The 496,182-nt window shown below is 43.4% G+C and overlaps 4 protein-coding genes across 11 annotated transcripts; 3 read left to right on the top strand and 1 right to left on the bottom strand.

The window, feature by feature from the left end:
* The first annotated feature begins 14,299 nt into the window (after positions 1-14,299).
* Positions 14,300-38,239, top strand: ZFYVE1 (zinc finger FYVE-type containing 1). 2 transcript variants are annotated; one of them, XM_040333058.1, is made up of 11 exons: positions 14,300-16,073; positions 21,932-22,436; positions 24,874-25,088; positions 28,837-28,943; positions 31,178-31,286; positions 31,847-31,944; positions 32,043-32,160; positions 33,506-33,676; positions 34,128-34,308; positions 36,145-36,255; positions 37,261-38,239. In XM_040333058.1, exons 1-11 carry the CDS (start codon positions 15,582-15,584, stop codon positions 37,491-37,493), a joined length of 2,340 nt encoding a protein of 779 aa, XP_040188992.1. In that variant the 5' UTR covers positions 14,300-15,581; the 3' UTR covers positions 37,494-38,239. The 2 variants fall into 2 exon arrangements, with proteins under 2 accessions (XP_040188992.1, XP_040188991.1); XM_040333057.1 differs by having other exon boundaries at positions 14,301-16,073; positions 36,142-36,255.
* A 9,827-nt stretch (positions 38,240-48,066) lies between these two features.
* Positions 48,067-82,385, bottom strand: DCAF4 (DDB1 and CUL4 associated factor 4). 2 transcript variants are annotated; one of them, XM_040333846.1, is made up of 14 exons: positions 82,279-82,385; positions 80,433-80,534; positions 73,295-73,380; positions 70,623-70,777; positions 70,258-70,340; positions 67,424-67,526; positions 67,154-67,297; positions 62,207-62,256; positions 61,562-61,647; positions 61,201-61,299; positions 56,970-57,067; positions 50,569-50,748; positions 50,317-50,431; positions 48,067-48,756 (listed from the first exon to the last, which is right to left on the bottom strand). In XM_040333846.1, the coding sequence occupies exons 2-14, from the start codon at positions 80,498-80,500 to the stop codon at positions 48,506-48,508; spliced, it is 1,518 nt and encodes a 505-aa protein (XP_040189780.1). In that variant the 5' UTR covers positions 80,501-80,534; positions 82,279-82,385; the 3' UTR covers positions 48,067-48,505. The 2 variants fall into 2 exon arrangements, with proteins under 2 accessions (XP_040189780.1, XP_040189781.1); XM_040333847.1 differs by lacking the exon at positions 82,279-82,385 and adding an exon at positions 82,252-82,273.
* A 59,008-nt stretch (positions 82,386-141,393) lies between these two features.
* On the top strand, positions 141,394-495,857 carry DPF3 (double PHD fingers 3). Of its 6 annotated transcripts, XM_040333669.1 has the most exons (12): positions 141,394-141,699; positions 251,222-251,382; positions 266,496-266,603; positions 330,353-330,477; positions 353,105-353,197; positions 356,061-356,127; positions 385,723-385,764; positions 416,125-416,271; positions 435,779-435,904; positions 483,284-483,396; positions 487,769-487,850; positions 492,933-495,857. In XM_040333669.1, the coding sequence occupies exons 1-12, from the start codon at positions 141,668-141,670 to the stop codon at positions 493,025-493,027; spliced, it is 1,191 nt and encodes a 396-aa protein (XP_040189603.1). In that variant the 5' UTR covers positions 141,394-141,667; the 3' UTR covers positions 493,028-495,857. The 6 variants fall into 6 exon arrangements, with proteins under 6 accessions (XP_040189603.1, XP_040189604.1, XP_040189609.1 ...); XM_040333670.1 differs by lacking the exon at positions 385,723-385,764 and having other exon boundaries at positions 141,396-141,699; XM_040333675.1 differs by lacking the exons at positions 483,284-483,396; positions 487,769-487,850; positions 492,933-495,857 and adding exons at positions 440,671-440,782; positions 454,518-455,183 and having other exon boundaries at positions 141,398-141,699.
* On the top strand, positions 398,323-404,221 carry LOC120921054. The gene is made up of 2 exons (XM_040333668.1): positions 398,323-402,367; positions 402,894-404,221. Exons 1-2 carry the CDS (start codon positions 399,226-399,228, stop codon positions 403,478-403,480), a joined length of 3,729 nt encoding a protein of 1,242 aa, XP_040189602.1. The 5' UTR covers positions 398,323-399,225; the 3' UTR covers positions 403,481-404,221.
* Positions 495,858-496,182: the final 325 nt, after the last annotated feature.

The raw sequence follows: 496,182 nt of genomic DNA, 5'->3' as shown, positions 1-496,182 counted from the left end.
ATATGGTGAAATGTTCTGTTTTATCATTTATTTATATAATAGGACATTTGTGTTTTTCTGTAAAATTTACAAGATCTTTCATAAAGTTTTGTGGTTGTAACAAATGTGTCCAAATGAAATACAATGTATATGGAAAATGAAACACAGATAAGAGACCAGAAGTGTACAGTTGTCCTTGTTCAACATGATACATGAAACAATGGGGGTTATTTACTAAAGGTAAATCCACTTTACACTACAAGTGCAAACCACATGTGCAAAGTGCACTTAGAAGTGCAGTCACTGTAGATTTGAGGGGAAGATGCAAGGAAAATAAAAAACAGCATTTTAGCTTGCACATGATTGGATGTTGAATTTAGCAGAGCTTCCCCTCATTTCAGATATTGCCCTCAGATTTACAGTGACTGCACTTCCAAGTGTACTTTGCACCTGTAGTTTGCACTTGTAGTGCAAAGTGGATTTGTCTTTCGTAAATAACCCCCCATGTCTTCTGGTAAAAACAAAATCCTGTCGTTAGAGGTTACAGATGTTTATCCACTTAGAGCCTTCACTATGGTCATATTAGATAGCATACAGGAGACAAGAAGCAGCCTATACGTTTCCATTCTGCAACTAAACCCCTCAGATGTACAGTACTACGCTACTGGATCCTAAAGTTAGCAGTGAAGAGGATTTGGCCTCCCCTTTGCAGTAAAAAGCTATACAAACAACTTAAAAAAAATTTGATTATGAATTCCCAAACCAGAGGCTCAGAGAGTTTTTGGGAGAGGGAAAAAGAGAGGTTTGGGAGCTCACAGAGGACATTACAAGGAGGCAGAAATAGATTACAGGCAGGGCCGGATTTGCTCTCCCTGCCGCCCCAAGGCCAGGTTCCGCAATGTACCCCTTCCCCACCAACCAAACCACCCCCCCCCAGCCACCCCCAAAATAAACAGAGAATGACAACTGGATGGCAGGGGCGGCACGGTTAGTTCAAATATTGTTTGTTTCTTATTTTTTTTACTTTTTTATCACTTTTTTTTTTTATTTATTTGTAGCTTGTCGTTTACTTTTTTCTTTTTGTATAATTTTCTTATTCTTTACTTTTTAATCACTTTTTTTTTTCTGCGTCGCAATTACATACAGACGACCGCGATTCCCGATAGGAATTTTTCCTGTCACGAAAATGTATATCCTGCTCTCAATCTTTTCTTGGCAGGAATTCTCATAGAAAAACATGTTGAACAGGGAAAGAAAAACAAGTACAATTACAAAAACTTTAGTAGCGGTCAGTGCCTGCAAGGGCCATAATGGCCTCTACCGAGCCAAAGGGCAGGCAAGGGGACTGGGGAGTAATAACCTGGGAAGCTGTGGGGGAATACATGTCCAGTAGAGAATTTAGCTGCCGCCGGACAACCTGAGCCCGGGTGATGAACCGGGGGGGCGTCCATAGGAGTGTCCTGAGGGAAAAACAAAACAAAAGAGTCCTGTCCAAGGTCCCGCGGCCCACGGTCGGGGCAGGGGGGGGCGCGATAGCCTCCATCAAACCACCCCCTGTTGCTCGACAGGGGGGTAGCTCCTTGCCCACTAAGAACTCAGCAATCTATACGTTTTAAGGGATGGTTCTGCCAATTCCAGTAGAGCAGTATCTAAGCTAGAGGGTACAAAGTTAGGGTCTGAAACATAGTCGGTCCACAGTGCCCAGATGTCAAGAAACCGGTCCCGGGAGCCCCGGCAGGTCGCCACCCAGTCTTCCGCCTCCCCAATTGCACTCACCCCCAGACCCAGTCCTTTCGGGTAGTGACTCTGGACTGTTTGCAGTAAGTCGGGAGTAGGTGACTGGCTGCGTTAAGCAGATGGTGTAGCACGCTTTTCTTGTAGTGGGCGAGTGGAATTGACGGGACAAGCAGGAGAAAGTGCACCGGAGAGAGGGGAGCGTCTGTTCTCGTAATTGCCTTTATTTGGTCTTTTACGTCCGTCCAGAAGGGTTTGATTAGAGGGAACTCCCACCATATATGAATGAGCGTACCCCTGTGTCCACACCCACGCCAGCACAGCCCTGACTTAGAGGGGTAAATACAAGCCATGTCCGCTGGCACACTATACCAGCGGGACAGGATTTTAAAGTTTGTTTCTTGGGTTTTGGAGTCCATGGAGAACGTATGGGTGAGACGATACAGGTGAGCCAATTGTGTGTCTGTGAAGACCTGCTCCGGGTCTCTTTCCCATCTCCGAATATAGGCAGGTGTGGTCAGAGGGGCAGCGGAACCCAGTAGAGGGTATAATTCCTCAGCTCTCAGCTGTATCTATCCACAGCCTCACAGAACAAAGACAAGCTGGACATTCTATGGCATCCTCATTCTCTTCAGTACTTCAGGACGGTGCTCTTCAGGTATTCATTCCCTCTTTACCTACCCCTGAGACCCCCAACAGCAGTTTTATACCAGACATTTCTCCTGCCTACCTAACTAAGCCTTTCCTATTACCTCAGGAACCCCTCATAGAGATGAGCCTTATCAAATGGCAGAATTATTTAAAAAATTCTCTGAGCTCTTAGACAAAGGTCTAGCACAAACTGCAGGCAAAAAGCTGAGAATTAAAAGCTGACTTTCAAAATGTAGTGTCCAGAATTGACTCTATAGAATATAAAATGGAGTAAACTATTGCTGCTTCCAATCAAAATATGGACCACATCCACACAGTGCAAGAACAACTGGATGTAGCTATAGCTAGAATTGATGAACTTGAGAATTGGTCCCGCAGATATAATATCAGGATCAGAGGACTCCCTGAAACGGTACTAGATGTCCCCACTGCAGCCCAGGATCTACTCAGAACCATTCTTCCTACCACCCCCTAGGATGGATGGAAAACCCAGGGATATTATCATTAAGCCCCATTTGTATTCAGTGAAGGAGGAGGCTATGAAGCAGGCTAGAGCATCCCCACAAATGACATACCAAGGCCATCCAATAAAATTATTTGCGGACCTGTCTCCATCTACAATTCAGCGCAGGAGGGCTCTGAAACCTTTGTTATTAGTCATAAGAAAGAAGGACATAAAGTACAGATGGTCCTTTCCATTGCAGTCAAGTTCTCAGAAAATGGAAGATCTAACTAATTTTCCAATTTCCAAGATGGCGAAAGGCTATTTCTTCAATTAAAGCTGATATCCCAGGTATTGAACACTTTTATAGAATAGGGAGATCCCTCTTAATGGGGTTTCAGCTCCTTGGAGGAATGTAAGTATCGTGGCTGGTATTTCTAAGTACAAGGGTAGGGGGTGTTTATAAAGGAAGGTTCAAACTCGTAGGTAAGTAAAGTGTGCTGAAGGAGGAAGACTAAAGTGAGAGGAGAGGTGTTCAAAAGTGTGTAGGGTTGTTCCCTGGTATAGGTATTTCATTAGGGTAAGACCTTTAGATTCCAATAGGTTCAGGTCAATGCAGGGTATAAAGTGGTAGAGTACCGATAGTGGGACAGGGAGTTTGCATAGTGACCCTTTAGAATGAAATGAAAGGGGAGTTTCTAACCACATCTTGATAGAGGTTTGCACAGTTGAGATAAGGGAACGAGGAGGTGGGGCTCCTATCTTAAGAGCAATTAGGGTTGATTTAAGATCTTTACGCAGAGCAGTTTTGGATTCCATGAGTGCCTATGTTTTATGTTTGGGGGGGTGTCCACCAATATTTAATTTGGTCTATAACGCAGGCTTTGTAATAAGCCATAACATTGCGGATGCCCATTCCACCATTCTTTCTAAGCTTCATCATAATGTTGAGAGAGCATGTAGGGCACAGGTGTCAAACACAAGGCCCGTGGGCCGAATCCGGCCCTCGCACCTCTCCTGCAGGAGAGCTCCAGCTCACTTTGGTCCTCCTCCAGACCCTTACTTTCTGCTTTCAAGAAATGCATCCAGCTTCTTCCCAGCAGCAGTATAAGGTAAGGGGGGTGCACTGTGTAGTAAGGGAGAGTGGGGGACTCAACTTCTGATAGTGGGGGGGGGGCTCTTGACATCTAATATAAAAGGGGAGGGGATGCACGGGACATCTAATCTTACAGATACAACCAACCCCTTTGAGGGCAACCATAATGCTGATGCGGCCCACAATGAAATTGAGTTTGACACCCCTGATCTAGGGGGTTTGTGGTTCCATATGTACTGTGTGAAGAGTTTTTGGACAGAGGTGAGAAAAATATGTGGCAGGGGGATTGTTGAAGTGCGGAATAGGTAAAGGAGTTAAGGTAGAAGTAACATTTTCAGGGTCGCTATTTTCCCTGCGGTTGAAAGGTCTTGGGTTCATAGATGAATGAATGAATGAATGAATGAAAAACTTATAAAGCGCGGCGCATGCGAACTGAATCGCTTCTGGGCGCTAGTTGTTCGTGTCTCATGACATCAAAAGAGCAGAGTTTTGATCCGTCTTCTGAAAGTCAGATGGTTTTCCTCCAACCGAATGCTGGTTGGTAAAGCTTTCCATAGTCTAGGACCCTGAAAAGCAAACCTTCTTTCTCCTTTGGACTTGTATTTGGTTTTTGGTACCCTGACCAGATTTTGGTCGGTGGATCGCAGAACGCGATTTGAATTGTGAGGTTCTATCTTGTCGCAAAGATATTGCGGAGCCTTCCCATGGATGCACTTATGTGTCAGGCAGAGTGCTTTAAATGCAATTCTGTCTTTTACTGGCAGCCAGTGAAGGGTTCTCAACGAAGGTGAGATTGATTCCCATTTTTTTTTCCCAGTCACCAGTCTGGCGGCCGTATTCTGAACGACTTGCAGACGGGAGATTTGGTACTTTGGGAGTCCGAGGTACAGGGCGTTAGCATAGTCCAGTCTGGAATTCACGATTGTTCCCACCACGACTGCTACGTCTTCTTTGGGGATAAATGGAATAAGTCTGCGTAGTAGGCGCAACAGATGGTGCGCTCCGCTGACTACTGACCCTATTTGTGCGTCCATTGTCATGAAGGTGTCGAAGATGACCCCGAGACTTTTGACTTTGGAGCTAGGGGTGATGATTTGGCCCAGAATGGGCGGGGGTGTCCAGGTTGTTGCCAGTTGACTCTTTCGGCTGGCGTGAAACATAAGGAGTTCTGTTTTTGAACTGTTGAGTTTAAGATAACTCTTAGTCATCCAGTTTTCTATCAAAGAGAGACATTTCTCTAAACTGAGATGATGATCCTTTTTGTTGCAGATGCGAAAATACAGTTGCGTATCGTCTGCATAAGAGTGATAGAGTAGTTCTTGGCTACTGATAATATTAAAGAGAGGGCGAAGATAGATGTTGAAAAGCACCGGTGACAGGGGGGATCCTTGGGGGACTCCACATGACACCGTGCGCTTTTCCGACGTGAAAGAACCCAATTTAACTGTTTGTGATCGGTTTTCAAGAAAGGAAGAAAACCATGGTAAATCACCTTCTGCGACTTCTGCTACCTTGGCTAGTCGCATCAGTAACAGTTTGTGGTCTACCGTGTCAAAGGCTGCGCTTAGGTCCAGCAGAACCAGGAGACAAGATTCTCCTTCGTCTGCGGCCTCGAGGGCATCGTCCCATATTTTGAGTAAGGCCGTTTCTGTCCCGTGTCCGGGACGGAAGCCTGATTGTAATGGATCCAGTAGATTGTGGGTATCTAGATGCTGTTGCAGCTGTTGTACCACTACTTTCTCCATTATCTTGGAGAGAACATTTAGATGAGAGAGTTGTTGGGGTAGTGAATCCAGGAAAGGTTTAAAATTGTGTTTGTAAAGCTGTGAAGTATGTGGGGTCAGTTGGATGCCTAATGATAGCGAGCGAGAGGACCAAACAAAAGAAAATGTTCTTGATAAGGTCGACAGCAAAGAGGACAGGATATTAATACCTAGAATTTGGGACTTTGTGGCATTTAATTTGTAGTAGGAAACGGCACAGAACTAGTCTAGTATTTTCTATGTGTCATGTAGTGATTGCTCGGGGTTGGAAAGTATGAGGATGATATCATCCGCAAAGAGACTTATTTTGTGTTCAGTTCCTGCTATAAAGAGGCCTGTGATGTCAGGGTGGGATCTAATGTTCTCCGCTAGCGGTTCCATGAGAAGTGTAAAAATGATAGGCGATAGGGGCATCCTTGCCTAGTTCCATTCGTTATTCATATTGGTTTGGAAGTGATCCGCAAAGTTAGTATGCTGGCTGAGGGGGTGGATTATAGGGATAGGATAGTGGTCTGTAGCCATCCTCCAATACCAAATGTGTCAAGAACTGTCTTAAGATATCCCCCCTTATGTACACCTTCTCCACGTCCAAAGAGAGAAACAGGAAAAGGCGCTAGAGAGGGTCCAGCCTGGGAGATTAGATTAATGAGGTGTTTAGTTCCATCTGGGGCTTGACGGCCTGGAACAAAGCCCACCTGGTCAGGGTGGATAAGGTGTGGTAAAATTTGTTGCAATCTAAGCGTTAAAAGTTTGGCAAAGATCTTCACATCCGTATTGAGAAGGGATATGGACCTTTAGTTAGCAGGACTGGTGGGGTCCTTGTTAGTGTAGCGCCCCCTTGCTTTCAGCATGGGCACTACACTAAAGTTAGTGGGAATGGGAGAGTTACTTTGCTCCCATTCGTGGTTTGTCTAAAATTTGGGACTTCTGTCATCCCAGAAATGTCCACTGGGTCAGTCTGTGGTCAAGGGGTGCAATGCCACCCCTTGCCGGCAGTTGGAGCCAGAGGGGTTCTGGCAGAGCAAGTTTTCCCCAGCAGCCAATTGGAGGAGTTTTCCCTCGCGGGGCATGCTAGGGGAGAGTATATCTGTGACGGGGGTCATGTGTTGAAAAATCTTTGCGCGGTCCCCGCCAGCGCGGCACACCTGGTCAAAGCTGAAAGCTGCATCGAACCTCATCCTGAGGAGAAAAGGGACCCCAGTGTTTCACTGGGTTCCATGACTTGTTGAGAGAATCCCAGTCTGGGATTGGGCGTCCAGACCACTGACAAGTATGCTTGCTGTAATCCGGGGGCCGATATAGGAAAAGTCCACTGGGAGGATTCGCTCTCTTTATTCACCTAAGTCCTTTATTGAAATTGGCCTGTGGCAGAGGCCCTAGAGTCGGGTCTGTGAGAGAGACCTGTTTCTCCCAGCTAGTGCAGAGTGATGCTTCAGCTTTTGGGCCTATTATAGGGGTCTGTCCGGGGGCACTTTACCCACTTCAAGTAGAGTGGCAACGAGTTACAAAAATTGGTACTATACAGAGCAGTATTGACTGCTCCATTTAACATCCAGGCCTGATACCGCAATGTTCTCTTCTTTTTCCTTCATCAACCTTGACCTTCCCAATACATGTTGATGTTGGCCGTGTTTGGCCTGGACAATAAAGCATTGAAAACCTTTTATTGGCTGTCTGGACCTTCGCTCACTACAAGGTGTTGGCTATATCTTTGGGATTAAAAAGGGTTTTGCGGGATAGGGGATGAGTAAGAGCAGCTATTTTGTGCTTAAGCTGTTTCGGTAGAGCTGTTCAGGTTGATTACTTCTGACGAGATAGGTAGAGGTTCCACAGATCCAAAAGGTAGCACATTTGACATAGTCACCGGGTAGGCTCTGTATGTGGTGTTCGCAGCATCTTGATTGATGACTAGAAGGGCACAGAGAGTCAAAACAAGGGGTAGGTGGGAGAAAAACAGAAACAACAAAAGTTCTCCCGGGCTCCTGGTTCTCTCTCCCTCCTCTTCAGCTAGGCATGCTGGGGGCTGCAGTTTCTTCCCTTATTGTTGCGATGTCCAGCCCTTAGGACTACATTTCCCACAATCCTCCTCTCTGCTTCATTTTAGTGTTTTTTCCCCCTGACCAATTATAAAGAGGGGGAAGAAACACAAGTACAGTGGTGAGAGGAGGAGGGGGGGGGGGGGGGGAGAAGAGACCGCAGCATCTGCTCTCTCCACACAGACACGGCCGCTCTGATCTCCTGCTGCTCTGCTCTCCTCTGACAGGAGGAAGGAGGGGGAATGGGCAAGAATCACAGAAAGAGAGCCCTCCAGTCTTTCAGCAGCGGCTCAAGCAGGGGGGGGGGGGGAGGTCTCCTTCTCGGACCACACCTGTCACCGGCCGATGGGGAGAGCAAGCAGGATGGGGATCCGCGGCACCCTCTACACATATCCGGCAAATTTGGCGATCGCGAGGCCCCTGTGATCGCAAGGCCTAAGGCGATCGCCTAATTTGCCTAATTACAGAGCCGCCTCTGGCGGGAATGAAGCTGTGTGAATTTATCTAAACTCGCATGATTTCACTCCCGCATGTCAGTCCCGATTTTGGCTGCCATTTCACAGACATGTGTGGGTTTCTGCACTGATGTCAATGGAAATCGCAAAAAGTAGAACAGAAACTACTTTTTGAAATCGGTTAGGACGGCACAATTGCCACCGATTTGACATGTCAAATCGTATGTCAAAACGCACCAATGTGAACCAGGGTTAACCCAGATATTATTGTAAGAAAGGGAAAAAAAAGTTGAAGTTCTCCTTGAGCCTCATTTACACCTGAGCATTTTTGCATGTGGATCTGCTTAGATTGAAATAGATAGATTTTTTTTATCCACACAAAATTAGAAGGCACCAACTATATATATCAATATATAATGTATACACAGGGAAAACAGAGAAAAAAATGTATACTGTATATTTGTATTCGATAAAATAAGAAAGACTACTCTACAATACTATCAAATAAGTATAACACTCATATACTGTAGGTCTATATTTTAACCTAAGAAACCAGCTTAAAGCGGTAGCAAACCCGCTGCCGTTTTTTTTTTAACACCTGAAAAGCAAAAGCCATAATAAGCTAGTATGCACCGCATACTAGCTCATTATGAAATACTTACCTTGAAACTTACCTGGTCCACGCCGAGGGAGATATCATCTTGCCTCGGCGTGTATTCCGGGTATCGCCGCTCCAGTGCTGTGATTGGCTAGAGCGGCGATGTGCGCGGGAGACTTCTTTCATTAAAGAGGTCCATTACTTCTGGTAAGCGCATTACCATTACCAAACACGCTTGGGTGTCGATCGCTGTAAATGGTGAAAGAGCACTTTGAGGCACAAATTGAATGAGAAGATTTTTGATTGAATATATCGATTACACAGTGGTTCCATATTGTTTGTGTTGACACACTTACTTTCCTGATTGGGGATCCACGGCTATTGAGTCATCACTTTTCTTTTGGACTTTATTTATTCAGTTATTTCTTGGGACTCTGTGTGTTATATCACATTGCTGCTGCAAGTTAACTATATTTAATATTGTACCTTTTTTCTCAATTCACTCTAATATTTTGTTCACTGTTAAATAATATATGTATTTAATTGTTTATTCACCTGTTGAGGAAAACTAATTTATGCTATATCCTATCACTGGCACTGACTAGTGTAATTTATCTTCCCCTTTCCCACCAGCGCCCCCTACCACCTTATCAGGACAAAAAGAAGCACTGAGCTTATAAAATGACATAATGAATATAAAAACAACGTACTGGGGACACAAAAAGAAAAAGAAAAAACATAAGACTGACATACAAACAAGCCAAACTGATGCAAAGACATGATGCAAAAACAGCAAGAGTGATGCGCAGCGCAATTAGCTAATATCACTGCATGCAGATGGAGCATAGCAGCTTGATGACACGTCACTTGCTGTGTATGTATACATCAACAATAAACACTAAAATGGTGAACAATATACATCAATGGATCTATGGTATATTATATTATTGAGTATATATGATGATGAAGGGAATCATTAAAAGATATTGTGAACGTTGAACCATATAAAAAGGCAAAATAAAATGATGCATATGTATATATGTGTATATATATATATAGATCTATATATATATATATATATATATATATATATATATATATATATATATATGATATTTGATTGGTTTGTTACTCAGAGTGCCCTTATACACACTTTCCCATCGCCCTGCCTGCACCATAGAGTGATAACGCTTAGGGCAGGGGTGCCCAACCTTTTGAAGAGCGAGGGCCACTTTAGCTGGTCGTGGGCCACAATGAGCAGAGTGGGCAGATGACAGGTTTGTGTCCACCCTGAATATGCAGAGCAGATGGGTACACAGCCCACTCTACTTTATGGGCCCTCCGATCTGCCCAGACAGAAGGGGATGGATTTCCTTCTGTTTTTTTAAGCAGATCGGATTGTAGATAGGCGGGTGTTAAAGGACGCAGGTCCGTTTAAATCTGCCGCTCTATAGAGGTGATCACGTGAAAGGAACCTAAAGGCTGCTTTCACACTGATGCACTGCGGTTTACCTGCACCTTAACTGACCTCAATCATCACTTCTTCCTCTGGATTCATGCAGGTATCGCTGGCTGCTGCTGTCTCCTAGGTGGGTATGGCTGGTGGCTGCTGCTGGCTGTCCTTCAGGGCAGGTCCTGCTGGCTGGTACTGTTGGCTGGTATTGGTGGGTACCGCTTTCTGGTATTGGCGGGTACCGCTGGCTGGTACTGGCGGGTACTGCTGCCTGGTACTGTTGGGGACTGCTGCTGGTACTGGTGGACACTGCTGCCTGGTACTGGCGGGCACTGCTGGCAGGTACTGGTGGGCACTGCTGCCTGGTACTGGTGGGCACTGCTGGGTAATGTTTGGTGTTGCTGGCTGGTACTTCTGGGTACTGCTGGCTGGTACTTCTGGGTGGTGTTTGTGGGTACTGCTGGCTGGTACTTCTGGGTAATTTTTGGTACTGCTGGGTGGTGCTTGTGGGTACTGCTGGCTGGTACTTCTGGGTACTGGTGTGTACTGCTGGGTGGTACTTCTGGGTTCCGCTGGCTGGTATTTCTCATAGCTCCCAACTGTCCCTGATTTCGAAGGACTGTCCCTGATTTGGAGAAATGTCCCTCTGTCCCTCATTCCTCTTCATTTGTCCCTCATTTTGGTCTGATCTATATACTTATATATAAAATGCACGTTTTTTTTTTTTTAAACAGTGTTTCCCAGTGCTAAACCTCTCATCTGATTTCTAAATTGCTGAATTGCTGCATTTGTAAATTCCGAAAGCCAATATAAACAAATATTCCTTGGAAGCACTCGTGGGTTGAACCATTCTTGTTTTTTTTACAATTCTCCTTTAATGGGGCGTGGCAAGGTCTGTGTCCTATACCTGCATACTTTTGCTGATCGGTGTCCCTCATTCCCATCTCAAAAAGTTGGGCGGTATGTATTTCTGGGTACTGGTGGCTGGTTCTTGAATCTCCAGACTTGCCATCAGTGTTACAGGAGCGGCGCTTGAGGAAGCATAACGCTGCAGTAGAGAGCAGAGCCGATGCTTCCTGTATCGCGCTGGGAACTGAGCACATTTGGTGTCACTCTGCTTGAGACAGAAGCCGGTGCTATACAGGAAGCATCAGCTCTGCTTCCTCTAGCGCCGGCTCAGATCTTCCCGCTGATGTTCAGGGATTGCGTGTCAGGAACCTGTCATCTAGGCTCGACGACCCGCCATACCAGAGCAGGAGGTGGCGGGCCACATTAGAGCATGCCAGCGGTTGGGTAACCATGGCTTAGGGGTTATCCTAAGGTGAATAGGGTGTACCCTGTGTGCTTGCCTGTGAAAGTAAGGGAGGGTTATAACCTAGTAGGTCAGTTTGTTTGCCATCTGTGTCCTATTGGGGCGATTACTCTAAATTTACTGTCCCGCAGCCAAAACAGGAAGTAAGGGAAAATCCTTTAAAGTGAGGGAATTTCCCCTCTATTCCTGTTCTGGGGATGGCCCAAAATATGGGATTTTCTTTTTTTTGCTAAAAATTCGTAAACAGGACTTATAGAGAAATAGGTAGATTCACAAAGAGTTAGGCCGGCTTATCAGTAGATAAGCCAACCTAACTCAGAATCTACGCCGACCTAAGTTTAAGCGTATGCTCAAACAGAGATACGCTTAAACATATCTAAGATAGGACGGCTTGCGCCGTCCTATCTTAGATTGCAATATTTTGGATGGCCGCTAGGTGGCGCTTCCATTGCGGTCGGCGTAGAATATGTAAATGAGGGGATACGCCGATTCACGAACGTACGCCAGGCCGACGCAGTACTTTTACGCCGTTTACGTAAGAGATAGGCCGCGTAAAGTTAGAGCTATGCTGTAGTGGAATAGTAATGTCAAATATGGCCGCTGTTCCCGCCGTGAAATTCGAAATTTTTACGTTGTTTGCGTAAGTCGTCCGCGAATCGGGATTTACGTAGTTTACGTCCACGTCAAAATCAATAAGCCGTACGGCGTACTTAGCCACAATGCGCACTGGGAAATGTAGGTGCCCGGCGCATGCGCTGTAGCCAAAAACGTCAAAAACATGAGGTCAAGCCTCATTACCATTAAACACGCCCCCCTCCAACCCATTTGAATTAGGCGCCCTTACGCCCGCCGCGTTTACACTACGCCGCCCTAAGTAAGGAGGTAAGTGCCTTGAGAATCATGTACTTGCCTCTCTTACTTAAGGCAGCGTAGTGTAAACACGCTAGGCTACGCCGCCGCAAATTAGCGCGCCCCTACCTGAATCTACCCAAGGGTGACTAGAGGGGCACAAACGGCAATAAAACCCGACAGGGGTTCTAATCTCTATCCAAATTGAAAAGAAAGGTGTTGCCTTTAGTTATACTTTAGTTAATTGAAGCCAAAAAGGATTTTCCTTTAAACTTGATATGTTAATCCCATTGCTGGGTGCAGTTCTGTATCAATAGATCGCACAGGACAGTATAGAGAAAAGGGGCGGATGATGACATTTCTGCACCTGACAACCATTGGTCAGGAGAAACTAACATTCCCATAGGCCTCTGCTAGCCGTACGGCATGATGGGTAAGGAAGTCCACCATGCTTATAGATTACACCAAGGAAGTGGAAAAGAAAACTACAATTCCCGGCCATCCCCGGCTCCGCCCTCCAATGACGTAACGTGTTCATTTCTGTCACGGTAAATAAGCTGGAAGTTCAGAACGATCAGCTGATTGGAGGTGTTAGGGGGGCCCTGACCTGGAAGCAGCTGTCACCCCCTCTTCAGGACGGTGTGCGCTCATCGCCCGGTAACGTTGTACCCATTGTAGGCGGGAAGCTGTGGCCCGTGTCCAGGAAGACCTTGTCTGGGATTCCTGAGTCACTGCCGGCTTCTCTTGTAAACAATAGCTGTGTGCGGCGACTCGTTCCTCTATAGGGGATGCCGGGGCTCCGGGCTCAGTCTGGTAGGGAGCTTCCAACATAAACCTATTGTGGCCTATGCTACACAGCCTGCCCTCTCCTTATTGTTTACCTCACACTGCTGTCATTGATATCCCCCCAGCCCTACATCACCATAGGTCACCTGTCTGTCCTGGATTGTATCTAGGTGGGGCTGGATTCTCCCCCTGACCCTGTCCAGGTGACTGCGTGACCCCACACTCCCGCCTGCTCTGGGACAGAGCCCTCCCGAGGCTCCCGCCTGCTGTGGAACAGAGCCCTCCCGAGGCTCCCGCCTGCTCTGGGACAGAGGCTCCCGCCTGCTCTGGGACAGAACCCTCCCGAGGCTCCCGCCTGCTCTGGGACAGAACCCTCCCGAGGCTCCCGCCTGCTCTGGGACAGAACCCTCCCGAGGCTCCCGCCTGCTCTGGGACAGAGCCCTCCCGAGGCTCCCGCCTGCTCTGGGACAGAACCCTCCCGAGGCTCCCGCCTGCTCTGGGACAGAGCCCTCCCGAGGCTCCCGCCTGCTCTGGGACAGAGGCTCCCGCCTGCTCTGGGACAGAACCCTCCCGAGGCTCCCGCCTGCTCTGGAACAGAACCCTCCCAAGGCTCCCGCCTGCTCTGGGACAGAACCCTCCCGAGGCTCCCGCCTGCTCTGGGACAGAACCCTCCCGAGGCTCCCGCCTGCTCTGGGACAGAACCCTCCCGAGGCTCCCGCCTGCTCTGGGACAGAACCCTCCCGAGGCTCCCGCCTGCTCTGGGACAGAGCCCTCCCGAGGCTCCCGCCTGCTCTGGGACAGAACCCTCCCGAGGCTCCCGCCTGCTCTGGGACAGAGCCCTCCCGAGGCTCCCGCCTGCTCTGGGACAGAGGCTCCCGCCTGCTCTGGGACAGAACCCTCCCGAGGCTCCCGCCTGCTCTGGAACAGAACCCTCCCAAGGCTCCCGCCTGCTCTGGGACAGAACCCTCCCGAGGCTCCCGCCTGCTCTGGGACAGAACCCTCCCGAGGCTCCCGCCTGCTCTGGGACAGAGGCTCCCGCCTGCTCTGGGACAGAGGCTCCCGCCTGCTCTGGGACAGAGGCTCCCGCCTGCTCTGGGACAGAGCCCTCCCGAGGCTCCCGCCTGCTCTGGGACAGAGAACTCCCGAGGCTCCCGCCTGCTCTGGGACAGAGCCCTCCCGAGGCTCCCGCCTGCTCTGGGACAGAGCCCTCCCGAGGCTCCCGCCTGCTCTGGGACAGAGCCCTCCCGAGGCTCCCGCCTGCTCTGGGACAGAGCCCTCCCGAGGCTCCCGCCTGCTCTGGGACAGAGAACTCCCGAGGCTCCCGCCTGCTCTGGGACAGAGCCCTCCCGACTGTCTGGTACACAGACTTCACAAGACCCCCGTTTGTCTGGGACTGAGGCCTTACAAGACTCCCACCTGTTCTAGTACTGAGACTTCACAAAACTCCTGCCTGTCTGGGACAGAAGCCTCACAAGACTCTCACTTGTTTGTTGATGCAGGAAATCACAATTTGACTTTTTTTCTTTTTTTAATTATTTTTGTATTTATTTGCAGTGACTACAGACAATTCTGGTAAATCCAATGCTCCTCTCCACCAGTCCATCATATTTTTAACAGATTTTCTTGTATTGCCTCTGTGCTATAGCTGGAGTCGGATACACATCGGCGGTATAGTAGATGTCACAGGTGACCTTTGATGCTAGCTGGACTACCATCCCCCACCTTTCCTTTTATTATTGCAGTTTGATTATCCAATATTATAATTTTTTTTTGTTTTTTAACTGCTTTATGCTTTGAAAGGAAAACAGTTTTTGGCCCAGAGGAACACTTCTTTACCAGCAACATAATAAACACCAATTAGATGACTCCTCTTCCTGGTAACACTGGACTTGCTGCCCAATGACACATTTGTTGTCCTAGCAGAAAGTCACATCTCAGGTGTCACTACTCCAATTAGAGCCTTGTTTTTGTCACATGTCCTTTTAATACTCTGCGTTGTTTTTTTTTGTTTTTTTATGAAACCCTTCGCATTTTTTTCACTCTAAAACGGCATCTGCCCTGTTGTATTCCTTTATCGGCAGTTTTTGAATTTTGTGATTGTAGTTTAAAGGATTATTAATTTTAAATTTTTTTGTTTTTGTTTTTGTGGGGCATTTGACAATGTCAATGCCAGTTTATATAGCCAGTCTCTATTTTAGTGTAGCTCTCTAAAGTTTTTCAGAAGCAAACTGAATAGGAAATTATCATAATTCCAATCTATGATTCTCACTGTAGTTATAAATCTATAACTGTCATTGTGGTTAGGAATTTATGATTATCAGCACAATTAGGATCAATTTTCTTTGTTAAATTTGCTTAGCCTTTAAATCTGGACATAGTTCCTCTTAACAGCCTGAATTCATCTACGTGTTTAGCCGTAGATAGAAGATGAGCACCCAGGGGGCGACGACTGAAAAATCTGTTGTAGCCGGGTTGACGTGCCAAGAAAACTTTGCCTGTTCTGGCAATAATGAAGCCGTATTTGAATGTGATGAGTGTAATACTTTACAGTGTCAGCGATGTGAGGAAGCTTTGCACAAACAAGAGAGACTTCAAAATCATGAGCGAAACCGCATACCACCTGGTTATGTCCCCTTCTGCTCTGCTTGTAAAGGAGTGAATACTATGCACAATAGCACAAACGGCACAAGACAACGGGCAGTGGTGAGGTGCGCCTCTTGTAAGGTTGACCTCTGCGCCGACTGTCAAAAACGTACTCATTCTGGAGGGAACAAGAGAAAGCATCCATTGACCCATTACCAAACCATAAATGCCCCAGAACCTCAAGAAGGAGGAAAGATGGACGAGGAAATTAGAAGAAAAAAGATGACGGAGAAAGTTGTCAGTTTCCTTCTAGTGGATGAGACCGAACAAATTCAGGTAAGTGCTTATGGGTCAGTTCAAGCTTTTTCTGTGTCAATCTTCTTTTAAAGGGTCACTAAAGGAAAACATTTTTTTTGCTGAAATGACTGTTTACAGGGTATAGAGACATACAAGTTATATGATTCCTTTTAAAAATGATTACAAATAGATAAAAAATCAATCATATAATGTACCTGCAGGTTAGTTTCACTTTTAAACTGGTTTCATGTTCCTGTGAACTAGAGAGACACACAGAACAAAAACAAAAACATCCAGGGCAGTGTTTAGTTTTTAAAATGAATCTGATTGGTTCTGTTAAGTTTTAGACACACAGTAATGACAGCTTAGATCTACAGTGAAAAGCTCCCAGTACTGTGGTTATAAGGAGCCAGACAAGCAGGAAGTGTGGAGATCAGAGCAGAATTACAGCAACTTCAAAGCAAAAACGAACAATCAGGACATGAAACCAGTACTGCAGTAAGGTAAAGGAAGCTATTTAGCTAAAAAAAAAAAATTCCTTTAGTGATCCTTTAAGGTTTTGAACAACAAGATGAGGCATTGTTGGGTAGCACAAATTGGTAACAAATAGAACTGTCAATATAGGCCGTGTACAATAAAGAAAAGGTTCAAGCTTTTTCACACATTATGACATTTAACCAGTTCCAGACTACCCACTGTCATTAATTTAACGTTCTATACCGTTGTTATGGCAGCAGCTAGCTGCCATAACCCCGGTATTTTTTATTTATTTTTTTGCTATACAGTTGGGGATCTTCTTTCACATAAGTGGTCCCGGCGGAAGGTTTGCCATGAGATCGCTTTTATAGGCAGCGGGAGAAGTTCCCGTTGTTTCCACTGGGGTGCTCAGTAAAGGTGGAAACGATTTGATCCTGTGAAGCGATGGGCAGGAAGTCGAGTGAGGGCAAGATGACCTCCTGCTCGACTCTATGCCCTTGGAGGACCAGGCCTTAAAGTGTGTGTGTGTGTGTGTTGCTGACTTTTAAATGAATGGAACTCCACTTTACAAGCAAAAAATAATAATTTTTACATTTTCCCAAAGAAAAAAATATTAGAATTTAATTATTTTTTCGTATTTTTCGGCGTATAACGCGCACTTTTTTCCCCTGAAAATATGGGGAAAATCACGGGATACTGTACCTGTGTGTACCTCGGCTCGGAGGGGAACGAGTGCCGCCGAGCGCCGTGGGAAAATTATCGCGCCGTCTCTCCTGTTTACTCGGCACACGCCACACACACATTCTGGCTTCCGCCACCGGCATTGGACCAGTGTTCTATCAATCACAGAAGGTGGTCCAATGCCGATGGCGGAGGCGGGACTGTGTGTGTGTGACTGCCGCCGAATGAACAGGAAATGACGGCTCGGCGATTCCCACGAGAGAAGGTGAGGCTGCATAGGCTGTATTTGAGCACAGGCTGCATTTGGGCACAGGCTGCATTTGGGCACAGGCTGCATTTGGGCACAGGCTAGGCTGCATTGAGGCTGCAGATGAACCACAAAATTAAAAAAAAATTTTTTTCCTGAAACTTCCCTCTGAAATTCGGGTGCGCGTTATACGCCGATAAATACGATATATATATATATATATATATATTTATATTATAATTTATTTATTTTTGCTTCTAAAGTGGAGTTCCATCCATTTAAAGGTCAGCAGCTCTTGAGGCCTAGACCGCCATGGTGCTTCTCCGCATAATTCGTATAATCTGTGGGTGCTAGTGTGTTATGTAATTGGCCAGGCTTCGCAACCAAAATGTATGAGATTCGGTCTATGAATGTGATTTTGTCTATCCTGTAAGCTGTAGCTGCAATGATTTTTTTTTTTTTTTTTTCTTTGTTAGTTTGTTTTTGTAATTGTCATTTGATGTATGTCTTTATACTTCTCCTTTTGGAGACAAATAAAAACTGTTCTGTTTAAAAGACAGCAGCTACAAAAAGTGTAGCTGCTGACTTTTATTAGTCAGACACTCGCCTGTTCCATGGTCCAGCGATGGGGGCGCATGAAGCCTCGCTCCTCTCAGCAGCGCCGGCATTCTAACTGTGGCCTGTGGATGGTCAGGCAATCTTCTGGGACCTGCGACGTGTTCCAGAAGACTGCAGGGTAGGAGGAGAGGTGATCTTCTTTTTGGTGCCAGGGGAGGAAGTGGGAACTGGGTGCCTGTAAAAAGGGTTACCCGCTCCCCCCCCCCCCCAAAAAAAATAAAAATAAAAACATGTGGCATGTCGGGGGGTCACCAGCACTTAAAGCGGATGTTCCATTTTTGGGTGGAACTCTTTAGTCCCCATTCACATCTAGGCGTTTTGTCGCCTGTAGTGCGACGCCGCTGCCGCCAGAGGGATGAAAAGACATTGCCCTCTATGGAGATGGTTCACATCTCCACGCCGAACGCCTGCTGCCTGAAAAAAGGTCCCGGACCTTTTTTTCAGGCGGCTTCCGGCGTTCGGGAACCATCTCCATAGAGGGGCACATCTAGGCGGTCAATCTTACTTTTTGCTATAATAAATATCCCCAAAAAATCTATAAAAAAAAAAAATCGATACGTATTCTTCTACATTTTTTTGGTTAAAAAAATCGCAATAAGAGGTTATTGATTGGTTTATGCAAAAGTTATAGCATCTACAAAATAGGGGATAGTTTTATGGCATTTTTATAAAAAATATATTTTTTTTTATTGTGACTACGACAAATATTTTAGTCGCCAAAATAAACACAGTGTTTAAACCACACGTGAGGTGTCAACGCGATCGTTTGAGTGAGAGCAATAATTCTAGCACTGGACCTCCTCTGTAACGCTAAACTGGTAACCTTTTAACATTTTTAAAGCGTCTCCTATAGAGGTTTTTGAGTACTGTAGTTTGGGCATCTATTTACTCGGTGTAACATCATCTTTCTCGTTGTACAAAAAAATTGGACTAACTTTACTGTTTTTTTTTTAAAGTCATGAAAGTGTATGTTTTCCAAAAACTTTGCGTTTTGAAGACCACTGCGCAAATACAGTGTGACATAAACAACTACCATTTTATTTTCTGATTTGAGAGAAAATTATATAGTGTTTGGGAGTTCTAAGTAATTTTTCTAGCAAAGAATACTAATTTTAAACTTTGTAAGAAAAAGGCCTGGTCCTTAAAAGAGAAGTATGGGTTTGTCTTTTTTGCCCATTTATACTTGTGTGGATGCAGCATTGCACCAATGCTAAATCTGTCCCCCGGTGTCTCTGCGCTGAGAACCAAGCCATCGAACACCACCGATGGCTCGGTTCTCACAACTCCAAAAGCGGAGAGATGCTGCCTGTCAATAAGCATCTCTCTCCTTCTGCTCTGCTCCTCCACGCTCACTGGAGGAGAGGTTTGCTGAGAGGCTAGGACGGCCATCAGTCCAGGCACCTGGTGGCTCCAGGCTCCCATTGTCGGGATGATGCGGTTCCTGGTTTTCAGTCCGCTCTCTGCTGAAAACAGGTCACAGGAGTGCAAAACCAATTGCACTACTGTGACCTATAGGAGAAGCCCAGCAAAACAAGCTCAGGCTGGACTTCTCCTTTTTAAGTGGTCTTGCATCATGCATAAAGAACGTTTTCTTTTATCGAAGAGTGGCAATAAAGAGAAAATGTGCACCAGCCGCATAATTTAATTATCTTTTAGTGTAATTGAACTCTTTGTCATAATGTGGACTCCTACTATCTTTCATTCCTTCTGTAGACAGCAGTAACAGGAATATTCTGCTTTTGTTTACACCAATATAACAGATAAATGCAAGGCCAGGAACTTAGGTGTCAACAGGGCCTAGAGACTCATTAGATCAAGCACTGGGATGCAAAGTGCATGCTTCAGTACTCTCCTGAGTTTAGCAGGCATTCCTAATAGTGAGTATTTGATCATCAGTATGAACGAATGATACAGCCTGCCAACACTATATTTAGGCATGATTTTTTAATTATTTTTTGCACACAAATTTCACCAAAAACTCACACATTTTTTTTAACTGGATTCAATTGGAAAAAGTGTGCATCCTGGGTGGAAGTTGGGTGAATCTTGTGTGAAAATACTGATTTTGTTTGCCTCTATACAGAAACTCTGCCCTTTTGGCTTCAAGGGAGTCCATGAATGCCTGCCAATTTGGCACCCATGTGTACCAGGCCTACACCTGTCCTTGCTGTTGTAGTCAACCTAACATAAAAGACTTTATATCATCATGGATTTCTCTATAAGGCTGGGTATACACGGGCCGAAAATCGTCCAGAAACTGTCAGTTTGGCAGGAAGAGGATGACTGTCAGCCCATGTGTACTGCTCCCAGACCGGCCTCCATCCAATGAGCATGCTGAAAACAGTAGGCAAGTGGTTAAATGCATATTTAAGGGCCGGTTCATACTGGTGCAACAAGCGCTCTGACTTCGAGAGCAGAAGACACATGACATGTTAAAATCAATGGTTCCTTATGAGAGCCGTCTTAACTTGTTCAACTTGTGTTGGTCCGACTTGGGTGCAATTTCAGCCCATAGAATTAAATGGAAGTTGCATCCAAATCCATACCAGAACCTTATCAGAGCATGCAGCCTGGCAGACCAGGAAAGACAGAAGGGAGGGGGGTGGGGGTGGACGAGTGAGCGCACCCTCAAACCATACCAGGCCACATCCCCCAGGCATGATTGGTCTGTGAAATCACAAGGGGGCAGGGTCTCCAGATAACATCACGAATGGCCACGCCTCATGGCTATATAAGGACTGTCAGATAATGAAGCTGCCAGAACTGCAGCAGCATTCATCAGGGGAGGCGTGTTTTTTTTTTTGTTGTTTGTTTGTTTGTTTTTTTAATCGGGTTAATGGAGGAAGAAGACATCGTGACTGACGTTGAATCTACATTCTATATAAACAAAAAAAGAGCGTACATTTTGAAAAAAAAACACTATTTTTTGCTATAATAAATATCCCATTTTTTAAAAAAATATATATTTTTTTCTCAGTTTAGGCCGATACGTATTATTCTACATGTTTTTGGTAAAAAAAAAAAAAATCGCAATAACCTGGTTTGCGCAAAAGTTATATTGCCTACAAAATAGGGGACATAATGATTTTTTTTATTAATTTTTTTACTAGTAATGGCAGCGATTTGCGTTTTTTCGGGACTGGGACATTATAGCGGACACATCGGACACTTTTGACACATTTTTGGGACCATTCACATTTATACTGCGATCAGTGCTATAAATATGCACTGATTACTGTATAAATGTGACTGGCAGGAAAGGGGTTAACCACTAGGGGGCGGGGAAGGGGTTAAATGTGTATCCTGGGTGTGTTCTAACTGTAGGGGGAGGGGGGGGGGTGACTGGGGGAGGTGACCGATCGGTGTCCCTATGTACAAGAGACACAGATCGGTCTCCTCTCTCCCTGACAGGACGTGGAGCTCCGTGTTTACACACAGAGCTCCACGTCCCTGCTCAGTTACTGGGCAATCGCGGGTGCCCGGCGGCCGCACGCGCACTGTGTTCCCAGTGACGCAACGGGTGCGCTCGCGCCCTAGAGGCTTTAAATGACAGGACGTCATATGACGTCCTGTCAGAACAATAGAGCATTCCGCCCGCCGTCAAGTGGTTAGAATACATTTGCAAATATGTACTGTATGGAGGCAGTGCTTTGATTACTGACGCCTGCATGCAATGCTAACAAATTCTTACTGTCTTTATCACTGTATATACAAAATTTTGGATTTCATACATTTTTATTATTTTTTTTTTTGTTTGTTTCTGTATTTAAATTTTATATTTCGCTATATAACAAATAAGAAAATTATGGTAGGTAATTGAAGGTTTTCATTTTTACAGTGTTGTATTTAACTTGGCTTTTGCTTGAATTCTAAGGTGGAGGATGAAGATGAATTTGTGAAAAAACTGGATTGCAACGCAGAGGATTTACTGAAAGTTGTGTCGATATTCGGAAACACTGGTGATGGGAAATCTCACACTCTCAACCATACATTTTTCTATGGGCGTGAAGTTTTTAAGACATCCCCAGCTCAGGAGTCATGCACGATTGGTGTTTGGGCAGCATGTGATCCTGTCCATAAGGTTGTAGTCATTGACACAGAAGGACTGCTCGGAGCTACTGTAAACCTGAGTCAGAGGACACGATTACTGCTCAAAGTCTTAGCCGTTTCTGATCTAGTTATCTATAGAACTCATGCTGATCGTTTACACAATGACCTATTCAAGTTTCTTGGTGATGCCTCTGAAGCCTACTTGAAGCATTTTACTAAAGAGCTGAAAGCCACTACAGCACGTTGTGGTTTAGATGTGCCTCTTTCCACGCTGGGTCCTGGTGTCATTATCTTTCATGAGACTGTACATACCAAGCTGCTTGGTTCAGGTAAGCGCTTAAGATTATACTTCACTTGACTATTTTTCTGCCTCAAAATGGTTGTAAACCTCAGACATGAAATATGAATGATGCATATACTTCTATAGTGTGTTCCTGTCTTAATTAAACGCACCATGTGTCATTTCTGTCTGCTGCATTGTTCCTCTGCTATCAGCATAAATCACCTCCTGTCAATTTCTCCGGACACCAAGAGAAAAATGGTGACAGGAGGGAGCTCCAGCAGATTGACTGCCTCGGCTCTGTTTCTGTGAGCTGTGTGGACGGGGGTCCCTTCAATCAGCTCTCAGTCCTTTCTTCACTGAGCTCTGCAGGGTAACTTCAGCTCTCCCTCCCCTTTTTTCTGAACTGACAAGTTTTATATATTCTGGACTTGGAACAAATGTAGAGAAGAGAAGACTGCAGATAAACATGTTCAAGTTATGTAGGAAGATTTGTTTAATCTCTGTATATCACCTGAGGATATTACCTTCACTGGGTACATGTAAGGATTTACAACCTTTTTAAGTTTCCTCTGCTCACTTAAAGCCCAACTGAACTTTCTGTTTACAGTCACTAAATACATTCTAGGTCACTTTATAAAGAGGGCACCCATAGCCTGGGTGGCAAAGCTTATCTTCAGCCAATATGCTTAAAGTGAAGGTTCACCCAAAACATTTATTTTTCTGGTACAATATTTTTTATTAAAGTATTTTAGACAAATCGACAAATTCCCACGCAGGGGATGCGAAAACAAAGGTATACATAAAGCACATAGTAGAAAACATACTATTAAAGGAACTAATCACAAGTTACCACCGTCACCCCAGCCGGGGCCGGGGGGCAGTGCGATATGCCTGAGCCAAGAGGCCCAGGGGCCAAAGCAGATAAAAGGGAGAGGGAGCGGAGTTATCCGCAAAACGGGGGAGAAAGAAAAAAAACAAAAACAAAAAAAAACAAAAAAAAAATAAAGATAAAAAAATAAAACAGCAACAAAAAAAACAAAACAAAAAAAAAAAAAAAGAACACCCCTTGCACAATAGAGGAAAAAGGAAAGGAAGAAAAAGGTAGAACAGCGAGCAAAAGCTCGGAAACACAGAGAGAAAGAAAGAAGCCTCAGGCTGGAAAAAAGGACAAGTTAAATTTAGAGCCCCAGACTAGACAGGTGTAAACTAGGGAATGTATAGGACCACCACGGGGCCCATACCTTGAGAAATTTAGCATGAGAGTCATGGAGGACGCTAGACATCTTTTCATGGATCATAAGAGTCGTCAGGGTATTCTTGACCTCTGGGAATGGAACAGAAGGTTTTTTCCAGGCCCTCGCTATTGTCCGCTTGGCAGCGATAAATAAGTATGTAGCTAACTTCTGTTGGTGAGAGAAGAGGCCTGGAATTGGGCAATGGAGTAATGCATATCTAGCGTCCTTACGGAAGGGGACATAGGGAGAATAATAGGCCAAAGACCCTTGACCAGAATCTAACTAAGCGGGCAAAACATTTATTTTTAACATTACATTCAGCCGAGTTGTCCTAATGACAATCGACAGTTTTTTTTTTTTACCGTATTTTCACCGCCGATTCCGGGTATGTCTTCTGCGGGACTGGGCGTTCCTATCTGATTGACAGGCTTTCCGACCGTCGCATACTGCGTGTCACGATTTGCTGAAAGAAGCCGAAAGTCGGTGCGCAGGCGCCTCATAGCGCCGACTCGACGTTCGGCTTCTTTCGGCAACTCGTGACGCTCCTTATGCGACGGGTGGAGGTCGTTTTTGTCATCACGTCAATAACCTGCTGGATAGGAACGCCCACTCCCGCGGGAGGCCCTACCCGGAAGTCGGGGAAGAAAATGGCTGTACGAGGTATGTACAGCAAAAAAAATAAAAAATAACGGCATACTGTCAATGTAGAGAGTGAGCTGGATGTAATGTTAGAAAATCGTTTTTAGGGTAAAACCCCCGCTTTAATGACTTGGAGAGGATCTGCAAAGAGGAGTGGGACAAAATCCCTCCTGAGATGTGTGCAAACCTGGTGGCCAATCACAAGAAAAGTCTGACCTCTGTGCTTGCCAACAAGGGTTTTGCCACCAAGTGCCAAGACATGTTTTGCAAAGGGGTCAAATACTTATTTCACACATTTTAAAATGCAAATCAATTTATAAATTTTTTGAAATGTGTTCTTCTGTATATTTTTGTTTGTTGTTCTGTCTCTCACCATTTGTCAGTGGGCATCGGCAGGGGATCAAATACCCTTTTCCCTCACTGTATCCTTTTTTTTTTTTTTTTTTTTTTTTTTATGTCTTTTAAAAATTATTTCTAGCATCAGATTTGTGGTTCTTTTCATCTTTTATTCTGTGTAGCATACTGTGTGCTGTTTTTTTATAATAGTTAGCATTTTGCCGCCTACTAATATTCTACCTTTTTTGTACTTCGATATTCATTTTGCTGTAGAGAAGGCTTCAGAAATACCAGAGAAAGTGATTCAAGATCGGTTCCGTAAACTTGGTCGCTTCCCAGAAGCCTTCAGCTCTATACATTATAAAGGGACACGTACATACAACCCTCCTACAGATTTCTCAGGCTTAAGACGTGCTGTTGAGCAACAGCTGGAGAACAACACCACACGCTCCTCACGCAACCCTGGTGTCATTTATAAGGCACTGAAGGTAACATAATAATGGGAATGTAATGTCCACACATGCAAGGGGAATTTTCTTATTTTATTTTTTAAAGTCGGTTACAGATATTTATTTTAAACTTTCCTCTCCTTTTCAAAAAAAACTTTAATTGGGACAACATGAATATGATATGTTTCTGTTCAGGGTTTTTACGGTCTTCAGGCACATTTTAAAATCTTTGTGAAAATGTGTACTATTTCATGTAAAGATCTCTTATCATTCCCATCCTTCTGTATCCAGTCAATTTAGATTCGATATTTCCAAAAATAAGGTGAAATGGACAAATTTGACTGACTGATCTATACTTGGTATGAAAGTTGTTGCAGAGTCCTAAAGCTGTGCATAGAAATAAGATGATTATCACAGAATATGATACTGATATCCGTGTCAATGGGCACCAGCAGATACCACCAGTTTCCAAATTTGGGAGAGTTGGGTTGTGAACTTGTCCAGTTGCTGTTATTCTAACCGTGGTAAGCAGGCACTGAAAGTGTCTGCTTTTGCTGGTTCCTCCCTACTCTGAAGGCATGAATACTAGGGTTGTCCCGATACCGATACCAGTATCAGTATCGGGACCGATACTGAGCATTTGCGGGAGTACTTGTATTGCCGCAAATGCCCCCGATGCCAGATCCGATACTACTGGCCCAGACCCCCCGCCGCCTCCGCATACCGCAACGCCCCCGCCGCCGATTTAATCAGCGTGCGGGGAACATTACAGCTTTCATTTGAATAGCTGTCTGTTCCCCGCCGCGTATAGACACTCCCCCTTGCTCGGGATTGGACGGGTGATCTGTCTATCAAAGTGCAGATCACCTGTCCAATCCTGAGCAAGGGGGAATGTCTATACGCGGCGCGGCGGGAACAGACAGCTATTCAAATGAAAGCTGAAATGTTCCCCGCACGCTGATTAACTAGGCGGCGGCATCTAGGTATGGGGGGACATGGCTGCATATGTGGGGGACATGGCTGCATTCATGGGGGACATGGCTGCATTTTGGGACACATTTAAAAAAAAGTATCGGTATTCGGTATCGACGAGTAGTTGAAAAAAAGTATCGGTACTTGTACTTGTACTCGGTCCTAAAAAAAGTGGTATGGGGACAACCCTAATGAATATGCATGCTTCTATGCCCTAAGCTGCCAAAAAATACCTTTTCCAGTGGTCAAAACATTCCTGCTCATCCAAGTGGCTCATAAAAGTTTATGACCATGTTTTATCTTTGTTGCAGCCTTTTACAGGATTGTTTCAATCAAACAATAGAGTACATCAGGGCTTGACAAATTTGCTTGGAAACTAGGAGCCAGCTAAAAAAGTTAGAAGCCAGAAACGCACCCCGCCCCGCCAAGCTCACGAGTAGAAGCGAGCGCATACGTGGGTAGCGCCCGCATATGAAATCGGTGTTCAAACCACACATGTGAGGTATCGTCATCTGTAACTCAAAGCATGCAATCTGTAACCTTTTTTTTTTTTTAACGTCGCTTATGGAGATTTTAAAGGATAAAAGATTGTCGCCATTCCACGAGCGGACGCAATTTTGAAGCGTGACATGTTGGGTATCAATTTACTCAGCGTATCATTATCTTTCACAATATAAAAAAAATTGGGCTAACTTTACTGGTGTCTTATTTTTTAATAAAAAAAAAAAGTTTTTTTTTACCAAAAAATTGCACTTGTAAGACCGCTTGCAAATACAGTGTGACAGAAAATATTGCAACGACCGCCATCTTATTCTCTAGGGTGTTAAATATATATATATATATATATATTTTTTTTTTTATTCTAATGTTTTGGGGTTCTAATTAGATGGAAGGAGATGGCAGTGAAAACAGACAAGGGAAGCTCCATTAGCATTGCTGGTTGTCTTGTCATACCAACGGCCACCACAAGATGGCACCAGATCACAGAAGGAAGCATAGGCCTGCAGAAGGCCGCAAAGCCACGGCCCCAATTACCGGCCAACGCGGCCCGACACAATCACGCGGCGGGGGAGGTGGGGGTGCATGGAGACACAAGATACCCCAGCTGTGCCTCCCTAGGCGTCAGGTTGCTAATTCTAGTTGCAATGGTGACCTGGTGCCCGGGGTTTGTCAAACCCTGGAGTACATACTAAAAAGTCTAATGTATATAAAACTCTAGTTATAGGTACACATCCATCCAAAGTTAAACCTTGAGGTGCATGGAGGCAGTATATAACCCACCTGCTGACTAGTTGGGTTTTCAACCACTACACTAATGCACCAGTCCACCCTCCTTTGTCTATATTTTCGTGATCCTGGAACACACCTGTTTATGCTGCTATTGAAATTGGTACCATGAAGCCCTCCAAAATCTGCCCTGGAAACAAAAAAAAGAAGTTGCACAGCACAAGCTTTAGTAAGAACTCACCTGAAGCTTTTTTACTTGTCCTTTTAGGCCCTGTTCACACCTTAGCGATTTTTCTGCTTGTAGCTCTCAAACGCTCAACAAGCCAAATCCCATTCATTTCAACGGCCCCTGTTCACATCTGGGCATTCTGTCACCTGAAGCAAAATGCCTGTTGCTCAAAGTACATGAGCTACTTTTTGTCAGATTACAGGCCCTTATAGTCGCATAGTTACATAATCATTTCCCATATCCCTGTATATTGTGTCCGCTAAGGTGCACGTCCAAGAGTCTTTTAAAACTATCCATACTTCCTGCCGACACCACAGTTTGTGAAAGAGCGTGGCACATCCTTACCGCCATGACAGTGAAAAACACCCTGCTCAGCATAAGGTTAAACCGCTTCTCTTCCAGTCCCATTGTATGGTCCCGTGTCCTCTTACCTGGGACTAAAAGGTTTCATACTTGTGCTGGAATCCCTGTTGAGATATTTGTATATCGACTTTAATAGAAACACCTGACTTGAGCTTTTTATGAGCACTTTCGGCTCAAATAGCTGCTCTCCACCCCTAATTTCCTCTCCCTCTCCTTCCCCTAGTGCTTTCTATTGAATAAACAAACACCTGAAGCTGTAAAACGCTTGTAATATGCTTCTAAAACACTTAAAATTTTTTTGTAAAAACTAGAAAAACACTTTGAATGGAGCCTTATGCCGCATACACACGATCTGAATTTCCGTCAAGAAAAGTTCGATGTGAGCTTTTGGTCGGAAATTCCGACTGTGTGTAGGCCCCATCTGACTTTTTCTGTCGGAATTTCCGACAACAAAAATTTGAGAGCTGGTTCTCAAATTTTCCGGCGCAAAAAACACGCATGCTCGGAATCAAGTCGACGCATGATCGAAAGCATTGAACTTTGTTTTCTCGTCTCGTCGTAGTGTTGTACATCACCGTGTTCTTGACTGTCGGAATTTTGTGTGACCGTGTGTATGCAACACAAGTTTGAGCCAACATTCCGTCGAAAAATAATCCACGGTTTTCTTGTCGGAATTTCTGATTGTGTGTATGCGTTATTATAGGTGTGTGTGTGTGTGTGCTGCAGGGGATTACACAGAACTCCAGATTAAGGTCAATTGTCTGAAGTTACTTGCTTTAGCGAAATGGCGCAATGACTTGGTCTCACGTTGCCTGGTACAGTATTGTTTGACATTAAACTGGGTGCGCTTTCTGGCTACAGATCTGTTAGTGTTCTCTGGGTTGCATTAGGAGATCACTGATTTTATTTTACTTGTTGCTTCCTAGTATATATTTAAATCTTCAGTTACTTGCTGCATGTTATAATATGAGGTTGCTTTTATGAATTTTTTTTCAGGCATTGAGTGACCGATTCAGTGGTGAGATACCAGATGATCAAATGACACATAGCTGCTTCTTCCCTGATGAGTATTTCACATGTTCTGCCTTGTGTCTAAGCTGTGGGTAAGTGTTCACGTGTATTCATAGATTTCTACCTTGAAAAAAAAATTAATTAGGTTTTCTTCCAATGAATATTGATCCTCCATCTTTTCTGTGAGATTTTTTTCTGTTATGACTGTACTCCCTGGCTTCAAATTGTGTTCAGTTTTTACCGTTTAGACCTACAATAGGCATTTTAGTGTGATGATATATTAAAGCCCAATTCCAGGCTCTGAAAACTAGCCCACCCGACCTTTGTCTTCCTGTCCCTGTACCCTTCCCAGACCTAACTTTAAAAATGTGTGTGTGTGTGTGTGTGTTTGTGTGTGTGTGGATACAGTATATGTACAGTTCTATGTGTCTGGGATGACAGGAAGGGGTTGGATTACATTGGGTGGCACGCACTCTTAGACACGCTGAGCAGAGCTGGAGTTCAGAGAAGGCAATTAGTGTAATGCATTTTAAAAACAATAACACAATACAAACAGTGAAAAAATGGAATTGGATAAACAAAATGGCGATACATACTGTATATAGTATGTATGTGGATAGATAGATACAGGGATATATATTTTGTACAGGACACCAGGAATGTATCCTGGATGGCAGATACATTCCCCCCCAATATTTAAGTCGTGGTCCCTTTAAGAGGGACAGTTGCAGAGTCTTCAAACACTGATTACTGGCACTTTGGTACTGAAAGGGTAAGTTCCAGGGTAAGGAGGTTTGAATGGCAGCAGAGGGAAATCGGCACCTGTGTAGAGAGAGATTCACAAGCTGTGCAGCAAGTGTGAGCTCTTAGACCTACGAAGACACGGGCTGCTGACTCCCTCTGTCTGACCTGCCTGGCACCCTTGCTCTGGAGAAGCCTAACCCCTGTATGGGACCAAAAAAAAATGTCTCGCAGTCTCCACACTAATTCATCCGAAAGGTGTTCTATGGGGTTCGGGTCAGGACTTTGTGCAGGCCAGTCAAGTTCCTCCACCCCAAACTCGCTCATCCATGTCTTTATGGACCTTGCTTTGTGCATTGGTATGCAGTCATGTTGGAATAGGAAGGTGCCATCCCCAAACTGTTCCACAAAGTTGGAAGCATGACATTCTCCAAAATGTCTTTGGTATGCTGACACTCTAATGCCGCGTACACACGGTCGTTTTTTGGCTTGGGAAAAAACGTATTTTTTTATCATGAAAAAAAAACAACGTTTTTCAAACTCTAGCTCTAGCAAAGCGCGGTTACGTACAACATGTACGACGACACTCTGTTCCATTCAAGCTCCCATCTCATAACTCATCATTTTGAATAACGACATAAACAATTGAAGCATGTTCGAATTTTTTTTTTTTTTTTGGTCGTTTTTTAGAAGCCAAAAAACGATCTGAAGCCCACACACACGATCATTTTAAATGAATTTTTTAAAAACGTTGTTTTATTTCATCACAAAAAACGACCGTGTTTACGCGGCATCAGAGTTCCTTTCACTGGAACTAAGGGGCCAAGCCCAACCCCTGAAAAACAACCCCACACCATAATCCCCCCTCCATCATCAAATGATTTGGACCAGTGCACAAAACAAGGTCCATAAAGACACGGATGAGAAAGTTTGGGGTGGAGGAACTTGACTGGCCTGTGGAGAATCCTGACCTCAACCCGATAGAACACCTTTGGGATGAATTGGAGCGAAGACTGAGCCAGGCCTTGTCCAACATCAGTGCCTGACCTCACAAATGCGCTTCTGGAAGAATGGTCAAACATTCCCATCCACACTCCTAAACCTTGTGGACAGCTTTCCCAGCTGAGTTGAAGCTTTTATATCTGCAAAGATTGGGTCAACTTAATATTAAACCCTATGGAAAAAGACCGGGATGCCATTAAAGTTCACCAAAATATTCCTCACCCCACCCCCTTATCCCTTGAAGCCTCAAAAGTTTAAATTTACATAACTTCAGTTGCCTAATCTGTGGATCTCCTAATTTTGACAAGCTGTTTTTCAATAAAGCAAATTTGCGTATACATTTTTTTTTTTTCATCAAATTTTTAGAGTTCCCAGGTTTGTGACAAATCTACTATAAAATATGCTCCTTTTTGTTTAAAAAATCTATGGGGAATAACGTGTTATTTCTTTCAGAAAATATAACATATAAAATTACTTTTTGATTTTATCATTTAACCGGATTTTCTGAAGTTTATTTTGGTATTAGTTGACCATGAATGTGTCTCTGGTTCTCCCAATTTAACTGTGATGTCCTATTATGTAGAGCAGGGTGTAAGAATAGCATGAACCACTCAAAGGAAGGACTTCTGCATGAAACTCCAAGACGCTGCAGATACTCGCACCAATTCGACAACAGAGTGTACACTTGTAAGGTAAGCAAAATAACATTGTTATTGGTGTTATGCAGTCCTAAAATTAAGAGGACAGGTGATGGTGTTAGACCACTTTCACACTGGTGCGGTTTTCAGGCACTTTAGCTCTAGAAATGGCCTCTGCTAAGTGCTTGAAAACCCCTCCTCCTCCCTTCTCCCTCTTCCTCCCTCTGCCTTCCTCCTCCTCCTTAGTAAGGATGAGCTCTGGCGTGTTCGCATAGTACACGTGCAGAGCCCACCAGGAAGTGTGCATGGCGCTGCGCTAATCACAGCCAGGGAGACATTTCACGATCCCTGCAGCCGAGCATCGGGACAATGTCTCCCTGACTGTGATTAGCGCAGCGCCATGCACACTTCCTGGCAGGCTCTGCACGTATACTATGCGAACACGCCAGAGCTCATCCTTACTCCTTAGTAATAGAAGGTAACCCAAACAAGTGATTTAATTGGTAAGCAATAGGGATAGTCCACTAGCAGCCAAACTAGCCAGATTTTGTACAGTAAATGATCATAAGTATAGTAAGAGATAGGTAATTTAACTTTTTTTTTTTTTTTTTTAGGCTTGTTATGAAAGTGGAAGGGAAGTGAATGTGATACCTAAAACCTCTGCATCTACTGACTCCCCATGGCTAGGGCTTGCCAAGTATGCTTGGTCTGGGTAAGTGTTTGTATCCCGTGTGTAATTTTAACACACATCTTTTGGCTATTGGTTTAGTAAGTCTTCTTAACTACAGAGCTGTCTCTTTCTGCTTGTAGGTATGTCATAGAGTGCCCGAATTGTGGAGTGATCTATCGCAGCCGCCAGTACTGGTTTGGAAATCAGGACCCTGTGGACACTATTGTGCGCACTGAAATACAGCATGTGTGGCCTGGAGTAAGACCTGAATTTATTAACTTTTTTATAGTCTCCAAGAAAACCCAGTATTTCTGTTAATGGTTCTATAAGATGGTTTAGAGCAATCTGACTCCTGCATGTATAAGCTCCAAGCCAGTGCTATTGCTTAAAGTATATGTGAACAAATACCCTGTAAAACAACTCATTCAGTTTGAAATGGAAATGAACAACAGAACGTGTGTGTGTGTCTGTGTGTGTCTATGTGTATAAATACAGAGAGAGAGAGAGAGAGAGACTTTATTTTATTTTTTCGGTGATCACATGTCTGTTCTCAGCCACATGAAGGGCTTTGAGAAATGGGGTGGAGAGACAGCAGTACACTGATCTTCCTAGTGAATGACTGTGCAGGGGGTCGGGGATGGATTTGGAACGTGTCGGCACAATTATGATCATTGAAAGACAGGAGGTAGGTTGTGAAAACTGGTCATGCCTAGCACGGTCAGTTTGAAGCAGGGGCCCTGGCAGGATCACAGTATAATCAGGTATTTCACACAAAGGAAGCAATAAAAAGAGAATGGGATACTTTTTAACACAAGTACATGGTACAACAGGCTTATATCAGGAATATGAAATGCTAGGGTAACTAATTCTTTAAAATGTACAACTTCACAGCCAAAGAACTAATATGTGGCCTGCCAATCGGACAATGCTGCTATCATCAGATTATTGCACCAGTATTTCCCCTTTAAGGAATCATAAACTTACCTGTAACTAGTTTCCATGTGGTCCCATTATCCCTGGATCTACTGTGAGGATGGGCTCAGGTGTGTTTGGATCGTAGTGCCAACCCACCTGAGCCCACCCACTAGGAAGCCGTCACTCCACATCGCCAATCATAGGCAGCGTGTGTATATGCAGCTGTGGGCCGGGAAATGCCTCACTGCCTATGATTGAGGGTGTGCAATGAGGGCTTCCTGATGGGATTGCTTATGTGGGAGTATGATCTGAACATGCCTAAACCCATCCCTAATCTACCAGAATCCAATCCAATAATCCTTTGCCCCCACACGGCAGAACTGGGTCTTGGCACTTGTCTGCTTTTAATCGAGCGATGAATTGTTGTGACGCAAAGGGGAGAGTAACATGTGCCCCATAACTTGAAATACTGATTTTATTTATTTTTCCCAGGGTTTTGTTTGGGTGAGAGTACAGGGAAAGCAAGTACAGAAAGTTTTATGGTGCATGCTATATATCAAATCTGTTAGTTTGCCTATTGGACGCAAAGCACAGGTTACCTTTAAGATATTGATGGTCTCTAAATCTAATATCATTATAGTTTAATAGTAGCAGATACATCTTTTCCAGTATTTATTTCTCTTTATAGGCTGATGGATTTCTAAAGGATAACAACAATGCTGCTCAGCGTCTTCTGGATGGTGTGAATTTTATGGCCCAGTCTGTAACTGAAATGAGTATTGGTCCTACAAAAGCAGTCACATCTTGGTTAACTGATCAGATCGCCCCAGCCTACTGGAAGCCTAATTCCCAAATTTTGGTATAGTATTGTTTAATTTTATATACCTAGATCCGCCATTCTCAATCAGGGCTCCTCCAGAGGTTGCTATTGGTTCCTAGAGCTTTGGCTAATTGACTTTGTATCTGTTGGGGCCTTCCTAGATACAGGTCTGTCACCACTTGGCAGAGCCAGAAGCATGTCACCAATGATCTTTAAAGGTGTCTGTAAGGGTGACATTCTATCCACCAATGTAAAGGTGGCATTCTTCCCACTGTCACCAGTGTAAGGTGCATTTTCCCAAGGAACTAATCTTAGCAGGTGTTCCCTGAGACATATTTATTTCAAGAGTTTCTCTGAGGTAAAGGTTGAGAAAGGCTGGCTTAGATTATCAAGAGGATGTCGATCTGATACATTACATTGTGCTGCTGTATTCTTTGATTGTAAAAAATCTGTCTTTCATAAAAGCCTTTATTACTGAATATTTGTATAGGAATGCACCAAGTGTAGAACATCTTTTAAGGAAAATGACACCAAACATCACTGTCGGGCCTGCGGAGAGGGTTTCTGTGACGGCTGCTCAACTAAAAGCCGCCCAGTGCCTGAGCGAGGCTGGGGTCTCTCTCCAGTGCGCGTTTGTGATTGCTGCTATGACCAGAGAGGACCACAGAATGGTAATTTATTTTTATTTTTTTCCATTTTGTTTCTACTATGAAAATTGAAATTGAGGATACGATCATAGGTACTGAGAGTGCTCAGTCTGCTCATGAATTGATTTAAAGTGGTTTTAAAGACTTAAAAATTGAACTTCCGCTTTTCAGAACCCCCCCCCCCCTTTGGTGTCACATTTGTCACCTTTCAGGGGGTAGGGGGGGAGCAGATGCCTGGGTAATACAGGTATTTGCTCCCACTTCCCGGCATAGATACCCGAGTCACCCACGGGTATCTAAGACACTTCCTGCCCCTTCTCCCCAACCCACGCCCCCCCGCTGTCTTCTAAGAGACACACGGTCCTAGAAGACAGCAGGGACCATTGGGATAGCGCAACGCAAGTCGGGAATGCACAGTAGGGAACCAAGAGGTGAAGCCACAAGGCTTTACTACCTGATTCCCTTACTGAAGATGGCGGCGATAGCTCGGCTTTGGGTGCTGACATCGCGGGAGCCCTGGACAGGTAAGTGTCCTTATTTTGAAAGTCAGCAGCTGCAGTATTTGTAGCCGCTGACTTAAAAGCGGAGTTCCGCCATTTTTTTTTTGTTTACTTTAATGCATTCTATGCCGAAGCTCCCCCCAGCCCCCCTAAATACTTACCTGGTTTCTCTATCAATCCAGCGCTGTGCAGCATCGCGCACCTCTCATTATCGCCTGTTGCCATTGGCTCCAGCGGCTGTCAGTCAAGTTATATGAGGAAGGAGTCTGGCCGAGCCATGCTGTGTGTCTCTATGGGCACACAGAGCCTGGATTGGGATTGAGTCCAAACTTGTGCAGCATGGCTTCTCTCTCTCCTCTTAGACACAGAGGCAGCAGAGGGAGCTATTGGCTTCTGCTGCTGTCAAATCATATCGGACACTTTTGACATTATTTTGGGACCATTCACAATTATACAGCGATCAGTGCTATAAAAATGCATTGATTACTGTATAAATGTGACTGTCAGGGAAGGGGTTAACACTAGGGGCCGATCAAGGGGTTGTGTGTCCTAGGGAGTGATTCTAACTGTAGGGGGAGGGGACTGATGAGAGGAGGAAACCGATCGTTGTTCCTATATACAAGGAACATACGATCAGTTCTTCTCTCCCCTGACAGGACGTGGATCTGTGTGTTTACACACACAGATCTACGTCCCTGCTCTGTGATGAGCAATCGCAGATGCCCGGAGGGCATCGTGGCCGCTGGGAACGCGCATCGAGTACACAGTGATGCAGAATTCTGGGAAAACAAGGACGTCGTATGACGTCCACCTGGAGGGAGGGTGCCTGCCGCCGTCGTTTTACTGTATGGCGGTAGGCAAGTGGTTAGAGATTTCAGTTGTTTGTTTTTCAATTAAGTTGTGCAGTTTATAGGTCACATTAAAAGTGGAAAAAGTTCTGAAATGATTTATCTTTGTCTCATTTTTTTTACATAACAGAAATCTGCTATTTTTAACGGGTGTGTAGACTTTTTATATCCATTGTACATGTAATGTATGGCAGCTGGATATAGCAAGGAGGGAAAATGTAGAAACTAGGGCAAGTTCAGGCAGGCAGCAATCCCTAGATGACTGCAACCCCAGAACTAAATGTATGTTCTTAATTTCACACTGCACAGTAAAATAACACTCTCATCAGTCACCCTGCTTTATAAAAAAGGATCCTTTACCAATTTCAAAAACGTTCTGCTTACTGTAGCTTGTAGTATTATCATTGTAGCAGTCTGATGCTGTATACCTTGTAGTCCATTGTTCATTTAATACATAATAATATTTATGTTGTACAAGGCTTGAGTAGTATCCTGATTGTTCTCTCCAGCAGTCGCCGATGGTGGTGAGGATGACGAAGGTAGCACTCTCATTGCAAGGAAAGTTGGGGAAGCTGTACAGAATACATTGGGAGCTGTTGCTACAGCCATTGACATTCCTCTGGGTATGTTATGATGTTTGTAAAGCACTACTAATTTCCTTTTTGCCCTTTGCATAGGTGATTCACATCAGTCCCTGCCACAGTAGAGATTACATTTTTTTTTTTTTTTTCGTAATTATTTTATTTGTACATAGTCGTGGAAAATACAGATATTGGCAAGATACATCCTGAGTACATTATCAAAAAAATCTCTAACATAAGAACAGCTAACAGAAATCACTAGGAAAACAAACTCAGAAGTGATGTGTAACAAAACAATCCAAACAAACTCACTTTAAAGTGGTTGTTAAGCCACCCTGACACCGTGTCAGTTTATGTGCCTCCGTCATCCGCAGCTCTGTCCTCTGCTGCAAATTATTTGAAATGTCCACACAATCCTCTGTTTAATGACAGGTGCCCAATGTATGTGCTTTATAAATAAAATGCCATTCTATACCTTATTTCAGAGTGCCACTCTGCGCTCACGTGATCGATCGCCTCTCCCCTCTCTCGATCTGACAGCTACAGTGGGAGGGGCTGAGAATCCCCAGCTGATGATAGTCAGGAGGAGAGAGGCAGCCAGTAACGCGAGTGCCAAGGGGAGTGCTGAAATAAGGTACAGAACGTCATTTTATTTATGAAGTACATACAATGGGCACCTGTCATTATTAAACAGAGGATTGTGTGAAAATGTAAAATAATTTTCAGCAGTCAGAGGGGAGTGGTGTCACTAGCTGACAAGCAGAGGGGGAGGGTCGAGGACAGAGGAGAGCTGCGGATGACAGACACACTTAAACTGACCACGGTGTCAGGGCTCAGCAGTCATGACAATAATTTACAGGGGTGGAGGGCAGAACCAGGCAGGATCAGCCAAGTATTTCAGGTGATAGAAAGGGCCAAGTGACCCAGCACAAACACTGTTCTGTATAACATACTGTAAAGGAGCAGGATAGTTTTCCTTTAAGGCCAGAGATTTTGTTTTTAATTTTAGAGTTCTCTTGTGGATTATTTGTAACATTTTCTTAATAGGGCTCATGAAAGATGCTGCAAGACCTACATACTGGATTCCGGACCATGAGATCACAGATTGCTACAACTGCAAAAAGGAATTCAATGTCAAACTCTCTAAACACCATTGCAGAGCCTGCGGTCAAGGTTTTTGTGGTGAATGTTCAAATGATAGAAGACCAGTGCCCTCTCGAGGTTGGGACCACCCTGTCCGTGTCTGCATTAATTGCAGTAAGAAACCTGGTGATCTATAACCCTTTCTTCCCATTACCAGCAGTACCTACTCAGGGCTAGATAATAATGGATTCAATCTTCCTCCTTTTAGGCTTTTGTGCCAGTGCATGCTTGACCTGTAAGCTGTAATCTCCCCCATGACTGTATCGTCTTATTAAACAAAATGGCACCAAATTTGCTCTGTCCAGGAGACAATACAGCATATAATCTGCACTTTTTTTTTATTATTGAAAGAAAAATAAAGTATAATGTAAACTTGTTAATCAGTAAGAAATTGTCATATGCACCTTGGATACTGGATCCCATCTTCAATACCCTTATGAGATATCCTTCAGTAAGAAGGCTGGAATCACCTTACCCTTACTGCCAGGTTCAGTAGATTAGAATTTGACGAGGATCCTCAACATTGGCAGCATCACATTATGTTTAAATTTGATTACATGGATAGAAATTCTAGTGTGTGTGAGTGTGTGCGTGCGCAGGGGCTATATTTTAAAGGCTTTATGCATTCATGTTCATATCCTTAGGGAGAAAAAAAAAAAAAAGATGAGTTTGCCTTGCCCCAGTGGTCATTTAGCTATTGTAACAAAGATTATTCAGGTGAATGTTTGTGTTGCTATGTATGAACATCAAGCCAAATTTTCATATTTAGAAATGTATATTTATTGCCCATGTTCCCAGAATATATAAACCAATATAAAAAAAAATACTTGAATCATGGTTTTTAGTATAAAAATATACTCCAAGGTGGACTTCATCCTAAAAAGTCGTCTTGTTTTATTTAAGGTATGTTTAAAAATGTGACAGTATCACACACCGTACCGTGGTAGCTAAATTAAACAAAGAAAGAAAGAAACTACCCCTTTAAAAATAAAACCCCAAATACAAAACTTTACTATAATACACCTTACTGATCTTTTTATTTATTTATTTATTTTTTTAACCTGGCAACCCGATTAATAGCACAATCCTCTCTGTGTAGCTACACTCACTTCTCTATGAAGGAGCAGCATTGTCAACCTGTGGGGAGGGAAGTGTTAGATGGTCTTTTTAAAATGCACGGCAACTGGATTGCATGGTACTTTTGTACCGGGAGAGTGAATGTAGTGCGTTTTGTGACCTGTGTTTTGGGGTATCGTTAACTTTTAACTGACACACCCCCTCCCCAGCAGATCACAAAGGCATTGCAATCAGAATGCGGTGCGGGAACGTGGCTCTCCTGCACTGCATCAATGTGTGAATGAGCCCTAAATAGTTTGTTTGGGCAAAGCTAATCCACTTTGCACTACAAGTGCACTTTGAAATGTGGTCGCTAGGCAGGCGGCCAAGAGCTCGATTTGCACCCTTTATAGGGAAAACACGTATAAAGTACTGTTCTTTTGGTACCTGACCCCGGACGTCCTCCACAGGATTTATCCTTCCTCCTCTGACCGATGCTGGCGCTGCAATCAGGCCAAGGGCACACTGTTCCATATTTACTCGACCTGCCCCTTGATCGTCCCGTTCTGGACTAGGATACAGGAGCTCCTGACCCGCCTCCTGGAGGCGCCCATACCCCTCTCCCCGAAGCTATTTCTACTGGGCCTATCCCAGCCCCGCATAGCTAAACCCTACAAGAAACTGCTGAGACACATAACCACAGCTGCGAGATGCCTGATAGCACTTCATTGGAAGAAACAAATGCCCCCATCCCAAGAAGCCCTTTATGCTAGGGTCAAGGACGTAGAGCTTATGGAAAAGATGACAGCTAGGATCAGGGATAGGTTGGAGGACCATGACCTGGTCTGGGAGAGGTGGCATGTGGAGGAGGACCCGCCGTGAGCCGACGACTGGTCGCCAAGGTACATGACATCCCCCGATATTCCTGCCTGCCCCCTCCCCTCCTCTCTGCCCCCTCCCCTCTTATCCTTTTTCTTTTTCTTTTTTTTCCACTTTCCCCCACCTTTCCTTCTTTCTAATTTCCTCCTCCTTACCCTATCCCCTCCTTCCTCTTCCCCTCTTCTTTGATCTCTAGTTGTTTTACATGTTACTGAACGTATAACCAAGTATGAAGCCGGTGTGTAAGTACATTCAGCTGGAATTCTGAACTACCTCTTTTCTATTACACCTGAAATGCTGCTATATTTTGTATTTGATCTTTTACAAAAATAAAAAAACTGTTATTTGAAAAAAAAAAATATGTGGTCGCTGTAGATCTGAGGAGAATATCTGAAATGAGGGGAAGCTCTGCTGATTTTAACATCCAATCATTTACAAGCAACATTTTTATTTTTCTTGCATGTCCCCCTCAGATTTACAGTGACTGCACGTCCAATGTATTATTTCAGTTACATGCATTATGCAGCACTGTGTTCTGGGAGCAGTACAGGGAATTACTGTCTGCTGCTGGAACAAAATCAAATCGGGCTGAGTGTCTCTCAGCTGTTTGCAGAAAGCCTATTTTATGAATGAATGCAAGGTTTCCTCTGATTGGCCGAGGTGGAGACCGCATTACAATTTTCATTTCAGCCAATCTGAGGAAGCCTTGTCAAGCTGGCCCAAACTATTTAAAGTGACAGTAAACCTGGAGTTCGGCTTTAACACTGACAGGGGTGCCTACAATGATATCACACTATCTGTGGTTAATGCAGAACACCACACTGCCTGACAAAAAAGAGACAAATCTGCACACTAAAATAGCTGGGCTGTGGAGGGGCAGGAGTGGCTGGCTCATGCACTGAGCAGCTCCCTGAGAGGCTGAGCCATCTGCCGATCCAGGCAACCGGCTGGATTCCAACCATATGGCCAGGATCTTTTTAGAGCCTGGACTGGCTCTATGTCATCAGCTGACAGCTGGCTCCAGCACACTGCTGAAATTGGGTCACAGGTGTGAAGAACGAACTGCTCTCCTGCGATCCATAGAAGTACAGCCAAAAAAGCATTGGCTATACTCCTTTTAACTCTAAGTAAACTGCTAAATACACAGTTGAAACACATATATGTGAACTGTGCCATCTGCCAAAGGATTTGTAATTGTGTATAGTCCTATTTGTGAGTCCTACTGCTAGGAGAGTGACACCACTTACTCTTTGCCTTAGGCATATAGTGGTGTATTGTGCCACTGACTGGACAACAAAGCATCAACACAATCATAAATCCGCACTCTGATATTAATACCTATTTAGATGCTTATTGCCAACTGTATATAACAAATGCATTTTTATTAATTCCTCCCGGCCCAACCCAGCATCCATTTTAAATAATTCTGAATGCCCGGAGGGATCTCACATGATCGGAAGGCAGTCCTGCTGTCCTAAATTTCAGCTGGTAACATTTATATTCTATTTTCAACCACTAGAGCCTGACTCCTCAAATTTAACTGTTGACTTCTGATTTGCAAATGATTTTCTCCACTCCATGTATTGGATGCCAGACTTTCTTTAGCTGCGGGCAGTTTTATACATCTTTTATTTAAAACTATTATTTCATCTCTGCAATTGAAGCTTTAGAATGTGTGGACTGGGCCTATGGGGAGCCCAAAAATGTAACATTCCTTTCTGTTTTTGATAAGGTGAGGTGTTTTTTATTTATTGCTACATAATGCTTTGATGGAATCCATGTTTTCATATATAGTGGAGAAGTACATTTTGTTTTATCTGCAAGTGCCTTTTCTGCAATTTTTAAAGAAAAGTCATGTTTTTCTAAAGGCCCGTACACACAATCCAATTTTACGACAATAATTGTCTGATGCAAGTGTTGTGTCGGATAATCCGACCGTGTGTATGCTCCATCAGACAATTGTTGGCGGAATTAACAACAAATGTTGGCTGTTCATGCTCACCAACCGTCTGACAATAAATCTGTTAAACATTAAGACATTAGCAGAAGTTGCCCAAAGGGTGGCGCTAAAGAGCAGAAAAAACACACATATTTAGGTTTAGTTGGCTGAAAATGTTGTGCCGTCTGTATGCATACCAAGTCCACGGATTTGTCTGATGGAAGTCCGATTCTGTGTACAAGGCTTTAGTTTATTCTCCACCTTCATTTTGCAGATGTACTTCCATAAAGGTTCAGAACACTTAACAATGTTGCTTTGTTCTAGTATTACTACTGATTTACTTTGACCTTTTACATGCATTATATTATTGAATTAGGGCATTTTTGGTTTTAAAGGGTTTGTCCACTGAGCTGCAAATATGCTTTTCTGTCTCTTGAAACACATGTAAATCATACTTTGAGAACCATTCCAATGATGCAGCTGTCAGAATCCCTGTCCTCTTTACTGTTTTATAACAAATGGTTCATGTTACAGTCACAACAGATAACGCTCAGAAGCCAACAAAGGACTCGGTACATCCATAGTAAACTTTTCATAGTTTTCACCTGTTGCCACTATGCAGAATGTACATAGAGTTCTGTTGGCAAATATGACTCATTTAACCACATGCAAGCTAATATTCTATTTTATGAATACCATATGTAAAGATCATGGGTCTGAATATTTGGATTTACATCATAATGCTGTTTCCTTATAAAATTTGCTGTCTTTTAGCCTACTTTAAAGCGGGAGTTCACCCGAAAAAAATCAATGCAGTACTTACCGTTTTAGAGATGGATGTTCTCCGCCGCTTCCGGGTATGGTCTTCGGGACTGGGCGTTCCTATTTGATTGACAGCATTCTGACGGTCGCATACAGCGCGTCACGAGTTGCCGAACGTCGGTGCGGTGCTATACGGCGCCTGCGCACCGACGTTCGGCTACTTTCGGAAACTGGTGACGCACTGTATGCGACGGTCAAAAGGCTGTCAATCAAATAGGAATGCCCAGTCCCGCAGCCCATACCCGGAAGCGGCGGGAGAACATCTATCTCAAAAAAGGTAAGTACTGCATTGATTTTAAACAAAACGCCCGATTCTGCTTCCCGTAATTAGGCCCAATCTACTTTTAAAAATTAATTTTTTGGGTGAACCTCCACTTTAATGCCCAAATTTTAAATTAATTAAATGGTATTTGTAAAATAACAATTGTCCAAAAGTAAAAACAAATCTAAACATAATTTCAAAACCTTGAAAGTAAAGTAACTGACCTGGAACACTTAGTTTCTATCATGGTCTTGGTAAAAGTAAAAGATTTATTGCAACGCTAAAGCTGGATACACACTTTACAATTTTCTGTAAATTTTTTTTTCTTCAGATTTACCCAAACCATATAATATGAGGTCAAACCTTGAAAGTTTCATTTTTTTGTGCAATCAGGCAGACCCTGGCAACTTCATGATTTTGGTAAATCTGATCACAATAGTTGGATAGTGTGTATGGGGTATTACAATTTTAACATTTTCAAAGTTAAAAAGAGCCTTGTAAACCTTAAACTCAAGTTCCTAGGTTTATCTTTTTTTAGGAAAACTATCACAACCATTTGGACTAATTCCAAAATGGGAGGGTCGGTGTTCATTATAACCAATTGATGTGCTTGCCCCCCCCCCCCCCCAAATCTGCTAGTTGTTCTTGAGGTTCCTATTGGGTTATTCTTACAATTAACAAACAGGAGTGACTGTATCCCTTTTTAGGAGATTTTTTTTTTAAATATATATACAGGGCTCAAAATTTCAAGTCCTGGGCTACTTAGCCAGGCCTTAAGAGTTACTCGCCACCAGTTGCCCCACCCAACCCCGCCCATAATTCCACCCCTAAACACGCCCTCATAAATAATCTCATGAAATGACACTGTTAAATGTTTTATGCAGAAACAAGTTACAAAAATAAAAATGAACAACTTTATCAGTGCAGCCTCAGTACCAATCAGTGCAGCCTCACCGGTGCCCATTAATGAAGCCTCACCGGTGCCCATCAGTGCAGCCTGACCAGTGCCCATAAATGCAGCTTCACCAGTGCCCACCAATTGGAGGGATAGGTTGGGGGGAGGGGGGTGGAATTGGAGGCATAAGTATGATAAGTCCACCCCCCTCTCAATTTAGCACATCTATGCTCTCAATCCCCCACCCCCCCCTTTTCTCCCAGCACACATCTTATTCAATGCTCCCAGCTCCAACCCCCTCAATCACAGCACACTGTCGTAGTTACCTTTCTCCTGCAGCAGGGGGGTCAGGCATCGGTGGACCAAGAGGGTTTGAGCCCACCCACTTAGAACTGGCTTGAAGCATGCACCGTCCCACTCCTTAGACGTGCAGGGAGGTGGAGAGGAGCGGTCTCAGGTGGCTCACTGTTCCTGTTGAAATGCCCGCGCTGGGTGGGTGGATGTGCGGCAAGGGAGGAGAGAGAGGGACGGTCCCAGGTGGATGACTATTAGTATTGTAATGCCCGCGCTGCGAGTGCGGGATGTGCAAAGAGGGAGGAATTTGGGCTCTTATTTACATATATATATTTTTGAATATTGATTTTCATTTTGACTCACGTTTGTTTCATGCTTTTGTTTCACATACCTATGTTTGCTGTAGATTTGATGTATTTGGATCACTTAATGTTTATAGTGTGATTTATACTGCTCTTGTATTCTTACACACTCAGTGTGCCCATCAGTCACACTGTCCCCTTTGCTACACAGCGCAGCTATCACCACTTTTTTCATTTGACACTGTTTTTTGATTAGGATAGATCACCAGGCGTCTGCAGCAGTGCCCCCTAGTTTAGTTTACTGACAGCGCGGGAGTTTTTCTTGTTTATATTGTTATCGTAATGCCCGCGCTGCGAGTGCGGGGGGCGGGATGTGCGACAAGTTGGGACTTGACTATTACTATGCCCTCGCTGCGAGCCGGTGCACGCCAGGGGGCATTGACTTTACATTCCTGGAACAGTGCAGCCCTGTACATACTTGCACTCCTCTTAATTCCACTCGCAAAATGTGAGCAGAATTTTGAGGGCGGATATATATATACAGTTGTGCTCATAAGTTTACCTGGCAGAATTGATAAATTCTTGGCCATTTTTCAGAGAATATGAATGTCAACACAAAACTTTTTTTTTCACTCGTGGTTAGTGTTTGGCTGAAGCCATTCATTATCAATCAACTGTGTTTACTCTTTTTAAATCATAATGGCAACAGAAACTACCCAAATGACTCTGATAAAAAGTTTACATACCCTGGTGATTTTGTCCTGATAACACCCACACAAGTTGACACAAAGGGGTTTGAATTGTTGTTAAAGGTAACCATCCTAACCTGTGATGTTTGCTTGTAATTAGTGTATATAAAAAGTCACTGAGTTTCTGGACTCCTGACAGACCCTTACATCTTTCATCCAGTGCTGCACTGACATTTCTGGATTCTGAATCATGGGGAAAGCAAAAGAATTGTCAAAGGATCTGCCGGAAAACGTAGTTGAAATGTATAAAACAGGAAAGGATATAAAAAAGATATCCAAGGAACTGAGAATGCCAATCAGCAGTGTTTAAACTCTAATAAAGAAGTGGAAAATGAGAGGTTCTGTTGAAACCAAACCACAGTCAGGTAGACCAACTAAAATTTCAGCCGCAACTGCCAGGAAAATTGTTTGGGATGCAAAAAAAATAAACACAAATAACTTCAGGTGAAATACAGGACTCTCTGAAAACGTATGGTGTGGCTGTTTCAAGATGCACAATAAGGAGACACATGAAGAAAGATGGGCTGCATGGTTGAGTCGACCGGAAGAAAGCCATTACTATACAAATGCCACAAAGTATCCCGCTTACAATACACCCAACAGCACAGAGACAAGCCTCAAAGTCATTTGGAGTAATGATACCAAAATTTAGCTTTTTAGAAACAACCATAAAACGCTGAACACTAACCATGAGTGAAAGAAAAGTTTTTATGTGATCATTTATATATTTTTTTACTTCTTACTTTAATGCATTCTCTGCATTAAGATGAAAAAAAAACTGTGTGCAGCTCCCCCTTATACTTACCTGAGGTTGATCTTAATCCAGCACTGTGCCCAAGATTAGTGGCACTCTCTCTTCTCACTGGATAACAAGACAGCAGCAGGGGACAGAACGGGGGAGGGGCTAAGCCGTGCTCTGTGTCAATGGACACATGGTGCGCAAGCTCGGGAGTGAGCCCACACGAGTGCCCCCATTGCAAGTGGCTAAGGGGGGCACTCGGGCGGGAGTCAATCGTGTTGGTGGGAGACCCCAGAATGGGAGGATTGGGGCTGCTCTCTGCAAAAACAATGTATGCATGACATGTTTATTTTTGTTTTATTGCCTTTAGAATTAATTTAGGTTCACTATATGGACCACCTATGTATTTATACATGTTGATCATATCTCTCCACCTTCTTAATCTCCTCTTCGCAAGTGAGAATAAATTCAGTCCAGCTAACCTTTCCTCATAGCTGAGCTCCTCCATGCCTCTTATCAGTTTGGTTGCCCTTCTCTGCACTTACTCCAGTTCCCCAGTATCCTTTTTGTGAACTGGGGCCCAAAACTGAACTTCATATTTCAGATGAAGTCTTACTAATGATTTGTACAAGGGTAAAATGATACCGCTCTCTCTGGAGTCTACCTCTTTTAATACAAGAAAGTATTTTGCTAGCTTTAGAAACGACATGCTATTATTAAGTATATGCTCTACCAGACTACCCCAATTCGTCTCCACTATTAACTCCCTTAGTTGTTCTCCTAAAACACAAGTCAAACACAAGGCCCATGGCCTAAACCATTCCCCAGGCAATTTCATGTGGACCTTGCCTCTGGGCTTTTTTTCAGCCGGAATATGGTGGAACAGCTTTCAGCCTCTGCTCACCACTGTCACTTGTAAACAAAAAAGCCTTCCGTGTTTACGATCGGTCCATCCGATGAGAATGGTCCGACGGGCCATTTCCATCGGTTCACCGCTGAAGTGGTCTGATGTGTGTACACACCATCGTTCCAAAAACCGATCGGGTCAGAACGTGGTGACGTAAAACACACAACGTGCTGAAAAAAATGAAGCTCAATGCTTCCAAGCATGCGTCGACTTGATTCTGAGCATGCGCGGGTTTGGAACCGATGCTTTCTGTACTAACCATCGCTTTGGACTGATCGGGCAGCGGTCCATTGGTTCGATTTTAAAGCATGTTTTACAATTTTGGACCGAAGGACAACGGACCGATGGGCCTTACACACGGTCGGTTTTGACCGATGAAACTGGACTTAAGGCCGTTTTCATCGGTTTGGACCGACCGTGTGTACGCGGCCTAACAGATCCCTGCAATCACTCACGGTGGGGCCAGATGCTGACTAATGATCTCCCTGCAAGTGAAAAATAGAAGCAGAGCCACCTACACTGCAAGAAGGTACTAGACCTGGGCCGGGAGGTATACTGCCAGCAGGCACTAGATCTTAACCAGGTAGGTGAGGTGCGACAAAGCTTTTTGCACTTTGGGCATAGCGCATTCCTCAACCCTGCATTCTGTATGTAGTTTTGAAATTAGTACATAGCTCAACAGTAGACACAAAGACTGCAGAAACAAATTATAAATGTTTGACAAGGTGGTATATAACCCCAGATAAAACATGTAAATATCAACCAGGGAATGTTGGCGAGGGAGCAAGGTAGTAGGAACAATGGCCCATATTCGGTAGGATTGTCCTAAAATAAAAAAATACTGGAAGGTCTTACAACTCATAAAAGGAGATTACCAACAGAGTAATACCTGTAGATCTGTGGACGTGTTTGTTTGCAATATAGGGAATCAATAATCCCCCATATGATAAATGCTTATGATTAATAGAGTAGAAGAGACATATAATATGGAGTATTTGAGGTATAGTGGGGAGGAAGAAATAGAGGGTATGGCAAATAAATGGGAAAACTGGACGTTTTAAAAAGATGTGGAGATACTTAGAGGCAATAAGCTGATGGGGGGGGAATTGGTCGAAACAAAGTAGTAATAAGACAAACAATCTAAGCGAGAGGTAGGAAGCGGCTAAGGTGTGTGTGGGGGGGTGGGGGGGGGGTGGCGAAGGGATGGGGGTAGGGAGGTTTGGAATTGGAATGGTAACTGTATCAATGTAATATTTAAAGTTGCACTTTGTAGGAAAATTGTGTATGTTTGTATTTGGATAAAAATAAATAAAGAATAAAAAATAAGGTTCCCAACACTGAACCTTGCTTGCACCATGAATACCTTAGACAAGGACTGTCCAACACAAAATCATAAACTTTCTCTTATAAAAATGCATTTGCACTTCACAAACCAAAAATACCCCACTCTGTACAATCACGTTTTCAGAAGCATCTATACTAGTGAGCAATTAGTATAGAGAAATTAGGGAAATTAGAACTAAAATATCTGATAAGCACTTTGAGAATTGCTACTACATTTATATTATTGTGTTCATTTATCAAGAACAGTGTAAAATATTGCACTAGTTTTATGTTGCCCTCTTTTACTTTTATAATAAAAAATGAAGTTTTATTACTCAGATAGGTACATTATCTATATCCGTGATCGCTAACTTGTGACCTGCCTGACTTTTTCTGCTCCTCAGCTATCCTTATTTATTAGTGTGGCCCAAGGCAATTCTTCTTCCAATATGGCCCAGGAAGGTCAAACGGTTGGACACCCCTACCTTAGACCAAATAATGAATTATTAATCAGTACTGTGAATGCAATATTTTAGCCAGATGTTTGCAAGATGGCTTTCTTTTAATAGACAAAAAAAAAAAGATAATTTAGCTGCAGAGTTTTTAGTCTACATTCTTCTATAAAAGCAGAGTTCCAGCCTGTAACAAATAAAATAAAACTCAGCAGCTGCAAATACTGTAGCTGCTGACTTGAAATTTAAGGGAAACGTATGTGTCCAGGTATCCTGCGATGTCGGTACCCCATCCCGGCATCTTCATTAAGGGAAACGGGAAGGAAAGCCAATGCGGCTTCACAGCCTGTTTCCTGTTGCACTGCGATTGGTCTTGCTGTCTTCTGGGACACTTATTACAGTAAAGTGTATAAAGTCCCAAAGATGTGAGGTTTCCTTGGAATATATGGGCTTAAGGCTGATTGTTTTTTTTTTTTTTTAGTTCTTTTCAACGACTCTATTGAAAGAGTGGTGATGGATTCAAAAAGGCACTAGCAATTGCTTGGATGCCAAGGCTTTCTATCATATTCCTTTTCCACAGTATTTGTGTTATATGTAAAGTGATACAAGTCTTTCTTAACAGCCATAAGGATGCCAGGAACAGTCTGTCTTTTCCCTCCTAAGTGGGAAGAAAACACAACACTTGGTATAGTGTCCTTAGACGCTGGATGTGGAGAAGGGATAGTCCGGAGCAGTCTGGTATCTTGTAGGTTCCAAATTCTTGTGTAGCAGTCCTGGCCAACTGAACAAAAAGTTAAACACGGACATTAGTAGTCTTCAAAGCCATACATATGTACTTTAATAAAAAAAATGTTTTACCCACCAAGAATTTTCCCTTCATTTTCAGGACTTAAATCTTCATGAACTGTTGCAGGTTAACTCCTCTAAAAAGTATTTACTCCCTTGGATGTTTTCAAGTTTTATTATAATAGATCATTAATTCTCTGTAGATTTGATTTTGTTTAAAGTGGATGTAAACCCGATTCATGAAATTTGAGCTGGGCACATATATCTGCAGTATTTTGTTATCTATTTTCAATGAGCCAAGTCTTATAGCTCTCTTCTGAACGGTTCCTCTGTTATCAGCCTGAGAACATATTTTTTGAAATTTTTAGACAAAAGCAGCCTGAATCTTTTGTCAAAGGAGTTTGCTAAAATAGAGCAGCAGAGAGCAGCTCCCATTACAAAACAGCTCTGAGAGTCTCTGCCTATGATGAGAGGGGGTGTGTGCTTTTCCTCCAATCAGCAATGTTAGCCATCTTGGCTGTATTCCCAGACATCACACTCTGTGTTAACCAGGAAGAGAAAATCTCCTAACACAGATCTCAACTTTCTAAACCAGGGGTCCTCAAACTATGGCCCTCCAGGAGTTCAGGAACTACAACTCCCATCATGCATAGTCATGTCTGTGAATGTCAGAGTTTTACAATGCCTCATGGGATGTGTAGTTTTACAACAGCTGGAGGGCCGTAGTTTGAAGATCCTTGTTCTAAACAGTATATAAATGTGAACACAGCAGATATACATATAAAACCTATGTAGGGAGACTTGGTTAATCTCTGTGTATCATCTGAGGCTGTTCACTTCACTGGGTCTATGGGGGGGTTTACATCCACTTTAATTAAAGGGGTTGTAAAGGTTTGTTTTTTATTTTCTAAATAGGTTCCTTTAAGCTAGTGCATTGTTGGTTCACTAAACTTTTCCTTCGATTTCCCTTCTAATTTTTATTTTTTTTGTCTGAATTTCTCACTTCCTGTTTCTCCTCAGTAAGCTTGCCCCCATCATCCATGGCGGTTAGTCAGCCAGAACAGCTTATGGAGGAGGAATAGAAAGTGAGAAATTCAGACAATGAAAACAAAGAAAAAAAACATTTAGAAGTGAAATTGAAGGAAAAGGTAAGTGAACTAACAATGCACTAGCTTAAAGGAACCTATTTAAAAAATAAAAAACAAACATTTACAACCCCTTTGATTGAAAATATACAGTTTCCTGTGAAGGTGAAAATTTATCTCCGTAAAATTATTTAAATTTATTACAATTACAAAAAAGTATTGCAATGTTTTTAAAAAGCTTTTTAGTTGGTATTTAGTAGATGCACCATTCTTTTTTTAAATGTGCCAATTCTGTTGATATCATTTAGAATACATCCTCCAGCTTTACTAATGTGAACCACTGTTCCAAAACAGTGTAGCTGATGGCAGAACTCCAAAGCTGCCTTCTTATTCCAGGTCAGCAACCAAGTAGGAAATCTGGAACATCAGCATTCTTATACAATAGCAGCAAGGGTGACATACATACATACCGGCAATGAGCAATCCTTCCTCTTCTATAACGTGCAGTGGTAAATAGGCATAACTATTGTTATGTCCCTCATATTGCTGTAAATATTTTACCATTCTCATATCCCACAATTTGATCTGTAGAAAATAAATAGAAGAGGCTGGATATTTTGAGGTGCCTGACACATAAAAATAATGTAAATATTTTCAGCAGTAACTTCTGGTTGCATATTAGACAGTTTAATCAAGTTCTAGAACATAATCTGTTAATGTACCTGTCCAGACATATCAGAGACCATCAAGTAATTTTCATCCTGAAGAAGACGTAGACAAGTGATGGCAGAGTTCTGGAAGAAAGACGTCCCCTTTTTCCAGTTAGATGGAGAAAGTGCAGGGACACGCATATCAATAGAGAATACTTCTCCAGAGCGACACCCATTATACAGCAGTAAGTTCTGAAATGAGAATACATCTGTTAACTTAAAAAAATAATGCAAAATATAATTTTTTTTATAAATGAACAAACTTACCAAAGACTAATATTATACAAAGATATGCAAATTGAAATAATTAGTGTAGTTTCTTACTGCGCTTACAATGTCTCAGCTCTCCTTCACATGAGCCTTTTGCATTGAACACAGTTGAAACTGATCTGGGATATACACTATATTGCCAGATGTTTTGGGACGTCTGCCTTTACACGCACATGAACTTTAATGGCATCCCAGTCTTAGTCCGTAGGGTTTAATATTGAGTTGGCCCACCCTTTGCAGCTATAACAGCTTCAACCCTTTTGGGAAGGCTGTCCACAAGGTTTAGGAGGGTGTCTATGGGAATGTTTAACCATTCTTCCAGAAGCGCATTTGTGAGGTCAGGCACCGATGTTGGACGAGAAGGCCTGGCTTGCAGTCTCCGCTTTAATTCATCCCAAATGTGCTCTGGTCGTGTTAAGATCAGGACTCTGCGCAGGCCAGTCAAGTTCTTCCATCCCAAACTCGCTCATCCAAAAGTATTGAGCCACCCCTCCAAATCATTTGGTGGAGGGGGGATTATAGTGTGGGGTCGTTTTTCAGGGGGTGGGCTTGGCTCCTTATTTCCAGTGAAGGGAACTCATAAGGCGTCAAGCATACCAAGACATTTTGGACAATTTCATGCTTCCGACAGCTTGGGGATGCCCCTTTCTGTTCCAACATGACTGCGCATCAGTTCACAAAGCAAGGTACATAAAGACAAGGATAAGTAAGTTTGGGGTGCAGGAACTTGACTGGCCTGCACAGAGTACTGACCTCAACCCGACAGAACAACTTTGGGTTGAATTAGATTGGAGATTGCGAGCCAGGTCCTCTCGTCCACAATCAGTGCCGGACCTCACAAATGCACTTCTGGAAGAATGGTTAAACATTCCCATAGACACACTCCTAAACCTTGTGGACAGTCTTCAGAAGAGTTGAAGCTGTAAACTCAATATTGTACCCTACAGACTAAGACTGGGATGTCATTAAAGTTGTGTTAGCAACAGAGCACTTTGTGGGGCCAAGGCACAGCCTCAGGTGTTACCTGGGAATAACCCCAATGTTTATACTATTAGGTATCCTTTCAAATTTTCCACCATCTCCAGTTTACCTTAGTAGGGTTTGAGGCTGAGAGATAGAGCGCCGTTTATCCACTGGTGGAGCCATGCACTCTCCCACGATTCAGCCTAGAGGAAGCACCTTCCCTCTGCTGCTCCTGAAGAACCATGTGAATCTCCGGTTCTCATTCTGTTTTCACTGTCCGGCTACATTGTTCATTTAGGACTTTATAGTTGGCTACAAGGGCATTCTACCAGCAAATGCTCTAAGAGTGATCTAAGGCCATCTTCTGCAGCGTCTGATTGTGACCATCTGGAGTCCCTTGATAAAGCCAGGCCTGTGGCTTGTTAAAATCTCATGCTCAGAGTTCCAGCAGTCTAGGCATCAGTCTCCTGCCATTGCTTCATATTTGCAAAAGGTTGGGTCAGACCTTACTGAGGCAGTGCATTCTACCCTGCATCTGGAGGATCAGTCTGCTGTTTCAGGCCTTTTTTCGGGCTGTTAAGGCTGCAAAGACCTTTTAACTTTCACTGCACCCTTTGTTTGATACATTCCTCTATACAGAACAAAAGCACCTTAATGTGTTCTGGGTCCAACCTGAGAGTGGGCCTGAACGGGTCTGTTCCCACCATATATACACCAGTGATTCACCCCAACAGGAAGACCACTAAATTGGTCAGGGTATCACTGACTGGCAGCTGGATTCCTAGTTTAAGTTGGCTGGTCTTGCCCTCCATCTCATTTTGGTGGCGTCTTAAAAATGTGCAGTGGTTTTTGCATTGATGTATTAGTCTGTTTGTTTAGCATGCTATGTATGTGATCCTCATGGTTCAATAAATACTACACTATTATAGTCTTTGCTTTATTTGCTGCAGCTTGGACCAGTGCTGGGAACTGGAGAGGACAGCACTGTGGATGGATGTATAGGCTACCCTGGATGTCACCTACTTAAAGGGGTGTTCCAGCCTGTTTTTAAGTTTATTAAAAGTCAGCAGCTACAAAAAGTGTAGCTGATGGCTTTTAATAAAAAGACAACATACCTGCTCCACAGTTCCAGCGACGCGCCGGCCGGGGCTCCGCTCCTCGCCCCCCCAAGCCGGCCGGCGTCTTTATTTCTAGTGTGGGCACCCGGCAGTGACAGCTTTCGGCTTCACGGCCGGGCACCCACTGCGCATGCACGAGCGGGGCCGTCCAATTGAACAGGCGCTCGCCTACAGGGAGGGGCTGCAATAAGGCGATTAAGCTATTCGCCTTACCAGCCCCTCGGCGGAAGGAGGAAGTGGGACAGGAAGTCCCACTCCTGAAGCCCCCACTCCCCCCCAAAAAAATTACATGCCAAATGTGGCATGTAAGGGGGAAAGGAGTGGATTAAGCGGAAGTTCCATTTTTAGGTGGAACTCCGCTTTAAGATGACATGCTAAACTTGCTATACATTTTGTAGCGCATTTTCTGATAAATATTAATTTCCTTATGGTGGTGTCTGGTGCTTCTTTAAACTGGGAAGAGTCTGGCAACAACTTGAGTCATTGGTGGAGGAATTATAAAACAAATGATATGTTGCAGAGTATGATGGATAAGTGCAGCAGAGTCTAATACATAGATAAATAGGACTTTGTTGCACTTTATACACTTATACATATATATATATTTTCCTTATATTGTGATAATATACTGATGACGCCTTTTCCAGTGAAACACACTGAGGTCTTAGTAGTTTTGGAATTTCCGGGTCTTGCTGATGCCACGTCCAACTCACAGAGAAGAGTGGCCAGGATTGTAACTTCTCAGGCCTTGAACAGTTGGTGCTGCTTTATGGCACATGGAAAGTAAGTGCATTGGCATATGTTTTAAACTAGGATTTTTTTGCATAAACGTATTGCACGAATATCGTTTTTTCATTCTGGGACATCCCCGCTGATATTGGGTGGGAGGGTTAAGGAGGTGGATGCCAAGTGCACACGAACCTTAGGATTAACCACATATGCTGTGAGGGGCCTGGTGGACCAAAGATATCTGGTAAGGGCCCCCTTATATTAGGTGATGGAGCACATTCATAAAGAGAGAAGAGCATGCATCACTAATGCACACGTGGTGACAGAAAGAAGTTGAATAGAAGATTATTTCCTGTTTTTAGAAATGTAATGTTACAGGACTTTCATTTGTTATTAATTTGGTTGCACAGATTTTATTTACATTTTTTAACGTTTTGCATAGCGTCCATGGTTACTGAACTATTCACATATACCGTATTTATCAGCGTATAACATGCACTTTTTCCCCCTGAAAATTGGGTGCAAATAGTGTGTGCGTGTTATACGCTGATACTTGCATTGGGCTGCCTCGGAGGGGGGCGAGCACCGTCGGATTAAATAAAGCGAGGATCTCCTGTTTACTGGGCGGCCTCTGTAATACGAAGTTCAGTCTCCTGGGCCGGCATTGGACCACTGTTCTGTCTATCATAGAAGCCGATCCAGGAGACAAGACTTTGTATTAAAGAGGCCGCCGAGTAAACTGTTGTGAGTCTCACATTCTTTGAATATTGTGTTAGCAAAATTCATTGTCTGACTAGGCAACCTTCTCCCTAATATAGAGATTTTCCTTCCTTGAATCCTATGGGTGGGGTGTGGCATTTTTTCCCTCCAGACTCTCCTTTGGGAAACAGTTCTTTAGGGGTTTGTTAAATTGTTTTCTTCTGGGAGCTGCGGTGGCTCAACGCGATTGGCACTGTGCTGACAAGCCATTCACCTCTGCAGCTAGAGGTTCGGATCCCGGTCTCGGCTTCATGTGAATTGAGTTTGGTGGTCTCAGCCCGGCTCCTGGTGGGTGTGCTATGCAAGGTAAGCCTGTGCTTAGTACGCCAACCCCACTCCCACAAAAACCACCACACCTACACACGCACTCTAAATTGGGTTAACACATGCACTTTGACCACGCGGTCTCTAAAGAGAGGCGAAGGACTAATGGGGCTGGTTGAGCGGGCTAATCCTCTCACTCCCTTATAGGGAGTCCCTCTGCTCCGTTGGGCTTCAAAGCGGAGCAGGTAGGGTGGGCTGTGTGGGAGGACCCCCTCACACACCCGCCATTGCCACCCGGGGCATGGAGAAAGGTGGCAGATTGCCTCTGGGGGAGGCCTGCCTACTCCCAACTCCTGCAGTCCGGCTCCTCTCTCGAGTACACGCACAAAATACACTTTAAAGAAAAAAAAAAAAAGAAAAAAAAAAAAAAAAAATTGTTTTCTTCTGTTGTTCCTTAACCACTTGCTTACTGGGCACTTAAACCCCTCTCCTGCTTAGACCAATTTTCAGCTTTCAGCGCTGACGCACTTTGAATGACAATTGTGCAGTCATACAACAGTGTACCCAAATAAATCTTTAACATTTTTTTCCCCACAAATAGAGCTTACCTTTGGTGGTATTTGATTACCTCTGCGGTTTTTATTTGTTGTTCAAAAAAATAGATTTTTTTTTAAATTATATATATTTTTTAATTTTGCAAACGGGTAATTTTTCTCCTTCATTGATGTATGCTGATGAGGCTGCACTGTTGGGCATTGATGGGCTGCACTGATGGGCACAGATAAGGTGGCACTGAAGGGCATTGATAGGTGGCACTGAGAAGTGGCACTAAAGCGTGGCATTTATGGGTGGCAGTGATGGGCACTGATAGGCAGCACTGCTAGGTGGCACTAGCATGGGGTACTGGCAGGGGTTACTGGCGGCACAGAGGAGGCTGATGTGCCTCCTTCCTCTTCGGGACCGATGTCCATTTCACATAAGCCGGTGATCGGCTTTTTTTACTCCTCACGCTCTCAGCGTGAGGAGGAAAAAACATTGGCTGACAGCTGATCACGTGGTAAGGGGCCGGGACTCGGATCCGTGATCACCCGAGTCCCAGTGACTCCGGTGATCACAGCGCGTGCCCTGCAGGAGCGTGCGCAAAGGGAAGGACATCTATTGACGTCCTCCTGGCATTTGGGGTCCACGCTGTAGCCGTCATTCGGCTATAGCGCGGGCGCCAAGTGGTTAACAAAGTTATTAGATTGCTCCACCAATTTTGTGGGTCTCCCTCACTGCATTAACAGCCCAAAAGATAGCCAAAAGACCCACAAGGCAGGTAGAAAAACAACAAGGGTAACCCCCCCTCTACAGCCGCTACCAAGGTCAGACTGCCTGAAAGACACAAGATGAGGGCATACTGCAACCTAGACTGGTATACAAGACACCATAAAAACATAAAAATGAGCAGGGTCCCAACCACGACATTTATTTGATAAGGGACTGGAACAAGGAAGGAATCTTGAGAAACTTCTTTAATAGGCTACATATCAGCCGCAGGCCTCTGGCCATACTTTATCTCAACCAGGGGATACCAGCAGCAGGATCCCAGCATATTCTGAATACTGACAATATAGGGGAGCACAGGGCCAATCCAGCAATGATTCCTTCCTGCTATGCAGGTGATAAGAAGTGCTCAGGCGCAGAGTTTTGGTCTGTTTGGAGACTCTAGTGGAGGAGAGCCAGATGACAATGCCATGTCTCTAAGAAGTCCAGAACAACATACTTAAACCCAGGTGCTGGGAGCTTTTAGAGTTGAATGTGTAGTTAGATGAGGGCAAGCTTCAAATAAGCTCAATAGCTGTGGCAAGGCAGCTCCTACACAACAAGGTTTACATTGATGTTTTTTTCACTTTCTATTAAACATGGCTGCATTACTCAGTTAGGACTCTTCTGTATGGGTTGGAAACGATGGAGATGCTTACCACTGCACCCTCTCAGTTCTGCTTATAATTGAACAAATTGAAATTCTGTGTATATTGTATGTTTCTACTGGTAGAGCTGGTTTTGTAGTTCTGATGATGTATATGATGTCAACCTGCTTATGCAAACGTATCATGCAATATCTTTGACTCGGTTTGTACAATGCAACTTTTGGACTAAATAAAGGAATTGTACAATTGGAATTGTAAAAAATTAAAATAAAAAACGCGCAGCATTCCAGGGTTAAAAACTCCTTAAAAAATTAGTATTCCACAGCACCCGCTTGTCCAAAATACTTTTGTAATCCGATATGCTGCAAAACAACATGGTGTAATAAAGGAAATATACCTCTGTAGCAAACTGCTGGGCCAAAACATCACTATTTGTTTTGAATGTACGCCGAACATCTGTTGCAGTGTTCATTACAAGGACTTGATTCTTTAGCCCTTCAAAGTGAAGAAAAAAGAAAGTTAGGGGAAGATGACACACAACCCTAACACCACCACAGGGCCACACATAATAATCAGTAAAGTAATGTTACAAAAAGCTATCAGAGACTGTAAATATGCAACAGGACATCAGAGACTATGGGCATGCTACAAGAGATGGTCAGAGACTGTGGACATGCCACAAGAGATGGTCAGAGACTAAAGACACTTTGTAAGAGACTGCTAGCGATCGTAGCCACTTTACATTTAGAGCTGTAATAACCAATTGACCCCCAGGCCAATTCTGACATACATGCCCAAATCAGCATTTTTTTGCTAGAAAATTATTTAGAACCCTAAAGATTATATAGCTTTTTTGAAGCAGAGACCCTGGGAAATAGAATTGTGGGTGTTGCAATTTTTTTGTCACGCTATTTGCGCAGCGGTTTTTCAAATGCAATTGTCTTTGAAAAATACACTTTAATAAATCTTAGTGAACAAAAACATACGCCCAGACGACGTCCGCTTTGTGACGAAAAGCGTAGGTGTGGCCTGCTTCCTGACGTCATCACGTTCAACAGAACGCCAGACTGATACAGCGGAGGCAATAGGAGGAGACGCCGAGATCCATTGCACACTGCTCGAGATCATTTGTATACCGCGCGCATATACTTCAACTCCTGTAAGTGCATTACCACTTTTTATTAAAGTCCTTTATCGCAGTCTACACTATGGGGCTCTTTTGCTTTTGTTTTTATCCCTGAGATTCGTATCAACGCTGACTCAGTACATAAGAAGCGGCCCCAGCTATAAGTCTTTTTGGGAGACTCTAAACACCCTGTGCCTGGTTTGACCTCCGTGCTTGTGGTCATATTATCTGGTAAGGAGACTACATCTCTTTCACTCGGGTGTCTTATTGATGGAGGAAGTGTTTTTTCTTTGGATGTCACATCACTTATGATAAGAAGATTCTGGATCCACTCAATTTCACTTGGGACTTTTGTTTGGAATTTTTCCATTCACTCTACCTATTTAACCACTTCAATACCGGGCTTTAAAACCCACCTCCTTCCCGGGCCTATTCTGGCACTTCTTTCCTACATGTACAAATCCTCATTCTTTTGCTAGAAAATTACTCAGAACCCCCAAACATTATATATGTTTTTTTAGCAGACACCCTAGGGAATAATGCATTGCAACTTTTTATCTTGCACCGTATTTGCGCAATAATTTTTTAAACGGCTTTTTTTTGTAAAAAAAATGGTTTCATAAATTAAAAAATAACAAAATAAATAAATAAAATAACAAAACAGTAACGTTAACCCAATTTTTTGGTAAAATATGAAAGATGATGTTACGCCGAGTAACTAGATACCTAACATGTCACGCTTTAAAATTGCGTACACTCATGGAATGGCGCCAAACTTTGTTACTTTAAAATCTCCATAGGCGACACTTTAAAATTTTTACAGGTTGCCAGTTTAGAGTTACAGAGGAGGTCTAGTGCTAGAATTGTTGCACACGCTCTAACGCACGCGGCGACACCTCACATGTGTGGTTTGAACGACGTTTACATACGTGGGCGGGACTTACGTGTGCGTACGCTTCTGAGCGCGAGCTACCGGGGACAGGGGCATTTTAATTTTTTTATTATTATTTTTTCTTTTTTATTTTACTTATTTCTTTATTTTTTACACTTTTTTTTACACTTTTTTTTTTTTCAATCGCTTTTATTCCTATTACAAGGAATGTAAACATCCCTTGTAATAGGAATGTGTGTGACAGGTCCTCTTTAAGGAGAGATGCGGGGTCAATAAGACCCCACATCTCTCCTGCAGGCTGGAAAGAATGAGATCGTGAAAAAAAATTCACAGATCTCATTCAAACTAGCCGCAATTGCGGTTTGTTTACTTACGGGGACCCGGGCGTGACGTCATCACATCGCGCCCGGGCCTCCGACGGTCATAGAGATGACTGGTGACCAGATCGTCACCAGTCTTCTCTATGGCAAACATCCGGCGGACGGCAATCATCTCTCCGGGCCCCCGGTGGGACGGGAGAGCCCGGAGAAGCACCGGATGGCGGCGGGAGGGGGGGGGTGTCCCCTCCCGCCGCCTGTAAGAACGATCTAGCGGCGGAACCGCCGCTATGATCGTTCTTACGGTGCGCAGGATCGCCGCCGCTAAAAAATGATATCTCAATGATGCCTCCGGGTGCAGGCATCATTGAGATATCCCCCCCGCAAAGCCCATCACGTCATATGACGTCCACCCAGGATAACAGGTCCCCGTTTTGGACGTCATATGACGGCGTGCGGGTGTCAAGTGGTTAACAATAGGGCATGTCAATAATTGTTAATATTTTGGATTGACCATATATCCATCTTTTTTTGTTTATGGTAACGTTTTCAGTATTCACTTACTTTGTTCTTAGCATATGCATTATTTATTTATATATTTATTAATTATTTTTTTCTTGTCATTTATTATCAATTTTCCATTTATATATTGGTGGCATTACCAATCTTTTCACCTATATTAATTTTTTTAGTTTTTGGTGTCATCATCAAATTTCTCACATATATTGTTTTTGGGCCGTACCTTATATTTTAACACATCGTCGACCCATAACAGGCCTAAACACCCTCTCCAAGGTAATGTAGAAAGTAGTAGTGCAACAGCCACAACAGCATTTAGACACCCACAAACTACTGGATCCACTTCAAATCGAGTTTCCGTCCGGGTCACGGGACAGAAACAGCACTTCTCAAAATATGGGATGACGTTCTCGAAGCAGCAGACGAAGGAGAATCTTGCCTTCTGGTACTGTTAGACCTAAGCGCAGCTTTTGATACAGTAGATCACAAATTGTTGCTGACTCGCCTAGCTGACGTAGCTAGAGTGGCAGACTCTGATCTACTATGGTTCTCCTCCTTTCTGGAAAACCGATCACAAATAGTGAAACTAGGACCTTTCACTTCTGAAAAACGCACAGTGTCATGTGGAGTCCCTCAGGGGTCTCTCTTGTCGCCCGTACTATTCAACATTTATCTCCGCCCTTTCCTCGAAATCATCAGCAACCAGAATTTACTCTACCATTCCTACACAGATGACACCCAACTCTACTTTCGCATCAGCAACAAAAAGGATCATTATCTCGGACTAGAGAAATGCCTTACTTTGATAGAAAATTGGATGACGGAGAGTTATCTTAAACTCAATGGCTCAAAAACAGAATTTCTTCTGCTCCACGCCAATCGAAAGAGATTTGCCATGACAACATGGACATCCCCGCCCATTTTGGGACAAACCATCACCCCTAGCACCAAAGTCAAAAGTCATTTTTGACACCGACATGTCATTGGATGCACAAAAAAGCTCAGTAGTCAGCGGATCACACCATCTGCTGTGCCTGCTACATAGACTCATCCCCTTCATCCCAAAATAAGACATAGCAGTCGTAGTAGGAACAATAATCAACTCCAGACTCGACTATGCCAATGCCCTTTACCTCGGACTCCCAAAAAAACAAATTGCTCGTCTACAAGTCGTCCACAATACGGCGGGACGACTAGTAACAGGGAAAAAACCCTGGGAATCAATCTCCCCCTCCCTGAGATCCCTTCACTGGTTGCCCATAAAAGACCGAATTATGTTTAAGGCACAATGCTGACTCACAAATGTGTTCAAAGAGATGCCCCCCAATATCTATGTGAAAAAATAAAAAGTCACAACCCCAATCGCGTTCTCCGTTCTACTAACCAAAATCTACTCCAGATACCCAAGGCCAGATATAAGTCCAAAGGAGAACGAAGATTTGCAGTTCAAGGACCTAGACTGTGGATTGCTCTACCGACCAGCATCCGAACGGAAGTGAATCACCAGGCCTTCAGGCGATGCAGTTCACATGTGTCGCGCTTTACAAGTTTCTCACTCACTCAGTACCGCTTTAAGTCCTCATGCCAGGACAAATATGCAGGTGTGAATTTATATCACCAGTTTAGGTACAGGAATACTATAAGACAGCTAAATGGAGTGTTAACAGATACACAGATAGTGACATTAACTGCTCTTTTTAGTTTCTAGGTATAAGTATGGTTAAACCCTGAGTATTGCCTAAGTAGTAGGTGAGCCATTATTTTTAATACAAACCTGCTGAAAAGCTACAATCCAGTCGAGGGTTTAAGCACCATACACAGCTCCATACATTGGAAACTTTGATATTGTATAGCATTACAGGTTGGCCATCATCTAAAGATTAAGATAAAAAACAATTTTAAAACCAAGCACAAACTTATAATGCTTTCTCTGGTTACTAAATATAAATCTCTACCGAAGATCGCATAACAATGCCGTGTAAGTGATGTGAACATATGCTATGTAAATCTTATGTTAAAATAATAACTGACTCTGTTGGACATTTGTTTTCAAATGACTAGGTAACTATTGGACATGACATCAATTGAAATGCATCATACAATTTCAGCAAAATTCATTGCTCTAAATAAATTACCTGCGTCAGGGGCCAAGTTCTTGAACAGACATGCTGGTATAAGGCTAACACAGCCTGGACTATCTTGTCTTCCCAGGAGAGAAATACTGAATTGCCATTAAGGAATAAACTTGGTCATCAAGAACTATGCTGTATTTAAAATGTATCTATGATCAAATTGTAAAATCATATGTTCAATTCCACATTGAATATAATGTATTTCAAGCCAATTACAGTGAACCATTTTGAAGTTTGAAAGCTTACTTTGTAAAGAATCCCACACATTTACTTCCTTAAATTCTGTGACACATTTACTATACCCTGGGAGTAGAAACTGCTGTCACACACTCCACAGAACCTGCTATCTGGCACTGTCAGTAAAGAAAGCACTGTTTACAGGCAGAAAGGTACAATGGTATATGTAGTCCTTAGAAATCTAAAGTAAACCAAAGGAATGAGCAATGGAGACACTGCCAAGCATGAAGGGAATCCAGGAAGTTGTGGAAAGAGATGGTCCGCAGACAGGGAGTGAATACAAAATGAAAAGGAGCATTAAGTCAGCTTATATTGGATTGTCTAACATGTGTTTGTATTCTTATTACATAGATGATAGTGTATGCTGTGACTATGTATCTCCTTTAAACGTTGTCTTAAAAAAAAGGATACAGGACATGCGAGTCTGGTCCAGTGAGTGTGGCCCAACATGCAACATTTACCTTCATAGGGAAACAAAAGGTGTAAGTGACCAAGAAACAGTAAACTCTCAGTCTCTATATTGAATAGGCAAAATGATGTAAAACAACTTCAGCGCTTACACAAATAATTTTATAAAGTTTGTCTAAAAAAAACGCACACTGGCAGCTCCCACTATATTAACACTCAATGAAATATAGCACATGGCTGGATGGACAAAACAAAGTAACCACTTGCCCTCCGGAAGATTTACCCCCCTCCCCTTCATGACGGGGCCATTTTTTGCTATGCGGTGCTAAGCTACTTTAACTGACAACTGGCTGGTCATGCAACACTCTACCCAAACAAAATGTTATCCTTTTTGTCACACAAATAGAGCTTTCTTTTGGTGGTATTTGATCACCTGTTTTTTTTATTTTTTATTATATATATATATATATATATATATATATATCTCTCTCTCTCTCTCTCTCTCTCTCTCTATTATATATATATAAAAAAATAGACTATTTTGAAAAAACAAAACAAAAAAACTTTGATTTCTGCTATTAAACATAACCCATAAAAAAAAAGAATCACATTTTTTGCCCAAAATGTATTCTGCTTAATGTCTTTAGTAAAAATAAATAAACAATAAGTATATATGAATTGGTTTGTGTGAAAGTTAAAGCGTCTACAAACTATGGCGGGGATATGCAATTAGCGGACCTCCAGCTGTTGCAGAACTACAATTCCCATGAGGCATAGCAAGACTCTGACAGCCACAAGCATGACACCAGAGTCAGAAGCATGATGGGACTTGTAGTTTTGCAACAGCTGGAGGTCCGCTAATTGCATATCCCTGAACTATGGCATGCACTGGAACAAAAATAAAATGAAAATTATACTAGTGATGGCAGCGATCAGCGACTTGTAACGGGACTGCAATAGTACGGCAGCCAATCTGACACCGACTGACACTTTATGGGAACCAACTGCCACTGACATCACCAGTGCCATTATTACAGTGCTAATAATATTCACTGTACTAATGACACTGGGCAGAAAGAGGTTAACATCAAGGGGTTAAATATGTGCCTAACAAGTGTTTGTGTAATGTGTGCTGCTTTAACTGGGTATCTAGTGGTTTTAATTTCCTGCTCAGCAGGCAATGAATAACCAACTAGACCCCCTTAACTGAACACAGCTCTGTGCTGTTTGCACTCACAGAGCTGTGTTCCGTGAGACTCAGAGCTTACCACTGGGTGCCAGCGGTCAATCACTGACTGGGACCTGGTGTTCGGCATGTGCTGTGACGAATCACAGCAGAGCTGGGCGGGCACGTGTGCCCCCTACCCAGAGTTTCAGGATCACATACAGTATATATATACACACACACGATTCTGCAGAGCAGCCACACTGTAGCAGTAAAGCTATATGGGCCACACGGCAAGTGGATGACAGGTGTGCTTCTGATACAACAGAGTCTGCACTGAAATTCTTCTAAAAAATATGTTACGGAGGGAAAACGAAAACTGCTTTAATAATGCTCCTGGCAGACTGCATTTTTCATTTTGCTCAAAGTTACACTTCAAATTTATTTTCCTTAAAAGACTATGCGACTCTACTCCCAGGAGCTGCCAAGTCATGTGTCCTCGTCCTATGTGCACCTCTCCTAATGATGATGTGGCATCAGCTTCACCTCAGTTTTTGTCTATAACTACTGGCTGAACATGCAAGTGTCAGGAGGTCATCCTGTAGGCCAAAGCATAAGTGAACATTCTGGGAGGGGGACGGACGACACTACTACTCTATAGATGCACAGTGAGTAGGCATAGTCAACCCTGGGCAGGACGCGCACTGCTAGCAAGAATACAAGGTCAAAATAAAGAAAATGATTCAGTCATTTATGTCTAACAATGTAGTATATATTAGACATCTGGGGGGTTATCCTCAAAAGAGATACTCCGACTTAAGTGCTGTTCAGTCTGTGTGTAACTTTGGAAACGATCCTCAAAAGGCTTTTTCCAAAGTTAGGCAGAAGATCCGGCATGTGTAATTGAATTACACTGCCGAATCTTAGGATGCAGTACCGCATCCGCCGCTGGGGGCATTTCGAGTCGAAATGCCGTTGCTAGTATGCAAATTAGCACTTAAGGCGATCCACAAAGCTTTCTAGCTTCCTTTTTGCGCCGTAAGTGTTATTTTGCAAGTGTAAAATTAGGGCTCGTTCTACAAAGTGTAAACTAGTCACACCTTGTAAAAGCCCATTCCAGCGACGGCATTTGGTATGCTTTCCCGAGGGAGAACTCCACGGCAATTTGTAAAAAACAAAACCGGCATGGGTTCCCCCCCAGGAGCATACCAGGCCCTTAGGTCTGGTATGGGTTGTAAGGGGACCCCCCTACGCCGAAAAATCGACGTAGGGGTCCCCCTACAATCCATACCAGACCCGTATCCAAAGCACGCTACCCGGCCGGCCAGGAAGGGAGTGGGGACGAGCGAGCGCCCCCCCCCCTCCTGAGCCGTGCCAGGCCGCGTGCCCTCAACATGGGGGGGTTGGGTGCTCTGGGGCAGGGGGGCGCACTACGGGCCCCCCCACCCCAGAGCACCCTGTCCCCATGTTGATGAGGACAGGACCTCTTCCCGACAACCCTTGCCATTGGTTGTCGGGGTCTGCGGGCGGAGGCTTATCGGAATCTGTGAGTCCCCTTTAATAAGGGGGCCCCCAGATACCGGCCCCCCACCCTAAGTGAATGGATATGGGGTACATCGTACCCCTATCCATTCACCTGGAGGCAAAAAGTAAAAGTTAATAAACACACAACACAAGGCTTTTTAAAATATTTTATTATTCTGCTCCGGACGCCCCCCCTGTCTTCGTTATTAGCTCTTTTACCAGGGGGGGCTTCTTCTTCCACTCTCCGGGGGTCTTCTCCGCTCTCCGGGGGGGGTTTCTTCTTCCGCTCTCCGGGGGGGGGCTTCTCCGGACTCCGGGGGGCTTCTTCCATCTTCTCCCCTCTTCCGCTCTTGACTCGGCGAACCCCGGTTCTTCTGCAGCTCTCCGGTGCCTTCTTCTTCAGCGCTGGCTGCCTGCTATGTTTGTGTGTTAGCTCGATTTCAAACAGGCAGCCAGCGCGGTCTTCTGTGGCGTCAGGGTCTTCTCTTCCTTTCTTCCGATGTTGCCTCGTCGCCTGTTGTCGCTGTAATGATGGAAGCGCGCCTTGCATCCCATTTATATAGGCATCACCGTCCCATCATGCTCCGGCAGGTACCCACGTGGTGGGTGCCTACCCACGTGCACCCACCACGTGGGTACCTACCGGAGCATGATGGGACGGTGATGCCTATATAAATGGGATGCAAGGCGCGCTTCCATCATTACAGCGACAACAGGCGACGAGGCAACATCGGAAGAACAGAAGACCAGAAGACCCTGACGCCACAGAAGACCGCGCTGGCTGCCTGTTTGAAATCGAGCTAACACACAAACATAGCAGGCAGCCAGCGCTGAAGAAGAAGGCACCGGAGAGCTGCAGAAGAACCGGGGTTCGCCGAGTCAAGAGCGGAAGAGGGGAGAAGATGGAAGAAGCCCCCCGGAGTCCGGAGAAGCCCCCCCCCGGAGAGCGGAAGAAGAAGCCCCCCCCGGAGAGCGGAGAAGACCCCCGGAGAGTGGAAGAAGAAGCCCCCCCTGGTAAAAGAGCTAATAACGAAGACAGGGGGGGCGTCCGGAGCAGAATAATAAAATATTTTAAAAAGCCTTGTGTTGTGTGTTTATTAACTTTTACTTTTTGCCTCCAGGTGAATGGATAGGGGTACGATGTACCCCATATCCATTCACTTAGGGTGGGGGGCCGGTATCTGGGGGCCCCCTTATTAAAGGGGACTCCCAGATTCCGATAAGCCTCCGCCCGCAGACCCCGACAACCAATGGCAAGGGTTGTCGGGAAGAGGTCCTGTCCTCATCAACATGGGGACAGGGTGCTCTGGGGTGGGGGGGCCCGTAGTGCGCCCCCCTGCCCCAGAGCACCCAACCCCCCCATGTTGAGGGCACGCGGCCTGGCACGGCTCAGGAGGGGGGGGGCGCTCGCTCGTCCCCACTCCCTTCCTGGCCGGCCGGGTAGCGTGCTTTGGATACGGGTCTGGTATGGATTGTAGGGGGACCCCCTACGTCAATTTTTCGGCGTGGGGGGGTCTCCTTACAACCCATGCCAGACCTAAGGGCCTGGTTTGCTCCTGGGGGGGGAACCCATGCCGGTTTTTTCTTTGAAAATTGGCATGGAGTTCTCCCTCAGGAATGCATGCCGCTGTCATTTTTTTTTTCCCCGACGCAACTTTAAGCCGTCGCGATCCTCAAAACTCGGCGTAACGTAACTTCGCGCATGCGCAGTACGGCCGGCGCGGGAGCGCGCCTCATTTAAATGGGACTCGCCCCATTTGAATAGGAACGCCTTGCGCCGGCGGAATTTTAGTTACACAGCCTGAAATTTCTAGATAAGTGCTTTGTGGATCAGGCACTTAGGTAGAAACTTTAAGGCAGTGTAACTTAAATTGGATTTTTTAAGTTACGTCAGGTTTTTGTGGATCTGGCCCCTGGTACTCAACCTACAGTGCCTGCCTGCACTTACAGTATTAAAATTTTCTCAAGAGAGTGCCCTCACATCAGGATTTCACAAGTGCAACCATCTCTTGCATCACATTGGCAAACCTCACCTCTAATTCAGAACTATTAAGTGAATAATAAGTAAAAATACACATCCTAATTAGATAATAGCATGTTTGTTCAAAATATACATTTGTCTGCACATCACTATGATTGTGCAAATATACAGTATACTGTACTGCTACACTACATATAACATAATTACATTTGTAAACAATAAACCATGTGATGCTATGCAGACTGACAATGCAGGTTCCTCCCCACCAATCTTGTAATACCTTATGATTTGTAAAGTAGGGATTGTCATGACTTTCCACAGTGGGCACATCTTTCCACAGTCCGTTAAGGTTCAGAAGACCGTATTTACAGAACCCATTCTCCATGTCACTTACTGCAAATAATCTTTGGCATGATGAATCTGCCTGAAAAATGTACAATGTGATCACCAGTGCATATTAGTTAATTAAAACACAGAAATAAATATACCAACATTAGAAACTCTTTACGTGTACAACCTCAGAATAATTTTTTTCATATTGTAAACCTACCAGAATAAACTCAAATTTGTGTGTTCCTGGACCAACAGGCTCTGGGTTGACAATCTGGACTTCCTTTCTCTGCATACAGTTCACTTTGAGTTCATGAACACGTCTGCCACAAAAGAAACACTATAATGATGCACAGACAGTTATGGAAAAAAATGATGTTTTATGCAGGTAGGTGGACATAATGGTGCTTGATGGGTGAAAGAGGAAAATGATTACGACTTGTGAATTTTCGGGTCAAGAATTTTTTTTTCTGTACACAACTAAGCTTATGTCAGAGCCAAAAAGGTGGGGTCCTTCAAATTTAATTCTATAACTAACAAGTAAGAGGGATGCCAGAAGACAATTCTTTAGGGAAGACTTGTTCAATGATAATATGAAAAAGGGGACAACACATTTTAGGGGGTTAAAAATGCACCCACTTCTTCAGGGCGTTATGTAACACAAAGAAAAAAAATAGCATATTAAATAGTCTGGACAAAAAGGACTAATTAGTTCTGCATAGAGCTAGATTCATTCTTGGGGGTTTTATAGCGAATTGTGACCCTATTGGGTAGATGTGCTTCACTTGCTATCCTAATGACAGGACAATAAATTAGTGGGCTTGGCGACGCCAAGACAGAAAGGCAATAAAACCCACAGAGCCTCTAACTCTTCCCAACTATACTAAAGAAAGTTAATGAGAGAATTACCCTGTCAAAATATATCAGTATCCTTTAGTAATTTCTCAGCAATTACATTTTCCAAAGCGCTATACACTAGGTAAAACTCTTTAACCGTTTTAAATACTGGGCACTTTTACCCCCTTCCTGCCCAGGTAAATTTTCAGCGCTCACACTTTGAATGACAATTGCACGGTCATACTACACTATGCCCAAATTATATTTGTATCCCCCACACAAATAGTGCTTTCTTTTGGTGATATTTAATCACTGCTGGGTTTTTTCTGTCAGTACATTTTTTAAAGTGGATGAAAACTCATCCTTTCTAAACTGCCATTATGGTTATCTATAAGGATATAGATGCCTCCTGCATGTATCTTTACATGTCACATGTCTCCCCTCTGTCTGTTATGAGACCCGAAAAACTGCAGATTCTGTGGGTGGGTCTGTTGTCAGTAGACACCCCACCCACCTCTACACTCCCCTTGTCAGCATGCATTTTCTCCTGTGTTTTTCTTACACTGAACTTCTGCTGGTCTTGTGGATTATACCCCATGATCACTAACATGCAGAAGAAAGGAGGGGGATGGGAAGTACACAGAATGCCTCTGTTACACTTGTGCATGAGACAATGTAAATCACCGGTCACTCACAGCAAGGGGGAGAAACTGACATCCATTTCTCCATCTGACCATTTTTATCTCACTGAAAAGAGATAAGAGGACTGCTCAGAGCTGGATTAACTCTTTGTGGCAAGACTGGGCACAGATGACACGAAATCCTATACTGTATAGGGTACAAGCCTTACTTAAAAAAAAAATACAATTTGGGTTTACATCGACTTGAAATAAGTATTTATTTTCCGTCACTGATGTGCGCTGATGAGGTGGCACTACTATGCTGTACTGATGACAACCAGATGACAGTATGTCCATATGCAGCCTCACTGGACTGAGCGTTTTTTCATGGGGCCACATATATGCATATCTGTCTTTGTGCTGGGTAGGGTTGCACCAATAACAATATTGGTAATGATACTAAGCATTTGCACAACTACTTGTACTCGTGCAAATACTCCGAAATGAGTAAAAGATTAAGGTTTGACCTAGGTCAGGGTTAGGGTTGAAGGTCCATGCCGGGGTCAAAAGTCATGGCCAGTATATATTGGGCAGGATTTTTTATTAGTGTCAGTGTGTTTTAGGTAGGATAAACAAAAAAAATGTGCACTATTGTTTCTAGTCTCTACTACGGAAACTTTCAACAACTAACATACACGTATGTGTCGCTGCGATCGTCGGGGACAGAAGAATTTATTTTGGGTTGATCTTTGGTGGTAGTTTATGGTAGTAGCAAGAGATATACAGCTAAATAAAATAAAACATTATATCCATTAGCATTTACCACCAAATGGAAGCACAATTTGACCTGAAAAAAACAAAAAAAAACAACAAGGTACCGTATATACCACAAAAAACTGGGAAAGCATATTGACTCGAGTATAAGCCTAGGGTGAGAATGCAGCAGCTACTGTAAGCGGAAAAGAGGGTCAACAATGCCCATTTGCACGCCTCACTGTGACCATTGCAACCTCACTGTGTCAATTGCAACCTCACTGTGCCAACCTCACTGTGCCCAAGTCAATGTACCTGAAATTATTGACAAGCTGCGGGTGTCCATTCATTGTTTAAAAGTTGCGGTCTCCTCCTGGTCCCTTCTGATAGACGTTTCTCAGCAGACACAGTTCCGCCTATCACGGACGACTTTTCATCCTCAGACAAGAGGACGTCCGTGATTGGCGGAACAGTGAACACATTGTCTGCTGGGAAACGCCTATGACGGGAGGGACCAGGAGGAGACTGCGATTTTTAAACAATGGACGCCCACAGCCTGTCAATTTCAGGTACACTGGCTCAAGTATAAGCCGAGGGGGGTATTTTCAGCCTTAAAAAAAGGTCTGAAAAACTTGGCTTATACTCGAGTATATACGGTATAATCCACCTTGAAGCAAAAAGTTGTTATGATATGTACACGTTGCAAAATTGTGCTTAGACATTAACATTTGTTTTACCCTTAGGAGCATACTGTATAATTAACCCTTAAAATTTTACCGTTAATAATAATAAAAAAAAAGTGACGGGTCAAATTAGTGGCCATATGTTGTAATGGTATTCTTACCTGCAATAGGTTGTAAATGGCATCAGTCCAAGCTGTCGTTTCCACACAAGCATAGATGCATTTACTCCAGGCCTGGTGGATTTCTGAATAAACCAAGAATTTTTATTGAACAATTTTTATTGCACAACTGGCAATAGATAATTACACACTAAAACAGGACAATCTTGCCTGGTCCACATTTCATGATTACATTCAAATTTCTTATCACTACTAAATTGTTTGAGTTTTATTAAAGGACAGCATGGTAGCTATTTAGATTAAAGGACAACACAGGACACTACATATATTATAACATGTAATGCACTACCAAACAGGGTAAAAACACTTGTCAATTCTTTATCCCATATACCAAGTGCAGCACCCACCTTCCTATTTTTATCTTCTTCAAGAAGTTGAAGTCTTTTTTGTTCCATTTCCTTCTGTATTATAGCCTCCCTGGTTAATGGGTTACAGTTATTGTGTCCTGGAAGAAGGCGGAAATACCTGTTCTTTTCGGGGTCATAGTAAAACCCTGGAAGTTCTAAAAAGGAATGAAAAAAAAAAAAAATGTAGAAAATGGGAAGAATGGCACAGTTTTCCACAGATATCAGTAACAAGTATTACATCTAATAAAAAAAAAAACGTGACTAGTAGAGATACCACATTTAAGAAGTATGATATAGAACTTGGTGGATTTCTGTCTACAGTACATACAGGGGTTGATTTACTAAATGGAAAAATACTGTGCACCAAAGTTGCTCCAGAGCTTAGTAAATAAGCAAAAGATCTGCTGTCTTCCATCATCCAATCACGTCCAAGCAAAAATGCATTTTTTTTTCCTTGCACGTGATTGGGTACTCTTTGCAAAGCGAAGCCTTACCTCATTTACTAAGCTCTGAAGCAACTGTACTTGTAGGGGGCACCTGCACTTTGCAAAGTACATAGTCTATTTGGCTTTAGTAAATCAACCGCCAGTATCTATAAATCCTTGACAATTAAAAATACACTAATAAAGTGTATGTCTAGGAATGAAGTGCAAAGACATATTGCAGTTGAAAGTACAAGTGAAGAACACCTGTGGCAGTCTCCAGAAATATTTCCTGTGTTGGGGAATTAGAAAAGTACCTTTTAAATAAGAAGATGTGTGAAAATTCATGCATAAAATAAAGTGAACCCAGTGGCCAGGCTACGGACAATTAAATATTTGCATATTAAAAAAGTTCTTACTGACCTACATAAATGCTGACACTGTGGAGCAATTTGTCCCCAAAGTTCACAGAAGAAGCACTGAAGCTGTTCAAGCCCTTCTCCCACATAAGGCCCCTTTCACACTTTTTTAATGTTACTACAGTGCCTTGCAAAAGTATTCACCCCCCTTGGCATTTTCCGTGTTCTGTTGTCTCACAACCGGAAATAACATGGATTGTTTGAGGATTTACATCATTTAATTTACAGAACATGTCCACAACTTTGAAGATGTTTTTTTTTTTTTTTTTTATAAATAACAGTAAGTCAACATGCAAAACTATTCACCCCCACCTAAAGTCAATACTTCGTAGAGCCACCTTTTGCGGCTATCACAGCTCCAAGTCGCTTTGGATAAGTCTCTATGAGCTTACCACATCATACCACTGTGATTTTTGGCCATTCCTCCTTGCAAAACTGCTCCAGGTCCTTCAAGTTGGATGGTTTGCACTTGTGAAGAGCAATCTTTAAGTCTGACCACAGATTTTCTATTGGATTGAGGTCTGGGCTTTGACTAGGCCATTCCAACACATTTATATGTTTCCCCTTAAACCACTCAAGTGTTGCTTTAGCAGTGTGTTTGGGGGTCATTGTCCTGCTGGAAGGTGAACCTCCTTCCTAGCCTCAAATCACACACACTGGTTACAGGTTTTGCTCAAGAATATCCCTGTATTTAGCACCATCCATCTTTCTCTCAACTCTGACCAGTTTCCGAGTCCCGACTGCTGAAAGACATCCCCACAGTATGATGCTGCCACCACCATGTTTCACTGTGGGGATGGTGTTCTTTGGATGATGTGATGTGTTGGGTTTGCGGCAGACATAGCGTTTTCTTTAATGGCCAAAAAGTTCAATTTTAGTCTCATCAGACCAGAGAGCACCTTCCTTTTGGGAGTCTCCCACGTGCCTTTTTGCAAACTCAAAACGTGCCATTTTGTTTTTGCTGAAAGTAATGGCTTTCTTCTGGCCACTCTGCCATAAAGCCCAACTCTATGGAGCATATGGCATAGTGTTGCCCTATGTACAGATACTCTAGTTTCTGCTATGAAACTCTGCAACTCCTCCAGGGCTACCTTAGGTCTCTGTGCTGCCTCTATGATTAATGCCCTCCTTGCCCGGTCTTCTAGTTTTGGTGTGCAGCTGTCTCTTGGCAGGTTTGCTGCTGTGCCATGTTCTTTTCATCTGGTTATAATAGATTTGAGTGTGCTCTTAGGGATCATAAAACATTGGATATTTTTGTATAACCTAACCCTGACTTGTACTTCTTAACAACATTGTCCTATACTTGTTTGGAGAGTTCCTTGGTCTTAATGGCAGTGTTTTTGGTTAGTGGTGTTTCTTGCTTAGTTGTTGCAGCCTCTGGGGCCTTTTAAAGAGGTTTGTATATGTAATGACACATCATGTGACACTTAGTTTGCACACAGGTGGACATCATTTCACTAATTATGTGACTTCTGAAGGCAATTGGTTGCACCAGCTTTTTATGGGCTTCATAACAAAAGGGGATGAATACATACGCACATGCCAATTATCAGTTTTCAATTTCTGAAAAATAGTTTTATGTATATATTTTTCTAATTTTACTTCACCAACTTAGACTATTGTGTTATGATCCATCACACATAATTCAAATTAAAAAAACATTGATCTAAAGGCTGTAATGTAACAAAATAGGAATATTTTTGCAAGTCACTGTATATTTAGACCTGCTCTTTTGTTTGTTTGTGGTCTCTCTGATTTCCATTTACAAAACATTGTTGTGGCTCATGAGAATATGATTTTCTTAAAAACTGTGCATGAACAAGACTGTTACCTGGCACTGTAGAGCTCCGATTACCACTAGATAAGGAACTTGCTGGTGTGCTTGCCTCTGATGATTCCAATATACCTGACCTATACCTAGTTAGAAAGAATAAATGTCATTAGTCACAAAGTGTGAAAACATAACATATATAAATATAACCCATATATTAGAGCTGCACGATTCTGACCAAAATGAGAATCACAATTTTTTTTATTTAGAATAAAGATCACAATTCTTGTGGCGTAAAATCTTTCACATTATACAAAAAAAAAAATGGGCTAACTATACTTGTTAATTCATTCAAAGTATATTTATATACTGGTTACTTTTTTCCCCCCAAAAAATGCATTTGAAAACCCGCTGCGCAAATACAGTGCGATATAAAATACTGTAACAACCACCACTTTTTCTCTAGAGTCTCTACTAAAATTTTATATATATATATATATATATATATATATATATATATATATATATATATATATATATACACACACACACAATGTTTGGAGGTTCCAAGTCATTTTCTAGCAAAAAAAAATATTTTAAACTTGAAAACAACAAATGTCAGAAAAAGGTTTGGTGTTCAAATTTTCCTAGTTTTTTTCTGAAGACCAGGTGATCAATTTCCGTTCGGATGTTAGTTGGTAATGCGTTCCACAGTCGAGGTCCTTGGACTGCAAATCGACGTTCTCCATCGACGTTCTCCTTTGGTCTTGTAGCGGGCTTTGGGGAGTATGTTGATGGGCAGGCTCCCTTTGGTCTTGGCCCAGATTCCCTGTGCTGAAGCTTCTTCTAATACTGCTCTCCAGCCTAACAGGCTGGCATCTGTAGACACCACCTTCCAGGTGACTGGGAGGAAGGATCTTCCATTCCGCAAGTTTGTTTCAATTCGGAAATGATGAATGTTCAGAAACCGATTTAGAGATCTTAGATCCAAGATCCATTTGGTTTTGGAATCACAAAAAGGTTTGAGTAAAAACATGAACCTTGCTCTTTTAGGGGTGCTTCTGTAACTACCCCTTGAGACAGCAAGTGATCCAAACCTTTGAAGAAGGATCCTCTTTTTTATGGATCTTTGGAGAGTCTTGAACTTTGAAACTGAGAAGATGGGATCTCTCGAAATTCCAGTTTTTACCTTGAGGATACTGTGGATACTACCCACTTGTCTTGGATTTCTGTCTGCCATGCCACTGAAAACTGACAAAGCCGTCCCCCCACTCGGCCGAGCGGGGGCGCCCCTTTCACAGAGAGGCTTTGGGGTAGAGCTGCACGATTCTGGGCAAAATGAGAATCACGATTTTTTTGCTTAGAATAAAGATCACGATTCTCTCACGATTCTCACGGCGTAAAATCTGTTACATTTATACAAAAAAAAATTTGCGCTAACTTTACTTAACTTTACTGGCTAGGTTTTTTTAAATTCATTAAACTAATTTTTTCCAAAAAATATGCATTTAAAAAGACTGCTGCGCAAATACAGTGCAACATAAAATATTGCAATAACTGCCATTTTATTCTCTAGGGTCTCTACTAAAAAATATATATATAAAAAAAAATGATTTTAACTTGAAAAGAGCTGTCAGACAAAGGTTTGGTGTTTAAGTGGTTAAATGTTTTTAATTTACATACAGAAGTCAATTCCTTTGATGTACAAGTCAATGTGATACAATGTTTAGACTTAACATTCCTCTGATAAAGAATGTTTTCAAAACTTGGCAGGCTGCCCAGACTTTGACTTTTGGCTGAGAGCAGAGAGGAAATTCTTTGCATACCAAAGTGCAGAGAGAAAATTATTTTCATGTCAAAGATCATGAAACCCTGTGTCAAGATCGCAATGGGAAAAAGATTGCGATAACGATTCTTGACGATTAATCGTGCAGCTCTACTTTGGGGTCTTGCTTGTTAGCTCTTGAACCCCACGGCTTCTTGTTCTTCTGAGCCTGATTTCCTTTGGCTTTTGTGGCTGGAGGCAGGTTTTCCCAGAACTGGGGAAAGAAAACGTTTAAAACATGGTCGCTTGTTTTTCTTTTTCTGAGGTAAGAGAGTGGTTTTACTGCTTGATATCTTTTGGGAATATTTTTCCAGATCCTCCACAAAGAGGTATTCGCAATGGAAGGGGAAACTGGCCAAAAGTTTTTTGCATGGAGCTTCTGCTGACCAATGCTTTAACCAAAGAACTGGAGTGTAAGGCACAAAAATGCTTGCAGAACAGAATCTCTCATAGCATCTATTGTAAAACATAAGGCTTTAGGTAAATTCTCACAAAATTTGGCTTGTTCTGGAGGCAAATCCTTCAGCCCCTGTTTTACCTGTTGCTTGATGACCTGACACATGCCGACTGCTGCTACAGCAGGTTGGGTAACTGAACTGACCAAAAGAAATTAGGGTTTTAGTAAAGATTTCAATTTCTTTTCAGAAGGATCTTTAAAGCGGGGGTTCACCCTTAGAGGGCACTTTTCCCCCTTAGATTCCTGCTCGTTTTTACTAGGGGAATCGGCTATTTATTTTAAAATATGTGCAGTACTTACCCGTTTACGAGATGCATCCTCTCCGTCGCTTCCGGGTATGGGTCTTCGGGAGCGGGCGTTCCTTCTTGATTGACAGGCTTCCGAGAGGCTTCCGACGGTCGCATCCATCGCGTCACGATTTTCCGAAAGAAGCCGAACGTCGGTGCGCAGGCGCAGTATAGAGCCGCACCGACGTTCGGCTTCTTTCGGCTACGAGTGACGCGATGGATGCGACCGTCGGAAGCCTCTCGGAAGGCTGTCAATCAAGAAGGAACGCCCGCTCCCGAAGACCCATACCCGGAAGCGACGGAAGAAGATGCAGCTCGAAAACGGGTAAGTACTGCTCATATTTTAATACAAATAGCCGATTCCCCTAGACCGAACGAGCAGGAAGCGAAGGGGAGAAAAAAATTTTTTTTACAAATGGGTGAACTCCCGCTTTAAACACTTGTGCATTATCCACTGGACAAGTCAGGTTCTTATTCATACAAGAAATAGCTGCGTCGACAGAAGGCAGGCTCCATTTCTTGGAAAACTTCTCCTCCATAGGATAAAGAATGTCAAACTTTGTGAAAAACGTTTATCTGGGTGTTGCCAGTCTGCGTACATTAGCCCTTCTAGTAACGGGTGAACCGGGAAAGAGCATGCACCCTGCTGGGATTTTAATGAACCCAGGGAGGAGACAGGTGAGTGAGTAACTTGTATAGCGCAACAAATGCGAACTTAATCGCCTCAAGGCGCTTTCCGTCCAGAGTCGTGCCGGTGATTCAGTTAACTCCAAAGAGGGTAACTGTTTCAGCATAACATTGCACCTGCGATTTCAGAATCTGGGACGCAGAGAAAGGCTCCTCTGATATCCCTGATCCATCCGACTCCTCATCCTTATCCTCTGCAGGTGAAGCATCATCCTCATCCTCAGATTTCTCTGAAAGGAGGTCTACCACAGAAGGAGATGTGTCTCGCTTTTTGTCCTTTTTTGAGGATTTATCGATTAATGAAGCGATTCTCCCTTCTAAATTGTCTAGGGCTGCTGCCAAAGTGTCTTCAGTGACATATGCAGGCCCAGGCCTCATCAGAGAAGCCGCTATTCCTGATAGCGGCAATGGCTCATCCTGTACAAGTGCGTCAGCTAAAACCGGTGAGGAAAGTACAGAGCCAGCATTGCTAGAACCTTCTGTCTCAAGCGGCGATGCTTTTTTATTTTTTGTCCTGGTCATACTGCTTAAGCAATGCCGAGGTACCTCAAAGCATATACTACTGTGCTTAGTTTAGCAATTTACATAAAGTATGCAACTTCAAACACACAGTTTTAATGCAGTGTCTCTCTTGGTAGTACCCAGCCCAACCACATGGAGTCTTACGTGTCCCCTGTAATGCTGCTGTGTCCCATTCAAAGGAGTGAGCTTGCTGGTATCTGCACGCTCGTGGCCGCCGATAAAGCATGCCACGCGTGACCTGGGGCTATGGCGGCAGTCTCAGGTGTGAGAGAAGCTCCCTCCTTATGGCCGAACATTTCTGTGTGTTACCCCCATTCAGCATTTGCCTTTTTTCTGTCCTGTTTTGAGGAGGAGGGAAGCGACTGAAGCAGAGCTCTGCAGCAGAGGAGAAAAAGTGTGTCCTGTCCAAGGTAACTTGACACTACACAAAGCATGGTGAGTGAAAAAAAAACAAAAAAAACTATTTACTCCCCCCAGTGGTGGCTTTAGAGAAGACACTCACCCAACACAGGAAAGGGTCCTTAAACATTGTTTAGGACTCTTAACCACTCACCTTATTCACGCCGCAGGTTTTCCTGCTGAAATCAGACAGGCCAATCTTCACCCCTCATGGCAGGCTTTGTATGCCAACCTTCAGGGATATGGGTTCCTATTTAAAGGATACCTCTCCCCTGGGCCTTGTAAAAGACTCTTACCAGGACTTTTAGCGAAATAGCGAACGTGCTGGATCCCAGTCCTCCAAAGAGAGACATTACAGGCGACACCTCATGCCTGAGGCCGGATCCCATACAGTTTTGGCTTAATCTTAGGCATCTTGGATGGATCCGGAAGCATAGCTCTTTTTATCCCCAGAGGATTTCTTTGGCAGAGCTTTCCTTTAGCATCCTATCGCGTCCAACACCTTTCGACACTGGCGAAAAAACTGGAGGTACTTCCCTGATGGGAGCGGTTATATGGAGGGGAACGGTCTTCAATTGGTTGTGCCAGTGTCCAATCATCACCGGTGACCCTTAACCCATTATGTAATGACTGGCTCTTTGTCCCGTGGTGTACGATAAAGAAAAAATTGGATCCCATTCCCTTAAAGCATGAATGGAACCATGAATGAACTATGCAGATTTCTACCTCATCTCAGAGCGTCTCCCGACGCTCACGTGACTGCTGATCTCTCTGCTCCTCAATCAGCCTGGGAGAGTAGAGAGCCGTGGAATCACGTGATCGCAGGGAGACACTCTAAGATGAGGTATAAATCGGCATAGATTTTATACAGCACAGGCACTGGGACACATAGGCGGTTATTTACGAAAGGCAAATCCACTTTGCACTACAAGAGCAAACTACAAGTGCACTTGGAAGTGTAGTCGCTGTAGATCTGAGGGGGACATGCAAGGAAAATAAAAAACAGCATTTTAGCTTGCATGTGATTGGATAATAAAATCAGCAGAGCTTCCCCTCATTTCAGATCTACCCCTCAGATTTACAGAGACTGCACTTCCAAGAGCACTTTCAGTGCAATTTCAAGTGCACTTTGCACTTCTACTTCGCCATTGTAGTGCAAAGTGGATTTGCCTTTCGTAAATAATCCCCATAGTGTTATATAACAGATGGGATGGTATACATATGTTATAGTGGTTTCACTGTGTGTGTTGTGTCACCGGCGCACAATAATATTAAACAATTTATATCTGCTGCAGTTACAATGGGCACCTCCAGGAGGTGAAATGGTAAAGAAAATATGTGTTTGTACAGAGCTTTTTTTCTCAGAAAATAGGTGCAGGAACTCAACCACGACCCCGTTCAGATTTCACAAACAGTAGAAGGGTCTTAAAGGGGCATTAAATACCAGGATTGCATTACATACAGAGTGCAGAGTTCATGGGGGTTACACACAGAGTGCAGAGTTCAGGGGGGTTACACACAGAGTGCAGAGCTGTCACTTGTAAACACAGAAACTGGACTTCTGTGTTTACAAGTGATTGTGGTGAGCAGGCACCAAGGGGTCTGAGCCAAAGGTGGTGGAACTGAGTTCCCCCAAGTTCCCCCTGAAAAAAAGCCCTGTGTTTGTATATGTTTAACATATACTACTGCGCTGATCCTGTGCAAAAATACTTTTGTAAACAATGTGAATATAACACCTTCAGTCTAATAATTAGTGTAAAAAAATACATATGTATATAATATCACCAATGTGCTCAAACAAAGTGTGATCCAATTCGCTATATGCAATCCCAAAAAAATATATATAATAAATGCGTGAACAATTAAAAAGTCCAATTATTCCAAATTCCAACGTTTAAGCCAAAAAGGGTCGACCAGAATTTCGTGACTTTTCACCCTTATTTGTGTCACCACCACCTCTTATGTACTATAAGCTCACCAGATCAAGGTATATTGCCTATACTGATATCCAGGTCTGACTCCTCGATCTACAGCAATGCTGTTTTTTCCTCCAAGATATGTGTTAGACCAACATGTAGAAAAATTACTCTGCATCAACACCAGCCTCCAGCTGCTCTCCTCTCATATGGTGTAGTATGTATAAAAAAGCAGATTTATTCGAAAACATATAAAATTTGCACTCACATGTCCAGCGTTACTGCTCAGTGTCTCTCCGGCATGGAACGGTTTGCTGTTCAGCGTGCGGAAGTGCCGTGGAGGTGACGCATGACGTAGTTCCGTCCGTGAAATATTACCCATGATCGCCCCGTTAACCCCTTCCCTGCCAGTCACATTTATACAGTAATCAGTGCATATTTATAGCACTAATCGCTGTATAAATGCGAATGGTCCCAAAAATGTGTCAAAAGTGTCCGATGTGTCCGCTGTAATATCGCAGTCCTGACAAAAATCGCAGATAACTGCCATTACTAGTAAAAAAATAAATAACAAAAAATTCGTAATTCTATCACCTATTTTTGTAGGCGCTATAACTTGTGCTGAACCCAATCACTATACGCTTATTGCTTTTTTTTTTTTACCAAAAATATGTAGAATACATATTGGCCTAAACTGAAAAAAAAAAAAGTAAAAAACATTGTGTTTTTTTCAAAATTGTCGCTCTTTTTTTCTTTATAGCGCAAAAAAAAAAAACGCAGAGATGATCATATACCACCAAAAGAAAGCTCTATTTGTGGGAAAAATGGATGTCAATTTTGTTTGGAAGCCACGTCGCATGACCGCGTAATTGTCAGTTAAAGCGATGCAGTGCAGAAAGCTGAAATTTTTGCCTTTAGAACCACTAATACTTTGGATTATTAATAATCAACGCTGAGTAATTGTAGGGAATCACAAAATGTGAAACTCCACAACAATAACCAGCAATGTAGAAAACTCAAGTGGCTTTTGTTTCACAGTCTGACACTAAGTAACATAATCAGAGGTCAGTAGTTGAATAATTTAAAGGAAAATTTGCTTATATACCTTTTATTAAAGTGCCTCTGTGAATTATTTCTCCACCATTTTCGATTATTTTCTCTCTTAGGACCCATTTCTTTTGCCCGGTAACATTAGCATTGCTTGATGCTGTAAAATATATTCAGTTAGTATGTAAATCACTGAACTAATCACAATAACTAGCAGATATTTTTGTGCAGCAAAGAAGGAAAATTATATATATACACACACTACTATATTGTCAAAAGTATTGGGACACCTGCCTTTACACGCATGTGAACATTAATGGCATCCCAGTCTTGGTCCGTAGGGTTCAATATTGAGTTGGCCCACCCTTTGCAGCTATAACAGCTTCAACTCTACTGTGAAGACTGTTCTCAAGGTTTAGGAGTGTGTCTATAATACAGGTATCAAGCACAAGGCCCGCGGGCCAAATCCGGCCCTCCAGGCCATTTCATGTGGCCCTCGCACCTCTCCTGCAGCTGCAGGAGCGCTCCAGCCCTCCCCTGATCCTCCTCCAGACCCTGTACTTTCTGCTTTCAAGCTATACATCTATCTTCTTCCCAGCATAAGCATAAGGTAAGGGGGTGCACTGTGATGTAAGAAAGGGTGGGGGGCTCAACTTCTGATGGTGAGGAGGCTCTTGACATCTAATGTAAAGGTGAGGGGATGTGCTGGACATCTAATCTTACAGATACAACCGGCCCTTTTGAGGGCAATCATAATACTGATGCGGCCCACAATGAAATTAAGTTTGACACTCCTGGTCTGTGGGAATGTTTGACCATTCTTCCAGAAGTGCATTTGTGAGGTCAAGCACCGATGTGGACGAGAAGGCCTGGCTTGCAGTCTTTGCTTTAATTCATCCCAAAGGTGTTTTATCAGGTTTAGGTCAGGACTTTGTGCAGGCCAGTCAAGTTCCTCCACTCCGAACTCGCTCATCCATGTCTTTATGGACCTTGTTTGTGCATTGGTCCAAGTCATTTGGGGGGGGGGGGGGGGGGATTATAGTGTGGGGTTGTTTTTCAGGGGTTAGGCTTGGCCCTTTAGTTCCAGTGAGGTGTCAGCATACCAAGACAATTTGGACAATTTCATGCTCCCGACTTTGTGGGAAAAGTTTGAGGATGGCCCCTTCCTATTCCAAAATGACTGCGCACCAGTGCACAAAACAAGCCATCTTGGGCACCTCACCTGCCACCACTAAAAGTGATCCCGTGGCAAATCAGTCACCGTAATCACTTTTAGCAGATGCTGAATCGCCCACAAAAAAAAAAAAAAAAGATACAAAGGATATGGCAGCTTGCTGCTGTCACAACCACAGTATTAAACATCAGTATAATAATATATATATACTGTGGGTGGTTAGCAAGTGGGGCATGGTGTGTTTTTCACTGCGTGCAACAAAATGCATGTCTGTCACTCATGTTGGGGGTAGCGCGGCAAAACACGTATTTCTTGTGCGCTCTCTCACATGTTCCAGAAACGTCAGGTGTGAATGGAGTCTTACAGGCATTTATTCTGCCCAACACAAACAAACTGCAATTGTGTAGGGGGAGGGAAGAGGGATAATGAGAGGAACTTAACTTCATAAATGAAGCTCTGCACGTTCTGGTTTAGTGACACAGCCAAGCAGTTAGCATTTACAGGGTTGTTAGATACTACAGCCTGCCCTACATATTGTACGGAGAACAGGTGGTCTGCTTTAAATACCACACTCAGTGTCTGCAGTGCAGCCACAAGTTTATAATGCAAGGCAATGTGATTAGAAGCGCTCCTACAGAGCCAGCAACCAGACAGGGGTAGTAAAGGGACCCTGCCCGCCAGGGGGCACTAAGAGGGGCATTACCAGAACACAGTTCTTCCACATACTCACACTGTACGAACAACACGCTCCAAATGACACAGGAAATACAAATACACGTGGAACCATCGAGAGCTCCACTTCCTGGAATCAGCCATCACTCGTGGCTGCTGCCATCTTGTGGTCAGTGCCCAAACTGCTATTACATGGAACTTTTGAAGAGCGAGGACCACTTAAAGCGGGATTCCACCGGCAGCTACAAACACTGTAGCTGCTGACTTTTAATAAGGACACTTACCTGTCCTAGGCGCCCACAATGATGCCCCCCCCCTCCCCGATCCCTCGATCATTGCAGGTCCCACGCCGCCATCCTCACTAAGGGGAACATGCAGTGAAGTCTTGCGGCTTCACTATCCGTTTCGTATTGCGCATGCGCGAGTCTCGCGCTGATTTGTGAATGGGCGGCTGCTCTCTGGGATTACACTCAGTTCCCAGAAGGCAGCGTGCCCCATTCACCAGAAGACAACGTGAGGAGGATGCGGAAGAAGACCCACCACGGATAAGGAAGAGGAAGATTAGGAACATCCGCATAGCAACCGGTATTTCGGGTGAGTAAAAATATATATATTTTTTTGCTGCATTTTTATGTCATTTTTTTTTCAGGGTGGAACTCCACTTTAAGCGACTTGGTAACTGGTCACGGGCCACAATGAGTGGAGCGAGCAGATGACAGGTCCATGTTCACTCTGCATGTGCAGAGCAGATACAACCCACTCTACTCTATGGGCCTCCTGTCAGCCTAGATGGAAGGAAAAGATCCCCTTCTGTGTTTTTTTTTTTTTTAGCGGCTCAATTGGAGATAGGTGGGTGTAAATCAGTGTTTCTCAATTCCAGTCCTCAGGCCCCCCCAACAGGTCAGGTTTTCAGGATTTCCATTATTTTGCACAGGTGATTTGATCAGTTTCCCTGCCTTAGTAATCACCACAGCCTTTTCATCTGAGGGAAATCCTGAAAACCTGACCTGTTGGGGGGGCCCCGAGGACTGGAATTGAGAAACACTGGTGTAAATGGACACAAGTCTGTCGCTTCATAGAGGTGACTGGAGGGTCTGATTGGGTCGGACTTATTGTGTGAAAGGAGCTTAGGGCTGCTTTCATATAGATCGGCTGCAGTTTACCCACACCACGGGTGCAGTGCAAGTGCACCCGTGGCTTTCTTGTGGGTTAGCTGCACTTTGCCATAGACTTCTATTGTATCCTGCAGATGTAGTGCACTTTCTGAGCACACCAAACCCTCAGGTAATAACAGAACTCTGGCTCAGTGCAGGTAACCCGCAGGTGCACCTGGGGATCAGTTTGAAAGCAGCCCGGTAACCACTGCAGAACAGATATGTCCAAATATACACTTAGTAATAAACGTACCTTTTAATAACAGTCTTCCATTCAGGTATTGCCAGCTCTTGCTGTCCCAGGCAGAGTGCATTTGGTATCACTCCACCTGTGACAGGAGCTGGCGCTATACAGTAAGCATCGGCTTATGTGACTCTTCTCCGCAGCCGCTTGTTTATTCAACTGTTGGCATTATTCTCAACACTGATGCTCTGGGACGGCAACCTGCGATCTGTGCTTGCCAACCCATCATCCCAGAACAGGAGGCTGTGGGCCACATCAGAGGGCACCGCGGGCCACTGGCTGGGCACCCCTGAACTAAACTATGCTTTTCAGGTAACCCTTTTCTACAACATAGAAGCCATAGTTTCCATACACTGCACTAATTATGGATACAAAGTCTGAAACCGCTGTATGCAGTTTGGTATAAATGGCTCTATAATATTAGACTGTGCTTACCCCCCCAGGGACAACACACATCAAGCTTAGCTCAGACAGCCCATGACAGCCCATGCATTTTCCTTGTGAGTGAATGTTTTTCTCTGTTAATACAATATATTGTCACTCTGGTGGATAAATGCTGATTTCAGTTTAGAATTATCCATCTAAAAAGTTGTTTTGATGGAAATATAGAACATGAATGAATGGGCGAGGATAGGGGAGCAGAACTGGGGTCAAGATTTACCTCACAACTACATGGAGGCCAGACTGTCCTGAGGTAAACTGGCAGGTCAGCCCATCTCCAGTCATACTGGGTTAGCTTGTTCACGGTTACTTTCATTCGGGTCAGTTCACACCGAAACATTCATGTTTAAGCGAGGATAGGTTTTTTGTCAGTGGTTGTACCCAGCAACCACGGTGTAAACTGAGAATATAGAACCAAATGGTCACATTTAGATATTTCATTGCCAAGGACCTGAATATATTTGGGGCCAGTTCCCATGTGTTCTGTTTTTAATAGCCCATTCATTTCAATTGGCTGCATTTGCCCAGGAAGGCACAAAAAGTAGGGCAAGTGTAACTTTAAAAAATCGCAGCAAACCACATGATACGGTGTGCTGCAGACACGCCACGTTTTCTAGATGCTTTGGGGTGCCATTAACAAGGGTAGCGCATTTCAGTGTGGGAAACGTGCATTGAGGGGGAAAATGAAATCACCAGAGATAAAAACTCTCACTTATGTTTCACATTTAGGTCCCGTTCACACCTAGTGTCCCCTGAATGCATGTTTTTACGCAATGCGCATAGGGCAGTCTATTCATTTGTATGGGCTATTCTATGCACACAAAAGAAGCTCCTGCACCTTTTCAGGAATAGGGCTTCATTACTTTTTTTTTTTTTTTTTACCCCATGTATTGTGTCACTTTTTAACACATGCAAAAAGGCACGTCTACTATTTTGTGTGCCATTAAGAATTAATTTTGGTGCTCGCCAAAACGGGTTCATTCTTAACCCGCATGCAAAATGTAATGCTCTTTAGTTTAGCTGACACTCAGGGATGCCATTCATTTTTAATGGCACCCCCACACATGGCAAAATGCCTGCGTGTTTGCACATGCAAAGCCGAATGGTGCCATAGTACCATGCAATTCCATGCAGAGCAATTTTTTTTTAAAAAAAGGGTCCAGGACTTCTTTACCCGCATTTCTGCAGGTTGGGATGTCCATTGAATGGAATGGGCTGCCTTACCTGCAGAACACGGGTTGCACAAGTGTGAACCTAGGCTTAACGACACCGCAAGCATGACTCGCCTTTTCCATGTGTTAAGGAAACGCGCTTTCCCAGAAGGCGCAGATGTGAATGCAGCTTTAGGGTCTCCTTTCACAAAACGTAACGTAAACGTAACCTGCCGCCTCCCACCACATACCTCTTAACATTTTGAGATGGGAATGAGGGACACATACTAGCAAATGTACGTATGCCTGAATAGGACACGCCCCCCTGCCACACCCTCTTAAAGGAAGATAAACCCAAAAAAGGTTAATTAAATCCACAAGGGCTTTTTTTTTACCTCTACCATTCCTTTATATTGGCTTTTAAAATTTACAAATCCAGCAATTTAGAGATTGGGTGAAAGGTTTAGCACTGGGAAACACTTTTTGAAAGATAAAAAGTGAATTTTATATATAACTATTGTAAGGGGTTAGCTCGGTAGCGGGGTGTGTGACCCCCTGGATGGGTTCACTACACACTGAATTTATACAGACAGGCAGTCGAAGACGGTTGAAAACAAAGATTTTGGTTTATTCTTCCATCTTGCTGGAAACAAGTGCAAGCATCCAAACAGCATAAACAAAATCAAACATAAAATAAACCCTGGCCACTTGGGGCGTCTACCTTCACCACACAGGAACCTATCTATGGAGTCTGGCACAGCCTAGTGCTGGGCAGACACTGCTGGTCATACAGCAGAAAAACAATAGTCTCTTTTTGATTTTTATCACACAGAAAAATCAATCACCTCCTCAGAAGACTTTCAGCTACTGCTCTCCTTACTCACAAAGCCTCAGGATGCAGCAAATCAGTGGTAATCCTCTGGATTACTTATAGAGGCCTTAATTGCCTCATTCTGAACAGCTGAAGTTTTCCAATGCCCTTAGACCTTTTCTGGCTACTTTTGCAGCCGACGCCTAATAACAATTGGTGTATTGTCTAAACAAGGCAGAAATGTATGTCCCGTCTGTGACAACACCCACAGATTTACCTGACTTCCTTTCACACTATATAGATTAGACCAAAATAAAGAGGGACAGAGGGACATTGCTCCAAATCAGGGACAATCCCTCGAAATCAGGGACAGTTGGGAGTTATGCCACCGTGACCACTGAATTTGGCTAGCTCTGTGTAATACCTATTGTGCCAGATTGGTGTGCTAGGAAGAAAACCAAGTATTCCTAATCTTTCCATATGGAATAGAGCAGGATACGTTGTAGTAGGATTGATCAGTAAAGATTTAGATGGGTCTGATGCATCAGGCCGATTCCATCCTGTGAAGTGTTGTATTTGCGTAGCGAAAAAGTAGGTCTGAGCATGGGGGACAACCATTCCTCCTTGGTCTTTAGGATACTGTAGGGTAGTTATTTTTTTTAGTCTGACTACCTTATTTTTCCAAATTAAAGATCTAAACTTGGAGTCTATATGTTGGTACCAGTATTTTGGTATCAAAACGGGTGCATTGTGCAGTATATACAACAATTGCAGGGCCCAGATCATCTTAGTTAAGTTAACTCTCCCTGTGACTGACAGCAGCAATTTACACCATGTTATGATATAAATAACAATGGTGTAACAATAACAACCAAATAATAATCGCTGCATATAAAAGAGGTGAACTAACCAAACAATGATATGATATAAATAACAATGCGCAGAAAATGAACTCTAATGATGTGAAAAACCTTTTGCAATAGTGCAACAATAGTGCAATACACAGTGTATTAATAAATTAGTCCCAATTAGTGACTCAGTAGGTGCAGAGACCTATACACTCCACGTGTGGAAAATGCAGTAACCCATGACTAAGTCACGTGTTTAGTGATGTAACGCGTGGGGGAGGAGCTACGAACAGGAATGACAGACTACACGTCTGAATAAGGAGAACATCCATCCTGAGCGGCTTGTTTGTTGCCTGTTTTTGTCCAGGGATTCGTGAGTGTGCCCATATTAGAACCTTGTGCATCATTTGCTAATGGTGGTTATAGTATTGCGCAATCAGGTTATTTCTGCTTATTTTTCATGAGCTGTGTCAGCGGGGAAGATCTTGTTACCTGCCAGTGATAAGTGCCTGGGAATGAGGGAGGCGCATCCCACACAAGTCTCTGTTTGCCTTTTCCACACATGGAGGGTATAGGTCTCTGTACCTACTGAGTCACTAATTGGGACTAATTGTATTGCACTATTGTTGCACTATTGCAAAAGTCACATCATTAGAGTTAATTTTCTGCGCATTGTTATTTATATCATATCATTGTTTGGTTAGTTCACCTCTTTTATATGCAGCGATTATTATTTGGTTGTTTTTTTGGTGTTTATATTTGATTATTTAGTAGCGCTGCAGTACATTTATATTTCAATTTACACCATGTAGCACACTTATTTTTAAATTTCTGTAGTAAAGGTTTTAGGTTAAGGGTTATATATTCCTTGGGGTCTTTTGTCACTACTATTCCTAAATACCTAAAAGACGTGACCACCTGTATCTTGGACACACTAACAGGCAGCGCTGAAGGCAGATCATCCAGCGGGATTAGCATCGACTTGTGCTAATTGATGGCAAAACCAGAAACCTCACCAAACAATTTGATTATCCCTATAGCAGCAATTAGGCATCCTGTCGCATCCCCTAAGTATAGTAGGGAGTCATCAGCATATAGCGATATTTCATCTTTTCTTATGGCTCCGCCTAAAGCCCACAATATCTGGTGATGCTCTAATCCTAGCCGCTAAGGGCTCTAGTGCAATTGCAAAGAGCAGAGGTGACAATGGACACCCCTGTCTAGTATCTTGGAACAGTGGAAAGGCCTCTGATAACGAGTCGTTTTATTCTAATTCTTGCTGTTGGTTCTGCATAAGAGTTTTATCCAGGATATAAACCCCTCCCCCAATCCGAATTTAGTCAGCACTGCCCATAGATATGTAGCGCCCCCTTACATTCAGTATGGGCACTACGCTAAAGTTAGTGGGGGAATGGGAGAGTTATTTTGCTCCCATTCATAATTTGTTAAATTTTGGGCTGCTGTCATTTCAGAACTATCCTGTAGGTCAGTCTGCGCTCCAGGGGCGACAGTTGGCGCTAGAGGGGTTCTGGCAGAGCCACTTTTCCCCAGCAGCCAATTAGAGGAGTTTTCCCTCGCGGAGCATGCTGGGGGAGAGTATATCTGTGGCGGACGCCATTTTTGTTGGTCTTCGCGGGTTCCTGGTTCCAGGTGCGGCACCCACCTTCAGGGTGTGTGCACATCGCGGGCCCCACCACTATTGCCTACCTGGTTTGGGGTCACGCGCTACGCAGAGTTCCAGACTCTGGGCCCTCCTGGCCTGGAGTGACTGATGTTACTAAGGGGCCCCAGTGACTTACTGGGTCCCCCTTCTACTGAGGAGATCCCAGGCTGTGTGCCGCACGGTGGGGGATCGGCTTGAGGAGAACCCGGAGGCAGGTTATCCAAAAGGGCTTGAACGAAACCATCGGGGATCTGGTGACCGGAGCATTGACAGGTACACTTCAACTGTCAACCAGTGACCCTAGCGCAAATTTACTGAGAGGATAAGCTCATCTATTTAGCTCATCCAAGTTCTAAGCCTGTGGCAGAGGCCCACCAGAGCCGGGTCTGTGGCAGAGACCTGTTCCTCCCAGCCACCTAAAGTGACACTTCGGCTGCCAGGCTCGTGGCAGGAGTCTGTCCGGGGGCGCTCCACCCACTCTGGCTAGAGTGGAGACGAACTTTATCTACTACTACTGAGACAGGATTGCCCTCTTCATATCCAGGCCTGATATTGCAAAGTTCTCTTGCTTCATCAACCTTTTCTCCCTACCTCATGTTGATGTTGGTCAGTTGGGCCGGAAATAAAGCATTCAGAAAACCTTTATTTGATGACTGGACATTCGCTTATTAATCTACTCATCAACTTCACCCCTAGACAAGAGGTAACTTAATACGCCGATCCCAAAACAACCAGCGGCTCCTGCGGGGGGTAGCGCTACAGATAGTTCCACTCCGCGCTGTCAAATGCCTTGGCAGCGTCGGGAGAGAGAACCGCTCTATTACCCAAATTCTCTATTGCGAGTTGAATATTCAGGAAAAGCCTTCTGAAATTGAGCGCCGTGGACCGCGCTGGAATAAAGCCAGACTGGTCTGCATGGACCAGTCCAGAGATGACCTTCTATAGTCTTGTTGCCAATACTCGCGCCAATAATTTGACATCCGAGTTAAGCAACAAAATGGGTCTGTATGAGTCTGGCTGTAGAGGGTCCTTACCCGGTTTAAAAAGCACCATTACCACAGCCTCCCCCATGGATTCCGGAAGACTACCAGTTCTGAACGACTCATTAAATATTTCTAACAGGCCTGGTAGTAGCGTTTTACTATATTGTTTGTAAGTTTCTATCGGTATCCCATTAGTGCCAGGGGCCTTACTATTCGCCATTTGTGACACAGCCAGTAAGAGGTCCTCCATTTTGAGTGGAGCATTCCTTGGTATAAGGCATTGGTCCAGAAATTGGGAAAGTGCCTCCTTTGTGGGGTTAACTTTAGATGTATATACATCTTTAAAGGGGTTGTAAAGGTACAATTTTTTTCTCCTAAATAGCTTCCTTTACCTTAATGCAGACCTCCTTCACTTACCTCATCCTTTGATTTTGCTTTTAAATGTCCTTATTTCTTCACTTCCTGTTCTTCTGTCTGTAACTCCACACAGTGATGCAAGGCTTTCTCCCTGGTGTGGAGTTTCGTGCTCGCCCCCTCCCTTGGACTACAGGAGAGTCAGGATGCTCTCTACCTGTGTACTCACTATGTCCAAAACGGTTGTGTCTGTGGGATCCTCCTGCCAGGCCGCCCCTGGGATATCCATATCTTCCTGCTCTGCCCGGTCCAAGATTAGGAAATCATTCTTGGGAGGTTTGTCCTTTACTCCTGGCTTGGAGAAGCGCTTCATTGTCCTCTCTTTTGCTGAGCGCAGGGATCGGGCTCCATCTTGCCCTGCATGGTCTGCTCCCATTAACGAGTCTTTTTCCGGGACATCTCTACACTGAATCCCCAGGCACTGGAGTATAGAACTGGGTGCAGGAAGCCGGTACAGCCGAAAGTCAGGCTTTGGAGCGGTCTCAGGAGCAGGTAAACAGGATGAATGGATGGATAATCGGCAGAGCTAGAGCCATGTGCGTCCTACTCCATCAGCTGCAAGCCACGCCCCCCATTAATATATAATTGGCAGTGCCTTCATCTAGAACAGGGCTCCAGCATATGTAGAGATGATCCCTTTCTAGGACAAAAACTAGTAACTCACCCAAAATAACTGACATCAGCAGTACTAATACACTTAGCATAGATTTCTAAGTAAAGCTTTGCAGACATACCAGCAGGTGATTAGTGTAACTTAAAGTGGCTGTAAACCCAAAAATCATTTTATTTTTAAATTTTGATGTCACAATGTAGGGTATAAGATTTCCTATTATCTGTGCCCAGTCTTACCACACAGAGTTAATCCAGCTGTGAGCAATCCTCTTTTATTGTTCAGTGAAATAAAACGGACTTACAGAGAAAAACCTTAGTCTGTTCCGCCCCCCCTTGCTTTGAGTGACAGGTTATTTACATATCTCATGCACTAGCCTGAGACAGAGGCACATCCTGTGTAAAAAGTTCACAATTCACATCCCCCTCCCTCCCTCTCCCCTCCAGCTCTTCTAGGATTGGCTGCCTTTCCTGTGTTTTGACTGGATGTTTCTCATCATTTAGTGTGAGCCACAGATCAGGGTGATGAGGAAATGTATGCTGCAGTAAACAGCCAGCAGAATATACATAGACCAGTGATTAGGGGAGATGGATTTAGTCAGAGCTGGGCAGAGTAGAAGCTCAAATGATCTTATTATTATTATAGTGCAGTGTGGTGTGTCTGAGGTCACCTGATCACAGTTGCAACATTCCTTTACATTACCAGGATGTGTTATGTGGGGGAGGGGTGGATTTCTCACTTTTTATAATTGCACTCAGTAAGGCTGAATGTGCTTATGGCCAGTTCACACTAATGCGCTGTGCGAGATCGCATGTGATTTGCACCGCACTGCAGCGCAAATCACATGTGATGTCCGTGCAGTGAGATTTCAGAAATACAGATAGTATGGCAGATATCGCACCGCATTCAGACCAAACACGCACAGGACCCTTTTTTTGGTCCGCACCAGAATCGCATAGGTGTTCACACCTATGCGATCCGATTCATGTCCTAACTGTCAGTTCGCAGTGTGATATGCGAGCTGAAATGGGGGTGCGAGTCGGGTGCAATGTGGGAACCCGCAGTGGATTTACAGGGTTCCCGAATCGCATCAGTGTGAACCCAGTCTCAAAGCATACAGCCTACAAATCTCACCTGACTGCTCCCACCAAGGCTCGGTTCACACTGGTGCGATTCGGTAACCCTGCGAATCCACTGCAGGTTCCCACATCGCACCTGACTCGCACGGCAGTTCACAAAGCCATATGCGAACTGCTGGGGAGTGTCATACAATGGCAATGACACCCCCATTTCAGCTCGCATATCGCACTGCGAACTGACAGTTTGGACATGAATCTGATTGCATAGGTGTGAACACCCATGCGATTCTGGTGCGGACCAAAAAAAAGGGTCCTGTGCATGTTTTGTCCAAATGTGATGCGATTTCAGCCGTACAGTTTGTATGGCTGAAATCGCATCGCACAGACATCGCATGTGATCTGAACAGCAATGCAGTGCGAATCACATGCTATGTCTGGCATTGCACCAGTGTGAACTGGGCCCAAGTCCCTACAAATGTCACCTGACATTATTTTTTACAATTTATTTTTGTACTATTTTTTTCACAATGGTGGGGTTTTATTTTTTAAATATATTTTACAGTGCTTTTGGCAAAGGGGGTTTGGGGGACGTGTCAGTGGTCGGTGTCATTGGGGTAGTGGACAGTGTCAGTGGTCGGTGTCAGTGGGGTAATGGTCGGTGTCAGTGGGGTAGTGTCAGTGGGGTAGTGGTCGATGTCAGTGGGGTAGGGGTCGGTGTCAGTGGTCTTGGGTCTCTGGACCGTGTTGGTATGAGGGGGGGGGGGGGCGGTTGTGGTGTCAGTTGTTTTTTTATTTTTCAATTTCATTGTTTGTTTTTTTTACAATTTTATTTTGGAATATTTTTTTATCAGCCCTGTTGGGGGCTTTGACATGTCAGGGGTCTAAACAGAGACCCCTGACATCTCCCCTTTGTGACAGAGAAAGGGACAGAGGACAGATTCCCCAGTCCCTTTCTCTACATTGAAAATGAATAGAGGGGAGACATCATGACTCCGCCCACCGCGCGCCGAACAACAGACCTGCCCACTGAGTCTGGACTTTTTTGGGGTTTCAAACAGCTAAAGGGGGGACATTTGACAGGTAAGGATACATGCAGGAGGCATGTACATCCTTATAGATCAGCACTATGGCAGTACTTTAGAATTGATGAGAGTGGGTTTACGTCTACTTAAACCCCTTCCATACAGGGCATTTTCACCCCCTTCCTGCCCAGACCAATTTTTAGTTTTCAGCGCTGTTGCACTTTGAATGACAATTGCGCGGTCATGCAACACTGTACCCAAACTAAATCTTTATGTCCCCCCCCCCCCCCCCCCAAATAGAGATTTCGTTTGGTGGTATTTGATCATCTTTGCGGTTTTTATTTTTTGCAATATAAACAAAAAAAGAGCGACAATATTTTTTACTTTTTTATTTAATAAATATCACAATTTTCCTCAGTTACGTATTCTTCTACATATTTTTGGTAAAAAAAATAATCGCAATAATCGTATATTGATTGGTTTACGCAAAAGTTATAGCGTCTACAAAATAGGTGATAGATTTATGGCATTTTTATTTTATACATTTTTTTACTAGTGTTGGCGGCGATCTGCGATTTTTTTTTTATTGTGTCCGTGACATTGCGGTGAACACATGGGACGTTTTTAGGAAAATTGCATCGGAAATTCGTGTGAACGCGGCATAAGTGTAAATAGTCTGTGTGAGCAGTATACCTAATGGACACTAGATGGTGTACAAATTCCCCTTGCGTACAAAGAATCTGACATTTCTTATAGTGAAGGCATTCGGAGCAATTACATTGCAAGTTCTCAAATTCAACAATTCTTATTTAATACAGTACAGCAATGTATATATTAGCTTGATATGTAATACGTATTTTACACCAAAGCTACACATTTATTTCTATGAAATTATTGTACAATGTATTTAAATTTTATCTTCAAGTGTGCTAAATTTTTCACTTCATGTCAAGCAAGTACTTATAAAGCACTGAAAATCAAGGACCCCATGTCTGGTAGTAATAAGAGTTCAGTGTTCAGAGAAACACAGCTGTTGAATTAAAATACCCTTCAAATTCTAGAGCAGTCTGGATTCTGTTTCATACACGTCTTGCTGGATGAATGGCGCTTTTCAGCTTACACTTTCGGTGGGTTGGGTGTAAGCACTGATATTCCCCATTCCCAGAAACAAATACCTTGAACTACAAGACAATGTTAGCAGGTCTTCAAGAAAAAAAATTCAATGTAGCATGGGAAAAAGCAAAGCATACATTTGTGTTGTTGTAGCGAAAGGACAGAAAGTAGTCTCGGAGGAATGTAACATGCTTTTTAGTAGAGAGAACTGATACATCTTCCTCTGTAACACGATTCCCAAACTTGGCTGAGAGATTGTGGATTTCATTAAATTTTTGTTTTGCTTGCAATTATGCCACGTGAATAATTAAGGGCATTTACTTTTAACTCTTGGCAAAACTGGAAGCCAAAGTACATTTCTAGCTTTTTAGTTTTCTAATAACATACAGCAGATTCATACTGTATACAGGGGCAAACTGACCACTCGGGCACTGCCCGAGGGCCCCATGCCACTAGGGGGCCCCATCAGGGTTGCCAGCCTCAGTAAAACCAGGGACTGTATGTAAAAATCTGTGTTTTTTTTTTTGTTTTTTTTTACATGTGTCCCTGAAACGTCCCTTACCGACATCCTTTTGGTCTTAAAATCCCAAGATTATAGCTGCCCCGCCTCTCCAGTACCTTTTCAGTGTGTGTGTGTGTGTATGTGTATTCTGTGTGTATGTAGACTGTATGTGTATACTGTGTATGCATACTGTATGTGTGTATACTGTGTGGCCCCATAATCTATTGCCTGGGGGCCCCATAATCCTCTATTGCCTGGGGGCCCCTTAATCTCCTATTGCCTGGGGGCCCCTTAATCTCCTATTGCCTGGGGGCCCCTTAATCTCCTATTGCCTTGGGGCCCCCATAACCTCCTATTGCCCGGGGGCCCCATAATCTCCTATTGCCCGGGGGGCTCCATAATCTCCTATTGCCCGGGGGGCCCCATAACCTCCTATTGCCCGGGGGCCCCCATAACCTCCTATTGCCCGGGGGCCCCATAATCTCCTATTGCCCGGGGGGCTCCATAATCTCCTATTGCCCGGGGGGCCCCATAATCTCCTATTGCCCGGGGGGCCCCATAATCTCCTATTGCCCGGGGGCCCCATGAGTTGTCAGTCCGCCCCTGTGTTGGACAAACTTGACTTGGCATCCCTGAGCATGGACTCAACGCGTTTCTTGGCATTTAAATACAATCATCAGGAGTGGGGTGTGTAAATGTCAACTGGAATGGTAAATAAATGGACAATTAGGTTACTAAAGTCTCAAATGGGTTAGATTATTATTATTATATTATTATACAGGATTTATATAGCGCGCGCTTTACAACATCAGGGAAGACATTATAGTTACAATACAATTTAATACAGGAATGATTAGAGGGCCCTGCTCGTTAGAGCTTACAATCTAGATCAGTGTTTCTCAACTCCAGTCCTCAAGGCGCCCCAACAGGTCATGTTTTCAGGATTTCGTTCAGATGAAACAGCTGTGGTAATTACTAAGGCAGTGAAACTGATCAAATCACCTGTGCAAAATAATGGAAAGCCTGAAAACCTGACCTGTTGGGGCGCCTTGAGGACTGGAGTTGAAAAACACTGGGTTAGATTATGAGAGATGCGTGTGTGTGCCTGGTGCAAAAAAGACATTGATTGGCAGATCGGAGAGAGAGGACCGCAGTACAGGTTGTGTCATGTATTCGCTGCCACAGATTGGGCTGAGGCCTACCATGTTCCCATCCGGAGCTAGTGTGAGTTCCTCACCGCCGGGAGCATTACTGACGGATACAGGCATCCGGATGAAACCGCATGGGCGTTTCGTGCTGTATACCAGTGGCAACGTGGAGGCGCTTGGTATGTTGTCCCCGAAATGTGAGGGATTGGCAGTCCAGCTCTGACCTTCCGGCAGATGCTTCCAGTGTGGGGAGTATTTGTTTGGAGTGGATCAACCCACCGGATTTCCATGCGCCAATCGAGTGGACTGGATCACAGGCGCCGTCACTTTGGAGGAAGCTACTCCTTGGCCTACATCCAGACCTACACCTGCCGTGCCTGCTACGGTGAATGACACCAACCGAGATGTCGCTGTTGCAAGTGTTCCAGAGTCACCAGCAGATTTTGTTCCTGAAAATGTTTGTACGGCAGTTGTTCCTACTACACCCGCCGGGAAAAAGGTGGGCTACGTGAAGGCTTTCAGCTGAGAGACAATAGCTCGCAGAGAGACAATAGCGCACATCTGCCTATAACCAATAATGTCTTTGCAGAGCGAAACATATCCCCCCAGATGAATGTCTGTGCTAATGCACAGGGGCCCTTTCGCTGGTGGACATATCTCTGCAAACATCTCTCTCCAACCTCAGGAAGTTCTCCACTACCAGACGGGACTCAACCAACGTCAGTCTGCCCCAGTCAGCTCTTTAGAGCGGGCTGCTGGAGTACTAACACTGGGCGACACTATGACAATACATATTAAATACATCTTCATAAAATTTCCACCACACTCCATTAAATACGAACCATAACCCTTTGTATTGAAAAAAGGAGATGTTGCGCTGGTTAAATGTATATAACTAAACAATAAAATTGATGTGAAATAAAATGCATAAAATTGAAGCCAATAAACCCAAAATCAATGGGAAGCTATAAAAATAAATAGAAAAACTCAGTCCCAGTATATCCGCAATAGGTATAGTTCATAATATAGTGAATAAATGTTCTGGAGAAGAGCATATGCGATAACCACCACCACGAATTAATAAAAATTGGAGGCTTACCACATGGCAAGCAATAAATGCTTGTGGCTGCAAACCCCAGCCAGGGCCTTTAAGCGATCCTCACAGGGGGGGGGGGGGGGAGATGAATGTTGAGACCTCCAACAAATCCACGGTATTGAAGCGTGTCACAAGAAAAACACTCAATGGTGAAGTATGACAAGAACCGGCACACACATGAGGTATATTGTGACTTATGGAACCACCAACACCCTATAATTAGGAGGCTTACCAGAGCGTATAAATAAACCAGCCTGTGGCTAAAACCCTAGCCAGGGCCTTTGAAAATCCTGGGCTGTAATTATTATGTCCTAGAATCCTCCGATGTGTATATTCAGTGGATACATGAAAGGAATAACAGGACCCACATAGTGAAGTACGTTACCAGTAATCATTTAATAAATAAAAGGTTGCACTTACAAAATCGCAAATAGATAAAAGCAGAGAAAAGCCGGCCGGCTCAATCAAACGCCCGTCCACTCTGAACGACACGTCTTGCGTCAGCACGCTACCTTCCCGATGCACGTTTCGTCATAAAATGACGTCATCTGGGGCCTACCTTTGTATACCATAAATACTGAACGTTCATAGATGGCTATTCACAATACCAGTGCCAATACACTTTGAACCCAGCCCACATACACAATCCCGTCTCCTATCCATTAAAATTGTTAAGGCCACATATAAACCACTGTGTGTAATCTGCCAGAAAAGTGCTTGTACAACACAAAGTGAATGCAAACACAGACTAAAACATACATAAAATATATACCAATTTCATACATTAATCCAAATTTCAAAAATCTAATTACAATAAATAATAGATATCCTTAAAAATTATTTTTATAGAAATCATAATATAATACTATGTTAAAACCATATACTGTACAGACAAAAACAAAAAAATAAAAAATAAATAAAAATAAAAGTGTTTTTATTGGGTACTTCTATATTAAACTGATATTAAAGACCACATCCTCCTATTCTCTGGTCCCTCCCTCCTGCCCGATGCCCCACATTGCTATGGGGTAACCCAAGCAGGCTTGTTCTTAAGCCATGGCTTTGCGTGTCCATTCACACACAGAGCCGCAACTCGGCCCCACCCCCTCTCTGTCCTCATAGGCTCACTGACTGTGATTGACAGAATCGGGAGCCAATGGCTCATGCTACTGTCTCAGCCAATGAGGAGGGAGAGTCCCAGGAGAGCCTAGGCTCTCGTGCACATTGCTGGATCAAGTTGGGACTCAGGTAAGTATTAGTGAGGGCTGATGGGCTTCTGCAAAAATACGTTTTTTTTTACCTTCATGCATTGAATGCATGATGGTAAAAAAAACTTGAGCCTTTAGAACCACTTTAATTTCCAATACCAATAATAGCCTATTATATTTAACCTATACCTAATCAGAAAGCGGTACAGCAAAAATCACTAATTAACATCTAATTTGATGTTTAAACAATTGGGACTTAATGTCAGGACCTGGACTTGAACCTGGGACCTCAGCTGTGTCTGGCAATGAACTTTCTCACTGAGCTATCTGAGATGCTGGACAGTGCCTTGTCAGATACTTTAGACAACTCTGCCTTGTACCTTAATTTCAGCTGAATCTTGAACTCTTTGCTCCTCTCATGAACTTCCTATATAAGCCTTATCTCAGCACTTCCTCTTTGCCAGGGTATTGTGCTATCTCCAGCCTGTATCTCGCTCCTGTCTTCCCTGCTGCCGTCCATATTTTCTACTGCTTGTTATCGACCCTTGGCTTGTTCCTCAACTACGCTTCTGCCTGATCCCAACCTGCAAATATTCATTACCGACCTTTTGGCTTGTTTACTGACCACGCTTCTGTTTAATCCTTACCTAATCATCCACTACTGAACCCCGTCTTACTTACCTCCTGGAGGGGCGATCCTGAGGACCGCGACCTGGTGCTAACACGCATCAAAATCCATCTCCACCATCAGGAGCTCTGGTAAACACCGGTTAGCACTTAGACTCCGCACCTCAGGTGAGCCTGTGTCATCTGCCAGGCCAGTCTACCTATCTTGCTGGTCACTGGTAACCCTGCAACAGTTATAGCTATTGGTCTCCGAGCCTGACGCCTGATCGTGACACTAAGGCTGCATTCACACCTTTGCGTAGGCGATATTCGGCATATTGCGGCGACATAAAATGGCCGTTTTGTCCCGCGATTTGCGGCGACAAAACGCGTCGTTTTTGAGCCTTGTTTTTTGCTGGAGGGGTGATTTTAACATTGTCGGCTATGCCCGAACGCCGAAGCCACCCGAAAAAAAGGGTCCGGGACTTGTTTTGAGCTTCCGGCGTTCGGCGTGGAGATGTGAACCATCTCCATAGCCGACAATGTAAAATCACCCCTCCAGCGTATTGCAGGCTGCAATAGCGGCGGACGTGAAAACACCTAGGTGTGAATGCACACTTAAGGTGTTCAGTACATATATTAATTTTGTCTCTTTTTTCAGAGACTTCTCCCACTTTATATAAACCTCTCCAGTGTGGGAGAATCCTATCCACCCCCCAAAATTGCAGGAGTGACTAATCCCTCCCATGTTTATTTCTGAAATGTAGAGACACACTATGGTTTTTATACCCTTCTAAAATGTTATTTACATACCCTGTTATTCTTTTGTTCAAAGGGGTCTTAGTGCACCCTACATGTTGATATCCACATGGATACTGTAATATATAAATAATATGCATGATGTTACAAGAAATACATTGTCTAAGCTCATATGTTTTACTTGTAGCCTGACAGACAAACTGATTCTACAAGCCTGACAAAGACCACAGGCAAAAATACCTTTGCGGTCCAAAAAAGTACATTGTCTTTTGGGAGGGTCTATAACTCTTTTAATGACTCAATCCCCAAAACTGGGAGCTTTTCTATATATAAAAGCTGGTCTTCAAAACTGGCCAATACTAACAAAATATCTCCTCTACATCATTATACTGGCGTTTATCAATCTGATTGCTGTGTGGGGCTTCTCTCCTGTAATAACTGATCTCTAAAAACAGATGAGGCCTCTTGTATCTAAATCTCAAACTTTAGCTACAAACCTCTTTTTAATAACCTCCGACAGCTCAGAAAAATGGCTATCTTTGGTAAAGTGTGCAGCTCCAGCAATATGTAAGAGCTAAAGAGTGGAGTTTAAAAGTGAGTGAATACCCCAGACTGGTTACCCCCCAAAGACACACACACTATCCCAGCTGCACAGAGTGCATGCTTTTCTGCCAACCTGCTGTGTCCCCTGCATTTCAGCCAAGTGTGGTGGACTGTGTATTTTTGGCACAGGTCTGTGCTGATCAACAAGCACCTGCCTGCAGCAGGGGCTCCACTGCAGTGTCACAGGCTTGGGCTTGCACAGACATGCATCTATACCAAAAAGATATTTTATGACACAGAGATCCCAGTTCCCTCCAGCCATCTCTGGCTACTGCTCTGTACTAGTAGAGAAGCTGAAGCCTGGTGTGCATTACTTTGTTGGGACTGTCAGGCACCCAGAGCTGACCAGAATAACCCCCAGACCCTGATTTCAGGAGCCAGTAGAGTGCAAGACACCTCACTTTTGCCAAGTCATGGCCCTCTAAAGTCTATCTGTCAGAGTGAGACATAAAACAAAGGCCCAGAAGCAGGTAGGCTGCAGCCTGGTACTGGACCATGGATGGTAGTTAAGAACTATTGGTCTAGAGCAGAGTCAGTACAGTTAAAAATTCCCAATCTTGCTCTGAATTACTTTGTTCTGATTATCATACCTTACCCAATTTTAGGGCACAAATTAACATAGAGCTATAGTCGAGCACAGCATTAGCCTGTGGGTATAAAGCGCAAAAAGCTAAGGGTACACAATTGGCTTGCAGGTATCTTGGAAGAATTTATAGAGCAGGCAAGACACTGGCCAGAATGTAATGTTTGATCCAGTTGGGGGGCATAGTCTATTTAAAAAAAGAGGAAAAAGTGAAAAGTAAAAAGGCCCCCTTAGTTAATAATTAGAGGAAAACATGACAGAAGAAAGTAGCAATAGCGAATGAGAGAGATAAAAGAAAGAAGTAGGGATCCATGGGAAGGTAGAGGCCAAAATCAGGAATGTGGGGTGGGGGGGGGCATGGGGAGGGGGTTGGAAAAGAACATCAAGGCCACCCAAGGAAGGTCCTTGGGATTCTGCACCCACAGGAAAGAATAACTCGCTATTGGCAGTGAGGGAGGGGTGTATTGTATCCATACTACAATGAATTTCTTATGAGTGTCTAGGAGAGCACTGAGTTTTTCATTAATAAAAAAATGCATTGATGGACTTCTGCGAAGCAAGTAAATGGCTTTTTTCAGGCTTTTGCAATAGCCTGTTTTAAAAGGTCCTATGCTAATAGGACATTGGTTGCTAGCTTGAATTGGGGTTTAGTGAGAACTAAAGGTTTAAGATGAAGCAAAGCAAACCAAGGATCTCTAAAAAGGACAATTAAACAGATTCTGCAAAAGTTTAAAAACTTTGCATCAGAATCTTACAAGCATGGTGCAGATCCTCCAAACGTGCAAAACATCACCCAGGGCACCCATAGTACCTTTTCAATACAATGTATGGGCAGCTACAGACTTCTGTGTTGAGTGATGGCCAGAATCATCCAATCTTAAAGACTTAGGAAAGATTGTGAATGCAGTATAGCAGGAGACAATTCCCAGAGAACAGCCCCTGGGAACATCTCCCCTGGGAGAGGACCAATGAGAAACATGACCCAGCAAGTGACTGGCCAGAAGACATTAGAAAAAGGTAAGTAAAAAAATACTGTCAGGCAGTGACCTCAAGGGGGGAAAATGGAACATTGGGAAGGCGGGAGCACAGGGCGTGGAGTTGGGCATTAGATACAGAGCAGTGAGAGCACCCCCTGCCTAGACCACCTATATATATTATAATAACATATGTGTTGAAGAGAAATCATGTAAAAAGTTACAATTACATGCTGCAATAATTTATTAAACATACATACGTATTGAAAACACAATGTAGTAACCTGTAAGTAAAATGAATCTGTCCTGGGGCTAAAAACCTATGTGAAAATGATGAAATATTCCTTGACCAGCCATATCGAAGTTCCAGGCAGTAAAGCACCTATTCTTATTTCCTGAGAGTGAGGAGGCTGGCATTGGACTATTATATGGTACATGTGTTTTAAGCCTCGTACACACGGTCAGACTTCAAACAAACTTTTCCTTGGATTTTTGTCTGAAGGGAGCTGGCCGGACACACCCATAGCATACACACGCTCTGACTTTTTTGCAAACTTTCCTAAAACTTTGCCAACATCACGTGTTTTTTCTGCTCTTTACCGCCACCCTTTGGTCAACTTCTGCTATTGTTGGTTGATTTTAACATTGGTTCTGGGCATGCGTATTTGCACTTCAGACAAAAGTCCGATGGATTTCTGTACACACGATAGGACTTTGCACCATCGGACTTTTGTTGCCGAAAAGTTTGTCCATTTGCAGAGCAAACTTTTGTCCGATGAAAACCGAAAAAGTTTGTTCCGATGGAGCGTACACGCGGTCGGAATTTTTTGGAAAACTTGCTAATTTTGAAGTTTGTTGGCAAAAAGTCAGACCGTGTATGGGGCTTTAGATGGACCCTGATGTTGGAGTCTTATCACCAGGGTATTTGGTCTCAAGTCAAGTCAATTCCTTTAACTTGTCACTGAGTCTCTGCTGTACTCACAGCCAAGTTACCACTGCACCAATCACCAAAGTCCACTCTGTACCCCAGCCTGGTCTCCACTGCATCCATAGCCCACCCACTATGAAACAGCAGCCAAACTTTCCACTGCATTCAAGTCTGATTCCTTGCTTGTTAAGGATATGTAAATATTTTATATACAGTACATAGCCTGACCACTGTTTTACTTTTAAGCAGAAAATGTTAAATACTTATATGTATTCCATATTTATCTGGGTCAAAATATATAGTTTTAATAGCGGAATTATGTAAAAATATAAATCAATAGGTATTCATAGCTGTCACCAATAACTACAACAGCCGTGATGCATTGTACTTTTGTGCCAGGGGCAACAGATTTTCATTACAATACCTTTTCTTGTGCTTAATGTGTTTTTATTTTTCCTCTTGTTATGTGTCAGCATTTAAGTCAATACACAGATAATCCAGTGCTAACAAAAATTCTTTGTTCTAAGGTTTTATTTGCCAATTCCACATTCAGAATGAAATATGAGGTGAAATGCACTCAGACTTTCTGTATCTTCCTGGCTACAGAATCCCAGTTCATGTGTTGTTGTAAGGTACAAGTCATTTTAGGACTCATGATAATCTGGGACATTGATTCTGATTAGTTGAATCCATTGAACTATTGTGGCAGAAGTAAATATAAGAACATTGCTTTTTGATTACATTATGTTATGGGCCATATGGCTCTGCTTTAAAAACAATTATTTGTTCAGTGCATAAATGGTATTTAATGTCAATGCTTTTTTATTAAGCCTTGTTATAGGGTTATGGCCAAATCAATCACTTCTTGTGGACTTGTGTCTAATGTTTGCAAGAAAACAACTATAGGAGCACATACAAGCTTTTTCAGCAAGAAAAAGAACATTGTCCAATGTGCAATGGACCCTAGCAAATGGTTGGAATATACATTTTTCTAATCTAATCTGAAACCAAAAAGCAGTACTTCTGGGTTAATCCACATTATCGTAGTTGGGTAAGGATAACTCCCTTCCTACCTAATTATATGAGCTTGTAGAACATTCAATTCCAGTTTCTGCAGAGCTTTACATTTAATACATTCACATTAGTCCCTGCCCCCAAGGAGCTTACAATCTAAAGGTCCCTACTTCACATACATATATGTGTGTGTGTGTTTGTGTGTGTGTGTGTGTGTATATATAAATATATATACACACACACACATACTAAAGCCAATTTAAATCCCATTTACCTTGTACTATGTCTTTGAAATGTGGGAGGAAATGCATGCAAGCACAGGGTTCAGTTAATCTAAAAGGTGTTCATAAGGACTAAAGTCAGTTTCTTTACACCAAACTGACTAAACTTTGCATTTGTGCTTTGTGCCAAGGGGAACAGTCATGCTGGGTCATAAAAGGTTCCTCCAAAACTGTGCTCATCCTCCTCATCCTCCGTCACCCAAGCACAGACTAGTGCGCAGTCGCCTGCAGCTGCCAGAGTGGCAAAACCTGCCTCTTTGTCCACAGCTATTCCTGCCATAGCCCTAGGATTAGGCATGGAGGAGTCAGCGGTGTTATTTGAACACAGCATCAGCCACATGCTTCTTGATGATGCACAGCCATTACTCGATTCAGATGTTGGTTCTGACTCTGGGGTTAAGGAGAGGGAAGAACACTGGTACACAATTTGGCAGTCATGTTCCCCCAGCCGCAGTGTATTGCCAAGTTGTCTCCAGTTGTAATGAGGATGGAGGAAATGATGATGATGAGGTTACTAACACGACTTGGGCAGGATAGAGCAGAGGAGGAAAGTGAGAGTGAGTCACAACCCCAACGAGGCAGCCATCATGGAAGAGTAGAGAGCAGCAACCCTATTCCATCACATTGTGGAGCTGTTATATTCCGGTCCACTTTCCACAGCTGTCTGGGCCTTTTTTAGTACATGTGCAGCTGATCGCAATGTTGCTATTTGCAAACTTTGTCTCAAGTGCATCAAGCGTGGCAAAAACACCAACCATTTGGGTACCACATGCTTGACAAGGCATTCGACATCCCACCACTCAGCCCGTTGGCATAAGCACCTAAAAGCCACACAAAAGGGGCAAAAAATCTGTCACTCCTCCGTACTCACCTCAGTCTGTCCCTGCTATACCTCATGACCTCTCAGCAGCCTCCACTGACATGGATGATGGTATAGCGCAGAGTCACATCTGCCAGCCGCACACCACCAGCTATAGACTAGCATCAGTGATGGAGGCAATTGATTTTTGGACTGACAGTGTTCCCCTACCGTCCATGAGCAAGGTCTGTCTTGGTTGTTAGTGCACCTCACTCAGGGTCCATACACTGGAGACATCTACAATGCCAGGTCTTTGGCACCTGGCGGTACATTTGGCATTGTACTACAAGTACATTTGCATTTGATTAACAAAAAATTTATAAAATGATGACATATGCAACATCTGTGTCATGGACTTGCAATAATGTCTGGCAGCTTACCTTCTCCTCCATGTGTCCATTAGAGGCCTGACTCTCTTTCTGGCTACCTGGCTGCCTTTTATCACCTCTCCTTCCTGTATGGCTCCACCCCAGGCCACCACAGGAAGTCTATATTAACTAGTGCACTGCAGGTATGCTTTGCTGTTCAACTTTGTTTGTTAGCTTGTGTTTCTGTCTACCGTGTGCTACGTTAACCTTTCTGTGTCTCTGACTACTCCTGTTTGCCTGTGACCCTGACCTTTGGCCTGTCCCTTGGTTACACTTGTCGGCCTGTTGCCCCGACCTCGGCTTACCCATCACTATCCCTTGCGTCCTCAGTGGCTGCTTCCCCTCTCTCCTTACGGAGCGTGATCTGGGGGACTCCAGGGGCCGCGACCTGGGTTCAGTTGCAGCGAAGGCCATCCTCACCACTAGAGGCTCTGGTGAACACCGGCTGGACCTTAGACTCCGCGCCCTGGGGAATCTTGGGTTCACGTTTCCTGTCCGTCTGCAGCAGCCCGCCATTGGATTCACTACCTTGCGGTGCACCGATGTCTCCATCGGGGTGCATTTTTCACCTGGCCACAGGTGACCTGACAATCTGTATTACTAACATTTGATACATGCCCATTTTATCTAAATACAATTTTCTTACATACCAAAATATTTTCCTACTGGGCCTCTGTTGTTCTATATGACTCTATCCACACTGAGAATGGTCTGGGTTGGGAATGGGGGACGCCGCTCCTTGTTTTGATTTCGGATCTGCAGTGCTTCCCTTCTGAGTCTCTCTTGAGATATTGGTCGGGGCCCTCCCACGCTTCAGCTTCATGCTACGACCTGTTTGTGGCGTATTGTTCCACGCCGGTGGTGGATTTCACTGCCAATTCCTCTTCTCATTCAACCTTGTGCATGACGTTGGTCAAGGACCCGCCCTAAGCCTGATTGCCTTACCATTTCACTATGTGTTTTACACCAGGGAGGTAGCACATACAGCCCATCCACTAGATACACACACACACACACACACACAATCACACACACATACGTTAGTTATGCACATTTTTTTTTTAGCCCTCAAATTTTTGGACACATGCAACATACCCATTTAGAATAAAATGTGTTTATGTATATGTGTATGAAATATATAATATATATTTTAGGGATGCACCAAAATTTCAGGCGCCGAAACATATCGGCCAAAAATTGCCTTTTCGGCAATCTGCCGAAAGAGAATTCTTGCCAATAATGGAGCCGAAAAACGCGCATGCGCAGTAGCGGTGGGAGAGCCGGTGGGTGACATCTCTCGTTGTGTGGGCAGTGTGCACGTTCCTCACGGTTAAGACGCTGCACTCGTGAGCACATTCCCTGCTGAGACGCTAGAGTTGGAAGCACTTTCCCCGCGGACGTTCCTCATGCTTGTGAGACGCTGCTAGGACCCGAGAGATGCTGCCGGGACCCGAGAGACAGTGCTGGGACCCGAGAGACGACTTCATAGAGGGCTGCACATAGCATACTCAAGTAAAAGAGTGGACCCTGTCCCTTCTGGATGGCTACCATTACTACTATTCGCTGGTGAGCATTGTGGCTTTCGCCTTACTTAAACTGACAAAAACAATCCAACTAGTAGTATTATATTTTTTTTATTATAGTAATGTCTGAAACAACAAGCCAGCACTCTTCTTTTGCCATGCAATACTAGTATTTAAAATGTCTTTCTGCACTGCAGTACATCTAACTTGTAGCAAAAAGATATATAATTGAACTGATTAAATATGATTTGGAATGGAATGGATTGCAAATTGCATGCTATTTATTTTTTAGCTATTCTGAAGACCGTAGTATACTATAAAATTCATGCGCTTGTTGTCATTGAATTTGTCACTTTCTCAGCGTAGTAGTAGTAGTAGTAGTAGAGCTACACTGACATGACAGCAAGCGCATTAATTTTTTTAAACATGACAGTACACAATAAATATTATATATATTTAATGAATAAATATATACAGTATGTAGCGCTACCCCCTCAGGAGCCGCTGGTTAGATTGGGACGGCATAATTATGTTACCTCTGTGATGTGTCTAGGGGTGATGACGATGATGAGAGCAATGACGGAATGTCCAGACTTCTAGTTGACGTTTTTGTGTGCCTTTATTTTGGGTCAAACATGACCAACAGTCAACGTGAGGTAGATAGAGAAAGGTTGGTGAAAAGGAGAAACTTTGCAGATTCAGGCTATGGATAAAAGAAGCAGTCCTGCCTCCAATGAATATTCTTGCTACGTCGCCACTCCAGCCGGAGTGGGTAAAGTGCCCCTGGACAGGTCCCTCTCACAGGCCTGGCAGCCAGAGCGTCACTTGGAACCTCTGGGAAGGAACAAGTCTCTGCCACAGACTTGGCTCTATTAGGATTAAGATTAGTGATGAGACCTCTGCCACAGGCCTAATACTCGAAAACATGGATGGTAGAGCGGATCCTCCCAGTTAATAATTTGCCTGAATCTCCCTCAGGTAGACTTTGTATCTTTGGGGTCACCGACTGACAGTTTGCAACATACAACCTATCAGTGTCCGGTCACCCAGATCCCCAATAGTTCATCTAAGCCCTGTTGGATCACCTGCCTCCGGGTTCACCTCAGACCGACTCCCCATCAAACAGCACAACTCGCTTGGAATCTTCTTAAGAGATGGGGGACCCAGTAAGTCACTGGGGCCCCTTTGCAGCATCAGTTGCTCCAGGCCATGAGGGCCCAGAGTCAGGAACTCCGCGTAGCACGTGCGCCCCGGCCTGGTAGGCAATATCGCCGGGGCCGTGATGTGCGCACACCCTAAAAGTGGGTGCCGCACCTGGAACCAGGAACCCGCGAAGAACCCCAGAAATACCCTCCCCCAGCATGCCCCGCGAGGGAAACACTCCTCTTATTGGCTGCTGGAGAAAAGGACCCCTCTGGCGCCACCTGCCATCCAGAGATGGAACTACATCTCTGGAGCACAGAATGACCCACAGGACAGTCCAGGGCTGGCGACAGCCAAATTTAAACAAATCAACATGGATGAGAGCAAATAACTCTCTCATCCCACTAAATTTGAAATAGCACCTGTACTGAAAAGTACACAGGCGCTACATATATTATATTTTATTGCGTTGCATACTGTCATGTTTAAAAAAATTCATGCGCTTGCTGTCATGTCAGTGTAGTATAACTGTATAACTTATATACTACGCTGACAAAGTGACAAATTCAATGACAACAAGTGCATGAAGTTTATACTACAGAATATCTAAAAAAAATAGCATGCAACTGCAATTTGCAAGCAATCCATTCCATTTCAAATCAAATTTAATCAGTTCAATTATATAAAACATATTTTCGGTACAAGTCAGATGTACTGCAGTGCAGACATAACTACCTTATGTAAAAAAAAAAATAAGTTTGTTTATTTTTTATTTTTTAAAGCTGCCTGGGGTTTAGCTTTTAAATTGATTTTGTCCCCCCCCCCCCCCCCCGCTCAGATTTCACTCCCACTATAAATCATTAAATGCTATTATTCTGCGCTACCGGCAAAGGTGGACCATGTCTGCAGTGTGGAAATATTTTAAAGTTTCCAATAAAGACCCTAAATTTGCAATCTGCAGTCTTTGCTCAGCAGAAATTTCAAGAGGGGGTACAGTGCCAAAGCATTTTTCAACAACCGGTTTAATACACCACCTGAAAACACGTCATCCAGTTCAGCATTCAGATTACAAGAAAACAGTGCCACTTCCAAAAAGTGCCTCAGGCGTAACACCATTTGTGGTCACAGTCTTTGAAAAGGTTAAAAAATATGCAAGCGGCAGTCCCAAAGCGTGTGCCATTACAGATAAAATTATGGAATTTATTGCATTAGACGACCAGTCATTCTCTGTTGTGGAGGATGTTGGATTCCGTAGGCTCATGCAACATATTGAGTCATGTTACTCACTACCAAGCAGACACTACTTTGCAGATACCTGTCTACCTGATTTGTTTTGCAGTGTTGCAAAAAAAAGTTCATGAGCTCATGACTACCAACATCATAGCAATCAGTTTTACTACCAACATTTGGAGTTCAGACTTCAGTCAGACGAGCATGCTTAGCCTATCCAGTGCAGTGGATAGATGAAAAATTTAAATTGCAAAACATCCTACTTAACGCACGTGAGTTTGTTGGATCACATACTGTAGCAGCAATATCTGACCCTTTAAAAACCATGCTTGACACTTGGCACATTGAAAAGTCTAAAGTGCATTTGATTGTCCGAGATAATGCGCGGAACATGGCAAAGGCAATGGAGGACAGTGAACTATGGCACACACACTGCAATTGGATGTGAATGAAGCATTGCTGTGTCAGCGCACCATATCTGACATCGTACCAAAAGGAAGAAAAATTGTGGGTCACTTTAAGCATTTTACGCTTGCTTATTCAAGATTACAAGCTTTGCAGATATAGTTTGGGATGCCACAGAAACGACTGCAGCAAGATGTAGCCACTCGTTGGAACAGCACCTTATTTTTTCAAAGTCTTTTTGAACAAAAGCGTGTTTTAGCTGCATACATTGCAGATTACGAGCTGCCAGCAACACTGAGCGCACATCAGTGGATGTTGGTTGAAAATAGTTTTTCTCTTCTATCCCCATTTGAAGAGTTAACAAAATAAATAAGTTCAACTGATGCTTCCAATGCTGAAGTTATTCCCTTGATTGCTGCACTGAAGCGTCTGCTAGGAAAAGAGATAGAAACAGACCCTGGTGTAAAAACGGCTAAAACCACTCTACTGGAGGCCGTTACCAACCGGTTTGGAAGCATCTGGTGAAGGAGTTTTGAGGTGTAGCACAGAGGAAAGTGAGAAGAAACAGTCGCATACAAGTGAAGAGGAACACACTCCCTCCATATCTGATATGTTTGAAGAAATTTTACATGAATGCAACAGGGTCCATAGCAGTGCCACAACAAGTGCAGCTACCCAACAGCTGGACATTTATTTAGCTGAACAGCCTATCGCCAGAATCGACAATCCCCTTGAGTACTGGCGCATAAACAGACAACGTTTTCCTTTGCTTGCACAGATTGCACTCAGATATATACAGTATGTAGCGCTACCCCCTCAGGAGCCGCTGATTTGTTGTTGGGATCGGCGTATTGAGTTACCTTAGTGTTGTCTAGGGGTGCAGTTGGAGAACAGAGTAGTGAGCGAATGTCCAGACAATGAATAAAGGTTTTCCAATGCTTTATTTCCAGGCCAACACGGCCAACATCAACGTCAAATTGGAAGAAAAGGTTGAGAGGGAGAACTTTGCAGTATCAGGCCTGGATATGAACCGAGCAATCCTGCTCTCAGTAGTATCAAATTGCAGTTCGTCGCCACTCTAGCCAGAGTGGGTGAAGTGCCCCCGGACAGACTCCTGCCACAAGCCTGGCAGCCGAAGTGTCACTTTAGATTGCTGGGAGGAACAGGCCTCTCACAGACCTGGCTCTAGGGCCTCTGCCACAGGCCTATTACTTTGGATGAGCTAAATGGACGAATTGAGCGAATCCTCCCAGTAGATTTAAGCTTAGGACACCGGATGACAGGAAAGCGTACCTGTCAGCATTCCGGTCACCAGATCCCCGATGGTTCGTTCAAGCTCTGTTGGATAACCTGCCTCTGGGTTCTCCTCAAGCCGAGCCCCCAATCGAACGGCTCCTAGCCTGGGATCTTGTCAGTAAAGCGGGGGACCCAGCAATTCACTGGGGCCCCTCTCAGCAATATAGCAATATAGAACTCCGCGTAGCATTTGACCCTGGCCTAGAAGGCCATCACCGGGGTCCGTTGGATGCGTGCACCTGGAACCCGCGGGAAGAACCAATAAAGATGGTGTCTGCCACAGATATACCCCTCCCCAGCATGCTCTGCGAGGGAAAACTCCTCTAATTGGCTGCTGGGGAAAAGTGGCTCTGCCAGAACCCCTCTAGCGCCACCTGTCGCCCAGGGGTGGAAACAACACCCCTGGAGCGCAGGCTGACCTACAGGACATTTCTGGAATGACAGCAGCCCAAATTTGACAAATTGTGAATGGGAGCAAAAATAACTCTCCCATTCCCCACTAACTTTAGCGTAGTGCCCATACTGAAAGTAAGGGGGCGCTACATACCCCCCCCCACTTGAATTGACACTGTCCCCATTGTCCTAAGCATTCAAGCTTGAATGCCAGCCTGATACCTGCTAAACCAGACAGAAAAAGGAGGAAAAGAAGAAAGGACAGAATGTAAACATTGCATTACAATATTGACATCATTTAAATAACAGGAGACATACAAACATACTGTAAGGGGTTAGCTCGGTAGCGGGGTGTGTGACCCCTTGGCTCTGTACATCACAGAAGCAGGAAACAACATGCAAAAACGACTTTGATCAATTTTTATCTATTTGAATCATTTTTAAAAGGAATCAGTTAACTATTATGTCTCTATATCCTGTAAACAGTCATTTCAGCAAAAAAAATTCTTTACAACTTGTGAGGGGTTCGCTCGGTAGCGGGGTGTGTGACCTAGAGGTCGACCGATATGGGTTTTTCTCTGGCCGATGCCGATGCCGATATTTAGAAATCGGGGCAGCCGATGGCCGATATATGAGGCCGATTTTTGCGGCCGATATTTTGGGCCGATTTTTGGATTGGGATGCATTGTGGAGGAGGATGGATGGTGCTGGGCGTGGGTGGGAGATGCGTTGTGGAGGGGGAAAGATGGTGCTGGCTGTGCGTGGGGGATGCATTGTGGAGGGGGATGGATGGATGGTGCTGGGTGTGGGTGGGGGATGTGTTGTGGAGGGGGATAGATGGATGGTGCTGGCGGTGGATGTGTTGTGAAGGGGGATGGATGGATGCAGCTGGCCGTGGGTGGGGGATGCATTGTGAAGGGGGATGGATGGATGCAGCTGGCCGTGGGTGGGGGATGTATTGTGAAGGGGGATGGATGGATGCAGCTGGCCGTGGGTGGGGGATGCATTGTGAAGGGGGATGGATGGATGCAGCTGGCCGTGGGTGGGGGATGCATTGTGAAGGGGGATGGATGGATGGATGGATGGAGCTGGCCGTGGGTGGGGGATGTATTGTGAAGGGGGATGGATGGAGCTGGCCGTGGGTGGGGGATGTATTGTGAAGGGGGATGGATGGATGCAGCTGGCCGTGGGTGGGGGATGTATTGTGAAGGGGGATGGATGGATGAAGCTGGCCGTGGGTGGGGGATGCATTGTGAAGGGGGATGGATGGATGCAGCTGGCCGTGGGTGGGGGATGTATTGTGAAGGGGGATGGATGGATGGAGCTGGCCGTGGGTGGGGGATGCATTGTGAAGGGGGATGGATGGATGGAGCTGGCCGTGGGTGGGGGATGCATTGTGAAGGGGGATGGATGGATGGAGCTGGCCGTGGGTGGGAGATGCTTTGTAGAGGGGGGTGGATGGATGGAGCTGGCCGTGGGTGGGGATGGATATATATAAAATGAGTGTGTATACAGGAGAGGGGTGTGCTCTAACATGTACACACTGTTCCCTCCAGCACTGTCCATTGGATGACACCTGTGAGCTCCCACGTGAGTTGGAGTACTATGTACAATCACTAGAGAGCCGAGGCACCTATCAGAGATGATAGGAATACTGTACATTACCCCAGTCTCCAGCAGCACGAGAAATGAATCCTTCAGCCACGCTGCTGGTAGCCTGCGCGCCGGCCCCGCCCCCCCTTACCTCGGCGGGCTGTAGCAGAAAGCAAACTTGTCACAAGCCTGAGCAGCTGCAGTAGTTGCTTGTCTGCGCGAAGAGATCACAAAAGCTTCCTGCATGCTGGGACGGTGGCGGGATTACTGAACATGGGCTCTAGGCTACGGCTGGAGCCGTAGCCTAGAGCCCATGTTCAGTAATCCCGCCAACGTCCCAGCATGCAGGAAGCTTTTGTGATCTCTTTGCGCAGACAACTTGTACTGCAGCTGCTCAGGCTTGTGACAAGTTTGCTTTCTGCTACAGCCCGCCGAGGTAAGGGGGGCGGGGCCGGCGCGCAGGCTACCAGCAGCGTGGCTGAAGGATTCATTTCTCGTGCTGCTGTAGGTGGAGCGGGGTTTTAGCGCGGCAGCCGAAAATCGGCCGATTTTTTTACAATAATCGGCCGATGCCGATTTCTTAAAAACGGCCAAATATCGGCCGATATATCGGCCGACCGATATATCGGTCGACCTCTAGTGTGACCCCTTGGATGGGTTCACCACACACTGAATTTATACAGACAGGCAGTCGAAGACGGTTGAAAACAACGATTTTGGTTTATTCTTCCATCTTGCTGGAAACAAGTGCAAGCATCCAAACAGCATAAACAAAATCAAACATAAAATAAACCCTGGCCACTTTGGGCGTCTACCTTCCACACAGGAACCTATCTATGAAGTCTAGCACAGCCTACTGCTGGGTAGACAGTGCTGGTCATACAGCAGAAAAACAATAGTCTTTTGATTTTTATCACACAGAAAAATCAATCCTCTCCTCACCGCCTCAGAAGACTTTCTGGCACTGCTCTCCTTACTCACAAAGACTCAGGATGATGCAGCAAATCAGTGGTAAGCCCCTGGATTACTTATAGAGGCCTTAATTGCCTCATTCTAAACAGCTGAAGTCTTCCAACGCCCTCAAACCTTTCCTGGCCACATTTGCAGCCGGCACCTAATAACAATTGGTGTATTGTCTAAACAAGGCAGAAAAGTATGTCCCGTCTGTGACAACACCCACAGATTTACCTGACTTCCTGTCACAATACACAACCCTATCTATCTAGCTGCCCATTCTCCGCAGTGTTGATAGTAGGTGGGTCCAGAAAAACCTGTATAGGAAAGATATAAAAGCATACAAAATACACAATACACATCCTGATGTATCAATATAATTTTCTGTATACAACCTCCAAGGTCAGAATTAAAAATTTGCACTCGGGCCCGAGCGCAAAATTTCCAGTCCTCCCAAAGAGTCCTAATGTAAGTGCTTGAGCATATTACTCTATTTGCAAGAATATAAACCGGTAAAGAACTGTATATACATTTCTGTCCTGCAATGTAATTGTTGCAGAACACTGCCCCTAGCGGTCAGTGTGCTGGTACTGCGGCAGTTCAGTTCAAGTGCAAGAAATAGCAGCAAATGGGAAGTAAAAAGGTAGAACAGTTCCTTTCTTGTGGAGTCTTCCAGTATTACTGCATAGAAGTTGGCAAGGACCCCCCCTCTAACTGACTGAACCCAACCCCTCCCAAGAGTTCTTTACAAAAATGTCAATGTGGATCTGGAGGATTAGGGGGAAAGGGCAAACTTGGAGAAAAACTAACTGAATGGGGCAAACCCTTGTCCAAACTTCTTTCAAGGTAAGTAGTTAAGCAAAACCCACATGTACTTTACTTATAGAATCGGGGGTTCAGACAGAATGACAGTGTCACCACTTTCCGTGGACTTGGTGACCGAAAATACCTGATCCTCTCTCCCGGGACACTTCAACACAACCCGGTTCCTGTAGATATGTCTGCCCCAGTTCCAATCTCTGAGACAGTTTTGAAAACTCTTCCCCACACAGGCAAAAGCATAAGGGGTCTCCCGCTCTTTCTCGTGAAAATTTAAGCGGTCCCACACAGCGTTTCGACACCATCCCTCCCTCTCCTGATCAATTTGGTAAAGAAGAGGGGGTGGCACATTTGGGTATTCTTATCCAAATTCTGTGGCGACCCTTCGGATTACCACATACTGCAAGTGAGCTAAATTGGGCAAGTTCCGTGTGTCTCCTCGTCCCGACAGCACTAAATCATCCGGTGCCCTTTTCAACACGGGCGCAACAAGGGGCACAGGGGTGTTGAGTAAGATAGGGGGAATAGAAATGGACTCACCGACTCCCCAGGTTAGCTGCCGAACGTTCACGGACGGCTGCTGAGACCCACGGGATGTGCTCCGGTCTTGCGATTTCGGGAGCCTTGGTTCGAATAAACTTTCCAAAGTGTCCTCATCTTCAGACACAGAATCAAGCTCAGAGGAGTGCAGCTCCTTCGCAGGCACATAGCCGCAGGGCTTTGCGGTGGGATCTTTGACCCGATCCGGTGAGGAATGGCAGGAGGGTAGGCCTCGACCGCAGCCGCGGGAGGCTGAAACAGGCCCCACTTCGATGGAGTTACGCCACACAGAGATTGCTGTGGAAGGGATGTTCTCCGAAGTGGCATCGGCCTGTAATTATGTCACGTCCGGTAGACTGGTCACGTCCGATAAGCTGGTCACACTAGTCGGGTCATCTTCGGTCATAGAGCTTACCTCCGGAGAGCAAGATGACAGGGTAGCCGATTGCAAGGTCAGGGTTGATGAGACCGAAATTACCTCTATGTTGGAAGCCTCTGGCTCTACGAGCTCCACCGATGGGGATGGCTCCGGCCTTGTGGGTTCTTCCTCCACGGTGACAGCAGCTGTAATGAAATTCACCCTGTACTCCCTTGGAGTCTTGACGGGTGATGTAGCGACGAACAAATAGGCCCGAGATAACGCACATGCTGCCTATTTTCTTACATCCTTTATGACCCATGGACTGGCACTCGCCGAAGTAGATGCTATCACTCCTACTACTTGTCTCAGAGGAGGAGATTCTGTGGAGATCCTGAGGAGCTTGGAGGTCGGACGATCCAGTATAACCCCTGCAGAGGTTTATATCTGCAAAGGCATTTTAGACCTTACATTCTGAGGTCCTACGGTTCTGGTAAGGGTCCCCCTTTACTACTCTGTGTGGCACTGGAGAATATTTCATCGCTGTGGTGGTGGATGACCGCTTCATTTCCTGTCCTAAACACATCAGTTTATGCTTGAAGTTTTGATGTCTTCTTCTTCTTATTGGACTGTTTTTTGCTCCATCTATCTGGAACAGTTCCTTTTGGTGGATACACTCTGATTTGTTTGGATATATTGTTTGTCCTCTATTGGAAATGTATTATCACTAATTATCAATTTTTGCACTTTTGTTTTGTTTTGCACCATTGTTGTCACTTTTGCATTCACAGGCAGATATCTCTTGACCTAGATGTATGCTTACTGAGCTATCTGCTACTTTGAGTACATTCACTGACTTTACTCATTGGTTATCAATGTCATATATATAATTCCAATTTTTCATTTTATTTGGTACCACTCAGCTCAACTATCTGTTCGTTTAATGTCAGTCAAGTCTGGCTTATTACTTATTCACTGGCCCATATAAGTCCTTTAGACATTCAAAATTTACTATGTAACTATGAATGTGTATGTGTATCTTTTTTTTGGTTTTACAGCAGCTCTGTTGCATATGGTGTACCAATGCCCGTTAATTAGGAAATATCTTGTATTACATTTTCTTAATTTTCATTACCTCTCATGTGCTGCCAAGCTGACATATATGTATCCATTATGTCCATGCCATGTGTATGTGTGTGTATATATATATATATATATATATATATATATATATAAAAATACTTTTTTACTTGTTTCATACTATTGTCACAAAAATATAATGTTTATTAACCACTCTAACTCCACAAGTCAATTGCCCCATTTAAAGTCCCACAATCCTTTCCTATTTACCAGCTATAGACTATAGCTGACAAATTTCTCTGCCCCATCTGCGTCAGTGAAAAAAAATCCCTGCCACCCAAATGCAAGCTTGTCAAAGCTGCTGGCTCTACAACTTCTGACTTTCTGTGAATTTGCAACATGTACTGTACCACAATGGCAGGTTCCCAGTCCCTATTTCTTTTCACGAAAGGTCATTCCATCGTTCTACTATCAAATGGAAGGCAATGTTGTAGCATTGTTGGGCAAGGCAGTCAGCCACAAAGTCCACGTTACTGCTTCCCCCCAGCTACCCAGGGGCCCTCCTTCTCCGGTCACCCAGGGGCCCTCTCATTCTCCACCGGCCACCCAGGGGCCCTCTCCTTCTCCCACAGCCAACCAGGGTCCCTCTCCTTCCCCCAGCCATCCTGGAACCCTCTCCTTCCCCTTCCAGCCACCCAGGGGGCCCTTTCTTCCCCCCAGCCACCCAGAGGCCAGCTTCTTCTCCTCCAGCCACCCAGGGGCCCTCTGCTTCTCCCTGGGCCACCCAGGGGACCTCTCCTTCTCCACCTGCCACCCAGAATTTACCCAGATTGTTAGAAACTATAGAGTCTGCATTATCCACCCACACTTCTAGGTCTTTTGAAACTTATGCTAAGGCCACAGCTGGTTAACACATGTCACCAGCCATCACATATATTTTTTTGAAGTCAAGATCTATCTGTCTGTCTAGAAAACATGTGTCAAACACAAAGCCCGTGGGCCAAATCCGGCTTACCTGGCCATTGCACCCAGGGCTTTTTCTCAGCCGGAATGTATGAGGAATTCCGGTCCACCACCTCTGGCCCTTGGCGTCACACTCACCACTGTCACTGGTAAACACAGAAGCCTTCTGTGTTTACAAAGACAGATTTCCTCTCTGAAGCTCTCACAGATCCCTGCCTGCCCTGCATTCATGAAGAGGCTAAGGGAGATGCAGTTGCAGAGTTGCAGTGTGAGATTGGGCATCATGTGGTAAGCTGCACTGTGATCCCCCATCTGTGCCCAGGAGTGAACAAATGCCAACAAATAATCTTCCTGCAAGTGAAAGAGAGAGAAGCAGAGCCACATACACTATCGGGAGGTACTAGAGCTGGGCAGGGTAGGTAAAATGCAGATAGATTGGGGGGGTGAGAGCTGTAGAGGGGGGATGTGTGCAGAGGTGGGGGATGAGGGAGAGTGGTCTAGAGATCAGAGCTGAGGAGAGGAGGAAATGGGATGTAGACAGCCTGTGAAACAAAACTGAACCCTGCACAGCACACCACTAAACCCTGCACTCTCTATGTAACGGACCCCTGAACTCAGCACTCTCTGCAAAGGACACCCCTAAAACTGAAATCTGTACATAGGACATCCTTGAACCCTGCACATAATGCACTCCTGTAATGCATTTCCCCTTTAAATATGTACTGTAATTTGGCAATAACCACTGTTCGATAGTTTTTCGGGGGGGGGGACGACGACGACGACGACGCAAGGTTGATTTCCTGCACCCATTTTCTGAGAAAAAAAGCCCTGAATAAATGTATTTAGTCTTATAGATGCAACTGGCCCATAATGGCAACTATAATGCTGATGCAGCCTGCAATGAAATTGAGCTTGACACTCATAATTTAGAGGATCATCTACTTAGCCCATCTCCATGTGGACTACCAGGTATTTACCCCAGTGAGGTAAGTGGCAGCTCATCAGGTCCAAGGAGATGAAGGAGGGAGAAAAAGGAACGCTGTGTCTGCAGAGGGTTCCAACTTATAGATAAACGGTCCTATGGGGTAGAGGAGAGGAGACTACCCATGAGTATGCTGACCCAGAGCCATCAGGAAATTTTGATTTAGAGTTGGTATTCTTTTAAATTTCTTGTTCTTTTTATTGACAAAAGATAGAACTTTTTCCCATCTGGTTTTGTAATATCTTACTTTTTGCCAGTGACCTTGAGAGCTGCCAAGAGAAGTGTCTGTCCTGGCCAGATGTGAAATGAATGTGCAAGGTCCAGGGTGGAAGTATTATACTGGAAATGTGGTTTTATAATCTCCTCTATATTGCTTAGAATTTAAACAAGGCTAAATGTTATAATGTTATAATTGTATTGTTTACATAGCACAGCTAAATACCAGCATGAAATCTTGCTATGTTGTTTTATATGTTAGCTACATTAGTAAGTTTTGGGCTTGCATGTGATCTTAACTAAATTTTATTTAGTTATCTAAACCATTTATTTTTAAAGGAACCAGTTGGTGGTATTCCTGATCATAGATGGGGAAATATTATTCAGTCCCATTAGTATTTGGATACATATCACATGTCTTGCGTTCTATAATGATGATAGATGACAGATATGTATTATGGCCATACCTTCTGTATCTCTGTATTGTTATGTTGACAATCTGAAAGATTGACTTTGTTCCATTAATGTGACTGTTCATTCTGGAATTTGTTCCTTTTTCAATAAAAAATATTGAAATATAAAGGAACTAGTTTTGAAATTAATGTAAATCAGGTGCTTCTAAAGATACTTGTTAATTTACTGTTGTGCTTATCCATTGACTCTCCTGGCGACATCATTGGATGGCCATGCCCCATACCTATAGAATAGGTGCCGGACAGCAGGAACATAATATTTTGGAGTGGGGGAGTCCTCTCCGAATCCATACTAGACCCGAAGGGTCTGGTATAGACCTGGGGGAAACCCCATGCCATTTTCTATGCAAATATTTTTGCTGTCAATCTTTGCTGACAGCTGATGACTCTCATCGGTTGTTAAGGACACGGCTTTCCGGCCCCCTGCTTAGCAACCAGCTATAAACCGCGTGTATACAGTCCGTTTAAAGATAAAAAAATGTAAAACGAGAAATGCATGAAAACTGCATGCAAAAATGCAGGGTTTAAATTGCAAAACACACTGCAAACACACTGCAAAAAAAAATCATCAAGCGCAGCCACATAGATGTGAACCTAGACTCAGGGCAGTTAAAAAAAATGCCCAGACTCACGAAAACGTGAGTTTAACAGCAGCAGGGTTTGCTTATGAATGCAGTTTTTCAATATATCTGTATAAAATATAAGGAACCCTTTGTAGGTTTTAAACCCAGTGGTGAAAATTGAATTTACAGGTTTTGTGGAAGTCAAAGTATTTCTTTCATCTGTAGCAATATAACTATACCCTACCGTTTACATTATTGCTCTGTATTTAAATTTTTACATTTTAGTCACTAAATCTTGGTCCAAACCTGTAGTGGTGGCGCTACAATAATATGGTGACAGTTGTGCCTCTCACAGTGGCACTGGGGCTTGAAATGTAGGTGGAACTCCGCATTTATTTAAGCACCACTTTGCTGCCAGAGCATGTTTTTGCTTAGCAAATATTTTTTCAGCATCATATAGCTAAATCCTATGTAACAAACTTGTTCCTTTGCAGCACTGTAGGTGGAACCCAGCAGTTATACCAGCACCTCTCTCTGTCAACAGCATCTGTGTCATCCCCATTTTAGTATTTTTGCTAAAAAAATCTATTTCCAGCATCATGTGGCTAAATCGCATGTCACAAACTTGTGCCTGTGCAGCAATCCCTTTTATCTTTTGTAACAGTATGTAGGACAAGTGTGATCACGTGACCTGATTTTACATGATGATTTTGTGGTACTTCGCTATTTTTTTTTTTGAAGGTCAATAATTATTGAAATAGGATTTCTCTGCTGACTATTGTCTTTATTCTGAAGACTTCCCGCTACAGTACATTTATATAGGTTTTTTTTTGTCACCAGAGCTTTATTTACATTTTCATGTGTACTAATAGGCTTCATGTACACAGGATGTTTGAAAACCTCTTCTGAATGCTGGAACTTTACAGCTAGTAACCGACGGTTAAAGTGATTGTAAAGTCTTGTTTTTTTTTTTTTAAATAACAAACATGTTATACTTACCTGGACTGTGCCATGGATTTGCACAGGGCAGCCTGGATGCTCCCCTTTTCGGGTGCCTCTTCGATGCTCCTGGCCCCTCGCAAAGGGTTCAATTGCTAAATCAATGAGGAGAGGGGAAAGGGGACAGCCTTGTCTACTACCTCTTTCAATGTTAAATTGGTCAGATTTAAATCCCGAATAGGTTATATATGCCTTAGGATGCTGATATAGAGCAGTGATCCATCTCAGGAAATGAGGACCAAACCCCCATCTACTAAGGATAGAGTGTAGGTAAGGCCATGACAATTAATTAAATGCCTTTCGAATGCCCAATGAAAGGAAACATGTTGGAATTTGGAGAGTACGAGCCACATGAGTTAAAAGTGTAGCTCGGCCAATGTTGTCACCAGTCTGTCTTAAAGGAATAAAGCTAGTTTGATCTTTGAATTAGAGAGCCTATAATGGAGTTAAGTCTGGAAGCGAGAATTTGGGCTAATATCTTGATATCTACATTAAGGATTGGTATCAGTCTATAATTATCATCTGTGTTAGGTTTGCGGATCATAGAAATAGAGGCAGAAATAGAGGCAGTGAGTGATTCAGTTCGGAAATAGAGGCCTTTAAGGAGAGAGTTAAATGGCTGAGAGGCTGTCGATACCTGGTCATTTTCGTAGATTAAGTGATTTTATAGCGGCTTGCAGTTCTACAGTATTTCAGTATTATAGGATTTTTTAGAGTTTCCTATTGGGATGGGGAGAGTGGATGAATTGTGGATACAATTGTGGATACAGGTGTAGTCAGATGAGATTGATCGAATGTATTAGTATCCTTGTATAGTTCAGAAAGTTTTTTATGGAATACATTAAGAATTTTTTATGGATTACTAGTATAGACATCTTTAGTTATTTTTAAACGGATAGGTTTTGGGGTAAAATTGGTCTTTCTCAATGCCAAGGCCAAAAAGGTGTCTGGTTTGTTAGCTTTCCTATAGAAAGTTTAGTTCTACGAAGCGTTTTTTCAGCTGGTTCCGAAAGAAATATGTCAATTTCCAATCGAGTTGTCATAAATACGTTTATTTGATGGTGAAGGTGTAGTCTGAAACTTTTTAGAAGCTTTATAAAATGCTTCTTCCAGACCTTTGTGTATGTGTTGTTTTTTCTTGCGATGATGGAATGCTTGACTAATACAAACCCCTCTAATATAGGGTTTGAGAGCTTCCCACCGAGTTATGGGGTCTGTATCAGTAGCATTGTTGTGGATAAGATAATCCTATATATCTCAATGACAGCGCTTTGGTCCTACAGATTTCAATGCCTTTCTGCAGTCTAAATCCATCTTCACCATTCTGCTAGAATAAGAACACTGAATGTTAATAAAAAACTGCAGTATATTTATGTTCTTGGTTTTCCCATGAATTAAGCCAGTGTGTTAACCAATAACAAAGGCTGTAAGAAAATAATTTGTCAGGCAACTTTGCATCCAAATCATTAAGGGAGATAAGCCTGGGTATAGTAAATCTTTCTCATGTTTAATTTCAGGACTATTAGGGCTGCCCTTATTGACGAGGTAGTTCACCAGACTCTTATGATGCTTTGTATATATAAAGATTTATAGCTAGATTCAGATAAATGTGCCTATCTATAGGCCGGCGTAGCGTATCTCAGATAGACTACGCCGCCGTAAGTTAGAGTGGCAGGTCCTGTATTCACAAAGAAGTTGCGCTCTAACCTATGGCGTAGTGTAACTGGGCCAGCGTAAGGCCGCCTAATTCAAAATAGGCTGGTTGGGGGTGTGTTCTATGCTAAATACTCGTGACCCCACGTAGTTGACGTTTCTAACGAACGGCGCATGCGCCGTCCGTGGACGTATCCCAGTGCGCATGCTCCAAATTACGCCGCAAAGACTCATTGGTTTCGACGTGAACGTAAATTAAGCCCAGCCCCATTCACGGACGACTTACGCAAACTACGTAAAACGTGAAAAATTTGACGCGGTTCCGACGTCCATACTCAACATTGGCTGCGCCATCTTTTTGGTGGTTTATCTTTACGCCTGAAAACGCCTTACGTAAACGGCGTATCTTTACTGCGACAGCCATGCGTACGATCGTGAATAGACGTATCTTGCTGATTTACATATTCTAGGCGTAAATCAGCGTACGCGCCCCTATCGGCCAGCGTAAATAGACAGCTAAGATACGACGTCGTAGGAAGACTTACGCCGCTCGTATCTTAGCAACATTTAAGTGTATCTCAGTTTGAGCATACGCTTAATGTTACGACAGCGTGGATTCGGAGTTACGACGGCGTATCTACTGATATGCCGTTATAAATGTACCTGAATCCGGCTATTAGAGGTGAAAAGTGTGCGGAATAACTGATACCTTTGTGCAAGGAATCTGTCCATGCCATCCATTGGTTGGAGGGTTAGGGAAGGTAAGTATAGCCTGAGTTATCTCTGCCTTCATTAAAGGGATCTTCCAGGCTTTCTATGGCTATGGCAGCGAGATTTGTGTTAGGAAAATAATCTGGCTCATATACCTGGAAAAAAGATCAGCAGTGTAATTTGTCCTACTGGAAGAAATGTTTCAAATTAATCAGCTTGACCCAAGATCCTGGTTACAGGTGTTGTGAGGGGATTCCTTCCCAAACCCCTGCTATTTGTATTTCCATTCCAAATTCAGAAATATGTTGCCTCTAATGGAGTTTTTTATTTTAAAGTGGAGTTCCACCCATTTTTTTTATGTTTGTCTGTGCTGCATGCTCTAATCTCATAGTGTTCAGAATGGACAATTTTTATTTAATTTGTTGCTTGTAAATACCTTTATTTTGTAGTCCTTCATTACTTCCTCCTCCTTATTTGCCTAGGCTATTTGCAAGGGTTTCTGGGATAGGCATCATGTTTCCCAGTAGTCCTTGCAAACCTGACTGAAACCTATTACATTGCTTCACTTGTGCACTGAGCATGTGCGAGATATGCAAAGCTGAAATCCAGGAAGTCATACAGTCTGGCTTCATGATGCCCACACTTAAGATGGTCACGGTCTATTTCTAGATTATAAACTATTTAAAAATGCTGTAACAACCTAACAAAACGGACCTTAGTTTACAGACTAACTTTACTAGAATACATTAAGCTTGTGTATTACAGGGGTATTTATATTTAAAAAGTGAAATTGTGGGTGGAACTCCCCTTTAAGTTCTTTTTGGTAAATTCATTGTTGGGTATCTTGTAGTTTAGAGCCAGAGCCTGATTTCCTTGTAAAATGCGAAATATGATGTTACACCGAGTAAATAGACACCTTACATGTCAGGCTTTAAAATTGCGCACACTTGTGGAATGGCACTAAACTTCAGTTCTTAAAAAAAATCTCCATAGGCGACCCTTTAAATTTTCTTACAGGTTACCTGTTTAAAGTTACAGAGGAGGCCTAGCTCTAGAATTGTTGTTCTTGCTCTAACGTTTGTGACGTATGTAACCTGTGTGTATCTGGTTCTGACACTAGCCATTGCCTTACGAGCCACTGACCTCACCGCAGGTCCCTGCCACAGCTTCACATTCTCCATTACCACCTTCTCCGATATTCCTTTTGCTGCTGGAATTTTCTACATTGACAAATGTGTGGGGTAGTTGCATTATCCCAGCATTAAGCTACACTATTCAGTGTCTCACAAATACCAATAGTTTACACAATTCTAAATTGCTAGAAGAAGGAGAGAGAATCTTTTGGTAGAAAAATAATTATGGCCATTGGTAATCTTTCTTTAGAGTTCTGTTCTGCTTTAATAGTTTCCTGGGAAGGGAAGGCATTGGTAATGTAGGTCTGGTTTACAGACAAGATTTTACTTTTAGTGCCCAAGTTACAGTACTTAGCATTATATATAATATATATATATATATATATATATATATATATATATATATATATATATATATTATGGCTGTTACTGATCAAAATTTTTGTGTTCGATTAATCGATTTTTTTTTAATCGATTAAATCGACTAATTTCGACTAATTATAACGCACATACAGATCCAACTACTTTTAGCTGATCTCCTTGCAGGCCGATTCCCAGTGCAGCTACCAACCACTGGAAAAATGGATAGCAGGATACAAAAAACACACAAAGGCAGCACTCAATGGGAATAGCATTAAAACTTTTATAGTCTTCAAGTAGGTAACAAAATAAATATTGCACTGGAGATAAAATCGATGTAGCTACATAAACTGTAAAAATGGTGCGAGTAATACCAAACGGTAACAAAAGCAGTCATAAAAACATGTAGCTAAGTATGATACTGGTATAAAAATGTGTACAACGATGCCACTGCTGAATCCAGATGAGGAGAAGTTAACATTAGTCCGTCGGCATGTAGATGTCCCGTGAAGGGAACTATCACAACTCCCAGTGGATGGATGTAGAATCCCAGGTTGATAGAGGGAAGTGTAACAGTCCTTGTGTGTGGCAGATAGTAAGGTCCCGCTGCCATGCAGATATGAAGGCACAGCAAAGGAGACCTTCAGATTGACACAGCAAGCCCTGCCGGTGTCTGTGACGTCACCGGATCTCTGACGAAACTCCCTGAAGCCAGCGAAGGGGTGAGTACAAATCAAAATAATTTTGATCGATCAAAAAAAGTTAATTTCCACAGCCCTAATATATATATACACACTCACTAAGCCCGTAAATGCATCTCTAGATGTTGCCACATCATCATCATTTGAGCTTTTGCTTTAGATCAGCATTTTTTCAGCAATGTATGGCTGTTGTGAAAGATACACAGAAAAATCTGGGACTTTGGCCTAGATGTAGGCAGCCTGAGGAGAAAAAAGGTTGCGCTGTCTCATGAAGAAAACTCTTATCAAAAAAATATATATAACAAACACAGTGGGGCAGATTCATGTACAATGGTGCAGATTTGCACCGGCGTGGTGCATCATTTTTAGACTACACCGGTCCAGCGCGGAGATGCAGTTAGGTGATTCGAGAAACTTTTTTTGTCTACGATGCCCCAGCGGGGCGGATTTTAGACGGCGTAAGGCGGGGTAAGGCCAACTGGGAGTCACCCTATGCTAATGAAGTGCCGACCGTGGCGAAGGGTTCACGCCGGGGCGCATCTTAGACCGCACATGCTCAGTGACATCCAGGGGTAAATGCCCCAATCTGCACATGCTCAGAACTGCGCCCCGGCGTGATCCCTGAGCTACGCCGACCCACTACCAAAGCCCAGTCCATGAATCAGCCCAGACTTCCGCCCTGCAGGTGCAAATGTACTGAAGCTTTTTTTTTTCTAAGCTAGGTCGTTTGCATTGTGGTGGGGCAGTTATGGCTGATGAGGAATCCTCAGGTGGGCGGATGACCAATTTCAGCCCAGAGGAGAGGGCTGTAATTATTGAGGGCCTCTCCCAACATGGGGACCGCCTCTATGTGTTGTCCAGCAAGTGTTGTTGCTCAGTTCGTTTGTAACGCTGCTGCTTTAGCTGCTCTCCAGCTGACCTGCAAGTTTGGTGCAAAGTTACCCCTGCTTTTATGAGGTGTAACTTTGCACCGGAAATTTCAGCTCCGCTCACCGGGAGTAGCCTGCGCCGGACAAGCTTAAGTTGATGAATCGGCCCAAAAACCTAATTTGCATATTTAAAACAAAAAAACCATGGCCACGCCAGATCGGACCAGCGTAAATCTGCACCAACGCCGCGCGGGCGTGGAAAGGTTACACCGAGGCGATGAAGTCTATTTGGAGGCGTAATCTGGTTCTCTGGGTAAGGCGCAGCGATCCGCCGGCGCAAATCTGCACTTACGCCGTGCATCTACCAAAAAAACGGTGTAAGTGCTTTATGAATCTGGCCCAGTGTATCAAAAGATCTAGATTATCTAGATTGTAAGTGATCATCAAACGCATGAGGTAAGAAAATGTCCGATGCCTGGCCACATCCTCTGTGTGTCTCCCGACCTCCAAGGTGGATGGATGGATCTGACAGCTTCCAGCTCAGCGTCCTCATATCACTCACTCTGACTCCACACAGAAATTATACTCCACAGCGTCCCAGCACAGCTTGCCTCACTCAAGATGATCACTTTGCTTCACTTAGGTGTGTGTGCAGGATAAGGGAACACAGAAAGGAGGCTCATTGCATAGTATGTAAAAACAGGGGGTTTATTTAAGCTAGAATATGCACTTACAACAGAGATAATAATATTAGGCAGTAGGGAGAGGATGATCCAGCATTGAGATCACAAACAAATCTGGATGCTCATCATGTCACAGCTCCCGTCTCCTTCCAACGTGTTTTCCCTTAACAGGCTACGCCTGGGAATGGAGGCTGGAGCTTGGATGTCATGCACTGATTTTTAAAGCAACCGTGACACCGGAAGTGAATTGCATAACCATGTTGACCAGGGTTACATCACATCCAAGTGTGCAACCATAAATTTTTAAGTCCCCAACATATAGAAATTAATTACCCTATTAGGAGGGTCGCTTCCTACTTCACAAAGGCTCATTTAATTAAAAATAAAAGTAAAAAATTTAAAAACAAAATGTATTTAAAAAAAAGTAAAATTGTTTTATATAAAAACTAAAGATGATTAGTATTGATTAAATCATCAGTCACGTGGTTAATGTCATATATAGAGACGTATAAATTCACACAATTAATAACCAATATTCCTAACTCATATACATTAGGCTATTCAGAAAATGATGTGAATAAATTGCAAAAACATTTTAATTGGAAATATAAATGAATATATGTAGTAAACAATTAAAACTATATATCAATGACAAGAATATAGGTGGGATATTTAGCTATTATTTCTAAAATAATTAATGTCCTATTCCCAGGGCTTTTTTTCTGAAAAAAAGCCTTGCCTACTCCACATTAAGGCCATGAGGGTGGAAAGTACAGAGGTCAAATATCCAGCGGGTCTAACGCCTGGATATCTCCCTTCTGATATTTCTTCCATGCCAATGTGGAGTGTACTTTTCAATGGCAATCACCGCCAGAGAGGAGGGGTTTTTCTTATGGCAACAGGCAAAGTGTTTAGACAAATAAGAAAAAAAGGAGGAAAGAATTTTCCAAAAAGGAAAAAACGGGATTAGAAGACTAAAATTCTTTATTAAATTTCCACACGATATATGTAGAAGTCTCGTATGTGTGGTATGCAGTGTCTCGCAGATGTCACCTGGAAGGAGCGAAGGGGGTGCGGAGAGGGTTAGCCGAGTGGATGGAACATCCATGCCCTCTCAGCAAGGCGCGTGATGATGTAATGCTTATGTGTTTCACTCGTGACCAAGCTTCTTCAGAGCATGCGCAGACGTCTGATACGTGTCCTTAAGTAGCCCCGATGTTCATCCATCAATTGGAAACACTGCGGGTTCACAAGGATGTCCGCATCCAATTATACAGCCATTCACAAACAAAACAGACATAATATTTGAAGGCTATCCTAGAGTGCAAGTGTGCAGCAACCAGCCTCTATGAAATGAACGAAAACCAAACACTAAAAATAATAAGGAAACAAAGGAACGTAAGGAAAAATAAAATAAAAAAGGTACTGATAAAAATAATAAAAAAGATTAATGAATGGAAACTTGACACGGTTCCAGATAGGGTTTACTACCCACTGTGAAGTTACATAACGTTAGGTTTCCCATTCATAAATAGATCTTTCAACACCTCAGTCCCTGGTATGGATTATTACAGCAATAAATAAAAGTGTTTAGACAGGCTATGTATATCAAACCGTTTGCATATATATTGTTTACATGTTCACCAATACGTACTGTTGATGCCCTGGTGGTCCTGCCAACATATTGGTATCTACATGTACACTTTAGGAGATATATGACCCCTTTAGTACTTAATGTAATAAAATCTTTAATTGGATATTCTCTCCTAGTGGTAGTGGAACTAAAAGACTTTGTACGTACAGTTTTGGAATTCATGCAAACTTTGCACCTTTAAACCTGTTAAATTCCCAAACATCTTGGGCTTTAAAAGGCAGACCTACAATATTGGGGGCTAAAACATTCCTCAAAATTTTAGATTTCCCAAAAGGTTGATGTGGGAGACTAGAACCTAACACTCTATCTTCCTTTAAGATGTTCCAATGTTTCTTTAAAAGCTTATTAATCCAATAATGATGGGTTGAAAAAGTGGTCAAAAATGCCCACTCAAAGTGATTATTAATTCTGTCAGGTTTAACTTGAGGTTCAAGAAAAGTCTGATGTTCAAGATTGGATACATTATTAATCTCCAGTTCTTTCACGAGAATATCCTTTCTGAGGAAATCTTTCTTCTAAAACCCCAGCCTGCATCAAAAAGTCCTCCGTTTTAAAACAGTTGCCTTAAGCCAGGGGTGCCCAACCTTTTGAAGAGTGAGGGCCACTTAAGCAACTTGGTAACCATTCGGGGCCACAATGAGCGGAGTGGGTGGATGACGGGTCATGGCTACTCTATCGGCCCTCCAGTCCGCCCAGATGAAAGGGGACGAACTCCCTTCTGTTTTTCAGGTTGGAGGTAGGCAGGCGTAAATAGACATCTGTTGCTCTATAGAGGTGAATTGAGGGTCCCATTTGGTCGGGCTGATCGTGTGAAAAGGGCCCAAGACTGCTTTCACACTGATGTTCTGTGGTTTACCCACACCGCGGGTGAAGCGTAGTGCAACTGTGTCTATCCTGCGGGTTAGCGGAACTTTGTCATAGACTCCGCCTGTGCAAAAGCCGGTGCTGTAGAGGAAGCATCGGCTTATGGGGCTCTGCTCCGCAGCTGCTTTCTTCCCTTACCACCAGCTTCATTCACAACACTGATGCTGTGGTATGGCGGATCGGCAACCTGCGATCTGGGCTTGCCAAACCACCATTCCAGAGCAGGAGGTCACGGGCCACATCAGAGGGCTTTGCAGGCCACATGTGGCCCCCGGGCCACTGGTTGGCCACCCCTGCTCTAATTCATCTCCAAATAGAGATAGCAGAAAACAGCTTCAGTAAGAACCTCTGACAGATTCTTTGTTTTACCAGTGCTGTGAAGAAAGGGTTAGGTGGCAAAAGCTAAGACTATTTTATCTTGGATCCTCCAGACCATCCATCCGAGTTTGCTGCCAAGCCAAGAACATTGCTCCCCCTCAGCAGTTTTTGGCATATTCCACAAGAGGCGTAACATAATCCTGGGCATCCATGGCTTTCACTGGAGGTCACTTGCAAAGCAGCTAGCTAGCCTTCCTAGAGTACCTTAGGGCCTTATTACAATGTGGATGTGTCGCCCAGTGCAGATTCATTTTTTTAGCACTTTAGTTCTTTCCTCTGTTCAAGTCATTGTTAGTTAAAATTATGATAATTTTTTGCACCTGTCCTTTTTCTCTGTGATTAGTATTGCTACCTAGTTCCCATCAGTGTTAACATAGGGAGGTGTCAGGAATATTGAAAATTGTTCTTCGCTATGAAAAATTTTGGTAGTTGCGCGCTTTAATGGTGTAAGGATCAAAATAAATAAAATAATAAGTAAAACTTGCTGATGACACTAATTGAACTTAAGTGATAATTAACCTTGTGATAATAAAATATCTGTGCAAAGTACTGCAGCTGCCACTAATGTGCTCCCAAAAAAACCCAATAATAACTGATATAGGTGTAGCAGCGCTGTATAACTGGACAATGGTGAGATAAGAAAATATAAAACAGTAACAAATGACAGTAATAAATGATAAAGAAATTACATAAAAATGTCCAAAAATATGAATATGAAACAAATATATTCCACATGGTGCATAAACTGCTTGAGTGATGAATCTTCAAACAAACTTCAAGGAAAATCCCACCACCACATAGATTGCTCGCTCACCTCCTTTAGGTGACCCTGCAAGGGGTCAAACATGCCTTGCACTCAGTGCATATATTCCCTCCAGGGAATTACCAGAACAACCCACAACTGCAGATAAGTACTCTTTCCACAATAAAGCTCCAAACTTTAGATCCACAGTGACTACCGGTATAGCAGCAATACAGTAAAACTGTCATGTACCTGGGTGTATTTGAACCGGGATCTTCCTGGTCCCACAGCTGCAGCCTTACCTGTTGTGCTACAGAGAAGATCTGGACTTTTGGAAATGTCCTTGCAGTATTAAGCATTACCTTGGACTCACTAGCCCCACCTGCTGCCAGCTGTGGACAATTTTCAATCAATGCAGCCCATAAATAGGAAGTGATGCTATCACTCAGTGCCCGTTTATGTGGATTAGTTCCCTGGGTGTTGTGATCTTGATTATTGTGATCTTGATTATTGTGATCTTGATTATTGTGATCTTGATTATTGTGATCTTGATTATTGTGATCTTGATTATTGTGATCTTGATTATTGTGATCTTGATTATTGTGTTCTTGATTATTGTGTTGAACTTCTGCCTGAATACCTGACTACTCTCTAGCCTGCTGATTTTGTACTTCACCGCCAGCTCGTGTATGACCTTTGCCTGCCTGACCACTCTTTGGATTTCAATCGTGTACCATTTTGCCTGATCTGGTGCCAACCTAATCTGCCTGACTACGTTTTTGCCTGAATCCTCAGCACACAAGCGCCACTTTGGACACTACCTTTCACAGGTACCTTACAAATACCTTGGTTTGAGAGTAAATTGGTTTGAGAGCGTTTTGCAAGATGAGCAAAATGTTTTAATACATTTTGCTTTGATATACAAGCGATGTCTTGACATAAGAGTAGCATCATGTCACAACTGAGTATAAGGCTGCATTCACACCTGAGCGTTTTTTAGCCTGAAGCCTGAAGCTATAAAACGCTAGAGGGGGAAAAAATACATTACTCTCAATGGAGATGGTTCACATTGCCACTCCAAAACGTCTGACGCTCAAACAAGTTCTGGACCCTCTTTGTCGCGCAAATCGGGCTGATTTGGGCGTTTTTGAACGTTTGTATCCCCATAGAAACTAATGGAAACGCTCGATTCTAGTGCAACAACGAGCGTTTCTACAGGCGTTTTGTCGCTTTAATCTGTTCTGTGAAATAGAACATTCACCCAGGAAGAAGATGAAAAAAAAATCTACAAACATAGCAACACATGATGAAAGAGATAGTCGTTTTTTATTTTAGCCAATAGGAAAAATGATCAAGTTCAAAAACGTTGACCAACGCTGTATGCAAACGTGCGACAAAACGCTGGAAAAAATTACCGAAAATGCTACGCTCAGGTGTGAATGCGGCCTTAAAGAAAAGAGGAGCCTCCAAGTGTAGCAATATGGTTACATTTAATGAAAGTGCAACATTTAGCAACTTATTGCTATACCTAGAGGTGCCTCTCTTCTCTTTTATACCCTGTAAAAAAAATATGCTTTGATATAGTGCTTTGGATTACAAGCATATTTCTGGAACGAATTATGCTTGCAATCCAAGGTTTTACTGTACATGTAAAGATGAAAGGAAATTGCCTCCTATAGTGCAGCATCCGAGGAATTATTCATTAACCACTCCACCCCAGCTAGCAGTGAACTCGCATTTAATAAAGATTAAAAGGCATATAAAAAAAGACATGACAGTCTTACTCAGTGATAAGAAAAAATAAAACTAACAAATGACAGTAATAAATGATAAATGACATAGAAAAGTAAAAAAATATGAATATGAAACCAATATATTCCACGTATTTGTACCAGGGTACAAAGATAACATAAGTATTCAAAATTACTTAGAGAAGATAGTGGGGCGTGTGATTCCCAAGCAGGGAAGATAGTGGTGCACCACTATGTTCTCTGCTTGGGAATCGCACACCCTGAATTTGAAACTTCTAAACTGTAACGTGGTTTTATTTCATGCTTTGATTTTGTGATATTACCGCCCTTTGGTATAGTATTTCTATATTATTTACTCCTCCAAGGCACATACAAAGTCCCACCCCATTCAACCTTTTCTTGAAACAGTCGCATATTAGGGGGTGGTGCCTTTAAAGGAGCTCTTTATTATTCCACATGCACCCCAACCCCTACCCATTGTATAGTGTTAGTGGCTGTTTGAGGAAGACAAGTCACTTGATTTAACCACTTGGTGACTGCCTGGCCACAAAGTACTAAAAGTGAGCGGGCGCTGTAGGCAAAGCGACTTACTGATGATACACTATGTTACCAAAAGTATTGGGACACCTGCCTTTACACGCACATGAACTTCAATGGCATCCCATTCTTAGTCCGTAGGGTTCAATATTGAGATGGCCCTCCCTTTGCAGCTATAACCGCTTCAATTCTTCTGGGAAGGCTGTCCACAAGGTTTAGGAGTGTGTCTATGGGAATGTTTGACCATTCTTCCAGAAACGCATTTGTGAGGTCAGGCACTGGTTTGGTTGAGAAGGCCAGGCTCGCAATCTCCTTTCTAATTCATCCTAAAGGTGTTCTATCAGGTTTGTGCAGGCCAGTCAAGTTCTTCCACCCCAGACTTGCTCATCCATGTATTTATGTACCTTATATTGTGCACTGGTCCAAATCATTTGGTGGAGGGGGGATTATGTTGTGGGGTTGTTTGTCAGGGGTTGGGCTTGGCCCCTTAGTTCCAGTGAAGGGAACTCCTAAGGGCTCTTTCACACGGAGCGGATCCATATTGATCTGCTCCGTTAGCCCGTTTGGCTCAGCGGGGATTCCTCCGTTAATCCCCGCTGAGCTGTCGGCGGACAGGGCGGTCCTGACGGAGGCGGGTGATTACGGACGTTAGCGGATGCTCCATCCGCTAACGGCCGTGATCCCATAGGGAACCATTGTAAGTCCGTAAACGGACTTGTGAAAAGCGGACCGTTCGTCCGCTGGTGTGAAAGGGCCCTAAGGTGTCAGCATACCAAGACATTTTAATGCTTCCAACTTTGTGGAAACAGTGTGGGGATGGCCCCTTCCTGTTCCAACATCACTGTGCACCAGTGCACGAAGCAAGGTCCATAAAGACATGGATGAGCGAGTTTATGGTGAAGGAACTTGCCTGGCCTGCACAGAGTCCTGACCTCAACCTGATAGAACACCTTTAGGATGAATTAGAGAGGAGACTGCAAACCTGGCCTTCTCATCCAAACCAGTGCCTGACCTCACAAATGCGTTTCTGGAAGAATGGTCAAACATTCCCATAGACACACTCCTAAAGCTTGTGGACAGCCTTCCCAGAGGAGTTGATACTGTTATAGCTGCAGAGGGTGGGCCAATTCAATATTGAACCCTGTGGACTAAGACTGGGATACTTTCCAAGTTCATATGCGTGTAAAGGCAGGTGTCCTAATACTTTTGGTAATATAGTGTATGTCACTGCCTACTTCCGAGTTTAAGGCGTGCGCATCCCCCCATCCGGCATCTTCTGTGATTGTACAAAGCGGGAGTCTGTCAGTCCCGGCCAATAATTCATGATAAACACAGAGCTCTGTACAGAGGGAGCGATCTGTCTGTTTCTCATCCCTACAAAGCAGGAATAAGAAACTGAGAGATATGTTAGTGAAAGCAGCACGCTGTACACACATTACACATAGTTAGGCACATAGGTAACCTCTTGATCACTCTTTTTCAACAAGACAAGCTGTCATGCAAATGTAGTAGTTGGGGGGAGTGAGACAAACTATCACTGACATAGGCGTTTGCAATGATCAGCTATTATTCATTTACGTAAAAACTTAAGGCTGGGTTCACACTATTGCGAATTGGATGCAGGTTTCTCTTCATCCAATTTGCATGTTAGGAGATTGTGCTCTTTATGGAGCCGGTTCACACAGGATGGCTGCGGAGAAAATTGAACAGGAGTCCCATGTGTCTTCTGGTCCATTTCAGGTCGGAATTCAGCCAAACTTCGGACCGAAATCAGCACTTGAAACAGTAAACAGGGATGCATCAGACCCAGGGCCGTCTTTAATACAGTTTGGGCCCTGGGCAAACATTTTTTTTGGGCCCCCCTCCAGCTTATTTTGGGCCTGGCTGGTTCACATGTATGTGTTTTGGCGGCCCTCATTTGTGCAGGCACAGCAGCCCATTGATTTGAATGGGCTGCCATGCCTTTGTTTCCTGCAGAAAAAAAAGGTGCATTTGTGTTTTTAAAAGTGTAACCTAAACGTCTAAAAATGCAGCTAGTTTGACAGTGCGGGAACTGACTGCAGATAAGTCACAGCAGAATGGACAGACAGTGTTGTATTTCATTGCTTGATGGGCATTGGTGTGCCATGTGCGCAGCCTATTACATGATGCATGCGCTTTGCAGGAAATACAGGCATGGTGGCCCATTCAAATGAATGGGCTGCTGTGTCTGCACAAATGTGGGCCGCCAAAACACATACATGTGAACCAGCTAGGCCCAAAATAAGCCCATCAAACAGTCAAATATAGACAATAATGCCATGTGCTGTAAATTATGCTGTGTCCTCTGAGGCCTCACGCAGGTCTGGTCAGTGTTTTAAAAAGTTCCTCTATTTTACACATGGCATGGCATGGCATGGGGAATAGGGAGCCAGGGAAGGAGAAAGAAGACCTTACCTTGTCCTGGCAAGCTCAGCTCCAGCCTCTGATCTAAACAATTCTCCACAGTCCACACACACTGCTAGCCGCTGCCTAGTTTCACTTGACAAAGCAGGAACCAGGCAGCACTCCTCTCCATTCCGTGGTCTCACTCCTCCCCTGCTCCTCCGAGGTACACTGGTCACTAAACACTGCACGCATAGCAAGAGGTGGGCCATAGCGTCAGTGGAATTCAAGGCCCCACCCACCCATGGCCAGGGCCGCTACTGGATCTAAAAAGAAAGCAGCACTGGCACTGGGTGCACACCGCTGATGATTTTCAGCGCCGATTTGCAAGCATAACGGGCGGCTCTGTTTGGGCCCCTAACAGTGACAGGGCCCTGGGCAGCTGCCCCGTTTGCCCTGCAGTAAAGACAGCTATGATCGGACCCCCTGCTGTGAGCAGCTCCATATGATAGTCTGAACCAAGCCTAAAGTTATAACCCCTGTCAGATTATTTTTTTTGCCAACTGTGGGTAAAACGACATTTAAAACAACGGTTTTTTAACCCGCGCATGCTCAGAAGCAAGTTATGACGCGAGCTTGAATGGAACAGAGTGCCGTCGTACGTGCTGAACGTAACCGCGCTTTGCTAGAGCATTTTGAAAAAACGATGGTGTGTAGGCAACGTCGTTTTTTAAAATGAAGTTTGAAAAACGTCGTTTTTTTTCATGAGAACAAACGACCGTGTGTACGCAGCATTTCACACTCAATGTGGAGTGTTTCAACCTCTGAAGAGCTGTGTTTGGCCCACTTTTTAGAGGGCATTTGACAGGTAGTGAGAAGGCGCACCTTACTATGTGATTTAAAGTGTTTGTTAACCCAACAAAAATAAAATAAACAGGTCCTAGTCCTGGTCCCTCAAAGCAGATTACAAAGCACAGTGCTTGTGCTGTTTCATCCCCCCCCCCCCCTCTACACTGTAAAAAAAAAAAACTCCCTGATCCTGGCACTTCCGGTATCCCCCGTCTCTATACTGACCACGAAAATCAGGGCTGCTCAGCCCTGACCACCGTGGTCAGAGTATGTCTCTGCATCATACGCTGCTGTCTCCTTTGCTCTCCTCTCCCCCCCCTTCTTCTTGCCTGTCATCTCCCTTTCTGTGTCTGGCCCCCCCCCCCCTCGCTATCCTTTAAACAAAAAAAAAAATCAATTGTCACTGCCAGACCCTCTATTAGAGGCTGGCATAGCACACTATGTAAGTTGTTTTAAAAAACGAGTGTTCTAAATACAGAATTTAAACTGTCTTATGGGCGGTCACGTGACTCGCGGCCGCTTTACAGCTACCAGACAGAGCTTCTGCAGAGGAGACGAGCGGGCACGTGATCTCTCCAGCTGACGTCAGACGGAGATCACGGCTCCTCCCGCAGAAGACATCCATTGAAACTGTAAAGCAGCCGCGAGTCATGTGACCGGCCTGAAGACGGCTCTAAATAGGTATTTAGAATGCTCGTTTTTTAAAACAACTAACATAGTGAGCTATGCCAGCCTCTAATAGAGGGGCTGGCATAGACTTATAAATACAAATTAACAAACTCTTTAACACTATAATGCTGCACTTTCCCAATGTGGTTGAGGCCCCATTAAACTAAATGGGCAAGTTTGACGGGTGGTAATTCTTGTTAAACTCTGCACTGCAGCTTAAAAATTCTGCGTCTGCAAAGGAAAGGAACAGCCCTATCTGGCTGTTGTGGGAAAGTTTGAGAGAGTGGTAAAACTGTGACCTCCTGTTTGTAAGAGCACTAACACTGGTTAGAACCCTCCCTAGGCAAAATGCACTGCTCTTTAGCAGATGCCAATTGGATCCCATAATTCTTAATGGCACCCACATGCAGCACCATGCAGATTTGTGCGGTACATTTTTACTGCTAGTTTACACCACAATCTCTTGATCACTGTATGTTTCTGCATGCACATTTGCGCAAGTTTTCAGTGCATTTTTAGCATGTTTACAGTGGGTTTGTCGTGCATTTTTTTGTTTTAATTACTTTAATTTATTTCAAACGCACGTGAAAGCACTGCAATGATGTAAACTTGGCTCATTGGAATACATAGATTTTTTTTTCCTGCATACGTGTATGTTCTGTGTTTTTAAAAACGCACCTGACTGCATCTAGTGTCAGGGCACATTCACACAGGAATGCAGTGGGAGAAAGGTGCGTTCTGTATGCATTTCCTACACCACACATAAACGTCCTGCCTTTGCGAGACAGGCGTGGCACCTAAAATGCATCTCACAAATGCAGTGCTTGTGCGCCCACCAAACTGCATGTCACTGCAGTACCATGCGTTTTGGTGCAGTGTGATTTGCAAAATGAGTTGTTTGCACTACCTTTTTCCATGTCTTTGGCAACCCATTCAAATAATGCGCTATCAAAACTGGCACATGGGGGTCTGCACAAGAATGCATGCATTCCAAAGTGAACGAGCTCTTCATGGTTCACGTGGTTGTTCACTCTGGAAACAAACAAAAATCCAGCACCTATATATCTAGTAGCTGCTGACTTTTAAGAGAAGGATACTTATCTGTCCAGGGATCCTGCATCTCCATACCTGGGCTAGTTCTTCACTAGATTTCAGTCATCCTAACTGCGGGCAGCCGGCTGTGCTGCTTTCGACTTCACAGCCAGCTACCCACTGTGCATGCGCGAGCCGCACTGTACTTTGTGAATGATCCCACAGTCTTCTGGACCTGTGATGTGTCCTAGAAGACTGCGGGGAGGGACGACAACTTCTCTCAAATTGCCTAGGCAATCAGAGCGATAGTGGGAGCGGGTACCTGTCAAAACAAGGTACTCACCCCCCCTCTGAAAAATTATATGCCAAATATGATAGAAGGGGGAGGGGGACTTGAAGTGCAAGTTCCTCTTTTGGGTGAAGTTCTGCTGTAAAAAGGGTTGGGACTTGTTTCTCTGCTTTCCCTTTGGGTAACAGGCCTGGATCTAGGGGGAGTGCTGGGGTGGGCTGTGCTCCCCCCCCCCCCGATTTTAGCTGTCCCTCCATGTCTCTAAGAGTGCACCCACTGATCTATGAGGCACTCTGATGGGCACAGTTCATGCAAGGGGAACCATGAGGGGGGCAGCTGATGTAAGGGGCACTCTGATGGGGATGGTTGATGTAAGGGGCACTCTGATAGGTACAGTTGCTGTAGAGGGCACGCTGATGGGGACAACTGATGCAACGAGGCACTGTGATGGGGGGCACCTGATGTAAGGGGGGACTCAGATGAGGACAGCTGATGTAAGGGGCACACTGATGGTGATACCTGGTGTAAGGGGGGACTCTGATAAGGACAGTTGATGTAAGGGGCATGCTGATGGGGACAGTTGATGTAATGGGCACTCTGATGGGGCAGCTGATGTAAGGGGCACTCTGATGGGGATGGTTGATGTAAGGGGCACTCTGATAGGTACAGTTGCTGTAGAGGGCACGCTGATGGGGACAACCGATGCAACGAGGCACTGTGATGGGGGCACCTGATGTAAGGGGGGACTCTGATAAGGACAGTTGATGTAAGGGGCACGCTGATGGGGACAGTTAATGTAATGGGCACTCTGATAGGGCAGCTGATGTAAGGGGCACTCTGATGGGGACAGTTGATGTAAGGGGGATGCTGATGGGGACAGTTGATGCAAGGGGCACTCTGATGAGGACACCTGATGTAAGGGGGGACTTTGATAAGGATAGTTGATGTAAGGGGCACTCTGATGAGGACAGTTGATGTAAGGGGGACCTTGAAGGGGGCAGCTGATGTAAGGGGCACTCTGATGGGGGCAGTTGATGTAAAGAGGCATATATTCTGTTAAGGAATTCTAATCTAATGACAACCTAATACATACTAGTGCTCCCTGTTCACACCTGCTCTGCCTCTGCACTACCTGTCAGGTGTGATTTGTGGGTTGTGATGGGGAATACTGGTTCCCTGTGTCTGTCACACTGGTGACTTGATGCCCCCTGAATATTTATCCCCCCCCCCAACATCAGATGTAAGGGGCATGCTGATGGGGACCGTTAATGTAAGGGAAACCTTGAGGAGGCAGCTGATATAAGGGACACTCTGATGGGGACAGTTGATGAAAGGGGAACCTTGAAGGGGGCAGCTGATGTAAGGGGCACTCTGATGGGGGCAGCTGATGTAAGGGGCACTCTGATGGGAACAGTTGATGTAAGCAGAACCTTGAAGGGGGCAGCTGATGTAAGGGGCACTCTGATGGGGGCAGCTGGTGTAAGGGGCACTCTGATGTAAGGGGCACTCTGATGGGGACAGTTGATGTAAGGGGCACTCTGATGGGACAGTTGATGTAAGGGGCACTCTGATGGGACAGTTGATGTAAGGGGCACTCTGATGGGACAGTTGATGTAAGGGGCACTCTGATGGGACAGTTGATGTAAGGGGCACTCTGATGGGACAGTTGATGTAAGGGGCACTCTGATGGGACAGTTGATGTAAGGGGCACTCTGATGGGACAGTTGATGTAAGGGGCACTCTGATGGGACAGTTGATGTAAGGGGCACTCTGATGGGACAGTTGATGTAAGGGGCACTCTGATGGGACAGTTGATGTAAGGGGCAGTCTGATGGGACAGTTGATGTAAGGGGCACTCTGATGGGACAGTTGATGTAAGGGGCACTCTGATGGGACAGTTGATGTAAGGGGCAGTCTGATGGGACAGTTGATCTAAGGGGCACTCTGATGGGGCAGTTGATGTAAGGGGCACTCTGATGGGACAGTTGATGTAAGGGGCACTCTGATGGGACAGTTGATGTAAGGGGCAGTCTGATGGGACAGTTGATGTAAGGGGCACTCTGATGGGACAGTTGATGTAAGGGGCACTCTGATGGGACAGTTGATGTAAGGGGCAGTCTGATGGGACAGTTGATCTAAGGGGCACTCTGATGGGGCAGTTGATGTAAGGGGCACTCTGATGGGGCAGTTGATGTAAGGGGCACTCTGATGGGGGCAGTTGATGTAAAGAGGCATATATTCTGTTAAGGAATTCTAATCTAATGACAACGTAATACATACTAGTGCTCCCTGTTCACACCTGCTCTGCACTACCTGTCAGATGTGATTGGTGGGTTGTGATGGGGAATACTGGTTCCCTGTATCTGTCACACTGGTGACTTAATGCCCCCTGAATATTTATACCCCCCCACACACAACATCAGAGTGTTTGGGGGGGGGGGGGGGGGTCCTGCCCTGGTGGGTGCAGTAGAAGTCGTTTCTGTATCCTCTATACTATGTGTACAGTGGGAAAAAGTTTTGCCTTTAGTTCTACTTTAATAGAAAACATTTTCTTCTGATTGTAAACAGAAAACAAAGAGGATTCTTCTGTAAAAAGACATGAGAAATGCCCCGAGATGATGAGATGTGTGTTGGTGAGCGGTGGCCTCCCCATGGCAGTGACTCTCATTCTGCGGCTGACCATATGAAGTCCCCCTCTCCTCCTCCTCCCCGGGTATCACCATGCCGGAGCTGACACTGGAAATGACCGGAGGAGGAGGGGAAGGGGGGACTCGTATATCAGCACCGCCGGGGAGCCCCGGAGGAGGAGGAGGGGAAGGGGGGGGACTCGTATATCAGCACCGCCGGGGAGCCCCGGAGGAGGAGGGGAAGGGGGGGACTCGTATATCAGCACCGCCGGGGAGCCCCGGAGGAGGAGGAGGGGAAGGGGGGGACTCGTATATCAGCACCGCCGGGGAGCCCCGGAGGAGGAGGAGGGGAAGGGGGGGACTCGTATATCAGCACCGCCGGGGAGCCCCTGGGGGGGGGGGGGGACTCGTATATCAGCACCGCCGGGGAGCCCCGGAGGAGGGGGGGGGACTCGTATATCAGCACCGCCGGGGAGCCCCGGAGGAGGAGGGGAAGGGGGACTCGTATATCAGCACCGCCGGGGAGCCCCGGAGGAGGAGGAGGGGAAGGGGGGGGACTCGTATATCAGCACCGCCGGGGAGCCCCGGAGGAGGAGGAGGGGAAGGGGGGGACTCGTATATCAGCACCGCCGGGGAGCCCCTGGGGGGGGGGGGGGGACTCGTATATCAGCACCGCCGGGGAGCCGCGGAGGAGGGGGGGGGACTCGTATATCAGCACCGCCGGGGAGCCCCGGAGGAGGAGGGGAAGGGGGACTCGTATATCAGCACCGCCGGGGAGCCCCGGAGGAGGAGGAGGGGAAGGGGGGGGACTCGTATATCAGCACCGCCGGGGAGCCCCGGAGGAGGAGGAGGGGAAGGGGGGGGACTCGTATATCAGCACCGCCGGGGAGCCCCGGAGGAGGAGGGGAAGGGGGACTCGTATATCAGCACCGCCGGGGAGCCCCGGAGGAGGAGGGGAAGGGGGACTCGTATATCAGCACCGCCGGGGAGCCCCGGAGGAGGAGGAGGGGAAGGGGGGGCTCGTATATCAGCACCGCCGGGGAGCCCCGGAGGAGGAGGAGGGGAAGGGGGGGCTCGTATATCAGCACCGCCGGGGATCCCCTAGGAGGGGGGGGGGGGACAATCCACAGACAGGAAAGTTGAGTGTCAGCTCTGTGAATACACACGGGGGGGGGGGGAGCGGGGAGAGTCTGCGCTCTGACGACCTGGCTCCGCTCCAGCGCGGACACAGCAGGCGAGTCGCTGCCCCTTGGTCACGACAGGCGGCCAGTGCAGTGCGATCCGCCCGTCCCCTCTCCCTCCTCCTCCTGTACACGGCCCCGCACTGGTTAACCCCTTGGGGGCAGTGAGGTCCCTCTTCTTCTCCTCCCTGTCCGGCGGCCACCCGAGGGAGTGACCTCTGCCGCTTTGACAGCTCCCTAATACCTCGCAGAACACCCCTCGCCAGGACACACCCACTCCTCCGCCATTGGCCGCGACGCCGGTAGCCCTCACGCTGATTCGCTCGTCCCCTCAAACCCCATCACCCCCCTCCCGTATCGAACCTTCAGAACTCCGAGACAGACAATATTCTGTTACATTGTAGCAAGATGGCGACTGTCATTCACAACCCCCTCAAACCGTGAGTACCAATGTGCACCTTCCGTGTGTTTCCGTGACCAGAAAAAGGCGCCTTCCCCGCCCCCCCCTCCCCGGGTGCACCGACTCCCCGGAGCAGGCACGGCCCCCCCGGAGCGGGTACGGCGCGGGGCAGCAGCTTTGTTTTCTCTCCGGTATTTATGTGCAGGAAGGAGGGAGTGAGGGGGACGGCTCGGGGGACGGGGAGGGGGTCACACACTTTCAGAAGTTGGGGGCTGTCAAGTTGTGTCCCCTCCCCATTCTCCTCACACATGTGCCTGGCTGCCCCTCCCCCCCACTGACAGGGGGCACACCTTGTATAATATGGGGGGGGGGCACCTTGTATAATATGGGGGGGTCCTGTAATGACAGGGGGCACACCTTGTATAATATGGGGGGTCCTGTACTGACACGGGACACCTTGTATAATATTGTGGGGGTCCTGTAATATGGGGGGGTCCTGTACTGACACGGGGGACACCTTGTATAATATGGGGGTCCTGTACTGACATGGGGGACACCTTGTATAATATGGGGGGTCCTGTACTGACATGGGGGACACCTTGTATAATATGGGGGGTCCTGTACTGACATGGGGGACACCTTGTATAATATAGGGGGTCCTGTACTGACATGGGGGACACCTTGTATAATATGGGGGGTCCTATAATGACACAGGGGACACCTTGTATAATATGGGGGTCCTGTACTGACATGGGGGACACCTTGTATAATATGGGGGGTCCTGTACTGACATGGGGGACACCTTGTATAATATGGGGGGTCCTGTACTGACATGGGGGACACCTTGTATAATATAGGGGGTCCTGTACTGACATGGGGGACACCTTGTATAATATGGGGGGTCCTATAATGACACAGGGGACACCTTGTATAATATGGGGGGTCCTGTACTGACACGGGACACCTTGTATAATATGGGGGGGTCCTGTACTGACATGGGGGACACCTTGTATAATATGGGGGGTCCTGTACTGACACTGGGCACACCTTGTATAATATGGGGGGGGTCCTGTACTGACACGGGGGACACCTTGTATAATATGAGGGGGGGGGGGGGGTCCTGTACTGACACGGGGAACCCTTGTGTAATATGGGGGGTCCAATACTGGCATGGGTGACACATGTGGGTGTTCTGTGCCCCATATAATTTGGGAGGGGGGTCCAGTACTGACCATTGCTCCAGACATTAGATGGATTAGAGCTTGTTTTCCCCAGTCTCTGGCTGCACTTGCTGGGCATTTCTGTATGTGCGTTTGCACTGAATTTTATATGAGTTTTTTTTTTTTTTAGAATGATTTTTTCATTTATTTAAATGTATCTTCTTTACTAAGTTGCATTTGCACACTCTTACATTTGCAGTGTGTGTTTACATGTATTTAATGCAATAAAGTGCATGTAAAGGCGCCTGGTTTGCCGGCAAGGTGACACACAGGTGTTCTATTCATTCCAGTGTTGGTGTCTCATTGTCGTCTATTGGGACATGCAGCGGTTGTTTTCCACACATGGGTGCGTGCCCCTAAACACACACACACACACACACACACACGGTAAGGTTGGGGATACGCACACACACAGATGTCATATTGGGACACATTAGTGGTGGCTGTGTAGCTGTGTGTCCCAAAAGACAACAATGGGACGCTGGCACAAGAAGGGGAACACCTGTGCCTCCCCTTGCTGGCAAAACTTGGCCCTGCACAGGGCATGCATGTCCTCACCCTGTGTGAATGAGCCTTTAAACGCACATGAAAGCACCGCAATGGTGTAAACCAGGTTTATTGGAATATATTTTGTTTTTCTTGGATATGCGTTTCTGCTGCTTTTTTTGTGGTTTTTAAAACCCACCTGACTGCACCTGATGCAAACTGTCTCTCAGCATTCTGCGGTTTGCAGAAACGCAATACAGTCCATTTACAATGATTTCGTATGGGTCCCGTTTTCAACCACTCTTATTTGCGTCTTTACTTCCATAGACTTCTGCGTGATAACAAATACCTCCTCCTAACAACAAACTTCCCAATAAATGCAAAATGCATAAAAAAAACGCACCAGCAAACCTCAACTGCAACATGCATAGGTGTGAACTTGGTCGTAGACTATGTTCACATCTGTGCTTGTGTGCTTGTTGCTTTTTCAAGCTTCATGTTTTTATTTGGGAGGAGGAGACTGCTTGTTAAAAACAAAACCCTACTAAAAATGCGTTTTCATGCGCTTCCATTGAAGTCTTTGGAGCCACCCTGCTTGTAAAAAAAAAAACCTGCACCTTTCCAAAGAATCGCATGGCATAAATGTGAACGGGACCCATAGGAAATAATGTTCAATGGATTGTAGTTTTGTTTCTGCGCTTCAGCAAACACAGTAAAAATCCCATGGATGTGAAGCTGGCCCTGAGGGAGGGAATAGAGGGACGCACCTCCTCTGCCGTGGCATGGTCCTCTCACACTCCCTCTCAGCCTGTTAAACATCATTTACTCCTTTTATTATTTTTCTTGCAGCATTCTTTATTGGGCGAGGAGATCAGCTAATGACACCTCTTCTCATGCCCAAGGTTGGCTAATAAAGCATTTGCACTGACATGGTAGCTCAATAAATGTTCTTTTCATCAAGCCCCTGCTTGCCCGGGCAGACATCCTTTCATGCTAATGATCCTCTGCTCAGCCGTTTGCTCATTTCAATAATGACTTTTCCATCGGTCACCATAGTGCTCCGGGTGACTTGTGTTGTCAGCCTCTATGGCGGTGGGATTGGATGAACTTCGTAGGGTGATGATTGGATGGTACGGGAGCAGGGTTGCTGTATGTTTACATATTGCATAGTTTTATGACGTGTGAGTGTTTAGGATGTGCAACTCCTTCCTGAAGCCAGCATGACAATGGAGCTGTCAGTAATGCTGGGTATACACTAGTAGAATTTCATTCAACATTTCTCATTGTGAGAACGCTCATTCATTTTTCTAATTGTTGGCAGGTTCAAAGCAGCAGGATTAAACGTAAACTCCATGTAATTCAAAACTGATTGTTAAAAGCAAAAGGAATCTGAAACTACTTTTAAACAACGTTCAGATTTAGAATTTTTATACAAATCTTCCCAAGAATTTTATTGCGTGTGTTTTTTTTATTTTTTTTTATTTCTACCTATGTATACCCAGCTTGAGTCTGGGAATCTCACAATCTAGCCAGACGTGCATTGTGTTTTTGTTCAGTTTTTCTGCTTTGTATATCATTTATTATTGTGAACTATACTGTGTTGGTGAATTTCCATGAATTTGGGGCATTATGACTGACTGTGGATCTAGAAGAACAGTCTGCAATGTCAGGCACTGTCACTTTTTTCATTTTTTTTCAGGGTTCTTATTTTTCTCATTGCTGAAAATAGAACGCCCAATTATGTCTTCACCTGAAATGTACTTTGCCACAGGGGATTTTGGCTAATTATTACCCTTTGTTCAATTTATTTATAAAGCAAACATTTTTTTTCCTTGTGCTTTACTGCTTTCTGTAAACAATATCCCCACACACCAAGACAGCCCTTACTAATACAGCCTGTCATCTCCCTTTAGTCTTTATGTGGTAACATCAGATGACTTGTATGCTTATATTGAACTACACCTTAAAACTCCAATCCAAACTGTATTTATGACTTGGACTCAAGTTCATGAGAATGACCTTTGCCATGAACCCTGCAGGGTTTGAGGCACTCTTGCACTGCAGCATGCTTTTATTTACAGTACTATTGATTAATCGTCAGTCATTGGTTATGACATCTAAATGTTATAGGAAATGGTAATCTCCACTGGTACAATAATATTATGACATTGTGAACATCTCTACTCTCTACTACTAATAATATTGGGGAAGAAAAATATCACTAATATTTACTCAAGTCTAGTTCATGCTTGTGCAGACTACAAGGGCATATCGGGAGGTCCACATGTATGGTCCTCTAGCTCAGCCCTTTTCAACCAGGGTTCCCAGGCACCCATGGAAACAGGGTTCTTCAGGGATGCCTTGGAAAAATGCACCCAAAAATTGTATACAAGCTAGGGGATGGATCAAGCCTGCCTTTTAGTTCCACAAAGCCACTGGTTTTCAATGTGCTCCATTTCAACCTTCTAGCCACCGGCATCCTAACAACCAATGACATCAGCGGCTAATAAGGAGGATGTCGGGCGCCTGCACAGCATCCTTGTTTGCCCCTCTTCAGCACCAGAGTCACAATAGCTGAATGATGAAGAGAAACATTGCAATACTAGTCAGTACCAGTGTGGTGCAAATGTGTATTTGCTTTGGAAGAATAAATCTCAATGTATGGATGTTGCTGCCTTATAAAAAAAAAAAAAACACTTTCTTTCGTTTTTTAACATTTCAGAATGGGGTGCCTTGATATTGTGCACAATGTTAAAGGGTGTTTTGACTAAAAAAGGATGAGAAACGCTGCTCTAGCTGAATACCCTTGACTGGCAGCAGGTTGAATCAGCTGCATGGATGCTAGACATTTTTAGACACTAAGCTGTAAGTTGAAATGATTTCGCCCAAAACACATTCTGTGGTCCAAACCGCAGAAGAAAAGTTGATGGGAGTTGCATCCCAATTGCACATTCCCCTGTTCACTTGTGCTGCCCAAACCCCATTTCTCCTGTCTCCCATATATTCAATACTAATGCCCACCATAAAACAGGTGGCTGGTAACACGGTTCCAGCACCTTCTGCACTGAATGTATGTAATGGCAAAGGGTGCTGGAGTGTGCTGCAGGGTCTATTGATACTAGCTGCTAGGAAATCTATTGTCGCTGGAGGGGGGTCTATTTTTGCAGGGGGTGTTTTATTTTTGCTGGTTGGGGATCTATTGTTGCTGGGTATGGGTCTTATGTTGCTGGGAGGATGTTTTTGTTTCTAGGAGGGATCTACTGTTGAGGGAGGGGCATATTGTTTCTGGGGCAGGAGGATCTATAAATGTTGGCTGTGGGGAGATTTGTTGTTGCGGGGGGGGGGGGGGCTATTGTTGCTGGGGAGGTTGTTGGAAGTGGTCCTTTGTTGCATGGGGGATTGTTGTTGATGAAGGGTCTATTCTTGCTGGCTGCAGGGGATCTATTTTAATGCTTTTCTTATCATTGACAAATTCCATACACGTTATTTTGCACCACAAACGTTACTTGGTTCTGCATTCTCTAAAAGGGGCGGTACTGAGAAGTGGGTAGAGGTTGGAACCAAGGGACATTGCTCAAAAGTGGGTAGGGGCAGACAACGGATGACTCTGAAAGGGGGAGTTCCTGCACCTATTCTCTGAGAATAAAAGCGCTGGTTATCAGTAAACATGCTCTATGTATAGATGAGTAAGGGCTAATTCACACTTGCTGCATTGTAAAACACCTGTTGCTGCAAGAACACAGAACACAATTCTTTCCTGTGTGTTCTATTTACACTGCAACGCGGCCCAGAGCTGCGCTGCACCATGCTACAATACAATGCAGACATGCTACATTTTATTGCAGCCTGCTGTAGAGAATTGCATGGCACTGTACAGCAGCACGGTGCATCATGCTATCACGCTGCTGTACAGCGATATGAATGAGGTGTACTTTTGTACACTTCAAATAAAGTTTGTACATAAAAAAAGGGGGAGCTGTGTGTGTGATGCGCTGAATTGCACCCCTTCCTGCCCCCTACTGTAGTCGGTAATAGACAATTGCTTGAGATGTAAAGTTATCTGGCAGTTCTCTGTGTTCCTATTTAAATACAGCCTTAAAAAATACAGAAATCTGAGTGGCTGGTAGTATTTTATGCGCATATGAATGTAAAATTTGATTTTTGCCCAGGAATACTAATGTTAAAACATCAATACAGTGTCCAAGTACCATTAGAAGTAAATATGCATAGCAAGCAACAAGAAATGTTAAGGAAAAAATAAACAATTTTTCTTGTATATTTGGAAATTTTCCAGAATGTACATTTTGTGTACAGTAGTCCCATATCAAACATTTGCAATGCAAAGTGTGGGCTAGTTTTCACATTGCAATTCAGCAGTAGTATTTTAACATTGTTCCAAAGGTCTGCAGGTGACCCAAAACTCTCATATAAAACTATTGTTACATTGCAGTAGGGCCGAAACAACTAATCGATTATGAAATTAATCGATTACAATTTTCATAATCGATTAATCGGCCAGTAACATAATGGGGTTAAAAAACTAAAATTAGCCCTTTATAGTACAAAAAAGCAAATCGCTACTGTAAATATTACTTTCGATTATTTGCTCTTTTTGTACTTATTTAGTTTTTTTTAAACCCCATTATGTTACTAAACATCTCAGGCCTGGGTCACACCTCTGTGTTTTTTGCAGAAACGCACTACAGTTCATTTACATGTTTTCCTATGGGACATGTTCACATAAATGATTTTTTTTCAGCTGCTGCGTATTTGGAAAGGGAAAGGACTTTTTAACGCAAAACGGTGCTATTTTGTTTTTTTTGGTTCAATATATTTCAATGGAGAAGCTGCAGAAAGGAATGTAATGTGTTTTTTGCGGCAATTTGTGTTTTGTAATCTGCCCAACAAATTGGCCCAAATTTTTTTTTTAAGCTATTATCCGATTAATCGAAACAATAATCGGCCAACTAATCGATTATTAAAATAATCGTTAGTTGCAGCCCTACATTGCAGGATGCTTATTATCTTGTGTTGAAGTAATTCTCTAAGGACTGTATGGTGTTTGGGCTTTATGTCTTTGGGAGAATGGAGGAAAGGTCCCCACGTCACTATTAACACAATGTTCCCAGCACTATGATAAATACCTCTGACCGTTTGACACCTAAATTGTGGCCACAGATTGTTCAGACCTGTCTGGAATGACACCACAGTGCAATGCTTGATGAGGGGCCACCCTAAGGGGTGATGGCTCTATGGAAAGTCTCCTTGCAAAAAGAATGATCCGATGCCGCTTACACACGATCGGAAATTCCCACAAGAAAACCGTGGATATTTTTCTGACGGAATTTTGGCTCAAACTTGTCTTGCATACACACGGTCAAACCAAATTCCGACCGTCAAGAACGCGGTGACGTACGACACTACGACAAGCTGAGAAAAATGAAGTTCAATGCTTCCGAGAATGCGTCGACTAGATTCCGAGCATGCATAGGATTTTTCTCCGTCGGAATTGCATACAGACGGTCGGAATTTTCGACAAGAACTTTTCCCGTCTGAAAATTTGAGAACCAGCTCTCAAATTTTTCTTGGCGGAAATTCCAAAAACGGAACAAAAATATTCCGTTGGAGCCTACACACGGTCGGAATTTCCGACCAAAAGCACACTTCGGACTTTTCTTGTCGGAATTTCCGATCGTGTGTACGCGGCATAAGTCTTATGGATTTATAGGTAATATTGCTGTAAAATTATTAACATGTTGTCATATAAATAATAGAATGCGAGTTTACATACAGTATTTAAAATGTGGTCATGTACATTTACCCCTAAACTATTCTGACAGCACTTGCACCTTGGGTTTCAAAAAAACGCACACGTCTGACACCTAGGCGTTAGCTGGCTGTGCTGCTCAGCAGTCAGAGGTTGAAAGTCATACAAATTGGTCATTATTACAGGTGTATACAGAAAGGCTTACTCCGCCACCGGTGAGACATATATACATGCAGATTTTATAGCATTCAGGGACCAACTCATTGATCTCATGTTTTAGGCTTCCTTCACATCGAAGTATTGTAGTGTCATTCATTTAGAATAGAAACCCAACAAATGTACAGAAGCTGACAATCACCTGCAGTATATGTATGGTGGATAACGTGTGCCGTGGTGTGATTTATTGTCAAAGATGATGCCAATCAAGTTTTTTCCTGAGTTAAGGTGCACAGTGAGCTCATTTAAAATAAATTGGGGCCGTAATGCAAAAAAAGATGTGTCCATTTATGTTACACACAACTGTGAAAAAAATATAAGACAGTGTTACAAAAGTACTAATATGTTAGAAATAAGACCTACAATCAGATTTAGGACAGGAAATAGAAACAGAGACACCTACTTTATCACTTGGAGAATTATCAGTGCAAACTTTTTGGCCAAGACTTCTAAAGAAACCGGGAAGACATCCTGACTTCTCCCAGGCTCAGACCCTAAAGTGGTTGTAAACCATTACATATACTCAGGGCCGCCATCCAGAATTATGTGGGGCCCCTTACACAGCTTCAGGCATGGGCCCTCCTGGAGCAGAGAATCGGGGGGTGCGTGCTTTTTTTTATGCAGGACTGTGACATTGCGGTGGACAAATCTGAGCCCAAATGACACTTTTTGGGCACCCGTGACATTGTTACATTGCACAGTGCTAAAAAAATGCACCGATCAATGTATAAAAGACACTGGCAAAAGAAGGGGTTAACACTAGGGGGCGATTAAGGGGTTACTGTGTTCCCTGGGTGTGTTCTAACTGTGCGGGGGCTGGGCTGCCTGGGACAACAAAGAGATTGCTGTTCCTGATCACTAGGAACAGCAGATCTCAGAGTTGTCCCCTGACAGAACAGGGATCCACCTTATTTACATAGGCAGATCCCCGTTCTGCCTCTCCTCACCGCCATCACGGGTGGCTGGCGGACATTGAGTTGAGTCGGTTTGCGCAGGAGAGCCGACCTGCTGCAGTATATATACTTTGGCTGGTTGGCAAGTGGTTAAAGTGTTACTAAACCCACAAAATCAGTCTGTATATGCAGTAGGGGTGCAACGGATGATCGGTACAAACACTTCTGTCTGTAGAAAGATGATTTGGTGACCACGTGGTGTATGGATGGCTGACCACCATCTAACATCTGCATTTAGAAAGTAACCTTATTTTAGCTTAATAACCTGCAAGGGAAGGTTCGACCATTTCCTTATTAACAAAATGACATGAATCTAGTAAGCAGGCTGCTTGTATTTTATTAACCATTTCTGGCCTGTATGCCACAAAGTACTGCTACTCTCTGTGGAATGAGTCGCATGAAAAACTGTCCGATCCTGATGCTACAGAGGAGGGGCAGATGTGTATAGAAAGAAATGAACCCGTCTATGGCCAGCCAAAATCATAACACTTGTGGCCGGTTTCACATGCCAGTCTAAGTAGTGTAATCTAGTCTTGAAGCTTTGTGTATAATAACAGGAAATCTTGTTGGTAGTGGACAGAAGGATAGGGGAGGTAGATCACAGGTATCGTACAGCAACAAGATGTCATTCTTATGGAAACAAGTGATTCTGAAGCTCAGGTTGTGACTTTCATCCTATGTTGCACTGTATGGGTTACAACGTTCTGCAGCAGAGCACATATGTAGAATGTGCTGTACTTGGTTTGTGCATTGCCTTGTGTTCTGCCTGCGTTGCAGAATGCAATGAAACATGATCTGTAGGAACTGGCTCTAGGAGAAGCAAGTAAAATTGTTTTAAATTCAGTGCTGTGCCTAGTCCTTGTTATAGGAAAGGCTGGCAGAAACGAGAACACGCCGAACACTTTTGTTTATGTTCTAGTATTCTCCAAAGCATTCCTGCCATTCATAACATGGAAATTGTCAAACGTGACATGCTAGAAAGCCAGTCATAATAGCTTTCAGTTACAAGAAGTAAAGGGGGGAAAATGGCAATACGTTGTCACCTGATATATAGTATAGGTGGTGAGGTTAAAAAAAGACACAACCTGTGTGTGTGTGTGTGTGTGCGCATTTATGTCAATACTACATTGTATATCCCTGAATGCTGTGGTCATTTAGGTGCCTAATAGTTTCTTATAACCACTCCAATACCAGGCACTTACACACCTTCCTGCCCAAGCCAGTTTTCAGCTTTCAGCACTGTCGCAATTTGAATAAAAATTGAGCGGTCATGCTACACTGTACCCAAGTGAAATTTTTATCATTTTGTTTACAGAAATGGAGCTTCTAAAAAAACAACTAAAAAAAAGAAATTTTTTTGAAAAAAATAAAGTTTATTTTATTTTTCTGTTGATTTTTTTGTAAATAAGTATGTTTTATTCTTCAATTACAGGCACTGATATGGCTGCATTGATGGGCAATGATAAGGTGGGACTGATGGGCACTGATTATGCTGGTATGCGGCACTGATGGGCACTTATAGGCAGCACTGATGGGCAACTATAGACGGCACTTATGGGTGGCAATGATAGGAACTGATAGGTGGGCACTGATGATACTGATAATGGCATTGCTGGGCATCACTTTTTTATATGTTGTGCCCATGTTGCCAATCAGTGCCCATTTGTGGGCACTGGCATCTATTGGGAATATTTTTTAACATGTGGATGGCCATGGGGTACATACCTGACCATCCACATGTTGCCCCCTTCCCTGGTGGTCCAGTGTAGGCATCCGCGCGGGGGCTACACTGATAAACAATCAGCGTATACCCCCCCGTCAGGAGAGCCGCCGATCGGCTCTCCTCTACTCACGTCTGTCAGACGCGAGTGAGGAAGAGCCGATCAACGGCTCTTCCTGTTTACATCGTTAAGAGCCTCTTCCGGAGGCTCTTTACCGAGATTGGAGATGCAGGGTGTCAGACTGACACCCCGCATCTCCGATCGCCATGCTTCGCGCCCCCACGTCAATAGACGTCCAGTCAGGATAACAGAACCACTTCCCGGACGTCAATTGTCTATTGGCCGGGAAGTGGTTAATATCTATGCTCACCACTGAAACCACTGCTTGTGGAAGATAATTCCACATCCTTATCACTTTAACAGTAAAGAACCCTCTATGTTTCATCTCATGGTTACTGTGGAATTGTGTGACTGCACTTCGTCTTTGCTTGCAGAGCTTGAATTCATTGAATGCGTTTACTAAAAATATAAATATTGCAGAATAAAACTAGCTCCATTTCATGCTGAATAATTGAAATTATTAATGTATCTTAAATGGGAAACTATCTTTTCTGCCTTGGGGACATGCTCAGCTTGGTGCGTGTTGCTAGAGAGTCTTTAGGGCTAATCCGCACTGTCCGGACAGAGGGTCAGGGGTCATGCATCTTTTTAGGACAGTCAGAGGAGAATGAAAACTTCTAAAAGCTTTAACCAGTGCTCGGCTGGACACTGATATAAGTCACAAAACTGCTTTATACTGCTGATGAGAAAAGGTATTTAGCAGTTTATATTTACTAAAATAATTTCATTTCTATGTTGTGTACAGTGAGTCCAGATATAGTGAATGCAGGGTCCTGGGTTTAGTAACACTTTACAGTACCAGGCTGATTGAAAGTAGAGGCATGTTTTTTCATCAGGAAAACTTACACTGTCGGATCTTAGGATGCAGTACTGCGGCCGCCGCTGGGGGCATTTCTCGTCGTAATCCAGCGTCGGGTATGCAAATTAGCACTTACGGAGATCCACAAAGCTTTTTCCCTTCGTTAAGTCGCCGTAAGTGTTAGTTTGCCGTCGCAAAGATAGGGTACCTTTTACAAAGTGTAAAGTTAGTACACCATGTAAAAGTGTACCCGTCTTTCCCGCGTCGCTGTCCAATTTTTTTTTTTTTTTTTTTTTTTTACCCGTCGCGATTCACAAAACTCGGCGCAACGTAACGCAAAGCACGTCGGGAAAATAGCGTTGGAAGCATGTGCAGTACGTCCGGCGCGGGAGCGCGCCTAATTTAAATGGGACTCACCCCATTTGAATTGGCCCGCCTAGCGCCACATCTAGACTCTCCGCTGCAGCAGACAGGTTGGAGAGCGGGGGAAAGAAATAGCAGGAGAACGGGTGATGAGGAAGCTTATATCACAGCTGTGTGCGGCTGCCGTGAGCCCTCCTTCTGGATCGTATGAGCTTCTCAGTGCCGACTCCCGAGGAACATGTCATTCAGTCGCGCTGCTTAACTAAGCCCGAGAGAGGTGAGCGCTGTGGCGGGGGGGGGGGACAGGGGAGCGGAGGGGACCAGAGAAGCATGGAGGGGTGTCGCGCTGCTTAACTAAGCCAGGGAGAGGTGAGCGCTGGGGGGGGGGGGGAAAGAGGACCAGAGCAGCATGGGGGGGGGGGTCGAGCTGCTTAACCAAGCCAGAGAGAGGTGAGCGCTGGGGGGAGAACAGAGGAGCGGAGGGGACCAGAGCAGCATGGGGGGGGGGCAGTACATGCCTGCCCAGCTGTCAAACTGGGAAGATGATGTCGGAAGTTGGCAGGCAGCCAGAGCAAGCTACGATCGTCACAGCACCGTCTACCAGAGGGCACTGATTCGTAAAAAGTGACGGCCTCAATTTTGGCTAGCCCAGGCTGAAGTCCAGATACCTACAGCTGCTGCAGTGTAGCCCAGGCGCCAGGACTCAATTTCCAGTCGACATTGCGACCTGGCGCCTGGGTTTTGTCGAGCCCTGGTTTATATTGCCCAGTGCCTTTGTTTTAAAAAAATTATGTGGCGCAATTACTTATTTTGCAGCGCCACGGTGCAGTCAGCTGATTTCCAGGGCTCTCCTGCCTTGCTCCGAGGACTACAGAGGGAAGAGCTAAGGCTCTCCCAGACATCAGCGGAGAGGAGGAGAGCCGTGGACAGTCGCGTGACCACTCAGCAGTGGTCTTCAATAAGGTTTTGTGCTGCTTCATTTATATGAAAACAAAGACAGCGAGTGATATAACAGGATATAACAGAGGGGATTCTACAAAGAACACAGTTATTTTACATAGTATAGCAGCGGCAGGGGAGGAGCAGGGAGGAGACGGTTCACACACAGGAGCTGACAGGTAGGGAGGGAGGGGGTAGAGGAGGACAGAGGAAAGCTTCGGATGATGGAGGCACGCAAAGAAAATGTTTGCCCAGGGTCCAATCAATATCAAAGATGGCCCTGAGTCTTATCTAAGCACTTCTGGGGAGCTTTTACTGAAAACGTCCTTCTTATTTTTGCATTATATGCGTTTTATCATTCTTAAAAGTAATATTGCACTCATACAATGAGTAAAGCTGGCTAAAAGCACTCTGTTTTTTTGGGGTCTCTAGCAATGAGACCCCCCACCCTTATAGTTCAAAGCTCTGACCCCCCATACCTTGAAGTGTTGTTTTTGTCATAATGTAAAGTATAGCTCAAAAATGTCTCTTCTCTAGTTTTGGATTGAGGGGGATAGAGTTTGGTTGCTTATTGAACTTTCCTCTATATACCAAAAATGAAATGTCCGATTCGGTGGACTAACCCTTTAACAGCCTATTCTTTTAGGACAGGGTAATTCCTACAAATGTTGCATGTAAGGATGTGTTTAGGCATGCTCAGTACTAGCCCAAACCAAGCCTAAGCTATCCCGCCAGGTGTCTGCCACTGCGAGCTGCCAATCAAAAGCAACCATGACATTCACTGTCACGTGTATACAAGTCTCTTGTATATGCACAGCTGAAGGGCAGGGAACACCTCGGCCCCTTATGATTGGTGGTCCGCAGTGACAGCTTACTGATGGCATAGGTCAGACAGGTTTGGACTAATATCTGAACCCACCTGAGCTCATCACTAGTTGCAAGCATGTTAGAGTTTGAATAACTGAAACTATGTTTGTGGTGTTTGAGGCTTTACTTCCTAATAACTAGTAAAATCCAATGCAAAATACTTATTTCTCTTTCTTGCTGTAAGCAAAGCATTTGAGAGATTGTTGTATATTTGAAACCATGGAACACTGTTCTTATGGCTGATACATGTACAAAATCTTGTGGTGAACAAAAGTTTATTAAAGGGATCCCTGATATTTGGGCATCTTCTGAAGGTAGTGCCTAGATCTGACTTCACTGGCTACAAGCTTGTTACTGGATCCATAATTCACTGGTTAAACATGATGAATGATGATGACAGTATGCAAGTCGGCTGTAGCAGCTGCCATATTTCTGCGGCCTATGCTTCAAAGGGGGCTGGAGTGAGGCGAGCGCAGATAGGCTGTGGGCGCTCCGCCTCTCACCCCGTAGGATTGGGGAATTCCTCTGAGAGGGCAGTGCCAACCAGAGGCATACTAAGTGGGGGGGTGGGCCGCCACACACTGGGGGTCGGAGTGACATTTATCTGCCTGCCCAGCGCCGCGGTACAAGAGGAGGGGGGGTTGCGGGGGTGACACCGCGGGAAACCATCCATCCCCTCTCACAACCACGGCCTGTTAGCGGTGCTCGGCACACAGGCCCAGCCGAGTGAAGCCGCTGCCACCTCCCCCTCCTCTCTGTGTGTACGGAGGGGACCTTCTGTCCATGTGCCGTGATCGTCGCTGTGCTGATCTGAGGTACTGAATGGGGAGGGGGTGTTTGCACTGGGTGGGGTTTCACTAAGGGGGGTGTCTGCACTGAAGGGGGTGTGAACTAAAGGGTGTCTGTGTAACATGCAGGGGGTCCAGAGCTGTGGGGCCATGCCATCAAACGCAGCCATTGTGCCATCAATTGTCACCACTGTGCTATGCCAAATGCAGCCACTGTGCCATGCCATCAAACGCAGCCACTGTGCCATCAATTGTCACCACTGTGCCATGCCATCAAAAGCAATCACTGTGCCATCAGTTGTCACCACTGTGCTATGCCAAATGCAGCCACTGTGCTATGCCATCAAACGCAGCAACTGTGCCATCAATTGTCACCACTGTGCCATGCCATCAAAAGCAATCACTGTGCCATCAATTGTCACCACTGTGCCATGCCAAATGCATCCACAGTGCCATCAATTGTCACCACTGTGCCATGCCATCAAAAGCAATCACTGTGCCATCAATTGTCACCACTGTGCCATGCCATCAAACGCAGCCACTGTGCCATCAATTGTAGTTTTGTAAAATAACTATTTTTATGCTTTTCTACCTTAAATTAATCGAAACATTTAATGTTACAAATTTAAATTTAATTTATATTAATTCACACATACACACCGTCCATCTACTCTTGGTCCGGCCCCCGGGTCCAATATATGAACCCATTGCGGCCCTCGAGTCAAAAAGTTTGCCCACCCCTGGTCTAGAAGCTATGGTGCTAATCACTGAAAATTCATCTCATCTCATTTCTTGGGACCTTAACAAGCCAGGACAGTACAAATTCCCCCAAATGTCCCCTTTTGGAAAGTAGACAATCCAATGTATTTAGTAAGAGGCATTGGGAGTTTTTTTAAGTTGTCATTTTTTCCCCACAATTCTTTGCAAAATTAAGATTTATTTTTTATTTTCTCCACAAAATTGTCAGATTAACAGATTATTTATTTTACTCAGCATATGCATACCACAAATTACACCCCAAAACACATTCTACTACTGATCCCGAGTATGGTGATATTACATGTGTGAGACTTTCACACAGCTTGGCCACATACAGAGGCCCAACATGCAGGGAGCACCATCGGGCGTTCTAGGGACCTGAATTACACATACATTTTTTTGACTACTTCTTACATTTTTGAAGGCCCTGGAGCACCAGGACAATGGAAACGTCCACAAAATGACCCCATTTTGGAAACTAAATACCCCAATACATAATCTAGGAGGCATAATGAGTATTTTGAACATCTCATTTTTTTTCACAAGTTTTTGGAAAACGTGAAAAGAAAATGTAATTTTTATTTTTTTAACACAAAGTTGTATTTTTATAAAATATTTCCAACAAATGGCATGTACATAGAAAATTATAGTCTGCTACTCCTCTGGAGTATGGCGATACCACATGTGTGAGACTTTTCCACAGCCTGGACACATAGAGAGGCTCAACATGCAGGAAGCATCATCAGGGACATTTCAAATCTAATTTGATTACCTATTACACTTTTGTGAGACCTGGATAAGCCAGGGATGGATGGAGCATGGATGAGCCAGGGATGGATGGAGCATGGATGAGCCAGGGATGGATGGAGCATGGATGAGCCAGGGATGGATGGAGCATGGATGAGCCAGGGATGAATGGAGCATGGATGAGCCAGGGATGAATGGAGCATGTATGGGCCAGGGATGAATGGAGCATGGATGGGCCAGGGATGAATGGAGCATGGATGGGCCAGGGATGAATGGAGCATGGATGGGCCAGGGATGAATGGAGCACGGATGGGCCAGGGATGAATGGAGCACGGATGGGCCAGGGATGAATGGAGCACGGATGGGCCAGGGATGAATGGAGCACGGATGGGCCAGGGATGAATGGAGCACGGATGGGCCAGGGATGAATGGAGCACGTATGGGCCAGGGATGAATGGAGCATGTATGGGCCAGGGATGAATGGAGCATGGATGGGCCAGGGATGAATGGAGCACGGATGGGCCAGGGATGAATGGAGCACGGATGGGCCAGGGATGAATGGAGCACGGATGGGCCAGGGATGAATGGAGCATGGATGGGCCAGGGATGAATGGAGCACGGATGGGCCAGGGATGAATGGAGCACGGATGGGCCAGGGATGAATGGAGCACGGATGGGCCAGGGATGAATGGAGCACGGATGGGCCAGGGATGGATGGGCCAGGGATGGATGGAGCACGGATGGGCCAGGGATGGATGGAGCACGGATGGGCCAGGGATGGATGGAGCACGGATGGGCCAGGGATGGATGGAGCACGGATGGGCCAGGGATGGATGGAGCACGGATGGGCCAGGGATGAATGGAGCACGGATGGGCCAGGGATGAATGGAGCACGGATGGGCCAGGGATGAATGGAGCACGGATGGGCCAGGGATGGATGGAGCATGGATGGGCCAGGGATGGATGGAGCATGGATGGGCCAGGGATGGATGGAGCATGGATGGGCACAGATCAGCACTGTGGGCACTCCAGAGACAGCCCACAGCACTGCTGCACCCGACTCCCCCCTTTCCTCACACATTGTACCGATCGCTTCGGGGAGAAGCTGCACCAGACAAGCTCCGGTTTGTTGACAAGTGATCGATCTGTCATTGACCCGAGCGATCACAAGGTAAAAGGCCGCTGCCATTGGCCATTTACCCTGTTCTGTGATGCGATGGGTCCGGAGGACCCGATGGTCATGGACACTCCCGGGTGCGTGCCCCAGGTGGTGCGTGGGATCGCCATTGGCTCCCGCTGCTGTCAAAAAGTAAACCACAAAAAAACGAGACTTCGCAATCACTTTAAAGTGGTTGTAAACCCACTTTGCAAAAACATTTTTAAATCTAACACCTGCAAGACAAAGGCATAATGAGCTAGTATGCATAATATTCATAATACTCACCTGGGATCAAAGCCCCCGCTGCGGTGCCCGACACCGGCCGTCGACATGTTGTCCTGGAATTTCTTCCGGGTATCATGGCTGTGATTGGCCAGGGCCACGATGACGTCGCAGGACACGCCAGTAGTGAATACAGCGTCTCCCCGCAGGGAAGTAGTCCCAAGGGAGGGGGCGAGCATGGTAACTAACCTCTAGCCAGAACGGTAAGTGAACCAACAATGCACTAGCTTAAAGAAACCTATTTAGAAAATAAAAACAAATCTTTACAACCCCTTTCAGTTTGTTCAATTAAGCTTTTGACAACAAAACCTGGAAACAAATTGGTTTTTGCACTCTCTAGTTTTAGTAAATCAACTTGTTTTCTTCTTTTTTCCTGTATGTTTTATCACATTTTTTGACACGTTACAAACAAGAACACATGCTTCATAAACTGTAGCAGTGTAGATACAAGCATGCAAAATCTGTACGAGATCATGCTTCAAAGACCATGTACAATATACAGTAATTTAAGCGTACATATGTAGACGCTTTCTGTCAGAATTGCAGTGTTACAAAAATCTATTTTTCTGTTGGCTCTAGGCTCGCTTCACACTACTGCGACACCAAAGGCTTATGACTTTGCTCTGCGACTTGATCTGACTTGGATGCTATTTAGGAGCCTGTACAAGGGCTGAAATCGCACCAAGTCAGAGCAAAGTAGTGCAGGAACCTTTTTTAAAGACGAAACGACTTGTGTAGTATCGGTTAAGACAATTCTTATAGGGAAACATTGAATCTTGGAGTCTCACAAGTCGGCTCCTATGTCACAGAAATGTAAACCAAGCCTGAATGGCGTGGAGCCTGTTGTCGTCTACCATGATACAGTAATAAAAACTGATCTCAAATGGAAGGAGAATATACCTGAATATTCCCCTTACTGATGCATTCTCTTTTGTTATACATTTTTTTAAGTTTCCACAACTATCTGATCAGTACTAATCGTACCATTTTACTGTTTTATATTAAAGACAATAAATGATACGTGCTTGCTTTAGTCTGTACAGTTCTTGTTTTGCAAGGTCTCTTCCAGGTTACAGTACTCTAGGGTTTTCCCCGTTACACTATCTTTCTCCCTCTGAAGCTTCCAGTGTGCTGTGCTAGGAGTGTAACATGGGCTGACTCTGCATGTTTTACTGAAGAGTTATTTTTTTCTCCCAGCATGTAAGGTCTTATTACGCTAGGAAATATCTGGAGCAAGCTTCTGCAAGGGTTTCTTTTTCATTTGAGATACTTTGCGTGGGTTCCAGACCCTGCGGGCTGAGAGAAGGCCTTTTGATCTTTGAGGACAATATTACCCAAAGCCTTTCTGTGTGGGACACAAGAGTTAGGACACGGTGGACTGTAGACAAGTACATCCAATGGACTAAAAGTTGCAGTCCCTTACCTGGTGCAGAGATAACACAAGAACCTTTGCTTTTGTGGAAGCTACTTTACCCTGTGAGAAGATCAGATAGGGAAGGTCTGTGCATTCATCCACGCACTGCCAGCCACTGAACTCGTACGTCCTTTTCTTTCGCCTATTCTATGCTCTCCTCCCTAAAATCAATAAAGCCCTACAATGCATTCAAGCACTGGATTACCAATTATGTCAAGAATCTGAGTGAATCTGTTTGGGACACAGTTATCTTAAAGTGGTTGTAATGTCTTCTTTGCATTAAGGTAAAAAATGTTTAGGTGTCGGCACCCCCCTTTTACTTACCTAACCCCTTATTCGACCCAGCACCGTGCAAGTCTGCAGCTCTTCTCTCCCCTCACTTCTGTGTCTCACTGGCTTTGCTGGGGCATCGGAAACCATTAGCTCCCAGTGCTGTCAATCAAACCCAGTGATGAGGGAGTGGGGGGGGGGGCAGGGGCAGAGTCCCGCTGTCTGTGTCAATGGAAGCAGGGCTTTGGTACGAGCACGCATGTGTGCCCTCATGGGAAGCGGCTTCCCATGGGGCACTGGACAGAGAGGAGGGACCAGGAGCGCTGGCTGGGGACCCTAAAAGAGGAGGCCACTCTGTGCAATTCCATTGCACAGAGCAGGCAAGTATAGACATGTTTGTTTATTTATTTTAAACAAAAAAAATTACCTTTTTACAATTGTAGGTTCTCCTTGTAAACTCCAAGGCCCAACCTAGTGGAGGCATTGCCAGAGAAAAAATTGTACAGGGTGCAGCTTCTAGTCGATGCTGCGATTATATTCAACACCCCTACTGAATATCCTGTAACACTGTAGCTCTAAGTCATAGGAATTGGGTTGTCAGATACACTTATGCCTTGTACACACGATCGGAATTTCCGATGGGAAAAGTCTGACGGATTTTTTTCATTGGATACTCTGACCGTGTGTGTGCCCCATCAGAGTTTTTCCATCGGAAATTTTGATGGACATGTTCTTTTTTTTTTTTTTTTTTTTTTTTTTTTGTGAAAACAATTTCTATTGGAAATTCAGTTCATCTGTATGGAACTCCGACGGAGAAAAAAAAACACGCACGCTCAGAAGCTCGTCGTAATGTTGTACGTCACCGTGTTTTGGACGGTCAGAATTTGCTGTGACAGTGTGTATGCAAGACAGCTTGAACGGAATCCCGTCAGAAAAATCCGTTGAGTTTATCCTGCCGGAAATTCCGATCATGTGTATGGGGCATAAGGGAACTATTTTTATTTGCTTTGGTCATCAAATAAGGATTGATGTGTGAAAACTGGAGTGAAAATAAAGCAACTGGCTATAGCTATAACATTTTTCTTGCTCTGGGTTCTGGTGGTTAGAATCTGCTATAGGAAAATGCAGATTATTACTAAAATAGATCCTGGATCAAAGACTATGATTGCCCATACAAGGACCAGTATTTGGAGCTGACACTACAGACTAACCCTTTGAAGCCTAGATGCCTTGGCCAAATTTAGCAGCCTCAGCATGCATTGGTAAACTTGCATATAATATATAATTTGCATACCTAAATAATATAAATATTTGCTTATTCAGTGCAAAATAGGCTGACACTAGAAAAAATGTAGGTATAAATATATCTGAGTAATTTTTTATTTAATTAGTGGGGTTCCAGAGCTGTCAGTAACAACTTGTTCTGACAGCCAACAATGAAGCACGAGGACAAGGGAACATTAATTTACAGATTTGGGCAGGAAAGGGTAACATGTACGTTTTTAAATGTGCTGAAGTACTGTATAATTTACTGACCAAGTGCTTATCATTTCCTTCCTTTTTTTTTTATGAATAAAAGGGACCAACCCACTTTACATAATAGACCTTTCTGGTGGTCTGTGTGTTAAAAATCTGTTTCTCTGTTCCCCAGCTGCTGCTTGTATGCTACACTTTTTAAGCCCTAAGATACAAATAAGATTTCAGGCATCCCCTGCAACAAGAGTCATTTTTAGTAAGATGCTTCCAGTAGGAAAGCCCATCTAAATGGAGCGGCTGCACCTGCAGTTTTCCTCATTTAGAGCCCTGCAGGTGCAGCGGCTGAGTGACAATTATGAAACCACAACCATTCGATTCATGGGCACAGACAAACACACAGATTTCTTCAGAATAACAAAAGGTAGGAATCTGCAACAAAGTTTGTTAATATCCTTGCAATGTACAAAGAACACCCAGAGGGGGAATGTTATGTTTCTCAACCAAAGTGGAGTTACTTTTTAAGTGTGTAATACTTGCTCATCTGCTAGCCACTGTGGTTCCACCAGCTGGTTTGTCACTACAGGATGTACAAGTTGGTGGAAGAAACCACAGTATGTGGTGCAAATATTCAACTCTTTGCATACTTGAAACCACTGGGAAGCAGAGAAATGGCAACTTTGTAATACATATAGGTGTCCATTTATGAAAAGTGATCCCTAGGATTGCAGATGATCTCTGTGAAATGCTGTACCCCACGCTAAAACTGCACTAGTGTGTGGTAGCGTTTAAAACGTACACCAATGCAAAGACCAGGATTGTCAGGACAGCGTGGACAATAATAACTGGTGTAACGCCTATATCCGCGCTTTCTACAGACACAACATTTTCTTTGGGGGGCTCCTTCGGTAGGGGTACTAGGGAGAACCTATATGGAAAATGTCTCTCATGCAGCTGGCTTACTGCATTTGGTTGGGGATGGTGAGGTGCAGCACCGCCTGAATACAGGAGGGCTCGGACAATATCTCCCTGGAATTTAAGGAAAGATCCAGTCCATCCTGAAGCTTTGTATAGCACATAAGCATTCAGCAAAGCCAATTGAAATAAGTATATAGACACTTTTTTGTACCAGCGCCTGGCCTCACGGGCAACTAGATACAGCGCCAACAGCTGGTCGTTGAGGTCCACCCCTCCCATATTTTGGTTATATTCGTGGACACAGAGGGGTTTCTACACAACAGTTGCCGTACGAATTTGGACTGTCGTGTCTGTGTGAAGGGAGGAAAGAACGAAAATATTCTTGTTATCCCTCCACTTCACAGCAAGCAAATTATTACACCTTGAGCAGGCTCTCTTACCCAGCCTAAGACGGGAATCTACAAGCCACTGGGGTAAGCCCCGGCAATTAGGTCGCACGGTGTCACATGCGCCAATTTGATGATCAAACAAGTGCCTCTTCACTAGTGTACCTTCGATTTGCCATTTTGGGCTCTAAATTTACTGGTTCAACTAGTGAGATTCACAGGTAAAAATGCTCCTAAGGCTGTCAGCAATTGTATAAAACGCTACCAAAAAAACTGTTAGCGATCGCAGGGATCAGGCCTGACTGTGAATGCTGCAGTTATGTGTTTAGTGTTTTGTAAGGGACAGTGATCGATCGATACTGCACTTGGGTGGGCTGAGCTGGGCGGAAGGAGCAAAACATAGGTGCTAGCAGGTATCTGGGCTGATCCCACCAACACTGCATTTTTGGGAACCCTAAACTGCTGGGGACGCTAGTATAGATCTGAACCGATCAGATATTGATCCGTTCGGATACTATACCACTAAGGAAGATGTATGCTGCGTGCGTGGGTGTTGGTGCTACTGGCACTAATCTGACGCTGCCTGGGACGACGCAGACCCTATCTGACACTAAACCTAACTGATATTACCCGCCAGCCGATCGGGGGTTAAACCTTTATTGGGTAATAAACGTCCGGTGCCCTGACGCTATAAGAAGCAGACCAACTAACCAGCATCGCCCGTAAAACATATACGGTGATCACTGGTGAAAGGGTTACCTAGGGGGCAATCGGGGGGTTAAAACCTTTGTTGGGTAATATATGGGGGTACCTGATACTATATAAAAACCTAAATAGCTAACTGGCTAACTAGCATCACCCGCGACACTAATACGGCGATCAGAAATAAGATCTCCTTAGTGACACTGGCAACAGGGGGTGAAGGGGTTACCTTGGTGGCGATCAAGGGGTTAAACCTTTGTTAGGGGGGTACCCTATACCTAAAGGGGCCTACCACTAACTGCCCTAACACTTTTTACAGTCACAAATGACACTGCATGCAGTGATCAGTAAATGAATGACCACTGCAATTGGTGACACTGTGACTGGGGGTGATCGGGGGGTGATTTGTGTGCCTATGTGTCCTGGTGTCAGTCTAGTGTTGGTGCGCTTACTTGATGTCTTCTCTCCTCGGCCCCTGGACGAAAAGACCGCCTCAAGGAGAGATGACATCACTTCCTCTGTCTGTGTTTACAATTCACAGACATAGGAAGCTTCCTCATTCGCCAGGAGTGATCGTGAGGGGGTGGCCATGAATCGATGGCCGCCTGCTTATGGATCGCTTCTGAAGCGATTCCGACCGCAGCAGGCAGCGGGGGGAGGCAGGGACGTATATGTATATGTGTATGTGTGTGTGTGTATATATATATATATATATATATATATATATATATATATATATATATATATATATATATATATATATATATATATATATATATATATATATACCCATTTGCCTGCCTGTGCCATTCTGTCAACGTATATCGTCGTGCGGTGGTCAGCAAGTGTTTAAGAGGCAACTCACTAACTCATCAACTAGTAAAGTTGGTGTAATGGTTTAATCAATGGGGTTTCAAAAGCAATTCCGAACCATCCAGGTTTCAAGAAAATTGCATCCATGTATGCAAGCCGCAAGGGTGTTTTTCCTGCAATGTACTTACAGCAGGTTTCCATAGGCCCTTGAAAAGACCAAACCTCAAACAAAATATATTTTTCCAGAAGGCAGTAAAACTTGAGGGGGTCGGGGGGGGGGGTGTGTGCATTGGACTTCCTGTTTCTGTCACTGGATTTCCTGCTGTTTTGTCCCATGTGCCCACCGTTCTACTATTCAACCAGAGAACGGATCCAAGTAAGGCACAAGAGGGCAACGTCTTCCTTCTGCTTTTAAAGGGGTGGTTCCCCCGAAATTCATTTATTTTTTTTAAATCCTTTCTCCCGCTTAGTACATGTACAATAATGTACTCACCCGTCCCAGGAATCTAGGCGCCAGCATTCTTAATTCATCAGAAAGTAAACTTTATAAAATACAGCGATGGACGTTTCCATCATAGCTCCTGGCATTCTGAAGCCCTATGCTGGAAAGAAATAGACACGCCCAGCCCCACTCAGACAGACCAGGAAGTGCCTGCTTCACAGACCATAAAGAAAGGTAAACAAACGTTTTAAATTTTTTTGTTTGGCGAACGGTTTTTAGGCTAACTATGCCCTTGTATTTAAGGTTAAGTTATTAGATAGGTGGAACCTCCACTTTAAGCAGCTTGAATCCCTTTCCTTCTCAGCACACAATTATTGTTACTCTATGCAGTACCCTGCCATCTGCTTGTGAAGCCCAGCTCATGTATTGTATTGTGTATGTCTCTCAGTGCCATGCATGTTCCTCCTTTTTGTTCACCTCTGCACAAAAGCTGCATTACAGCTGACCCTGGAGATCCCAGAGATATAGTTCCCCACTGGGAATCCAGGGCCCCTAAATAATCAGGAGTAGTGTTCTGGCTGCTTAGTCACCACAAGCTTCTGGGCAGTTGTGAGCCAACAAATATTTCTTAGTGCTGTAGCATGCAGTAGCTTTGTCCTTGGGAAAATTATTTAGTTTTGTTGCTTCTTTTGGTTTTATTGTGTATTTTCTCTCCTGGAGTTCAGCACAGTGCTAGTTAGAATTTCCCCCCTTAAATCAGTGGGGTTTATTTACTAAAACTGGAAAGGGCAAAATCTTGTGCAGCTCTGAATAGAAACCAATCCCCTTCCAAGTTTTTCTTCTTTTTCTGTCGAAGCTTAATTGACCAAGATAAAGTTAGAAGCTGATTGGCTACCATGCATAGCTGCACAAGATTGTGCACTGTCCAGTTTTAGTAAATCAACCCCAGTCTGACCATAGAGCTTGTACCACTATAACTTTAAGGGAGCAAATTTCAGACAAAATGGCCATCCCCTAAAAGTAAATGACATAGCAATAGGCAGATGTAGACTGTTATAAATACTAGTGGCAACCACTATATATATATATATATATATATATATATATATATATATATATTATATATATATATATATTTTTTTTTTAACTGCGTAGCAGCTACTTTTTGTACACCGCTTACTACTGTGTTGTGGATGTGAATCTAGGTGAGATCATCGCGATGAGCTTCTATAAAATGCAGTTTATCAATCTTTCTGGTCATGGTGTGACCACAAGGTGGCAGCATTTCTGTAAGGCCCTTCAAGAGCTCCCTCCAACCGATAGGTCACAAGCTCTTTTAAGCTGACATTGCAAACTGCACTTTGAATAAACGTACTAGTCCATTAACCACTTAAGACGCAGACCAATATGCAGGTTAAGGACCTTCCCCCTTTTTGCGATTCGGCACTGTGCCACTTTAACTGACAATTGCGCGGTCGTGCGACGTGGCGTCCCTTTTTTCCCACAAATAGAGCTTTCTTTTGGTGGTATTTAATCACCTCTGCAGTTTTTATTTTTTGCGCTATAAACAAAAATAGAGCTTCAATTTTGAAAAAAATGCAATATTTTTTTCCTTTTTGCTATAATAAATATCCCCCAAAAAGATATATAAAAAAAAATGTTTTCCTCAGTTTAGGCCGATACGTATTCTACCTATTTTTGGTAAAAAAATATCGCAATAAGCGTTTTAACGATTGGTTTGCGCAAAATTTATAGCGCTTACAAAATAGGGGATAGTTTTATGGAATTTTTATTAATACGTTTTTTTTTTACTACTAATGGCGGCGATCAGTGTTTTTTTTTTTTTCCTTTCGTGACTGCGACATTATGGCGGTCACATCGGACAATTTTGACAATTTTTTTTTTTCACAGCAAAAAGTGCTATAAAAATGCATTGATTACTGTGAAAATGACAATTGCAGTTTAGGAGTTAACCACTAGGGGGCACTGTAGGGGGTTAAGTGTGACCTCATGTGTTTCTAACTGTAGGGGGGCGTGGCTGGACGTGTGACGTCATTGATCGTCTTTCCCTATATCAGGGAACAGACGATCAATGCCACTGTGAAGAATGGGGAAGGTGTGTTAACACACACCTCTCCCCGTTCTTTAGCGCCTGTGACCGATCGTGGGACACCGGCGGCGATCGGGGGCTGCGGTCACGGAGCTTCGGACCGGGTCGTGTGCGCGCGCCCCACGGCTGGGCTCTTAAAGGTGACATACATGTAAGTGCCTGTGCCCAGCCGTGCCATTCTGCCGACGTATATCGGCGTTAGGCGGTCCTTAAGTGGTTAAAGTGGTTGTAAACCCTTACGTATACTCAGTGAAGTGAGTGGCCTCAAGTGATGTACAAAGATGAAACAAATCCTCTTGCATAAGTTGTGCAGATTTATCTGCAGCCTTCTCTACATCTGTTTAAAGTGCTGAATTTTATAAAGCTTGCCTGGGAGTTCAGAAAAAAGGAGGCAGAGATCTAAAGTTACTCTGCACAGCTCATTGTGGAGAGCTCTAAAAGCTGTTTGGAGGGCAGGGATAGACACACCCCCTTTACACAAGAAAAGAGCCGAGGCTGTCAGTTTGCTGGAGCTTCCTCCCCTGTCACCTTTTTTTTTTCTTGGTCTCAGGAAAACTTGTCAGACGTGATTCATGCTGATAGCACTTAGTGCTCTTAATTGAGACAAGTACACACTATAGAGGAATATGTTTTCATATTTCATGTTTGAGGTTTACAACTGTTGTAATCAATCTACTATTGGCTTATTTAAAACTTTGCAAATTGGTTCTAGTTTTCCATATATAAAGTTCTAAACAGAAATCGATGCAAGTTCTCCTGTACTGTGGTTTCTCAGAGAATTGTACACTCCACATTGGTTTTCCTTAGATACCCCACATTGGTTTTCTTTAGATACCCATGGCTCGTTATTATTTTAATGCATGTAATATTATTAGTTAGATGTTAGTGGTGTTCTCTTCACAGTGGGCTTTACATTCCTATTTCATTTTACATGTGCTGAAGATTTGATTATACTTTCTAGTTTTTCTGTAGCTACACTTTTCTTTGTGTGTTTTGATTTGATAACCTTTTGTGTCTGAATTAGTTTACTTTTAGTTTCTTTTGTAGGTTGAAAAGGACAAAAAAGTGCTAAATACTCCCATGAAAACGCCTACAAATGACAATTAATAGGATGAATACTGCCATTGCTCAGTTTTCTGATAAGTGATTGCTTGATTGTCAGTTCAGTGAACAATGATTCATTTACACACTGTCATTTACAGACTGACAAGGACAAGTGTAGCTGTCTGAGGATGGGGTAATGAAGGAATGATTTCAGGAAAATGCATTACTGCCACAATCTTTGTCGTATATGGCTGTCTGCTAGGTCAGCAACACTTTAATAGTTTTGTATTTAACAAATTGTCAAGCTTCATTTGCTGCACATATTCTACATCTTTTTACAAAGATAGCTTTTGGGGTAAGAGTAATAAAGGACTGGGTAGTGCAGAACTAAATGCCAACAGTCTCTGGCAACATACAGTTGCAAGAAAAAGTATGTGAACCCTTTTGGAATGATATGGATTTCTGTACAAGTTGGTCATAAAATGTGATCTGATCTTCATCTAAGTCACAACAATCGACAATCAGAGTCTGCTTAAACTAATAACACACAAAGAATTAAATGTTACCATGTTTTTCTTGAACTTGCCATGTAAACATTCACAGTGCTGGTGGAAAAAGTATGTGAACCCTTAGACTAATGACATCTCCAAGAGCTAAGGAATGAGGTGTCAGCCAACTGGAGTCCAATCAATGAGATGAGATTGGAGGTGTTGGTTACAGCTGCCCTGCCCTATAAAAAACACACACCAGTTCTGGGTTTTCTTTTCACAAGAAGCATTGCCTGATGTGAATGATGCCTCGCACAAAAGAGCTCTCAGAAGACCTACGATTAAGAATTGTTGACTTGCATAAAGCTGGAAAGGGTTAGCCTTGCTGTTCATCAGTTCACGGTAAGACAAATTGAGCTAGATTCACAGAACACTGACGCTGGCGTATCTACAGATGCGCAGCGTAAGTGAACGGATGCGCCGTCGTATCTATGCGCCCTATTCTCTATACTAGATACGCCTGAATTCTGGCCTCATCCGACCGACGTAAGTCTCCTACACCGTCGGATCTTGGGTGCATATTTACGCTGGCCGCTAGGGGCGCTTCCGTTGATTTACGCGCCGAATATATAAATGACCTACATACGCCTATTCACGAACTTGCTTGCGTCCGTCGCTGTAATCTACGCTGTTTACGTAAGGCGTACGTCCGTCTGTGTGCGCGCCGTCGACGTAGCGTATATTCGATACGCTATGCCAGCAAAACTATGCGCCGAGCTACCTGAATATAGCTCAGTCTATAAGTCTATAAAAGTTCAGCACCGCTGCTACTCTCCCTAGGAGTGGCCATCCTGTAAAGATGACTGCAAGAACACAGCACAGACTGCTCAATGAGGTGAAGAATCCTAGAGTGTCAGCTAAAGACTTACAAAAGTCTCTGGCATATCCCTGTTAGCGAATCTATGATATGTAAAACACTAAACAAGAATGGATTTCATGGGAGGATACCACAGAGGAAGCCACTGCTGTCCAAAAGAAACATTGCTGCATGTTTACAGTTTGCACAAGAGCACCTGGATGTTCCACAGCAGTACTGGCAAAATATTCTGTGGACACATAAAACCAAAGTTGTGTTGTTTGGAAGAAACACACAACACTATGTGTGGAGAAAGAGGCACACCAACATCAAAACTTCATCCCAACTGTGAAGTATGTTGGTGGGGGCATCATGGTTTGGGGCTGCTTTGCTGCGTCAGGGCCTGGACTGATTGCTATCATCAAAGGAAAAATGAATTCCCAAGTTTATCAAGACATTTTGCAGGAGAATTTAAGGCCATCTGTCCACCAGCTGAAGCTCAACAGAAGATGGGTGTTGCAACAGGACAACGACCCAAAGCATAGAAGTAAATCAACAACAGAATGGCTTAAACAGAAGAAAACAGAAAATACGCCTTCTGGAGTGGCCCAGTCAGAGTCCTGACCTCAACCCGATTGAGATGCTGTGGCATGACCTCAAGAAAGCGATTCACACCAGACCTCCAAAGAATATTGCTGAACTGTAAAGAGGAATGGTCAAGAATTACTCCTGACCGTTGTGTACTTCTGATCTGCAACTACAGGAAACGTTTGGTTGAAGTTATTGCTGCCAAAGGAGGTTCAACCAGTTATTAAATCCAAGGGTTCACATACTTTTTCCACCTGCACTGTGAATGTTTACATGGTGTGTTCAATAAAAACATGGTAACATTTAATTCTTTGTGTGTTATTAGTTTAAGCAGACTGTGATTGTCTATTGTTGTGACTTAGATGAAGATCAGATCACATTTTATGACCAATTTGTGCAGAAATTCATACCATTTCAAGTTCACATACTTTTTCCTGTAAATGTTCTTCTAATGGGCCGTACACACGACTGAACATGTCTGCTGACGGAGCGATCACTTGTAAACAAACCGGTGTCATGTAATGACGCGGGTGGCAGCAGCAGCAGCACTGTGGGCTGGATCTGTGACAATTGCAGTCACAGATCCAGCCATCCATCCCTGCGCAATACTCTGCAATACCCCCCCATACTGTCTGCAATACCCCCCCATACTGTCTGCAATACCCCCCCATACTGTCTGCAATACCCCCCCATACTGTCTGCAATACCCCCCATACTCCACAATACTCCAATACCTTGCAATACGTCGCCTATGGGGATTTTTAAGTAGCGAAGTTTGGCACAATTCCACGAGCGTGTGCAATTTTGAAGGGTGACATGTTGGGTATCTATTTACTCAGCGTATCTTCATCTTTCATATTATGCAAAAACATTGGGCTAACTTTACTGTTTTTTTTTTTTTTTTTAAGCACAAAACAGTTTTTTTTTTAAAAAACACGCGTTCAAAAAATTGCTGCGAAAATACCGTGCAAGATAAAAAGTTGCAACAACCGCCATTGTATTCTCTAGGGTCTTTTAAAAAAAAAGCATATGTAATGTTTTGGGTTTCTATGTAATTTTTTAGCAAATAAATTATGATTTTTACATGTAGGAGAGAAATGTCAGAATTGGCCTGGGTGCTCCAGAACGCCTGATGGTGTTCCCTGCATGTTGGGCCTCTGTATGTGGCCACGCTGTGTAAAAGTCTCACACATGTGGCATTGCCATACTCAGAAGGAATAGCAGATGACCCATCCGTATGATAAGGACTACAGTTTCTTTTCTGCGAAACATAAGACATATACAAGGATAGATTATGTCTTTATAGATCAGAACATGGGACTGTATGCAGAATAAACCTATTCCATTAACGACCAAGAGACATGTGGTGGGTTAAACTTGGCCGCAGGCCTTTATTACTGGTATTAACATTTTATTAATTCATCAAACTTTATTACTCATACAACCATTGTATGTACAACCATCAAAACACTTGTTAACTTGAACCAACAATAGTCATCAACCTAGCCATACGGCTCAGGTTGGGTATTAACTCATTATTATAACTATCCCCAGTTGTTTATTCACAAAACCAACCGGAACCACGTAATAATTTAGGCCGCGACAAGGGAGGGGGGGAGGGAGTTCAAAACAAGGTAATGGCTCCTGAGGCACTGGTGCCCACGCTTGCTCGCTCCTGCCTTAAATCAACTACCTTCCTTCCAGAAAGTTCCCTGCGTCCCTGTGACCTATGGCCTGCCTGTCATTGGTCCCTGGCTACCTGTACTAAAGCCCCTTACCTTTCAGGTGTGCTAGGGAGGGGAAACCACCCCCTATCAGACCGGGACACGCCCTTTTAATTCCCACAGGTGTGCAGCATGCAGCACCGAGGGGACCTAGAAACTCCCTCTGCCACCATTCCCATGTGCTCGGGGAGCTTAAAACAGCTCCCTCCGCATTCATGGGACTGTATGCAGAATAAACCTATTCCATTAGCGACCAAGAGACATGTGGTGGGTTAAACTTGGCCGCAGGCCTTTATTACTGGTATTAACATTTTATTAATTCATCAAACTTTATTACTCATACAACCATTGTATGTACAACCATCAAAACACTTGTTAACTTGAACCAACAATAGTCATCAACCTAGCCATACGGCTCAGGTTGGGTATTAACTCATTATTATAACTATCCCCACTAGCCGGACCCGTTTCTAGGTAGCACCCTAGAAACGACACCAGCCCAACCACCCAACCTCGCGGCCAACTCCACCATGCTCTGCAAATCATTGTTAAATATGTCGAGCCCAACCTCTGAGAGATGAATCCTGTCTATCCTGAAAAGGCCGACCAACCCCCCTTCTAAATCTACATGACGGAAGGATAATCCCCCGATCTCGGGCATGAACTTAGCTATCGCTCTGTTTATTCTCTTTCTAACTCTTTCTAAAGGGGAGTTCAGCCAAACAAGTCTTGGGGCTATTTCTGAGAAGACTAACTGAACCTCAGGAAAGGAAAGTTTAAATTGACTTAAATCATATTTGATCTGAAGAATCAGATCCAGGGTTTTTCTTTTCCCTATGTCATTTCCACCGAGGTGGAGAATCAAAACGTCCGGGATTGGCATTGACTGAAACAATAAACTTAATTCATCAAATAGGTTACGCCATACCATACCCCTTCTTCCGTGCCAACAAATGTTCACCCACTTGGGGTCAAAATTTAAGCTTCCGGTATAGACACGTCGCGAAGCTCTTCTTTCCGCCCAAAATATGTAGGAGTGGCCTACAATCCATACTGATAAAGCTTGACCTAGAAATTAAATTAGACAGTGAGGGCGAATGTACAGCTTATAGGCATCTGACTGCCATCTACCAATGCGCTTAATGCTAACGACATCCAAACCAAGCCTAGCTGCCTCTGTGGCCGCACCTATCCTAAAAGAATGTGACAAGAGAGGAAACCCCCCCAAGTCTAGTGTAGACAAGCATTTCCGAAAAACCGCGTTGAACTGGTACACGGACAATGGGGTGCCATTGTCGTGAATAAAAAATGACCCCCTTTCTACCCCTCTAACTTGCAAGAACTGCCCGACTAGTTTGACCGGGCAGATAGGAGACTCTGGCAATGCGTGCAGCGTTAGCCAGGTCCCTTTTCCCATCTGGTCAGTTTTTGACCTCGGTACAAATATAGAAAAACGCGAAGTGCCCCAAATCATATGTTCAAATTTAAAGCTGGACTCCGATTTCTTATTGGGAGCGACTAGCTCCGATATCCTGAACGCTCCGAAAAAAAGAAGAGAAAAAAGAGCACGAAAAAGAGACGCTTCGTAGCGAGAAAAACATATAGCCCCGACCGCCGAGCATAATTTGGTAAGCAAGGGAGGAGTAACCGCCATTCTATTGTCCCTATTCTGGGAGCCTTTCTTGTAGCCTTTTAATGCCTGGTGAACCGAAAAGAAAGAGGAGCAAGGGGGAAAGTTATTCAATTTGCCGAAAAAAGAGATCCCGGCCAGGATTTTATTAACCTGGGACCATGACAGGTTACTAGCCATTAATTTGTTCAGAAAAGATAGCACCAATTTTTCGGAAAATGCCAGCTGATGTTCCCTCATCGAGGCCAAATGGGCCAACCACAACCTCCATGCTGAGGAATATGCAGACATTGTAGCTGGGGCGATGGATCTTACTATATTCATACGCACAAAGTCTATATCAGATCCCACAGGTGTGCTGGGCACTGGTTCCCCCTCTCGTCCGCGGCTGGGAACAGAGACCTGAATCTCTCCATCTGTAACCGGGAGAGAGAGTCCGCTATATCATTCAGCTTACCTGGAATATGACGGGCTTTAATCCAAATGTTTAAACTCAAACACTTAAAAACTAGGTAACGAATCAGGGAGATTACCGGGGGGGATTTGGACGATAAGCAATTTATTGCGAAAAGCACCCCTTTATTGTCCGTGCTGAACATAACTCTTTTGTTCCTGAAATGGTCGCCCCATAACTCTAGTGCGACCACAATAGGAAAGAGCTCCAGAATAACTATGTTTTTCGTATGCCCTTTCCTACGCCAGCTAGGATGCCACAATGAAGCGCACCAATGGGTTTTCCACAGGGCTGAAAAACCCACTGAACCCGCCGCGTCTGTAAACAAACTGTAATCTTGATCAGTCACAAATTCAGACTGGAAAACTGCTCTTCCATTGAATTTTTCTAAAAACTGTGACCATACCAGGAGATCTTCTCTTATCTCCGAAGAGATTCTGATGTGAGATGTGGGGGATTTGAAACCCGCAATCGCCAGGTAGAGACGCCTTGAAAAAATCCGACCGACGGGAAGAACCCTTGATGCAAACACCAGCATCCCCAGCAATTTTTGAACTTCCTTCAGAATGACCTTCTTTTTTCTGATCATTCTGAACAAACTGTCCCTTAATTGAGACACCTTCTCAGCTGGAAGCTCAAATTCCATTGCTAAGGTGTCAATTGTTATTCCCAAAAAAACTAACCGTGTTGACGGATACAGCGTCTTCTCGTGCGCTAAAGGGATATTGAATGTCCTACATATTTCCAAAAAAGAATTCAGTACCTTCGTGCAGTCAGCAAACGACCTCCCAAGGAAAAGAAAATCATCTAGGTAGTGAACCAGGAAGGTTGAGCCAGATTGTTTCTGCACTACCCATTCCAAGAATGTGGCAAATGACTCGAAATAGCTGCAGGAGAGGGAGCAGCCCATTGGGAGGCAACGGTCAAAGAAAAAACAGTCGTCAAAAACAAAACCTAATGAATTGAAGGACAAAGGGTTAATTGGTAATAAACGAAAAGCAGATTGAATGTCTGCCTTAGCCAGGAAAGAACCCTTACCCAGCAAGCGTAGTTTTTTTAAAGCGTCATCGAATGTTAAATAATTCACCAATGACATTTCCTCGCTAATTTGATCGTTAAGGGAATCCCCCACCGGAGAAGACAGGTGGTGGATCAACCTGAAGGACCCTACTTCTTTTTTGGGGACCACCCCAAGAGGGGAGACCCTGAAGTCCTTAAACGGGGGGTGCAGAAAAGGGCCTGAAATTCTACCTTCCCTGAGCTCTTTGAAAATTTTTTCCCTAACTACTTCAGGGAAGTCTGTTGCTGACTTTAAATTTTTCCCAACTATACAACCCTGCCCTTCAAAAGGGGGGAGTCTAAAACCTTCCTTGAAACCTTCACATAGTAGCTGGGCTGTCTGCCTGTCTGTGTAGATTAGGAGCCACGGGAGCATTTCTTGTAACTTCACCGGGGATACCGCTCTTCGGAAAGGACTCCCTGTATTGTGGCTGGTTGGCAACTGCCATTTTTTTAAAACATTTAGCGACTGGGTGAGTCCCCCCGCAAAATGCGCACTCATGCCTATACCTGCAAGTGCCAGGGAACTTGCACTGGGAATCGTTAAAGGAAAAACATTCCTTTTCTATAAGAGGCGGCTGGCGCGCCCGCATTTGGTGACTGGGGCCTGGGGGTGAACCCTCTCTGAGGCAGAAAAAGGTTCAGCCACAACCCAATGTCTTTTGATCCCCATTGTAGATTGGGGTGAACAGATAATTTTTGTCTAAACGACTCATCGTATGCGAACCATGAGACACCACCAAAATTCTTATACGCCTCCAAAACTATATCCATATGTTGCATCAAACCCACACTCTTATCAGGGTACTTCTCGCATATTACACTAGAGTAAATCAGAAAAGCCTGTAACCAGTTATTAAAGGTTCTTGCCACTGGCCTGCGCCTGTCCCCTTCCCTCTCCTCCGTTTTTTCCCTGAACACTGACTCCTTTGCTGAAGGTAAGAGTGACAAAAGGTCAACAAAATCACCCTTGACAATTTTATCTTTTGTGGCTGCGGTTAGGTGGTAGCCTAAAGGTGACAGTGTGCAAGGCAGAGCTTCCCTAGCACAAATTTCAGGTACATTCACTGGTATATCCATCCCACTGACATGTAAAGGTTGTGATACACTTCCACCCAACCCCAGGCCGCTCCTACCCTCCTCTTGGTTGGCCCAAACAGTGGCTGCAGAACAGTTCTGAGGAACAGGTAAGTTAGGAGACATACCAGCAATGATAGAAGACAATGAAGCAGTGAGGGAAGTTAGCAGCTGTAACTGAGACAGATTTTCATTACCTGGACCTGACGCAGGAACCGTCTGGGCACATATCACTGGGATTTGCTGTGGTTCAAATGCTGTCTGTGTGCTGGGTGCTCCCATGGACCCATCTGCGTTCCATGTCCTGCTGATGCCGCTGCCGGGAGCAGCCAGCAGCATGGGTCTTCCTGTGTCTGCAGCGGGTGCCGCCTGCGCTGGAACCTGCTGAGAAAAAACACTGGGTGCTGCACTATTGTTAGGAGGGGGGCCCGACTTCTTGGCGCGGCCCCCCCGCTGTCCTCCTCCGTTTCTTCCTCTCTGTGACCCCTTGGCCGGAGGTGCCGTGGCGTCCGCCTTGGCCGCGGGAAGTCTGTTAGACTTCCTACGCTTCTGTGGTGAAGGTTCTGCTCCGTCCGTGTGGGCTGGGAAGGCCGGTGGCGCCTCCTCCTCCATGCTGCCTATGTGTGTGCCAGCCAGCTGACTGACACTGCCAACGTCCAATCCCCATGAGCCCGCTGCTGAACCGTCCAATAGGTGCGGAAAGTAGCATGGGGAGGATGTCACTGGTGCGGTAAGTCCGGAGGCGGGCCCGGAGGCAGAGCCAGCTGACGTGCTCCGGTCTGCAGAGGCTATTGTGCGCTGTGTGTCCTGGGTGTGAGGTAGAGAGAGACACTGCTCCATCCAGGAGTCCCCGTCTTCAGCGCCCGCTCTCTCAAGGATCCTTCTTACCAGGCTCTTCATTGCAGCTCGGGGGCGCGGGAGTTCAAAACAAGGTAATGGCTCCTGAGGCACTGGTGCCCACGCTTGCTCGCTCCTGCCTTAAATCAACTACCTTCCTTCCAGAAAGTTCCCTGCGTCCCTGTGACCTATGGCCCGCCTGTCATTGGTCCCTGGCTACCTGTACTAAAGCCCCTTACCTTTCAGGTGTGCTAGGGAGGGGAAACCACCCCCTATCAGACCGGGACACGCCCTTTTAATTCCCACAGGTGTGCAGCATGCAGCACCGAGGGGACCTAGAAACTCCCTCTGCCACCATTCCCATGTGCTCGGGGAGCTTAAAACAGCTCCCTCCGCATTCATTCTTTCACGACTACGAGGTGCAGCAATAGGGTCTTTTACGATATCCGATCATGCGCCAACCAATTGTAGTATAGAATGGGGAGAGAGGGGGCCACGAGAATGGAATTGGAGAGTCAATGAGACACTCTTAAAAGACCCGGACTATGAGAAGCAGATAGCGCGGGAATTAGACAATTTCTTCTCTACTAACGACTCAGATGAAACGCTGCCTATGAGTATTTGGGAAACACATAAATGCTACCTAAGAGGGGTGCTAATTTCATTGGGAGCGCATAGAAAACGTACTCTGAGTGCTAAACTGGACAGTCTGCTGGGGGAAATCCAACTTCTGGAAACAGCACATAAGAAATTACAGACGCATCAGACAGGGGAGAAGTTGGCGGGCCTGCGGGAAAAATTAAATCTCATGTTAACGGACAAAGCAAAAGCCAAATTGAGTAGGTGTAAAAGAACTTTTTACGAATACGGGAATAAACCCAGCAGGTTACTGGCGAACGCACTTAGAGATACGAGATCCCGCAACCAGATCGAAAAAATTAGAATGCAGGGGAATGTGCTGGTGAGCTCAACGCAGCAAATAGCTGAAGCATTTAGAGACTATTATTTAAACCTATATAATTTGGAGAGACGGGTGGAAGAATTAATACTTCAGAAAGGGAGGAAAGGACCAAGGAATATCTAGTGTCTTCAAAGATGCCAAAGATACCTATAGAAGAAGCAGAGAAGATAGATGGCCCGATCACAGTTGAAGAATTTTTGGGAGCCCTAGGAGCATTAAAAGCGGGAAAGGCGCCGGGTCCCGACGGATATACCTTGCGGTATTACAAAATCTTTGCGGAAAAACTGGCGCCTAGGTTTGTCGCGGCTTTCAATTCGATCCGCGAAGGACAGAGGATGCCAGCTGAAACCTTAATGGCCGAGATCGTAGTGATTCCCAAGGATGGGAAAGATCCCGCCGAGTGTTCAAGCTACCGGCCAATATCTTTGCTAGACGTCGATTTAAAGATTCTGGCGAAGATACTGGCAGACAGACTGTTGACGTATGTCCCCGCACTGATACACCCGGATCAAGTGGGTTTCACCCCGGGCAGAGAAGGTAGAGAGAATACTCAAAGGATAATAAGCACAATATATTTAGCACAACAACGCCACCAGTCTGCAGTTTTGATATCCCCATTCCACCCTGTCAAAGGCTTTTTCCGCATCAGCGGATATCTAAAAGCCATGCTATCACATATTGGTTTGGGGAAGGGCTTACTGAACTGGATCACAAGCCTATACTCCTGCCCATCGGCAAGAGTGAGGATTAATGAGAAAAAATCAGACCCCTTCCCGATCCATAATGGAACCCGACAGGGATGCCCCCTATCCCCAATTATATTTATCCTTTCTTTGGAGCCCTTTTTAAGAACTATTAGAGCAAACAGTGACATAAGGGGTATACGGGTTGGGGAAGACGACTATAAGGTGGCAGCTCATGCTGATGATCTACTGTTCACCTTAACGTCCCCGATAACATCGCTCCCTTGCTTATTAGCAGAGATAAAAAGATATGGAAAAATTTCCAATTTTAAAGTTAATTACAACAAATCGGAAGCAATGGGAGTTGAGGTGAACAGTGGATTACGGCATCAATTGGCCGGTAGCTTCTCTTTCAGTTGGACAGATTCCCATGTGGAATATTTAGGGACGAAGATACCAAGGAAATTGGGTACAATCTTTGAATTAAATTTTCTACCCCTAATAAAACAAATAAAGTTAGACTTACTAAAATGGGATAAAGAAACATTCTCATGGTTTGGCCGAATAAATATAATAAAAATGAATACGATGCCAAGGCTAATCTATCTATTGCAGACCCTTCCCATAACATTGCCGATGGGATTCCTGAGTGACATACGAGCGAAGTTTATGAAGTTTATTTGGGCTGGAAAACCGGCCAGAGTCCGGAGAAATATATTGACTCTACCCAAAGAAAAAGGAGGAGTGGGCCTCCCAGATCCAATGGGGTATTATGAGGCCTCTCATCTAGCACGAGTAGTGGACTGGTGCACACAACAGGATGATAAACCCTGGGTCAACCTGGAACAAGAAGTCAGCAGTATCCCTATAGAAGGTCTGGCGTGGTTAGGGGAGAATAAGATACCTCAGAATGCAAAGAAACATCCAATGATAAAGGCTACACTTGGAGTTATCAGACGGGTATGTAAGAATACGAATCTGGTGAAATGTATCGGCCCTATGACACCTATCCTGGGAAACCCGAGCTTTGTGCCAGGGTTAAAAGACCGATATTTCAATAACTTGAGACGGAAGGGAGCCAGTAGGCTGATACATTTCATGAGAGAGAATCACGTAATGCAGAACGAAGATTTAGAACTGGTATATGGAGAAGATATAGACATATGGAGACGTAACCAGTTGAGAATGTTTTTAGGATCTCTGAAGATTCATGAGGTAGAAATAGGGACCCCGTCTAAATTTGAGGAAATCTGTCTAAAAAAAGAACCATCGAGACATATGCTATCATATATGTATACTTTATTGATCGAATCAAATGCGCCACAAGAGCTTGTTTTCATACAGGCATGGGAAAGGGATCTGGGCATCAAGCTTTCAGACACTCAGAAAAATAAGATCTTTGCATTTATACATAAAGCCTCAATCGCATCTAGGTACCAGGAGGGGGGATATAAAGTTATGACAAGGTGGTACAGGACACCAACAATACTAAATCGTTTTTTTCCCAACATGTCTAAAACTTGCTGGAGATGTCAGAAAGAGGAGGGCACCATGGTACACATATTTTGGGAATGTCTGGTGATAAGAGAATTCTGGAGGATGGTCTCGGAGACAATCCGGGAAATTACCGGGATAAATTTAGGAGACAGACCTGCGGCATTCTTGTTACTCGACATTCCCATATCAATGGAAAACTATAAACAATCCCTATTACGTCATCTGATAACAGCCGCAAAGGCGTGTATACCAATCCTATGGAAGAGTACCGCCTCCCCAACAAAACTGCAATGGCTTAGCAGAATAAACGAGATACAGATGATGGAAAACCTCACAATGGGAATACAGGAACGAGAGGAGACTTATTGGAGGACTTGGACTCCATATATTGAATATAGGGAGCGGAGCTTCTAGGGGGGGGAAGGGGGAGAGACCAGGGTTGAACGGATGCATTTTTTTTTTTTTTTTTTTTTTTTGGGTGGGGAGGGAGGGTGGATTTAGGGTGGGTGATTAACATCTCCTCGGGCTCAGAACACCCTTCCGAGGATAGCAGACGAAAATAGTGGGTCCACGAAGGATAGGGGACCTGGGCCAGTATAGAGGAGATTAGAAATGAAATAGGAGGCTGTAATATAGAGTTTATGAGATGTTAAGGTGAAGATTTCAATGAATGTTATAACGATGAAGATATTGTAAAAGCTGTACCTATTGTTTTATGTCTGTGGAAGGAACAGAGGAAAAGAGAAAAAAGATATATAAAATAAAGAATTATAAAAAAAAAAAAAAAAGAAGGAATAGCAGAATGTGTTTTGGGGTGTAATTTGTGGTATGTATATGCTGTGTATGAGAAATAACCTGCTAATATGACAGAAACGTGATTTTTTTTTTTTTTTTTTTTACAGAATTTTCAGTCTTTTTTTTTTCTTTTATAGCGCAAACAATAAAAACCGCAGCGGTGATCAAATACCACCAAAAGAAAGCTCTATTTGTGTGAAAAAAAGGACAAAAATTTCAGACGGGTACAATGTTGTATGACTGAGTAATTGTCATTCAAATTGTGAGAGCACCGAAAGCTGAAAATTGGTCTGGTTAGGAAGGGGGTTTAAGTGCCCAGTGGTCAAGAGGTTAATCACCACTGAGTTTTTTAATTGTGCTAAACAAATGAAAAAAGACTGAAAAAAAAAAAGTTTCATTTAGCTTCTATTTTATTTTAGTAAATAAGTAATTTTTGTCCTTCACTGATATGCACTGATGAGACTGCACTGATTAGTATGCACTAATATGCAGCACTGATGGACACTAATAGACTGTACTGATAGATGGCACTGGTGGGCACAGACAGGCATCACTGATGGGACTGCACTGATAATCAATGCACTGATTAATGGCACAGACGCCCCCCCCCCCCCTCCAGGACAGCCAATTATCGACTCTCCTATACTCATACGCTGTCAGCATGAGTAGAGGAATGCAGATAACTGGCATCTTCCTATTTACACTGTGATTAGTTGTGATTGGACACAGCTGATCACATTATAGAGAGCCTATATCATAGGCTCTTTCCCGTGATCAAATATGCGGTGTGTCCGGGGTGCCCATGGGGCATGCACGGACAGCCTGTTCTGAAGGCCTATAGCAAAATTACTATGTTTAGTTCTAAACCTTGGGTTTTCAAACATTTCATGGCAACTGTGCAGCTAACTGTGCATGTGGAGTAATAACTGTTTTGGTAATGGGGTACATATCCACATAACCTGATTTGGTGGTGGGACTTTGGAGCACATTAGGGAAATTTTGACATAGACATGTGACATCTGAGCCAAAACTGCCATATTGTATGAAGACAGTGGAAGTTGTTGTGTAATGATGATGGTACAATCTGATTTCCTATAGTCTAGTTTGAGGGCTGAGCTGACGTTAATCAAGCAGTTTGTTGCATTTCACATTTGGTCTTAAAGATTGTTGGTTTGTTCACAGGTAAACGGCAAGTGGTAAATGGGGACAAAAATTTTTGGAGACATGGATATAGCTGAAAATCTTTTAAAATTATCCTGTAGTTAAACTATTTAATTTAGGAGAGGGCCCTTTTCTAACCAGTATGACTGTGCCTTGGGCACAAAGCCAGCTCCATAAAGGCATGGTTGGTTGTGGAGGAATTTGAATGGCCAGCACAGAGCCCTGACTTTGACACTAATGAACGCCTATGGCATGAGTTGGAATGCTGATTAGGAACCAGGTCTCATTCAGCCTCAGTGACTGAAATTTGGTTGAGAACATATGCTCAAAGACATGCTCCGAAATCTGGTTGTTTGGTGAGATGTCCACATATTTTTGTCCATATAATGTATGTTACTTTATAAAAGTGGTATGTCAGTGCAAAAGCAGATTTCTGCAGGCAACCTATTTGTTTGTATTTTTCAGATCGTTCTGAAAGCCAGGGCAGCCCATTGTATGAATTTGGATTTCTATTCAGGAGCTGGAGGTTTGTTTGTCACCTCTCACCTCCATTGCCAGTAGCAAATCATGTGGGTAGGCTGAACCTATGACTTCTATGTGAAGCAAAAAATTGCACAATGTACTACTGCCCTGTGATTTGATGCCCTGCGGACACTCTGGAAATGAAACTGACCTTAACCATAGGCACTTGGAGGTGCTTGTTGGGCTCAATTGCCATTTTAGTAGTTATATACAATACAGATGTACTAAAAAAAAAACCAAGGCATTACAACATACTCACTAAATTTGCAATATATACATTTGAAGAGCTGCCCCCGTTTTTCCTTGGGAGCTACACTTTGCTAAAGCATGTTTTACAGATGTTTCCAGAGCAGAGTATTTAATTTTTTACTGTCTGCATACAATTCATACTCGAACTAAAAGAATGCCATGGTATAAAAGTCACTTATCTCGGTAGCTATGCGCAAGTTACCTTTTTGTCTGTAGTAACAATTACCTTGCAGTGTCCTAACAAATAAATAATTACCCTAGACTGGTAAAAAAAAAAAAACATTTGGAATTCTAAATATTTATACATCTGAAGCATTGACAATGCTAGTTGTGTTTGCATAGTATTTGTATTAATGTATAGCAAATGCTCCAGAAGTAATATTAGTAGTAATATTGATAATATAGCGTTTTGCACAGACTACATGTAACTTGTTTTCAGGTTTCACTTTTGCCAGTTGCAGGTTTTACATGGTTTCTGCTCCTGGACATAATACATAAAATGGAAAGATACACTATAGGACTTGGCAACAAAGTTAACAACATCCAAAAGTGTTGTTTATTGAGGTTGGTGTTTCACCTGGGAGCATCCCGCCTTTCTAAAGAAGTGTTACTCCTTTAGAAAGGAAGGCTACACTCGTGATGCTATGGCTGTTGCCTAGTCCCCTGTAGTGCAACCTTTATATGGACTCAACCTGGGCCTTCACCCTGTTAGAGTATGGTGTTGGCCACCCCTCTACTCCTAGTTATTTTAAGAATCTCACACTTCTACTTTTGAAGCCAAACAACTTTTGCGAGTTAAGAGAAGTCATACGTTCTGCAAGGTTTTCATTTGCGCCTGTGACTCAGTTGGAGAGATTTCTCTTTTCTTTGTGACAGAAAGAAATGAGAGATCCCCCCCAAAAAAGAGAGACAGCGATCAAAACCTGACTGAGGCTCTGACCCTTCCTTGCTCTATCCAAAACAAAATTAGTTTTATCTGGAGTTGGGCTTTTAACCACTATTCATCTTATTGGTTAATAAAATATATAAAAAAAGAATGTATTGCAGTGAAATTAGTAAAATGATGTGCCCTTTGGCTTAATTCCCTCTTGAATGCCAACAACTATATCTAGCCAAAGTGTTTTCAAGGGTGCCTATTGCTTAGCAACACAAGCACAATGTCTAGCACTGGTCATCCCAAGGTTGGTGTACAGATAATTCATTGCTGTGTCTAAACATCTGAGTAGGAGCAGCTTCTAGTATGTGTTCTCAAGCAGAAAGAAAAATGTTGTTTATGGCTTTAGTAAACTATAGTGTCCATCTAGCGCCTTGGTTTGCTATATGTCTACAACCATCATAGTGCTTTAACATGATAATACAGATGGTAGATCAAGTATTTTAGAGAAAAAATATGTATCTGGCATATCTAAGATTTTTTTTTTTTATCTTTATTTACCAATGAAGAGAGGTTACAGAGTTAGGAGTTAGATACATTTGTAATACGTTATATGAGGGTAGAGTTACAATTATTAACGTTAATAGGAGTGATATTAAGCAAAAGGAAGTCTAAATCTAAGTAGGTAGGATGGCTGAGTTTCTAATTTTACAATAGACATGGTCTTTTCCAATGTTCATATTTTTTGTGTGTATTAAAATGTATACTGTATATAGTGATATTTAAGGTTCTTTGTTATTATAAATTTTATTTTATTTTTTATACTTGCCTGCTCTGTGCAATGGTTTCGCACAGAGCAGCCCTGATCCTCTTCTTCTCGGGTCCCCCACTGGGGCTCCTGGCTCCTCCTCCTTGACCAGTGTCCCCAATAGCAAGCCACATTCTATGGGGGTACTGGTGCATGCTCCCTCCCGAGCTCCGCTCTACAAGCCGATAGAGCAGTGTTGCCAACCGTCAGTATTTTTACTGGCAGCCAGTAAAAAAACAGGCAATTTTCTCCTGCCAGTAAATGGCAGTAAAAGGTTGCCAGTAAAAAATATGGCTGTGAAGCTCGGCTTGGTCCAGAGCTGGCTGAGACCATACCTGAGCATGTCGTGTGATGTCATAGTGCAATGGAGCCAGCCGTAGCGGCCAGAGACTCACGTGCAGGTCTGCAGTATGGAAGCAAGGCAGGCTGGGACCGGGACCATCAGTGCTGTTTAGAATGCAGTTGACTGGGGGGACAACTTTGCTTGGAGATAGACTGTCACTGGGACGTGATGTGTCAGTGAGGTCTCATCATCTGTGCTGTTGCACACTGCTGTCAAGTGTCACTAGGCGAATCAATTTTATGTGTGTGTGCTGCCCATTCTAATTTCTTGCCCTCCTGAGTCGTGTCCCTGAGCTACTTACTTACTATATTGAAAATAAAATAAGAAATATGTTTGGTCTGATGGACCGTTTTCATCGGTTAACCGATGAAGCTGACTGGTCAGTCGTGCCTACACGCCATCGGTTAAAAAAACGATCGTGTCAGAACGCGGTGACGTAAAACACAACGACGTGCTGAAAAAAACGAAGTTGAATGCTTCCAAGCATGCGTCGATTACTGACAATTGTTTTTTTTCTATCGGTTACATTTAAAACAAGATTGCTTTTTTTATAACCTATGGATAAATAACCGATGGGGCCCACACACGTTCGGTTTGGTCCGATGAAAACGGTCCATCAGACCGTTCTCATCTGTTTGACCGATCGTGTGTACGCGGCATAAGTTAACACTGATGCAGGTTTAAATTCGTGCGAGTTCTGTCTGCAGTTTGTTAGCTATTGACCCAACTATTTTCCTGCTGCACTCTTTTGTCAATACCGATTTGAGCACAGATTATCCTGAAGTTACCCTCTCCCCACATTGGGGATATAGTATAAGTTACGTTAGGATGTTTAAGATGTGTGTTGTGCCCCTGCGTGGGCTAGTTTTGTATGTCAATATAAATCTCAATAAAAAAGATTTTGCAAAAAAAAATAAAAAAATTCGTGCGAGTTCAGCTGAACTCAGGCTTTTGTTTTATTTTGTGATTTTATGGTTTAATTTGTGCTTTTAAAATAAAGACATTTTCTGTTCTTTGTCACACCTATCATTTATAATATTGCCCTTGTTTTAGAGGTTTAACTTTTCAAACTTTATAGTTGAGGGTTTTTGAACCATCAAAGGAATTTTATGTTGAGCAATACATGTATACATGTATATCTTTTTTTTTAAATCAAAACGTCGTTTAATGAGCATGAAAATTAAATGGTTACAAAGAGTGCAATAATCGGTGCAACATGCACCACAAGCAAGGATACATTTCTACATGTATATCTTTGAGAGATCTTACTCACCAATAATGATTTGTTGCCTTATTCCACTGCTTTTCGAATTTACTTGTGCCATCAAATGAAATGCATGGAAAGTTTGAGGCAGTGTTCGATTACTTATGGGTAAATGCGCCATGTTTTAGATTGTCACTATAACAGTGTAGTCACGTGACTTTGCTTTAGTTCTTCAGATGTCTGGAACCAAGTATGCTAAGCTATAGTCCTCCAGATGTTTGTGATTGGGTATGTATCCTCTACTTCACTTTAATTTCATTGGGCCAGATCCACAGACGAAGTACGCCGGCGTATCTACTGATACGCCGGCGCACTTTCAAATTTCCCGCATCGTATCATTGTTATGAATCCTCAAAACAAGATACGACGGCTTCTGGGTTAGATCTGACAGGTGTACGCCTTCGGATCCAAGATGCAATACTTCGGCGTCCGCTGGGTGGCGTTTTCCGCGTTGGGTATGCAAATTAGCGATTTACGACGATCCACAAACGTACGCGCGGCCGTCGCATTTTCCAACGTCGTCTGTAGTCGGCTTTTTCCGGCGTATAGTTAAAGCTGGTATTTTGCAGCGTATAGATAGAATTGCCATGTTAAGTATGGCCATTGTTCCCGCGTCGAAATTTAATTTTTTTTTTTTTGCGTAAGTCGTCCGTGAATAGGGATGGACGTAACTCACGTCTAAGTTAAAAAAAATTACGTCCTAGCAACGTCATTTAGCGCAATGCACGGCGGGAAATTTCAGGACGACCTATGCGTAGTTCATTCGGTGCGGGGACGCGCTTCATTTAAATGAAACCCACCCTCAACCCGCCCAATTTCAAATCCGCCGCCAGAAATACACTACGCCGCCGTAACCTATGGCGTGAATTTGCTGAGGATTCGAATATACGCCAGGTAAGGTACGGTGGCGTAGTGTATGTGGATCTGGCCCATTGTCTATATTACAATGAGAATGAACGGATTATACCACAAACTTTTCAATCTGTTTTTTTTTTTTTGGGGTGGAAAGCAGGAAATAACCAATGGTCATGTCATATGGCTGACACTATTTTAAATAAGATAAACTGTAGCAACTCTCATAGCCGCATTGAACAATATTAGAATTTGTGGCATTAGTTTTATTTTGAAGATCTAGCCTAGCCTAGCATATAGGGATTCTATCAATGTATAATATTAATGCACCCAGCAGCCTGATGCCAAATGTTAACCATTGATTTCTTATCTCCTGCAATGTATGGTTGGTTGTCTGGCACTAAATAGGTTAATTAGATGAACATCCTGAAGAATAATAAAGCAGAACCATTAATAATGCACAGCTATTGAGCCATGGATAGCTGCCATTCTTTCAAGCTCATGGCTGACTCCCACCTTAGCTGAATGTAATGAGATCGCTGTCAGCAGTGCGTGGGGGTGTTTTGGGATGACTGTGAAGCTGTTGGGCATTGGAATCTTACCAGTCTGACCATATTAACATGCAAGGAATTATATACTGATGGTTGGGAAGATATGTAGTTACCATTCCTCAGGGTATTTTTATCTTCTGTTTTTAATTTTGAGTTTATTTTGACAACAGATATTTTGTATTGTTATATGAAAAGGTTGAGTAAGCTTTTGAATATTAAATCCTGTTTGCTAAATAAATGTAGCAAACATGTAGAAATATACACGCACTTGTATGTATGAATGTGTGATTTTTTTATTTTTATTTCGGTAGGGCCCTTTTATTTGCTGGTTCCTTCTATGCTCCCCTTGCATGCGCAGTAGTATACTATTATATGTGAGTGTATATTTTATACACCCATGCATGCGATATGCTCCTACTCTTCCATTCGATGAACCACTGATGTGCTTATATGCGTGTGGGTATGCTCATCCCCCATCAGGAGGGTGAGCTTACATTTACATATAGGGAAAACCCATAGCCTCTTTATTGGATACATTTTAATTAGGTATTTCGTGGTGTTTCTTGGTTAAAATATATATATATATATATATATATATATATATATATATATATATCGTTTTCCCTTATAAAAAATCATCCTAAACAATTACCCTAATTAATTTGTTTACGGATTATGCATCCTTTATTATCTAATTGCTTTTTAACCACTTAAGCCCCGGACCAAAATGCTGCCTAAAGACCCAAGGGGTTTTTACAGTTCGGTACTGCGTCGCTTTAACAGACAATTGCGCGGTCGTGCGACGTGTCTCCCAAACAAAATTGGGGTCTTTTTTTCCCCACAAATAGAGCTTTCTTTTGGTGGTATTTGATCACCTCTGTGGTTTTTATTTTTTGCGCTATAAACAAAAATAGAGCGACAATTTTGAAAAAAATGCAATACTTTTTGCTGTAATAAATATCCCCCAAAAACATATATAATTTTTTTTTTCCTCAGTTTAGGCCGATACGTATTCTTCTACCTATTTTTGGTAAAAAAAATCGCAATAATCGTTTATCGGTTGGTTTGCGCAAAATTTATAGCGTTTACAAAATAGGGGATAGTTTTTTTGCATTTTTATTTATTATTTTTTTTTTTACTACTAATGGCGGCGATCAGCGATTTTTTTTTCGTGATTGCGACATTATGGCGGACACTTTGGACAATTTTGACACATTTTTGGGACAATTGTCATTTTCACAGCAAAAAATGCATTTAAATTGCATTGTTTATTGTGAAAATGACAGTTGCAGTTTGGGAGTTAAACACAGGGGGCGCTGTAGGAGTTAGGGATCACTGTGTATGTGTTTACTAGTGTAGGGGTGTGTGGCTGTAGGAATGACGTCATTGATCGTGTCTCCCCTATAAAGGGGATGACGCGATCGATGCGCTGACACAGTGAAGCAAGGGGAAGCCGTGTTTACACACGGCTCTCCCCGTTCTTCAGCTCCGAGGAGCGATCGCGACGGAGCGGCTATAAACAAATAGCCGCGCCGTCGTCCCGGATCGCTCCCCGAGCGGACCCGACCTCCGCATGTACCGGGGGGGGTCCCGATCGGACCCCCCACCCACGTCTAGCAGAGGACGTACAGGTACGTGATTGTGCCTGTCCGTGCCATTCTGCCGACGTAAATGTACATGAGGAGGTCGGGAAGTGGTTAAAAAACATGAATTTTTGTGTGAATTTTTCCATATGAAAGTTTTACACAAAATCCTATACGATCTCCTTTCCTTTCTCTACATATTCCCCTTTTTATATGTATTCATATTTGTTCTATTGGTTGGTAACAACTGCATATAAATGTAACTAGGTCATATCCCTAGTCAGGTCCAGCAACTTGTCACTGTGATCAATATACTAAATCTCCATACTAAACGGTTTAGCCAATTGGGTAATCTCTAGTCTGCTATAACTACCCTGTTCAAAGATGGCCCTCATAGAGCCTGATGAAGAAGCACGCATGCTTCGAACGCGTGCACCTCCCCGCGACCTGTACCCGGAAGTGACGTTACTCCACCGCTGTGCTCCACTGAACGCCGTCCTCCTTCTCCCCTCGTAGTGAGTGTGTGGTTCCCTCACCGCTGCGGATAGAGGCAAGGACCAACAGCGATTCCAGCCTACAACACTCCAGGCTTGCAGAGCACTACCTATCCAGGCACAGAGCAGATGAAAGATACCTACAGATAAGCTCCATGTTTTTAGCTCCTTTTGTGAGTGGTACTTTTTATATGATCATCTTATATGGAACAGACTCCCTCCAGAGGTGGTTCTGGCCAGCTCAGTAGATTGCTTTAAGAAAGGCCTGGATACTTTCTTAAATGTACATAAAATAACTGAGTACTAAGATTTGTAGGTAAAGTTGATCCAGGGTAAATCCGATTGCCTCTCGGGGGATCAGGAAGGAATTTTTTCCCCTGCTGTAGCAAATTGGATCATGCTCTGCTGGGGTTTTTTGCCTTCCTCTGGATCAACTGTGGGTATGCAGTTGGGTGTATGGAATTGTACTGTGTTTTTTATTTTGTTTGTTTATTTTTTGTGGTTGAACTGGATGGACTTGTGTCTTTTTTCAACCTGACTAACTATGTAACTATGTAACTTCTCCAATAAATAATCTAATTACTATGCTTAGAAGGCGCTGCTTTTCTCTTGTGTCACTGTTTCAGATCCTCCTTCAATCTGCAAGCTGGCAGCCTTCCCTGTGCTAGTATAGTCTATCATCTTTTATATGGACTTGCTATAATGGACTAACATATGCAGTTCTGATTCTTGTTCCCCCCCTTACCCTTAAACACCCCAAAACCCCTTTCCCCCTTTTTCCCCTCCCCCTTTTTCCCCTCCCCTTCCCCCTTTTCCCCTCCCCCTTCCCCTTTTTATTGTATTAGTCTTTTGCAACCTCATCTGGAGAGCGCTCGATTAACCCTTGGTTTTTTCAATTGCAAGAGGATGCAGCTTGTCTCCCATTTTTTTCAGCGGGCCTTGAAAAGTATTCATACAGTGAGGGAATAAAGTATTTGATCCCCTGCTGGTAGGTTTATTTTAACAGTGAGAGACAGAATAACAAAAATATCCTGAAAAACTCATTTCAAAAAAGTTATAAATTGATTTGCATTTTAATGAGTGAAATAAGTATTTGATCCCCTATCAATCAGCAAGATTTCTGGCACCCAGGTGTCTTCTATACAGGTAACAAGCTGAGATTAGGAGCACTTTAAGGAATTTCATACTTCTAAATGATGGTTAGTTTAGAAAATCCAGGCAAACAGTTATCTGTAAAGCCCCGTACACACGATCGGAATTTCTGATGGAAAAAGTCCAACTGACTTTTTCCATAGGGAATTCCGACCATGTGTATGCCCCATCGGAAATTCCGATGAATTCCATTGGAGTTTAAATATAGAACATGTTCTATTTTACTCCGTCGGAATTCCGATGTGCTTTTGGCCGGGCAAAAGCCTGATCGTGTGTACGCGGCAAAAGGGAGCCCTTCTTTTGTCCCTTGCAAGTAAGATTCTCACTAAATCTGAAAGTGTGACCAGACCTACTATATTGGGTTATGGCACAGACCTACAATTTAGGACCACAGTATGTCTGTTCTTTTTTTAAAGGGTCCTTTTTTTTTTAATATGAACAAACTGGTGTACTCAACATAAGCCCAAACAAGGAACCCTGGTTAGTTTAAATACAACAAAAATGCCTTTAGTACTGAGAAGCATTGCTAATTTATCTGCAGTATTGCAAGATTGTGAGTTTGTTGTAATTTTTTTTTTTTTTATTCAGGTTCTTAATTTTTATGTTATTTTTATAAACAAAGGCTGTGAGGGGCAGTGTCCTCATGCTTGTCTAGGTTCTTATCTGTGCCTGCCTTCCTGAAACACACAGCTCGTCTAACTTCCTACTGCATTAAAGGTCAAGCAGGAGAGTTCATTCTGGATTTTTTGCTTGGAGTCATTTAATACTGGACTTTGTACTGTTTGACTTCTAACTTTTGACAAACTGTTCTGATTTGTGGATTACAGGGGCAGTCAATTAAACTAGAAAGGTGATTATAAAAAAAAACACATGGTGTCAATTTGTCACATTTTGACCATATTTGCCTTCTGACCATTACATTTGTAATGGTTTTATAATTATTTATATATACTGCATTCATATTAAAGGCCAAGTTCACTTTTAGGAACGCCTGTATTCAGGGTATAATATGTTGCTAATCGTCTGTCTCCTTCACCCCCCCCCCCCCCCCCGCCCCTCTCCAAGCCCTCTCCCAGCCCCTGTCACATTTAAGCGGTGATCTGTGAATTAATAAACTTTCCACCTCGACAGATGCACTTGTAGTTCTCAATGGACTGAACAAAGTGTCTGCAGGAGCCTAACATTACACTCATGATCCACTGTTTGGGTGTGCATTGCCCTGCAGGCTCCTGAGAGAAAAAAATGTATAAATGCACATTTTTTATTTATTTACTTGCACATTTTTTGTTTTTGTGCTTCTATCCCCTATTTTTGTAGACACTATGGCCCGGATTCAGATAGAGATACGACGGTGTATCTCCTGATACGCCGTTGTATCTCTGAGTTCCGACGGTCAGGTCTATGCGGCTGATTCATAGAATCAGGTTTCGCATAGATCTCCCTAAGATCCGACAGGTGTAAGTGAATTACACCGTCGGATCTTAGGCTGCAATCTCCCGCTGGTTGCTAGGTGGCGTTTCGTTTTTTGTACGCGACGAATATGCAAATGAGGAGTTCCGCCGATTCAAAAACGAACGCCCGCCGCTTTTTTTTTTTTACGTCGCTTGCGTTTGGCTTTTTCCGGCGTATAGTTACCCCTGCTATGTGAGGGGTATCCTATGTTAAGTATGGCCGTCGTTCCCGCACCGAGTTTTGAATTTTTACGTCGTTTGCGTAAGTCGATTCAGAATACGGCCGGACGCAAGTTACGCTCATGCCGAAAACAATGATGTCCTAGCGACGTCATTTGGAGCAATGCACGCTGGGAAAAATCGCGGACGGTGCATGCGCTGTTGGATCGGCGCGGGGCCGCGCCTGATTTAAATTGTAGACGCCCCCTAGCCGCGGAACTTGAATTTCGCCAGGGGATTTACGATACGCCGCCGTAAGTTTTGAGGTAAGTGCTTTCTGAATACAGCACTAGCCTCAAAAACTTGCGCCGGCGGATCGTAAATCAGATAGATTACGCGGATCTAATCTATCTGAATCTACCCCAGTGACTTTTGCGCAAACCAATCAATGTATTCGCTTGTTGCTATTTTTATTTTTTTACCAAAAATATGTAGAATACATATTGGCCTAAACTGATGAAGACATTTTTTTGGGGGGATATTTAGTATAGCAAAATATAAAAAAATATAATATACGCTCTTGTTTTAGTTTATAGTGCAGAAAATAAAAACCGCAGAGGTGATCAAATACCACCAAAAGAAAGCTCTATTCGTGGGGGGGGGGGGGGGGGGAAGGACATCAATGCCTATACTGGTGGTGTACCCTGGGCTACTAATGCGAGTGGAATATCAGTCACCCAATGCTATATTTGACCGCCTGTAATAGGGGTCAAATGGTTCTGGTGAGTGAGCTGTGTGCTTGTATATTGGTGAAGAGGAGACACTAAAGGCACTGTCGGTGTGAAAGTACCTTGGTGATGGTGGACACAAATTTTGGGAGTATTTGGAAAGAACAGTTATTACCACAATGGTTCACTGGACTTTTATAAGTTTGTTATAATTTTATTTTTTTGTGTAAGTGAGAGCATGTTTACTAATTCATAATCCAACATTTTTTGACTAGGGTGTAGCTAAACAACGAGCAGCTCTCAAGTTTATCATTTTGATATCATTATTAATTTAATTGTTTTGTTCAGTTTTGTTAAATTTTGTTTGAATTACACTAACCCTTCAATTTACTATTTGAAATTACAGAGCTCAATTCTATAAGGATCTGTGGGTGTATACCATTTGGTCCAGGTGCTTAATTCACCTTTAATCTGTCTAAATATTTCTGGGCCATATCACTTTTGAGCCATAGTGCATCATTTTGGGCTGTGTCAATATCATCCCCATTATGGACATTTGTATACATAAAGCTAAAGAAGGTATTTATTACATTTGCCTTCTCTTTGTCCCCAGTGCCCCCATTGGAAGATTTTCCTTTTTATTACTGTTCCGATGGCAACTCAAAATGTCGGATTTACCTTCACTCCTGGTGACACTTGTCATCAGAACAGTTAGAGTGAATCTCCCAAATAGAAAAGCAGACCGCAATAAAAAACCAACAGTGATGTCGTCCCCTCATTTACTATAAAAAAAAAAAAAAAAAAAAGTTTTGCCTTTAGTTGTTATGCTTTACGTTTTATAGCTCTCCAAATTATAGTTTTGCTTATAAAGGAATTGCTTTTTTGTGTGTGGGCATGAATTGCACACTGGCCAATATTTTGTCAGTTACAACTAAAGCTTTAAGAACAGTTTATTTTTCCCAACTTGTCAAATGTCATTATAAGACACTGAGGCCCAATACGAATTGATGTTAGCATTCAAAAATGTCTCTATCATAAAAAAAAAAATGGTAAGTTTGGATAAACAACCCGAGAGCCTCCAATTTCTTAAACTGTAGCGATATATGATACACCAATATATTGAATTTCTTAGACTCCTCTTTATTCCTAAGGCTCCATACGCACTGACGCTAAAAAAAGCTATAAAAACGGCAGTAGCTTTGCAGGGATCCTTTCAAAGTTTTTTTAACGTTTTTGCAATTAGGGTTTTTTAGCTTTTTTTTTTTTTTTTTTTCAATGGATCAAAAAACGCTAAAAAATGCTGGTGAGCTGCATTTTTTGAGAGTTTATTAGTGGTTTTCCGGCGTTTTGCTTTTTTTGATGCAAAAAAAATGCACTTTGAACGTGATTTTCGGGGCGTTCAGAAAAAAGCCCATAAACTCCACTGCTTATTAAAGCTGTAAAACGTCAATGTGTGCATGGACACATAGGCTAACATAGAGTGGAGTTTATGGTCTTTGAAAAAAATTCCCAAACTCCAATAAACTGCAGTTTATTCGTTCCAGTGTGCATGGAGCCTAAAAATTACTTGAGGACCAGCTCCTGTCTTCAGTATGATCCCACCTGGGTTGGGCGGTAGCAGTATATCAAACGTATTTCACCTTAGGCTCCATGTACACAGGACACTTTTACAACTGCTCCTAAATGATTAAACTTGACAGATAGTAACCCATGTTTAAAACGTCAGTTTTGCCGCGTTTAGCTGCGTTTTCGTTTTAGAAGCGTTTCAATAATAATAAAAAAACGCGCATATAAACAAAATGCTGCTAAACGCTGGTTGCCGCGTTTAGTCGCGTTTGGCGTCTGAAACTTGGAAATCTTCTGCGTCTGAACCCATTTTTTTTGCTTTCAAAGAAACGCTGTTAAACACAACTGCCTAAAAACGGCAATAAACAAGACTGTGTACATGGTCACATAGGACAACATTGAATGAGTTCAGGGGCATTTGAAAAAAGCGTCCAACTGCCTCTGAACGTACGTTTAGCAGCGTCCCGTGTACACGGGCCTTAAAGTTTTTGTTACTTCTTCTGGTTATTCATTCCTCAATTTGTGTTATTATCTGTTCTATGCAATATGATGAGCAATACCAATTGATTGTATTCATCTATATTGGAACGTATTTTGTCAAAAATAATAATTTAACCACTTCCCCACCGAGCCATAGACAAAAGACGTCAACAGCGCGGTGGAGTTATTCTGGGAGGACGTCCCCGGGACGTCCTCCCAGAATCCTTCACTCGCGCGCTCCCAGAATCATCTGTGAGCGCCGGGTCGCATCACAGATCGCGGTAAATCGCCGCTGATAGCGGCCGTTTACCACGTGAACGCTCCGTCGAATGACGGAGCGATCACTTGTAAACAAACCGGCGTCATGTCATGACGCCGGTTCCTCCCTCTCCTCTCTGTACCGATCGGTACAGTGTGAGAGGAGAGGGGGGAGAGCGGAAGCAGCAGCAGCTGCTGTGGGCTGGATCTGTGACAAATGCAGTCACAGATCCAGCCATCCCTCCCTGCGCAATACTCTGCAATACCCCCCATACTCTGCAATACCCCCCATACTCTGCAATACCACCCATACTCTGCAATACCCCCCATACTCTGCAATACCCCCCATACTCTGCAATACCCCCCATACTCTGCAATACCCCCCATACTCTGCAATACCACCCATACTCTGCAATACCACCCATACTCTGCAATACCCCCCCATACTCTGCAATACCCCCCCATACTCTGCAATACCCCCCCATACTCTGCAATACCCCCCCATACTCTGCAATACCACCCAATACTCTGCAATACCACCCAATACTCTGCAATACCCCCCATACTATGCAATACCCCCCATACTATGCAATACCCCCCATACTATGCAATACCCCCAATACTCTGCAATACCCCGCAATACCCCAATACTCTGCAATACCCCAATACTCTGCAATACTCCGCAATACCTGCTAATATGACAGATTTTTTTATTTTTACAGAATTTTCTGTGTTTTTTTTCTTTTATAGCGCAAAAAATAAAAAACCCATAGGTGATCAAATACCACCAAAAGAAAGCTCTATTTGTGGGAAAAAAAGGACAAAAATTTCAGATGGGCACAATGTTGTATGACTGAGTTATTGTCATTCAAATTGTGAGAGCACCGAAAGCTGAAAATTGGTCTGGTTAGGAAGGGGGTTTAAGTGCCCAGTGGTCAAGAGGTTAAAGTAAAAAAAAAAAAAAAAAAAAAAAAGGAACAGTTTCTTTTGTAGGATACTGGCAGTCTTTTATAGTGCTTGCCAGTTATTCTCCTATTTTCAAATTAGTCTTGTTCTGAACACTGCTTTGGATTGAATCGGTGCCAGGATGAGTTTGTTTTCAACGCAAAGGGGATCCTCTGGCACAGGAGAGGACATTATGTAAACTAGTGGTTCAAAGGAAGGTATAGTGTTTTAATACATATTTTCTTTATTATTGTCAGGACTCACAAATTACAAATCTTTTGATGAAGAAAATATGAAATATTCCATAGTGATATTTTGTGTACTTTTAAACCAGTGGGTGGAGCTGTAGGCTCCCTTTCATGTTTCCTGTTATTTATCACCTGCTACAAAAAGCCAAGTTTTTACTCGCCTCAGTAGGTCAAGGAATAAATCGGAGCGCAGTGACTCATTGCTATGACTCATCCCTTTTTTAAGTGTATCTGAATCTTAATTTTAAAGTAATTACATATTTCCTAACCATGCACTTGTTACAGATGAGCCTTTTTTTCCTTCTTTCAATCTGTTGATCCTGCCCATTGCCATTCTAACTTCCTGTGTTATGCTGGGAATGTGACCTGAGTTGCTTTCTAAGTAGGAGCAGCATTGGAATGTGTACTCCTACTGGGTGCTACAAGCAGATATGCTGACCCGCAGCACATCCACACGTTCAGCTTGTTGGTTCACAGCGAGGTATGCCAAAGGGTCTTTTGCCTTTAGAGTCACCAGCAAACTGCTGTGATAGACAGTTCTGGGCAACCTCTCTGTATAACAATGTTAGATTGTGTACCTGCTGCTTTGCACAAACAGTAAGGCCAAACCGATGAAAGCGGCCTTAAGTCCAGTTTCATCGGTCAAAACCGAGCGTGTGTACGGCCCATCGGTCCGTTGTCCTTCAGTGCAAAATTTTAAAACATCCTTTAAAATCGAACCGATGGACCGCTGCCCGATCAGGCAAAACCGATGGTTAGTACAGAAAGCATCGGTTCAAAACCCGCGCATGCTCAGAATCAAGTCGACGCATGCTTGGAAGCATTGAACTAAGTTTTATTCAGCACGTCGTGTGTTTGACGTCACTGCGTTCTGACCTGATCGGTTTTTGGAACAATGGTGTGTACGCACATCAGACTATCTGGCCACTTCAGCGGTGAACCGATGGAAATGGCCCGTCGGACCATTCTCATCGGTTTGAAACGACCCTGTGTACGCAACCTTAGTAGAGAGGAATGGCGCAGGGATGTGCACAATCTATTGCATTTTAAAGTTCTAAAATGTGAGTTTATAAAATTTCAAGGTAGCTGGTCTTGTTGGAACAATGTCCTGCAGATAATAGATTTTTGAAATGAAAGTTTATTTATACTTTTAGGGTTTGTTCACCTATATAAAAAATACTATGTGCAATCCATAAACACTATTCCTTAAGCTTTAAGTAAGGACATTTTAATGGTAATAACCACTCACGCAGCACACTTACATTGACATCATGCTGTCCTACATTAATGGATGATGAGAATCATAGAACCAATGACTAATTACAATATTAATAAAATGACAGTCCACCAAGTGTGTAATTATCGTCTAGGAGTATAGCATAATCCGTGATAACAATGAGTTCGCTATAAACTGCTCTTATTGCCAATAAATCACCAAAAGTGAGTCCCGCTCCCTATGGATTCAACACTTACCCCCCTTTAGGTAAATGTAAAGCATGAATCACTGATGTCTCACTCTCCATACCGCTTGGTCGTCATAAACTCGGTATGTTATGGGTCATGCTATATTCTCCTAAACAAAATTGCAGTACCATAGCGTAACTCCGTATAAAACTTTTATTATGCCAATAAAACCTCTATAAAAATTGCACTCGCAAAATAATGTATTCAAGCGTTAATAATGTACTGTGTGGTTCAGTCAGATCTATTCCTGGATGGTAAGGTGCAGTCAATCACTCCCCTCCGACCTTTCAGTCCGCAGCTGAATGTACCTCTTTCGTTCCCACTGGGAGCTGTGCAGTCCTGCCCTGATGCGTTTCGTCATTACAACTTTGTCAGCGTACTGATAGGTTGGAGCGGAGAGATTGACTGCACCTTGCCATCCAGGGGTAGATCTGACTTAACCGCACAGTACAGTATTTATTAATGCTTGAATATGTTTTTTTTTTTATAAGTGCAACTCTTATGGGGAGGTTTATTGGCATAATAAAAGTTTTATATGGAGTTCTGCTATGGTACTGCAACTTTGTTTGAGAATACAGCATGACCCGTAACGTCCCGAGTTCATGATGACCAGATGGTGTGGAGAGTGAGACATCAGTGATTACACACTTGGTGGACTGTAATTTTTGTAATATTGTAATTAGTCATTGGTTGTATGATTCTTATCATCCATTAACCACTTAAGGTGGTCACGGCAATTTACGTCAGCAGAATGGCACGGCTGGTCACATCAATGTATATGTATGTTGCCCTTTAAGCCCAGCCGTGGGGTCGCGCGCGCCGCAGGTGCGTGCACGCGACCCGTGCCGAAGCTCCGTGACCACTCGCGGACCTGATCGCCGCTGGAGTCCCGCGATCGGTCCACGGAGCTGAAGAACGGGGAGAGCTGTGTGTAAACACAGCTTCCCCGTTCTTCACTGTGGTGTCGTGATCGATCGTGTGTTCCCTTATATAGGGAATCACAATCGATCACATCACACCTACAGCTACACCCCCCTACAGTTAGAAACAGACATGAGGTCACACATAACCCCATCAGCGCCCCCTTGTGGTAAACTCCCAAACTGCCATCTCCAATACAAATGCTAGTTTTACCAGAACAAGTGCTCCAGTGTCATAGCTTGCGTCTGAGCATGCACGTTTTTTTCACGTCGTTAAAGCCTACACACAACCGTTTTTCACGACGCGAAAAATTAGAGCATGTTCTAAATTTTTAATGCCCATTTTTCACGTCATGAAAAATGCTCTGGAGCCTACACACGACCGTTTTTAATGACCATTTAAAAAAAAAAAAAATTCACGTTATGAAAAACGGTCGTGTTTACGAGGCATAACCGTTTATGTTGATCTAAAAATAAAAACCCAATTTAGTTGGTTGCATATTGAACTTGACTGAAATTAAGTATTCTCAACCTACAGTATATCTTGTTCACTTGTTTTTCAGGACGAAGTGTGAAAACAATTTCCTGCAGTGAAATTTAATTCCCACAGCCTGGCTATTGCTTTCTGTTTTTGTTAGGAGCTTTTAGCTATAATGGTCCAGTCATAATAAAAGTGTATTCATGTGAGCCATTTTGATAAGCTTATAGAAACATTCACAAAACAGCTTTTGAGGCTTTTGCTACATGACAAGGTATAAAAAAACAAATTTAAGATTTCAGTTTAAACTTTATTCAAAGGTGGTCACACTGGTGAGAGATGTCTTTATACACCAAGAGTTCATCACACTCAGTCTGATCATGACTGGTTTACCTTCATTTTTTTTTTTACTTTTGTGTTAAAAAGAATTGTCCGCTTATGGTTTAAATCATTGTCTACCACATTACAACTGACTGCAGAATTAGTTCAGAAATTAAAGAATGTTACAAATAAGATCTTACTTTTTTTTTTTTTTTTTTTTTAATTGCTACATTTCAACAATTTCTCTAGTCCTTGAATGATTGGTTTTTAGAGCTTGTGCATGCGGGTGCTTGGTGGATTAACATGCCCTCATTGTAAGCAGGAACAGGAGATCATGTTCATGAAGCCTCGCACCTACCTGATAATGCATTGAAGCACTTGCAGACTGTGCCAAATGTCAAGTCTGTAGTGCATAGTCAACAGGCGCAAGGAGAAAGTGTTTGGTATATGAATTTGTGATTGGTAGCTGCCCTCACTGGCAAAAATGTGATGCCATTTACATATCTAAGCTCCATAGGTGTGCGCAGCCTATTGCATTAGGGTGTGCACCCCAAAGCTCAAACATATTTGCATGTGTATATACAGTATACTGATGGTGTCAGTAGGGCAGTGAACAGTGTCAGTAGTTTTTTTTATTTGTATTATATATTAACTTTATTTTAGGAGCCCCATTAGGGAGCTTTGGTGAAATATCAGGGCTCTATTTCTGTGCGTTACTGCACGCTTAACGCAGTATATTTCTGTGCATTACTGCATGTTTAACGCAGTATATTCCAGTGTGTTACTGCACGTTTAATGCAGCATATTTCCGTGCGTTAGTGCACGTTCAACGTTGTATATTTCAGTGTGTTATGCAACGTTTAATGCTGTATTTTTCTGTGCGTTAGTGCAGGTTTAACGCAGTATATTTCAGGGCAATCTGCACCACACAGGGTGATTAGGGTGTGCCCAGGCACACCTGGTACACCCTGTGCGCACGCCTATGCTAAGCTCACAGACCCATAACAATCCTTAGATTTAAAATTTTAACATTATAGTTTTCTTTTCAAGTTTCAAGAGTTTGCTAAGGCTTGTGTGAATTCGCACCAGTGTGAACCTAGGCTTAGGCGTGTATACAGATCCCAAATGAGAGCCCAGTCTCTCCCTCCTCCCTCCAATCAGCACTGGCTGGACAGAGGGTCAGGGGTCAGTCAGCATCACAAGACACGTCAAAGGAGAGTGAAATCTCCTCCTACAAGAATATTTAGAGTGCCGTTGTACGTGTTGTACGTCACCGCACTTTGTTCATCAATAAGAGGGAGGAGATGATGGACAGCCGCACTCCAATAAAGTGTAAAAAATGGTGCCTTTTATTCCAGTAAAACGAAAACTACAACAGCAAAAAAAAAAAAACGCAAGCAGTGGGGTAACAGAGCTGATACGTTTCACATCGATAACCGACGCTTACTCATAGTAAGCATCGGTTATCGATGTGAAACGCGTCAGCTCTGTTACCCCACTGCTTGCGTTTTTTTTTGCTGTTGTAGTTTTCGTTTTACTGGAATAAAAGGCACCATTTTTTACACTTTATTGAAGTGAGGCTGTCATCATCTCCTCCCTCTTATTTATGCTTTGTGCATTGCCTGCACCCATCGGGTTTTGAACCATACTCACCGCTGAAGTGCATTTGTCTGGAGCGGCGGTTTTCTTTCTCTGCGCTTTGTTCATAATTTTTTAAAAACAATGGTGTGTGGGCAACGTCGTTTTTAATGATGAAGTTGGAAAAACTTTTGTTTTTGCACATGCTGAAAAATGAAGTTTTCTTTCATGCTGAAAAATGATCGTGTGTACGCGGCATAAGCCTTGTTATAGGCTTACCTGTAGGTAAAAGTGATGTAACAGGGTTTACAACCACTTTAACCTGTTATTCTACTCCTATGTGGGCAAAAGCATAGGTTTCTTTTATAAATACTGTATATTGAGGTTTCTCAGTCCCAGGGCCCTCCTTCCTGTCTTATACTTATCTCCAATTCATCAAGATATTGCTGACGAACTTATCAGAATCATCCATTTTTTTAAATTAAAATAATTTTTTTAGCCATGTTTATCAAAAATGACATGTCATTAATTTCTGTGCACCTGCAGTACATAGAAACAAACAGTACACGGAGCCCTCAGTGAGCTATGGTCCATTGCAAAAAAATGTGTGCATTTTACTGCTCCACACTGTTTGGCACCATGGGGCTTTATTTCAGTGTGAACAGGGCACATAGAAAACAATTGAGAATTAATTTACATGTTTTTAAAAACTACAAGTGTATAACACTAAAAGGAAACCCTGCTTTGTAGGAGATTACTATACCATTTGGAGATTATTAAAGATTTATGTAATTTATCTATTACAGTATCTCTGAGGCTTTGTCTTGCTGTAAAATTTTCTTGAGCTTCATTTAAGGGTTAAAATAAGAAACTTCCGCCAGATTTTCCGAGCGGTACACACATTGAAAGGAAAATTGCAGGTTTTGCTGGTTTCAGGAAAACTTCCTGTCTAAAATATTGCCAGTTTTTTTACATCAAAGTCTAATTTTGGATTATGAAAGCTGTCATCTGCCCCTACTCAATAAACGCTCACTTAAACAGTCTCAGTCTTTACTTATTACTTACTACTGTACATAGCTTTTTACAGTCTTTAGACTTTAGGAGCTCTTCATAACTGAAGAACATTGAGAATAAGTTCTGGGACCTGGGATGAAATGCAAAATGAAAAGGGTTGACTCACTTTGTTGGGATACTTACCTTGATCATCTGTTCTAGTAAAGTGGACACTTTCCTGTGAAATGTGTTTAATGGTTAAATTTTTCATTATTATGACATGCCAATGCAAAATCCATGTAAAAATAAATATGTCTGCATTATAATATAACAATCGGGCCAATTCACAATGCTCAGCTCCAGAAGTTAATGAATCTGGCCCAGATTCACAAAAGAGATACGACGGCGTATCTCCTGATACGCCGTCGTATCTCTGTTTTAGGGTCTTCCTAACTATGCGACTGGTTCATAGAATCAGTTACGCATAGTTAGCCCTAAGATCCGACATGTGTAATTGTTTTACACTGTCGCATCTTAGGATGCAATACCTCGGCCGCCGCTGGGGGGAGTTCGCGTCGTAAACCAGCGTCGGGTATGCAAATTAGTAGTTACGGCGATCCACGACGGTTTTTCGCGTTCGCTACGTCGCTGCTAGTCAAGTTAGTCGTCGTTTTTGGTGCCCTAACTTTACACAGCACACGTATGTGCTGTATAAAGTATAGCCGCCGTGAATCTGGGCCCTAGTTCCTATTTTACTTCTCTTTATTTTGCTTGCTGAAACATGCAGTTCACATATTTTTGTTGGATATTGAGTGATATGTGTGTGTTAAACTGGTGGTGTTTTAATATCGGACTTTTTTTTTTTTTTTTTTTATGATTACTGTGATAAAATAATGTTTTGGGTGTTTACACTTTTGCAGTGTATTTTGATAGAAGAGGAGGGGCAGGTACCCTGTAAATGACTGTTGTAGGGTAAGCAATTTTCCAGACCACTCCAAAAGCTAGTTGTCCAGAGACATTACTTTTTTGGGGCAAGGCAAAATTTGATTACTAATTGTAAAAGTCATCCTAATTGGTATGAGGGCAAAATAACTTGCAACTACATGCTGCCTTTTTTTGCACAGTGCAACAACATTAAATTCATGTGAAAGTGAGGAAAAGATGTTCTATTTTCATTTACTTCACGTCATCAGAGTGCAGCAAACATCACACAACGCTTGAAATCTGTCACAAAACTACTCCGGGGAGATGATAATCCTACAATAATGTGAAAAATAAGACCTTTTTATTTCTGTCAGTTGCATTTTAAGCATATTTATTTAATTCTGGTTGCTAATATAACATCTGTGTAAAATATCACCTATCATGTTTTTACATCGCTACAAGATAAGAAGAAATGTTGAGTTTTTGTATACCTTTTCATAGCAGCTGTATACCATGTGATGGCAATGAAATCAGGGTGGATTTGATTTAAGTCAAGTCAATTTAACGTGGGGTTCCGGGCATTCATTTTTTTTTTTTTTTGCAACCTCAATTTCATTATTATGAATATTTATTAAAACATATTAATAAAGCACGATCGGTACATAAACAGTTGCAGAAACGTACCTGATATCATCTCAGGGATATTGTGCCCGTTTCCATCATAGCTGTGGGCAGTTCCCGTTTCTTCCTAGATTTTCCGAGAGAGGTGCATGCTGGGATTTTTAGGTAATGCCCAGCGGCTCCTGGGAAATGAGTGTCATCATTTCCCAGGAGGCAATGGGGTCTTAGGACAGGAAGTTCTACCACCGTGAACTAGGAAGATTATCAAATCTGCCTAGTAACAGCCATGTAGAAGTGAGTAAAAAAGAAAACATTTTAAGAATTTTATTTTTTTTACATTAAAGGCAAGCTGTTCATAAAAAGTTAGTTTTTAGGGTGGAACTCTGCTTTAAGTCATAATTTTTAAAGAGTAAACGTCCTCTCTGTCCTGCAGTGGCTCCTCCTCTGACCCGCTGTTGACTCACTGACCGTCCTATTCTTTTTAATGGGTTGGCTGGTGATGCAGCAGTGACACAACAATGTGAGGGAGATGGTGGCAGCAGGTAAGTGGATACCCGCTAACAGGCACTGCCCTGATGGATCTGAAATGACAGGTGCTCTTTAAACGTAAGGACTTATTCTTGCTGGTAGAATCTTCAATATTTGCAAACAAGATGAAGGTTTCCTATTTGGAAATATTTACTAACCCGACCGCTTATTCTAAACTGTATCTCTTTTAGGGCCTGCTGCCATTTTGCTCCTCAAGGGAGGAATAAAGCACTTTGAGCTTTGTGCAGAAAGATCGCAAGGTTTATAAGCTGCTTAGAGGGTTTCACTTTAATGTTTATGGCTTGCTCTTGCTCCTCAGGCCCCATACACACCATAGAATCTATCCGCAGATAAATCCCATCAAATGGGTTTCTGCGGATAGATCCTATGGTGTGTACACTCCGTCGGATATTTATCCGCAGATAAATCTCCCCTGGGATGGATTTCCAGCAGATGGATATTTGCTGACATGCTCAACAAATCCATCTGCTGGAATCCATTCCAACGGATGGATCCGCTCGTCTGTACAGACTTACCGGATCCATCCGTCCAAAGTGATTCCCCGCACGCGTCGTAATGATTTGACGCATGCGTGGAATTCCTTATATGACAGCGTCGCGCCCGTCGCCGCGTCATAATAGCGGCGACGGCGCGACACGTCACCTGCAGAGGATTTCAGCGCGGATTTCAATGCGATGGTGTGTACACGCCATCGCATAGAAATCTTCTGAAATCCTCGAGAGGATTTATCCGCGGATACGGTCCGCTGGACCGTATCTGCGGATAAATCCTCTCGTGTGTATGGGGCCTTACACTTGGAGCCTGGTACAGATGCATTTCTCTTCAATCATAGTACATAGATTTGAAAAACAATGGGATAAAGGAATATTCCTGAACTTTGTTTTATCTCATGGTTACTGTGAAATTGTGTGAATGCATCAATGCAGTGCATTTTATATTTTATCTCGGCTTGCAGAGCTTGGTTTCCTTGAATGAGTTTACCAAAAATGAAAATATTGCAGAATATACAGCCTCATGCTGAATAAACTAAATTATTAATGCATCTTAGATAAAAAAAAAACTATCTTTAGATAGATTTTTACCCCAAAAGCATTTTATTAAAATAAATTGGATAACAATCAAAAACATCTGATTTAAATGAAAAACTTTTTTTTTTTTTTTTTAATCTTAGATTTTTATCCACCCTGAATAAAAAAGAGTGAAAAGTTGTGAAGCTGCGAGATGCAAGCAACCCCAGATTATTGTTCCAGCACAAAAAACGCAGACACTCCACTGAGCTCCAGTGGAGCTTGGTCATAGAGACAACATTTGGAGTTTGAGATTAATGCAAAGCCTGTGGGAAAAAGACATTCATGTATGAATTTTCTGAATGTTTTTAATTTATTTCTGAATAAAATAAAATGTCTGTTTAATATTTGAATACTTTGGTATGATAATATGATTAGATGGTATCTGGTAAGTGCCAGTTAAAAATAAATAAGATGTTGTCAGTAAATAAGGGTGTGTTGCATAATGTTAAAGGGAATTATACTCTCATAGAAAAACATTAGAAGAAAGTGTTGTACTTTTTAAGGTTTTATTTTTGATTATTAATGTTTTTTTTACCTGTATGCGGTGCCCCCTTTTTTCAGGAAAGAGCTAATTTGTAACATTGATCCCAGGGAAGGGGTTTGGGGGGGTGAGGTCAAGGCAAGTTGGGCTATGACCTTCATTGGCCTCCTATATCCACTGCTGGATTTGTTGATTTATTAGTATTAAGTGTGAGTTTGTTAAATATTATCTGCAATACTTGTTGCTTTCCTGCAGTTATGTCTGAGGCTGGCTATAGCCCTAAAACAGGGGTCTTCAAACTATGGCCCTCCAGTTGTTCAGGAACTACAATTCTCATCAATTGCTTAGGCGCAGTTCATGAACTGTATTTGGCGCTTTACAAATAATCAAATCAAATCATGCCTAGTCATGTCTGTAATTGTCAGAGTTTTACAACGCCTCATGGGATGTGTAGTTTGAGGATCCCTGCCCTAAAACGTCACTTCACTTCAATTTTATGTAATTAGAAGCACATCTACCCGCTTAAAGGGGTTGTTAAGGTTTCATTTATTTTTTATTTTTTTTTAAATAGAAAACATGTTATACTTGCCTCCACTGTGCATTTTGTTTTGCACAGAGTGGCCCGAACTGTGTCCCACAGCGGCTGTCTCGGCTCCTCCCCGCCTCAGATAACCCCCCCCTGGGAAGCGCTCTGCCAAGGGGGTTACCTTGCGGGTGCGCTCCCGAGTCCTGTATTCGGCGTCCTTGGCCGCCTACCACAGGAATTGGCCCCGCCCCCGGTGGCCGCGTCATTAGATTTGATTGACAGCAGCGCAAGCCAATGGCTGCGCTACTATCAATCTATCTAATGAAGAGCCGAGAAGACCGGTCAGAGGAAGATCGCGTTCGCGACGTGGGACCTCCAGGGCTGAGGTAAGTTAAACGGGGGGGGGGGGGGGGGCTGAGGGGCCGCAAATCTCAAATCTTAAGATGTTTTTTTCACCTTAATGCATAGGATGCATTAAGGTGAAAAAACATGAACCTTTACAACTCCTACAGATATGTTTGTAATTTGAACCAAAGAACAATGCTTATCATAAAAGCACTACTCTATGATGCAGGTGCATAAGATAACTAAAAAAAATTGTAGTAATCAGTTCTGTTCTGAGCAGTACTCCATATTACTGCTATTTTATTGGTAGATTTGAAATTAAATATATCTGCCATTATGATGTACAATATAGAACTTGATATGAAAGATAAACCTGTTGAGACTTTAACAGAGTCTGAAAAATCTATGTAAGAATCTGTTGTCTATACTCTGGATGCCTTTATCGAGTCATGTAGCTAAAAGATATTTTGATTGCTTGACCAAGGTTAGGTTGGTTTATGATTGAATAGACTCAAGACTCCGTGAACAGTAGACCTTCGTGATGTAAACACAGTAGGTCATATGCACAAAGCCAGTGCTCTAAATTTAGCAGTGCAGCTCTGTCATGAATGAGGAAAGCATCTGTTATTTTTATGTGCATTTATTTAGGGATTGCAAGTTTCTTTCTTTCTTTCTTTCTTTCTTTCTTTCTTTCTTTCTTTCTTTCTTTCTTTCTTTCTTTCTTTCTTTCTTTCTTTCTTTCTTTCTTTCTTTCTTTCTTTCTTTCCCCTAATATGCAGCTTCAGCTTGTAAACATTTACAAAGATTTTAGCATACTGTCATGGCCTGGACTTGAGCCTGGGACCTTTGCTATGTCTGGCGAAGACTCTTCTCACTGAGCTACCTGAGATGCGGCACAGTGCCCTGTCTGATCCATTGGACAACCCCACCTTGTGCCTTGACTTTTGCTAAACCTTGAACTCTTTGCTCCTCCCATGAATTTCTTGATTTAAGCCAGGGGTGTCCAAACTTTTTTCAAAGAGGGCCAGAGTTGATGAAGTGAACATGCGTGAGGGCCGACCATTTTGCCCGACATTCTGTGAACCATTAAAATTCGGTCTAAGTGTGTTCATCCGAGCAACTAATACACTGCCCAACAAGAATTGTCTTGCCTTTGTGGCTGTGTGTGGTAAAGAGATGAGCTCAGGCGTGTTATTTGGATATACCGTATTTATCGGTGTATAATAATTACGCACCTTCACTTTAAAAAAAAAAATCTTATATTTTAAATAAAGTAACTGTGAATCAATACAGCCTCACAAGTGCCATCAATACAGCCTCACAAGTGCCATAAATGCAGCACCCCCATTGCCCTGAATGCAGCACCCCCATTGCCCTGAATGCAGCACCCCCATTGCTCTGAATACATCACCCCCCTTGCCATGAATACATCACCCCCTCTTGCCATGAATACATCACCCCCTTGCCATGAATACAACACCCGCCCTTGCAATGAATACATCACCCCCCCTTGCCATAAATACATCACCCCCCCTTGCCATGATTACATCACCCCCCCTTGCCATGATTACATCACCCCCTCTTGCCATGAATACATCACCCCCTTGCCATGAATACATCACCCCCCTTTGCCATGAATACATCACCCCCCCTTGCCATGAATACATCACCCCCTTTGCCATGAATACATCACCCCCACCTTGCCATGAATACAACACCCCCTTGCTATGAATACATCACCCCCCCTTGCCATGAATACATCACCCCCCCTTGCCATGAATATATCACCCCCCTTTGCCATGGATACATCACCCCCCCTTGCCATGAATACATCACCCCCTTTGCCATGAATACATCACCCCCCCCTTGCCATGAATACAACACCCCCTTGCTATGAATACATCACCCCCCCTTGCCATGAATACATCACCCCCCCTTGCCATGAATATATCACCCCCCTTTGCCATGAATACATCACCCCCCCTTGCCATGAATACAACACCCCCTTGCTATGAATACATCACCCCCCCTTGCCATGAATACATCACCCCCCCTTGCCATGAATATATCACCCCCTTTGCCATGAATACATCACCCCCCCTTGCCATGATTACATCACCCCCTTTGCCATGAATACATCACCCCCTTTGCCATGAATACATCACCCCCCCTTGCCATGAATACAACACCCCCCTTGCTATGAATACATCACCCCCCCTTGCCATGAATACATCACCCCCCCTTGCCATGAATATATCACCCCCCCTTGCCATGAATATATCACCCCCCCTTGCCATGAATACATTCCCCCCCTTGCCATGAATACATTCCCCCCCTTGCCATGAATACAGACTCACCATTGCAGCCTTGGAGGAGACAGGGAGGAGGCGGGACGAGCGCCGACAAACATACAGGAGAATTTCCTGTTTTATCGGCTGCCTCTTTAATCGAAAGTCCTGCCTCCTGTGATGGACAGAAAAGTCGTCCAATGGCAGCGCAGGAGACGGTACTTCCTGTTGCCGTGTAAACAGGAAATACTCCTGTATGCACGGCGCTCGTCCCACCTCCTCCAAGGCAGCCAGCATTCATTTCTTTTGTGGCCCCTGGCGCTTGGGGATCCGTTGGGGGCCACAAAAGACATACATGTCAAAATGACCAGGCGGGCCGTCCGAAACCGGAGCGCGGGCCGCGATTGGCCCGCGGGCCGGACTTTGGACATGCCTGATTTAAGCCATGTATCTGCACTTCCTACTTACTAGGATATTGTGCTCTCTTCAGCCAATAGCTTGCTCTCGTCCTCCTTGCCACCCTCCATATTGTGCTATCACTTGTTATCAACCCTTGGTTGGTTCCTTGACTATGCTTCTGCCTGATCCTAACCTGCGACTAGTCATTACTGACCTTTGGCTCGTTTTACTTACTATGCTTCTGTTTGATCCTTGCCTGCTTATCTGTTTCTGGACACTGGCCTACTAACCCACCTGGTGGGGCAATCCTGAGGACTGCGACTTAGTACTAACTTTCAGAAAATTCCATCTCCACCATCAGGAGCTCTGGTGAGCACTGATTAGTACTTGGACATCACATCACAGGTGAGCCTGCATCATCCACCAGGGTAACTGCCTGTGTACCTATATCTGCAGTGCGCAGCCACTATTCAGTTTTACGGGGAGAGGATTTGATTTATTATTGTTCCCCCTTAACATTTTGTCGCTTAAAGGGGTTGTAAAGGTTCGTCCTTTTATTTTCTAAATTGGTTCCTTTAAGCTAGTGCATTGTTGGTTCACTTACCTTTTCCTTCGATTTCCCTTCTAAATGTTTGATTTATTTGTTTGAATTTCTTACTTCCTGTTTCTCCTCAGTAAGCCTTCCACCATCATCCGAGCTGTGGAAAGTCATGAACAGCTTACTGAGGAGGAACAGGAAGTGAGAAATTCAGACAAAGAAAACAAACAAAAAAAAACATTTAGAAGGGAAATTGAAGGAAAAGGTAAGTGAACCAACAATGCACTAGTTTAAGTAACCTTTTTAGAAAATAAAAAACAAACCTTTACAACCCCTTTAACGTTTCTTGTCGGGAGCAATTTAAATTTGCCATTTTTTTCCTCCTCTCTAAACTTAGATGGATGATGCATTTTTGACAGCCTTTTCCACCTAAAAAGTACACAGCATGTTACTGCACTGCTGCTGTTGTCTCCTACAGAGACAGTCACGGAAAAACTGTCAACATCCGAGTTATAGTGGCTCCTTTTATTAGACACAAAGAACCTTTTTATACAGACATACTCAGACTTATGGTGAACGAGCCTTGCCCTCTTTCAAACGGGCCAGATTATCCAAGGCCCCTTGTTTCATTCTGTTTCTCAGCCACTGGCTTTAAAGGCTTGATTGTTGAACTGGAAAAAGCACATACATTGAGAGTACAAGGGCCGCGCACCCCAAAGATTGCAAAAAACAAAAATGGAAAAAGTTCCCCCAGGTTTTTTTTTAGCGACATAGTGTATTGAATTCTGAAGATGTATGAAAATATTTCCATTTATTATACAATGAATGAAAAACAGTTAAATTGTTAAAAATTATAATCTCTGGTTACAATTAATTTTGAAAATATATCGACAATAATAAAATGATCAGCAATACAGTACAGTATGGCATTGGTGAATTGGCTTCCATATGAGTACTCCAACGCGTTTCGACCATCAGTCTTCTTCAAGGGGATTTGTACTCTGGTGAGATATATCAGAAACGACAAAAGATATTATGGTTCCGACATTCTAACAAATTACTAATATAGGTAAATACAAGTGATATAAAGATATTTACCGTTCGAAAAAATGAGATTCAAATCGTAACATGTAACCAGAGATGGTGAGTGGAAGGCTTGAGTGTTAAACTACAAGTTCTAAAGCATAGGCGTATTTTTGTTATTCTCTGCATACTCAGGACAAGAAAATCCAATACCTGCATGATTTATCATTCCACTTGAAAGGCTAATGTTGCGTACACACGACTGTTTTTAATGTCCTAGAAAAAATGATGTTTTTCTCGACGTGATTCTTATCCAGCCTGCCTTGCATACACACGATCGTGAAAAAAAAAATGTTCGAGCGCGGTGACGTACAACACGTACAACGGCACTATAAAGGGGAAGTTCCATTCAGATGGCGCCACCCTTTGGGCTGCTTTTGCTGATTTCGTGTTGGTAAAAGTTTGAGAGACGATTCGCTCTTTTCAGTCTTCGTGCTTTTCAGTCTGTTACAGCGTGACGAATATGATATCTCCATTCCAAACGCTAGTTTTACCAGAACGAGTTCTCCCGTCTCATAACTTGCTTCTGAGCATGCTCGTTTTTTTTCTTGTCGTTAAAGCCTACACACGACAAACAAGAAAAATTAAAACAATGATCTAAATCTTTAATGGCCATTTTACACGTCATGAAAAATGCTCTGGAGCCCACATACAATCGTTTTTAATGACCAATTTAAAGAATGTAATTTTTCACATCATGAAAAACAGTCGTGTGTGTGCGGCATTACTTTGCTGGTGCAAAGCCAGGAGGCTGAACCCTAGGAAATATTCTATGAATCATATGTTGGCCTTCTTTTATTCTAGTCTTGGCCAGCATCTGCTCCTGAGTACCATAGTACTTTTTCTTTTTTCTTTTTTTACCTGTGGTTGTCTCCTCCTTTTTACCTCAGTTAGGACATTGTCCTCCCTTTCCTCTGTCCTGCTACAAAACATGATAAGGATATTGTGTTGCACTGATTCCAGGATGTGGTCAGGGCTCTCAGGGTGTACTTGGCAACTATAGCCCAGATAGCAAGCAATTGAGCTACAAGTTTGAAAATGACTTGCTAAGCTATTGTAGACTTGCCAGGCTTCACACCTTTTTTTTTTTTCAAATAACAATTTTTTTTTATTTTCATAAAATGTCAGTACAGAATATAGCAGCAGTTCAAGTGCAAAAGATGAGAGGAGGTACAAAATTCCAGCTGGCTTCACACCTTTGTTGCACAATTGTAAGTCCACATTGCATGACTCCAGATTAACTTTCTTTGCAAACATTCTGCAAGTCTGCTGCAAGTTCTGGTTCAGTTATGTTCTGCAATAGTCATCCCACCACAGGGGTCACTGTGACTTGCAGAGCTCTTGCTGTAGACTCACCACTGCCACTTTGCTCTTGCTAGAGATTGCCACACAAATTTGCTACAAATTGAAAAAGTGTCAACTAGAATTTGAGCTTCAAGTGCCCTGCAAGTGTACAACTTGCCAGTGAAAATGTTCAGCAAGTTAACAAGACCTACAATTCAACACTGCCATACATTTGTGGCAAGTTATCCTTGCTATCTGGGTTATTGCTTGGGTATGTCATTTGATCTATGAATACAATTTAGATGAGGGATTGTAAATTCCTTATCTTGGAGTACAGTACAGGACAAGTGTCTTGATTACTCCATATTGCTTGCTAAAAAAATCAAAAAAACTGCAGTCTCTTGGAGAGAATGGTAGTGTGCAATATGGGCAGTCTTGGCAATTTTTGTTTTTTGGCAGTGTCCAATAACCTGAATGATCGCCTGCAATGATTTATATAAAACCCATGGTCTATGATTACAAGTCCTGTGCGCTTTACTCCTATATTAGGAATTTAAGTCAAAATTCGTATTTTGTAAATGCTTGCTGTGCACATTACACCTTAGACTAGCGTTAGATTTTGGAGAAATGGCATACAATATAACAACTCTGTAGAAAAGTTTACCTGTTTGTTGACATTTGAATTTTGGTTCTATTTAACATAATATGCCAGCAATTTCTATAGTGTCTAGTCTGATGCATTCCCTCACCGTGTAGAGTTAATATTTCTGTTCTAACCTTCCCTTGTGAGAAAAGTCATCATATCACTTTGGCTAAAGACAAAGGGGTGGGTAAATGCTGAACTCCAGGCAGATAAAAAAGACACAACATAGCTCGGTGTTCATTAAAGTGGAAGTAAACTTAGTTTATTTTATTTGTAACTACCTGCAAATTACACTACCACCGGTTTAGGAGATATTCACACTGCATGCAGCCAGTGCTGTCACCAGCACATGCGCTCTAAAGGGACGGTATACCCGTGCCGTCCCTTCAGAGCTCCGTACCGTGGTCCCTGACTCCCGCGCATGATATCCATTTTCTTCTTACCGTGTCCCTTTAACTGTAACCTTTCAGTATAAAATTCAGGACTGGATGGACGTAAATGCAAATAGTTTGGCAGGTAATACTGTTTCCATATATGTATTCCATTTGTGTATTTGCTGTTAACCATAAGGTTAAATCAGCTGTTTATTAACAACCACATAGGCTTATGATTTACTGGTTTGAACAGTTAGGTGTAAGTAAAAGCTTTGCATGTGGTTTGGTGAAGGTAGCACAATGTTTACAGCTACTGCCTCACTTTGTATACCTGACAGGTCACTTCCATTTTTTCGAAAATGTCTCTCAGGAACTATGCTTGCATAAGTTGAAAATGCATTTCAGAGCTGGAGCTCTATCCCGTCCTCCTTCGCACTTCTCAGCTTGGCTGGTGCAGCTTTCTATTCAGCATTCAGTTTCCAGTCTGTCAGCCTGCCGTATCCTTATTGTTACTGACCTGAGATACCTGATTTCATTTGGGCTACAAGCCTCTGGGATTTTAACCTTAACTTTGTAGTTACAGCTATGATACTTAACCATGTTAACCAAAAGATGAAAACACACCTTACTGTGTTTGTTGCCCATTTTATGACATTTTTTATAAAAATGCATTTTACCTCCCAGTTCAAATGCATTTAATTTTGCATTTTCAGGTGTTCAGCAAAAAGTTTGCACACTGGGTCATTTACTAATTTGAAAATTGGTCAGAAAAACATGAAGGCTGCAATCTGCTAAACTATAACACAGAAAAACATATAAATGGAAACTGTACATACAGGGATGACATGTATACAGGGAGTAATCAAATAGATTTCTTACCACAGGAACTAGGTAAAATAAAACATTATGTTGAGACATGCTTCTGAAAGATAGAGGGAGGTTTAGGTTAAACTTGGGTAATGCCTAGTCTACAAGGGGTCGTGTTTGAATTTTTTCTGCGTTTTTTTTTAAAACCTAAGCTTCTGATAAGTGAAATGCATATTATTAATATAACAGTTTAGTAATATAACTAATGTGCCCTACAATGAGGCAGAATGAGATTATTGCCTCAGGCAACATTTGGGTGTTCAGGGATGAGAGAACAAAATGAGCAAGTAGATGGTGGAATTTTCACGATCAGTCCAGCATGCATTTTTGAAGGTTTATATGGCATGATTTTAAAACCAGGGTCTCAAAAAATATATATCTTTTACCACTTAATATGTGGTCCCAAATTTTTGGTTATTACTGGGCTGTCAAATTGGCTCCTTTAACCCACTACCATACATCTACAAACTCCTCCCTGTGGGTAAGCATAGAAACATACTTGTACCACTAGCTATCTGGTGCTCTCCCAATATGAACTATGTGCAATCTACCCTGTATTGCATGGATTTCCCTCTGATCCTGACCAATTTTCAATACATTTGCCTTGATGATCATCAAGCCAAATGTATCGTTTCTTCAATCTATGGTGGCTCCCACTTTTTGAAGGCAATTCCCAGCACCCCTGCCCTGTATCTCCCAAAAGGGAAAAAATACTTGAGCATACCCCCTAAACCACATTAGTAGTCCCAAAGCTAGGCCACAAAAGCACAAGACTCATTGTATTGGTTAAATTCAAGGTACCTTTTGATCTGTGCTTTGGGGATGATGGGGCAGTGGGCAACCTAATACACATTTGGTGGGACTGTTCTATATTTACAGATGCTGTCCTGTGTAGAAGTATAACCAATACAAAATCCTCCTCCATTTCAACCTCCTGGCTGCACCAAAGTTCAGTTAATTTTCACAGCCACCACCAGGTAAAGTCTAGTACCCTAAAGATTACCCAAGTTAAACAAAAAGTGGCCTGGTACCAGTTAATGAGAAGCTGGCAGTCATTATTTATGACAATCAACAGACACAAAGGATTTGGACCTTTTTGGATACCTCATTATTTTTCTGGGGGGCTTAATGACTCCCTGTGGACCAACTGATATCCACCTTGGACACAGAACACAACACAGCAGCACCCGGGTCAGCCTTGCGCTATGCTTGTGAAAACTTTCCATGCCTAGAACTGGCATCTCCCTTTTGTCTCCTACTAGATAACCCTATTAAACCCTTCACTCTAGCCTTGTTCTTCTCCTATGCTTCTTCACTTGTCTCTGTTCACTTCTATCTGGAGTAGAACCAAGCATTAACTCTCGCACCTGATTAGACAGCACTAATCCTACAACACGGGTTACCCACCTGTATGTAGGCTGTCCTGAACAATGCATCTAACCTCCCTGATCAAAGGAAAACACCTGATTTATCTTTCAGATTCTATCCACCCACAGCAGGATGTAACATTTTCACAATTTAAATTCTATATCCGTCACGCACTTTCTTCTGTAATGCATGATGTTATGTATCGCCAATATTTGTATCTATTTAAACTGTTTGTAAAACCTTCAATAAAAATCATTAAAACTTACACCTTTACACAAAACATTTTTTGTAATCTTCTGTCATCTGCAGCTTTTTCCATTCCAGACTGCTTGAACAACTGTAACCGTGTTACACCAGTGAGCAGCATACATTTAATTCTGTGCTATCACAAACCGCTTAAAAAGGTGCTGGAAGAATAGAAGTATAGAAACTCTGTTTCCAAGAAAGAGGTCACCTGATTTCTGGGAAGTCTGACAGTTCCTGGTATGACACATTTTGCTGGTTAGTCACCTCAGCAAGCGACTATCCAGCAGAAAATACATAAAGATATAAAGGGTGGGGGGGCTTGAGATAATACTGCAAGTTTAAAATTAAAAATATGAAATGCAGTAATCTAGATTGCTGCTGTTGGGTAGAGAGCAGCAGTGTAGTTCCCCAGCTGGCTGTAAGGTGCCTTCCCTAGCTAAAATACCTAGCTAAAATCTGAGCACTGCTAGGATTTTGGTAGCAATTCCACCACTTGTCTATCATGGTGCCTGAGTGGGATGAGAATATAAATGGAGGCAGTGTATTTGGTGGTAGTTCTTGGTCTTCATTTCTCCTGGTTTACCCCTGGTTCACATTGATGCGATTTGACATGTCAAATCGCATGCCAAAAATCGTCTGCAACTTAAGTGGCATCTCTAAACTTGTAGGCTTCCTTGGGTTGCTTGGTCGATAGTTATGGGAAGAGAGGGGAATGTGAATGTGTATATGTAACGTGTACTTCATTTCATTAATGATTAAAATAAGCTATGTGGAGTATCTGTGGAAATAGAAGAATACTTTAGATAATCTGCACAGGTGGTTGAGCGTACAGTAGTTTAGTTGTTTATTGTTTTTTTTAGTTTGTGTGTGACCATGCCTGGGTATGCCCAGTAGAATCTGTATGTTATTGTTTTTTTTTTACCTTGAAATTTTAATAAATACAACTTTTTAATAAAATGAAAAAATAGCCTGCAATGGCAGCATCTGAATCGGAGCAGCACCGCAAGGATTCCCAAAGGTAGTTCCTGTACTAATTTTGGCGATTTGGGAGTGTGATTTGCATTGACATCTGTGCAGAATCCCACACAGATGTCTCTAAAATCGCCACCAAAGTCGGGACTAACATGCGGGAATGAAATAATGGGAGTTCAGCTTTCAATCCCGCAGTCGTGTGAACCTACTCTTAAACTGTATACATGGAACCATATTCTGCAAACTCTCCCCATCCCACTTCCCCTTCAGGGAAAGGCATCAGGACTGCATTCCTAGCTGTTGGGCAATAAAACCTTACACATACTGATGGATGCTTGGACATATATTCTTTGCAAGTGGGCACAGGTCTTGGCATGCATATGAACTCTCAGGACATGGTATATTTGTAATGTTTAATAAGATGTACCGCCATAAGGGAGCATGGCTGAATGGATGGAATTCTTTGATTAATTCAGTGAAATGTTGAAAAACAGTGACTAGTTTGGATACTGCCTTATTCTTCTGATCATGGTGATGTACCCTATATAGTGGGCTTGTGTCTGGAGAATGTGGGGCCCTAGCCCTAGGTGCTACAGGTTGAATACTCCACAGCATCCCTGTTTGGCCAGGCTGGGTCACCTTTAGGGAGTTCAGATAGAGAGAGCTGAGGGGAGTGCTGTCCTGGGAAAGTGAAACTCTGAGGGCACAACTCTGTAGGACTCCAATGTGCCACTGGCATCTCCTGAACCAATCCCAGGGGGGTTAACGAGTTGGTGTTCTCCAAATTCAAACTATAGAGCAGAAAATGGGACTTTAAAGGTTGTTGTTTTTTGTTATGTTGATTGTAATCTTTTATACATATTGAAGTGTGGTGGTGTTATCCAATGGCAGGGTATACAGGTGGTGGAGTGGGCTGGTGTGGGCTTGCCTTTGGGGAGCCATTGTGGGGTGACGCAGGTAATTGGATGTGGCCTGGCCTAGGTCCCTATGGTTTTTATCTATCCCCCTCACCCCCCCTAAATTTGAGTTTGGTTGCATTTAACTTTTGCATGTATTTACTCATGGGTTTTGTCTGTTTGTGCTTGGGATTGATGGCTTGTGGTGTTTTGAGGTATGGATGTGTGTGTGTTGGTAGGCAGAGCTGTTTGGGTCTTTGTGAGTGTTTTGGTTTGATTTGGTGTATAGACACTGGAATATTTCGCTTTGAAAATTTTGTTTTCGCCTGAAAAATACATTTATTTTGTTACTCCCGTATGACTAGTAATAATTATATTTATTATTATTACTAGTCAACTAACATTAGAATTCTTCTATAGCCTATGGGCATTTGACCATAAATGTCCGCTTGCAGCGATTGTATGTTTTTAGCTGCTTCGTCGAATCTTCTATAATGTCAAATCTTTTCTCTCTGTCAAATAATCATGGACTAATAGTTAGGTTAGGCACATTCAACTGCAGATTTGATAGACACAGTTCGCTATTGTCATCGTCATGTCGAATCTTCTATCTATATCGTACTGTTGTCGCAACAAAATGAAAATAAGGCATTTTTCATGTCGGATTTTTCGGATTTTGGATTCTTTGCCTTTATCGCTTGTTAAAACGAACGCGAAAATCCCAAAAATTCGGACGAATATGCATTCGGACGAAAACAGATGCACACGTCTAGTGGTGTATATGGTTCTTTTATGTGTTAATTGTGGTTGGAATGTTGTTATAGTATATGATTGGTTGTTTTTTCTAAGGGCTGTATGTGGTGTTCATGCGTGGAATTGTTAGAATGTAGATAATATGAATGTTGTGTCAGAAACCATTAATCAGACCGAGACAGAAGTACAGTTAAATCATACTTGTTTAATAATAATAATAAAAAGGTAAACGGAGTAAGCATAGTCAAAACATAGCCAGAGTTCAGTGACCGGATCGGGTAGTCGGCCAAGCCAATTTTTTAGAGAGCCAGAGATAAACGTAGTAGTACATCAAGCAGGATCAGTAGCTAGAAGGAATGCCAGCCGATCAAGTCCACAACAGGAACGCAGGAGAAAGTCTCTGTGATGTTGACACAGGCGAAGGCAGACATGAAGTGAGCTGGAAGGCTTTAAATAGGCAGGACTGACGAGCAGATCATCAACAGGTCACTGTGGAGAGAAAGTAGCTGGCAATTAGCCGACAGCTGAGCGACCAGCTCGGAGAAGGAAGGGCTGAGCCCAGCCCTGACATGTTGTGATTCTCCAAGGTTTGTTTTGCCTATGATGTGATTGTTTTTGGCTGATTGGTTGTCATTGCGATGGATTGCATGTGGGAGTTCATATGTTGATCTGTTAGAATGGCAGCGGTCATGGGGGAGGAGAGGACGCCTGGTGGCTATGTGTTAGTGATGTATATATGTCCTTGGTGCAAGTTCTTCGTGGATGTTTGTGGTGGGGGGGGGGGGGGGGTGTGCATGGCTCGACATCTAACAGAAGGTATAGGAAGAGCTCTGTATTTGGGGTGTTGGAGTTTTTTTGTGGATGGGTATATGTAGAACTCATTGGTATTTCATTCTTCTTTTTGTTTTCAGGACTTTTTTGCTCCTCACTTATGAGCGTACTCTCATAGCGGTATGCCCATGGTTATTAATCTCAAGATTGAATGTGAGGGAGTTTTAACCCACACTTTCGAATATATTTGCTTATACACACAAGAAAGATTAAGCTTTCCTTTGGCTAAAGACTCCTTGGTGCCCATCTCACCCAGTGTGGTCTGCTCGTGTTGGGGCTCATGCCTTCCCTCCTCTCTCCCCCACTTCCTATTTGAGGGATCATGCACTGCACATCACCATTCCACATGTGACTTTCTGATATGATACATTTTTCAGTATCACATTTTAATTGGAATATACTGTACCTAAACATCAAAGATTTGAATGTGTGTTTTTACGTTGTATGATTAGTACCCTAATTTCCTGAAAAAGCACCTTTTTGTGAAATACATTTTTCTTGCACATTAATGGACGATGGAATTTAGCAGAGCTTTATCGCATGCAATAAGCTCTGGGGGGAAATGAGTATACCTGCATGTGCAAAGTGCACAATCTGTTTGCTTTCGTAAATTGGCCCCATATTGTCTCTGCTTTTAGGGCCCTATTCGCTTTTGTCACTCTAGAAGGTACATTTCCAGAGTGACAAAAGCACAACAAAATGTTTCCGCTTTAAAATCGATGTGACTTTTTACATTGTTGCTCTGCATATGTGCTGCAGTTTGAAAAGTCCTGCATGCAGCATCTTTGGTGCACTTTTTAAAAGCGCACCAAAGATGCACCTTCAATTTATGTCAATCAAAATTGCACCAAATGGTGTGATTTTAGGTGCATTTTTGGGGTCACATGGCACAAAGATGCTGGTTAAGGTGCGAGTTCCTGCCGACGCCCTTAAAGTGTTGCTAAAGCCACAAAAGTATAATCAGTCTGTATATGCAGTAAATCATGCTTGCTTTTTATACTCACTGTGGAACCTAAGGGTTTAATCCTGCACATTGTGCAAAAAAGCTGCTTACAGCTTCTCTCTGCCCTTACTTCCGGGTCTTGCTGGCTTTGGTGAGGCACGGGGGGGCCATTGGCTTCAAGTGCTTTCAATCAAAGCCAGTGATGAGGGGGCGAGGCCGAGTCCCGCTGTATGTGTCAATGGATGCAGCAGTGGGGCTCAGGAGCGAGCATGCACGAGCTGCTCCCATGGGAAGTGGAAGGGGCCAGGAGCACTGGCAGGGGACCCAAGAAGAGAAGGTTCGTGGCCATTATGTGCAATTCTATTGCACAGAGCAGGTAAGGATAGACACGTTTGTTATTATTTTTTAGCTTTACAATCGCTTTGAGCGGGTCCTGGCTACTGCCGGCATCTTTAACAACCAGTGAATAGCTGATTGTTAAAGAGGCAGAACCTGATGACGTCCTTAACAACCAGCTATTTACCTGATTAGGTGTGTTGCCTAACTTTTAGACCCATTTCACACAAGGCAGTTTTCTGGCATTTTAGCGCTAGAAATCGCGCCTGTAAAGCACCTGAAAACGGTCTCCTATTCATTGTGATGGGCGTTTTCACACTTGAGTGGTGCACTTGCGGGACACTAGAAATAATCCTGCAAACAGCATCTTTGGGGTGTATACAGCGCTCCTAAACCGCCCCTGCTCATTGGAATGCCTGAAAATTGCTTCCGAAACGCCGCAACACTGGAGTTTTTAACCCCTTCTTAAACAGCGGTAAAGTGCTACTAAACTGAGCAGTGCTTTACCGTTAATGCATGGGCGGCCCCAGTGTGAAAGGGGTCTTAATGCAGTGCATGTTAAACATGTAATTTTTTTTTCTTCTTCAAAACACGTAGCATGTTTTACAACCGCTGCAGTGTGAAAAGCAGCATTACGTATTTTTTTTTTTTTTCAGGACTGTACAAGCTTCCTGTCCTTGTCAGATACCCAGTTTGTCTCCTGCGTGCAAAACCGTTCAGGTTGTCTAGTCTCCTGTTATTGCCAGCTATCTGGTTTGTTTTCCACCTTCCACAGTGTAGATGCTTACTGCTCCCTGTCTCCCTATACGTACTCACCATCTAGATTAAATTACTCCTGCCTACCAAATTGCTAAATGTGAACGGTAGATCACAGAGCGGGGAAGGGTTAGATTATTGTCAGGTTTTGCCTGTTGCTAGTAAAATGTAGGTGGGTGGTATTGGATTCTAAATTGGTTCAGTTTCCCATTATGAAGAGAAAGTCCATACTAATGATACTGGTTAGGCCACTGTCTAACACAAGGAAAGGCATCAAAAGCTCCTTGGCTGAACACTGGAAGGTGTAGGGAAAGCAGGAGGTTAATAAATCTTAGTATTGCATCATAAACGTTTAAAGGGAACAAGCTGCTGTGTTTTGAGGGGCTATAGGGTCTCCTTTTATTAGTGTTTAAACTGCTGGTTGGCGTTTTGGACTTGTATGGTTCAATAGTGTTAATTTGGGACACCAAAAACCTCTCCCCTTTATTCCAAAATTTGCTTCAGCAGCTGGATAATGGGAAATATTTCCAACAGGGTCACAATCGAGAACAAACAACATTTTGGAATGGCATTCGATTTTAAATAAACTATAAAAATAAAGTAGAAAAGCTGCTTGTTTCCCCTCCAGTCTGCCAGACTATTTAACTGCTTCCCACACGGTCCTACAGTCAAACGACGTCTGAGCAGGAGCTTTCCCATCCAGACACAGCGGATGACAGATCACCGTGGCTGGCTGACCCCAGTCTCATGTGTGACCACTGTGGCAAATCACAGCAATCACATTGATAGTTGTACACAATGAATGGTTTCATTCATAGCCATTCATTGTGTACTATTGTTACGATCTCTGTGATTGGACACAGTTATCACATGGTACAGACAGGGCCAATCAAAGTGCATCTGTACCATGTGATAGCTTTGGCCAATCACAGATATCACAATAGCACACACTGGCAACGGATGCTGTTCATAAAAAATATTGCTTATAAGGCCCCTTTCACACTGGGGCGGTAAAGCGCTTTACTACCAATTCCACTGCGTTAGTTGGCTGCTAGCGGGGCGGTTTTACCCCGCGCTAGCGGCCGAGAAAGAGTTAAAAACCACTGCACAGCGCCTCTGCAGAGGCGGATTGCTGGCGGTATAGCCCCGGTGTCCCATTTATTTCAATGGGCAGGAGCTCCAAAGATGCGGCTAGCAGGACTTTTTTTTTACTGTCCTGCTAGCGCACCGCTCCAGTGTGAAAGCCCTATTTTTAGCTTAATAGAGCCTGCAAACCGCTTTAGTGTGAAAGGGGTCTAACAGTGGTCATCACTCTTGCAAGCAAACATAGTGTAAAAAAAAAAATGATACAAATTTAATTTGGATACACTTATGCACAACAGCGCTGAAAATCGCTTTTCACCACAATAAAAAAAAAAAAAGACGAAACAGTAAAGTTAGCCCAATTTTATTTGTTTTAATGTGAAAGATGATGTTACGCCGCAAGAATCGTGAGAGAATCGTGATCTATCTTCTAAGCAAAAAAATTGTGATTCTCATTTTAGCCAGAATCGTGCAGCTCTATGGACTGGCCAATCATGTCCTCCAGCCCTAAACCCTATTGAGCATCTGTGGGGCATCCTTGAAACGGAAGGTGGAGGAGCGCAAGGTCTCTAAAGGCTCGTACACACGATAGGTTAAACCGATAAACGGTCTGATGGACCGTTTTTATCGGTCCAAACCGATCGTGTGTGGGCGCCATAGGTTATTTAACCTTCGGTTAAAAAAAAGCAAACTTGCGCATGCTCAGAATCAAGTCGACGCATGCTTGGAAGCATTGAACTTCGTTCTGACACGATCGTTTTTTTAACTGATGGTGTGTAGGCGCGACGGACCATCAGTCAGCTTCATCGGTTAACCTAAGACAACTGTCCTTCAGACCGTTTTTATCTGATGGACTGATCGTGTGTACGAGGCTTAACATCCACCAGCTCCGTGATGTCATCATGGAAGAGTGGAAGAGGACTCCAGTGGCACCTGTGAAGCTCTGGTGAACTCCATGCCCAAGAGGGTTAAGGCAGTGCTGTAAAATAATGGCGGCCACACAAAATATTGACACTTTGGGCCCAATTTGGACATTTTCACTTAGGGGCGTACTCACTTTTTTTGTCAGCGGTTTTGACATTAATGGCTGTCTGTTGTGTTATTTGGAGGGGACAGCAAATTTACACTGTTTTACAAGCTGTACACTAACTTCTTTACATTGTAGCAAAGTGTAATTTCTTCAGTGTTGGCATATGAAAAGATAGAATAAAATATTTACAAAAATGTGAGCAAGTACTCACGTTTTATATATATATATATATATATATATATATATATATATATATATATATATATATATATATATACACACACATAGTTGACTGAAATGTTGGACGGTTAGATATCCATCAGATCTGTTCATATACTGTGCAGAAAAAAAAAATAAGCTGTTGAGCAATGACCTTGTACAGGGACTATAACCGCTATATGGATTATCCGGCTCATTGGATAGTCTGGTTACTGCTTATCAACCTTTTATCCTGCTATTGAAGTCCTTTATACACAAGTCCATGTCTAAAAACATATGCAATAACACAAGGTTTAAAAATATAAAGAATGCGATAACCCCGGTGGGGTTTTTAGGCAAAAAAAAAAAAAATCAATAATTATGTATAATATGCATTGTTTGGTTTAAAATGTTTTATTGGATGTAAACATGTGGTATGAATCATGACAATTATTATATAAACTCTGGTAAAAAGAATAATAATAAAAATCCATACACAATGGTGCAAAACCAAAATTGTTTTACAACTAGACATATTACATGCATCTGTGCATATACAAATCCTGACACGTTTCAACCGCTTAGGGGTCTTCTTCAGAGGTTTTTGGTTTGCTGTAAGATTACATAATGAGTTTTCAAATCCTGCCCAGGTACATTCCAAAACGGCAAGAAATATAAAGTACATAGTTACCAGTTGGCTGTGTAAAAAAAAAGGACCCTTCTTGGACCAGAGTTTCCACTAAAAAGCCTTAAAATAAATCCCTGTGGCTCCAGGTCACCTGGCACCGCAGGATGCAGCGTCAATTGGACCACATGCGACTTGCAGGGAGTCACAATTAGGAGAATGGCCCCTACGGGGCATGCATGGACAAGATGGAGGACACCTGCGGCAGAGCATTGGAAACAAAATTATAAAGTGCATTGTATGATGCACTTAAAGTGGAGGTTCACCCGGGAATGACAATTTTTAAGATTAGATTCATGCTCATTTTGTCAAGGGGAATCGGGTATTTTTTTTTAAATCAAAGACGTACTTACCGTTTTAGAGATAAATTTTCTCCGCCGCTTCCGGGTATGGGCTGCGGGACTGGGCGTTCCTTCTTGATTGACAGTCTTCCGAAAGGCTTCCGACGGTCGCATCCATCGCGTCACGATTTTCCAAAAGTAGCCGAACGTCGGCGCGCAGGCGCCGTATAGAGCCGCACCGACGTTCGGCTTCTTTCGGCTACTCGTGACGCGATAGATGCGACCGTCGGAAGCCTGTCAATCAAATAGGAACGCCCAGTCCCGAAGACCATACCCGGAAGCGGCGGAGAAGATCGCTCTCTAAAACGGTAAGTACTGCTTCTTTTTGAAAAAAAATACCTGATTCCCCTTGACAAAATGAGCATCAATCTAATCTTAAATTTTTTTTTTAGGGTGAACTCCCGCTTTAAATGGGTTTTTAATTTTATATATTAGGTATGGGCAGGCAGAAATGTGCCAGGAAAGTATCCTATCTATGTATATATTTATATAATATTCTATATAGTAAATGTTCTTGTATATAATAATGTACCTATAAAAGGAAAGAGGTGCCCATTCATTGGATATAGGCCAATGAAATTGGGTTAATGAAGGTGGTGATAAAAATAAGGTAGGAGGGGCATACAAAAACGCACCTACATACGTTAGTGTGCATGAGTGGTGTGATGGTGGGTGGGTAATGAGTGAATATGTGAACATGGTGTAAGAGTAAAAGGGTGGTGTAATATAGTGAAAGAAATGTGAAAGGAGTATGGCACTAAGCGTACCAAAAATATGCACCAGCAAAGGTGTAAACAAGGTGCAAAGGTGTAAACAATGAAAACAAAATTATAATGAGATGAAAACAAGTAGTGAAGTGTGGTGATGAAATCATGCTAGATCAGCTTCATTTGTGTGGTTGTCATATTGTTAATGGAATTTTTTTTATTTTTACTATGCCATTATATTGATTTATGTTCTATTGAATTGTTAAGGAAAGTTATTACTACATCTACACCGTTGAACTAGTGTTGATAGCATATAATTGTAATTAACCTATGGATAAAAGGAAAGCGAGATATACTTACATATTGGAGACTATCCTGCAGCCCATAGTTGGATGCTAGGGATCCTGACAAGATCCACCTAGCTCCCTGCATACATTTATACTGCCCTTAATGGGGAAAATGTGTTCCAAGACGAGCCCCTCCCGCAGGCGCCCAGCCCCCATCCACACATTACTAAGCCGAGGAAACCAAGCCGCAATAGCGGCTCTCCTTTGGTGGCTCCCTCAGCGTCCCAGAAATAATTCAATCCCCGGCCGCTGCCGTCACTTCTGCCGCAAATGCGAAACGCTGCGGAGTCGCACGCATGCGACATTCAGAAGTGATCGGGGACGCCGTCAGCAAGGGGAATTGCTCCCCCCGGCGGAAAGGAAGAAACTCTGCCACCTCATGGAGCATGATGGGAGCACAGGGCCCTGTGCTCCCTCCCCCTGCCGGGGAGTCGCATGGGGAAAAGAGCACCAAACCCACTAGCAACAGTGGCCAAATAGGAAGCCAGGGGATCCATAAAAGGAAATCAGAAGAAATGCATAACAAATCATCATTGCTGTCATATGGTTAGTACATGTAAATTACACAAATCGTGAAATATAACACAATACATATATAAAAATACAATAAATTGTTGCAGTATTTGAATATTAGATTTATATCTAAAAAGATATTGAGCCATGTGCCTGGTGATGTGACATCAAGATTGCCTGTCCCAGTTATGCAAAACAAACATAGGGTATTAGTCCTTATAGAAAGAAAGGGGGAGTATAGATTTGTTTGTTTTGTAACTATTTGTTATTTAAAAGCCAGAGAGGAAAGGGTTATTCCTCTCTAACTGAACTTGTGTTTCCAACAGGGGAGGAGATCAAAATCTCACAATGCACAAAATATTGAAAAGAACACACATAGCGTGATACCGTATGAACAGTGTTGTTTATTAAAGGTATAAAGGATAAAACTCACATAGGGTCAGATGACGACATTTCTAGTCGAAAAGCGTTGGGTGGACCCATCCACAACATCGCTTTTGGTACCATAACATCTGACAAGCCTATGATGAGCGTTTTAACATGTGAGTTTTATCCTACTTTTAATAAACAACACTGTTCATACAGTATCACGCTATGTGAGTTCTTTTCAATATTTCTTGCATGGCTTGTGGTTACTGAGCCTCTATGAAGTTATCATTAACACTGATTTGGGATCACCAAGTCGATTAGCCGTTTGGATCCAGGACCAGCTGTTTAGATCAGAGTGATCGATGCAAGCCTTTGGTGACTTGGGCGGTATATACCTTCCCTAGTCATTTGGTAAGCCCCCATTTCTACCATTGGTGGTGGCACTTCTGTCAAGCTGTTGTTCCATCTTCAAGATCTCCTTATGGTGAAGCCATCTTTATCCGCATTTATTTGGACTCAAGTCACTTCATGCACTTTCCTGTGGTAAAGTCACCCTTATTTCCATTCGTTTGGATTCCAGTCACTTTATGCGCTTTCTCAATTCATTATTATTATTTGCAAGCCTTTACTATATGTTGGCACACTAATATGTTTAGTAAGGTCACGTGGTGACACTTTTTAAGATTTAGTCATGTATTAATATATGTAGATTTGGTTTGTTATCTTTAGATGTGGGTTCTTTCCAAATCTTTACACAGGTATTAGTGCTACATTGTTCTAATTTACCTTATTAACACAAGGTTTCAACTTTTTTGTCCGGCGTTCAGATGCTGAAACAATCATGCTTGCATGCATGTCTTATGTCAAATATGTGTACTGTAACGTATAAGAAATTAACCTTTTTCTGTGTACAGTAAAACTACACTCTACACTCAAGTATGAAACCACCTTACACTTGGCATACAAAGGTGCAGCAGGAAGCCTAATATTTACTCCAAATTCCCTTTTTTCAACATCTTGCCTAGTATAACAAAGGGACGTAGTTCAGCATGCAGTACATTGCTATGGTGGTGAAAGTGTTAAATGATAAAATGTCCAATGTTTTTTTTTTTCTTGGCACAGTAGGAGTGTGGAGACTGAGTGATGGGTACAGGCAGTTGTCTAACCTCCTGGCTAACCCCAGGAGGAGGAAATTAATTGCTCTGTCAGAGCCACTGGAAACCCTGGAGAGCTGCCGCTGTTTCTGCAGCCACAATCATCTGTTAATGCAGAATATGCTGGAGGAGAAAGGAGTGGGTCAGGCCATGGCGCAGGACAAATCTGTGACCAAACATGCAGCCTTTACTGTGCATCATAATGTGTGCAGCTTCACAAAGAACAATAGCAAATGCTGGCATTCCCCATGATGTGTAAAAACAAGGCCTTTTGTCTTTCTACCCCCCCCCCACACACCTTTTTTAGGTAAAATTGAAGAACAGGGGCTGAATACTGATCTAATCAAGGAAATGACAAACCTCAAATTACCGAGCCAGATTTGTCCTTAACAAATAATAATGGTCCTGTGAGTGATCCCTTTCTTTTGTTGTTTTTGTATTACTTAATTGTTTCAAGCACTGTTTGTATATAGATTGACCATGTAACATAACTATAGGGCCAGTTGTAAACAAATGCATTTTTGTCAATGACACAAGGGGCACAGTGCGTAAAAGAGCCATAAAAAATTAAAAAATAAATATTTTTACGTCTGACAAAAGTAATTTACGTCTGTACTAAAGTACATGCACACAAGGGTATTTACCTGTCCAGGGATGCAGCTCCGTTCTCACCTGGGCTGTTTTTTTCACTAGCCTTCGAATTCCCGGCATTGGCATCATAACTGTGGCCAGTTGTCTGTGCTGCTAGCGCCGTGACAGCTGGCTGCCCACTGTGCATGCACAAGCAAGCCTGCACTTTGTGAATGGCCTCTCAGTTTTCTGGGACTGGTGATGTGTCTCAGAAGACTGAGGGGAGGAATAGGGAGAGGAGAACTTCCGCTCGCATTACCTAGGCAGTCGCGGGTACCTGTGAAAACTGTACCTATGAAAACTACGTACCCACATTTGTTTTTGGGTAACTTTTTGCTGATTGGAGACATAGGAGGTTGGAGACATGGAGTGAAACTGATAAGGCAGTGATAAGTTTGCAGAAAAGGGGTGTTAGAGAGGTTAACCTTGCTCTCTCTCTCTCTCTCTCTCTCTCTCTCTCTCTCTCTCTCTCCCCCATTGTATTTTGTCACGCTTTTGGATTTTTTTTATTCTATATGCAGCATATGAGCTGTGTGTATGAAGTGTGGACTGGCCTGGAGCAGTGGCCATTCTGTGTTAGGCTGTAGGGGAGTGCAGATGTAGGAGAATATGAAGGTGTTGCCATTGGAGTGAGTGGTGGTTTGTGTCCGTTAGGTTAAGAGAGGAGGTTAGCTTGCTTAGTTGAGATGTGGCTGAGGTATAAGCATTCACTGAAATGTTAAAGTTAACAAGGATGATGTTGGGTACTTCAGAGGAGAAAAAGTAGGGTAGCCATGCAGAGAAGTCAAAGAGAAAGCTTAAGGTCCCTTTCGGACGGATAGAATGGTGCTTTTAGCTGTGGATTTTCTAGTTTTCTACCGCAGCTAAAAGCACACAACTCACACAAAGGCCCCATTCACACACAACGTTTAGCTGCGATTTTGTTGCATGCGGTTTGGTGCGAATAGAAAAAATAGAATTAAATGCGTCCAGGTTCGATTTAGCGCAGCTATATGCAAAATAAATAAATAAATAAATACAGTGCACTTAAAAAGAGCAGAGGGAGGTGTAGGAAGAACTGAAAGGTGCACTGTAGGGAAAGAAAGTCCAACTCCACCTTCTTTTTTTCCCCACTAGGTCTTGGTGTGCGAGCTCAGTCAAGGCCACCATGGGAGAGGGTAGTTGGAGATACAGTGTCTAATTCCTGGTTTCAGTAGCAACGAGTGGGTTGAGTGAGTTGGAGAGGAAAAAGTAATTGTCAGGCAAATTGTCGCAATTGTCAGTTAAAGCGACGCAGCTGAAATTTCGCCTGGGCAGGAGGGGGGTATATGTGCCCAGTAAGCAAGTGGTTAAAGAGTGAAAGCCAAGCAGATTATATAATCCTTCCAACTATGCCAATACACACACCTTCCCATCTGTCTGTTTCTGGCTGTAAAATCATTGTAGGGTGCCCACTATTGCCATGTAATATGCTCATGCAAAGATGTAGATTTCCAGTGGAAAGAATGAACTTGCATCACTTTTCTTGCTGTCCAGGGAACACTGATCTGCTGCTGGTATTTCTTCAAGGCATGGCACTCTCAATCTATGAAAACATATTCAGCAATGCTGGTGTAGTGATCCATCTATTTCTTCTCTAGGAACCCCTACTAGAAGTATGCCAGGCCACAGCTGTCTCTTGGAGATCATGGGCCTTGCTTTCCTTTTGTCCAATTTAACTCAGACATCACTGTTTGAGTCAATCAGATTCACAGTTTATTGGAAGTAACATCATCATGTGTCTCCCCTCTACTTACAGGCTTCTGGCCTTTGTTCTTTGTTAGGGCATCGATAGAATTGTTCATGAGGGCTACACGCTACTCATTCAAATCTTCAGCTTTGCCTGCAGTGGTCTGAAAAAACTCTGAAGTCAGCGTCCTAATTTCAGAATTCTGTATAGAGCATGGAAGCTAAAGTCTGCGGTAAGATCCACAATTCCATTAAACCATGTTCTATTCAAAGAAGAAGCACACTTGACAAGCTCCTTTGCAACAGACATCCATGGACTATCTCTAGCCTAATCAGTGTAATCCATGGTGAGCTCCCAAATGTTTTGCTTTAGTTAATATTTGTTGGGGGTTGCACAGTAATTTTTTAAGGAAGCATAGGCATTTACACAAAATAGGGTATAAAAAGGGTATTTATTGGATTAAAGATGTAAAAATGTGTGGAAAAAGTTAGGTAGGTTAAAAAGCACAGCGGAAAACAAATGAATCTATCTATACACATTGGGCTAGATTTAGGTAGATTTCGGCGGGCGTAGCATATCTCAGATACACTACGCCGCCGTAAGTTAGAGCAGAAGGTCCTGTATTCACAAATAACTTGCTCTGTAACTTATGGTGGCGCAGTGTAACTGGGCCGGTGTAAGCCCACCTAATTCAAAATAGGCTGGTTGGGGGCGTGTTCTATGTAAAATACTAGTGACCCCACGTATTTGATGTTTCTAACGAACGGCGCATGCGCCGTCCGTGGACGTATCTCAGTGCGCATGCTCCAAATGACATTGGCAAAACGTCAATGCTTTCGACGTGAACGTAAATTACGGCCAGCCCCATTCACGGACGAGTTACGCAAACAACGTAAAATTTGAAAAATTTGACGCGGTTCCGACGTCCATACTTAACATTGGCTGCGCCATCTTTTTGGTGGTTTATCTTTACGCCTGAAAACCCCTTACGTAAACGGCGTATCTTTACTGCGATGGCCGGGCGTACGTTCATGAATAGGCGCATCTTGCTGATTTACATATTCTAGGCGTAAATCAGCGTACACGCCCCTAGCAGCCAGCGTAAATATGCAGTTAAGATACGACGGCGTTGGAGACTAACGCCGGTCGTATCTTGGCAACATTTAAGCGTATCTCAGTTTGAGCATACACTTAAAGTTGCGACGGCGCGGATTCGGACTTACGACGGCGTATCTACTGATACGCCCGTCGTAAGTCTTTATGAATCTGGCCCCATTGTATATAAAAATAAACCTTCCACACTATGCCTATAGCTAAATCTAAGAACACTGTGCCATAAAACTAAATGATATAGGAGGAAGCTAAATACCAGTCTGCATTCAACCACCTGTGCACATGCAATTAATATATACTACCTTCAAGGATGCAGCACTCTCCTTCAGTACGTTAAATGTATAGATTAATATATAAAGTTCATCAGTGACCATAAAAAATATTAATAAAATACAATAACTATTATATACACAAATATAATATAATATATAAAAGTGAGTCCATCTTTCAGTGCTAGTCCATAAAGATACATCTGTATATAAAAATCTGTGAATCGCGTAATCCCATACACCAAAAACAATCCTGTGTATATCAAACTTTGTTCACCACGGTGCCCTTCACCCCACCTAAGGATGTCTTCTCACCAGCTTGGGTGGACCCCACTACCTAAAGAAGGTCAGTATGCACCTTTGCGGTATAAGAGTGGCACTGCTTCCACTGACGGATCAAATCCAATCCACAGCTCTCAGCGTAGTGTCATATTACATATTACAGAGGCAAGAGGAAAAAAACATAGTGCAGAGCACAGGACGACACTGGATACAAAAAGCGCCTTGAGGCGATTTAGTTCGCATTTGTAGCGCTATACAAGTTACTCACTCACTCACTTGCCCATACACTATGTTTATTAAGAGTAAGAATACCACTCACAAATTATGAAGTCAAATACAGGCATATTTCAGTACTATCCTCGGTTTGTACAGCTCCACCTGGCTGCGTCCAGCGTGATTACGTCACTGCCCACCTTACCCGTAGCGCCCAATAGGCTTTCTCAAAGGTCTAGGCAATTTTTTTGCAGGTAAAAAAATCTGCATTTATTATTTTTTGTTGCAGGAGTCTGTAAAGCATTGCATCAGCGATCAGAAGATTGCTGATGCCATACAGGACCTCCTGCAGACCTGTCAGTGTATCTGCTTGCTCGTACCTCGTAGAAGCAAGCCAATACACTCTGACAAGAGGAATCGATGAACTACCACAGCGCTCACTGCGTCGTGGTAGTTCATTGAGAACTGCAAGCCGACAGCCACAAATTTTGACAGCTAGCAGGGTGAGAAGCTATTCCTGAGCCCATGTAGTGATGTCCATCAGAAAAGCTTGCCTGTTTTTTTAATGCAATGCCCTCTGAGGGCCCAAAGATCGCTGGCAACCAATATTGTGGTTAGGCCTTTACAATTGTACACAGAGATTTCTCCACATTCTCAGAATCCTTTGATGAATATGTACTGTAGATAATGATATATTTAACACCTTCACATTTTTTATATTGAGGAGGGACATTATTCTGAAATCGTCAACAATTTTGCCAGCCTAATGTTGCCCTGTCTCAAATTTCTTGACGCGTTGCTGCCATTAAGATAGTCATATGATGTCCTTGGTTTGCAGTGGTTATACTGAGATGATGCCTGCAGCTACAGGCATCGTCCTGGTATTAGGATTTTCAGCTGGCGGTTCCCCCTGTATGGCAGAAGTGATTTGAGTGGCTAAACAGCCACTCGATCACTACTGCAGGTGGAGGAAGAGGAATAGCCCAGGAGCACTGCAGCCACCGGCGAAGGGCTGCACAGCACAGAGAGTGAAACTGATGATCCTCCCTCTCTGTGACCCCGGAAGCGACAAGGATTTTGTCACTTCTGGATTCAGCTCTTTGTTTACCTGGCTGTTAGAGGCCAGAAAAGCAGCCAATCAGACCTATCTGTGTCTGATCGGCTGTATTGGAGGCCAGAGGAGAGATTTCATGAAGAGAACCCTGTCATGGCCCATGCTGTCACATGGGATGTTGTTCATCCCTTGTGATAGCAATAAGGTAATACAAAAAAGATTAATGAAACAGTGTAATTTTGTTTTAGATAGAATAAATATTAAAAATAAAAAATGGAAATGGACTCTGGACTCAGACCTGTCCTTTCAGCCCTAAATCCAATCTCTGTCCAAATCTTGCAGGCTTCACCTCTGTAACATCTCCAAAATACGCCCCTTCTTAACCGTTGAAACCACTAAGCAACTTATTCGCTCCCTTGTTATCTCTTGCCTTGACTATTGTAACTCCCTCCTCATTGGCCTACCTCTCCACAGGATGTCCACTCTTCAGTCTATCATGAATAGTGCTGCCAGACTCATCCACCTTACCTTACCAAGCGTTCAGTGTCTGCCACCCCTCTCTGCCAATCCCTCCACTGGCTTCCCATTGCCCAACAAATGAAGTTCAAAACACCAACAGTAACATACAAAGCCATTTGCAACTCTCCCCCGAGCTACATCACCAATCTTGTCTATGAATATCATCCAAACTGTCCCCTCTGCTCCTCCCAAGACACTCAGAAATGCGTTGTGGTAATTTCCAGTGACGTAACATGCTTGCTGCTGCGGTCCATGTGCGTTCCAGCCCTCTCCTGGTCCGATCTGCACACAGAGACGGCGGACGGTTGTTGTAAGGGAAGTGGCGGAACACTGTCCAGACCAGCAGGACTACCTGATGTGCCTGATTTTACTTGCCTAAATGTTTAATAAATGTCACGCAGTCTACACTTAGAAACTTAAAAAGACGCCTCCATCTCTGTTTTCTCGAAATGTTCCTGGAGTGTGCTTCTGCTTGCTTCAAGAGGCCCGCCCTGAGCTTTGGACTGTCCACCATCACGGCAGGATCTTATCATCCGCCTAACTTTATTATATGACTTTTTCTCATCTGCCCACTGCCATATTATTCCCACCTACAGACTGGTTCTCAGCATTGGTGATCACAATTTTTTGCCATGACCATTCCTTTTGTTTCTCAAGCTTCCTTGTCGTCTCCTCCCATGCTCGTCTCCAGGAATTCTCCTGAGCCTCTGCCATCCTATGCAACTCACTACGCCAATCTGTCTTTTTATCTCCTACTCTATCCACTTTTAGGCGATCCCTGAAGACTCGACTCCAGGGAAGCCTATCCTGCCTCCAGCTAATAACCAATTCTTCCATTTGCTCTGTGTATGGATAGCTTTAGAAGAAAGGATCTCTCCTCTTATACTTATAAGGAAGCTGTAAGGTAACTAACCAGGCAAAGTCCATCCAACTTAATTTGTTTTTGAATAAAAAAATACCCTAATAATACAAGCAAACGGTAAGATTAATAGATCAATTGACACAAAGGTCAGCCTGTCTCATGATGTAATAGTGATGAATTTACTGAACCGATGAGTATCTGAGATATATATGTATAGCTTTGTTTTTTTTATGTATGAAGTTCTATTTCATAACACTATAGCAACTAGCTGAAATGTTTTCTTAATAAAATGTGGTATATAATAGAGTCCTTGGGGAAATATATATGTAAACCCAAAAACTATGATCTTAAATACCAAAAAATACATTAAGTATTTTTAAGTCTGCAGCTTTCATTAAAATACCTGGTGATCCTGCCATGAGGGCTTATTCATATGCGTTGGGGCTACTCTGACACCTAGTTCCAGTGCAGCCCCAATGCATCGATAAGGCAAAATGCCTGATTACCTGTGCTGTCAGTTCACACAGCAGCTTTAAAGGGGTTGTAAAGGAATTTTTTTTTTTCCTAAGCGGCTTCCTTTACCTTAGTGCAATCCTCCTTTACTTACCTCATCCTTCCATTTTGCTCTTAAATGTCCTTATTTCTTTGGAGAAATGCTCACTTCCTGTTCTTCTGTCTGTAACTCACCACCGTAATGCAAGGCTCTCTTCCTGGTGTGGAGAAAGCCTCTTGAGGGAGGGGGCAAGTCAGGACACTCTCTACTTTGCAGATAGAGAAAGGAGATGTGTGTTAGTGGACGTCCTGACACTCCTGCTCGCCCCCTCCCCCTTCAAGAGGCTTTCTCCACACCAGGAATAAAGCCTTGCATTATGGTGGTGAGTTACAGACAGAAGAACAGGAAGTGAGGATTTCTCAGAAGAAATAAGGACATTTAAAAGCAAAATAGAAGGATGAGGTAAGTGAAGGAGGACTGCACTAAGGTAAAGGAAGCTATTTAGGGGGGAAAAAAAATTCCTTTACAACCCCTTTAACAACCACATGCTGCAGATATGCATCCTTGAATGGTAGAGATTTCTGTGCTGAAAGTATGTTCACTACGCACTCCTAGCACAGAGACTATGCTGTCAAAGATGGCTCCTGGTCTCTAGTAGTGATTGGGTGCTCGCGCATAAGGCTCTCGACGTATGTCCCTTTTTTATGATAGCCAATCACAGTGGTCAAGTAATAAGGCCGACCTTTATGCCCAGTCTAAGGGACACAGGGGTTTAATGATCCCTTAGGTAGTGGTTTACCAACCCATTATAAACATTGAGGGGATGGTAGAGTCTGTATGATTGGTGTCTGGGTTTTTTATCTATTTAGCATCACTGCTCTTGTGCAATTAGTGACAGTGCTGAAAAATTACCTAACAAATTCTCGCTGAAAATAATGGGTATTCCCTGGTCTTGGTGGGGAAATTTCAATAATAAAAAAAAAAAAAAAATTACATTTTATTTAATTTTGAGTTTGTACATTGCCATGGAAAATCCTTTTTATTTTCAAGCTGTGCAAAATGTATTCAACAACTGCCACCTAGTGCTTAAATGCTTTTATATTTTTCTTGGAATGTATGAATTTTTAAAAGATGATTTCATAAAAATAGAAGTCATAGCTGGCAGTGTTTAATGTCAAGTCAATAAAAATTTTGTTGCACCCTAATTAAAAATAAATAAAATGATTGTATTTAGAAATGTACTCTCTATTATACCAATGTAAACGGTTACTATTGGATCAGTTACATTTCAAGAAACTCCATTTAAATAATTGCTCTTTTGTTAAGTGTATCCTATGATTCAAACATTCTGTTACATCATATCATGTAAATAATGCCAGTACTCTCCACTGACAATTTTAAGTGCTCATTTACATATTTAAAGTGTGGTTTGTGGTGTTATGTTAAAGCGTCCTATTCATTTGGATTTCTCAGGGCAACTCAATGCACCTGCAGTATACTTAACAATACAATACAACCCATGGATCATCTATGTATGGTGTTCTATAGCGCAGGTTTATTTGGGTATACTGTGAATGTGCAGTGGGTTGCCATTTAAGCCTCGTACACACGGTACGAAAATCGTAAGGGGATTGTCGTTTGACAGGCTGTTGTCTGAAATTCTTACCGTTCGTACGCTCCTTTAGATAATTGTTTTCCTATTTTCGGCCAACAAATGTTGGATGACAGGCTAGTAAATTTTTGGTGACTGACGGCTCCATGTCTGATTTTTGAATGATCAGTACACAAATCCGTCACACAAAAGTCGAATATACAAACACGCATGCGCGGAATCAAGAAACGACTGGGAAGAGTTCGGTTATGTAAACTACCGTTCGTAATCTAGAATTAACTTTCCTGAAGCAGCAATTGATGAAATGTCAAAATTCTCATCTTCTTTAATGGGATAATAATGAAGCTGCTTTGCATGTAGTTATGCCAAACATATTTTAAAAGGCATTTGTTTTGTACAATCTGAAAATCGCGAAATAACGTTCACCAAACTTCTACTAACACGAAATTAGCAGAAGGGGCCCAAAGGGTGGTGCTTGAGAAATTAACTTCCTATTTATACACTAATAGTAGGTCACTACGTCGTGTTTGCCAAGCGACAATTTGCGTACCTTTTAATATGCAAGACAAGATCCTGGCACACGCCCTTGGCAAAAATCAGAAGCTTGTCGTACAACAATTGTACCGCGTGTGCGAGACTTTGGCCGCCAGGTACCCCTCGATCGGCCGTTACACAGACAAGAACGTGGATCTGCGACATTATGGCGGACACATTTTCGGGACCATTCACATTTATACAGCGATCAGTGCTATATATATGCACTGATTACAGTATTAATGTGACTGGCAGGGAAGGGGTTAACACTAGGGGGCAAGGAAGGGGTTAAATGTGTTCGCTACTAGTGATTCTAACTGTGCGGGACTGGGGGAGGTGACCGATCTACATCCTGTCAGGGAGAGGAGACCGATGCCGTGTCCCTTGTACATAGGGACACAGATCGGTCACCTCCCCCAGTCAGTCCCCTTCCCGCACAGTTAGAATCACTAGTAGCGAACACATTTAACCCTTTCCTCGCCCCCTAGTGTTAACCCCTTCCCTGCCAGTCACATTAATACTGTAATCAGTGCATATATATAGCACTGATCGCTGTATAAATGTGAATGGTCCCGAAAATGTGTCCGCCATAATGTCGCAGTCCCAATAAAAATTGCAGATCGCCGCCATTACTAGTAAAGAAATAATTTTTTTTTTTCATAATTCTGTCCCCTATTTTGTAGGCGCTATAACTTTTGCGCAAACCAATCACTATACGCTTATTGCGGGTTTTTTTTGTTTTTTTTTACCAAAAATATGAAGAAGAATATGTATCGGCCTAAACTGAGAAAAAAAATGTATTATAGCAAAAAGTTAAAATGATTGTTTTTTTTTTCAAAATTGACGCTTTTTTTTGTTTATAGCGCAAAAAATAATAACCGCAGAGGTGATCAAATACCACCCAAAAGAATGTTCTATTTGTATGAAAAAAGGGATGTCAATTTTGTTTGGGAGCCACGTCGCACGACCGCGCAATTGTCAGTTAAAACGACGCAGTGCCGAAAGCTGAAATTTCGCCTGGGCCGGAATGGGGTATATGTGCCCAGTAAGCAAGTGGTTAAAAAGGCTGTACCCTTTTTTTCAGATTTTTTTTATACTTTAACCACTTCAGCCCAGGAAGATTTGCCCCCTTAATGACCAGGCCATCTTTTGCGATTCGGCACTGCGTTGTTTTAACTGACAACTGCGTGGGCGTGTGACTTTGTGCAAAAACAAAATTGATGTCCCTTTTCCCCCACAAATAGAGCTTTATTTTGGTGGTAATTGATCACCTCGGCGATTTTTGTTTTTTGTGCTATTAACAAAAATAGAGCGACAATTTTGAAAACAATATTTTTTTTTAACTTTTTGCTATAGTAAATATCCCCCACTATACAATCCCTAAAGGGGAACATGTATCCTAAACTAATTCTTATAGGTCAAAGTATGAGGTGAGGATTTTTGTTTTTTCATTATAGTATTACTTTCAGACGTGTATATATTTTACTGCAGGGAGTAATCATGTTTGTCATTTTTGAGTGGTTGTGCCGGAGATATTTTTTTTTTTTTTACATTTGGGTCATTATTGATAATGTGACGAGAAGGATGAACTCCGGAAGACAAGTAAAATCAATTTGTGAACTGCTAATGCCATCAAGTACATTGCAACTCTGCTGATCTCAGACAGCCAGCTCATTTTACCTTAACCACTTGGCGCCCAGGCCAATTCTGACACTTCACTCTACATGTAAATATATGTTTTTTTAGCAGAGACCCTATAGAATACAATGGCGGTCATTGCAACTTTTTATTTGTGCAGCAATTTTTTTAACTCATTTTTTTTTTGGAAAAAACGGTTTCATGCTTTAAAAAAAAAACAGTAAATTTAGCCTAATTTTTTTACATAATGTGAAAGATGAAGTTACGCGAGTAAATAGATACCTAACATGTCATGCTTCAAAATTGCACACACTTGTGGAATGGTGCCAAACTTCGGTACTTAAAAATCCCCATAGGCGACGCTTTAATTTTTTTTACTGGTTACATGTTTTGAGTTACAGAGGAGGTCTAGGGCTAGAATTATTGCTCTCGCTCTTTACGTTTGCGGCGACACCTCACATGTGTGGTTTGAACACCGTTTTCATATGTGGGCGGGACTTGCGTATGCGTTCACTTCTGCGTGCGAGCACACGAGGACAGGGGCACTTTAATTAGAAAATGTTTTCATTGTTAATTTTACTTTAATTTTTTTATTTTGACACTTTAAAAAAATAAATAAAATGTTGATCACTTTTATTCCTATTACAAGGAATGTAAACATCCCTTGTAATAGGAATATGACATGACAGGACCTCTTTACAGTGAGATATGGGGTCAATAAGACCCTACATCTCACCACTAGGCTGGAAAGCCTAAAATAAAAAACGATCACCGCTTCCCAGCCGAGGCAGCACCGCTTTTTTTGAATGCAGAGGCCCGGGCGCAACGTCATAACACCATGCCCAGCCTCCGACAATCATAGAGACTCCGGCGACCATCTGGTCCGCCGCAAATCTCTATGATCAGCATCCGGGGCCGGCTGATCTGTTCTCCGATTTACCGGTTGCAGCGGTGAGTTGGCAGAAGCACCGGAGGGTGGTGGGAGGGGGCTCACCGATTTTGCCAGAAGTTTTCACTAAGATGCAAATAAAATTTTCGGCATCCTCTGCAAATGAAATGTTCCCAAAGGGAGATCATGTCTACAGGGATGCAAACACTGCCACTTTCCTCATTAGGACCCTTCAAATACTGCAGCTGATTAAAGGAGTTGTAAAGGAAAAAAATGTTCTGCCTAAAATTAATGTCTGCAATGTAGACAGACAGAATAGTGTAATGATTCTGTTAAAAAACAGTAAATACCTAATACATTCCTTCATCTATATCACCTCCGGCGTTCTAGTTTCTGTTCTCTCGCTCACTTCCTGGTTTGCATCGCTTGTTCATGTAAGAACTACATTTCCCAGTATGCATTGCGGCACGCCCAGTAATTCACACCTCCTTGAGGTCTCTAACACGTAGAGAGCGTCCTGCCACACAGATATAGATCCCAGGAGGGGGTGAGCATGTTACTGATCACTGCAGTAAAGCCTCCCTTCACGGTGGTCAGTAAAATCAGACAAGCAGGAAGTAAACAGAACAGAACAGAAATAGAGCAACTTCTGAGCAAAAACAAACAATGAGGAAGTGAAAAGAGGAATGCCTGCAGGTAAAGGATGCTTATTATGAAAAACATTTTTTTCCTTTACAACCCCTTTAATCTCTCCCATTCATATCAAATTTGCACACAAACAAGACGCCTATTTTTTAAGAATAACAAAAGGTAGGAATCTGCAACAAAGTTTGTTAAAAGCCTTGCAATATACATAGATCACCCAGGGGGAATGTTATTTTTTCTCAACTAAAGTGACGTTTCTCTTTAACCGCTTGCCGACTAGCGCACCACTATATACATTGGCAGCATGCCACGGACAGGCAGAAGGACGTATATACACGTCCCCTTTAAGATCACAGCATTGTGGACACGCACGCGGCTGCCGTGAGCTCGACCGCGGATCCCGCGGACTCTATCGCTGCGGGGATACCCGCAATCGTCTCACGGCGAGGAAGAACTTGGAGTTGCTCATGTAAACAAGCATCTCCCCGCTCTGCCTAGTGACAATGACGGTGATCACCGCTTCCTGTAATCTGAATCGGTGATCACTATCTTGTCACATGTAGCCCATCCCCCCTACAGTAAGAATCACTCACTAGGGCACACTTAACCCCTACAGCGCCACCTAGTGGTTAACCCCTTCACTTCCAGTGTAATTTTCACAGTAATCAGTGCATTTTTATAGCACTGATCGCTGTAAAAATAACAATGGTCCCAAAAATGTGTCAAAAGTGTCGGATGTGTCCGCCATAATGTCGCAGTCACAATAAAAATCGCTGATCGCCTCCGTTACTAGTAAAAAAATTTTTTTAAATAAAAATGCCATAAAACTATCCCTGATTTTTTTTTTTTTTTTTTACCAAAAATATGTAGAAGAAGAATACGTATCGGCCTAAACTGAGGAAAACGTATTTTATATATCTTTGGGTGATATTTATTATAGCAAAAAGTAAAAAATATTGATTTTTTTTTTCTAAATTGTCGCTCTATTTTTGTTTATAGCGTAAACAATAAAAACCACAGAGGTGATCAAATACCACCAAAAGAAAGCTCTATTTGTGGGAAAAAAAGGACGTAAATTTTGGGAGCCACGTCGCACGACCACGCGATTTTCCTTTAAAGCGACGCAGTGCCGAATCGCAAAAAGTGGCCTGGTCTTTGACCAGCAAAATGGTCCGGGGCTGAAGTGGTTAAAGCAGAACTGTAGTCGCTTGGTTCCATTCCCGGATCTTGCTAGGTGCTGCTGAATGAGTTTCTAATGGCGGATTGCTGTATGCACTGATCCCACAAGAACTCCTGACCAAAGAGAATCGCCTGTGCTGTTGAAGTTATCGTTGGCCTGCCTCAATGAATGCACTTTCAGACAGCTGGTAACCGTATTGCCCTCTGAAAAGTGGATTGCTTTTCAGAAGACGGTAGAGCAGCATCTGGCAGGCATTCAGGAAGTGCCTCCTGATGCCTGTTTTGTTGTGTTTTTTTGTTTTTTATTTTTTTTTATGCTGAATGATAATCTTCCACGGCGGGGCCATGCCACAATGCAAGCCCATCTCTGCAGACTGAGTTAAAAATGCAGCGGCGCAGCAGATGTACAGCCTGGTCAGGCTGTAATGTTGGAATTTCGAAGGGCACCTGGGGGTGGGAGTCGGGCATAAAACCACGGCTCAGCTGCCTCTTTTTTAGTACCCTCCATCTACTAGCGTGAAAGTGCCCTTACACCCTTTCCAAGCACTCATCATACCAATCTAAACACGACTTAAACAAATCATAATATTCAGATTGTGCTTGTCTACAATTACAAACAGAGGCTCCTTTGGAAACCCTCTAACTAGATTTGTTAGTTTTAAAGTGTATGGTTTATAAACGTGACAGGTCTTTACCCATCTGTAAATTTATCATGCACAATTCACAGTCATGGCGCCACAACTTATTAAACTGGAGGCTTATGTTTTTTTTTTTTTTTTACTTGTGTGCCTACAGACTAGTCTGCTTTATAGCAGTTTTAATACGTGTCTGTCTGCTCTCTTTGTGCAGATTCTCATGTCACCCGCCACCAGCAGTGACAAATGCTTTTTATACATTACTTACAATATCTGCATTCTTGTAAGCTCATCGTTTAACTCTTGTGTCATATGAAGGCAGTGCATAGTTGTGGTACACCTGGTACGTGGTCACCAGAACCCTGTTTGTGCTTCATATTATAGGCTCTGCCAGGTGCCTGGGTTCTTGCTGCGGAAGTAATTATCTTTTGGGCAGCAGGGTCCTTCTGTGGATCATTTGCTATCGGTAGGAGCGATGAGGAAAATTTATGAGCCAAATTATCTTTTCAATAAAGCACTGCAGTCACCGCCTGAGAGTCTGACAGCCAGAATGGAAAGGTGTGCTGCTGCCTTCCCTCTGTGGGTGACACACTATTATTCTGTTATTAACCCTTTTACTACATGGTGCTTTACAATAGCAAATGTGTAGTGTTGCGTGTGTAAATTTTCCCAGTCCATGGTAACATATAAATACAGAAAATATATATTCTTTTGCTTGCCACACACTTTTGGGGGAAGAAAATTGGTGTATTCAAAAAGATTCAGTGAACACAAACAATATTTCTCACTGAAACAATCACTGTCAACAGATAATCTTTCTGCAGGTAATGGGTTTTTAAAGGATTTTTTCAGTACACTTGATTGTCTGGTACACTGGGCGATTGCAGTCTAAAAATATATAAGCTACCACGAAAAGCACAAAGCCTGCTAAAATGATCACGCAATGTGTTCCTGTTGTTAGTTCACTTATGATCATTTTGATATTCTTCTCAAAAAATGTCTCCATCAGATTATGGACAGCCCACAGAAATGCTCAATTATATAAGGCTAGCTATGATAAGTGCATTAAATTAATTAGTGCCAGTTCACACCAGATGCAGTTCCGTACAGTTTTGTGTGCATTTTTTTTTCACTTAAAATGCATTCACGGTGTTTTCTCTGTATTCCAATGGCTCTAGTTGGCTCTAGTTCACACTATTCAGTCAGTTTCCAGTGCAGAAACTGACCGGAAACTGACTGAATGGTGTGAACTAGAGCCATTGGAATACATGGAAAACACTGTGCATGCATTTTGTGCAGAAAAAAAAGCACACGGAACTGCGTCTGGTGTGAACTGGCCCTTAAAGAGTAACTCCACCTTTTGTTGAAAAAAAAAAAAAAAAAAAACAGTGCTTAGTCAAACAAATAAATGAACCACAATATTCTCATGCAGATAGTTACGTAAAGAATTCCTAAAACGGTGCTTGTGCAAATCAAAAGATAAATAAATAAAAAATGATACCACAATATATCATACAAATAAGTGAAAAAGTATTTCCCAGAAATTAATACTGGAAAAATAGATAAAAGTGCTCATATAGTCAGTAATTCATACTAATCAAAAAATAGTGTGGATGTATAATGCTCCACTCCCATGGACTACCGGACACATCGGCACTCTGCGTTTCTGTATACTTGCTGTGTATGTACCTCCCCTGTTCCATTTTTTGCCTATGAAGCACCCGGCCTGTGTCTGGCGGAACTGGTCAGGCTTATCAAGCTTCTACCCTCTCTCCGTTTTGGGCTCTGGTGATCCATTTTGGTCTGGGACATTTACACCCAAGAAGGGGTCTCCCCTTATGGCAACCATGGGCTCATGATCCCACAGACACCTGGATGGATAAGTATTATACGTATGTGTGAATGCACCCAATGGAATACTCCATGACAGTTTGATCCTTTTAACATTTACTGGTGTATGAGGGAGGGGATAGCTATGTTCACACATCTGAATGATTCAACGCAAGATGTGGCCAAGTGCCTGAGAAACCAAAGTCAGTGAACATTCACTTTCCTCTGGACCACATTACCCCCTGATCCTCATAAGGTGGTTTTACTACTAGAAATTAACCAAGGATCTGTTTTTCACTCACCGTTTACCTTAAAATATATGGACTATTTACTGTTCTGTTTGATGAGGATACTATTTTTGGATGGGAGCTATGGACTGGGATCTACATGCATATAAGAACTTACCTGTAATTAAAGTGGATGTAAACCCAATTCAGCCGAATAACTCCTGACAAAATCTCGGACACATCAGATAAAAGCAGCCTGAAATTTCTGTCCGGGAAAGTTGCTATTAATAGATTAGCAAGCAGCTGGCCCTGTTACAAAACACCTAATAGAGTCTCTGCCTATGTGGAGGGGAGGTGTGCATTTTCTTCAATCAGCAATTTTAGCTATCTTGGCTGCATGCCCAGACATCACACTCTGTATTAAACAGGAAGAGAACATTTCCTAACATGATCTGAACTTTCTAAACAGTAAATAAATGTGAAGACAGCGGAGATACATGTAAAGCCTATGTAGGGAGATTGGGTTCTCTCCTGTGTCTCATCTGAGGCTATTCACTTCACTGGGTGTATGGAGCATTTACATCCATTTTAATTTTTAGTCCCATTCATTACTCGTACCTGGGATCACCAGCCCCTACACCATTTACATTTTATATATATATATATATATATATATATATATATATATATATATAATGTGTGTGTTAAGTAATTTTACATATTAATCATAAGAGTATAACATGGTATATAGTTCTAATTAGAGAGAGGTGGATGCATGTTTTTAGGTGTGCATGTTGTGGTTTTGGTACCATTTTAATTATACAAGTTTGCATTTGGTTATTTCTGATTTGATAAACTAATAAAATGACAATTTAATATAGTCCAGTGAGTTGCAGTATATATATGTTTTTTCCTCTGGTGGTTACGTTTAGTCAGGCCTTTTAAGTCAGTTTTTTGCTTACCTCTCCTGTTGTGCAATAAATCAATTCATCCTGGTGCTTTTACACTATGTCAGCCACGAATGTACTTTAGTTCAGGCCTCGACAAACCTCAGGGGTCAGGTTGTCATGGTGACTAGAAAATAGAGTCCTCGGACTAAAGGGTCGGGCTTGCCTGTAATTAGAGATATATCGCTTGCAATCGTAACTGTGGGCATTGCTCTTACAATGCTTACATTTGCCCGGGAACCAGCACCCCCTCTCTGCCTGCTGTCCCTGCCCACCCACCTCGGACATCTCCTTCCCAATTTGACAGCTGAGTTGCAGTTGAAGGTGTTGTGGGCTTGATCTGTTGCCCTTTTCTTACTGCTGTTGAGTGGACGGGGAGTGTGGGGCTGCTGGCTGGAACGGCTTCAGTTCCTTTTACACACCTTCCCCCTCATTAATATGTTGGAAATACTTTTTCACCTATTGTATTATGTATTGTGGTATAATTTTTTTTATTCATGTTTTGGTTTGCACAAGCATTTTTATAGAAATCTTTCACTTATCTATGTGTACGGTAATATTGTGGTTTATTTATTTGTTTGCCTAAGCACTAGCTCTTTAAGGTATATGTGGATAACACTCATTGATGCAATTGTGGAAGCGCACCTATTTAGGGGAATTGTTTTGTTGTGTATTCAGAGTGCCGCATCCTACATTTTGAGTGTATACTAAAATATTCCTTTTATACACCGTTTTAATCGGTTGGTGTACTTGGAGTGCTCTGATGAGAAAAGTTGCATTGTCTTCATCCCTTTTAGATGTGATTAACTTATAGGGAGTAACTCACAAAAAATTATATTTTTGTTGCAGAAGACGCCTAAAACTTGACCTGTATCTTAGTGCAGAGTACGTCACACATGCAGAAAATGACTTTTCTGCAAGGCAACGTTATAATGTGCTAGTTTGCATCGCACATTATGTGAAACTTAAAGTGGAGGTTCACCTAAAAATAAACTTTTAACATTGCATTTATGAGATTAATGACAATTAGAATCGGCTGTTTTTTTTTTAAAAAATACGTCCGTACATACCGTTTCCTATATGTGTTCTCACCGCCGCTTCCGGGTATGATGGTCGGGGCTGGGCGTTCCTAATTGATTGACAGGCATCCGACCGACGCATACATCGCGTCACGAGATGCCGAAAGAAGCCGAACGTCGGTGCGCAGGCGCTGTATAGAGCCGCACCGATGTTCGGCTTCTTTCGGCATCTCATGACGCGATGTATGCGTCGGTCGGATGCCTGTCAATCAATTAGGAACGCCCAGCCCCGACCATCGTACCCGGAAGCGGCGGTGAGAACACATATAGGAAACGGTATGTACGGACGTATTTTTTTTTAAAAAAACAGCCGATTCTAATTGTCATTAATCCCATAAATGCAATGTTAAAAGTTTATTTTTAAGTGAACCCCCACTTTAATGCCCTTAATTCAAGGTTTCCATCTTTACCCATCTTTCTTCCGGGTTTGTGGACTCCATCTGTGTGAGTGGCTGAAGCAGCAATGACGTCACTTCCGCACATGCATGCTGTAGCCAGCATTTATGGCACAGGACTTAGAGGACATGCGCCGGTGGTGTGACCGGCTGCATGTACAGTAAATATCTCTTAAACGGTGTGAGTTTAAGATATTTACAGTACCTATATGTAAGCCTTATTATAGGTAAAATTCACATATGGGAGTTTACTCCCATTTTAAGAAGCCCTATTCTTTATAAATTATAAAAATCTACAGTGACTGCTGTTTGAAATACAAAACCATTGGTTGGCTGCGCTTTAGCCAAAGTGCAGCAAGGCAGTGTGAACCCACCCTAATGCTTAAATAACCCCATACTTAAAAGGGGTTGTAAAGGTTCATGTTTTTTCACCTTAATGCATCCTATGCATTAAGGTGAAAAACATCTGATGTTTCCCGGCCCCACAGTCCCCCGGTTTACTTACCTGAGCCCTCGAAAGTCCCGCATCGAGAACGCGCTTGATCTCGGCCCGGTCTTCTCGGCTCTTCATTGGATAGATTGATCGCAGCACAGCCATTGGCTCGCACTGCTGTCAATCAACTCCAATGAAGCAAGGGCCGGGGGCGGGGCCGAGTCCTGTAGTTGGCGGCTATGGACGCCAAATTCAGGACTCGGGAATGCGGCTGCAAGGTAACCCCCTTGGGAGAGCGCTTCCCAGGGGGGTTACAAGAAGCGGGCGGAGCCGAGACAGACGCCAAGGGACCCCAGAAGATGAGGATCGGGGCCACTCTGTGCAAAACGAGCTGCACAGCGGAGGTAAGTATAGTTAGTCAGGTTGAAAAAAAAGACACAAGTCCATCCAGTTCAACCACAAAAAAAAAGTATGACCTGTTTGTTATTTAAACATTTTTTTTTTACATCCACTTTAAAGCGGGGGTTCACACTAAAAAAAAATGTTTCTTTATCTACCATCCAAAACCAGCATACTAGCGTACGCTACAGTATGCCTTTTTTTTTGCGCTGTACTTACCGTTTAATCGTCCACTTTCGTTTCAGACTCCGGTGGGGAAATAGGCGTTCCTATGAAGAAGGGAACACGATTCTGGTAAAAAACCTAGGAGTCATAATTGATGACGCCCTCTCGTTTGTGCCCCACTTTAGAAACATCCTGCAGAATGCCAATTACCATCTAAGGCTCCTCAGAAAAGTAAAACATCTATTCACGCAAAATAACAGATCACTACTTGCCCAGGCTTTTATCCATTCCCGGTTAGACGGGGCAAACGTATTCCTACTGGGTGCCCCGCAAAAATTGGCCCATAAGCTCCAGGTGGTTCAGAACCACACTGCTCGCTTTGTACTCGGTCTAGCGAGACAAGACCATATTAGCCTGGCCAGGAGATCACTTCATTGGCTCCCTATTGAGCAGAGAGTGATCTTTAAAACGCTCTGTATCTTCTTTCGTGCATACTGGGGACAGGGTCCCAAGTATTTACACAGCTTGGCGGTGCACTATGAACCCTCGCGCCCCTTAAGATCCAAGACCCAACATTTAGCCACAGTTATTCCATCTAAACTTTCTTCCATGGGAGGCAAACGACTCCAGAGTAGGGGTGCCATGCTGTGGAATGCCCTCTCCTTGGAACTCAAGATGACACCTAACCTGCTCCTCTTCAGAAAAAAACTGAAGACGGAGCTGTTCGTCCAGGCTTATGGATACATTTATTTATTTTCTTTTCCCTCTCACAGTCCGCCCCCTCATTGAAGGGGCCACTTGCCTCTCTAATAACGATGTCTTCTACCCCTCCTCTAGTATGCCCACTGTTCCTTTTTTCTTTTCTATTTTTCTCTCATAAACTTCACGGCTCTTTCCTCTTGCTCCCCTAAGGGCTGGATACCCTTTCCTTTCACCACCCTCTCTTCTCTTTTCTCTTTCTTCCTCACCACAGATTGATTCAAAGTAACATCTCACCAGCGGCGCTTAGACGCTCACTTCACAGTGGGCATTTGGCGCCTAACTAAGCTCAAAAATCAATCAATCAATTGACGTCCGGCTATGGCGCGTCACGCGTTCCGAAAATAGCCGAAATAGAAATCGGATATATACGAGGCCTGCGCAGTCAGCTCCTAGTCTGTGCGCAGGCGCCGTGAAGAGCCGAGTCCTACTACTATTTTCGGAAACGCGTGACGCGCCATAGCCGGACGTCAATCATGTTCCCCTCTTCATAGGAACGCCTACTCCCCGCGGGAGTCTGAAACGAAAGTGACGGATTAAACAGTAAGTACAGCGCAAAAAAAAAAAAAAGGGCATACTGTAGCTGACGCTAGTATGCTGGTTTGGATGGTACATAGTAGTTTTTTAGGGTGAACCTCCGCTTTAAGAACCTTTTGCTAACAGATGGCTATCCGTTCCATTGATAATGAAAAATAAGGCGAGAACCTCAGATGTAACACCACATCACAAATTTTACAAGAATTTACGAAAAGGGGGGGGGGGGGGGGGAGAAGGGGTTACAAACCCTGGGACTTTTAAAGTGTTCAAAACATTAAAGTGAAACAACGTATTTGGAAAAAACACAACATTTAATAATTTAATACAAGATTAAAAAACATGAGGGAATACAGCATTCATGTCATGAGTTTATATGTTTCATTTAGAGGGCATATGTAACGATACCACCGCTCAACATGTTTTGCTCGTTTGAGCTTCTTCAGGAGTTTCTGATATGTATACTATGCTAAAGGTAACAAAAGGTCAGGAATAAGACCTCATGTTGATGGTTTTGATCAAACAAAAACAAAACAATAAAACATATCAATGTTATAATGTTGGCATACAGCAAATATGCAAATAATTGATAAATACACAAACAAATATAAAAAAAATATATAAAAAAAAGAAGCACACAATGGATAAATGAAATAGGAAGTCCTGGTAATGAATGAAATGATCCACAATGCCTCCCCACTGGTTAATACAACACTCACAGCGCTCCAGTTATGCCATATGTTAGATGGAAAACAGACACCAGGAACGCTCAGAGATATCCACCATCACATGCAAGAAAGGAGAAAAGAAACCTAATAGCGCAATATTGTAAGGTTTGGGTTGCGGACAGAGACTACATCTGTGATGTGTACACTCACGAATCCTCGTATAAATGTAGGCTTTGCCACTCAGTTCGATGGTCTCCTCACTCGGATCCGACATCCGACGGTCCCGTCACTGTAGGATCCTCCCCCACGTGTTGCGTCACTCGTCACGTGACTTATTCATGCGATTTTTATTGTGACCGTGACATTGCGGTGGACATATCGGACACTTTTGACACGTTTTTGGGACCATTCACATTTATACAGCGATTAGTGCTATATAAATGCACTGCTTACTGTGTAAATGTGACTGGCAGGGAAGGGGTTAATATGTTCCCTAATGTGTGATTCTAACTGTTGGGGGAGGGCAATCGCGGGTGCCCGGTGGACATTGTGGCCGCTGGGCACGCGCGTCGGGTCACGAGTGGTGCCGCGGGCACGTGCCCCCTAGAGGCCTGGGAATAAAGGACGCCATATGACGTCCACCTGGAGGGAGGGAGGATCCCTGTCTGCGTCATTTTAATATGGCCTGGTATGGAAGCTGTTAAAGACTAAGCCTTTTTCTGACACTTGTTGCTTACAAAAATATACTTTAATGAATTAAAAAAAAAAACGTAACAGTAAACTTTTGTGTATAATGTGAAAGATGATGTTCTGCCATGAGAATCATGAGAGAATCGTGATATTTATTCTAAGCAAAAAAAATAGAGATTCTCATTTTAGCCAGAATCGTTCAACGCTAACTGGGGTACATGGAAACAGATGTGTCATTTTGTTCACCAATCTTGTGATGTAGACATTTCTCACTTTACTGCTCCCTGACTCTTCTCCCTACTGATTAGGCAAAGATAAAGATGTGGATTCGTTGTCCATTGCATAGGCTAGTGGCATAGAGCTGGCATAGGAATCTGCATTGCTAAACCAAAAATAAAGTGTGTCACCTGTGTGGTAGCGGTGTGTGAACTAGTTGTTTTGAACAAAATTACAAATCCGTTGGAAGGTAAAGCAAGCAAAATATTTAGTATGTATACCATGTGTACCATGTGTGTATACACTGTAGGTGTTTGCCTGGAGTTCCAATTTAACAACATGGAACCAACAATGTCCCTATGAGGCTGGTGCAAGAACATATAATATTGTATTTTCTAAGACCAATATCTGTAATGATAGCGATGTAATTTTTTTTCCCCTCTACATTGTATTTAGATAGTATTTAGAATTTGATTGCTAAATCTTTTTATTTCGGAATTTATAGTTATCTATCCACTCTGTGAGTTTCCTTTCTATAGCTCTGATGTGATTATTGAGCATTCCTCTCTCTTGCAGACTTGGAGATCAGTTCTACAAAGAAGCGATTCAGCATTGCCGCAACTACAACGCCAGACTATGTGCTGAACGCAGTGTCCGCCTTCCCTTCCTTGACTCGCAGACTGGCGTGGCTCAAAACAATTGCTACATCTGGATGGAGAAAAGGCACAGAGGGCCAGGTAGAGTACTGGTCAGTGCATTCACGCAGCATAAATCTATCTATGCAAAAATTGTTAATGTCAAGCAATCTGAATCCCCTGAAGAGAACATTGTTTTGTTGCATTTCCTGTGTAACCAAGTAACTTCAGTGACTGCTCCGACAGTACTGCGATTGCACCATTTTGATAATGTGCAAATCTTGGTTTCTCTTTGATTGTGTAATGAATATCAACCACTAAGGGAGTCTGAAAACCAAGCAGCAACTAAAGAATCAAATATTTTAAATAGGAATAGAATGTATCTTCACACATAGTGGACATGTGGATACATGAATCATAATAAATGTGTCACGTCCTAATTACATTTGGAAGAAAAAAAGACTTATGGGCAAGTCATGGACTTTTTAGGCACTATAGTCTGGTAAGGATATAGTCAAAAAGCCTCTATTTTAAGTTTGCTACAATAACAAAGAAAATACATAAGTAATAGTACAAAAATTCATTATTTATTCAGTCATATTTATACAAAAAACATTGTATGTGCAGGTAGACAACACAAACACACACATGAGGCCAGAGATCAACCAAGGGGGGAATAGCCCTGGTGTTCTTCCGGGCTATTCCCCCCTTGGTTGATCTCTGGCCTCATGTGTGTGTGTGTTTGTGTTGTCTACCTGCACATACAGGGGCAGAGTCACGTAGAGCCGCGTAAAATTGTGCGGGCGTAACGTATCTGATTTACGTTACGCCTCCGCAACTTACACGGGCAAGTGCTGTATTCTCAAAGCACTTGCTTCGTAAGTTGCGACGGCGTAGAGTAAATCAGCCGGCGTAAGCCCGCCTAATTCAAATTTGGATCAGGGGGGCGTGTTTTATGCAAAACTACTGTGACCTGACATGATTGACGTTTTTTTGGAACGGCGCATGCGCCGTCCATGGAATTTCCCAGTGTGCATTGCTCCAAAGTACGCCGCAAGGACGTCATTGGTTTTGACGTGAACGTAAATGACGTCCAGCCCCATTCACGGACGACTTACGCAAACGACGTAACTTTTTCAAATTTCCACGCGGGAACGACGGCAATACTTAACATTGGCTGCGCCTCATATAGCAGGGGCAACTTTACGGCGGGAAAAGCCTAACGTAAACGTTGTAACTTTACTGCGTCGGCCGCACGTACGTTCGGGAATTTGCGTATCTAGCTAATTTGCATACTCGACGCGGAATTCGATGGAAGCGCCACCTAGCGGTCAAAAAAAAATGCAGTTAAGATCCGCCGGCGTAAGAGACTTACGCCTGTCGGATCTAATGGATATCTATGCATAACTGGTTCTAAGAATCAGGCGCAGAGATACGACGGCGTATCTGGAGATACGCCGGCGTATCTCGGTTGTGAATCTGGGCCACAATGTTTTTTGTATAAATATGACTGAAAAATTATGAATTTTTGTACTATTACTTATGTATTTTCTTTGTTATTGTAGCAAACTTAAAATAGAGGCTTTATGAAGAAGCGCTAAACTCGGCGCGAAACATGTCAAGCCACAGCGTTGTGTGTACCAACTTACAGACATCAAGTGTGCTGTTCCTCAATTCCTCTCAGGATCCATCTAATGTATAAATGGTTGGAGGTGGCCTATACCTCTCAAAGATATTTTCAATTATTTATATCTATATATATATATATATATATATATATATATTTTTTTCCTGCTGGTCTTGAAGGTTTAATACAATGCTGTTAAGTTTGTGATTCTGTACAGTTCCCATGAAACTGGGTTTTTTATATGTATAACATTTATAATAACTATTTTTTAAGAAAAAAAAAAAAAAAAAACTTTTTTGACTATATCCTTACCAGACTATAGTGCCTAAAAAGTCCATGACTTGCCCATAAGTCTTTTTTTCTTCCAAAAAGAATCAAATATACTGACAATGCCCATTTGTCAGACGACATCAAAATTATGGGGGCACAGTTGACTGAATAACAGGACCTTATCATAATTTAGATGTTTATTTCAAAGACAAACTGGAGGTTCCTCAGATGTAACCCATGCGCACCACATCTAAATGTGAAAATATCTATAACTGGTATAACAATAAGGTGGTATTCAGGTTATTTAATTCCCCTTTCTTCCCCATGGTTATCTTGAGAATTAGGGATGCACCGATATATCAGCCGCCAAACATTTTTGGCCAAAAATATGGTTATTGGCATTTTGCCGATAATGGCATACTACATCCCTTTGACTTCAATACAATATAGTGTGCCATTGAATTCAATTCAAGCTTAGTCCTCTGCAATTTGTCATGCTGCCTAAACTAGGTAGGCAGCCACCTGTTTGTCTCCACACACTACTAAATTCCATAGGGTCGGTACTGATATTCATCAGATGCTGCCTTTGATAAGAAACGAGAAACAATTTTTCTTTTCCTTTTTTAAAAATTGAAAACCGGTTTATATCTAGCAGCCCTGAGCTTCCTTTTCTCTGACCCCTGCCAGTGCTTCTGGCTCCTCTTCTTTGGCAAATGACAGTGCCCTTGTAGGAAGCTGCTTCTTATGGGGACACTCATGCAGGTTTGCCTGTCTGGGTCTATAGAAATAGACAGCGGGGCTTGGCCCTGCCCCTCATCAGTGGCTTTGATTGACAGCAGCAGGACCAGAAAGTGAGGGGAGGGAGCTGCTGCAGACAGGCACGCCAATAGATTGAATGAGGGCTCGGGTAAGTGTAAGGGGGGGGGGGGGGGGAGATACTAATACCTAAATATTTTTTTTACCCTAATGCAAGAAATGCATTAAGGTTCAAAATGTTTAACCTCTATAACCACTGTAGACCTGCCATACATGGTTTGAAATTTGGCTGGTTCAGCAGAGACTGGCCGAATTTTGATCCAGGTTTGGCCACTGTGGTTGAACAGAAGTCATTCTTCCTCTGTCCATCCACTCGATTGGCGCCACAGGCAATAGGCTGCAGTGCTTGATCAGTGTATTCTGACAATTGGGGAGCCTCCTGTTGCTGTCAATACAATAACACAGCAGGGAGGGATTCCCACATCAATAGTAAATGTGTGGATTGGGGAATCGGGTCCGTTTTTTGTCATTTGATCTGCTGGTTGAATGATAAAAACTTACCCATGGCCTTTAGTAGTATCCTGCCAGCTGTGATCTTTACTTCGGGTTTAAAGTGAGAAAGAAATTTGTTTCAGTGCTCACCAAGTTACCAAAAAAATGATTTATTCAATGGAAGCATTAAATAAAAATGGAGCTGACACCTTCTAAGAAGATTAAAAAATTAAATGTGCAAATACTTATCCCAGTGGCATTCTCTATAGAAGTAGTATACTGTAACGGCATTGAAAAAATGTAACACTCATATAGGATGTGGCAATCTAAAGATGTAGCTCTTGCACTTGAGTTTTTACTTGTAGTCTTTTACAGATACTGGGGTAGATTCAGGTAGAATGGCGTTTCTTTGTGTGGGCATAACATATCCTATTTACGTTACGCCTCCGCAACTTTTACAGGCAAGTGCCGTATTCTTAAAAGAAAGTTGCTGTGGCGTAGCATAAAAAGGCCGGCGTAAGCCCGCCTAATTCAAAATGTGAAGAGGTGGGCGTGTGTTATGTAAATCAGGCTTGACCTGACGTGATTGACGTTTTTCCCCGAACGGCGCATGCGCCGTCCGTGGAATTTCCCAGTGTGCATTACTCCAAAGTACGCCGCAAGGACGTCATTGGTTTCGACGTGAACGCAAATGACGTACAGCCCCATTCACGGACGACTTACGCAAACGACGTAACATTTTCAAAATTAGACGCGGGAACGACGGCCATACTTAACATAGGATACGCCTCATATAGCAGGGGTAACTTTACGCCGGGAAAAGCCTAACGTAAACTGCGTAAATGTACTGTGTCGGACGGGCGTACGTTCGTGAATTCGCGTATCTAGCTGATTTACATATTCTAGGCGTAAATCGGCGTACACGCCCCTAGCGGCCAGCGTAAATATGCAGTTAAGATCCGACGGCGTAAGAGACTTACGTCGGTCGGATCTTAGCCAAATCTATGCGTAACTGATTCTATGAATCAGGCGCATAGATACGACCGGCCGGACTCAGAGATACGACGGCGTATCAGGAGAAACGATATCGTATCTCCTATGTGAATCTACCCCACTATGTTAAAAGTCTCCACCTAGGTTACAGTGAGAGGTTGAGCAGAATATGCAGATGATATACAAATGTATTAAGTGGAGACTTTGGAACATTGCATCTGTAGTAGGACTAAAGTAAACAGTCAACTTAAGGACTACATTCCTAGGTTGCCTTTTCTAGTGGGACTCTACGTTTTACTACCACCGATGCAGGGCATTTTTTTCCTCCCACTGACCAGGGGCGGACTGACAGCTCATGGGGCCCCCGGGCAAAAGGAGATCATGGGGCCCCCTGTGTCTCCGCCCATGTGTCCCCGCCCACGTTCAAGCTATATCCACACAAAGTCCCACCTACATATTGCACTGCCCACATTGCATGCGTTCAAAGAATTTCTCTACACAATGTTTATTATAGGAATTAAAAAATTCTTGCCACTGACCACCAATGTAAGGGACATTCTTACCACTGATCACCAATGTAAGAAACATTCTTCTCACTGATCACCAATGTAAGGGACATTCTTTCCACTGATCACCAATGTAAGGAACATTCTTCCCACTGATCACCAATGTAAGGAACATTCTTCTCAATGATCACCAATGTAAGGAACATTCTTCTCACTGATCACCAATGTAAGGAACATTCTTCTCACTGATCACCAATGTAAGGAACATTCTTCCCACTGATCACCAATGTAAGGAACATTCTTCCCACTGATCACCAATGTAAGGAACATTCTTCCCACTGATCACCAATGTAAGGAACATTCTTCCCACTGATCACCAATGTAAGGAACATTCTTCCCACTGATCACCAATGTAAGGAACATTCTTCTCACTGATCACCAATCTTCCCACTGATCACCAATGTAAGGGACATTCTTCCCACTGATCACCAATGTAAGGGACATTCTTCCCACTGATCACCAATGTAAGGGACATTCTTCTCACTGATCACCAATGTAAGGAACATTCTTCCCACTGATCACCAATGTAAGGGACATTCTTCTCACTGATCACCAATGTAAGGAACATTCTTCCCACTGATCACCAATGTAAGGGACATTCTCCTCAATGATCACCAATGTAAGGGACATTCTTCTCACTGATCACCAATGTAAGGAACATTCTTCCCACTGATCACCAATGTAAGGATCATTCTTCTCACTGATCACCAATGTAAGGGACATTCTTCTCACTGATCACCAATGTAAGGGACATTCTTCTCACTGATCACCAATGTAAGGGACATTCTCCTCAATGATCACCAATGTAAGGGACATTCTTCTCACTGATCACCAATGTAAGGGACATTCTTCCCACTGATCACCAATGTAAGGGACATTCTTCCCACTGATCACCAATGTAAGGGACATTCTTCCCACGGATCACCAATGTAAGGAACATTCTTCTCACTGATCACCAATGTAAGGAACATTCTTCTCACTGATCACCAATGTAAGGAACATTCTTCTCACTGATCACCAATGTAAGGAACATTCTTCCCACTGATCACCAATGTAAGGGACATTCTTCTCACTGATCACCAATCTTCCCACTGATCACCAATGTAAGGGACATTCTTCCCACTGATCACCAATGTAAGGGACATTCTTCCCACTGATCACCAATGTAAGGAACATTCTTCCCACTGATCACCAATGTAAGGAACATTCTTCCCACTGATCACCAATGTAAGGGACATTCTTCTCACTGATCACCAATCTTCCCACTGATCACCAATGTAAGGAACATTCTTCTCACTGATCACCAATGTAAGGAACATTCTTCCCACTGATCACCAATGTAAGGAACATTCTTCTCACTGATCACCAATCTTCCCACTGATCACCAATGTAAGGGACATTCTTCCCACTGATCACCAATGTAAGGGACATTCTTCCCACTGATCACCAATGTAAGGGACATTCTTCTCACTGATCACCAATGTAAGGAACATTCTTCCCACTGATCACCAATGTAAGGGACATTCTTCTCACTGATCACCAATGTAAGGAACATTCTTCCCACTGATCACCAATGTAAGGGACATTCTCCTCAATGATCACCAATGTAAGGGACATTCTTCTCACTGATCACCAATGTAAGGAACATTCTTCCCACTGATCACCAATGTAAGGATCATTCTTCTCACTGATCACCAATGTAAGGGACATTCTTCTCACTGATCACCAATGTAAGGGACATTCTTCTCACTGATCACCAATGTAAGGGACATTCTCCTCAATGATCACCAATGTAAGGGACATTCTTCTCACTGATCACCAATGTAAGGGACATTCTTCCCACTGATCACCAATGTAAGGGACATTCTTCCCACTGATCACCAATGTAAGGGACATTCTTCCCACGGATCACCAATGTAAGGAACATTCTTCTCACTGATCACCAATGTAAGGAACATTCTTCTCACTGATCACCAATGTAAGGAACATTCTTCTCACTGATCACCAATGTAAGGAACATTCTTCCCACTGATCACCAATGTAAGGGACATTCTTCTCACTGATCACCAATCTTCCCACTGATCACCAATGTAAGGGACATTCTTCCCACTGATCACCAATGTAAGGGACATTCTTCCCACTGATCACCAATGTAAGGGACATTCTTCTCACTGATCACCAATGTAAGGAACATTCTTCCCACTGATCACCAATGTAAGGGACATTCTTCTCACTGATCACCAATGTAAGGAACATTCTTCCCACTGATCACCAATGTAAGGGACATTCTCCTCAATGATCACCAATGTAAGGGACATTCTTCTCACTGATCACCAATGTAAGGAACATTCTTCCCACTGATCACCAATGTAAGGATCATTCTTCTCACTGATCACCAATGTAAGGGACATTCTTCTCACTGATCACCAATGTAAGGGACATTCTTCTCACTGATCACCAATGTAAGGATCATTCTTCTCACTGATCACCAATGTAAGGGACATTCTTCTCACTGATCACCAATGTAAGGGACATTCTTCTCACTGATCACCAATGTAAGGGACATTCTCCTCAATGATCACCAATGTAAGGGACATTCTTCTCACTGATCACCAATGTAAGGGACATTCTTCTCAATGATCACCAATGTAAGGGACATTCTTCTCACTGATCACCAATGTAAGGAACATTCTTCCCACTGATCACCAATGTAAGGGACATTCTTCCCACTGATCACCAATGTAAGGAACATTCTTCTCACTGATCACCAATGTAAGGAACATTCTTCCCACTGATCACCAATGTAAGGGACATTCTTCCCACTGATCACCAATGTAAGGAGCATTCTTAGTGTACAGATGACAATATTAGGCCGCTTTTACACTGGGGCGGTGGCGGTGGTAAAGTGCCGCTAAAAAGCGGCGCTTTACTGTAATTTTTGTGGAGGTATTAGGCCGCTAGTGCTAGCGCTTTTAACCCCCATTAGTGTCCGAAAAAGGGATAAAACAACCCGCAAAGCACTGCTGCATTTCAATGGGCAGGAGCGGTGTACACACCGCTCCTTCACCACTCCAAAGATGCTGCTTGCAGGAAATTTTTTAACGTCCTGCCAGCGCATCACCCCAGTGTGAAAGTACTTAGGCTTTCACATTTACACTGCAATGGAGACGTTTTACAGGCGCTATTTTAGCCCAAAAGCGCATGAAAAACTTCCCAGTGTGAAAGCGGACTAAGGCCCCTTTCACATGGGGCGGATCAGTGATGATCCACCTCCGTATGCTCCACTTGCTCTGTTGATCCCCGCTGAGCCGGCGGATGACAGGGCGGTCCTCACACACTGTGCAGGGACCGCCCTGTCTTTTCTCCGCTCTCCCCTATGGGGGGATCTGATGCACACGGACCGTCTGTCCGCGTTCATCCGATCCGATCTGCAGACAGAAGAAAAAATAGTGTTTTCTTCCGTCTGCAAAATTGGATCTTTGTGGAGGTGGACAAGATCGGGTGTCAGCGGATGTTTATCCGCTGACACCTGCAATGGGTGTATGTCCCTTTTTCATCCGCAAACCGATGGAAAAGCGGACATACGGTCCGCACGTGTGAAAGGGGCCTTAGGGAAAAGCACTCAGTGTATACATTTCAATAATTATATTTATATATATATAGAGAGAGAGAGAGAGAGAATAACACTCACTTAGCCCAGGTTCACACTGACAGCGGGAATGAAATCCTGCAAGTTCAGCTAAACTCGCACGATTTCATACCCACATGTCAGTGCGAGTTTGGCAGGCGATTTCAAGAGACATCTGTGCGGGTTGCTGCACAGATGTCTATGGAAATTGCACCCAGAAGTCACTAAAAGTTGTACAGAAACTACTTTTGGGAATCAGTGCGGTGCCACAAATGGGGCATCGCACCGATTCGGGTAGTGCCATTGCCATGCCATTTGACATGTCAAATCGCATGGCAAATTGCTCCGATGTGAACCAGGGCTAAGTGCTAATCCCTATATAACACTGATATCTATACACTGAGTGCATTGAGTGGCATTCAGTGTACCAGATATCAGTGTGTACCAGTGAATAGCACCTGACCTGTCACCTGGTAAATAGGCACACAGTACAGGGCAAGAAAAAAGGAACCAGGAAGTAACACTCAGCATGGCTCTTCTAACAACACAGACACAGTAACTGCAGTGCTTTCATTATCACACTGACCTGCTGCACACAAGGCAGATCAGTGTGGATGCCGTTTTGGAATTTGAAGCTGTCTCAGTCCCCTCCGCTCTGTGTGCAGTGCACTCTCCCTCCAGCTCCTTCACAGACTGGACCCCACGGCAGTGACTTATGGCCCCGCCCCCTCAGCTGAATTCCCCAGGGGGAGAGGTGGCCGGAGCGCCTGTCACTGTCTGAACATCCCTGCACGGCTCACAGCTCTGATGAGCCATCCACCCCGGCCAGCTCACACCTCCAAACCGCTCATACAGCCACATCAACCGGGTGGCATTTAATAGTTCAATGGCACTGTTTTTAATTCTGTGGATAATAATATGCTGCTGCGGGCACCTCCAGGGGCAGACTGAGCCGACCCGGGCCCCCCCCACCACGGGCCCTCGGGCAGTGCCCGACTGACCGAATGGTCAGTCCGCCCCTGCCACTGACCTATAATGCCAGGCATTTATCTTCTACTGACCAATGACGCTGGGCAACTGCACCCACTGACCATTTACCCAGATTTTTTTTTCCCCACCAACCAACAATTCCAGGCATGTGCCTCCCGTTGACTACCAACAACGGGGCATTTAATTTTTCTCCTAATGACCCTTTTTTTTTAAATAGAGTATGTGATTGGGATTCATTAATGCACATATGGTATATGTGCCATTACAATTTGTATTTCTTGTTTGTTTGTTTTTTGTTTTTTTCAGTTGTTATTGAATAAACATATTTAGTATAATCAGTAAATCGCTTTTTACATTTTTTTTCCTGGCAGCTTTATGTAGAATGTTTTACTGCTTTCAGTCTTCATTGGTTCCAGATATTATTAATAATATAATATTAATAATTATTCCTTACTTGGGGATTCTCCAATATCTCTGCACTCTTCATGTTCTGAAAATACAAATCTGGTACATATTTACTGTGCTCTTTGTTAGCTGCATAGGGTAATAGAGAGCATACTTCCCCAATGATGGAATTACTAGCCTCTCCCTTTATAATTGCTTTGTCCCAACCTGAGACAAAGCAAGAGCCAATATCATGTTTATAAAGAAGGGGGATCTTTCACTTTCCCAGTGTCCTGGCCCTGGGAGATTGTACCCTAATGTTTGATTAAGGGCTGGTTCATACTTGTGTGAATAAAAAATGCAGGTAAAAACTGAAATTCAGTCATCTTCATTTACCTGTGCTTTTGTGCGCATTTGCAGTTTTATGTGTGTTTTTTTTCAACTCATATCGCTTTTAAGCGATTTTTTTTTTTCTATGAGTTTTCACAAAAAAATACAATAAAATCATTATTGGTGGCCAGAAACGTAACTTACAAAAATCCCCACTAAATCTAAAAGTTTAAATTGTATTGAGGTAATAAAAAAAAACCCTCTGTATGTAAATGAGGTCTTAGGGCTCATTCATGTGGGTGCTGTGTCCTGTGCAGTGCAAACCAGTTTTTTTTTTATGTGGCTGGAGCTGTCTGCAAGCAGACAATATTATGTTATGGGTACGCATCAACTGTATGAAGACAGCAGCAGGTCCTAATTTGACAGGAATGTGGGTGTAGGTGTATGGCCCCAAACACAGACCGTGTGCATTCGGGTCCACTCGCCTGCAACTACACACCTGTCAAATCTAGGACCTGTGGCACAGTTGCTGCATCCCCATAGAGTAATGGGCAACTCCAACCACACAAACAAGCCACTCATTCGCACTGTATGCACAAGAGGACCCATGAGAATAAGCTCTGCACGGTGTCGGTAGTGCAGTGGATAGTGTCGTGTTTTTTTTTTACAATACATTTTTTTTTTTTTTACATTTTTCTTAATAGCCCTGTTGGGGGGCTTTGGTAAACTATCAGGTAAACTAAGCAGGCAGGAGAGTAGAGCAGTGATGCTGGAAGTACAACGGGGGGACAAGTGGTGGGCCAGGGTAGCGCATGGAGGACCCGGGCAGCAGGGTGAATCCGATAGTAGGGAGTGATTGAAGATAAGAACTGATCTCCTTGTATGACTCTCCATGAGGCAGCTTAAAGCCACGGGAGGGAGAAGAGGAGAAGCTGGCTCTCAGCTGCATGCGGAGACAGCCATACAAGGAGATCGGTTCTTGTAATTGCCCCCTCGTCGCACCAATTACCCCCGACTATCCAATTCCCACTGCTGCAGGTGTTTTTCCTGTGTTTTGGCACAGTTTACAAGCAGAGTGGTGCAGCAAACTGTAACAGTGTTGCAGTTTTCTGCATCGCAGGTGACTTCTATGGGGAAGTGTAAATGGGGGAACATTAAAAACATTGTTTTCTGTGTGCCCTAGCAGACGGCTGCATTTTTCTTATGCAGAAAAAAGCAGCAATCTTCTACATCGTGAACCACAGGCCCTAATTAAATAGTAATTGATATTTAGCACAAAATCTATTTTAGTTGTTTGATTCAAGAACCAATCGAGATTAATTCTTGAAGCCCTTAAAACGCCATGACAAATTCCCCCCAAATGGACCCCTTTTGGAACAGTCTGAGCCACTTGGTGAGAGGCATGGCAAACTTTTTGAAGATGCAATTATTTGTCAAATTTTTGGAAAAGAAAGAAACAAATTTTTTTTTTTTTAAATACTGTCAGCAGTACAGCATAGTTATATGACTGGTGTGGCAGTCATCAGGGATACTAACTAATGACAGTATGTTAACCACTTAAGCCCCGGACCAAAATGCTGCCTAAAGACCCAAGGGGTTTTTACAGTTCGGGACTGCGTCGCTTTAACAGACAATTACGCGGTCGTGCGACGTGGCTCCCAAACAAAATTGGCGTCTTTTTTTCCCCACAAATAGAGCTTTCTTTTGGTGGTATTTGATCACCTCTGCGGTTTTTATTTTTTGCGCTATAAACAAAAATAGAGCGACAATTTTGAAAAAAATGCAATATTTTTTACTTTTTGCTATAATAAATATCCCCCAAAAACATATATAACATTTTTTTTCCCTCAGTTTAGGCCGATACGTATTCTTCTACCTATTTTTGGTAAAAAAAATCGCAATAATCGTTTATCGGTTGGTTTGCGCAAAATTTATAGTGTTTACAAAATAGGGGATAGTTTTTTTGCATTTTTATTTATTTTTATTTTTTTACTACTAATGGCGGCGATCAGCGATTTTTTTTGTGACTGCGACATTATGGCGGACACTTCTGACAATTTTGACACATTTTTGGGACAATTGTCATTTTCACAGCAAAAAATGCATTTAAATTGCATTCTTTATTGTGAAAATGACAGTTGCAGTTTGGGAGTTAAACACAGGGGGCGCTGTAACATTTAGGGATCACTGTGTGTGTGTTTACTAGTGTAGGGGGGTGTGGCTGTAGGAATGACGTCATCGATCGTGTCTTCCCTATAAAGGGAATGACGCGATCGATGCGCCGACACAGTGAAGCACGGGGAAGCCGTGTTTACACACGGCTCTCCCCGTTCTTCAGCTCCGGGGAGCGATCGCGACGGAGCGGCTATAAACAAATAGCCGCGCCGTCATCCCGGATCGCTCCTGAAGCCACGGGGACCGCCGCATGTACCGGGGGGGGTCCCGATCGGACCCCCGACCCACGTCAAGCAGAGGACGTATATATACGTGGATGTGCCTGCCTGTGCCATTCTGCTGACGTATATGTACATGAGGCGGTCCTTAAGTGGTTAAAAAAGAAATACTGTTTTATTTAGTTTTTTTAACCACTAGCGTGGCCGGCTAGTTCTGGGAGCGCGTCTTTTAACCTTTGGGTTATTTTTTACCAAAGAAATGTAGCAGTATAACTTTAGGTCAACATTTATGAAGAAAAAAAAAATCCATAAATTTAATCACAGAAACAAAAAATCTTTTTTGACAAATTTTCGGTATTTAAAAATAGAAACCCAGTGGTGATTAAATGCCATGACTGCTGAGGCGCAATGCTACCAGGTACCCCTTACTACAAACTTATGTAAATAAACCTTCCCCCCTTGCCCCTTCATCCCAATAAATAAACACTCTTACAACCATTAAGTTGGAAAGGGCAAGGCCACAGCTTTATTAAAGCAAACATAACAACTTTAAACCATTTGTAACCAGTGCCAGTCACAGTTTTACTGTGAGCACAATTCCGGAAGGGGGAGGGGCCTGTCCTTACCATAAGTGCTGGACAGGCCGCCTACTTCCGGTGTCCATAAAGGGGCATGGCCCACTACGGCCATTTCCTGCTGGCAAGGTCAAGAAAACCGCAGCAAGCTGTGACGTACCATAACAAAAGGGGCGGGAGGGTGGGCAGCTCTTCCCAGCGCGCTTCCCAAGGACCCAGAATTCCCTGGGGCGATCCCTTTTATCGGAGCTCCGGCCCAACCCATCCCCCCGAGTAGCCAATCCCACCATGACCACCGCCTTGTCCAGTACCTGGTCATGCCCCCATCAGTCAGGGCTCTCTTTCCCTAGGGGGGCTCAAGAGGCCTTCACCAGAGTAGTTCAGTTTCATTATAGTAACAGGGCTTTTTTTTGTTATTTATTTCTTAAAGGGGTTGTAAAGGTTAATTTTTTTTTCTAAATAGGTTCCTTTAACCACCTCAATACAGGGCACCTAAACCTTCTTTCTGCCCAGACCAATTTTCAGCTTTCGGTGCTCTCACACTTCGAATGACAATTACTACAACACTGTACCCAAATGAAATTTGCGTCCTTTTTTTCACACAAATAGATTTTTTTTTTTTGGTGGTATTTAATCACTAGTGGGTTTTTAATTTTTTGTGCTATAAATAAAAAGACCATACATTTTGTGAAAAATTGCATCTCTGATCGTCCATGGACGGACACAGCCTTCACAAGTCTTGACATATGGGTTATGTTCCTGTTCATAGGAGAGGACTAGCAGAACATGTTAGATATTTGAATACATGCTACTTTAAGCACGCCGCCCGGCCAGTCAGGAAAGGAGTGGGGACGAGAGCCCCCCCTCCTGAGCCGTACCAGGCCGCATGCCCTCAACTTGGGGGGTTTGGGTGCTCTGGGGCAGGGGGGGCGCCCTTTAATAAGGGGGCCCCCCCAGATACTGGCCCCCCACCCTAGGTGAATAAATATGGGGTACATCGTACCTTTACCCATTCACCTGGAGGAAAAGTGTAAAAGAAAATGAACACACAATGCAGGGTTTTAAAATAATTAGTCAACTCCGGGGGGGTCTTCTTCGCTCTCCCGATACGTCTGCACTTTGATACTGATACGTCTGCACTTTGATACTGATACGTCTGCACTTTGAAGAAGGATATCTTTGTTATGACAGCAGCTAGTTGCCATAACCCCAGTATCCTCTTTGGGCGGGGCGATTCGGTCCGGTTTCCCATAATATTGGTCCCTGCGGTGGATTCCCTGCTAAATCGCCTTCAACAACGGCGGGAGAGGGGCCTCTGCCGCTTACCAGAGCCCTTTGGCAGCAGCAGAGGCGATTGGGTCCTCTCTCCTGCTTGGTATGGAGACAAGTGAGGTGAAGATGGCCCCCACCCATCTCTATACCATCGCATGGCGGTGTCAAAACGTCACTTCCGCCTATAGCTCTTAAAGGGCCCTTTTTTTAATTTTTTTTTTTCAAATGTTTTTGGAATTTTTTGCATTTTTATATAAATATGAGACCTGAGGTCTTTTTGACCCCAGATCTCATATTTAAGAGGTCCTGTCGTGCTTTTTGTAATAGGAATAAGTGACACCATTTTTTTTTTTAAATAACAGTGTAAAAATGTTATAATAAAAGGTAAAAGAAAAAAAAAGCATTTTTTAAAAGCTCAAATGCAGAAGCGAGCACATATGAAAACAGTGTGCAAACCACACATGTGAGGTATCGCCACAATCGGTAGAGTGAGAGCAATAATTCTAGCACTAGACCTCCTCTGAAACTCAAAACATGCAACCTGTAGAATTTTTTAAACATCGCCTATGGAGATTAAGGGTAAAAGTTTGTCGCCATTCCACGAGCGGGCACAATTTTGAAGCCTGACATGTTGGGTATCAATTTACTCAGCGTGACATTATCTTTCACAATATATAAAAAAAATTGGGCTAACTTTACTGTTGTCTTACTTTTTAATTAAAAAAAGTGTATTTTTTTTAAAGTGTGCTTGTAAGACCGCTGTGCAAATACGGTGTGACAGAAAGTATTGCAACGACTGCCATTTTATTCTCTAGGGTGTTAGAATTTTTTTTTTTTATTAATATTTGGGGGTTCTAAGTAATGTATTTAACGTGTAAACAACAAATCTCAGAAAGAGGCTCAGTCGTTAAGTGGTTATTTTTATTTTTTTGAGGGCAGGTGTGGCTCCTGGACAACTATATACATACCCAGCGAGGTGTTGGAGAAAGAAGAGACGCTTACATCCTCCTGAAGATCCCCGGTTACGACTTTTGGAGATAAAATCAGGTTGGTCACCTTTGTATCACTTGGATCTGTGTTTTAGATATCAACTGTTAGGCCTTGTACTCACGAGCAGACATGTCCGATGAAACCGGTCCGTGGACCGTTTTCATCGGACATGTCTGCCCGGGGACTTCTGTTCGATGGCTGTACACACGGCGGGCGCTCGGACATGTCCGGGCGGACAGGTTTCCAGCGGACTGTTTTAAAGCAAGTCCAGGAAACAGTTGTCCGCTGGAAACCTGTCCGATCCGCCCGAAAATGGTCCGCTTGTGCCTACACACGGCCAAACATGTCTGCTGAAACTGGTCCGCGGACCAGTTTCAGCAGACATGTTTGGTCGTGTGTACAGGGCCTAAGTGTTCATCTCTACATCTGGATTATAGCGGGGTAAACAAAAGCAATTATTGTGAAACATTGTGGAATATTATGTACTGTATGCAAACCCTTATTTTTTTAAATTTTTCTTAAGACATATGGGATAGTAGTGTTCTAAATTTGTACTTTTATATTTGACGGGGTGGCAGGGAAAATTTGTCAGGGTGATACATTTTAATAATTACAATATTAAATTGTCAATTTATACTCATTTTTTAAACTATAGTTATTAAAATGTAGCACCTTAAAATTAATTTCTTACTTTTTACATTTTCAATTTTTACAATTTCCTGAAAAACTTGGCTTCTACTCGAGTATATACGGTAGGTTTTCATGAAAGACAAAATAAGCTTTTTGTACTTACTATAAAATCTTTTTATAGTAAGGGACACACTAACTCAGATTCTGAAAATGTTAGATATACTGCTGCCTAAAGGAGGTTTGGACTCTGGGCAAAGAGAAAAAGTTTTGTAATCAAGCAAAAACTTAGACCATTAAACAGAGGGGCAGGACCAGTGTTGCTCAATGGACATTTAAAAATATTTGCTTAACAAAAAAAAAAAACTGTTGCGTTTAAATACCACCAAAAGAAAGCTCTAGCTGTCTCAAAAAACAATTGTTTGGGTACAGTGTTATATTATCACGCAGGGCTGCTGATAGGGGCGGGACCACTAGTCCTTCTGTAGGGGGCCCAGGCACACAGGGGGGCCCAAACAGCTGGGGGAATTGGTGCAACTGGGCAGAGGGGACAATTACAGGATTCCCTGGGTGGCTCTCTGTAGCATCTGAAAGCTGATTTCTCTCCCTCATGCCGGCTTTTAGCTGCTGCAGGGAGAGACACAGACACAAGGCATCATTCCTGTAATTGCTTCCCCTGCAGCGATCCCCCTTCCTGTTCTGCCTGCTTCTGATTCCCCCAATGTGCCCCCGTGTCACTAAGCCTCTATCCCGCCCCTTTCCATGGTGCGGTCGTAGTGTTTTACGTCACCGCGTTTGGACATGGTCGGATTTTTGACTGATGGTGTGTAGGCAAAACTGATGAAAGTCGGCTTCATCGGATATCCAACGAAAAAATCCATTGGATTAGATTCCATCAGATATCCGATCGTGTGTACAGGGCTTTAGAAGGTGAAAGAAGACCTGCTCAAGAGCTGGAATTTTTAAGATGACCAATGGGTATTTTTTTGCACTTGTTGGATAGATATAACAAAACACTTCCAATAGTACCTCCCTGGCGGTATGATTATGTCAGATTTTTGAGGCTGAGAGCGGTACAATTATTTTGCATGGAAATTTGGCGTTTTATATTGTAGGCCTTTAATTCTTAGGAATCACTTGCTTAAATCTGTCCAAACCAGAGTCTAGTAGACATCTCGGGTATGATAAAGTTTGAAACGCAAAGTCATAAATTATAATATAATAAATAACTATAAATAATAAATAATAATAATACTTTTTATTCAATACATTTTAGTCAATATAATCAAATCAAAAACACGAACATTCTTTTTGGCCAAACAAGAGTGCAATATTACTAGTCCTATTGCTTCAGTAAACATCCCCGGGTATGGTAAATTTTGAAACGTGGGACTACACAAAGTCAGACTTCACAATCAGGACAATAGAACCTGGTTTCCTTTCGGATTTCTGCTGACTTCTTTTCCGTTGGTGGGATGTGGTCCATAAAGAGACGACCAGTCAGGCGTTCCGGGTTGACAACGCCAGCAGCACGACGTCCAGCTCTATTTACAGCTGTTGGTGTTTGGTGCTTCAGAATGATCAGTTGGGCAACTTTCCAAACAAAGTCAGCATGAACCACAGGCTTGTCACTGTATTTATCAACTTATTACAGAGGTTTTGAAAGAAGTCCCCATGGACGTCACTGCTGGCAGTGGCTGTGACCGATATATATCCACCAGGCAGTGCTTTTAGAGTTACGTTCCTGGTTATCATTGTAGCACATCCATCCACCTGACGGTGCCTTTCAAGTTATAGCACCTTATTACCACTGAGCGCCAACGCAAATGTAGTATTGCCACAGAATGTGAATGCAAATGTGTTCTTGCAACTGAAGTTTAATAGTTGTGCAGAAAAAAAGCAAAGGTTTCACATTAAAAATGCAATGGCATTTATTCTTTAATCTATAGCTCATTGATTATGCTCATGTACTATAAACTGTAGACAAGAAATTTGTTTCAAGGCTTCATCCATAGTAAAAAGGTTGCAAATAGCTGGTATCGAGTGCAAAGGTGTTATTGCTGGTCTCTGTGTGTGTCCCTGTTAAGGAGACATCTCCAATTTTTGTTTTGTCACTAGGACCAGAAGTAAGAGAACATTTTCCCAATAGGGGCAAATACAGCTATAAAAGATCCAAAATAAATATCTACCCTTTTCTCTAGTTCAGTGGTCTCCAAACTGCGGCCCAGGGAACAGACGCAGCCCTTTGCTTGCCTTTTTATCTGGCCTTTGGGACACAATTTTTTTCTCCCACCGACACCAACAATGTCACTATTCCTTCCACTGACACATATAATAGAGCACTATTCCTTCCACTGACACCAATGATGGAACACGATTTCTTCCACTGACACCAATGATGGAATGGGGAGGGCTGGGGGTGGTAAAAATTGGTTGTACACCCTGTACAACCACTTTTACCTACAGGTAAGCCTAGCTTAAGGGGGCTTCGGTCCTATGTGAGTATTACATAATGAGCTAGTATGCTATGGATACTAGCTCATTATGCCTTTGTCTTGCAGGTATTAGATTTTAGTTATTATTATTTTTTTTAAAGTGGGTTTACAACCACTTTAAGGAGCTGGGCGAGGGCAGGGTGGGAGGCCTGATATGGAGAGAACCTACATACATGTACAGGTCATGTGTGACTTCACTTGCTGCATGCTTGTTCCTGATCAGCAGGCAACGGAGGGGTCGTCCTCGGTGCGTCTCCCCGTACAGGTCTCCTGTAATGTAAGGATTGAGAAGAACGATGCAAAGGTTCCCTTGTACTGCATTGTGTGTCCAGATAAAACCTCTGCTATGACCTGTGATTAGGAGGAAGGAAACCATCGGGCAGTAAATGGAACAGGTCACCCTCAAAGTCATCCTGCAGATTTCAAACACACTGATAAGTGTCCGCAGTATCTATACCACTCACCTGTCACACCTGAGCCGACTACAGTGCGCCATCTAGTGAGCCAAGTGTGGACCTGGAGATGAGTGATACAATCCTAGGGAAGAAGAGAATGCAGGGGCTGGAAGACATTACACGGAGCAGATGTACAGCCGACTGGAGGGGAGGAGGAGAGGATGTTCCTCTCCCAAGCTGACATCACTTCCGGTAACGGTTTTAGGTATCAGAGCATTTTCGCAAGTATTGATACTCACGAAAATGCCTAGTATCTGCACCAATACTGGTATCGGTGCAGCCCTACTGGGTATGCCATCATGTGTTAGGTTTATTCATTAGAACGTTTCAAGCAGCAAAGCATCAGCAGTTCTGTTGGTGATATTACTTCAGTATCCAAAAATTCAGATAGATTGTCCTAGGTAACTGCACTCTGTTACTAGATAAGCTTAATGAATATGGTCACTGGGCCAGATTCAGATAGGAGATACGACGGCGTATCTCCTGATACGCCGTCGTATCTCTAAGGCCGGCCGGTCGTATCTATGCGACTGATTCATAGAATCAGTTACGCATAGATCTCCCTAAGATCCACCAGGGGTAAGTGACTTACACCGTCGGATCTTGGGCTACAATTCCAGGCTGGACGCTAGGTGGCGCTTCCATGTCTTTTACGCGTCGAATATGCAAATGAGCATTTACGCCGATTCAGAAACGAACGACCGCCCGGCGCTTTTTTTTTACGTCGTTTGCGTTCGGCTTTTTCGGGCGGAAAGTTACCGGTAAGTGCGGCGTATCCTATGTTAAGTATGGCCGTCGTTCCCGCGCCGAGTTTTGAATTTTTTACGTCGTTTGCGAATACGGCCGGACCTAATTTACGTAAACGTCGAAACCAATGACGTCCTTGCAACGTCATTTGGAGCAATGCACGCTGGGAAAATTTCCGCACGGCGCATGCGCTGTTCGATCGGCGCGGGGACTCGCCTGATTTGAATAGTAAACACCCCCTAGCCGCGGAATTTGAATTCCGCCAGGGGATTTACGATACACCGCCGCAAGTTTTGAGGTAAGTGCTTTCTGAATTAAGCACTTGCCTCAAAAACTTGCGGCGGCGGATCGTAAATCAGATAGGTTAGCGGATCTAAAGATCCGCTAACCTATCTGAATCCGGCCCACTGTGTTTAATTTGTTCCCCTTGGTTATGTCATACTTCTAGGAGACTTCCTAAAAAATAATACAATATAGAAAGTGAACACTCTGCTATCAGTATTTAATTTATGGCCTCCTTAGTATTGCTGGCTGTACTTATTGGGTTTAATGAGTAGATTTTGATTCCATCTGTGCTATTGCTTAAATGGAAAAGTGCCAGAGCTAGATCCCTTTTAATTTGCTACTTGCATGGGTACTCACTGTCATTTCTTTCATTCTCAGGATTTTTTGTAAATGGGACTGCAGCTTCTGTTCTCCAGAGAGAACTGAAAATGATGTTGAGTGATGTGACTTAGTTTGAGAAGTCTAAATAGGTTTATACACAAATCAGTGGGGATTAATGATCCATTTAATGCAAGAAAAGTGAGTAATTCAGGAAATTGCTTCTTGTCAAAGTACAAGTCATTCTTATGATAAAAAGAAAGGTCCCATGCATGTTTGAGCGTAAAGTTTGGGTTCGTTCCCGGACTTTTGTGTTTTTGGTACCCGGACTCGAACAATTTGCTGTAAGTTCGGGTTCGGTGTTCGGCAATGTAATGGCGAGCTGAAGGGCAGTCAATCACCATTTGTTTTAATCGTGTGACCTAGAAGCCATCACAGCCATGCCTACTAATGGCATGGCTGTGATTGGCCAGTGCAGCATGTAACACAGCCTCTATATAAGCTAGAGGCACATAGCACAGCACGTCACTCTGCTTTAGTTAGGGTAGGGAAAGGCTGCTGCTGCTGCTTGTAGGGAGAGAAATATATAGGAGTCAGACTGTCCTGCTTCAGAAATCATATTACACCAGCACTGCATATGTTCCTGTGAGATACTCTGCATTAGATACTTTAGGGAAAGGTTCCCGATTTTGCTTATAGGGACAGAAATATATAGGAGTCAGTCCTGCTTCAGAAATCAAATTACACCAGCACTGCATATGTTACTGTGAGATACACCCTTTAGATACTTTTCTTCTATTGTGCTATTCAAAAAACATCCATTTAGGGCAAAAAAAATTTTTGCAGTGTTTCCTCCAGTTTTTCCTCCATATCTGTACGTGTGAGATAAACACTTTAGCTAGTGTTCTTCTATTGTTCTATTAAAAAAACACCTATTTAGGGCAAAAACATATATTTTGCAGTGTTTCCTCCAGTGTTTGCAGTTTTTCCTCCATATCTGTATGTCCTCCTAGGTCAAGATTATTATTATTTTTTTTATGTTATTTTAAGTTATTTCCCTATCCACATTTATTTGCAGAGTACTTGCCATGCTCTTGCCAACATTGTGCTGCCATTTGCAGCCCTCTAGCCCTTCCCATTAGTGTTTTAGAGACATTTTAGTACTGAAAAGTTTGGGTCCCCATTGACTTCAATGGGGTTCGGGGTCAAGTTCGGGTCCCAAACCTGGACTTTTGTCCGAAGTTCGGCCAAACCCGAACATCCAGGTGTCCGCTCAACTCTAGTCCCATGTTTTCATCCCAAAAATAGCCATAACAAATGTGTTAGACAGTGATATCAATTGTTCTACAAAGTAATAAATTACGATCTGTAAATGCTATAAGTAAAGCAAGAAGGCCTCTCATGCGAATACATTTATCCTAATTCAAGGTAATGAATAACAAAAAGAAAATTCTTCACATGCAAATACACCAGAGAAGTGGAGGTGCATAAAATCAGGGGCATTGCTAGGATTGTGAAAAAAAAAAAAGAAATAGTTGCCCGCACTATGGTGTATGCAACAAGAGGATAAATATTTTCAATCAAACTCTTATCAAACAATGGGCTGCTGCCGACGTATAAGGTAAAGGACCTTTTAGAATGATACAAAAATGGTTAAACTCAGCGCTGCTCCTAAATATACAAGTAAATTAGCAAACAATAATATATAAAGTGTCTGTGCAAACATATAATCAAAAATAGAATAGATTCTGTGGCGCAAAACAGATAAAGTACTTTGGTGCAAGGTGACGTGTCCACTTCTGTCTGTGAGGATAAGTACCACTCCGTGCTTCCTTCCTGGGTCCCCACTCACCAGAATTAATCTTAAAATATGCAAGGTCTTTATCCTTTGGCTCTAGTTGAGATGTCTCTCATCAGCCATAAACTTTAAGAGATTACAAAATCTTTAATCCACATCACTAGCAATGACTCCAATGTGATGATACAAGTATATCATATGCCAATGAAGAGAGCGATACTCATAGCGTAATATTGCTAAAATGTATAGTTTAAAAACATAGAAATGCACTTGCATCAAAGGAAAGACATACAGGTATCAAAGGTATCAAATCGCTGCCTTGGTGTGTTGCCAGCCATCACTGAACCTGATGCTGCCACCACCATGTTTCACGGTGGGGATGGTGTGTTCAGGGTGATGTGCAGTTAGTTTTCTGCCACACATAGCGTTTTACTTTTAGGCCAAAAAATAGGATTTTTGTACTCGCCGTAAAATCCTTTTCTCTGAGTTCACAGCCTTAATCTTGACAAAGTGGGTATTAGCCTTCATTCAGGAGTCACTAGGCAGAAACTTATAGAAAGTGTTAAACACATCACACACCATACAGTACCGCCCAGGGGGCGGTCCCTCTGGGTATAACCCCTCTCTCGGCATCTTGCAGATCAGTTTGTCAAAAAGCAATACTAACATAAAAAGGAGGGGTGGGTGCTGTGTCCGTCCATGAACTCAGAGAAAAGTATTTTACGGTGAGTACAAAAATCCTATTTTCTCTTTCATTCATGGACGGACACAGCCTTAATCTTGACAAAGTGGGACGTCCCAAAGCAGTGTCAAAAACGAGGGGTGGGAACAGCATAAAAATAACTTCACCCCAAAACAAAACAGAGCTCCTCAACTGAGGAGTTGCAACTCTAAACAGCCGCCTGCAAAACGTTTCCGCCGAAAGAAGCATCCGGAGATGCACTCACATCAACCTTGTAGAATTTTGTGAAAGTGTGAACGGACGACCAGGTCGCTGCCTTACACACCAGGGAAACCGACGCTTGATGTCAGAAAGCCCAAGAGGCACCTATTGCCCTGGTCAAATGACAGGAAAGGGAGGCGCCCAACCCCTTATGGGGTAAGCCTGAAACACGATTTGTCGGATCCACCTAGAGATGGTGGCTGACGAGACTGCCAGGCCCTTCTTAGGACCAGCCACCGAAACAAACCGTGAGTCTGATCTCTGGAACGGAGCAGTAGCAGACAAGTATACTCTCAGAGCTCAAACAATGTCCAAGGAATGCAATGTCGCCTTCTTAGGAAGCGACAGACAAGGACACAAGAATGGAAGTACAATGTCCTCATTGAGATGGAAAGCCGAAACGACGCAGCACCACCTTATCCTTGTGGAAGATCAGATAGGGGGCCTTGCATGACAAGGCTGCCAGCTCAGAAACCCGTCTGACGTAACAGCCACCAAAAAGTCCACTTTCTGAGAAAGTGTCAACAAGGGAATCTCCCTAATGTTTTCAAACCTGAGTTTTCTGAGAACTGCCAAAAGATTGCCTATTGAAAAGTATAGGTATAAAATAGTAAACAGTTCATGTTTTCAAGTGTATAGATTAATCTTTTAAATGGCAAATGGCATGCACATAAACCCATTCTATCCATATTATACCAGGAGAGGTAATGATTGGTTACAATGAAGGTTAAGTATTTTATGTTTGGGTAGGTAAAAGTCTGCACTAAATATTATGTATATAAATCATATAATAGTAAATATAATAATGTCATAAATGAACAATAAACAAAAATAGTTTTGTTGTGAATGTAGGTGCCTTTCCACTCCGGGGCGACAGCAGTGGATTTCAGTCAGGAGCGCCTCTTGCCAGCAGCCAATCAGGAGGGGTTTTCCCTCACGGGGCATGCTGGGGGAGGGTACTTCTTGAGCGGACGCCATTTTGTGGCATATTCTTCTGGTTCTTGTTCGGGGTGCGGCACCCACCTCCAGGGTGTGCGCACATCGCGGCCCCCGGCGATATGGCCTACCAGGCCAGGGCGCACGTGCTACAAGGTGTCCTTGGTTCCGGGACCATGTTAGCCTGGAGCAACTGAAGCTATGGCGGGACCCCAGTGATCTACTGGGTTCCCCAAACTTTGAGAGAAGATCCCAAGCGAGTTGTGCTGTTCGATGTGGAGTCCCGGAGGCAGGCAATCCAACAGGGCCTGGACAATCCACCGGGAATCGAGGTGGCCGGACACAGAGGTTGGATGTCAGCAACCTGTCAGTCAGTGACCATGTGAGAGCTACCTGAGGGAGATTCGGGCACTAAACTCACTGGGAAGATTCACCTCATAATTCTACGTTCAAGGGAAGGGCCTGTGGCAGAGGTTCTTCCCTGATATTCATTTGCACCAGGTTTGTGGCATAGACTTTGTTTCTTTTTTCCCAGTGCTCCGAGTGATACCCTGGCTGCCAGGTCAGTGTGAGAGGCCTGTCCAGGTACACTATACCCCCTCGGCTGAGGAGCGACAAAAGTAGAGTGTCATTTTGAAGCAGGACTGCTTCTGTATTGTTCAAGCCTGAATCTGCAATTCTCCTCCTCGCCCATCTTTTTCCTATCCACCTCAAGTTCACTGTTTTGCCGTGTTGGGTGAAATAAAGCTACAAGAAAAGACACCTGCTGCTTGGACATTCCATCATTGCTCTCATCATCATTACCCCTAGACGCTCACAGAGGTAACACGCCATCCCTATTGCATCCAGTGGCTCCTTCGGGGGTGAGTGCTACACATGCAAGTCAAACACATGTAGACCATTTGTTTGTAAGGTAAGCCTCGAAAAGTTTTTTTTTTTTTTTAGATTTCTGAAACTGTCTGAATTAAAAAGAGATGCATTCGATGAAGTTTGCGTTGTAACTCCTTTGTTTTCCATGAATGACTAAAACCTGGAGGTTTATTTTTAAACAAACATTTTGTTCATAGAAGCTAGTTCCGTAAGAAACATTATGCACACTTTTGCTAGTACATATTAAATATTGTTTTACATATTTCTGTGACAGTGTGTATGTATGAAGATGCAAACAGGCTATTCAAGCATTTGTGGTGACACTGGCAGCTGAGACTGCAGGAGCGGGTGATTCCTGAGGGGCAGTTGTGTGCCTGGGTCGGTTACTATGGCAATACTCAGCTTAGTGGCCTCAGGAGCAGTAAGCTAAGTTCTTGAAAACTCGACATTCTCTCTCCAGTACCCTCTACCATGCTGCATGCATACAGATGACACCTCCTGTAGCCCTGCATGCTGATATTTCTGTTATTTATCAAGACAGATTATTCATTATTAAACAGATACATTGTCCTTACTGCAAAGAGAGGCCACAAATATTTTGCAAGTAGGTTAAACAGATTAAAGGTTTGATGGGAATAAATCCACAAATTATTAACTGAATTCTAAAATAGTTATAGAATTGTAAATAGGAGAATTGTAACGGAATGTTAGTTTCTTGGGAGCAGGTCATTGCTACTGTCGTTGCCAGACTCAGAGGGAAATATGATACACCAAGCATAGTTTCTGCTCTCATTTTCATCAGACTAGAGGAAAAAGTTTATTCAGGGGAGGCACAAATGAATGTAAAAAGGGAATGCGAGATTCACTATTTAAAATGTTAATTTACTAATTCTATGGATAATGTACATTTAAATGGCACCGTATGAGCCTAAGAGTCGGTTCACACTAGGGCGACACGACTTCCAGCGCGACTTTCAGCGGCGACTTCCGACACGACTTGAGCATGAACCACAGGGCGATCTGGGGCGATTTACAACACGACTTGAAGTCGTCTCCAGGACAGGAGACTTTCCAGTGGCCAATCAAACAATCAGCTCTAGGGGAGGGAGGGAGAGGTTTGCCTGAGAAATGTATGTTATCTTCCTGGAAAGTCGCTTCAGTTAAGACAGTGATCAGACTTGGAGGCGACTTCCATTGAAATCAATGGGTACAAATCGACTACAATCAGGATTAAAGTAGTACAGGAACTTCTTTTGAAGTCGGTGCGACTCGAGTCGTGTGTATTAACACCGCTCCCATTCACTTGCATTGTTTTTCTGGACAGCGCGACTTGGGACAACTTGAGGCGACTTCAAGTCGGATCCCAAGTCGCCCCAGTGTGAACCGGCTCTTAGGCTAGAGATTCTTCCAGTGTAAACAATTCACAGTATTAAGGCAGTTGTTTAAACTTATTAACCCCTTTCTACCCTGAATCCCTATATTAACATTTCTCAGCACAATGCCATGTTAACGCACATCCCAGGGCAGAACTGGCATCTGGCACTTATTTTCCCAGTAGTTTTTAAGCTTGTCTACCCATTCCTTTCTCCTTCTCATTCTTCGTGGTTCTAAAGCCCAGATTTTTTTTTCTTGAAAATAATAAACACATCATACAGTCCACACAAACCATGGCTCAGTCCTGCCCCCACTCCCTCCTCACTGGCTGTGATTGACAGCAGCACAAGCCAATGGCTCCCGCTGCTGTGTCTCAGCCAATGAGGAGAGAGAGAGAGAGAGATAGAGACCCAGGAGAACCTTGGCTCTTGTGCACATCAATGGATCAGTATCAGGCTGAGGTAAATATTGGGGGGCTGTGGGGGAAAGCTGCACACTGACCTTTATGCATAGAATCCAAACTTTAAAAAGAAGAACTTTCAAAAGAAAAAGCTGCATGGGTGAATGCCAGTTTATTAAAATTGAAAACATGCATAATAAATTCCTTTTAAGAATTCATTTTGGAGCTCCCCAACACCCATCAGGGACCTGAAACATTTAGTTTCTCTCTCCTGCTGAGAAACTTGTAGAGAAACATGTCACAATCCGCAATATGTGCAGGTTAAAGCGGGGGTTCACCCTTAGAGGGCACTTTTCCCCCTTAGATTCCTGCTCGTTATTACTAGGGGAATCGGCTATTTATTTAAAAATATGTGCAGTACTTACCCGTTTACGAGACGCATCCTCTCCGTCGCTTCCGGGTATGGGCTTCGGGAATGGGCGTTCCTTCTTGATTGACAGGTTTCCGAGAGGCTTCCGACGGTCGCATCCATCGCGTCACGATTTTCCGAAAGAAGCCGAACGTCGGTGCGCAGGCGCAGTATAGAGCCGCACCGACGTTCGGCTTCTTTCGGCTACGAGTGACGCGATGGATGCGACCGTCGGAAGCCTCTCGGAAGAATGTCAATCAAGAAGGAACGCCCGCTCCCGAAGACCATACCCGGAAGCGACGGAAGAAGATGCAGCTCGAAAACGGGTAAGTACTGCACCTATTTTAATACAAATAGCCGATTCCCCTAGACCGAACGAGCAGGAATCTAGGGGAAGAAAAAAAATTTTTTTAGAAATGGGTGAACTCCCGCTTTAATTCTCTGGGAATAAACTGGAACATAGCCCTTGAGATACAACGGTGAGCCAAGGTAAACAATCTTACAAATATGACCCCATGAAATCTGGAATATGCCCAACACCCCTTAGCAGATTGCACAGACTATTAATTCCCTATGGATTTTTTGTCAGAGGCTTACCACAAACACATGGTTATTAGTGAGATACTGCCAAAAAAACTTGGTAAGGGTAGGAATTCCAAAGCCTGTGTAGGTAATGGCAGGATATTTTTTAAAATTTTCATTGTTTTTGGTTGAAATACAAAAAAAAAAGCACAAATTGCATTAAAATGCATAAGTGCTGCAAAACACAAGCAAGCACTGAGGTCCGTGTGAAAATATTTGTTTAGCATAGGGTTTTGCAACCAGGATTCCATGGAACCCTAGGATTCATTCAGGAGGTTGCTAAGGGTTCTTTGAGCAATGCGTAATTTTTGCCTCTCAAATAGGTGAGGTGGTAATAATTCCCAATATTCACAAGTGTGTAAGGAGCATTCTTCCCAATGATTGTCACACTAATTTATCATGAGTTGTAGATATAACGGTAAATTGTTATCAATACTTACCGTAATTTTTCTTTCCTGGTTCTGCCCCATGCCATCATGACCTTGGGTCAACTCCGCCCCTTGACCCCATGTAGGACATATCTTATCTAGTACCATTAAAGACAGGCAGTACCTGTTCCATAACTAGTCTGTGATGGAGCAGGGAGGGTATCTGCTGGCATGGGGCAGAGCCAGGAAAGTAAAATTACAGTGAGTATTGATAACAATTTTCAGTTTTCCTGGGTCTGCCCCATGCCATCATGACCTCGGGAATTCACTAGATCATTATCAGGGAGGGAAACGTCAAACACCAGGTGCTGCCATATAAATGTTTTAACAAGTGGACAAAGCAGATGACAGCACAGAAGTTCCCATAGTTTTGGACTGAGAAGATATCCATGTCAAGCTTGTAATGCCTAATGAATGTTTTGGGAGAGCTTCAACTTCCCGTTCTGCAGACTACGTCTGCTAAAATGGTAGACCATACTGCCCTGGAAGAAGAGACTGCCCTGGTGGAGTGCGCACAGACTTCCTGAGGGGGAGAGAGACCTTCTAGCGAGTAAGCCATCTGGATTTCCTTTACGACCCATGTCGAGATGACCCTCGTGGGGCCGGTGTGCCCAAGCTAGGACTATTAGAATATACAAAAAGGGAATTTGCTTGGGATTTGCAAAATAATTCCGTCCTCTCTAAATACATTTGTAGGATTAATTTCAGATCCAACTTGCATAATTCTGATTAATCAACACCAGGTTCTGAAGGTGGAAAGGCTGGAAGTATGGAATGACAGTTAAAGTGAAACTTCATTGATACATTTTGGCAGGACAATCAGAGAAGGCCGAAGTACCACACTATCTGGAAAAAAGGTGCAGTATGGCTCCTTAAAACAGAATGCAGCGATACCTGAGAAACATCTGGCTGAGACTACAGCTGTAAGGAAAACCGTCTTCAGAGTAAGATGATATAATGAACTCGCTGTATCCAAAAAGAAGGGCGACTTCGATAGACCTTTGAGAACAAACGGTAAGTCCCATTTTTGAAAAATTGGGTTAAAAGAGGCTAAATTTAATTGCTGCTTTAAGAAACCTAATCACCAGCAGATCTTTTGCCCATTAAATATCTGTCAGCGCTGTTAAGGACAAGACCTGAACTTTAAGAGTGTTGAAGTTCAGACCTGAATCCAACCTGAATTGAACACAACTAAGAATATTGTCCACTGACAGAGCTTGGAAGAAAAAACCTTGATGGGTTGAAAAGACTTGAAATCTCTGCCATACTCGGTGATAGTTAGATTTGGTTGAAGGCTTCCTGGCTGACAATAGGGTTGACATGACAGACTCAGACAGGTTGAGATCCCTCAGTCTGTCCCTTTCAAAAGCCACGCAGTCGAGGTTAGGTGGGCTGGATCTGGGTGACATTGACTGTTCTAAAATGCAGGTCTCGCACCTGACGTAGCCTGATTGGAAGGCAAGTCGCCAGGTGACAAAAGAAGAAAAAAACAAGGCCACCTTGGCCAGAATGGTGCAATCGTTATAGCAAATACCACAACTGAGAGAGGGCATCCTGGACCAGAGCTTGTGGGCAGAAGAAATGGGAGAAGAACAGAGGAACCTGATTGAAGTTGCCATCGGGTCCACTTCGGGCAACCTCCATTGTGCAAAAACGCTTTCCAGATATTTCGGGTTCATTCATTTCGCGTGACTGATTTTGTTGCAGAAACTTAACTGCCAAAGAACTGAGGGCCTGGAATATACGCTGCTGTCAGATCCAGTAGGTGGAGCTCGGCCAAATTGAAGATCTCTGATGTGACTTGGAGAATACACAAACTCTGTGTGCCTCCCTGCTTCAATACATAAGAGACCGCCGTCTTGTTGCCCATCAGAAGTCTGACTCTTTTAGCCTGGATAACTGGAAGGAAAGTCTTCAAAGCCTCCCTGGCCACTCTCAGTTCTAGTGGATTGGAAGAACATAGAACCTGAGGGTGCCAGACTCCCTGGGCATCCAACTCTTGGCAATGGGCCTCCCAACCCTGGAGACTCTCATCTGACGTGATTGTTATCCAGTCTAGGGTTGATGAGCCTGGCTAGGGACAGGTTGTCCATTCTGCTCCACCACCGAAAGGTCGTTGCAGATAAAAAACGGTAAGTGAATTTTCTGATGGAGGGAACCACAATGCCATTGGCTCAGAAGGGAGAACTGAAATCGTCTTGTGTGCCATTGCACCCATGGAACCGCCGCAATGCAAGCCTTTGGACTCCCTAAAAAGCTCATTCCTTTTTAGAATGGTTACCCAAGGCAAGGTCATCATCTGTACCGCCTCTGCCAAAATCTGAACCACCTTGTCCTCGAGAAGGAATATCCTGTATTGCAGAGTGTCAAAATGCATGCCCAAATACACAAGGGTTTGAGAAGGATCCTGCTGACTCTACCCTAAATTCACTATCCACCCAAATTCTGCGAGGGTACATAGGACCTGTTCTCTGTGCTGTAACAAAAGACTCCTGGAGGGAGCAATAATTGGAACATCGTCTAAGTAATGAAACATGCGTATACCTTTTTGCTGCAGATATGCGATCACAGTGACTAGTACTTTTAAGAAGGTTCTTGGAGCCGAGCCAAGGCCCAAGGACAGACATCTGAACTGGTAATGGTCGCCTGCAAAGAAAACCCCCCAAAAAAGTTGATGAGCTTCGTTCACCAGTACATGAGAAAGAAATAGAAGCTTCTAACATTGATTACACGGCTCCCCCCAGATCCAGTCCACTACCCCATAACTTACCTTGATAAGCCTCTGGGAAGCAGACTGGTGGCACCAACATCTCCAGCGGTGTTAGGGTTTTAAAATAATCATGCTGTCTGTCATCCAATCAAAAACTGGCCAATTCCAACCAATCCCCGGCTGCTCTGAGGTCAGCTGAGGCCAGGAGCCAATCCGGGCTGCTTGGATGATGTAATCGATCCACGCCAGCACTTTCTGAAATGCAGTAGAACTGCAAGATTCAGAGAGGCTATGGAGGTGCCGGGAGACACGGGAGAAAAACCGCTGATGTCATCAGCGACGGCCATGTCCAGGATAGAAGATAGTGAGTTAAATAATGGAGATAGAGGAGGGAGAAGTAATCCAGGAGACATGAAAGAACTTAGGATGGCTGCCCACACTCTGGTTTACAGCATTGTATGCCTGCGCAATCTCCGGCATCAGGAGTGTCCGCTTCAGGAAGTTTTATCTCCAACCAGGGACCTTCTACAGTGAGGACACAAGTCCTCATGTTACTGCCTGTCTTTTAGGCCTCGTACACACGACGGGACATGTCCGATGAAAACGGTCCGTGGACCGTTTTCATCGGACATGTCCGCTGGCGGATTTTGGTCTGATGGCTGTACACACCATCAGACCAAATTTCCCGCGGACAGCGAACGCGGTGACGTGGCTCTGCCCCGCCGCGATGACGCGGCGTCGTGCGCGACCCTGGAAGGTCAATGTTTCCACGCATGCGTCGAATCACTTTGACGCATGTGAGGGCTTTCGGCCGAGCGGACATGTCCGGTGAGTCGTACAGACGAGCAAACATGTCCGACGGACAGGCTTCCAGCGGACATGTTTCTTAGCATGCTAAGAAACATTTGTCCGCTGGAAACCTGTCCGATCCGCCGGAAAATTGTCCGGTCGGCCGTACAGACGACCGAACATGTCCGCGGAAACTGGTCCGCAGACCAGTTTCAGCAGACATGTTCGGTCGTGTGTACGAGGCCTTATGGTACGAGTTATGAGGTTATGAGGTCATGATGGCATGGGGTAGAGCCAGGAATTTTTTTTTTAGCAGGGGTTACTTGAGACCAGAAAATTTATTTTAATGGTTCCTGTGTGTTGAAAAGTTTGAGAGAGGCTGGTTTAGCACATTGCAGTGATCCTTAAAGATCTGGTATAATAGCTAGAAATCCTAATTGTGGGCTTTAGTAACCATATACAGTAATACCTTATATTACAAGCATAATTAGTTCCAGAAGTATGCTTGTAATTCAAAGCACTTGTATATCAAAGCGAGTTTCCCCATAAGAAATAATGGAAACTCTGGTGTATGTAGTACTGTATGTGGCCAGAGGTATGGGGCGCTGTTGGCTCCCATCGCTTCCTGGAGACTTTCGGAGACACTCGGGAACTGTTGACACCCACGGACCTCTGGCCACATGCAGTACTACATACATACACCAGTGGATTTACTACATGGATTTTACTGCTCATATATCAAGTCTGTGCTCGCATATCAAGTAAAAAAAAAATGTTGCTCGTCTTTCAAAACGCTTGTATACTGTGTTACTCGTAATCCAAGGTATTACTGTAATTGCAACACAGAAGGAACACTAATTACCAGTGACTGGTAATTCACCTCTTCAAGTTATGATTATTTAGAGGTTAGCATTAAAAAAAATAGGCCTCTGGACTGCTGTTAAAGCTGTAACAGAATTCATTTCTAAAACTATAAATTGTGGAGTGTTTCTTCTAAAATAAAAGTCAATTGAAGGGATTACTAAATTGTGTCATCAGAGGCACAGGACTATTTCTGAACAGTTTCCACTGTTAATTGATCAAAACCGCAGGATAAAAAGCATATAATTTATAGGAAGATTTGCTCTATAGGGTAACTCAGGAAAAAATAGGTTAGCTGGAAAAAATTGGAACCATTTGGCTTTGAAACAAGCTTTAGATGTCGCTGCATCTCAGCTGGGTATCTTCATGTATTGTTTGGCTTTTCATCTTTATCTGATACAGAAGGATGGAGCAGGCAGGAATATATGACAGTTATCTTATTCTCAGCTGACCCCTTAGAAATATATTTTACTTGTTCGGGTTCCTTTCATCCTGTTGCTTTCATGCACTGTAAATTCATCTCCCAATTTTACTTTCAATTTACTTCCTTAAATGTTGTGTAGAGTTCAGTCTTTGACATTTTAGAAAATTCTGCAAGTCTGGTGACTTGCAGGCAAAATAACATTGTTTTTTTAACGTTACATTTCTGACTTTTTGATTAGTAAAGGTTATGATCATGCACTTTACTTCCTTGCCTTTGCAGAGTCATTCATTTGTCAATTTAACCAATTCAATACAAGGCATTTTCACCCCCTTCCTGCCCAGACCAATTTTTAGTTTTCAGCGCTGTCGCACTTTGAATGACAATTGCCGTGCGACGTTGCTCCCAAACAAAATTGACGTCCTATTTTCCCCACAAATAGAGCTTTCGTTTGGTGGTATCTGATCACCTCTGCAGTTTTTGGGGCAGATCCACAAAAGAATTACGCCGGCGTATCTATTGATACGCCGCATCATTTAAAGTTCCTGCGTCATATCTTTGTTTTGTATCCACAAAACAAGATACGGCGGCATCTGGGTTAGATCCGACAGGCGTACGTCTTAGTATGCAGTCGGATCTTAGGTGCACTTTTTTTTCGCCGGCCGCTAGGTGGCGTTTCCTTTGAATTACGCGTTGAGTATGCAAATTAGCTAGTTACGGCGATCCACGAACGTACGTCCGGCCGGCGCATTTTTTTACGTCGTTTGTGTTCGGCTTTTTCCGGCATATAGTTACCCCTGCTATTATGAGGCGTACTCAATGTTAAGTATGGCCGTCGTTCCCGCGTCGAATTTTGAATTTTTTACGTTGTTTGCGTAAGTCGTTCACGAATAGGGATTTGCGTAGAATTAAGTCACCGTCGGAAGCATTTCGAGCATGCGCACTGGGATACTCTCACGGACGGCGCATGCGCCGTAAAAAAAAAAACGTTTATGTCGGGTCACAACGTAGTTACATAAAACACGCCCCCATCACAGCCATTTTAATTACGCACCCTTACGCCGCCAAAGATACACTACGCCGCCGTAACTTACGGCGCAAATTCTTTGAGGATTCGAAAAAAAAAAAGTTATGGCGGCGTAGTGATACGCCGTCGTAAGTGTTTCTGAATCTAGCTAAATATCTTTTTTTACTTTTTGATTTAATAAATATCACAATTTAAAAAAATAAATAAATACATTTTCCTCAGTTTAGGCCGATGCGTATTCTTCTACATATTTTTGGTAAAATAAAAATCGCAATAAGCGTATTTGATCGGTTTGCGCAAAAGTTTTAGCATCTACATAATAGGGAATAGAATTATGGCATTTATTTATTTTTATTTTTTTACTAGTAATGGCGGCGATCTGCAATATTTTTATTGTGACCGTGACATTGCGGCGGACATATCGGACACTTTTGACACATTTTTGGGACCATTCACATTTATACAGCGATTAGTGCTATAAAACTGCACTGATTACTGTGTAAATGTAACTGGCAGGGAAGAGGTTAACACTAGGGGGTGCTGAAAGGGTTGAATATGTTCCCTGGAAATTATTCTAACTGTAGGGGAGGGGGACTCACAAGGGGAGGTGACCGATCTGTGTTCCTCTGTACTGGGAACACACATCGGTCTCCTCACCTCTGACAGGACCGTGGATCTGTGTGTTTATACACACAGATCCATGGTCCTGCCCTGATTGTGGGTGCCCGGCAGAAATATGACATCCGCCCAGAGGGACAAGAGGTTCCTGTGGACGTCATATTAGTATACGCCAGGCAGGAAGGGGTTAAAGAGGGTTATTGTGACGAACATGGGTAGCAGATCCCTGCCCTCCTCACTAACTCGTGACAAAGGAATGGCCAATGTCACACTGTGGTTAACAATGCTACTCTCAGCTGCACCCGGCACAAAGATTTTCCAGCTTGTGGGACCACAGTCTAGTTGCCAGCAGCCTGAGAGTGAGTGTCACTTTTAGGCAATTAACCCTTTAACTGCCACCACTGACGTTTAATAACGTGTCAGAACTTCCACCAATTTAGCATTACAATTTAGATCTTAGAATTATTGTCTGTAACGCACATTGTCACCACAGGCTCTGCAAGGGCCCTGTAACTGCAGCAATCTGGGGTTAAAGCAGGCGATGAGGAGACAATACAACACCTCCTCACTGCCAGTTAAAGTCTCTGTGAAGAGAGATTAGGATGTGGATTGCTATTCTGAGACCAAAGCAAGTGTGAATAAGCCCTTAGGCCTTGTTTACATGGGATTTTGCTTGTATGAGAGCAGTGTGTACAGCAATGCTTTGGCAAGCTTCAAAGTTGCAAATAAACCATGAAGATGGCGGTACTCCAAAACAAATAAACTCAAAATCGCTTTATTGAAAATATCCGAGTTAAAATGCAGGAATCGTACACTATTGCAGGACAGCCAGTAGTAGAAGCGTTTCACACATCAGTGCTTAATCATTACTGTAATGGTTAAGCACCGATATGTGAAACGTGTCTACTACTGGCTGCCCTGGGATAATGTGTGGTTCCTGTATTTTAACTCGGATATTTTCAATAAAGTCGTTTTAATTTTATTTGTTTTGGAATACCACCATATTCATGATTCCTTCATATTGACCATGGCTACGGACTGGGCTGGCACCCATTTACTTCCCAACCTATAGGGATATTGCCACAACGGGTTTTGGGGCAGTGCACACCTGCTGTGTTTCTCAGACAGAAATTACACTTTGAGTTGAGGCAAATACACACTATAAAAATATGTTTTGTTCATTTTTCACTTCAGGGGTTTACAACCATGTTAACATTGCCAAAATTAAGCTAAATTATACTTTAAATGCTTCAACAATGCTTGCAGAAACACTAAAAATCTTTTTCTAAATTCCGTTGCAAACATTTGCAAATATACAGTGGGTACGGAAAGTATTCAGACCCCCTTACATTTCTCACTCTTTGTTATATTGCAGCCATTTGCTAAAATCTTTTAAGTTCATTTTTTCCTCATTACAGCATCCCATATTAACAGAAAAACACAGAATTGTTGAAATTTTGGCAGATTTATTAAAAAAGAAAAACTGAAATATCACATGATTTTGAGTATTCAGACCTTTTGCTGTGACACTCATATATTCAACTCAGGTGCTGTCCATTTCTTCTGATCATCCTTGAGATTGTTCTACACCTTCATTTGAGTCCAGCTGTGTTTGATTATACTGATTGGACTTGATTAGGAAAGCCACACACCTGTCTATATAAGACCTTACAGCTCACAGTTCATGTCAGAGCAAATGAGAACCATGAGGTCAAAGGAACAGCTTGAAGAGCTCAGAGACAGAATTGTGGCAAGGCACAGATCTGGCCAAGGTTACAAAAAAATCTCCTGCACTTAAGGTTCCTAAGAGCACAGTGGCCTCCATGATCCTTAAATAGAAGACGTTTGGGATGACCAGAACCCTTCCTAGAGCTGGCCATCCGGCCAAACTGAGCTATCAGGGGAGAAGAGTCTTGGTGGGAGAGGTAAATAAGAACCCAAAGATCACTGTGGCAGAGATGCAATCGGGAGATGGGAGAAAGTTGTAGAAAGTCAACCATCACTGCAGCCCCCCACCAGTCGGCGCTTTATGGCAGAGTGGCCAGACGGACGCCTCTCCTCAGTGCAAGACCCATGAAAGCCTGCATGGAGTTTGCTAAAAAAAAAAAATACCTGAAGGACTCCAAGATGATGAGAACTAAGATTTTCTGTTCTGATGAAACCAAGATAGAACTTTTTGGCTCTAATTCTAAGCGGTATGTGTGGAGAAAACCAGGCACTGCTCACCACCTGTCCAATACAGTCCCAACAGTGAAGCATGGTGATGGCAGCATCATGTTGTGGGGGTGTTTTTCAGCTGCAGGGACAGGACGACTGGTTGCAATAGAGGGAAAGATGAATATGGCCAAGTACAGGGATATCCTGGATGAAAACCTTCTCCAGAGTGCCCAGGATCTCAGACTGGGCCGAAGGTTTACCTTCCAACAAGACAATGACCCTAAGCACACAGCTAAAATAACGAAGGAGTGGCTTCACAACTTTGTGACTGTTCTTGAATGGCCCAGCCAGAACCCTGACTTAAACCCAATTGAGCATCTCTGGAGAGACCTAAAAATGGCTGTCCACCAACATTTACCATCCAACCTGACAGAACTGGAGAGGATCTGCAAGGAGGAATGGCAGAGGATCCGCAAATCCAGGTGAGAAAAACTTGTTGCATCTTTCCCAAAAAGACTCATGGGTGTATTGGATCAAAAGGGTGCTTCTACTAAATACTGAGCAAAGGGTCTGAATACTTAGGACCATGTGATATGAGTTTTTCTTTTTTAATAAATCTGCAAAAATGTCAACAATTCTGTATTTTTCTGTCAATATGGGGTGCTGTATGTACATTAATGAGGAAGAAAAATTAACTTAAATGATTTTAGCAAATGGCTGCAATATAACAAAGAGTGAAAAATTTAAGGGGGGTCTGAATACTTTCCGTACCCACTGTATGTGAAAGATGTGGGGACACATTGGAGACCTTCAGCTGCCATTGTGCTTTTGCTGGTTGTCCAATGTGTTCCTGTGCTCTTAAGAAGGAAAGGGCTACCTCAAGTAAAACCTGCAATTGATTTATCAACTGCTTTATGTGCTTTAAATTGGAGACTCTCAAAACCGTGGAGTTGGGACCACAGTATGCAAAGGAGCCTTTGAAGGTACTGCGGCTTTCACATATATTTGCAAATGTGTGCAACTAAATCCTTTGTTAACACATACTGTTAGGGCACATTTGGTTTGGTTTCACACTAGCTGGCGAGGATGCTTGGACATTTTCTGTTTGTAATAAGGAATGGAAAAGCAAAGGAACAACTGTGAGCAGAGATGAGGGGGGGGGGGGGGGATGGCCTTCTCACTACTGTAAAAATTATTTTGGCGGCTGCAGAGCCACCCCTATTTTTACTTAGATTAGAATCTGAAAAAAGGATACCATATTTGCAGCCCTGAGCTTGATTAACTTAAAGTCCAGGAAGTTTAAAATATAAAACAAGTAAAAAAAGGCGCAATGCACAGGTTCCTCAGTAGTTTACATAGTACCCAATAGTCCAGGGCTAAAAGATGTGTATATGTACACATATGCACACATAAAACAAATATGTCAATCAGCCAGTCAGGGCGGAGTTCCAGTGTGCTAAAGTAAAAACAAGGAAGAAGGGGCGCCTCTGAATATATATCATAAATAAACATTTATTTAAAACAGCAATATCCACTCACATGGGGGATTGTGGTGTTGAGTACGAGTCAGTTGTTGGACTGAAGAGATGGAAGCTGCAGGTCACCGCATGTCCATATTGCTGGCACCACATCGAATCCAAATGGGGATGGATGAGTTGGGATGGTTGAGCACATCAGGGCAGGATCTTCTTCAGATGTCCAGACGAATTATCTTATTAAGGTGGGGATAAAAATAAGTCCCTCTGATTAGTATATTGGTTCCACTTTTAATAGGTGAGGGGGGTAAGGACAGACATGAAAGCCTATGGCTAGCCGCGCTGTGTCTGCATAAGGAACGTCTGGATTCCGCAGTGTGGAAGGGACACGGCCATGTAGCTGGAGCCAAAACGAGGCTTGAGCAGCAAAACATCAAGGGCTGGGCCGGGCTGTGACGTCACCGATATGCGTCGCGTTTCAGAGTTTGCAGGCTGATAGGTGTAGAGAAACCACTGCGCTCCTTTATCAAGCATGAGATGTAATAAATAAGGGCACAGTATTTTTAGTTTGAGGGGGGGCGTGGCCAGAGCGTACAAAGAGTCAACATATTATGGAGGAAATAACATATGACAAAGACACAATACCCACAGACGAATTTAGCCATGAATTAATACAAAATTAACACATGATCAGTTATAAGTAATAAATCAATTGTAAACAGATTATAAAACAATCAAGAAAATGGACAATTATTAAAATAAAATAAATTAACTATATAATAACCAATCAATTTAGTGCAGGGATATGCAATTAGCGGACTTCCAGCTGTTGCAAAACTACAAGTCCCTTCATGCCTCTGCCTCTGAGTGTTATGCTTGTGGCGGTCAGAGTCTTGCTATGCCTCATGGGATTTGTAGTTCTGCAACATCTGGAGGTCCGCTAATTGCATATCCCTGATTTAGTGCAATGAGAAAGAGGGGGGGGGGGGGGGGATTTGGGTAGAACAAAAACCATATTTCATAGGGAAAAGAATTGGTGATGTCAATATTAATAAGTAATGGGTCAATTTAATATCTATATCCCAGTAAAAAGTTTTAGATCAAATTAATCCAACCTATATTGATAGAAAATAAATAAATGTAAAACTACGTATATAGGCCATAGTTATTAATTAGATAACAGGGAGGGGTTTATTGGACTGGGAGAGAAAGGGAATAAGTTTTATCTGTAGATTATACTAAAATACACTATAAAATAGAAGATAAATCGTAGTATATTAGATATATATATATACATATATATATATATACATATATATATATATATAACACACATAAAAATACACTCACACATATATGTATACACATATGCAAAACACAAGAACAAAAAATGGGGATCATATTAAAAACATTGACAAACACTGTATAACCCTTTCCACTCCCATCTTGCCATGTTTTTTGCTAGTGTCCTAGAAAAACTGACCTCTTCTCTGCTTTTGAGACACACAAAACCTTTTCTTCTCTTTTTATCAAGATTCATTTTCTTCTAGCAAATGTGTTCAGTTACTGCTGAGCCAGAAGGGAGTTATTCTGCAGCTTTCCAGATCAGCTAATTGGTGCTGCAGCTGAGGATAAGGAGAATTGTACCCCCTATCTATATTTTAGGAGTTAAAAAATGACGAGTCTCAATCTGCAGACATAACTTTAAAACTTGATATAGGGGGTGATTCAGAAAAAGTTAGGCCGGCGTATCAGTAGATACGCCGACCTAACTCTGAATCTGCGCCGACGCAAATTTAAGCGTATTCTGGAAACCAGATACGCTTAAATTAGGCTCAGATACGAGCGGCGTAAGTGTCTTATACCGTCGTATCCTAAAGTGTAATTTTTAGGTTGACCGCTAGGTGGCGCTTCCATTGCGGTCGGCCTAGAATATGTAAATGAGTAGTTACGCTGATTCACGAACGTACGCTTGCCCGACGCAGTAAAGATACGCCGTTTACACAACGCATTTTCAGGCCTAAAGTTATTCCATCAAATAGCTGGAATAGTAATGTTAAGTATGGCCGTCGTTCCCGCGTCGAAATGTAAAAATTTTACGTCATCTGCGTAAGTCGTCCGTGAATAGGGCTGGACGTAATTTACGTCCACGTCGAAACCAATAGGACCGTGCGGCGTACTTTGCCGCAATGCACACTGGGATATGTACACGGACGGCGCATGCGCCATTCGTAAAATACGTCAATCACGTCAGGTCACCCCCCATTAACATAAAACACGCCCCCTCAGCTGAATTTGAATTAGGCACGCTTACGCCGGCCCGATTTATGCTACGCCGCCGTAACTTAGCAGGCAAGTACTTTGTAAATCATGTACTTGCCTCGCTAACTTACGGCGGCGTAGTGTAAACACGATACACTACGCCGCCGCAAAGTTAAGGCGGTCTTTCTGAATCTAGCTAACTGTCTTCAAATGCCTAGATTTAGAGCTACCTGCAGCAGCCTGTGTTGTTATAAAAGCCCCCAGTCTGTCACCTTTTACAGCTCTCTCCCTTTTTCAACCTTATTTCAATCTGTGTTGTATAATGATTGGTCTAATCTGGATGTACTCTTTGCTCCACTCAAATAGCCTAGCAAGAGGGGTTCTTAAAATTTAATTTCATCCTCTTTTTTTATTATATTCTTTTTTTTTTTAATTTAGAAACTTTGCTTTTGTGATACACTCTGTGTTTACAATCATATAAAATATACATTAAAAAAGACATTTAATAAAATTTCCATAAAACCTTATTTTTATTATCAGCCGTGTTGCCTGTGTGTTATTTCTATTTTTCTTTTTCCTTCTACCCCTCCACCATCACCTTATTTATTTCCTCTTGTGGCTAACTTTCATATGTCTACTACCCACAGGCTTCTCCAGGGTCTAGTGCATGTCATTTTCCCTTCTCTTTTTTCCCTTCTCTTTTTTTCCCTTCTCTAACTTCCACCTTCCCCCCTCTCTATCCCTCTAGGCTCCCTATCTCTGGAGTCTATCCATTACCAATTGCGGCAATGCAAGACTGGCATCCTCTATCCATGGTTGCCATATAAGTTCAAATTTGCTTGCTTCCCCCCTACGGCTATATGACAATCTTTCTCTTAAGAGTAGAGAATTTACGTATTGGATCCACTGCCTCCCTGTGGGTACCCCCAGTGCCATCCAATGTCGTGCGATAAGTTTTCTCTCCAGGTACAACAATCTAGTTATCATAAGGTGTTTTCCTTTTGAAAATAACTCGGCATCTATGGCACCAAGTAGGTACACCAGGGGATCTAAAGGGACTGGTACCTGAGCCAATCTATTTATGCACTGGGAGATTTCTTCCCAGTACCGATGCAATTTTGGGCATCTCCATATGAGATGTATAAAATCCCCCTGGTGTACTTTACACTTTGGGCATTGGGGGGAATCCCTTCCTCCCCACCTATACATTGTAGTGGTGTTCTATATGCCCTATGCAAAATGAATATTTGTGATAGTCTATGTGACGCAGATACCGATACTACCGGGATGGATTCTAAAGCGCTGTCCCACTGGTTCTGATCTATATTCCCTATATCTTCTACCCATTTACTACGGCATCTGAGAGAGGCGTGATCCTGCACCGTCGCTAACAGTTTCATATAGATTTTTGATGTTAATTCTCTCCGGTCATCTGTTCCTAGGACTTCCTTTATCAGGGGTGATGACGCTATTGCTAATGATTGTGTTTTTTGTTGTGCCTGCAAAGCGTGTCTGATTAGGAGGTATTGATAAAACCCCCTTGGGCTTAATTGAAATTCCTGACACACATGTTCATATTATTTTTTTTTTACCTCCCCCTCATATAGTTGTGAAAAAAAATAGATCCCTTTTTCTTTCCATGGGGTGATTTCCCCTAGTTCCTGTAGTTCTGGGTATCTTGGATTGTGCCATATCGGTCTAAAGGGCAACACACCTGTTATCCCCAGAGCTTTCTGGGTCTTCCCCCATACCCTTTTAAGCAGAGTACGAATTGGTGCAGACTATGGTAAACTAGGCAAATCCATTTCCAAGTGTGCTGCTGCCTCTAATGTAGGAACAGATATAGTCACCTGCTTACATATTGGGTCCTCACTCATTTCCGGCCCCCATCCTGCCAGCTGCTGGAGCTGGGAAGCCAAGAAGTACATTTTGGGGTGAGGGACTGCTAGACCCCCTCTATCTTTTCTATACTGGAGGGTAGCTAAGCTTATCCTGGCTACCTTCTTCCATATTACAAAAAAGAATATTCCCCCTGGGTGGGACTTTACAAGCCAAACACAGTGTTGGTAAAAAAAAAAATGGGACAAGGCATACATAATGGCACTTGATAAAAGCACACAATGCGCACCTAGGTGCATATAAAACTAACAAATGTACAAGATACAAAAACCAATGCCACCAAAACAGTAAATGTGCCAAGGATGGCGAAAAAATAGCAAAACAAAACAAAAAAGCACTCTCCTAGTGGGTGATGTAAGTATGCCTGATGCGTTTCCGGTTAACAAACCGCCATCAGGGGCCACGGGAGCAGAGCAGTGCAAGTTGTTGTTCAAACCACAAGGTGGACTAGATGTGGATCCCCTTTGATTAGTTTAAGTTCAATCCAAGAGTTATGTGGGGGTGGAGTAGCGTCCGAGCATCCCTCATTGCCAGAGGGGTGGAAAATAGGGAGGGCCCAGGACCTGCCGGTATTTAGCCAGCCGAATAGTGTCCTGCCCAGTTCCAAGAATTCGTCCTTTAACCAATTCCCCTTTGAGGTCTAAATAGACCTAAGACACTCAGATGGGTCCAGTGGTGAACTGTGACGTTATCCCAGCAAAGTAGGCACAGTTCACCACTGGACCCATCTGAGTGTCTTAGGTCTATTTAGAAACTTTTCTTTCACTCATGGTTAGTGTTTGGCTGAAGCCATTTATTATCAATCAACTGTGTTTACTTATAATCACAACAGAAACTACCCAAATGACCCAGATCAAAACTTTACATACCCTGGTTATTTTGGCCTGATAACATCCACACAAGCTGACACAGAGGGGTTTGAATGGCTATGGAAGGTAACCATCTGTTTGTTTGTAATTGTTGTGTGTGTATAAAAGGTCAATGAGTTTCTGTACTCCTGGCAGACTATTGTATCTTTCATCCAGTGCTGCACTGACATTTCTGGATTCTGACTGATGGGGAAAGCAAAATAATTGTCAAGGGATCTGCAGGAAAAGGTAGTTGAACTGTATAAAACAGGAAAGGGATATAAAAAGATATCCAAGGAATTGAAAATGCCAATCAGCAGTGTTCAAACTCTTATCGAGAAGTGGAAAATGAGAGGTTCTGTTGAAACCAATTTTTCGGGGATGCAAAGAATAACCCATAAATGACTTCAGGTGAAATACAGGACTCTCTGAAAACATGTGGTGTGGCTGTTTCAAGCTGCACAATAAGGAGGCACTTGAAGAAAGGTGAGCTGCATGGTCGAGTCGCCAGAATAAAGCCATTACTACGCAAATGCCACAAAGTATCCCACTTTCAATACGCCAAACAGCACAGAGAGAAGCCTCAAACCTTCTGGAACAAAGTCATTTGGAGTAATGAGACCAAAATTTAGCTTTTTGGCCACAACAATAAACGCTTCATTTGGAGAGGAGTCAAGGCCTATGATGAAAGTTACACCATTCCTACTGTGAAACACGGAGGTGGATCGCTGATGTTTGGTGATGTGTGAGCTACAAAAGGCACAGGAAATTTGGCAAAAATTAATGGCGTGATAATTGCAGTATGTTAGAAAAAAATAATGGAGGGAGAGCATGCGCGGAGCCAGCTGAGCCAGACATGTCCCACTGAAGCTCTGTATCTCCCGGGACTTCAGGAACAGATAAAACACCCGAACGACTTCGGGTGAAGTATATAAAGAGCTACAAACCTTCACTGAGGTACAGGGGACACATTATGGTGTTCGGTGGGGCCCGTATGAAAAATACCTGGGTATTCCTCCTTACTGTTATTTGGGGGAATTCCCTGGATAGTTACTAGGCCTCTGGGCTCGCATTTTGTCATACCCAGTACGCCACTTTCTTTCTTATCCGCAAAATTAAAGCGGGGGTTCCGCGGCAGATAGTGTTTTTTTTTTTTTTTTTGCATTCTTTGGGGATTAACAATTCAAAGGTACACTCACTTCTTTGGTCTCTTCAATTATCCGCTGTCAGTTTTCATTTGAAAAAGGGAGTTCTAAAATTTTCCATTTTGCTTGGGGGCATTGTGAAACCCACAAGCAAGCATTTCCTGTAAGTGGTGAAATCTCTCAATTTCGCTGCACGGCATTACACAATGTATCTGGGAAGCACGAAACTGTGCTCCCAGAATACATTGCAGCGAAGTCCCAACTTGCATTGTGGCGCCGGGGAAAGGCTTTGAAACGCCTACTCCCGCAGGAGGGGAATCCCGGAAGTCTAAATTGGAATCTAAATAATACGGTATTTATCTATTTATAAAAACAGTCACCTGGCTTTTAATGAGGTATATAGTGCATTGATTAAGAATATAGTTGATATTTTCAGTGAACCTCCGCTTTAAATTTAATGATGAATGTCTATATGAACCTAATCTCTTTCCTTTATCTTACATACTTCTTCCTACTGGTTCCTAGTCTTCTCCGAGGTAAGTGTAACAACACAAATTGTAAAGACTAATTATGACTATATGTCTTCTATACCCTTCATATGGCTCCTTTTTAAATGTACTTACTTTAAATGTACAGGGTTTGAATATACCACAGAAACTAAAGTTTTTCAATTATTGGCATCAACCAAGGCACATGTTGTGTGTCTCTGGGAGACTCACTTTACTGTTACAGCAACTCCCAAATATTTTGGCCCTTTTTACCTACAAGTTTTTACAGCTTCTGCTGAAACCAAGCAAAGAGTAGTATTGGTGGCATTCCATCGCACAGCACCTTTCTCTCTCCAAAAAGAGATCAAGCACCCTGAGGGAGATATCTGATACGAACAGTTTTTTTTATCCGATTATCCAATCACAGTGGTATCCTATTATGCCTCGAGCAAAACTCCAACATCATTTCTTTCCCACATGTGTTTGATACCCACAAAATGGTCACACTGTTAATTTGTGATTACTCGAACCAAGTCCTTTATCCGTTCTTAGACAAATCCCCAATACCTATTGCCTCTAGTTTGCTAAAGCATACCTTCCAACAATTAATTTAACAGTACTCTTTATTAGACTCTTGGTGTGAAAATAATCCTACAAAGCGACAATTCATTTTTTATTCCCATCCACATAAGTCATTCTCTCGAATAGATCACATATGGATTGTGTAACGAGACCCTTGCTCGCTCGCTTCCGCTCTCCCGACACTCCTCTGCTACTATTGAGTCAGCTTGCAGATCGCAACGTCTGATGGTTCAGTCATTCAAGGCTCCGGGATTCGAACTACAGCTATGTGCCGTTCGGGATCCATTGGAACAAACACCAGGCAGGCTGTATGTAAGTTCAAACAGGAAGACCTTTATTGGAAGTACAGAACACACTTAAAAACAGAATTTGGAACATCCCGCCCCCAACAATTGCTTTCCTATTGGTCAATTGTAAAGTACACGTAGTCCTCCTTCAGGTCCTCCTTAGCCATGCAAATGAGGACTTGAAAATGAGTCAGCAGGGATTGGTCCGATAGCTTGAATGGAGGGACTGTTATGTGTAATGAGACAGAAGCCCCAGGGGGCAATCAATGTACACAATAGCCAGACACAGAACAATGGAGCCGTCTGGAGTTTTAAGACAGGGAAGAAGACCCCCCACTGTGTAACAGCTTTCAAGGAGGAACACTTCTGCATTCCAAGGTCCATGACAGATTGCAATAGGCATGACCCCAGAACTCCATTCCTCTTCACTTATACCATTTGCATGGACAGACCACAGTGCTGTACTAACAACATTCGCTTCTTTAATTCCCAAAGCACATGACCCCACATGGCTTATTAATAATTCCATATTATCACATCCATCCCATTCCCTAGATTTGGAAGCAGCTTTAAAGGAATATCTGATTAATAATGTGACTGCCAACATCTCCTCTATGACACTTTGGGAAGTGCATAAACCAGTGATTAGAGGTGTTTTTCTTTTTTGAGAAAAGAACCCTGGCGAATACAAACACCTAATGCAGCAAAAACTAGAAGCAGAATATAATTCTGCACATGTGCTCTTTCAATCAAACCCCTCTCCTGCGACAACATTTAAATTAGATAAAGCACGCCTTGATCTTGACCTTTTCCTTTCGGACTCAGCAGATAGAATGATACGAAAATCCAGACACCCATTCTATTTTAAAGCCAATAAACCTAGTACACTTCTGGCAAGGGCCCTTAATAAGATAAATCACCCCTCTAAACTAATACGATTGAAGTTATCCCACAATGTATATACCAGCAACCCTATAAAAATCCTAAATACCTTCCAAAAACATCTTGCCTCCCTATATAAAAGGGTAGATGCTTTACATCAGACCTCAGCTGACTCTTTCTTTTCACAATTTACTCTTCCAACTATTCCCCCGGCTCATTGCGAGTGCCTTGAAAACCCTATAACCACTAGTGAACTCCTGATGTACATTAAATCCCTTAAGTTGAATAAACGCCCAGTCCCAGGTGGCTTTTCAGCCTCTATTACAAAAAAATTGCTTCTATCCTAGCTCCAGTATTGACTGAAGCCCTTAATTCTCTATTAAATGGACATACCTTTAGAACTGAAAATTTAACTGCAATTATTTCAATGATACCTAAACCCCACTCTGATGAAACATCTTGCTCTAATTACAGACCCATTTCACTACTTAATTTCGACATCAAACTTCTAGCGAAAGTTTTAGCAACTTGCCTAAACAATATAGTTGGCTCTTTAATACATAGAGATCAAGTAGGCTTCATCCCAAAGCATCAAGTGGGGGATAACATACGTAGAGCAGCACTATTGATGCATATTGCCAAATCAAGGAAAATCCCACTTTGTTTTTTCTCTAGATATCAAAAAAGCATTTGATACAGTTTCATGGCCCTACCTACGCTATGTGCTACAAAACTGGGGATTTGGCCCACATTTTCTTCATTGGATCTCTTCTTTATATGTGTAGCGCTTGTGTACTTATCAGTACAGGTGCTATGTTAAATTTAGTAGGATGAGACTTATTTGCTCTCATCTGTGTTGATCTATCTAAATTCGGCTGTCGCCAGCCCTGAACTGTTCTCTGGGTCATTCTGTTCTCCATAGATGCTGTTTCATCTCTGGACGGTAGGTGGCGCCAGAGGTGTCCAGGCGGAGCCGCTTCTCCCCAGCAGCCAATTAGAGGAGTTTTCCCTTGCGGAGCATGCTGGGAAGGGGTATTTCTGTGGCGGAGGTCATTGCTCTGGGTTCTTCGCGGGTTCCAGGTGCGGCAGCCACCTTTAGGGTGTGCGCACATCACGGGGCACACGTGCTACGTGGAGTTCCTGACTGTGGGCCCTCATGGCCCGGAGCATCTGATGCTGTACAGGGGCCCCAGTGACTCACTGGGTCCCCCATCTCTATTGAGAAGATCCCAAGCGAGTTGTGCTGTTCGGTGGGGGGTTGGTCAGAGGTGAACCCGGAGGCAGGTAATCCAACAGGGCTTGAACGAACCATCGGGGATCTGGGTACCGGACACTGACAGGTTGTATGTGGCAAACTGTCAGTCGGTGACCTCAAGTGATACACTGGGAGGATTCGCTTTATTATTCAAACTTTCAAGTGCTAGGCCTGTGGCAGAGGTCTCATCCTAAAATCTTAATTCTATTAGAGCCAAGTCTGTGGCAGAGACTTATTTCCTTCCCAGAAGTTCTAAGTGACGCTCTGGCTGCCAGGCCTGTGAGAGAGGTCTGTCCAGGGGCGCTTTACCCACTCCGGCTGGAGTGGCGACATGACAATTACAATTATTGGAGGCAGGACTGCTTCCCTATCCATAGCCTGGGTCTGCAAAGTTTATTCTTCTTTCACCAATCTATGCGATCTACCTCAAGTTGACTGTTGGTCGTGTTGGACCAGAAATAAAGCATTGAAAAACGTCAACCAACTGTCTGGACATTCTGTCCCTGCTCTCACAGCCATCGTCACCCCTAGACACATAGGTAACTTAAATACGCCGATCCCAAATCTAACCAGCGGCTCCTCCGGGGGTAGCGCTACATATGATAAACCCAAGGCATATGTAAAATATGCAGGGTGTAAATCAAATACATTTGACATTTGCAGAGGTACGAGACAGGGTTGCCCACTATCCCCACTTCAATTTGCCTTACTTATTGAACCCCTTGCCCAATCTATTCGCTCTGATCCCTCCAGCTAACTCAAGAGGCCTTGAGTTAGCTGGACAACATCATAAAACATGTCTCTTTGCAGATGACATTTTAATCTTTATGTCCTCTCCGTATTTCCGCTCCTAACCTCATCCAAAAACTTGATAATTTTGCTCATATTTCCGGTCTAGTCATTAATCCTCAAAAATACATGGCACTAAATATTTCCCTGTCCCCCTCAGATGTACAACAGTTGCAAGCATCTCTCCCTTTCTCATGGTCTACTACCAGTCTCTCATACATAGGGATTAATCCTATTCCTCTTCTCTCTGAACTTTTTAGGACAAATTATCCACCTATCTTATGACAGATTACCAATCTATTAACTCAGTGGTCTTCTCTCCCTATTTCTTGGATCAGTAAAATCAATGTTATTAAAATGGCTATACTACCTTAAATTCTTTATCTTTTTCGGGTTTTACCTATCTCGGTCCCGACATATTTTTTAAGAATAATGCAACGTAAATTAACAACCTTTGTTTGGGGCTCTTCAAAACTTCACCTACCTAAGCATACGCTATATCACCCAAAACTTAAAGGTGGTCTCGGATTTCCTAACTTATCTACTTATTACCACGTGGCTCATTTGGCACAAATACCTAAATTCCATGCGACTACTGAAATTCTACTTTGGGTGGCTCTGGAATCTATAGATTGTGACCCATTATCAATATCTGATTTCTTGTGGTTACAACACTCCTGCCGAAAAAAAACGTACAAATCCGATAACTAAACAATCCCTCGTAATATGGGACAAATTTAAATCCAAGGAAGACTTGCACTTGATAAATTATCATACAGTACTTTGAAAATATATGTAAACATGACCCCCATGCAAAAGGACTTATTTTGAACATATATACCCAACTCATTTCTAAATCGGATTCTAGTCTGCCCACATATGTAGCTAAGTGGGAATCTGATCTTGGATTCTCATTGGACACAGAAGTATGGGATAAGATTTGGATTACTACAAAATCTTCCTCTCAAAATATAGCCGCTTTAGAAACTACAAAGTACTTACACGTTGGTACTTAGGGCCTAATCCACAAAAGGGATACGCCGGCGTATCTACTGATACGCCGTCGTATCCCTGTTTCTATCTATGGAACTGATCCACAGAATCAGTTTCACATAGATAGGCAGAAGATCCGACATGTGTAAGGGACTTACACTGTCGGATCTTAGGATGCAGTACCACATCTGCCGCTGGGGGCATTTCTCGTCGAAATGCCGCTTCGGGTATGCAAATTAGCACTTACGGAGATCCAATAAGCTTTTACGCTTCGTTTTTTCTCCGTAATTATTAGTTTGCACACGCAAAATTAGGGCTGCTTTTACAAAGTGTAAAGTTAGTACACCATGTAAAAGTAGACCCTTCTTTCCCTCGACGCTGTCAAATTTATTTAAAAAAAAAAAATTTCCCCGCCGCATCTTTTTTTTTTCCCGACGCAACTTTTTTTACCCGGCGCGAGTCACTAAACTCGGCGTAACGTAAAACCGCGCAGAGCACGTCAAGAAAATCGCGTCGGGAGCATGCGCAGTACGTCCGGCGCGGGAGCGTGCCTAATTTAAATGGGACTCGCCCCATTAGATTAGGAACGCCTTGCGCCGGACGGATTTAAGTTACACCGCTCAAAATTTCTAGGTAAGTGCTTTGTGGATCAGGCACTTAGGTAGAGATTTTGCGGCGGTGTAACTTAAATGGGAAAAATTACGTTGCGCCGGGTTTTTGTGGATTAGGCCCTTAGTTCCTACCAGAATTGCGAAATTTGCCAATTACTCCTCCTCTTGTTTTCGAGGCTGCACTGAACGTGGATCACATTTCCATATTTGGTGGACCTGTCCAATTGTCAAAAGATTTTGGGAAGTCTTATTCCGCATGATCTCGACACTATTTGCAGTGTCCATCCTTCCTGATCCTTTGATTGCGCTTTTGATGCCTGTAGATGCAGGCATCATTCAGATATCCCCACTGAAAGTCCAGGACGTCATATGACATCCTTGTGCGGGAAGTGGTTAAATACACAAACAGTGGCAATCAATAATCATCAAGGAGTTGTCAATAGCGGTCTAAAGAATAAATCTCTTTTTAATCCACTAAACAATCCCAATCACCAAGAGTTTGGTTCTGAGAGATCTTCATCAGTTAGGACCCAAAAGGAATGTCAGCCTGAAACATATCCAAGACGGTATAGAATTACTGGAAAAACGCAAAGATATAATCATCAGACCAGCGGATAAAGGGGGAGGAGTAGTAATCCTCTCCAAAGACTTTTACCATGGACAGATTATTGATATGTTATCTGACAAAGCTACATATGGGTTACTGAACCAGGATCCTACACAATCTTTCAGAGACCAACTTGAAGTACTAGTAGGTATTGGATCTTCTTTAGGAGTACTATCGAAGAAAGAAAACGTTTTTTGGTACCTGCTAGCAGCAAAATTCCCAAAATTTATACCTTACCAAAAATCCACAAAAATCCCATAGATCCACCAGCCAGACCTATTGTTAACAACATAGATTCGATCGCTGCAAGAATGGGACAATATTTGGACACATTTCTACAGAAAAGTGTAGGAATGACTAGGTCCTATTTAAAGGACACCAAAGATTTTTTAAATTGTCTGCACAATGTCACTTTGGAAGAAGGCCAACAGGCACTATTAGTTACAGCGGACGTATCTTCACTGTATTCTATTATACAACACGATGACGCTACGCTGGCTTTAAATTGGGCCCTGAGCCAAAGGGAGGATTTACCCCACAACCAGAAAGTTTTCATTGGCCATGCCCTGAATTTTTGTCTTTCACACAACTACTTTTGGTACGGAAATTAGTTTTACATACAAAAGAGGGGTGTAGCAATGGTAGCGAAATTCGCTCCAAGCATTGCGAATTTATTCATGGCAGAGTGGGAAGACAAATATTTTTAAGGAAAGAAAATCTGAGCTCATTTTTTATGAACGTTTTATTGACAATCTATTTTTTATCTGGGCGGGCCCAGAGGAGTGACTACAAGAATTTTTAAACGTTTTAAATATGAACAACAACAACAGACTTACCTCAGAGTGGCATAACGAGACGATCAACTTTTTAGATGTGACGGTCTATCGACAAAACAACAAACTAGAAACGAAGGTGTTTTTTAAACCCACAGATAAAAACAGTTATTTACCGATCACGAGTGGACATCATCCACAGTGGCTAAGGAACATCCCAAAAGGCCAGATTATGAGCGTGAAACGCAATTGTTTCCCGAAACCAGTGATTTCCTTACCCAATCCCGCGTGTTAACAGCAAGGTTTGAAGCAAAAGGATATAGTCCACAGTTTCTCAACAAAATTGTGGAAGAAGTTGGAACGGTTTCAAGAGACCTATGTCTGAAAAAGAAGGAAGACAAAATGAATCAAGAGTCCCCACCAAAAAACGCAAAGGAATGGGGCTTCATCTCCCAGTTCCACAGCCAATACAAAGAAGTGGAGGCCATTTTTAACCAGCACTGGCACATTTTATTAGACAAAAAACTTGGCCCTGTATTACCTGACAAACCCCAATTTATTTATAGGAAAGCCCCCAACCATGGTGATTTAGTAGTAAAGAAGATCCTTGATCTACCTACCAAACCCCATACATTTTGGGATAGGAACGGATTTTTTGCCTGCAGAAAGTGTAAACCATGTAAAGAAGTTAATCAACTACAAAGGGGATTGGACCAGTTCATCTCATCTTCCAACAATCTGGTATTTGAGATCAAACAATTCATTACCTGTAATAGTAAGTTTGTGGTATACGCCCTACGATGTGATTGATTGATTTAATGGATTTGTAATGCGCCAAATACTGACCCGTCAGGGAAGCGTCTAAGCGCAGAAGACATACCTGTAAATAGATAAATCTATTGTCCATGTGGCCTTCTATATATCGGGCAAACCAAAAGACGTTTGAGAATAAGAATTGCAGAACACATAAAGAATATTAGAATCGGATTCAAAGATCATAATGTGTCTCTTCACTTCAGTTTAAAGCACAATCAAGACCCGTCGGGTCTAGAATTTTGGGGCATCGAACACTTGGAACCACATTGGAGGGGCTCACATTGAGTACGGGAACTATCGAAACGCGAAACCAAATGGATATATTTGGCAGATGTTTTAACACCAAAAGGATTGAACGTAGAACTGGACATTAACTGTTTCATAAGTGATACATAAACTGCCAACTCAATATCTGAAAACTGGAGAACTTATCGAAGTTTGCCCCAACCGATACACATATTCATTTTCTCATATCATCTGTGATTTTTCTTTATTACGCTCATCTTTCTTTTCACTTCCAGCTGAATGATTTCATTATATTCAGCTGCTCAACAAACCCAATTTTGGATTGGACTTAGTTTGATTGACCGGTCCAATCCGATAACGGAATACTGAATAATTATTGGTCTCTATACACATATTCTATACATATATTTTCTCCCCAGAAAGGACCCTTCCATATGCAAGGTTCTTTCATATATGTATATATGTATGTATGTATGTATATATATATATATATATATATATATATATATATATATATATATATATATATATATATATATATATATATATATATATATACACACACACACACACACACACACACACACACACACACACACACACACACACACACACACACACACACACACACACACACACACACATTGGTTTTATGTGTATTTTAGGTTTACACCAGCCGGCCTAAAATACTCCTATTAACCCAGCCTGCCCGGTTAGAAGTAGAAATTTCACCCAAGTTTGAATCTCATGGGGATAAGCTTGAATGGCGAACATTCAACCCATAAGGCTAAATTAAGTAGTTTATCAGCACCCAGATTCAGCCGGGACTATGCAATCACCATATGCCTATGAATTATATGGGATGAGTTAAGGTGTAGACTGAGTAAATCTTCACTATACTTAGATCATTTGATTTTTCAGAGATATTTTTATATTTTTATATCATATATTTTATATGTGTATATTTTATATACATTTCTTATCTCGATATTTCATTAATTTTATATATAATGTAATTTTAAATACTTGGAGGTACACGTATTTATATTTACTTTTAAGGATTAAGTTATTACCATTGTACTATTTATATGGATCAGTTTGTTTTAGATGAGGTCACATCAATCAATTATACATATACAGATGGCTGACAGTTTATACATTATTCAAGGAATTGTTGTAAAATGTACTCGTTTTTGTTATATATATATATATATATATATATATATATATATATATATATATATATATATATATATATATGTGTGTGTGTGTGTGTTTTTACATATATATTTTTTTTATACAATAATGACCTTTTTTTAATATTATTTTTTAATATCTTATTATTGTCATTTTTAACTTGATTATTCACATTTCATCTATGTTTTTAATATGACCATAGCATACACATTGCACTGTTTTAGCAGAACGTAGCAATGAGTAATGTTGTCTGTATGGTGTAACACGGCCCATAAGCCCACTCTATAGCTCTGACAAGTCTGAATGTGCTGCGCGGTGTCCATTCCTTGCGATCGTATCCTGTGGCGCGAGCAGGGTAGGGCATCAATAGCGCAGTACAAACAGATGGTGACACTTCCGCCCTCACTCGAGCAAAGCGAGCAATCGCGGCCGAGTGTGAGCGGTGACGCGGATGACGCAAGTGCGCGGCCGACGTTAATTAGAGGCAGGCAATGCAGCCTATAAATCTGGTTGGTGCAGATTGAAAGTCACGCCCGCAGACGAAGTCCGGAAGTGACGAAACGCGTCAGAGCGTGAATCTCTTGCATCCAAACTGGAAGTGACGTGTGCGCTCCACGGGGAAAACTAACCAGGAAGTCGCCAGAGGAAGCGATCCAGGGCGGTCTTCAGGGTCCAGAAACCAGTGAGACAATTTTGCACACAGTAATGCCTAATATTTTCAACATTGTGGTACGCATTCATGTATAAGGGGGATATCTGTTTTGGGGATTTATTAAAAACATCAAAACGATATTGCCCTATATGAATTTTTTCTTTCCTATGTATTTGCGGATTGAACATCTATAATACTGAAAGTGACATACTACAGACGGAGATTAATGCTGTATATTTGAATGCTGATTTTTATTCATCATCTGGTGAGTGTATCCCTGAAGGGGACCCCACATCCCCCCACGCGGTGAAACGTTTTTGGTGAATGGAGCACTCAATTTAGAAGCACTATTAATCTGGTCAACTAACACTGAACTGTCATTACAACAAACGCATAGTTTGCAGCGCTGCTGCAGGATCTTGGTCAGACTCTGTGAGAGTCTGGTTTATTTATTCTGCTTATCTCATATTCTATACATGTGTATGCCCGTCCAAGCTTATGACTTTCTTTACTTCGCCGCTATGGGCTCTACCCCCAGATTTTTTGTAGACCTAGCAACACCCCTGTCCCACATCCTAGGAGGGGAGGAGAGGTTTTATCAGCACATCCACTTGCCGTTATGCCTGAGCTAAGAGCACATGTTTTTTGGAAATACTAAATACTAAATAAATGATGTACACTTGGTCAAGATGGCCACAGCCAGAAATGCAATGGGCTGTTTTTCAAAGTGATTTTTCCACAACATAAAGCATGGAGATATGGGTTTTCTTTGAATATGTAACATTAATTATTTAGTTTTTAATTTGTGGTGCTCAAATGCAGTGTAGTTCCACTTTACGAAAGTCGGCCATACCTGTTGTGGACCCGGCCATTTACTGTCTTTATTAAGACCCTTGAATGCCCCTGTATAGACATCCCAATGAACAAAAACACTGTGTATTAAAGGCTAGAAACCCTTCCCAAGGCGCCTTATTCCCCCTTGCAGGCCTTACATGTAACCTGCCATGTTCACCTGCTAGACCTTTGGCGTCTGGTCCGAGGACATATTTCAGAATCTTGGATTTATCCTAATGGATCCTTTTGTCCTCCAACTACTGGAGCTCGATCATGCCGGTGGCCCTACTCAACTGTGTGAGAGAAGGTGAGAGAATATTTTACATAGAATAGCCAGAATGAGACTTCTTTTGGGTACACGTGCAAAGGATCTTTGGCTCAACTATTGGTCTGTGAAGCATCAATGCAAGAACCGCCTCTTCGTATGACAACTTTATCAAAAAGGTCACTGGAGGTAAAAAGTACTCTTTTGACCCAGAAAAGGAAGGCTAATCCCCAATCTGAGAAGCCTATTATTTCTGAGGAGAAGAAAGGTTCCTATTTACTTTCTATGGGGAAAAAAATGAAAATCTGGATTTTTTTTATTCAGTGTTGAGTGGTTGTACTAATTGAAAATAATTTTGTTACACTGGGAATGTGAAACGGTGTATATAAAAGTATTGTGCTTTAAATAAAGTACAGCTTATTCAGTAAATAAACAAAACTTGCTTTTTTTTTATTGCAAAAGGAATAATAAGGACTGTATACGTTAAGAACATTTCACCTATACGTGAGAACAGCTAACCACCCCCCTTTTCCCTTGTAATATTTTGAAAAATTTCTGCCAATATGCAGTCTCAGTTATTGACAATGCTGATCCAGAAGCATATATTGCTCTTGCAAGAGCCTGACCAATGTATTTCTGATTTTCAGGTGCCACTTTATCTATAAATGATTGAGTATTTTTGGGAGGGAGTGGTTTACAACACTTCCTTACTTGAAGATACTGCTGCCAGAACACAGCACCGTTTACTGTATGAAGCTAATGCTACTACAGTATACTACAGCACACATAGCGTCCACATCATTTTTTTTAACAAAAGCAGGTTGTTTGGGCAAGCTTGGCTCAAACTATTTAAAGTGAAAATAAAGCTATAATTCCACAGTAATCTATTCAGAAATAGATTTATTGACTATAGCTCATAGTCTTGAGCAGAGTAACTCCCCTTTTGTTGAGGAAAAAAAAAAAACAATCCCCTCTGGCTGATCAATGTACATAGCAAGAATTTTAACAAACCTTGTTGCAGGTTCCTACTTGTTTCTGCTCTGAAGAAATAGTTGTATGTTTTATTTGTCAGTGTGGCAAGTAAATCTGAATACGAGTCTGTTCAATCTAATCAGCTGATGCACTTGCAATATTCTAATGAGGAAAGTTTCAGTGTCTGCATCCATTTAGATCTAAATAACCATTGGGAGTATCTCAACAAAAATTAAATTTTTGTTGCAGAGGATACCTAAAAACTGACTGTTCTATCCTGTTCAGAAAACCTCCAGGTTGTCATATTATATTTTTACAGAAAATTACAGCAGCTGCAAATTGAGAAGGAACGGTAATATTTAATGACATTCAATTCAATTGCTGTGAACACCCATGCAATTTAATTCCAGTGCAGACCAAAAAAAGGATCCTGTACCATTTTGATCGAAATGTGATGCAAATTGAGCCAATCAGTATGCATGAAGTCGCATCGCATAGATATCGCATGTGATCTGCATAGCAGTGCGAATCACATGCAATGTCTGACATCGCTGTAGTGTGAACCCAGCTTTAAGCCACTGAGGCCCTGTACACACGATCAGTCCAAACTGATGAAAACGGACTGAAGTTCAGTTTCATCGGTTAACCGATGAAGCTGACTGATGGTCTGATGTGCCTACACACCATCAGTTTAAAAACCGATCAAGTCCAACGCTGTGACGTAAAACACAACGACGTGCTGAAAAAAACGAAGTTCAATGCTTCCAAGCATGCGTCGACTTGATTCTGAGCTTTTGCATACTAACCGTCGGTTTTGACCTATCGGTTACCAGTCCATCAGTTCAATTTTAAAGCAAGTTCTAAATTTCTGGACCGAAGGATAACGGACTGATGGGGCCCACAGTCCGTTTTCATCAGTTTGGACTGATCGTGTGTGTACAGGGCCTGAAAGTCTATATAAAGCCTTTTGTTTTTATTTTTATCTTAAGGCAAGGTGGCATGCTAAATCTAAAAACAAAAAACAAGTCTCTGTAATGGTAAATGCAACTGGGAAGCTGGATTAAAAGTGATTCTAATGATAATGTTGTTTATTTGCATAAGATGCATTAAGGTACAAAACCTTGTGTCTTCAGCCGCCCCTCCCTCCCCCTTATACTTCCCTGAGCCTGATCTTGATCCAGTGCTGTGCCTGAGAACCGCACCTTTCTCTGCTCTCTCTCTCCTCACAGGACATAGACAGTCATTAGCTCCTGCTGCTGTCAGTCAAACAGTCTGTGTCTATAGACACAGGCAGCGCTGTTCGGGATCAAGCCTCCAGGTGTGCCCCAATAGGAAGAGGCTTTTTATGATGGTACAGCGAGAGGAAGAGTAGCCAGGAGCACTGCAGGGGACCAGACTAAGAGGGTTGAGGCTGCTCTGTGCAAAACTATTACACAGAGCATGTAAGTATAAAATATTTATTTAAAAAATAGGTTTACAATCACTTTAACATAATTTCCACATGTTCCTGCATATAGAACAAGGTGCTTTCAATCTAAATGTATGTGGACAGAGCTAGCCTATTAACTGATAAGGCTATCAATGGTGCCAGCAGCTACAGCAGCAAGGGGGAAACCTTGCAATGATTTCACTGCATAAGGAATAGAATCGTAAGCATTTTTTGCAAAGTTGTCTAGGGAGTACTGGGGAAATACAAAGAGCCCAGCCTATATCAAACATTCTTGGATCATGATGATGCAAGTCGGTTTGATTCATATATAGTTATGTCAGCTTGAATAAACTGTACATTAGCTATGTGTATACAAAAGAACACATTTAATACATTTGCAGCCTTTTTCTCTGGTCACCAATTTGTCATTGTCAAAAGCTACAAGACCCTGACATTGTCTGCTGACTAATGCCGCGTACACACGATCTGAAATTCCAACAAGAAATGTTTGATGTGAGCTTTTGGTCGGAAATTACGACCGTGTGTAGGCTCCATCTGACTTTTTCTGTTGGAATTTCCGGCAGCAAAAATTTGAGAGCTTGCTCTCAATTTTTCCGACAAGAAAAGTTCTTGTCGGAAATTCCGATTGTCTGTATGCAATTCCGACGTGCAAAAAAAACACGCATGCTCGGAATCATTGAACTTTATTTTTCTCGGCTCGTTGTAGTGTTGCACGTCACTGCGTTCTTGATAGTCGGAATTTTGTGTTACTGTGTGTATGTAACACAAGTTTGCGCCAACATTCCATCTGAAAAAAAATCCACGGTTTTCTTGTCGGAATTTCATATCGTGGGTACGGGGCATTAGACTTTTTGCTGTTATTTCTATTCAAAGCATTTTTAAAAGATCTGTCTTCTGCTGTTTAGCTACTTGTTTTTCGTTATATAGTTTTGTCACTCTGGTTTACTTTTTTGCATATTTTCTTGTATGTGTGTGTGTGTGTGTGTGTGTATATTATAATTTTTTTTTAACTCTAGTGATGAACGTGCCCTGTTTTTCCACAAATTATTATTTTAATGTTTCATAAGGTGCTAAAAAAAAAGTTTTTTTCAGCAGGGCCCATAGCGATTTGAAATTTGTTATCTTTATGCCACGTACACATGGTGTTTTTTTGTCTTGTAAAAAAACGTCGTTTTTTCTCATGAAAAAAAACAAAGTTTTTCAAACTTCATTTTAAAAAACGACGTTGCCTACACACCATTGTTTTTTCAAAATGCTCTAGCAAAACACGGTTACGTACAACACGTCCGACGGCACTCTGTTCCATTCAAGCTCGCGTCATAACTTGCTTCTGAGCATGCGCGGGTTTAAAAATTTAGTTTTAAACGTCATTTTAGCGTACACACGGTTGTTTTTTATGACAAAAAACAACATTCTGAAAAACTACATTAAAAATTGAAGCATGTTCAAATTTTTTTTTGTCGTTTTTCAGAAGACATAAAACAACGTTTTGCCCACACACGATCATTTTAAATGACGTTTTTAAAAATGTTGTTTTTTTTCATCACAAAAAACGACCGTGTGTACGTGGCATTAGCCTTGTGTAAAGTTTTGTGAATTGAGCCTTTTGTGAGATAAAGTAACTACTGTATTATAGAGCAAAATTTGGGCTTTCAACAGTTAGACACCCACTTCATATGAAAATAATAGGATTTTTGTAATCACCATAAAATCCTTTTCTCTGAGTTCATGGACGGACACAGCCTTAATCTTGACAAAGTGGGTATTGGCCTTCCTTTAGGAGTGACTAGGCAGAATGTGTCAACAACATCAAAGCTGAACAGCCCCGTCCCAGGGGGGTCCTACTGGCTATATCCCCTCAGCCTGCACTCAGCAGCTCAGTTCGTCAAAAGCAGCACAAACTTAAAAAGGAGGGGTGGGTGCTGTGTCCGCCCATGAACTCAGAAAAAATAATTTTATGGTGAGTACAAAAATCATATTTTCTCTTTTGTTCATGGACGGACACAGCCTTCATCTTGACAAAGTGGGACGTCCCAAAGCAGTGTCAAAATGAGGGGTGGGAACAGCATAAAATTAAACTTCACCCCAAAACAAAACGGAGCTCCTCAACTGAGGAGTTGCAACTCTAAACAGCCGCCTGCAAAACTTTGTGGCCGAAAGAAGCATACGAAGATGCACTCACATCAACTTTGTAAAGTTTAGTGAAAGTAAGAAAAGAGGACCAGGTCACCACCTTACACAACTGGGAAACCGACGCTTGATGTCGGAAAGCCATGAGGCACCTATTGCCCTGGTCGAATGCGCTGTGACAGGCAAGGGGGGCGCCCGACCCTTTATGGCGTAAGCCTGAATAACTATCTGTCGGATCCACCTCGAGATGGTGGCCAACAAGACCGCTAGGCCCTTCTTGGGACCAGCCACCGAAACAAACAGTGAGTCTGACCTGTGTAATGGAGCAGTAGTAGATAAGTATACTCTCAGAGCTCGGACAAAGTCCAAGGAATGCAACGTCGTCTCCTTAGAATTCAACGGATGAGGACACAAGGATAGGAGTACCATGTCTTCATTAAGATAGAAGGCCGAAACGACCTTGGGTAGAAAAGACGCAGCACCACCTTATCCTTGTGGAAGATCAGATAAGGAGCCTTGCATGACAAGGCTGCCAGCTCAGAAACTCGTCTGACGTAACAACCACCCAAAAGGACCACCTTTTAAGAAAGTGTCAACAAGGGAATTTCCCTAATGTTCTCAAATGGTGGTTTCTGAAGCACCGAGAGGCCATGCTGTTAAGGCCAGTGACTGTAAGCAGGATGGCGTATGGGACCTAGCGACGGCAGATCCTCTCGTATCGGTAGATGCCAAGGGACGTCTGCTATTCAAGCCCCACGGAGGTAGCCCCATGGGATGGGCCACATGCAGAATCCCCTGTACAAACGTTCTCACTAGAGAGTGAGCCGCCAGGGGTCATTTGAAAAAAGACAGTCAGGGCAGATATCTGCCCCTTAATTGTACTTAAAGCAAGCTTTTGGTCCACCCCACGCTGTAAGAACAGCAGGACTCTGGAAACCAAGTAAGTCAGCGGATTCCACCTTATTTCCTCACAAAAGGCTATGTAGGCCTTCCAAGTGTGATGTAAATCTTCCTACGACTGTAAAGCAGGATGAAGTATGGGACCTGTGACAACAGGTCCTCTCTCAGCGGTAGACGCCAAGGGGCGTCTGCTACTAGACGCACTAGGTTGGCGTGCCAAGGACGCCGAGGCCACTCCGGAGGAATTAGGATCATTGGAATCCCCTCTCTCTCCACTTTGTGAAGCAGATGAGGAAGGAGCCTTAGAGGAGGGAAGGCATAGATTAGCCGGCACTGACTCCATGGTGCGACTAACACATTTGTCGTGTCTGCCCATGGGTCTCTTGACCTGGCCACAAACCTCAATACCTTTTGATCGAGATGCCAGGAGATCTACGTCTGGCGTGCCCCATTTTTGGCAAAGGAGCTGAAACACATCCGGGGGCAGAGACCATTCTCCTTGGTCCAGCATCTGGCGACTCAGGTAGTCTGCCTGCCAGTTTTCTACGCCCGGAATGTATACGGCCGACAGGGTCGGTACGCTTCTTTCTGCCGTCCTTAGGATGTGAGCAACCTCTGACGCTGCAGCCAAACTTCTTGTTCCTCCCTGATGGTTGACATATGCCACTGCCGTGGCGTGATCCTGATTGGACGCCACTGTAGCCTCTGAGACCAAGTGGAGAGGCACAGCCTGATCACCCAAAGTTCCAGGACATTGATCGACAAGTGGGATTCCTCCGGAGACCAGCGACCTTGGGTCGACTGAACCCCCCAGACTCCCCCCCCCCCCAACCGGTAAGGCTGACATCCGTCGTGATCACCATCCAGTGAAAGGGAAGGAATGATTTCCTGGTCAGAAGTGCCGGTGATGTCAGCCACCAAACTAGGGAGGGTCCTGACCAGGGGGCTCACTCGGATTTGACAATCCAGGGAAGATGGGCACTTGTGCCATCTGGGCAGAATTTCCTTCTGTAACACTCATGTGTGAAATTGCACATATTGTACCACCTCGAAGGAGGCCACCATGAGGCTCAGGACTTGCATGCAAAGGTGGAGTGACTATCATCTTTGGGATGTCAACTGCCGCACCACAGCCCGAAGGGTCCGCAACTACTTCACAGGGAGAAAAACTTTTGCCTCCGAGTCCAGAATCAACCCCTGATAAACTAGGCATTGAGTCGGTACCATTACTGACTTCTGAGTGTTCAGCACCCAACCAAAGTGTTGGAGGGTTTGACAGGTTATAGACACGCTCACCTCTAATTCTGAGCTTAAAGTGGCCCTCAGAAGAAGATCGTCCAAGTAGCCCACAATAGCGATGCCACGTTGTCTTAGTAGGGCCAAAATTGGGCCAAGCACCTTGATGAACACCCTTGGTGCCGATGCCAGGCAAAAGGGGAGAGCCACAAATTGATAGTGGTCTTCCCTGACCGCAAAACGCAGACATCTCTGATGCCTGGTGCATATGGGGACATGCAAATAGGCGTGAGTGAGTGAATAACTTGTATAGCGCTACAAATGTGAACTAAATCGCCTCAAGGCACTTTGCATCCACTGACGTCCTGATCCTTCAGAAGAGGTGGGTCTTAAGTTTTTTCCTGAAAGGCCGATGGTTTTCTTCCATTCGTATGTCCGTAGGTAGAGCGTGGGTAGAGCGTTCCATAGCCGTGGTCCTTGGACTGCAAATCTACAATCTCCCTTCGATTTGTAGTGGGACTTGGGGATGTTGAGTTTTTGGTTGGTTGATCGGAGAATGCGATTGGAGGTGTAGTGTTTTATTTTCTCGCATAAGTATTGAGGAACGTTTCCTTGTGTGCACTTGTGGGTGAGACAGAGGGTCTTGAATGTGATCCGATCCTTTACGGTTAGCGAATGAAGGGTCCCCGGTGAAGGTGATGGATTCCCAGGGTAATTTTCCCGTTACCAGTTACTTGATGTCCAAGGATGCCAGAAAGTCCCCCGGCTGGAGGGCAGCGACGACAGAGCGAACCGATTCCATCCGGAATCTTTGTACCTTCACAAAGCCATTGAGGGCCCTGAGGTCCAGGATTGGACGAATGCCCTCCTTCTTTGGTACTATGAACAGATTTGAGTAAAACCCCTGAAACCGTTCCTGTACTGGGACAGGGATAACCACCCCACGTTTCAGCAGGTCTTGAACTGCCCCAAGTAGGGCTTGCTGACGAGTTGACTGTAACTGGAGGTTGGAGTGGAAAAATCTGTTTGGTGGACAAGATAAAAATTCTATCTTGTACCCTGAAGAAACTACTTCACAAACCCACCTGTCGGGGACCTGAGATGTCCACCGGGTCACGAATTCGAGAAGACATCGCCCCACCCGAGAGATGGGTGGGGGCAGACCTTCATTCGGATGTAGATTTGTTTGCAGGCTTGTTTGGTTTCTGTCGTCTCTGTCCCTGAGCAGGTGATTTATCGGCCTGAGGTCTTTTACCTGCCGCAGTAGGCGGATGAAAAAACGCTTGTGCGCGGTGAAGAAGGACCCTTGCCTACGGCGTGGCTCCTTCTCCTTTTTGGATTGTGGGAGCAGCGTGCGCTTACCTCCTGTGGCATCTTTAATAATGTCATCCAGGGAAGCTCCAAAAAGTCTGTCGCCCTTAAAGGGCAAATCCATCAGGACTTTCTTGGAAGATTGGTCCGCAGACCAATTTTTTTTACCAAAGCAGACGGCGCAACACCACCACATAGCTTGAAGCTCTGGCCAGCAGAGGAATAGTGTCCAAGGCTGATTCCCCAATTAATTTTATGCCCTGTACCAGTTGGTCAGCTAGAGCTACCTCATCCGGAGAAGCCAGATGTGTTTTTAACCCATTATGCAGCATCTTTGTCCATTCAGTGAGTGTCTGAGACACCAGGGCCCCAACTATCGTTGGGCGCACAGCCAAACCCACTACCGTGTCCAGGTTACGGGTGACCGCCTCAGCCTTCTTGTCTGCAGGGTCCTTGAAGGCAGAAGCCCCCTCCACCGGAATGGTGGTTAGCTTGTTTAGTCTGGACACAGGAGGGTCCACTATCTTCAAGAGAGTGACGCACTGCCAGATTTTTAGGGACTGAAAAAACCTTCTGTGGTTTGTCCCACTCCCTGTATAAAAGTTTGTCTATGCAAGACACAAGGAAACACCTTAGCAGTGCGGGTCGCCTTACGGAACCCAAAAGGGACCGGCGCCTCTGTTGCTTCTGCAGGCCCCTCTATTTTTAGAGTATCTCGCTCTGCGGTGATAAGGTCACTTACCAGAGCCCTATCGCGTGCTGACCCGAATCTGGAGTCTTCCTCACTGTCCGACCGATCTGGGTCCACAGCTTCAGATACATCAGAGCCAGGGCCATAAGCTGTAGCTGGACCTGGCTCAGCATCTGAGTTGTCCCCAGAACATGGCGGGGGAGGGGGTGCTTTCTAGCCCTCCATTCTCCCAAGCGCTGCTTCCACCTTGGCAACAAAGGCATCTAGGATTGCCGACATAGCATCCACCGATACATCGGGTGCAGGGGCATCAATTGCTAGCTCAGGTGTTTCAGGGGAAAAGGCGTCTGCTTCTGACACCATGCTGACCCACGCGCCTGACACAGGGACTTTCAGGCAAGGTACAGTAATCCACCCTCCTAGCTGCGGCAGAGACAAGGGGTTCCCCCCAGAGGACTCACCACCCTCGAACAGTAGTACGGCTGCCATACGCTACCTAGTAGAGCTGCTTCCTTGTCAGCAATACCGTCTGACCAGTCTGCAGCATGTGTCTGTAGGTTTGCTGTCTGATCAGTGGAAACATGGCCGCCGAGCGGCCGATAGAGGCCAAACAACGCCACGGGCCACAAGAACATGGCCGCTGAGTGTAGATAGTAGGGGTGCCGAATTTAATCGCTGCATGAGTGCATTGCGATTCGGGTGTCCCCGATGTGGCACCGATGCATGCGACCTTAATAAACTATGTCTAGCCCCGCCCCTCCCGGGAGAGCGCTCCGTAAAGCTGTTACCTAATTTCCTAGTGGTTGTATATGCCGCGCTCATGTGACTGCCCGTAACGGTCCGTCTCTCTCCTCTCACGTCCCTCCTGGCGTCAGCCCTGCCCACTGACTGTAGCTATCAGATCAGAAGAGAGGCGGGCGGGGCTGACGCCAGGAGAGACGTGAGAGCAGAGAGGAGAGAGGCGGGCCGTTACAAGTTGACCATCTGTCAGGTTGTGTCACAATCACCATTCAGCTGATCTACATAACCCATCACAAGTCCATATTATAGAATTGTCTTCTATGTGCCTTCATCACACCACAACTCTGCAATATTGTCCGAAGTCTCTGACCATGTCCGCAGTCTCTGACCATCTCCTTTAGCTTGTCTGCAGTCTCTGATCATCTCCTGTAGCGTGCCTGCAGTCTCTGATCATCTCCTGTAGCATGTCTGCAGTCTCTGATCATCTCCTGTAGCATGTCTGCAGTCTCTGATCATCTCCTGTAGCATGTCCGCAGTCTCTGATCATCTCCTGTAGCATGTCCGCAGTCTCTGATCATCTCCTTTAGTATTTTGGGGGGAGAGCCTGGAGCTCCTTTAAGTTGTCTGCTGTGTTTAGACTTTTCTACATGCAGCAAAAATGGTCGCCGACAGCATGGAGCAGGACACACACAGGTAAGCAATCTCTTTTTGACAGCTCATAACATATTTAGCGGATGTACATACACAGTTCCCCACAGGTGAAGCCCCCCCAGGTGATCTCCCGCCCCAGCAGCCAGCCTAGTTTAGGGAGCCTAGGGAGGAGGAAAGGAAGGTAGGGGGAAGGGAGGATAGACCCCCTTACTCACTTCTCCAGGAATGCCCAGCTCTGTCTTCCTGCCGAAGCAGGGGATTACTACTTACCCTTCCTGCAGGATTGTGCTGGAAGCATCCCAGACAGACCCTCTTCCGCATGGTGACGGTGGTGACTGTAGGCCCGGGTGCTGCGACTCGGCCCTATAGACCGGTCATATGTATGCCCTGGAGCGTATAGCTCACTGGCCCCCGTAGAGCGACGGGCATGTCGTGGAAAACCCAGCGCATAGCTATGGTCGGCACACACTCGATGGCTGAAACTGGGGAGACTACAAGGATCTGGGATCCAGCCTGTCGGCAGTTGATCAAAGATCGCAGAAACAAAAAAATGTTTTAAAAATTTGAATTAAACCTCCAGGCCTATGGGCCCGAAGGGAGCCATGTCTTCTCCTTAGCTAGGCAGAAAAAAACTGGGGATATAGCCAGTAGGACCGCCCCCTGATGTTGTTGACATATTCTGCCTAGTCACTCCTAAAGGAAGGCTAATACCCACTTTGTCAAGATTAAGGCTGTGTCCGTCCATGAACGAAAGAGAAATTACGACTCCACACCAAAATGATATTTCTGCTTGTGAACTGAAAATATAGACCATTTTTTAGGAAAAAATCATTATGCAATAGAATAATAAATATAATGAATGTAATTAATCCATCTTCATCAAAAGATTGTTCTTATTAAGATGCTCACTTTCCTGTTTAGAATATGTTGACTAAAGCAAACTAATTTGCACTTGGATAAGTGCCAAACTGTTGTATGTATGTTCTCATTGATCAACCTTTTCTCTCCTTAACCCCCTCAGGGCACTAAAGTTTTCCTAACTGGTCCCTTTGTCACTATAGGATACAGTAGTGATGTAGTGGCTGAGCCCAGTGGGTGTCACGATTGAGCCCAGTGGGTGTCACGATTGAGCCCAGTGGGTGTCACGATTGAGCCCAGTGGGTGTCACGATTGAGCCCAGTGGGTGTCACGATTGAGCCCAGTGGGTGTCACGCTTGCAAATGTCAGCCAGCAGTAGTGCTCTTAAATGTGCCATAAACTGTACCATAAAGTACTACTTTTAAAACGGTGACTGTGTATGGATTTTGTAATCATTGTGGCAGGGTCACTTTAAGACACCATTTTAGCTTTCAAATATACTATTATTTATAGGATGTTGTATTTTTACTTTCTCTGCAGTAAATATAACCTTTCACCCACCATGTTCCATTTTCAGAGTGTAATTTCAGCTGCCAGGTGCAAACAGAATAACTGTATGTTTCTTCCAAGAGTGCAGAAGCCTGAACACTCACAGCTGCAGCTTTATAAATGGCACTGTCAGCCATTACAGCCCAGATATTGGAAGGTTCCCAGGGCAGATGAGGAGGGGGAGCTACTATCGATCACTGTGCTCAGTGTGCGTGAGCAGTGATCAGTCTTGCCATCTTCACAGCCACGTCCCTTCCTGTCTATTTTATTGATAGACCAACCAAGCCTATTAATTTATTCTGTTTTCACTGAGCCTCGATGTTTGTACGTGTTTGAATCCTATGCTGTCTTTATCAAATAAACACCTGCCACACACAGCATACAAAAATAAAAGAAAATGGAATACCGGAATGCACCATTTCCAAGATAGTCATATTTAATGTTTATACTGGGTAAAAGCTCGTATTACCTATGATATTTACATATAAAACCAAAATTAATAGGTACATCTTCGAACTGTGACTAAGCTCTTGTTCACTGAACCCAAGTGAGTTTAACACTATGCTCTGGATATATTAACTGTAGAAATATTTGTTTACATTTTGTATCAAATGGTTTTCCATAAAAAAAATAAAAAATAAAATAAAAAAGGGTGCACATTCTCTGCAGTCACATGCCACAATCCTCTTCATCAACAAATATGAAGGAAAAACTGCTCCCTGTCATACCTTTTGGCACTTTCCTTCACATACGGTTGTGCTCATAAGTTTACATACCCTTGCAGAATTTATGATTTCCTGGCCATTTTTCAGAGAATATGAATGATAACACAAAATCTTTTCTTTCGGCAGTTGTGGCTAAAATTTTTGTTGGTCTACCTGACTAGGGTTTGGTTTCAGCAGAACCCCCCATTTCCCACTTGATTACAGTTTAAACACTGCTGATTGGCATTCTCAATTCCTTGGATATATATATTTTTATATCCCTTTGCTGTTCTATACATTTCAACTACCCTTTCCCGCAGATCCTTTTCAATTCTTTTGCTTTCCCCATGACTCAAAATCCAGAAACGTCAGTGCAGCCCTGGATGAAAGATGCAAGGGTCTGTCAGGAGTCCAGAAACTCATTGATCTTTTATACACACACACACACTAATTACAAGCAAACAGTTCACAGGTGAGGATGGTTACCTTTTAATAGCCGTTCAAACCCATTTGTGTCAACTTGTGTGCATGTTGTCAGTAGGGTGACCACGTGTCCCGGTTTGCCCGGGATCGTCCCGTAATATACACTTTTGTCCCGTGTCCCGGGAGCCTTCAAACCGGGACAATGGAGAGTCCCGGAATCAACTGCCTGCCACACTCACTGCCGCTGCTGCAGCTGTAATTAAATGATTCTAAATCACTGGTTGCTAGGGAAGCCCCGCTTGGCTTGTAGCAACCAGTGACGTCACCGCAGTGTCCCGCTCTCTCTGCGGCTCCGACTCCACCCCCACCTCCTCCTCCTCCAGCGGCCAGCCGCGGTTCTTGCTGCAGAGAGAGCAGCAGCGTAACAGGCAGTGAGTCACTCACCGTTAGCGGCACAGACCAAGACCTCCTCCTCCTCCCCTCCAGGCATCGGTTGCACAGCTGGACTCGATCCGCCGCCCGTCCTGAGTCCCGACCTCCCGCGAGTCCCGACTTCCGCTGCGCCGCGGCGCCGGCCATCCTTGGAGCAGGGGCAGAAAAGGTAGGTGCAGGGGAGGGGGGGGGGGTTGACCATGCAATGGGGGGAGATATTATACAGTCCAGATTACAATTTGCAGGGGCAGCAGAGGTGACAGTGAGAGAGGGGGGGGGGGGGTTGGTTGCATGGTGCACCCCCCTTTCTCTGTCACCTTTGCTGCCCCTGCAAATTGTAATCTGGACTGTATAATCTCTCTCTACCCAGTCACTCTGTCACCCAGTCACTCTGTCACCCAGTCACCCAGTCCCTCTGTCACCCAGTCCCTCTGTCACCCAGTCCCTCTGTCACCCAGTCACTCTGTCACCCAGTCACTCTGTCACCCAGTCACTCTGTCACCCTGTCCCTCTGTCACCCAGTCACTCTGTCAGTGTCACCCAGTCACTCTGTCACCCAGTCCCTCTGTCACCCAGTCACTCTGTCAGTGTCACCCAGCCACTCTGTCACCCTGTCCCTCTGTCACCCAGCCCTCTGTCACCCAGTCACTCTGTCACCCAGTCACTCTGTCACCCTGTCCCTCTGTCACCCAGCCCTCTGTCACCCAGTCACTCTGTCACCCAGTCACTCTGTCACCCTGTCCCTCTGTCACCCTGTCCCTCTGTCACCCAGTCCCTCTGTCACCCAGTCCCTCTGTCACCCAGTCCCTCTGTCACCCAGTCACTCTGTCACCCAGTCACTCTGTCACCCAGTCACTCTGTCACCCTGTCCCTCTGTCACCCAGCCACTCTGTCACCCTGTCCCTCTGTCACCCAGCCCTCTGTCACCCAGTCACTCTGTCACCCAGTCACTCTGTCACCCTGTCCCTCTGTCACCCAGCCCTCTGTCACCCAGTCACTCTGTCACCCAGTCACTCTGTCACCCTGTCCCTCTGTCACCCAGTCCCTCTGTCACCCAGTCCCTCTGTCACCCAGTCACTCTGTCACCCAGTCACTCTGTCACCCAGTCACTCTGTCACCCTGTCCCTCTGTCACCCAGCCACTCTGTCACCCTGTCCCTCTGTCACCCAGCCCTCTGTCACCCAGTCACTCTGTCACCCAGTCACTCTGTCACCCTGTCCCTCTGTCACCCAGCCCTCTGTCACCCAGTCACTCTGTCACCCAGTCACTCTGTCACCCAGTCCCTCTGTCACCCAGTCCCTCTGTCACCCAGTCCCTCTGTCACCCAGTCACTCTGTCACCCAGTCACTCTGTCACCCTGTCCCTCTGTCACCCAGTCACTCTGTCACCCTGTCCCTCTGTCACCCAGTCCCTCTGTCACCCAGTCACTCTGTCACCCTGTCCCTCTGTCACCCAGTCCCTCTGTCACCCAGTCACTCTGTCACCCAGTCACTCTGTCACCCAGTCACTCTGTCACCCAGTCACTCTGTCACCCTGTCCCTCTGTCACCCAGTCACTCTGTCACCCTGTCCCTCTGTCACCCAGTCCCTCTGTCACCCAGTCACTCTGTCACTCTGTCACCCAGTCACTCTGTCACCCTGTCCCTCTGTCACCCAGTCCCTCTGTCACCCAGCTCTCCGTCACCCAGCTCTCCGTCACCCAGCTCTCCGTCACCCAGCTCTCCGTCACCCAGCTCTCCGTCACCCAGCTCCTCTGTCACCCAGTCCCTCTGTCACCCAGTCCCTCTGTCACCCAGTCCCTCTGTCACCCTGTCCCTCTGTCACCCAGCTCTCCGTCACCCAGTCCCTCTGTCACCCAGTCCCTCTGTCACTCTGTCACCCAGTCCCTCTGTCACCCAGCTCTCCGTCACCCAGCTCTCCGTCACCCAGCTCTCCGTCACCCAGCTCTCCGTCACCCAGCTCTCCGTCACCCAGCTCTCCGTCACCCAGCTCTCCGTCACCCAGCCCCTCTGTCACCCAGTCCCTCTGTCACCCAGTCACTCTGTCACCCAGTCCCTCTGTCACCCAGTCCCTCTGTCACCCAGTCCCTCTGTCACCCAGTCCCTCTGTCACCCAGTCCCTCTGTCACCCTGTCCCTCTGTCACCCAGCTCTCCGTCACCCAGCTCCTCTGTCACCCAGCTCCTCTGTCACCCAGTCCCTCTGTCACCCAGCTCCTCTGTCACCCAGCTCTCCGTCACCCAGTCCCTCTGTCACCCAGCTCTCCGTCACCCAGCTCTCCGTCACCCAGCTCTCCGTCACCCAGCTCTCCGTCACCCAGCTCTCCGTCACCCAGCTCTCCGTCACCCAGCTCTCCGTCACCCAGCCCCTCTGTCACCCAGTCCCTCTGTCACCCAGTCACTCTGTCACCCAGTCCCTCTGTCACCCAGTCCCTCTGTCACCCAGTCCCTCTGTCACCCAGTCCCTCTGTCACCCAGTCCCTCTGTCACCCTGTCCCTCTGTCACCCAGCTCTCCGTCACCCAGCTCCTCTGTCACCCAGCTCCTCTGTCACCCAGTCCCTCTGTCACCCAGCTCCTCTGTCACCCAGCTCTCCGTCACCCAGTCCCTCTGTCACCCTGTCCCTCTGTCACCCAGCTCTCCGTCACCCAGTCCTCTGTCACCCAGCTCCTCTGTCACCCAGTCACTCTGTCACCCAGCTCTCTGTCACCCAGTCCCTCTGTCACCCAGTCACTCTGTCACCCAGTCACTCTGTCACTCTGTCACCCAGTCACTCTGTCACCCAGTCACTCTGTCACCCAGTCCCTCTGTCACCCTGTCCTCCGTCACCCAGCTCTCCGTCACCCAGCTCTCCGTCACCCAGCTCTCCGTCACCCAGCTCCTCTGTCACCCAGTCCCTCTGTCACCCAATCCCTCTGTCACCCAGCTCTCCGTCACCCAGCTCTCCGTCACCCAGCTCTCCGTCACCCAGCTCCTCTGTCACCCAGCTCCTCTGTCACCCAGCCCCTCTGTCACCCAGTCCCTCTGTCACCCAGTCACTCTGTCACCCAGTCACTCTGTCACCCAGTCCCTCTGTCACCCAGTCCCTCTGTCACTCTGTCACCCAGTCACTCTGTCACCCAGTCACTCTGTCACCCAGTCACCCAGTCACTCTGTCACCCAGTCACTCTGTCACCCAGTCACTCTGTCACCCAGTCACTCTGTCACTCTGTCACCCAGTCACTCTGTCACCCAGTCCCTCTGTCACCCTGTCCCTCTGTCACCCAGCTCTCCGTCACCCAGCTCTCCGTCACCCAGCTCTCCGTCACCCAGTCCCTCTGTCACCCAGTCCCTCTGTCACCCAGTCCCTCTGTCACCCTGTCCCTCTGTCACCCAGCCCTCTGTCACCCAGCCCTCTGTCACCCAGTCCCCTGTCACCCAGTCCCCTGTCACGGGCCCGCTGATTTCATGATACGCCCCTGCCCCCAAAACTGGCAAAAAAATATGTAAAAAAACGTATTTTTTTGGGGGGGGGGGGTGTCCCTGAATGGCAGTTTGGAAATGTGGTCACCCTAGTTGTCAGGCCAAAATCACTAGAGTATGTAAACTTTGGTTAAAAAATAGTAAACACAGTTAATTGATAATAAATGGCTTCAGTGAAACACTAACCATGAGTGAAAACTTATGAGCACAACTGTATGCATACACGCGGGAAGGGGTTATAGTCCACCTGTGTCCAGACTATTAACACTAAAGTATTTACATATTTTGAAGAATCTGGAAAATAAGTTTAACCACTTGCTTACTGGGCACATATACCCCCTTCCTGCCCAGGCGAAATTTCAGCTTTCGGCACTGCGTCGATTTAACTAACAATTGCGCGGTCATGCGACGTGGCTCCCAAAAAAAAATTGACATCCTTTTTTTTCCCCACAAATAGAGCTTTCTTTTGGTGGTATTTGATCATCTCTGCGGTTTTTATTTTTTGCGCTATAAACAAAAAAAAAAGCGACAATTTTAAAAAAACACAATATTTTTTACTTTTTGCTATAATAAATATCCCCATTTAAAAAAAAAAAGTATATATATATTTTTTTCTCAGTTTAGGCCAATACGTATTCTTCTACATATTTTTGGTAAAAAAAAAAAATCACAATAAGCGTATAGTGATTGGTTAGCGCCTATAAAATAGGGGACAGAATTATGACTTTTTTTATTCTTTTTTTTTATAGTAATGGCAAGGGTCTGCGATTTTTATTGTGACTGCGACATTATGGCGGACACATCGGACACTTTTGACACATTTTTGGGACCATTTACATTTATACAGCGATCAGTGCTATAAATATGCACGGATTACTGTATAAATGTGACTGTCAGGGAAAGGGTTAACACTAGGGGACGAGGAAGGGGTTAAATGTGTTCCCTACTAGTGATTCTAACTGTGGGGGAGGGGACTGACTGGGGGAGGTGACCGATCTGTGTCCCTATGTATAAGGGACACAGCATCGGTCTCCTCTCCCTGACAGGACGTGGATCTGTGTGTTTACACATGCACAGATCCACGTCTTTGTCTGTATAATGCCTGATTGCGTGGTACCCAGAAGGCATCGCGGCCACCAGGCAGGCGCATCGGCACCGCAGTGATGCGCGCCCCCAGTGGCCGGAGGAGTCGAGGACGTCAATAGATGTCTTCCCGGCATTGTAGAGCCACCTTGTGACCGTCATTTTACAATGCCGGGGCTCCAAGTGGTTAAAAACAAGCCTTCATTCACATTTTAGTTATAAGCTTTGTGGAGCAATTCGTCTTAAAGTTCACAGTGGAAGCACTAAAATCACATTGTCTCTCCCCTTTACACTGTATCAAGAGCAGATCTTGGCACCCCAGCAGCCCTTAATGTAAAAACAAAACTGGTGTCTCTAAGCCGCTAGAGACTTGTGATCCTGAATGATAACAGTAGAGTACATGCAGCTAGGGAGGTCAGGGGTGCTTTGTTTAAAAACTCTAACCAATATTTAACTACTTGCCACTGCGCACTTTTACCCCCTTCCTGTCCAGACCAATTATTAGCTTTCAGCGCTGTCACAATTTGACAATTGCGCAGTGATACAACGCTGTACCCAACAATTTTTTTTTATCATTTGTTTCCCCACAAATAGAGCTTTCTTTTGGTGGTATTTAATCACCACATGTTTTTTTATATTTTGCTAAAACAAACTTGGGGGGAAAAAGTTTTAGTTTCTGTTCTAAATTTTTTTAATTTTTCTCCTTCACTGATGTGCACTGATGAGGCTGCACTGATGAGGAGGCACTAATATGCAGCACTTATGGCCAATGACAGGTGGCACTGATGGGTAGCACTAATGAGCAGGCACAGATGGGCACAGAATGGCCACACTGACTTGCATCACTGATGGGCACAGATTGGCATCACTGCTGGGCACTGGGGCTGCACTGATAATCAGTGCCCTGATTATCTGTACAGGTCTCCCCTGTGAGGGCGCTAATCAGCTCTCCTCCCCTCACACTCTTAGTGTGAGATGAGGAGAGACCTGATAAATGGCATTTCCTTGTTTACACATGATTGGACATAGCTGATGGGTAAAGAGCCACGCCATAGTGGGACACAGCGTGCCAGCGATCGCTGTGCATGGGGAGACTGGGCGACTTTATATTATGTCAGCCCAGAACAAGAGAGGATCCCGTCCTCCACCATGTCTATATGGTGGGCGGGAGCAGTTACAAACTTTAATGTCCATAGTCTGGGCCCAGGTACGTGTTAAGACCTATTTCGGTTCCAGCATCCTCTATGCCATTAAAATGGAAGTAAACCCTCCATTACAACTTTCACCAACAGGTGAGCCTAGATTAAGGCTTACCTATAGGTGTTTGCAATATCTCCTAAACCTACACGGTTTAGGAGATATTTGCCATAAAGAATGCACAGTTGTCTACGGCACGAATCGGGTGCACTGAGAATACCAGTTTTCTGAATGAATAATGCCAGCTTTGACTGCTCCAGCGCGCATTCGTGGAGTGACGTCATCGCCACTCCGGCCAATCACAGCGCCGGGTCGACGATACCCGGAAGTAACCTCCGGGAGATATGTCTGCAGCTGGAGGGGAAGACAAGGATGGCTTCGGAGGCTTCGATCTAAGGTAAGTAATGCATAATGAGCTAGTGTCATACTAGCTCATTATGCCTTTGTCTTGCAGGTTTTTATTTTTTTGGGGGGGGGTTTACAACCGCTTTAATAGTCTCAGCATTTAGAACATCTTAAAAGCTTTTTAAATATGTTCACCTTTCTACTGTTATTTGCTCCTGTTCTTTTTCTCAAAAACTGCTTTTTGATGTAACAGTATTAAAGCCTTTTTTGGTAAAGAGCATTCATAAGTAAGAAATTCATATGAGTTTGCAGTTGAAAAGACTTCCCTATTCTCCAAAAATAACCATTACACGTCCACTACATGATTCTGTAATATATATTTTCATTAAACGATTTCTTTACTTTGTTTTCTGCCTCCCTATCCTCCATGAGCTCCTGATCTTCCCCACCCCCGGCCCCATAGCTTTCATTTGTTTGGAACAAGCAGGGAACATTAGATGTACTGCTCTATCCACACTACAAATACTATAATCCTTAATCCAGTTTGAGAGCAAGCAAGAGGGTGGTTACATTCCTATATAGAGTAGGACCATGCAGAATAGAGAAAGCCACCATCTAACAAAAAGTTGGATCTCAAAAAACAAAAACAAAAAATGTAATATGGAGGAGGCTGAGGGTTCTGGATCGCAGGCTTGCTGCATTTCTGCGTGCGCTTCCAGAATCATGGCAGAATGCGCTTGCAATGCCATTATTTCTTAATAGAACACCAAATTCAGGGCGTTTTTGCTGCGATTTTTAAGTGACAAATCACGCTTCAATTTTGGCAGAAATCGTGACTGCAATCACTCCTGGCTCTGTGTCAAGATTTGGTACATGAGATTTTTTTGGAACAGAGGGAGGCCCATTCAAATAAATGGTGCCTCTCCAAAAACACTCAACAAAAAAAAGCTAAAAAAAACATATGCCGTACTTGAATAGATTTTTTTTGAATAGTTTTATTTTCTATTTTTAAGCCAGAGTTTAGCATCAGACTTGTAACTGTTCAGTAAGTTGGTAAAACTTCAATATATGTGCACCAGTACCCTAATTGGTCCTTAGGATGAGCTGTAGATTTATGGTTTGTAAAATACTTAAAATGCCACCACCAGAGCACATCTTTGGGTTGGGGGTTCCTGCCTAAAATTCTCTGTATACCTTTTAAACATTTGATTAATATTTAAGGTAAGGCTGTGATCCCCAAGGAAGGAAAGGATCCTTCCCAATGTGGGAGTTATAGACCAATTTCCTTACTGAATGAAGACATGAAGCTCTTTGCCAAGATTTTGGCAGGGCGGATACAGCAGAAGATATCAGGACTTGTCCATAAAGATCAGGTGGGATTCGTGCAGACGCGGGAAGCCCGAGACAATATGGTCAAGACTCTGAATCTGATCCACCTGGTGGGTACCACCCGAACCCCTTGTGTCTTTTTAGGAACAGATGCAGAGAAAGCATTTGACCGGATTAACTGGCAATTTATGTTTGCGGTGCTAAGACACATGGGGTTCGGGAGGAAGATGCTGCGATGGATTGCAAGTAATTATACACAACCAATGGCCCAGGTTAGAGTGAATGGAACACTATCACCTCCCTTCCAACTTTCAAACGGGACAAGGCAGGGTTGCCCCCTATCGCCGCTATTGTTTGCTCTGACTGTTGAACCGCTGCTGAGCCGGATTTGGCTGAACCCCGATATCAAGGGGGTGTCTTTGAAAGGTACAGAATACAAAATTTCAGCTTATGCTGATGACATGATGTTTAGTTTGACCAGCCCGATGGAATCCCTTCCTAACCTGGAACAAGAACTAAGTGCGTATGGAGAGTTGTCAAATTTCAAGATTAACTACGATAAATCAGAGGCGATGGGAGTGGCGATCCCGGAGAGAGAATTGAGGATATTGAAATCAAAATTTAGATTTAAATGGTCTGATACCTCTCTTACGTACTTGGGGACCTCTATCCCGGCGGACTTAACATAAGTTTTTAAACTTAATTTTTTGCCTTTGCTGTCCAAAACACGGGCCCTCCTGGATAGTTGGCGGAGGGGGTTCCATTCATGGCTTGGAAGATCTAGCATCATTAAAATGAGCATACTACCTAAGTTTCTGTACCTTTTTAAGACCCTCCCGATTGATATACCCAGATCTTTTTTTAGGCAAGCACAGTCCCTTATCAGTGGGTTTATATGGGCAAACAAACGACCAAGAATCAAGGCCCGCATAATCTCATTGGCCAAACGGGATGGAGGAATAGCTGCTCCAGATATCTATAGATATTATCAAGTGGCATTATTGTGCCGACTTATTGATTGGAGTCGGCATGCTGGAGAAAAGTTATGGCCGGGGCTGGAGCAGGATCAATGCGGCGGTATCTTGCAGCGGGCGGCATGGTGTTACCGGGGGCTTCCATCAGACACCAAGAGCCATCCGTTGATAGGCCCCACCTTACGGGTAGCACATAAGCTGATCGTGAGGGGGGTACTGTCCACGGAGGACTCACCACTTTTTCCAATTTTGGGAAACCCGCAGTTTGAACCAGGGTTAATGAACGGACCCTTTAGTAAACTGAGAGAGCAAGGGTGGTTCCAGGCATCGCACTTTCTGAGGGAGGGTGGATGGATTACCAGGCAGGGGTTGGAAGGTGAAGACTTGCCTTACCAGTTGGATTTCTGGAGATCTCTCCAATTGCACCATTTCTTAGACTCTCTAAAACCATCAGCTAGATATGGTCGAAGAATGACACTGTTCGAGAGATACTGCAGTGGGGAAGGGATCTTACGACACTCCCTATCAAGAATTGGTGAATTATTAAATACCCCAACAGAGGATGATCAAATGCCCTTCTTTAATAGGTGGGAACGGGACTTGGGAAGACCTTTCACAGAAGATCAAAAGACTAAGATAGTAAGGAATATCTTTGAAACATCCATGTGTATAAAGACACAAGAGATGAACTATAAAATACTATCTCAGTGGTATCGGACCCCGGAGATACTGAATAAATGTTTCCCAGAAATAACAGACAGGTGTTGGAGATGTGGTAAGAAAGGAGGAACCCTAATGCATATCTTCTGGGCCTGCCCCAAGATTCGAAGCTACTGGAGAAAGGTTAGGGAAATAACCCAAAGATTTTGTAGGGAACAATTACCAGAGGAGTGGTCTTTTTTTATACTACAAAATGTGGAGATACCAGTGAGGCAATACAGGAAGTCAGTCGTGTGCCATCTTTTGAATGCAGCCCGGGCTTGTATCCCAGGATTGTGGAAGCGGGCACGGGCCCCATCCGTAAAGATGTGGCTTACTAGAGTGGAAGACCTGAATAGAATGGAGGACTTAGTATGGACTTCAAGGCAGAAGCGGAAGGTATACCTAGAAACATGGGCGGAATGGAATATATTTAGATATTCGGAGGAGGGAAAGGCCCTGATGGATGTGGATTGAGAGGGGGCGGTCGCGTGGGGGTCGGGGGGGGGAGACAAACTTTTGTCTTTCTTTCCTTTTTTTTTTTTTTCTTTCGGGGGGGATAGGTTAAGAAAGGGGGGTATAAGGGAGGTAAAGTAAAGCGAAACAGAGAGAGACAGTTTATCTGCCCTGACTCTGGCGGGACATGGGGATCCCGCTAGGAAAGGGACAAATAGTATCATTGCAAAGAAGGTGTTATCAGAGTAGAGAGCTGCCCTCAGATAAGATAGAGGGGAAGGAAATTACGATAAGATAAGAATAACTAAAATGTATAGCGAGTGTTTTCTTCCTCGTATACTCATGGAGAATGATATGTTGGGGAAATGTTTTTTTTTTTTTTCATATATTTATTTTTATTTATTTTTCTGTGAATCTTATGTTGATATCCCTGACTTATGTAAAATGAGAGGGTTAAACCAGAGGAATGTCTTTTGGGTTTTTGTGAATTTCTGTTTTTTGCTGTTTAAAATCAAATAAAGGATGATTAAAAGAAAAAAAAAAAGAAAAAAAATATTTAAGGTAAGCTTACATTTTCCATTCAACCACATCAAATTGGCTAAACAATTTTCTATATCCTGTATTGTATTTTTGGTTAGACTTTAAAGCTACCACTTTTGGAACGGGTTCCAATTTCTGACAGGTACTCGCTCCCACTTACGCTCTACTAGTCTAGGCAAGAACAGCGTAAGTTATGCACACCTTCTCGTAGTCTAATGGAACATGTCACAAGTCCAAGGAGGCTCTGGGTCCAGTCCACATGCGCTGTGGGTTGCTGGCTGTGAAACAGCAGAAAGTCACAGCCAGCCTCCCAAAAGCATGATGACAGCAACTGTTTGAATGAGACTAATTATTACTAACTATACCAAGACCTGAAAAAATAAGATCTTTCACAGGTCAGCTGACTGTATGCCATTAGGAAACCCCATATATGGATATGTTAAAATATAATTGACTTAATTCCCCCTTTTTTGTGCTGTATCCAAAAGTAATATTTAACCACTTTTTTTTCCTCCTCACCAGATGTGGATTATCCATTACGGAAAGACAATGTTATGTCAGAGGGGACCACTCTAGAGGCTCTGCTACGTGGTGATGGACTGGAAAAGAAAGATATCCGAGATGAGGATAGTCTACAAGAAATTCAGGTATTTTTTTAATACAGAAAAGGAATATAAGATTATTTTTTATTTTAAACTGCATATTATATTTTGTAGCGAAAAAAAGTGATGGTTATTTGGCAAAATACAGCCCATACATTCTTCACCAAGCTTGAAATATGCTCTAGGACAGTGTATTTTCATGCATTGAGGTACACTGCGTCAAGTTACACAGCCCATTTAAGTGGAAGTAAAAGTTCACTTCACCAAGCCCCCTGCATTGGTGGTCAGTGTCAGTAAACGTTAACCCCCTCGTTGATGGTAATTAACTAACCAGACTCCGGTGCCACGATCTGGGAGTTGTTACAGTACTGTCTTCCTTTGACTGCTGGTTCTGGAATTAAGTGAGTGTTTTAGCGCCTGGCACTCCGCTGCCCAATTGCTGTTGGGCCAGCGCGCTGCATATTGGGGACTGGGTCTATAAGAACTGTAGAAGTCCTAAGCAGAACCAGAAGGACCCCTATATCTATGAAAAAATAAATGTATGGATTCAAAAACACATCCAGAAAACAACCGTTTGTGAAATAACCAGATTCTCCTGTGAGTATATTAGTAGTTCTTTTGACTGCACAAGAACTATTAGATTTTACTGTTGCCACTATGACTTGTTACATGAGGTAGCCTTTAGAGCAGTATTTTATACTACAGTGCCTTGAAAAAGTATTCCTACCCCTTGACATTTTCCACATTTGTGTCATGTTAACAACCACAAACTTAAATCTATTTTGTGGGGATTTTATGTGATAGACCAACACAAAGTGGCACTTAATTGTAAATTTTAAGGAAAATGATAAATGGTTTTTGTAACGGAATGACCCGTGACACCAAAAGACTTTGTGAGGATGGAGGATACTCCTGTGTCAGCATCACTGATAACTCTTGGGTCTGAGTCCACTCTGTGCCCTTTGGGCATGGAGTGGCAAGTGAATCATAATTCATGTATAACATGAAATAGGACATCACGGATAGTTCGTATTGCAGGATTTTGAGATACTGCAAGATGTTGCATTGTTTTGGCGTGGATAGTGATTTACAGTATATTCCTTAATGCCTGCAAAGAATATTCTATGACTCATTTCTAGTGACATGCTAATTGCATCAGGGCTTGGAAGACATTCCATTGTCCTTGTGTAAAGGTGTTGTAACGGACAGGTGTTAATCCCAGGTCTGCTCCCAGAACTCTAATTATGCATACTAAATACTGCTTACGTGTGATAACCCTGTCTACAACCTATTGATGCTCAGAGGTGTCAAGCTGTATGCAGAGACGGAGTGGGTGAAGGTGTTATGTTATGCTGTTGATTAAGGAATGTTAAGTAATTAGCCTTGGTGTGTGATTAGGGGGGGTGGAGATCTCATTGTCCCTTTGAATACTGTCACATGCTTGTACTGTATAAAAAGCTGAGAAGAAACCATTAAAGTTGTCATTACATTTGGAACAAGCACAGAGCTGTGTCTCGTCTTGATTCTGGGCAAATGAAATGGGATCGGGTCCTGTCGGTTGGAGTGTCGATAAGCTGTCGTGACTGGGATGGAAGGTCGTAAACGGTGGTGACCGTTACAGTTTTAATTTTTTTTTTTTACAAATAAATATGTGAAAAGTGTGGCATGCATTTGCATTCAGCCCCCCTGAGTCAATACTTTGTAGAACCACCTTTCGCTGCAATTACAGCTGCTAGTCTTTTTGGGGATGTCTCTACCAACTTTTCACATCTAGAGAGTGACATTTTTGCCCATTCTTCCTGGCAAGATAGCTCAAGCTCTGTCAGATTGGATAGAGTGTGTCTGAACAGCAATTTTCAAGTCTTGCCACAGATTCTCAATTGGATTTAGGTCTGAACTTTGACTGGGCTATTCTAAAGTATGAATATGCTTTGATCTAAATGATTCTATTGTAGCTCTGGCTGTATGTTTAAGGTCATTGTCCTAATGGAAGGTGAACTTCCACCCCAGTCTCAAGTCTTTTGCAGACTCTAAACAGGTTTTCTTCTACGATTTCCCTGTATTTCTCTTCATCCATCTTCCCATCAACTCTGGCCAGCTTCCCTGTCCCTGCTGAAGAAAAGCATCTCCACAACATGATGCTGTCACCACGTTTCACGATGGGGATGGTGTGTTCAGGGTGATGTGCAGTGTTAGTTTTCCGCCACACAAAGAATTTTGCCAAAAAGTTCAATTTGAGTCTCCTCTGACCAGAGTACCTTCGTCCATGTTTACTGTGTCCCCCACATGGCTTCTTGCAAACTGCAAATGGGACTTCTTATGGCTTTCTTTCAACAATGGCTTTCTTTTTGCCACTCTTCCATAAAGGCCTCATTTGTAGAGTGCACGACTAATAGTTGTAGTAGTCAGCTATACCTCATATGGTCCTTTATATACAGCCCTATTTTGCAATATGGGAGCTATTGGTTATTGGTTAGAGGGTAGGAGTGCTCTGACATGTTTGTGGTTAATCCTAATATCTATCTTTTACATGGATACCTAATGGCCAAGAGTTGTTTAATACTCTTTTGCGATGTGTGAGGTTTGGGTGCATGGGTGAACCACCTGGCTGTGCAGTGTGTTGCCAAAAATTTGGGGTCCACAGTGATTTGCTTACAGGAGACGCATTTCTCTCCTGAGGAGATGCCCCCCTTTTCTCCAAAATTGTACAGCTATCAGTTCCACTCCAGATACTCTTCGTATGCTAGGGGAGTCAGTATTTAAATCCCCCATGATATCCAATTTTCGTGTTTGCAACATACTCTAGATTCATTGGATCGCTATATTTTTATGCGTTGTGTACTAGAGGGTCTGCACTGTGTTCTGATCAATTTGTACATCCCTTCTCCTTTCTCCATAGAGGTCCTCAAAATGGCGGCTTCCTTTCTGGCGGGCCACCCAGTGTCCTCGTCTTGGTAGTTGGCGATTTTAATAACATTTTAGATCTCTCATTAGATACGTTTTCGCTCACTGATTCGCCAGGCCAGCCTCGGAACTAGTCACCCTTTGCCAGACTGTTTGCGGAGATGGGACTGAGGGATGTGTGGAGGACTTGAACCCCCTGATCAAAAAATTCTCCTGCTACTCTGCAACTCATTGGGGGTCTTTCTAGGATTGACTTGGGCCTGGCTAATGCGGAGATGCTCCGAGTGGTCTTATTGGCTGACTATGAGCCGAGTACCGTCTCTGATTACTCTCCCTTATAGATTAAATTGCTTATAGAGGGGCAACCAAAACAACTGTATTGGAAAATTAATCCTTTTTGGTTTGAATTATTTCCTAACCCAGACCCGGTTGTAGAGGCCATGGCCCATTTCTTTACCATCCAGAACACTGTTTCCTTGGGTATGCTTTGTGATACTTTAAAGGCCTTTTTAAGGGGTCAGTTTATTCATCTTATATCTGCTATCAAAACTGGCATCAAGGAATGGGAGACCACTGTCTTAAGGGAAGAATCCAAATATGTTACGCAACCTACAGAGGGCACTAGACGGGCATGGTTGGCAGCACAGGATATGGCCCTTCAGGGTTCATGTACAAAAGCTGAGAACGAAAGCTTTTTTTTAGCTGCAAACTTTTTTTTTGAAGAGGGAGAAGGTACAGGTCAAATGCTAGCTATGATGGCAAAAGCTAATAGGTGCTCTTCTTTTATCTCTGCCTTCACTAAATCCTCAGGGGAACTTACCAGCTCACATATTTTACATACCTTCCGAAATTTCTATATAGACACTAATTTTTCCAAAGCTTCCTCTACTCTGGAGAATATTAATTTATTTCTCACCAATTGTCCCCTTTCCTCCTTAGACTCTTCTGATCAGTCTATACTTAATGCCCCCCTTACAATAGATGAGCTTGGTGAAGCTCTTGCTCTCTTGGCTCCCGCTAAATCTCTGGGTGATAAGGAATTACCGGTGGAGGTCTATAAAAGGTATGCGGGGGTCCTTTTGCTTAGATTGCGTGTTTTTTTTTCTTTTAGAGGCCTTAGAAATGGGGTATCTTCCCTCCTCAATGAATGAGGGGGTCATTGTTCTCATTCTGAAGCCTGGTAAAGATAGCTTATCCCCTGATTCATATAGGCCCATCTCTTTATTAAAAAAAAAATATATTCTTTATTTAGCATTGGCGCGATTTAGATTTACCAAAATGGGTAAAAGTGCTATACTCTGCTCAAATTGCTAGGCTTCGTGTCAATGGAGACCTGACTACTCCTTTTTCACTTCACATGCCTGTTGTCGCCCCTGCTGTTTACTCTTGCTAGAGAACCTTTAGCTGCTACTATTAGGGCTTCCTCAGACACAGTGGGGTTTAAATGCGGAGTGTATGAAGACAAGGGGCCAGATTCTAAAAGGACTTACGACGGCGCAGCGCCATGTACGCCGCCGTAAGTCCGAATCCGACCCGTCGTATCTATGCGCCTGATTCTTAGAATCAGTTACGCATAGATATCCATTAGATCCGACAGCCGTCGGATCTTAACTGCATTTTTTTTTTACCGCTAGGTGGCGCTTCCGTCAAATTCTGCGTCGAGTATGCAAATTAGCTAGATCCGCAAATTCCCGAATGTACGCGCGGCCGACGCAGTAAAGTTACGACGTTTACGTTAGGCTTTTCCCGGCGTATAGTTGCCCCTGCTATATGAGGCATAAGTGCGGCGTAACAATGTTAAGTATGGCCGTCGTTCCCGCGTCGAAATTTGAAAAAGTTACGTCGTTTGCGTAAGTCGTCCGCGAATGGGGCTGGACGTCATTTACGTTCACGTCGAAACCAATGATGTCCTTGCGGCGTACTTTGGAGCAATGCACACTGGGAAATTCCACGGACGGTGCATGCGCCGTTCCGCAAAAACGTCAATCACGTCGGGTCACAGTAGTTTTACATAAAAAACGCCCCTCTGATTTAAATTTGAATTAGGCGGGCTTACACCGGCCGATTTACGCTACGCCGCCGCAACTTACGGAGCAAGTGCTTTGAGAATACAGCACTTGCCCGTGTAAGTTGCGGAGGCGTAACGTAAATCAGATACGTTACGCCCGCACAATTTTACGCGGCTGTACGTGAATCCGGCCCAAGGTCTCCATATATGCTGATGATACTTTACTGTATTTGAGGGATGCGGAGGCCTCTTTACATAACACCATGGCATTAATGGACACATTTTGTGCCCTTTCTGGTTTCTCCATTAATTGCAGGAAATCAGTCTTGCTCCCTCTGGATAACCCTCTATCATCCTGCCTCTGTGCCACTCATGGTCTCAAGATAGTTATATCCTTTAGGTACCTTGGGGTGCAGATTACGGCTGATCCAGCGGAGTATCTCCAGCTGAATTTGCTTCCTATTAGGCAGTTTCAGCTGAAGCAAACCTATTAAAAATGGTGTGGGCTCCTCAGCTACTCTGTGTCCTACATAATACCCCACAATTGATACCCTGTCATTGGTTCATGCAAATTCATACTTTTATCAGGTTAATTGATACTTTATTTATCAGGTTAATCAGGTTGACCACTCTACAACATGGTAAGGATCAGGGGGGATTGGCAGTTCCTATCCCTAAACTAATACTTTCTAGCCCCTTAGATCCAGCATATGTGTGGGTGGGAACTTTCTGATTCAATGGACCCCACAAGTAAATTAATCTCCGGCAATTCTTCTCAGTCATCACTATTGACTCTTTTTTAAAGTGATTTCTCCAGTATACCACAAGGTGGCTCAACTTTCACACTGATGAAGAAAGTATGGTATTTGACTAAGAATAATGTTGTTATCCTGGGCTTTCTTAGAGATATTCCTCTATGACATAACCCTTCTTATAGCGAGCTCCTTAATTTGGAAGGCTTTCAGTCTTGGGAGGGGGCGGGCATAATGTGTTTTCTTTATCGTAGAAAGAGATACAGAGTCTGTAATCATTACATAGTGGGTTGTATAGTTCACCAAAGGTTATTGAACACTGGCACAACCAATGAAGACAGGCTCCCCTCTATATAACCCCTCCCATAAGGGAAGTATCTCAGTTTTTTTTCACCAGTGTCTAAGGTGAGGGACACGAGAAGGATGTGCTAAGAAGGAGCTCTGTTAAAGGAGCTGTGCCACCGGGTCCATCCAAAGTGCTTATTAATTATGCCAAATGGATGGTCCCCGAGCCTCACAGAAGCCCGAGGCTGTGCCTGTAATGTCTCTCTTTGGAGGACTGGGCTCTGTGCTCCAGCACTTTCGCAGATTTAAAAGTGCAAAAGTAAAAAGTATTCTGGCAGAGTCTTTTACAAGGCCCAGGGAAGAGGTCCCCTTTAAGTAGGAACCCATACCCCTGAAGGTTGCACAACACTACCCGCCGTGATGGGTGAAGATTGGTACTGTCTGGTTTTCAGCAGTCCTGCGGCGTGGATAAGGTAAGTGGAAAAAGTCTAAGGCCTCGTACACACGATAGGTTAACCAGAGGACAACGGTCTGAATGACCGTTTTCATCGGTAAAAACCGATCGTGTGTGGGCCCCATAGGTTAAAAAAAAGCCAACTTGCTTTAAAATTAACCTATGGATTCCTAACCGATCGTTAGTAGGCACGACCATCGGTTAAAAATCCACGCATGCTCAGAATCAAGTCGACGCATGCATGGAAGCATTGAACTTCGTTTTTTTCAGCACGTCGTTGTGTTTTACGTCACCGCGTTCTGACACAATCGGTTATTTAACCTATGGTGTGTAGGCGTGACGGACCATCAGTCAGCTTCATCGGTTAACCTATGACAACGGTCCTTCAGACCGTTGTTCTCTGGTTAACCTATCGTGTGTACGAGGCTTAAGTTTTAAACACTTAAGAAACTTTCCACTTTTGAGTAGAGTGTCTTGCCTGTAAACCACCACTAGAGGGAGTAAAGAGCCGGAGTTCCACTTACCATGTCAGGAAACGAGAGCTCAGTGTCAGTTCAGCACATTTCCTCCGCTGCAAACTCTGCAAAGCACAGGATGTCTCTTCAGGGTGCCAGACTCGGTCAGGGCACGATGCCTGTTGCCACTTCATGATGCTTCATGGAGCCCCTGAGCGCGCCATTCCCATAGGCGCGGGCACGCTTTTAACTTGCCGCTCTACTGCTCATGCGCAAAGCGGTAAGGTTTGAAATACAGCTTCAGACGCCTGCCAGACCTACTGAAGAGACAAAGCAGCTTGGGGGCACGTGAGTTCTCTGGGTGGTTGGATTACAGGCACTCTTAAGGCACCTACTCAGCATTCAGACTGTGTGATAGTTGCTTACTTTATGTTGATTGCTAATCTAGCACAGTAGTGTATGCACTGTTTTTGTACCTCTGCTTTTGGCTTAGGAACATGTCTACCCAGAGAAGGAACTCAGGGACTAACAAAGACAAAAAAGAGATGCCGCCTAAAACAGGGGGCTCTAACCGTTCTAGCTGGGTATTATCCTCTCCTGAGGAATCGGAAGCACCCATACAGGATGAGCCATTGCCTTTCTCAGGAATAGCGGCCTCTCCTGTTGTGCCAGATCCTGCATATGTTACTGAAGACACTTTGGCAGCAGCTCTAGACAATTTGGAAGGGAGGATCGCTACATTAATTGCTAAATCCATTAAAAAGCAAAGCAGGTCCCCTTCCGTTGCTCTAGATCCCTCTTCAGAAAGATCTGATGAGGAGGATGATGTGGCGCCTTTAGAGGATAAGGATGATGAGCAGTCGGATGTATCAGGTGGATCAGAGGAACCTTTTTCTGCTTCAAAGGTTTTAAAATTGCAGGTGCAATGTTATGCTGAAGCAGTACGTTCCACGTTCAAGTTGCCCTCTGCAGGGTTAACTGAATCGCCTGTCTCCTCCCTTGGTTCATTAAAGTCCCCACAAGCTGCATGCTCCTTTCCGGTTCATCCCTTATTGGAGAATCTTATTTGCGCGGACTGGCAACATCCAGATAAGCATTTCTCTCCTCCTAGGAAATTTGATGTTCTCTATCCTATGGAGGAAAAGTTTACTAAAAAATGTTACTAAAAAAATGGAAGCTACTGGTGGTAGATGCAGCCATTTTGTGTGTAAACAAAAACCTCACCTGTCCAGTTGACAATGCTCAGTTGTTTAAGGATTTTTCTGAGAAGAAGCTATAATGTTTACTTAAAAATCCTATTTTTCTCTAATCTATCACCAAAATGTGCTAAAGTCCTTTATGGAATTATAGGAAGAGTTTACTTTGCCTAGAACAAACTTTTTTAATATCTTCAACTGCGGCATGCCTTGGGGGCTCAGGCCCAATCCTCCTCTCTGGTTTTGGAGAAACATGCCTTGGTTGAAAAAGTGATGCAGGCCAGGGATAGGAAAGGTATGATCTCCAGGGCCTATTCAACACTGGCTTTTGGTGTTCATGACCCCGCCAAATGCCCATGCAGGAGTAAGTGGGAGCAGGACATGGGCATTATAGGTGGAGACACCTGGGTTTTATGCTTACAATCTATACCCTTGAGATCAGTATCCCCTCATAAAATGTCACAATTGTTTATTTTACATAGATCGTATCATACACTATTACAGTTATTCAAGGGGTATGAATAATTTTTCAAGGCACTTTTACATTTACAGTTGTGGGCTTTTTTTTAATATATAAAATGTGGTAATTCCATGTTTTTCTTCCTTCTCATGTATGTTTGTTTTAACCCTTTCGCTGCCAGGTCATTACAATCTGCTGATCAGAGTTATTCACTTCAAATGTGACTGTCCCTGCCCCCCATGCTGCCACTTCCCCGTCTCTGGCTGGAGGGAGATTAAGTCATATATACACAATTAATATAAAACTTAAACAAGTGCATACATACCCAGCCTGTTTGACTGCAATGTATATATAGGGGAGGACCCATTGGGTATGAACCAATCCCAGACTTCAAGCAGAAAAGTTTATATTCCCAATAGTCCAAGTGGACGGGATATAAATTAAACAGAGCGGGGAGACAAAAAAACGAGAAAGGGGACATTAAATTGTCATCCGATCCAATCTGCTAGGAGATGTACCCTGCTTCATTTTATATTACAATCATCATCACCATCTGACAGATGCTAGACAGATTCCTAGCTGTCTGTTTTTGGCAGACCGGATCCAATCAGATGGAGGCGGGTGTAAACAGAGACATGTCCATTTACATTAACCTCTTCATAAAGAACAATAGATGGTCCGATCAGGTCAGCCTGAAAAACAGACAGGTGGATCCGATCGGTCTGCTCTTGTGAATGGGGTCTAAGGCCTTTTTCACACATCTTGATTAAGCACATTTTTGTTGTGTGAAACGCATCTACCTTGACCACGGCTAGTGTCAGTTTGGATATTTTGATATTCCAATAAACTTTACTTGGAGCTCATGTAAGGTGCAGTCGTTTCTTATTTTGATGATTTACCACGGATGCGAGCCGGGGCTAGCATTCAGGTGTGTGTTCCAGTGGGCGTATAAGTTACACCTGGAGCGGTGAGTTCTTATCACTTGGACATACACAGCGTATACCCCTGCAAAGTCGTACAGGGATGCACAGGTGTTCCATGCATCCCTGTGCAGGCAGTCCCATTAATGTACTTTGGGATGTAGCAACAGCGCGAACAGTGCCGTTTCTCTAAATTTGATATCCATGTAGGTCCAGGTGCATGTTCCTGAGCTCAAGCTGTCTGCGTTTGGGGTCGTGCACCCACACAGATGTCAGATTGGGAGCAGAGGCTATGCCTGTGCAGCTGTTGCATACTAATTGAGATAAATAAGACTGCCTGTGTGGGGATGCATGGAACACCTGTGCAGGTAAACCTGGCCTTCCAAGGGCAGACACTTTAGTAACAATTTAGCAAGAATTTTGTACGTTATGTTGTGTTTGTGTGCACTAATAATGATTTTAATCTATTTTTAGTAAATATTGTGAGTTGATGAACATTTGCACAATTATTGCAGGGCCCAAAAAATCTGTAGCACTTTTTTTTTTTTAACAAACAAGGTTGGTCTTTATTGAGTCATCAAAGGTACATGACACATCACAAACATCAAAGCAAGAAGCAGGGTGCATCGTCTACACAGAACATGAGATAGGGGGCAAGCCCCGTAATACAAGTAGCAGGGTATATAAAAATCAGGCAGGCAGCAATCATCAAAAAACTTTTTTTATTTTTTTTATTCTTTAGGTCATGTGCTGTCAGAAAATCTATGGTTTGAATTCTGAAATCTGTAAGGGAAAAATGGTGACCTCCATTGTTTTTATTTACTGTTTTGCACACCCTCAGTTTTCACAATTTCACAAATGGTGCAATTTAAAATGTACAAATATTTTTTAACTTAACAACTTAAGCCCCGGACCATTTTGCAGCTATAAGGACCAGGCCACTTTTTCTGATTTGGCACTGCGTCGCTTTAACTAACAATTGCGCGGCCGTGCGACGTGGCTCCCAAACATCCTTTTTTTTCCCCACAAATAGAGCTTTCTTTTGGTGGTATTTGATCACCTCTGCGGTTTTTATTTTTTGTGCTATAAACAAAAATAGAGCGACAATTTTGAAAAAGATTTAATATTTTTTACTATAATATCCCCAAAAATTATATTAAAAAAACATTTTCTTTTCTCAGTTTAGGCCGATACGTATTCTTCTACATATTTTTGTTAAAATAATCACAATAAGCGTTTATTAAATGGTGTGCTCAAAAGTTATAGGCCGGGATTCAGATACATTGGCGTATCTTTGAGCGGGCGTAGCACATCCCATATGCGCTACGCTGACGTAACAGAGAGGCAAGGGGCCAGATTCAGAAAACACTTCCGCTGGCGTATCTACAGATACGCAGCGTAAGTGTAGAGATGCGCCGTCGTATCTATGCGCCTTAGTCAGAATACTAGATACGCCTGAAATATGGCTTTTTCGACCGCCGTAAGTCTTAGTACGCCATTATATCTTGGGTGCATATTTATGCTGGCCGCAAGGGGCGCTTCCGTCGATTTACGCGTCGAATATGCAAATGACCTAGATACGCTGATTCACGAACGGACTTGCGCCCGTCGTATTAAGCTATGCCGTTTACGTAAGGCTTACGTCCGGCGTAAGTTTGCCCCTCATAAAGCAGCGGTAAGTCATGATAAGGTATGGGCGCGGGAATAGCGTCGTATTTTACGTTGTTTGCGTAAGTTGTACGTGAATGGGGCTGGGCGTAGGTTACGTTCACGTCGAAAGCATTGAGCCGACGTATCTTAGGGATTATTTGCGACGTGATTCTGAGCATGCGCGCACATACGCCGTTCATTCGGCCATGCATTTACATGGGGTCACGGTTAATTTTAATACAACACGCCCACTACCAGCCTACTTTGAATTAGGCAGGCTTACGCCGGCCATTTTACGTTACGCCAGCGTAAGAAAGGGAGCAAGTGCTTTGTGAATACAGTACGAGCCACTCTAGGTTACGTCGGCGTAGCGCTCATCAGATGCGCTACGCCGCTGTAAAGAAACGCCAATCTTTCTGAATCCCGGCCAAGTACTGTATTCACAAAGCACTTGCTCCCATATGTACGCCGGCGTAACGTAAATGGGCCAGCGTAAGCCCGCGTAATTCAAAGTAGCAAGGCAGTGGGCGTGTTGTATTATAATGAAGCGTGACCCCATGTAAATGCATGGCCGATCGAACGGCGCATGCGCGCTCATGCTCAGAATCACATCGCAAATACTTCCTAAGATACATCGGCTCAATGCTTTTTCGACGTGAACGTAACCTACGCCCAGCCCCATTCACGTACGACTCACGCAAACGACGTAAAATACGACACGTTTCCGACGTCCATACCTTAACATGACTTACCCCTGCTTTATGAGGGGGTAAACTTACGCCGGACGTATGCCTTACGTAAACGGCGTAGCTTAATGCGACGGGCGCAAGTATGTTCGTGAATCGGTGTATCTAGGTCATTTGCATATTCGACGCGTAAATCTACGGAAGCGCCCCTTGCGGCCAGCGTAAATATGCACCCAAGATACGACGGCGTACTAAGACTTACGTCGGTCGGAAGAAGCCATATTTCAGGCGTATCTAGTATTGTGACTAAGACGCATAGATACGACGGCGCATCTCTACACTTACGCTGCATCTCTACACTTACGCTGCGTATCTGTAGATACGCCAGCGTAAGTGTTTTCTGAATCTGGCCCATAGTGTTTACAAAATAGGGGATAGTTTTATGGCATTTTTATTAATTATTTTTTTTACTAGTAATGGCGGCGATCAGTGATTTTTTTTCGTGACTGCGACATTATTACGGACACATCGGACACTTTTGACACATTTTTGGCACCATTGTCATTTTCATAGCGATCAGTGCTTTAAGAAATGCACATGTTTACTGTGAAAATTACACTGTCAGTGAAGGGGTTCACCACTAGGTGGCGCTGTAGGGGTTTAAAAAAAAAACGTTTGTGTGTTATTGAGCCATGCTTGCCTTCTCTGACTACCAAAAAAAACATCAATTGCAGCCTCACTGTGCCATCACAAGCAGCCACTGTGCCAACACAGGTTGCCACTGTGCCCATCAAACGTAGCCACTGTGCCCATCACATGCAGCAACTGTACCAACACACGTCCCCACTGTGCCCATCCAACGCAGCCACTGTGCCCATCCAACGCAGCCACTGCGCCATCAAATGCAGCCACTGTGCCAACACACGTGCCCATCAAACGCAGCCACTGTGACCATCATGTAATACATACAATTATTGAAAAAATTTTTTTTAAATAGGGGGAAAACAAAGAAAAGTCATTTTCGGTTTCGGACTGAATTTTTTTTTTTATTTCGGTTTCGTTTCGGTTCTGAAATTTCCATTTCGGTGCATCCCTAATATATATATATATATATATATAATTTATTAGGGATGCACCGAAATGGAAATTTCAGAACCGAAACGAAACCGAAATAAAAAAAAAAATTCAGTCCGAAACCGAAAATGACTTTTCTTTGTTTTCCCCCTATTTAAATTTTTTTTTTCAATAATTGTATGTATTACATGATGGTCACAGTGGCTGCGTTTGATGGGCACGTGTGTTGGCACAGTGGCTGCATTTGATGGCGCAGTGGCTGCGTTGGATGGGCACAGTGGCTGCGTTGGATGGGCACAGTGGGGACGTGTGTTGGTACAGTTGCTGCATGTGATGGGCACAGTGGCTACGGTTTGATGGGCACATCTCTATTGCTGCAGATAGAGTTGTGAAGGAGTCCAGAATCTCCTGTTTTGGGGAATCTGCCGTAATATGGGCCTTCATCTGGTTAATCCAGTGTTCCAAATTCCTAGCAACACACGCTGTTGCCATTGCTGGTTTTAGATTATTCATCACCGACTGCCAGGCCCTTTTGCGAAGCAAGTCCATCCTTTTATCCATGGGCTCTTTTAACATGCCCATGTCATCGAAGGCAAGATCAGTTGACTTTAAGTCCAGTTTTGGAACCTTGTTCCAGGTGGAATCCGAGTTTTCCTCAAACAGGAATCTTCTCTTATGATAAAAAGGGGGGAAATAAAGTTGCGCTAAATTATATCTAGTGACACAAATGAATAATAAACGTCAAAAATCAATTAAATATAATGTGTACTAAAATGATATAAGTGAAAAAGTGAATAAAGTCCAAAAAATTAAAGTCCACAAATAGTGTATGTTGAACAATCAGACGTGGAAATACCATTGAGATAAGCGAATCCACCACCACCGAGGTAGTAAAGGAAAGCCGCTCCTCAAGAGGTACACCGGAAAGGAGAATAGGTATGAACACCCTTACCGGAAAAGTTGGACCCCCTATTAGGCAAGGTTGTATGGGCCTGCAGAAATAACCCTCTGCGGGGTCTCGAGAAATCCATTTGTGTGTGCCAATCGGCTCTTATCGGTTCCTTACAGCTGCATGTATTGCGTCCACTATGTCCTATAGAAAAGATCTCTCCCTCTGATGGAATAAATATCCCCCCGTAGACTCGGATTCAGCTTGCCGAAAAAAACAGAAAAAAAAACAACTCGAGATAGTATAATACTGTAACCACTTCCTCGGTTTAATGAATGAAAAATATAACTTAAAAATCACAAGTTCCGAAGAACAAATTTAAAATTGCCGGCAGTAAAATGTAACGTGCGCCCGTGCTTCCGGGGTCATTGAACGCGGTGACATCAGTGTGTGGCTCAGCCCTGACATGTTTTGTCATAAATTACGTTATCAAAGGACACGTTCAAGCCTCACTCAGTTTCTCTTTGCAGACAGGGCACCTCCTCTTCACTGGTTGGGCAGAACCTTTAGCCTGCACAAACAGAAGAGAAAAACAAACAAATAACCACGCTAAGAATGCTGTAGCACAGCCCAAACCAACACCCAGGTGCACTAACACATATATCACTTTCATGTGCCCAAGCAAGCTACCACCATCACCACCTTGAATCCCCCTTTGCTAGGCAGAATGCTAACCTACTAGCAACTGTCCGAACATTCCCAGGGAGGTGGAGGGTGGAGGGAAAAGGGGGAAAGGGGTGAAATAACCCCCATAGGAGATTCGGGACCTGGTAGTACAGGACACAGTCCCTTACCTTGACTTTGCTGGTGCCTTGGCTTGCCCCGCTGCCTCCTCCTCTATAGTAGAGTGCACTGCAAACACGTGTATACGAAAATCCGGTTCCAGATTCAAAAACGCCGCCGTGCCGACCCGGAAGTTTTCAGAAGGCACCAGGTGACCCTGCCCTCTCCCACTGCGCATGCACTGAAAATGTGAGAACTTTTTCATCTCCCAGGATAAGCCCTGAGAGTTCATGGTTCCCACGAGGTGTTCCTTCAGCTGAAGGAAATACAAAAAACTGACGAAAGCAACGTGGAGGCCTCCTATTCAAAATTTAATCCAGGAGCTGTTTCCTGTGGAGGGAGGAGTCATGATCTCTCAGGTGCTGTCCTGAAAGACACTTTGAAAATTATAATAATAATAATATTCAATTAATTTCTCCACGATTCACTATCGCTCAATTCTGCAAGTGTTCTAATTTACCATCGCTGTTTTCTAGCTGGTCTTAAAGGACGTAAAGGAACACTTTGGTTGCCATGGACAGTCTCACGTTTCCAGGCAGAAAGAACAGTATATATAATATAAAACTGCATGCAGGGCACTGGACAAAGCACTACCGACAAAAGGGAGGTGAAATGATTTCATACAGTAATGTAATCTGTAAGATTACAGTGTACTGTATGTGTTATGAATTTTGAATTTGCCGCTCTGTCCCCATGCGTCACAAGCCCAGAACGCAGAGCATCGGGCGGAGGACAGAGCCCACAGACACAGTGGGGGGACATTGCAGGATCCTGGGGACAAGGTAAGTACACTGCACCAGAATCTTGAGAAAGTGTGGCTCAGGGTTACTGCTAATGGTACCTAAATTTAACCCCAAACCAACCCCGGAATACCGCCAGGGAGGTTAATCATTCACCTGGGGTGGCATCTTTATTGTTAACATAGTGTTCCATATTTCAATAAGCCCCTGTCCACAGACCACGTTAGCCACCACCATACATTTGTGGGGAAGAGACCCTTGTCCTCTCAACATTGGAATAAGCTGCTTTGTCAATGCAGGTGTTTGGAAGCTGGTAGTGGGTTATTGGGGGGGGGGGGGGATGAGGATGACTGGGTTGGGTGTTAGCAAGGTGGCAGTGGGGTGCCAGGTGGAATGAGGATGATGGGGTAGTGTATTAAGAAGGTTGCAGTGGGGTGCCAGGTCTAGTGAGGATAACTATTGGCAAGCTTGCAGTGGGATGACCAGAGGTAGGGTGTTGGCAAGCTGGCAGTGTTGTTGCAGGTGTGATGAACATGAGGGTGAGGCTGACAGGGTGGAAGGTGTTAGCAAGGTTGCAGTGGGGTGCCAGGTGTGATGAAGATGAGGATGACAGGGGTAATGGGGATGAAAGGGGTAGTGTGTTAGGAAGGTTGCAGTGGGGTGCCCGGTGTAATGAAGATGAGGATGACAGGAGGAAGGGGTGTTAACAAGGTATCAGTGGGATGCCAGGTGTGATGAACATGAGGTTGACGGTGGGTGTTAGCAAGGTTGCAGTGGGGTTCCCTGGTGTAATGAAGAAGAGGATGACAGCGTGTGAGGTGTTGGCAAGGTTGCAGTAGAGTGATAAGTGGGAGGAGGATGAGGATAACAGGGGGTAGTGCGTTAGCAAGGTAGCAGTGGTGTGCCAGGTGGGATGAGAATGACAGGGGGGAGAGAGAGAAAAAAAGAGGAAAGGCACAGAAAGAGAGAAAAAAGGATCACAAATATTAAACAAAAAATAAAACACATCATCTGTATTATTTATGAACTTAGACATTGAGAAACAAATGTATTTTTAGAAATATTGATTACCTTAGTATGCACGTCTGCAGGCTGCAACTGATTCTGTTGAGAGGTCCAATAATCATCCATCAATCAAGATGTGACATCCCACCCACTGTGTTCCTTTTTTTGTTACTGGGCATGGAGGAGGGGGGAGGGACTGGGCTGTCATTTAGGATCTGTGTACACGCCCAAATGTGTGATGTCACTACCATGTGACCTGAGAAGCTCAACTGAAACAGGAAATGTTCTCTCCAGCAATAGAGACCAAAATAAGCACGTGCAGGTGGGGGAGGATCTTTGCATACAGGATCAAAAGAGCCTTTTTACACAATGCAGAGAATGAATCACTTAAGTTCCACAGTGAGTATAACAAGCATGCTATTCTGCATACACGGACAGATTTTACTGTTGTGGTTTTAGTAACACTTTAAATCTGAAGACACAAATTAGAGCACAACCAACTGACAGCCAAAACAAGCCAAAAGTACAGACCATTATCAAAACGACTTTCACCTGTTTAAGCAAGAAAATCCACATACTCAATATTACAGAGTTGAGTATTAATGGGTGTTTTGCTCTAAAAGAAAAGCAGAACGATGGATAGAGATAAATCCCACAGTAACAGCCAGCCCTCTTGAGATGACAAACAGATTCTCCATCTCGCCTCTGATAATTGGCCCCCATCTGCACTGTACCTTTATACACTCCAGCCTGACGAGCACCACTGGCTAAATGGTCAGTGTGTGATATCTTTTGGGCTAGATCCCTAACATGTTATACGTACCTCCGCTGTGCAGTTCGTTTTGCACAAAGTGGCCCCGATCCACATCTTCTGGGGTCCCTCAGCAGCTGTCTCTGGTCCTCCCCGCAAGAACTCATCACATTCATGCGAGAGAGCTTGCATGGTGATGAGTCCTTGCGGGTGCGCTCCCGTGATACAGCGAGCGGCCATAGCCTCTCACTGTATCACTCGGCCCCGCCCCTCGGCGCGCCGAGTCACTGGATGTGATTGACAGCAGCTCCAGCCAATGGCTGCACTGCTCTCAATCCATCCGCTCTAGCCAATCAGCGGCCAGGCTGAGCAGCGAAGAGGATCTTGGGACCGAGCGCGGGACTTTCGAGGGGTCAGGTAAGTAAAACGGGGGCTCGGGGGGGGGGCGCAGCATCGGATGTTTTTTCACCTTAATGCATAGATTGCATTAAGGTGAAAAAATGTTTTCCTTTACAACTCCTTAAAGCAGTGCGACTGAATAATGACATGCTCCTTGGGAGTCAGCACTGAGAAGCTCATCATATGATCCGGAAGGAGGGCTCAGGGCAGCCGCACACAGCTGTGATCTAAGTTTCCTTAGCCCTCGTTCTACTGCTATTTCCTTCCCCCGCTCTCCATCTAGACTCCGCGGGAGCAGACAGGATGGTGAGCGGGGGAAGGTAATAGCAGGAGAACGGGTGGAAGGTGTTAGCAAGGTTGCAGTGGGGTGCCAGGTGTGATGAAGATGAGGATGACAGGGGTAATGGGGATGAAAGGGGTAGTGTGTTAGGAAGGTTGCAGTGGGGTGCCCGGTGTAATGAAGATGAGGATGACAGGAGGAAGGGGTGTTAACAAGGTATCAGTGGGATGCCAGGTGTGATGAACATGAGGTTGACGGTGGGTGTTAGCAAGGTTGCAGTGGGGTTCCCTGGTGTAATGAAGAAGAGGATGACAGCGTGTGAGGTGTTGGCAAGGTTGCAGTAGAGTGATAAGTGGGAGGAGGATGAGGATAACAGGGGGTAGTGCGTTAGCAAGGTAGCAGTGGTGTGCCAGGTGGGATGAGAATGACAGGGGGGAGAGAGAGAAAAAAAGAGGAAAGGCACAGAAAGAGAGAAAAAAGGATCACAAATATTAAACAAAAAATAAAACACATCATCTGTATTATTTATGAACTTAGACATTGAGAAACAAATGTATTTTTAGAAATATTGATTACCTTAGTATGCACGTCTGCAGGCTGCAACTGATTCTGTTGAGAGGTCCAATAATCATCCATCAATCAAGATGTGACATCCCACCCACTGTGTTCCTTTTTTTGTTACTGGGCATGGAGGAGGGGGGAGGGACTGGGCTGTCATTTAGGATCTGTGTACACGCCCAAATGTGTGATGTCACTACCATGTGACCTGAGAAGCTCAACTGAAACAGGAAATGTTCTCTCCAGCAATAGAGACCAAAATAAGCACGTGCAGGTGGGGGAGGATCTTTGCATACAGGATCAAAAGAGCCTTTTTACACAATGCAGAGAATGAATCACTTAAGTTCCACAGTGAGTATAACAAGCATGCTATTCTGCATACACGGACAGATTTTACTGTTGTGGTTTTAGTAACACTTTAAATCTGAAGACACAAATTAGAGCACAACCAACTGACAGCCAAAACAAGCCAAAAGTACAGACCATTATCAAAACGACTTTCACCTGTTTAAGCAAGAAAATCCACATACTCAATATTACAGAGTTGAGTATTAATGGGTGTTTTGCTCTAAAAGAAAAGCAGAACGATGGATAGAGATAAATCCCACAGTAACAGCCAGCCCTCTTGAGATGACAAACAGATTCTCCATCTCGCCTCTGATAATTGGCCCCCATCTGCACTGTACCTTTATACACTCCAGCCTGACGAGCACCACTGGCTAAATGGTCAGTGTGTGATATCTTTTGGGCTAGATCCCTAACATGTTATACGTACCTCCGCTGTGCAGTTCGTTTTGCACAAAGTGGCCCCGATCCACATCTTCTGGGGTCCCTCAGCAGCTGTCTCTGGTCCTCCCCGCAAGAACTCATCACATTCATGCGAGAGAGCTTGCATGGTGATGAGTCCTTGCGGGTGCGCTCCCGTGATACAGCGAGCGGCCATAGCCTCTCACTGTATCACTCGGCCCCGCCCCTCGGCGCGCCGAGTCACTGGATGTGATTGACAGCAGCTCCAGCCAATGGCTGCACTGCTCTCAATCCATCCGCTCTAGCCAATCAGCGGCCAGGCTGAGCAGCGAAGAGGATCTTGGGACCGAGCGCGGGACTTTCGAGGGGTCAGGTAAGTAAAACGGGGGCTCGGGGGGGGGGGCGCAGCATCAGATGTTTTTTCACCTTAATGCATAGATTGCATTAAGGTGAAAAAATGTTTTCCTTTACAACTCCTTAAAGCAGTGCGACTGAATAATGACATGCTCCTTGGGAGTCAGCACTGAGAAGCTCATCATATGATCCGGAAGGAGGGCTCAGGGCAGCCGCACACAGCTGTGATCTAAGTTTCCTTAGCCCTCGTTCTACTGCTATTTCCTTCCCCCGCTCTCCATCTAGACTCCGCGGGAGCAGACAGGATGGAGAGCGGGGGAAGGTAATAGCAGGAGAACGGGTGACGAGGAAGCTTATATCACAGGTGTGTGCAGCTGCCCTGAGCCCTCCTTCCGGATCGTATGATGAGCTTCTCAGTGCCAACTCCCGAGGAACATGTCATTCAGCCGCGCTGCTTAACTAAGCCAGGGAGAGGTGAACGCTGAGGGGGGGGGGACAGAGGAGCGGAGGGGACCAGAGAAGCATGGGGGGGGGGGGTGTTCTGATGGCCAGTACATGCCTGCCCAGCTGTCAAACTGGGAAGATGTCAGAAGTTGGCAGGCAGCGAGAGCAAGTTGCGCTCATCACAGCACCGTCCACCAGAGGGCACTGGTTCGTACAAAGCGTGTATTTTCTCTCCAGTAGGCCACAAAGCCACAGCCTCAATTTTGGCCAGCCCAGGCTGAAGTCCGAATACCTACAGTGGGGCCACGTCCCAGCTGCTGCGGTGTAGCCCAGGTGCCAGGATGCAATTTCCAGTCGCCATTGTGACCTGGCGCCTGGGTTTTGTCGACCCCTGCGTTATAGATGGCAGCTCGCTGAGGCCTGCCCAAAAAAGTGAGACATGCATCCCATGGGATGACACAGGAGCCTCCTAAAAAGTAAATAACACACAGTGCCCTTGATCCACATGCTCCAGTACTTGCTAGTGCTGTACGACCAACCACAGATCCGCTTTTACCAAACTGACATCTACCTTACCACACCCTGGAAAATGTTCCCAGGGACAATGCAGAGTTACTCTGCCTTCTTCAATTGGGCCCATCTCCCTCTCTGATAAGCCGCTGGGCTCATGCACATCGCTGCAACAGTTAAGTTCAGGTAAGAAAAAGGGTACTCTGGGGTAGAGGTCGACCGATATGGGTTTTTCTCTGGCCGATGCCGATATTTAGAAATTGCGGCAGCTGATGTCCGTTATGACGCTGATATTTTGGGGCTGATATGTTTAGGCCGATTAATTTTTTTTCCTTTTTTTTTCTTTCTTCATCTCATAAAATCTAACAGTTAGACCTCTTTTCACACTGGGGGATTTTTCAGGTGCTTTAGAGCTAAAAATAGCGCCTGTAAAAGTGCCTGAAAAATGGCTCCCCTGCAGTCTCAGTGTGAAAGCCCGAGTGCTTTCACACTGAGGCGATGCACTGGCAGGACCTTGAAAAAAGTCCTGCAAACAGCATCTTTAGAGCGATGTATACCGCTCCTCCACCACTCCTGCCCATTGGAATGAATTGGCACTGCTGCCGAAGCGCCTGCAAAGCCCTTCGGCAGTGGCGCTACTAGGGCGCATTTAACCCCTTCATCGGCCGCTAACTGAGTTAAAAGCACCCTGCTAGCGCCCAAAAAGCGCAGCCAAAATGACGTAAAGAGCTGCTAAAACTAGTGGCGTTTTACCGTCACAGCCCGCCCACTCCAAAATGGACCATTTTCATCAGGCGAACCGATCGTGTGTGTGCCCCATCGTTTTTTTTTCCCCATCGGTGAAAAAAATAGAACCCGTTTTAAAAATTTCTGATGGTTAAAAAACTGATAAAAAAAAAAAACGATCGTCTGTGGGGAAATCCATCGGTCAAAAAAACATGCATGCTCAGAATCAAGTCGACGCATGCTCGGAAGCATTAGACTTAATTTTTCTCAGCGAGTTGAAGTGTTTTACATCACTGCGTAGGACACGATCAGATTTTTAACTGATGGTTTGTAGGCAAGACTGATGAAAGTCAGCTTCATCGGATATCTGATGAAAAAATCCATCGGTCTGTTTTCATTGGATGAACTGATCGTGTGTACGTGGCATAACTCTTATCTGCAGGATGTAGCTTGAACAAAACCACATGTTGTCAAAATTAAAGGAAAGGATGAGAAAACAGGCATTAGACTAATGTATGACAAAAAGCTAGTATCCATTTTGTATCATAATTAAAGCAGTACTCTGAATGTCCATCTTTCTCAGAGTGGAAAAACATTGTTAGAAAACTGGTGCTATACATAAGCAGTAGAAAATGCTGTGGGGGGGGGGGGGGGATTCCATTCTACCGTTTTATTCTTGCCGGTGTATAAGACCACTGGGCGTATAAGACGACCCCCTAATTTTCCAGCTAAAATTTTGGTTTTTGGATATACTGGCCATATAAGACGACCCGCTTCCTTCTAGTCTGTCTGGAAGCTGAGGGGTAGCCAGAACAACCGCTGACAGGAACATGCTTTATTCAGCTTTTTCAAAACTCATTGTGCCCATTACATGCCTCACTGTGCCGTCAACATGCCTCACTGTGCCGTCAACATGCCTCACTGTGCCATCAACATGCCTCACTGTGCCATACCTTTAGTCCTGTACTGCGGGCTTCCATTATTCAAAAGCCGCACCTCCTCCTCATGCTGTTCCGTGATAGGCGCCTGTGTTCCGCCTATCACATAGGTCCTCTCGTCCGAAGCCGAGGATGAGACGACATCTGTGATAGGCGGAACACCGAACAGAGGCTCTGCTGGGAAACCAAGTGTTCCCCCTATCACGGAACACCACAAGGAGGAGGAGCGGTTTTTGAATAATGGATGCCCGAGGTCTGGTACTGGTGTATAAGATGACCCCTGGGTTTTGAGGCAAGTTTTTAAGCCCAAAAGGTCGTCTTATACACCGGAAAATATGGTAGTACTTTTTATCTCCTTTCCCAGATTTGAGTGAGTATGAACATGTACAGTCCTGTGTGTTATTTTGCTTAGCGTTTTTTTTATTTTAAATCTCTTACAGTACTTTTCTTATAAGATTTTTTTCATAGTATAAAAAATATGGTAGTGCTTTTCATCTCCTTTCCCAGATTTGAGAGAGTATGAACATGTACAGTCCTGTGTGTTATTTTGCTTAGCGTTTTTTTTATTTTAAATTACAGTACTTTTCTTATAAGATTTTTTTCATAGTATAATCTTAATTTTTTTTCCGCCCTCCCCCCCTTAGAGAGTACTAGAAAATGATGAAAATGATGATGCAAATGGTGATGATGACCTTGATGAAGAAGTTCCTAAAAGAAAATACCGGAGTAGGGGGCGGGTAAGCAAGCTGTTTATTTTCTAAAGCACTTGTTACTACACTTCTTGGATTACAGAGAGAACTACTTTCACTTCTGTTTGTACAGTCTTGCAGTTGTAGGTTTAACAGTGAAGTATAGAAGAGTTTTTAATTCTGCTTTTACAAACTATTGTGAATTGAGCACATGGGCAAATAACATACAGTAGCTGTGTTTAGGTTTAGTAAAAGCTGTCAAATAATTTTGTAAGTAAACATTTTCGGTAGACAGGTTTCAGCAAGATAGCGTCTGCTTGGCAGTGTGTAACGTGGCTCAATATGTTCAATAAGCCTGCGAAATCCAATGTCCTCCACAACAGAAAATGGCTGATCATCTAAGACAGGTGTCTCAAAACCCCGGCCCGCGGGCCACATCCGGCCCGCTTGTGTGTTTTATCCGGCCCGCAGTGTAAACAAAGCCGCCCATGCTGCCACGCGTTTTTTTTTAAACAAGAGAAGTCGAGGCGCGGCACCTCCCCTCTTCCCGCCCGCTGTTTGGAGTTGCGATCCCACGAGTGACGTCACAGGCGTGGCACCTCGCCTCTTCCTGCCCACTGCTACACTCGTGGAAGGATCGTTAATTCAAACAGCAGGCGGGAAGAGGGGAGGTGCCGCGCCTGTGACGTCACTCGTGGAAGGCTCTTTACTTCAAACAGCGGGCAGGAAGAGGGGAGGTGACGCACCTCGGAGACTGGAGCTGCAGAAGACCAGAAGTCGGCTAGTACGGAGGTCAGAGGCTGATCATGTTATTGTGTTGCACAACGCTCATAAGCATACTATAGGGGAGATTGTTACATTGCTGTGCTAATGGGAACATTACTGGGAACACCTCTGATGGGGACACCACTAATGGGGACACATCAGCGGTGTCCCCATCATTGGTGTACCCATCAGCAGTGATGGGGACACTGCTGATGGGGATGCTGTTTATTGGTACACCGCTGATGGGTACACTGGCGTCCCCATCATTGGTGTCCCCATCAACACTGATGGGGACACCACTAATGGGACCACCGGTGTCCCCATTATTGGTGTACCCATCAGCAGTGTCCCCATCAGCAATGATGGGGACACTGCTGATGGGGATGCTGTTGATGGGGACACCGCTGATGGAGACATGGGGTCACTGCTGATGGGGTCATCGGTGTCCCAATCAGCGGCGTCCCCATCAGCAATGATGGGGATGCTGTTGATGGGGACACCGCTGATGGGGACATGGGGTCACTGCTGATGGGGACACTGGTGTCCCCATCAGTGGCATCCCCATCATTAGTGTGCCCATCAGCAGTGTCCCCATCAACAATGATGGGGACACTGCTGATAGGGATGCTGTTTATGGGGACACCGCTGATGCGGACACTGCTGATGGAGACACCACTAATGGGGACACCGGTGTCCCCATCAGCAATGATGGGGACACTGCTGATATTTTATACATAACTGATTTTTTTTTCCGGCCCCCGAAAACTTGTAAAATTTACAATGTGGCCCTCGTGTTGAAAAGTTTGGAGACCCCTGATCTAAGGCAATAAATTCCATAAGTTTTTCTGTAATGTCTGAAATATTTCCACACCACTGACATGATCGACCTTTCCTGGGTAGTGCAGGGATAACAGCAAGACAGAGTGAAATCTGGAAAAAAAAATAAAAGCATCAACTGTAGAACTAAATATCAAAAGTGGAGTAAACCCAAAAAAAAATCCCTGGAATCTGGACATGCCTGGGCATTGGGCGCTTGCAGTCAGGGTAGGCAGCTATAGCAGGGGTAACTATCCGCCGGAAAAAGCCGAACGCAAACGACGTGAAAAAAAAAGCGGCGGGCGTTCGTTACTGAATCGGCGGTTCTCCTCATTTGCATATCCGACGCGTAAAAAACCGAGGCGACACCTAGTGGCCGGCGGGAGATTGCAGCCTAAGATCCGACGGTGTAAGTCACTTACACCTGTCGGATCTAAGGGAGATCTATGCGTAACTGATTCTTATGAATCAGTCGCATAGATCCGACCGTCGGATCTCAGAGATACGACGGCGGATCAGGAGATCCGCCGTCGTATCTCTTGATGAATCTGGCCCTCTGTCTATTTTCAGTATATACAAAACCAGATTTAATGGAAGTTTTTTTTTCTAAATGATTGTGTTAAGGTTTATATGTATCCCTGAGACTCCAACTTGTAGCACTGCAATCCATGCATATTTTATAGATACATGGAAGCCCCGGTTTTGGTTAACAACTGCCTTTAAGGACCTCCCACTCTCATGTTTGGTCACACCCACTTCTAGCAGGTCAATGAAATGTCCCTCATTCTTAAAGTGGATGTAAACCCCAAACAATTTTTTTTTATGTCACAATGTAGAGTATAGGATTCCATATCATCTGTGCCCAGTCTTGCCACACAGAGTTAATCCAGCGCTGAGCAATCCTCTTTTAATGTTCAGTGAAAATTAACAGAATTCCAGATAAAAACTTGCCAAATTATGAAGTCCGTTTCTCTGTTCTTGCTTTGTGTTACAGGTTATTTACATATCTAGAGCTTGGACATGTTTATCATATGTTATGTTATGTTTATCATAATATGAGGTGATCCAAAGTTCATTGTATATTACCAGGATATGTAAATAACCTGTAACACAAAGCAAGAACAGAGAAACGGACTTTATAATTTGGCAAGTTTTTATCTGGAATTCTGTTTTAAAAAATTTTGGGGTTTACATCCACTTTAAGTTCAAAAGTTCAGAGGTACGAGTGCAAGCCCTCCTACTGATATCAAACTGGCATGCGTAAAGCCAAAAGTGTGCTGTATTACTGTGAAAATAAAACATTTAGAAAATGTTTCCCTTTAATTTCTAGGCTCGTGGTGGAAGGAGGAGGAATGATACATCATTTGATGAGCATGACAAACCTTACGTATGTGACAGTAAGTAGAGCTTCCCCCCTTACATTCCCTTTTTGTGCTCTAACATTGTTCCCAATTGCACAGCTTGATACCCATCAGTAAAAATCGTAGCCTTGTCATTTCTTTTATTTTGTTTTTTGCTTTTAGATATGCTGCTTTACTTGGTTGTCTGCTAGCTTCTGCTTGCCTTTATACTTACGGTTGCTTAAGATATACAAAGCTTAGGGCAAGCATTAATAACTGAAATGCAAGTTGCTTCCATATTTTTTTTTTTAAAGGATCCCTACTATAAAACTCTGTTGTGAAAATCAACAAACAATAAGCAATCCACAATTTACCAGTATTTGTATGTATGAAAGTATTATAAAATCATTGTAGACACTAAGATTTGTACCAATTAAAGAGAAATATATTGGATGCCACAGTGGATTCCTGAGAAGAATAGCTACCTTGTTGTCAACTTGATGCTTTGACTTACAGTGGAACTTTAGTCAGAAAATGTGTGGTTGTAAATGACCACCTTGTAAAACAACCCATTCTGTTTGAAATAGAAATGAAAGGCAAAACATTTGATGTCCGCCAGTGTCCTGCGATCGGGTCACAGAACGGCAGTACGGCGGGATGCCTTTTGTAAACAAAGCATCTCCCTGTTCTGCCTGGTGACATGTCACTGATCGTCTGCTCTCATCGGGAGCAGCGACTAGTGACGTGTCACAGTAAGCCACACCCCCTAACAGTTAGAATCACTCCCTAGGACACACTTAACAGCTTACCGCCCCCTAGTTATTAACCCCTGCACTGACAGTCACATTTATACAGCGATCAGTGCATTTGTATAGCACTGATCGCTGTATAAATGTGAATGGTCCCAAAATAGCATCAAAAGTGTCCGATGTGTCCGCCATAATGTCGCAATCATGAAAAAAAAAAATCGCAGATCACCGCCATAAAAAGTAAAAAAAATAATGATAAAAATGCCATAAAACTACCCCCTATTTTGTAGATGCTATAACTTTTGTGCAAGCCAATATAAGCTTATTGCATTTTTTTTTTTACAAAAATATGTAGAAAAATACGCATCGGTCTAAACTGAGAACAAATTCACTTTTTGAAAAGAAAATTCAGGATATTTATTATAGCAAAACGTACAAAATATAGCTTTTTTTCAAAATTGTCGCTCTATTTTTGTTTATAGGGCAAAAAATAAAAACCGCAGAGGTGATCAAATACCACCAAAAGAAAGCAAAAGAAAAAAAGGACGTCAATTTTGTTTGGGAGCCATGTCGCACGATCGTGCAATTGTCAGTTAAAGCGAGGCAGTGCCGAACCGAATTGCAAAAAGTGCTCTGGTCTTTGGTCAGCCAAATGATCCGGGCTGAAGTGGTAAATAAGTGATCACATTCCCTCTGTTCTTAGCTGATTAAGAGCTGGAGGGAGGAGAAGCAGCAGGACACTGAGCTTCCCAGTGAAAGGCTGTGCAGGGGGGGCCTGTCAGGACAGGTCAGATCATTGGAAGAGAGCAGGCTGAGATCCCAGCACAGCTAAAGAACTGACCACAGTGTGTTCTCCTGCTTAGTGTGGTCAGTTTCTAATAGGAATACAGAGGGACTGGCAGGATCGCCAGAGATTTTACACAAAGGAAGTAAAACAAAGAGAACAGAATACTTTTTCAAGTATATGGTACACGAGATACATATCAGGAATATGAAATATTGCGGTACTAAACGTTCAAGTCCTGCTAGATCACTTCAGGATGTCCCCTTTTTCAGGTATAGCTATGTAGAACATTAAAAAATAAGTGCCTATATGGTCTAAAATCCAGTAATACTGTCCCCACCCTGCTCTGCACATGCTCAGTTGCTCTCTATTTTTCAGCACTGTACTGAAAATGTAGAGGCCAATCTGCCGACTGTCTAAAGATTTAATGCTGTTTAGGGGCTCTGAGCTTTTTCAAAATGGCAGCCTCCAGCAAGAACAGACAGGACAATGCTGGAGGCAATTTACAACACACACTAATTTTGGTAGCATAAATATTAATGTGGAATGTAATATATATATATGGCGTACATACTGCAGTAATTTCTGTGTCAGAAGGGGAACTGGCAAAAGTAGGGGTGCAGCACTGGGGAACCTGCCACCATACACTATACTGTGTATGGTGTACAGTGCATGCACCGTATCTGTGTGTACATATACTGCGGCAGGGCGGCGCTTAGGTTCAAAATCACGTATCTGTACATGATTTCTTCCATCGGCTCTGGGGTGTGCCGCCGGAGCCACGCTCCTGCTGTGATTAGAGACAGTAAGGAGCCAATCAGCAGGTCCGGCCGCCGCAATAGCCACCCGCGATCGTTTGCTTGAGAGACAGAACAACGTTTGCCGATCAGACAGGAAGAGAGATCTGTGATTCGTGCTAATCAGAAACACAGATGTATCTTTCCTGAGTCAGTCCATCCCCCACAAAGTAAGAAAGCACACCCAGGAAACACATTTAACCCTTTGATTGCCCCTGATTTTAACCCTTCCCTGCCGGGGTCATTTAAACAGTGTCAGTGCATTTTTTTTTCAGCATTGATCACTGTATTGGTGTCACCAGTTGCCAAAAAGTGTCACTTAGTGTCAGATTTGTCCGCCGAAATGTCACAGTCCCACTAAAATTCGCTAATCATTCCCATTACTAGTAAAAACAAATTAAATAATTAAAAAAATTGATTTCCTTCATTTGTATCCCATTGTTTGTAGATGCTATAACTTTTGCGCAAACCAATCAAATACACTTACATGTATTGGGATTTTTTGTTTACCAAAAAGATGTAGCAAAATACTAATGGCCTAAACCAATGAAGAAATTCGATTTTTTTAATTCTTTTTATTGGTTGTGTTATATAGCAGAAAGTAAAAAAAGTTATATTTTTTTCAAAATGGTCTTTTTTTGTTTATAGTGCAAAAAATAAAAACCGCAGGTGGTGATCAAATACCACCAAAAGAAAGCTCTATTTGTGGGGAAAGTAATTACATTAATTTTATTTGTGTACAGCATCGCAGGACCGCGCAATTGTCAAAGTAACGCAGTCCCATATAAAAAAAATGCCTTGGTCAGGAAGGGGGGTAAAATCTTGGTTAAACTACCTCCCAAATAAAGACCAGCATAATATTAATCAAAAATTGTTTATAGACTTTACACTATGCTATACCCACAGTTGCTGCAAAAGAAGAAACAAAAACCTTAATAAAGCATAATCCAATCAACAGGGGGAAAATTCCTTCCTGTTCACCCAGGAAGCAGTCGAATATTCCCCGGATTAACTACCCCCTGGTGTGGTTAACTTTAAAATGTTTGTATCCGGCTATACAGCATTGTATTTTATGCATATAGGAATGTATGCAGCTATTTTATTCTTTCTTTTTTTTTTTAACAATCTTGAGCTGGCCAGAACAACTTCTTGGTCAAGTTTGAAAAATATGACGTCGCTTATTTCACCACAGACTTCTGAGAAGGTCTTGTGCCTTGCATTCTTGATCACCCTGATTGTGTTTCTACCCACATGGATCATAACTAACTGTATATAGCACCCTCTGGACTTGGGTGCCATAAAAGGCATATGTGGAGCACAACCTATACATGACACACGTAACAGGTCAAAAAGAGAATCATTGGGAGAAAATTCGATGGGGGGAAGGGTCAACCACATTCCATGATAAAATGTTACTGATGAAGTTCAAATATGCATATGCACAAAAAATCAGCTTATGAGAAATGTTAGATATGTAGTAAACTAGAGTCACCTAATTATGTTTTACAAAGATCTGGATCTACTATCTCATCTGAATGTCTTGATTGGAAACTCTCTAACCTGATTTAATAGAATGGTGCCATTCGACTCGTATACAGTCCAGTGGGCTCCCGGCCAGAGAGACACGAAACTCACGTTGAGCAGACAAGTGGCCACGGTAAGAAACTGTTATTCTTACTTATTCTGCTCTCCGTGGGGAGTAATTAATCAGTATCTGGGGTCCATTGGCTAAAGGAGTCTTATGCTTAAGATTTCAGACTTGCTTTGCACACTGCCTGCTGTAAAACATGGTGTCACCACCCTCCCCCAATAATTTTCTTTTTCCATATAACAGGGAAAGGTTGGGCAGGCTAGTTTTGGGCAGGCTGTGCACCCCAAGCCGGCTTCTGTAAATTATGCTGTTGGTGCTGGCGCGCTGCTGTGCGCCAAGATGTGCGCTAGAGGTTACTAGACATTACCACTCACCATTCAGTTACTAGAGGTTACTACACATTACCACTCACCATTCGGTTACTCCACACTGATTGCCTGCAACTCCATGTCCCCCTCTGCAGGCTGTTCAGTCCTGCTGCTGCTTTTTTTCATCCCCCCTGCTGCTTACAGAATAAGGGTGAGGACGAAGAATGCACACACAGCCTGCTCTGTGCTCGTGCTGCTGACTGGAGACAGGGAGCAGGTGAGGGAACACAGAGAGTCGGCTCTACCTCACTCCCAGTCACAGACTCACAACCACTCCGTTCCTGACAGAGGGAGAAGCGGGCTCTGTAGAACATGCAGCGCACAGCTGTGCCTCTTTCCTGTCACAGTGTGGCTGCAGAAGAGTAAGCAGGGATGACCACCACACTGCTATAGTGACACCACTGCATATAGTGAACTTTGTGTTGAGTTATTCACATTCAGGTGATTACAGAGGGCAAGGGGGCACTCTTTATGTTTGGAGGAAAATAAATTTAACAACCACATAAGAAAAAGCTGTGAAAATGTAGAACAATCACCTCCACCTGCTTCACTCACTATTCAAGGATTTTCACTGCTTACTTCACTCACTATTCAAGGATTTTCACTGCTTACTTCACCTCCTTTGTCTTTAATCTTCCTCTTAGGTGTTTTGTTCACCTTCACATGACTGGCCTGTTGTCCCTCTACCAGAATAGCAGTAACTGCGATCACTGTGGTTGGGGGTCCTAAGGGATACTCCTGCTTCTTGGTGCGGTTCAATTGCTGCACCACCACAGTGTCACCCACCTGGAATGGGTGTGTAGGTTCCTGTGAAGGAGAGGTGCAAGCATAATTTCTTTCAATTTTATCCAACGTTTCAATACGTTTTCTTACATATTCTTTCTGAATGAGATCAAGGTCCCCTCTTTCTAACATAAGTGGCTGTCTGGCCCATGGGGTTGGGAATGGCCTACCCATTAGGACTTCAAAAGGAGAGTGTTCTTAGAGGGTGTCATTTTTACCTCAGCCAGAACTGCTGGGAGGACCTTCTTTCAATTGGTATTCTTGTCTCTTACCTAACATACGCATGTGTGTGAAATCAATTTGTAAATGAGTGAATGGTGTGGATGGATATATAAGGTGTTCATGTTTTGCCTTGTGAGGGTTCCTGGGATTATTCCGAATGCATGTGATGCATCTGGAAACATATGCCTTAACAAGAGAGAAGACCTGGAATGAAAAAAATCCTTGTCTAATAAATGTGACCTGCCAGCCTCTTCGTCCTACACCATGGTATTGTGGAATTAATAAAGGAGCACTTGCTACAGGAATACATGGTCTCCCCTCTTGGAAGACAAGGCCAGTTTCTGGGCTTTTCTGCACACCTACTGCATTCCATTGTTGGATGTCTTTGTCTGTAGCATATGTTTGGAGATCATACAATGTTTGATCTAGGAGTGGGATTTCAGGTGAGAGCAATGTAATTTGGACGCTGCTGACTGTGTGGATGCTGCCTCTCTTGCTGCATTGTCAGCTAAAGCATTTCCCTTAGCCATGTCAACTTGCTGACCTGTATGTGCCTTACAGTGCAATATAATGGATACATTGTGAGTGGTGTGTAGTGTGGTGGCATGTCCTAGAGTGAATGATGTAGCCATTTTCACCACCATCGCACATGATGCCAGAGCTCTGAGACACGCCAGCAAGCCCTGTACAGGCATAGTCACAACCCTTGGGGAAAAAAAATGATAGGGCGCAGTTTGCCCCCATGTTTTCGCGCTAGGACTCAGAGAGGCCAAGACCAGGAGCTGTTATCACAGATGTTTTGAGGTATACAAAAGCATTATACATTTCATCATTCCATTTTATACAATCTGGCATGTCAGTACCTGTGGTTTGTCTCAAAATGTTATCATTGTAGGAACAATCAGGTATCCATTGGCGACAGTAACCAATCATGCCAAGGAAGGACAGCGCATCCTTCTTGGTCTGTGGGCGGGCTAGACCCACAAGAGCCGCAGCTCTCTTGTGACTGACTTTCCTTTCACCTTTTGTGAGTGTAAAACCAAGGTAGTCAACAGTTTCCTGACACCATTGAAGTTTATTTTTGGCAACTTTATGAACATTATCTGCCAACCAATGTAGCAGATCTGAACCATTCTTTTTGCAGGCTACCTAAATTGGGCTACATATCAAACAACATATTGGAGTAGGACAGAACCATGACGGGGAGTCCAGGACCGCAATGTGGCCTGGAGCACAACTAAGTAGACTACTGGGGCATTCTAAACCATTGAACAAATTATACAAGAGATAGTCAGAGACTGCAGACATGATACAAGAGATGGTCAGAGACTGCAGACAGGATACAAGAGATGGTCAGAGACTGCAGACATGAAACAAGAGATGGTCATAAACTGCAGGCATGATACAAGAGATGGTCAGAGACTTAAAACATGATCCAAGAGATGGTCAGAGACTGCAGACATGATACAAGAGATGGTAAGAGACTGCGGAAATGATACAAGAAATCAGGTCGGGGGCCAGCAGGAACCACAGGTCAGCGGCCAGCAGGAACCACAGGTCAGCGGCCAGCAGGAACCACAGGTCAGCGGCCAGCAGAAACCACAGGTCAGCAGACAGTTCCCAGCAGGACCTACAGCCTGTGGGTCCTGCTGGGAGGTGGCTGCGGATCTGTGAGTCTTACAGGGGGCTGGCTATGGATCTGTGGGTCCTGCAGGGGGCTGGCCGCGGACCTGTGGGTCCTGCAGGGGGCTGGCTGCGGACCTGTGGGTCCTGCAGGGGGCTGGCTGCGGACCTGTGGGTCCTGCAGGGGGCTGGCCGCGGACCTGTGGGTCCTGCAGGGGGCTGGCCGCGGACCTGTGGGTCCTGCAGGGGGCTGGCCGCGGACCTGTGGGTTCTGCAGGGAGCTGGCCGCGGACCTGTGGGTCCTGCAGGGAGCTGGCCGCGGATCTGTGGGTCCGGCTGGGGGCTGGCCGCGGACCTGTGGGTCCCGCTGGGAGCTGGTCATGACCTGTGGGCCCTGCTGGCCTGTAGGCCATGGCTAGCTTCCACAGCAGGACCCACAAGTAATGGGCAGCTCCCAGAAGGGGGGGAAATAAATAGAATGCTCATGTGGGGGTCAGGGTCTCTCACCTCAGCCATTGTCCAATGGCAGCTGCCAGCTCAGCAGGACAGGTCCTCCTCCCTGCAAGTTGCATGGCCTCCTCCATTGTTGGGGGGGGGGGTGTGATGGTGATGCTCCTGTGCTGGGGTCAATTACATGCACTGACTGCAGCCAGCAGCGTGCCCAGGCAGACCCCTGCAGAATAAAACAGAAACAGATTTCTTTCCTCTCCTTCCTTGAGGAATACTCAAGACTCTCAGCACGCTAGAAATTAGCAAACACACTTACAGTGACAGTAGCATTGTTAGGAGCGCCAGGAGGAGCCGCGGCCACCCACTTACATTTTTTTTCTTGTTGTGGCTTCACTCGAGTCCGAGCGGCGCGTCAATCGCCTGTCTCCGAGGAAGCCACGGACTGCAACTCCCAGAAGCCACAGCGTCGGCTGTCACCGCCGCCGTGGCTTCTGGGAGTTGAAGTCCACGACCTCTTCCGAGACAGGCGATTGACGCGCTGCTCGGACTCGAGTGAAGCCACAACAAGAAAAAAAATGTAAGTGGGCGGCCGCGGCTCCTCCTGGCGCTCCTAAATGTTACTGTCACTGTGTGTTTGCTACGCATACAAAGCTTTGGCACGGATCAAGAACAGGAGGAGGGAGGGAAGCCCTCTGACACTTCGGCGCCCCCCCCCCCTCTGGGTGCCGGGCAACCAGTGCACCCGCCCAGGAACGGCCCTGATGCTATAGGCCCCCTAACCTGAGGGAGAAGGGAGAGACGGATTTCAGTTGGATTAGCAGCAAGGATGGGAAGTGTTATAATGTGAGATTTTAATTATCCAGACATAGACTGGGCGGAGGGAACCATACATTCTTCTAAGGCTCGCCAGTTCCTAAATGTCTTGCGGGACAATTTCATGGTTCAGATGGTACACGTACCAACTAGAAATAAAACCTTTTATCGATCTACTGATTACCAACAATATAGACCTGATCACGGATGTGGAAATACGGGGCAATTTAGGAAACAGCGATCACCTTTTTTTTTCCAAAGTTTTCTGTCCATTTTTATTTTTTGTGCAAAAAATAAAAACCCCAGAGGTGATCAAATACCACCAAAAGAAAGCTCTATTTGTGGCAACAAAATGATAAAAAATGTGTTTGGGTATAGAGTAGCATGACCGCGCAATTGTCATTCAAATTGCGATAGCGCTGAAAGCTGAAAATTGGCTTGGGCAGGAAGGTGCGTAAGTGCCTGGTATGGAAGTGGTTAAAAGAAGAGGGGTTGCTACACCATGACAAACATCGCCTTGACGCTTTTTTTGATAGGTTTTCTATTTAATATTGTCAACAAAATATGGGTTTATGGGTTTATTGCAAATCATTGCATTCTGTTTTTATGTAGATTTTACACAGCATCCCAACTTTTTGGAATTGGGGTTGTAATACTTGAACGTAAACCATGCCCAAGCCTGAAAGGGAATCGGTCCTGTGAAGATGTCCAATTAGACGAAACGTGTCGGGGCAGAGACTTTTGTGCTGACGTCATGGCGCTGCACATTTCCCTGTTGGCAGCAGCTTTACATGTGAGTTACAAGAGTTCCCTTCTTGTCATTTGGATATGTATTCAGAATAGAAGGAATAGAGTAGGGTGCAAGATTAGTATTGGTAGGGAGTTAAAAACACCACTTTCTTTTTTTGCAGGCTCACTTACATAGAAAACTCCTGTAGCTAATGTGGCTGGTGCAAACTTGTAGGGACAGCTTCAGCAATCTGAGAGGGACTGTATGGACCCGCTTTGGGGTGGAATGTTGGCAGTGTCTCGAACCCTCACTCACTCATGCCACTGACAGGAGACCAGAACAAGCAGGAGGGGGTGAATTGTGACACTTTTCCAAGTCCCTGCCTCCTTTTTCAAGCTGGCACACCCTGGGGAAAGGAGAATTTTTGAGCTCTCGGCTCGACACTGGCCAATCAGATGGGAATGGGCATAGCCTTCCATATAGGAGTCTACAACGCTGACAGCAAAGATACCAATGGAATAGACATAATATAAATGCGTGTATGGAAACAGTTAATTATATATATATATATATATATATATATATATATATATATATATATATATATATATATATATATATATATGGAAATGAGAGAGAAAAGGGAAAAACATAGCCTTACAAGTAGCATTTCCAGTCCACCCAGTCAACATGATGAACACACAAAGAATAAATCACGATAATGAAAAATTGCATGATATAAATCACATTGAAATGAAAATGCATTGAATACAATGCAATGGATACAAACGTAATGGCAAACAATAAAATTCAATGCAGTGTAGTTACTAATCTCACAGCACAATTCATTATATGTAAATTGTATAACTACAGATGAAACTCGAAAAAATTTGAATATCATGCAAAAGTTCCTTTATTTCACTAATGCAACTTAAAAGGTGAAACTAATATATGAGATAGACTCATTACATGCAAAGCAAGATAGTTCAAGCCATGATTTGTCATAATTGTGATGATTATGGCTTACAGCTCATGACAACCCCAAATCCACAATTAAAAAGGAAAATTGAATATTACATGCAATCAATAAAACAAGGATTGTACATACCGCTATAACAATATCGGACCTCTGAAAAGTAGAAGCATGCATATGTACTCAGTACTTGGTTTGGGCCCCTTGTTAGCCCCTGGCATGGAAGCTATCAGCCTGTGGCACTGCTGAGGTGTTATGGAAGACCAGGATGCTTCAATAGCGGCCTTCAGCTCTTCTGCATTGTTCGGTCTCATCTTTCTCTTGGCAATGCCCCATAGATTCTCTATGGGGTTCAGGTCAGGCGAGTTTCCTAGCCAATCAAGCACAGTAATCCCACGGTCATTGAACCAGGTTTTGGTGCTTTTGGCAGTGTGGGCAGGTGCCATATCCTGCTGGAAAATGAAGTCAGCATCCCCATAGAGCTTGTCTGCGGAAGGAAGCATGAAGTGCTCCAAAATCTCATGGTAGATGGCTGCTCCAAGCATCTTGTAGTGTGTGCCTCTCCATTCTTCCTCCATACTCTGTGTCCTTGGTTTCCAAATGAGATGCAAAATTTGCTCTCATCAGAAAAGAGGACTTTGGACCACTGAGCAACAGACCAGGTCTGTTTTTCTTTAGCCCAGGTAAGACGCTTCTGATATTGTTTGTTGTTCAGGAGTGGCTTAACAAGAGGAATACGACATTTGAAGCCCATGTCCAGGATCTGTCTGTGTGTGGTGGCTCTTGATGCACTGACTCCAGCCTCAGTCCACTCCTTGTAAAAGTCCAACACTTTTGAATGGCCCTTTCCTGACAATCCTCTCCAGGCTGCGGTCATCCCTGCTGCTTGTGCACCTTTTTCTTCCACACTTTTCCCTTCCACATAACTTTCTATTAATGTGCTTTGATACAGCACTTTGGTTACATCCAACTTCTTTTGCAATTACCTTTTGAGGCTTTCCCTCCTTATGGAGGGTGTCAATGATGGTTTTCTGCACAACTGTCAGGTCAGCAGTCTTTCCCATCATTCTGATTCCTACTGAACCAGACAGAGACCATTTAAAGCGGGAATATGCAATTAGTGGACCTCCAGCTGTTGCAGAACTACGATTCCCATGAGGCATAGCAAGACTCTGACAGCCACAAGCATGACACCCAGAGTCAGAGACATGATGGGACTTGTAGTTTTGCAACAGCTGGAGGTCCGCTAATTGCATATCCCTGATTTAAAGACTCAGGAACCCTTTGCAGGTGTTATGGCTTAATTAGCTGATTAGAGTGGGACACTTTGAGCCTAGAATATTGCACCTTTTCACAATATTCCAATATTCAAATTTTCTGAGATTGTGGATTTGGGGTTTTCATGAGCTGTAAGCCATAATCCTCACAATTATGACAAATCACGGCTTGAACTATCTTGCTTTGCATGTAATGAGTCCATCTCATATATTAGTTTCACCTTTTAAGTTGCATTAGTGAAATAAATGAACTTTTGCACGATATTCAAATTTTTCGAGTTTCACCTGTATATACGTTATAAAAATATGCCTCAAAATACACATCCAAAATTAAATAAATTAAAAATCACTCAGAAAAAAAAAAATTAAATCAAATATTTTAAATAACTACACAAAGGAAATTATTATTTACTTGAGCGCTAAATATTTTATAATGTTTCTCCATTTAACCTTCCAGGTGTTAAAGGGGTTGTAAAGGTAAAAAATGTTTTCCCTAAATAGCTTCCTTTAACTTAGTGCAGTCCTCCTTCACTTACCTCATCCTTCCATTTTGCTTTTAAATGTCCTTATTTCTTCTGAGAAATCCTCACTTCCTGGTCTTCTGTCTGTAACACCACACAGTAATGCGAGGCTTTCTACCTGGTGTGGAGAACGCCCTTGAGGGGGGAGGGGGCGAGCAGGAGTGTCAGGACGCCCACTAACACACAGCTCTTTTCTCTATCTGAAAAGTAGAGAGTGTCCTGACAAGGAAGGAGGTATTTAGGGAAACATCTTTTTACCTTTACAACCCCTTTAAGTGTAAAGAGCCAGTAGAACTGCTTCGCTTGTGCTCCACTGCTCACTCAATTTGCAACAGGCATCAGAACCCGACCCCATCAGAAAGACAGGCTTTTTTGATCATTTGGCTAAAAATGATATAATTCTCAGAAAGGCAGATAAAGGGAAAGCATTGTTATTTAGAATAGGTTAGACTACAGTGGGGATCGAAATTTTGCCCCCCCCCCAGGTAAAAATTTGTATTAACCAGTTCCCGACCCCCGCATGTACATATACGTCCACAATATGGCACGTACAGGCACATGGGCGTACACGTACGTCCTCGCCTATTAGCGGGTGGGGGTCCGATCGGGACCCCCCCCGCTACACGCGGAGGTCGGGTCCGCTCGGGGAGCGATCCGGGACCACGGCGCGGCTATTTGTTTATAGCCGCTCCGTCGCGATCGCTCCCCGGAGCTGAAGAACGGGGAGAGCCGTATGTAAACACGGCTTCCCCGTCCTTCACTATGGCGGCGCATCGATCGCGTCATTCCTTTATAGGGAAGACACGATCGATGACGTCATTCCTACAGCCACACCCCCCTACAGTTGTAAACACATACTAGGTGCACCCTAACTCCTACAGCGCCACCTGTGGTTAACTCCCAAACTGCAACTGTCATTTTCACAATAAAGAATGCAATTTAAATGCATTTTTTGCTGTGAAAATGACAATGGTCCCAAAAATGTGTCAAAATTGTCCGAAGTGTCCGCCATAATGTCGCAGTCACGAAAAAAATTGCTGATCGCCGCCATTAGTAGTAAAAAAAAAAAAAAATAATAAAAATGCAATAAAACTATCCCCTATTTTGTAAACACTATAAATTTTGCGCAAACCAATCGATAAACGCTTATTGCGATTTTTTTTACTAAAAATAGGTAGAAGAATACGTATCGGCCTAAACTGAGGAAAAAAAATGTTTTTATATATGTTTTTGGGGGATATTTATTACAGCAAAAAGTAAAAAATATTGAATTTTTTTCAAAATTGTCGCTCTATTTTTGTTTATAGCGCAAAAACTAAAAACCGCAGATGTGATCAAATACCACCAAAAGAAAGCTCTATTTGTGGGGGGAAAAAGGACGCCAATTTTGTTTGGGAGCCACGTCGCACGACCGCGCAATTGTCTGTTAAAGCGACGCAGTCCCGAACTGTAAAAACACCTTGGGTCTTTAGGCTGCATATTGGTCCGGGGCTTAACTGGTTAATGTGCATAACGAAGCCAAGGAAAGATGGAAAAATCTCAAAGGCATCAAATTACAGATTAGACATTCTTATAATATGTCAAAAAAAGTTAGATTTTATTTCCATCATTTACACTTTCAAAATTTAAAAAAACAAAAAAATTGCGTCTGCAAAAGTTTGGGCACCCTGCAGAGTTAATATCTTGTACTTCCCCCTTTGGCAAGTATCACAGCTTGTAAACACTTTTTGTAGCCAGCCAAAAGTCTTTCAATTCTTGTTTGAGGTATCTTTGCCCATTCTTCCTTACAAAAGTCTTCCAGTTCTTTGAAATTTCTGGGCTGTCTGTCACCCACTGCTCTTTTAAGGTCTATCCATAGATTTTCAATTATGTTGAGGTCAGGAGATTGTGAAGGCCATGGCAAAACCTTCAGTTTACGCCTCTTGATGTAATCCCCCGTGGATTTTCAGGTGTGTTTAGGATCATTATCCATTTTTAGAAACCATCCTCTCTTTAACTTCAGCTTTTTCACAGATGGCATCAAGTTACCATCCAAAATTTGCTGAAATTGTATTGAATCCATTTTTCCTTCTACTCGTGAAATGTTCCCTGTGCCACTGGCTGCAATACAACCCCAAAGCATGATTGATACACCCCCATGCTTAACAGTTGGACAGAGGTTTTTTTTCATAAAATTCTGTGCCCTTTCTTCTCCAAACGTGCCTTTGCTCATTCCAGCCAAAAAGTTATAAACGCTGATTTTTGTGGTGAGCTCCACATCCCTGCTCAGTTACTGGGCAATCGCGGGTGTCCGGCGGCCATCGCGGCAGCCGGGCACGCGCACTGTGTTCCCAGTTACGCGACAGGTGCGCGCCCTAGAGGCTTTAAATTACAGCACGTCATATGATGTCCTGTCAGAACAAAAGAGCATTCCGCCCGCCGTCATTTGACGGCGGGCGGGTGTCAAGTAGTTAAGTGGCGGAACTTGCACAATTGGTGGATGACTAAATTACTTTTTTGCCCCACTGTATATCAGATTATATGCACTTTGGATATGTGATGACAATGTGATATTTATATTATTAGCATTAATTATTTTTGGTTTTTATTCCAATTATGTTATTCTTGGCACTGGAGACATTCAGAATTTAAGGTCTTGTAGACTTTGTATATCAAGCTATTTTACTAGCAGCCTTTGCATCACAGAGAAGAGTACATTTTGAGATATTGCATCTTTAGAATTACTTTGGTGCTTTGTAGTTAGATGTACTTGCGTTTGAGAGTCTGGAAAAGTCTTTCTGAAAAAAAAGCGGTTCCTTTGTGTTTGCACAAAATCTTGGTTGATGCATTTAAGGAATATTTTGACAGCACTATTAATAACATTGCTCAATTTAGATATGGTTTCAAATCAGCTTGGGTGGCATTACGTGAGTGATTTCACGCCCCCACATTGATCTGTTGTCAGGTCACCTGTGGCCAGGTGACAGGAGCACCCCCGTAGGGGTCAGGGATGCACCACAGGGTGGTGAATCCTATGGCCGACTGCTGCTAGCAGAGACGAAGCGTGAACCTAAGGTCACCCAGGGCGCGGAGTCTAAGACCCAGTTTTGTATTCACCAGAGCCCTTGGTGGTAGGGATGGTCTTGGCCGCAACTGGGTCCAGGTCGCGTTCCCGGGATTCCTCAAGTCACACTCCGCAGGGAGAAGGGGGAGGCAGCCAGCAGGACAAACAGTGGTGATGGACAGGCCGAGGTCAGGGCAACAGGCAGACAAGGATAACCGTGGAACATGCAAATAGTCAGGGGCACAGGCAGACAGGGAAGTCGGGGACAAGCCAAAACGGTACACGGAAGATGATCGTAGCACTCTGCAACCAGGAACTAGCAATACACTGCAGACAGGAAGTAAGCATAGGAACACTGTTGAACAGCACTGCAGACCTGTAGAGCAACGGTTAATATAGGCTTCCTGGGATGGACTAGGGTGGAGCCATACAGGAAGAGGAAGTGATAAAAAGGGGAACCAGAGCAGGGTCAGCCTCTAATGGACACATGGAGATCAGGTAACCAGACAGGCTTGTTGCATATTCATGACAGTACCCTCCCTCTTAAGGCCCCTCCCCCTCCCCAGCCTGGAGCCAGGGCTAAAGGGGAATCCCAGAAGAAACCTCCTCGACAAATGGGGCGCAAAGATCTCAGATGCAGAAATCCAAGACGCCTCCTCAGGACCAAATCCTCTCCAAAGCACAAGGTACTGAAGAATGCCTCCGCAGAGACGAGAATCCAGAACTTGAGTATCCTCATTGACCAGAACCAAAGTAGGGACAGGAGGAGAGGATTTATTGAGGACCAAAGGCCTTTTAGGAATAAGTAAGGGCATGAGAGGGTCAACAGGAATCTGAGGAGGATCAAGCAGACTCTTAAAGATGAACTGGGGATTAAGCACAGGACCATCAGACTGGGCAGAGGTCAGAGGAACCCTGAAGTCAGGTTGGTTAGAAGGTGACAGGGCACAGGAGTCAAGCTGGATAGCAGGGAAACCAGCAGAATGCAGAGAGCCCTGAAAACAAGGTAGAAAACCCCATTTGGCCGAATGAGGCAATCTATCCAAAGGATGAGTTGAGCCCCTTAGACAGGTTGCAGGAGGGCCTGAACAAGAAAAGGTAGGAGGCTCACTGGGCATGGGCTGACCTGGCATAGCTGATGCAGAGGCCGATTGAATAGCATAGTCAGGTGTAGTGATTACCCGAATAGCATCACAAGGCGTAGTGACTGCAGAACTCGCAGACAAGTTAGCCTGGCTGTGCGTTTTAGGGACAGTCAACGGTAAACTGGAGTGAATGATCGGCTCAGGTTCACAGACGGGCTCCTCACCCAGAGTGCTACATTGGCTAGAAAGTGCATCAGCCTGACTATTGCAGGACACATTCCGGACACCACTACATGTGGTAGGACGAGCAAAAGATTCTGGAATGGTGGCAACAGGAAGTTTCTCTTTTGGGGCAACCTTGGGTAGGCAAGACGTGGAACAGGAGGGACCCCAAGCCAGGATCTGTCCGGCAGTCCAGTCAATGTGAGGAGAATGGAGTCTTAACCAAGGAAGACCCAAAACGATAGGAGCTGAGGTCTTAGGTAGAACAAGGAAGGATATCCACTCATGGTGAAGTGTGCCTACTGACATCTTAACAGGGACTGTCTGGAAGCGAATAGGACCCCCCGGGAGAACAGTGCCATCAATCGCCGAGACCACCAATGGTGTGGTGAGGGGCAAAAGGGTAAGTCTCATGGACGATGCGATTTCCCAGTCTATGAAATTGCCAGCGGCTCCGGAATCCAGATATGCCGAGACCGAATGAGAAGAAGCACCAAAATGAAGGGACACAGGAAGAAAAAGACGAGAAGGTGAAGGAGATATTTCTGGATCCAATACTCCACCTTCCAGATGTATTGAACCCGATCGTTTCTCGGGGCGAAGAGGGCAAGTGTCACGAAAATGACTTTTGCCCCCACAGTATAGACACAGGCCTAGAGTTCTGCGCCTGGCACGTTCCTCAGGGGATAGCCTGGTCCGACCCAGCTGCATGGGTTCCTCAGTTGGCAAGGGATGCTCCACGGGTCGAAGAGAGGGGAGCTCAGGCTGACTAAGGGCCAAGGGATGTTGGCGTCGCTTTTCTAGGGTCCTTTCCTGAAAGCGAATATCGATCTGATTACACAAGGAGATCACTCCGTCCAGATCAGTGGGGATGGTTCTTCCTGCTAGTTCATCCTTCACTCTATCAGATAGGCCATGCAAAAAGGTTGCGACTAAGGCCTCATTGTTCCAGCTCAGTTCAGCTGAGTGGATATGGAACTGAAGAGAATATTGTCCCACTGAACTGGATTCTTGGCGGAGACGTAAAAGGGCGCTGGCTGCTGAAGAGACACGAGCCGGTTCTTCAAAGATATTCCGAAAAAGTTTCAAGAAAACAGGCAGGCTAGAAACCACTGGATCATTCAATTCCCACAGAGGGGCAGCCCAGGCTAAGGCTTCCCCGGAGAGGAGAGAAATGATATAGGCTATCTTGGCCCGATCAGACAAGAAGTACTGGGGCAGGAGCTCAAAATGAATAGTGCATTGGCTAAGGAATCCCCTGCAGGCTTTGGAGTCTCCAGAAAAACGGATTGGAGGTGATAACTTCAGTGAATGCGACTCTGCGACTGGTGCAACAGGTGCAGCTGCTGGTTGTACTTGGGGTTGCGGATTCGGGGTTCCCAGCGAGGTCTGAAGCTGATCAAAGCGGGAAGCCAGATCCTGAAGGAAATGCATCACCTGATCCTGATTAGCTTCATGCGTCTCGAGTCTGCGAACAATGCACTGTAATGGATCATCTGCGGGGAGCGGCATGTCGGCCGGATTCATGGCTGTTCAAACTGTCAGGTCACCTGTGGCCAGGTGACAGGAGCACCCCGTAGGGGTCAGGGATGCACCACAGGGTGGTGAATCCTATGGCCGACTGCTGCTAGCAGAGACGAAGCGTGAACCTAAGGTCACCCAGGGCGCGGAGTCTAAGACCCAGTTTTGTATTCACCAGAGCCCTTGGTGGTAGGGATGGTCTTGGCCGCAACTGGGTCCAGGTCGCGTTCCCGGGATTCCTCAAGTCACACTCCGCAGGGAGAAGGGGGAGGCAGCCAGCAGGACAAACAGTGGTGATGGACAGGCCGAGGTCAGGGCAACAGGCAGACAAGGATAACCGTGGAACATGCAAATAGTCAGGGGCACAGGCAGACAGGGAAGTCGGGGACAAGCCAAAACGGTACACGGAAGATGATCGTAGCACTCTGCAACCAGGAACTAGCAATACACTGCAGACAGGAAGTAAGCATAGGAACACTGTTGAACAGCACTGCAGACCTGTAGAGCAACGGTTAATATAGACTTCCTGGGATGGACTAGGGTGGAGCCATACAGGAAGAGGAAGTGATAAAAAGGGGAACCAGAGCAGGGTCAGCCTCTAATGGACACATGGAGATCAGGTAACCAGACAGGCTTGTTGCATATTCATGACATCTGTGGTGTGGTGGTGAGAAATGTAAGTGCATGGCCGTGGTTGCTTGGTTTTTATGAACCTAATATTAGATCTTTTACCCATGGTGTATGGCATGATTTCAGGAGCACATGAGTGGAGGATATAGGAGACCAATGGAGACCAGGGAGAATAGCGGAAGATAACCATATGTGGAGTGGAATGAATGTTTGTGCTGCTTACAATTTGGCAGCCTGTCCATCTGGTGAGTGCGCATTTTGCTCACTTGGTGCAAGATAATGCAGTGTCACTGGTGTGATTTGAAGCACTTTAGTGGTGATATGGAAGATGGATATACATCTATGTAAATGCTGACATTTTTAGACATTTGCTATTGTTTTAATTTGGGACTTTATCACTCTAGCTCTTTGCACTTTAAATGTTTATTTGTTAGCGCTGCAAGTTTGTATTATACTAGTAATAACCTGTTTAATTGAGATACGGTAGTTCCCAATCAGCTTGTATGGGTGCAGTCTTTGTTCTCAACCGGGCCGGATTAACATAGGGGCTATTGGAGCTGCAGCTCCAGACCCCTTCCTCAAGATAGGCCCATTTGCCCAAAAAACTTTGAGGATTGTAGCTCGGCGACCAGGGGTCACAGAGACTACACATTTGGGTGGTATGTAGCTGAAGACTCACTCAACCACTGGTCAAAATATGGGCCTGCTATCATTTATGGTTCCGGAGATACGGGGCTGCTTGCGCAGCCTGTCAGAAGCTACATACAGAGCGGCCAGTTTAAATACAAGCTGACACACTCAGCAGGACGACACATTGACCCTACTGCTTGATTGTTTTATACGCTTGTCATGTTCTTCTGAAATGTGAGTGTAAACTTTTAACTTTTTACTTCAAGTAAACTTTTTATATTTATTTACGCTATGTGCACCCTCGTTTCTCTTTTTTGCTCCGCATACTCTGAGACAATTGGAACACTTACCAGTGAAATTGCCTATTGATATCATCTGTCTGGTTTTCCATCGATTGGTCCCATACTGAATTATATCTGAGTACTTAGTGATTCCATTATCCTGTTTTGGAGTTTGGATATCGTTACCCTTTAAGCCTGAATGACCTGATAAGTATATACTTACTTGGGTCCAATCCCTCTGGTAAGCCTCTTATCATATCAACTGGTGGTGGATCTACTATCATATCTTCAGCACTAAGTCACTTCTGGTTGGAACGTTTTGATTTTCTCCATAGACATTCTACAACAATTTTTCACTACATTTGTGGACTATTTTGGGCACTTTTGGTGTTTGCACCACTTTATAAGACTCATCCCTGAAGTCTTTCTCATTTTTTCACTCATATATTTTTAGCGCTGCACTTATTTTCTTTGTTTTACTTGTTTGCAAAATGTATCTAATTTTGTGGTGTTGGCTGCCATTAATATTTTGCTAATTGATAGCGCGGTGAATGTGTGTACATTTGTATATATATTTTTTACTCTGTATATTACTTATGGTAATTAACCCCTTGCCACCCAGGCCAATTCTGACAATTTTCTCTCCGAAAATTATTTAGAACCCTCAAACATACACATATAATATATAACACTAAAGTTCGCACAATTTATTTTTGTATACTAAGCCAGCGGTCATCAACCTTGTCCTCAGGACCCACTAACAGGCCAGGTTTTATGTATTACCTTGGGGAGATGCAGACTAGAATACTGCAATCACTGAGCAGCGAATGATATCACCTGTGATGTATTTCAGTTATCTTGCAAACCTGGCCTGTTAGTGGGCCCTGAGGACAGGGTTGATGACCACTGTCCTAAGCAATGCTTTTTTTACAGGTTACATGTTTAGAGTTACAGAGGCGGTCTAGTGCTGGAATTATTGCTCTCGCTCCAACGATCGTGGCGTATATAACCTGTGTGTATCTGGCTCTGATACTAGCCAGGGCCTTCCCAGGGACAGACTAGTATCTCTCCCCAGCCTGTCCCCACACACCCTCTCACCTGCTGACCTGTGGATGGGGGAATCACTCCTGCAGTGTTATTGTGTTCTGCCTGTGAATACAATCATCAGTGTTGCCAACTATAGCTGGCAGCACTGATTGTTTTGGGAAAAACCTGACAGGCTGGTTGTACTCAAGTCAGATAATAGATTGACTTGTGTAAAACCAGCTAGCCCATACATAGATCGACTATGGCTGGTCTCTGCTTAATTGGCGTAATTTCAATTTAGATATAGATTTCAATGTATGTACCGCTTAACCACTACGCATTTCCTAAACATCCTTCCACAAACCTTTACATTTTTCCTTCCCGGATTCCTTCATCCTCCTCACCTGTACATACCCTCCACACTTTTCTCCTGTACATAGTGCCCGCTGTCATACCCTACAAACACCTCTCCTGTACATAGTGCCCACTATCGCACTCTGCACATTCCTCTCCTATACATAGTGCACCCTATCGCACTCTCCACACTCCTCTCCTATACATAGTGCCCACTGTCATACCCTCTACACTTCTCTTCTATACATAGTGCCCACTGTCATACCCTCTACACTTCTCTTCTATACATAGGGCCCACTGTCATACCCTCCACACCCCTCTCCTGTACATACTGCCCACTGTCATATCCTCCCCACTCTTTTTCTGTACATACTGCTCACTGTCTTACCCTCCACACTCATTTAATGTACATACTGCTCAGTATCATACCATCCACACTCCTTGTCTGTACATACTGCTCGCTCTCATACCCTCCACATTCCTCTCCTGTACATACTGACCATTGTCATACCCTCCACACTCCTCTCCTGTACATACTGCCCACTGTCATACCCTCCACGCTCTTGTCCTGCACCTACTGCTCACTGTCATACCCTCCTCACTCCTCTCCTGTGCATACAGCCCACTATCATACCCTCCACACTACTCTCCTGTAGATACTGCCCCCATCATACCCTCTACACTCCTCTCCTGTACATACTGCCCACTATCATACCATCCACACTCCTCTCCTGTACATACCGCCCACTGTGATACCCTCCACACTCCTCTCCTGTACATACTGTAACCCAACCTTACCCTTCACACTCTACATACTGCCAACTATCTTTCTCTCCACATTCCTCTCCTGTACATACCGCCTCCCATCATACCCTCCACACTCCTCTCCTGTACATAGTGCCCACTGTTAGACCCTCCACATTCCTCTCCATCACCTGCACATACTTCCCAGTTTTATACCGTCCCTACGCCTCTTACCTACAAAAACAGTTCTTTAAAATTATACTGAATATCCTTAATATTACTAGCTTTAGAATGGGCACACTTTTGTTAGTTCAACTAAAGGAAATCTTCTCAGTCCTCATATTTGTTCTGCCCATTATTAGTACTTGTTTAATTTTGTGAAGTGTCCCTTAAAAATATTTTTGAAATGTTGGCAACTATGCACTTAGGCACTGCCCAAGGGTCACCGGGTCAGTAGGGGGCCCCATGAGAGGCTCCTGGGATCCTGTGATAATAAAGCGGTAGTAAACTTCGCTAACATTACTTCTTTTTAGAGGCCCTGAGGTAGGTTATGCCATAGTGTACAAATATGCAAAAATTATAGACTGATCATTTCGGTACAAAATCAGAAGGGGATCAAATACTTTTTCTTTATCGTACATCACGGGACACAGAGCAGCATAGTAATCACTATGTGGGTTATAGAGTCTACCTTCAGGTGATGGACACTGGCACTCTCAGACAGGAAGTTCCCTCCCTATATAACCCCCTCCCATACCGGGAGTACCTCAGTTTTTCACCAGTGTCTAAGGTGTTGGTCACGAGTGAACATGTGCTCTGAGGATCTCCACTGGAGGGATCCATGCTGGATTTAAAAAGCCTCCATAGAATCCGGACTTGTCCAAAGTGCTTCATAGCCAAAGTGGACGGTACCCAGGCCTCGGTACGAAGAACGAGGTTTAGCCTATAATGCCTCTCTTCGGAGGGCTGGACCCTGGGTTCCGGGACTTTGTGCCTTCCAAGGACCAAATGTTTTTCTGCTGCCAGGGTGCTATATAGGTCCAGGGGAGTGGTATTCCTGCCATGGACCCCGGTCCCTGAAGATCTAGGACAATACCCACGGTGAAGGGTGAAGATTGGGCCTCTTGCTTGGCAATACCCTGCAGCGTGGAAAGGTAAGAGGAAGTACCTACCGAACTTGGTTCAACAGTAGGTCTTCCATTGGGGATTATGGGTCTCGCCTATTTTATGCTTCTATGCATGGGCAATTTTAAACCACTATGTCTTCTGAGACAGGATGGCTCTGGCACCCATATACCTCCCCTAGCTGGTTTCTAGTCTCTGCTGCTGCGGCTAAGGTTGGAGGTGTGTCTTGATAGATTTTCTTTTCTTGCCAAAAGAAAAAAGAGGACATTACCATCCGGTGTGTAGCGTGTTCCTTGCGGCAGCCTGAGCGAGTGGCGTCCCAGCAGCTTCCTGGGTCTCCATCTCCTCTGTCTCTAGAGCGGCTTCCCCCCCCTGCTTCTCCTGCCGGCGGCGCCGCATGCAGGCGCGATTTAGGAAGTACAGTCGGCGGCTTGATGAGGGAGCGGGCAGCGTACCGGCGTCGTCCTCCTCGTCTGACGTTACGAGGAGGGGTGTGGATAAAGCCTGGTGAGTGAGGCAGTTGATGGCTGGTGGGACACAGATCGCGGTGCAGTCAGAGAGGCTGCCACGGAGGGTCTAATAGATCTGCTGATCGGGGAAGGCTTCCATTGGTGACTCAGCACTCATCAGGCAGTTAAGAACACACCAGTTCAGGAGCCTCAAGCTCAACACTGAACACACTGTTTAGCAGACACTATATATATATATATATATATATATATATATATATATATATATATATATATAGTTAGCGTTGTTTTTTTGCAGCAGACTGAGCATTTGGACCAGGTTGTTTTGCGGATCCGACCTCAGCATTGGCTCAGGTCTTGACAGCACTTGGTATACACTTTGCTCAGTACTTGGCTCAAGAAATTTTTGGCTGCATCAGCCAGGTTGCTCAGCATTAGCTTAGCCCCCCTAGGCTCAGGGAAGCTTAGAGTCTATCTAGCATCTACCCTAGCCTGATTTCTTCAGCTGTGACAGTGAGTTGTCACAACAGCGGAGTACCTCGGAGTTGCACTATGGCTCTCAAGGGGACTACCAAAAATGCTAAAAATGTTAAAAAGCAAAATGGGTTCCCCATCGGGCTCTGAGGATCTTGGCCAAGCTTCAGCAATGCCGTTCTCCCCTAAAAGACCAGAAGTTGTCGCCCAGAGCGAGCCATCAGAGTTACTGGGTGCTACAGCTGGCCCTATCCAACCGGCTCCTGTCCATGTAACAGAAGAGGTGTTGGCTTCCACCCTGGATGCTGCTTCTTTACCAGAGAGGAAGCGGGCTAGGTCCCCCTCTCCTATGTTTGAACCCCCAAACGCGGAAAAAATTTCCGCAGAGGAGATAGAATTTCCAGGAGACCAAGCAGACGAGGGCCTGGAAGGATCAGATTCCAAGGAATCAACCATAGAGGAACCTTTCCCAGCCTCCCAGGCGGAAAGGCTTTGGATGCAGTCCCTAGCGGACATGGTAAGGTCGGCATTTAAGTTGCCTCTGCCAGAGCCACAGGCTACTGCAATATCCTCTTTGGGCTCCTTGAAAGCCCCGCAGATTAACTCTTTCTTCCCTGTCCACCCTCTGTTAGAGGACCTGATTTTTCAGGATTGGACTCGTCCGGATAGAATCTTTGTTCCTCCTAAGAGGTTTTCGGTTCTCTACCCGATGGAAGAAAAATATTCTACTAAAAGATGGACTGTCCCAACTGGATGAAGCCATCTCCTGCGTTAATAAAGCCTTGACTTGTCCTGTCGACAATATTCAAATGTCTAAAGATCCTGCCGATAAACGGCTAGAGACTTTACTGAAAGCTTCTTTTGCCACAGCAAAGGCGGTAGTACAGCCGGCCGTAGCTGCCATAGGCGTTTGCCAGGCATTAAAAGACCAAACAAAACAGGTTTTGAAGGATATTCCAGCTCAACAAGCTCGGGAATTGTCCGACCTACCGAGAGCCCTGTGTTTTGCAGTGGATGCCATTAAAGACTCTATCCAGCAGGCTTCCCGTCTCTCGCTATTTTTAGTGCATATGTGGAGACTCTTGTGGTTGAAGAACTGGTCTGCCGAGACTCCTTGCAAAAAAACTCCTAGTGGGGTTTCCCTTTCATGGAGAAAGATTGTTTGGGGAAGATCTAGATAAATATATACAAAAGATCTCTAGTGGGAAGAGTACTCTTTTGCCTGTTAAAAAGAAGTTTAGAGGCCCCACTTTTAAACGACCAGCCTCTCCGGCCCCAGGACCCTCGGCCTCTAGGCAGTATCGATGGCCTCCCGGTCGGTCGGGCATGGGAAACAAGTCGCAAGGGCAGGCTCCGGGTAACAAAAGACCCTGGATCCGTAAGCTGGGTAAACCCGCCCCAAAATCGGGTTTATGAAGGAACGCCCCCACTCACTCGGGTGGGGGGGAGTTTTCAGTTTTTCTCAGAGCTCTGGGAAGACAGAGTCCCCGACAAGTGGGTTCGCTCCACGGTCGCTCTGGGTTACTGGCTGGAGTTTCGGGAGTTCCCCCCCCCCTCCTTGCTTTCTTCTATCAAATCTGCCAGGCGATCCGGTAAAGAGGCAATCTCTCCTATCAGCCTTAGATCGCCTCTTGTTTCAAGGGGTAATTGTAGAAGTGCCTGTTTCAGAACAGGGGCTGGGGATCTATTCGAATCTCTTCATTATTCCAAAGCCAAACGGCGACGTCAGGCCAATTTTGGACCTAAAAGGCCTAAACCAATATCTGAAGATCCGGTCCTTTCGGATGGAGTCTATCCGTTCGGTAGCCGCCACCTTGCAAGGGGAGGATTTTCCTGGCGTCCATCGATATAAAGGACGCGTACCTCCACGTTCCTATTTTTCCGGGTCATCACAAGTTCCTTCGGTTTGCAGTGGGTCAGCGCCACTTCCAGTTCGTGGCACTCCCGTTCGGTTGGAGATCCGAGCAGCACAGTTAGCCCTGCAGGCATGGACTGCTGAGTTGCGAGAGTACAGTCTGACAATGCCACGGCTGTGGCATATATAAATCATCAGGAGTCGGTCGGGCAGCCCAGAGAGAGGTAGACCAGATTCTCGCTTGGGTGGAGACTCATGTCCCTTTCAAATCTTGGCGATTTTTATTCCCGTGGTAGAAAATTGGCGGGCAGACTTCCTCAGTCGCCAGCAGCTGTCACCAGGGGAATGGTCTCTCTATCCCGAGATCTTCCAGGTCATTTGCCGGAGATGGGGGTTACCGGATGTGGACATTATGGCATCCAGGTTCAACACAAAACTGACCAAGTTTGTGTCCCGGACAAGGGACCCGTTGGCGTGCGAAACAGATGCTCTGGTGTGCCCGTGGCATCAGTTTTCTCTAATGTATGCCTTTCCTCCATTGCAACTGTTATCCCGATTCCTTCGCAGGGACAGAGTAGAGGGCAAACCAGTAATTCTGGTGGCCCCAGCGTGGCCCCGAAGGTCTTGGTACACGCTGATTGTAAGGATGTCAGTAGGGGAGCCCTGGACTCTCCCGCTCCGCCCAGACCTGCTCTCCCAAGGTCCGATATTTCACCCTGCCTTACGGTCGCTAAATTTGACGGTCTGGCGACTGAATCCCTTATCTTAAAAGGGAGAGGGCTTTCAAACTCTGTAGTCTTCACTTTTAGCGCCAGAAAAACAGTTTCTCGGCTGATCTATTACAGAGTGTGGAAGGCATACGTAGCCTGGTGTAAGGCCAAGGGTTGGCACCCCCGTAAATATATCATTTGGAGGATTCTGGAATTTCTACAGCTGGGTGTAGACATGCATCTAGCCGTCAGCACCATCAAGGGGCAGGTCTCTGCTTTACCCATCTTGTTTCAAAGACCGTTAGCTGCCCACTCTCTTGTCAAGTCTTTCTTGCAGGGAGTTTTATGAATTAACCCACCGGTCAAGGTTCCCTTGTGTCCCTGGAACCTGAACCTGGTTCTATCAGCACTACAGAAGCAGCCTTTTGAACCTTTGGCCCAGATTCCTTTGGTTTTGCTGACTAGGAAGGTGGTGTTTCTGGTGGCCATGTCTTCCACCAGAAGGGTATCAAAATTGGCAGCCCTTTCATATAAAGAACCATACTTTGTTTTTCATAAAGACAGGGTCGTTTTACGGCCTCATCCTTCCTTTCTCCCGAAAGTGGTATCAAGCTTTCACTTGAACCAAGATTTGGTTCTTCCTTCTTTTTTTCCAAATCAGAGTTCTGTAAAAGAAAGGTTGCTACATTCCTTGGATGTGTTAAGGGCCGTTAAGCTCCATCTTAAGGCTACGGCCCAAATTCGGAAGACCGGTGTGTTATTCATTTTACCAGATGGACCCAAGAAGGGTCAGGCAGCATCAAAATCCACTATTTCCAAGTGGATTAGACAATTAATCTCTGAAGCCTATGGCTTAAGGGGGAAAGCTCCTCTTCTGGCGGTTAAGGCTCATTCTACTAGAGCCGTGGGCGCCTCTTGGGCGGCGCATCATCAAGTCTCCATGGCTCAGGTCTGCAGGGCAGCGACCTGGTCGTCAGTCCACACGTTTACAAAATTTTACCAGTTGGATGTTAGGAGGCGTGCGGACACGGCTTTTGGGCGCGCAGTACTGCAGGCTGCAGTATAGATCCTCGCGTCCGGTGGCACCTGTTTTTTTTTCTGGAATGTCTCCCTTCCCTCATTAAGCATTGCTTTGGGACATCCCACATAGTGATTATTATGCTGCTCTGTGTCCCGTGATGTACGATAAAGAAAAAGGGATTTTTCTAACAGCTTACCTGTAAAATCCTTTTCTTGAAGTACATCACGGGACACAGAGCTCCTGCCCCTCTTATGGGGAATATTGGGATTTGTACTGCTTGCTACAAAACTGAGGTACTCCCGGTATGGGAGGGGGTTATATAGGGAGGGAACTTCCTGTCTGTGCCAGTGTCCATCACCTGAAGGTAGACTCTATAACCCACATAGTGATTAACTATGCTGCTCTGTGTCCCGTGATGTACTCCAAGAAAAGGATTTTACATGTAAGCTGTTATAAAAATCCCTTTTTTCCCCTCACTGTATCAACTGATGTCAATTTGAAATTATTTTTACGAGAAAATCTCCTGCTCAATTATGTATACATTCTACATTTTAGCAGTCATTCAAAGGGGAACAAGGGGGTGAAGAGGCCTTGGAAAAAAAAAATCAAAACTGGAGCAGACAGAATCTGGATCAGCTGTGCATGGCAACCAATCAATCTTTATCTTCAGCTTGTTCAGTTAAAGGGAAACTAAAGTTTTAAATAACAAAAAAATGCAAGCAGGCTCGCTCTATATTGCAGAAGAGACATGCAGTGTCTGTTTTGCAATAAAATAAACCTCCTTGCCTGCTCGCAGTCTTCTGCAGAACGTACACTGAGCTGAGCAGCTCAGTTTACATTCCAAGCCGAGGGCCGGTACCCAAAAGGAGCCAAGAAGTTGATTCCAGCAATGGGACATTGAAGCAGCGGTAAGGATTGTGGACTTTAGATTTGCTTTAAGCTTTGAAAATAAAAGATAGAAACTGACTGTCATGTGCAACTGTTCAAGTTTTAATAAATACATATTGTTATAAAGAATTGTTAAGGAGTAACTTATTCTGGGATAGTGGAGATGAAATCCCAGTTCTACAGATACAGGGCCAGATCCACAAAGATCTGCCTATCTTTAAGGTAGGCGTAGCCTATCTCAGATACACTACGCCGCCGTAACTTACAGCGTAGTTTTCGTATCCACAAAGAATTTGCGCCGTAAGTTACGGCGGCGTAGTGTAAATGTGTCGGCGTAAGGGCGCGTAATTCAAATGACAAAGATGTGGGCGTGTTTTATGTTAATTCAACTTGACCCCACATAAATTACGTTTTTTTTTTAGCGGCGCATGCGCCGTCTGTGGGGGTATCCCAGTGCGCATGCTCGAAATCACGTCGCAAATAGTCAATGCTTTCGACGTGAACGTAATTTACGCAAAGCCCTATTTGCAAACCTTTTACGTAAACAACGGAAAATTCAACGCTGGCCCGACGTCCATACTTAACAGTGTGTACGCCTCATAGAGCAGGGGTAACGTTACGCCGAAAAAAAGCCTTACGTAAAAAAAATGCGCCGGGCGGACGTACGTTCTGAGAATCGGCATATCTAGCTAATTTGCATACTCTACGCGGAAATCAACGGAAGCGCCACCTAGCGGCCAGTGTAAATATGCACCTAAGATCCGACGGCGTACTAAGACGTATGTCAGTCGGATCTAGCCCACATTCAGGCGTATCTTTTTTGTGGATACAAAACAAAGATACGCCGGAGCATCCTAGAAGTTGCGCGGCGTATCAATAGATACGCCAACGTAACTTTTGTGGATCTGGCCCACAGTATGGAACCAGTTAAGTAACCAACTAAAGTCTATTGTTTTCTTTTTAAGGTTTATTAAGCCTAGGTTCATTCACACTGACTGCAGAAATGAAATTGTGCGAGTTCAGCTGAACTTGCACGTTTTTACTCCCGCATGTCAGTCCCGACTCCGGGGGAGATTTCAGAGACATCTGTGCGGGTTTCTGCAGATGTCAATGGAAATCGCACCCCGAAATCTCCTAAAGAAGCACTGAAGCTACTTTTGTGAATCGGTACATCGTCGCACCGATTTGGACGCTGCCATTGCCACCGATTTGGCATGCGATTTGACATGTCAAAGCGCATTAATGTGAACCAGGGTTGAATGAGGGTTTGAAATGTTTTTTTCCTGCCTGGGAAAAGACTCCTAATTTTTTCTGGAGTTGTGCTGTTCCACAAGTGCAGTGGTGTATCCAATGCCTGTGTTTATGTCAAATGTTTAATTGCTGTCTCAGTGGGCAGCCATTGAAGGGAAAGACTAAAGCTTGAATCTGTGCGTGTTAACACAATGGCCAACAGAGACCAAAATGTGTACCAAGTTTTTTTAGTTCAGTGTACTCTTTCAAACAAGGCAGTTCTCCCTTCTGGTGCACATGTAAACATGCCTTAACTCAATAAAGCTGCAAATGGGCAGTCAGATTAAGATATTGACATACATTTTACTTTTATGAAAACCTGCTTCAGATAATAAAGTGATGTTAGTGAGGCCATAACAACAAATAATTAAAAACCATAGTGCACCCTGTGGCGAAAGCAAAAAGTAATGTGAGTATTTGTTTTTAGTTTTGGAATTAGTTTCAGGACCCAGAAATGCTATGCACAGCTTACTACAAACTTCCATGCAAACTCACCCCAATATAGCTAATCTTGCTCTTCCTCCATTTCCATTCCCTATATGCCTTGGTATGCCGCAAGGTTTACTCTTCGCTCTGTTTCTCTCTCTCTCTCTCTGTTGCAGATAGTTACAAACAAAAGCATAATCCAAAAACAGCCGACAAAGGTACTTAAATGTTATTACCTTTCACCTTACCTGTACAATATGTTAAAAGTACATGAAAGATGAATAGGGTCAGGCTGTACCTTGACTCATGGGGGTTGATTTACTAAAACCGAAGAGTGGAAAATCTGGTGCAGCTGTGCATGGTAGCCAACCAGCTTCTAAATTCAGCTTTGACAATAAAACCTAGAACTCGATTGGTTTCAATGCAGAGCTTCACCAGATTTTGCATTCTCCAGTTTTAGCAAATCAACCCTACGCTGTTTTCTTTTCAATGACAGTTTGGCTGATGACTATAAGTGAGCATTATACATATGAATTGCCTAAAATGTTATAAGTCTAGCTAAAATGAGATTATGCTTGTGACAGTTTTTCTTTAAATGCACAATAAAATTTAATGTTATACCAGATATTGCACATTTATCTCTGTTTATGGGTTTGCTAAATGATCAACTACATTGAGTATTCATAAATTTTTGTTGAAAAAATTGTATTTTTATACTCACCGTAAAATCCATTTCTCTGAGTTCATGGACGGACACAGCCTTAACCACTTAAAGACCCGCGTATTGTAAATGTACGTCCTCTTTTTAAATATGGATATCTCAGTAACGGCAGCAGCCGCTGCCACAACTGAGGTATCCATATTTTCTGTGGGCGGCCGTGTAAACGATAACGGCGGTCTCCACGGTCGATTCGCCGCGAGATCGCTGTTATCGGTGGCGGGAGAGGGCCCCCCCCCCCTCCCGCCGCTTTTCCGCGCCCTCCGCCGCTTACCGTAGCCGTCGGTAGCGGCGGAGGAGATCCGATGCTGCCGCCTGGAGAGCGAGGACTTGAGTGAGGGCAAGATGGCCCCCACCCGTCCTCATAGCTCTGCTGGGCGGAAGTGACGTCAAAACGTCAGTCCCGCCCAGCCTCTTAAAGAGACAATTTTTTTGTTGTCATTTTTTTAAATGACAAATTTTCCTTTTTTTTTTTTATTCTTGCATTTAAGTCTAAATATGAGATCTGAGGTTTTTTTGACCCCAGATCTCATATTTAAGAGGACCTGTCATGCTTTTTTCTATTACAAGGGATGTTTACATTCCTTGTAATAGAAATTAAAGTGATCATTTTTTATTTTTTTTTATTTCAGTGTAAAAAATAAGAGAGCAATAATTATAGCCCTAGAGCTACTCTGTAGCTCAAAAAATGCAACCTATAGAATTTTTTAAACGTCGCCTATCGAGATTTTTAAGGGTAAAAGTTTGACGCCATGCCACGAGCGGGCGCAATTTTAAAGCGTGACATGTTGGGTATCATTTTACTCGGCGTAACATTATATTTCACATTATATAAAAAAATTGGGCCAAATTCATTGTGGTCTTATTTTTTAATTCAAAAAAGTGAATTTTTTCCAAAAAAAGTGCGCTTGTAAGACCGTTGCGCAAATACGGTGTGACAAAAAGTATTGCGATGACCGCCATTTTATTCTCTAGGGTGTTAGAAAAAAAATATATATAATGTTTGGGGGTTTTAAGTAATTTTCTAGCAGAAAAAACTGTTTTAGTCTTGTAAACACCGAATCTGAAAAACACCTAAGGTCTTTAAGTGGTTAATCTTGACAAAGTGGGTATTAGCCTTCTTTTAGGAGTGACTAGGCAGAATGTGTTAACATCAAAGCTTAACAGCCCTGCCCAGGGGGGCGGTCCTACTGGCTATATCCCCTCAGCCTGTACTCAGCAGATCAGTTCGTCAAAAGCAGTACAACTTAAAAACAAGGGGTGTGTGCTGTGTCCGTCCATGAACTCAGAGAAAGGGATTTTACGGTGAGTATAAAAATCCTATTTTCTCTTTCGTTCATGGACGGATACAGCCCTAATCTTGACAAAGTGGGACGTCCCAAAGCAGTGTCAAAAAACAAGGGTGGTAACAGCATAAAAATAAACTTCACCCCAAAACAAAACAGAGCTCCTCAACTGAGGAGTTGCAACTCTAAACAGCCGCCTGCAAAACTTTGCGGCCGAAAAGAAGCATCCGAAGATGCATTCACCTAAACTTTGTAAAGTTTAGTGAAAGTGTGAACGGACGACCAGGTCGCCGCCTTACACAACTGGGAAACCGACGCTTGATGTCAGAAAGCCAAGAAGCACCCATTTCCCTGGTCGAATGCGCCGTCACAGGAAAGGGGGGCGCCCAACCCTTTATGCCGTAAGCCTGAATCACTATCTGTCAGATCCACCTCGAGATGGTGGCCGACGAGATCGCTAGGCCCTTCTTGGGACCAGCCACCGAAACAAACAGTGAGTCTGACCTCCGGAACGGAGCAGTAGCAGATAAGTATACTCTCAGAGCTCGGGCAACGTCCAAGGAATGCAACGCTGCCTCTTTAGGGTGCGACGGATGAGGACACAAGGATGGAAGTACAATGTCGTCATTGAGATAGAAGGCCGAAATGACCTTGGGTAGAAAAGAAGGCTGAGGACACAGCACCACCTTATCCTTGTGGAAGATCAGATAAGGAGACTTGCATGACAAGGCTGCCAGCTCAGAAACTCGTCTAACTGACGTAACAGCCACCAAAAAAAACACCTTCTGAGAAAGTATCAACAAGGGAATTTCTGAAGCACCGAGAGGACCAGATTCAAGTCCCATGGAGGTAGCGGAGGATGGCCTGGAGGGGCCACATGCCGAACCCCCTGTACAAATGTTCTCACTAGAGAGTGAGTCACCAGGGGTCGCTGAAAAACAAACAAACAAACTAGGGCAGATATCTGCCCCTTAATCGTACTTAAAGCAAGCTTTTGGTCCACCCCACGCTGTAAGAACAGCAGGACTCTGGAAACCAAATAAGTCTGCGGATTCCACTTAATTTCCTCGCAAAAGGCTAAGTAAGCCTTCCAAGTGCGATGGTAAATCCTCCTAGAGGATAACTTCCTAGCCTTCCTCATGGTAGGAATCACAGAATTTGATAGGCCACCGGTCTCTTAGTACCTGGCTTTCAATAGCCATGCCGTTAAAGCCAGCGACTGTAAAGCAGGATGAAGTATGGGACCTTGTGACAGCAGGTGTCCTCTCAGCGGTAGATGCCAAGGGAAGTCTGCTACTAGACGCACTAGATCGGCGTACCAAGGACGCAAAGGCCAATCCGAAGCAATTAGGATCATTGGAATCCCCTCTGCGAAGCAGATGATGAATGAGCTTTAGAGGAGGGAAGACATAGATTAGCCAGGACTGACTCCACGGTGCCACCAACACATTTGTTGTGTCTGCCCATGGGTCTCTTGACCTGGCCACAAACCTCAATACCTTCCGATTGAGTCAAGACGCCAGGAGATCTACGTCTGGCATGCCCCATCTTTGGCAAAGGAGCTGAAACACATCTGGGTGCAGAGACCATTCTCCTTGGTCCAGCATCTGGTGGCTCAGGTAGTCCGCCTGCCAATTTTCCACGCCCAGAATGTATAGGGCCGGTATGCTCCTTTCTGCCCACCTCAGGATGTGAGCGACCTCCGACGCTGCAGCCGAGCTTCTTGTCCCTCCTTAATGGTTGACATATGCCACCGCCGTGTGGAGAGGCGCAGCCTGATCTCCGAAGTTCCAGGACATTGATCGGCAAGTGGGAATCCTCCGGAGACCAGAGACCGAACCGGTAAGGCTGGCGTCCGTCGTGATCACCATCCAGTGAAGGGGAAGGAATGATTTCCTGGCCAGAAGTGCCGGTGATGTCAGCCACCAAACTAGGGAGGTCCTGACCAGGTGGCTCACCCGGATTTGCACTTGTCCCATCTGGACAGAGTTTCCTTCTGTAATACTCCGTGTGTGAAATTGCACATATGGTACCACCTCGAAGACCACCATGAGGCCCAGGACTCGCATGCAAAAGCGGAGTGACGACCACTTTTGGGATGTCAACTAACGCATCGCAGCCCAAAGGGTCTGCAACTTCTCCACAGGGAGAAAAACTTTTGCCTCTGAGGAGTCCAGAATCAACCCCAGATATACTAGGCGTTGAGTCGGTACCATTACTGACTTCTGAGTGTTCAGTACCCAACTAAAGTGTCAGAGGGTTTGACAGGTTATAGCCACGCTTACCTCTAATTCTGAGCTAGAAGTGGCCCTCAGAAGAAGATTGTCCAAGTAGCCCACGATAGCGATGCCACAATGTCTTAGTAGGGCCAGAATTGGGGCAAGCACCTTGGTGCCAATTCCAGGCCAAAGGGGAGAGCCACAAATTGATAGTGGTCTTCCCCGACCGCAAAACGCAGATGTCTTTGATGCTTGGTGCATATGGGGACATGCAAATAGGCGTCCCTGATTTCCAGGGATGCCAGAAAGTCCCCTGGCTGGAGGGCAGTGACGACAGAGCGAACTGATTCCATCCGGAATCTTTGTGCCTTCACAAAGCAATTGAGGGCCCTGAGGTCCAGGATTGGATGAACGCCCTCCTTCTTTGGTACTATGAACAGATTTGAGTAAAACCCCTGAAACCGTTCCTGTACTGGAACCGGGATAACCACGCCACGTTTGAGCAGGTCTTGAACTGTTCCAAATAGGGCTTCCCTTGCCTACGGCATGGCTCCTTCCCCTTTTTGGATTGTGGGAGCAGCGTGCTCTTACCTCCTGTGGCATCTTTAATTATGTCATCCAGGGAAGCTCCAAAAAGTCTGTCGACCTTAAAGGGCAAGTCCATCAGGGCCTTCTTGGAAGATTGGTCCGCAGACCAATTCTTTAACCAAAGTAGATGGCGTAACACCACCGCATGGCTTGAAGCCCTGGCCAGCAGAGGAATCGTGTCCAAGGCTGAATCGCAAATGAATTTTTAGGCCCTGTACCAGTTGGTCAGCTAGCGCTACCTCGTTCGGGAAAGCCAAACGTGCTTCTAACCCATTGTACAGCATCTTTGCCCATTCCGTGAGTGTCTGAGACACCAGGGCCACAACTATGGTTGGGCGTACAGCCAAACCTACTACCGTGTACAGGTTGTGGGCGATTGCCTCAGCCTTCTTGTCCACAGGGTCCTTGAAGGCGGGAGTCCCCTCCACCGGTATGGTGGTTAGCTTGTTTAGTCTGGACACAGGTGGGTCCACTATCGGGGGTGAGGTCCATTTTTTCGAGAAACTCTCTTCAAGAGGGTAGCGCACTGCCATATTTTTTAGGGACTGAAAAATATCTTCTGTGGTTTGTTCCACTCTTTGTATAAAAGTTTGTCTAAATAAGACACACAAGGAAACACTTAGCAGTGTGGGTCGCCTTACAGAACCCAAAAGGGACCAGCGCTTCTGTTGCTTCTGCAGACCCTTCTATTTTTAGAGTATGTCACACTGCGGTGATAAGGTCACTTACCAGAGCCCTATCGCGTGCTGACACAGATCCGGAGTCATTCTCACTGTCCGGCCGATCTCGGTCCGCATCCTCAGATACAAAAGAGCCAGGGTCATGAGATGTAGCTGGACCTGGCTCCATATCAGAGTTGTGCCCAGACGATGGCGGGGGGTGCTTTCTAGCCCCCGTTTTCCCACACGCTGCTTCCACCTTGGCAACAAAGGCATCTAGGATTGCAGACATAGCGTCCACCAATACCTCGGGTGCATGGGCATCAATTGTCAGCTCAGGTGTCTCAGGGGAAAAACGTCTGCTTCTGACGCCATACTGCTCACACACTTGGCACAGGGACTTCCAAGCAAGGTACATAAACCCACCCTCCTAGCTGCAGCAGAGACTAGGGGTCCCCCCCCCCCAGACGACTCACCACCCAGGAACAGTAGTACGGTGCCATTCGCTAGCAGAGCTGCTTCCTTGTCAGCTGAACACTAGCAGAGTGCGTCTGTCGGTCTGTGCTGTTTAAAAGCCCTGATTGATGGCTACTTAGTAGGGCTGCTACTTTTGTCAGCTCTACAGACTGACCAGTCAGCAGTGTGTGTCTGTCGATGGTAAAATGGCAGCCGAGCAGCCAATAAAGCGTGAATCACCGAGACACAGCCTGCAGAGCGGCCGACAGAACCGAACAACTCCCGGGCCACTGCGCCACCGTATTTAAGAGCCTGGAGCATGAATGCGAAGGCCGCCAAGCGGCTGAGGCGGCCACTTGAGGCCAAATATAGCGCGCCCACAAGAACATGGCCGCCAGTGCAGCAGAAGTAAACACAGCAGGAATCACCAAAAACATGGCCGTCGAGCGTCGATCGAGGCCAATACAACGTGGCCACAAGAACATGGCCGCCAGTGCAACTAAAGCAATACAGCATGGATCACAGCCAAAATGGTCGCCGACAGCATGGAGCAGGACACACAGGTAAGCAAAATCTCTTATGGCAGCTTATACACTGATTTAGCGGAAGTATCTCACGGTTCCCCACAGGTCAAGCTCTCCCCAGGGGAACCCCCAGCAGCTAGCTCAGAGCCTAGGGAGGGAGGGTAGAAGGGAAGAATAGAGCCCTTTACTCACCTCTTTAGGAATGCCCAGCTCTGTCCATCTTCCACATGGTGACAGAGGTGAATGTCGGCCCGGCTGCTGCGACTCAGCCCTATAGACCAGTCATATGCATGCCCTGGAGCATAAAGCTCACCGGCCACCCGTAGAGCAACGGGCTTGTCGTGGACGACCCAGTGCGTAGCTTTGGTCGACACACGCTCGATGGCCGAAACTGGGGGGGACTACAAGGATCTGTGATCCAGCCTGTCGCCCAGTCGCCAGTTGATCGAAGCTTTGATGTTATTAACGCATTCTGCCTAGTCACTCCTAAAGGAAGGCTAATACCCACTTTATCAAGATTAAGGCTGTGTCCGTCCATATTTGTGAAAGCTCCTGCGCTGTGTAGGATAAGGGGAAAGGGAAGTGAGAAAAAAGAGGGGGGAGGAGGGGGGAGGAGGAGGGAGGTGGGCTAAGGGATGAGTGCAATATGTGTCCGTCCATGAATGAAAGAGAAATAATTTCTTGTATTGACTGAAAGTCTAGGTAAACTGTTTATCTTACTAGAGCACCCAGATATGATTGTGCTAGTCCATAAATCAGTCTGATCTTGAACATCTATATGGTAGACTGATTGGGTCAGTTTGAATAGATCCAGTTGTATTACATATCTCTTTGTAAATGTATGCTTGCATTCATAAAAGTGGAACTTCACTCTTTCAATCAGCATTGACTATTTTGAATCCTAATAGATATGATATATATTCCTATCTATTTGATTTACTTGCCTTAGGCCCCTTTCACACTGGGGCGTTATTTCAGCGTTATTTGAGCGAAGCCTCATCTGCAATCCCAATGTGCTGGTAAAGCACTGCTAAGACCCTAAAGTTTTAGGGCGTTTTTGCTGTGCCTCAGTGTGAAAGGGTAAGGCGTTTTTACAGCGCTTTCAATTTCAATGGAGAGGGGCGTTTTTGGAGCGTTATTTCAGCGCCCAAAAGCTGCTGCTTGCAGGACTCAGTGTGAAAGGGTCCATTGAGATGCATGGAGAGCGTTTTACGAGCGTTTTAATAGCGCTATTTTTAACGCTAAAACGCTGTAAAAATGCTTCTGTGTGAAAGGGGTTGCTTTGAATATTAAATGTGTAAAAAATGTGTAAAAAGTAAATAGCATGTATATTCCTTCCCCGCATTGGTGAGAGTTTCTTACTCAGGTCCGGCCCCTTGGGTATTAAGTACTGATACTAGAGGCACATTGTTTCTCTGCTGTACCCTAGCTGGACAGTTACGTAGTTTATCCCATTTTCTGCCTACTCCCCCCGGAGGAGATTGTTATTGTCCTCTTTCTATTCTCCGTTGTAACCTCACATTGGTATCAACTGTCTCTTGGGGCTTATGTTATGTTTATTGATATGTAATGACTGTAACCCTTTTGATAAATCTCAATAAAAATTTATTGAAATTAAAAAGTAAATAGCATTTTTGCTTTGTGGTGCTCAGATACAGTGTAGTTCCATTTTATTACAGGTAAGCTTATTATGCTTGTCTGTACAGTACACTGTATAAGAGCCTATACGGGGTGAAACATTAACCAAAATTGTAAACCCTATGCGTAATAAAAAGGTAAATCTTGCAAACTGGCAGTATGAGTAAAATTCATGGCACCCGTAGAAGTTTCTGTGCATAAATTTTTTTCCAAAATCACTTTCCAAAAATCTACTTTGGTACATTATGGCACAAGAAAAGTTACTCATGTCTGTGCTGCCTCATGTCCATTATTATGATGTTCAGCCTGATAAATAGTGGGACCAAGCACTGCCCTACTTTCAACTGAAGTTGGTATTTGTGTAAAATGCTGATGTTCCATTTTTACAAGATTAAATAAAAATGTATATACAGTACTGTGCCAAGTTTATAAGCAGGTGTGAAGAAATTCTATAACTTAAGAATGCTTTCAAAAATATATATTTTAAAATTGTTTCTTTTTATGAATATGCAAAGTGAATGAACAGAAGAAAAAGCTAAATCAAATCAATATTTGATGCAACTACCCAGGGGCGTATCATGAAATCAGGGGGCCTGTGTGCAAGATACAAAAGTGGGCCCTAGTCATTGATAAATGAATGATCTGCCCTGTTGGGGAGGGGACTTGTCTAAACAGACCACTGACATCTCCCCTTTGAGACAGAGAAAGGGATTGAGGACAAAGATTCCCATTCCCTTTCTCAGAATTGAAGATGAATGGATAGGAAACAGAGGATCATGCCCATTCTTAAACTGAAGCAGAGTAAACAAACGATACTCTGCTCAGTTATCACAGGACGATCAGTAGCAATCGCTCACTGTGTCCAATTCAGAAAAGGAAGGGGCCAGTAAATCACGACCCCTTCCTCCACTATCCATCCTGTCACATCCCCCAACAGCTGACGGGAGAGGAGTGAAGCCAGCTGTGGAAGGTGCGAGAGGGGGCAAAGAAGGAGCATGGAGGGTAATGGAGGAGGACGATACAGAGGGGAGGATGGATGAGGAGGACACGGAGGGGCGCCGGAGCCTGGGAGGACACAAAGGGAAGGAGTGGTGCCAGAGCCTGGAGGAGGGGTGCCAGAGCGAGAATGAGGATATGGAGGGGCACTGGACCCTGGAGGAAGAGAACATTCGGGATGATCGGTGTGGTGGGAGGGACAGCTGCAAGCTCCAATCTCTCTGTATGGCATTTCAGCTGGCAGTCGCTGGAGTGAGAAGTGGAGAAGTGTCTGTCAGCTGCTTCACTGAAGGCTATACAGGGAGATCACCATGCATGCAGTTATAACCAGTTCTGACTGCTTTGTTTACTAGGTGGAATCACAGTCTAGTTTTTTTAATAGACATACCTCGTGTGTGTGTGTGTGTGTGTGTGTGTGTGTGTGTGTGTATGTATGTATGTGTGTATATATCTATATATATATATATATATATATATATATATACACACACACACACACACACACACACACACACACACACATATACATACACGCACGCACACTAATAAGCCATAACTTTATGCCCCCCAAACATTGAATAGGTCTCCATTTTGCCACCAAAACAGCCCACATCCATTGAGGCATGACTCCACTAGAACTCTCTGAAGGTATTCTGTGGCATCTGGCACCAAGCCATCTGTAGCAGATCCTTTAAGTCCTTGTTTTTCTAGCATATCCAACAGTTACCCATCTGGATTGAGATCTGGAGAATTGAGGAAAAACTTGTTGTGTTCCTCAACCCATTCTTGAACCATTTTTACATTGAAGAAAGGTGCATTATCCTACTACAAGAGCCCACTTCCATTGGGGAATACTGTTTCCGTGTAGGGGTGTACTTAGTCAGCAACGATTAAGTCGGTGGGATTTATCAAAGTAACATCCACATTAATGGCAGGACCCAAGGTTTCCAAGCAGAACATTGCCTAAAGCATGACATTGTCTCTGCCAGCTTTTCCTATTCCCATACTGGATCCTAGTGCCATCTCTTCCCCAGGTAAACATGCACACAAACCCTCCCATCTACTTGATATAAAAGAACATGTGATTCATCTTTTTCCATTGCTCCGTGGTCTAGTTATGATGATCACATGCATTGTAGATGTTTTTGGCTGTGGACATGGGTCAGAATGGGCACCCTGTCCAGTCTGTGGCTTCACAGCCCCATACACAAAAAAATATGTGATCTGACACCTGTGGGTGAAGGTGATGGTCAGTCCCCAATAGTATGCACACAACAAAAAACAAAAATGCCCTTGGGACTTTTAGGCTCCTTTCACACTAGGTGGACTCCGTGGACCGTTGCTACGGAGTCCGCCAGCTCAGCAGGAGATCTGTCCGCTGATCTCCGCTGAGCTAGCGGATGACAAGCCCCTCTCTGCTCACTGAGCGGGGAGGGGCTTGTGCAGCGCCGCTGTCTCCTATGGAGAAATCTTATTAAAACGAACAGCATGTCCGTTTTCATCAGATATTACCCGATCCGATATGGACGCATATGGATGTATCGCCATACGTCTGATTTTGGCAGAACGGATCGGGTCGGAAGTCAGGTAATATGTCTCCGCTGACATTCGACGCTCCATAGGACTGTATGGAGCGGCCGTTCAGGTCCGCCGTCAAAACTGACAGGCGGCCCTGAATGGTCCGATTGTGTGACAGAGGCCTCAAAGAGCACACCTCAAGTAAAAGGTATAAATGATTTATTTAACAAACATTTAAAAAAAACAATTGATACAGAAAAGAAACCACATATTAAAATGTCAACATATAAATCAATATTGCATTTTTGTCATAGACCTTTTCATGAGATCTGATTGTGTCATGCAAATAACTGTCAGTAGTCTAGAATGACTGTGCTAGGTCTCGACGCGTTTTGCAAGAGGAGTCTGACTTCTTCAGGAGAAGCACAGATAGATGCCTGGAGATCAAAGGTATAAATCAATATGTATAAAATTATCCAGGGACAAGAAAATAAAATAAAAAATTGTTTAAATTCACTCACGGATGATGGAAGACTACTGGCCTGCTAGCTGGTATTAATGACTCTTTGAAAATCAAAAAGTGTATAAATGAGTATATAAACAAATGGGTATGAAACCCTATACTTATAAAAAAAGATTAAAAAAAATGTAATAAACTATCAGTAAGAATGAATGCATACACTGCCAACCATGCCACAAAGCTGATCTCATCCCCGGGAGCTGTGGAAGGGCGGGGAAATGGAACCAGTGGGAAACTGCAAAACCCAGAACTGGAGCGGAAGAGTTATGTCCCAAACTAGGAAGGCCCACATCTGTTTAATCAAGAACAATGAACCATGAAATGAAAACCTGGTGTAATAAAAGTGAACAATTCAATGGTGAAAAATGCTTACTTGTGTGATAAATGCCAGTATGTTCACATATACAGGCTAATGCGATCATTATATGTATATGTATAATATTATGACAATATAATATACTTTATTAAACACACCTATGTATGGTTATTGTGAATAAACATTACATTTTTTTTTTAGATATATATATAGTGATGGTGACCAATGTCCAGTGTGACCCATCGCCCCCCATCCCATGAATAGAGCAACCAACAGATCTCAATTAAGAACCATACAAATAGAGTACACAACATTAAAGTAAAATCAAACATCAAAAGGAGACTAAATATCTCCCCTGAGGAACGCAAAACGAATGGCCTAAATTCAGATATTGGTTTCCTCACCCACATTATACTACAGTTTTATGACCCCCTCTGTGATTAGCATCCCCCCTCAATTATATAGCTCTCCCTCTGTCTTATCTCACTAACTCTGCTGCTATCTTTATTACCATTGATTTGTATGTTTGTTTTTCTTTTCTTTTTTTTCTTCCTTTTTTTGTTTTAACATTCTGACACAAAATTTGTGAATCAGTACTGCTTGGACCTTGAAGAAGGGGAAACACTCCGAAAGCTTGTCCTGAAAAATTGTATGTTGGTGCAAATAAAAAAAGTGACCGGTGTATGGCAATAAAAATTTAGTTTCCTTTTGATGTTTTATTTTACTTTAATGTTTTGCACTCTATTTGTATGGTTCTTAACCACTTCATTACCGGGCACTTAAACCCCCTTCCTGCCCAGACCAATTTTCAGCTCAGCGCGAACGCAAGGGACACAGCATCGGTCTCCTCTCTCCCTGACAGGACGTGGAGCTCTGTGTTTACACACAGAGCTCCACATCCCTGCTCTGTCACTGCCGATCGCGGGTACCTGGCGAACATCGCGGCCACTAGGTGCGCGCATCGGCATCTCAGCGATGCGCCGGGAACAGTTTTTCCCCGCGGTGCGTGCGGGGAATGCAAATAAAAGGACGTCCAGGGACGTCCACCTGGCAATGGAAAGCCGCACTGTGGACGTCTTTCGTCTACAGCGCGGGTCTCAAGTAGTTTATTAGGATCTGTTGGTTGCTCTATTCATGGGATGGAGGGGAGGGGGGATGGGTCACACTGGACATTGGTTTTTCACATTTATATATTATGTGGATATTTGTCCACTATACATTTACTGACTCAGCGTATACCTACACCATCACATATATATATATATATATATATATATATATATATATATATATACACTGTATGTATATGTGTATAATATATATATATATATTGTGGTGGTTTGGGTCTGTCTTACCTGAATGATGGCAGGTTTTTGCCATATTTTGGGAGAGACAAACACAAGTTAATTGGTCAGCTGTGGTTTGGGCTTTTTAAGGCTGATCTAAACAGCATTCAGGCCCCCACCCTACAGACAGGAGGTCTGTGCTAAGGAGTCAGGTGACTCCCAAAAAGCTCTGTGAGAGAAGACAGAGTGGATGCATCTCTGCAGGAGGCAGAGGTGATGACTGTTGGAGCAGAAAGATGTAAGCTAGACGCTGTGTGCGAATTAGAAGCCGTGTGTGTCAAGAGGACAAGTCGCTGTGTGCGAATCAAATGCTGTGTGCGACTGTTGATTTTCTTTGCAAGATACAGAAATGATGAAACCCCCCTGCGAGGGCTACTTTTGTTTCTTGTGAACTTTGAACTTTTCTTTTAAATAAAAGTGGGCTACCAGGCCCTTAAAACTCAGCTCCGGATTGGCGTCTCACTGAAAAACGCATCTACCGTTGGAGTATGATCCCCCAATCTTACATCTGGTGGAGAATGCGGGCAGTTTGGAAGAGTTCCAGATCCATGCATACCAACAAACAGTGAGTAAAAAGCAACCGTGCGTTTTTGGCAGCAATGCTATGATGAACAGTTAAAAGTTAAGTTTTTCTGCTGTGAACTTCTGTTAGCTGTGTGTGGCAGTCAGGAGAACTGCATTGCACAGGAGTTAAATTAATGGACTGTGTTGCACATGGCCTGAGAAGACATATCCATTTGGGAAGGCCCAGTGAATGGATAATTCAAGTGGAATCGCAGAGAGTGAAGTCTGCGTGTGAAAGTGTGCTGTTGGCAAGTCTTGTAGAAAGTACACCAACATTTTTTCCTGTGTTTTAAAAGGAACTGTGTTATAAATCATTGCCCTGTTTGCAGCGATGGGAAGGTCAAATCGCAAACAGAAAGCAATATTTGCTGAAATGAGAGACAGGACTTTGTGGCTGGAGGGTTTGTTGCCGACAGAACAAGCCCCAGAATCATGCAAAAAGCACTTGGCTGCGCTGAACCAAGCCAAAGTCAAAGTTCATGCTGTTGTCCCTAGCAACACAGTTGAAATGAGTGCACAGGTGATTGCAAGTGCAGAGAATCCACCAAAGTTTGAGTCTGCAGTGGATTGGTGCAAGCGACACTTGGCTGCACTGAACCAAAATAAAGGGGAAGTTCATGCTGTTACCCTTAGCAACGCTGGTGCAGGCCGGCCAGCTATTAATGTGCAAAGTATTAAGAAACAAGTGCGCTATTTGCAGTGCAGTGAGTGGGGGCATGAAGTTTCCAAATGCCCTTTGTCCCAGGCTTCAACAAAGCAAAGGTATAAGAAGCCTGCTCTGAATGTAAAGAGTGAGCAGATGGGTGCAGTTGCCCATAGCAACGCCTATGATGTCAGGTCAGTGGACCGCAAGACAAAGATATTGCCTACAGAGAGTCCTGGCAAGTTTAAAGCAACGCTGCTTCATGGAGAGAGAAGTCTATGTGTGTCGGAGAGCCAGCAACATGCAGCTAGGAGAGCACCATTTCCGCTAGCAACCGGAGAAAAGGTGTCAGATGCAGTTCAAGGTGCTATGATTTGTGCCTCTGATTACATGCAGCCCATGCTACCAGCAGAGGAGGTTGGAGACTTCTTGGGAAAATTTGAAAAAGTTGCCGTAAGGGGGAAATGGCCTAGAGACCGGTGGCCAAAATTTCTGCAAACCTTGTTGCCGGTGGAGTACCGGTCGGTTTACCATTTGATGGACAGTGACCAGGATGACTATTGCAAGTTTAAAGAGGAAATCCTTCTTAGAGGAGAGTTTCATCGTATCATGGGCCAGCGGAACTCTTCGTTGGTGGACCAAGGTTCCCTTTCAGATGTGTTTTCAGTCACCCCTGGCAACAAGAAGTCTTCTGTTGTGTCTGCAGGGGGTGTTAAACAGTGGGAGATGCCTGCTGTAATTTCGTCCTGTGGCCACCAGGAGGGGTTCACCAGTGAATATGCAACTGAGAGACGATGCCCTCAAGTGAAGATCGATTTGCCGACTTCAGAGTATGGTAAGACTGTTGCAGTTTCTGTTTCAAGTGAAGTGTGTCCGGTGAGGACATCGGCAGAAGTTTTAAAAATGGACTTGCTGCAGTGTGTTACCCAGATCAGTGGGGAGACACAGGGTAAAGCCCTGCTTGCAGCAAGGTCAAGGTCTGAAATGGACATATGGACTATGGGTGCACCTAAGGTAGTCCAGCAGAATGTTGAGGGAGATGTGTTAGGGGTGACCAAAACAGTTGGTGTGTCATGTTCCCTAGCGATAGAGACAGCTGCTGCGGAGTTGCCAAGGGAAACCGCCAAGGAGAGTGTATTGGTAAGGCAAGGTGTTTCCCAGGACAACTGTGAAGCTGCCCTAGTGGGCAAAATAGTTCCGTTAGAGAGGAAGGCTAATGTGCTGAGTCGCATGCAGGGTGCCGTGCGTTCTGATAAAAGTCAATCTGATAAAGGTTATAGAACTGCTATGTTTATAAATGATGATGATGTTGTTGATGATACATGCACTTATGGTGATGTGTTCACTAGTAATGAGGTAGGGGTGATCGCTAAACAGGTTATGCGATTTCCCTTAGCAACAGTAGGTAAGGTTGCAGAGGTGTCCTTAGAAACCTCCAGGGAGCTCTGTGTGTTGGAGCCAGAGGTTGCCTGGGACGACGGTCGTGCCGCTCTGATGGATAAGAGGGTACTTGACCTTCGTGATGAGAAAAATGGTAAAACTGAAATGTCTGAATTTGCTTGTAGTGATGTGTTACTTCAGTCTGTCGCTGCTGACAGAAAAAGTCCTCACGAGTTTAATGAAGCGCCACACAGTGGTCAAGTTATGTTATTGCAGCCTGCTGTGTTTAAAAATGTGTTTGCGGTGGACACAAATTCTGCTATGCAAAATGGAGAGACTGCAGGGCCGGTAGACACGGGTGCATTGGCTTTTGCAGAAGTTAACCCTCTCCAGTTGGAAGGATCTGAAAAGGGCGCATACATGGCAGAAGTTTTGTCCTCAGCAAAAGAGATGAGGAATGTTGCTCTTCAGAATGATATGGTAATGGATAGCAATTTGGAATCGCTCAGTGTTGCTGAAAGTGAGAGGATGAGTGTCGCACATGCGATTTGCAGTGCTCAAGGGAAGCCACAAGTTTTGTCAGTTTCCTCTGAGGTAGAGGTCTCTTTAAATGACTCAGCCTCTCACGCTTTAGCAAATGAGCCCCTCCACATCGTTAGTAAAGGAACAATTCCTAGAGTTCTGTGTTTAGATGTGACATGTTTAAAAATAACTGAGATGTTGTTGGAATTGGTGACAATATTTCCAATGTACACCTGCGTGTATCCACAGCAGAAGGGTGACATGGTACTGCGTAGTACCAATCGGTGGACACAGGTGGTACAGGCATTGTTAAGCAATATTAATGAAAATTGGTTGCTCTACTGTTGGTTAATTTTGTGTAAAGTTGTCTCACAGTTCTCATCGAGAGTGCTTCCAGCGGCGGTTGGGTGCGGAAGGCGCTCAGGGGAATTGTTAGAGATATCAGAAGTAATAGACATAGTGGAAGTCTCTCCGTCTGCTGATGTGATGGAGTGTATTCCTACGGGTGCAGTCCGAGGTACGGCTGAGCAGTGGTTGGTACATGGCGGGCGTACTGTCTCACCCTCTAGACCTCATGAAAAGGAAGGGCTTGGAATGGACGTGGCAGTAGTGGGAATTCAGTCCATCACTCTCAGAGAGGTACAGTTTGAGGTACCCGGAGACACTTTGATAGGAAATAACGGTAATGATATCTGTAACAAAGTGTATGAGAAGCACTGTAGAGCACTGTCAGACAATTCTGAGCTATTGGTTGAGGTACCAATGGACACAGAAGTGGTTAAAGAGATTGGTGTGGAAAAATGTGTGTTGGTAGGACAATTGTTATTGGAGTGTTGGACAACAGGGGGCGATGTGAAACTGCGGGACTGTCCCATAGGGAGTAACTGCTTGCCTGTAGGTGGTCCCTCCATAGACTCTGTCCTAACAAATATGAGAACAGAGAAAGAACTGAATAGGTAATGAAACCGTATCAGTAATCTAGGACTTTGTCGTGTGTCGTGTCATGAATAGGTGAGCAAATGATACCAGGTATAGAAGAATATATAGAAAAATATCAAAATTTATTATAAATACATGAAAACAAAATATATAAAAAATACAATGACTGAGATCATTGATTGCCCTGTGACAGATAAGATGCGACAAGAATTAGATGAATGGAACAGCTGGTCGCCGACATGTTTCGCACAAAGCGTCTTCTGGGCGCAGCAGTCATCTATGACACACTCTTACCTGATAATATGTAAACAAACGTAAATTAGTTACATATACTTTTTTACAGGGTATACAATATATATTCATGTAATTCATTAGTAAACTCATATAAAGAAAAAACAAGACGTAAATAATATAAGTACATGCTCACCAACAACTGTGGGATGTCAAGCAACGCCAGCTGAGACACAAGAGACAGGACTGAGGGAAGTTGGAAAGATACACACTTGTCCTAACAAACAAGGGGACCAGAGGTCCCATTGACAATGTTGAGTCAGGTAGTGAGAGTGGTCAGTTCCTGACAGATCCCATAGAAGTAGGTCCCCAACAGTCCCAGGAGTGTAGGTCCATGGGAGGGAAAAGAGGGATTCTGAGGCCAGAAGATAGAAGGGATAGAGGGATTTGTAAGAGCCCATGGTTTAGGAAGAAGTGCTGGTGGAAGCACACCCGGAAGAAGAGCTGGGTAGAGTGCCCCTTTAGAGGAAGGGTTAGGCAGATTAAGACTCCTGCTGCTTATAGTTGGCACAAAGGCGCCATGGCGAAGTGTTGGTGGAAACAGACCCGGAAAAAATGGGCCTGTGCAGCCAATGGTTGGCCCAGAGGTGACCCATTTGTGATGATGGGTCTGTGTGTTCCTCCCTCCGGTTCGAAACAGAGGGGGAGGGTATGTGGTGGTTTGGGTCTGTCTTACCTGAATAATGGCAGGTTTTTGCCATATTTTGGGAGAGACAAACACAAGTTAATTGGTCAGCTGTGGTTTGGGCTTTTTAAGGCTGATCTAAACAGCATTCAGGCCCCCACCCTACAGACAGGAGGTCTGTGCTAAGGAGTCAGGTGACTCCCAAAAAGCTCTGTGAGAGAAGACAGAGTGGATGCATCTCTGCAGGAGGCAGAGGTGATGACTGTTGGAGCAGAAAGATGTAAGCTAGACGCTGTGTGCGAATTAGAAGCCGTGTGTCAAGAGGACAAGTCGCTGTGTGCGAATCAAATGCTGTGTGCGACTGTTGATTTTCTTTGCAAGATACAGAAATTATGAAACCCCCCTGCGAGGGCTGCTTTTGTTTCTTGTGAACTTTGAACTTTTCTTTTAAATAAAAGTGGGCTACCAGGCCCTTAAAACTCAGCTCCGGATTGGCGTCTCACTGAAAAACGCATCTACCGTTGGAGTATGATCCCCCAATCTTACAATATATATGTGGAATGTTTATTCACAATAACCACACATAGGGGTGTTTAATATAATATATTATATTGTCATGATATTATACACATTAACAAAGTACCAAATGATAAAACAGCGCTGATATGGGTTGGTTAAATGCCCAACTGCATAAAGGCATTAAAGTGATGACGATGCAACAAGGATTTTCTACAGTGATGGGTGCTTCTAATGATAGGTATGTGATGGATCCTACACCTCTCCCAATCTTCACCACAAGTGAGGCACACTCCCCTTCGGGGTACAAACTCACCAGAGGGCCAATAAACATAAGCCTTAAGCGGTAACTTTTACTGGAACATCTGTCAGCATTGCTGGGGTCAGCGTGGGTTAATACTCCATATACATATATAAAGACAAGAAGGCACCAACATAGTGTAATCCTGCTTTTAATAGTAAAAAAGTACCCCCTTTGACACAGTCAGTAAAACCCCCGCTCCAAATGCACATACCGTCAATAAACAGGTGATGAGCATAAAAGTAAGAGTGACTTCCGAATGGTATTTCTTAGGGATGTCCCGATACTAGTATCGGTACCGATTCCGAGTATTTGCGGGAGTACTCGTACTCCCGCAAATACCCCCGATACCAGAATAGAATACTTCGCCGCCGCCAATGCCGTTACGCCGCATCCCCGCTACCGCCGACTGACTGTGTAATACGCGCGCCGTTCCATTACAGCTTTGAATAGCTGTAATGATTGGCGCCGCGTATAGACACTCCCCCTTGCTCGGGTGAACTGTCCAATCCCGAGCGAGGGGGAGTGTCTATACGCAGCGCCAATCATTACAGCTATTCAAAGCTGTAATGGAACGGCGCGCGTATTACACTGACTGTCGGCGGTAGCGGGGACGCAGGACAGGTAAGCGGGACATGGCTGGCTACATGGGGGGAGACATCGCTGGCTACATAGGGGGGGGAGACATCGCTGGCTACATAGGGGGGGGAGACATCGCTGGCTACATAGGGGGGGGAGACATCGCTGGCTACATAGGGGGGGGAGACATCGCTGGCTACATGGGGGGAGACATCGCTGGCTACATGGGGGGAGACATCGCTGGCTACATGGGGGGAGACATCGCTGGCTACATAGGGGGGGGAGACATCGCTGGCTACATAGGGGGGGGGGGCATCGCTGGCTACATAGGGGGGGGAGACATCGCTGGCTACATAGGGGGGGGAGACATCGCTGGCTACATGGGGGGAGACATCGCTGGCTACATGGGGGGAGACATCGCTGGCTACATGGGGGGAGACATCGCTGGCTACATGGGGGGAGACATCGCTGGCTACATGGGGGAGACATCGCTGGCTACATGGGGGAGACATCGCTGGCTACATGGGGGAGACATGCTGCATGGGGGCGAAATGCTGCATGGTGGGGGGAGACATGGCTACATGGGGGAGACATGCTGCATGGGGGGGAGACATGGCTACATGGGGGAGAAATGCTGCATGGGGGGGAGACATGCTGCATGGGGGGGGAGACATGGCTACATGGGGGGAGACATGGCTACATGGGGGAGACATGCTGCATGGGGGGGGAGACATGGGGGAGACATGGCTACATGGGGGAGAAATGCTGCATGGGGGGGAGACATGGCTACATGGGGGAGACATGCTGCATGGGGGGGAGACATGGCTACATGGGGGAGAAATGCTGCATGGGGGGGGGAGACATGGCTACATGGGGGAGAAATGCTGCATGGGGGGGGAGACATGGCTACATGGGGGAGAAATGCTGCATGGGGGGGGGGGAGACATGGCTACATGGGGGAGACATGCTGCATGGGGGGGAGACATGGCTACATGGGGGAGACATGCTGCATGGGGGGGAGACATGGCTACATGGGGGAGACATGCTGCATGGGGGGGAGACATGGCTACATGGGGGAGACATGCTGCATGGGGGGGAGACATGGCTAAATGGGGGGAGACATGCTGCATGGGGGGGGAGACATGGCTGCATGGGGGGAGACATGGCTACATGGGGGGGAGACATGGCTACATGGGGGAGACATGCTGCATGGGGGGGAGACATTCTGCATGGGGGGGAGACATTCTGCATGGGGGGGGGGACATGCTGCATGGGGGGGGAGACATGCTGCATGGGGGGGGGGAGACATGCTGCATGGGGGGAGACATGCTGCATGGGGGGGAGACATGGCTGCATGGGGGGAGACATGCTGCATGGGGGCGAGACATGGCTACATGGGGGAGACATGCTGCATGGGGGGGAGACATGGCTAAATGGGGGGAGACATGCTGCATGGGGGGAGACATGGCTGCATATGGGGGGGACATGGCTGCATATGGGGGGGACATGGCTGCATATGGGGGGGACATGGCTGCATATGGGGGGGACATGGCTGCATATGGGGGGGACATGGCTGCATATGGGGGGGACATGGCTGGATATGGGGGGTACATGGCTGGATATGGGGGGGACATGGCTGCATTTGTGGGGAGACATGGCTGCATTTGTGGGGAGACATGGCTGCATTTGTGGGGAGACATGGCTGCATTTGTGGGGAGACATGGCTGCATTTGGGGACACATTTAAAAAAAAGTATCGGTATTCGGTATCGGCGACTACTTGAAAAAAAGTATCGGTACTTGTACTCAGTCCTAAAAAAGTGGTATCGGGACAACCCTAGTATTTCTGAGGCCCCAGAAGCTTGCGTGTCGTTGCTACAACGCTGATCTTCCTTCCTGGTCTGAGTAAACCACCGGTGGAGCGCACTCGTCACTTCCGGTTTCCAGAACGCTGTAATAGTCCCGCCCTGACCGGTTTCATCATCCAATTGACTTCTACAGAGGGCGCGGCTATTCGGCATAGACATGCTGGTTATACCAACCCTCCCGTTTGCTGATTGGACAGAAAGATGCACACAGAGCACCTCCATTGGTCAATCCCTAAACAGGGTAGACCAATACAGCACAGGATTGGGGATAACAGCGAATAGGCATGTCACAATCCTAGAACTGCACAAACTGTCTCAGGACGAGGGAAAGCATAGTGAAACACTCTCGATCCCGGCAGCTAGATCCATGTTAATGCTATCAGAGATAGCGGGAGTAATTAAATAATAGAATGCTTCTGGGGTCAAAGAAAACCAAATAGAAACAATAAATATATTATAAAAACACAGAAGACAAAGATAAATAGCCCGCAGTTATAATCCATACTGCTGCGAGCATGCATCTGTCACATAATATGTGGAACAAGCACAGTTGTTTTCCACATATATGTGTGTAAACGAATATGAAACTAACATAAAATAATTTAAACCGTATATCGAAGACTGCATATAAACAGCTGTGGTAGTAATCCAAAATAACATAGGCATTTCCATATTGTACATTTCAGTATTACATGTAGTAAAAAATTAATTAAAATTAATACAAATACACTGATAATTATGTGTACATATATATGAAAAAGTTGGAAGCTAGGATAAGCCAAGACATCCAATAAAGAGGTTTGGAAGGATAATGTTATTTATATTAATAACTTCATAAAATTATATAAATATATAAAGAATTTTATAAAATATATATATAAAATATGAGGTAGATATAAAGGAGAGGTAATTAGTAGTCACTGATGAAGCAGTTAATGTCTAAGTCGACATTTAACCCCTTAGGGGCAAGGGTGTCGACAGAATATAACCATTCGGACTCGAGTTTAGACAGTTCTCTCACACGGTTACACCCCCTCCAAGATGGTTTGAGATGGTCTGCCCCCCAAAATCTGAGGCCTGCTGGGTTCTTGTCATGATGTAGTTTAAAATGCAAAGAGACGTTGTGGTCTTTATAACCAATTTTTATATTCGCAACATGCTCTGCAATCCTTACTTTGAGTTGTCTCTTTGTGCGGCCTTCATAAAGGAGTTTTCACGGACATTCAAGTATATAAACTACATACGTGGTGTGCATATATTATACATATGCACAAAGTATTTTTCCTCACACACACTTATTCTCATTTCCTTGTTTTTGGAAATAAATTGATCTACTAAACTATCAATCACATTAGCCTGTATATGTGAACATACCAGCATTTATCACACAACAGTTAAGCATTTTTCACCATTGAATTGTTCACTTTTATTACGCCAGGTTTTCATTTCATGGTTCATTTTTCTTGATTGGACATGTGTGGGCCTTCCCAGTTTGGGACATACGTCTTCCGCTCCGGTTCCGGGTTTTGTGGTTTCCCACTGGTTCCATCTCCCCACCCTTCCACAGTTCCCGGGGGTGAGCTCAGCTTTGTCGCATGGTTGGCAGTGTATGCTTTCATCCATTCATTCTTACGGACAGTTTATTACATTTTTTTTTAAATAAGTATAGCATATCATACCCATTTGTTTAACCTCTTGACAACCGCGCCATAGCCGAAAGACGGCTACAGCGCGGTCGAGTTGTTCTGGGAGGACGTCCCAGAACGGCGCGCTCCTGGAATCATCCGTGACCGTCGGGTCTAGAAGACCCGGCGCATTACGGATCGCAGTAAATTGCCACTAATAGCGGCTGTTTACCACGTGATCACTCCGTCCAATGGCGGAGCGATCAATTGTAAACAAACCGGTGTCATGTGATGACGCCGGTTCCTCCCTCCCCTCTCTGTACCGATCGGTACAGTGTGAGAGGGGAGGGGGAGAAAGCGGAGGCAGCAGCACTGTGCTGCGGGCTGGATTTGTGACAACTGCAGTCACAGATCCAGCCATCCATCCCTCCCTGCGCAATACTCTGCCAATACCCCTGTGCAATACTCTGCCAATACCCCTGTGCAATACTCTGCCAATACCCCTGTGCAATACTCTGCCAATACCCCTGTGCAATACTCTGCCAATACCCCTGTGCAATACTCTGCCAATACTCCGCAATACCCTGCCAATACTCCGCAATACCCTGCCAATACTCCGCAATACCCTGCCAATACTCTGCAATACCCTGCCAATACTCTGCAATACCCTGCCAATACTCCGCAATACCCTGCCAACAATAGCGCTACGATCGAAGCCAGGATCATTTTTTTATTTTATTTCAGGCTTACCAGCCTAGAGGTGAGATGTGGGGTCTTATTGAGCCCACATCTCACTGTAAAGAGGACCTGTCATGCTATATTCATATTACAAGGGATGTTTACATTCCATATAATAGGAATAAAAGTGATCAAAAATTTATTTTTGGGGGAAAAAAGTGTCAAACTAAAATAAATAAAGTAAAAAAAAAAACATTTTATTGTTCAAGTGCCCCTGTTCCTGTGTGCTTGCATGCAGAAGCGAACACACACTTAAGTCCCGCCCACATATGAAAACGATGTTCAAACCACACATGGGGTATCTCTGCGAACGTTAGAGCGAGAGCAATAATTTTGTCCCTAGACCTTCTCAGTAACTAAAAAATGTAACCAGTAAAAAAAATTAAAGCATCGCCTATGGGGATTTTTAGGTAGCGAAGTTTGGCACCATTCCACGAGCTTGTGCAATTTTGAAGGGTGACATGTTGGGTATCTATTTACTCGGCGTAACTTCATCTTTCACATTATACAAAAACATTGGGCTACCTTTACTATTTTGTGTTACTTTTAAGCACAAAACGCGTTAGAAAAATTGCTGCGCAAATACTGTGCGAGATAAAAAGTTGTAATGACCGCCATTGTATTCTCTAGGGTCTTTGCTAAAAAAAACATATATAATGTTTTGGGGTTCTATGTAATTTTCTAGCAAATAAATGATGATTTTTACAGGAGAAAAATGTCAGAATTGGCCTGGGTTCTCCAGAACGCCTGATGGTGCTCCCTGCATGTTGGGCCTCTGTATGTGGCCACGCTATGTAAAAGTCTCACACATGTGGTATCACCATACTCGGGAGTAATAGCAGAATGTGTTTTGAGGTGTAATTTGTGGTATGCATATGCTGTGTGAGAGAAATATGACAAACGAGAAAAATGTATTTATTTTTACAGAATTTTCAGTCTTTTTTCTTTGATAGCGCAAAAAATAAAAAAACCCAGAGGTGATCAAATACCACCAAAAGAAAGCTATTTGTGTGAAAAAAAGGACAAAAATGTCATATGGGTACAATGTTGTATGACTGAGTAATTGTCATTCAAATTGTAAGAGCACCGAAAGCTGAAAATTGATCTGGTTAGGAAGGGGGTTTAAGTGCCCAGTGGTCAAGTGTTTAAATACCCATTTATACACTTTTTGATTTTCAAAAAGACTCATTCATACCAGCTAGTAGGGTAATTTTATACTTATTTATTTATACCTTTGATCTCCAGGCATCTACAGTAGGTGCACGCGATATTGTGTCAATCTCGCTCCCTTTCTCGGCGAGATTGAGCACCTACGAGCCCCATCGCGGGAGCCAGCGCCGAGCTGGCTTGCCGCGATAGAGACAAAGCCCTTATTAAAGGGGGCTCCCAGATTCCGATAAGCCTGCCGCCCGCATACCCCGACAACCAACGGCCAGGGTTGTCGGGAAGGGGCCCTGTCCTCATCAACATGGGGACAGGGTGCTCTGAGGTGGGGGGGCCGCAGTGCGCCCCCCTGCCCCAGAGCACCCAACCCCCCCATGTTGAGGGCATGCAGCCTGGTACGGCCAGGTAGCGTGCTTTGGATACGGGTCTGGTATGGATTGTAGGGGGACCTCCTACGCCGTTTTTTTCGGCGTAGGGGGGCTCTCCTTACAACCCATAACAGACCTAAGGGCCCGGTATGCTCCTGAGGGGGGAACCCATGCCAGATTTTTATTTAAAATCCGGCGGGGACTTCCCCCTCAGGATTCATAACAAACGCTGCACACGTGTAGAATTGGCGGGAATCCAAGTCGGATCTCCCGTCGCTTCTATTACGCGCTTGCTGGGATGTGCTGTCACTATTCCAGTGAGTGCGAGATGTCGGCGAGATCTCGGCACCATGTCGCCGAGAATCAGCGCGATGCTGTCGTGCTAAAAACACAATATCACAAACACCTACTGTACCTGTGCTTCTCCCCGAAGACGCGAGACTCCTCTTGCGAAATGCATCGAGACCTAGCACAGTCATCCTAGACTACTGACAGTTATCTGCATGACACAATCAGATCTCATTGAAAGGTCTATGACAAAAATGCAATATTGATTTATATGTAAACATTTAATATGTTGTTTTTTTTGTATCAATTTTGTTGTTTTTAAATGTTTGTTAAATAAATCATTTATATCTTTTACTTGAGGTGTGCTCTTTAAAAGTCCCAAGGGCATTTTTGTTTTCTGTTGTGTGCATAACAATTAGGTCCTTGTCAAAGCTGCTCAAATCTTGATGCTTGCCTAATTTTATTTATGCTTTCAACACATCAACTTCGGGGACAACATATCACTTCTGCTTAATATATCCCCACCCACAGATGCCATTGTAATGAGATAAATCAAGGTTATTCACTTCACCTGGCGACGGCCACATAGTTATGGCTGGTGTGTGTTTGTATATATAATATAATATACCAGTTCATCGGCCTGTGCATGTGATAGTGTGGGCAGGAGCACACCCCATGGATCTGGCAGACTCAATGTCCGCCGACCACCTGTGACCGCGGTACAGAGAGGCAGAACAAGGCGGATCCCCATTCTGACATGGGACAATACTAAGATCTGCTGTTCCTAGGGATCAGGAACAGCGATCTCTGTCTTGTCCCAGTTAGCCCATCCCCCACACAGAACACACCCAGGGAACACAGTTAACCCCCCTGATCGCACCTAGTGTTAACCCCTTCCCTGCCAGTGTAATTTCTACATTGATCAGTGCATTTTTTTTTTTTTTTTTTTTTAGCACTGATCACTGTGATAATGTCACTGGTCCCCAAAAAGTGTCACTTGGGGTCAAATTTGTCCACCACAATGTTGCCGTCCCACTAAAAATCGCTGGTCGCCGCCATTACCTGTAAAAACAATAAAAATAAATAAAAGTCCATAAATCTAGTTCGTAGATGCTACAACTTTTGCGCAAACCAATCAATATACGCTTATTGCGATTTTTTTTTTTTACCAAAAATATGTAGACGAATACATATTCGGAAAAGAATTGGAAAAGAAAAAGAATTGCGCTAAAACCTCATAAACAATGTGCATATACGAATCAGTGAAGATAAATAATATGACAATTAACAAAATAAACAATCCTCATATGTTAGTGAAAAGAAAAAACATTGATTGTTTCCCAGAAAAATAAAGGTCCATAAATCACGTAAGTGAAAAATGACAAAATGGGTCCTCATATATTAAAGGCTGGATGACTTTTCAAAAAAGAGGGCTCATGAATCAGATGATGAAAAAAGTCAAAAAAATCATATCTGTGACCTAAAAAAACACAGAAGAATAAAAAAGCAGATTCATATTCGCCTAAACGAATACATTTTTTTTTAGATATATTTTTTTGGATATGCATTTTAACAGAAAGTAAAAAAAATGCAAGGTGACCAAATACCACCAAAAGAAAGCTCAATATGTGGGAACAAAAAGGACATAAATTTTGTTTAGGTACAGAGTCGCAATTGTCAGTTAACCACTTAAAGACCGCCTCCAGCACATATACGTCGGCAGAATGGCCCAGTCCGAAGCTCCGTCACCGCGGGTCCAATCGCCGCCGGTGTCCCGCGATCGGTCACAGGAGCTGAAGAACAGGGAGAGGTGTGTGTGTAAACACAACTTCCCCGTTCTTTACAGTGGCACCGTCAGTGATCGCCTGTTCTCTGATATAGGGAAAGACGATCAATGACGTCACACGTCCGACCCCTACAGTTAGAAACACATATGTGGTCACAGTTAACCACTAGGGGGCGCTGTAGGAGTTAACTGCTAAACTGCATTTGTCATTTTCACAGTAATCAATGCATTTTTATAGCACATTTTGCTGTGAAAATGACAATGGTCCCAAAAATGTGTCAAAATTGTCCGATGTGACACAACTTGGATGTGTTTGAGCCAATGGGACACCTGCCTAAAAAAAAAAAAAAAAATTGTCCGATGTGTCCGCCATAATGTCGCAGTCACGAAAAAAAAATCGCTGATCGCTGCCATTAGTAGTAAAAAAATAAAATAATAAAAATGCCATAAAACTATCCCCTATTTTGTAACGCTATAAATTTTAAGCAAACCAATCGTTAAACACTTATAGCGATTTTTTTCCACAAAAAATAGGTAGAAGAATATGTATCGGCCTAAACTGAGGAAAACATTTTTTTTTATATCTTTTTTGGGGATATTTATTATAGTAAAAAGTAAAAAAAATATTGAATTTTTTTCAAAATTTTCGCTCTATTTTTGTTTATAGCGCAAAAAATAAAAACCGCAGAGGTGATCAAATACCACCAAAAGAAAGCTATATTTGTGAGGAAAAAAGGGACGCCAATTTTGTTTGGGAGCCACGTCGCACGACCGCGCAATTGTCAGTTAAAGCGACGCAGTGCCGAATCGCAAAAAGGGGCAAGGTCCTTAACCTGCATATTGGTCCCAGTCTTAAGTGGTTAAAGCGACGCAGTGCCGTATCGCAAAAAATGGCCTGGTCATTAACTGCTTGCCGACCAGCCGCCGTATAACGGCAGGTCGGCTCTGCTGGGCGAGATCACATAGATCACGAGATCACGTAGCTATACGTCATCTCGTGAATTCACGTGTGTATAAATAAAAAAAACAGACAAACGACCTTTGCCAAAAAAAGTGTTAAAAATAATAATACATTTGAAGATGAATGAATATGTGTGCGTCCTTCCAAGTGTTTGGCCCTCGGCCGGGTGTTGGTGGAACGTGAAAAAATGGAAAACCGAGAAAAAACCCTTTGCCTAGGTGTAGAGCAAAAATTCAGAAATGGAAAAACAAAAGCAAGATATATATACACAATATATATATATATATATATATATATATATATATATATATATATATATATATATATATATACCGTATATATGTCTGTTACTTTTATTTATACACACGTGAATTCACTGGAATATTAGTAAACACTCCCAGCCGAGGGTGCAACACTTATCTACTCCAAAAAAATCTTCTTTTATTTACTTATTGTGTGGTACACATTTCACGTTTACACCTCATCATTTTTGGGTACACGCCTAGTTAAAGGCTACCATGCGGTTGCCTCTCAGCGCCAACCTACACCTCCCTCCTTTCTTTCATCTTCTTACTCCACCCAGGTGGTAGTAAATTAGTAGGGGCAGCAGTTTGTTTCATTAAATTTCTGCTGTACTTTTGCTCTCCATAGCGCGGATCCAACCCATCTACTATTCCATACGTCATCTCGCTGAGCAGCCAATAGGGGCGCGCGCCGCCAGAGGCACGCATGCGCGCCCCTGACGCGCATGCCCGGCAGTTGCCATCACCGCTGGGCACCTGCGATCGCTCGTTACAGAGCGAGAACCGGGAGCTGTGTGTAAACACACAGCTCCTGGTCCTGTCAGGGGGGAAAATGACCTATCGTCTGTTCATACAATGTATGAACAGCGATTTGTCATTTCCCCATGTCAGTCCACCCCCCCTTCAGTTAGAACACATCCAGGGAACATGATTAACCCCTTCCTCGCCCCCTAGTGTTAACCCCTTCACTGCCAGCAGCATTTTTATAGTTATCAATGCATTTTTATAATAATCAATGCATTTTTATAGCACTGATCTGTGTCAAAGGTGTCCGAAGTGTCCGCCATAATATCGCAGTACCGATAAAAATTGCTGATCGCCATTACTAGTAAAAAAAATATTAAGAAAAATGCCATAAAACTATCCCCTATTTTATAAACGCTATAACTTTTGCGCAAACCAATCAAGCGCTTATTGCAAAAAAAATTTACGAAAAATATGTAGACGAATGGGGGGTACCAGTTGCTCGTACTTAGTCAGAAAAAATTACGTTTTTTTTATTTTTATTATTTAGTACCATATTTGTTCCTTCCTTTTAGCAATACTGCACCAAGATTTGGAACATTACTCCTTGTCCCTACTTTTGGGGATAACAGCAGTTTTTCATCTTCGGTTTCCAGCTGTCAGCTTCCAGCGTTCAGAAGAGTTTTTCAACCTTGTACAAGAGCCCCAAAATCAAGGGAGTTTTAGATGTGGCCACAACAAATGCCAGTACTGTCAATCCATTACCCATGGAAAAACTTAATTTTCATCTGCTAATAAGATATGAAACATGGAATAATTTATGAACTTTAGTGCACAGTGTGTAGTATATTTGATTGAATGTGTTGCGGCCAGTGTTAATTTTGTAGACTAAAACATTTTAGTCGACTAAATTAATACTATTTTTGTAGACTAAAATGAGACAAACAATTGAGATGACCAAAATACGACTTAGGCCCCTTTCACACTACTGCGACTTCAAAGTCGCGCGATTTTACCATGATTTTGCGGGCGCGATCTTGCCGCGATTTTAGGGAATGCCTGTGTAAGTGGCATCAAAATCGGACCAAAGTAGTGCAGGGACAACTTTGAAGTCCTACTAATATGAATGGTTGTCATTGAAAATCATGGGAAACGACTTGTCATGCCATCACAAATCGTGGGTCAAGTCGTACAAATGTGAAAGGGGCCTAAAACTAAAATGCCATTTTAGTCAAGACTAAGACTAGATTGAAATTTGACTTCAAAAAGGAACACTGTTCATACCTCAATAACATAAATAATAATATATTAGATTTTTCACTCCAGTAGTATATGAGTTTGGAAATTGTAGAGAAATGTTAACTAATGAATTACAATTTAATTACACTCATTAGATTTTAGACTACTAAAATGAGTTTTAGTCAACTAAAATGTGCTGGAGATTTTAGTAGACTAAAACGTAGGACATTTTAGTCGACTAAAATGTACTGCAGATTTAGTCGACTAAAACAATTACAGAAGACTAAAACGGGACTAAAACTAAAATGCCATTTTAGTCCTAAGACTAAATCGAAATTTGCTGCCAAAATTAACACTGGTTGTGGCACAGGCCTCTTCCTTTATTTATTCTTATAGTCCGATTGTACCACAAACACTGTATTTTATGTGCTAATTTGCGGTGTATTGCACTGTGCACTGGTTTGTACTAGGGAGTACACAAGTTTTTTATAAATATCAATGATTCAAAATTAAAAAAGAAAAAAAAAATTCTTTAAAATGGGTTCAACTGAACATGTATATTTTGGACAGCTTACCTGTGCCAATTGTGTATTGTGTTCCTGGTGACAGCTAACGTTATATTATTTTGTAGTTTGTGGAAAACGCTACAAGAACAGACCTGGACTCAGCTACCATTACACTCACACTCACCTTGCCGATGAAGAAGGGACAGACAGCAGAGACCAGGAGACTCGATCCCCATCCTCCCCTTCCATCCACAAAAGTGAAAACCAGAAACGTAAGTTTAGACTTATCACCGAGAGAGGTCTTAATTCTCAGCGACACTGAATTTTCTATGCTCAATTGCAGTGTTTTTTTTTTTGTTTTTTTTAAATGTACCTGTGTTGTTAGTAACATATTTCATCCTAGGATGATGCATTAATTTACTTTAGAATGGTCATGAGTAAAGTGATATTAAAGGCTATTTTTTTCCCTATTAAATCAAAAAGAAGGTTATACTTCCCTACTCGGTGCAACGATATTGCACAGAGTGTGGCTTACCTCCTCTTTGACAGTCTCTGTTCCTCTTTTGTGGTTGCCCCCTCAGCATCCATTGACACACACAAGTAGGACTTTTTTTTTACCTTAATGCAGGCTATCCTTGATAAGTTCAAAAGGGGTCTTTGAATGACTGAGAAAACCAAATTGAGATCCCAATAAGTCTCTGGAGGTTGTATAGGTGGGACCATGTAAGCTACACCCCTGTACATCAACCTTAAAGTGGTTGTAAACCGCTGACATTAAATATATGTTTTCCTTACACCAAGGAGGGAAAAAAAAGGTGACAGGGGAGGGATCTCCAGCACACAGCCTGTGATTGACAGCCACAGCTCTGTTCCTGTATGAGGGGAGGAGTGTTCCTTCCCTCCAATCAGCTCAGCACTCTCCTCACTGAGCTGCACAGTGTGTCATTTTAGCTCTCCACCCTGTTCTCTGAGGCTGGGTTCACACCTAATACTGATGCGGCTCACAGCAGGGGTCCGGTGCATCCCTGTTCTCTGTTTCAGGGATGAATCGGGCCTGAATTCAGAGCCAAAGATGCACAGGACCCCTGTACAATTTGTTCCGCAGTCGCCACAGAGATGTGTGAACCGGTTTGAGAGCCGGTCACAATCTTCTGTCATGTAAATTGGATGCAGGGAAACCCACACCCAATTCACACTAGTGTGAACTCAGCCTGAAAGCTCGAACAAGCTTCAGAAAGTCTGGACTTTGAACAGATGAAGAGAAGACTGCAGATAAACAGGTACAACTTATGTAGGACGATTTGTTTTGTCTCTGTATATCACCAGAGGCCAGTCAATTCACTGGGTATGTAAGGGTTTAAAACCAATACTAATCCTGTCTGGGATTGTAGAAAAGTCAAGATCCAACCCCTGTAGAGTATTACCTGGAATGACACTGCCATGAAGACCAAGGAACTCTCCAAACAAGTAAGGAACAATGTGTTTGAGAAGTACAAGTCAGGGTTAGCTTATAAAAAAATAAAAAAAATAACCAAATCTTTGATGATTCCTAGGAGCACCATCAAATCTATCATAACCAAATGGAAAGAACATGGCACAACAGCAAACCTGCCAAGAGACAGCCACACCAAAACTCATGGACTGGACAAGGAGGCAGCACAGAGAACCAAATTAACCCTGGAGGAGCTGCTTTATGGCAGAGTGGCCAGAAGCAAGCCACTACTTCTAACAAAAAATAAAAAAGCATGTTTTGAGTTTGTGAAAAGGTATGTGGGAGACTCCCGAAATGTATGGAGGAAGGTGCTCTGGTCTGATGAGTCTAAAATTTTACTTTTTGGAACTTTGGAAAACGTTATGTCTGGCGCAAACCCAACACATCACATCACCTAAAGAACACAATCGCCACAGTGAAACGTGGTGGTGGCAGCATCATGCTGTGGGGATGTTTTTCAGCAGTCAGGACTGGGAAACTGGTCAGAGTTGAGGGAAAGATGGATGATGCTAAATACAGGGATATTCTTGAGCAAACCCTGTACCACTCTGTGTGTGATTTGAGGCTAGGATGGAGGTTCACCTTCCAGCAGGACAATGACCTCAAACACACTTCTAAAGCTAAAACTCTAGTGGTTTAAGGGGAAACATGTAAATGTGTTGGAATGGCCTAGTCAAAGCCCAGACCTCAATCCAATAGAAAATCTGTGGTCAGACTTAAAGATTGCTGTTCACAAGCGCAAACCTTCCAACCTGAAGGAGCTGGAGCAGTTTTGCAAGGAGGAATGGGCAAACATCCCAGTGGTAAGATGTGGCAAACTCATAGAGACTTATCCAAACCGTCTTGGAGCTGTGATAGCCGCAAAAGGTGGCTCTACAAAGTATTGACTTTAGGGAGTGAATTATGCACATTGACTTTTTCTGTTATTTTGTCCTATTTGTTGTTTGCTTCGCAATAAAAAAAACTAAAAAAAAAAAAAAATCTTCAAAAGTTGCGGACATGTTCTGTAAATTAAATGATGCAAATCCTCAAACAATCCATGTTAATTCCAGGTTGTGAGGCAACAAAACACAAAAAATGCCAGGGGGGGGGGGGGAATACTTTTGCAAGGCACTGTATATATCTTAGGACCTCGGCTTCAACTTCCAAGACATCAAAGCCAGTAACTGTGAAGCAGGTGGAAAGCTGGACCTTGGAACAGAAGATCTGGGCAATTTCTGAGGGCCCCCAAGGCATCTGCTAAGAGTCTGACTAAGGCAGTGTTATCTCATCCTCCTGGGGCCAGTTTGATGCAATAAGAATCACTGGAATGCCTTGCATATCAATCTTGCAGAGCAGACAAGTAGAAAAGTCATAGATCATGGTTGTATAGATTGAGACTTAGATTTCCTCTCTTGTGGTAAGAGTACTTATACTGCTACGTTTGATAAAGTTGTCAAGAGACACTTCCCATAAAAGGGCACTAGGAGCAATCACTTTTTTACACGGTTGTTCTGAAGACAAATATTTTAGCAAAGTGTCCTCCACATATTGATAGGAAAATCATCCTGAAAATGAGATGGATGATGACCACTAACCCATCAACACAATAATGCAGTGCATCAGGCATAGATTATAACCGTTCAATAACTAAAATGTTTGGTAAGTACAATAGTAGGATCTATGGAGATTTTATGCCTGCCCAAAAATTTGGGAAAATAATTCAAAGTTGGTATGTAAACACTGGAATATCCTCAATCTTCATGGTCAGTGTTTTGTTTAGGCAAGAAACGGCTGGATCCACAAGAATAAAAATTCCTTTTAAATGCAAAAGCTTAACCTGTATTGAGTTTATAAATAACAAATATTTGTCAGTTTTAAATTTGCACCTTTTTGCGAAATGGTGAAAATGTATGCAAAAATAAATAAATAACTACATTTCCCCTTACAGCTTTCAGAGCTTGTAAAATACCCCCGAACCATATATTTTCTGAAAGCACATGACCAGTAGAATATAAAGAAGGTTCTACCAATTTTTAAGGCTACACATTTTTTGCGCAAATGTCTGTGAAATCGTTATGTCCACAAAAAACAAAAACACAATCAAGTAATATTGTGGAATTAGGAGGGTAGGGGGCGCCAAGTGCCAATAAATAATAAGTTAAACCCTAACAACATATTATATTAGAATCATTACAAGTGCAAAAAAGTCCATGCGAAGTAAAGTGCAAATGTGCAAACAGAAAATGTCCAGGAGTAATATATTCAATGAATTCCAAAAGAAGACACTGGGTATGTGCAATAAACGTTGCTTGATGTGAAGTGAATCAGTACAATGAAGAACCTTCACCATAAAACATTGCACCCGACGTGATCAGATATAAGATGGCTCCGTACCAGCATTAATGGACTCTTTAATTAAAAAGAAGTCTAATGGACTTGTGTGAGAAACTCTATCCAGAAGACTAGAGAGTCCAATCAGGTCAACCTGAAAAACTGACAGGTGGACCTGATCAGGTCGCCCACGGGAAAGGGGCCTTGTGGTAGGTTTAAACAAGCATGTATTTTAAATGGCCCTATTTCTGAATCTGTAGGCACCCAGGCCTCTGGGTCGTAATAACTGCATTGGAATGTTGTGGCACTCCTTCCTTTCCCTTTTCTTTCTTCTTTCCTTGTGTCATCTTCACCGCCGACAACCAGCAGACCCGGAAGTTACGTTGGTGTGCGTGACTGGTATGCGCCTCAAGAGAGCCATTTGGCTATTTTCTTTATTTTTAAAAGTTTTAATAAACAGTATTACACTATTATGGTTTTCTTATTCCGGTGTATATACTATCAAATCCGGCTGCAATACTGGAACCCTGGCTTCTGGATAGAGTTTCTCACACAAGCCCATTAGACTTCTTTTTAATTAAAGAGTCCATTAATGCTGGTAAGGAGCCATCTTATATCTGATCACGTCTGGTGCAATGTTTATTTTATGGTGAAGGTTCTTCATTGTACTGATCCACTTCACATCAAGCAACGTTTATTGCACATACCCAGTGTCTTCATTTGGAATTCATTGAATATATTACTCTGGGACATTTTCTGTTTGCACATTTGCACTTTAATTCAGATGGTCTTTTTTGCACTTGTAATGATTCTAATATAATATGTTATTAGGGTTTAGCTTATTATTTAATAGCACTTAGCGCCCCCTACCCTCCTAATTCCACAATAGTATTCAGGTCACTGATTTTATGGAGGCTGCTGCCAATATATATTTTTCATATATATTTTTTTTGATATTTAATTATCCACTTACCTATATATCGTGGTTATTCACTATATTTCTGTGGCGCAAGATTCATACCAATTCCACAATCAAGTAATACAATATAAGCACACAAAGTTGCAATTCAGTAACAATTAAGATATTCAAATGACATACAGGTCCAGATCATTCAAAGAAAGACTGCAGAACAATATTCCAGCAGTTTCAAAGTAAGGACATCTCAACAATTACAGAGTTTCCCGGCATATGGTGATCAAGAAGAGGAACAGTGACGTATATGGAATAAATATGAATGTTTGTATTACCAATTATTCCATGTCGTTGGAACAGATAAGGAGATGAAAAGATGGCACAAGGAAAGAAGAAAGAAAAGAAAAAGGACAGAGTGCCACAACATTCCAATGCAGTTATTACGACCCAGAGGCCTGGGTGCCTACAGATTCAGAAATAGGGCCATTTAAAATACATGCTTGTCTAAACCTACCCCAAGGCCCCTTTCCCGTGGGCGACCTGATCAGGTCCACCTGTCAGTTTTTCAGGTTGACCTGATTGGACTCTCTAGTCTTCTCTATGGAACGGCAGATGTCAACCGACATGAGTCTGTTTACACCCGCCGCCATTTAATTCAGTCCTGTCCGCCAAAAACAGACGAATAGACGAATCTATTCCCCATCTGTCTGTTGGTCCATTTCCATACAATTCCCCCATAGAGGAGAGCAGGCTGTGTCCACTCTGCATAGCAGAATGGACATGGACCTGTCATCCACCTTTTCAGTGGGGATTTACAGAGAACTCCTTTGTGTGATTTTTTTTTTTTTTTTTTTTTACAACTTTCTTTTTTTTTTTGTACAGGTACAATTTTATTTTCTACATTTGTATTTCCTTTTTTTTTTTTTGAGACATTAGGGGTCTAAACAGACCTCTGATGTCTCTCTTTTGAGACAGAAACAGTCCCTTTCTCTGCAGCCTGAGCTGCACTGTAGATGAATGAGTTAGGAGTCTGTATTGAGAAGCATTCATAACATGAAATATAGCAAACACTGTTTAGTATATATCATTTGCAAACAGTAAACAGAGTTTACTATGTGGCAGTGATTAATTAATACAAAAGCAATCAATATTGATTGCCGACTGCATACTTTTAGGAAAGGAGCTCCATCCAGTGATCTCCCGCACTAGCAGCAGCTGCAGCCAGTGGTAGAGGGAGGAGGAAGAGCCGACCAGCAATTTCAGGTGAGAAGGTGCCCAGCACTCACTGAAGTAGGGGGCACTGAAGGGGGGGTCTGTCACAAGGGGGCAAGGGGATTGAGTTTGCGAGAGGGGAGGGGGAATCAGTGCAGCGGGGTGAAGTGGCATGGAGAGGGAGCATTAGAGTAGGCAGAGGGTGCATTTTAGGTGGATGGAAGGGCAGAAGACACAGGGCAGAGAAGTGGCAGGAGGGGGGGTTACATTTTAGGTAAATTGCTCTCATCAGCCACTGATCAGAGCTATCAGCAGACACTGCTGAACAGTTTTACTCCAAGCACATGGTCACCAGTGACCATGTGCTAATAGCATAAGGAAAAATCAGGTTCGTACAGCGTTTGAACCTGACCAGCTGGAAGCAGTGCTGTAGGTCCATATGCCGTACGAACCTGGCAGGAAAAGGGTGAAAGGATGAGTTTATTAATGCACATTTCTTTGCAGAGAAAAAAAAATGTGCATTTACGTTTTGTTTCCCCTAGGCGCCTGTAAAGCATTGCATATACAATCAGCAGATCGAAGGTGCAATGACAGACTCCTGCAGCCTGTCAGTGTAGCTGTCTGCTCATACCTAGACAGGCAATTACTTCAGTCCCGGAAGCTCAATGGGCTAAAAGAGTGCTCACCAAAGGCTGATGGTAGTTGCAGAATTCATTCACAGAAGAGAGGAGCCCCACATGGCCGTGCTCTTTTCAAATTGTGGCAGTGGGTGTGGGGAGATCCCGGCCTACAGAAGCGGGAACATATTACATGTGCCACCCTAAAAAATGGGTGGAACAAGTAATATGTTTCTAAAGGTGAGCTTTTCCTTTAAGATATTTTGTATATATACAAAAAGAGAACAGTCAACACTTCCTCTGTGTTACTGAAGCTGAAATCGGCTTCGATTGGGTCTCGGATCTGGTAACCCAGAAGAGATGTCATGACATCACATTTCCGGTTTACGGAAATCTTAAAGGCGACAAATAAGAAAAGATTTACAGTATTCAAAACAGTCAAACTTGGCGTTTTAAATGCTTTTAAGTGCAAAGGAGGAATTTATGTTCTTATAGACCCCAGATCCCCTCCATACATTTTTTTTTTTTAAAAGCGTCTCATCACTCCATGCTCGCGCACAGAAGCGAGCGCTTACGCAAATGTAAACCACACATGTGAGGTATCGCCAAAATCGTTAGAGCGAGAGCAATAATTCTAGCACAAGACCCCCTCTGTAGCTTTAAACTGGTAACCTTTAGAAATCCGTAAAGTGTTGTCTATGGAGATGTTTAAGTACTGTAGTTTGTTGTAATTCTACGAGTGTGCGCAATTTTAAAAGCATGACATGTTAGGTATCCATTTGCTTGGTGTAACATCATCCTTTACATTATACAACAAATTGGGCTAACTTTCCTGTTTTGTTTTATTTAACATTTATGAATGGGTGTTTCCCCCCCCCCCCCTAAAATGTAAAGACTGCAACGATTGCCATTTTATTCTCTAGTGTCTCTGCCAAAAATATATATATATATATATATATATATATATATATATATATATATATATATATATATATATATATATATATATATATATATATAATATAATATATGTTGGGGGGTTCAAAGCAATTTTCTAGCAAAAAATATGTATTTTACCTTGTGTAGCACTACCCCCGCAGGAGCTGCTGGTTAAGTTTGGGTCTGTACTCTGGCTATCAACCCCTGAAACTGGCTTGAACCCTCCATTGGCACAACTGGTATAGGTAAGGATTGTGGAACCCACTGGTTGCTGGGGAACACAATAATATCACACCACAGTAAAACTTGCAAGTAAGTTGTTACCTAGTATTGGTCTCACAGGGTAACAGATAGACTGCACACAGGTTTGCGCTTAACCAAGGATAAACTTTACTTGGTAAGAAAATAAAGGTAAATTAACAAAATTGATCATGTACAGTGGACTGCTTACAGGGCCCTGTAAGTCAATAATAATAATTAACCAGGTTTGATTATTATAATTAACACAGACCTGTGTAAGCACACAATATAAAAAAGAAAAAGTGCAGCGCTAAATTACATATAGTGAAAACTATATATAAAAATTGCAAAAAGCAAATATAGTGCTCACAACTAAGTGAGAATATTCTGGACCTAGTTACAGTGAACAAAGAATGAAAAAGCCTAGAGGTATATTGCAAAGTGTATGTAATACATGTGAATACCAAGATATACAACAAGGGTGATATAAGTAAAAAAAGTCCAAAAAAAGTCCAAAAAAATAATAACAAATGGGGCTTCTCTTATTGTGTAAGCACACAGTAAAGGGATTCCCCCAGCAGGGTATATCCAGTACTGAAGCACCTCTTCACCAGGCCTCACCCAGCTCTCAATAACAGCAACACTGTGCAAATTAGAATAAACTGAGGGCCAGATTCACAAAAGAGATACGCCGTCGTATCTCTGTTTTAGGGTCTTCCTAACTATGCGACTGATTCATAGAATCAGTTACGCATAGTTAGCCCTAAGATCCGACAGGTGTAATTGAATTACACTGTCGGATCTTAGGATGCAATACCTCGGCCGCCGCTGGGGGGAGTTTGCGTCGTAAACCAGCGTCGGGTATGCAAATTAGTTACGGCAATCCACGACGGTTTTTCGCGTTCGTTACGTCGCTGCTAGTCTAGTTTCCCGTCGCAAAGTTAGTCGTCGTTTTAGCTGCCCTAACTTTACACAGCCCACGTATGTGCTGTATAAAGTATGGCCGTCGTTCCCGCGTCGAAATTTTAAAAATGTTTGTTCTTGCGTAAGACGTCCGGGAATACGAAAGTACGCTACGCACATCGCCGTTTGAAAAAATGACGTCACTTCGTGCAAAGCACGGCAGGAATTTCAAAAGGGAGCATGCGCAGTAGGTCCGGCGCAGGAGCGCGCCTAATTTAAATGGAGGTCGCCGGCGTAAGTTTTCATGCAAGTGCTTGGTGAATCAGGCACTTGCGATGAAAACTTGCGGCGGTATAACGTATCTACGTATCTATGTGAATCTGGGCCTAAATACTTTAAGTATAATATATATATATATATATATATATATATATATATATATATATATATATATATATATATATATATATATTATATATATATATATATATAAATATAACTTCACCTAGCAGGCAGTCCTTGGACACGTGACCTACTATAATGGCTTGGTTGATCAGACCAAACCTTAATACGATCGTTCCTTAACAGTTAGTGGATTTCTTCGCTAGCATACGTTGGTGCACAATAAGCGATTTGTAATCCAAAGGAAACAAGTCAACTGGTAAAGAACATCTAAATAATAAAAGTGTATTAGCAACTCACATGCCAATCTCCCTGCTGCACAGTCACTGCCGGATGCTACGTCTCCCTGCGCGTGGCGTGTTGGCCTTTAAATAACAGCACTGAGTCCACCCGATCCACCTTCCTGCAACACAGTCAATATTGTTGGGCAGGTGCCCATCTCAACCAATAAGGCCTCGCCTCTTCGGAATGCTCCGTCTACGAAAATCTCGACTCTCGGCCCTTCCACCACAAAAAGTTCCCGGTCTTCCGCACGGCCATCACAAACTGCCGATTAACAGGTCACTGGTTGCTTTCAGATGTAGCCTGGACACTCCTTCAGGAATCCCCTCTCAGGATGGGCGATCTGCACAGGCGTGTGTAGGCCTAGGCTTCTGAGGCCTAAGCTTCTGGAGACAGGCCTCAACACAGGCCTCCTACTTGCTCGAAGAGGCGGCCCCAAGAGAGCGAACCGAAGAAGTCCTCTTCCTTAAATTCCCTCCCCCAGCAGGCTGTGCTGGGGTGCAAAGCACTTTGGGTGGTACAGTTGCTCTCTGGGCATTGTAGTCTGTCAATTACCCAGGGCAATGGAGTCTTTATCTCCCTGAACTTCAATTCCCATTATCCGTTGCTGTACCAATGTAAAAACAAACAGGAGGTGACTATACAACAATTGGCCACCGGAGGGAGCCGAGTTCCTTCTTAATCTACAACGGTAGTCTTTTAACCACATTCAAAGTGGCACCTTGCTACACTTGTAAGCAACAAATGTCAGAAAAAGGATTAGGTATTAAGGGGTTGAAAGTGCATGCTCTAGGGCTGTTATTTCTGCTTCTAACTTCTTTGCTTAATGAGTCTCTGACCTAAAAATACTACATGTGCATCAGGTGTTGAACACATAATATGCGCACTTACTAGCAAAGAAAAGATCAGGATGACAGCCCTAAAGCATGCACCTTAAAGTAAGCCAGGGCTCGACAAATCCCAGGGGCCAGGTCGCCATGGCAACTAAAAAAATGTGGGCTTTTGTCAGTCTAGCTAGACTGGGCATGGGAGGTTGCATTGGGTTGCACCGATTCTTTCACAGACTGACCTGAGCTAGCAGCTGCATTCACAGGGGGCTCCAAACTCACATACCACCGGCTGCTGTGTGTGACAGTGAGTCCGCCTTGCTGCTGATCACAGGGGGGATCCGGACCCCGACCAGGGTCAGCAGAACTAGTGTCCCCATTGGAAGAGTTCCCTTTGATTACTTTTCTGGGGACAACCCAAAATTTGGGATTTTCTTTTACTTTTAATGATAACTGTCAACAGGACAAAGAGAGGGCGAATCTCCTAAATGGGGGGCACAGACAGCAATAAAAACCGACAGGTGTTCTAATACCTTTGCATTCCATTCAAAACTAATAAACATTTTGCCTTTAGTTATTAAGTTTAGTTAATGCATTCTATTGGCCAGAATATTAATTTGTGCCCAAATGCTACTCTTTGAATGCTCAAGTGATTTTTTTGCTTCTAAACTCTCCTGCCTGTAAATTCATGGATACATAAGCACCTGAAAAACACCCCAGTGTGAAAGGGGTCTAAGATACTGTTGTGACTTTAGGCCTGTCTGGTCTAGATTTGGAAAGTAAAGACTTGGTTCACTTAAGGCTTCAACCCCCTTCCTGCCCAAGCCATTTTTCAGCTTTCAGCGCTGTCGCACTTTAAATGACAATTGCGCGGTTGTTCGATAATGTACCCAAATATATTTGTTTTCCCCACAAATAGAGCTTTCTTTTGGTGGTATTTGATCATCTATTTCTTGCACTATAAACAAAAGAAGAGTGACAAGTTTGAAAAAAAAACTACTATATTTAACGCTTGCTATAATAAATATCCCAATTTTTTTTAACAAATTTTTTCCTCAGTTTAGGTCAATATATGTATTCTTCTACATATTTTTGGTAAAAAAAAAAAATCGCAATAAGCGTATATTGATTGGTTTGCGCAAAAGTTATAGCGTCTACAAAATCGAGAATAGAATTATGTTATTTTTATTTTTTTACTAGTAATGGCGGCGATCTGCGATTTTTATCGTGACTGCGATATTGCGGCGGACATATCGGACACTTGACACTATTTTGGGACCATTCACATTCATACAGCGATCAGTGCTATAAAAATGCATTTACTGTGTAAATGTGACTGGCAGAAGAGGAGACCGAACAGTGTTTCTCTGTTCTGGGAACACACCATCGGTCTCTCTTCTGACATGACGTGGATCTGTGTGTTTGCACACACAGGTTCACGGTCCTGCTCTGTTACCAGGCAATTGCAGGTGCCCGCCGGGCATGCATATCTGTACCCCAGTGACAAGGCAGGTGCATGCCCCCTAGAGTGTTGAGAACGTCATATGATGCTCGGCCAGAACAAGAGCCGCACTGCCTAGCCGCCTTTTGATGGCTGGTGGGCGGCAAGTGGTTTCAAGCTGTATGGTCCAGGGCTAGCACACATCCTACTGCTTAAAGAGTAACTCCACTTTCGTTGAGAAAAAACCTTGCCCTTTAGGTGATCTATGTATATTGCAAGGATTTTAACAAACTTTTTGCAGATTCCTACCTTTTGTTATTCTGAAGAAAAAGCTGTTTGTCTATGTCCAGGTAGAAAGTGAATCCAATGGGCTTAATCAGCTGCTGCACCTGCAGGGGTCCAATGAGGAAAATTGCAGGGTCTCTATCCCTTTAGACGGGATTTCCTATTGGGAGTAGCTCACCAAAAATAAATTTTTTGTTACTTTTTTTTTTTATTTGCTATATTTTTTTCCCCATGCAAGTGGAGTTACCCTTTAATGAATCACTAACCTAGAACAAGCATCTGCAAACCCAGGTGTCCTGATATCATATATGCACACGATACACAATCAAAAAATTATCTACTGTCCTGGCTGTCATCAAAATACAGCACTAACTTTTTTGGACATCTGTTTCAAATATTGAGAAATTCAATAAGACTGCTGCAAGAATCAATATATTCCTACCTTGTAATAAAAAGGAAAACAAACAAGGCAATTACATTGACCCTCTGTCTTAGGCAAGCTGGCCTAGCTTCAGGCATACTGTTCTATTTGATTACATAATTGTTTCAGGAGGAGTAAGCCTCCTTACATGAATACAGCTTTTGGATAAGCCTGGATTGATTACTGCAAAGGCAGGTGTGACATGCACAGATAACAACATGACCCGCCCTAATATCAAGATATTTTTAGCTTTGAGGAAACCACGATTATTTAAAATGTTCTCATTGGATGTTTGAAGTCAGGTTATGTTTAAGATGTGTTAAAAGCAAAACAAAAAAAAAACTTTAAAATAACAGCATAGCATGAAAATGGAAGGTTGACCCATGCTTAGCTGTCTTGTATATTTCCTATAATACTAGGTATAATCAATATGCATAAACACAAAGTCAGGTAGGGGCAAGAAATGCTTGCACTATAAAAACATGAATTTGTGGGACAGAGTTCACTCTGCTTTGAGAGTTAAAGTGGTTGTAAAAGTGCAAGGTTTTTTACCTTCATGCATTCAGGCAGCAGCCCCCTCCCCAGACTTACCCGAGCCCCCTCTCGATCCAGAAATGTTTACAAGAGCTTTGCCTCTCCGGGAACTTGCACTCCTAATTGGCTTTTGGCAACAGCGGGTGCCATTGGCTCCCCCTGCTATCACAGCCAGTGAGCCAATCAAAAGATGTAGGGGGCCAGGCCAAGCCACGGCTCCGCGTGTGTGAATGGACACAGAGCCACGGGTCAGGAGCGTGCCTGCTTGGGTGCCCCCACAGCACGCTGTTTGCTGTGGGGGCACCCAGCAGGAGAGAGGAGCCAGGAGCACTGATGGGAGACCTGAGAAGAGGAGGATCTGGGCTGTTCTGTGCAAAACTGTGCACAGAGCAGGTAAGTATAACATGTATGTTATTAAAAAAAAAAAAACTTTACTATCGCTTTAAGAATTGTATATTATTTTACTAGCCGATCTTGGAAATGATAGTACAGTGTTTACTACAAATGTAATGTAACATTACATTAGGTATTTCATGGAAGAGCTGACTACGACAGATTTGTAGCCTCAAAGCAACAAAGATTCAGACTTTCATTCTCCGGCCGTCATTTTGCAGGGCAGGTTTAGATCTGGTTGCTTTTGAAGTGTCTTAAAATGAATGCTGCAATAAATAAATAGTCCACCAATAATACAGTATACTGGGTAGCATGGCATTTTGGCAAATCAGATATTAATAAATTGAGACAAAAAAGATAAAATATGGGTATACCAAAAAGTGTCCAACTAACCTTGGGGAGGTCACCTTCATGTGCTGAAATGCACAGTAAAAGTAAAGCATATAGTATAAACGATCATGTGTGGACTACTGCCCAGGAAAGGTTAAAAACAGACTTAGCACAGTGCCCAGCTAAAAATAACATAACATATCTCCTTGCTTTGGACACCTTATTCATAATATGTCATGAAAGATTACACTGTGTGTGTGCTGCCCCTTTTACTTAAGGTTGAGTTTTATCAGCAGATTCAGAATGGCTGCCTGGAATGGTTTACACAACAGACAAAGTAATGACAGGTGGCAGCATCCACGGGTGCCGGTTACCATGACAACATGCCAGACTAGTGCAGGCTGGGGGCCTATCATGCGTAGAGGAAAATCAGCACGATGACTCCTAGGCACAAATTGGACAACCATGCAAGCCACAGGAAGCCTGGCTTGAAATGCATAATACATTGAGACATATCTCAGGGCTGATTCTTACAGCCAACAAAATCTACATTCCATACAAACCATTCAAATATAAAAATACAAAAAACAAATACATCATTCCCAGCAGGACAAATTAAACAAAGAATGCGTTTTTTAATTGTGGCAGTAAATATGTGATTGTTTAACATGGGCAAAGGTGTCCAATATGCTACCAATACCACTCTTATCACCATTCACCTGTAGCAAATATTAAAGTGTCATCATAAACGATCAGTAAATAGTGTATTACATGCTGTTCATAATCACTCAGTCACTATGAGATTCGTTTTCTGTATTCTGCAAAAAAAACAGTTTGATCTTGCTGTTCTCTATCTCAATCTGCTGTCCATGTCATCACTGCAGATGGGGATTTGGTAGAGCAGTGTTGGCAGCTAGTGCACATGCTAAGTTTTCAGTGGGTTTCTATGCCAAGCATTTCCTCCCCATCACATTTGAGCAGCCCATCTGACCATAAAGTCACACATGTGAGAGTATACACCGTGGTAAATGACACTCCCCACCTTCCTCCTACATGACCACTAACCAGCTAAAACACGAAGGGGGTGGGATATTACATGAAGATTGATGGAGGCTTTATCTCCCTCTTATTCTAAAACACAGGCTGGGGGAGGGGGTGACGGCCTTTGACTGGCAGAAATCCAGCCACGCCATGTTATTGCCAAAACATAATAAAAGATTTAATTTCAAATATATTTTATGACAATTTAACCACTTCCAGACCGCTGTACGTCTTTATACGGCCTAACTTTAAAGATAGATATCTTGGTAACGGCAGCAGCTGCTGCCACAACCGAGGTATCTATCTTTAGTGTCAGCGGTCCGGTACATGATAACGGCGGTCTCCGCGGCGGATTCGCCGTTATTGGTGGCGGGAGAAGGCCCCCCGCCGCTCTCCCGCGCCCTCCGCCGCTTACCAGAGCCGTCGGTAGCGGCGGAGGAGATCGCGACCATTCGGCAGCTGTGCGGGGTTGCGAGTGAAGGAAAAATGTCCTTCACCCGTCCCCAAAGCTCTGCTGGGCGGAAGTGACGTCAAAACGTCAGTCCCGCCCAGCCTCTTAAAGAAAATTTTTTTTTTTGTCATTTGAAAAAATGACATTTTCAAATTTTTTTTTTTTTTTTTGCATTTAAGCCTAAATATGAGATCTGAGGTCTTTTTGACCCCAGATCTCATATTTAAGAGGACCTGTCATGCTTTTTTCTATTACAAGGGATGTTTACATTCCGTGTAATAGGAATAAAAGTGATATTTTTTTTTTTTTCCAGTGTAAAAAATAATAAAATAAATAAAAATAAATATGAAAAAAAAAAAAAATTTTTTTAAAGCGCCCCGTCCCGACGAGCTCGTGCGCAGAAGCGAACGCATACGCGAGTAGCGCCCGCATATGAAAACGGTGTTCAAACGACACAAGTGAGGTATCGCCGCGATCGTTAGAGCGAGAGCAATAATTATAGCCCTAGACCTACTCTAACTCAAAAAATGCAACCTATAGAATTTTTTAAACGTCGCCTATCGAGATTTTTAAGGGTAAAAGTTTGACGCCATGCCACGAGCGGGCGCAATTTGTAAGCGTGACATGTTGGGTACCATTTTACTCGGCGTAACATTATCTTTCACAATATATAAAAAAATTGGGCCAAATTTATTGTTGTCTTATTTTTTAATTCAAAAAAGTGTTTTTTTTTTCCAAAAAAAGTGCGCTTGTAGGACCGCTGCGCAAATATGGTGTGACAAAAAGTATTGCAATGATCGCCATTTTATTCTCTAGGGTATTAGAAAAAAATATATATATAATGTTTGTGGGTTTTAAGCAATTTTCTAGCAAAAAAAACTGTTTTAGTCTTGTAAACACCAAATCTGAAAAACACCCAAAGTAGAGAAGTGGTTAAAACAGTTTATTGTTATAAAGTATTTATTCTTACTCTGCATTCGAAAGGCTTTTTTTTATTTTGAACATGTGACCAGCAGTAGAGGACTAGAAGCTCCTCCTGCTTCTATTTTCCTGCAGACAGGCTGGGAAATAGATAGGCCACGTGACAGCTGTAGATCAATACAGGGCATTTTCACCCCCTTCATGTCCAGGCCAATTTTCAGTGGTGTAACATTTTGAATGACAATTGTGCGGTCATGCTATGCTGTACCCGTATGACATTTTTATCTTTTTCCCCCACAAATAGAGCTTTATTTTGGTGGTATTTGATCACCTCTGCAGTTTTTATTTTTTGCGATATAAACAAAAAAAGAGCATCAATTTTGAAAAAAAAATAGTTTCCTCAGTTTAGGCCGATATGTAATCTTCTACATATTCTTGGTAAAAAAAAATTTGCCGGACAGATCGGACACTTTTGACACCATTTTGGGACCAGTGGGGTTTTTACAGTGATCAGTGCTATAAATAGGCACCGATTACTGTATAAATGTCACTGGCAAAGAAGGAGTTAACACTAGGGGGTGATCAAGGGGTTATGGGAGTGATTCTAACTGTAGTGGGAGGGGACCAACTTGGGAAGGAGACCGATCAGTGTTCCTATATACTAGGAATACACGATCTGTCTCTCCTCTCCCCTGACAGGAAGTGCTCTGTGACGAGCAATCATGGGTGCCCGGCGGCCATCGGGCACGCGTATCGACTCTGGAGTGACTCAGCCGACGCGTGCGCGCCCCCTATACATGTCCATATGACGCCCACCCAGGATGGGAGGTCCCACCTGTGGATGTCATATGACTATGGGCGGGTAGAGAAGTGGTTAATTAAAATAATTACAGTGCCATTACAGAAATAGAAGAGACAAAGTGAACTAACCATATGAAAGTAAAGCCTTTTCTGGCACTTTTTGTTTACAGTTTAAATCTGTATTTTTTTCTTTACTTATAGCCCCAAAACATTTTATATTTTTTTTAGCAGAGACCCTAGGGAATAAAATGACAATCATTGCAATTTTTTTTATGTCGCATGGTATTTGCGCAGCAGTTTTTCGAACGCTTTTTTGGGGAACAAATACACTTTAATGAATCAAAGAAAAACAAAAAAACACAATATATTCCCAATTTTTTTGTAAAATATGAAAGATGATGTTATGCAGAGTTAATCAATTCTTAATATGTTGTGCTTTAAAATTGCACACACTCCTGAAATGTCAACAAAATACGGGTTTACCTGTTTAGAGTTAGAGGTCTAGCGCTAGAATTATTGCTTTTGATCTAACGTTCATGGTGATACCCCACATGTGGCTTAGACCAGAATGAACATCCTGACGTCGCTCCAAGGCCATTGATGAGGACATACAGATTCAGGCTAGAGCTATGCACACAGTTTTTATTAGCTCTCCCATTTTTAGCACACCACCCTAAATTAAGAGTGGCTATTTGCTAAACGTGGAATAAATAGCTACCTGTGATGTAAGCTACACAAGTAACACAAAGAAGTAAATCGATTGCATACAATACAAATATTGTGTGATCACGCAAAAATAAATCACTATTCGGTATCCTTCACATGGCCGTTAAGATGCATCCACTGGATTCTTGCGACTGGAATGATCGGGGCATGCAAATAGTACTGCTCAGTGTAAATGAGTAAGAGTGTCCGCTGCAGTTCACATGGAGCCAACTGACCATAAGGCAGTTAATCGTGGTTAGGGGTTGATGTCCGAGCCTAGACACAGACAACTGTCATTAGTTTATATAGGCTGCGCGGCTGCTGCCATTTGCATGCCTCAGTCATTCCAACCTGCAAGAATCCACCGATTCTTGCAGTTGGAATCCAGTGGGTTTATCTAAATGGCCATAGGTAGGAAGCCTTAAAAGCTATTTGTGGCTTACAACATAGGGAGCCATCTTTCCTTCCAGTTAAGAGATTCTCTGCTACCACTTAGGCGGCGTACACACCATCGGTCAAAACCAATGAAAACGGACTGAAGGACCGTTTCATCGGTCCAAACCGATCGTGTGTGGGCCCCATCAGTCAGTTATCCTTCGGTCAAAAAAAAGAGAACTTGCTTTAAAATTGAACCGATGGACGCCTAACCGATAGGTCAAAACCGATCGTTCGTATGCAAAAGCATCGGTTAAAAATCCACGCATGCTCTGAATCAAGTCGACGCATGCTTGGAAGCATTGAACTTCGTTTTTTTCAGCACGTCGTTGTGTTTTACGTCACCGCATTCTGACACGATCGGTTCATTAACCGATGGTGTGTAGGCACATCAGACAGCTTCATCGGTTAACCGATGACAACGGTCCTTCGGACTGTTCTCATCGGATGGACTGATCGTGTGTACGCGGCCTAAGTGACTGATCTCTACTGTTGTTTAAAGTCTAGTGTAGTTTTAGCCACAAAAAAAATAAGTAATATTTCAAAGCCAATATTTTTGTATTTTTAGTTTGGAAATTGTATACAGTAATTATTTATTATAATATAACCTACTTATTAGCATGGAAAGCTCAATCAATTAGAACCAAATTATAATTGTTAGACATGGTTTCAAGTTATGAACTAACAATTTGAACAGTCATCTATGAAAAGATTTCATACCTAGGACCAAATGTATAAAAACATTGCTACAATTATAAAAAATAAAAATAAAAGTAGTTAAAGTGGAGTTCCACCCAGAAGTGGAACTTATGCTTATCTGATTCCCCCCCCCCTCGCATTTAGCACTTTTTGGGGGAAACGGGTACCCGTTTTTGACAGGTACCCTGTCCCCACTTCCATTGGACCTTGCCGTGGCGAGGTACGTCACAAGTTTGGTCCCCTTCTTCCCCCTCCCTTGCTGCCGGGCCAGTAAAAGAGCACAGCACACTTCGCGTATGCGCAGTAAATACCTGGCTGTGAAGCTGCAAGGCTTCACTGCGGGGTTCCCTTACCGACAATGGCAGCGGCAGTACCTGACAGACAATGTTTTTTTTTGGTTGGGGTGCCAACATCGCTGGATTCAAGGACAGGTAAGTGTTCTGATATTTAAAGTCAGTAGCTACAGTATGTGTAGCTGCCGACTTCATTTTTGGAGGGGGAGTCGGAACACTGCTTTAAAAACAGGCTATGAAAGTTACACCAGTATTTTACACCACAAAATCTGCTTCAAAATATCGCCACCATGGTTTGTCATGGAGCTCTTTGAAGAAAAGGCTATCTGCCAGGTTCATTTGGGATACAGGATCATGACTGGGTTCCTGTTGTATCCATACAAATGCACTTTTCTTAAATATGAAAGACAGAGCAGGTTTTTGTGTCTTTTATGTCTGTCTGTGAGTGCACAGAAAAGACTATTTTACAAATGAACTTAAAAAGAGGAGCTCAAGGGCTTTGTCAGAAAAAATGAAAAGTCAGCAGCTACAAATACTGTAGCTGCTGACTTTTAATATTAGGACACACACCTGTCCACGATTTCAGCGGCGTCTTCAACCAAGCTGATTTTTCAATTGGCTCGGGTGAAGATTTTTTTCTCCAAGTTAGGTTAGTGATTGTGTATAAACATTTACCTATACATATCAAGTGTACCTGTAGATACAGTGTTTCATGTGGGAGCAATAAAAAAAGCGTGTCAGTGCATGTTTTAAATGCATATTACAATGCACGTTGGTATGCATTTCCATTGAATTCAATTGAAAATGCATAGGCAAAGACACAAATATGGAAATATGATTCTAGTCTTAAGGGCAGAGATGGTATTTATCATAAATGTACTTTTTCTAGCTCGGAAAGGATCAGATGGTGCTATACTTTCAAACTACTGTGACTTCTGCCTTGGAGACTCAACCATGAACAAGAAGAGTGGACAACCTGAAGAGCTTGTATCCTGTGCAGACTGTGGACGCTCTGGTAGGTCATTCCTCTTTCTGCTCCGAGTCTCTTCCAAGATTTGCAATGCATGGAATTGTGCCTGCACTTGAAGACAAGTGAATGCATTAAATGTTCAAAAGAACTCAAAAGATGTTTGGCTAGGCTGCTTTAAGTCTTTATAGAGATGCAAAGCAAATATTACAGATACCTGCAAACCTAGGGTTCCCAGAGGACCAAAGCTAAAATAGATTTTTTTTCCCCATGTTAGGTTAGTGTTTATATTGAATCTAATTAGCAACGTCCAATAATATGGACCAAAAACTACAGAGAAAAAATACACAAGGGAGGCTCTTTTTCCAAACAAAAAAAATAATCCTTTCTAACCTTTTTATGTACATGTCCGTACAGAGCCCGGTGTTAACTGACATTTGCATGCACTTATTTACCAACTCTCCCCCACCAAAAAAATATGTAAAATAATTTTGCAATGTACGAGGCGTGACAATTTTAATCCCTAGAATTAACTGTAAAATAAAAAATGTTGCTTATTTATACACTACTGGTCGTTCTCACCTTCAGAATAGTTCCTTCATGAAGCAATGCACTTTTCTAGATGGCACTGCCAGAAACAATCCTGGAATTCATTTTCCAGAAAGCTACACAGTATCATTGTCGCAGCATACTGAATGTCCGGAATGTCATCAAATCTGCGTACTTTTAACCATGGACAAATCACTGTAGGTAAACATCGATAAGATCACTAGGGGACAACAGAGCTGATGCATGTGCCCGGTGGCCGCGATGTTCGTCATGCACCCGCGATCGCTTCTGGGAGACACAGAACGTAGGTCTGTTAATGTAAACAGACAGATCTCCGTTCTGTGAGAGCCGGTTCACACAGGGGCAACACGACTTCCAGCACGACTTTGGGAGACAACTTGGACACGACTTGAGTATGAATTATCAGGCAACTTACAAGGCAACTTCAAGTCGCCTCCAGGACAGGAGGCTTTCCAGTGGCCAGTCAAACAACAATCAGCTCTGTGGGAGGGAGGGGTTTGCCTGAGAAATGTATGTTATCTTCCTGTATTGTTGCTTCAGTTAAGACAGTGATCAGACTTCTGAGGCAACTTCCATTGAAATCAATGGCTACAAGTTGCCTAGAAGTCGGATTGAAGTAGTACAGGAACCTTTTCTGAAGTCGGAGCGACCTTAGTAGTGTGTATTAAGACGGCTCCATTCACTTCCATTGATTTTCTCAACCACACGACTTGGGGCAACTTCAAGTCAGATCACAGGTCGCCCCTGTGTGAACCGGCTCTCAGGGGTGAGGCGATACATCTATTGTTCATACCAAGTATAAACAGCGATCGGTCTCCTTTAGGCAGTCCCATCCCCCCACAGTTTGAATCACTCCCTAGGACACATGTTTAACCCCTTGATCGCCCCCTAGTGTTAATTAATTCCCTGCCAGTGACATTTATACAGTAATCAGTGGCTATTTTTAGCTCTGATCGCTGTATAAATGTCAATGGTCACAAAAAAAGTGTCAAAAGTGTCCATTGCAATGTCGCAGTCACAATAAAAAAATGGCATTACTAGTAAAAAAAATAATAATAGAAATGCCATAAATATATCCCCTATTTTGTAGACGCTATAGCTTTTGTGCGAACCAAATATGTGTAGAAGAATACATATCGGCCATATCGAGGAAGAAATGTATTTATTTTTTGGGGGGATATTTATTATAGCAAAAAGTAAAAAAATATATATTTTCTTTCAAAATTGTTGCTTTTTTTGGGGGGTTTATAGCGCAAAAAATAGAAATAAAATACCAGGTGATCAAATACCACCAAAAGAAAGCTCTATTTGTGGGGGGAAAAACGGGCATCAATTTTGTTTGGGTACAACCTCACACGGCTGCACAATTGGCAGTTAAAGCGACGCAGTGCCGTATCGCAAAAAATGGTCTGGTCAGGAAGGGGGAAAATCCTTCCGGGGCTGAAGTGGTTAAGGCATATTTTTTTTTATTCTGGAAGCAGCCAGAAGCAGGCTGCCAAGTCAAGAGAAGACGGTGGTGGTTCAAGTTCCAGAAATAATTTCTGGGCCAGCAACTTGCAAACACTTAACTCATCACGTGCAGAAGCATTGTTGTGGTGGAGAATACAATTATCAGGCCAGAGTTCCGGTCTTTTCCTTCAAACCTATTTCCATAAAATGTTCTGAATTTCCAAGTAACAATGCTGCTTGATAGTTGTACCATGTTCTATGAACTCTGTCCAAATGTGCATCTTTGGCTGCCCACTTCTTGCATTATTGTGGACATTTTCCCGCCCTTAAACGCTTATACTATTAAAAAAACACTTTATTTCGTCATGGAATGTTCACCATAAGCTAAAATTTCCCTCGCACTTGCAAAGCTTCCTCCAAAATTTGATGTTAATCCGCTGCTCTAGATTCCTATAACTCATTATCCACCAACAGGACAATGCACACATGTTATTTCTTCTACTACTCTGTAAAATCTGGCTCTGCCCAGTGCAAGTTAGAACTTGCTGAAATATGCATGGCTGTGACACTCAGCACCATAGTGCTACATTGTGGGCATTCTGGAAATTAAATCACCACACCTCATGTGTGTTCCATTTAATAATGAATTGCCAAGATGTTAATTAAAGCAAATCATATGATAATTTAGGTATCATTTGCTACATCTATTTTGGCAACATCTTTTTGTACGTTTACACAAAACATTTTTACAATCTAATCATAAAATCCCCTCAAATGACCAACTGTAAACATCTGAACCTATATCCCTGACATTATAATAAAATATCCCTGGCTATGCACAACACAAGTTTATTATTTTCAGTCCTACTGTAATCCTATTATAGTGGTTAAATACGGTAGTTACTCTGCAGTATAAATTATGAATTAATAAAAAAATACAGCCATCTGCAATGTGCAGTCAGCTTTATGTGCACAGATGATCACACACGTTAAATATTTGGGCCATTTTTTATCTTTATGTCTATTACCATTGTGAAAAACTAATATCCAAGTAGAATATGGTAATGCAGAATACATGTGTAAATAGTTATCGAGTCTGACAAGGGGAAGGCCCAGTGTAATTCATTATGAAAGAGGGATAATGATCTAGAACGCATTCCTTTCTTCCATACCCCTAAATGCCAGTTTATAGCAATAGATTATTTACACATTCCAAAATTAAGATGGAAAACCTTGTTCTGTGATGTATGAATTAAAACCATCGGTTCAGAAAAGTGGGTGAGATTTTTGACCAAAATAGAGGCAAATTGTGCAAAAACTGTGGAATCCACATAACCTTATTTCACTGGGAAAGGTTTTTTGTTTTGGTAAAATCGCTCTAGAGAAATTGAACTGGAGTGAATGCAACCAATAGAGCTTGCCAAGAGTTGGCACACAGTTTATACTAATGCAAATGCTACAATATATAGAAATGTCTGAGTTTGACATTTTTGCAATATCATAGTACTACTTGTACAGCGGCCATGCATCTTTAAGTAACAATTTTCAACAAGAATATTGCTGTACGTATGCCTCTAAGCTTTGGTGTGTTTGGTTACCATTTGCGGTTAAGCTGATGCAAATACATAGGCTTGATAGTGCCTTTTGTTAGAAATGTTTGCTTATAGTTAAGGAAAAACTTAAATGTTGGTAAATCCAATGGTAACTTAATCGTCCATGAGCAGTTTACAAACAACCCAATACCTAAAGTAGTGTGCTTGGCGTCCTTTCAAAGTAAATTTAATTGAATAACCCTTTTGCTGCCAATCTGTATAGATGGTTGATTCACTTTAACCTTTGAATATGAATGCTTTTTTTTTGCATTTGATTTTGTCTTGGTGTGGCTGTGCTAGTTGATATGCATTGATCTTTGAATGTATGTTACTTAACCTTTGTGCTGATATATTCATCATACATGTCAGCTCATTTGGGAAGAGAAGGCAGGAAGGAGGAGATGAACAACGCAGAGGACTTATTCGGTTCCACTTCAGAAAGCGACACTTCTACTTTTCATGGCTTTGACGAGGATGACTGGGAGAAGCCTTCCTCTGTCCAAGCCAAAAACTCCCCTACTGCTGAGGACCGGGGAGACTGCTAAAGAAAGTTATCTGGATCAAGCCATCTCCTTCCAACCCTGTTAATTTTTGTCATTTAATTTTGCCCTACTCCCGGTATTTCTTCTGCATTTACAAAGCACAACTGGATGTTTTAATTTTTTTTCAAGCTTGTTTAAAATGGAAACTGTGGCTTTTAACTTTTTCCCTACTTTGCAATAAGAAGAATTTCCAGTATTAGCAACCCTCAGCTGGCTTAAGGGCCACTTGTGATTTGACAACTGAATTTCCAGAATACTGGTACCTGTGTGTTACAACAAAAAATAGAAGGCAGCAAAACACTGGAAGTCTACTTAAATTCTGTCTGTGACCCCAATTACCTCACTGAGAGAAGACTTGTGATCAATGGTGGTTTCTAAAACTATATTTTGCACCCATTGTGTGGAACCAGCCTCCTGACTTTAAAGAGAACATTGCTGTGTACAAGGAGCAAGTTTCTCCTTACTTACCTCCACCAGATCTTCTGCATAAGGTCAGAAGGTCTTTAGGTAGAGAACAAGAATAAAAGAGAAAATGGGATAAATACCTCAGTCTTGCTTTTCCTTCTTCAATGGTTTATATGCTATTTATTTTTGTGGCTGAAAGGACTCCCTGATGTCTAAAAGGCACCTTTTTGTCTTCTTATTTAATACCACCTACTAGAAGATACCAAAGCAGTACCCGTTAACGGTCCACAGGGCAACGGAAATGAGACCAAACTATCGTCAAACCTGCTAAGCTGAAATCAGGCTGAACTGCAGCAGGATAAGTTAAGGTACGCTACCAGCACGTTTCATTCTCATCATACTGCTCCATTACTTGATGAGCCATTTCAGTTTCATTAAATCTATTTATACATCATGCTCTCAAAGTGGAAAAAAAAATAAGGGATTAAAACTCATTCATGTTAATGACTTTTAAGACTGTCTGCAGATAAACTATAAAGCTGCTCATTACACATAAGTATGTTTTCTTCTGGATTATGTTTCTATTCTCCTTTCACCCCAATACATATTGGAATCTACAGAACAGGTTAATCAGATATAGAAAGAGATCATTATTGTATCCCCACTAACTGATTATATAAGAGTTGAATCTCCTCCTTCAGAACCACTGTTGACTCTTTCTGCTAAGAAGTTACAGGTTTAACCGTGACAGTTAGTTTTCCCCAATCTAGTTCACAGTGAGATCATATTTATCAAAGTGCAAGAAATAAGTATAGTCTAGTTTGCATTATAGTAACCAATGTTTTGAATCAACGTGGTTGCGACATGCCTAAAATGTGGTTGCTACATGCCTAAAATGTAGCGCTCTCTAGTGCACAAGCACTAGAGAGCGCTACATTTTAGGCATGCTGATAAATGGAGCAAATTGTGTCTATTGCTAAATGTGAGATATGAAAAACCCTTATTTTTAAAACAGAGCTAAAAATAATATATAGGTTTTACTGGTTCCTCGTAATACCTTACCCACAGTCAAAATAAGTACAGTAGCCTTCGTCATGCCATAATACTTTTACTGTGAAATGTCTGTGTTTATTCATGAATAATAAACAGATTTAGACTACTGTATTGAAATGTCGTTTTTGACCCTTGAAACATGAACAAGGTCAACCATTACATAAATTATAGAAATTTACATTCTGGAAAAATGTTGCATGTTAGAATTAACCACTTTCCACCTGCCTACATAGTTTTACTGTGAGCGGGTGGCAGCTACAGGCCAGGAGACATACCTGTACATCACGCTGCACATGTGCACTGACACAACCCCTGGGGTGTGCGCAGTGCGCCACTCCCACGACCACTGTGTGAACCGGACACAGCAGATTGCAGCTCCCAGCACGCTTTAAGTGGCTGGGGTGTCACATGATCGCTATGCTATCAAATGATCAGCATGTAAGCTGTGGGCCAATCTCAGCATCACAATATTAATCACAGCCGTTATGAATGTAACCCATTAATGACAGATCAAAACATTGCTGTGATTATTACTGTAACAGCAAATAGTAAAAAAATATAAAAAAATCCCTGATCGCCTGCCCCCCTCCCCCCAGAGTAGTAATAGTAACTGCACTGATAAAAGTATGTAAAAATAAAAAATAAATTTAACATGTGTTCACCAGTTAACTATGATCACTGCTTCTCCAGTCATATGATGATGCTGAACTGCACTGGTGACAGTATGTTAAAAAAATCTTAATTTTCCAAAAAATTGTGACAATAAATTACAACTTCAAAAACTTGCCTTGCCTCTTACTAAATAGCTGTCTACTTTCCAAGAGGGGTAATTTGGGGGTTATTTGTATTGTCCTCGCATATAGGCCATCAGAATTGATCAAGTTTCAAATTTATGTATATATATATATATATATATATATATATATATATATATATATATATACACACACACATATACATACACCCACACACACCATTATACCAGACATTATAGCTTTCACAAAAACAAATACACACTGATTGGGATGTTTTTTTTTTTTTACCAAAGACATGTAGCAGAATACAGTTTGGCCTAAATTTATAAAGAAATTCGATTTTTTTTTGGATGTTTTATAACAGATTAGATTTTTTTTTTGCTATATAAACAAAAATGAAAGTATGGGTCTATAGTAGCCTGGATCTATTAAGCCTATGCCTCGTCCAGGTCTGCATTGGTAAAAATGTACCTATACAGGCATTAAATATATGAAATTCTGTGAGAGGAGCAAGCGGACTTGTCTTGGCTTCTAATCTAATAAATCAATGGCCCTATAGAAGACATTTGATCTTGCATGTTATATGCATGGAAAATCATTGCAGCATACCTTCTATAGCACAGCATTTCTCAATCATATCACCCTTTAAAAGTATGCAAACTTTTGGAGGCATCCCTGTCTAAAATTTTAAAAACATAAGTTACTTATGAATGGAAAACCTGAGCCCAAGACAACCCCTTGATGAAATTTAATTCACATTAGGAGGTCCCTCCATCACATCAGAGCCCCTTTTACAACAGAGGCCCACCATCAAGTCAGAAGTCCCGCATTCAAGCCAGGGTCTCCCCATCACAGCAACTGGCCCTCACCCCACTGGCCAATCACAAAGACCAGCAATCACATAGTTTGCTCTTCACATCAGAAACTTACTGTGGGCTCCAGCAGCAGAAAAATTGAGTAAAAGAAATCTAACATTTTAGGTTGTCCCCAGAACAGTAATAATGGGGGGATTTTCCAGCAGGAACACTAGTCCTGGTGACCCCAAATAGATCAATTCAATTTGCAGGGATTTCCTCTCATGCCCTATGTTGGCTATGGGACAGGAAGTGAAGGTAAATCTCAATGCCACAAAAAAAAAAAAAAAAAAAAAAAGGGGTTTATAACCTACTTTATCCAAAACGAAAAAAAAAAAATTGTCTATAGTTCTATTTTAATGTGATTGTAAAAGTAATTTTAGAAATTTGTGGCAGCGCACATCTGTGACACTTATAAATAGGACAATTTTTTTTTTTATCCAGAGGTTCAGGAAAATATCTAAGTACATAATTGAAATACATATAGGTTTTAGTTTTTCTTGCCAATGGAGTTTTAATTCCATATAGCCAGTTTACACACACATACTACAATATTGGCATGTATGTCTTGATTTAGAAATCATATTTCACTTCCGATTGTAACATTGGCAGGTAGGTGATCCAGGAAGCAGTAAATCAAAACTGACCTAATGCAGCAGAATGATATTCATGGCTGTGAATAGGCTAATAATGTAAATCACAAGTTTGGAAGTACAGATTTACAAATTCTTTGATAGGTAAAGCAGTAAACCTATATGAACTATGATATTTCCTTATCTTTCCACATTACCAATTCAACTTTCCCACTGGAATACTACTACTTGGACCAGAGCAATCATTACATTTTAGCTACAGGCAGTCCCCAGGTTACAAACAAGAGGTTCTGTAGGTTTGTTCTTAAGTTTAATTTGTATGCAAGTTGGAACAGGTACATTGTTTAAGTGTAACACCAGCCCAAAACAATATTTTTAAGTTTATTAGATGGCATAGGGAAGGGTTAACACCCCTGTAACATTTTGCGGTCTGTGCCCCTGCTCAAGAGATTTCACCTCACTTTCTGTCCCTGTGACAATTGGATTTTGAAAATTTTGGATTGTTGTGGAAACAAGGATTGACAATAAATCTTCAGTGGAGACACCTTTTTCCCATGATTGCTTTTACAAGAGTGAATTTCCCTTACTAGGGGTAGATTTCCTCTCACTTCTTGTTGCCTCCCTCCGTTTGTAAGTTTGAGTCGTATGCAATGTAACTCTGGGACTGCCTGTACAGGACATTACAGTGCATGTGTGTTCTGGAGGCACATTGGAGTGCCATTTACCACCAACACATGTAACATGCATTAACACAAAACAGTTTGTGTGAATGTGCCCTTGTGGAGAGATTTTACATATATTTTATTGTCGGCCACACAGAAATAAGAGAAATTTTCACAGGGGCTGCATTCAGAAAGACCCCACAATTAAGCCACGTACACACCAACAGAATGTCAGGAGACCTTTGCTGGTTCAAATTATCCGACATTCTGCCCATGTGTACTGTATGTCGGTCTGTCGGATGTTCATGCTGGAAAACCAGCAGCCGACTGACTCCTGATCAGCGTTCTCAGCCAATAGCAGAGAGCGCTGATCGGAGGGTTCTGGCAGGGGGGCATCCCCCTGTCAGAACACAACATCTCAGCGGCTGAGATTACTGAACTAACCTTGCATGGTTAGTACAGCGGCTTCAACCAGAGCTGACCGTTTTTTTTTGTGCAACCCGCGGGATTGCACAAACAAAAACTAGTGTGTGCCTGGCTTTAGAGATTGCTGAATTGAGAGTTTCAATTGAATAAATCCAATTATCTGCCAGTTTTATCTAACTTAATCTATTTGTTTTTAAACTCATTAGTTGAATACAAACAATATTATCCCCCCCCCCACCACCTGATTCAGCAATAGATGAAAGCATTAGAAAATCAAAAATTTGTCTGTATTCTGTATTCTCTGAAAAAAAAAAAAAGATCTCTTCTAAATTTTGAAAGAAGAAGAGATATAGCGCAGGACAGGACAATGGAAGATTAATGCTATTATTAGAACAGTTATATAAAAATTCATGAACAAAGGTTAGAATATTTAAAATGAGGTTGACCAAGAAAAAAAAAAAAACAGTTTTTATCATGCTATTCAAAAGGTGCAGAAGATCACAGAGCCTCTCAAAAGCTGGCTGGTGTTTTGAGAGGGGGTCCCCAAGAATTTGAGGGCATCAGTCATGATTACCTCATGAAATAGAAGAGCAGTGCTCCACTTTCTTAGGAATGTCAATAGTTTTTGCCATGAGAGTTTTTTTTTTAAAGGGCTCACCCCTTTATACTCGCATTACCCATGCTCCCTCGCTCATCCTTCCTCCATTGCAACTGGTGACACTTTTGGGCTTTTTATGAGCATGTGACCTACAGTGGGGCAAACACATATTTAATACACTGCCGATTTTGAAGGTTTTCCTACTTACAAAGCATGTAGAGGTCTGTCATGTTTATCATAGGTACTCTTCAACTGTGAGAGACGGAATCTAAAACAAAAATGCAGAAAATTACATTGTATGATTTTTAAGTAATTACTTTACATTTTATTGCATGACATAAGTATTTGATACATCAGAAAAGCAGAACTTAATATTTGGTACAGAAACCTTTGTTTGCAATTACAGAGATCATATGCTTCCTGTAGTTCTTGACCAGGTTTGCACACACTGCAGCAGGGATTTTTGCCCACTCCTCCATACAGAGCTTCTCCAGATCCTTCAGGTTTGGGTGCCGTCGCTGAGCAAGACGGACTTTCAAGTGAAAGTGTGCTGCAAGTTAACAGGCTTACAATTCAACACTGTCACAAATCTGTGTCAAGTTATCCTTGCTATCTGGGAGTATTATTGAAATGGAAAGTAAAAGAAAATTCCAATTTTTGGGTTGACACAGAACACTAAGAGGAGAAATCTTCCAATGGGAACACCAATTCTGGCAACACACCAGGATTCCCTTTCTTTAGAGGAATTTTCCCTCACTTCCTGCTTTGGCTATAAAGACAGGAAGTGAAGGGAATTGTCCCCAACAGAAATGGCAAAAAAACTGTCAGGAGTTATAACCCTCCCTAACTCTATCCAAAATTAACAAAAAAAGGTTTTACACTTTAGGCTGCATAAATACTGCTGCAGCTGATAACGATACTTGATGCAACACCTACAGCCCATAAAGAGGTATCAAAATGAGAAGAGCCCCCTCAAGGTACACAAACAACCACTTTCTGCTACCCAGATGCAAATATATATATATATATATATATATATAAGGAATCTACCACTATATTTAGCTCTATAGGGCCAGTTAACACATTTGTGTTTTGGTGCATTTTGCATAATGTGTTTTACATTCAATATAATGGAAATAGATCAAAAATCATGTCATTGTGCCTAGGCATGCAATGCCATCCGTTATGTTACATGAAGAAGGGTTGATGCACTTCAAGTGATTATAATGGGAAATGTATAAGGTAAAGATCACATCTTGTTTTTCAGAACATAAATTTATTCCGTGTAGCCTATTTTTAAAGGTATAAATGAATGATATGCTCCTTTAGAAGAAACTATCAATGTTGTCTATTTATATAGTTGCTCTAGGAACTTTCTTACTAATTGCTCCTTTTTTTTTTTTTTTTTTTAACAAAAGTGAAAAGTATCCAAAGAAATCAGCTTCACAGATATCAGCAATTTATTAAAGTGGATATAAACCCGATTCATGAAATTTGAGCTGGGCACATATATCTGTAGTGTTTACTTGCCTATGTGGAGAGGAGAGTGTCCCTTTCCTCCAATCAGTTCTCACACAGTGTATGCCAAGAATCAAAACCCAGTGGTGGAACAGGAAGAGAAAATTCTAACTCAATTCTTTAACCCCCCTCCAGCCTGCAACCTGTACATATCTCCCTCTCTTCTGCCCACTCAATATTACTCCACTTATCACCTCCTACTCATTCTAAGCCCACACAGTATAACCTCTCCAATATGCCCTCCTATAAATCCCACTCCCGCCTTACCACCCTCACCCTACGAGTAAGCATCACATGATGTGAAACATGTCAGCCACCCTTTTCCTGTTGTTCACTTTATTTTGACTGCATCGCTTTGGTTGTTTTTTGGATTTAATTTGTACAATAAAGACATCGTTTTAAGGAGTGCGGCAGTCCAGGATCTTCTTCTATCCAATGCACCCTCACCCTCCTACTACTCCTAATGTCTGGGGACATTGCACCAAACACTGGCCCTCCCACACCCAATTCCCAACGCCAAAATTGTCTCTCTACCTCTTCCAACAGTAGTCATAACTCCCACCTTCTCATCCCAATTCCCCTGATTCCACAAGTCAGCCCACCTCTTTCATGTGCCCTCTGGAATGCCCGCTCAGTCTTTAACAAACTAGCTTCTGTCAATGACCTTTTCCTCTCCAAAACCCTTAATCTATTTGCTATTACCGAAACCTATCTCCAGGAATTTGACAATACCTCTCCAGCTGCCCTGTCCCACAGTGGCCTCCTCTGGACTCACTCCACCAGACCTAGTGGACAAAAAGGAGGTGGTGTCGGACTTCTCCTCTCCTCAAAATGCACCTTCCAGGTTCTTCTCGCACCTCCCTCTCTTTCCCCCTGCTCTTTCGAAATGCACTGCATTTGTCTTTTCTCTCCAGCTTGTCTGAGGGTTGCAGTCATTTATCGGCCTCCTGGTCCGGTGTCACGCTTTCTGGATGACTTCTCTGCATGGCTACCCTATTTTCTCTCCTCTGAAGTGCCTGCCATCATACTAGGTAATTTTAACATTCCAATCAATGTTAAACAACTTCTCAACTACTTAACCTAACACAATGGACACAATCCACCACTCACTCCAACGGCAACACTCTCGACATTGTATTCTCCCATCGCTGCACTCCCTGCAACCTAACACCCCCTTTCCTCTCTCTGAATACAACCTTATCAGTTTCACACTCTCGTCTCCTACTTCCCATGCTGCCAACCCACAAACCACTACCCACAGAAACCTTCGCAACCTCAACCCTTCCTTTCTTTACTCTGCTACTGATGGCCTTCCACGACAAAAAAAAATTGCACCCCTGTCCTGCCCAGACCTAACCACTACCATCTACAGTAACACGGTGTCATCCTCCCTAGACATACTTGCTCCTCTTTCTACACGAAGAACCGGGCCCCATCTGCCACAACCCTGGCAAACAGATGACACCAGAAGTCTCAAGAGACGTAGCCGTGCTCTTGAGCGAGCATGGCGTAAAAAAAACCTTGCCAACTCTTTTCTATCCTTTATTCCTTACTTCACCCTCTACTGCCCTCATCCACCAACTTGCTTACCGCTCAACAGATTGCCAACCCTTTCAAAAGCTAAAGTGACACAATTTGCAAGGAGATATCCAGCATTCAACTTCCTCCCCTACCCAATGCATCAGGTCCAACACCACACTCAATACTCTCCTCCTGCCCAGTTACCACCAATGAAGTTGATAAACTCCTCTCCATGGCCCACCTCTACCTGTCCCCTGGACCCTGTCTCCTCACAACTGCTGCGACCACCTTCCCGCTCTATCCTAAACTCCCTAACCCACATCTTCAACCTCTCCCTCTCCTCCGACGCCTTTCCTTCCCCACATGCACTGGTTATCCACCATACTTAAACCCTCACTAGACCCCACCTGTTTGAATAACTTAAGACCCACCTCCCTGCCCCCATTTAACTCCAAGCTCATCGAATGCCTTGTCCATGACCAAATGAGTCACTTCCTCACAGACAACAACCTTCTCGACCCCCTACAGTCTGGCTTCCACCCACAACATTCTACTGAAACTGCGCTAAAACGCACCAATGACCTACTCACTGCTAAAACCAATGGTCATTACTCCATACTCATACTCTTATACCTTTCTGCTGCCTTTGACACAGTTGACCACCTGCTCCTCCTTAGCAAACTATACTCACTTGGCGTCCGTGATTCTGCTTTATCCTGGTTCTCCTCCTACCTATCTTGGCACACTTTGAGTGTCACAACTCAATCTCCTCCCCTCCTTTTCCTCTTTCTGTTGGGGTACCCCAAGGCTCTGTCCTTGGGCCCCTCCTATTCTCACCAGGGGTCAAGTCCTGGGGAAAAAAGTGTGGGAACTGCCACCCAAGATCCACTCCCCCACCAAAAAAAAATGATATGCTCATATGCATAATTACTAAACCGCATGTTTTTTTTTTTTTTTTGATCCACTGTACCTTAGTAATCCTTTATGTTACTGGCCGCTTCCTCTATATCGATTCATCGGGTAGTGTGCGGGTATTTCGTCACTTTCTCGATGACGCAATGTCTCCTGGGAGCTTTTGTCATTGTTCCCAGGAGACATTCGGAGGTCTGCCACGAGTTATCGCGGGATTTAGAAAGAACTTTAAACAAGTTCCAGACCTCCGCAATGTCTCCTGGGAATAATGACAAAAGCTCCCAGGAGACATTGCGACATCGAGGAAGTGACGGAATACCCACACACTACCCGATGAATCCATATACAGGAAGCGGCCAGTAACGAAGGATTACTAAGGTTCGCCTGCCCCTGACAGTGACTCGAGCTGGGCATCGCCGCTTAGTGAAGGATTGGCTCGGGCAGCTCGGCTGCTCTCAGCTGCTCTAGTCCTGCAAAGGGAACTGCGTTCCTGCTGTGAAAAAGGTGCAGGAACTCTGTTCCCACGCGTTCCCGCAGGACTTGAGCCCTGATTCTCACTCTATACCTCTACCCTGGGCCAGTTGATAACCTCCCATGGCTTCCAATACCACCTCTATGCCGACGACACCCAGATCTATCACTCCACTCCTCAACTCACCCCCTCGATCTCCTCACGGACCTCAAACTTACTGAATGACATAGCGGTATGGATGTCACACCACTTTCTCAAACTCAATCTTTCTAAAACTGAGCTTGTTATATTTCCTCCTTCCTGCCCCCCCCCATTACTTTACCATTAATATTAACACAACCATTGGTCCCTCCACACATGCCAGGGTGCTGGGTGTAATCCTTGACTCTGACCTCTCCTTTAGCCCCCACATCCAATCACTGGCTAAATCCTGCCGTCTTAACCTCTGCAACATCTCCAGATTTCGACCCTTACTGAGTAATGACACCACAAAGCACTTGACTACTGTAACTCTCTCCATAATGGCCTACCCTTACGCAGGCTATCCCCCCTTCAGTCTATTATGAATTCTGCTGCTAGATTAATACACCTCACTAACCGATCCATGACTGCTGCTCCTCTCTGCCAATCCCTTCACTGGCTTCCCCTACCCCACCGTATAAAAGTCAAAATAATAACCAAAACATACAAGGCCATTCACAACATCGTCCCCAGCTACATCACCAACCTCATCTGCAGATATCGCCCAAATCATCACCTCCCTCCCCCAATATGTCCCATCAGCCCCTAACCTCTCCACTTTTAGGTGATCCCTGAAAACTCAATTCAGGGAAGCCTATCCCACACCCATCTAACAACTGTCCTCGAGCCACCACCATCAAATCATTCTCCGCAGCCATTACGTTTTGTACCACCACCCCCTCCCTTTGGAATGTAAGCTCTACGAGCAGGGCCCTTCTGTACTTTCTGTATTGAACAGCAATTGTGCTGTCCCCCAATACATTGTAAAACGCTGCGTAAACTGTTGGTGCTATATAAATTGTGTATAATAATAACGCAATGTGCATGTTCTAAACAGTCTAGAAAGTTAACAGCACATATACAAGTAAAACTTATGTAGGAAGATTTGTTTCATCTATGTGTATCATCTGAGGCTGTTCACTTTACTGGGTATATGCAAGGGTTTACATCCACTTTAAGACTTTCTAGTGCTAGTATGCATCGCATACTAGCATATTACAACAGACGTGCCTGAAAACAAAGCCCTTTAGCAGTGTGCTGTCACCACGGAGGGCGCTTCCATCTTCACCTGGTTTTTCTTCCGGGTTCGTGGGCATCAACGGATATGAATGGCTGAGCCGGTGATGACATCACTTCCGCGTATGTGCTCAGGAGTCACTGTTTAGGGCAGGGCTCTGAAGGAACAGCACAGGTATGCCGTTACTTCAGAGCACATGCAGCGGTGATGTCACCGCCTGCATCTAAGGTAAGGATCTTCTGAACAGTGCACTTTTAGGAGGTATTTACGATACCTTATTACAGGCTTACCTATAGGTAAAAATTATACAAGGGCATTTATAGTATAAGGAGGGCAGCTGCACCCAGGAGGTTTTTTTTTTTTTTAATATCTTAATGCATAGAATTCATTCATTTTAAAAAAACTTCTGCCTTCAGAACCACCTTAAAAACTGTAATTTCTGTCAGGTTCATATATAAACAAATGTAAGGAAAAAAATATATATCTTATAGTGTATAAGAAAGACAAAATGACAATTATAAATGTGCAACAGCTGCCACAACTAAATATGCAAAATACACACACTAAACAATATGGAAAATATATAGCCGCGCTGCAATGCACTAATAATTCACAAACAAATGTGAAAAAAAAATTAATAATTAAATATATGAAGAATCTGTGAAAAAGTGTCTGCAAAGTCCAAGGTGACTAACACTAAATCATAAAATGGACCCCGGTATAGAGAGATCCAAAAAGAGGGGGGGGGGGGCGGTTGGACTATTATGGTACTAGTGAGTTGATAAGATCAAACGTACGATTATAAGTATAAAACAAAAGAAAAAAGTTTTATTGAATACAACATCAACAAGACACGTAAAAAAAGTGGACAAAATTAAAAATAGTAACGACCATACATAACACCAAAGGGGTAGTCCCCTCAGGGGGGGAAGAAACACAATGGGTTTGAGGGTCACAACAATGATCTTGACTAGTTTCGCGGTCGAAACCGCTTTATCAGAAGGATGTCTAAAATAAAATTGACAATCAGTCAATGGTTTAAACAAATAACAGAAACAACAATATATTAATTGGGGAACTGTGCCCCAGTTCCCCAATTAATATATTGTCATTTTTGTTATTTATTTGTTTAAACCATTGACTGATTGTCAATTTTATTTTAGACATCCTTCTGATGAAGCGGTTTCGACCGCGAAACTAGTCAAGATCATTGTCGTGACCCTCAAACCCATTGTGTTTCTTCACCCCCTGTTATCTATGGTTATCTATGGTTATCTGTTATCTATGGTTGCTACTATTTTTAATTTTGTCCACTTTTTAGGTGTCTTGTTGATGTTGTATTCAATAAAACTTTTTTCTTATGTTTTATACTTATAATCTTACGTTTGATCTTCTAATCTCATCAGTACCGTAATAGACCAACCACCCCCCCCTTCCTTTTGGATCAAGGGGTTAAGTGTGTTCCCTCAGCATGTTCGAACTGTAAGGGGGATGGACTACCGCCACTGACATGACAGGGAACAGAAGATCTGTCATGTTACTAGGCAAAATAGGGAAATTTCTTGTTTAAATAGGCAGTTCCCCATTCTGCCTCTCCTTGCCGCGATCGCGAGCCACCGATGGACATCGAGTCCATGGTACCCACGGGCATGCTCCCAAGGTGGTTGCGCGACCGTTATCCTGCTTTTGCGGACTGACTTGCAGGTACGTCAGTTTGCGCAGAAGAGCCATTCTGCCAACGTATATTGGCGTGAGCTGGTCGGCAATTGGTTAAAAAAACAGCCAAGCACTGAATGACAAGTCAAGCAATAAATGTCATTTTAAGAAAACCCAATTCTTATCAAAACTACAAAAAAAAATTTGACAATGCTACAATCACTGCTTATCCATTTACAGTGTTTAATAAACAGGTGCTCAGTAGACATTAATGTTTCCCTTTATTTAAGTTTTATTAAATGTGGGCTAAAAAGAGTACAACCAGTATTGCATGAGAGCCTTACCGAACCCTTTGGGCGGGCAGTGTAATTTTAGACAAATATACTACTGATGAAAAGCAATAGTGAGCACCATTATACACCTAATTTATAGATCACTCCTAATGGATGCATGGTAAATTGTTGACACTTTCTTTACTGTGTTCAAAAACTAAATACCATAAAATGTTTATTTCTAAAAAAAAAAAAAAATATATTGACAACTGTGGTCAAGCTATGAACATCTGCATGCTCCTAACAAGCAGCAACTAAGCATTAAAAAAAAAAAGCTCTCACTGACTTTTGTTGCAGATTCTGTGGAGAAATGTATGATCAAAGTTTACAGAAGAAACCCCAGCTCCGTTTACCATGCTCCTCTTCCCCAGCGATGACTTGTCAGCTCCACTTTTAAACCATCTCCATATAACAATATTGTAAAACGATGGCAGGGGGAGTGGACATGTATTTTTGGACTGCTGTTTATAAGTCGTACATCAGAAAACACGCTAGAGCGGCTAGTGTACCCGAGAATGGTGATCTGAACTGTTATTTGACAACTCAGATCACAGTCCTAATGTACAAGAATGAACCAATCACAGCCATTACAAGTGTAAACATTAGTAGTGTTTACAAATATCCCCCCCCATTCACAAGGGAGAAATTCCCCTTCCTACCATGCAAATAGACTGAATGTTTATAAAAACAAATTGTTAAATCGAAGGTGACTGCTCTTAAAAGTGAAACTGAACAAATAGTTTTTTTGCATTTTTTTTCCCTAAGGTGGAGGATAAAATACCACTGACCACCAATGACTGGGGAATAATTGCTAAAAGGTAGATAAATGATAAGTAAAAAAAAAATCTTTTTGTTCTGCAGTAAAAAAGGAAATCCAGTGGTTATTAAAATATAAACCACCAAAAGAAAGCTCTACCTGTCTCAAAAATGTATATAAAATTGATGTTGGTACAGTGCTGTATGAATTATTTTTCAGTCAAATTATGATCAAATTAAAAAATGGCTTAATAATTAAAAAAGGTCTAAAAGCTAGTACTCCAAGTGGTAAAAGGACCTTTTTACACCTTTGATTTTTTGATGCATGCTGAGTTTTCCACTGAAATGTATCAAGATGAGTGTCTGCATGTGTTATGAGTTTTTGTCATGTCATGTGTTTTAAAATTAATTAAAATTCACTTTACATTGCACATCAAAGTGTTGAAAATGCATCAGTAAACATGCAAAGGTGTTATTCCAACCTTTTAAAAACTCAAAAGGTAGATTGCACAGGTAGATGGTAGTTGCAGAGGTCAGGAAGGGCTTGTTCAAAAGCTTATTTACTGCTCGTCAAGATTATGAATTTGAATGTCCACAGTCTGGCCACTGTAATAATTTAACATTTATAGATTTTCTGAACTTATTTACCCTTATTTAACTCTCACATTTTGTGGACTAGGTTGTGTTTTTTTTATTCTGCATGCAATAATTATTTATTCTTTTTTTTTTTACCACAGCTTACCATGCCCTATGATGATCGTCTACTTCCACACGGCGCTGATGACAACAAAAAAACAAACAAAAATAGTCCATCGGCCGACAGCCAGTCCTTGAGCTCAATGCCTTGCTTGTGCAATATGACAAAGTGGCTTCTGCTGAAGATTTTGGGGTTGCAGTTTTTTTTATATAGATTTTTTTTTTTTTTTTTTTAAGCTAAGGTGCTGTTTACCACATTTTCATGTAAGCCTATGATAAAAAAAAAAAAAAAAAGACACCTAATTTATTTCAGTATTTAAACAAAGAAAACAAGAAAGATGAGCCAGTGCAAGAGTTGGAGTATTTTTGTTCTGGTATTGTATTCTTTGGACATGGAAGATCATGCTGGAGTGAAAGCACTTATGCAATTGAGGACTATTTATTTTTGTTAATAAACATTTTCTGTTCGGTTTACCTGAAGAGCAAGAAATTTCATCTTAGATTTTTTTTTTGTTCTAGTATTTTTCTAATTTTGTAGTGGACTTAAGCCTCTTGTTGGTTAGTCTGTGAGACACTGCTGTGCAAAAAACAGCAGGTATCAGGCACTGCTGACCAATAGTGAATCAAAGTACACTGTTGTAATATAAACTACTGTGAGTTATTTTACTTCTGACATCCTATTAACACAACTTTATGTGTAAATCTGATTTAAGAGGGTGTGCCAGAATGTTTTATGCCGATTGCACAATATTTGGAGTCGGTTCATTGAAAATACTTGGTAAATGATAGAGGTAGTAAAACAGAGATTACTCAGCTGCACTGTACCTGAAAAGGCATGCATATGTATACATACATAAAACACTGCTAGTTTTAATAGCACATGCAAGCTTCCCAATTGAGGAAAGACCTCTGAATACAGCTCAGTAATCTGTATGAAATGTTATACCGATAAATTGTCTAACGCTTAACAAATCGTGGATTTGGTGCTTTGAAATTAAATCCTGCACATTATCAGCCCCAAAACCTGATAGCCTACAGAACAACGATCAATAGAGTTGTCATTGTTTACCTTCTGAAAATGTTAGACGTTGCTGGCTGTTTTTAATACTTTGGGTAAAGCACCAGAAAAACAATGCAGCAACTGAAGTCAAAAGATTTTATTAGCATACATGTTCTGGGTTAGTTACTCAAAGTATTGAAACTTCTGAATCAGTATGACAGCCAAGCAACTTAAATTTTTTGGAACGACTTGGAGTGGCAGCATGTGTATCTTTGTCAAGGGTTATTTTAAGTACCCCCAACAGGCTGTGCTTTTTAAAAAAAATGGCGTGGGGCACCCCCCAGGCCCATACCAGACCCTTCGTCTAGAATGGATTTGGGAATCCAGGAAAGGGAAGGGACAAGTGAGCACTCCCCTCCTCCTAAACCATACAAGGTCATATGCCCTCAACACAGCATCTTGCCCCCATGCTGATGTAGGGCCTCTTCCCGACAAACCTGGGTCGGTAATTATTGGGGTCTGTGGGTGGGGGATTATCAGAATCTGGAATCCCCTCTTTAAGAAGGGGGCCCGCCCCCATGAAAATGGGTATATTGGTATCGGGTACATCATACCCCTACCCATTCACCCCAAAAAGCAGTGAAAAAAAAAAACCAAGAGACGTTTTTATAAAAAAAAAAAAACTTTATCAAAATCCTTTATTAAAAAAATAGCTCTGCGCCGTCTTCTCCCTGAGAAGTCTTCTCCTGCCGCCGTCCCTCCCGATGCTGCCTTCTCCCTCGGCTGTCTTCTTGTGTTATCTTCTCCCTCACCGCCGGTTAACCGCAAAAAAAATCCGGCCTACTTCTGTGGCCGTCTTCCTCTGTTGTCACCCATTGTCCGACATCTCTTATATAGTCATGTATAGCCAATATCATCTCCCAGACAGCCCACCCCTTGTGACATCACAGAAGACGACCGGCTTTTTTTGCAGGTAACCAGCGGCGAGGAAGACAGCAGCGGGAGAAGATGGCAGAAGGCGACAGCTTGGGGAGAAGACGGCACCCAGAGAAGACTGCTCGGAAACAATTTTTTTAATATAGGACTTGTCAAAAACCGGCATGTTTTTATTTTTTTACATTTCACTACTTTTTGGGGTGAATGGGTAAGGGTACGATTTACTCCAGTGCTATTCACATGGGGAGCGGGATCTGGGGGCCCCCTTCTTAAAGATCCCAACAACCACTGGCCAGGGTTGTCAGGAAGAGGCACTTGTCCCCCCCCCCATGTTGAGGGCATGCAGCCTGGTATGGTTCAGGAGGGGGGGCGCTTGCTCGTCCCCTCTCTTTCCTAACCTGCCAGGCTGCATGCTCGGATAAGGGTTTGGTATGGATTTTGGGGGGACCCCCACTGCATTTATTTATTTTAGTTCCCTCCGAATCATACTAGACCTGAAGGATTCGGCAATTATTATGACAGCTGATGACTCGATTGTTAAGGATGCGGCGGCCAGCTTCCAGCCATATACAGTGTGTTCACAGTGTGCTTAACCACTTCAGCCCCAGAGCATTTGGCTGGCCAAAGACCAGGCCACTTTCTGTGATTCGGCACTGCGTCGCTTTAACTGACAATTGCGCGGCCGTGCGACGTGGCACCCAAACAAAATTGATGTCCTTTTTTCCCCACAAATAGAGCTTTCTTTTGGTGGTATTTGAGGCGCTATAAACAAAAAAAAGAGCAACAATTTTGAAAAAAATTCAATATTTTTTACTTTTTGCTATAATAAATATCCCCAAAAAAGATATAAAAATTAGCGTATATTAATTGGTTTGCACAAAACATATAGCATCTACAAAATAGAGGATAGTTTTATAGCATTTTTATTAATATTTTTTTTACTAGTAATGGCGGCGATCATATTTTTATCGTGACTGCGACATTATGGCGGTCACATCAGACACTTTTGGCCCGTTTTTCTGGGACCATTCACATTTACACAGCGATCAGTGCTATAAATATGCACTTATTACTGTGTAAATGTGACTGGCAGTAAAGGAGTTAACCAGGAGGGGGCGCTGAAGGGGTTAAGTGTGTCCTAGGGAAGTGTTTTAACTGTAGGGGGACTGGGCTACGTGTGTCATGACACTGATCACAGCTCCCGATTACAGGGAGGTGTGACCAGTGTCCTGTCAACTAGGAAGAATGGGGAAATGCTTGTTTACATTAGCATTTCCCCGTTCTTCCTCTCCGTGAGACGATCGCGGGTATCCCCGTGGACATCGAGTCCGTGGGACCCGCAATCACACTTATGGAGCTTGCGGCGAATGTGTTCGGCACGCCCACAACGCTGCATCTTAAAGGCGACGTAAAGGTATGTTAATATGCCTGTCTGTGCCATACTGCCTATGTACATCGGCGTGAGCCAGTCGGCAAACGGTTAAAGAGAAAAAAAAATTAAATGCAAAACCAAAAAAACGGGGGTTTAAAGGCACAAAAACGTGCCTCAAAAACGCATCAAGCACAGTCGCATAGATGTGAACCTAAACTTATGGTTAGTTTTGTTAATTGCTTTGGTTATTTTTAACGATCAGCAAAACATTACTTCACAAATATCCCCTAGGTGTAGGATCGGTTTTTCCCACACAATAAATTAACATTTTACTATTGAAAGCCTTTACTCATTAGTTCATAGTTATTGTGCACCTCAAATGGCTTAAATGTTGTGCTCTCCTCATAAGACACCTTACATTATTTCTAGTCAGATGCTAGTGATATTTTTAAGGAAAGATAACCTATGTGATAATCTTTGGGAATGGACCCATTTTGCACTTTGGTACCTAGAGATATTACAGCTTTAATACATTACTCACTATAGCTAAAGCTGGACACCACATGGAAATTGTATTCACTAGGTAGAAAAATACCTAAAAAATATATTTGCATCTAAACGTTACATGTTTTTTCAAAGCATGTTTTTAGGCATTTAACAATTTGATTTTTGTACTCCATAATATCCTTTACTTGGCGTTCATTGAGGGACACAGGATTCAGAGACATTTTATACTGAAGGGTTTAGACACTGGCAAAAAAAAGAGTGGCCAACCTGGTATAGTCCTGGCCACTCCAAGCATGCCTCACTCTGAAACAAGGAAGTGTTGAGAGCAGGACCATAAAACAAAGTGGGTGGGACCTGTATCTCTCAAACTCCAAGAAAAGGATTTTACGGTAAGTACAAAAATAAAAATGTTCTCATTCATTGAAGAGTAGGCAAGAAAGTAAACAAAAAAAACACAACAGGCCCACGAAAAGGAGGGAGGTAAAACAGAAGACCAGGGAAACAGTTGCCTAAAGCTGAAAAGCCCAAAAAGCTCTCAAAGATCACAAAGATCCAATAAATGGTGTGCCTTGACAGGAAAGGGTGAAACCCAATACTTTAGGACCATAGTCTTGATCAAAGGTCTGTCTTTAGCCACTAATAGAGCAAGAACCCAGATTCCCTTTGCTGTGGCCATATAGGATGGCAGAGAGGCAGTGTTTCTATTGAAAGCAGTGGCTGCAAGGTGGATTTGTGTAGCACAACCCACATCCAGACAGTGAAGGAAAATCACTTTCTGATGTACTGGAGTTGGACAAAGAGGTACAACATCCTAGTTGAGGGGAAAAGCCAAAACCATCTTAGGAGAGAAAAAGACTCTAGGCCTCAACACTACAGTGTTTCTATGCAAGACCAAAAAAGTTTCTTGCAAGACAAGATCACCAGTTCAGAGGTGATAATGACATATACCCTTGTAAGAGTGGAAAGGTGAATATCCCAGATAGGTTCAAAAGTCAGATTTTGAAGAGCCGAGAGAACCAAAATTCACAGCCCATTGAGAAACGAGTGAACATACAGGGTAAGCCATGTGGGAAATACAGTGTAAAGAAAGTTTCCTTGTTTTTTTATTTGACCTTTGAGGGTACTCAGGGCCAATTGCTGCTCCAGACCAAACTGTAAAAAGATCTGGATTTACCCCCACAGAAAATTTTCTGTGATGAAAGTTTTTTTCCTCGCACCAAGCGAAGCAACTTTTAATGTGCGACGGTAGACCTTTCAGGAAGTGAAATTCCTAGCTTTTAGTGTTGTAGGAATCACCAACTCAGAGGGGCACTAAGGACCAAGGCATCAACAGCCATGTCGATAAAACCAGCGAGCTAGAAATGTCAATGGTTATAACAGGCTGGTCACTGTTTTGTATGAAAGTATAAACAGAATGTCTTTGAATCCTAGGTCCCTCAATGAACAATGCAGAAATGTTTTTTTAAATTTATATGGTTTAGGTATGATGGATAACAACTGCACTATGATAAAAAGTATCAGTAAACGTGAACTTATGTTCAAAAAGATAAAAACAGCGCTAAGAGTAGAAGTAATCTGACTCAGATAAAGAAAGTAAATCCTGAGGATCAGTGATAATAAGGTGGGTGATCAAAAGAAGGTATATGTGCACCAAATACCTATAGATACACCATCAAGTGTGGAAAAATCCCCTGAATGGGGTAAAGCTTACCACAGCAAGTCACAAATAAACTTGCTCTCAAAATCAACTGGTCATCCAGGGGTGTACGGGTTAAACTGCCCAAGCGGAGGTACATGTAAGGTAAAAAAGACACAGATCTCTCATAGTGCAATAATGCCTAACAGTGATCCCCGATCAGGTTGGGTATAGGCCCACTAATAAATGCCCGTACAATTAGAATGCTGTGTGTGAACATAAATACAAAAAAGGTTTCACCGCCGTCACTGAAGACCTCCTGCCCGCAGGGGCCGCGCGAGTGCTGCGGATGCGATGTGTTGGTTTTTCTCGCTGTGGATGGTGGATGGTGGACGGTGGAGCGCGGTGGAACGCAAACAAGATTTCTGTGTAGCGCTACACAGAAATCTTGTTTGCGTTCCACCGCGCTCCACCGTCCACCAGCCACAGCGAGGAAAACCAACACATCGCATCCGCAGCACTCGCGCGGCCCCTGCGGGCAGGAGGTCTTCGGTGACGGCGGTGAAACCTTTTTTGTATTTATGTTCACACACAGCATTCTAATTGTACGGGCATTTATTAGTGGGCCTATACCCAACCTGATCGGGGATCACTGTTAGGCATTATTGCACTATGAGAGATCTGTGTCTTTTTTACCTTACATGTACCTCCGCTTGGGCAGTTTAACCCGTACACCCCTGGATGACCAGTTGATTTTGAGAGCAAGTTTATTTGTGACTTGCTGTGGTAAGCTTTACCCCATTCAGGGGATTTATCCACACTTGATGGTGTATCTATAGGTATTTGGTGCACATATACCTTCTTTTGATCACCCACCTCATTATCACTGATCCTCAGGATTTACTTTCTTTATTTGAGTCAGATTACTTCTACTCTTAGCGCTGTTTTTATCTTTTTGAACATAAGTTCACGTTTACTGATACTTTTTATTACACTTTTAGATGGTTCTCCATTTAATTTTAAACAGCTGCTTTTTATGAACAATACCAATCTCACTTTTTGGTGTCGTTTTTATTTATTTATTTATTGATAGTTTCTACTCCACCTCACTGTCACTTGGGTTAAGTAGTTATACAGCCACCTGGCGCCGGAAGTGCATTAGTAGGCCACTTTCACTGCACCTTTTTTTCCAACTGCACTATGATGTCTGGATAAACCAAAAAAAAAAAAACATCTGTTAAAACAAATGAAAACAAGCCAAATCATACATCAAAATTGAAAGTGTACATTCAGTCCTTATAAAATTGTCATCTGGACAGAGGATGAAATCTCCTTAGAGAACACAGACAGCATTAAAAAAAATAAAAAATAAAAACAAAGTTCTAACCTTCACTAATCCATCCAAAAAAAAAATACTGTTTAAGCTGCAATACTTTAACACCACCATAGCTAGCATCAAGAAGGCCTCATCATTTAATAATGCTAGAGAAAGGTTGATCGTAAGGCCTGCCACAGACAGGAGATCTGCCCACCACACAAATAGTTATTAAGCTCTGGTACCACTTGTGACTGTTGCTCTTAACTTACTGACAGGATCACAGCAATTTTGTATGGAAGCTATACAGTCTATACAACTACTGACCATCTGGAAAACAACTTAGGTCAACTTCAGGCCCAGGATACATTGAGATATTCCCTATATTGTACATTAACAAAAAAACATAAAACTACTATACCGCTAAATAGTATATAACATAAAAAATAATCAAGAAACGGCCACAAACTCTACGGTGAGATATAGCACAGTCCCACAACAAAAGATTTGTACACAGATAGGTGCTAGGAAATGTTGAGCCAGACACAAATAGGGAAAATGCAGTCCCAAGGGCGGAGCAATGTGCTTACATCACTGCGCTTCTTGGACCTTGTAAGGACGGGTAGCCGTTAACTGCTGGCTGGCTTGATTTTGATCCTAATGCTGCTCTCCTGGTCGTAAGTGCAATTTTTTATGTTTTGGTAAAATTTTAAAGGCTATACAGTATGGCGAGCCTTATGTTTTGGGGACCGTCTAACATTGATACCTGGATGGTAGTTCTACATGCCCCAAGGCTCCTTGGACGTTTAAAGGCCCAGGCTGGTTTTAGAGCCAAAATATCACTGACCTTCTGTGATAGAAGGTCTGTACAATCTGGCAAGCGACCATTTGCCTATGGTGGGGGTGACTTACGGGATCATACATTTAATACTGTGGGGAAAGACTAATCAGACAGGTTAGAAATCTATGGGGAGGTGTCTCCTTCCTGGTTAATTCCAGAACACATACTCTGGGGGTATCCATGCATACATTCAAGAAAAATAAAAGCTTCAGAGTCTCTAGATTTTGATTGACAGTCATGTTCGGCACAAACACTTCTGTGCTTCTCTCTAACCTTAGATTCAGTTTGGTACTAAATACTTACTTCTGACTTGTCATGTAAGCCCTAGCGTCCCTCCTACCGCAGAGCAAAACCACAAACCCCCCCCCATGCAAATGAGAAGACCTCAGCGGGACATAAGGATGCTTTCAATGCACAGTTGGATGGCTAACCTTTTTTTCAGGGAAATTGAGCCCTTAGTAAGAATGTGAAACCAGGATCTAAAAAGTTTGCACAGCATATGCTTTGGGACCCACACGTATATTAACTAGGTCGTTTCTAACAAAAGGTAATAGGTAAATATAACTTACTATTAAAGTGGTTGTATACCTCCATTGTCACTTTTACCTGAAAGACTATAATAAGGCTTACCTATGGGTAATGTAAATATCTCCTAAACATGCGCCATTTAGGAGATATTTACCTTGTAGTGCCCCAATGATGTCAACAGCGCATGTCCCATTTCTTCACTAGCAAGTGCCATGACTGACGGCTCCTGCACGCATGCGACTCTGGCCAGTTAGAGAGCCGGAGTCCGTGGCCCTGGAAGGAAGAGGAGTGAAGATCAATGTGGCCACCAGCAGGGACAGCGCGGGCTTAGTTTGCGGGTAAGTGCCACATAATGGGCTAGTATGCGATGCATACTAGCACACTATGCTTTACTTTGCAGGGGAAAAAAGAGGAAGGGTTTACTTCCCCTTTAAGCTATACACATTTACCACAGGGGACGGGTTCACTTTAATGCTGCAATTCACATGTTGATCTCACAGCTTGAAATACGGTCTGAAACATGGAACATTTTAAGCGAATATACTTGTTGCTATTATAGAGATGTTCAAATAATGAGGATGGTTTGCTTTGAAAGCAAGAAACTTGATTGCAATAACCACTTAAGCCCTAGAAGGATTTACCCCCTTCCTGACCGGACCATTTTTTGTGATATGGAACTGCGTGAAAATTTTCAAAATATAAAGATAACATTCTGTTTTGTGTAGAGAAAAAGGTTATCGTGAATTTCATTCTTTTCCCCAAGAACACTAACAGTTTTGTTACAAGCAATGTTATTTAGTACCAAAAACATGAATGTGGTTGGTTTTTACCATGTTGTATTTAATCTCTCACATGCTCGATCAGTCCTAGTATACTGAATGCAGTGGTCTGCTCAGTAGGAGCATACCAGTTAAAATCCCGATGATTTTGCAGGTTTAAAAACAAGTTGTCTATACTTCAGTGCACTATGAAGAATTAAATACAGTCTAAAATAGATCTTATAAAACAAGAATATTTCTTTCTTCAGACACTTGTGTAATGCCCCAAGTCTGCCTTTAGATCCGTGTAAGTATTATGGGCAACAAAGAATGCATAACAAATTATTCCATACGTAAAAGTTTTCTCTCACCAATTTAAGTGAAATATCCCATTCAAGAAAATCTAATTTTAACTCTTTCTAAAAAGCTGGTATGAAAAAAAAAAAGATCAATAAAACTGCTGAGCACATATTACATGCTCTTCATTCATATTCCGGTAACGTTCTCCATAAAGCTCAGCCTTGACACTGCTATCAGTAAGTCCATCACTCTTCGATTCCTTTGCAGACAAAGCTGCAGTTTCTTCCGGCATGTATTAAAAATGCCCATTTCCCCGATATTCTCTGGATACATCTGAAAATATCACTACTAGATTATTGTTCCCTTTTGTCACTTAACAATAATCACTACTGCTTTGTGTAGCAAGAATCTTTCATCATTACCAGAGAACCGTCAAACGTCTTGTGTGTTCAAGTTATGGCACCACGTTACTAAACAGATTCTACACAATTTAAAGGGCCAGCTACCATACACTACCATTTATTATTATTTTAATTGGGCATTAGACACAGACTAGATAACAGCTTCTTATATTTTTAATGACTCGGAGACCTCTGCCGAATTTCCATGTGTATGAAAGTGGCACCTAAAACTCTTCCAGGTAGTCTCTCCTGTGGGTAGATGCTAAAGTAGCAGAAGCATTTCTATTTTACTATGCTGTAAAAAGGGCAAAGCCCATAAGCTTAGCAGGAATGTATCACTACAGGAGTTCACCATGTCCAATCACTTTGCTTTCTGCATAGACATTGCACCTTAGTGGCTGTAATTGTCTGCGGAAGCATCCCTTTGCTTTCAATGGGGCTGCTTCCTGCATGTTCTCGCATGTACATGCTGTTGGGCCAAAACGTAGGTGTGAATGTAGCCTAATTGTGCTCAATTGTTTTTTCTGATTCTGAAAATAGCTTTGCTATGGTAAAAAGAAATTAAAATAAAAATGTTCACAGAAGTACCACACCTGCATAAATTAGGATATGTAATGGCATCTGAACCCAAAGTACCTCTTCAAGAACACTGCAGGGAAACAACCTATTTGTGGGCAATTGATATCAACAATCTTGACCCATGCTTCGCAAAACATATTGGCCTGCTCAATTAAAACTGAAAGAAATAAACGTTAGAACTATTGCTATTAACACATTAGTAGATTACAGATGGAACATAATTTGAAAAAACTTCATATGTTTCACATATTGTATATGCAAGACCCAATGTTCTTACCTATTCCACAATGTGGGGCCTCGTGCACATTCAACGTTAAAGACTGTACACTGAATTATAAGCAGGCCTATGCTAAAGATCACTATAAAGGGGGGAAAAAAATTACCGCACCTTGTGGTTACATCTAAAATTTCATAACCGTGTTAGGACATCATATCATAGCATGGTTATTAGAAAAAACACCTGCGCGCATGATAAAATACATTATACAAAAAAAATATATACTTGGGACAAACAATAACAGTGTAAAATAAATGCAACGCTTGAACGTTAAACATAATTGAAGTCCATAACAATGGGAGATGAAAAGTTCATAGATAAGGATCCTGTGAGTGTAATTCTACATGACAAGTGCTGATGTAAATCCACCACCAATAGCAGGGACATACACCGACCCTTAGCTCAGATGATGGACCACTTAAACAAAAGCAGTCAAACAAGCATTTATATAGTATCCAACTTCAAATCGCCATGCTCACAGGATCTCTTGATAACCGTATGCCGTAGGCTATAACACACTCCATCATGAGCAGGACCTCAGGTCACAGATGTAGTAGTGACAGGCAAAAGGAACACCTCATTGCACAGTATTACTAACCAAAGCATTTATTGAAAAACAAAATGTAATACTAACAAACGGCTCAAGTAAAATTGCATGTGTGCCCCTGATGACGTCTACGAGGATGAAACATGGCGGGAGGAGTTTGGTGTCACTACGTCTGGTAGTCGGACATTTTACTGGTTGGAAACATCCTCGTTCGACACATGGATTGACACATGATTTTAAATGCAATTTTACTTTAGTTGTTTGTAAATATTTTGGATTTGTTTACAATAAATGGTTTGGTCAGTAATACTGTGCAATGAGGTGTTTCTTTTGCCTCCACTCCTGTTCGTGATGGAGTGTGTTATAGCCTAATGCCGCGTTCACACGATCGGAATTTCTGACAAGGAAACCCTGGATTTTTTTCTGATGGAATGTTGGCTCAAACTTGAGTTGCATACACACAGTCACACAAATGTTGTCGGAAATTCCAAACGTCAGGAACGCGGAGACGTAGAACACTACAACGAGCCAAGAAAAATTAAGGTTGGAATTGCATACAGATGATCATAATTTCCGACAAGAACTTTTCCTGTCGGAAAATTTGAGAACCAGCTCTCAAAATTTTGCTGTCGGAAGTTCCGACAGAAAATGCTCGATGGGGCTTACACACGGTCGGAACTTCCGACCAAAAGCTCACATCAAACTTTTCGTGACGGAAATTCCGCTCGTGTGTATGCGGCATAAGAGATATGGTTATCAAGAGATCCTGTGAGCATGGCAATTTGAATTTGGATACTATATAAATGCCTGTTTGACTGCTTTTGGTTAAGTGGGTAAGGGAAGTGTGTCCCTGCTATTGGTGGTGGATTTTCATCAGCACTTGTCATGTAGAACTACACTCACTGAAGCCTCATCTATTAACTTTCAATCTCCCATTGTTATGGACTTCACTTCTGTTTAACATTCAAGCACTGCATTTATTTTACATAGTATGGTTATTATTCATAGAAACATTAACAGATTTGGTCTTTAGTGTATTTTTTAAATTATATATATATATATATATATATATATAGATCTGAAGTTGGTGTCAAACATTTTCTTTGCCCTATGATCTTTGGGAGCACAATGTAGGCTGTATTGTGCATAGAGCTGGTGTCAGTACTGCAGCATGGATTTTTTTTACACCAAGGGCACCAAAGTATACTGCATGGAGATTTATCTTGCCATATGCCAACACATCCATGCAGTGGATTTAACTGGGTGTAAAGCTGCACGTGTATAATGGGCCCGAGATGATTTAAACCACCAAAAAAATCCAAAATAAATTTTCCCAATGCAACCCCATTTAAACATATTTTTCCTATGAGTTTTTTTTAACAGATTAAAAACACAGCAAGGGTTGATGCAATAATATTTCCACAATGTTCCAAGGTTCCTGTAACATGCCATGCTCTCAAAAAATTGTCTCTTTCCTGTTCTATGTGGCTTGTAGCAGCAGTACAGCCCCTATGGCAAAAATAATCTATTCACATTTTGCTTTTAGTCGGCAGTGAACAAGCAGTGGATCAATCCATCTCAAATTGATTGCAAGGAGTGCGCCAGCCTTGCTAACCTTACTGCTTGACTACACAGAGCTGCTTTAAAAAAATAAATTGATAACCATGACAAAAGCCAGTTATAGGTCTTGTATATTGCTATTAAATTGTACAGCATTCTATTAGGGCTGTTACTGATTAAAATTTTCGTGTTCGATTAATCAAATCTTTTTTAATTGATTAATCGACTAATTTCGATTAATTATAACGCACATACATTTTTCGGACCACTACCATATATAGTCCCCATTATAATATACAGCTCCCCCACTGTAATATCCACAGACATCTCCCTACTGTAATATGGTCCACAGACATCTCCCCCACTGTATAGGAAGATTAGTGCTTGCTTAGTCTTACCAGAGAAGCTGGCTGAACACGAGCAGTTGAGGCCGGGTGATGACGTCAGCGCGCCGCTCTAGGCTTACCTAGGCCACCGCCGGATGGACCAAGATGGCCACCGCTCCAGGAGCTCGGCCGAAGCCGCAGCCTTTCTTTTAGTCGAGGCAGCAGCGGAGCTCCGCGGATCACGTGGTCTGCCGATCCACATATGGTGACCCGTTCGGATCACGGATCATTTACGATCCGTTGCACCACTAGTACTGATCAAAAGAATTTTAATTCATCAACAAAAATTACGATTAATCGAGGAATTAATCTTTCAATTTCCACGGCCCTACATTCTATACAACTGTTTCTGGTGAAAATTATGTACATTTTACCCATAAAAACAGGATATGTTCATTTTTTAAATCTGCCAAACTCAGACAATGCGAGATTATTCTGAAGAATCACGAACACTCTGAAATAGGAAGAAAACCACTGCCATTATTTAAAATTAAAATTTAAAATTTTTATTTATTTTTTTGAGTCTTTGCTATTCTGGTACACCACTTGTTTCTCCTTTTGTTGTGAATCTTGTTCCCCACTACTTCAACTTTCAAAAAAAAAAAGATAAAAAAAAAATGGAAAATCGATAAAACCAGAGAAAAGGGGTGGACAGACCGAACTGTACTGTTATTGGTAGGCCCCAAAACTCACACTGTGAAATCCAAAGAAATTAAAGCGGAGCTCCACCCTAAGGTGGAACTCCCGATGATCGGAACCCTCCCCCCTCTGGTGTCACATTTGACACCTTTCAGGGGGGAGGGGGTGCACACATACATGTCTAAAGACAGGTATTTGCACTCACTTCCGGCCACACAGTCTCGGGCAGACTGTGGGCATGATGTCACCTCCCCCCCCCCGTTGTGTTCTGGGAACACTCGGCTCCCAGTACACAGCGGGAGCCAATCGGCAGGCGTAGCGTGACTCGCGCATGCGCCGTAGGGAACCGGGCAGTGAAGCCGGAGCGCTTCACTTCCTGGTTACCTCATTGAGGATGGCGGGGGGGCAGCAGAGTGACGAGCGATCGCTCGTCCTCTGCTGCGGAGGGAGCTGGACTCCAGGACAGGTAAGTGTCCTAATATTAAAAGTCAGCAGCTGCAGTATTTGTAGCTGCTGGCTTTTAAAAAAAAATTTCAGCGGACATCTGCTTTAAGTTGATGTGTTTCAAATAGCAGCCTTCCTAAGCAACAACTGATGAATAAAGCAGACTATGTGGGAAAGTTTTAATATCAGCAATCTCCTAGAGATTACATTGCTCTCCCATGCTACTGCAGGAGATAGTTGGGCAATTGTTAGAGTTGCATCATGAGCTTATCATTTGGACTTTTCAATTGATGTCCTACTCGTGTGTATTTTTTTTATAGATGTGATTATATGTTTTTCGGCAAATTTGTGGTGTTGTGTGCATGGGAGATGGACTGCTCAATTGTGCTACTGAAAAACTTCTATGTAGCAGCTCAAAATTAAAGGAATGTGTTGCAAACAAAAAGCAATCTAAGCTACTCTAAATAACCTGTGTATTCTTATGTTACCCTAGAAGGCTGCAGCTAACATTTTGTGTCAGATTCCTATTTAATAACCAGGAATTATAAAATTTGTAGCTTTATTACTTTAAAACACCTACAGTAAGCCAGATAACAAATGTGCAAAGTGTATTAATAGTAACTGAATACATATTTGTGTCGATATTTTATTACAGTAAAGATATTTAGTCAAAATCAGATTGGTTTGCGGTGAGTAACCATCATCCTTTGTTACTATTACTTAAGGATTTAGTGCAATGAATTCTAAGATGTGGTGCTATGAATTTTGTGTTGAGGTATCAGTTTAATTCCACCCTTACACACATTGGGATTTTGCAAACACCAACTTGCTGGTGGCCAAGATGGCTGCTGAGGAAACATCAGGATACAATGAAGAAAGATACCACTCGGGGGGCGTGGCCTGGACCGGCATGTGAGAGGACATAGCTCTCACAGCTGAGCTTGATCCGTGACCGATCCTCCCTCAGCCAAGCTACTGACTTTCTGCTGCTATATGCTGCAGCCCACCAATCCCGGGATCTCAGGGGAACCTCCGCCAGCCCTCTGCACAAGGGGAATTGTCGGAAAAGGACTTTTTGATTCGGGTCCCGATTTTCAAAATGGTGCCGCCGCGCTTACAGTGAAGGGAACCCCACGAGGCGCTGACAAGATGGGGACTGATGCCGCAGGGCACTCCAAGCACATTGAGCCTGAATTGACTGGGACACAGGCGGCCATTTTAGCTGAGCACAGTGAGAGTGAGGAATCAGATCAGGCTGACTCTGGGACCCAAAGCGCTAATGGCACAGATGCAAATGGGGCTGCTCAACCCACACTGGCAGATATCCTCAGGGCTGTTAATCTAGGCAATGCCTCAGTGAATACCATGCAGGAAGAATTGTCACTGCTGCGACAGAATTTACAAAAAAATTAGAGAATGCACCACGGCCGTGAAGAGCAGGGTGAGCGAAATAGAAGATAATTTGACCCCCATAGAAAGAGAAGCCAAACCTGCCTATCAACTGGCGAGGGAGGCCACTGACAGGGCTGAGGATTTTAAGAAACCGCCTCAGGAGAAATAATTTACGCATTGAGGGACTCCCTGAAAAGGTGGAGGGCAGGGACCCCACAACATATGTGAAGGGGTGGCTGCTGGACATATTTGGGAAAAATAAGTTCTCTCCCCTTTTTGCTGTGGAGCGTGTTTACAGAGTGCCACCTTGTCCACCACAACCTGGAGGGCCTCCCAGGCCATTGCTGGCAAAACTGCTGCACTACAGAGATAGAGAAACAGTGCTACGACAGGCAAGAGAGCGTGCTAACATACAGCATAATGGAGCCAGAGTGTCCTTTTATCCTGACTTCTCGGCGGAGGTGCAGAGACGCAGGGCAAAGTTCTTTGATGTGAAACGCCGGCTTAGACAGTTACAGCTACCATACGCCATGTTGTACCTGGCCAAGCTGCGGGTGATTGTGAATGGGCAGGCGCAATTCTTTGAGTCGGCCAAGGATGCAGCTAACTGGCTCGACCGGAATGAGCAGGCCCTGAGACGGCGAGGACAAGATGGCGGGGAGGAAGGATAGTGGTGCCCTGGCCCATGGAGGGCTCCCGAGCCAGCTATGGAAAATATGGAGCAGTGTTATGGTGAGGAGACTTTGTAATACTTTTACCCAGATGACCCCTGGCTGAGGGACAGTATACTGCAACAGATCAAGACGAAAGCTTCAGAAATCGTAAGAGTGGATTTACAATATCTGACTTGTTGTGGCCCCCTGAGGTTGTATGCAGTGCCTCGTGCCTGCTCGGCACTGAACAATTGGTGAGGTCAGCGGTTTGCATCCTCTTTTTTTTCTTTTTCCATTTCTGTTTTTTGATGGGTGGTTCTCCAGCACTACTTTTGCAGCGGTCAGTATGAAAAGCCAATGTGCATTCCTCCCGGAATTTTCCAAGGACCAAATGATCACCAGAGTCTCAGGACTGATGGGGGTACACTTGCCTACTATTATATTTTATTTTGGTGAATGGCGGAGGTCCCTATAGTATCGTGGAATGTGAGAGGACTTCACTCCCCACTTAAGAGAACAATGATACGCAAGTGCCTTAAAAAATTTCACCCAGGGATTTTTTGCTTCCAGGAAACACATCTGACGGCGGACACTGCGAGCTGTCTACAGTATAATTGGGTGACTAAAGCGTACCACTCATACCTCCTATTCTAGGGGGGTGAGTGTCTTGGTCCATGGCTCCTTGAACTATCAGGAGCTGGACAGTAACATTGACCCCGAGGGGCGATATGTGTTTCTTCATTGCAGGTTGGGTGCTTTAACGTGTATACTTGCATGTGTGTATGTGCCCCCCCCTTTCGCGGCGGCGGTGCTGAGGGCTTTGATCTCCTATGTGGATGGCAGGCTGGAGGTGCCGCTGCTGGTGATTGGAGACTTCAATTGTTGTTTGGACCCCACGCTGGATAGACATCCGGCCATAGGAGCCTCTGCCCTCTCCAGGGGAACCGCCCTGGTGCGGTTGTTGCAAGAGGTGGGCTGGGTGGATACCTGGCGACACCGGAACCCGGGAGTTAGACAATATATACATGTTTTTCTAAGTCCCATGGTAGTTTGTCTAGGATTGACCTGGGGGTGGGAAACTCATGCATGCTCCAGTACGTATACAAAATGAAACATATGCCCCGTAGTGTATCGGATCATTCCCCATTAATAGTGTATTTGGTGGTCTCCCAGCCCACTGAGCTTCCTAGAGCCCCTTGGAAATGTAATGCTTTCTGGTTGAAGTTGAGTCCCCTGAAGCCATAGAAGAGAGCGTGCATGGGTTTTTCATTAACCAGGACCCAGAGGGCTGCAACAGTTGGACGCTTTTAAAATGTTTTTGAGAGGGCTTTTGATAACAGAAATGACCAAGGTTAAAAAGGCCTCATCTGCATTTGTGGTGGAGTTGGAAGAGAGGGTGTAAGATCTGGAGCGGCAGTATGTTCTGGATCCCTCTGACTCGGCCAGGAAGGAGTGGCAGGCCGCTCAGTCTGCTTATGAGTGGGTGCTTTCCTCCAAGGCCGAAAAAAAAGTGTTTTTTCACCAAGCAGGCATTCTTTGAGGGGGGAGAAAACAGGACGTATGCTGGCACGAATAGCGAACTCACAGCAGAGGTCCCCTACCATAGGGGCAATAAAATCCAAAGCTGGGCCCACTGTCAACTCGCCCGAAATTATTATGCAGGAGTTAGCTGGGTTCTATGAGGAGTAGTACTGCCCTGGCACTGCCTATACAGGGGCGGATCTGGAGCAGTATCTGCATGGTTTGACATTTCCTAGACTAACGGCAGAGCAGAGGATGGGGTTGGACGCACCCCTCACAGTAGAGGAACTTCAGGAGGCGGTGGGACTGTTCCCTAATTGTAAGGCACCAGGGGAGGATGGACTCCCCATGGAAGTATATAAGCAACATGAGGCTGTCTTGCTGCCGCGTTTGCTCCGGGTGTTTAACGCAGCTCTGGGGGATGGAGAGCTTCCGCCCTCCTTGGCAAAAGCGAATATTGTACTGCTCCTTAAACCGGGCAAGGATCCAGTTGACCCAGGTGCTTACAGGCCAATCTCATTGCTGCAATGTGACAAAGATCCTGGCGAAGGTGCTAGCAATGCGGTTGAATACTGTAATAACTTCCCTTATATCATGGTGATTAGGCAGGGTTTATGCCGAATAAATCCACTGCCATTAATCTGCGGCAATTATTTTTGAATATGCAATCCAACGCGGACAATGTAGAAAGCGGGGCTCTGCTGTCCTTAGACGCCGCTAAGGCATTTGACAGTATAGAATGGAATTACTTGTGGGCAGTACTGGTGCGATTCAGGTTCGGTGACACTTATATAGCATGGGTAAGCCCACTTTACAATCGGCCGGAGGCTGTCATCAGGGCCTTGGGGAACCATGTGACGGCCAACCCAAGAGATTTTAGCCACTTGAACATTTCCCCCCCCGCTCCAGAGGTTTAGAGAATGGGTCAAATCATGGAACAATCTACGCATCTCGGTGGCAGGCAACGTGAACCTAGTGAAGATGATTCTAATGCCGCAATTGCTTTACTGTCTTCACAATGCCCTGGTGATGATCCCTCTAAAAAATTTCCGAATAGTGAATTCCATCTTCCGATCTTTGATATGGAAGAATAAGCCGCCCAGGATTAAATTGGAGCATCTTCAGAGGCCCAAAGACAACGGTGGGTTGGCACTGCCCAACCCGTGGTTGTACTACCTGGCGGATCAGTTGCAACACCTGGTGGGGTGCTTTGGGAGTGTGCCGGCTGGCTCCTCTCAGGCGCTAATGCTCCACACGGTGGGTGATAGGCCCATCCCCATGGCACCGGAAGCTTTGGCTTTTGCCAAACCGAATAAGAAATATCCTACATACAATCTCATACAAAAAGTGTGGAATAAATGCAAGTATATTCAACAGGCTGATGGTTACCTTGAATATAGCCCCCTATGGCTTAATGATACATACACAGAGCTGGCTAAATTACAGATAGTTACTGGGTGGAAACCATATGGGATCACGCATATCAAACACGTTTTTAAACATGGAAGGCCGTTTGCAGATCTGCGGACGGAATATGGACTTCCGTCCTCAATGCTCTTTCAGTACCTGCAGCTCCAGCACGTAGAATGGGCTCAGAGTAGGTCTTCTGAGTGGCATTTGTCGCCAACCCCGGTATTCAGTCTCATTGGGGATGCTGTGTCTTCGAAGGGATTTATCTCTCAATGCTACGCCATCCTATTACAGAACTTCTTGGGACAGCATCCAATACTGGTGAGGGAAAAATGGGAGAGGGACGTGGGCCAAATGGATGGAGAACAGTGGGAAGAGATATTTCAAGGGGTGAGCATTTGTTCACTGAATGTGGCCCAGCGGGTCACTCAATTATATATCATCTTTAGGGTATATTATACGCTGCATAGATTGCAGTTGATGGGGATGCAGAATAAAGATACATGCATTAGATGTAAGCGTGACCATGGGGATCTTATCCACCCCTTGTGGAGATGCCCCAAACTGCATAAATACTGGGCCGAGGTGGTGAGTACTGTCAACTCGGTATTTGGGGTATCTATACCTGTGGATCCCAGGGTATGTCTATTGGGTGTATTGGAGTATGTGATAGAGGTGTACACAAGGGAGGCTGTTCATAGAGTGCTATTCCAGGCAAGGAATTTGATTATGTTTTTACTGGAAATCGGAGAACCCTCGAGGGAATGGATTAGTAAGATAGGAGATATGCTACGTATGGAGAAACATATCTACCAACACACGGAAATATGAGAATCTTTGGGCTCTGTGATACGCCGGGGCTTTCCCCGGTGGACCTGGTCATGGACAGGTTGTTGGGACTGAATGTGGGATGAGTAACAGTATGGAAATTTGAGGGTAGTAGAAGTGGTGACATTGTAGTAATAATAACACTGCTGTATTTTGTTTTTGATGGCTGTCTGTATGGTCATGTTGTTCAATGTATCGTTGTCAAAAGCTGTATACCACCTTTTCATCAATAAAAAAAACTTTTTGTTGGATAAAAAAAAAAAAAAAAAAAAGAAAAAAAGATACCGCTCCATTCTCTCAGCTTGTCTTGCAGACTAGGTTCTAACAGTAAAACTGAGGAATTGTGATTCTGTCTTCACTCATTCCAGTGAAGAATTCAATACTATACGGCCAAGTTTACCTCAAAAATAAAACGAATGCACATATTTTTGTGGGTAAAGTAGTTCATTCGCAAATTCCTGTGAGTAAACGAAGTGGCTGTATGCACATAGCCCCACACAGCCACAGCATTTAGATTGTGATGGTGGGTACGTACGGGAAGAAGGACCCCTTGGGGGGGGGGGAATCAGGGGCTGTGCGCAGGTGCTGTATAGTAAACATGTTACATTATGGGTGTAACATGTTACTAAAGGTGAACTTAACATCTACATAGCAGCAGTTGAAAGGATGGAACATAAAAAATACCACTGAAAATCCACTAGCAGTTGTAAAACAATTGGTAAACTAATGGAGTTCGTTTTTTCTTAAGGTTATATTATATATATTCTTATATTGTGAAGGAGATGCACCTTGGTTATTGTACCAACTAAGACAATAGAGATCACAAAAACTGTGAAGAAAAGGAGCTGCGGTGGCTCAACGCGATTGGCACTGCGCTGACAAGCCATTCACCTCTGCAGCTAGGGGTTCGGATCCCGGTCTCAGCTACATGTGAATTGAGTTTGGTGGTCTCAGCCCGGCTCCCGGTGGGTGTGCTATGCGAGGTAAGCCTGCGCTTAGTATGCCCACCCCCCCTCTCACAAAAACCACCACACTTACACGCACTCGAAATTGGGTTAACATGCACGCACTTTGACCACGCGGTCTCTAAAAAGAGAGGCGAAGGACTAACGGGGCTGGTTGAGTGGGCTAGATCCTCTCACTCCCTTATAGGGAGTCCCTCTGCCCCGTAGGGCTTCAAAGCGGAGCAGGTAGGGTGGGCTGTGTGGGAGGACCCCCTCACACACCCACCATTGCCACCTGGGGCATGGAGAAAGGTGGCAGATTGTCTCTGGGGAGGCCTGCCTACTCCCAACTCCTGCAGTCCGGCTCCTCTCTCGAGTACACGCACAAAATACACTTTAAAAAAAAGAAAAAAAAAACTGTGAAGAAAAAAAATGCAAGAAGCTTTCTCCTTGAAAAGCAGCTCAGTGATACTCATGTACGGCAATTACTCAGAAACCATAACCAGTTTCTATAAGGGCTGCACTCAGAAGTGATGGCATGAGTGGAATTTTTTAAAATTCATAGACACTGGTCATCTGGGTGCAAATGGGGAAAATCCTGATCAAGCAATCAAAAAAAAGTCTAGCTACTGAAATGCAACTCTCCTCAGGTAAAGATAAAATGATCAATGCCTCTGCATTAGTCAAGAGATCCTTTACCAGAAGAGGAGAATATATGAAAACACCATTATTGCGATTCAATAAAGCATTTGTAACACACTCTGGCAGTATAGTCACTTTAACCACTCCAGCCCCAGAAGAATTTACCCCCTTCCTGACCAGAGCACTTTTTGCAATTCGGCACTGCGTCGCTTTAACCGACAATTGCGCGGTCGTGCATGACAGGGAGCAGTAGATCACTGTCCTGTCACCAGGCAGAACAGGGAAATGCCTCGTTTACATAGGTATCTCCATGTTCTGCAGCTCCGTGACACGATCGCGGGACACCGGCGGAAATAAAGTCCGCGGGTCCCAAGGTCACGGAGCACAAGCCGGGCGCGTGCAACACGGCGGCAATTTCAAAGCAACGTACAGGTATTGTCATTAGGCAGTCAGCAAGCTGTTAAAAAGTAATAGTTCCGACACATGGAACAGATTCAGCTGGTCTTGTATGAATCACTTTTAAAGGATTATCGCCTAAAGAAATTGGAGTTCATTAAAACCAACTCTAAGTTTGTGTACAGAGACTGCCTTCCTAAATTGGCCAGCCCAGTGTGTTCAAAGTAAAAACACTGTGCCACTATGAAAATACTAATTCTTAGTGTTGCCTCCCCTTAGACTGACAGGGGGCTGAGCCTGATGGCTGGTGCTAGCAGACTAGTTTCGAATCAGCTCAGTCTTCATTGTGGTCAACTACAAATGGTGGTGGCCAGAATCCATACCCACTGAACAGCCTGCTAGGGGCTGTGGAATCTTCCCACTACTGTCCGCTGTCAAACACAAGGAAGGCACTCACTCATAATTTTAGGCGAGGCAATCATGATGGGGAAATAGTGTCAACATAATTAATCAGACCTGGCCACCCCAACAGCTTATTTCCACAAGGCAGAACTGAAAGACAACAGCAAACCAGTCACTGAAGAGGTTGTGTGTGACTGGCACAGTGGCCAGGCAGGGAGCTCAGTAACACATCCTGTGATTTTCATCATGCTCAGCATTACTGAGCTGCACTAAAGATGACATTTACAAGTATATACTGCAAGTAGCAACATTTGTTGTACAATGGGAGGTAGCTTTTTATGCGTGTTGACAATACTCTGTTAACTCCACTATATCTGTTTTTAAAAGCCTCAGCAGGGTGATGTGTTTTATGCGACGGGTAAAGCTCCATTCTAAAGGTTTAAGTTTATCTTCATAGTTCTGTTTATGTCAAATGTTCATGCTTTTCAGTCTTCTTGGGTAATGCTTTGAGAACTGTAGTTTAGCATTTACAAAAGAAGGCGAGAAGCTGACGCCTTACCTTACCTCTTATCAATAATTAGGAGATCAAACACTGAACTGTGTCTAACTATAGGGCTGTAAGACTGTAAACAACATGATTATACTCATGTGCACGTCTATAAACAAACACCAAAAGGCAAAGTCTGCTGTCTAACAGAGGTCTCCTGTGATTATAGCACTGCTGTATGCAGGGGCGGACTGACCATCGAGTCACTCGGGCACTGCCCAAGGGTCCCATGCCACTAGGGGGCCCCATCAGGTTTGCCAGGCTCAGTAAAACCAGGGACAGTATGTAAAAATCTGTTTTTTTTACATCTGTTCCTGATATGTCCGAAACCGACATGCTTTTGATGTGAAAATCCCGAGATTTTAGCTGCCCCGCCTCTGCACTGCCTCCTGGCGTGGTGGCCATCTGTAAGCCCAGGGGCCCCATAATCTTCTATTGCTGGGGGGCCCCATTAGTTGTCAGTCTGCCCCTGGCTATATGTCTATAGTAATATATTGTCAGCACTGAGATTAGTGCACTTTAGACATTTCATTGACATAGAACTGCATTTTTAACCCAGTCTAAATGTTTCTTTTAAGTTTAGATCACTTTGTTCAGTATGTGTTTTCTAGGAAATTCCTACATTTAAATTCTATTTTGAGTGTATATTCCCATTGCTCCTTCTGCTTTGCTTCATATACATCTTACTGTGTAGTATGCAGAGATGAGTCATTGTGAGATGGTTTAAATTTACTGGACCAATCTTTAGCCAAAGTAACTATGTAACTACAGTTGTATTTCATATGCTCACAAGCAAATTAAATTTCTTTAGTTTGGAAAAATTGGTCTCAGAATGAGTGTTATTTTGCTTCATGTAAATAATGTGTCCCTTTGTACGGTTTTAATTCAGCATAAGCAGGTCAAAAGTTACATTTTAAAGTAAAAATGATCAACATCACACTTTTAATCTCTTAAGGACCAAGGGCCAGATTAACAAAGGAGATACGACGGAGTATCTCAGATACTCCCTCGTATCTCTCAGAGTATCTATGCCTAGTTACGCCTAGATAGCCCTAAGATCCGGCAGGTGTAATTGTTTTACACTGTCGGATCTTAGGATGCAGTACCGCGGCCGCCGCTGGGGGGAGTTTGCGTCGTAAACCAGCGTCGGGTATGCAAATTAGGAGTTACGGCGATCCACGACGGTTTTTCGCGTTCGCTACGTCGCTGCTAGTCTAGTTTCCCGTCGCAAAGTTAGTCGTCGTTTTTGGTGCCCTAACTTTACACAGCCCATGTTAAAGTATGGCCGTCGTTCCCGCGTCAAAATTTGAAAAAAAAAATTCTTGCGCAAGACGTCCGGGAATACGGAAGTACGCTAGGCACGTCGCCGTTCGAAAAGCACGCAAAGCACGGCAGGAATTTCGAAACGGAGCATGCGCGCCTAATTTAAATGGCACACGCCCATTTGAATTACGCGGGCTTACGCCGGAGGCCGCCAGCGTAGGTTTTCATTGCAAGTGCTTTGTGAATCAGGCACTTGCAATGAAAACTTGCGGCGGTGTAACGTATCTACGATACGTTACGCCGCCGCACTTCTACGTAAATCTGGCCCCAAGTCTCTTTTTCAGATATGTTGTTTACAAGTTAAAAAAAAAATTGCTAGAAAATTACTTAGAACCCCCAAGCATTATACATTTTTTTCTAACACCCTAGAGAATAAAATGGCGGTCATTGCAAGACTTTGTGCCACACCGTATTTGCGCAGCGGTCTTACAAGCGCACTTTATTGGGAAAAAATACACCTTTTTGAATTAAAAAAATAAGACAACAGTAAAGTTAGCCCATTTTTTTTATACTGTGAAAAATGATGTTATGCCAAGTAAATTGATATCCAACATGTCACGCTTCAAAATTGCACCCGCAATATTATTTTGACACATTCGGGTCACTTTTATTCCTATGTAAACATCCCTTGTAATAGAAAAAAAGCATTACAGGTCCTCTTAAATATAATATCTGGGTCAAAAAGACCTCAGATCTCATATTTAGACTAAAATGCAATAATAAAAAAAATAAAAACGTCATTTGAAAATGGGCGGAAGTGACATTTTGACATTGCTTCCGCCCTGCTATGGTATGAAGACAGGTAGAGGCCATCTTACCGTCACTCATCTCCATACCCAGCCACAGAGAGGACCCGATTGCCTCCAGCGCTACCGACGGCTCCAGTAATCGGCGGAGGGCCCTCTCCCACCGCCGGTAACGATGATCTTGCGGCAAATCTGTCGCAGAGACCACCATTATCGTAAACCGGACTGCCGCCTGAAGACGAGGATACCTGGGTTATGGCACCTAGCTTCTGCTATAACAGAGATCCCTCTTCAAAATGCCGACTTATATAGTTGTGCAGTCTGGAAGTGGTTAAAAAGTAATTATCTATACCAGGGGTCTCCAAACAGACAATGGGGCACTATTTATTCCATTGATACCATTGATGGGATATTATTCCTCCTACTAATAGGGACACTACTCCCCCTCCTACTGACCACCAACTCTGAGCCCATATTTATTCTCAATGATGCTGGGCCCAAGACATTTTCTACCCCCGCTGGGCACAATATGGCCCTCCAAAAATTTGAAGGACAGTAAGCTGGCCTTTTGTTTGGAACGTTTGGAGACTCCTGATCTATACTGAATGAACTTTGTAAGGAATTATTCATTTTGATTGGATGACAAAGATCAATAACTGACTAGCTTTTTATAGCTCTATGAAGTTTTTTGGTGACACCTCTGTTCCAAAGTTCCCTAGAATGCCATGGCTATTGCTAAAGGGACATAATATTAAATAGTAACTTGCCAATATCATTGAATTATTGAACTGTAGAAATCTAACTTAATAACGCAAGAACGCAAGAGGCTAGATGTTGTCGCAGAGATTTTGTTTTCTTTATTAGAAGAGTGAGACTTCGCAGTGGATGTCAATAGGGCCAAGATTTTTTTGTTCCCTAAAAATATGGTAAACCCACCAATAACGCACATCAGCTTTGGGTGAAGTCAGCATTAAAGAAAAGCGAATGGCATGCAAGTCTGAGCTATATTTTAATTGAATTCTGACAGAAGATCCCATCAAAAGTGAATGAATGAATGAATGACTTGTATAGCGCAACTCATGCAAACTGAATTGCCTCTGGGCGCTGTTTCCTGCCAGAGTCTGCTTGGCTGGTGTGGTCATTTTACCTCGTAGGATCGTGACACGCTTGGGACACACAGTCATACATATATATACTGTGCCAATTTGGACAAGATCCAATTTACCTAGCAGCATGTCTTTGGAGTGTGGGAGGAAACCGGAGTACCCGAAGGAAACCCACGCAGGCACAGGGAGAACATGCAAACTCCAGGCAGATGGTGTCATGGTCGGGATTCGAACCAGCAACCCTTTTGCTGCTAGGTGAAAGTGCTACTCACTGCACCACCAGAGTGCACAAAGATTAAAAAAAAAGTACTAAAAATACCCTATTCAGAGCCATCTTCTCACACAGCAATACAATAAAGCTGCTACTACTGCTGACCTGCTCTTCAAAAGGCTGATTGGCTGGGTGCAGGGAAGATCTACTGATTTCCACTCAGGGATTTTAACAAGTCAAACCAGAGGGTCAGCCAAGCAACGAACATTTTCAAGAGAGGTCAGCAATGGCTCAAATTCTTCTTAGAACTGGTTTATTTTGGCAACATTTAACCAAATCATTTTTTTTTATATATTTGCAATGATTGAACAATGTCAAGCAACTAACTGGACCTGGTCCATACACTTTCCAGCTTAAATTATCATAAGCTTAAAAGGAGTTGTAAAGGCAGAATGTTTTTTATCTTAATGCTGGGGGGGCTACTACACACACAAGATAAAAAAATCCTTTGTGTAGCAGCCCCACCAGCACCCCCCGTAATACCTACCTGAGTTCCTTCAATCTCCAGCAATGTCCACATTCCACTCAGCCACCCAGGACACTCTTCCCAATTGGCTGAGACAGAGCAGCGGCGTCATTTGCTCCCGCAGCTGTCAGTCAGTAAGCCCAATCCGGAGAGAGGGGGTAGGGCCAGGTTGGGGCTCCATGTCTGAATGGATACACAGAGCTCTGACTTGGGGCTTGGATGCCCCCTTTAGCAAGCTGTTGGCTAAAGGGCACCCAAAGTAGGAAGGGGCTAGGAGCAGCAACGGGGAACCCAAGACGAGGAGGACCCGGGCTGCTCTGTGCAAAACCAACTGAGTAGGTAAGTATAACATGTTTGTTATTTTTATTTTATTTTTAATGAGCCTTTACAATCACTTTAAGTTATAGCCAAGGCTACACATGCTGAAAAACATTCTTCTAAAATAATGAAAAAATATTTTTCAAGAATAAAGTTAAATAAGTTATATAAAGATATGATCGATTCTATACAATTATTTACACTGGATTAAGGCTATACATTTAACATTCTGAACAAGTGATATCCAAGTCTGCTCCTGGAGTGTTTCTATTACTGCACAAAGAAATAATACCTCCCCTTGTAGTTTAGATCAGAACACAGCAAAAAGGTAGCTTGAAAATTTTATATTTTTATAATATTTTGGGGTTTTATTCAGTTGACATTTTATGAGTTGTAATCATTCAGGCCATGCTCACAATTATTTTCTTGTCAGAGAAATATCTTAAGAAAACTGCATCCACAATTTCAGCCACCAACAAAAAGGACTACCACAGGCATACCTTTGTCCAACATGAAATGCCAACTCCTCTGTTTGGACCAAGTAAACATATTAAGCTTATAGTTCCAGTAAAGAAGGGTTATACACAGAAAAACGCTGACAAGACCTTTCAGGCCAATGGGTATCAATTACTGAAACAAAAAAAAAAAAAACACAACACACGGATAGATTTTAGATATGCAAAAGTGACCATTTATAGATAAAGAAATTGTGAGAGATGGATGTCTATTCTGCTAGTGTCGGCTTTTTATTCTGTGTTGAAAGAACTTATCTTGATGTTCACCATTTTTTTAAGCTGGAGAGGGAGATGCATGCTGGTGCCTGAACGTGTTATACTATGCCTTCCTTGTGTGCAGCCTCCATCTTTCTGTTTTAGGAAAGCTTTGTTTTGACATAAGGAGAACAAAGATGATACTGCATATCTCATCTCCATTGTTTATCCTCAGAGCTTTAGTAAATGACAGAATTATGCCGCGTACACACGATCGGTTAAACCGATAAGAATGGTCTGATGGACCGTTTTCATCGGTCAAAACCGATCGTGTGTGGGCGCCATTGGTTAGTTAACCATCGATTAAAAAAAAGGCAACTTGTTTTAAAATTAACCAATGGATTCCTAACCGATAGGACAAAACCGATCGTTAGTAGGCGCGACCATCAGTTAAAAATCCACGCATGCTCAGAATCAAGTCGACGCATGCTTGGAAGCATTGAACTTCATTTTTTTTTCAGCACGTCGTGTTTTACGTCACCGCGTTCTGACACGATCGTTTTTTTAACCGATGGTGTGTAGGCGCGACGGACCATCAGTCAGCTTCATCGGTTAACCAATGAAAACGGTCCATCGGTCCGTTCTCATCGAAAGGACTGATTGTGTGTACGCAGCATAAGACTAAACACATCTAATATGCAAATATTTCAATTTAATGGCTAGCATCAGAAACACTCTGAGGGGCAAATTTATAAAACAGTTAATCTGACGCTCACCAAAAAGTCACCGGGTGAATCTTCCCAGGTCATGTGTTTTAAAATGACAGCGATTGATTCACTACCCATGGATGTTTGGTAGAAGTCATATCCACTATTAAAAAAAGCTCCTGAAGGTATAAAGAGCACAAATATATTCTGAAAACCAGAGATTTACACAATAATCCAAAATACTTACAAAAAAGTAAGCGCTCTTAAAAATAAAAATGTATCACTGAGTGTGAATGAGACCCCTATGTGATTGGCAGCAAAAAGGTTTATTGTCCATTTCATCACATCCGTTGTTACATTCAAATATCACACTAAACAATTACAATTCTTCTTTTGTAGGTCACCCAACTTGTCTACAATTTACTGTAAACATGACCGAAGCTGTAAAAACCTACCAATGGCAGTGTATTGAATGCAAGTCCTGTATCATTTGTGGAACATCGGAAAATGATGTAAGATACCAAGTCTTGAATAAATTAAAAAATATATTAAAAAAATGGTGGTTAATCAGGGTCATGCAGATTGAAGTTAACAAGGTGAGGATGCAACCCATTTTATGTTTTTTTTTCTGGGGGGAATTTTGTGGTGTGCCAGCTTATAGGTTCATACACAAGCACTTATTTTACTTCCCTATTTCACTTGCATCTAGTCCTGCAGTGCTCTGAACCCATTTACAAAATTAAAATAATATTATGGGCATTAAAGTATACTTGCCTTTTAAAATGTTTCTGTTTGTCAAGAATGTAGCTGTGGGTGATTTGCATAACCATCATGTTTTAGCCCGGGTTCACACTGCACGCAACTGCAAAGTCGGACCTCCGTGAGACTTCAGCAAGACTTGCATGCGACTTATTTAACAGAAGTCAGTGCGAGTCGGACCAAAGTAGTGCAGGAACCTTTTTCTAAGTTGGAGCAACTCATGTCGCACCAATTAGAATGGTTGCATTGCACAGAATGGGGTCCGACTTCTGATGCGACAATAGCTCCAAAGTTGGAGCGATTGTAGCACCAATGTGAACCGGACCTTAGCGTTCTTTGCACCTTGAATTATATATTATCCACTTTACCTCCGGAAGATTTATCCTCCTAATGACCAGGATATTTTTTGCAATACAGCACTGCGTTACTTTAACTGACAATTGCGAAGTCATGCAACGCTGTACCCAAATGAAATTTATGTAATTTCTTTCCATGAATAAGAGATTTCTTTTGGTGGTATTTGATCACTGCTGCGTTTTTATTTTTTGTGCTATAAACAAAAAAAAAAAAGACTGACAATTTTGAAAAAAAAAAAAAAACACCAATATTTTTTACTTTCTGCTCTACAGTAAGACGCATCCAATAAAAAAACATGTAAAAAAATCCAATTTCTTTATAAATTTAGGTCAATACGTAGTATGCTACATATTTTTGGTAAAAAAAAAAAAATCCCACTAAGCATATATTGATTGGTTTGCGCAAGAGTTATAGACCCGGATTCACATACATCGGCGCATATTTATGCGGGCGTAGCGTATCTAATATACGCTACGCCGATGCAGCGCACAGAGGCAAGCACTGGATTCACAAAGCACTTGCTAGCACTCGCTCTTAAAGATAGGCTGGGTTTCCTCTGCGTAAGCCAGCGTAGGTGGAAGTGGGCGTGAGCCATGCTGAGGCGTGACCCCATGCAAATGATGGGCCAAGTGCCATAGAAGTACTTAAAATCAACGGCGCATGCGCCGTCCTGTGGCCGCATCCCAGTGCGCATGCTCAGAATCACGTCGGAACAACTCCCTAAGATACGCCGGATCACTGCCTACGACGTGAACGTAACCTACGCCTAGTCATATTCACGTACTACGTAAACGACAAAAGATACGACGGCTTGCGCAAACCGCGTATATTATGCGCCGGGCGCAAGTACGTTCGTGAATCGGCGTATCTCCCTCATTTGCATATGTGCATAGAAAATCAATGGGAGCGGCAAATGCCCCCAGCGTAAATATGCGCCCACGATACGACGGCGTAGGCAAGTTACATCGGTCGTAGGAAGCCTATTTTTAGACGCATCTCAGATTGTGGGCACGGCGCATAGATACGAAGGCGCATACTTACACTTACGCGCCGTATCTCGAGATACGACGGCGTAAGTGCTTTGTGAATCCGGGCCATAGTGTCTACAAACTATGATATATATATATATATATATATATATATATATATATATATATATATATATATATATATATATATATATATATATATACAGGTGGTTCTAAAAAAATTAGCATATTGTGATAAAGTTCATTATTTTCTGTAATGTACTGATAAACATTAGACTTTCATATATTTTAGATTCATTACACACAACTGAAGTAGTTCAAGCCTTTTATTGTTTTAATATTGATGATTTTGGCATAAAGCTCATGAAAACCCAAAATTCCTATCTCAAAAAATTAGCATATCATGAAAAGGTTCTCTAAACGAGCTCTTAACCTAATCATCTGAATCAACTAATTAACTCTAAACACCTGCAAAAGATTCCTGAGGCTTTTAAAGATTCCCAGCCTGGTTCATTACTCCAAACTGCAATCATGGGTAAGACTGCTGACCTGACTGCTGTCCAGTAGGCCATCATTGACACCCTCAAGCAAGAGGGTAAGAAACAGAAAGACATTTCTGAACGAATAGGCTGTTCCCAGAGTGCTGTATCAAGGCACCTCAGTGGGAAGTCTGTGGGAAGGAAAAAGCGTGGCAGAAAACGCTGCACAACGAGAAGAGGTGACCGGACCCTGAGGAAGATTGTGGAGAAGGACCGCATTCCCCAGGTCAAGCCACTTTTGAACCAGAAACAGCGGCAGAAGCGCGTGACCTGGGCTACAGAGAAGCAACACTGGACTGTTGCTCAGTGGTCCAAAGTACTTTTTTCGGATGAAAGCAAATTTTGCCTGTCATTCGGTAATCAAGGTGCCAGAGTCTGGAGGAAGACTGGGGAGAGGGAAATGCCAAAATGCCTGAAGTCCAGTGTCAAGTACCCACAGTCAGTGATGGTCTGGGGTGCCATGTCAGCTGCTGGTGTTGGTCCACTGTGTTTTATCAAGGGCAGGGTGAATGCAGCTAGCTATCAGGAGATTTTGGAGCACTTCATGCTTCCATCTGCTGAAAAGCTTTGTGGAGATGAAGATTTCATTTTTCAGCACGACCTGGCAGCTGCTCACAGTGCCAAAACCACTGGTAAATGGTTTACTGACCATGGTATTACTGTGCTCAATTGGCCTGCCAACTCTCCTGACCTGAACCCCATAGAGAATCTGTGGGATATTGGGAAGAGAAAGTTGAGACGCAAGACCCAACACTCTGGATGAGCTTAAGGCCGCCACCGAAGCATCCTGGGTCTCCATAACACCTCAGCAGTGCCACAGGCTGATTGCCTCCATGCCACGCCGCATTGAAGCAGTCATTTCTGCAAAAGGATTCCCGACCAAGTATTGAGTGCATAACTGAACATAATTATTTGAAGGTTGACTTTTTTTTAATTAAAAACACTTTTCTTTTATTGGTCGGATGAAATATGCTAATTTTTTGAGATAGGAATTTTGGGTTTTCATGAGCTGTATGCCAAAATCATCAATATTAAAACAATAAAAGCCTAGAACTACTTCAGTTGCGTGTAATGAATCTAAAATATATGAAAGTCTAATGTTTATCAGTACATTACAGAAAATAATGAACTTTATCACAATATGCTAATTTTTTGAGAACCACCTGTATATACCATAGTGTCTACAAACTATGATTATATATATATATATATATATATATATATATATATATATATATATATAGATAGATAGATATATAGATACACACACACACTAGAATTTTTTTAAAATTTATCCTAGCAATGGTGGCGATCAGCGACTTCTAGCAGGACTGCGATATTGCGGTGGACATTCTGACACTTTGTGGGAACCAGCAACACTAATACCGTGATCAGTGCTAAAAATATACACTGTCACTGTACTAATGACACTGGCTGGGAAGGGGTTAAACATCCAGGGCAATTAAAAAGTTAAATGTGTGCCTAGCCAGTGTTTTTGTGTACTGTGTTTGGTGTTTTTTACTAAGGGAAGTGATGGATTTTCTTTCCCTGCTTTGTAGGGAAAGAAAATCCATTACTTTCCCCATCAGTATGGAGTTCTGCCCTGTTTACATAGGCAGAGGTCCGTCCTGTGTCCCTTCTACACGATTGGCGGGTGCCGGCGGATATCCATCAGCTGCCACCTGCTGAGCAGCTTCTGTTTTGACAAATCACAGCAAAATCGGCGTCCCCTTACCCAGAAGTGCAAAATCATGTATATATACTGTACGCGATTCTGCACAGTGTAACTGACCTGTAGCAGTAAATCTGCTATGGGGCGGTCAGCAAGTGGTTAAAAAAAGCATTATGTACAGTGTCTAATATTAAGTTATGGAAAAACAAAGTAGTATTGTCTAAAAACAGAAAATGAGCACTAATGAGTAACTTTTGGTCCTTTGTTTAAAAGCTGGCTTACAATTGGTTAGTAGAAACTTCATGTAATACTGAGATCAAAGCAAAGCGAAAGAACGAAAAAAAAAAAAAAACAGATGGAGAGGGGTAAAGCTACAGAACAGAACAGTATTCAACATGATTTTGGATAGATATTTCTGTGGAATAATTTATTAATACTTGAAATTTTGTATACTTACACACTGAAATAAGAATGTCACTATGACAAACTAACAGAGTCCTTTGTGGAACTCCAGTATTAAAATGTTTTCAGTGAATTTATTTACTTATAGAACATACTCTATTTATAGGAACAGCTCCTGTTTTGTGACGACTGCGATCGTGGCTACCATATGTACTGCCTTAGTCCTCCAATGGATGAACCCCCAGAAGGTACAAATTTGTGCAACTATCTATTTTAACTGTAAAATATATTATGCCTTTAAATACATGTAAAGCTGGTCCAAATACGTAATACAATTATATTTCCAAAAATGTATGAAAACACCACATTACACACACACACACACACAAAAAAAAGGGTTTTCTACACTAAAATGCTTTTACTGATAATTTGCATTACGTTCAGATTTTTGAGAGAGAAAATCCAGAGATAAAGCCTAAATATATATTTTCATCTCACAACGTGTAAATAATACAAGGAAAGAAAAAATCAGTTGCGCTAAACCATAAGTGAGTAAATAAAAATGTAAATTGATAAAACTAATGTCCATAAAGTCCAATGGGCAAAAAAATGTAGTGTAAGCTCACATCAAGTGAGTGAAATATTAAGTGAAAAAACATTCCATAAACAGCGTGACTAGCAAATATTGAATTTCCACCACCAGTGAAATGGATAGATAATTGATTATGCGCTTACCAGATGGGCAAGCAAACAAGGCCTGCAGCTGGAACCCCCAGCTAGGGTCTTTATCAGGAACTGCCGCTGACACTCTAGGTGGTGATCCTCCAAGTGTATGGATAAGATGGAAATCCAAGGTACATGAAAAAGATCTCATATAGTGATGTACCGCAAATAAATTCAATTATAGTAACACACCAAGGGAAAGCCACCACCGATAGGTATCACCAAATAGAGGGGACTCTTACCAGACACATAAAATTAAATAACTTGTGGCCAAACCCAGCCAGGGCCTTTAGAGAAGATTGCCTCCAACTCTCCAGCTTAAGCGTAGGAAACTCTCACAAACAGCCACAGCAGTGTGTGTCACCAAAAAAGAAATGAATCCACATAGTGATGTACCGTAGGTAATAAATAATTTAATAAAAAGGTTGCACTTACATTAAATTATTTATTACCTACGGTACATCACTATGTGGATTCATTTCTTTTTTGGTGACACACACTGCTGTGGCTGCTTGTGAGAGTTTCCTACGGCTTAAGCTGGAGAGTTGGAGGCAATCTTCTCTAAAGGCCCTGGCTGGGTTTGGCCACAAGTTATTTATTTTTTATGTGTCTGGTAAGAGTCCCCTCTATTTGGTGATACCTATCGGTGGTGGCTTTCCCTTGGTGTGTTACTATAATTGAATTTATTTGCGGTACATCACTATATGAGATCTTTTTCATGTACCTTGGATTTCCATCTTATCCATACACTTGGAGGATCACCACCTAGAGTGTCAGCGGCAGTTCCTGATAAAGACCCTAGCTGGGGGTTCCAGCTGCAGGCCTTGTTTGCTTGCCCATCTGGTAAGTGCATAATCAATTATCTATCCATTTCACTGGTGGTGGAAATTCAATATTTGCTAGTCACGCTGTTTATGGAATATTTTTTCACTTAATATTTCACTCACTTGATGTGAGCTTACACTACATTTTTTTGCCCATTGGACTTTATGGACATTAGTTTTATCAATTTACATTTTTATTTACTCACTTATGGTTTAGCGCAACTGATTTTTTCTTTCCTTATGTACATTGTGTGTATATCACAATTTTTGTTGCAGCTCAATAATTCTTTGTTTAGTTTGTTAGCGCAGTATCATATTTTTCCTTGTAAATAATACAGCCTCTTCAGCCCTCTGCACCTAAGAATCTGGGGCAGTTAAAGCAGCCAATCAGAGGTATTTGCTGTAAGTGACAGAGGCCGCTTTGGGAGATTCACACTAGCGCACAGTTTTAACTAGGGATGAGCCTAACACCCTCCGCTTCAGTTCGCAGCAGAACATGCGAACAGGCAAAAAATGTGTTCGAACACACGAACACCGATAAAGTCTATGGGACAAGAAAGTGAAAAATCAAGAGTGCTCATTTTAAATTTAAAATGAAATTTCTAAAGGAAAAAAGTAATTTAAAACTATTTGCGGCTATAATAAATTGTCGGGTGCCGGCAATACAGATTAAAGTTGATGAAAAAAAAAATGCTTGGGGGTCCCCCTAAATTCCATTACCAGGCCCTTCAGGTCCAGTATGGATATTAAGGGGAACCCTACGCCAAATTTAAAATAAAAATGGCGTGGTGTTCCCCCCAAAAATCCATACCAGACCCTTATCCGAGCACGCAACCTGGCAGGCCGCAGGGAAAGAGGGGGGCGAGAGAGTGCCCCCCTCCTGAACCATACACGAGGCCACATGCCCTCAACATGGGGAGGATGTCAAGGGACAAGGGCCTCATCCCCACAACCCTTGCTCGGTGGTTGTGGGGATCTGCAGGTGGGGGGCTTATCGGAATCTGGAAGCCCCCTTTAACAAAGGGGAACTCCAGATTCCGGCCCCCTCAGGTTGCATGCTCGGATAAGGGTCTGGTATGGATTTTGGGGAGAACCCCATGCCATTTTTTTTTTTCATAATGCCGCAGGGTTTCCCTTAAAATCCATACCAGACCTGAAGGGCCTGGTAATGGAATTTAGGGAGACCCCCACACATTTTATTTTTTTAAATTTCAAAGACTAATCTGTATCTCCGGGACCTGACAATTCATTATAGCTGTGAGTAGTTTTAAATGACTTTTTTTCCTTTCCTTTAGAAATGTCATTTTGTGCAGAGACTGTTATAAACACGGGAAACACGCGCTAATTTACAGGCATACTATATATACCCCCCAGGTACGAAATTTAAAGGAATATTTCACTTTTATTGTTTCACTTTAAGCATTTTTAAAATCACTGCTCCCGAAAAAACTGCAGTTTTTAAAACTTTTTTTGCATTGATACATGTTCCCTGGGGCAGGACCCAGGTCCCTAAACACTTTTTATGACAATAACTTGAATATTAACCTTTAAAATTAGCACTTTAGATTTCTCCCATAGATTTTAAAGGGTGTTCCGCGGCTTTTCAAATTTGCCGCGAACACCCCAAATTGTTCGCTGTTCGGCGAACAGGCAAAAAGCCAATGTTCGAGTCAAACTCATGTTCGACACTAAGGCCGCGTACACACGATCAGTCCATCCAATGAGAACGGTCCAATGGACCGTTCTCATCGGTTAACCGATGAAGCTGACTGATGGTCTGATGTGCCTACACACCATAGGTTAAATAACCGATCGTGTCAGAACGCGGTGATGTAAAACACGACGACGTGCTGAAAAAAATGAAGTTCAATGCTTCCAAGCATGCGTCCACTTGATTCTGAGCATGCGTGGGTTTTTAACCGATGCTTTTGCATACTAACGATCAGTTTTGACCTATCGGTTAGGCGTCCATCGGTTACATTTTAAAGCAAGTTCTAATTTTTTTGACCGAAGGATAACTGACCGATGGGGCCCACACACGATCGGTTTGGACTGATGAAAACGGACCTAAGGCCTCGTACACACGGTAGGTTAACCAGAAGACAACGGTCTGATGGACCGTTTTCATTGGTCAAAACCGATCGTGTGTGGGCCCCATAGGTTATTTAACCTTCTGTCAAAAAAAAAAGCCAACTTGCTTTCAAATTTAACCGAGGGATTGGTAACCGTTAGGTCAAAACCGATCGTTAATACGCACAACCATCGGTTAAAAATCCACGAATGCTCAGACTAAATTAGGGGATGGAGCGCTCGTTCTTGTAAAACTTGCGTTCGTTTTGGAGATGGCACATTCTACATTTTTAAAATTAGTGCCTCGTTTATTGCTGCGCATTTTTATCTTTGTTCTATTGCTAGAATAAACACATGGTTTTGCTGATGCTATTTAGAGTTCTCCCATACTGACTTGTTTTATTTCTTGCTTGTGATCTCATTTTTTAATTTTTTTTTTTTTTCTAAAGCCAGATCTCAAAAATAATTTGTTGTACTCCACATATTTTTTTTTTGGAGAACTTTCATTTATTTATTTTCTTAAGTTATCACAACAATGTCCCCCCCCCCCCCTCAAGGAGGTTGTGTCCTTTGTTAATTACACATTGTATTTCGGAAATGTTTGATGGCTATTCACCAGAAAAACACAATAGACAAGTATTTAACTTAAATTAAATCACCAGTCTGATAACTTGCAGGTCCCTATATGGGTCCAGACTTTCCCCGGGATGGTGGGCAAACTCCAGAGTGCTTTTCAGGGTCTGAGAACGAAAGTTGTCCCCCCAGCATGGGGGGCAGGTACGGTTCCCAAGGTATTAATAAGGGTACAAAATTAGGGATATACTGCTTCTAATGTTATAGTGGAGAGCAGTGAGGAGTCGATTGAAGAATATGAAATATAGTAACTCATTAAAGGCTAAGACACAAAGGTGTTGTTTTCCTCTTCTAAATTTCAGCTCCTCCATGTACCAATATAGCAATATTGGTACTTCTTTTGCAAAAACAGAACAGCTTTCCATTTATTCCACACATACCATGCCTCACTCTCCTCATGGCTGTTTAAAAACACTTATCTATTACTTCTGTCTTACTTCCTGGAAAATGCTTTAGGTAATGACAGATGAAGGAGTTGACCAGCTGAGGGAAGATGATGCAGGGTGTGTGATAATGGGATCAGCTGGTCAAATCCTTCCTGTGTCATGACCTGTAGTCTGTCCAGGAAGTAAGGCAGAAGTAATGGATAAGTGTTTTTGAACAGCCATGAAGAGAGTGAGGTAAGTGCGTGTAGAATGGAAAGCTTTTTTTTTTTTTTGCAAAGTATCTTATTGCTATATTGGTACATAGGGAAGCTGGAATTTGGAAAAAAAAAACTAGCCTTTAAGCATAGAAAAACTTCTCCACAGGGCAGAAAGGTCCATCACCTAAAGGCACTAGCATGAAACTGAAGTCTCACAGATGGGGTCAGGTTATAGGAGAAAGCCCAGGGAACATGTCCAAAAGGTTTGCTAATGTCCAATCACCTTAAGGTAGCAGCCTTTAACACAGGGTCCTTGAATATCCAGTTTGTGAATAGCCAAAAGTAACTACTGGAGATTGAAAAGTTGTCAATCCGTTTACAGTACATGCATGCATCTCATATCTATAGTAACGAACTTATGAACACTGCAACATATATGGCAAAAAATAATGAATATGATTTTAATGGTTAACAGAATAACTCTGCTTTTCCTGTAGGAAGTTGGAGCTGCCATTTGTGCATCGAGGACTTACAAGAAGGTGTGTCTATGCTCCAAGTCACACTGGATACTGGCCATGAAGATACCTACTAAATGCAGCAATTCCATTTTTTTTTGTATAAAAAAAAAATCACAATGGTTTGCATTATTCTATGGTTATGACACTACAGTCACCATGACATAAAAAACATTAGGGTTAAAGTGCAAGTTGTGCAAGTTCACCTTTACAGAAAAATCTGTAAGGTGAACTTACACGGGACCCCCTCTTCACGCCCGTTTTCGCTAACCTGCATGGCGGCGATCACCCGTTTTTAGTCCTGGTATAGCCACCTCCTAGATCGGGCACTTAGAAATCCTCTCAGCTTTCTTTCCTCTGCCTCCCTGCTGAGAGGAAGAGCTACGCAGGTTCCGACTCCATCACATGGGTGTCGCCGACCAATTAGAATGCTTCTAAACATCCATCTTCATTTAAGAGATTAAGCTCCGGAGCCATGAGGTGGCTATACCGGGGCGCAGAACAGGCGATCACAGCCATGCAGGTCAGCAGGACTGGGGGCAGGGGGTGAGGAGGTGGTCCTGTGTAAGTTCACCTTAGAGATTTTTGTAAAGGTGAATTAAGAACATCACCAGCTAGCAATACAGATTGCAAAGTCTTAAACACAAAGCATAATATTTACTGTAAAGATGCCCACATTCCTTATCACAATCTATATAATGTAGCATTGTCAAGACCTGCCATAGTTGTTATGCTGACTTGAAGATTTCCTGAGCTCTGACCTAGATGTAATATTCATATGTGGAAAATCTGAGAAACATCAGAAGTCCTAACAGCTTTTTATAGGTCAGCAAACCAAATATATTATGCAAGAATCAATATGACAGCCAGGCAGCAAGCTTTTTTCAGAAATAGAAACAGGTTAACTTTACCAAGGCTATATTGAAGACATTGTCAACTTTTGTACAATTACATTGATTTACTAGGCCTCTTGTACAGAAGCTTCCCTTTTAAAGCGGTTGTAAACCACAGTCATGAAATTCAAACTAAGCACATATCTGTAGTGTTTACCGGTCTCTCTCTGAAAGGTCTAAGTGTCGTTTCTCTCTGGTGCTTCGCTCCTCTGCTATTAGCATGAGTCGCTTCTGAAGTTTCCCGACACATTAGATAACATTTGTGACTGGGAGGGAGCTAAGCACACAGCTTGTCTATTCATAATACAGCTCTGCATGTTCCTTCATGCCTCTGCCTATGTGAAGGGGGTGTGTGTCCCTTTCCTCTAATCAGCTTCCACACAGTGTATAAGCGCTGTAACTTCAACTCTCCATCCCCCTCACAGATGCAAAAGGATTTTATCACAATTGTGCTCTTTTGAAGGAATGCAGACAAGAGAAGACTGCAGATAAACAAGCAAAACTTATTTAGGAGGATTTGTTTCATCTGAGGCTATTCACTACACTGCGTATATGAGGGGGTTTACAACCACTTTAACCAAATAAACTTCACTGTTCAAATTGAAAATTCCAGAAGGGCTAGAGAGAACAGATTTGAATATACTATGAATGCATATGTTCGTAGTTGTATATAAATATATTATTTACACATTCCGGTATAAAAACTGCCCTACTCAGTATTTTAGTTCTGAAACTTTATATTTGTACATGCCGAAAATGGCACAATCTCTTGTGACTTATCAGAAATAGATGAGGCTCTAGAGACTAAAATGGCTCTATAGGCACTATTCATGGAGATAGTTTAGTTATTTTACTCCTGTTTATCTCATGAACATTTATGTTCAAATATAACTTTAAAAAATTGTTTACATGAAATGGACATGCAATTGTTGACTTCTTTTCTCATATGTAAAAAAAAAAAAAGAAGAAGAGGAGAAGAAGAAGAAAAAACCCTTGTGTGCTATAAACTCATCTCATACACAAGAAAATTGTTTAAAGATAATCAATTAATTTTTAGTTTAAAAAAAGGCAAATAATTAATGGCAAACTACCATATTCTTTTATGAAATTATGTTATTGTGATAAAACTTGCAAGTCTTTGAAGGCAGACATTCAAATTAATATATTGTAAGAAAGAAGGCTGTAGATGGAGAGACAAACCTCTGACCATCCTGCGCTGCAGAGCAGTTTAACCACAAGACTCTCTGCCAACATCCAAGTGTTACTGTCATATGAGAACAACTTACTTCTATTTTAACTTGCTTTCAACTCCATTTTTAAAACAGTTGGGACGCTGTGTAAAATCGACATGAAAACAGATTTCAATGATTTGCAAATTTCATAAACCCATAATTTTATTCACAATAGAAAACAGAAAACATACCAAATGTTTAAACTGAGAAAATGTACCATTTTAAGAAATAAAGGTAAATTTGAAACGGATGCCAGGACAACAAAGAGCTGGCAAAAATACAACCCCAATTCCAGAAAAGGTGGGACAGGGCCATGTTTACAACAGTGTAGCATCCCCTCTTATTTTAACACTGTAAAAATCTGGGATTTGAGCAGACCAGTTGGAGTTTTGGAAGAGGAATGTTGTTGCAATCTTGACTGAGCATATGCGATTTTAAAACCTGGATATCTATTAGCATTGCTAGCATTTATCATGCACCCCCATACCATCAGAGATTAAGGCTTTTGAACCAAGTGCTTATAACAAGCAAGAAGATATTGTCCCTGCCGTGACGTCATCGCACCTCAACGCTGTGCTCCAAGCCTCTCCTGTTTATACTGTCCGGACTTCCTGATTCACAAACAGACGGAGCCATACAGAATTAAGAGACCACACACAGCTGACACCTAGTGTGGATTGTCGCCACACCATGGGCCAGTCAGGACTTGTATGCCGAATATACAGAATTTCATGTAAGTGGATAATGTGCCTACAGTAAATTAAAAATTGCACTGTTCCTTACCCGGTGGCGCCTTCTCTCTTTTTTGTCTATATTAGAGTCTGCCTCTCATCTTTCCTTTGGAGGCCTGCCCTGGAATATGGACTTTGTATAACAATTTTTGAAAAAAATGGTAGGAATAATAAATATTAAATAAGTTAAACCATAATAAAAAATGTAATAAACAATGTAAAATCAAACACCAGCCTACCTATACAACTAAAGTGATTTATATGTATATAATTTGCCCTAAGGACAAATTTGTGCTGATAGTGCACTAAGATAAAAAAAAAACTTTTTATCTATAGGACTATTTATCCTAATTTATTTTTTCCCCCCATTTCATCT

This window comes from Rana temporaria, chromosome 13 (assembly GCF_905171775.1).
Source record: "Rana temporaria chromosome 13, aRanTem1.1, whole genome shotgun sequence".
Classification (NCBI taxonomy): Eukaryota; Metazoa; Chordata; class Amphibia; order Anura; family Ranidae; genus Rana; species Rana temporaria.
The sequence above is the reverse complement of the archived record's forward strand: the minus strand, read 5'-3'. Positions and strand labels throughout refer to the sequence as shown.

Bases quoted from the DNA above. Each gene is read 5' to 3' on its own strand.
- ZFYVE1 (XM_040333057.1), top strand. From the start codon at position 15,582: ATGAGCACCCAGGGGGCGACGACTGAAAAATCTGTTGTAGCCGGGTTG. The intron at 25,089-28,836 runs GTAACATAATAA...ATTTTTTTTCAG, and splicing joins TCATTTATAAGGCACTGAAG to GCATTGAGTGACCGATTCAG. The intron at 28,944-31,177 runs GTAAGTGTTCAC...CCTATTATGTAG, and splicing joins GCCTTGTGTCTAAGCTGTGG to AGCAGGGTGTAAGAATAGCA.
- DCAF4 (XM_040333846.1), bottom strand. From the start codon at position 80,500: ATGGGTCCTAAGAGAGAAAATAATCGAAAATGGTGGAGAAATAATTCA. The intron at 61,648-62,206 runs GTATCCTTTTTT...ATGGCAATTCAG, and splicing joins GGACCAGACTCGCATGTCCT to TATTTCTCTCCTGGGAAGAC. The intron at 50,749-56,969 runs GTATATTTCCTT...TTCTCATTTCAG, and splicing joins CCCAGCAGTTTGCTACAGAG to AACTTACTGCTGTATAATGG.
- DPF3 (XM_040333669.1), top strand. From the start codon at position 141,668: ATGGCGACTGTCATTCACAACCCCCTCAAACC. The intron at 356,128-385,722 runs GTAAGTAGAGCT...TCTCTGTTGCAG, and splicing joins CAAACCTTACGTATGTGACA to ATAGTTACAAACAAAAGCAT. The intron at 483,397-487,768 runs GTAAGATACCAA...CTCTATTTATAG, and splicing joins GTGGAACATCGGAAAATGAT to GAACAGCTCCTGTTTTGTGA.
- LOC120921054 (XM_040333668.1), top strand. From the start codon at position 399,226: ATGGGAAGGTCAAATCGCAAACAGAAAGCAATATTTGCTGAAATGAGA. The intron at 402,368-402,893 runs ATATGAGAACAG...TTGTCCTAACAA, and splicing joins CATAGACTCTGTCCTAACAA to ACAAGGGGACCAGAGGTCCC.